The 572,445-nt window shown below is 46.1% G+C and overlaps 6 protein-coding genes and 1 pseudogene across 8 annotated transcripts; 2 read left to right on the plus strand and 5 right to left on the minus strand.

The window, feature by feature from the left end:
• Window positions 1–176,358: 176,358 nt before the first annotated feature.
• Window positions 176,359–254,336, minus strand: DHX35 (DEAH-box helicase 35). 2 transcript variants are annotated; one of them, XR_007729329.1, is made up of 23 exons: window positions 254,162–254,336; window positions 246,762–246,895; window positions 244,045–244,137; window positions 232,118–232,195; window positions 226,994–227,098; window positions 224,408–224,469; window positions 223,497–223,566; window positions 221,136–221,195; window positions 214,172–214,284; window positions 213,146–213,242; window positions 212,108–212,266; window positions 209,636–209,846; window positions 205,591–205,715; window positions 201,063–201,117; window positions 197,171–197,266; window positions 194,186–194,280; window positions 192,350–192,427; window positions 190,809–190,938; window positions 187,676–187,757; window positions 185,426–185,497; window positions 181,852–181,963; window positions 177,440–177,554; window positions 176,359–177,345 (listed from the first exon to the last, which is right to left on the minus strand). XR_007729329.1 is itself a non-coding variant. In XM_050807057.1 (22 exons), the coding sequence occupies exons 1-22, from the start codon at window positions 254,328–254,330 to the stop codon at window positions 177,510–177,512; spliced, it is 2,241 nt and encodes a 746-aa protein (XP_050663014.1). In that variant the 5' UTR covers window positions 254,331–254,336; the 3' UTR covers window positions 176,359–177,509. The 2 variants fall into 2 exon arrangements, 1 of the variants encoding a protein (XP_050663014.1); XM_050807057.1 differs by having other exon boundaries at window positions 176,359–177,554.
• Window positions 237,824–238,715, plus strand: LOC126964262 (nucleophosmin-like; annotated as a pseudogene).
• A 7,009-nt stretch (window positions 254,337–261,345) lies between the features above and the next one.
• LOC126964288 (haloacid dehalogenase-like hydrolase domain-containing protein 2) lies at window positions 261,346–263,524 on the plus strand. Its single transcript, XM_050807317.1, has one exon. It carries the CDS (start codon window positions 261,463–261,465, stop codon window positions 262,141–262,143), a length of 681 nt encoding a protein of 226 aa, XP_050663274.1. The 5' UTR covers window positions 261,346–261,462; the 3' UTR covers window positions 262,144–263,524.
• A 1,124-nt stretch (window positions 263,525–264,648) lies between these two features.
• On the minus strand, window positions 264,649–292,198 carry FAM83D (family with sequence similarity 83 member D). Its single transcript, XM_050807098.1, has 4 exons — window positions 291,683–292,198; window positions 275,561–275,728; window positions 269,978–270,102; window positions 264,649–266,426 (listed from the first exon to the last, which is right to left on the minus strand). The coding sequence occupies exons 1-4, from the start codon at window positions 292,157–292,159 to the stop codon at window positions 265,445–265,447; spliced, it is 1,752 nt and encodes a 583-aa protein (XP_050663055.1). The 5' UTR covers window positions 292,160–292,198; the 3' UTR covers window positions 264,649–265,444.
• Window positions 292,199–295,585: 3,387 nt separating this feature from the next.
• PPP1R16B (protein phosphatase 1 regulatory subunit 16B) lies at window positions 295,586–416,838 on the minus strand. Of its 2 annotated transcripts, none has more exons than XM_050807115.1 (11): window positions 416,711–416,838; window positions 385,516–385,865; window positions 330,649–330,719; window positions 324,307–324,452; window positions 319,253–319,356; window positions 317,145–317,269; window positions 313,885–314,010; window positions 312,923–312,998; window positions 312,026–312,155; window positions 311,765–311,929; window positions 295,586–300,463 (listed from the first exon to the last, which is right to left on the minus strand). In XM_050807115.1, the coding sequence occupies exons 2-11, from the start codon at window positions 385,763–385,765 to the stop codon at window positions 300,208–300,210; spliced, it is 1,449 nt and encodes a 482-aa protein (XP_050663072.1). In that variant the 5' UTR covers window positions 385,766–385,865; window positions 416,711–416,838; the 3' UTR covers window positions 295,586–300,207. The 2 variants fall into 2 exon arrangements, with proteins under 2 accessions (XP_050663072.1, XP_050663071.1); XM_050807114.1 differs by having other exon boundaries at window positions 311,765–311,933; window positions 416,711–416,835.
• A 33,712-nt stretch (window positions 416,839–450,550) lies between these two features.
• Window positions 450,551–474,718, minus strand: ACTR5 (actin related protein 5). Its single transcript, XM_050807099.1, has 9 exons — window positions 474,276–474,718; window positions 472,894–473,123; window positions 470,847–471,016; window positions 468,137–468,354; window positions 467,264–467,446; window positions 457,617–457,733; window positions 456,758–456,897; window positions 455,516–455,648; window positions 450,551–451,181 (listed from the first exon to the last, which is right to left on the minus strand). The coding sequence occupies exons 1-9, from the start codon at window positions 474,648–474,650 to the stop codon at window positions 450,924–450,926; spliced, it is 1,824 nt and encodes a 607-aa protein (XP_050663056.1). The 5' UTR covers window positions 474,651–474,718; the 3' UTR covers window positions 450,551–450,923.
• A 20,274-nt stretch (window positions 474,719–494,992) lies between these two features.
• On the minus strand, window positions 494,993–500,283 carry SLC32A1 (solute carrier family 32 member 1). The gene is made up of 2 exons (XM_050807137.1): window positions 499,255–500,283; window positions 494,993–496,911 (listed from the first exon to the last, which is right to left on the minus strand). Exons 1-2 carry the CDS (start codon window positions 499,642–499,644, stop codon window positions 495,724–495,726), a joined length of 1,578 nt encoding a protein of 525 aa, XP_050663094.1. The 5' UTR covers window positions 499,645–500,283; the 3' UTR covers window positions 494,993–495,723.
• Between the last annotated feature and the right edge of the window lie 72,162 nt (window positions 500,284–572,445).

Below are 572,445 nucleotides of genomic sequence, written 5' to 3' on the forward strand. Positions count from 1 at the left end.
TAGAAGTTGTCTTGCGGCATTTTTTTGTGAGGTACTTTCTGAATCCAAAGACATTAAAACATGTGAGACAGGGAAGCATGCATCTTAGAATTAAGGAAGGGGGTTATCCTAGAAATTTAACAAACATGATCAACTTATATAAGATCCTATGAATAGAAGAAAGGGGCAACCAAATCTGGTTGCACCTACCAAACCAGTAATGGGGATATTTTATGATAAAGATTCTGGTGATAATATTAATGATGTTGGTAATAGTGAAGAAAATTGATGGGGAGGAGTAGAGGTGAGTAAAGAAATGGTCATGGATGAGTAGCATTGGGATGGGCGTCGGGATAAGAATAGGAACAAAAATGAGTGACAGTAGCCATTGGGATGGCCATGGGAATGGGAGATAAGAATAGGAACGGGAATGGATGACAGTGCGTGTTAGGACGGGAGTGGGAATGGGAGTGGGGATAAGAATAGGAATGGGAATGGGTGACAGTGGGCATTAGGATGAGTGTGGGAATGAGAGTGGGGATAAGGATAAGAAAAGGAATGGGTAACAGCGGGCATTAGGATGGGTGTGGGGATGGGATTGGGGATAAGGAACGGTAATGGGTGGGCATTGGGTTGGGAGTCGGAAAGATGAAGATGAAATAATGAAAGATGAAATAATGAAACATCATTACTATTAGGGTAAAGTGTCTTTGTGGATGCCTGAAAGAAAGGAAAATCTCTCCAGATTCCTTTTTTCTCCCACCTAAGGTAGCATGGGTGTGTTAAAGGAAGCGTTAAGCTTCTGGTGTTTCTCCCTAGTCCTCAGAGCAACGTTCTCAAATCAGACTCCTCTCATCCCAGATGACCCAAGAATGCTTGTTATTTGATCTTTCTGAGAGAACTTCTGATCCAATTCCAATCTGGTAAATAGGTTAGTCTTGTAACTTGCTGTGTCTTTGGCCTCAGTTACACCCAACCAGTGGTGAACATACAAGTGAGTGAATATCATATTAGATCACTTTCAGAGACATTAAGTAGAAGGAAAGCTGAAAAGTCTTGTGTAGACTTCAGATGCAGGTTATGGGGAAGAAGGACATGGAGGAACCTTCATTTGACACATGTATCCCAGTCCTGTCCTCTGCATTTTACGTACATGTTCTTATTTAATTCATCCAACCTTATATAACATACAAGTATTTCCACTTTACAGATAAGGAAATTGAGACTCATAGCCTCTCTTACTCAGCTGTTTACCCACGGAGGCAGGAACCAAGACAGTTATGCACAGCAGTCTATCCCCAGGGTCTAACCCCTGGCTGCCACATAGTAGGTACTCAGTGACTAATCATAAAATTAGATATTGCAACCTAAGGACATACTATTGGCAGAGGCAGGACTGCCAAATGGCAGAGGCAGGACTCCCACCCAAGTCTGGCTCTTTCCTGTGCTATTTTTCCAGTACATAGTTGAAGATTTTAGATTTCCCTGGGTTTTCAAAGGAAATTCTTATGAAATCAAAATTTTTCCCATGTTGCCTGTCCCCTCTGGAAGCATCCTGGGATGCTTTGAGGGGAAAGGCAAATGGGGAAAATGAAATTGAAGAGCAGGAGCCACTCCAGACATGACGGAGGTCCCCACAAATATTCCCCGTGGGCCTCATTACACATTTGAGCAAACATTACCTTCACTCACAGCTAAATTTCCTGTTTGCTTGGCTGATCAATTCCTCATCAAATTTTAATGCGGGGTTCAAACCGTCTGTGGTGTTTTAATTAGGCCTAAGATTGCAAAGTGTCTGAGGCAGGGCTGAGCCTCATCCAAATCCCACTTCCCATTGCGGTGTTGCCAGGAGGGGTGGGGGGCTGAGCAGAGCTGGGCTGGCCTGGAGCCAGACACTCGGCAGACCCTGTTCCTAGGTGCACTGTGCTCTCTAGTGGTGGCAATCTGCAGAGAAATGGGCTGTGCAGCCCCAGGGACTTGAAGCCCTCTCCTGATTCCTTCCAAGCCCTGAGAGTTTATAAGCTGCCTTACCTGCTTTCCTGCTTCATCTCTCTTCCTTTCCTACAAAACAGAGCATCATAGTGGCCTTATGGAACTGACAAACACTAATCAACACAACTAGTGTGCCTGGTGCTATGCTAGGAGGTGATAGAAGAATAAGACACAAGACCTGCCTTCAAGTAGCTCATAATGGAGAAGACAGTTGTACATACAATTTGACATGATGGATGGTGTGGCTGGGACATATATGTGACACTGGTGATGGATGCCAGGAGGACAGACCCAGTGCTCAGGTCATTAGAGGGTCTGGTGGGCCTCCAGAACATCAGAAACCAAAGTGACTCTTTTCAGAGCCAGAGGGTGAACCAGGTAGTCAGGACATAAGGATATTGACAGACATTGATCAAAATAGATCAATGGATAGATCTCGATGTCCAACAACCTTCCCCCCTTCACACTCACTTCTCCACGTTGACCCTTCCTCAGCTCTGATCTTCAGGAGGCCTGCCCCAAAGATTTGCTCCTGCCCCTGACAAAATATATCAGGATGTCCCAAACTAACCACCTAGAAACTGTGCCCCTTTGAAGGCCTCCCTCCTTGTCCAGCCTGGGCCACTCACGGTTATAGTTCATTTGCACTTTAGGATAGCCAGTGTCCATTACCATATTCAAGGCTCTGAGAAGTCCTGCAGAAAAGGAAGCTGGATCATTTTGCTTAACTCTGTGTCCTACAGGCTTACTTGTATACAGAATACTAGTTAACATCTTCCTCTGTCTCTAATGCTTTCTGAATCTATGCCCTCCACAAGAAGACCCATGCCTGGTCAGGACTAGCTACATTTTCCAAAGGGCAGTTATCACCAATAGTATGTCTAAGTGATTTTTAATTTAATGTCCTGATGCTGTCAGTCCTAAGAGCAAAATGCAACTTGATAAAAGACAGCTCTGACGGGGACCACATAGGAAACGCTGCCCAAGTTCAACAGAATAGTGAGAAGAAACGAAGACCTATTTGAAAGTTCAAGGATTGATGCTCTTACTAGATTTGGGGAGGAAAATGGTGAAATTCATGTTTGATTGAAATTACTAATGTTTCTAAAGCATTTACTGATAGTAGAATGTAATTAGCTGAATTCAGTGGTTTCCAAACTTGGCTGAGTGTCAAAATCACCTGGAGCATTTTTTAATTGTGCCAATTCCTGGGCTCTATCCCTCGATACTCTGATTCCATAGAACTGAGGTATTGCTGATGCTGCCAGTTGCAATAACGCATTTGAAAATGATTGCTACATTTCATTATTTCCCTCAACTCTGTTCTGTGAAACATCAGCTCCACAGGATGCTAACACATCTTACCCAAAACAGTTCCACTTTAATAATGTTGAGCTCACAGTGTGTGCCAGACACTTTGCTAAGATGAAGACAGAGATGAGAGAGAGTCATCTCACTTGATCCTCATACTCACCCCCAGTAAGATTATCTTCCACTTTCTGGACAAGGAAACTGAAGTATAGAGATGGATGGCTTTCCCACGGTCACGCAGTAAATAGTACCATCCCTGGAGAGGTCAACGATGATGTCCCACTGCTGGCTGATTGGACAGTGGTGTCATTCACTGAGATGAAAACAGGAAATGAAGCTGTTATGGGAATAAAGGGAAGAAGTTGGTGTGTTTGGTTTCAGACACTCTGAGTTTGAGGTGACTATGAGATATCCAGATAGAAATGTCCACCAGGAATTAAATACATGGGCTAAAGACCATGGAGAAGATTTAGACTACAGTTAAAGAGCTGAGAGTTGAGGATGTTTAGATGGTAGTTGAGACCATTCTGGGCCTCCATTTCCTCTTTCCAAAATGGAAGATATCAGCTATCATCAATACGCCTTATATTGGTTCCTCAGTAAGTTCAATATAGAATTACCATATGATCCAACAATTCCACTGCTAGTTATATGCTCCAAAGAATTGAAAACAGGTGTCCAAACAAAAATTTCTACACAAATGTTCATAACACCACTATTTACAGTAGCCAAAAGGTAAAAACAACACAAATGTTCAAAAACTGGTAAATGGGTCAACAAAATATGGTCTGTTCATACAATGAAATATTACTCAACCATAAAAAGGAATGAAGTACCAACGCATGCTACAACGTGTATCAGTGGATGATAAACGCTGATGAACCTTTGAAACATTATGCTTAGTGATGGCTAGGCACAGTGGCACACACTTGTAATCCAAGAGCTTTGGGAGGCCAAGAAGGGAGAATCACTTGAGTCAAGGAGTTCAAGACCAGCCTGGGCAACATAGTAACACCCATCTCTACAAATTTTTTTTAATTAACCAGGCATGGTGGTGCACACCTGTAGTTCCAACTACTCAGGAGGCTGAGGTTGGAGGTGCTCTTGAGTCCAGGAGTTTGAGGCGGTAGGCAGTGAGCTAGATCATACCACTGCACTCCAGGCTGGGCAACAGAGCGAGACTAGCAAAATTGGATGTCACCCTTGACATAAAATATAGTCTGCTTCTGATGTACAAAAAAGAAACTACATTATTTCTGGTTCATATAAAAACCATATGTGTGCATGAAATGTGGGGAGAGGAATGAATAGATTCATACAACCTTCAATCACTAAATTTGCCCTCTCAGAGCTTACATTCCAGTGGACAGCCCACTTAAAGAAAGTGAACACCTGCCGCCCAACCGATTCCTCTTCATGTCTTCCCTCCTCATAAATAGCTCCTGTAAAGACTAGGTTGCTCAAGCCAGAAACAAGAGAATCATCACTGTCAACTCCCTCCCTCTCATCTCCACCCCCAATCCATCAGCAAGTTCTGTCAATTCCATCTCAAAAATCTATTTCAAATCTATTCACCTCTTTCCTTCTGTTGCCGCCACTCTCCATCAAGTCACTTTCACCTCTTGCCTGCAGTGCAACAACCTCATCAGGGGTCTCCTTGCTTCACTTTTGTGTTCTACCATCCATTCTCTATGCACAGTAGCCAGAGTAGACTATTTTTTCAAAAAAAAAAAAAAAGAAAGAAAGAAAAAGAAGAAAGAAATTCTGATTGTGTTACTGCCTCTGCTTAGAAACAGTCAATGACCTCTTTTTGTTTAGAATCCCAAATCCCAAATCCGGCTTCCTTTTTCTTTCTAATGGATAGGCATGGGCCCTTTGAGGACCCAACCTAAGAACAAACTTACTGCAAAGAGGTAATATGGCCCACTTTCTGCTTCTTATTCTAACTGGAGCCATAAGCCAGAGAAGAGAGTTTTCATATTTTCAGTGGTCATGTGCATAAATTCAAGGCCACAGAAGTCCTGGGTGTGTGTAGTCACCTGCTCGGGCTACCAAAACAAAGTACCTCAGACTGGGTGGCTTAAGCAATAGGAATTTATTTCCTTATAATTCTGGAGGCTTGCAGTTTGAGATTAAGGTGTCAGCAGGATTGGTTTCTTCTGAGGCCTCTCCCCTTAGTCTGTAGACGGCTGCCTTCTCCCTGTGTCTTCCAGTGGGTCACCCCTCTGTATTTATCTGTGTCCAAATTTCCTCTTCTTAAAAGAACACCACTAAGATTAGATTAGGGCCCACCCTAAGACCTCATTGTAGCTGAATCACCCCTTTAATGGCCCTATATTCAAATACAGTCACATTCCAAGGTACTGAGAACTAGAGCTTCGAAGCATGAATTTGAGAGAACACAGTTTAGCCTGTAACAGTCTGCAGTATAATCATAGTGGTCACTTAAGCAATTAATTCAACCTCTCTGAGGTTAGGCTGTCCTTGCAGAGAGATACTACCTGCTTCTCTAAGTGGCAAGGATCAGAGATGATGCATGTAAAACACCCAGCTGGGAACCCAGCATGGAGTCAGCACTTGATTCTCAGGGATTTTCATCCAAGACCATTGTACATGGAAGTTTCCTTGTGGCAAGCTAGAATCAGACCACACAGCCAGCTTCAAAGGGTTAAGGCAGCAAACATACTTATTGACTGGAGCTTCTTGGTGGGCCCAGGGAAGCGTGACTGATTGGAAGCCTGTTTAGAGGAGGAGCCCGCTTTGTGGGCCCGAAATAAATTAGAACCTGTCAATAGCTCAGATCCTGGAGCATCGACAAAGTCTGCAGTCTCAATAGGCAATTAACACTTTACAGGGGCCATTACCCAGCGGCCTCCCTGCATTTTACTGCACATTTTCTGCCATCAACTCTGGTATTGAAGCTTCTAAATAAAAACATAAAAATGAGCTAGAACAGACCAGCATTTTGCCTGGCTGGAGTTATGGTGCCCACATGCAGCAAAGAGATCATATTTCCTCTCTCCTTCCTAACTGGGCTCTAACTCCCCTGCATCCCCAGTCCTGCATAAACATGTGCACATGCACACACACAGACATGAGCACATGCGCATGCAGGCCATCTTCTGAGTGTGCCACAGGAGGCACTGGAGCATGGATACTGGGAGGAGGACGTGGTCTGGAGTCAGATTGCCTGACTGGGGGTGGAGGTGAGAGGGAGGGAGTTGACAGTGATGATGCTCAGCACATTAACTGTGTGGTCTTGCACAAATTGTTATGCCTCAGTTTCTTCATCTGTACAATAGAGCCTACATCACAAGACTTTCATGAAGATTAGGTGATTTTAGCACAATACCTGGCACATAATAGACCTCAATAATGTTAAAGGGATCAGTACTGTTGTTGTCACTATCATCAATGGGAGGAGCACGTTCAACATCAACACTGAACATATCTAACTGCACGGATCACTGTAATCCCCAAGGCCACTCTGCTTCTGCTCCCTTCCTTTGGTTTCTGCCACTGTCAGTGTCTTGACTGAGCAAGGCATATGCTCACCCTGCTGAACGGAGCCCCTCACACACTTCCTCTGACTGCCCATGCCAGTTCTCTCCTAGGAAGCCAACTCATGAAGTTCCACCCCAAAGCTGACTGCCTTTGGATCACCAGGAGTTAAATCCACAGATGCAAATTCAAAGCAATAACCAGGAACTCTGTGAGGTTCCAGTCTGTGGGAACCTCATTGCAAACTCAAGATCTCAGAGAAGACTGTGGGGCTATTGGATTGGCCAGAAGCATTGCCTTTGAGGAGGATATGCAGGATAAAATGCCCCAGTGAGGATACTGGCAGCACCATCAGGAGCACATTGGGCTCAGGAGCATTCAGGGCCATTCCTGACCTGAAGTCTGCAGCAACAATTGCTGTCACTTGATGCCAAGGATATCATGGAGCAAGAGCTGGAAGACATTACCATCCAGTCCAGAGCTGATGCACTGTGCCCATGGAGCCCCAGGAAGGTGGGATGGAGGTGCAGCTTGGTCCAGGTGCAGTGGCTCATGCCTGTAATCCCAGCACTTTGAAAGGCCAAGGCGGGCGGATTGTCTGAGGTCAGGAGTTCAAGACCAGTCTGGCCAACATGGTGAAACCCTGTCTCTACTAAAAATACAAAAAAACAAAAAAAAAATTGGCTGGGCATGGTGCCATGCACCTGCAATCCCAGCTACTCGGGAGGCTGAGGCAGGGGAATTGCTTGAACCAGGGAGGCGGATGTTGCAGTGAGCCAAGATCATGCCACTGCATTCCAGCCTGGGCAACAGAGCAAGACTCTGTCTCAGGGAAAAAAAAAAAAAAATCCAGGTTTGTTTTTTATCTCACTGGACAGCACACAAGAGTATCCTCTACTAAGGCCCCACAAACAGTGGTGGGGCCAAAGCTGAGGCCTCTCCTTCCAGATTCATCACCTCCCCAAGAACTAGAACTTTCTCTGCTCTCACCTTTCTGCCTCTATGTATGTCATTCCTCCTTTTCAAGGTCCTTATTACTCCTCTTCCAAAATCCTGCCCATTCTTCCAAGCTCACCTCTTCCCTATGGCTTTGCTAGCATAACTTATACTTATTGAATGAATGTCACTCTACTTATTCACATGTATGTGAAATGGACTCTAGGCTGTGTCCAAGATCCCAGGGACAACTTCATGGGCATCAACGGGGGTGCAATGAGAGATCATCCCATAAAGATACATACAGTCAATTCAGATACAAGGAGTTGCTTGGTAAGGTGGAAATTAAATTAAATTCTTTCAGGAAAGCAGCTGAGGACTCTTCTCTGTCAAAGGAGACCAGCAAAGCACTCTGCAGCTCTCTGCTTTCTCACTTCTTGGGGGTTACTTGGGTGTCCCTTGTAGTTATGCAAGTTAAGTCCAAGGAGACACTTTACCCTGGAGAAAGAGGATTCTCCTCGCCTGACAAAATGTACTTTCCCAAAGCTCCGAGGAATGCAGAAACATCTTTGTAAGGGAGAAATGAATCAATCTGTCAAGGAGCAGAAAACCTTGTAGAAAGGGGATTGAAATCCTGAACTGAACCTAGGAAGTAGATTCGACATTAGAACAACTTTGAGTTGACTGAGGTGGTCTTCCTAACTGAAAAACAATTTAAGGACAAGAAGATTTTAAAAGAAGATTTACCAGAAAGAAGAGAAAGCCTGGGTTCACGGCCCCAACTTAACATTTGTCTTGAAGTTTTGCAATTCTGGAACATGAAACCAAGGCTGGAAACACTTCCAAACCCAGCTACCTTGGCATAGCTTCAGGAACAGCGACAGAGCATGTGATTATGAAATAGGTTAACCGGCATACTTTCCCCACTCCACGTGCCTGCACTAACCTTCTGAGCTTCTGAGTGTCAAAAACAAAAACGACTGCTGCTTCATTTCCACCCTCTTATCTTACCTGAAAATACCTTTTGTGGTTTACCCTAATAAGAAACATGCAGAAAAGGAAATTCTGAAAATGTCAGTCCAGCCTAGCCTGTTGACACATTACAATACCAGCACAGATAACTCACAAGGAAACATAGCCAGGACTCTGATCAAACCATGCCTGAAGCATGCTACCCTAAACTAATCAGTTATATAAGCCAAGAAACTTCCTTCGATATTTAAGCCAATGTAAATTGACTTTTCTATTATATGCAAACCAAAGTATTATGGCTGTTATAGGCAGAAACCAGTATCAGAATCTAGCACTGGGCCAGTAAAAAGAATGAAGAATATAAATATCTCACGTAAGGAAAAGAGCACCGAATAAGAAGGACTGAGCTAACTTTTACTGTTCTAAGATGGAACGAAGGAAGCTTGTCCTGGGAGCATCTTAAATGCACCTCGTAGTCTCTGGCAATAACTGTTCAATTCACACAGCTCCCTTTGAACTCTGGAAAAATAAGCAAATGTATCCAATCCACTCCTGGGATACTTAATCAGTCAGCCTCACATGGCATGTCTTATAACTCTGTCCTCTGTTAAGTTTATCCTTGTTTAACAGTTCACATTAGGCCTCGTTATTCTCATCACTGAATGTAACTCAGGGGGCTTCTACTAGGTCTTTTAAAGAATAAGCCTTGGTAAATACTTCAATATATTAAAGAGTGTGGTTAAAAGCACAGCCTTTGAAGCAAGATAAATCTGCATTCAAATCCTGGCTCTACCACCTCTGGATGTAATATATTGAGCCAAGTTACTTAATTCATCTAAGCCTCAGCTTCCTCATCTGTAAGGTACAATAATGACTCCTATCCCACAGCGTTACCAACAGGATTAAATAAGATAATGCACAACAACTTAAATAGTACTGACACTTTAAATAATCTCTCAATAAATGTAACTATTCTTTTCACTATTTTAAATATTCTTTTGTTTTCTTGTATAGAAGAAATACAACTTCATTACAAATTATTAGGAAAACATACAAAAGTGAAAATTCTGAGCTGTGTTAAAAAGCATGATGTCAGACCAAGCACGGTGTCTCACGCCTATAATCCTAGGACTTTGGGAGGCTGAGGCGGATGGATCACCTGAGGTCAGGAGTTTAAGACTAGTCTAGCCAACATGGTGAAACCTTGTCTCTACTAAAAAAAATACAAAAATTTGCCAGGCGTGGTGGTGGGCACCTGTAATCCCAGCTACTCCAGAGACTGAGGTAGGAGAATAGCTTCAACCCAGGAGGCAGAGGAAGAGGTTGCAGTGAGCCAAGATCACGCCCTTGCACTCCAACCTGAGCAACAGAGCAAAAACTCCACCAAAAAAAAAAAAAAAAAAAAAAAGCATAATGTTGAGCTATAATATATCAATCTTTTGTGAAGATTTTTAACACATTGAGTGAGGCAAAAAGCCAGTTGCAGAACAGGAAATAGTAAGTACATGTTTGTGTGAAACTGATGTCTAACACAGACATATACTCAGACTTACAGATATATCTAAATGCATGGAACATTATTTGAATAATACATAAGAACCTCTTACCAGGGGCTGCCTCTGACCAGTGTGATGGGGACAATGTGAGGCAGGTATAGAGAGTAAAGGGCCCAGACTACAGTGAAGCACTCACCTCAGGTGCAAAATTTTAAAGGGCACCAAAAAACTCAATAACCAAGATAAGTAATACTTAATGCAATATTTTAAAACTCAAGATTAATGCCAAACTATCAAAAATGTAAAGACATGATCAGTGAGCTAAGATACTCAAGAAAACAAATTGCTCTGCATAATAGAGCAGAAAGATTGTGAACTTTTAAAAAAAATTGAGAAGCAATGAGTCAGGATATGAAAATATTAACCATCAATCTAACAGGTGGCTGGGAGGTACAGAGAAAGCGTAGCTGAGAAAATTCACATTGTTGCAGGGCCCAAAGAACTCTTTAGAAAAGGAGTATCATAACATTAATTTGAAATTGTTTGTGTGATACACCTTATATTTCTCTTATGTCCCTATCCCCCTAGAGATCTCTGAACAAGTTAAAACCCATCTCCATTTGCACAGTTGATAGGGGCAAAAGATTTAGATTTTTGGTAGGTAGAATAATAGCCTCCCAAAGATGTTCACGTCTTAATCCTCAGAACCAGTGAAGTTAGGTTACATGGCAAGGGAGAACTTAAGGTTGCAGGTGTAATTAAAGATGCTAATCGACTGACTTTAAGATAAGAAGATTATCCTAGATTATACAGATGGACCCAACGTAATCACAAGGGTCCCTAAGTGGGGAGAGGGTGGTAAAAGAATCAGAACTAGAGAGATGGTATCATGAGAAACACTGACTAGCCATTGTTGCTGGACTTGAAAATGGAAGGGGCCACAAGTCAAAGAATGTGGGCAGCTTCTAGAAGGTGAAAAAGCCAAGGAAGTGGATTCTCCTCCAGAGCTTCCAGAAGGAATGCAGCCCCACCAACACCTTGATTTTAGCCCCCTAAGACGCATCTCAGGCTTCTGACTTCCAGAAGTATAAGATAATAAATTTGTGTTGGTTTCAGCAACCAAGTATGAGATAAGCAATACAGATCTTGGTACCTAGAAGTAGGGTGTTGCTGTAACAGCTAAAAATGTAGAAGTGTCTCTTGTGATACAGAATGCAGAGGTACCAGGGTGTGTGTGAGGGAAAGGAAAGAAGTGCAGATCTCATTCTAAAAGAATGAAAGGCTCACAGTCAGAGCTGGTTTGGAGTCAGTCGCACTCTCCCCTGCTAGTCATTCAGGAAGAAAGCCTCCCACAAGTTGGAATTCTCAGAATTGCCTCCATACTGAGCACAGATAAGTCACATTCTCTGATTTCAGGGTTTGCTGCTTCTGTACAAAACAAGACAATTTTGACTCTGTTTTCCCATTGTACATGCCCTGGGAGGCACTATATAGCCTGCCTCAGAGGCAGTAAGTAAAGGGTTAACCTCCTCTCTGACTAATGCAAGTGTCCTGTCATCTCTCTATGGGGCAGAAATCAATGAAGGCTGTTTTCATCCAAGTAAAAATAAATCTTAATCACCTTTGTAAAGGAGGAGAAGATAAGCAGACAGCGTTCTAAAAATGGATTCCCCTAGTTAACAACTGTTAAGTGCTATTTCTTAAACAATACCAAAGATGACATCACATTCAGGTTATAGGGTGGACATCATCCACTGCTGATTAGGGAGCAATTGAAAGGGGGAAGGAAAGAAAATAAAGATATATAAACAGTTTCAAAAACTGTATTGAAAGAGCTCTCAGAATGTGTGAGGCATATAAGAATGAGCAAGCCAGCAACACATCTCTAACATGGGTGGCTGGCAAGTGTTGACACCAGAGAGGATATCCAGGTACCCTCACATTTCTCCATCATTATGTCCTAGGCTGGACATGCTGGACAGACTGTGTTACTCACCCACATAGCCACATGAAACCATAAAAATCCTCAGCCATGTGCTTTCTCTTGTCTCATATTACCACACCTCCTGTGCTTTTCCTAAAATCTTTAGTACAGCTTCCAACTTCCCTCCTCTCTGCTACTGAAAATGCCTATTTGAGGGTTCTCAGTGGTTCTGTTTTCTATGGTAGATTGTATTGTTGTTGGAATTATTTACCCTTCTATTGTCAGTCAAAGAAGTATACATTTTCATCCCATTGACTTTTTTTTTGGCCATGTGACATACTTTGACCAATGGCAGGTGAGCATATGTAATATATACCATATCCATGAAGTTAAGATGTGTTGCAAGTTTCTACTCGATCTCTTGCTCTCTTTCTGTCATGAAGATGGTATGTTCTAGATTAGGATAATTCCTTCTGCTTGGGTTCCAAAATGAAAGACATATTTGAGCAAAGTGCAGCCAAACTATAGCTGCTAATATGTGACAGGAAAGAGAAATAAAATTTTGTTGTTTGATAAAGCACTCATATTTGAAGAATTTGTTACCATGGCCTCGCTTAGCAAAAGCTTATTGCATCATCCAGTTAAATGACTTCTCCTCAAGTTTCATCTGCTCAATCCCTGCAATATTTCACAAAGTATTTCTTCTGAACTCTAGTAGTAAAAGAAACTCAAAAGGGATAGGGTAGGTAAGATAAATTTGGGAAATTCTGCATAACCACTTTTGGACATTAATAATACCCACTGGCATATTAAAGGCTCTGAGAAGTTCTGTCATATACAGTAGTGGTTAAAGGCATGAGCTCCGAAGTCATATTTCCTGGATTTGAATCCTGAATCAACTAGTACTTACTATATGAATGACTTTGAATAGGACACTTAATCTGAGTCTCAGTTTTCTCATTTAAAAGAGGAAGATAATAAGAGTACTCTTGCAGGGTTATAGTGAGGATTAAATGAGATGATGAAAATTAAATACTAGTGGACTGCTTTCCGGGTCACAGAATGATCTGTCCTCTTTCCCAAACTCATAGAAATGGCACATAAAGTACATTAAATTATTAAAATAGCCATGATCATGTTCAGAAATAATATTCAAATCTCTTTATTAGTGATGGAAAAAAATTTTACAATTTTGAGACAGGCTGAAGCTCAAGGTTCACCAGGCACTGGAGCTATAATTAGGTGCTAAGGGTGAAGAGCTCAAGTTCTACAGGAGAATGGGAAGTTGAACATTCTTCATGCATAGCTGGGGAACAGAAACAGTCTCCCAAGTGAGGCCAAAGGCCAAGACTGTGCTTCCCTTCTCTTCCCCTCTGCAAACAGAGATTTTCAGGGATAGACAGGGATCCAAAGGCCCTTTTTCATCTTGTACTACTTCTGTTCCTTTCAGTCCTAGCGGGCAGTGTTTCAGCCAATACATTTCCCTTAACATCTTCGTGGTTCTCCTATGAAACTAGGGTTCGTGTCATTAGACAAACGACAAGCTTACAAATCTCCAAGCCTTTGTCTATCTTGGGCTACTGCTGAGATTGCTGAGAGACAATACCCTTAAGTTTCTTATTAGCCCTTTTTATTTACTAAATGGCTCTCTGAGGCACCACTTGCAATCTTCCTGAGATCTTTGCAAATGATTTTATAGTCACACCTTGAACTTCATCTTTAGACTATGTTTCTCTAGATGTACCTCAAATTTTATCTTTTCTTCTGGTAGATTCCCTGCCTTCCTGTCTGATCAGAGCCCATTTTCTCACCCTTTGCCTGCCCTACCTGACACGCAATGCAACAAGTAGAATGGCAAGTGGCAGGTGTTCAACCAATATTCATCACATAAACGAAGGAATTATTCTGTAAACCCCTAAGTGATCATAATTAGGCATGAACTAACCGAATGACTTTTCCACATGCTTTGTTGCCAACTCCCTCATTTTGAAGAAAAATACAAAGCAAATGTACTGGGGATTGTCCTAACAAATTCACTAGACTTAGAGCTTCCTGAGCCATCTGTACCCCTGCCAATGCATCTGACTGTGCTAGAACTGAAGGAAAGGGAAAAGATCTGCTGCTGACTTCCAGTCAGAGGTCTGGGGTATTTCAAGTACAACATGGCAGTGGTTGTCTCTCAGATTTCCTACGGCAGGCTCCCAAGAGGCCTCTTTTCTACATGAGGAAGAGAGAGGGCTATGGTTTAAAAGAAAAAACTGCTGAAGGTAGCAGATGTAGTGGAAATGCCCAGCAAGACGCAGATATTCCCTGGGAATGAGAGTCTAAAGAACCCACTAATACTCAGAGAATGAGAATGACACAGCACCTATTGTCTTTGCAGGGCTGGGGAAAATGATAGTGCCCGGCACTACCCAGAGGAGGAAGCAATAACTGATCAAGATTGAGAACACATATAAGATACCACCTGGGAGCACCCAGAAATGCCTGATGGATGGACAAATTTGTAAAGGCATTCACAGGTAGCACTAGTGTAGCAGACGCTGTTGGTGCCTTGCCCCATCACTATGGTGCAACCTCAAAGTCACCTGCAGCTTCCGTAGACAGATTCCATACTTACCAATGGAGATCCTACCCCAAGCATCTCCATCTCTGTGCCTGAGAGCTTCCCTTTGTAACTGGCGCAGGTTCAGCTCATGTTGGATTAAGAGGATCAGATGGAAAGAGCCAGGCAGATCTTGCCCCGGGAAACAACCTTCAACCAATGAGGCACTGTAATGGATGAACAAATACCCAGCTTCCTTCCTGCCTGTGGAACAATTATAAGGTGAGCTCTACCGAGGTCCTCAGAAAGTCTGAGCCTGGTTGTCCCACCAGGCTCATTAGTGTACCCTTAGTTGCCTGCCTTCCCTTCCTGGTCTCATGTCCCCACTCCCTACTGTGCTTCCTGGAGTCATACCCTGAAGAAAAAGCATGCACCCAAATCCTTGACTTGGGTCTATATTGGAGAGCAGAGTTAAGTCTACCGGGCCCAACTACCCAGAAACACAAAGACTGTCTTAGCCAACATCCTCCCAGAACCTGTATCTGAAGAAGTCTGTTTCACCATCTCTCACTGGGAGTCTGGGCTCTTTTAATCAGAGCACCATGAGTGGAGTTGAGCTCACACAGTCAGAAACACAGATTCAAACCCCAACTCTACCCTTTTTGAGCTGTGTGCCTCTGGACAAGTTACTTTGCCTCTCTGAACTTCTATCTCTTTTATAAAATAGAAACAATAGGAGTTCCTGCCTCTTAAGGTTAAAAGCAGTTTACACACAAGCACTAAGCTTGACATGGTACTTGGCATATAGTACTCCATCAGTGGCCACTCTCATTGTTATTATGTCTCTCTGGCCCCTAAATCACTGATTTGGGGGGTTTACTCCAATCAAGCCTATTCTCAGCACCATCTCTCAGGGCCCCCCTGACCCCAAGCTCTCACACAAGCAGATGTCAGAAACTCCAGCCCAGGACTGGTTATTTCATCTGCAGGAAGCTTGACACCTGGCATGGATGCTTTCCCTGGAACAACCTCCTCTCCCAGATGTTTTCATGCTCCTGCCCAATGGCCCTTCAGCTGCAGAGAGGCTCAAAAGGACTGAGCAACCTATGGGCCTGGGGGCCTTTAGCCCTTTTCCATCTGTCAGGCCAGCTCCCAAAACAGCCGCAGATGCTCCACCCCAGGCAGCTGTGGGGCGAGTTGGCCTCTTTTTGCCCCAGCACACAGCAGCTGGGCCATATGTTCACACCAGAGGACAGAGAAGTTCATTCTGGGGGCAGCCTCCTTACTGCTCAGATTAATTCACTCATTCCAAGAGCAAATATCCAGCACCTACAAAGGGCCAGACCCTGAACTAGACACTAGGAATACAAGTTTTGCCCAAGAAAGGCTCACAGTTTGGTGAGGAAGACAGATGATAAAAGAGGGCAGATAGGTTTTGAGCTAGTGTAACTAGTTTTAAAAGGAAAGTAAGCATACAGACCTTTGGTAATAAGAGAAGCAAGCACATCAACTAATCTTGGGGGGTAAAAAAAGAGAAGACTTCTCTTTTTTTATCTGGTTCCTGAGATAAGAACTGAAGGACAAAGAAAAGTGAACAGGATGGAAAGAAGAAGAAAAGATGCTCCTGGGAAAGCACAGCTTGAGAAAATATATGGAGGTGCTAGGTTCAGATTTTGGAGCCGTGTACAATTCATTCATTGTACTGCCTACTTGGTACTACCTCCATTTCAAAACCTGCCATACTCATCCATATGAAAGAGCTGCCATGTTTCTAGAAGACTCCACTCTCTTAGAGTCCACTGGGCTTGAGTCACCCAACACAAGATAGGCTCAGCGATCACCACCCGAGGACTTTAACTTAAGATCAAGTGGTGGCTGAAACTGTAAGATGATGAACTCAAGAATTGTTTCCAGTAGTAAAGCCGGTGATGTTCAAACATGATGCCCTTCCCATCAAGAGATGGGTCTGTGGCCCCTCCCTTGAATCTAGCCAACACTTTTTGATTAACTTGATGAATAAACTATGGCAGAAGTGGCTTTCAAGGTTCTGTTAGAAAAGATCATGCACCCTCTGCCATTTTTCCTTGGGACACCAATCACTGAAGCCTTGAGCCACCATGTAAGAATTTTGGCTACCCTGAAATTGCTATACTAGAGTGACCACATAGACAGACTACAGAGTGGTAGAGAGAGAGATAGCAGAGGGGCACCGGCTATCTCATCCCTCAGCCCAGGTGCCAGGTATGAGAGTAAGAAAGATGACTTCAACTGCAGCCAACATCAGTCAAATGGCAACCACATGAAAAAACTGAGGATTAGCCAACTGGCTGTGCCAAGGTAACCCTCAGAATCATGAGAGATAATAATGATAAATGCTTGTTGATGCAATAATAAATAAGCAACATAGAAAAGCTCTTCTGTAGAGAGAGAGAAAGAAGCCAACACTGAAGATACATAGAAACTGCTTGACTTCTTAAACTAGTTATTCCTGGGCACCCTTCTGCCTGCCTTCCCTGCAACAGTGTTCTTAGATTCTGTGAGCCAATGAGTTCTTATTGCCTAAGTGGAATTTCTCTTTCAACCAAATGAATACAGGTGATTTGGGATAAACCTCAAGATTTTGATGTGCTTACAGCATGTGCTCTGGAGGTGAAAGTAAAGAGAGATGAGGGAGAATAGATCATCTCAGGACAGATCATTGAGGAACTGCAGGCCACAGCAAGGAGTTTCAATTTATAATACACCCATCTCCATAAATGACTTGAGGAGGCTACTGAGAACTTTGGGCATTATTGTAAGGACAATAATGTCAGTGAACAATTTTCATCCAAAGAGTGACAGGCTTAGACATGCAGTGTGAAGAGGTCAACCTGCCAGTTTGGATGATGCATTGGAAGAAAGTACACTGAACAGGAGTCAACTGACTTGATACAAGGAGGAAATAAGAAGCTGAACTAAAGTGGGGAAACGGGGGTGGAATAAGAAAGTATTGAAAGGCAGAATTGACAGGACCTAGAACCTTTTATGGGAGTGAGAAAAAGGATGGGAAAAGACCAAGATGATTTCCAAGTTTGTGGTTTGAGCATCTGAAGAGGTAATGGTGCCTTCATCAAGATGTAAGAGGAAGACCACATCAAGAGACAAAGATGATGTCTTCAGCTTGTATGTGCAGAGATTGGGGCATCTATGGCAAATTCTGGGGGAAAGATTATCCTTTGATGTATCCATTTAACACATTCATTGAGCACACAGTATTTATTGAGCACATATTATATGTCAGGCTCTAGCAGGGTGTTTGCAAACAAAATTTATATGGTGCTTACCCTCATACATTTTACTGTCCAGTGAAACAGATGGGAATGAATTGAAATTAGTTGCAAGTCACATATATAAGTACAAACTCTTGAAGAATGCTATGAAGGAAACATACTGGAAGCTAGCACAGCACATTATAAGGAAACCTGGTGGAGCCTGCGGATATATCAGTTACCTTGGTGGCATAACAAATAACTCCAATATTTAGTTCATAACACAGTTACATTCATTTTTTATTATCTCTTGCAGTTTCATGAGACGGAGTCTCACGCTGTTGCCCAGGCTGGAGTGCAGTGGCGCGATCTCGGCTCACTTTTTCCCGCCATTCTCCTGCCTCAGCCTCTGGGACTACAGGCGCCCGCCACCGCGCCCGGCTAATTTTTTGTATTTTTAGTAGAGACGGGGTTTCACTGTGGTCTCGATCTCCTGACCTTGTGATCCGCCCGCCTCGGCCTCCCAAAGTGCTGGGATTACAGGCTTGAGCCACCGCGCCCGGCTGCAGTTTCTTTTAGTTGGAATTCTAAAGATGCATTGTGGGGGTTACTTATCTCTCCCCCATGATGTCTGGGATCTCAGCTGGAAGGCTCAAAGACTGTGGAGCTGAAATTATCTGAAAGCACATTCAGTCGCATGTTAGATGGGCAATGCTGGCTCTCATCTAGAGGCCTGAATTTCTTTCCCAGTGGTCTCTTCGCATGTGCTACTTGGGCTTCCTCACAAAATGGTGGGGGTACCATGGACAAGGGAAGAGAGGAACAGAGAGAAACAGACAGCACTCCAGGTAGCTGCTATGCTACCTTTTATGACCTAAACTTGGAAGTCACACAGCATCATTTCTGCCACTTTCTACTGATTGTGACAGTTACAAATATCCACCCCAAGTTCTGTATGATGTAACACTGACCCACCTGTTGATAGAGCAATGTCAATATTGCATTGTAAAAAAAAGTATGTGGGATGGGAGATATATTTGTGTGGCCATCTTTGGAAAATATAATTAATCTGCCACAGGAGAGATAAGCAAAGACTGCACAGAGAAAGTGACATTTGAGCTGGGATCTCAGCAATGAACACAAATCAACCAGTGACAGAGTGATGAAGAAAGATTAGGGATGGTATTCCTAGAAGAGGGAACAGCATGTGAAGAGGCCCTGAAGTATGAAAGAGCATGATATATTCAAGAAGCTGACGGAGGCCAGAGAAGTTGGAGTGAGTTGAAAGTACGAATCAAAGTCTCAAGAAAAAGGTCAGTGCTGGAAGCAAAATGTGAAAGCCCAGCATAGATGCCTGTGGCGGGGAGATACTTGTGCAAAGAGATAAGAGAACAAGTCTCATAAAAACTTGAGTTAGCTTAGACTTAATGCCCTCTGCCAACTTCCTGCTCCTAAAATATGACCAAGCTCAGAACTTGTCTTCACTGTCTCAACCAATAGAAGCTGTGTGCCTTCATTTACTCTCTATTACCCAAATGTAATAGCCAGCTTCAAAAGTGGCCCCCAGGGCCCTTGACTCCTGGTATTCACACATTTGTGTAGTTTCTTCCCACACTGAATCAAGCTGACCTCTGTGACCAAAAGAATACTATAGAAGCGACAGTGCATGACTTCCCAGAGTAGATCATAAATGGCACTGGATTGCTTATTCTGGAAAGACCAGCCATAAAGCCACAAGGACTCAAGCAGCCCTCTGAAGAAACTCATGTGGAGGAAGAACTGAGGTCTGCTATCAACAGTCAGCACCAACTTGTCAGCCACTTTGCAAGTGGATCCTCAGCCCCAGGCAAACCTTCAGATGATTCTAGGACCCTAGCCTTCAAGTCCTCAAGCTGAGGCCTCAGACAACTTGAAGCAGAGACAGGGAATCCCCATTGCGCCCTGCCTTGATTGATGACCAACAAAAACCATGCAAGAAAACAAATGATTATTGTTGTTTCAGGCTATTAAAGTACTAAAGTGATTTGTTGTACAGCTATAGATAACTACTACACTAGCTCTGACCCTTTGATTATCCTCCCCTACCTCACACCTCCCCCTAGATATAACTGGCTCCAGGAGATTCCTTGAGCTAGAAGAGATCACCCATTCAAAGACTGGCTCCATTTGGAACTTTCCATGAAGTAAAAAAAAAAAAAAAAAAAAAAAAAAAAAAAAAAAAAACTCATCTCCTTTTGCACACTTCTAGTGACAGAGAATTTACTACCTCCCAATTAACTGCCTTGCAGGCAGAAGAGATTTCCACCCAAGTCCCCACTATGCTAGTTCCTTCTTCCCTGGGAGCTGTCCCTGACCCAGTGCTGAAACCAGACCCCACTCACCCACCCGCAACCAAAAGATCAAATTACAATTACAAAAAGCACGCTTGACTAGGAAACATCAGCAACAAAGTTCCATTTCCCTGTATCTCTAAATGAAAAAAAAAAAAAAAGCCTCCTTGTCAGTTTGGAGCAATTAGCTGTGGGAGATGATGACAAAGCAGTGAGAGGTGCTGCAAGGGGGCAGAGTGGCAGCGGAAGCCCCGACTCAGACAGACATGCCCCAGATGGCACAAGGAGATAACGCCTTTCACATTTCAGAAATCACATTGTCAACAATGTTTCCAGACTCGGAAATTAACTGAAGTCATCAGGAGTGCCTGGCAGCAAGCAGCAGGCACCCTGGTGGGGGCCCCTCATTTGACGTTATGCACTGGTGCAAAGAGAAACTGGCAAATTCACAGGAAAGGTTGGTGGAGCTACCTTCTCCTAAGGCTGCAGGCAGGGCAAGCCTGGGGGCATATGGAGGCATTTTCTCAGGGTTAGCTATCAAAAGTCCCAATCTTCTATCTCCTGTCTCTACAGTAGGGGATTAAGTTCAAGTGTCACACTGTGACCTCCTCTTTCTATTCCATGCCTTGTGGAATGTCCTCTTTAGAGGGTTACAAAAAGCAAAAGTGATTAATTCAATCACCCATGTCTTAAATTTATATTATGTGTAACAAAACTATCCTTGTCATTGTAAAAACTGCTCTTTTTGCTAACCATAAGACCTATCAGAGGCAGTCTATGCCAGCCACTCCAACCTTTCTATTATAGTTGACCTGCCTCACATCCCCCTACCCTTAAAAGAGCCAAAAAAGATAATCAGAGGCTAGTACCCAGCTAGCAAAGACCCACAACTCCAGTCAAATGCAATGATTTGGGGGGATTGGGAGTTAGCTATCACTGCAATCCTAGGTGGTACCATAAGCAAGCATGGGATGCAACGGGGGTAAAGATTACATCCCACTTTCAATAGTTCCCCCTTAATTGCAGTTTCACTCTTTATGGTTTTGGTTACTGGTGGTCAACTGAGGTCCAAAAATATTAAACAGAAAATTCCAATGCTTTTACACTGTTGGTGGGAGTGTACATTAGTTCAACCATTGTGGAAGACAGTGTAGTGATTCCTCAAAGACCTAGAGGCAGAAATACCATTTGACCCAGCAATCCCATTACTGGGTATATACCCAAAGGAATAGAAATTATTCTATTATAAAGATACATGTACTCACATGTTCATTGAAGCACTAGGGGCTCACAGTAGCAAAGAAATGGAATTGACCTAAATGCCTGTCAATGTTAGACTAGATAAAGAAAATACAGTACATATACGCCACGGAATACTATCCAGCCATAAAAAAGAAGGAGATCATGTCCTTTGCAGAGACATGGACAGAGCTGGAGGCCATTATCCTCAGCAAATTAAAGCAGGAACAAAAAACCAAATACCATATGTTCTCACTTATAAGTGGGAGCTCAATGATGAAAAAACATGGGCACATGGTGGAGGAACACACACTGGGGCCTGTCAGGGAGTTGGGAGGGACGAGGGGAAAGAACATCAGGAAAAATGGCTAATGGATGCTGGGCTTAATAACTAGGTGATGGGATGATCTGCAAACCACCATGGCACACATTTACCTGGGTAACAAACCTGTACATCCTGCATATGTACCCCTGAACTTAAAATAATAAATACAGAATTCCAGAAATAAACAATTCATAAGTTTTAAATTGCATGCCATTCTGAAAAACATGATACAATATCACACCATCCTGCTCCAACCCTCCCAGGATGTGAATCATCTCTTTGTCCAGCATATCCATCCATATATGCTCCACTGCCCATTAGTGACTTAGTAGCTGCCTCAGTTATCAGATCAACTGTTGAGGTATCGCAGTGCTTGAGTTCATGCAACCCTTATTTTACTGAATAGTAACCTCAAAGCACAAGATTAGTGATGCTGGCAATTCAGATACACCAAAGAGAGGCCTTGAAGTGCTTCCTTTAAGTGAAAAGATGAAAGTTCTCTACTTAATAGAGAAAAGAAAAAAAACTGTATGCTGAGATTGCTAAGATCTGCATATAATAAGATATTTTAATAAAGAGAAAGAGATCACATTCACATAACTTTCATTAAAGTATGTTGTAATAATTGTTCTATTTTATTATTCATTATTGTTAGTCTCTTACTGTGCCTAATTTATCAATTAAACTTTATCATAGTTATTTACGAATAGAAAAATACATTGTGGCTGGGCACAGTGGCTCATGCCTGAAATCCCAGCACTTTGGGAGGCCAAGGTGGGTGAATCACAAGGTCAGGAGTTCAAGACCAGCCTGGCCAATATGGTGAAACCCCATCTCTACTAAAAATGCAAAAATTAGTCAGCGTGGTGGCGGGCACTTGTAATCCCAGCTAGTTGGGAGGCTGAGTCAGGAGAATCACTTGAACCCGGGAAGCAGAGGTTGCAGTGAGCCAAGATCACGCCACTGCACTCTAGCCTGGGTAACAGAACAAGACTCCATCTCAAAAGAAAAAAGAAAAATACATCGTAAAAATAGAACTCAGTACTATCTACGGTTTCAGGATCCACTGGGGTCTTGGAATGTATCCCCTTTGGATAAGAGGGAGCAAATAACGCATGCAAAGAATAAATACTCTGGAAAAAATAGTTCTTGTCTCTTCTCCTGAAGTACCTTCTTATGTTTGTGCTGGAAGGAATCAGGACTATTTATCTAATTGCAGAATCACACCTACTAAGACAAAGGAACAGGGTAAATGATTCCTCTTAGGAATTCAAAAGGACAAAAGCTAAGCCTGAACATGTGCTATGCATAGTGTTGGAAACAAAGCTTGAAAATGGTAGGTAACAGGTGGGAAGTGGAGGGTGGAACACTGGTGGTTATAGTTATACAGATAATTGGGACTCAACTTGAAGCTTCCAACTGAATCTATACATCCTTCAGGGAGTTCAAGCCCCAGGAGGTATCTGAGGCCCTTGCCTCCCTCCCAAAGTTCTGAAAAATTTGGGGACCATTTTGCCATTGCAAGACATCCAGCAGCTAGTAGTCAGCTCTGAACAGTGACAAAACCCCCAGGAGATGAAATGAAAGGGAAAGGTAAGTTGAAGATCTTGCCTAAAGAAAGTGGTTTGAGCAGCCTACAGTCTTTATGAAGGTCAACTAGCTGGAACCCACTAGCTAGACCATCTCCTGGCATTGGCAAAATGTGAAAGGAGCCAAATCCAGAAGATAGCTCTGCCTCTGGGGGCATTTAGGGACCCAGGAGAGAGTGTCTCTTTTATCCTCAGCCAATGGTGGGCTCTAAGAACAGGGAACTGCCGATGAGTTATTCTCAAGACTCTCCTCCCTGCACAACTTCTTCTGGGGCTTAATTGCATCCAGATCTGTCTCCACTGGTAAGTTAGAGACGGATGGGGGAAAATGAGGGTTGAGGAAACACCTTCTGTAAGCCAGATCTTTTGTATATTTCATCTCAGGTTGTGTTCTCAAAGGCCTTGTGGCCAAAGGATAATTAAAGCAGCAAGTATCTGAATGGAATTACAGCTCTAAGTATTGCTCTTGTAGAAACTCTGCTTCCACTGCCCCAGACTTCGCCAAATTTGGTGGCCACACCCTCATGGGCTCTTGTTAGTTATCAGAAGAAACTGAACTTTGTCTCTGATTTTAGCCCTAGGGCAGCCCAGGTGGCCTGGTGAGACAAGAAAATTAATCAGGAAGTAACAACCCAAAGAAACCAGGAGAGCTTAGATTTCTGCAAATTCTTAAAGAGCCCAAAAAGGGGGTTGGCCTCCCTCTTAACCAGTGGTTCGCAAAGTGTGGTCCCTGGATCAGTGGCATTGACATCACCTGGGAACATGTTAGAAATGCAAATTCTAGGACTCCACCCTAAGCCTCATGAATCAAAAACACTGGGGTTGGGGCCAGCAATCTGCATTTTTAAAAGCCCTATATGTGATCCTGACTCATGGCCAAATTTAAGAAGTACTGATTTAAAACTAGAAGGTCAAGTTAATCCCACCTGAATCTCAGGAGCAGGAACAGTGAGAACCCTCTGAATGTAGGCAGGCCCCCCACCTCTCTCCTTCCATGCAAATTCACATGCTAGTCTGGCAGGGCCTGGGTCCAATCCTGCCTGGTCTTTCCAGCCCCATCTCAGCTGAGAATATATGAGGGACACACCAGTCTCTGTGGAACTACTTGGGGGTACTGAGAAGCATCATGCCTCGGGGGTTCTTGCTCCTCTTGGGAACTTTCAATGGGAAAACGGGGGCTATGTTCAAAAATTACTCTTTCCCCACTGGGAACACCCGCACTTCAGCTGGGGACTTTCCCCAAGGCCGCCAAGAGTAAAACTGTTAGTCAGGCAAGGCTCCCACTCCCCTTTGAAAGTCCTGCAAGGGGCAGACATGCAGGCCCAGCCCTGAGGCTCTGAGCTGGGAGGCCTGTCACACCTGGGGAGGCCCCAAGACACCAGCTCGGCAGCTGGGCCTGGATGGCAATGCGGCTGCCGGGTGATGGATCACTTTCCGATGAGGGTGCTGTGCAGGCCGCCAGCTGTGCCAGCGCAGACTCCTGATCAGCATGGCTGCACCGCTCACCACTAACCCACACTTGCCAGAACAGGGAACCAGGAAACATCACACCTCGGGTGAGCAGCAATTAATCTGTGCAGGAGACAGGTCGAAGACGGGAAAGGGGAGCTGCCAGAGAGCTGATGGGCCCTGCCTGCCTTGCCTCAGGGTGGGCTGGGCCCTCCAGACACACAGGCTGCCCAGCTTAAGGTGCACTCATCAGCCTTCCCCAGTAGCCCCATGGGGAGGCAAACACAGGGACCCTCAACAGCCAAGAGCACTGGACTGAGACTCAGTAGATGCAGGTTCAAATCCCAGCTCTGGCACTTACAGGTTCTGAGACCTTGAGTTTAGTCTGAGCATCATTTTCCACTTGGGAAGCACAATTGCAACCACTCAGAGCCATGGTGAGAAGCAAATGAAAGGACTTGTGTAAGTAAAGTATCTGGCATGTGGCAAACATATGACAAATAGTGATTCATTCCCCTGTCCTCGGTTACACCCTGAGGTTCTCTTGGATAACCCTACATGAGATTACTAAGCAGGCAAAGAGCACTTCTCCCAAGCCAATGAGGTCCTGAAAGTAAAGGGAAATGATGAAGAAGCAAATATCTTCTCATGGATCATTCAATCTGGGAACAGCCTGATGGTGGCAAAGAAAGAAGTAGCAGCCCATGCAGGAACCCTGTGTCTAGCTGGCCTCCTGCTCCCAGCCTCATCCCTGTCCAGTCCACAAAACCAAGAGGTGATTTTCAGAAGACACATCTGATCATTTCCTTGTTCTATTTTTAAGCCCTGGGTGACTCCTGAATGCCAACAGAGCAAAGTAAAAATGTCTCAGCATGGCATTCAGTATCAGTCCCAAATCTGCTGAGTCTTTTTCTCACCATGAGCTTTGCTCTTCCAGACACCCAGAAAAGTTTACCATTCCCAGAATACACCAGGACATTGCAAAACAGGGCCTCTGCCTGTGCTGACCCTCCACCAGGAAAGGCCAGCCTGTGCTCTTATCTATCTAAAGCACCTCCCCACTTACAGCTCACCTTTGGGAAGACCCCCTTGATGCCCTATTCCAGGCATGAGTAATTACAATGGACTTCCTTGCACGTGGTACAAGTGTCTATCGAGACCCTCTGCCTATTAGGAGCTGTTTGGTTTTTGGTCCCCTCCATCACTGATCTGGGGGCTCCTCCATCGCAGGGACCATATTTGATTCCTCTCCACATCTCTGGCTCCAGCACAGTGCCTGGCACATAGTAGGTGCTCTGTAAATGTTTAGGTAACTTAAGTGCTCTTTTCATTGACACCCCATAGTCATATCCATGTAAACTAATGATCTGTGAAGCCACAGATGGTTTCCCCTCAATGAGGCAGAGGGAAAATCAAGGTCCTGGCCACACCTATTCATCTCCAGCCCAGAGCCAGCTTTTCCCAAGGTCCAAGAAGACTCACGGTCAGAGGATGGTCTGTTGACCCCTCAAATTCCCACTGGGTTAGCTAATGTCAAATTCCAGTGCAATTTATCCTTCTGTGGCCAAACCTATAGACTGCTTGAAAACAACACATTTCATCTCAGGGTTTTAAATCAGTGTTTTAGTCCCTCCTGGAAGGGCTCAGTGTCTCATCAGCCTCTTTAGAGCCTTAGGCCAACAGTTATATAACTTTTTGACCAGTACCTCCACTGATGATGTGGACCCCAGGGGTCACCAGAAAATGTGGAGAATCAAAGAGCCTCATCAGCCAGAGGGAATTATGTAACAGTGCAACTAGTCTGTTTACCCTCCTAAAGCTTAAATCATCTCTATAGGCTCCCTTCCCAGCTTAATATTTCCAATGACAGAGAACTCACCATCTCCAAGGATATCTTATTCTATCCTTGGTCAGCTCCTCAGATGTCTCCAAGTCCTGCAGTTTTCCATAGATCAATGGTTTTAATAACCCCAGGCCCCCTTCCTTCCAAATATCCTTCCCCTAATCTCTAAAGTGTTTTGAGATAAGTTAAGAGGTTTATGCATCACCTGAATATCTCTGGGTCAAACACTGTCCTTCCACTGAATTCTCATTCTCTGCCCTGGATCACAGCTCTTGTGATATTTCTATTAACATGGCTTGAGGGTAAATGGGATTTGTGGATCCACAACATCCTGATTACTATACAAAGACAAGAGTGAGCTAAAAGCCCCCAACACCTTACAGACCTGCTTCGCTAAGCCAGAGCTCTCTGATCCTGCACTTGGACCACTGCTTCTGCAACCCAACACAGGACCCTCCCTTATTCTTCTGCTGATTCACCTAATAAAATCTGGCCGCACTTAGGCAACCAAGATCTAAAAAGATACTGATTTTTTCAGCCAGCTTCTTCACACATTTTCTCTTTCACCTTTATTTCATCAGCAAATCACATAAGTGGCTTTTCCATCTCTTCATCCAAATCGTTAAAGTGCTAATATGATTAGGGTTACCATAGAGCCCATAGGCACTCCAATAAAGACCTCCCCGCAAAATGATATCAACTCATTTATCTGCTCTGAATGGGTAAACTAGTCTTTAGTCTCCTGGGATCCTCTAAGACCCAGTTTGTATTCTCAGTTTTCTCTCTAAGGATATCTAAAGATTTTTTTGTATGTTCTGCTGAAATCCAAATCAGTTATCTGCTTCATGGGACAGAGATTACTAGTTTGGCACCCAACATCTATGCTTCCTGGCTTTGTCAAGAGGCAATGTGTCAAGATACTACATTTCCCAGCCTCCCCTGCAAATAACGGTGGTCACGTGACATAGTTCTAGTCAATGAGATGGAAGTTATTGGGTAGCCCTCCCAGGAAAACCACTTTTAAAAAGCCAACTCAGATGACACAGGTCCTTTGTCCTTCCTGCCTGAAATACTGATGTGATGTGGCAGGTGGAGCAGTCATTTTGCAACCATAAGGGAAAAGTCAGGACAATCACAGGTGCTGTAGCCCTGAGAGTCGTGGGTCTCTGAAATAAATACTAGAGACCACCTGCTACTAGACTTCTCTTTGCAGGAGAAAAGAAGAATTCCTTAATTGTTTAAGTCACTCATCTTTTGGTTTGTTATTCAAAGCCAAGTACAATTCCTAACAGATATGTCACTGTCTTACTCTGAGAGCCTAATGACACTATCTAAAAAGGAAATGATATTATCCTCCTATAACTTATTCTAAGTGAGTCAATATTGGTTTCTAGTGATCTCCAAGATGTTTACAAATCTTACCCTAAATAAATCATATGAGATTCCTGCCCAGGATTGATTCACCTTTCTTCCCTTAAGGGAAAATGGAATTTTTTTTGCCAGTTTCCAGGCTTCAGGCGTCTCTCTCCTCCAGGATTTCTGAAAATTAGCATAATTAATTCAAGGGTCTGCAATTTCCCAGAGATCACTCATCTTGCTAAAATTATTTCAACTAGTTTTGAGCTATCTATAAACTTCTACCTTTGAGTGTTGTCTTATCAATGTTACCTTTACCCTTTGTGATCTGAAAATGTATCTTCCTTGGTCAAGATGATAGCCAAGTTCCTAGTTAAAGATTATTATTTCTCTGACACTTTCCACATCAGATTTGTCCCAAGCAAAGGCATCTTACCAACACCTCGTATGGCAACCAAGTGTATCTATACCTGCTTGGCCTCACATCCCAAAATATTGAGTTGAAATATAACGAGATGCCTCTCCCTTGAATACTTCTTCACCTGACATACAGCTCTTTGTTCATGAACCCAAAGTAGCTGCAGGCCCAGAATATCTAGAATTGTGGGAAACTTCAAGTTATGGATTGCATTAGGCTACTCTTGCATTGCTGTAAAGAAATACCTGAGACTGGGTAATTTACCAAAAAAAAAAAAAAATAGGTTTCATTGGCTTATGGGTCTGCAGGCTGTATAGAATCATGGTGCTGGCATCTGCTTGGCTTCTAAAGAAGACCCAGGAAGCTTACAATCATGGCAGAAGGTAAAGCGGGGGCAGGCACATTATATGGTGAAAGCACGAGCAAGTGAGAGAGTTGGAGGGAGGTACCACACACCTTTAAACAACCAGATCTCATATGAACTCAGAGTGAGAACTTACTTATCACCAAAGCAATGGCCCAAGCCATTCATAAGGGATTCACACCCATGATCCAAACACCTCTCACCAGGCCCCAGCTCCAACACTGGGGACTGCATTTCAATATGAGATTTGGACAGGGACAAACATCCAAACTATATCATGGATATTAGCCATAGGCTTGCTTCTAGAATCCAAGGAGTCAAGGCCACCAAACAGCCATTTGAGGATGGAACCAGGAGTCTAGAATCTGACCATTCAGGTTCACACTATTTGCTACCTTATTCCCCCTGTTGAACCAAGGGACAATTTAGTACCTGCTCCCAATCTTGGTCTCTTCATGTAACAGAGATGGTAATAACAGAGTTGCTGTGATGATTCAATTAGATAATACACTTGAAGTTATTGGCACATAGTAATCTCTCAATTTTTGCTGCTATAAGCATCATCATCAAAAATCATAACTAATATTCTGCCTTCATCCCTATTGCAGATTTCAAACAAAAAAATTATGCACCCAGAAGGTATGTAAGGAAAGGCAGTGGAGTAAGGCCAGGGTATTTCTTTTACTGAGAACTTATGACAATCAATAATGTTTCTCCTCTCTGTGGTGCATCCCTGCTGGCTTTAATGCAAAATGATGCTTCCATTCAGACATTCCTACTGAAAGTCTAAATGATTAAAAATTATTTAAATGGCATATATCATAGGTAGGGAACAATCTATCATGAGCTATAGTGAGATTTTATAACTTTTCTATTCTCTTCCAGTTAGAAGCAGGTCTTTTGTTCTTATATAGCATGAGGATCCTTGTTTTGGTTTTAATTTTTCTGTAGTTGTAAAGTAACTCCTGTTAAACATACTGCCTAATCATTGTGGGAAGGACTGTAAAGAAGAAACTAATCTACAAATCCACATTGAGAATTCTAGGCTGCCAAAGCAAGTCACCCAAGAGTCTTATATTCATGAAAAACACTTTGAGATAGAAGGTTGGACCCTTGGGTTTGGGATTGAGATTCCAATCTTCCAGTCATTCTGGACCAGCCATGTCCCAGATTGGAAAGGGACTGATTCTGAGTTAAAAGGAGAATTTGGCTTCCTAAGCATTGTAAGCACTATAAGGAAAGAATCATTCCTAGCTAAGAGAACTAGTAGAAGTGTCAGCCTCCTAAATAGTCCTCAGTTTAAGAACAGCCTCAGCTATGTAGGCAAGGATGTCAGGGGCTATTGACTGAGGCCATCAAGGGGCAGCAATAGCAGGCAAACTTAATGGCTGTTGACAGTATGTGCACGACTTTTTACAAGGAAATAGAATTATGACACCCAAGATCCCAAGGATGCTACTGAAAGGGAGACTAATAGTATAAGATTATTGTAATTTTCCCCCAGGCTGTTTTGTCTATATGCATTTACCTACCCACTCACCCCTCATCATCTCTGAATACATTATATTTTAGAAATCCTAAAACTGTTATGGACTAGGGAAGCAAAGAGTTCATTGTGTTTTGTGCTTTCTAACAAATCTGCCTTCACTGGTTAGGCTCCCTACAGTTGCAAGCAACAGAACGCCAATTTAATCCACTATAAGCTGAAAGAGGAGTATAAGAGTTTTGAGGCATCTCATGAAACCTAAGGACCAGAATGAAGTTAATTAAGGCTCAATAAAAACAGGCACCAAGAACATCAACACCTCCAAGACATGCTCTTTGTCTCCTCTGTTTCTTCTAAATATGTTTCAATCTTCCCTGTTACAATAGACAGGATTCTTCCTCATGGGGAAAAAAATGAACCTACTGCTGTAAAGAAATGTTTAAAATCACTTACTGTTGACATATTGAGAACTTGTGTGTATGTGTGCATTTATAACCAAATGCTTTATTTAAATCTTACCACTTCCAAAATTTTCCTATTGATTCTCTCATGTTTTCCAGGTAGCTAATAATCTCTTCTGCAAGGGATAAGCATTTTTTCTCATTGTTTACCAGATGTCTACCTCATTTTTATTTTCTTCTCTAATAGCATTGGTAAGCATCCCTAGAACAATGTTATATAAGAGAATTGAGGGAAAGTAATCTTTCCTCTTTCCTAAATTTAACAAGATTGTTTCTATTGCTTTACCATAAAGCATTCTTATAATGAGGATTACCTAATTTTTTATTTATTGATTACCAAGGCATTATTAAAAAGCATCTGAGCCTTGTTCTCATTTCCTGGCCTGGAGCTCCTAAAACTCTTGGAATTTCCTGCGTGATAATAATAATAGGACTGTCTTTTGTCTAGTAAGACAATTCTTGGCTAGCCTCTAGATAGCTTCAGATTAGGGACGGGTCTGCAGAAAGACCAAGCCTTGGTTAGAAGCCTAGAACTTTAAGCCCCACATCCCAGGAAAGAGGGGCTGGGGATTGAGTTAATAATCAATCATGCCTACATGATGAAGCCACCATTAAAAAAAAAAAAAAAAAAACAAAACCCTAAATGAGGGGATATGGAAAGCTTCCATGTTAGTGAACACATCCATATGCTGGGAGGGTGGCACATCCTAGCTCCATGGGGACAGAAGCTCCTGTACTCAGGACCCTTCCAGACCTCACCCTATGTACCTCTTCATCTGGATGTTCAATTCTCTATAATAAACTGGTAAACCGAAGTTAAGTGATTCCCTGAGTTTTGCAAGCTATTCTAGCAAATTAACAAGCCTAAAGGGAGTGGGCTGTGGCAACCCTTGATTTTGTAGCCAAGTCGGACAGAAGTGTGGGTAACCTGGCCACCCAACACTTGTGACTGGCATTTGAAGTAAGGACAGTCTTGTGAGATTGAGTACCTAAACCTGCAGTTTAGGTGCTAATTCCAGGTCGATAATACTAGGTAGTTAGCGTCAGAATCGAGTTGAATTGTAGAATACCTAGTTGGTGTCAGGATTAGTTGATGTCAGGAGGGGAAAAAAACACTCTCAACTACAAATCTTAATAAAAATGAATGTGAAATTGTATCCATATTTTTTCAGAATTCATTCAGATATTAAATTTTTTGGCCTGGTAATATGACAAGTTTTAATTATGGGTTTCTTAACATTGAATAATCCTGTTATTCCCTAGTAGAACCCCACTTAGAATATATTAATTTTTAAGACACTGCTAAATTCTATGAAACAATGTTTTATTCAGGAACTTTATATCTTTATAAATAAGATAGGTCTGGAATTTCCTCGTGTTAGATTTTGGCATCAAAGGTATGTTAACATTATTATAATACTTAAGAAAATTCTCCTTCCTTTATCTTCTGTGCTAATTTGAATGACAACTGAAATATCTTGAATATTTGAAAAAACTTCACTATGAAATCATCCGGACTCAGGATCTTAAAGAGATCTTTAACAACTTCATTAATTTCTTCTATGTTATTTGTCCAAGTTTTTTAAGCACTTCTTAAAGTCATCCAGTGTTTTTAAAAAAAATATGTTAGTTCTGGATGTTCAGAAATGCTATCTTAAAATTTTCTTATCTTGTTATTGTCTTTTAATTTCTTTTGTGTCTGTGGTTATATCCCCTTTCTCATTTCAATTTTGAAGTGTTTGTGGTTTGTCTGAGGATTATTTAAAATTTAGACATGCTAATGACTTCATAGAAATATTTTATATAAATATAATTATATAGTTTTATATTTATTTATTATAAGAAATTGGCTCATGATTATGGAAGCTGACAAGTCCCAAGATCTGGGGTGAGTCAACAAGCCAGAAACCCAGAAGAGCCAATGTTTCAGCTTCAGTCTGAAGGCAGAAAGAAAAACCAAGGTCTCAGTTTGAAGGCAGTCAGGCAGGAGTTATTCTCTTACTCAGGGGAGGGGGTAGCCTTTTTGTTCCATTCAGGCCTTAAACTGGTTGAATAAGACCCATACACATTAGAGAGTACAATCTGCTTTACTCAGCTTACTGATTTAAATGTTAATCTCATCCACAAACACCTTCACAGACATGCCCAGAATAATGTTTAACCAAATATTCAGGCACCCCACGGCCTAGTCACACTGATACATAAAAGTAACCATCACAAAAAGCATTTCTTCCTGCACATCTATTCCTATGTCTATGTCAGCTTCTCAGAGGTCCTGGACTAACACACCGTCCAGCCAGCTCTGCCACCCTCATCCAGGTCTCCCTGAACCCACCACTACCAGGTCCATATAAGCAGAAGACCAAGAGAGAGGAGACAAAGTGAAAGAAGAAACACTGTGAATCACAGTGGGAGGGGAGAAAATCATGTCTTTTTCCTTCTTCACCTTAAGGGAGAAAGGAGTTATTCCCACCTCTCTAAACAAGTGTGGGAGGCAAACTTCAAAAAAATCACTTGTAGAGCTTGGGATAACAAGAAGACACAGGATAACTGACATCTCCTTCCCTCATTAAACATCTGCCTATTCAAGCAATTCAAGAAGAGGGAGAAAAGACATGGGGAGAGATGGCAAGAGGGGCAAGGGCAGACACGGGGCCTCCCCATCACCGTTTCCCAGTAAAAGTCTGGCTGTCAACCAGGAGAGAAAAGGAGATGGGCAATGAATTGGATGTGAGAATAAAGTTTTAACCTGGTCCAGAGTGTACAAGGCATTTTTTAAGAAAGTAATTATATTTTAAACCGTTTTATTGAGGTATGATTGACATGCAAAAAGCTATACATTTTTAATGTATACAACTCCAGGAGTTTGGTGATATAATAAATATACACACATGAAACCATCACCATAAACATATTCATACAGGCCATAAACATATCCATTACCTCCTAAAGTTTCCCTCCACCTCCTTGATTAGTGTGTGCATGTGTGTGTGTGTATATGTGTGTAAGAATACTTAACAGAAGATCTACCCTCTCAGCAAAGTTTAAAGTTTATAAGTAGACAATATAGTTTTGTCAGCTTCAGGCATTATATACTATATCGTGATCTCCAGAATTTATTTATTTTGCATAACTGAAACATGTGCCCTCTGACCATCACTTACCTCCCCATTTCCTCTTTCCCGCTTTCCCCCAAACCTGGAAGCCACCACCCTATTTTCTGCTTTTGTGAGTTTGACTATAGTATGTTCCACATACAATGAGGTCATATAATATTTGTCTTTCTGTGTCTGGCTTATTTCACTCAGCATGATGTCCTCTAGGTCCATTTATGTTGTCACAAATGACAATATGGTTTCTTAAGTCTAAATAATATTCCATTGTATGTACATACCATGCTTTCTTTACTAATTTATTCATCAGTGAACTTTTAGGTTGTTTTTGCTCCTTCACTATCATGGACAATGCTGCAATGAACATAGAAGTACAAGTATCTCTTCAAGATCCTAATTTCTGTTCTTTCCTAATTTCGATATCCAGAAGTGGGATTGCTGGATCACACGGGTTCTATTTCTAAGTTTTTAAGGAACCTCTGTACTGTTTTCCAGAATGACTATACCAATTTACATTCTCATTAACAGTGTACCAGGATTCCCTTTTCTTCACATCTTCATCAACATTTTTTAATAATGGCCATCCTAGCAGGTGTAGAGTGATATCTCATTGTGTGTTCAATTTGCATTTTCCCAGTGATTTGTGATGTTGATCATCTTTTATATAACTGTTGGCTCTTTGTATGTCTTTTTTTGCAGAAGTGTCTATTAGGTCTTTTGCTCATATTTCAATCAGGCTATTTGATATTTTGCTATTGAGTTGCAGGATGTCCTTATATATTTCGGATAGTAATCCCTTATCAGATATTTAGTTTGCAAATTTTCTCCCATTTCATAGGTTGCCTTTTTATTTTCTTGAATTTTTCCCTTTGCTGTGCAGAAACTTTTCCATTTAATTTAGTCCCATTTATTTATTTTTGCTTTTGTTGCCTGTGCTTTTGGTGTCATATCCAAAAAATCATTGCCAAGGAAGTTTTCCATTTTCTTCTAGGAGTTTTACAGCTTCAGGTCTTATATTTAAGTCTTAAATACATTTTGGGTTTATTTCTGGATTTATTGCCACCACTATTCTCCTGGTTTGGGGAGTTGCCAATTAAGCCCTGGAAGTTCAAAGGGCCTCCACCACCCAAGAGAAAGGCGGAGTGAAGTGCAGCACTATGAATTTTAACATAGTGCTCAATATATGCTTCCCTGCTAATTGCTCTTTACCATTCTCCCCTTCTACAACCCAAACTGATTCCCTCCCTGAAATCTGCCCTCCTGCTAGTGTTTCTCCTCTCAGTAGAAGCAACATTGTTCATTCAGTTACTCAGGCAAATGCCTTGGAATCATCCTGGATTCCTCTGTTCCTCATTCCCCACATCCAACACATCAGCAAATCCCAAGTCTCTTCCTTCAAAATATATCACGTCACTGACCCCACCTTACCACCTTTTTCTCAACAGCTAGACCAAGCCGCCATCATCAACCTCCACCTGCAATGGTCTCTGCTGTAGTTTGAATGTATGTGTCCCTCCAAAATTCATATGCTGAAACTCACACACCAAGGTGATGGGTATTAGAGGTAGACCTTTTTGGGAAGTGATGAGGGCTCCACCCTCATGAATGGGATTAATGCCCTTGTAAAAGGGGCTTCAGAGAACTGCCTGGCCCTTTTTCCCCTTTCACCTTGTGGGAATGCAATAAGAAACATCATCTATGAAGCAGAAAGTGAGTCTTCACCAGACGCTAAATCTGCCAGTGCCTTGATCTTGGACTTCCTAGCCGTCAGAACTGTGAGAAATAAATCTCTGTTATTTATAAATTACCCAGCCTGTGGTATTTTGTTACAGCAGCAGGAACAGACCTAAATAGTTTCCTAATTGGGTTTCCTGCATCTTCTCTTGCCTCTTTCTGTTCTATTCTTTACACAGCAAATAGAATAATCTTTGTAAAACATAAAATACAGCATTCCACTCCCTGCTTCAAATCTCCCCAATGGCTTCTTACCACACTTAGGATAAAATCAAAGTCTTTAGTTGCCTGGAGGCCAGACATGCCCTGGCCTCAGGCTATACTCTGGCTTCACTTTCTATCCCTTTTTTCTTTGATTGCTACACTCCAGCCACCTTCCCTAAAACCCACCAGGCACATTCCTGCTTCAAGGCCTTTGCTCATGAGGTTTCCTTTGCTTGGAAAGTATTTCCCCACAGATATTCACATGGTGCATTCTCTCACTTCCTCAAGTGTATGATCAAGTGTTGCCTCCTCAGGGAATGCTTGACTGATCATGCTACCAAAATAGTACGTATCACCACCTGACTTTGTGGCCACATCACTCTAATCTCTGTCTCCGTCTTTATATGACCCCTTCTCTTCTGCCTGTATCAAATCTCCCTCTGCCTCTCTCTTACAAGGACGCCTGTGTTTGGACTTAGGTCCCACCCAGATAATCCAGGATTACCTCCTCATCTCAACATCCTTAATCAAATCTGCAAAGACCCTTTATCTAAAAAGGTAACACTCACAGGTTCTGGGGATTAGGACATGGACTATCTCCTGAAGCCATTATTAGCCTGGCACAGTCCAGTTGTAAAATGTGTTTAATCTTTCCTGTTTATGACAACCTGTTCATTCTCACGATAGAGTTGTAGGATGGTCCTACCCACACAGATTTCTTCTCTCCTCTCCCCAGGACTCCCTCTTTTCCAGAGAAGCTGTAGTTTTCAGCCCAGCTTCTTTTTCTGACTCATCAGAAAGCACCTGGGAACCTGTGATGGATAGAAGGTTACAGCACAAACTTTGGGTCTTGGGTTATGGGGCTGCCACTTGCTAGCTGGTGAATGTAGACAAGTCACTTACACTCCTTGAATCTCAGAGGTGAGGACTTAGTATGTGCCAAACTCTTTTCATGGATTGCCTCCTTAATCCTCCCAAAAACACAGTGAGTTAAGTGCCATTTCTAAATAATTCATTTATTTACATTTTCTATCAGCAACTACCTATTCCAGGTATAGTTCCAGCACTATAGATACAGCAATAAATAGGAAAATCTCTGCCCTCATGGAAATTACTTTCAAATGATGAAGACAGATATCAGGGAAACAAAGATGACTACAGAGAGTGATAATGGCTATGAAGTCAATAATTTAATATAACAGTATTTAGACATGGTGGTAAGGAACTCCTTCAGATGGGGTTGCCTGGGGAGGCCTCTCCAAGGAAGTAGCATTTGACCTGAGACTTGAATAGTATGAGAAAACCATCATGCAAATATCTAGGAGAAGAACTTTCCAGGTGAAAACAAATTGATATATTCACAGAACAGAAGAAGCCATTTGCACTCCAGGAAACAAAGATGTCGAGGTATTAAGCATCTTGCCTAAGATCACTGGGCTGGTAAGTGGCAAAGTTGAGGCTTGAAGGCAGAAACTGTAATCCAAGAGCCTGCCCTATTCACCACCACACAAGATTATTCTTATCCCCCTTCCATGTATGTCTTGACAATTAAGTGAGAAGGAGAATTAATAATGGCACTGCTCAACTGATGTTAGTTGTCATCATAGTCCTTTCCTGAGTGACCTAGGGGTTCCAGAAGAGCTTCCAGACCAGTCCCTGGAGAACCAATGACCAGGAAGAGATGTCCACTGACCCGCCTGAAGCTCCAAGGATGGATGCCTCCAAGGAGGATGTCAAGGAGGAGCTACCACCTGGCCCTTCTAGTATAGCCACCCACCTGTTCAGAGCCCAGACTAGGGTGTACTCAGGGCACAAACATTAAGGAGGCACTCACTCTTCATGCTGCTTCTGAACTTGCACAAGCCTGAGAGTGAGGGCCTCCTTAAATCCTGCACCCTGGACACCTGGCTTGTCTTACCCTAGTCGCAGCCCTGCATCTGTGCCCCAAACCATTACCTATACAGAGCTCTTCAAAGAGCAAGAGATTGTCATTCTGATGGCCTTCCTCTGGCTTCCACTCCTCTCAGCTGTATCTATTAAGCCTAGATAACCCAGGGTACAGCCAGGTCTGCCCCTTCTACTCTGGGGCTGAAATCCCAGCATTTCCCATGCCCTAGCCCATCTCATCCAGGACAGAGTGCTGGCTCAGCAATTCCTCCATCCAGGTGGCTTCCACTGATCATGAGTTCACAAGGACTGTGAGTGTCCCTCAGGATGACAGCTGTTTTATCACTTGGTGTCACAGCATGAGCCAGGGAAGGAGGCAGATAAGACTGTAAAGTCATGTTTCCAGAAATGCCAACCAGCCATCTCTGACACCACACCTGGACCACCAGCTCCTTTGCCAACTTCCCCATTGTTTTATTATAATGAGCAACAAGCTCATTAATAACTCTCCCCCACTTCCTGAGTCCCAGCCACAGGGGGAACCAGCAGGTGCAAGGGGCTCACAATTAGTCCTTCATAATGCATGGTTGGCAATAAACCCACTCTGAAGCTGGAACAACCAGGATCCAGCTCCGTGCAGTGTCTGCAGCCACTGGAGTAATTAATGGCAGAGCCATAGGATAGAGAGTGAGTTAACTCTTATGAAGCCATCGAGCCTAGGAATCTTGGGAAATTGGAAACCTCAAGAAAATAAAGCATTTTGCATGCACTAGAAGAAAATGGCCAACATCTGGTCTCAGTCTTCCTGCCTGTACCTCTGATGTTACACCTGCACCATCATTACCACCTCTATGAAGACACCCTGAATCTTTGTGCTCTGCCCTGTCCTCTCACCCCTGCATTTCCACTGGCAGCCCAACTGGCTCAGATGAATGTAGGCATTGGGACCTTATCGGAAAAAGGCAACCTGAGGACCATGGGGAGATCATGAGGTTAGAAGTAAGTACTGTAAGGGAAAGTAAGTTCTTAAACTACAGCTGAGCAAAGGAGACCATCCAAGGGCACTAAGCAGGTGTGGAAATCATAAGTGTGTAATAAGCTCAACCTCCACAGTTGTGTGGTTTTCTCCAGCAAAGAATGGTAAAGGTTATGTAGGACTGCCAAGAGGGTATCACACAAAGGTCACAGGAGTGGTATACAACAATGAAGCCTAGATTTGGCATATTGGGGATTCGATCCAGGAAGGGCTTGTAGACTTAGAGTAGGGAAATAAATACCAATGGGGTTAGAGAAAGGTCAAAAAGGCAAGTCAACGAAAGTGAGAGAAAGGAGGAAGAAGGACAGCAGGGAAGGAGCTCTTAGAACCTAAGATTTCAGAGGCCAAGCATTCAAATGTAATGACTAGATCCAAACCACCGTCATGGGCTTGGGTAGTTGTCAACAGGACTGTCACATTGCGTAACTCCAGAAATACCATTCACATAAAATTCAAAGGAGTTGTGCAATATGGTGGCTGGTGGAGAGTAAGTACCAGTCATTGGAGATGGGGCAGCCAAGAAACTGTAAAGCAAGGGCATGGGAGGGGTGACCCTCAGGAGCACTGGAGATGCCCTGGATGATGGCGGGATGATTCAGGGTAGAGAGGAAGCCTGTGGTGTGGAAAAAATAGGACCTTGGCCCCAAGCAAGCCTGATCTCAAATCCAATTCCACCAATTACTTACTGTATGTCCCTGTAGCTATCTCTTAACTCCTCTTGGTTTCTGGTGTCATGTCTTTATAATGGAATCAAGAGTACTTAACTTCAGGGCGGTAATGAGAATTTTTAAAGATGGTTTATGTTCAGGAGGACATTATTCTGTGACTTCTTTGCAATCAGATCTGTTCCTCCCTCTTACCTAACTCTGCTCTCTATCAAAGAGAGCCAACCTCTGACTTGGCTTCAAGGTCAGCTGGCTTCCAGCAGGAGAGGGCCAATGGGAAGCCCTGTTGGGAGACTGGAAGGCAAGAGGAAGGAAAATTCTGGGTATTTTTCCATCACCTTCTTCCTCCCTCCCCAGGCAACATCTCTAGCAAGAGCAGAACCTCCTCAATGTTTTAAGCTCCTGTGGAACAGGACACTCGATATTTCAACTTCTGTCCCACAGCTCTGATAAGCACATCTTTTCCTTTTACCTCTCTAGCCCTGGTGATGGTAGTGGCTTCCCACTTTGGAATAAAGTCTGGACGGCCTCATCCTCTCCTACTAAGCTTCTCAACTTTTCCATCACCTGTGTAATCAACTCCATAATTAAGTTCTCCCTTTTAAATATTTAAGTTGGTTTCTGTTGGACTTAACTGCTATAAGTTCCTAGTGTCATGCTTGGCACATAGGGGAAACGTAAATAGCTTTCAGTTATTTTATTTATGTTTAGATTAACATTATTAACATTTAGTTTTCCAAGAACTTTGAGAATGTGGTAATCATTCCACTGAAGATTGAGACCAGGATGGGAACAAGATGGCATAACTACTCACATGTGCTTCTAAGAATAGAGATGGCTGATGGACCATTACAGGGTATATTGTTTACTTGGGCCTCTAAATCTCACCTTCAAAACAGTGACTGAGTGCTTATCTTTATATCCCAGGGCCTGACACAGGCCCTGAAACACAGCAATTCCCCAAAGTAATAGTTATTGAACTGACTTGAAATCTTTCTCATTGCGTAGTCAGAACAGCACTTATTTATGAGTCTGGAAAGCCCTGAGTTCAGGTTGCAGGGGCTCACCTGTGTGTGCACAGAAATTTTAGAAATCAGAAATAGATTAGGAGGGCCAAGGTTAGGGCAAGATGAGTGAGGCACTTTTCTCGGGTACAGAATTTAAAAGTGCACCAAGAAAACTCAGCAATCAGAATACATACTATACGACAACATTTTAAAATCATAATTAGTGCAAAAATCCATAATGAACAAAATATCAAAATTTGAATAAAGATAGGATTCATATTATGGATTTTTTTCTTTTTGTAGTACAGCTCAGTCCATGCTGACTAGAACTGAGTAGCTACTTTCGATAATTACTCCACTAGTACTTCAGGAGCCTGATGTCCCTGGGGTTAAGATCCAAGTCCCCCCAAACACACACACTGCTATCTATAGGCTCTGCAACAGGGTCTGGGTCTGCCTTATTCCCTGTTGTAACTTCAGCTTCTAAAACTGTGCCTAGCACATAGTGCAAATCAACATGTTAAATGAATTAATTAATTGAAGAACAAATTGTCTCCTCTGTATCCTTGGGATTCCAGTAGGATCACCAAGAATGTATTCTAACAATGTACCTTTAAAAAAAAATAGTCTAAACTCACTAGGAATCAAAGAAATGTAAATTGAAACAATGAAGTGCAATTTTTCACTGTTAGAATTAGCAAAGATTTAAGAGATTGACAATACCTTGTACTGACATGGAAATCAAGAAAAGGATATTCCTATGCATTACTGCTAGGACTGAAAATTAATGCAGTGTTTCTGGACAGCAATTTGGCAATATGTAACAAAAGCCCTTGAAAAGTACATTTCTTTTGACGAGCAATCCTACTTCAAAGAATTATTCTAAGGAAATAATTAGGCAAGTGCCAGAAGATGCTTCTTCCAAGGAGTTTTATCACAGTATTGTTTATAACAGCAAGAGCTTGCAAACAGCCTAAAGGTCCAAAAGTATTGGACTTATTATTATTAAGAAATACTAATAAATTGATGCTTCATATGATGGAATACTATGCAGCTATTTAAAATAATGATATGGCCCCCTATTTACTTAAAATAGAAGGACATTTATGATGTGTTAAATGAGATAAAAGATAAAGCAATTAGTGTAATCACCAATTTTAAAGTATACATGGAGAATGTTTAGAAGGTTGAAAATGAATGGTGGTTATCTCCAAGTAGCAGAATATCAGATAATTTTAATTTTTTTTTGAGACAGGTCTTACTCTCATACCCAGGCTGGAGTGCAGTGGCCCCATGATCACGGCTCACTGCAGCCTCGACCTCCCCAGGCTCTGGTGATCCTCCTGCCTCAGCCTCTGAGCAGCTGGGACTACAGGCATGCACCACCACACCCAGCTGATTCTTCCCTTTTTTGGAGAGACTAGGTTTTGTCACGTTGCCCAGGCTGGTCTCAAACCCCTCAGCTCAAGCAATTTGTTCACCTTGGTCTCCCAAAGTGCTGGGATTACAGGCGTGAGTCACCATGCCAAGCCTAGATGATTTTAATTTTTTAATCTTTATCTGAATTATCTAAATTTTATACAATGATCATCTATAACCTGTGTAACTCTGAGAAATAAAAAGTGATCTATTCTGGGTTTGTGCATTTTGCTGGGTGAAATTCCCAGCAGGAGCAAGTTAAATCTCCATTATCACCCTCACCTACTTTGGGGCTTCCTTTGTCATCTGAATAAGGTCATAAAATATTATGCAGATTCTTCACCACTTATGAGAGTCTATTTGCCCTCCCTTGGCCAACACCCCAATGCCTGGCAGAAATATCTCTGAGATTGGGTCACCTTTCTGGCACACTCAAATTACTCATGGAGCAAAGGTCCCAAATGTCACCTTTTTTCAACCCAAAAGGTTAATCCTGTTGACTGACTGAAGATAAACCTAACACGTCCCAGGCCAGTTTTGCCATTTGTGAAATGAGGATGAGCATTTACCATACAGGTGGACCAAAAGGCAAAACTGGTGTCCAGCAAAATAAGCCACGTCATGCTGCAGTAGCAACCCCAAAATTTCGGGGTTGAAACAACAGCTTCATGTCTTACTACACAGCACATCTGTTACAGGTCTGCTGGGGCTCTGCTGCATCTTTTCCTCCCTCAAAGACCCAGGCTGAGGAAGACTTCACCTGCAGGATTTCCCTTTCCCAAAGCAGGGGAAAGAAAACATGGCACCTAATACACTAGCTCTTAAAACTTCCACCTAAAAATGGTCCATGTCACTATTTTCTCATCTCATTGGCCAAAACAAGCCACGTGGCACACCTGGACTAAAAGAAAAAGAGAAATTCAATCCCATCATGTGTCTAAGAGACCAAAAAGAGAAAGGGAAATTCAATCCTATCATGTGTCTAAGAGACCAAAACCCAGAAATATTGGTGAATAGCAAAAATAACTCCCATAGTAGACATTTATAAGTATTTTTTGCATAAGAGGAAATACTTACTTCAAACCCCAGACTCTAAGGCAAAGAGCACTATGATGTCTAAGGCATTGTGCTAGGTAAAACTTACAGTGGGAAATCAATTTAAGTATTGTTTACCAAAGTCACACAGCTAGTAAGGGCTAGATTCAGGATTTAATTCGGCAAATTACGCCTTATTTATCATGTCTATGCCTATTTATGCTATTCCAAGGTTACTTAACTTCTGCCAGCCTATTTCTTCCTCATTTTCCAGAAGCAAGTAATATTGACTGTTTGGGGACTTTTCTACCAGAGTGATGTACTCTCCCTGCAATGGTAGGCATAAAGGATATGTGAGATGGGGCAATGTGTATTGTACAAGGTCTGATCAAAGACAGTGCCTGGAGAAGCCAAGAAGCAAGTTGTCTCCTGTGTTCACAAGATGGGGCACTGGGGGTGTCCATTGAATTCTGCAAGATATACCTTATCTCGGGGCTAAAATGAAGGCCACTCAGTTACCAGAGAGCACGTGTCCCCTTACTCAATTATTGGAAGACACATGTCCACTCACTCTGTTATTAGAGGATATGTGTCACTATCCAAATATGGCAGACAAGTCTTGACACATTCATCAGCCTCTCCTCACCACCACACATGCACCATGCATACATACATGCACCATGTGCATATACATGAGCTGTCACCTTAGACAGCTCATACCCACTTGCAATGATGTCATAAACACACATACTGAGACTGTGCTACATGTGGCACCAACTCATGCAATATCCATATTTGCTTCATCTATTCACATGATTTATGATCATCCATATGTGTATATATTTTGCTCAACCATATGAAATTGCTCTTTTATTGACAATTTCATTTGGCTCAAACTAATGTATATACAATTACATAAAATCACAGCTATTTCATGAATGTACACACAACCACACATCTACACACACACAGCTCATACTCACAACATACACACACACAGAACATATGCATGCACCACCACATGTGCAACTTGCTTCTCATCCCCCATCTATTGCCTGACCCAGGTGCAGGCTCCATGGTAATGAGTTCCATCATTGTCATTGTCAAGGCTGCTATTAAAGCTCAGCTCCAACCATCCAAGAAATCAGTCACTGGGGCTTGGCCTCTGTGGCCTTAGCCTCACCCAGCAGCTGTGCTCAATGTCTCTCCCTACCCTGCCCCATCCACTTAGCCTTGTTTTTAACCCTAAATACCCCTTTCTTTGCTCCCTGTGCTAGTCCATTCTCACGCTGCTGTAGGAAACTGCCCATGACTGGGTAATTTATAAAAGAAAGAGGTTTAATTCATTCACAGTTCTACAGGGCTGGGGAACCCTCAGAAAACTTACAATCATGGTGGAAGGCACCTCTTCACAGGGCAGCAGGAGAGAGAAGAGTGAGAACCATATGAAGGGGGAAGCCCCTTACAGAACCATTAGATATCATGAAAATTTATTCACTATCATGAGGATAGCATGGGGAAAATGCTCCCTTGATTCAATTACCTCCCACCGGGCCCCTCCCACCACACGTGGGGATTATGGGAGCTACAATTCAACATGAGATTTAGGCGGGGACACAGCCAACCCACATCACTCCCCATCACTCTTGCACAGCCTGCTGCCTACCAGCTGAAAGGCTGCCTAGAAGTTATGGAGCCTTACTCTCTGTCTTAGACACTCCAGCTCTATCCTAAAATTCTACACAAACATGGGGGCTAGAGGGTGGGAGGATGACCATCAAAGACAGAGAAGGCCCCTAGGGCTTAGGGATGCCAAAGGTGAGGATATTTATTGAGCTCCAACTCTATCAGACTCTGTACTAGGCACTAAGGATGTTGTAATGAACAAAAGCAGATCGAATCCCTGCTTACATAGTTCTCACATTCAAGGGCAGAGAGAGACAAATTTTTTTTAAGTACAAATAAACATAAAAAATTCCAACTCTAAACAGTGGTATGGAGAAGAGGTATATATGCCTCAGGTTCTTCATCTGTACAATGGGATAATAATAGTACCAACCTCATAGGATCGATGTGAGGATTAAATGAAATAACATGTGTAAAGTTCTTATAATGGGCCTTGATGCACAGTAAGTGCTATATATTGTTAGCTCTTTTATTATAGCTAGATTATTCTATATGAAGGGAATTAAGTTAATCAGAGAGATTAATAAAGGCTTATACATGAAAGCTACAGCTCAGCTGATACCTGAGGATGAGTAGGAATCAAGGAGATGAAGAAAAGAGGGCATGTCATGTGCAAAGTCCCTGTAGCAGGAGACATTAACTGATAGAGGCTCATGTAGTTTCAGTGCAAACGGAGAGGTGGTGGTCATTTGGCATGAGACTGGACAGGCTGACAGCAGACTGTGCAGGGCATTGAAAGCCATAGCAAGAAGTCAACATTTGTAGAACATAGGTTAACTGCAATAGGAGGCCTTCGCAGAGTTACAGACAGAATAATGTGGTTTGCATTTGCATTTTGAAAGACCACTCCTGCTGAAATGTAGACAATAGATTGAAAGAGGACTACATCAGTCACCAATGGGACACCTTATAGGACAACCCAAGCTGTGCAATGCAAGTGGGCCAATGTTAAAAATTCACTGACATGAGTTAATCCCAGGATTAACTCACTGGCAGAGGGACTTTTGCAGTATAGAGGAGAACAGCAAGGCTGCGTCTCTAACCATTGGGGAATGAAGTCCAGGATGGGAGCATATAGGGAGAGGTGACTTTCGGTCCATCACATACGCAGCAAAGTCATAACTGCAAGACTTGAGTATATTTGGAGCAGGATTCAGAAAGCAGGTGGAAATGAAAGTCCCGGGTTCTTGTTCTTGGGGAAAGAATTACTGGAAAGAATAGATGTCAGGTCTCCAGTCACAGAATCAGGAAAACATGACAGAAACCTGCATCATCCAATATTCCCCTGAGGATGACCAGTATCTTTCATCTCACAAGCATGCTCTAGTTGGTTGGGAGAGGCTGCCTGGAGTTCTACGTTGAGAAAAATTCTGAAGTCAAGTCTAGCGTTAGTAAGAAAAAGTGTTATGATTTATTAACATGCCTATCTTGGGCACAGAAGGTAGGAACTAGTGGGACATGTATCATGGGTTTACCACCCCTGAACTATGAATGTATTCATCCAAACTCTCGTGGTTGTGACAGAAACCCAATTCAAAATAGCTTAAGCAAACAATTAAAAAAGAAACATACCGTCTCATATAACTGGGAAGTCTAAGTCTGAGATACAGCAGAATTCAAGTGATGCTGCTGTCAGAACTTTATCCCACCCTCTCAGTCTCTTGACTTTGCTCACCACTTCTTGATTATGTCATTAGGTAGGTTACCCTCTCCTAAGGGTGACCAAGCCAGCCTGTCTGTCCTTAAGGCTATATTCCAAACGAGTCAATGTCATTTTTTATAATACAGCAAGCAAAAGTCCCAGCAAAGGCTCTGATTGGCCTGGCCTGACTTATATGCCCACCCATGGGTGGCAATGGTGTAAAGCTTCCTAAATGCCATATTTGGAAAGTTCAGTTTCCTGACCAAGATGTTTATAGACAAAGGGCTCAGTAGTTCCTAAAATAATCAAAGCTGGACAGACAGAAAGAAAAGGTATGTCCATACAGGGCTTATGTGGCAATGAGGCTAATTCCAGGCTCATCCACTGAACGTGCCCACGAGTTCCTTCCTTTGGTGCCTGTGCAGCTAATAGAAGTTTTGCACATCTCAGGCTGATGGAGACAGTGACTGTCACCAAGGCTTAATGGGCATGATAGTCAAAGGAGGATATAGAGCTGAGAAGCTAATAGAAAAAGACTGAAAGCCAGAAAACAGAATCCTAGCATGTCACCAAACCAAGAGCATCAGAAGCGGATATAGTAAGGGCAGCTTGGAATAAGAACAGGGAGAGAGAAAAGCAGAGGCCAGTGGATTAGGGAGGAGGTAGGTGGGCAGTTTTGGTGACCTCCTGGGAGAGGCCTTGCTCTCTCTTTATCTACCACACTGTCTCCAAGGCATTATTCCATCAGTCCGCCCATCTTCCAGGATCTTCAGCCTCTCCCACCACGTTGGCTCCTTCCTCTAAAAATATAAAACAGACTCAAGTCCCATCATACTCAAAAAAACAAAAGCCCTTCCCTGATTCTGCATGTTCTTTAATCTACAGTAGCATTTCCTGAGGTATGTGAAGTGTGTTCTACAGCAACACTATTCCTGGTGTGTGATCCACAGACATTTGCCAGTCCACAAACTGGCTCCTGATCTGTAGCAAGTAAGAAACAAAATTGAGAGCAGCTGTTTAGGAACCATAATAACAATTTGACAGAGTAACTTTATGTCTGTTGAATCTAATAATAAAAAGTAGGCCTGTATTTTGTGTCTTTTTCATTTCTTCAATAACTCATTTTTGTTGTATTTTACAAAAGTGTCAGTCTGCAATAGGTTGAAAATTTAAAACACCCACACGTGCACTGATTTTAACACAGGTTTGAGAAATACTGTTTTACAAAATTAGTGTTCAATTTAAAAATAAAATAAGAATGAGATAATTAAGAGTAAATATGGGAATGGAAGTCAGTACAAAGGAAGACATTTTTAAGTTTCATAATCCAAAATAAGTGGTGTATTCCTCCCTCAGGCTGAAAAAGCACATCAATTTATCAAAGGCATTGTCTGCAGCCATATCTTGGAACTCTAAGGTTTAAAAAGAGCTTTTAGGCTGCAAGACCAATATCCACCAGCTTATTTTCCCAGCATGTTCCTGGCATTTAGTAGGTATTCAATTATTATTGGTTTGAGTAAACTCGTTATCCAGATTGGTTCCTGTTCCAGTTATTCATTTCTGCATAACCAACCACCTCAAAACTTAGTAGTTCAGCATAGCAATTTATCATTCCCTCTCATTTTTCTATGGATTGACTGGGCTCAGCTGGGCAGTTCCTACTTGGGGTCTCTCATGCAGTTGCAGTTACATGGTGGCTGGGACTATGGCCATCTGAAAGGTCAACTGAGCTGGACATCCAAGATGACCTCTTCACTCATGTTTGGCACTTCAGTTGGAATGGCTAGAATAGATGGTAACTGGCCAAGCATCCCTCTCTACATGGTCTCTCCAGGTGGTTAGCTTGGTCCTCCTCATAGCATGGCAGTCTCAGGGTAACTGAATGTCTTATATATTATTTGGCTTTTCCCAGTGCAAGTTAAAAAAAAAAAAAAAAAAAAAAAAAAAAAAAAAAAAAGGTAGAAGGATCTCCAGTTCTCTTAAAGGCCAGCAAGGCACAGAACCAGCACAGAGCCAATGCAAGCTTTGCAGGGCTCAGGCTAGTGGAGGCAGTGAGTCTCACCAAGGCTTCAGGGGCACCACAGTTGAAGGAGGATATAGAGCTGAGACACTAACAGAAAGAGACTGAAGGCCAGAAAATAGAATCCTAGCATGTCACCAAACCAAGGGGATCAGAGGCAGATATGGCAAGGGCAGGTTGGAATAAGAACAGGGAGAGAGAAGAGCAGAGGCCAGTGGCCAATCATATTCTATTGGTTGAAGTAAACATGAGGCCAGCCACTCCATCTCTCAGTGGGAGAATAACAAATAATTTGCAGTTATCGTTGTCCAATACTGTTTCCCTGGCAATACTGCAACCCCTAAGTGATAGATATCAAGAAGAACAACCTTTAATATTATTTTTCATTATAATAATTCTCACCATCACTTACTAGGTCCCTGACTTGCTATGCTCGGCCCTTTATATCTATTACTCCACTAAATTCTCACAACAATTATTTTTATTGTATAGAAAATGAAGCTGAGGTTCAGAGAGGTTAAATGACTTACCCAAGGTTATACAGAGAGTAAGTGACGGGAATAGGACACAAAACCAAAGCTACAGTCTTGTAGCTTTGTAAGCTTTAGAGCTCACAGTCTTGACTACTGACTTGTCCATTGACTCAGCACCTCTGATTCATCTCAATTATTATCACCCCAAATATTGTTTGGTTTGCCCTTGATTCACCTCTAGAAGATTCACCTGGCCTGCCTAGCTTTCCAACAAGAAGCAAACCTGCCAATAGCTCCTCCCCACATTTCTTTTTTTTTAAAATAATGCCCTGTCCATCAGCAATGAGTTAGGAATGACCTCGTAGCTCAAGAACTGCAAGTCATATTTCTACAGGGACCTATGAGGGGCTGCCAAAGTGCCTCTCAGCCCTGGCCAGAGTGAGCAGGTAATTAGATTGAATCCACTATTTGGCTCAGTTTCTTTTCCAAGCAAGTCGGCTGTTAAGCAATCCATTCTTCAGGCACTCATACATCACCTGAGAACACTAGGCCATGATGGATGAGCTGAGCCATCAGCAAGGCCCACGATGGATGGCTGTCATTCATCACCGTGGGGAGCCAAAGGAGTCATGAGTTACTCAGGCTGTGGCACCTTCCAGCCCCTTTGGGGACAGAGCCAGGAGGACAGAGGCTGGGAGTGGGGGTGCAGAGCTGGGAAGACTTCTCTGGGAGATGTGTCAGCAACCATAGGAACATTCTGTCTGAGCCACTCCAAAGTAACGAAATGTTTAATGTGGTTTGTTGCTGGAACAAGGAGCTCATAAGAAAAGGAGAATGTAATAGATAAGATCATGGACTTTGGAAATTGTACTTGCCTGATACATGTCTTTGTTCTGCAAGCTTGAGCAAAGGATTTGCCTCTCAGAAGTTCAGTTTCCTCATCTCATTCCAGGTGCTCCTTCACATTTCTCAACCTCTCGTAGTTAGGCTGGGCCATGTGACAAGTTCTGGTTAATGAAATATATGTGCAAGTAACAGTTGTCACATCTGAATGATGCACTAAAAAGTTCCCACAAGACTCTCCAACCTCTCTCTTCCCCTGCCACAATAACCAAGAGGTCTCATGCTAAGATATCAGAGTTGCAGAATAAAAATAGCCTGGATGGCTGATCACCTGGAAGGTGAATGCGCTGGAGGGCTGCACAGACCCACAGCTGACATTGAGTCAGCAAGAGATAAACCTTCATTAGGCTAAGCCATTCAGTTCATTGTTTGTTACTGCAGCATAAACTAGATGTGTCTGGCTGTTTTGGCTTGCTATAAAGAAATACCTGAGACTGGACAATTTATAAAGAAAAGAGGTTTAATTGGCTCACAGTTCTGCAGACTTTACAGGAAGCATGGTGTTAGCTTCTGGGGAGACATGAGGAAGCTTACAATCATGGCAGACGGCAAAGGAGGAGCAGCCACATCACATGGCAAAAGCAGAAGCAAGAGAAAGAGTTGCAAGCGTGTAGGTATCACACACTTTTAAACGACCAGATCTCATATGAGCTCAGAACAAGAGTTCACTTATCACGAAAGAGATGACCCAAACTATTCAAGAGGGATCTGTGCCCATGATCCAAACATCTCTCACCAGGCTCCGCCCTCCAACATTGGGGATTACAATTCAACATGAGATTTGGTGGGGATACATATTCAAATTATATTACTAGCCTACTCTGGCAAATACTCCCTACCAGGGGTTGGCAAACAGCCAGATAACACTAGGTTTTGGGGGCCAGGTGTTTCATAATCTTCTTCATTTTGTTTACAACTCTTTTAAAATGTGAAAAAGCACTGTTAGCTTGCAGACCTTATAAAATAAGCCACAGGCTGGATTTGGTCTACAGGTTGCAGTTTGTGAACCCCAGCCCTAAATCATAAGATTGTTGTTAAAATTAAATGAGATGATGAACACATGCATTTTTTTAATGTTAGCTGCTACTATCTTTAACAGTGGTAATAGCTATGGTAAATAGTAATATTTATAACTATGCCAGGAACTCCTGTAGGCATTAGTGCTTGTACAATGAACAAATCATTATGAAGCTTCTATTGGGGAGGGGGTGGTTATTGTTGTTGTTATGGTGACGTCAGTGGTGGCGATGATAGCAAAGGTTATAGGATATTGTAAAAGTTTAATCCAATTCACGGGGCCTTGTTTCTGTTATGATTTGGGACAACCATCATGGCTGGAGCCTGAAAGAGGCATCCTCTCTGCCCAAGTCCCATGGTTTCCAGGGACAAAATCATCAGGCCATCCCACATAGCCCTTGTACCATAATAATGATCATCATAATATGTGACTAGCCCAAGTTGTCACTGAACCGTGTCCAATGTTAATATCCTCCCTGCCACATGCAACCCCAAAACAGTGTTCCAAAAGGCCCCTTTAGCTTCAGAGTGGTCAAAGCTGCCTTGCTCATCCATGTGCAGACCCCTGGTTTGGATGATATGCATGCCCAAGATTTGCTGGGGTCAAGATAAAGCCCTCCCTAATGTGTATGGCTTTGAGATGTAGCTTCAGAGTTTCTGTAGTAATTTACAACCTATATTTATTGAGAGCCTGTTATATGGTGGAAACTATCCTATATAATTTATTGACTCATTTGATGTGAACCCAAATGATACTGAGGGTCAGAGAGGTGATAAACCTTGCCCAACACTACTGTTGACTGTGGCCAAGGCATGAAAGTGACAATCTTGCTGATTCCAAAATCATTGTGTTCTGCCTGCTACACCACACTGCCTTTTTACAGAGGAAGGACTCATCAACTGTGCATTACAGAAACCTGCACCAAAGAAGCAGAGTTGTTTTTGCTAATCCTGTTAAAAAAAAAAAAAAAAAAAAAAAAAGAATGCCCTTGGGATTTTGATGAGGCTAGCATTGAATCTACAGACCACCTTGGGCAGTATGAACATTCTTAATAATAGTAAGTCTTCCAATTTATGAACATGGGATGTCTTTTCATTTATTTGTGTCTTGTTTTATTTCTTTCACTGATGTTTTATAGTTTTCAGTGTACATGTCTTTTACCTCCCTGGTTACGTTTATTCCTTAGTATTTTTTTCTTGTTGATAATATTGTAAATGAAATTATTTTCTTAACTTCCTTTTCAGACAGTTCCTCATTAGCGTACAGAAATGCAATTGATTTTTATGTTGATTTTTCACCCTACAACTTCATTGAATTTATTACTTCTAACAGGTTTTTTGTGGAACTTTTAGGGTTTTCTACATATAACATCATGCCATCTATAAACACAGATAATTTTACTTCTCCCTTTGTGATTTGAATGCCTTTTATCTTTTATTTCTTGCCTAATTGCTCTAGCTAGGATTTCCAGTACTGTCTTGAACAGAAGTAGTAAAAGTGGGTATCTTTGTTCTAATCTTAGAGGAAAAGCTTTCAGTTTTTCAGCATTATGTGATGTTAACTGTGGATCTGTTGTTGTATTAGTCTGTTCTCATGCTGCTATAAAGAACTGCTGAGACTCGGTAATTTATAAAGGAAAGAGATTTAACTGACTCACAGTTTCACATGGTTGGGGAGGCCTCAGGAAACTTACAATCATGGCAGAAGGAAAAGCGAACACATGATGGCAAGGAGGAGAAGTGCCCAGCAAAGAGGAAGAAGCTCCTTATAAAACCCTCAGATCTCGTAAGAACTCACTCACTATCATGAGAATAGCAGCATGGGGGTAACCACCCCAATGATTCAATTACCTCCCACTGGGTCCCTCCCACAACACATGGGAATTATGGTAACTACAATTCAAGATGAGATTTGGGTGGGGACACAGACAAACCATACCAGTTGTATATAGCCTTTATTGTTAGAGCATAAACTTTTGAAATACAGAATCAAAAAACAATAGAAAAAGTCAACAAACTAAGATTTCCATTCTTGAAAAGATAATAAAACTTGAAAAACTTTTATCTACATTAAGAAAAAAGAGAAAAGACTCAAAATCAGAAGGAGACATTACAACAGATGGCACAGACATAAAAAGGATTATAAAAGACTACTATGACCAATTACATGCTAACAAATGGGATAACCCAGAATTCATAAATTTCTAGAAACATATAACATACCAAGCGTGAAACATTAAAAAAATAGAAAACCTAAGAGACCAATAACAAATGAGGACATTGAATCAGTAATCAAAAAATCTCCCAACAGAGAAAACCCAGGACCAGATGGCTTCACTGGTTAATTCTACCAAATGTTTAAAGGAGGACTAACACCAATCCTTCTCAAACTCTTTGAAAAAATTGAAGAGGAAGGAACACTTCCAAACACATTTGACAAGGCCAGCATTACCCTGATGCCAAAACCAGATGAGAACACTACAAAAAAGAAAATTATAGGCCAATATCCCTGATGAATGTAGATGCAAAAATCCTCAACAAAACACAAGGAAACCAAATTCAATAACACATTAAGCTCATACACCATAACCAAGTGGGATTTATCCCAGGGATGGTTCAATATAAGAAAATCAATTAATGTGATATACCACATTAATAAAGAACTAAAATGACATGATCACCTCAATAAAGGCAGAAAAAACTTTTGACTACATTCAAAATTCATACCCTTAAAATTCTCAACAAAGTAGGTATAAAAGGAATTTACACCAACATAATAAAGGCCCTATAAGACAGTCCCACAGCTAACATTGCACAATGTTGAAAATCTAAAAACTCTTCCTCTAAGATCAGGAAAAAGACAAAGATGCCCACTCTCACCACTTCTATTCAACATAGCACCAGAAGTCCTAGCCAGAGCAATGAGGCAAGAAAAATAAATAAAGGCATCCAAACTTGAAAGGAAGAAGTAAAATTATACCTGTTTGCAGATGACACAGTCTTATATATAGAAAATCTTAGACTGAGCTTCTTGAAAGCAGGGATGTTTGCTTTCTGAAAGCCCACCACCTGTGCAAAGCCTCAGAATGACAGGAGCTCACCCAGCATGGGGCATACAGCCTTCTTGTTAGGACTCTGGTGATGGGGGTAAAGTGGTCATACCTGTGGTGATTTGGAAGGTTGATAACTCATCACTCACTTCCAGGTGAATCTGGATAAGCATGTTCTTCCTGTAAATGGCACCACAATTCATCCACATGCTCAAACTGAAAACTAGGAGTCATTCCTGCTTTCTCCCTAATCCCATCCAGTTCAGTAACAACTCCTGTCGACCTGAACTTCTGAGCACACCTGAGATCCAGCCACTTCTCTCCATCTCATCCACCCTCACCAAGCCCCAGCCACCACCATCTCTTCCAGAACAACTGCAGCAGCCTCCTCATCAGTCGTCCTGCTTTTCCTGTTGCTTCCCTTCAATCTATTCTCCATGTTGTAGCCATAGCAATCTCTGTAAAATAGAAGTGGAACCATGCTATTCCCCCAAAATACTTTCCATTGCTCCTAACAGAAATCCTGTTGTCCTCTCATCACCTACAAGGCGCGGTGTATGGTCTGATTCCTGCCTTCCCCATCCACCTTACCTCACACCACTCTCCCCCTTTCCCATTCACTCTACTCCAACACACTGGTCTCCTCTCAGATTCCATAACACATCAAGCCCTTCCCAGCTTGGGGCTTCTGTAGGTACCTCGAATGACCTTTCTTTGTTTTCCCTGGCCAGCTCCTTGGAAGTCCTTGGAGAGGTTTTCTCTGAACCCCTATCTAAATAATTATTCATCTCACCTTGAATCTCATCACTATGTTTATTTCCTTCTCAGTACCTATAACACGCAAAATATTCTTTTATTTGTTTCCTTGTTTATCACCCCTACTAGACTATGCGCTCTATGAGGATAGGATCTGTGTCTGTCCAAATCATTACTGTGTCCCCAGTGTTCAGCACAGTGCCTGGCTCACAGCAGCAGCTCAATAAATATTTGTTGAGTGCATGATCCACAGAAAGAAAACCTCACAGCAGGGTCTGCACGCTCCCCATGCCCATCCTGACCTAGGCTCGACCCATCATGTTCACTGTCCACCTAATCACATGGTCTCAACACGTGGCTTCACCGGACCACTGTCACTTTGGATACAGGTTTTCTCATGACTCCAGAGAAAGCTCTGAAGCAAAAAAAAGTGTTCTCTGTGCCTTTGTGTCCTCAAGCCTAGGACAGTGCTCTGCACCTGGCAGGTGCACAGGAAAGGTTGATGATGATGCAAAAACTCTGCTTTGAAACAATATTGCAGACAAGGTGGGAGGGAACAGCAGAATCTCACTGATATCATCTCAAAGTCACATGAAGAATCTTTAGGAAACCAAGGAGAATGCTGGAGAGGCCAGAAGAAAAATAATGTATTGATTTTCCAAAACAGGAAGCAATCAGATTCAATCCCTTTTTTGACTCTAGACCTTCTCATAAACTGGTCAGTTGGCAAGTAATTTAAAAAGAATGAAGCAATTACCATGATCTGATGTCCATCCCCAGAGAATGTCAGGTGAAATTACTCTAATTTCCTTTTTGATGTGATGCCCATGCTTGGGACTGATAATATCTGTATTTTAGACAAGTATTCATTCAACAACTATTTATTTATTGAGATAGCACCAATTTCAGGCTCTGTGCTTGCACTGTGGATATAGCATAAAACCAGAAGAATCCATGTCCTCGGGTGGCTGCATGAGGTGCCAGACACAGACAGCACACAGCTTAATAACATGTATAGTATGTTCCATGGCAATGATTGCTATGAAGAAAAACTAAGGCAAGGTAAGGGGACAGATTGAGCAGTGAGGAAGTTAGCATTAAATAGGATGGTCAAGGAAGAGCTGAGAAGGGGGCATCTTGACTGAGACTGAAGAAGGTTGGGAAGCAGGTCATGCAGATTCTTGGGGCTGGGGCTTCCCAGGTAGAGGAATGAGTAGGTGCTTCACCTGAAATCACAGCATTTTGGGAGACCAAGATGGAAAGATCGCTTGAGTCAGAAGTTCGAGATCAGCCTGGGCAACATGACAAAAGCCCATCTCTACAAAAAAAAAAAAAAAAAAAATTAGCTGGGCAAGGTGCCATGCACCTGTAGTTCCAGCTACTCAGAAGGCTGAGGTGAGAGGATCACTTGAGTCCAGGAGGCAGAGGTTGCCATGAGCCCACATCATGCCACTGCACTCCAGTTCGGGCAACAGAGCCAGGCCCTGTCTCAAAAAAAAAGAGAATGGAAGACATGGCTAGGCAGGGTGGCTCACACCTGTAATCCCAACACTTTGGAAAGCTGAGCCAGAAGGATCACTTGAGGCCAGGACTTCAAGACCAACCTGGGGAACACAGCAAGACTTTATTTCTTTAAAAAAATAAATAAATTAGCTGGGTGTGATGGCATGCACCTAAGGGCCCAGCTACTTGGGAAGCTGAGGTGGGAAGATAGTTTGAGCCCTGGAGGTTGAGGCTTCAGTGAGCCATGATCATGCCACTGCACTCTAGCCTAGGCAACAGAGTGAGACCCTGTCTGGAAAAAAAAAGAAAAGGAAAAAAAGAATGGGAGACATCTGTGGAGGGGGCCACAGGTTTGGTTCTTGCCATGTTCTCTTACAACTTCATAGATTTAGAAAATGAGCTCTTGTCTTCCAAAGGCTAATAAATAACTGATTTGGCAGAATCAAAATGATCTCCACAAACTGGATGGCTGGGACAAAATCAACAAAGTAAATTCAACAGGGGTGATTCTTTCATCACACATTGAAGTTCGGTTCAAAGCATACATTGCATAAGCTCAGGGGAAAAGAACTTGAAATCCTGTGGACCCTCTTGTAAAATGATAGGATTGCTTTGCCTGATAAAGGCACACGGGTCATGAGAGGGGACCCCTCTAAGTCCTCCGTGCTGCACAGAGCACACCTGGAGCTCTGTGCCCAGCTCAAGGATCTTCCCTGGCTTGACCCAACTCAAACCAATGGCGAAAGCCATGTCTGGCAGAACATTAGCAAGGTGTTAGCAAGCATAGCTCACACTGCCCTTCATCCCAAATTCAGACTCCTGAGGTGAGGATGTGAACCCCAGGTTTCCCCATCCTCCTTGGCATGAGAGTCCAATACCCCTCCCCATGCCCCAGGGTCCATCCACAGAGATGGACTGCAGTAAGCCTGCCCAAAAGCAGACTGGGAAGAGGCTGACTCTATTATCAGCCTCTGGTCCCAGCCCCAAGGAAGGTCCAGAGACTCAGGGCCCATAGGGGGCCAGGCAGGAGACACTAGCGGCTGATACCTAGAACAATCGGTCAAAACCCAAACTCCCATCTCCCTCCCACCACAGATACTGTCATTTTACTCAGGGCCATGTGTTAGGGAAGGTGAGACTGAGTCGGCCTTTGGGGACACATCTGCTGGAGGTTATCAAAGGCACTCACACAGAACCATCATTGGCATGGGCCAGGCCTGCAGCTCCCTGAACCTCAGCAGGATGTAGATAGGGAAGAAGAGGAGGCTGGGCCTGGGCAGGCCAGGGCTGGCCACCTGGCTGTGGACATGGCCCCAAGGTGGGAAGTCCAGTGTCAATGTCCAGAGACATATAGCAAATTGAGTTCCACTCAGCCTATGTCAATATCCAGATGCATCCAACCCCGATCAGGATACCAGATCTGCGGACAGAATGACAGAGTCCAGCACAATAGGGAGTGTTAGGAGAGGGCCAAGAGTCAGGGTCCCAGCCAAGCAAAACAGGGTCAGAGCAGGATTCCAGTACCTGAGACACCATAAGAACTAGCAGATCAGTCCAATAAGAAGTTTCTAATACTACTATACCACCAGGACCAGAGAAGCTGTGCTCTCAGTGGAGAGCTGAGGAATACTATGACCTGGTAGAAGTGAGGTGACCCCAGGCATTGAAGCAGCAGGCTGAAGGCCAGGAAACAGAGGCAGTGACTCTCCAGCCAGCCTGTTCACATTGAGCCAATACTCCAGTGAGATCTTCCAGGTATGGAGAGCTTCTGAAAGTCACAGTGACCCATCTCTCGCCAGGGACCTGGTCCTCCTCCTCCAAACCCTGTCACTAGGGCTGTGTGCTCTGCTCTCTGCCTGGTTATTGCATCCTCCCTCCAGGAAACCGGTCATTGCAGAGGAAAGCTGAATTGCATGTGTTTGCCAGGGAGAGGAATCCCTGCAGCAAGAATCTTGGGCAAGCCACCCTTACAGGTATAGGTCCCAGGGGCCTCTCCATCACTGTACAGAACCACCCTCCTTGGGTTCCCAGCCTCTGTTCCCCCTGTTCAACTCTAGCCACTCTGGCGCCTCAGCAAATGGTCACCTTTGCAGACTAGCCAAGTGAAAACAGAACTCCCCCACTTCTTGTTATTTAAAACCCACTCCTGTTTTTTATTTTTTTTAATCCCAATCCTAGGGCATTTCCAAAACTCAGGAAGACTTTTCTACATTGGTTTCTTTCCCCAGTTGCCCATTCCAAAAGGAAAACTCAAGATCCACAGTTTCCCTTGCACATCAGGATTGGGGTTCGAGGCCACGCTTTGTGGCCATGGATGCTGCTGTTAAATTTTATGAGTGTTAAATTTTTAAAAATCATAACAAAGGTTGGCTCCAGCAGTCGTGCATGCTGAGGCCTCACAATGCTTGCTGTCGTAAGGGGCTGATTACCCAACTCCATTTATCAAAGTGTCACTTCTCTGACAGGCCCTAATAAATATCCTGCCAGAGACCCCGCACCTGGCAGCCGGGCCTCTCGGCAACACGCCGCTAACCTAATTTGCTAATTGCTGCTTTCCCCATTAATTTTAGTCCTGTCTTGTTTGGTGTTGACATGGAGGAAAAAGAAATAGGGTGGAAAAAACAGACAAGAAAGAAAATATCTCGGGGTCCCCCAGCATTCACTCCGCCCTCCCGCCCCTTCACATAACCACTCAATCGCACTCACCCCTAAATACCAACTTCCTTCCCCTCTCTTCTTATCATGGCTGGGGGGAGATTAAACATTTAAAGGTGCAGGTACCATATTTCCCAAAGTGAAAATCAGGACATGTGCCTCATAATGGGATATAATGTTTGAAAATGGGGCAATTGTAGAAATATAAGGGGCCTGTGGTTACCGTATCTAAAGAATTTCAGCCAGGCACCATGGTGTACTCCTGTAATCCTAGCACTTTGGGAGGCTAAGGCAGGAGGATTGCTTGAGCCCAGGAGTTCAAGGCTGCAGTGAACTATGATCACAACACTGCACTTCAGCCTGAGCAGAAGAGCGAGACTCTGTCTCTTACAAGAAGGAAAAAAAAAAAAAATGTCATCATTCTAATCAATATCATTGTACTAGCTAGGGAAGAGATTAAGTAGGACATCAAGGGGTTAACAAGTCCAGCCCATCAGTCCTCTCCTACCCCTGCATCCCAGAGCCTTCAAGCCCTGAGGTTCCTCATTCCAACCCTCCCTGCATCACAGGCAAACTCTGCCTCCCTTTTGGTCTCACTCTAAACAATGATGTCCAAGACAATATCACAGTCTGCCTAAGGATTGACCTTCCCAGTCAGGACTGACTCACCCAGATGGTGAAGAGGCCTTACTGTGGATTATTTGGTTATAGATCATTACCTTTGAGCCCAGTGGGTTCAAAGACCTGAATACACTCTCTGAGATATATGAAAGTTTCTATCTTAAAAAGAAGGATGGTCCAAGGATCTGAAAATGATCTCCTCCTCCATCTTGGTACATGGAAACTTTGGGCATTATTGAGCTGGTGGTCCCACACTGGACAGACTGGATATATCCATAGATTCTATTTAATTCACGTACTTCCTTATTATAGATGTCATTATAGGCAAATCAGCAACATCAAACAAGACAGGGTTGTGGCATTGCAATTTTCTTTTTAAGTTGACAAAGATGGTGCATGCTTGTTGTAGAAAAATGTAGACCTTCAGAAAGATGCAAAGATTCTTCAACGTCCCATCACTCCAGGACAACAGCTATAGGAGTATATATTACTTTGCATATAGATCATGCTATTACACCACCTGTCTCATTTTTTCACTCACATATCAAGGTGCTCTTCTGTGCCATTAAGCGTATATCTCCATCATTCTTTTTAACCATTTTACCAGAATTTATTTACTAGTCATATATGGACAGCTAAAATGGACATTTAAGTTGTTCCCTTTTTTTTTCCTATCCACAATGCTGTGATAAATAGCCTTGTACAGTAGTCCCCCTCTTACCCATGTTTTGCTTTTCACTGTCTCAGTTATCCACGGTCAATCACGGTTTGAAAAATCATCATGGCTCAATGATCCAGGACCACTCAAAGCAAGTTATTCTCCTTCTGATGTATTGTCATAGTGGAAAATATCAAGGCTGATAGTAGCTTAATGCCACGTCACAATGCCTATGTCATTCGAAACCTCTTTGTCTCATTATGGAGGCATTTTACCATCTCACATCTTCACAAGAAGGGTGAGTACAGTACAATAAGATATTTTGAGACACAGAGAGACTGCATGGACATAACTGTTATTACAGTATGTTGTTAAAATGGCTCTATTTTATTATTGTTGTTCATCTCTTACTGTGCCTAATTTGTAAATTAAACTTTATCATAGGTGTGTATATATGGTATAGCAAAAAACAGTGCATTTGCACAGGGTTCAGTAGTATGCACAGTGAGATGCATCTAGTGGAGGGTTTGGAATGTCTCCCCCACAAGTAAGGGACTACTATACCTACACCTTTGTTAATTTGTCCAATTATTATCCTAGGATAGATGACTAGAGGTAGAAGCACCAGTTTAAATTCAAATAAACTTTCTCACATGTCCCCACAGAAAAGATGAACAAACTTATATTGCCCCCACCATCATGGTGCATGAGATTTTACTGCTCTACATCTCAAATTAGTCAGTTATTTTTCATGTTTAATCATTGCCAATCCTCTTGGTAACAAATTATATTTTATTTGCATTTTTATTAGTTGTGAAGTTCAACGTGTTTTTATGTTTGTAGGCCATTCAAATTTATTTTTTAAATTACTTGTCCTTACCCTTTGCATATTTTTCTGTTTGCATTTTTCTTATTAATTTATAGGCACTCTTTATATATTAGGGATACTGTTCCTTCACCACGTACAAGTTTTTCATCCATTCTTCCTACCGTGCCCAGTTTATTACTTCAATTTTCTATATAGCGTTTATTATATGATAGTGGAAAATATCAAGGATATTTGTATAATAAAATCTACAGTAGGAAAGTACATGAGATAAGTAGAATCTATGGACATATCCACTGTATTCAATGTGGGACCACCAGCCAAACACTAAGGCTTCCACATGCCAAAACAGAGAAGAATATTATATGCAGATTCCTGGATGAGTAAGACAGTCCTAAAATCTCCCAGCTTCCTCATATTCATCTACTCCTTCCCTCAATGGATTGCAAGTTTCCTGATGACCTGAATTCCAGGAAGGAGCTGTTAGAACCAAGCAAGGCTATGTGACAAGTCAGTAGCCCAGCCCTCGAGATTCTCACCTTGACAATAGTGAGCTCTCTGAGACTTCAGTTACCTGGCTTCAGCCTAAATAGAGCACCCAATTCTTTGTCCCCAGGTCACAGCAGCAAGTATATTTTGTTGAGGATATAAACCATATATCCTCACCAAAAGCGGAGCTTGGGTTAGAAAGAGGGAATGGCATAAGGGTAAAGAAGAAACTAGGGAGAAGCACATTTGAGTTAGTCAACACATCCTTCATTCCTGAGCTCTATAGCCAGGTTATCACCGGTGGTACAGGATGAAGTTCAGGTGATCACATACACTGGAGGCAGAAGATCAAGGACAATACCCAAGGGTACAGGGATATGTGTGCATGTTTACACTCCAGCTGCTCAGTGTCCACAAGTGTATTCACATGTGGGCTCTGGTGTGTGTACAAAGCTGTGTGGCAGGCATGAGTTCTGAACAACTGAACAAGGCTGACATGAGCATGTCCCAGTCCATCTTTGTACAAGCCTGCCAGTGTAATTATCTACTTAGAGACTGTGCCTGGACAGAGGAATGAAGATAAATGTCTTTGTATATAAGGACAGGGTTGCAATATCTGTGAGACTATAAAGGAGACATTAGACCCGGGGCAATAACTTTTCTAAATGTTTTCCAGACTTGCACACTCAGTCCCAGAGGCACTGAAACTACATCAGAACTAGGACCACGTGTTTGGAATATCCTCATCCTCTTTCATATACTTGGAAAATTTCTATTTCTACTTCAAAACCCGACTCATTTGTCTCCATACCCCCAACCAGCCTCATGGAAGAGTTCATCTTAGGACCTCTGTTTTATAATACTCTACACCATATTCCAGTTATCTGTGTACACACATTCCTCCTAACTAGCCCATAACCTCCTCCAGGTCAGGACCTGTGGGTCTTACTCGTCCCTGTACCCACAGCATCTAGTTTTCCGGCACTCGACAGGTAAAATAAACATTAGCAGAATGAGTTCTTGAATGATGGCTCTCTTACCCAGGATTGGGCCCTGGGGTCACACAGCCTTGGATTGGATGTCAGCTATGGGATACAACAAAGATATTGGGACACTCCTACTTCCTCTAAGTCAGTGACAGCAAGAAAAGAGGTATATATATCCAGCCCTGCTTAATTAAAGCAATCAATAAAAGCCCCCCAGACCCTCCAAAGATGTCCAGTAAGGAAGCATTTAGAAGCCTTCTCCTTTCCTCTCACCACTGTCTAGAACATAGGTTGACAAACTTTTTCTTAAAAGGCCAGAGAGTAAATAATCTGAGCTTTGAGGGCTCTATGATCAACTGTAGCTTTCACTCATCTACTGTTTAAGAGCAGTCACAGACAATACATGAACTACGTACGTATGGCATGGCTGCGGACCCATAGAACTGCAGTCTGCCAACCCCTAGTCTAGAATTCTGAAGTGGAGGAAGAGGCTTAGACCCACAACAAGGACAGCAGTGGCCTCTATCAAGGGAGGTTAACCCATTATCACCCTTTCTGAGAACCACACAGCCAGGCCCCTCCCCCCACATCAACACCATGCCAAAGCAGAGACATACTAGAGGCTGAAGACAGAGCTACTGCATGTGGTTGCCCAAGCTGTGCATTGCACAAATTCAGGAGATGCCATTCACATACACCTTGATATGAATGGTGCCCTCCTGTGAGTTGGGCAACATGTCAGCCCTGCTAAGGGTTGCCAAGAAATCCCATATATGTAAGAGTCACTGGCTGGTGGGTGATCATGTAGACCTTTGGCTGCTAGTCTACTAGTTAAAACACCTGATGGACAAGGGTGTCTGCCCCAAGAAAGGACTGTGAGCCTCTGTTTCTTTGGAAGCAGCATAATGGGGGCTTTCACACTGCATAGATAATTTGAGGCTGAAGGGCCAGGGCTGAAGGGTGCCCGGAAGGAGTAGATCAGGGACTATAAGGAGTTGTCAGAAATTTTTTTAAAGCTGTTTCTGTTGAAACTTAAAGAGCATGTGATTTGGGAATGCAAAGCTGCCTGCCCCCAACATGCACTTCTGAGTCTGTTGCTCTTAGCTCCTGATTGCTCAGGAATCCAAGAGGCAGCAGGGGCCCCTGGAAGTATCCAGCCAGGTACCCCACCTAAGAAGCATGGAGGCCAGCTCTGGGAAGGAGGTGAAGTCAGCCTTCATCCTCACAGGCTACAGGGCCCAGCCCCTCAGAGCCAGCAAAGAACCACCCCAGATCCTACCCTACCCCAAAAGGCCCCAGAACTGGCCGCAGCTGGCCCCAGATCCCTCCCAGGATAAGCCTGCTGCCCAGCTCTCAGCCATTAAACTCCACTGAGCCTCTTTCCAATAGCTACAGATGAACAAAATATTGCCCTGTTCCCAGTTACGTTAAAAGGGCCTAGTAAAGAATAATGGCAAAGATGCTCGCGGCCAAAAGCTGCTCTTGATGGCCCTTTAAGCGAGATTTACAGCCGACATTTAGCAGTGTCCCTGGAACACTTGCTGGCACCGATCGGCGGGAAGTATGTGCATGGCGCCTCCCTGGGCCAGCAGGCAGGGCCATTCTTCATTCCAGGCCCCTCTGCCTGCCCCCTGTGCTGTGCTGGCTTCCCCACTAACCCTGCCCAAGTCCATTAGGCCCCTGCCTGAGCTGCCCACTAATAATCCTGGCTGTCAGGTGTCTCAGGATGAGACAAGCAGAGGGGATGGGGAGGCCATAAGGTGTGCCAGGTTCTGAGAAACTGAGTCAGAGACAGGGGTGGAAGCAAGGAAGACAAAGGTGGTGGTGTCCCTGGAGAATAGAGGGCCCTGTTAATTTATTTATTCAACACGGATTTATTGAACACCTGTATGTGCCGGGCAAGCCAGGTAGAGGGGTGCACAAACAAGCACATTTGCTCACTGCCCTTATAAAATGTATTATTGGCTGGGCACAATGGTTCACGTCTATAATCCCAGAACTTTGGAAGGCCAAGGCAGGCAGATTGCTTGACCCAGGAGTTCAAAACCAGCCTGGGCAACATGGCAAAATCCTGTGTTTACGAAAAAATACAAAAATTAGCCGGGTGCAGTGGCGTGCACCTGTAACCCCAGCAACTTGGGAGGCTGAGGCTGGAGAATCACTTGAACTTGGGAGGCAGAGGTTACAGTGAGCCGAGATCATGCCACTGCACTCCAGCCTGCATGACAGGAGTGAAATCCTGTCTCAAAAAATACAACAAAATGTATCCTCCAGAGAAGAAGAGAAATAGTAAACTATCAATAACAATAAAGTATGATAACTGTTTTGACAAGGAGAGCCCAAGGAAGGAGCAAATAAGCTAGGCTTGGGGTTATCCCTGAGAATGTAGGATTTGCCTAGGACATAAACCTGTGCATGTAACACAGTGGCCACCAGCCACATATGGCTACTTAGCACTCGAAGTGTGGCTCATGCAAATTGAAATGAGCTGCAAGTGAAAAACGTACTCCTAATTTCAACGTCTTGCTACAAAAAAGAATGCAAAATATCTCATTAGTCATTTTTATACTGATCATATGTTGAAATGATTAGATTTTGAACATCTGGATTAAATAAAATATATTATCTAAATTTCAATTGTTTCTCTTTGCTTTTTTAAATATGACTAGTAGAACATTCTGAAGTACATAGGTGACTCACATTTGTGGCTCACATCATATCTATTGGTAATGTACATGTCATTCAAGATAAGCCTTCTTATGAGAGCCAGCCTAATGATAACTAGTGCTGGCCTAATGATAACTAGAAATCTGCCAGGTGAGGAAGGATAGAGCACAGACCAGCAATGGAAGGTTTAGTAATAAAATCCACCCTACCAAGCAAAACTCAAAAGTCTGGACCCCTGACAAATAAGCTGGGCTCCAGGAAGAGAAACGGAGGCAGAAGCCTCTGTCAGCTTGCGCAAGCACACTGAATGTCTAGGACAGGCCAAAACTCAGGGAGTAAGCTGGTGCCTGAAGCACTCATCAGCATGGCAGGTCTCCGGCTGCACAACTCACTCCAGGTCCCACCTAAGGATTCTGCTTCAGTTTCATCTTGCCTTCTGGCTACAGCATCTTGACATTCCAGTTGCCTTGTAAGTTATAGGCTTACTCTCACCTGGAGCTCCTTCAATTCTGTGCAGCAAGACCCCACAGTGTGGCTTGCCTTTCTTGCTAAAGAGTTTGAGAAGTTCTATTTGTTGGATATACAGTTTCCTTTTCAAACCATAGCAGTTTGAGGACTTGCCATGAGCCTGGCGCTGAGCTCTGTACTTCACTCACATGCTTGCTTAAGCCTCACACAGACCCTATTAGGTGCTCAGTGACTGAGCAGACAATAGAAACAGCTTTTTCCTCATTAAGATAGTTGAGTTTCTACTCCCATCCTTCATTTCTCAAATCCAAAGAGAGCCTACAGCAAGAATGGTCGATACGTTTTATTTCATATGCCACCTGCAATAGATTGGTAGTGTCTGCCTAAAGCACTGTGTTGAGAAGGATTCAGAGGTGTAGCAGAAAAGAGTGACTTTGATTGATCAGTAATGTCTGCTACAGAAGTATGCATGTGTGGTGTTTGCCACTGTTAATCTCGATTTAGGTCAGATCCTATAATCACTGGTCAGACAACGTTCAAAGCAGATCTATACACTGGAATTCAATCCACGTGTTCAGCAGCTCATGCAAGTATGTAGGGGTTTCACTTGACAGAAAGAAGACATCGTGGCATGTCCTCCTGGAACTATACTGGGATCTCAAGATCTCAGGCTGTATGAAAAGAGATTACAGGAGGAGGGTCCTGCTGCTCTGTGCCAATGAGACCACATCTAGACTACACTTTATAGGAACATAACTAAGAGAAGTGCACTCAGAAAAAGGCAACCAGGGTGGAAAGGGGTCACAAAAATGCATTATCTGAAGGTTAATAGAATCAACAGGGAGCCAAACCTGGAGACCCAAATGGCATAACTACTCTCTTCAAGTACCCTAGAACTTAAAGTATAATAAAAAGAAAAGAAAAGAAAGAATTCACTAGTTCAACAAACGTTTAATAAGCACCTACCATGTGCCAGATGCAGTGTCAGGCTCTGTGCATATGTCTGAATGTGGAGTATCTTTCATCGGCCCCTTCAGATCCATGGGCACCCTCTCCATCCTGCTCTGCACCCCAAAATGTTGACCCGATAAAACATACCAATGGACTCCCTTACCCCCTCATTCCAGCCAGGCTCAGACAATAGAAGATCAGAAGGCAGGAGGAGAGTGAGGTCAAGGTATTTGCCAAGTTGTTGCTGGTGGCCTTGACCAAAGACTCCAGCCAGGGCTCCAGTACCATGTCCTTCCTTCCCTCAGTTATTGGGTTAGTCACAGCTTTCTGGTGTGGCTAGTCCTGGGTACTATACTGTCCCTTGTGGATTCCCCTAAGCCTGCCTACACCCTTGTGGGTTTGGGGGGGAGTTTATTTTTTTTGTTTGTTTACTGTTTGTTTGTTTTGAGACAGGGTTTCTCCCTGTCACCCATGCTGGAATGCAGTGGTGTCATCATGGCTCACTACAGCCTCGACCTCCCAGGCTTAAGCGATCCTCCCACATTAGCCTCCCAAGTAGCTGTGACCAGAGGCATAAGACACCACACCCGGCTAATTTTATTATTATTATTTGTAGAGATGGGGTCTTGCTTTGTTGCCCAGGCTGGTCTTGAACTCCTGGGCTCAAGTAATCCTCTTCTCTTGACCTCCCAAAATGCTGGGATTATAGGTGTGAACTACCATGCCCAGCCTATACCCTTATAAAGAGTCCCTTTCTTAAATTCAAACTACAGAATTCAAGTGTGACATCTATTTCTCGCCAGGACCCTTACAAATCATGTGAATAAAGCAGGCTTGGTCCCTGCTCTTAGTAAAGCTTACAGTCTGGTGGGAAAGACAGGTGATAAACAGGCAAGCAAATATAGTATCAATTGTGGTATTTGTAATAAAGATAACAAGCTTAGTGTAGTAAGTAGCAGAGAGTGGGGGGTACCAAATAAAATGGAGTGGTCAGGGAGGCTCCTGAAAATGTGGCATTTAAGCTGAGATCTGTAGAATAAGAATTAGCTGGGTGAAGAGTTGTTCTGTTGTTACTGAGAACCAAGAGGGGTAGTGATGAATTTGGTCCCCAAAATCTATCAAATATGGAGTAAGCTTCCCAAAGAGATAGTGAGCTCCCCCTTCAAGACACTCACATAGAGTCTAGAGGGCTCTGGTGGTAGTAATGCCAAAACAAGGATTAATTTCCTGGGGAAGGGGGAGACCAGCAGTGTGCTAGGAGCTTGTCCTAGGAGGGTCTCTCCATTCCTCTCTTGTCCAGCCTGAATCTTGGTGCACTACTGCACTCCTGCCAGCCACATCGATTGGGAGAACAAAGAAATAAGGGTGCTAAAATGTGCATGACAGAAAAAGATGGGCAAAATTATCACTGTTCTAAACCAGTTTTACAGAGGTGAGAGGAAGAAATGAGGGCCAAGACAATGAGTAACAAGTGGTTTTTTGTTTTGTTTTTTGAGATGGAGTCTTGCTCTGTCCCCCAGGCTGGAGTGCAGTGGCGCAATCTCGGCTCACTGCAAGCTCCGCCTTCTGGGTTCACGCCATTCTCCTGCCTCAGCCTCCTGAGTAGCTGGGACTACAGGTGCCCGTCACCACACCTGGCTAATTTTTTTGTATTTTTAGTAGAAACGGGTTTTCACTGTGTTAGCCATGATGGTCTTGATCTCCTGACCTCGTGATCCACCCGCCTCGGCCTCCCAAAGTGCTGGGATTACAGGCTTGAGCCACCGCGCCCGGCCACAAGTGGTTTTAATACATAGTAACTCTGCCCACTGCATACACAAGGCAACCAGGCTTCTAGGATCTGCCCCAATCATGAGGACATAAGAGCAGAGAGAAAAGAGAATTCTACTTCTCTTGCAATAAGAAGAGATCCAAGGATTGCCTTCCTCCTCAGGAGTTGGAATCTCAGGAATCTCATGGCTCTCAGCCCTGGATACCCATTCAAATCACCTGGAGGACTCTTAGAAGGCCCCACCCCTAAAACTCCTGGCATAATTGATCTGGGATCTAATGTGAAGTCCATATTGAAAGCCACTGTAAAAAGAAATAAATGGGCTGGAGTATGCAAAGAGAAATGCCAGAGCATCCTGGGAAACTGTTTAAAAGAGGTTCTCTCTTAGGAACATTCTCTAGTTACTGTCAAACCTCAGAGTGAAACAGGGTCACTTAGGTGCTTGAAGCTCACAGGTACCCAGTCTCCACTCCCCCAGGTTCCGATTCCCTATGTCTTAGATGGGATCTGGGAATATGCACACTTAATATGCTCTTAAGTAGATTGGGGAAAATACCGTTTTGGGGAAAAAAAAAAAAAAGTCCCAAATATTCATGTTACTCCCAGGGATGACCTCTTAATACTTCAACCCCTGCATGAGAGCTTGGAGAAAGTCAGCACCCTGGGCAGAGGCAGCAGCGGGGGTCATCATCCTGGATACCATTCTTGGTTTTGGAAAATAAAAGCCTAAGGAGAGAGCATGAATGGCTAGACTGAGATGCAGCCAGAAAACTGAAACAATTGATTCATTGTTGGGGCAGAGAAGAGGGAGGGGAAGCATTAGGGATTTGAGAATATAAAAATGAGGACTTCAGAGTGACGAAACTAGGCTGAGAAAGGGGACATAAAAATTCATGCTTTAATCCCACTGCAGTTGCCTATGGAAAGGGAGGGGAGAAAAAAAATGAAATAAACTTTGGACTTTGAAATTCAGAAGCAAACCAACTCTCAGCACTTGCATTTTCTGGGCATATTAGATTCATTTAATCATGTAATCATCAGGATAAGATGTGAGGAAGTTCATATGAAGTTTGGTGCAAAAGTAATTGTGGTTTTCGCCATTTGCAAAATTACCGTAATTACTTTTGCACCAACCTAATATTATTCCCATATGATATAAAAGACAAGTGAGGCTCAGCAAATAGAAATGCCTTGCCCAACACCACACAGCCAGGATGCAGTGGTGCCTGCAGGACGTGGGCACAGGCCTGCCTAACTGCATAACCAACACTCACTCAATCACACTAGCCGCCTTCCAAAAAGAGCTTAGGGACTTTGACACCATCACTCTAGGAAAGGAGACAGGAATCCAAACTCCAAAAAAGTCCCAGTGAAGGGTGGACTAGGAAGTCAAGGAAATTATAATTAGTAAAAAATTGACAGATTTCTTCTTTCCACAAACATTTGAGCACTTCACATACACCCGACTCTTTACTAAACTCAAAGGACACAAAAGTGAACTTTTGAAAGACTCAATCCTTAACTTCATAAAGTTTACGCTGAGACCAGGGATGGCAAAGTCATGTGATTCGGGCCATCACTTCCTGCTCCTGCACCCCTGAGACACACCACTAAGCAACCCCAGCATCCTTTCTACTGAGCCCCAGTTTGGCCTCAAATTCCTTTTCAGGTGGCTGCAGCCATTCACATGAAGGCTGGCAGGTGGAATGAAAATTCTTTGCCATCTTTGATTTGAATTTGAGAGTTTACACAAGGATTTTCTGAATACCTACCACATGCAAACACTGGGAATTTGTCAAGTGTAATGTCCCCATGTTATAGATGAAGACACTGCCGTTCAGAGAGCACCATGCTAACAGAACTCTGTAATAACCCAGGTCTGCTATACACAGCCCTTCAACAGTGGTCACAGTACAAGAGGAGAAGTGAAGAGACAAATTTGAAAAGAACATTAGAGACCTCTTAGGAAGAATTATAAGGTTGGTCCAAAAGTCATTGTGGTTTTTGGTTTTTTATGTGTGGTTTTTTTTTGTTTGTTTGTTTTTTGTCGTTGTTCTTTGGTTTTTTTGAGACGAAGTCTTTCTCTGTCGCCCAAGCTGGAGTGCAGTGTTACAATCTCAGCTCACTGCAACCTCTGCCTCCCAGGTTCAAGCGATTCTCCTGCCTCAGCTTCCTAAGTAGCTGGGACTACAGTCACGTGCCACCACACCCAGCTAATTTTTCATAATTTTAGTAGTGACAGGGTTTCACCATGTTAGCCAGGAAGGTCTTGATCTCCTGACCTTGTGATCTGCCTGCCTCGGCCCTCCAAAGTGCTGGGATTACAGGCATGAGCCACTGCGCCAGGCCCATTGTGGTTTTTATCATTGAAAGCAATGGCAAAAACCGCAATGACTTTTGCACCAACTTGATATGACACCTGGGGCTCAGCAGGAGCCCTAGGGCCACTGCTTCCAGTGCCAAGCTATGTGTGCTTCCTCCTACCTTCCAAGCCTCCCACCCAGCCCCTGCCTGGAGTCCTGCTTCTGTGGTCCAGCTCTCCTCTGGCCATCTCCAGGAGGCATGGTGGGAGAAGGAAAGGCAGGTTCCATTCCTGCTGCATCTGCCAACGGGGAGAAGAGGAGGGAGTGGGCCTTTGATCTGCCTGGGCATTAGGCATGCCTTGGGTAAGTGTCCATCTCTGGGTCACTCAGTCAGGCCTTTGGACCCGTCTCAGCTTCTTTTGCCAAGCCTGCCCTCCCTGGAGCAGTGCTTTTCAAACTGTGCTGTACATTAGGGCCACCTGGGGAAGCTGACAACTTCACTACCCGGCCCCATCCCAGACCAATGACATCAGCATCGGCCTGAGGAGGACAGAGCTGCCAGCAACCTGCTCGAAGTCGAGTCAGCTCTGTGTGGAGATGTCCAAGGTGGAGACAGGCGGCCGGCCTGCCAGCTGCTCACCCTCCAAACCCCATCCCCTGCCGGGCTCAGCACTGAGCCATGCCAGGCCTGCTCCCCAAGGTGCCGGGTCCTCCAAATAAAAACAGGCGGCCAGAGTTCAGGGCCCGCTGGCGTTCTCCCGGTAAGCACCTTTTGTTCCAGGCTCAGAGCTGTTAATTAAAGAGCCGTGATTAATGAGGAAGCGCTCCCGGTCCCCATCCAGGATGAGAGGTCCTGGGGATGCTGACTTTGCTGGAGGAATCTGCAGTCAGATTCCAACTGGAGCTATTTATAGTTTGAGCTCCAGTAGGGGTGGGAGAAAGGTGCCCCTCCTCCTCTCACTTTGCCTTCTTCCCCGCTCCCTCCTTCTCACCACACTGCAATGGAACATAGAGGTGCGAATATTTATTGAGGAAGAATTTTTAAAGGAGTAAATCTCAGCACATATGCGTTCATATTAACTTATCCGTTCATTCATTTCTCCGACATGTATTTACTGAATGCCTACTAAGTGCTGGGCTCCAGGCCAGTTGTTAGGGCTGCAGCTCCGATTGAGAACAGCGTGGCCCCTGTTCTGGTGGAGTTTGCCCTCCAGGAGAGGAGTCATTACCAAAGAAGTTGACAAGTATGTGGACAATTGTACATAGAGGCTGGAGCTCTGCAGGTGAGAACCATGGCTGCATGGGAGTGTTGGAGAAAAGACTCAAGAAACCCTCCCAACATCACACTGCCTAGGAGATTATCACCATTTGCCCTTTAATGGGGAAACTGAGGCTCAGACATGTTAAGGAAGCTAAGGTCCCACAAATAGTGTGTGACAAGTTCTAGATTCAAAACCAAGTGTGGCAGAGACTGATGTGGCTCTCCAAATCCATTTCCTCTTCTTCCTAGGCATGCAATTTCCCACTCTCCTTGAGGTTACACATAGCCATGAGGCTAAGTTCCAGCCAGTGATACAAGAGGAGTAATGTGCACCACTCCCAAGGGTGCCCTGCACCAGCCCTTCTTGCTGTGTCCTGTTGCATCTAGCTTATGAAATCCAGAGGGACCTTGGAAGCCACATGTTGAAGGCATAGAGTCTCTGTCAGCCTGGATGCCTGAATGGCTTTGCGGAACAGAAAACCCCCACCCACTCCCAACCCTGCCACCAAGTGGACTTTCTATAAGCAAGCAATACGCTTTGTTGGGCTGAGTCCCTGGGATGTCAGAGTTTCCCTGTTACAGCAGCCAGCATTGCCTAAACTAACACAGCAGATCTCCCTGCTCCAAGCTTATGCTTTATCTACTGCCCCTTAGGAAGATTCAATGACTCCCTAAAACATTTTATAAATAGACACCATTGGGAGCTAAGCGCAAAGATGCTCAGTGTCCTTCACAGATACCTTCTCAGTCAGGCCTTGTTCATAGTCACTGTGAATCAGCCCTAAATTGTCCCCCAGCCCTGGCCCTACCCCCTCTCCCCTCTTAAGCTGGAACCAAGGTGCTCCATCTCTGCACTGGAGGACGGTGAAGGAGGGAGCAGAGGAGGTATCTTCCTGAACCAGCTCAAAACTGTGGCATTGCGTTTTCCATGGAGGTAGTGCCTGGTGGCATGGAGGAGGAAGGGGAGCCCTGAAATTCGAGTGAGAAGTCTTGCCACACATCCTGGGGATACCACAGGTCAGTGCCTTGGGCTTCCATATCCTCCTCCATAAAGTAGGTAAATGAAACTACCTTGGCACAATGTCCAACACATGAACGACAAACAGCTTCAAACCTACCTGCAAATGGGAAGCTTCTCAGAGTGGGAATGGCCTGAAGAAAGATGGAAAGACCTGCAGGGCTTGGTGGTTCATGCCTGTAATCCTAGTACTTTGGGGAGCAAAGGCAGGTGGATTGCCTGAGTTCAGGAGTTTGAGACTAGCCTGGGCAACACGGTAAAACCCTGTCTCTACTAAAAAATACCAAAAAAAAAAAAAAAAAAGTAGCTGGGTGTGGCAGCATGTGCCTGTAGTCCCAGCTACTTCGGAGGCTGAGGCAGGAGAATCACTTGAACTCAGGAGGCGGAGGTTTCCGTGAGCCGAGATCACACCACTGCACTCCAGCCTGGATGACAGAGCAAGACTCCATCAAGAAAGAAAGGAAAAGGAAAGGGCAAGGGAAAGGAGAAAAGACTCGACTCCAAGTCACGGAGTAGCTAGGCTGCTGAATTGACCAACCCCAGAACCACCTTACATCCAGAGTCTTCTATATCCAAGCTAATTAATCATCCTCATTGTTTAAGACTATTTTCATTGAGGTTTTCGTTACTTGTAACAAAAAAAATTCTGTCTCATCTATAAGACAGAACGCATAACATCTCTGTGACCCTATATCTCAGCTGTAAAATGGGAACATCACTCACTTTTCAATGATGACTTAGCTAATGGGACAATCACAATCATCATACCCACCTTACCAGATTTCTGTGGGGACGAGGTGAGCCTGCATTTTAATGAGCTGTTTAAAATTGAAGAGCAATTTGCAAAGCTCTACAGAACTGGCAGTGTCCTTACAATTTACTTTACTCAAGTGGTTTTCCCATCTTTTGCAGATACTAAACCCTCTGTTTATGTAAAATGTTAGTGAAAGCCCAGTATCCCCTGTGGATGTAGGAAGACGACAGTTTTGCTCTAAGCCCAGCAGACTTCTAAGGAGTCTGGCTCAAGAGGCAGCCCTGCCCAGCTTTGTTCAGCGAAGCTCTGTGATGGGGTTTATTACATGAGTCTATGGGGGCTGAACTGCTTGTCCTATTCAAGGGAGAGGAATTGAGACCTGAGGAAGAAGGGGAAGAGGAAAGCTGACGTTTGCTCTGCAGCTGAGGGATGTGATCCTCTCCCTAGCATCCACAATTTGGGTGGAATGGACCCATCTCCTTATTCTTGGTATGTGGGTGTTGTGGGGGATGCCAACAAGGGGGCTGACTTTCTGATGTTCACGGCAAGGAGGTCATGTGTCAGGGCAGACGCAGAACCCAAAGAGGCCAGAGTCTCAGAGGCAGGGGAGGGCCAGAGAGGAGCAGTAACTTTCTCGAGGTCACGTAGTGCTTCGAGGCAGGGCTGGGATTCAAACACAGGTGTAGCAGCGGGCGCAGTGGCTCACGCCTATAATCCCAGCACTTTGGGAGCCTGAGGCAGGCGGATCATGAGGTCAGGAGATCAAGACCATCCTGGCCAACATGGTGAAACCCCGTCTCTACTAAAAATACAAAAATCACTGGGTGTGATGGAGCATGCCTGTAGTCCCAGCTACTCAGGAGACTGAAGCAGGAGAATCGCTTGAACCAGGGAGTCGGAGGTTGCAGTGAGCCAAGATCACACCATTGCACTCCAGCCTGGCAACAGAGCAAGACTCCATCTCAAAAAAGCAAAACAAAACAAAACAAACACAGGTGTACTTGATCCCAATGCACTGCATTACATGCACCCCACTTGCTATGGCTGCAGTCACCCAGACACTCCTGCCACTCACCTGATTTGCTTCCCTGCTACACAGCCTTGTCCCCAAGGAGGCCTCTTAGCTTCATGTTTGAGAATCGAGTCCATAGGGCCATGAAGCTAAGCAAGGCTGAACCTTGCTTGGTGCCTGGAAACGGTGTGTGGTGAGTCCATAGTGTGCACGCATAGTGTCTGTGCATGCACACACACACACAGGTGCACACACTCCTCTCGGAAGTGTTGGCCCTGTCCTGGAAACCTCTGCTGAAATGAATCTCTCTGAGCTGGACTGCACTGCTCTAGGCACGGAGACTTTCCATAATACTCCCTCTCCTCCTTAGACTCCTCTAGCTCCTGTATTCTGGGTAGGGAAGGCTGGCTATGGGCTTAGGAAGGGTGGTTATAGGATCCCTGTCTTAGGCCAGGATCCCCCAGAGGCAGACACTGAGACCCAGATCTGAGAATAGCGGTATATTTAGGAGGTGGTTCCAGGTGTGGGAGAGTGATATAGGGAATGAAGACAGCCAGTATGGGGTCTGTTCATGAGCTGGGGACCCCTGTAGGCAACTGGCTTCCATCCACTGCAAACCTCTAGGAAATGGGGTGGAACATGCCTCAGAGTTGTCCCAATAAAGGACAATTCCTGTCTTCACTGGCTAGGGCCATCAACCTTCAGCACTTACGGTCTGCCCTGCATGCAATCCAAGGGAAAGCCTCAGTTGAACAGAGTAAGATTCCATCAGCAGGAAGCAGAATTGGGAGAGGATGCATGGACAGGGCACTGGCAGAGTCCACTGGGCTCTCATCCTTCTGTCTACCTGCCAACCTGGAGCTCCCTGAGAAATTATCTACCCCCATCCTCTTACCTGCCCCAGGCCCTACCTTTAACTATGTGGCTAAGAGCTTGGACTGAGACAGACTGCCTAGGTTCAAATGCTGCACTTAAAAACTGTGTGGCCTCCAACAGCATGCAGAACCTCCTGAAGCCTCAAGTCCCTTCTCTGCAACATGGGGTTGATGTTTTCCAGGTTACGCAGCTGTTGTGGGGGTAGAATAAGATAATCCATGTCCCACTCTTAGCATAGAGCCTGCACACCGTAAGCACTTGCAAAATGCTGGTTATCACCCAGGGCTGTCATGCACAGCTGTGGTGGTTGACCCTTGTACCAAGGCACCTAGCCAAGAGGGAGCCAAGTGCAGCTGGAGTCCAGCCTCAGCTCCCCTTTGTCACCAGGCTCCTCAGTGGGGCTGCCTCAGTTCAGGGGAAGGAGTGCCTCATCCTCAATGGCCATCAAAGGGGACACCTTGCTATCACCTATTTGCCTTGAGATAGTGCCTTGTTCTAAATCTCAGAGCTGCCACCTGGGCTACTGGTGTCCCTGAATATTATTATTGTCTTTATTATGACTGCTCCTATTAATAAGTTAATTAATTCATGGAAGGTATCCCTTAAAGAGTAGAAAACATATGCCAGTGTTTCAACAATTGCTCTAACCAGAAGCATTTCTCTAGTAGGTTAGGACAACTTAAGAGGTTATTTTGGTTAAGGACCCTTCAGTCCTCTAAACAGCAAGGCCCATGGCATGTCACCTGCTTCCCAGCCCCAAGGGAGCTGGCAGGGACAGGTGGCTCCAGGAGCACTTGGAGCTATGAGCTGTATGCCATTCACAGGTCCCGACACTACCAGTTGAACAGTCAAAGCAAAAGGTGATTTAATGAGCTTGCAAGGAAATACTTGACTCAGGACTTCTGGGGAAATATCTGTTTTTTTCTGGCACTGCACCCTTGGTTGCCAGTGGGGCATGGAGGAGAAGCTTCAGATTCCTTGGGAAATAATCTAAACAATGGAAGAGAGAGAAAGGAGGACACAAGATTGAGCCAGTCAACATTTTCCACGTGCCAACTTCTCCCCGACTCCTGCCTACTGTTCAGAGAGCTCTGTCCCTACATTCATGCTCCTTAAGGATCCAGCCCAGATCCAGGCACACCAGCCCATCTCCTCTCCTTAGTTCTGAAGGGGTCACCCATCATATCCCATGGTCCTCAGGGTCCTGCCCCAGCCCCTCCAATCTCTTTATGTCCACTCTGAGCCTCCTCCAAACCTCTTCTGTTCATGCTTCAGGGATTCAAATAGACCATGCTACCTCTGAGAGCAAACCAGGCTCAGACCCTGAACTTATCTGAAGTTTAAAACTTATGAATTTTCTTTTAAAGTTGAAAGAGACCTTTCTAATTTTCTTCTCCCCACACTCCAAATCCTTTCACAAAACGATCTGAGTTCCCACCAGGAGAGCATGCCGGAGTTCCCCTCCCAGTATGCACATGGAGACGCACATCCATTTCCCCAGGGTCCAGCCCCCACTCTGTGTTGTCAAGGAGACGGGAGCTCACAGCGGGAAGCATAGTGTTCAGCTTGGAAGACTTACTCTGTCCGCCCGTAACTACTCACCCCTGCCCAGAGCCAAACCTCCCACTCAATCCCTGGACAGTCTGTCTAGAACAACCTCCCACCTTGGTCCAGCATGACTAAGCAGGGCGTCAGGGCAGAGCTGAACCCCTCACTGCAAACCACCCACCTCACAGACCAGTCTTCCTTCACCTGCTCCCTGAAGTCTCTGAATTCTCTCCTCCTTTGGGAAGAGCTTCCAAAAGCCCAGTGCAAACACAGATGTTACCTGGGGCTGGGGCTGAAGCCCTGTTTATAGAGCCATGTTCACACACACTGCACACACTCATGATTGCAGAATAACCAGGGACACATACACATGCAACCCACACAGTCGCTGAAGCTTCAACCATAGGAAAGGAAAAAAATCATAAAAAATCATTGCACACACCCATACTATTTGGGCACATATGTGTATTTACCCCCTTGCCCACATACATACATATGACCATGATGACGCACATGTGCACACGTTCCCATCTGCACACATAGAGATGCACAAACAGAAATGCAAGGTATATACATGGTCACTCACCAATACATGTGCACACACATGCACAGAGCACACAAAGCACATGTCCAAGTGTATGCACACATACTGACGTGCAGACATGCACACATCCTAAACATGTGTGCATGCGTGCACACACAGACACACACAAATACACACTCAGGCATTGCTCTGAAAGCCCAGATTAGAGGGAGTCCTGCTCCAGACTGGCTGGGGGGCTGCGGATGTTCCCGTGGAGAGTCAGAGTAATTAGTTCTTTAATTAAAGTCCCCTCGCTGCTCACTGGCCATGAGGACCAGCACACACACCGGCACCTGGCTTGGATCATGACCATCTCAGAAGCTGCAGATGGGCCAGGCTGATGCTGCCCAGAGGCTCGGTCTGGGTGGTAATTAGGGAAAAGAACTCAGCTGAACAACTCGCAGCCAACCAGCCGTTTCATTTTTCTCTTGCAGGAGAAAAGGTCCTGCTGGCTCCACGGCTCGGCTTCTCCATGTCCTCATTATGCCTCTGGCTCAGGCTCTCCTTCCTGCCTGCCACACCCTGCATCCCCAACACACACACACACACACACACACACACACGCCCAGGCTCTCCTTCCTGCCTGCCACACCCTGCATCCCCAACACACACACACACACACACACACGCCCAGGCCAGCACCAACCACAGCTTCCACCACAGCCTCACCCAGGGCCAAAATAGGAATGAGTGTAAGGTGCCTCACCCTCAGTCACCTGCTACAGCCCCAGCCCACTTCCCACCCAAATACCTCCTTCCACAACCCCTCAAGACAAATTCGTCGCTTCCACCCTGTGTGTATTAATGCCCTAGGGCTGCCCTAGCAAAATTCCACAGGCTGGGCGGTTTCAACAATTGAAATTTGTATTCTCACAGTGCTGAAGACCAGAGTCCAAGCTGGTTCCTGTTGAGGGCTATGAGAAGTCTGTTCCACAGGAAGACCCTTGTGATGCAGGAAAGGTATGGGCTCATCCCTGAGGTCCCCAAAGCAAGTGGGATAGGATGAGACAGGTGGGAGGGCTGGACAAAGATCAAACCATGAGAGGCCTCATAGGCCTTATCAAGAAGTTTGGATTTTATCCTGAGAGCAGAGTGGGGTACAATGATTCCTTTGTGTCCTGACTTTCCTGTAGAGCCTGTATTGGAAGGGACCAGGGTGGAAGTTAGGAGAAAACAAGCCATTTTGCAGGGCCCTGTATCTCAATGCAGCCGAGCAGGGACATGTGTCATGGTGAGGTCATGCTCCACATTCCCAGCACATTTTAATTCACCATGGATTTTGATGTTCAAATAAAAACATTCCATTCCATTACTTTGAATGCCAATCCATTTCCACTCCTGTGCCTGTAAAAAAATAGATTGAATGTGGCATTGAGGTGATTTCCTAGCTTTAAGTCTGACCCCTCTTGAGCCCCCGAGACTCTGGAGTCTATAGGAATTTCGGGGAATTCCATAGAGCTGACGTGGATTATATAAATTGCTCAGCAAACTCCAGCCCCATGCCAAGCAGGGCAGGATTGGTCCTCACCTTTCTTGCACCAGACAGGGGCTCCCTCTGCTTCCTGAACACACCTAGTTCTTTTCCCATCTCGGTGTCTCTGCATTTGCTGTTCCCAAAGCCAGGAATATTTTTCTGTTGGTTCTTCCAAGGCTCATTCCTCCTTCTCCTTCTGACCCTCACATCTGTCAGCCACTCAGAGAAGCCTTCCCTGATCACCCCATCCAAGGGTGGTCCCCCCTGTAATAGCATTTGTCATCATTACTTCATTGGTTTATGCCTATATTGTCTGAGATGTCCCTCTCAAGATAAATTCCCTGAGGGCCTGGCCATATATCTATCTTGTTTAGAAGGGAGGAGGTAGGAAAGAAAGAGGAGGAGGGAGGGGAGAAAAAGAAAAGAGGAAAGGAGAGAAGAATGAAAGAAGAAAGGGAGACAGAGGGAAGGAAGGAGGGTACATGTTTGGTGGTAAACATTCAAATGATCTTAGATTTTAGATCAGGGTTTCTCAACCTCAGCACTGCTGACATTTTAAACCAGATAATTCTTTACTCTGGGGGACTGTCTGGTACATTCTGATGTTTAGCAGCATCCCTGGCCTCTACCATTAGATGCCACTATCCTACCATCCCTCCCACCGACCCCCACCCAGTTGTGACAACCAAAAGTGTCTCCAGACATTGCCAAATGTCTGCTGGAGAACAAAATTGCCTCCAGTTGAAAACCACTGTTCTAGAGGCTTTCGATCTGTTTTCAACAATCAAATTCTTATTTCAAACACACTTTTATATAGAAACTCAATATATGAAACACATTCCACTGGCGCTGCTCTGGGGCTTTGTATTGGTCAGCTACTGCTACACTAATGCTGCGCAACAGGCATGCCAAAACTCAATGACTTCCCACCACAAGTGCTGGTTCTCATGCTCCTGGGTCTGCAGGTTGACTAGACTCAGCTCATCTAGGCTGGGGTCAAGGGACCGGCTTTGCCTCCAGCTGAAAGTTGGCTGGAATTGGCTTCAGACCACAAACAAGGTTCAGGTCTGTTCCATGCATGGTCATGCTGGGTCTAATTTGGATATGCTTATCATGACAGCAGGTCGCCCATGTGCATGCAGGAGGGCATGAGCCAGACAGCACAAGTGTGTTCACAGCTTCTTCTTGTTTGAAGTCTACTAATGTTTCACTGTCACATGAGTAAACACATAGGCAAGACCAACATCAATAGGGCAGGGAAATATGACTCCACCACTCTGCACGGGGAGGTGAGTGAAGCTTTCCTGAACAATAACCCATCTAGGCCAAGCCTAAGAACACACTGATCCAGACAGTTGAGGCTCACGGGAAAGGCCCAGCTATGGTTCTACACTGACTTTTCCAGAATACCAATCCCTCAATGAGCCCCTGCCTGGGGCTAGACGAGCACGTCCCAGGGCTCTGAACCAAGAGACAGTCCACAGCGCACGATCAGGAGTTGGAGCCCATGAGGCTGCCCCAGGCCTGTGTGCTTGGCCACATTCACTGCTTTCACCTTCCTGAGCACCTGCAAGCAAGGCTTTCACTCAGCAAGCATTTTCCCGGTGTCTGCTCAGTGCCAGACACTGTCCAGAGCACTGGAGATCCTGGGGTGAGCACGGAACAGCCAAGTGGATGAACGCCCCACTCCCCAGGGATGGCCCCAACAACCACACAGGAGCGTGCCATTGTCTCCCACAAATCTCCTCTGATGAACACCCCTGGCATTACTTTCTTCAGAATCTGTGTTTGGGGCCTCAGAAGGACTCTTTTCCTGTGGCAGCTCCAGCCCCTCAAATAGGGATCCTTTGAGATGGGGACTTGTCTCATCAAGATAGCATCATGTCTAAATTGAGGCTGTGTCAGCAGCCCCATGAAAATGAATAATGGCCTCAATTATGACCCATATAACAGCCCAATAAAACCTAATTAAAATGATCCACATCCCATCTGCCAAGTGTAGGCAAGGCAGCCAGGGAAAGTTGGAGGCCCAGTCAATTCAAGGAGAGCAAGTAACATGAATGATGATTATATTTATATTATTGTAAATAGATCCTATATAAGCATATAGTAACAGCACTATTATTATTATTACTATTGCAGCTAGCATTTATTATGTGCTTCCAGTGTGCCAGCCCTGGGCTAATAGGGGCTATCCCTCATACACCGGACAGGCATCATCCCATTTAATTCTCACTAGCTTGCCAAAAATTAAGTGCTAAGCATTATTCCCATTTTACAGATCAGAAAACTGAGGCACAGAGAGGTTAAGTAACTTGCTCAAAGTGACACTGCTAACATGTTAGTAATGGAACCAGAAGGTCAGGCTCAGCAGTGCCTGGTCTGCAAAAGTTGTTCAGTATGTATATGTTGGATGCATGAACAGATTTGGCCAAGAGTCTATCTGGCAACCCAAGATGCCAAACAGACAACCAACAAATGTTTGTTTAGCATTAACTAAATCCTAGGTGTTCTATTAAAAATAAAGTGGAGAAAGACAAGCCAATCATTGAAATCTAATATGATTATTGCTATAATGAGGGTATGTACAAACACAATGGGTAGATGAGGGTGGGAGGGACTTAATTCTGCCTGGGAAATCAAGGAAGACTTCTCATAGGAGGCAGCACTGAAGCTGAGCCTTAAAAGATGAGTGAGAATTTGCTGGACAGACAAGTAGAAGGCATTCCAGGCAAATGGAACAGTACATGTAAAGTTATAAAAGAGTCAGAGCCCAGCATTTTCTGGGACTTACAAAGCTACATAGTATGAAATTGCAATCTCATAGTCTAGGCAGAGCATGACGTGAGAGTCTGACAAGAAGGCTGGCAAAGTCAGCAGGTCAAGATCATCAAATACCTTTTAGACCAGACTCAGGAATTTCGATTTTGTCCCATAAGCAATAGGGAGCCATGGAAGATTTTAATCTGACCATGGAAGATATGGTCAGATTTGCTTGTTTGAAGGATTCTTTGAGTAGCTGGGCAGGAAATGTCTCAGGAAAGACAGAAAAGAACAAATCCTGGGACATTTGGATATAGCATCCCCCGCAGGAGCACAGATTGCCAAATCTAAAATTTTATCAGAGAAAAACCTTAAAACAGGTCCAGTATGGTCAGATGGGCTGCCTCAGGACCAACTCCTACCTGGCACAAAAGCCAGAGTTGAACCAGCACCCGCTGTCTCTCCCTAACTAATGAGTAGATTGCTCACAATATCTTTAAGCGGTTCTCCATAAGCCACCCTTGCCCACCCCCAGGGAAGATGACTTTTGAATCCTGGGTACCATCACAGGTCTCTACTTGCCGACAGAATGGCAGGAGATGGTACACGCTGTCTCCTGCCTGAAGGCCTGAAGTTCAGGAAGCAGCTGACTCCTCCAAATGGATGGATCTTTAAAAAACCAAGAACACCAAGGTCACAGGCATGTGAGACAGATTGGTTAAAAAAACGGTCTCTGTCATTGCCTTTGTCATTTCAAATGATGCTGCTCTTTGACCCAGGAAGAGGTTCCAAATGCATAAATAGAGCAATAAACTCAGCATCGGTGTTTTGATAAAATGAGAGGGGGGAAATACGTATTATAAACACCACCTCCGGGAAGCGCAGTCAGAAAAAGTTATTAAACATTCTGTCACAAGCTTGGCAGCCAGCACTGTCCACCCACCCGGCACTGAGTTCCTAATAAAGGCGGCATCTTGGAATTTGTCACTCTCGAATGCATAATTTACTAGTCAAAAAGCAGCGGTAATACATTGCATTTTCATAAGGGGCTCTGAAGCTGTCTAATTTCCCTGAGCTGCAGGACGACAGGAGGCTGTGGCCATTTGCGGGGGCCTCTTTATGCATTATGGATAGAGGCTTTGCAATTCAAAGTGACAGCTCAGCCTCCCTGTCACCCACCGTCCAAAATCCCAGATCATATTGGAAGGCCCAGAACTAAAGCATGGGTCTGCCCCCAAAGCCTACAGCCCTTTGGTGCCTAGAAGTAAGTGAGTGAGAGAGTGAGAGAGTGAGAGTGAAAGAGAGAGAGAGAGAGAGTGTGTGTGTGTGTGTGTGTGTGTGTGTGTGTGTGTGCGTGCGTGTATATGAGAGAGAGTGAGTGAAGACAGAAAAGGAAACAGAAATCATTGTCTGGGTCTTACCAAACATAATCAGATAACAGCCTGACCTATCACTTGATAACGTATTTGTGAGATGGGGCAAAGAACAAGTAGGCAATGACTGGATAGGATCAATCAGCCCCATACCCCAGACAAGCCATCAGTGTCCTCTTCAGCCCCAAAAGTTAGACAAACACTGACTTCTCTGCAACCTGGATTACACAGTCTGTAGGTGCATAACACTAACAATCATGGCAACTGGATTGGAAAGGTCTTGGGGAGTCTTCGCAGCCCCCTTATAGGGGAGGCAGAAGCAGAGGACAAAAATCAGGCGAAGAGATGGGCACAGCCTTGGGCAGAGGCAGCTTGATGTGGTGGGAAGAGTTTTAGACCAGGATGCAGAAGGTCTCTACTATAATCTCACCTCTCACAGCACAGTCCAGGGACCCCAGGCAAGTCCTTCCACTTTATCCAGGGATGGCCTAATCAAAAGCAAAACAGCTTAGTGTATTAGAAAGAGTACAGGACAAGGAGTGGAGAGAATTGGGTCCAAATACAGCTCTGCAACTGACTCACCTGTGGCAGTGACCACCACGACACCAGGGGTTTTTCTCTACTCAGACACATTTGGCCCTGGTGGTCAAATGTGAACAACTCTTCCTTCCTTGGGGTGAAAGGCCCAGCCCATATTATTATACCCTGTCTTACCTTTTATGCAGAGAATGCAGAGCTAAGCTGCCTGGGTTTGTCTCAGCTCTGCCCTAACATCTCTAGGCCTCAGTTTCTCTACCTCTAAAATGGGAATAAAAATGTTACCCACTTCCAAAAAATATTAATGCCTGACCAGGGGCAGAGGTGCTGGAGAGGAAGATCACAAGAAAAGCATGGCACTGAGATGGAGCTCAGAAGTGTCAGGCAAAGGAGGGGAGCAAGGGAGATTGTCATGTATGGGCTAAGTCAGGACAAGACAAAACAGCTCCTGGCAATGCCTATGCTGACAGGGTCTTTCCAAATCCTGCATAGCCAGAGATGTCATGCCCAGCTTTCTGCTCCCAAACACACGTCATCTTGGCTCTCTGATCCCCTTCTTGAGGGTAAGTTGTCAGTGAGCAAGACTACAAAAGCCAGAGGAACATCCAGCCTCAGTAACAGCTGGGTCTACACAGTGGCAAGTGTGATCAATGCAGTCAATATGAAGAAAAGTGAAAAGAAACAATAACAATATCTAGTAAGGAGGAGGAGGAGAAAAAGATTGCATTTCATCCTTACAACTATTCCCACAAGAATGAAGCTAGTTCTCTTCATCTTCTCTATCCTCCAGGGCTTCCCAGGCCGTTGGTGGTGATAGACAAGCACTCAAAAATAACAGAGGTGAGTACCTCTTAATAGCTAGTCCGAGAATACCCCTGGGGTAGGGACAGACTATCTTGATAGAAATGCCTCAATAAGCCACTTAGCAAGGAGTCAACAAAGGAAAACAACTCAACTTCTCTGCATATGACAAGGAGGGGAATATCTGTTACTGAGAAGAGGGGGCAGGAAGGTTTAAAGAGGGAAAAGGTTGAGAAGGAAGAAGATAAAAAGCTAGAAAACATGGCGCTGAGTGACACTGAGTGAAGCCCTGATGGTAGAGTAGATTGGAGTCTATTTGAGAAGAGAATGAGAATATTTCCCTATGGTACTAACCCCTCATCCCCAAAATACCTCTTCACTTAAGTTCTACTACACTCAGTGCATTCATAAATGCTTGGAAGATGTGGTGTTGTTCATGGACCTCAAAGAAGAGACTGAGTTTTCCAGTCTTAATCAAGACTTAAATTCTGAGGGCAGTAGGCCCAAGGCAGAGGAGTCACTGAAAATATAACACCTGGAAGAAGACGCAGAGAACCAGGGAGAGTTTGGGGTTAAATTTTAGATATAAAATGGGAGCACCAACCAAGCTTATCCAGAACTCAAAGGACCAGGAGGTGCCAAACATCTGGAATCCATGGATAATCTCTGTCCAAAGTATATTCCTAGGATATATATGAACTCCAATGGGGGCAACGGGGAAGGGTAGATAACTGCCAATGTGGGCCTTGGCAGGTAAATGAAAGTTTCTCTGTCCGTAAGGCCATTTATTCCAAGAAAAGGAAATGACAGGTTCAAAAACACATAGTTACAAACAGGTATTGTGTTTGAGCATGGCAGCTGGTGCAGAGAACTTCGAAGGTTAGGGGAACACATAAGCAAGTGGAAAGTTGAGCATGGAGTGGCAGAGGGGCAGGCCAGGACAGATCAACGTAAGTCTCACTGCGAATCAGAATTTTGTCCTGAAGAGTGAGGATCCCTTAAAGGACTTTTGTGAGTGTCCTGTCATGGCCAGATCGATGATAGAAGTTCAGAAGAGAGGAGAGCCTAGAGTCACAAAGACAACAGGTCCAGGGAAGAGAAATGATGCTTGACCCAAGATTGCAGCAGCCTAACAGAGAGACAAACAATAATGACAAAACCAAAAAGAGACAAGAGCAAGATGGTGGAACAGAAGACTCCACCAATCGTCTTCTCCCACCCCACAAGGACACCAATTTAACAACTACATACACACACCAAAAAAAGCACCTTCATACGAACCAAACACCAAGTGAGCACTCACAATACCTGGTTTGAATTTCACACCGCTGATGAAGGCCCTAAAGAGGTAGGAAAAGCAGTTTTGAATCACTGATGCCACCCTTTCCCCATCCACCAGCAGTAACAGTGTGGTATGGAGAGTGTCACTGTGCACTGGGGAGAGGGAGAGCACAGCAAATGTGAGACGTTGAATTCAGTACTGCCCTGTTATAGTAGAAAGCAAAATGGATCCAAACTCAGCTGACCCCACCCACAGAGGGAGCATCTAAACCAGCCCTAGCCAGAAAGGTATCACCAATCCCAGTGATCCCAACTTGAGTTTCCACAAGCCTCACCCCTGCAGGCTAAAGTGCTCTGGGGCCCTAAATTGGAAAGGCAGTCTAGCCCACAAGGACTGCAACTCTTAGGTGAGTCCTAGTGCTGAACCGGGCTCAGAGCCAGTGGACTGGGGGAGCATATGACCTACTGAGACACTAGCCAGGGTGGCTGAGGGAGTACTGGCATCACTCCTCCCCTAACCCCAGGCTACAGGGCTTGTAGAACCAAAAGACACCCACCCTTCCACTTGAGAGGAGAGGAAAAAGTGGGGAAGACTTTGTCTTGCATCTTGGATACCAGCTCAGCCATAGCAGGATACGACACCTATCAGAGTCAATGAGGCCCTCTTTCTAGGCCCTAGCTCCCAGACAACATGTCTAGATATACCCAGGGCCATATGGGAACCCACTGCCTTGAAGGGAAGAACCCAGTCCTGGGAGGATTCAATAACTACCAGTTGAAGAGTCCTTTGGCTCTGAATAGCGAGCCCCAATACCCAGGTACTACACTGAGGGCCTTGGGTGGGAATCCAAGACTTGCTGGCTTCGGATGAGACTCAGCACATTGCCAGCTGTGGTGGCTATCAAGCATAACTCCTGCTTGAGAAAAGCAGAAGGAAAAGTAAAGGGAGGAGACTTTGTCTTGTACTTCAGGTACCAGCTCAGCCACAGGGTGGGTAGAGCACCAAGCAGGCTGTTGGGGTCCCCGATTCCAAGATTCGGCTCTTGGATGGCATTTCTGGACCTGCCCTGGGCCAGAGGGGCTTCCACTGCCCTGAAGGGTGAGTTCCAGGCCAGGCAGCATTCATCACAAGCTGACTGAAGAGCCCTTGGGCCTTAAGGGAACACTCCAGTAGTCTGACAGTACTTTCCATGGGCCTGTGGTGGCTGTGACCCCAGGGTGAGGCTCCTCTGCCTTTGGAAAGAGGAGGGAAGAGTGGGAAGGATAGTATCTTATGGTTTGAGTGCCAGCTCAGCTGAAGTATGACAGAACATGAGGTAGATTTCTAAGGTTTTTGACTCTAGTCCCTGGCTCCTGGACAGCACCTCTGGACCCTCATTCAGTTCTATGTCCTTCTACCATGTGATATTGTTTTTTGTTAAGCAGCCATCAGGTTTAGCAGCCCCTGTAAGCTGCTTGGCTTAACCAGGGCTTCTCTTTCTCCAGAGTCTGGAGAAGGTCAAATCTGAATCAAAAAAGACTGTGGTGACCATGGTGTTCTTCACATCCCATCAAGATTTCTGCTTCACTGTAGATGTCAAGATAGATACAGATGGGAAGACATCCCTCTGCTGGATTAAATCTGCTTTGAGAGGAGGTGGTTACAACACTGTAGTCTGGGAATTGCTGGCCCAGCTACCTCACTCACAATCACAAACACTGTTTCTAGAGGGCACATACACCCAGACTTTTGGAATCCAAAGGGTAATCAATTAAAGTGATCGCCTTTGCTGTGCACGGTTGGTGACAGATGGGTTTCTTAGGCTGGGTTCCCCAGAAGCAGATCCTGAGAGGAGGATTCAAGGCCAAGTAGTTTATTTAGGAGGCAATCCCAGCAATCAACAGTTAGAAGAGTGGAGAAGTGAGACAGGAAGGGAAGGAAAACAACAGAGTGTGTTGCTGAGTAGTTTGTTGCCATGCATAACTGAGGCTCAATCTCTCTGAGGAATTTTAGGAAAGAGGAGAGTGTAGAACAGCTCTCGGTGTTACCTTACCCAAGAGGCAAGGAAATTGGAGTATTTATCCTCCAACCTTTTACATATCGGGCTGGACAATGGCCTCCAATTATATCACACTCTGATCCCTAGAACCTGTGAATGTGACCTTATATGGCAAAAAAAAGGGGGGGGGGCGGATTTTGCCGATGTAATTAAGGACTTTGAAACGTGGAAATTTTCCTGAATTATCCAGGTGGACCCTAAATGCAATCACAAGTATCCTTATAAGAGGGAAGCAGAGCAAAATTTGACACAAACAGAAGGGAGAAGGTAACATGACCATGGAGGCAGAGATTGGAGTGATGTGGCCACAAGCCAAGGAATGCCAGCATCCACCAGAAGCTAGAAGAGGCAAGGATCAGATTTTCCCCTAGAGCCTCCGGGTGGAGCATGGTTCTTCTAGTATCTTGCTTTCTGCCGAGTGATATTGATTTTGGATTTCTGTCCTCCAGACTGTGAGAGAATAAATTTCTGTTGTTTTAAGCCATCGGGTCTGCGATATTTAGTTATAGCAGCCACCATATACTAATATACCCCATCGGGTGTGGTGTATTACTAATACACCCCCATCGAGTAGTGGGTGAGGGCTCCTCCCAGGGGCATTAATTGTCTGCACATCCAGCATTCCCCAGAAACAGAGAAAAATATCTCTGGCAGAGTCACAGATGCTTGCAATGGAATGCCAGTGTGCACCTCCTGCAACAATAAATGCTAAGGGACTATGGGCAGGCCACAAACATCAGTCTCAGCAGGCATGGCCTGGGTTGGGCTGTGACACTGCACTAACTCCTGAGTTGTACAAAACAGGGGGCTCCTCTGGTTGAGCTTGTCTGGGTGGCTCCAAGATGAAGTTCTCACCTTTCTCTGCATGGGAACAGCCTAATCTGCCCAGGTGCTTGGAGCTAAAGCCCCAGGGAGTCAACATGTCAGAATACTCAAGAACTAGGCATGGGAGAAAGATGCCTGCATCCACAAAACTCAGCCTCCCCAGCTGGCCAGATCTGCCCCGGACACCATCAGCCACACCTTCTGGGTTAAGGCTTTGGAGAAGAAGCGTATAAGCTGGCTCCCATCTCCTGACACCCCAGTTATTAATAAATGTTATGCCCAACAAAAAGGTTCTTTGGCCAAACAAATTTGAGTCGAGCAGAATCAAGTTAGACTAACTCTTCAAGAAAGGAATATTATGCAATTTTCCCAATTTTTTGTTACAGATTTTTTTGTGTGAATGTCTCATGAGATTTGTTTCATGAAGCATACCTGGAAGTGATGAGATAGAAGACAGCCAGAAAAAGGAGGCAATGCAAAGGCCAGAGGCATGATTGCTACCAGGGTTGGGGGATGTTTACAGTGGGCTGAGACCCTGACCTGGGTGCTTTTGAGTGTTGGCTCCTCTACCTTCCCCACTCCGCGAAGAAGGTATTGGGGGTTCCCATTTCACAGGTGAGCAAATCGAGGTTTGACAAATAAACAGTGGTCGGATGTGCAGAGCTAATCCTGCCCATGGGATGATAAAGGCAGCTCCCCCTGGCTGGGTGGGGGTCATCTGAGGATTATCCAGGGAGGAAGAAGATGAACTACACTCAGGTGAATCACAACCTGGCCTTGGGGCTTTCATAGGTTGACTCATGGCTGGAATTTGAGGGCCAGGATGAGTCTGGCAACCTGGCTAATAATGAAGAACAGAATGTCAGGGCTTGGGTCAGCGTGGCTCCCTAACTTGTCTGCTCCCTTCATCCCCATGTGACCACACCTGAGACTGTCCACCTGAACACTGAGCCAGGGGGATCATAAAGGAGGGGCATGGCTGGCATCGTGGGGCTTCCTGTCCTGGTTTCTGCTGGACTGGTCTCATCTCTGCTTCATCATCAAAAGGAGTGAAGTGAGATGATGGGTACTAGAAGGGAGCAGGTTAAGATCGATGGCTGGTGCGTGTGCCTTCAGGCCCCTCAAACTCCTGGCTGTGCAGGGAAGCCCCTCACTGCCCCTCCAGCATCCGCTGCCTTTGACCCCCAGCCCCTGCTCAGCCCAGAGCCTACAGATGTCTTTGCTGCCACTAAGCCCACCTGCCCCTCAACTGGGTCACCCAGGCACATCTTCATATCCAACGACGGACTTTGTTAAAGATGCAGAGACCAGGTGAGGGGCAACCATACTTTACAAACATGGCCAAGGGAAAGTCAGAATTCTCCAAGCCTGGTCCAGAAAGGATGTGCATGCTGCATCTGGCTGAGGTACCTTGGGATATTAGACCCACAGAGTCAGCTGAGGTTGGAAAACCAGGTTAACAGCCAAGTTCTGGGGCTGGCAGGAAACGGATGACTGTTGTGAAGCCTCAGACAAGGGCCATGGAGAAGGGGACAGAACCTGACTTGCTGCTGCCTCTGCAACATCTTGCTACTCTAAGTGTGACCCCTGGAGCAGCAGCAGCCGCCGCAGTGCCTGCAGGCTTATTGGAATTGGCCAATCTCAGCCCCATCCTATACCCACTGAGTCAGAATCTGCATTCCAACCAGATCTCCAGGTCATTAGCGCACGTTCAAGTTTGAGAAGCTCTGTCTGTGCATATCTGAGCTTCTCTTTCACCAGAACTGGAGGCATGAAGGAAGCAGGAAGGAATGAATTCTCTCCCTGCCTCCCTCCCCTTACACTCATAGGCTTTCTGAGCTGCCTGGTGAGCCCATACCTTCCTCCCACCTGGTAAGAGTGGGGACCAACTACTGGGACCCCTGAGGGGTCCCTTTGCCTCCCTCTTCACCGTCGCTCAGCTCAATGATCCCAGGCCTAAGGCGGCCTGAGTGGGAAACCAGCTCGCCTCCATGGCCAGCCCACACTCTGCACCAGCCCTGTTTGGCCTGTGGGCTTCTCAGGGGGACCCTTGCCTCCATCTGGAAAGAACATGGGGCAATCCCTCCACCCCAAACTTTTGTGTCTTTGTAAAATGTTTAGTGAAAAATTGCCGACTATGTAAATCAGAGATCATTAGAGGTTGGGTTTTTTCCTTAAAGAATGGATTCAGCAAAATGCTGTTTTCTCCCCGGCTCTGGGTCTCTATTTAGGGGATTGGAGCTCTGCTTATTTATTTATTTATTTATTCATTAGCTGGGCCCACAGTCAAGGAGAAGAGAGCAGGGCTATTAATCTTTCCTGTCATCCATTCACAGATGTGGAGTTCACACCACAGCAAATGTGAAGTCAGCAGTACACAACCACAAGGTGGAAATTTCAAGAGAAACAAGCTTAGAGGAAGAAGAAGAAAAAAAAAAAAAAGAAAAGGGAAGGGAATGGGGGTGGGGTGGGGGAGACAGAGATGCGGAGACAGAGCCCATTTAAAATACAGTGTCTGAGCCTCCCTGGGCGCTTGTGTGTGCTGAGGGTAATCTTGTTCTCAGCATGGAAGTGCCATTGATATGTTAATAATAATTTTCTTTTCTCTTCATCCTAAAGAAATGAAGTTTGCAAACTGATACTGATGAAGTAGGTCTGACTCTGTGTGTGTGTGCATGTGTGTTCATAGACTGAGACAGACACACACACACACTCTCTTCTCTACCTATTTATGGCATCAACTGAGTAGATTCTGGAAATCTCCATAGAAAGGCAAATAGTTGAAGGCTTTAGGTGCCCCTTTTGGCATTGATGTGATTGCCAGATCCTGGGGTGGAGAGATGTCTCAGTGGCTAAAGAAAAAACCTGGCAAAGTCATAAGCAGCTCTCACTTTGAGTCCTAACATGGGGAGAACCCACTCTCCAGCATCCCTAAACCAGTACTGATCAGGGTGGAGTAGATCAGAAAAATCAGCCCTTGAGCCTCCTAGAGCTGCTGTCCTCCTAAGCCTGGTGATCTGCACGACTCCCGACGCAGGTGTGCCCGATCGTGCTGCGGAGTCGGGCTGGCTACTCCCCTGCCTCAGTTTCCTTCTTGCTCTGTCTCTGCTTTGGAGGCTGAGGTCCTGATACTGCAGCCTTGTGCTTGTCAGCTCCTTCCCCTTCTAGGCCTGGAGAGAATGGGTGGCCAGAGCCCTAAAGTGTACCACCTTATCCGAAGATTCCAGAAACCCTAGTGCTGTACCCACTGCTCAGACCAGACTCACTGTTCATTGATCCTAATCTGGTGTAAACCTGCCTTCATCCTTTACCTTGAGTTGCTGCCATTCCAGTGGGGTCCTCTCCCCCTCCTCATCTGCATCTTCTGCCCTCTGGTCTGAGATGCAGAAGTCCTAGCCATGCAGCCCCACCCAGGCATAGCCACATCTCAGATGGGGAAGCCTGAGTCCAGTTCTGCAGGGCATGCGGCCAGCACAACCCCGAGAAAAAGCAGAGAAAGGCTGCCACTTCAGTGGTCACTCAAGCCAATAACTTCTCTCATCAGAATGTGAGCTCCTTAGGGCATCAAGACCACATTTATTCATCGCTGCTCCTTGACACTTAGTGGATCTTGGTGAACATTTGTTGAATTGTGTTGAATCCCGGGTCAAAATCAGAGTTGACAAAAAGGCTGGCTGCCTGGGAGCAGTGACTAGGTTTGTACAGAAAGTACTGCGTGAGCTCAAGCTTTCCCCCTAGGTTAAGGAAAGGATGGGAAGCATGCTGGGTGATCAGTGGAGTGCTGTGTTGAGCAGGATTCTGAGGCTGTGTCTGGATTCAGTGGGAAAGTTTGGTGATCCCTTAGCAAGTCTGCTCTGAGCACAAGAAGGGGCAGGGTGATGCTTGCGCCTCACACTAAACGTTAAAGGGTAGCGCTCTGAGTCATGGAGCTTTGTCCCAAGTGTGGATTTGCAGGTCCTGTTGGAGCCCCAGAGCAGAAGGCACACGTTTGATGGGAAGAGGAGGAAGAACCAGACGTGGAGCTGAACCCACAACTCAAGGAGCCCTGTCTTAGGTGGGGGACCCAGTAGGAGGCTGAGTGTGGGCACAGGACACTCTAGGACTGGAACAAGTCTTGAAATGCATAGCACAGGAACCACGAGTTAATGAGACAAAGCCAGGCTGCACCCCCACCATTCTAACCAGAGCCCATCCTGCCACTCATAGGATGTGGCAAACACACAGGAATCGTCCATCCAGAAAATCCCTACCTCCGGAAATTCCAGCTCCTTTATTGCCATGTTCATTTCATATCTGTAAAGTGGAAACATTAAAACCCAGTCCTGGAAGGAATTGAGAACACATTCATATTAATAGCGTAGTGCCGAGCACAGTCCACTGCTGATGGATGCCAACTTCCTGAATGGTGATGAGATGCCCAACATGCCACCAGCACTATCCTGCCAGCCTCTTCTCTCAGCTCCCACCACCCAAAACCCCATGTTCTCTCTTACCTCTGGCCTCTGTTCATGCTTTCCTCCATCGGTGATCTCTCCCCACACCTTTGCCAAAATTCCTGAACTCACTATTTAGGTCTTGGAGTAGACACTGCCTACTCCAGGAAGACTTCCCTGATCCCACCTCCCACCAAAGCCAAGCACTTACTTCTGTCACAGTATTGTCACACTACATTGTCATTGCCTATTTATCTGTTCATCTGTTTATGTTTCTCTTTTCCACTAGACAATAGACTGGCAAACTTTTTCTACAATAAGCCAATAGTAAATAATTTAGGCAGTAGGGGCCATAGAGTCTCTGTCACAACTACTCAGTGCTGCCATTGTAATGTTAAAATAGCTATAGACAATATGTAAACAAATGAGCATGGCTGCATTCCAATAAAACTTTATTTACAAAAACAGATGGTGGGTCATATTTGGCCCGTAGGCAATAGTTTACCAAACTGCACTAAGAGGGAGAGCTTCTCAAAGCAGAAAATATGTCCTATTCAACCATTCCTTACATAGTTCCTAGCACAGAGAAGGTACTTGATACTTAATGAACAAAGGAACAGTGTTAAAAAGGTTGTTTGCAAACCCTGTCATGACCTGACAGGAATAAATGAACCCATCACATTCCTGAAGCATAGAGAGGCTGCCTAAGCATTATGCCTTAGCCTGAATATGGCTGGGCCCATTGCATGTGCTAGAGAGTGTGCTGAGCCTGGAGTGTGCCCAGGGTACAGGCCACATCTCCAAGCAGGACACCCTGCCCTGTTCCTCAGTCTTGCCTCTCCCTACCTGTCCAGATCCCTGCCATTCCTAATAGGCGGGCACCAATATTGCTTCCCCTGGTACAGCTGCTTTTCTTGGACACTGCTTCTGCCACCACTGAGTATGCCATATCCTACCCGCTGCCAGCCACAGTCATTTCAGATGTCTGGGGCCACAGGGGTTCAAAGCCCCAAGGTGAAGACCTCTGATCTGGGGGAAAAAAAGAACCTCTTCCTCTTCATGTTTAACTCCCCCAGAAGGGACTCACAGCACTGGTGTTTAGGCCCCAACATCTCGCAATGTTTTCTTGGAATAATCAACTCCCCCCAGGGACTAGTCGTGAGTCAATGGTGGGGATAGGGGTCACACAGGGAAGAAACCAGAGACTTCCATCATGGAGTACTCAGAAATGCCCCTCTCTTCAAGGACTGTGATTGTGTTACTTGGATAAGCTCCTTGGCCCAGCTCTGTACTACCCCAGAAGGAGCTCACTCTCCTAAGAACCCTCAGTTCCGCCTTTCAGTAGCCCCTGCTGATTCAGCCTAGCCATCTATCAGACATTCCTAGATAAATACAAACCTTCACTTGCACACAACATAGGTTTAACCCCAATACCTCAACCTCCCACCCCCTTTGAGTAAATATGGTAGACTCTGTCTCAATTCTTACTCCACCATACTAAGATTAGACATCTCAACTTTTGCCACGTAACTTGCTGTGCCTGCAGTGCCCTCCCACTGGGAGAAAAGTTTATGTCTCTACCCCATGGATGTTTCGCTTGGCCACGTGACTCACATTGGCTGATAGGATGATAGTAGGCATGACCAGGTAGAAGCCTCATGGGTGCCCAGATGGTTTACCTGCCCTCTGATCTCCTCCCATTCTCCATGAGAAGTTCATGCTCTGGAGAGCCACTGCTCCAAGGAGAATAAAGCTCTGTGGAACAGATCCGAATCCCACATCCTCCCTGGAGTCCAGCCTGGCCCAGCCAAAATCTCCTGAACCCCAGCCAACCCACAGACCCATAAGAAAGAAAAATAAATGCTTGTTGTTGTTTACCACTGACTTTGAGGTGCTTTGTTATGCAGCATTATAGTAGCAGTGACTAAAATAATGAAGTAGGAAATTTGCTCCAAACCTTCCTGGTGGGCTTCCAGGGACTGATTTACCAGGTTAATAAAATGCTTGGAGGTACTTACCACCCTATACTTCCCTGGCAACAGTTCCAACTATTTGGATCTGGCTGTACTCTCCTTTCATCCAGTTACTGGGAAAGCTCTGAGCTTTAGAAGTCTTTCATTTTCAGTTGGTTTTTACTTTTTGAACATCTAAGCAGGCTATGGAGCTCTGTGGAGGCTCCCCTGTTCACTGAGGGCTTTGAGGAGGGAGTCTGGCTTGGCATCTTCTAAAGATGATAGAAAAGTTAATTGTATAATGGTTCTCATTAACAGACAGGGCTACATAGTCAGAGCTATCCTTGAGTCAACTGCTTATGGCAAATGAATGGAGAATTACAGCTCTTGCCTCCATGATTCGTGACTGAAAGAACAATTTATTCAGAAATATCCACTGATTTTAGGAGGAAAAAAATCTCATTTGAAATTATCAGGCATTAGCCTTGATTCCACAATCTCCAGCATAGTCTAGTTTTGCAGGTGTGAACCAGAGCCTTTGAAACTCATGAATTGGGTGAGCCCATTGGAGCAAATCTCAAATGCAAATTCCTTCTGTCTGACATGAAAGCTTGTTGAAAAGTTGTTATGCTAGATTTTGGGGAAAAAAAAATCGTTGTAATTATTCACTTCTCATATCCACATCCCTTTGCAATTTGCCTTTGCAGACCTTCCTATCAAGAGACAGAGATTTCCCCACACTTTAAATCTGGACTAACCTGGTGATTTACTTTGACTAGCGGAATTCAGAGGAAGTAATGTTGTCCCACTTCTACTGCATGCTTTAGTTTGTTCTCTTGGAACCCTGCCTAGCCTTCATGTGAGCAAGCCTGGCCTTCTGGTGAGAGATGGCATGAAGCACCAATGAGTCACCCCAGCTGAAGTCTTCCTAGACAAGTCAACACAAAGCTTGCCCTAGACCACATGGGTAAGTCTGGCCAAGACCAGAAGAGCCACTCAGCTGAGCTCAGTCCATATTGCCAACGCAAGAGAATCATGAGCTGAGTAAATAGTAGTTGTTTCAAGCCCCTGATTTTAAAGTAGTTTTTATGGAGCAAAACTGATACAACTGTCATTACTAAGAACACATTAGGACTACCTCACATCCATCAGGATGGCTACTAGAAAAAAAAAAAAAACACAGAAAATAACAAATGTTAGTGAGGATATGGAGAAATCAGAACTCTTGCACACTGTTGGGGGGGAACGTAAAATGGCATAGTCACTGTGGAAAACACTATGGCAGTCCCTCAAAAAATTAAAAATAGAATTACTGTATGATCCAACAATCCCACTTCTGGATATACAGCCAAAGTAATTTCAATTAGTATGCCGAAGAGATGTCTGCACACCCATGTTCACTGCAGCATTATTCACAATAGCTATCACATAGAAGCAATCCAAGTGTTTATCAACAGATAAACAAAATGTGGTATATACATACAATGGAACATTATTTAGCCTTAAAAAAGAATGAAATTATGATACATGTTACAACATGGATAAACCTTGGGGACATTATGCTAAGTGAGATAAGCCAGTCACAAAAGGACAAATATTATATGATTCCATTTATATGAGTTGCTTAGAATAGTCAAATTTACAGATAGAAACTAGAATGGTAGTAACTAGGGGCTGGGGAGAGGAGGGTAGGCAGGGGACGGGAGTTATTGTTTAATGGGTACAGAGCTTTAGTTTTGTAAAATGAAAAGAGTTTTGGAGATGGATGAGGATTTGGTGATGATTTGCATAACAGTATGAATAGACAATACCACTGAAATATACTTAAAAAGGGTTAAGATGATAAATTGTATATGTGTATTCTACCATAATTTTTAAAAGATAAATGCATTCAGATGGTGTTGGGAACTTTCTAGGAGTGACTAGTGTTCAGAGAATCCTCAGCCAATCTGTGAAAAGGCATGAACTGCAGCAGAGGAGAAAGGAGGCACAAACACCACTGGGAAATACCAGTGGGATGGTGGGTGGTTCAGACAGGACTCAGAGTAGAGGGACTGTGATGGATGTACTCTACTCTGAGTAGAGGGAATGTGTTGGATGCTGAATTCATCAGGATCCTTTGGTTGCAAGTGACAGAAAGCTAATTCAAACTAGCCTAAAGTAAAAAATGAGAACTATTTTCTGCCATAGCTGAGAGCGGTACATGCTCAGGCACCTCACAGAACTGAAGAAGGACCTGCCAACAAGACTGGGTCACCAGGTTTTACTTTCTCTCCTCTTCTTTGTTCTCTCCTAGAGCTCTGGCTGTGAGCAACCCCTCACCTCCTTCCAGATCAGTGACCCCAGAGGCATGTCAGCTTCTCCAGCTTCTAACTGGAAATGCTGGGGAGGCACCTGATTGGTCTGACTTGAGTCTGAGGGTCCACTCCCAGACTAATCAAGGTCTAGGGCAATGGAGGATTCTGATTGGCCAGACCTGGGTCAGGTGACCCTGTGGCCAGGACGGGAGTGAGAGTTGCTTCAGAGAAGCAAATGAGGATGCTTGCTGGGCAAACACACACAGTGACTACAGTCCATAATGGATGCTATTATATTAGAGCAAGGGTCATTTAGGATCATCATCCCCCATGCTGAGGAAGGTCCATATACCTACCCTCAGTACAGCAGAAAGGTAAAGAGCTCAAGCCATGGAGAACATTAGGCATCACGACTAGCAGTGTGAATACGGACGAGACCTTCACCTTTCAAAGCTTCCATTTCCCCGTTTACAAATTGAACTATTACATGGCTGATGCAAGGGTGAAAGATGAGAATGTTTATAAATTGTTTCCCACTGTGTCTTGCACCTTATAAGCATCAAAAAATAAATTCATAATAGCAGTAATAAAAATGACTACGAATATTGCCTACAACGTGTTCTCTTTGCTGTCTGCCCCATGGGACACCAGGAGGCAGATCTCTATGGCTTTCATTCATTCTTTCAAGCCCCATCTGAGCACTTCTGTATGCAGCCAAACCCCAGAGTGTAGCTGGGTGTTGGTTTTCATATGGTTAGTGCCTGGGCCAGGACCAGAGTGAGGCCAGTGAGGGGCCTACAGTATAAAATTCCAGGAGGCTTCACTCTCAAGGCCGTGTAAGTACACATCCAAGTACTTGCTGGCTTCGCCCTAGTTCCAGCCTAGCCTAGCCTAGCCTACTGGGTTAGAATCATTTGCGGATCTTGTTAAAAGTACATTCTCGGGTGAAATCCAGATCTAGGAAATCTGAATGTTCATAGGTGGGCCTGGGACTTTGAGAAGGTCTCATTCCTAGGAATTCTTCTGTTGTCCATGCTGGGCTGGCAACTTTTTTTTTTTTTTTTTGAGACGGAGTCTCGCTCTGTCACCCAGGCTGGAGTGCAGTGGCCGGATCTCAGCTCACTGCAAGCTCCGCCTCCCGGGTTCACACCATTCTCCTGCCTCAGCCTCCCAAGTAGCTGGGACTACAGGCGCCCGCCACCTCGCCCGGCTAGTTTTTTGTATTTTTTAGTAGAGACGGGGTTTCACCGTGTTAACCAGGATGGTCTCGATCTCCCGACCTCGTGATCCGCCCGTCTCGGCCTCCCAAAGTGCTGGGATTACAGGCTTGAGCCACCGCACCCGGCCAGGCAACTAACTTTTAAGGACAGGGCTGTCCAGTGTGCTAATGCAGTGGTTTTCAAAGCATGTCTACAAAGAGGATTTCTGCAGAGACACCTCTGGGTACCACGGCGGGGAGGGCTTAGGAGGCACGTGAGAAGCACCCTGCACTGACCACTTCAACGGTGTTTAAATTTCATAGATACCATACTTTCACTCAAATAAGATGTCACTTGATAAAACGGTTTCATCGCTTTAAAACAAAGTTTGAAAACTTCTGGGCTAGAAGTGTTAGAGAACTTGAGATGCTTTTTTTTTTTTTTTTTTTTTTTTAAATGAGATGGAGTCTCGCTCTGTTGCCAGGCTAGTGCAGGGGCGTGATCTCGGCTCACTGCAATCTCCGCCTCCTGGGTTCAAGCAATTCTCCTGCCTCAGCCTCCGGAGTAGGTGGGATTACAGGCACACGCCACTACACCCAGCTAATTTTTGTATTTTTAGTAGAGATGGGATTTCACCATGTTGGCCAGGATGGTCTCGATCTCCTGACCTCGTGATCCACCCACATCAGCCTCCCAAAGTGTTGGATTACAGGTGTGAGCCAATACGTCCAGCCAAGAGGTTCTTTAATATGCAAATGACTGGCCTCTTCAAGCTGTTTCCTCACTCACCCAACTCTCCTCTTCACTCTCACCTCTCTCTCTCTCTCCTTTATCCCTGGATAAATCCTGACTGGGATCTGGAAAGCTGCCCCTGCCCAGAAAGAACAAGGTGGAAGGAGAGGGGTAGCTGAGCCTCATGGCATGCATGCCAGCCCCCACGTGGCTGGAGCCAGATCCCAGCTTGCCCCTCTGCTGAACCCTCATCCCCGCATGCCACCCTGCAGGACTGACCCCCGAGGCTGCCTGAGCTCAGCCTCCCCACTGCTGGCCTCACTCAAAGTTCTTCTCTGGGCTGGGCTGGGAGTTAGAGCAGGGAGAAGTCTCAATCTGTTGCACCTTTACCTTCCCCTCCCACCCCAGAAAATCCAGGTCTCCCTGTTCCCATGGGGAGTTCTGCTTCCACCAACGCACTGAGTACAACAGGAGGAGGACAAATTCTAGGGACTAGGGAGTTCCATTCTGGGTCCGATGGGGCCCAATTCAGCCAGTGTCCTCCTGCGAGTCCCTTCTCCTCTGACTTAAAAAGCCAGGATGCTAACTCAACTTCACCATTCCACAATGTACACATATCATATTGTACATGATAAATATATATAATTTTGTCAATTTAAAAAAATTTAAGCTCAGGTTTATATGTGATTTTATAAATACACATAGTTGTCTCATATAATTAGAAAATTATCCAATTTTTTTGAATAAAAATATATTAAGATATGTTATTTCAATGCTTCTAGACTGTGACTAGGAAAAGCATATATTCTTTCAAGCACATTCCTGATTTCGATGTTGCTTACTTGAAGCAGCATTAATGGAGAACTTAATTTCATTTCCACAACTCAGTTTAGCTGTCCTGGAGATAAATATCTAAGGGTTTTATGATGGAGGTTAGAGTTGTGTTGTTTTGTTTTCTAGAAAATTAATGCCCAAAAAAGCAAAGAATCACAGAGAAATGGCCCCTCCATGAATGATCAATGAGGAACGGATCAGGGGCTCCAGGCTGTCACAGGGCTCTAGGCTGCAAACTCCAAAAACGGAAACATCAGCTTTAGAAGTGCTCAGAAGCCACCCCGCAACCCTTGCCAGCCACAGCGCCTAACACTTGGATGGAATCCTTTTCGATACTAAAACAAAAATAGATTATATCTCAGAAAGAGACACGAAAATGATTTGACACTGTGTATAATCTAATTCAAACCATAGACCCCTAATCGACATTTAATTGATGCAATAATGTTTTTCATGACGGTAAATAAACAAAATATATAAACAGAAACATCTTCTTTGATGTTTAATGACTGCTTAGCAGCTATTTGGGTCAGAGCTACTGAGCCCTAATAAACAAATGCTTAATAATCAATTGAAATGCATTTCTCTGGTTATTGCCTTATTAAATCAGACGCAACTTCAGCTGAGGAATATTCCTTCCAACAGGAAGAAAACGGTTGGGAATGAAAAAGGTTGTGATGGCAGGTCCCTGTGTACCCTGTAAGTGAAATGGGAGAGTTTCTCTCTCTATCCCTGCAATTAGCTGGAGCCTACGAGAAAGCCACACTCCAGCCTGCAGGTACCCCGGGCCTTGTTGTGCTAAAACAAAGTGTCTCTTTTTCAGGTTTGACTGTCATTATAAATCCTCTTCTATATTACCTCCACTGTGGGGCAATCCATGTAAACAAAACAATCCATGTTTAAAAAAAAAAAAAAAAAAAAAAAAAAAAAAAAAAAAAAAGCAGTGTCTGGCATGTTCCATAAATCCTCAAAAAGATCGTTATTATTATTGTTATTTGCTACTGTCATTATTATCATAATATTAGTATAATCCTAACTTGCCACTGCTCTCTGAGCATGCATGAAATTCACTCTGGTCACCTGAGTTTTCGTTTTTCATAAAAGCAAGCCTTATTTTTCACTGCCTGAGTCAAGCCACATCCCGCTGTCCCAAACAGCAGCTCCATCAGCTCCAAGCCGTGTCTGGGGAGGGCCAACGCTGGCCACGGCCAAGTCTACAGTCAGGGCCACCTCCAGCTGGAACTCTGAGCTCTTGCTCCTTTCTCAGGTGCGTGGAAGTTCACGCCAGCCTTTTCTGTGTCACTTTCAGTCCTCATGCTTCCAGGTAAGCCCTGTGTTTGGGGCCCTGGAATGGACATCCAACCTGTTTCTCATTCCTAAAGATTCCCCAGAGCCCAGCTCCGGGCGGCTGAGCCCATCGGTAACTCCAGAAAGTCCCTTCCTACAGCTGCGCAGCCACTAGCCCCCTGGCAAGCCCCTCACTTCTCTCCTTTCTGCTCCCCTCCTGCTCTTCTCCCCACTCTACTCCTCTCTAACACAACCCCAGTGACTGGGCTCTCTCTACCCAGGGTGAGCAGGAAACCCAGAAGTTGGCTGCCCTGCTACAGAGATAAGGAAGAGGCGCATGTGTGCAACACTTAAGGGAAGGAATAATCACCAGAGGCCCATTGAAGAGACTGGGCAGGCGCTTGATGGTCCCAGGGCGCCATCGTGTGGCCAGTCTACATAATGACAAAAGGGTCCCTCTCCTGTGACCATCCGGTCTGGGCTCCTAAAGTCCCTATCCAGGACCCTTCCTTAGACCTCAGAAGCCCCACAGTTCACCTTCTTGGAGGGATGAGAAAAGAGGGAGAGCAGAGATGAGAAACTGACAGCAGAGGCCAGAGCAAGGAGAAGGAAAAGGTGCCCAGGGCAGTCTGTGCTTCTTAGACAAAAGGCTGTTCAGACAAGACCAAGAGTTCCTGAAAGAAAAGGGGTCAAGGGAAAAAAAGTCCCATGGGAACAGAAAAAGCACAGCTACAAAGACAGAAACCCAGGCAGCCTCCACTGGAAAGCTGGATTTCCAACACCTCCGTGCAGGGAACCAGGAGAGAGGGAGAGAATCAGATTCAGGAGTAGGGTCAGAGAGTTCCTTTCTTCTTCCCTTCCCCTCCTCTCCCTCCTCTCTCTCTTCCCCTTCCCCCTCCTCCTCCTCCCCTTCCCCCTCCTCCTCCTCACCTTCCCCCTCCTCCTCCTCCTCCCCCTGCCTCTCCTCCCCTTCCCCTCCTCCTCACCTTCCCCCTCCCCCCTCCCCTCCCCCCCCTCCTCCCCCCCCCTCCCCCCTCCCCTCCCCCCTGCTCCCCTCCCCCCTCCTCCTCCCTCTCCTCTCTATCCTCCTCCCCTCCCCCTTCTCTCCTTCCTCCCTTCTCCCCCTCCTCCCTCCAATGCACCCTCCTCCCTCACTCTTTCTCCTGCTCTTTCCTACCTTCCTCCCCCTTCTTCCTCTTCCACTGCCCATCCTCCTTCTCCTGCACCACCCAGACACAGGCTAGGAGAGTACAATTGATAGGATCTTGAGAAGCCATAAAGTTCAAAAGTACATCCCCCATGGCCCCTCCAGCTCTGGAGAGTTATCCCTATCATCCTGCCAGGTTTGTGCAACCTCATTTTACAGAGGAGGCACCTGATGTATTAGTCTTATTCCAAGTGTGTATGCTGACTTTGGGGAAATTGTTATTAAACACTCGGGCTTGGGAAATCAGGCTGCCTACATTTGTGTCTTCAGTCTACCTGGCTGTGTGAACTTGGACAGGCTGCTCAACTTCTCTGAGCCACCATTTCCAGACCTGTAAAATTAAGATATAATTGTATAATTGTACCCAGCCCTCTGGGTTGACATGAAGATAAAATGTGATAAGATACCTAGTGCTAGATATTTTCACATGCAAGAGCTAATTCTGTTCCCCAAACATCCCAGGGCATCATGAGTACTAACATACCCCATTTTACAGATGAGAAGCTCAGAGAGGCTGAAATTATCGGGCAGAAGTTGTACTGACAGCGGCTCAAGCCTAGATTTGTCCAATTCCAAATTTGCATGAGAATTCATTGACCATGTACCCCTAGTTTGTGCAAGCTCTTCCTTCTGCCTACAATGCCCTTTTCTTTTGACTCAGCCAGAGAAACTATGAGACCCAAGCCAGAGGTCTCCTGCTCTGTGAGGGCTTTCTCTACTCCTCCAGACCCAGCAAAGTTCCCAGGAGACCAGCCCAGCTCTTCATTAGCACATGGATCACGTGGCAGGGTCGTCACCTATCTACCTGCCTGGCTCCCACTAGGTGGAAGCTCCTGGGGGGCAGGGCTGAGGCTATTTCCCTGCAGCTGTGTCCAGCTTGGAGCATTGAGTGGCATAGTGGGAGCGGGGAGGAAGGAAGGGAAGAGAGGAAGAAGGGGAAAAGAAAGGAAAGATACAAGAAAAGAGGAGGGAGGACAGGAGGAAGAGCACAGGGGAAGCAGGGATGCAAATGAGGAAAAGAGGAAGGAAGGGAGCTGGGAGAGAAGGAAGACGGTGGAAAGGAGGGGGGAAGGGAATAGGAGAGAAGGTAAAGGAAGAGGAGAAAAGAGAAAGGAAGGAAGGGGAGGAGGGGGAGTGCAGAGATGAAAAAAAGAAAGAACCGAAGGGAAAAAGGAAAGGGGGTAAAAGGGAAGGAAGACAGGGAGAGAAAGGAAGAGGGAGGGAGGGAGGGAGAGGAAAAAAGGCATGGAAAAGAGGGAGGGAGGGGAAAAAAGGAGGGAGGGAAAGGGGGGAGGGGGGGGGGGGAGGGAAGGAGGGAAAGGGGGAGGGAAGGAGGGAAAGGGGAGAAAGGGGGAGGGAAAGGAGGGAGGGAGGGGAGGGAAAGGAGGGAGGGAGGGGAGGGAAAGGAGGGAGGGAGGGGAGGGAGGGAGGGGAGGGAGGGAGGGAGGGAGGAAGGAGGGAAGGAAGGAGGGAGGGAAGGAAGGAAGAGGGAGGGAGACAGTGCCTTACTTCTCACAGTTACCTTAGGGGGGTCTCTCTCCCTGGCAGAGGAAGCAGGTATGGGTGCCTCAGTACCAGCCACCTGGCCCTCTCCCAGCACTTCCTTTTGACCAACTCTCTCCCGCCCCCAAGGCTAGTGCCAGTGCCTGACTCTGATTCTCTCCGAGTCGGCATTTTTCTTCCCATGCTGGGGCACAGGCGCAGACTCTGGGAGTTAACACACCTGCCACTCCTGTGCTGACACACAGCTTTTCAGAAAATGGGAAGACAGGAAACAAGGCTAGATGCTGCTAGGGTGGGAACAGGACCTGGAGGCTCCCCCAGCTGGGGAGGGGCTGCTAGGGTGGGAAAGGGCCCTGGAGGCTCCCACAGCTGGGGAGGGGGACTTCTGGGTTGTTCTAACAGAGGACTCTGGGGGGGACTCCTCCCACTGACCCCTCTATCCATGCCCCACCTCACCCTCCTCCTCCCACACATTGAACGGGGTAAAAAAATGTCTCCCCCACTGCAGGCAGGGCACTGGCTGGAACGCACAGAAAGGAAGTCTCCAGCCCCTTCACCTGGACAAGATGTCAGGGCAGCCCTTCCTCTTATCACCTGTGAACAAAATGTCCAGAAACATTGCCAAGAAACAGCCACCAAAGTTCAGCAGCCCTAGAGCAATTTGACAAAATAAAATGCCCCTTTTCAGAACATCATATGAGCCTGCTGGCCCCTCAGTGGACCATTTATGTGGGTCTTGTTTCTGCTAAAACACACCTGGTGTCACATCTTCCTTGAAGAGATGGGGGAGAGCTTAGTTCCAGCAGCTCTGGGGGAAGAAAAAGAGAAGACACAGGTGCCCAACCAGCACCCCAAAGCCTGACCCTCACACCCCAGCCCAAACCACCAAGCACGAGGGTAACAAGAAACACTACAAGCATTTACTCATTGAGTGTTTAGTCACGCCATGCACTATTGAGCTAAGCATTTAAATCACCTTACCCTCTTAAAATTCCAGCAGGAAGCTGTTACTTAGGGAGGACAATTCAGAGAAGTGAGTAACGTGCCCAAGGTCACACAGAGAGTAGGGGATGACTCAGGAGGTAAATCCAGCCCAGGCCCTCATTCTGAGTCTTCCTGCCTTCTTCTCTTTCCCTCTGGAAAAAAAGTCCATTGGTGGGAATTGCCAAAGTCGAGGGACAAGGGTTTGGCAGTAATTAGGAAGGCTGAGGAGGAACTAGGTAAAAAGGAAACCAATTATCTCACATTAGGAAGAGAAAGGCAATTCCCGGCTGGAAGAGCTTTTCTTTTAGGGGTAACTGATCCCCTCCCCAGTCCAGCCTGGCCAAAACTGGCAGCCCCATGACTCTCTGCCACCCTGGGCCTGACTGGAAGTAAGGGGTGGGCACAGAGCTGGCAAATAATTGTTTTTAGAACCCATGAGGTCAGAATGCATCATGAAAACAGAGCAGAGCGGAACCCACAGACTGGGAGTCAGGAGAGGCAGGCTTGGGATGCCGCATCTCAAAGGAAGCTGGGGTCAGGAGGAGGTTGTAACACCCAAAGGGAGTTGTCTCCCCACTCTGCCCCAAGGCTAGTATCCCAAGAATGAATGGCAGCCTTTGAGCTTCTGCAAGATCAGTAGCAGTGGGCCCCCAGGATGGGCAGCTCTTTGTCCCTGGGGCATGGAATCCTCAGCTGCTTTGGGCTGAGAGACAGATAGTGTCATTTAAATTGCACACACATTGCCTTGAAAGAGGTGTCATATGGACCCTGGAACAGAAGTAAACTGTATTTCATATATCATCTGTGCTCTATTAGTAATGACTGCCTGGAACAAGAAATATAAAGGGTCCAGGGAGCCGCCCCTGGGCTCCATAAGAACTTGCACAGAGATCAGTTAGTGATGTCTGCCAAGGATGAAGTAGAAGGGCTCACGTTTGCCATCCCTGCCCTCATCTGCTCTTGTGCCTCATATCAGAAGATGGAAGGAAAGATGTCTTGAAGAGACCGAGTAAGAGGTTATCTAAAGGCCAGCCACATCCACCCAGTGGTTGAAGGGTGACTTGTATGAGTCCCTGTGTCACAATGTCACTGGCTTACCCTATAATTCCTTTGCTGCTTAAATTAGAATCCATTTTTCGCTGCCTGAAGCTAAATAAGAACTCTAACTTGCACACTTCTTCCTTCCTTCAGTCCTTCAAGACTTCATTAATACAAGGCTGTTGTATATAGGAGACTTATTAAATGTTTACAGGTAGGAAAACAACTATAGAACAAAGAACAATTTCAAATTTAATGCTAGACATGATGCTTCCTAGGAGTATATTGGTTATTCCTGCCATGGGGGATTTCTCATTGTCCGCTCTTTCCATGAGCCACGACTGCTCACCATAGGCTCAATCTCTCTCTCGCTCGCTCTTGCTCTCTTCTCTCTCTCTTGCCCTCCCCCCGACCCACTCTCTGACATCTCCCTTCTCCTCTTAACATGGAACCCTTACTTTCTCTTTCTCACATTATTTCCTGGGAATCTCGTAATTCTACCCAAGCTATATGATGGAGTTATCTATTTCTCCTGCTCTCACCATCTAGACCTGCCAAGGTGAGGTTCACTTGTCTCAACCATGAGGAGCCATTAAAGTTGTTGCCCACAGCCAAAGAGCCTCCCACATTTGAGATAAAGGCAGCCCCTGCCCTAGAATGCAGAATACCAACCATTTTATTTGTAAATAACTTCTTTTCTCTTCATTCCTGACACTCTAGCCTGTCACCTGGTAAGAAGATAATAAGGCATAATGATGATTATTGAGCAGGAAGAAGGATAGGCCCAGCTGTGACTACCGTCCTCTCTCCACCATTCAGGATGGTCCTGAACCTTGGTTGTGTGCTGCAATGCCCTGGAGTGCTTTCAACAATACAGATGCCCAGGCCCCATTCCCAGGGAATCTGATTTAATCAGTTGGGATAGGAGGCTGGCAGCCGCCCAAGTAGCTTGAATGTAAAAATCACAGCACAAAGCCTCTGGTCCATACTGTTGCTGTCACTCAAAGAAAGGCCTGGGGCCAAGATGACTGTGTGCTCACCAACACCCAATTCCTCTACCTGGTGGGCATCCATGTAAATTCTGTTTCCCAGTAATAATTCAGTGACTGAATTACTTGGCCACACCCAAATGCAAATCACAGACACATCTAAACCCAGTCCACAAAAACCTCCTGTGCAAAGCTCTACATGCTGTTCTCACTGCTTGCCAGATGGAAGGGAAGGACTCCAAGATCCTAAGAGATGGCAGAGCTAGAAGATGGGGGGTGCCTGGGTCCCTGCATCACTACAGGGAAAGTCAACTGCCAAATACTCAAGTGGACTTAATGTGAGAATTAGACTTCTAGGATATTAAGTGACTGAGATCTGGGGGAGAGTTGTGTTACAGGAACTAGAATTACCTTAACTAATGTTAAGGTAGCTTCCTTTCTGGAATATACTTTTGGAGACTGGGCCCAGAATCTCCTCAGCTTAGTGGGAGACATTTGGTAATTCCCTGGAAATGTTAAGAGCCTTGCCCTCCATGCTCCCCCTAATACTCTGCTAACCCCTAACTCCTCACACTAGGTTCCACTGGTAGGGATTCAGAGACAGAGCATGAGGGTTCATCTGGATGCCTGCATCCACCTGTCAGCCTCATCTGTATGTCTTCTGAAGCTTCAGGTGCTCCTACCCATGACCCTCCAACCACAATGGGCTTCCTGTGGCTCCTTGGACATGCAATGCCCTCTTCTGTCCCAGGGCCGTGGCACTCACTGTTCCTTCTGCTTAGGACACTCTCACCTACCTCTTTCTCATGGCAATCACCACGTCCCTCAGATCTCAGCTCAAAGGTCACCTTCTAGAGAGGCTTGCCCTCATGCCCCTGTCTTAGTTGTCACCCCCACCCCTTGTCTCTACGTCCACACTCTATTTGTTTTCTTCGTAACACTGGTCACAAATCTTAATCATGCATTTATTCGTGTTCTTCCTCGTAGTCTGTTTCTCCCAGTAGACTAGATGCTCCTTCGGGAGGGAGGGATCTTTTCTTCTTGTGATAAGCACAATGCCAGCACAGAGTAAGGCGCTCAGTAATGATTTATTACAGGCATGAACTCATGAATGCTCAAGTCAGACCAGGGATGCAGGCTTCCCAACACTTGTTCCCAGTTCTGGATGTGATGTAGGAGGGCACACAAGACTGAGAGCTTACAGACCACAACTACCCCGCCACTGGAGGGAGCACCAAGCCCAGGGGCCCTGGGGTGCAGAGTCAAAGCTAGAGGCAGATCCAGGACCAGCACACTTCACATCTCTTGGCGGTGCAGTTCACATTGCTAACATGTGAAGCGGAACCCCAGGGGCTATTAGGGTATGGCCTTTGTAACTATATGTGACCACCCTGGACAGGCCCTAGGTCTGCCTGGGGTCAGGCAGGAAAAGTAAGTATTCCCAGACAGATCATTATCATGCTGTACTCTGGAAACTTTGTTCATCTCGTCTTAAATAAACTTTCATGTGAAAAACAACACATAAAGGTGGAGACGTTTCAGCTGAAACAAAACAGTCTGCAGTCTGCCATGGTAGGCATCAGAATCCTTGAAGACAAGGAGAATACAGCATCACCCCATGGACAGGGCTCCTATGCCCCACGGACAGGGTGCCTGTGTCCTAAGGAAAGGGTGCCCATGCCTCATGGACAAGGCACATATGCCCCATGGCATTGACAACATCTTATTTCCCCAAAGGCTGAAATGAGTCTCTAGGGAGACATCCAGAAGAGACCACACCTACCCTGGGCACAAGACAGGAAGCGTGAGCTCCTTCTTGAACCATCCCCAGATGTTATAAACCCAGCCCCCTCCTTTCCTTCTAAGGTGAGGTTTCCAGCCCCAGAGGGAAGATGCCTGGACCGTTTTCCAACAGGTCTAAGTTGACTCTGCCCACCCTGCCCCTATCACATCTCAGAGGAGACAGGTAAGTATTCACAGGAAGCTACTGTGAGCAAATGTGAGGAATGTCCTACAAAGCAAATGAATATTGCTGTTCTTTATGCCCCAAAAATGCCTCTTTACCTGTTTCTGTCAATTTTAGCATCCTTTCATGTGATCCAGGTAGGTGTTCTGTTATAGAAAGAATTTATAAATGACACATGGGTAGATATCTACTTACTTCTTCATACATTATGGATTCTTTTTCTACTGCTTTTAGACCTAATTGACTCATTTTTATCCCTTCCCCACTTTCCATCTCTATTTCTACAATATGCTTCTCCTTTAAGCCATCTGTCATCTGGGCTTGGTGACATGATCACAGACTTTGTAATTTTTCTCCCCAAGAAGTCCCCCAAATCATGGATCTGCCCTTTCTCTAACTACCCTTCCCAGAACCCCTACCTCCTCTGCTTGTGACCCGCTGGCTCTAAACCTTGGAGCCTATTACCTGAGACCAAATCCAGCCCTCCTACATCACAGGGCCTTGAAGAGCTTGACATGGCCTTGAAGCAGCTCCTTTCACCCCACAAACAGATGGGAGGTGAATGTTCCACACAGCATCTCTTCTTTGCCTTGTCTCCATAAGGATGAAGTCCCAAGGCTCTAGAGTCAGATTCAGATCGTTCTTTGCCATTTGATCACTGTACAACTTTTACCTAGTTTAAAGAATCTGAGATCCAGTTTTCTTGCCTATAAAATGGGATAGAGTCAGTTGAACAGTGACCCAAAAAAAAAGATATATCCATGTCCAAATCCCTGGAACCTGTGAATACTATCTTATTTTTGGAAAAAAAGATCTTGGCAGATGAAATGAAGTTAAGGATATTGAGATGAAATCACCACAGACTCCTTGGATAAGCTCTAAATCCAGAGACAAGTGTCCTTATATGAGTCAGAAGAGGAGACACACAAAGGAGAAGGCAGTGTGAAAAAGGAGACTGAAATTGAAGTGATGTGGCCACAAGCCAAGGAAGCCAAGGAATGTTGGCAGCCACCAGAAGCTGAAGATGCAAGGAAGCATTCTTCCCTACAGCCTCCAGAGGGAGTGCAGCCCAGACTTGAATTCAGATGTCTGGCCTCCAGAACTCTAAGAGAATAAATTGTTGTTGTCTTACATCACCTAGTTTGTGATAATTTGTTGTGGCAGCTTCAGGAATATAATACATGGGGTTAAGTCTTAAATGAGATAACCCATGGAGTACACTACCTATTACCCAGTAGGAGCTCAACAAAGGTCAGACATCATCACCATCACCATTGCCATTGTCATCTCCAGCACCATCACCATCACCACCGTCATCACCACTATCAGCATAGCCACCACCACCTTCATCACCATCATAATTACCACCACCATTTCCATCTTCATCACCATCATCACCATAATCATCACCATGACCATGTCCATCTTCATCATTGCCACCCCATCTTCATCATCATCGTCCTTGCCATCATCACCTCCATCATCCTCATCACCATCATCGTCATCATCGTTTCTGCACACACAAAAAATTTTTCCTCCAATCTATACATTTAGGGGCATTTGATATTTCTCTATTGAATACTTTAGCAATTTCTATTTTGCTCTAACATCTTCTCCACAATATAGATGATACTCACATTTGTGCACCATTGCTCCCTCTCCTTTCTTGGGAGAAGCTTAATTCTGAGACATCTTTCCCCCAGTTTTTACTATTAAACTATTCTTTCTTGAAATAGTAATAATAAAAGAAAATAGCTGTTTCATACATCATCACTTAGAAAAGACATGGCCTGCTCTTTACATAAGGGTATCTCCTCTGGATATTTCATTTGTTTTATTTTACTTGCCTGTGGAATGTAGAAAACTGGAAATCAAAGCTCTAGTGTCTTTGATGCCCCCCACTCTACCCCACCACTTCAGAGTATGGTTCTTGAGTGTCACCGAGATATGGAGGGAACTTGGGAGCTTCAGATGCAGGGCTAATATCTGCTTGAGATGCTCAGGGAAAGGAAACAACATGAATGTAGGCTTCAAAGCAGACAAAAAGTGAGCCAGTGGTGGAAGTAGTCCAGACCTGAGGTCTCTGTGCCTCAAACTGTTAACGAAGGGCCCAAGTTCCCAGGGAACCCCAGGCCAGCTCAGCCAGCAGGTGACCCCGCATCCCTCCTCCTCAGGGCCTTGCTGCCTCCTGACATCACCCTCCTCTTCCTTCCCACAGGCAAGGGTTCGGCAGTTCTTCCCTGCCTCCATCCCGTACACACACCCTGGAGATCAGGGCTGTGATAATTACACCAAAAATTTCCATGCCATAACAAGTATGTAATTATGTACTGAGCAGCTTAGCAGGCAGGATCAGTTCAGCTTCCCCTGGGGAGGGGTGCATCAAATCTCAGTAGGGGAGGAAGAGAGGGAAGGTACAGGATGCTGTGTCTCCTGCTAAAAACTCTGGCAAGAAGCCAGAGGGTCAACTGATGAGTCCCAGCCCATCCCAGGCCTGAAGGCAACAAGCAAATAACCACAGCACAGCACAATCCAGGAGTGACGATGAGGGGTTGGAGCAACTGTCACCTACTTCAGGATGCTCAGGGAAAAGAGGTGACATTTGAATCCAGGCCTCAAGGGATCTGGAGAAGCTGTCAGGGTGAGAAGGAAGCTTCAGGAAGGGAACAACCTGAGCGACGGCCTGGAGGTACAAAAAAGGCATGTGAAGCTGGAGTCTGGGTGTTGAGCAAGCTGTAGAGATGGCTGCCAGGGAAGGAGTCACGTTTATCCTGGTTTGGGGGCTAGGTACCTCTGGTCCCCACCCAAATGAAGCATGGAGAAACGGAAGACTATGAAATGGACAGTGACACAAAAAGGAGTTAAATGACTTATCCAAGACTATAATCAAAGCCAGAATTTGAACCCAGAGACTGGGATTCCTCTCTTAACCCCTAAACCTCATACCAGTTAGAGAAAGAGGTGATTCTAGACAACGAACCACAGCGCTACAGTGGGCTGAGCCCAGGGAATCATGAAGGTACGGAGAAGTCCCTGTGCTCGTCAGATTTCTGTTGCATAATGCTGCATAACAAACAGCCCCAGTGGCACAATGGTATACAGTACTCAAGGGTCTGCAGTCAGCAGGACTGGCTTTGCTCCTGACTGCAGGTCACTTTCAGGTCTCTTCCATGGGGCTTACACTCTGGGACCAGTGAGTCATTGGAGGATCTTCTTTTCATGATGAATGGGAAAAGCCCAGGATAGCTGAGCTGAATAAAAGAATTTCCACAATCCACCCCAACCCCACCTCTAGTGCCCAAGCCCCCCTTTCGTACTCCTGGGTGGTCTACTCAGATCCTTTCCCTTGGCCACCCAAATTCCTCCTAAATATGCTCAGGAAAGATACCCTATGCCCTCTGTCCATATCATTCCTGACTCCCCTCCCATGGACCCCTGCTCTTCTTACTGAACCAAAGTCCTGCCCCGAAGGCCACCTCAGGAGAAAGCAATGCCCAATAGGCTGATTCTGCTCAATAAAAATCCCTGGGTTCAAGTGACAGAAATGGAAAAGCACACTTTTTATCATTTCCACTACACTCAAGGAAGTCTTAAACAAGCCCAAGCTCCATAGAGAGGGTGGCCCCCACCCATGTATCCTGACCCTACTTCCTAAGCCCCAGCAGTCAGTCTCTCTCAGAATCAGGGCTCCAGGACAGGGAAGGGGAGGCTGAGAGCTGAAGAATACACTAAAGAATATATCAAGCAGGAAAACTTCTTGATTTGGGTACAATTGGAGGAGGGGAGGGAGGAGGAAGGGACCTGCTGGCTTCCCGGGTTCTTAATTTGAGGCTCCAAAAGGAAGAAATAATAACAACAATAACCATCCCTGCTGCAGCCACAGCACTTCCTGCCCGTTAAGGCGTCCGAGAAAGTGCTGACGGGGACGGCTGACAAGCGTGTGCATTGTAATTCACACCATAACAGCATCTCCAGGGCTCATGGATTTCTCATTGAAAAATTATGTGATGTCTTTTTGGAAACCCAATACTGAGTTATTGATATCGTGAAGGCAGCAGGCTCACCACTTGCAGCCTATTAGCTTTATACTTTCTGAAGGACTTTTTTTTTCCCCTCTAATTTTCAACTTGGTTTTCCCTTTTCAGTTTAAATTGGATCATTGGGCTTGAGTGAGTGCCTGTGAGTGTATACTGGGGGAGGGGCTGTTCTGTATACCTGGGGGCGGGCGTTCTTAGAAGTGTGTCAAGATGTGTGTGTGTTTGTGTGTGTGTGTGTGTGTGTTTCTGCAGGAGTTAAGTATCTGGGTATACAAGCCTCACTATATGCTTGTGTGTGTGTGGTAGGAGGGAGGACTTTCAACTCTGCATATTTGTGGTCATGTCCAGGTGCAAATATGTGTAGTGTGTGCATGTGTGTATACCTTTATGTCAGAGTAGCCAAGTGTATATTTATATATGAGGTGTATGCATAGGTGTGTGTGTAGTATACATGGAGGTATGAATGTGAGTACATGCATAGGTGTATTTTTATATGAGTAGCCATGGAAATGTGTGTCCATATCATACGTCTGTCCACATATCTATATGGATATCTGCATTTTATATGCATGTTCATCTATGTATACCTATGTGTCTTTGGGTCTGTACGTGCGTGCCTGTGAGAAGCAGAATTGCTGTATTGTGGTTCTAGGGTCACACAGTTTGAGGACCAATACTAGTTTTGCCTCTTGCCAGCTGTGTGACATCAGCCAGTTTTTTTTAACCTCTCTGGAGCTCAATCTCTCATCTGCAAAGTGAGGATCGTTGTAGCCTTACCAAGTAGAGTTGTTGAGAAGATAATGTGAGCACATGTGTATAAAGTATGCAGCACAGAGCCCAGTGAGTGCAAGATTCCCTTGAACCATCACATAGCTGTCCCTCAGCATGTGTCGGAAGCAGAGGCCCTGTACTAAGAAATGGAAACTTCTGCCACCAGCTCTTGCCTGCTTGGGGGCTCCAGGGTGTGATTTAAATCAGTTTCGTACCTGGCACCTCCATGCAGGGCCTTTGCAAAAATGCCTCTACAGAACTGAACCTCAATTCACTCTGAACCACACCACTGGGTGTGAGACTTGTGTCTGGCCCTGGGAGGTACAAAAGTGCATCAGGCAACGTGCAGCCATCCAGAGGCTCAGGCCAAGAAGGGCAGTGGGCAAAAAGTCTGGAACGAAACACACAGGGTCTGTCAAGTGCTCTGAGATTCCATGGAAGAAGCCCTCGATCCCCATCCCTGGCTCTTCGACTGGGCATCAGGGGATAGAAAGGGTTTCCCTAGAAGTCCTGGGGGCCTAGGAAGAGGGAGGGGGTGTGCACGTTCCCTTTTGAAGCCCTCTCTGCTCCTTGAAAGTGGGGAGGCTCTGGTGTTGCAGGGCTGGCAATCAGAATCCCAACTGTGGGAGTCTGGTAAGGATATATCTGAGTTTATGGATTTACATGGCTCAAACAGGGGAAGGGATCATCCTATATAACTGATATTGGGCCAATCTAGTGGCCAGCCACCCCAAATCAAATCCAAGAAAATAAAATAAAGAGGTGTAACACTCAGCTGCTTGCACCCCAAGAGCACTAGATCCTCCAAATTCCGTGTGTGTTTTATACTACAGCACACCCCAATTCACATTACAAGTGCTCAGGACCCACACACAGTTAGTGGCTACCAGATTGGACAGTCAGTGCAGTTCTAGACTCCAAAAACTCAGAGGCCTGTTTACACCATGCCTGCTTGGCAACTTCTCTAGGCAGCTCCAAAATGCAAAAATCCCAGATCCGAGGCTGGTATAGCACCAGGGCAGGCACCCAAAGGGCAGAACTCTCCTCCTAAAAAGGAAGGAAATAACTGACCTTCCCACCAAGGTTCAGTGACAGGCCAGGGCCTCGGTCGTGCTGGGGCCGGTGGCTGGGGTGGCAGAATGTCCACAGCTGCTGAGCCCACGTGTAGGGACTGCAGCCAGACACAGGTCTGCAGGGACAGAGGAGCAGAGGGAGTTGGAAGCAGGAGGAGGGAGCTGACTGACAGCCCGGCTGGGTAGCAGCAGGGCCAACTGCTCAAAATGATGCTCAGAGCAGATTTGTGGGGCTGGAGGAAGGAGAAAGGGAGAGAGGCAAGGGAAAGGGAGATGGCAAAGGAAGCATGAAAAGCCCCCTGTGCATCAGGCTGTTCACTGCGCCTTCCCGCGCTTGTTCCGTTGAGTCCTCCCAGCAGCCCTACAAAGCCACTATTTCCATTCGAGGAGGGGGTCTGGGAGCATTTAGGAATCTCCCCATGAACCAGAGAACACCATGTGTGTGGGAGGGTGGGGAAGTGCCATTCAAAGGAATAAGAAAAGATTGTTCCATTCAAAATGCCAACAGCACGCCTTGTCGATAAATACTATGAAGGAATTCACCTTGTTTTACAAGTGAGGAAATTCAGACTGCAAAAGGTCAGGTGAGTCCTAGGCATGATATATGTTCAGTAAATAGTCGCTGAACAAATGAATACAAATGGTTTGGGCATTACCTTTGACGCCTAGGATTAACTATATATCCCATCCCTGGTCACCTCCCTCAGGGATCGCCATGCTGGAAGACACCTAGGCCTATGTGTCCCCTGGCCTCCCACTCTAATGGCCCTCATCTCCCCCGGTCCCAAACCCCTTTTTCTTTTTCTTTAAGAGACAGGGTCTCAATCTGTCACCGAAGCTGGAGTGCAGCGGCACAATCAAAGCTCACTGTAACCTTGAACTCCTGCCAAACTCCTTTTTCTATCCACTGTTCCCTCCCTCCTGCTGAGGGTAGACTGGGTGGCAGAAAGTTTTTTTGGTTTTTGTTTGTTTTGTTTTTGAGACAGTCTTGCTCCTGTTGCCCAGGCTGGTATGCAGTGGTGCAATCCTCCACACTACAGCCTCAACCTCCTGGGCTCAAGGGATACTCCCCCTTCAGCCTCCCAAGTAGCTGGAATTACAAGCATCTGCCACCATGCCTGGCCAATTTTTGTATTTTGGGTAGAGACAGGGTTTTGCCATGTTGCCCAGGCTGGTCTCAAACTCCTGGGCTCAAGTGATCTGCCCGCCTCAGCCTCCCAAAGTGCTGGGATTACAGGTGTGAGCCACTGTGCCCAGCCCAGAAAGAAGTTCTTAACTTGGAATAAAAAAATTTGAGTTCAAATCCCAGCCCCTTGGTTTGGTAACCTTCAGAAAGGCCAGCCCTCCTGTCATTCATACTTAACATTCATTCATTCATTCATTCACTGCATACATTGGTGTGGTTAAGAGCAAGTACTTGGGAGCGAGACAGTCATGGGTTAGGTCTCGGCCCTGCCACTTAACAGATGAGTGGACTTGAGAAAGTTCCCTAACCTCTCTGAACCACCATGTCCCCTCCTATTAAACAAGATAGTCATGGTATCCACCTCCTCACCGGATTGGAGAGTTAAATGGACACTTATGTAATGTATTTAACCCAGGGTTTATCAGCCACTCTGTCAGTCAAAAAGTATCTACTGAGTGTATATGGTGTACTGTTGGGCTGGGTATGAGTATGAACAAGATAGGAAACGTACCCCATCCTCAAGAGCTGACATTCTAGTGGCGGGGTGGGAGCGCAGCAAAGCAGTGGCCACTGTGCCTGACTTACCCTAGGAGCTAGGTCAGGGCCTGCCTGCCTCCCCTCCTTCTTCCCTCCCTGCCTTCACCGTTTCTCTTCCGTCTTCCTCTTTGTGAAAAGAGGGACATTCTTGCCTTAATTCAAAATTGGGAGCAACGGCAAGTGAAAATCAGGCCCTCAGACATGAAAGTGAGAGAGATGCATTGGACCCAGAAGGCCCCAAACCCAGAAAGTGTGGCCGACTCCTCCTGAGGGACGCCCAGTCTGCCCACACCCCCTCAGAGTCCGGGGGGACCAACTCCACACAGCTCCAAGGCCATTTTCTCCTTCCCACCCACCAGGCTCTTTGCATCTAGGACTCAGCAGGCTGGGGCAGCCAACACCCTCTAACATTTCAGAATCAAAGGCTGTTTTCTATAACACAGCACAAACACCAATATGGAAAAAGAAAAATATCCTTTTTATTAAATTCCCAGTGATACTCCAGATGGGAACACATACACACACACACACACCCCCCCCAAGGAGAGAGGGAGAGAGAGACAGACAGACAGACAGACAGACCATTTTTCCTTTTTTGCCTTACAAAGAAAGAGAAAGGGCCCCGAGCATCTCATTCCAAACCCTTTCCTTGGAAAAGGTGTTCCGCCCTGTGCCCCAGTAGGTCTGTATGACTGAGTTAAAATGTGTTCTTTTTTTATTAGATGAATTGCATCATTAAATTACATTATAAAAACTAAAAATGCACCATTAATTTTCAAAAACAATAGTAAATACATCTCATTTCTAATACATGATTCTGCATTTAATTTTTGCCTGGGGCCTTGTCTTTTTTTTCTCCTAGCCTCACTGTCTCCCTTTATGCAGACTATATAAATGGAGCTAAATTGCCAAAGAAATTTTTGCCAAATGTCCATAATGTGAAAATAAATGAATTTCTAATTGGCTGTTGCAAAAAGAAAAATTACTTTTTGATCTCAGCTCAGCCAAGCAAAAATCTACCTAGCTTGGGTAATAAGATGCAAGTACATTTCAGGCAGTGAACAGAGAGACAAAAGGCCTGGCCAAGTGATGTTCAGAATGACAACACTCCTCTTCCCTCCCTGCCTTCTTCCAGCATGCTAGGAATTCCGCCTGCCCTGGGAAAAACCCAGGGGAGGGGACAAGCGGGGTCCAGCTTCAGCAGAAGTCCAGCTCTCTGCCTCCACGGGGGCCCTGGGACCCGGCTGCAGCACAGCTCAGGAGACCAGAGTTTAAGTCCCATCTATTCCTCGCTGGCTTTGAAACCCTGAGCGAGTTGCCTGACCTCTCTCAACCTGGAACTCCTCATTTGTAAAACAGTCATCACTTCTGCCTTTTGTAGGCTTGTTTGGAGGTCCTATGAGTTGAATGGCATCCCCAAAATTCATAGGTTGAAGTCCTAACCTCCAGTACCTCAGAATGTGACCTTATTTAGAGAGAAAATCTTTACAGAGGTTCAGGCCGAACTCGGTGGCTCACGCCTATAATCTCAGCACTTTGGGAGGCCAAGGCAGGAGGATTGCTTGCATCCAGGAGTTCAAGACCAGCCCTGGTAACACAGTGAGACCTCGTCTCTACAAAAAATCAAAAATTGACTAGGGGTGGTAGTGCACGCCTTTAGTCCCAGCTCTCGGGAGAGTGAGGCAGGGGGATCACTTGAGCCCAGGAAGCCGAGGCTGCAGCAAGCCATTATAGCACCACTGTACTCAGCCTGAGCAACAGAAACCCTGTCTCAAAATAAAATAAAATAAATTGTCAGGCACGGTGGGGCTCATGCCTGTAATCCCAGCACTTTGGGAGGCTGAGGTGAGCGAATCACCTGAGGTCAGGAGTTGAAGACCAGCCTGGCCAACATGGTGAAACTCCATATCTACTAAAAATACAAAAATAAAAGTAGCCAGGTGTGGTGGTATACACCTGTAATCCTAGCTACTCAAGGGTCTGAGGCAGGAGAATTGCTCAAACCTGGGAGGCGGCCATGTCAGTGAGCTGAGATCACACCACTGTACCCCATCCTGATTGACAGAGTGAGACTCTGTCTCAAAAAAAAAAAAAAAAAAAAAAAAAAAAAAAAAAAAAAAAAAAAAAAAAAAAGGGCTGGGTGCGGTGGCTCAAGCCTGTAATCCCAGCACTTTGGGAGGCCGAGACGGGCAGATCACGAGGTCAGGAGATCGAGATCATCCTGGCTAACGGTGAAACCACGTCTCTACTAAAAAAATACAAAAAAAAAAAAAAAACTAGCCAGGCGAGGTGGCGGGCGCCTGTAGTCCCAGCTACTCGGGAGGCTGAGGCAGGAGAATGGCGTAAACCCGGGAGGCGGAGCTTGCAGTGAGCTGAGATCCGGCCACTGCACTCCAGCCTGGGCGACAGAGTGAGACTCCGTCTCAAAAAAAAAAAAAAAAAAAAAAAAAGGAACAAAAATAAAAGAAAGAAGAAATATTCACAGAGGTCACCATGCTAAAACGAAGTTATTGCTGTGGGCCCTAATCCAATATGACTGGGGTCCTAAGAGGAGGAAACGTGGACACTGACATGCACAGAGGAAAGTCTATGTGAACAGACACAGGGGGAGGACAGCCATCTACAAGCCAAGGAGAGAGGCCTGGAACTGAACAGATCCTTCCCTCCTGGCCCTTGGAAGGAACCTACCCTGCTGACACTTTGATTCTGGACTCCAGAAATGTGAGACAAATACATTTCTCTGTGTCAGCCACCCAGGCTGTTGCACTTGATTAGAACAGCCCTGGCAAACTAATACAGGAGATTTGAGACATCAACACACATTGTAGATACAGAATGGCAAAAGTAGCCTCTGGGTATCTCCATTATTCCAGCATTCTCCCAGGATAATCCCAAGAGGAGGATAGAGGGATTTAGGATTGAGCTTCAAGTGCTTTGACCTTAACACCTGGCTTTGTCTTTGCCCCAGAGATCAAGAGTCTCAGAGACTACAATATCCCAAAGCCACTAAAATGATCCTTCCAGAATCTTCTTCAGCCCCACCCCTAAGCCCTATATCTGACCACACTGTTCCCCTCCCTGGGTCAAGTCCTCACTGGTAGGTAGCCTGACTTTTTAAACCCCTGCAGATTGCGGCTTCAGCTATCATGCCCCGCTCAGCCGCTACCTCCCCTGTCATAGTCCATTTGGGCTGCTATAACAACATCCCACATATTGGGTGGCTTATAAGCAACAAATTCATTTTCCAGTTGTAGAGGCTGGGGAGTACAGATCAAGACACTGGCAGATTCGGAGTCTGGCAAGGGCCCCATTTCCTGGTTCATAGGTGGCATCTTCTCACTGTGTTCTCACATGGTAAAAGGGGCAAGGCAGCTCTCTGGGACCTCATTTACAAGGGCACTAATTCCATTCATGAGGGCTCCACCCTCATGACCTAATCACCTCCCAAAGGCCTCATCTGCTCATACCATCACATTGGGGATTAGGGTTCAACATATGAATCTAGAGGAATGCCAGCATTCAGACCACAGCACTCATCCTCCTGCATCATGTCATGGCAGCATTTTTTTTTTTGTTTTTTTTTTTTTCTTTTTTTTGAGACAGAGTCTCACTGTGTCACCCAGGCTGGAACGCAGAGGTGCGATCTCTGTTCACTGCAGCCTCGGCCTCCAGAGTTCAAGCGATTCTCCTGCCTCAGCCTCCCCAGTAGCTGGGTTTACAGATGCCCACAACACCCGGCTCGTTTTTGTATTTTTAGTAGAACGGGGTTTCGCCATGTTGGCCAGGCTGGTCTCAAACTTCTGACCTGAGATGATCCACCTGCCTCAGCCTCCCAAAGTGCTGGGATTACAGGCATGAGCCACCATGCCCAGCCAATTTTTTAAAAATTTATTTTTGTGCATGTTCCCTCTTCTTTTTTTTATTCTTTTTTGCTTTCTCCACATTTTGAACTGGTACTAGAGCCTTTTGAATGCCCTTGCCCTTGGGATCTTGCAGAACAAAAAATAGCATTTGCCCATTTTCTTCCTGGCTTTTATAGTAAACTTAGAGCCACCGAGAAGACTTGGAGGGGTGACCCAGAGCCAGAGGGTCAGGAAAAGAGGGCCTAGGCCAAAAAGGAGGAATTATTCCCAGGCTAAACAGACAAGACAGGGGTGAGGACTCATCACAGCTCATTGTCCTCCCCAGACATCCAAGGGGCAGTCACACCATGCGCTGAGCAAGACCCCAGGCCCTGGTATGTCCTGCCTGGACATAGATGTTGAGCCTCATGTGGGAGAAAGTCATGGGCTTCAGGAACCTCTGTGGGCTCAGGCAAGCAGGATGGCAGCTGTGGCAGCTGCATGGAGAACAGATGAGAAGATTTACCAGATGCACCTGAATTTGGGACCCCAGAAGGGTCAGGGTCTTGGTAGTGACTGAAATTGAATTTCCTGCTAATTCAATGGATGGGGGATAGGGGTTAGTCTGATTTGATTGATTTAAGGAAAAGACCTAATTAGATACTTCTGTCATAGTTGAACTACCACATCCCTCTAGGGCCTCTCACTGACTCCAAGTCATCCCCTGAACACAGAGTAAGCTCTTTCTCTACTACTTTGCATGAGCTGTTCTCTCTGCCAGAATAATGTCCTTTCTCCCTGGCTCTACCTGAAGAACTCCTATTCACCCACAACACCCCGTCTTCTATGTCCTCTCTTCCGTGAATGTTTCTCTAGCTGCCCCAGGATGGATCAGCCACTCTCCAGACTTCCTAAGCTTCTAGAAGCAGGCGCTGAGTCCAAGTTACCCAGTTATCCTGTCTTTCCAGTAAAACTTCAAAAATCAGAGCCACTCCCCACTTCTACTCCTTCACCGTTCTCCTCTTCTTCTTTCAAGGCATAGGCCTAAAATCCATCTCATTTACACTTTAAAAAAAAAAAAAAAAAACAGGCAAGCTGGGCACCGCTGTCATCTTCATTTCATAGAGGAGGAAACCAAGGCTCCAAGAGGTGAAAGGACTTGGCCAGGATCAGACAGTGAGGAAGCAGTAAGCTAGGATTCAAAGCCAGGCATGCGAGTTCCAGGGCCCAAGCTCGTAATCACTGCACTTCTACTGCCTCTCAGGAAAATGGGGCAATTGAATTTGAGTTTGGACAGATTACTCTACCTGCTGATAAGGGTCTGGTGAGAAACCCCCTAGGACCTCAATTGCCCAGGCGCCCCCTAGGGAGTGGAGAGGAGAACTGGGGACCAGACAGAACTGAAACAGGCAGAGGGGATCAGATCTTGCTTCAAATCAGAAGTCCAGTGTCCAAATGCCCCTCCAAGGAGACCCCAACCTGGGTGTGGCTCAGATCCCAGGATTTAGGGGGAATCCATTGGGAACAATACTGCAGGTAGTAGCTGGAGTCATAGGGTCAGGGTTACCAGGGAGCTGTCTGACCAGGGCTGGGGAGGGGTCCTGGCTACAACACTGGGGCTGAAGAGCTTGGCAAGCTCTGTGAGCAGAAGACAGGTCACCTGGGCATAGGGACAAAATGGCAGGCAGTAGTGCCAATAGTGGGGATGGTGCAAGATGAGTGGCTTCCTTGAGAGGAGGGGGAGGCCTTCTGGCCAGGATGAGCTTGAAGTTGGGTCTGGAAGGGCTGGGCCCCTCCAGGGTGCCTCAGGAATAACCACCACCCCTTTTTTCCCATGTGGGGGAGACTGAAGAATGTAAGAGGGTTTTGCACTTTGACCTTCCATCTAGGAGAACTTTGGTGTCAACTCTGGAGGAGCAAAGAGAAACAGAGATGAGAGAGAAAGAGAGGAAAGAGAAAGAGAGAGACAGATTTGGTGGTCCTGAGTCTCTATTCCAATCCTTGGGGCCCAGGCTTCCTGGAACATTTCCTTCAGTCCTGGGAGTTCAGTTGTCTTGGGTTTCTGTCACTTGCAACCCATGTATTCAGTGCAACATTACCATACTGGAGTGTCATTAATGTCTTACTCACCCCCTTGCCCTTATATCAAACCCCCACTACTCAAGCCAGCATGAGGGGGTTCTGTTACTTGCAACGCAAGAGCCTCAGGTCACGCCTCAGACCACCCCTCCCTGCCTCGAGCCCCTTCCCAACTGCTCCCAGCTCTCTGTCCTGAAAGAGACTGGCCACTGACCTGAGGACCCCAGGAGGACTCCAAATCTTGAGCCACAAGCGAGGCAGTTTGTAAAAACAACCTTCTCCCTTTAGTGTGCATATTAATTACCCTGAAACAGGTGCAAAATCAACCTCATTTATTATTATTTCTTTGAGCCTATAATGGCAGTTGCTGTGAATAAATCCCATTAACTCAGGGAAAGGATTTATGGCCCCAAATTTACACCAGCCGTTTAATCATAGCACCTTTGCCGCAGACAGACTTTCTCGAGAACAATTTGCCCCACAATTTGTCAGTGGGAAAATGGCCTCATATAAATGTTTGGAGGAAATAAATGCTAATCCAAAGCTCAGTCTTTCATTCTCCTAATTGCCCAGGGAATTTAAAGGAGACAAACTTATTTACTCACAGCAGGAAGTGAGCTGTAATAAACCATCTCCATTGTGGGCTGAAATCGGTTCCTGACAAGGAGACGGAGGGGGACTGGGGATTTATACAGGGGGGTGGGTGGGTGGGGGAGGCCACGGGGCAATGAGACAGTTTGGTGGCTTCAAGACTCTCCTGCATTATAAAGAGGTCCACTCTTAGGGATAAGTCAATTCAAAGCAGATAAATGGCTGGGAAGACATTAACCTTTAACCACCCTGGGCTACCTTAACTCTCAAGTTGGTTGTAGGAAGGATTCCGGGAAACGGGCAAGTTATGCCCCCAAGCTGTTCCCAGGAGAAGCCATCCAGGAGAGTGGGCAGAGAGATGCTACTCACAGTACCAGACGGTAGGCAGGGCCCCGAAAGCCGGCATCCCTGCAGGGAGGGTGAGCTCCAGCTCCAAGTTCCAGGGTTGGGTGTGCAGGGACCTCAGCCTCATGTATGGGGAGCAGAGGGTGAGAGCACCAGGTGTTTCTGAACAGGCATCATGGTAAAGAGACCCAGAAAAGCTGGCTGGGAGAGACAGGGTTCATACCTCCCATCTCATTCTTCCCAGGAGACTCAATGGCCTGCTGTGGGCTGTCCCTTTCTGATCTTTCTCCCCAGCAGGAGCCCTGGGATCCTGTTCTAAGGTGAGAAAGGTTCTCCCTGTCCCCGTGGCATTCTACCCAGTACTGCTTAGAAGTCCTCTTATGACATAGGATGTGAGATGCATGTCTCTACAGGGCACCTAAACAGAAATGCATATCCCTACAGAGCACCTAAACAGTCTATTCTCATAGACTACAGCATGAATGGTGTCATCTAAAGCTGTGCAGTCCACAACCTGGGCAACTGTTCACAGTGGACTTGTGAGATACTGTCTTGGAACTGAAACATTCAAGGAATCTCCCAGAAGTTCTCTTCTCCATCCCCTCCTGTCTTCCCCTAAAGATAACAGGAACTTCTCAAAAGAGGCTGAGGACAGCGACACCAGGGTCTTGTCTCTGGACTCTTACCATCTCTAGCCAGCCTCTGGACTTCTGTCCTTTGTCCTCACCCATCCCCCGTTTTCCCAACTCTGATTCAGGCATGTTATTACAGAACACCCTCAGAATGGCAACAGGTGTCCAGGTTTGAATTCAAACACAGCCACCAACCAACTGTATGGCTGTGGCACTTTAATCAACCTCTTTGCTTCTCTATTTTCTTCTCTGTAAAATGCGAATAATAATATTGCCAGGGCTGCTGTGAGATTCGAAGAGATCAAGAGGGTACAGTGCCCTGGCATATCATCATGCTTAACGGATGGTTATTACTACTCTGAATGATCGTGAGTGAGGGGTCCCTGGGAGCCTCCCCCACGCTCTGGTTTAGCAAGGAAGATTAAAAAAAAAAAAAATTCCTAGAAAGAATGGAAGGAATTCCCCACCAAGAAACAGGACAGGCCAGGTGCAGTGGCTCATGCCTGTAATCCTAGCACTTTCAGAGGTTGAGGGAGGTAGATCATTTGAGCTTAGGAGTTTGAGACCAGTCTGGGCAACATGGCAAAACCATGTCTCTATAAAAAATACCACGATTAGCCGGGCATGACGGCACACACCTGTAAGTCCCAGTTACCAGGGAGCTGAGGTGGGAGGATCGCTTGAGCCCAGGAGACAGACACTGCAGCGAGCTGAGATGGCACCACTGCCCTCCAGGCTGAGCAACAGAGTGGGACCTGGTCTCAAGAAAAAGAAGGAAGGAAAGAGGAGGGGGGAGGAAGGAGGGGGGAGGAAGGAGGGGGGAGGAAGGAGGGGGGAGGGGGAGAGGGAGGGGAAAGGGGGAGGCAGGGGGGGGGAGAAGGCGGGGGGGAGGGGGGGGGGGGGCGGGGGGAGGCGGGGGGGGAGGCGGGGGGGAGGCGGGGGGGGGGGGGGGGGAGAGGGGGGGGGGGGGGGAGGGGGGGGGGGGGGGGGGGAGGCGGGGGGGGGGGGGGAGGCGGGGGGAGGCGGGGGGGAGGGGGGAGGTGACAGCCCAAGGCAAAGGATAATGAAAGTTTGAGATGAAGCTTCAGCATCTTGGCTGCTCAGACAGCAACAATGCTCTGGCCTAGGGGAGAGTCTACATCTTCTGAGAAATCACACAGGACAATACAGAAGATGCCGGAGCATTGCTGAGCTGAGCTCCACAGGCCGGGTGGTGGAAGTGAGCTCTCTACTGGGGCTCCAGTAGCGGTTTCATGCAGCCCAGATGTGGCTGGGACTGCAGTAGGTGATGGGCAGCTGTCTTCCTGACACACCTACTGGTTGCAAGATATTTTATTGCTTCAACTCCAAGCTCATGACAATTATCGATACAGTCATTTGTTTTATTTCTCTTTCTCACTAGGCAATCGTCAACATCAAATCACAGACTTCATCAGTCTCATCCATCACTATATCCCTAATGCTTAGCACGATGCCCAAGCCCATACTAGGTCCTTAATATTTGCTCAATGAATGAATGAACATTGTGGGGGAGATGTCATTATCACCATTTGACAGGTATGGCTCAGAAAGGTTAAGTGACTTACCCAGAGCCACACAACTATGAAGGGATTTACAGCCACATTGGAATTAGGGACAGAAAGGGAAAATCCTTTTGCAAGCACTCACAGCATGCCTGTCATTGCATGGGACACTTTACCTACATTATCACACTTGCTCCTCACAGCAGCCCTAGGAGCAAGACACTCCTGTCCCCATTTCATAAAAAGCAAGATTTGCTGGGGAGTGTTAAGTGGCTGGCCCGAGTTTGCACAACTAGCTGTAGGGCCATAAAAAGGTCCAGTCATATTATTCTGTTCCCCTCTGCATTGCACTGGCTCCTCACGAGAATGGCTCAGGACAAGACAATGTGACATTTTAGTAACACAATGGCAAGAAGCTCCTAAGGAACGGAGGCCTAGACTGCAGCTGAAGTCCTGTCAATGATGGTCAACAGGGACCCACACACGCCACAGCTTGAGGGCACCTGTGCCTTCTGGATCAACAAGAATGATCTTCCAGCTGCAGAGGGAGAAGGGACAGTAAGGAGAGGAAACTGGCAGTCAGGGTGTCAGGAAGGACCAATGACAGCACCCGGGGCCATAAAGGAATCACCCTAGACTCAAGAGAAGCACCCTCTCAGGAGAAGTAGTTCTGGTTTCTACTAACCAAGGGCCAGGGAGAATAATGTCAATCCCAGGCCAGATTCTGGAAGGGGTTACTGAGTAGAACTTATTCTTTTATTCGAATGATCTTACACACACACGAGTGTATGTATGTAGGCACAAACACAGAAACACACACACTCACTATGTACAGGAAAATATAGTCAGCCTTCCATATCTGTGGGCTCCACACCCATGGATTCGACCAGCCACTGAATAAATTCAGAAAAAATGCAAAACAACAATGCAAAAGTAAAATATAAATCGTACAAATAAAAATAAAAATTATAAATAATATAAATAGCATAACAATTATTTATATAGCATTTACATTGTATTAGGTATTATAAGTAACCTAGAGATTAAAACTATACAAAAGGGCTGGGCACGGTGGCTCATGCCTGTAATCCCAGCACCTTGGGAGGCCAACACAGGCAGATCACCTGAGGTCAGGAGTTCGAGACCAGCCTGGGCAACATGGTGAAACCCCGGTCTCTACTAAAAATACAAAAATTAGCCAGGCATGACGGTGCATGTCTGTAAACTCAGGAGGCTGAGGCAGGAGAATTACTTGAATCCAGGAGGCAGAAAATGCAGTGAGCCAAGATTGCACCACTGTACTCCAGCCTGGGTGACAGAGCAAGACTCTGTCTCAAAAAAAAAAAAAAAGCATACAAAAGGATGTTCATATGTTAAATGCAAATACTATGCCATTTTGTATCAGAGACTTCAGCATCCATGGATTTTAGAATCCAAGGAGTATCCTGGAGCCAATCCCCTGTGGACACCAAGGGACAACTATATATGGTATCTTTTCATGAACTTATGGTATCTTACTTCAAGTAATCATTCAGTAACTTGTTTTCATAACTTGACCACATGTCTTAGAGATACTACCATCTTGATAGAAATAGATCCACTTCATTGTTTTCTAATGCTCTGAGACATTGTTTTAGTGCTGAGGCATTCCAGATATAGATGCACCATTGTTTATTTAGCCAGCCCCCAATGATGGCCATTTGGGTTGTTTTTAACATTTTGCCACACTCTAGAGCTTACTGATATCACTTCCACCACATTCTGCATGTCAATGCAGATCAGGAGGGAGCTTAGGAAAGTAGACTACTTTTTAACGGAAGGGACTAAAAAATATCGTGGCCAAGATTTTAAGCTTATTTTAGTCCACTCCCTGCTACAATTACTTTCATTTCTTCCACATTCAAAATATGCTCATTCTCTCCTCCCACAAAATGTCTCATGCCATTATAGCTTCATGTTCAGAACCTTGAGTTCTTGTCTTAGCTCAGGCTGCCATAACTAAGTACCATAGACTGGGGGGTTTAAACAACAGAAATGTATTTTCTCACAGTTCCGGAGCGTGCAGTACAAGATCCAGGTGCCAGCACGGTCCTTAATTTTATCTTTAGACTCAGGTCTTATCTTACTCTGAGAATTTGTTACTGGCTGGGTGACTGGAGATATGAGGCAGTTTTCTTTTCCGACCTCAACAAGTCCCAGGGCTTCTAGACTTCTCTAAAATATGGGCATTGGCTGATGCACATTATCTTACATAATCCTCACAGGGGCTCTGGGAAGGAGGACAGTCCCCCCTCCTTTTGCAAGTGAGGATGCTGAGGCTCAGGAGATGGTTCAAACTCACAAAGCCAGGAAGCATCAAAACTGGAGTTAGAACCCTTTCATTCATGCATGCAACAAATATTTGCTGAGCCCATCTGAGTGCTATTCTAAGCTCTGGAAATAGAGCAGCAGAGAAGAGACAACGCCCTGTTCTCATGGAGTCTACAATCTAGTGGAAGAGACAGACCTTAGACAGTAAACAAATAAATGACATTTCAGATGGTGGCTGGTACAAAATAAATTTTAAAATAACGAGGCAGAGGCAGAGTGATAGTATATACAACATGGAAACAGGGCCACGGGGCAGGGAGACATTGCTGTTTATAAGGAGTGCCCAGGAAGGCTTCCCTGACACCTGACCTTCAGGACATAATACTGTGCAGATATCCTCCCAAGCATGGTGGCTCACAACTGTAATCCCAGCACTTTGGGAGGCCGCGGTGGGCAGATCACTTGAGGCCATGAGTTCAAGTCCAGCCTGGCCAGCATGGTGAAACCCCATCTCTACTAAAAATACAAAAATTAGCCAGGTGTGATGGCCTACACCTGTAATCCCAGCTACTGAGGGGGCTGAGGCATGAGAATCACTTGAACCCAGGAGGTGGAGGTAGCAATGAGCCAAGATTACTCCGCTGCACTCCAGCCTAGGTGACATAGTAAGATTCTGTCTCAAAAAATGAATACTGTGCAGGTATCTGGGGAAAGAGCATTCCAGGTAGAGGGGACAGCTGGGGCAAAGGCCTAGAGACCTTTAAGAGCAAGAAATTCAATCATCTTGAGAGGCATGAGTGAGGAGGGTAATGGGAGGTGAGGTCAGGGAAGAAAAGGAGAAGGTGAGGAAGACCGTGGAGGGTCTTAACGGAGAATCATGCAAGGACGGACTTCACCCTGAATGAGACTCAAGTGAGAGCATGATCTGGTTTCCATTTTTACTGGATGCCCCCGGATCTTCCACTCAACATGTCAGGACCCTCTTGGCTAGGACTGAAGAGCTCTAGTTAAAGGTAGGTAGGAAAAACCTTCCTCCCAATCCCATCCCAGCCAGGGCACCCTCAGGCCCCATCTCCCCAACCCTGCTGGGCTCTGGCTCCAGTCGCTTTCTCTCCACCCTGGAGCCCGACAGCCACCCTCCCTTCTCCTCCTCCCTGGAGTCATTCACTTCCAAGACAAATGGCAGATTCTTCCTGCCCATCCGTCACTGCTCTCAGGCCCATCCATTAGCGGCCGCTCCCCATCCTGCCCCCAGCCCCACTGTCCTTGGTTAGGGACAGGGTCCATTGATCAGCAGCCCATCTGCCGCTTGTCACATTCTGGCGGCCCTGACAGCAGGAGACAGAGCTGTTGCTGGCCAGGCCAACTGGGGGCCAAGGGAAAGACAAAAAACTGCCCACCCCCGGGGTTGGGGCTGGGGCGAAAGCCCTGACTGGGAGAAGGGGGCGTGGGTGGTTGGGGTCAGGGTAAGCCCGTCCCAGAGGCTGCTCCTCCAGGGCAAAATGGAAAGTGAGTTTCACAGAACAGACTTGCAAAGGCTCCCAAGCACCCCTCCACATCTAGGTCTGCTCCAACCGGGGTGTGCAAGGCTAGTGGGGACCCGACCAAAATGCTGAAGACCCTCCCATCCTGACTCCAGCTCTTCCCACACTTCTCCATGCACCTCAAATCACCAGGCCAGGCCTAAACTGGGCACCTCCCCCCAACCTGACTCTCTTCTGAATTTTCCACCCCCACCACTAGCCCCCGGCCCCTCCAGGTCCACTCAAGAGCCTCCTCCCCCTGCTAGGTGGCCAGAGAGGATGACCTATGGACCGCCTGCCCTCTGGCTTCTGGTTGAAATAGGCAGCACTGGCAGGAGACCTGAAGGAGGGAGGATGAGGCTGAGGACTCATCCTCTGGCTCCTGTTCTGCAGGGTCCCTGTGGGTGGCCATGGGTTGGCTGTGTTCCTCTACCCAAGGAGCTCTCTTCATATGACTCCTGCTCTGAGTTCTGGTAACCACCAGCCCCTTGCCTCTTTGGCTGGACATGGTAAAGTCTCCCTACAGCTGCTAGCTTGGGACACCGCCCCATCACTTGTGACTCCCTCTCTCTGTCTACATGACTGTAAATGACCCCTTCATTAAACTGCTCTCAATTACCCAGTTTTAAAGTGTGCATCATTCAGTCAATAGAAAAAAGAGTGTGTGCATCAGACCAGGACCAAGTGGCAGGGGGTGAGGGTATGGGTACCTGCCCTGGGGAGGCAATGAGAGGCAGAGGCACACACCCTCCATTGTAACACAAGTTCAAATATAAAATCATGAAGAATTTCAAGACAGCAACCATGAAGCACGGGGCCCTTCCAAGCCTGTGGGACTGCCCTGGCGGCACGCCCATGCAGCTGGCCCCGTCTACCACCCTTCTCTCCTTATCTCTCCCAGCCTCTGACCTCCTGACCACCTCCCCTCACACACTGAAGACTTTGGCCACTGCTCAGGCTCCTGTTCACCCAAGGGCCAGCATCATCCTAAGGGAGTTGCCTTGCACCTAGACAATCCATCCATCACCCTGGCTGTTAGGCATCCCCTACCTCCCCACCTCCAGGGACCTCCGCCTTCATCCATCTCAGCTACTCCCTCCCATGGTCAAATCCCTACACAACCCAGCCTAGCTCTGGGCAAGGATGCTTTTAGAAATCTCTTCTCAATATCAGCTAATATCTGCCTCCTGTAAGATTCTCGAATTCTTCTCAGCAAGGCTCTCCAGGGCTCCAGGGAAGGGGCTGGCTCCCTCAGACACGCAGCCCACATAGGTCTGAAGCGGAAGCAGAGGTTGGAATGATGTGCTTTGAAGATGGAGGGGCATGGGCAGAGGAAGGCTCTAGACACTAAAATAGAGAAGGAAACCGATTCTTCTCTAGAACCTCCAGAAGGAACACAGCCCTATGACACCCTGATTTTAGCCCATAAGACCCACTTTGGAATTCTGACCTCCAGAACTGTAAGATAATACATTGGTGTTGTTTTAAGCTACTAAGTTTATTGTGATTTTGTTACAACGTTAGGAAACTAATACAGATTTTGGTCTCCAGACACCCTCTACTCCAGACTAAGCTCAATCAATTTCTCTAAGCATGGAAATGTGATCCCAGGAAAGTGTGACCTCTCCAGACTTCAGCTTTTTTTTTTTTTTTTTTTTTTTTTTGAGACAGAACCTCACTCTGCCACCAAGGCTGGAGTGCAGTGGTGCAATCTGGTCTCACTGCAACCTTCACCTCATGGGCTCAAGCAATTCTCCTGCCTCAGCCTCCCGAGTAGCTGGGATTACAGGCATGCGCCACCACACCCAGTTAATTTTTGTATTTTTAGTGGAGACAGGGTTTCACCATGTTGGCCAGGTTGGTCTCAAACTCCTCACCTCAGGTGATCCACCCACCTCAGCCTCCCAGAGTTCTGGGATTACAGGCATGAGCCTGCGTGCCCGGCCAGCTTCCTCATGTTTAAATTGGAGACAGGGAGATGTTGTGAGAATCAAAGAAATCAACAGATGTAAAGTGGTTAGCATGTTAGGCAAAGCACTAGAAATATTAAGCACTCAAAAACTGCTAGAATGTATTATTATTGTTGTTATTATTGTTTGATGTTTTCTGTAGCACCCTGGTTTTCAACCAGGAGGAATTCTGCCCTTGGAGAGGGATATTTGGCAACATCTGGGGACATTTTTGGTTGTCACAGCTGCAAGGGAGCGGTGTGACTAGTGGGAAAAGGCTATGCATGCTGCTAAATATCCTACCATGCACAAAACTACTCCCCAACAAAGAATTATTTTGCCCAAAATGTCAGTAGTGCAGAGGGTGAGAAACCCTGCTGGGCTTGGTACAATTTAAGTCTATTCATTTTAAGCCTCTGGCTCCCACTCCTGCAAGTCAAGTTTCCACCACAAGGTGGCGATTCAGCCAGTGCCTCTTTCCTGTACTGGTGGATACTTCCCAACCTAGATTCACAAGTTATTCTCCATTATCCCTTTCTATCAAAAGCTGTGCCCTGTAAAGCAGTAAACCACATTCAAAGAGCTATATGGAGCTGCCTCTCTACACAGCACATAACAAAGCAAATCTATCCACATCTTTTCCTCTGTTCCTCAAAACATTTCTTAGGCACAGGTGTTATTACTCCCACTTAACAGAGGACGAAACAGGCTTACAGAAGCCATTCTCTCAAACCAAGTGCCTCCTTAGTGGTTGCTGACTGGGACTCTCCTGGCTTGGCGTTCTGGCTCCACTTGAATTCGAACTCTGATTTCATAAGCTCAGAGTCCAGAACATTCTCTGCATTTGGGGAATTCCTGCACTGCCTAACATTGGCTGCTGCCTTTGCACCCTGCATTCATCTGCCTGGGTTGCAGGAGGCTCATCATCTGAACCCAGGGGTTCCCAAACATGCCTGCATGTTGGAATCTGCAGGGGAGCTTCAGAAAGTTCTGGGGCCTGTGTCCTACCCTGAGATTTTGAGCTAATTTGGAACTTTTGTAAGAACTTGCAAGCAATTCGAATCTGCAAATAAGCCGGGGAACCACTACTGCCTTCACTGGCATCCTTTAAAATATATTCCATTATTTTCAAGCATTTCAGTATTTAATTTTCTGAAGATTTAAGGGGCAGGAGCAGGAGGCCTTCCTCCATCTTTGTTACCCACCAGCTTGTGACTCTGTTTCTACTTCCCTCTTCTCCCTAAGGCAGGCAGAGCCCCATTTCTGCCTTGTCCTTGCAGAAGAGTTCATCCCACTTTCAGGCCCTGCTGTGACTCAGGCAAGCTTGTCAAGGAACTTTCCTTTGGCATAAAAATGCAATGCTGTTCCTGAAAAGAATTCTGACAAGTCAAATGTCTTTATTTGATCACAATTATGTATAAAGTAAAACACTGTCCAGAGCAGGGGTCCTCAAACTTGGCCGCAGTACTGTGCACTTTAAAAAATAAAAACGATGACCAGGCCACAGCCCAGACCAATTACATCAGAATTTCTAGGTAAAGGTCCCAGGTAATTCCAATATGCAGCCAAGTTTGAGAATCACGCCCTTGCTTCTTTACATGTGTAGCCAACACTATCAGCATCACCTGAGTGCTGGTTAGAAATGCCGAATCTAAGCCATACTCCAGACCTACCGCATCAGAAACCGCATTTTAACAAGATCCCAAGTGACTGCCTGTGCATGTTAGAGTCCGCAAAGCATCAATCTAGAACCAAAAATAAGCCAATGTCAGCCGGGTGCAGTGGTTCACACCTGTAATCTCAGCACTTTAGGAGGCCGAGGCAGGTGGATCACCTCAGGTCATGAGTTTGAGACCAGCCTGTCCAACACAGTGAAACCCCATCTCTACTAATACAAAAATTAGCCTGGCGTGGTGGCTCACACCTGTAGTCCCTGCTACTCAGGAGGCTGAGGCACTAGAATCGCTTGAGCCGGGAGGCGTAGGTTGTAGTGAGCCGAGATCACAACACTGCACTCCAGCCTGGGCAACAAAGTGAGACTCAGTCTCAATAAATAAATAAATAAATAAATAAATAAATAAGCAAGCGAATGTAAACAAGCTGCCCCCTTCTCCACAAATCTACAGCTGCTACTAGTCCCGGCCAGATAAGTTCCCACTTGTTATCCTTCCGCCTCTCTGGGAAACAGGGCTGTTTGTTCAGTGGGACAGAGGGGAGAATTTGGTGGATAGTTCTCCATTCTAAGTGTCTTCTATGTCCCAAGCATTGTGCTTGGGCACACCACAACACTGGGGGCAGAGAGCTCCTGTCCTCATGGCGCTTAGCTTCTAATGGGCAAGAGCCAAAACAAGCAGACAAATCAACTTTTAAACATTGCAAGTTGGTCAGGCATGGTGACTCACGCCTGTAATCCCAGCACTTTGCGAGGCTTGAGGTGGGTGCATCATTTGAAGCCAGGAGTTCAAGACTAGCCTGGCTAACACGGTGAAACCAGATCTCTATTACAAATACAAAAATTAGCCAACGTGATGGCTCACGCCTGTAACCCCAGCTACTTGGGAAGCCGAGGCAGGAGAATCACTTGAACCCGGGAGATGGAGGTTGCAGTGACCTGAGGTCATGCCACTGCACTACAGCCTGCGTGACAGAGGGAGACTCCGTCTCAGAATAAAATAAAATAAATAAAATAAGAAAACTGCAAGCTATGAAAAGTGCTAAAAGGAAACCAACAAAAGACTGGTGTATTAGTCCGTTCTCACACTGCTATGAAGAAATACCCGAGACTGGGTAATTTATAAAGGAAAAAGGTCTAACAGACTCACAGCTCTGCACTGCTGAGGCGGCCCCGGGAAACTTACAATAATGGCGGAAGGCAAAGAAGAACCAGGCACCTTCTTCAGACGGCGGCAGGACAAAGACGCAACGGCATCCGTCAGACATTTATATAACCATCAGATCTCGTGAGACTCACTCACTCTCACGAGAACAGCATGGGGGAAACTGCCCCCGTGATTCAATTACCTCCACCTGGTCCCGCCCTTGACGTGTGAGGATTGTGGGGATTATAATTCAAGATGAGATTTTGGATAGGGACATAGCCAGACCATATCAACCGGGATAACTAATAAAAGGGGCACTCACTGGCTCCTTAAACTGTGGCCAGGGGTGGCCTCTCTGATCAGGTGGGGGTTAATCTGAAGCCTAACCAGGAGAAGGAACAGCAGGAACCAGCCACAGGAAACCCAGCAGAGAGGAGCTGATAGGGCAGAAGCCATGGCACAGCCGAAGGTCCTGACATGGGCAAGTGCTGAGTGTTCTAGAAACATAAATGAGGCCGGGCGCAGTGGCTCACACCTGTAATCCCAGCACTTTGGGAGGCCGAGGCAGGCAGATCACGAGGTCAGGAGATCGAGACCATCCTGGCTAACATGGTGAAACCCCGTGTCTACTAAAAATACAAGAAAAATAAGCCGGTCGCGGTGGTGGGCGCCTGTAGTCCCAGCTACTCCGGAGGCTGAGGCGGGAGAATGGCATGAACCCGGGAGGCGGAGCTTGCAGTTAGCAGAGATAGTGCCACTGCACTCCAGCCTGGGTGACAGAGCGAGACTCCGTCTCAAAAAAAAAAAAAAAAAAAAAGAAACACAAATGAGATCACTGTGGTTAAATCAAAGTGATCCAAGGAAAGGGGTGGGAAAGAAAGGCTGGAAAGACAGACGGGGGCCAGGCAAGACTTTTATTGTATATGCAAATAGAAGTCTTTGAAGGCTTCTATTATACTGGGAGAGTGATGGAATTTTAGTCTTAGAATGTTCTCTTTGGCTGCTGGGGGAAGAACAGACTACAGGTAACCAACATCCAGGAGATAAATGACAAATTGTGAAGCCAGACCAACTGGGTTCAAATGACAGGTCCTATACCTTTTCCTATGTGCCAGATGCTATGATTTGCACATTAACAATAAGGCAAATTCACTTTAGGAGACCAAGGCAAGAGGATCGTTTGAAGCTAGGAATTCAAGACCAGCCTGAGCAAACATAGTGAGACCCCATCTCTACAAAAAATAAGAAAAATTAGCCAGGCATGGCCGGGCGCGGTGGCTCAAGCCTGTAATCCCAGCACTTTGGGAGGCCGAGACGGGCGGATCACGAGGTCAGGAGATCGAGACCATCCTGGCTAACACGGTGAAACCCCATCTCTACTAAAAAATACAAAAAAAAACTAGCCGGGCGAAGTGGCGGGCGCCTGTGGTCCCAGCTACTCGGGAGGCTGAGGCAGGAGAATGACGTAAACCCGGGAGGCGGAGCTTGCAGTGAGCTGAGATCCGGCCACTGCACTCCAGCCTGGGCGACAGAGCCAGCCTCAGTCTCAAAAAAAAAAAAAAAAAAAAAAGAAAGAAAAATTAGCCAGGCGTGAAGGCACATGTCTGTAGTCCTAGCTACTCAGGAGGCTGAGGCAGGAGGACCATTTGAGCCCAGGAGTTTGAAGCTGCAGTGAGCTATGATAGCATCACTGCACTCCATCCTAGGCTACAGAGCGAGACCCCATCACAAAAAAAAAGTAATAACAATAAGGCAAGCTAATGTGGGTGGGTAGAAAGAACTAGTAAGACTTGTTCAGATTTTCAGGGTTAACGGAGTATCTGTTACATTTTTAAACACAAAGTTAAATAAAAGTGAAAAGGATGACTCTCCAGAGCTTGTTTTTCCTATGTGAGATACCAAGGAAGTAGTATGTACTCATTTGCCTCCAAAGAGTGGGGCAGTAATGCGGGTTAAAAACTCCGTGGAAGGCCATCTTCTCTTCGCCTCCCATAAACCTCACTTCTACCATCCTGGGGTCAAAGGTACCTGAAAGCTCTGATAAGGAAAGGGCTGCAAGCTCCCAGGAATCTGCAGCAGGGCAGCTGTACTGAACAGCGGGACATGACTCCCATCAAAGTCCTGCAAACAGCGCCCCTGGAGTGGTGGACAGGCAGACCCTGATGAGGACCCAGACATGAGGTTCCGCGGAAGAGGCGGGTGGGAAGCCACGTGGAAGGGTTATGACGACTGCATGACAAGAGAGGAAGAGGCAGGTCTTGCCAGCAGTTTAAAGAAAGTGGGCTGTGAGAGGGAAAGAGGAGTTAGCGATTTGACACAGCTCTGGGAATAAAGAGAGATTTTGGCCGGGCGCGGTGGCTCACACCTGTAATCCCAGCACCTTGGGAGGCCAAGGCGGGCAGATCACGAGGTCAGGAGATCGAGACCATCCCGGCTAACACGTTGAAACCACGAAACCCCGTCTCTACTAAAAATACAAAAAAAAAAAAATTAGCCAGGCATGGCGGTGGGCACCTGTAGTCCCAGCTACTTGGGAGGCTGAGGCAGGAGATTGGTGTGAACCCAGGAGGCAGAGCTTGCAGTGAGCCGAGATTGCGCCACTGCACTCCAGCCTGGGCGACAGAGCGAGACTCCGTCTGAAAAAAACAAAAAAAAGAGAGAGAGAGATCCTATTTTAAGTTGGGAGACACTTGAGAATGTCCAGATGAGGAGCGACCAATCTTTTGGCTTACCTGGGCCACACTGGAAGAATAAGAACTGTCTTGAGGCCAGGCGCGGGGGCTCACACCTGTAATCCCAGCATTTTGGGAGACTGAGGCGGACAGATTATCCGAGGTCAGGAGTTCAAGACCAGCCTGGCCAACATGGTGAAACCCTGTCTCTACTAAAAAAAAAAAAAAAAAAAAAAAAAAAAACTACAAAAATTAGCCAGGCAAGATGGTGCATGCCTGTAATCCCAGCTATTCGGGAGGCTGAGGCAGAAGAATAGCTTGAACCTGGGAAGCGGAGGTTGCAGTGAGCTGAGATTGAGCCATTGCATTCCAGCCTGGGCAATAGAGTGAAACTCCAGTTCAAAAAATAAAGAACTGTCTTGAGCCACACATAAATACACTAATACTAACAGTAGCTGAAAAAAATCTTATAATATTTTAAGAAAGTTTATCAATTTGCATTGAGCCGCATTTAAAGCTGTCCTGGCCTGCATGCAGCCCACAGGCCACGGATTGGATAAGCTTTGTCTAGATTCTGATCAGGAGAATCCAAGAGAATTCTCAAAAAATCAAGAGGCATGAGAAAAACTAGCCTATCAGTGGAATTTTAATTTGTATATCCCTGATGCCTAGCATATTAGTCACAGTTTTCCAAAGAAACAGAATCAAGAGGAGAGATGGATAGATAGCGATGATATTGATATGCAAAGAGATTCAATAGAGGGAACTGGTACGTGCAATTATAGAAGCTAAGTTCCAAAATCTGCAGTCAGGCAAGCTAGATAGTTGGGAGAGCCAGTGATGTTGTTCTAGTCCAAATGCCAGCAGACTTGAGACCCAGGAAGAGCCAGTGTTTCCATTTGAGTCCAAACCCACGGGAAAAAAACCCCTGATATCCCAGCTTGAAGACAGCCAGGCAGGAAGAGTTCTCGTACTCACAGGAGGGCAGCCTTTGTGTTCTATTCAAGCCTTCAACTGACTGGATGAGATCCACCCTCATGAGGAAGGCTTTACTCGGTCTACCCAAATTCAAATGTCAATCTCATCCAGAAATAGATACACCCAGAATAATGTTTGACCACATTGGGCACGAGTTGACATAAAATGAACCATCACAGCTAGTATGGTTAGAAATGTTTTCCTATGCTTAGGAGATTTTTTTTTTCATTGAATTATAGGGTTGTGTCCTCTGTCCATTCCATCAAGTCCTAGTGATTTTCTTTATCAATTTATAGAGATTTACCTTTTGCTGTCATGCATGTCAAAAAGGTTTGGTCAGCTTGTCCTTCAGTTTTTTTTGTTTTTGGTTGCTTGAGTTTTTTGTTGTTGTTGTTTTGTTTTTGTTTTTGTTTTTTGAAGACAGGGTCTCGCTCTGTTGCCAAGGCTGGAGTGCAGTGGTGCAAACATGGCCCACTGTAGCCTTAATCTCCTAGGCTCAACAGATCCTCCTACCTTACCCTCCCAGCTAGGACCACAAGCTTATGCCACCATGTCTGGCTAATTTTTTCTTATTATTTTTTGTAGAGACAGAATCTTGTCATGTTGCCCAGGCTGGTCTTAGACTCCTGGGCTCAAGCAGTCCTCCTGCCTCAGCCTCCCAAAGCGCTGGGATTACAGGCATGAGCCACCATGCCCAGCCTTTTTTTTTTTTTTTTTTTTTTTTTTGGCCTCTAGATGGGGGATATGTCTTGAGATGCAGGCATGTAAACACGTTGGAAGCTAAATCTGTTGGTCTTTTTTCTTAGCAGTTCTATCCAAAGTCATGGATAAAGGCCTCCTCATCTGGAAATCAAATACTTTTTTAATACTTTATTCTAGTCTTTTATTGTTTACTTTTTAGTTTCAAATGTTTCACTCATCTAGTTTTTATTTTTTGAACTCTCGAATGAGACAAATATCTAAATTGACTGTTTTCCAAATAACCAGATTTACAGATAGCATTTACTGAATAATCCATCCCTCTTCTATTGATATGTGATCTTTCATTTTTCATGGACTGAGTTTTATTTAGGACTATCTATTTCATTCCATTGATTTGTCTGTCTAGTCGTATGCCAGTAACATGCTGCTTTTATTACTGTAGCTTTATAATGCATTTTAATACCTGGTAAGGCAAACCTTCTTTCACATCAATTTAGCTCTTCTCCTCTTGTTGGATTGGATTGTTGTTTTTTCTTTTCCCATGTGCTTTAGAGTCAGTTTTATCCCTTTTTCCACTGACATCAGAGATGTGACCTTGACATTCACAGAAGGTTGTTTTGTGTCAACATCACAGGGATTCTCAGCTTCCCTGAGATGGTGCCTAACCTGGTTATCCTCCTGGCTATGAGCTGCTGGAGTTAGGCTCACGCTGACCCACAGGGAAATACAGGCTCTTGTGGCTAAGAAAGAGGAGATAGGACTGTGTGTTCCTTCCCCCCAACTACTTTAGTGTTTCTGCTAAATAAAAGTCCATTTTTATTCTTATAGGAGCTGAGCAGGGAGATGTTTTACACCCCAGTTTTCACCCGCCATGATCTATGTCCCTTTTACAAACTTATCTCTGGGTTTTTGCTCAGTTTATAAGCTAGGGGCGATCTTTCTTCCCTAAAGCCTCCTTCCACCACAGTCTGGAGGAACCTTGAGATTTCCTGCCGATGATTTAAAGGGCTATAACACTCGCAGGCTAGATTTGTTTTAGTGTCCATAAAACTCAAAAATTTCATAAAACAATTGGTGAAAATAAAATTACCAAAAAATGATATAGTGCCAGCAGACTGTATAATAGTTACGGGAGAAATGGAGACTATGATTCACTGGGGGATAAAAATGACAATGTATTTATTGCGGTGCACTGACAAGAAACTAATTTGTCCCTTTTACTTTTGAGACAGGGAAAGAATTCCGATTTTTCTCTTCTTGCGCTGACTCTGACAGGGGAGCAGGAGGTGATGGCAAATGATTCTCAGCTTTGGGGCTTGTATGCATGTGTGTTCATGTGTGCACTAACATGAGGGGTTTCAGTAAAAACACAACTGTGTTCTGTCTCACCATGGCCTAGATCTTTTTGAGCCTTGAAAAAGTTTCCTTAACTTATATTTGTGTGCATACATGTAAGTTTGTGTAATGCGTGTATGTGTGTGAGTGTGAATGTGCGTATGTGAGAGGGTTGTGTGTGTACGTAGGTACACGTATGTGCCCGTGTCTGTGTTCGTGTTCATGTATTTTATCTGGCCATTATTGACATGGTTGAAGAAGATAGGTTATAGGAAAATGAATATGTTTTACCAAGGAGATGTGTGCTCTCCTTGTGTAAAACACGGCTGGGTGTGGTGGCTCACACCTAAATCCCAACACCTTGGGAGACTGAAGTGGGAGGCTCACTTGAGCCCAGGAGTTCAAGACCAGCCTGGGCAACATAGCAAGACCCCATCTTTACAAAAAATTTAGAAATTAGCTAGTAGTGGTGCACACCTGAAGTCCCCATTACTCTGGAGACTGACGTGGGAGAATTGCTTGAGTCTGGGAGGTCAAAGCTGCAGTGAGCTGTGATCACACCACTGCACTCCAGCCTGGGCAACAGAGCAATACCCCATCTCAAAAAAAAAAAAAAGAAACGAAAGAAAGAAAGGGAAGGGAAGGAAGGGAAAGGAAAAGGGCACGACAGGCAAAATGAAAGTAAATGAAAATTTCAACTGAGATAGTGATGGAAATTGGATCACAGCTGGCTTGACGGTGAGGGGGTGGATGGGAGGTGACTACAACGAAACTCCAGGGAACTTTCCAGAGTCATGGAAATGGTCTATGTCTTGGTTGGGGTGCAGATTACACAGGTGTATACATTTGTCAAAGGTGGTTGATCTATAAACTTAAAATATACAACTTTTATGTAAATTATACCTCAATAAAGTCCATTAACAAAAAAAAACTTTATGAAGGAGGGAGAAAAGGGAGGGAAGTTGCTTCTGACCTGACGGGTAAGAGTTAAACCCAGCCTCTAGCATGCTGTGAAGCCCAGGGGGCAGTCCCTGAATGTATGAACAAATGAATGAATGAAATTGGGGCCAAACTTAATTCTTCCCAAAGACAAAGTCACTGTTAAGGATGAAATAAGCCATGGAGAGTGGCCTTGGGGGAGGTCTTAGTATACCCACTTTACAGGTGAGGCAATTGAGGCTTAGAAAGCTCACCTGACTTGACTTGCTATGGGTCACACAACAAATGAGAGGCGATGAAAGAAAGTGACCCAGGCTCTGTTAACTGCCCAAATTCATCATACCAATGACGGAGGGTAGGATTCACTTAGGATAACCCTGCTGGCTGCTCTGAGCCTTCTCTGGACACGAAGCCTTAGACAGACTTGGTAGTGCCCACAGGGGAGCACTTGGTAGCGCCCACAGCGGAGTCCCCCCGACACAGCCTCTCAGGGCCTGGCTGGCCCCCGCTCCCCCTGGTGGCTCCCACGGGAACACTGCTCTCAACACAGCCTGCTGGGATTCTGCACAGATAAAATGAGGGGACTGTCAGAGGTGTCGGCAGGGTCAAGGGCCCCAACAGGGGAGGGGAGCCCCCTGGAACCAGGACCAGCAGGAGCAGCCACATCCCTGTACCTGAGGGTGAGAGGAGGAAGGACAGTGTCATTGAGCCTGTGCCGGGGGAGCCGCAGGGAGGGCCACCTCCAGGGAAGAGGGACACAGCTGTGGCAGGAGCAGGGGAACCAACCCCTGGCAGCTGTACCCCATTTCTCTGATCCCAAGGGGGCTCCTAGGACCCACTCTGCCTGGAGCCCAGAAGCCCCAGCCCCCAGGAGTCAGCCTTCCCAGGGCACAGGACAGGGTGGAGATGATAGAGTGGACCCCGCCCTGACGGAGTTGGAGCCTGTGGAGGGAACTTGGCAACAGACCTTGCCTGGTTCCCCAGCCCTGACGGTAACCAAGGAAGACAGTATTTTGGAATGAGGTACAGGCAAATGAAATACACAACCTCTCCAAGATAGGCAAAAAGGTCATTCGGGGCACAGAGAGGATGCCCTGTCAGAGTTCCAACTCAGCCCAGAGTTCCAACCCAGTCCTCTGACCAGCTCTCTGATCCAGCCTTAGAGAGCGTCAGAGATGACCTGCTTGGTGCCTGTGACGGTTAATTTTATGTGCCAATTTGAGTGGGCCATGGAGTGCCCAGATATTTGTTCAAACATTATTCGGGGTGTGTCTGTGAGGGTGTTTGGGGATGAGATTAACATTTAAATGGACAGACTGAATAAAGCAGACTGTCCCCCACCACATATAATATGGGCGCGCCTCACTAATCAGTAGAAGGGCTGAATAGAAGAAAAAAGGCTGACCCTCCCCACTGTAAAAGTGAATCTTTCCTCCTACCTAACCTCTTTCCAACTGGGACATTGACCTATTTCCCTGCCCTCTTCCTAGAATGGAAACATCAGCTCTTCCTGGGTCTCTCCCAGCATTCAGGCAGGAACTCCAGCACTAGCTCTCTGGCATCTCCAGCTTGCCAACTCACCCTGCAGACCTTGGGACTTGTCAGCCTCCAACATCGCAGGAGTCATGCCCCTAGAATCAATCTGTTTCTACGTGTATACATATATCCTGTTGGTCCTGCTTCTCCGGAAGACCCTTATACAGTGCTTCTTCTTCAGTGGTTAGGAAAAGAACAAGGTTTGGTGAGGCCAGAGCAAAATTTCCTACCCCAGGTGACCAAAGTAAAGTGTCAGAGCCAAACCTGGGGCTGGATGAGTGAGTGAGTTCCCAATACTGGAAGTCAAGCATGCCAGGAAGGAGACAGAGACAAGGTAGGGTCTGGGGTCAATCTCCATGGGTCCTCTCCACCTGGGCTCCATTCCTCTTTCTCTGCTTTTAGTACCCCAATTTCATTCTGAGGACCACCCCCTCCCACGTTCAGGCTGTGTGGTTTGAGCTGGGCTGGGCCAACCCTCAGGGTGAGCACCCATACATGCCCAGCCAGGCAAATTGCCACGTCCTGCTGGGCCAGTGACTGGTTCACACCAGCAAGTCAGTCCTGAGGCTTTTGCTGGAACTGTCCTGAAAATAAAGGTCTTATTTGCTCTGAGGTTGTTCAGCATGAAAGTGAAAATCTAGGGTTGCAGCAGCTGTGTAGACTGAGAATCAAGAACACGGAGCCAGAAGCAGTGGCTCATTCTGTAATCCCAGATACTTGGTAGGCTGAGGTGAGAGGATCCCTTAAACCCAGGAGTCGGAGGCCTCAGCGAGCTATGATCGAATGACTGCACTCCAGCGTGGGTGACAGAGTGAGACCTCGTGTCAAAAAAAAATTCATAAAAAACTTTTCAAAGAACACAAAAAGGAAAGGAGCATTGAAAGATAAAGCAGAGCTGACTCCTGACACCACTGGCCAATCTCCTGGATCCAGCGCTTCCTGAAGACAGACGTATCTCTAAGTGTCTCATTACACAAATCAATAAAGTCCTGACAAATACAGAGTCCAGAGCTCAGAGAACAAAAATAGAAACAGGGCTGGATTGAAGCAAAGGGTAGAAGTGAGGAGAAAAGTCAGGGAGGAGCCAGTCCTGAGGGATGACCTTGAGTGGGTAGGGGCTTGGAGGGGAGGGTTGGAACATGGACTGTCTTCCCAGAGTCTCAGGATGCCCAATATCCAACTTCCTAGAGTAACACAGCCTTCAGGGAATACACTCTGCCTCTTTTCCCAGAAAGTGACCTCTCGTAACTAAGTTTCTACCTGCCCTTCTGGAAGTTCTGCATGCAGGTATCATTAGGTATCATTAGCGCCTCGGAGCCAACCCCGGACAGGAGACTAAAGCTGCTGTATTTGTTACTCAAATGCCAGAGGCACTCATTATCCCCAGTGAACTTTACAGAAAACATGCTGTGTGTCATTCTTCCTCATCCTCCTCCCTCCTGCCCCATCTCCTCACCCAGCCTCTATATCTACACCCTCTGAGCTTCGGCAGCCAGACTGCTTAAATGTCTCTTAAACCCACCCACGCTTCTCTCCATCCCCACCGCCTCCCCCAGTCCAAACTCCATCATCCCTCCCTGGACCATGTCAAGACCCTCACACACAATTTTATTCAAAGCAGAGGGACTGGGACCGTACACAAGGGGCCCAAAAACTCTCCAGTTCAAGAGCTCTGAGCTAGGAAACCTGACTTTATTCTTGGCCCAAATTGGTCCTGGGAGTGGACAGTCTGGCTCCTCGGCAGTGAGCAGCTCTAAGCAGGGAGACGGGTGAATACATGCAGACCAGTGGCTCCCAGCAGGAGGAGGGAGTCATACTGCACTGGGCTGGAGCCCCACACAGACTCTGGGAGGACACATTGCCCTCCACTTCCCTAGCAGAAGGTTTGAACATGAGGCTGGTTTACAGGGCAGGACATCTGCCCTTTTGTTTTGTTTTGTTTTGTTTTGTTTTGTTTTAACAAGAATGGGATCTTGCTGTGTTGCATAGGCAGGTCTTGAACTACTGAGCTCAAACGATCTTCCTGCCTGTGCCTCCCTAACTGCTGGGATTACAGGTGTGAGCCACCACTCCTGACTTCATCTGCCTATTTCAATCTGCAAGAGGCTTAATATGGGGACTGAAACAAACCCCTACCTCAGCCCCACCACCCTCGCACACACACACACACAGCTGCTCATTTCCCAGTGCTGGTGCAGTGTACAGGGTCCCAGGTCATCAACATCCAGCTCTGGGTGTGGGGAGGGGACAAAAGGACCTGAAATTGCAGGTTGGGAAGAGAGTGGAAAGGGCAGGTGAGCTCTAAGGAGGAAGAGGTTGGGCTGGCCCATCTCGGGGATATGTAGGCTGGGTCTGCAATGTTCATAGACAGCCTAGCCCTGAGACCACAGAGGAGAAAGGGCTTGAAAGGAAAATCAGATCCTGCAGGGAGACCACATTTCTCCAGGTCAGATGCCCGAAAAGGAGAAAGCTCTCAGCATCTGCCAATCTAGAGAGTCTCAGGTATCTCTGCCTCCAGCCACACCCTAAGTAAAGGCTCCTCCTCTCTGAGAACCTGAGGATTCCTGTGCCTCCTCATGCTTCAGGATGTGAATGTTTGGAACCCTGGTTGGAAGGTCTGGAGTGAAGTGTTCCTCCACCATCCCACAGCAGAAAGAGCTTCCTTTCTAGGCAAAATAGCCTTAGCTCCAATGCCAGGACCAAGAGAATATAGCACCTGAGTCTTTAGAACCTGCAAAACCCACTTTCTCTGACAGTCAATTTCTTTGGCTGAGGAAAAGCCATGAAAAAAGGCTGATCTGGTACAGCTAGTCCAGCTGAATGTGAGCCTATGTATGTGTACACCCTGTGTGGTGGGCAGCCTCTGAGATGGTCCCCAATGATCCCCCCTCTCCTTTCACACTTCATGTAATCCCCTCTCCTTTCTCCTTGAGTGTGGGCTGGATCTAGTGACTTTTTTCTAACAAATATGGCAAAAATAATGGATGTCACTTCTGCAATAATGTTACAAAAATACCATTGCCTCTCTCTCTCTCTCTCTCTCTCTCTCTCACTTTCTCTCTTTTTCTCTGTCTCACTCTGCCACATTGTAAGCCATGTTGTAAGCTTGCCATGTGGAAAATCCCACATGGCAAGGAATTGAGGAAGACCCCCCCCCCCACAACCAATCACCATCAAGGAACAGAATCGTGACAACAACCTGTGAGTGGTGGAAGTGGATACTTCCTCAGTTGAGTCTTCAGATGAGGCTGCAGCCCCAATAATATGACAGTAACCTCATGAAAGACCTTGAGCCAAAGACATTCAGCTAAGCCATGCCCTGATTCCTGACTCACAGAAACTGTGAGATAATAAATGTTTGTGTGTTAAGCTTCTAAATTTTGGAGTAATTTGTAACAGCAACAGATAACTAACTAATACTTTCAGTACACAGAGTCATCAATCCTATGTGTATGCCTATGGTATATGCTTTTGCTGTGTGTGTACATCATCTGTGTGTATGCTGAGTATTCAGTTAGTAATGAGTTACGCACTGCCACAATAATGCTGCAATAACAAATCACCCCAATACTCAAGAGACTTAAAAACAACTGTTATTGCTCACAGGTCTGTGAGTCAGCAGGGCTCACACATGTATCTGTGGTCAGCTAAAGGTTAGGAAGGGCAGCTCTGCTGGTCTTGGCTGGACTCTCTCATGTGTTTGCAAGTCAGTTGGCTATAAGATGGTATAGGATGACTGCAGCCAGGATAACTGGGCTGTTCTCCCCCTAGTCTCTAATGGTCCCTCATCCTCCAGCAGCCTAGCTCAGCCTTGTTCATGTGCAGCTGGGCACAGTTCTAAGAGAGCTAGTGGAAGCTGCCAGCTGTCTTGAAGCCTAGGCTCAGAATCGACTCATCGTCCCTTCCACTTCATTCTATTGCCCAAAGCAAGTTTCAAGTCCAGCCCAGGTCAAGAGGGTAGGGGAATAGACTTTATCTTCTATTAGGAGTAACTGCAAAGTCACATTGAAAGGGCAAGGATTCAGGCAGGAACAAAGGAGTGGGGACATTTTTGCAATCTACCCCAGCTACTAAAATGTGCAGTGTGCATATCTTGCATACTATCCAAACCCTATGCCTTCCTCTCAGGTGTCTCTGGCTTAGGTCAGCACCCTGATTTTACAGTCTATTTTTTGGTTCTCATGACAATGTGTACAATGTTCACAGGCAGGCATGCTCAGAAGTTGGCTACACATGTGCTCAGGCCCTACACATAGAGCCCCATGAAGACAGACACATTTGATAGCTACATATTCAACGTGTTCCCGCCCAGCTTTTCCTTGCTTTGTCTACAATGTGCACACACAGCCACATGTTATCACATGAGTGCACGCAAGCAGACACACCTAGGCTGACTAGTCTAGTCAAAGTGTGCCCACACATTCAGACATATGCAGACGTGTGCACATACCGTTTTAGGAGCTGTACACAATGAGCACACAACAACCACAGACACACTCACAGGATTGTGGCTCTGGACAGAGCCACTCTGAGAGGTCTGCTTGCTATGTGTGCACATTCCCACACCCCAAACCCACATGCACATGCAATTCCAGGTCGGTAACTCCGGATCAGTGTGTGAATCCACAAACAGAACCACTCGGGAACTGTTGAATTCGTCTCCATTGGGTGGTTTTCTGCTTCCAGAAAGATAAATGTCCTCCTCTCAAAGATGAGCTTCCAGCCCTACAAATCACTGCTCCTCTGCTCCTGCACCCTCCCACCCCCCCCCCGACCCTCCCCCATTACTCATCCAAAGGAAAATGCAAAGAGTAATAATAATTAGACAGGGACAAATCACTGGACTGAGTTGGGGATGGCTCCACTCAATCCAGGGCCGTTTCCCTGGCAACCAGGGGAGGTGCTGGGAGGCAGGTGGTCCTGGGAGGCCCACTAGAGGTGGGTGCGGAGAGTGCAGCCCAAGGCTCAGCCCCTCCTCCATGTCCAGCAGAAGTTTAAATAACCCCCAGTTCTAGGGAACTAGGCAAGTCCAACCCCAATCCCAGGAACACCCACAAATTTTGCTCTAGAAGCTCACATGCAGTGAAAAGGAGATTGATGACAATCTGCCTTGTCTTATATTCCACACTAAATGGTGCAAAGCTTATCATATTTTTGCAAAAACTTATCTTTTAATTTAAAAAGTTAAAATTTCTGAGGCTGAGCGCGGTGGCTCATGCCTGTAATCCTAGCACTTTGGGCGGCCAAAGCGGGCAGATCACTGAGGTCAGGAGTTTAAGACCAGCCTGACCAACATGGCAAAACTCCGTCTCTACTAAAAATACAAAAATCAGTCAGGTGTGGTGGCGGGCGCCTGTAATCCCAGCTATCTGGGAGGCTGAGGCAGGAGAATTGCTTGAACCTGGGAGGTGGAGGTTGCAGTAAGCAGAAATCTCGCCACTGCACTCCAGCCTGAGAAACAGAGCGAGACGCCATCTCAAAAAAAACAAAAACAGCTAAAATTTCTAGAGCAAATATGTTATTCATAAATACTATTACAAGTACTTGTTTTAAAAATTTTAAATAAGGCCGGGCACAGTGGCTCATGACTGTAATCCCAGAGCTTTGGGAGGCCAAGGTGGGAGGATCACTTGAGACCAGGAGTTCAAGACCAGCCTGGGAAACATAGCAAGACCCTGTCTTTACAAAAAATAAATAAATAAAAATTAGCCAGGTGTGGTGGGGTGGCTCATGTCTATAAGTGGCTCATATCTATAGCCCCAGCTATGTGGGAGGCTGAGGCAGGAGGACTGCTTGAGCCTAGGCGTTTGAAGTTGCAATGAGCTATGATTCCACAACTGTACTCTAATCTGGCAACAGAGCAAGGCCCTGTCTCAAAAAAATTTTTTTTCAATGATATAAAGTAAGCATTTTTAAAAAGTGAAAGTTTTTCTCTTGTAGGCCCAGCTCTACTCCAGTGAGGTGGCACCATTAGCCATCTCTAGAACTTTCTTTTTTTCTTTTTTTTTTTTTTTTTTTTTTTTTGTTGTTGTTGTTGTTGTTTGTTTGTTTTGTTTCCCTGATACGGAGTTCCGCTCTTGGCACTCCAGGCTGGAGTGCAATGGCGTGATCTTGGCTCACTGCAACCTCCGCTTCCCAGGTTCGATTCTCCTGCCTCAGCCTCCCGAGTGGCTGGAACTACAGGCACACACCACCATGCCTGGCTAGTTTTTTGTATTTTTAGTAAAGATAGGGTTTCACCATTTTGGCCAGGCTGGGTCTCGAACTCCTGACTTCAACTGATCCACCCTCCTCGGCCTCCCAAAGTGCTGGGATTACAGGCATGAGCCACCGTGCCTGGCCAGCCAACTCTAGAACTTTCTATGGCACGTTCAAAATAGAGGCACACCTAGCAAAGTGATAATAGATCTAACTCTTACATAGCACTTACTATATGCCAGGCACGGTTCTAAGCACTTTCTATCCATTAGCTCATTTAATGCTCAAAATAACTCTGTAAGATAGATATTGTCATATCCCCACTTTTCAGATAGAGAGCTGAGGCACAGAGAGTTTAGGTAACTTACCCAGGGGTCCACAGCCAGTGAATAGCAAATCCGGGATCCAAACCCAGGCAGCCTGGCCCAGAACCCAAACTCATCTCCCACACTCTGCTGTCTGTGATCATCCCTAAGATGCTGAGGTCCATCTTGTTTCATGCTTTTCTTTATAGAAACCTCGATTCCCTGAGGCAACAGACCTGAAGGGCCTGGGAGGGGAAGGGTTCCAAGGCTTGTTAAAGAGGAGGGGGTGGGGTGGGGGCCAGATGGGGAGGTGGGGGAGCTGCAAGCCAGGGACGCTGAGCTGCACTCCTCCATGGCATCCGGGAGGGCTGTGGGGTGCTAGGGGAGGCCTGTATTGACTGCCACAATCTCAGAGCCTCGTGAAGAGCCCCTTGCCCTGGCTGGGCACAGAGGAAGTGCAGCTGCCCAGCTTCAGATAGGTCATGTGGTTCAGGGTCACCCGGAGAGGCCATCTGGATGGAAAATCAGCCTCTCCTCCCATGTTGCTGGGCCGTGTTGGCCTTGGGGGGGGTCTCCTACGTTTCCAGCAGAGAAAGGACAGCCCCCAGAAGGACTGGCAGATGCTGGGAGCAGCCAGGCCGTGTACTGAGTTGTTCTTCGTGGGCGCCCCAACCTGCACCCATTCTCTGCCCCTCTTAGCCCTGTTCTGCTCCCCGGGCTGACCTCAGAAGGCAGCACCCCTGAACCCCTTCAGCCTTGGCTCCTGGCTGAGTCCAGCCAGCGGGAGGCCACCCAGGGGTGGGTGGAAAGACAGGGAAGGGGATCTGTTCTCTGGTCCCTTCTCTGCCTGCCCTCAGTTTGGCTCTTCCCTCTGGCTCCTGCAGCCTCAACAAGAGCAATCACGCCCCCAAGAGAGTGACCACTGGTTCTCGGGGAGTCATAACCTTACATATTGCAATAATTTGTCACCCTCCAAAGAGCCACAGCACAGGACCAGGCACAGTGGCTCATGTCTGTAATCCTAGCACTTTGGGAGGCAGAGGCAGGAGGATCGCTTGAGGTCAGGAGTTCGAGACCAGCCTGGCCAACATGGTGAAACCCTGTCTCTACTAAAAATATAAAAATTAGCCAGACATAATGACACATGCCTGTAGTCCCAGCTACTTGGGAGGCTGAGGCAGGAGAATCACTTGAACCCAGGAGGTGGAGGTTTCAGTGAGCCAAGATGGAGCCATTGCACTCCAGCCTGGGTGACAGATCAAAAGGAAGAGACAATGAGGGAAAAAAATGCCTTAAAAGGTTCCTTGCTGGGAGAGGCTGTGTTAGTTTCCTAGGATGACCATAACAAAGTATTACACACTTGGGTGGCTTCCTCTCACAGTTCTGGAAGCCAAAAGTCAGGAATCAAGGTGTCTGTTGGGCCATGCTTCTTTAGAAGGCTCTTGGGACACAGCCTTCCACACCTCATCCAGCTCTGCATGGTCACTGGTAATCCTGGGGCTCCTCAGCTTGCAGCAGCATCACTCCAATCTCTACCTCCAGCTTCACGTGGCCTCCTTCCCTGTGTCTGTGTCCACATTTCCTTTTCTTACGGGGACACCAGTCATCAGAAGGCTCACCCTCATCCAGTATGACCTTTGTTATGGACAGAATGTTTCCCACCAAAATTCATACATTGAAGCCCTAATCCCCAAAGTGAGGTACTGGGAGATAATAATTAGGTCTAGATTAGGTTATGAGGGTAGGACCCTTACTATGAGATTAATGCCCTTATAAGAAGAGGAACATAGAGCTCTCTCTCCCTCCCCACCAACACATCAAGGAAAGACCACGTGAGGTCACAGCGAGAAGGTGGCTGTCTACAACCCAGGAAGTGTGCCCACAGCAGGCACCAAATCTGCACCAGCGCCTTGATCTTGGACCTCCAAGCCTCCAGAACTGTAAGCAAGAAATGCCCGAGGTCTAAGCCTCCCAGTCTACGATATTTTGCTCTTGCAGCCTGAGCTAAGACAGATCTCATCTTAACTTGATTACATCTGCTAAGACCCTATTTCTAAATAAGGTCACATTCACAGATATTGGAGGTTAGGACTTGGACATATGTTGGATGGTGACACAATTCAACCCGCAACAGGGTGTCATAATGAAAAACAGGTTGAGGCCAGGCATGGTGGCTCATGCCTATAATCCCAGCACTTTGGGAGGCTGAGGTGGGTGGATCACTAGAGGTTAGGAGTTCAAGACCAGCCTAGCCAACATGGTGAAGCCCCATCTGTACTAAAAATACAAAAATTAGCCAGAAATGGTGGCGGGTGCCTGTAATCCCAGCTACCCTGTAGCTGAGGCGCAAGAATCGCTTGAACCTGGGAGGCGGAGGCTGCAGTCAGCCAAGATCACGCCACTTCACTGCAGAGTAAGACTCTGTCTCAGGAAGGAAGGAAGGAGGGAGGGAGGGAGGGAAAGAGAGAGAGAGAGAGGAAGGAAGGAAGGAGAGAGAGAGAGAGAAAGAGAGAGAAAGAGAAAGAAAGGAAGGAAGGAAGGAAGGAAGGAAGGAAGGAAGGAAGGAAGGAAGGAAGGAAGGAGGGAGGGAGGGAGGGAGGGAGGGAGGGAGGGAGGGAGGGAGGGAGGGAGGGAGGGAGGGAGAGAAAGATGGGTTGAGAAACACTGATGTGTGCTGACAGCCCAGGCAGGGACCTCCACTTTCCCCTCTTCTCTTCCTGTCCCTTCAGCCCCAGAGGCAGCAACAGCTTCCTGCTGCCCTAGGGCCTGGGTGTGTCTCAGCATTTCTTACTGGTCTCTTTCATCCTGCCCACCCTTGTATAAATAATCTCTTCATTAAATTCTCTTAAATAGAACCCTAGCATTGTTATAAGCATTTTGTGTACATCTCTTTCCTACCAGAATCTTGACTGATTCATTTTGATTTCAAAAAATAACGATGTCTGTTATGGAGGACTAGGGAAAAAATAACGATAGGGCACACTGAGAACTCTGACGCTGCAGGTGGAGCTGTAAATCGGTAAAACCACTCTGGAAGACAGTCTGGCAGTGTCTAGTCCAGCTGAAGACATGGAAATTCTTCAGCCAAAGTTTCCTCTCCTGGATATTTATCTCCTGGTTTCCTCTCCTAGAGAAATGTGGGCCCAGGTATTTCAGGAGATATGTAATAAGAATGCTTCAACCATCGGTCGGGCATGGTGGCGCATGCCTATAATCCCAGCACTTTGGGAGGCCAAGGCAGGTGGATCACTTGAGGTCAGGAGTTTGAGACCAGCCTGGCCAACATGGTGAAACCCCATCTCTACTAAAAACAAAACAAAACAAAACCAAAAAATTAACCAGGCATGTTGACACCCACTTGTAGTCCCAGCTACTCAGGAGGCTGAGTTAGGAGAATTGCTTGAACCCAGGAGGCAGAGGTTACAGTGAGCCAAGATGGGGCCACTGCACTCCAGCCTGGGTGACAGAGTGAGACCCTGTCTCAATAAAAAGAATGCTTAGGACAAATACCTAATGCATGCGGGGCTTAAAACCTAGATGACAGTTTGACAGGTGCAGCAAACCACCATGGCACATGTATACCCATGTCACAAACCTGCACGTTCTGCACATGCATCCCAGAACTTAAAGTAAAATAAAAAGAAAGAAAGAATGCTTCAGCCAGCATTTTTTGCAACAGCCAAAACCTAGAAACAATCCAGAATTATAGCCATTGCATTATTATTATTATAGCCATACAATGGAATAATATTCAGCAAGAAAAATGAAGTTCAGCTGCATACAACAACATGAATGGCTCCCCCAAAAACATAATGTTAAGTGAAAAAGGTAAGGCACAAAAGAACATGTGTGATGAGTTCACTTAGATAAAATTCAAAACAGAGCAAACTTAACTATGTTGTTCAGGGATACATACTTAGGAGAGGAAAATTACAAAGAAAAGCAAGGATTCTACCTGGGTTTTCTTACTTTTCTACTTAAATTTCTGACAAGTACCCTTTATAAGTGTCAAGGTCATGAAAATACAAGAATAGACTAAGAAACAGCCATGGATGGATGAAACTATGGAGAAATGATAACTAAATCCAATATGGGATCCTGGAGTGGATCCCGGAACAGAAAGAGAACACTCATGGGAAATTGGCGACATCCATAAAGTCCGTAGTTCAGTAAATAGTGTTGGACCAGTGTCAATCTCTGAGTTTTTATGAACATGCTGTGGTTATGTAAGATGTTTCCATTAGGGGAAGGCAAGTGAAGGGTATGTGAGTATACAAAGGACATACAGGAATTCTCTGTTTTATTGTTGCAACTCTTATATCAATCTAAAATTATTCAAAATAAAATGATTTTTTAAAAGCAATGATTGTTACTATAAATGAAGAACAGTTACCTCTTGAGGGAATTAATTGGGGAGGGCACATGGAGGGGCTTAGCACTGTTCAATGTCTAGGCCTGGGTGGTGGAGACGTGGGTGTTTGTTTTGTAAGTTTAAACTAGACATCTCTGTTTTATGCACTTTTCTGTATATTAGTTATCTCTCAAAATTTTAACATGTTAAAAATAGACGAAGGCTGGGTGCAGTGGCTCATGCCTGTAATCCCAGGGCTTTGGGAGGCCATGGTGGGTGGATCACCTGAGGTCAGGAGTTCGAGACCAGCCTGACCAACTTGGTGAAACCTCGTCTCTACTAAAAATACAAAAATTAGCTGGGTATGGTGGCAGCCGTCTGTAATCCCAGCTACTTGGGAGGCTGAGGCAGGAGAATCGCTTGAACCTGGGAGGCGGAGGTTGCAGTGAGCAGAGACCATGCCATTGCACTCCAGCCTGGGCAACACAGCGAGACTCAGGCCCCCTCCAAAAAAAAAAAAAAAAAGATGAAAATGACTATCAGGCACAGCAGACACGTAGATTAGAAAATCACAGTTGTGAAAAGAGGAAAAAGAAGTAAGGAAAGCAAATATAAATCTTTATCTAGTAAAGAGAGAAAAAAGGGAGGGAGCTGGGAGAGAGGTGGCATTTCCTTTACCTCAGATGTCCAGCAAATTCATACCCATTCCATATATATAGGCCTTTTTACACAAACAAGATGCTACCACACACATTATTCTGCTCCCTGCACAATACATCGTGGGCATCTTCCATGTCAGCACATACAGGGAGCAGGGTGCATTCTTCATCCCACTGCACAGCGTGGCATTGTGCGGTTCCGCCATCATTTATGCCCTTGGTCCCCCATTGATGGATACTCAGGTTGTCTCCCGTGTCTCACGATGACACGCCAGGCTGCTGCTACGCACCCGCTTGCACTCGAGCCAGGCACACCTCAGCCAGCGTTTCCACAGACTCAAGACCCCTAAATGGAACACAGGGTCAAAGTCGGAAAGCTGTGGGCAAGTATTGACTGATGTGATCTGGGATATTTATTTTCTGCTCTGTTGCTGGCATTTATTTATTTTTTACTATTTTTATTATGATAATGTATATATAACATAACACTGGTCGTTTTAACTATGAAAAGTACAGTTCATTCAGAGACATTAAATACATGCTTGCTGCTGTGCAACCATCACCACTATCCATCTCCAAGACTTTTTAAATCACCCCAAACAAAACCCTGGACCCGTTAAGCAACAACTCTCCATTTCCCCCTCCCTCCAGCCCTGGTAACCTCTATTCCACTCTCTGTCTCCGTGAATTTGCCTGCTCTATATATTTCATATAAGGAGAACACAAATGGAAAAGTGTTGCATGAGACCCATTGTTTTTTTGGTTTGTTTGTTTAAGACGGAGTTTCACTCTTGTCACCCAGGCTGGAGTGCAGTGGCGTAATCTCGGTTCACTGTAACCTCCGCCTCCCAGGTACAAGTGATTCTCCTGCCTCAACCTCCTGAGTAGCTGGGATTACAGGTGCGCGCCACCATGCCTAGCTAATTTTTGTATTTTAGTAGAGATGGGGTTTCACCATGTTGGCCAGGTTGGTCTCGAACTGCTGACCTCAGGTGATGCATCGGCCTCGGTCTCCTAAAGGGCTGGGATTACAGGTGTGAGCCACCGTGCCCAGCCCCCATTGTTTTTTCTCCCAGAACTCACTCCAATTTAGGCACCTGCCTGGCAGAAGGAGCGATGTGGAGCAGCACCGAGGAGGAAAGTGGGGACGTTCCCAGCTTTGAGGTTCAAGGGGTAAGATGCAGAAGAGTGCTTGTTGAGTGAGTTTTCTTCCTGCAAAAAGGGGATCAAAACAAGGGAAACATTCTAAGCCAGAGGGAGGAGGTCGAGAACAGAGTGGGGAGAAGGAGCTGATGAAGGTCTCTAGGGAAAGGCCGGGTGGGTTACTATGCTGCTCAGGTAGGTGCTGAGTATGGGATGGGGGAGATGGTGCCTTGAATGAGTTTGGGGATCTGAAAGTAGAGGTGACCTGGGCCCCAGCTCCCATCTGCAATCCTCAGCCATGCTAGCAGAGATGGCAGGGGGAGATACGCCGCCGCAGGCCACTCTCCTATATATTTACATCTCCAAAGTAGCACGGAGGAAGAGCTGAATGAGTGTGTGCACGGGAGAAGATCAGAAAAGTGAGCTGGGACCCACACCAGAAAGGCTCTCAGTGCTGCACGGTAAGGAGCAAATGGCGCAGAGAACTCAGCGCTGGTCCACAGACACCTTCACCAGCACCATTGTTGCGGTGAGGGGTCACAGCCTAGCAAGGACTCACTACATAAGCAACCCTAAATACAGTGCCCCGCCCCCCAGGAAGCAAGGAATGTTTCTTTACTAAAGAAAAGCAAAGATCCCCCAGGAAGGAACGTAAGAGAAGAGATCTTAATTGGCTGAAGACCCTCTCAAATGGCAAGTTTATCTTGAATTAGCTAGAATTAATTTTCTACCTTCTGGTGGAAAGGTATGTGTTAGGGAGGGAGAAGGAGGTATTGAGACAAAAACCAAATTCAATCACAGAGTAACTAAAACTGACATTTCTTGTCCACCTGTATTTTACTTTTTTTTTTTTTCTTTTTTTTTTTGAGACAGAGTCTTGCTCTGTCACCTAGCCTGGAGTGCAGTGGCGCCATCTCGGCTCACTGCAACCTCTGACTCCCGGGTTCAAGTGATTCTCCTGCCTCAGCCTCCTGAGCAGCTGGGATTACAACCTGTGTCACCATATCCAGCTAATTTTTTTTTTTTTTTTTTTTTTTTTTTTTTTTGTAGAAACGGGGTTTCACCATATTGGCCAGGCTGGTCTCGAACTCCTGTCCTCAGGTGACCTGCCCACCTCAGCCTCCCAAAGTGCTGGGATTACAGGCATGAGCCATTGCACCCAGCCACCCACCTGAATTTTAGAGACTAACAAACTCAAAACCACCATGCACATTTTGCATCTTATGTCATTTCCAAGTTGATATATATCAGGGTTGGACTAATTTGTGCTCCCTTAATAAACACATCAGTGTGCCACTTCCCCACACCCACACCCACATTTGGTGCCAACCTGAAAGGTACGCCTTTATTAAAAATAAAATAAAATAGTTCACTTCTTTCTGACTGCACAATCGGTTACATCCACCACTCCATGGTATTATGAATTCTGTCCACAACGGCTCTTGGCACAGAAATGGGAAAAGAATATCACAGCAATTTTAATGAATTTGGAACAGCAAGTTCTTGGCTGGGAAAATAGTGTGGCTTATTGAGGGATGTTGTTCCCTTTGGCGTTGTGAACATCATGTTCAAGGCAATATCCAAATGGAAACGACTCTATCAGAAGAAAGCAGGGAAGGGGTGTGGTGGGGTGGCCTGGAAAGCTCACTGAGGGCAGAACCCAGATGCTGGGGCCCCTAGAGCCCCAAAGATACCTCTGCCTTCCTGGCAGTCAGGCTGTCTTCCTCTTCCTCCTCTTCTCCAACAGACCCATATCCCCACCAACCATTGTCACCATCTCTCAGGCCCCTGGACAGCATCCTGGACATCAGCTCTAAGTCCTCTGTCACCTCTCTAAACATTTACCTCTTTCTTTGCACCAGCGCATAGATTCTCAGGGCTGGAGGGAGACTCACAAATGGTCAAGTTCAGCTACACAACAGATGCCAGCTGAAACTCCCTGGTGGCATATCAGTGATGGGGTGCTCACACCTCCCCAGCACAGCCCACTCCATCCCTGAACCCCCTGACCATACAGAGCCCTTTTCCTAAGGACCTAGAAGCTCAGAGGAAAGCCCACATTCTTCCAGGGACACAGAGTGAGTAGGGTCCCTCTTCCACATGACAACTCTCGTTTCTTCGAAGACAGCATCCTACCCCCCAGTATGAGTTCCCCAGGGCTGCTGTACCAAATGGCCACAAGCTTGGTGGTGTCAAACAACAGACATTTCTCCTTCTTACACAGTTCTGAGAAGGAGAGCCATCCAAAATAGAGGTGTGCGCAGGGTTGGTTCCTTCTGGAGGGTCTGAAAAAGAACCTGTCCCATGCCTGTCTCTGAGCTCCTGCAGCCACCTGCAGTCTCTGGCATTCCCGGCTTGCAGCTGCACCTCTCCAGTCTCTGCCTCTGCTTCCACAGAAGCTTCTCCTGTGTCTATGTCTTTTCCTCTTCTGTGTTTAGGACTCACCCAGATAATCCCAAATGATCTCATCTTAAGATCCTTAGCTTAATTGCATCTGCAAGAACTCCTTTTATCTTTTTCTTTCTTTTCTTTTTTTTTTTTTTTTTTTTTTTTTAATTTGAGACGGAGTTTCACCCTGCCACCCAGGCTGGAGTGCAACGGCACAATCTCAGCTCACTGCAACCTCCATCTCCCAGGTTTAAGCAATTCTCCTGCCTCAGCCTCCCAAGTAGCCGGGATTACAAGTGTGCACCACCAAGCCTGGCTAATTTTTGTATTTTTAGTAGAGATGGGGTTTCACCATGTTGGCCAGGCTGGTCTCAAACTCCTAACCTCAGGATATCTGCCTGCCTTGGCTTCCCAAAGTGCTGGGATTACAGGTTTCAGCCACCGTGCCTGGCCATTCCTTTTTTTTTTTTTTTTTTTTAAAGTTCGCAAGTTCTCAGTGGACATATCTTTTGGGGCAACATCATTCAACTCAATGCACCCCCTAAGTTTTTTATTCTTCCGACAGAATGGTCTCGGTCCTTCTGCCATTCCTCAGATGATGAAATGTCAAGGCTGCTCTATTCCCATTGGTACTGATATGATGCACCTAATTGCTCCAAATACCAGCAGACATACCTCCATCTCTTCCACCAAAATGTCACACAAACACTTGCCAAGAGCCAGCTGAAGTTTCAAAACAATCTTTATCAAATTTCCTTGAACTACGAGGAGCAGCATTAAGAAAAGACAGCACTCAGGCCCACTTAGTCCTGCCATGAACTGTGGTGAGGTTTTCTGCTACTCTGAGCCTCGGTTTCCTTGTCTGAAACATGGGGACAATCATACCCAACTCATATATCAATGCTCCGAGCTCTCGAATAATCTCGTCTCACCTTAGGCTTCAGATTCCTCTTAGCAAAGCCCTTCCCAGTTCAGACTCCCTGTATTATCCCCACCCCACTGTCTCTGCCCTTTCAAGACCCTTAGCCCCCTCCTGGGCTATAGCTGCTGTAGTGTCCTGGTTACGGTGCTACTGATTGAAGAAACAGAGGCCCAGGCAAGCTCATACTCACAAACAGAGGCTGGTCCAAGACCAGCAAACAAAGCACAGACGGCCTCATGGCCCAATGTAACTGCCTTCACCCCTACACCTACACCAATGCTTCCCAATCTTCTTCACGTTATGGCAAACAGAGAATGTGATAAAATCCTTAAGGTTCACTGGGTACACAAATGAAGCTGTTCTGGTCCAAAGGTCCCAGCCTGGGGGCTCCACCCGGGCCAGACCTCCCCAGCCTTTCACCAAGGGCAGAGGGGATCTGTACCCCAGCATCTTTGGAACCCATCTGCCGTCCACCTTCAGGGCAAACACAGTGACCTGAGTGTCTGTGTCACCCAGTCCTCCAGAGGAGGAACTCGATTGGTCCTTTGCCAGCCTTGGACCTGAGTGCCCCCTCCCAGAGAGATTTCCCCAAAATTGACTGAGAGCCAGCACAACAGAAAGAGTTAAGGAGTCAACTTAAGATGTGAAATTAGCATGTCTACCAGTGCCTACAGTTTCTGAGCTTTTTGTTTTTTGTTGAGACAGGGTCTCGCTCTGTCATCCAGGCTGGAGTGCAGCAACGTGATCATAGCTCACTGCAGCCTCAAACTTCTGAGCTCAAGTGATCCTCCCGCCTCAGGTTCCCAAAGTGCGGTGATGACAGGCATGAGCCACCGTACCTGGCCAGTTGCTAGGATTATCACTGCTGCTCTTCCTTAAGGAAGAAGGCGAGGGAAGTAAATGGCAGAGACATCGAAGACAACACGCTGGATGCAGAATTCAGACATTGAAGAGGACAAGAGAAGATGTTTCTTCTTGGTCACTCTCATAACAGTTTCATTGGTCCTGAGGGCGGAGGAGTAGGGAATTACTACCAGAACAAGGAAGTTTACAGCTTCTGGTTTTCATAGTATACACCATGCTTAGGATACAGTCATTATGTTGAGCAGCCACTAAGCCTTGGGCACTTTGCATGCATTATCCCCTCCCCCATATCAACCTCTCCTAGACCCAATACAGGTCACTGAGGGTACAACCCTGAGCAAGGGAGGCCAGCCCTGCCCTCTGAGAGTTTTGCCTCTCGGGGAGCAGACCAAAAGGAGCAAATAAGCACATTGATAAGGCTGATATGGATTAAATGGCTGTATCATGTATTGTTATCTATATTGTACACTATATATTACTTGTTTTATATATATATAGTTAGCATCCATGCAGCTAAAAATAATAACATAATAAAGCAGAGCAAGAGTATTGAGAATGCAAGGGATATTATTTTAGGTAAGATAGCAGGAAAGACCCCTCTGAGGAAAGGATATTTGAACAGAGATCTAAAGGAGTGAAAGTGGGAGCCAAAGAGAGATCTGCAGGGAGAGCATGCCAGGTAGAGGGAACAGCAAATACAAAGGATCAGATTAGAATGTGCAGAAGAATTACTCAAGACAGTTTTTTAAATGCAGATCCCTTGGCTCCTAGACTCAGAGATTCTGGTTCAGTAGATCTGGGAGGGACCCAGGAATCTCCATTTTTATATCTCTCCAGTGATTCTGGTGCAGATGGTCCAATGACCATATTTTAAGAAAATATAGTTTTATATTTTTCCCATGGTTTCGATCCTTGATCATTCTCAAAGACTCTGTTCTGTGCTTTTACAAAATCGAAAAGCTTTGGGGATTTAAGGTCTACACACCCTGAAGTCAGAGCCTGGTAGATCCTCCCAGCCCCTTCCGATGCATCCATGCGCCCTTCAGCAATCAAGAGGAAAGATGATGCCCAGCCGGGGGATCTGGGAGGAGGGATCTTGGGGCTAGATGGACTGTAACTGCTGGTGGGTGAAGGGTCTGAATGGTGTGCAAGCCAAATGCTCTGCCCCTCTCCTCAGGGCTCTACTTACCTATCTTGGGGCAAGATACAGGGATGGTAAATGTTCCTCCATTGGTCTACCGGTCTGACCCCCTAGCTTCCCCACTGTGCTCTGGAATAATGGCCGAGGCAGTCTGGGCTCTGGAGTCAGAGGGCTGGGTTCAAATCCCAGTTCCACCTCCTGTAAGCCACCTGACATAAGCCAGTGATTAAGCCTCTGAGCTCCAATGAATTCATCCAAAAAATGGAAATAAAGTAGTACCATACCTTTGAGTTAGTATATGACACATGGAAAAGCTCTTAATAAAACCTCTCATCTGCAAAAGCATTCCAATAAAATTTCATTCTCAATGTGAATGGCGTAACTATTAAATCAAAATAAATTCAGTGTATGCACAAGCCCAGTCTAATATGGTAGCACATTTAACAAAACACAGTCCAACAATCAGAAAGTGACCGGGAGTGATTCTAGTCTTTACTTGGATTCCTGAAAGAATGTCAAAGGATGTCATTACCCAACACAGTTCTTAAAATTCCATTTGCAGCCAGGCGTGGTGGCTCATGCCTGTAATGCCAGCACTTTGGGAGATGGAGGTGGGTGGATCATCTGAGGTCAGGAGTTCAAGACCAGCCTGACCAATATGGTGAAACCCTATCTCTACTAAAAATATAAAAATTAGCGGGGTGTGGCAGCATGAGACTGTAGTCCCAGCTACTCTGGAGGCTGAGACAGCAGAATTGCTTGAACTCAGGAGGCGAAGGTTGCAGTGAGCTGAGATCATGCCACTACACTCCAGCCTGGGGAACAGAATGAGACTCCGTCTCAAAAAAAACAAATAAACAAAAATAAAAATTATATTTGCACATCCTTTATTCTCTAATTTTCTCCCCCAACAGCTACCCAGCCACCCCCGAATCCTGCCATTTTCTCTCCCTCAACTCCCAGTCCAAACGCTCTTTAGCTCTTACCATGCCAGCCCTTCACTTTTCCTCTCCCTCCTTCCTGTTCACACCTGCCTCTCTCTGTTGCGCAGCTTAGCCTTTCAGATACAGTTTTCCGGTCCCCACTTTTCTGCCTCCCCACTCTGTAATAATCATGACTGTCATTACAAATGTGGTGCCTTTAGGCGCCTATAGGCAGAGAAAGTGGTGATATCAGTGAAACAATGAAGAAAGAGTTTAACCCCCAAGCACACAAGCCCACCCCTCAAAGGCCGATTCTGTGTGCTATGGCACATGCACGTATATGCACACATGCAAGGCACATCTGTGCCCACATGTGTGCCATAGCATATGCATGTGTAAATGCCATGTGATGCAGTACACACATGTATATGCACACATGCAAGGCATATTTGTACACATGTGTGCTGTAGCACATGCATATGTGTGCACAAATGCCATAAGCAAATGTAGGTTGCAGCATGTGCACGGGCATGCAAAGACATGTGCAGGCACATTTGAATGTGTGTGATATAGTGTGCACATATGTGTGTGCACACACGCCCTGTGTAAATGGCATGTGCTGTAGTGTAGGCACACATGCCATACAAGCACCAGGGCTCTGTGGTCCAGACCTGGGGCAAACCATGAGTCCCAGGCCAAACAGCAGCCAAGCCAGGCCTCCCCACAGTCTGTCCTCCCTCCCACTTGCCTCAAGAAACAAAGACAGTTTATCAAGAACTCCCCAGTAAGCGGTTTTTTTAAGACCTTCAGCAGCAGCCACCGGGCTGAGCTGAACGTCTCACTTTATTAGTGAGTTTGGCCTTGGGTGTCTGGCTGTTTGATCAATCCTGCCGGGGGTCAGTGATATTTCCTCCCGGCCCCCCCGCCCCTGCCCCTGCCCCTCTGCCGCACCTGATGAACAGCTCGCCCCTGGACCGCTGATCACCTATTGATTTTCCAGCCCGAGGCTACATCTGCCGCCAGCTGCCATCTCCAGCCCTGTCACCGGGACCACTTGGTGACTAACGGATTCTCCGAGCCCCTCCCACCCCCGCCCCTCACTGCACACCCAGCTCCCCGACTCATGGCCCAATCTGCCCTTCCCGCTTTGTCCGTGCCCAGTTTTTACCCTCTCTTTCAGGGCTCAGTGCTGGCACCCAGGACACCAAAATCAAGGTCTTTTCCCAGTGACTCCCCAGCTGACTTTGATGCCCGGCTGCATGACCTTGGACAAGTCACTTTATCTCCTTGTGCCTCAGTTTCCTCATATGTAAAACTGGGGCAATATTGGAACCTACCCATCATGTTTATCAGGCAGCAGTTTCCACAGAGTATTGCGGGTACCCCGGGGTTTCTGAGACCTTTTCAGGTGGTTCATAAAAGTCAGAATAATGTTGACAGTAATACTAAGATGTTATTTGTGGGGGTTTTTTGCTCTCAATGAAAGCTTTTTAAAACTTCCAGCGGAATATTACAGGGGATACGTGACATGTGATGTCTCAAAAACTTGCAGAAGCAGATACAAAAATCGAACTCTCTTCTATTAAGACTGACATTATAGAGATCTGCAAAAATATAAAACAAAGCCACACTTCCTTCTCCTTAAATTTTGTGTGTTGTGAAATATAGTCATTTTTCACAGGAATCTATTATTTATGCTCACATGTAGTGTATTATTGCTATTTTAAATAAATTATAAAGAAATATTATTAAAATTTCTGTTTTGACTCCTAAAATGATCATTAGTGATAGATACAACTCATATGAACAAGAGCTTTGAGAGCCTTGATCATTCTTAGAGTGTAAAGGGTTCCTCAAGCCAAAAAGTTTGAAAACTGCTGGTAGAAGATGCTAGCACTGTGCCTGGTTCATGTGAGCACTCAGTAAATTGCTATGATTTGGAGGTACCATCATTGGGAGTGAGAGTGATTTCTCCAGTCAAGCTGGGGAGAGGATTTGGGGGTGCAGATTTGGGGAGGTTGCCCCTGATTAGGGACATAGTCCCTTTACCCAAATGGCACAAAGGTGAGATCCCCTCTGCCAGCTCCAAGCAGCCCCCTCCCCTCGCACTCACTGTCAGCTTAGAGTGTTCAAAGCCATGGCCAAGGGAAAGGAGCACCTGACTGACCTTGGCCCTAGCAGCTGGGATTGGCTGCACCTCGAGATACACCTCCCTCAAAATTGCTCAGAGGGAGGCAGTTGGTGCAAAGAAGGAAGAGGCTGGAGGAGGAGATGTAACAATAGCTACTCCTCGATTAGCCTTACCATGTATCAGGCATCGTTGTAAGCACTTTAGAAAAGTTAAGTCATTTGATCCCTGCAACAATCTTAGATGGTTGTTTAAAAATGTACCCGGGATGATTTTGTTATAATCAGGTATGGGAGGACGATAGACACAGAGTCATCTGCCTGAAAGGAAGATTGTATTACTTACAGTTTCCAAGAGGAGGGGACACCATTCAGGGCCACCAGGGGAAGTGCCAGGTTGGGTCAGGAGGCAGAATGAACAAGGGAAAAGCACGGACAAAAGCCTTTATTGTGGCTTTCATGGGGAAGGAACAGGTGAGGCAAGGTTGGAGGTTTAAATTAAGATTGGCTAGTTTTAATCATCTTAGTTTACAGTCCAGGCTATAGTGGTCATTCCTAATTATCTGGTACGTGGCCCTGGAGTGATTTAGGGCAGGGGGAATATTGGCCTGCTGTTTGAGGGTTTTATAAAGGGGATGTTAGGGGATATGGGCTTTGGACAGGTTGGTGTGCATATGAAAGGCAAGTTTGTAGGCCAGGCACGGTGGCTCATGTCTGTAATCTCAGCACTTTGGGACGCCAAGACAGGCGGACCACCTGAGATCAGGAGTTCAAGACCAGCCTGGCCAACATGGTGAAACTTTGTCTCCACTAAAAATACAAAAATTAGCCGGGCATGATGGTGGGTGCCTATAATCCTAGCTACTCGGGAGGCTGAGGCAGGAGAATCACTTGAACCCGGAAAGCGGAAGTTGCAGTGAGCCAAGATCGTGCCATTGCATTCCAGCCTGGGCAACAGACCAAGACTCCATCAAAAAAAAAAAAAAAAGGCAAACTTGCCGGCAAGTTGTTCACTCTAAGAATTAGCTAGCCTCCCTAGGGGCAGTCCCTCCCTGGGTTCATCAGACTCCAAGATGTCAAAGCATCATAAAACACACAAAAATAAACTATTACTATCTTTATTGTACAGATGAGGAAATTGAGGTAGAAAGCTAAGGGTCATGCCAAGGTCACACAGTTGGTGAGTGGTGGCACCAGGACTTGAACCCAGGCACTGCCATTCCACAGGCCAAGCCCTTCACCACTATGCCACATTGCCTTGTGCCAGGCCTGCTTCCAGACCAGGGGCTGCTCACTGGCTGGTCTCCAATGGACCAGCACCTGGAATGAGATGGGGCCAGGCCTTGAGACTGTGGCCTCATGGTCTTAGCACAGATGGGCACAGCTCTGGGATCAAGCTGTAGCTGCAAGCACCATGCCCTGGGGCAAGGCTCCTTGGTAGGTGCCCGGCCTCCTGTTCCCAGGGCCACTCCCCAGGTACTCTGGCCACTTCAGCCTGCAGGAGGAATGTCTGCAATGAACAAAAATGCAGAAATGGAGTGACCTGGGACAGTCTGGGTATCCCAGTGGCCCCTCAGATTTACTATGGCCCATCTGCTCCTCCTGGTAGGCCCTCGGATCTGCAAGAGCCCTGATGGTGGAGAGGGGGCTGCGCGGGTGGCCCTCTCCTGGGGCTGGCTTTTGACCCCTCTCCTGCACCCACCCCAACTCCACTCTGAAGGACCCCGGCAAGCCAGGTCAATTATTAGAACTCCATAAAGGTTTGCTGGTGTTATTTGATTTTTGTCGTTGCTTTTTGTTATCATGAACTGGGCCTGTAAAATGGAGAGGTTCATGCCTTTCTTGGTGAAGTGGTCAAGATTTAAAGACGTGGTGGGTACAGTACAGCTTTTTGCAACGTGGACAGAGAAGGAGACACCGTCACGGGAGGTGCAGGGGCTCTTTTCACTCCGAGGCGTTCAGGCCGGGACCGAGCTGCTGGGGGAGTGCCCGGTGGGCAGGCAGTGAGCTCGCACCGGGCAAGATTTGGGTCTGACCCCTCCTCCCTGCACTCACCCCCTCCCTGGGCGCCAACAGCACCCGGAGCAGCGCAAGGGCGTCCTCGCTGCGCAAACGCGGGGCTCCAGCGCCGCCTGCCGGTCGCCGTGTGCAGCACCGACCCAGAGATCTCGCCGTGTCGGCCTGCGCTGGGGACGCGCGGGACACCCGGTTCCAGGAATCCCGGTGGGGGTCCGGCCTTGTTGGGCGCAGGGAACGCGGCTCTGCAGGACGGGCCGCCGCCGAGGGCATCGGCAAGCTTCGGGGTGTGGACCCTGCCTGCGCCCGCTGCAACAGTTTTGGGCAACACCGTGGCTTTTTGAGCCTCAGTCACTCCTTGCGGAGGACGAACAGGCTGGGAATTCGTCTTCTCCCACCGCAGCGTCCCTGCAACCTCGTTCTCGACGACGTCCCAGCCTCCCTTCTGGTCCAGTCCCACCCCCAACATTCCTCCTACCCTACTCGCTGGACACTTCCCGCAATTCCAAATCCCGGCGTGTGGCTCATCCACGTGAAAACCCTTCAGAGTTCCTGGTTGTCGCATAAAACGTTGCTTTCATATTAAAACGAACATGGACTCTGGGAGGCCGAGGCTGGACGATCCCCTGGGCCCAGGAGTTGAAGGTTACAGTGAGCCATGATCCCCACTGCACTCCAGCCTGGGCAACAAAGCGAGATTCTATGTAAAAAGAAGAAAAAAAAAAAAAAAAACCTTAAAAAGTAAATAACACCAACATGGATCAGACAGAATGAAATAGAGAGAATGCGGAGCTGCCCAGCTCAGAGCCACCAAGCCCCTAGGAATCAGGGGAAGGAGGCCCCCAGAACTCCTGGCAAGCCAGCCAAGAGGAGGCCCATTCTCCCAGGGAAACAGCATTGTCAAGGTGGGCTCTGTCTCCAAATCAAGCTCCAGAAACCAGGTCAGGAATTGGGACAGCGCACAGGAGGGATGGCTTGTCTATGCTCCTGCATGTCTGGGCCTCAGCTGACAGTGGTCCAGAAGGCTGGGCCCTGGAAGAGCTGGGCCAGAGGACCCACTTCTGAGATGGCATCATGGACCAGAACCCATGAGTGGCCTCTCCAGCATCCTGGTATCAGGTAGCTGGCTTGCTCTGGTGGCAGGGTCCCAGCAAGCCAGGCAGGAGCTGCATGGCCTTTCATGACTCAGCCTCAGAAGTCACAGCACATCACTTCACACAACCCTGGGTCAAAACAACCAGCAGCCTGGCCAGATTCATGAGAGGGACATAGACCCCACCTCTGCATAGGAGGCACGTCAAAGAATCTATGGGGAGGGGGGGAGGCACGGCACCCTACCATCTATTTTTTTTAAAAGACAGGGTCTCGCTGTGTTGACCAGGCTGACATGCAGTGGTACAACCGATCACAGCTCACTGCAGCCTCAAACTCCTGGGCTCAAGTGACCTTCCCGCCTCAACCTCATGAGTAGCTAGGACTAGAGACACACATACCACACCCGGCTAATTTTTTAAATTATTATTTTTTGTATAGACAGGGCCTATGTTGCCCAGGCTGATCTCAAACTCCTGGCCTCAAGCCATCCTCTGGCCTCAACCTTCCAAAGTGCTAGGATTATAGGCATGAGTCACCATGCCCAGCTCCATCTAGAAACTATGGTTTTGTGGCCTAGGGAAGGTGTCACCTGGATAAGGTATTGCCTATGTTTCACCTCCAAACTCAGGTGCTCCCTCCGGAAATGACACTGGTCCCTCCATCCCCACTGGATGAAAGGTGGCCAAGAGAGACCTCCCTGAACCAGCTGCAACAGCTGGGGGCCATGAGAGGGTGAGGCCATGGAAAGGGGACACTGCAGGAGATGGTCAAAAAAGCAACATGATTTGCCTCAACTGTCATTTCTTAAATCCAGACACTTATAGGGAAGGGAGGGGAAGTGAAGGACACACAGGGAATAATGGGGAGATCAAGGCACTGGGAGAAGAGTTCTTATAGTGCTCTGCCCTTCCATATCTGCTCTGCCAGGTTGTCAGAAGCAAGGAACCAGAAACACGGTCCACCTCCCCTGAGCTCATTGCCAGTTGTGGACAGCAGTGTGGGGACTCACTGCCTCCACGTGGCCAGCAGAGGGCAGCACAGCACTGCTGTGCTGCGTCAGATGCTGGGCAGCTTGGCAGGGCTAGTTCGGAGGACTCAGGACTCAACAGGACCAGACTCAGGACCCTCCACATCCCTGGCTAAGGATGGGCTGCAGCCTGGATGTGGGTCATGTTTTAGCACGTGAGCTCCAGGGAAGCAGGGACTGTGCTGTGTGTGCAGTGGTCTCTGATTTACAAGTGCTTCTGGGTGTGTCCGGTGTCAGTGAATTGTGTTGTGAAGGGCACGAAGGTGTCCATCAGATTGTTCCTGGGTGGTTCTGAGCAGTGTGTCCTGATGCCAACACTCACCTGGTGTCCAGCAGCTCCACGGGCCTTCCACTCACTGCTCCCCCTGAAAATTCCAGTGTCCCGAGCCCCAGGGCCAGGCGGGCCCCACTCCGGGCCTCTGTGCACCCCCACCTCCTGACATGGTCCTGCCCTCTGCTCAGATCCTGGTCACCTCTGGCCTCTGCCCGTCTTGAGGGTGGGGCCCTCATCACCACATCTGGTTCTTTCCAGGGGTGACTTCCTATCTCCCTTAAATAAAAGGAGTCCTCTTTGAAGTAGATTCGGGGACCTGCACACCACGGCACCAGGGAGGCTGGGATGGGCATGGAGGGAGGGGCAGCAGGTGCCCTCTGTAACACACACAGAGGGAGCAGAGGCCCCTGTTTCCTGAGCAAACCCTGACCCAGCTGCTTTCTGGAATTTTACAATGCAGCTCACTGTAGCACCTGTGCACGTGGAAGGACAGGAGGGAGGGAGGGAGGCGGGCGGGAGAGAGGGAGGGAAAGAAGGAAGGAAGAAGGAAGGAGGGAAGGAGGGAGGGAGGGAAGGAAGGGAGGGAGGGAGGGAGGGAGGGAGGGGAAGGCTGGCTCGCTGGTTTTATTATTACCCCATTGCACTGGTAAGGAAACTGAGTTGAAGAAAAAATGTCTTGCCAAGGGTCACAAAGTTATCTAATTTTGAGTGTGGGGCTTAAACCAGGTCTCCTCCAGACCCAAAAGAGTATATCCTAAATGATCCCATGTGTATGAAATTCTCGAAAAGGCCAAGCTAGCCCATAGTGACAGAAAGCAGAATAGTGACGCCTGAGGCTGGGGGCAGTCGGGGTGGTCATTGACTACAGAAGATCATGAGAAACTTTTTGGATGAAAATGTTCTATATTTGATTTTGGTGGTCACTGTGGTGTACTGATTTGTCAAAACGTATTGACTACCCAATTAAATGAGTGCATTTATTATATGTAAATTATACCTCATTAAAGATGGTCGGTTTTTAATTCGGGTCTTCTGACTTGGAGCTCAGTGCTCCCGTCCTCCCTACTCAGGTGATGCCCAGTTGTGGTGTCACTAATCTGGGTCCTGTGGCCTGTAAGAGTTATCCACATACCCAAAGGGTGTCCGAATTCCATCTGTGCATGAACAAGATCAATCAAGAGAGCCTGTGAGGATGCAAAGCCCTTTTATCCTGATCCTGGCTGGGGCAACAGATTAATCAATTGGCAAAAATCCCATGTGAAATTTTTTTTTTTTTTTTTTTTTTGAGACGGAGTCTTGCTCTGTGCCCCAGGCTGGAGTGCAGTAGCGCGATCTCGGCTCACTGCAAGCTCCGCCCCCCTGGGTTCACGCCAGTCTCCTGCCTCAGCCTCCAGAGTAGCTGGGACTACAGGCGCCCACCACCTCGCCCGGCTAATTTTCTTGTATTTTTTAGTAGAGACGGGGTTTCACCGTGTTAGCCAGGATGGTCTCGATCTCCTGACCTCATGATCTGCCCGTCTCGGCCTCCCAAAGTGCTGGGATTACAGGCTTGAGCCACCGCGCCCGGCCGAAAATTTAACTCTCATGCCTGTAATCCCAGCACTTTGGGAGGCTGAGGCAGGAAGATTGCTTGAGTCCAGGAGTTTGAGACCAGCCTGGGTAACATAGTGAGACCCTGCCTCTAAAAAAAAAAAAAAAAAAAATTTAACTCCATCTATGCCCACTAAGAACAGGGTCAGGCATCATCACAGTGCAGAAGTGACCTTGGTTTATTAATCTGGGGACAGGAAACCTACCCTGTCTCCCTAGAAGCTGAGTTCCCACGACCCCATCACCACTGGATCAGGAAATCACCCCAGAATCTGCCTTCCTTCTGAGTCTGCAACTGAAGTCGGGAAGACCGAGGGCGATTTAGAACACCCTTCTCCAAGCAATGGAAAGCTTGGAGTAAGACTTACATTGAACAAGTTCCCTGGTGGCCTCTTCCAGTTTGCATACTGCCTCACTAACCTGGCCCAGATTTCTGCCTCCTACCAGGCAATCTTTGGAAAACCATATACCAGTGCTAATTAAACTGGTTCTAAATGATCAGCAAGCCCGAGAGAGGGAGCCACATCTGGGTGTAGCAAACACAGCTGAAGTCTACATGTTCCTCAGATGGCAAAAGCTCATCAAAGGATCTTTAAAGCCTTGGCGTACCCAGTTCTCTTTCGCCTCCTGAAGGCCAAAGGCTCAGAAGCACAAGGCCAAGTGCCGAAGTGGAGGGAACAAGAGTCCCTACGGACTGAGAGCATAAATTCCATCCTAAGGATACTGATCAGCAGGAAGGACTTAAATGATGCCGTCTGTCCTACTGGTTCCTGCCTTGGAAGTATGAAGGCACTCTGCCCAGATAAATCCCATAAGCTACCATCCATTTTAGTAGCCTATTTAATCATAAACTGGGGAGGGCTTCTCCAGTGAGTTCCTTCGCCTCTACTGAAAGGGGCCGCAGGGCTGCATGCCTTTGACTCCTTGGTGATTAGACAGGCTCTGTGGCTGTTGCTGGCTTTCAGACTGCCGGTGAAAATTAACTGTACCGTGGGGCATGTAGAATAAACATGAGTTAAAAGGGGGTCCCAAGGAGATCATGTATGAGTAAAAATGCGCTGTGATAGGGAAAGCAAGCATCAAAAAATGTCTCATGTTGCTGGCCGACTCACTCCATCCAGGGTAGAAATGGTTCCTGCCAGGATATGAGCTTGGAGGTGGGAGGCAGGCTCCTGAAGCCAACTCCACAACCTCCTGCCTCCCGGGGCCACTGGTGAGCAGGTCTAAAACCTTAGACAAGAAGGGCTACGTGTCCTAAAATCCACATCTCTTCCAGATGAACACTTATTCTCCCCATCTTGTTTTATTTCATTTTACATTTTCTTTTATTGCCAATCCTTGTTTCCTACCCCCAACCCCACAGGCAACGCTTCCAATGCACATCTTATTTGTACATATATTTGCAGTCGTATTGGTTTTGTGTGCATGTAGTTTTAGTCTCCGTGAACAGGACTATCACATCAGTTTCTTTCTTTCTTTTTTTTGTTTTTTTGAGACGGACTCTAGCTCTGTTACCATGCTGGAGTGCAGTGGCACAATCTTGGCTGACTGCAACCTCAGCCTCCCAGATTCAAATGATTCTCCTGACTCAGCTTCCCCAGTAGCTGGGACTACAGGTGCACACCACCAAGCCCAGCTAATTTTTGTATTTTTAGTAGGGACGGGGTTTCACCATGTTGGCCAGAATGGTCTCAACCTCTTGACCTTGTGATCTGCCCGCCTCGGCCTCCCAAAGTGCTGGGATTACAGCAGTTTCTTAATTCTTCCACTCAGCTATTTCTCAGGTCTGTGTTCTATGAACCTGCTCTGTACTTATCCACAATGTTATCCAATACGTTGTCCCTGCACACCTCCCAGGGATGGACATTAGTCCCCACCCCATCCATCACACCAGTAAGCATCCTTACATGTGTCTCCTAAGGACCCGGGTGAGAATTGTGTTGGGAACACACCCCCAGAAGCAGAGTTTCTGGGCTATGGGGCAGGAACACACTTTATTGGGTAAGTAGTCCCAGGTGGCTCTCCAGGACGCCACACCACCTGTGCACAGAGGCTGCCGCATCTCCATCCACCACCTTTCCAGTTTGTCGGTATCTCATGGGTGCAGAGTGATGTCTAATTGTTGCTTTAGCGTGTGTTTTTCTGATGACTAACTCTGAATATCTCTTCGGTGGCTTGGTAGAGTTTTGGGTCTGCCTCTACACACTGCTTTCCATTCCCTTTGCCCATTTTTTTTCTGCTGGGGTTGTCTTTTCACTGGTGATTTATAGGAGCTCCTTGTGCATTCTTGACATTTAATCCTTTGTTTGAAATACCTTCCCCCAGCTCCCACACCTACATGTAGGCCTTTTGCCAACCACTAAAGCAAATTAAGCATAATAAGAAATGAAGAGGCCAGGCGCGGTGGCTCACGCCTGTAATCCCAGCACTTTGGGAGGCCGAGGCGGGCGGATCACGAGGTCAGGAGATTGAGACCACGATGAAACCCCGTCTCTACTAAAAAATACAAAAAATCAGCTGGGCACAGTGGTGGGTGCCTGTAGTCCCAGCTACTCAGGAGGCTGAGGCAGGAGAATGGTGTGAACCTGGGAGGCAGAGCTTGCAGTGAGCCAAGATCACGCCACTGCACTCCAGCCTGGGTGACAGAGCAAGCCTCTGTCTCAAAAAAAAAAAAAAAAAAAGAAATGAAGAAAAGGGGGGCAAAGGAAGTAAAGTAAAATGGGAAGTCAACTGTTGAGTTTTAAACTAATACACTAAAGTGGAAGATGAAAATCACAGAAAAGGCCAGACATAGTGGCTCACACCTGTAATCCCAGCTCTTTGGGTGGCCGAGGTGGGTGGATCACTAGAGCTCAGGAGTTCGAGACCAACCTGTGCAACACCAAGAAACCCCGTCTTTACAAAAATACAAAAATCAGCCAGGCATGGTGGCGCACGCCTGTGGTCCCAGCTACCAGGGAAGCTGAGGTGGGAGGATCACTTGAGCCCAGGAGGCCGAGGCGGCAGTGAGCCCATATTGCACCACTGCACTCCAGCCTGGGTGACAGAGCTAGACTCTGTATCAAAACAAAACAAAAAGAAACAAAAGAAGATCGCAGAAGAAAATATTCATAGAACCACAACAACGAAACTAAATAAGATTTTTTGTACCTAAATGTCCAAACTATAAGTTAAACAAGCAGAGCATTAAAAAAGACCAAGATGTTAACATAAATGTCGAGGAAAAAATACTTTTGAAGAACATTAAAAATCAACACAACTGCATTCTTTTTAAAACTCCACGGCAAAAAGGAAAATAATGCAGAGGTCAGAGAGGTGGAGGTTAAAGGGGCGAGGCACACCCATGAGGAAAAACAAAGAACAGCAAAGAAAAAACACAGGGACAGCAGACACCAGGCAAACTGAAGACCGCACCTGAAAACAGAACAAGCCTAAACTGCAGGGAAGAAAAGTAACCAAGAGAAAGAGGCTAAAATAAACAGCCTGAGGGTGAGCTGGTAAGGCCTTATCAGCCAGCTCCTGCTCTCCTGGGGTCTGAGGCGATGCAGAGGCTCATGGCAGTGGCGGGGACGCAGGAAGGATCTCAGGTGACCTTTGGGTCCTATATGGGTCCGCCCATCAGGCTGAGGCCAGCAAAGAGCCCAGCTAGGACATTCGTACTTGGAGCCACTGATGAGGCCATGGTCAAGAAGCCATGGGCTGGGTGTTCACCTGGCTACGGAGATCCTGGGGTATTAAATCCTGTACCTGTGCCACTTCTCCCTTGTGAACCTCCCAGCCTCCCTAGCCTGCTCATTGCCTTCAGGAGAGCCCACAAGTGGGAGTGGTGGCCACGTGTGCCAGAGGGCCTGGGGGAACGCTGCGCTGGGAATCTCTTTGGCCACACTTAAGCAGGCAAGGAGACACCCTGTTCCAGCAAGTCCAATGCCACCCAAGAGTACAAAAGGGAACATCGCCAGGATTCACCAGAGACGTCATCCTTGCTTGCTGGAGGGAGCAATGACTGTGAGGACCCAGGGATAAGCCCTCTCCAGACCGCCTGCCACGCAAACTCCACCTGCTCATCCACAGTAGCCAGCTGTTGGTGCAATTATTTGATTGGCTATTTCCAGTTCCAATGACTCAGAAAAGAAGAAGAAGAAGAAAAAAAAACAGATTTAACTGACAAGAAATCCAGAGTTCCATCATCCTATTTCATCACAAATTAGAAGGCTGAGGAGAAAATCCAGATGAATCATTGCAGAGCGGAAAGTATGTGATCTTATCTTGAGGTGAAGAAGGGATATGGGGCTGAGACCTGCCAACTCGAACTCTTCCAGGGGATAGAAATGTCCCCCAGAACTGCCAAAGTTCACTTGAAACCCAGGTGGGTGCTTGGCAGTTCAGACCCACTTCCCAGAACGATGATCTTGGTGCTGATGCTGCCAGATGCCCTGCCTGGCCCACTCAGCCACAACCCAGTAGTTCCCAGACTTGAGGATTACATCAGTTTTTGTTTCATCATTTTGAATTGGTTTTTAATTGGGTGACAGATGAACAACTGTTGATTCCAAAGAAAACATTAAAAAATAAAACCACCATCTACTATCACCATCATTTCCTAAAAGCATCTTAGCACCAAGAAGACTAAAGGATGGCCGGGTACGCTGGCTCACGCCTGTAATCCCAGCACTTTGGGAGGCCAAGGCGGGCGGATCACTTGAGGTCAGAGTTTAGACCAGCCTGGACAACACAGTGAAACCCCGTCTCCACTAAAAATACAAAAATTAGCTGGGTGTGGTGGCAGGTGCTTGTAATCCCAGCTACTCGGGAGACTGAGGCAGGAGAATCACTTGAACCCGGGAGGTGGAGGTTGCAGTGAGCCAAGATCATGTCATTGCACTCTAGACCGGGTGACAGAGCAAGACTCTGACTCAAAATAAATAAATAAATAAATAAATAAAAAACACTAAAGGATGGTCTTTTATAGAGAATAAACTTAAGCTTTATAAAATGCTCATTACTACAGATTACTCATTTTTGCAGGACTCAGGAAAATTCATAGTGGGCTGACATTGATGCCTGCTGCTACAACCTGCCTGGGGTCGAATCCCAAGCCCGCAGATCTGTGTTCTGGGGAAACACATGAGGGGGACTGGGCTGGGGTCTAAGCACACTTGTGAAGAAACAATTTATCAGCTTTCACTCAGACCTGACGCTCTGATCTCCCCGGCGGGGGCTACCTGTCCACTGGGCTGCATGTCTTCACATCTTCAACTCCTGTCCCCAGGATTCCCAAGCCCACCACTTCATCAGAACCACCCGAGATGGGGCTTTTATAACTTACAGCTTCCCCGGCCTCACTGCCAGACATCCAGGCTTGTGGCTCCAGGATGGAGTCTCATGGTTTTCCAGATTTAGGCCCCTTGGCCTGAGCTTCTCTCCCCCAGCCACCCAACCCTCTGGTCAGCAGCAGACGTCCTTGCTCAGACTAGATGTGTCAGCCACACGCTGTCAGCGCCGGGCCCTGCAAAACAGAGCTAAGGGCAGGCAAGGAAACACCCTGTTCCAGCAAGTCCCTGGAAAACAGAGCTGAGGGCAGGGCTGGGGTGCTGGGGACAATCCAGGACTGAATGACAGGGCCTGGCCCATGAAACTGGAGCAGCACTGGTAGCAGGCTGTGCTGACACCAGGACAAAACAGTGGAGATGGGAGCATGGAGCTGAGGCACTAAGCAGCTCTCCAAGTTCATGGCCCACGTGAAATGCTCAGCAGTGAGGTATAGCCAGGCAAGAACATGAGAGCGGTCTGTCCTCTCACCAGGAAAGCATCTTATCGTGGGGCAGTCTCTGTGGATACAGCCCTGGCCTTAACAACCCCTACTGGACCTCTGCCATCTCCTGCCACCCTGTCCTTCTCGCGTGCCCAGCTCCATCCTGGTCCACTCATCTGGTTATTTGTTGTCAAGCATCTCCACCTCATTCCTGTGCCATGCACATGGCCTGAGGGCTCAACATTTGCTGGCTGGACTGAGCCGTGCGCTGGCTGAACCAGGGGCTCCCCATGACAACAATGTCCAACCCCTGGGGAAACCAGCTGTGGCAGAGAACTGGCAGGGTCTCTGCAAGCCACCAACACAGAAAGCTGCCATCTCTGGGCCTACAGGGCACCACCGCCTCCATGCTTTCCAGCGCCAGCTTCTCTCTGCCCTCTCACTTGCTCCAAAGGGAAGACACAGCAATGCTGTGGGTAATTGCACTAGCAGTATCTGAAGACCTGTGTGGAGCCCAAAGGGACGAATTCTGTGGAACTACTAGTACTGTGAGGTACTAGGCCCTGCTGTCACATCTGTGGGCCGACAATGGGAATAGGGATACAGATCTGCAACAAACAAAGTCAAAAGCTCTCATCTCTCTCACCCAGGCCGGGCCCCACTCCCTGGCGAGTTGTGTGGTCCCAGCCTGGTGTTCACCACTACTGTAAAGGGGACTCCCCATGGGCCCAGGATTTCGCAGTTGCTTCGGACAGCGAGGACCTGTCCCACCCATCGCAGACTGTGATATAACACAGGACACAACAATGGGAGGTGTCCCCGGGGGAGCGCTGCCCTCTGAGAAGTGGAGGGACAGAGGGGAGGCATGTGCTCAGGATCAGGGGCCCAGGGGTAGGGGCAGCATATGCAGGGACGGGCTTGCCTCTGGGTGCTCCCTCCAGACTGTCCAGGCTCCCGGTGGACTCTGGTCTCCAACCTGAGGGTGTGAACCCTGTACCTCCCCTTCCACCACCACATAAGCTTTGTAGGATCAGCCCCAGTCCTAAAACCAAGCTTGAAAAATAATGTTTCTGACCTCTCTACAGGGAGATCCCAATTGGAAATGGCAAGAATTAGCACCTCTTTGGGACTTCTTTTAATGTCCCACATTTTACTCTAATCAGGTCTTGAGGTGATTCAGTCACATCATCTTGCTTTAGGGGGCTTCCTGTGTCCCTGAGATCCCAAAGCTGCTGTATGCCACAGCATTAAGTTTCTTAGCTAATGTGAGGCCCTCACTCCGAACAATTCATTAGAACATCTTCACATATAGACCATGAGAACCAGCTGTGGGAGGGAATATATTTACTTTAGGTATAAAGGTTTACTATTATTAACAAGTTATCACTATTATTTACATGTTTATAAAATGGAAATAAAAATGACATACACATTTGGTGCCAAAAGTGGCACATCCAAACTAATATCAGTACAAAAATAAATTTTCAAGCTATGTGTTTTTAAAATAAAGGTCATTGAAACAGTAAGGGGGAAAAAATCTGCATCTGGCATGTGTTGAAATGCAATCATCATCACAGCAAAGCAGCCCTGGGGCAACAAAACCAGTGCCTGCTGGAAGAACCACCCCCGCGTGCTCTTGCAAGACGCCAAGCAAACAAACAAAAAAACAAATATACCAGTTATGTTCCTGAGCTACAGAAGTTTAGGGCGTCTAAACTGTTGTGAATCCCTGCTAAAGAGGAGACCCTGTGGGATCGGAGCTGAGGAACTCTCCTGAGTGCCCAGCTAGTGTGGCACCAGGACCTGGCACTGCACTGAGAAGACGCTAGGCCCACTTGTGAAACAGAAATCCTCAGCGAACACAAAACTGCGCACGAGTCCTCTCTGTCAATCACCAATCCCTTGCAAATCTCCTGGCTGCAGATAAACAGGGACAAGGGCTGAGGACAGACAGAAGCCACTGGGTTTGGGAGCCCCTGTGCCCATCAGACATGCCTCTTGGTGGTTTCGGCAGAGATCCCCGATGTTTCGTTCCTTTGTAGATACACACTTGTTCACAAACTTGGCAGCGGACCTCATTGGTTAACACAGCTGTGGCCCCAGCAAACCATTCCTCTGTCCACCCCACATGGTATTTCAGCCTTCACTTTCCTCCTTGTTTCCCACAGAGCTGGGCCAGGACTGCGTGCCTGCTGGAAGTGGCATGCTGGGTTAGTGAGCGTGCTGAGTGAGCCAACTCCCACTCTGCCCGCTGCAGCACAGAAGGATGTCTGCCCATGCACAGAGTCCTCCAGGATCCCAGCAAGGATGCAAATGCTGTGGGCAGTAGGAAGAAAGGGATAATGAACAGGCCGCAGCCCCCTTCAGAGCAACCAAACATTCTACAGGAGCTGGTGCCAGCTCACCCCACCTGGGGCCAGGGGCAGCAGCATGGAGGAGAGGACACCAGCAGTCCCTGCAGCTGCGGCTGTGGGCTCCTCTCACTGGTCCTGGACCTTGGCCCTTTTGGCTTTCAGGGACAGGTGCTGCAAGAGAAGAGAAGACACTCCAGTTGGGGTTGATTAGACAAAGAAAGCAGACTGCAACATACTCCCCTTATGAATGACCACATCAAATCTTCCATCTGGTCCACACCTTCCCAGTAAATGCTGTTCATGAAAGAGCGTGGAAGGAAAAAGCCCAAGTGGCCAATGAAGAAGCAGACCTTAAGTCAGCCGCCAGCAACCTGAGCCACAGTGGCTGAAGCTGGTTATACAGGGCTCTGCAGAAGCTGTCAAGGCAAGGTTTTCTTTTTGAGACACGGCTCTCCTGCTGCCCCAGTCTAGAGGACAGCACCGCAGCCAGACACCTGTGCTCAGGAGACTGGGCTCAGGCTGGAAGTGACCTCAAATCTCCAGGAAGTTCCTGACAACAGTCAAGAAAAAGTATCCTCTCTTTAGGAACAAGCAAGTCAATTTACCAAGTGTCTCAACACGCCAGGTACCCATGGAGTACCTGGCTCAAGGATGGAGATAAAGACACGGCCTCTGCCCACATGGAGGGTACAAGCTTGCTGGGAAGACAGAAAGGACACCTCCTAGTGACACTTTTTTTTCCCCCAGAAATGTCACTTTCTACCATTATGAATAACATGAAGCACAACATTATAATCATAGGCATCAGATAATAGGATTGGAAGATGAAGTATTTTTTACATTCTAAAGCAAAGCTGAAAGTGGCAGAAATCCTTAAATATAACTTTGAGCCAGGGTGTGTGAATATAAGCTTTTAACGAAAGACCTCCCTCCACTCATCAACTGGGATACCCCGACAGCCCATTACTAATCATCAATAACCAAGAGATCCCTGAGCCGTGCCACCTAACACATAGTGAGAGCCTCACACGAGAGCGCCCACCCCGCCTGCTCCAGGGCCGGTGTGCCCACTCCTTAGCACATCCATACGGCCTCACAACATCAAGCCGCATCGCCCCCAGAGAGAACTGCAGGCCCTGACAAAATGGAGACACAGCGTACCACCAAGTGTGACGTGAGAGACAACAGAGCGAACGGGACCCAGGTCTAAATGAGCTACGAGAACTCAGACTTTCTATCTGCTTACACCTGAGGGAGGATCACTACAGACTCTTGCAAAGGCCACGTTAAAGGAGTTTTCCCTAATAATGAAGATATCTCTGAGAATAAGGAAAAATAATTTATCTTTTTTTTTTTTTTTCCTTTTTGTGGAGAACGGGGTCTCGCTATATTACCCAGGCAGGTCTCAAACTCCTGGGCTCAAGTTATCCTCCTGCCTCTGCCTCCCTGAGAGCTGGGATTACAGGCATGAGCCACCGCGCCCGGCCAAGGAAAAATAATTTAAAAGCCAGAAGGCAAATCTCTGAATAGGCCACCCCATTCTTCCCCTGTCTAGCTGTAGGTCTTGCTGAATTTCTCTGAATTCTCTCCTCTCTACACATCACCTGATATAACCCCTACAGCTAATGTTAGACATCCACGGCCTTAGCTTGGGGATGGGAGATGACGCCATTGTGCCTGTGGGGCCATTTTTGGTGCTTGTTTCTGGGAAGAATGTTGAATATAAACAAAGCTGACTCTGAACCATTTCAGGCCTCCACACAGGGTGAGAGCAACATTCCGAAAAACAGCAGTGATGGAAAGTCTCCAAAGGTGCCAGGAACAGAGCTGCAAATGATCTGTGGGCTGTGGATGGTTGCGAGGCGCTGCACTGTGTTCAACAAAGGAACATCTACCGTACATGGGCAACCCCTGCGGATCTGGAGGCTCTCTGAGAAATCAATCTGCTTTGGACAAGTTTACAGTAGAAGTGCCCTTGGACTATACAGTTAAGAAATAACACAAGTTTCTCTGTGGTTTGGGGACCATCACTATACAATGAGATTGTTGTACTAGGTGATTTCTTTTTTTTTCGACAGAGTCTCACTCTGTCGCCCAGGCTGGAGTGCAGTGGCGTGATCTCGGCTCACTGCAGCCTCCACCTCCTGGGTTCAAGTGATTCTCCTGCCTCAGCCTCCCAAGTAGCTGGGATTACAGGTACATGCCACCATGCCCGGCTAATTTTTGTATTTTTAGTAGAGACGGGGTTTCACCATGTTGGCCAGGCTGATTTCGAACTCCTGGCCTCATGTGATCTGCCCACCTCAGCCTCCCAAAGTGCTGGGATTACAGGCGTGAGCCACTGTCCTCAGCCGCACTAGGTGATTTCGAAAGGTCTGTCACAGCCTCTCTAAAAATACTCTGATGACAGTGGAGGTGATGGGCTTAAAAAAAAAAAGCCATTTGGAGAGAAGAGACAGATGCAGAAATCTGGGCTTGTCATTTTCTTCAAACTTCTGAAGCTATTTGCTCTTTAATTTTGTGGGTTTGACCTAAAGAAACTGGAATTTTGAGCTGAGAAGGGAAAATGACTCAGCTTCTGGGCTAATTCTGTTTCCAAGAGTCTAAATGAATCCAAGACAATTTCAGGCTTATCCTTCTCTGGCTGTCTGCATCTTCTCACTCGAACAGGCACTTTGACCACTGCACCATTCCTCTTTCAACCACTAGTTTACCTTTCTAATCCCTTCTCTTGGATGCCTGAAGTCTGCTGCTTTCCACCTGAGAGGTTTTGAAGGAAAAGACTTTCTTTCACCAGGTTTCTTCTTATCAACCTAATTCAGCAAAGACAACACTCTGCATTTTTATCAGTCCCTGCAGGCTGATGTGCTTTCTAGCTGAAATATCTGAATTGGGATGTGTGAAGAACTATAAAGGTGTCAAATGGTTTTTGTTTGATTAGATAAAAATATTATAAAATTTTGAGAGGGCAATTTCCCTTGACTTTGCTGGAGTGGGAGAGATGGAGATTCTTCCATTTACAGGGTCACAAATTCAAATGTCTCCAAGAGTGGAGCAGGCAAGTAAGCAAGTGGGGCTGTTGGCACCTGGCGATGTCACTGACGGCAGGCAGCCACCCCTAAGCCCGTGATGCCACCACGCAGGAACTCAGGCCTAGTGTTACCAGACTAACCATGTCTTTCAAGATAAACCAGAAATTCATGTTTAATATGAAATCTCCCAATTTTTAAATGTGGCAATCAATTCAAATAACACTTTGAAAACACTGTGTAGTCCAATTCTGGCCCTCATGGAGAAAAAGGTTTCAGACTTTCCCTCCTGCTGTAAACAACAGTAAACTTGGGCAAAATATGTAAAGCAAGTATTTTCAGGCAACAAACAGCCCAGGGCTGTAACTCTTTTTAAAAAGGAGCTGGGCGTGGTGGCTCACACCTGTAATCCCAGCACCTTGGGAGACCCAGGCGGGCGGATCACCTGAGGTCAGGAGTTCAAGACCAGCCTGGCCAATAGGCGAAACCCTGTCTATACTAAAAATACAAAAATTAGCCAGGCATGGTGGCGCACACTTGTAATCCCAGCTATTAGGGAGGTTGAGGTGGGAGAATCACTTGAACCCAGGAAGCAGAGGTTGCAGTGAGCTGAGACTGTGTCACTGCATTCCAGCCAGGATGACAGAGCAAGACTCTGTCTCAAAAATAAATAGATAAAAATAAAAAAGGAACTGGTGGGCATGGTGGCTCACACCTGTAATCCCAGCAATTTGGGAGACCAAGGCAGGAGGACCACTTGAGCCCAGGCATTCCAGACTAGCCTGGGCAACATAGTGAAACCCCATCCCTGAAAAAAATTTTTTAATTAGCTCAGGCCAGGCCTGCTGGCTCATACCTGTAACCCCAGCACTTTGGGAGGCTCAGGTGGGTGGATCACTTGAGGCCAGGAGTTTGAAACCAGCCTGGCCAACATGGTGAAACCATGTCTCTACTAAAAAATAAAAAAAAAAAAAAAAAAAAGAAAGAAAGAAATGAGCCAGGCGTGGTGGCACACACCTGTAATCCCAGCTACACGGGGGCTAAGGCAGGAGAATCGCTTGAATCCAGGAAACGGAGGTTGCAGTAAGCCATGATCACGCCATTGCACTCCAGCCTGGGCGACAGAGTGAGACTCTGTCTCAAAAAAATATAAAAATAAAAATAAAAGAGAAATAGTTTGGAAGAACAAAAGGAGAAAAAGCGATACCTTTTTTTTTTTCTTATGCGGTTAGGGGGATTTATTTTTAATTGCACTTCACTATGAATTAAACGCTAGAGTGCTTTCTCAGAATGTTTTGGGGATATGGTAATAGCCTTTCCACCCTATGCACCACTAGGAGGAACACACATAGGGCATTAAATTGGAGAAAAAGAGTACATTTAAAAACATGGAGAGGCTGCTAACAGGTGGCTGGGACACAGGCTCTGTTCATTCCTACCGTTCCTTGTTGATAAAAGTGTGGAGCCAGCTCCAACAGCCAGGCCGATTCAATGGCAGTCACATCTCTCATGTAATACTTGGAGGTCTGTATAACTTCGTTATAGATAACCCTGAAATGAGAAAGAAACATGAGCTAATTTCCCCCTCTTGTGATGACAGTCAGGAACCACCCTCTTTTGATGACAGTCAGGATCCACAGTTAGACATGCTGTTTCCTTTAACAGGTTCTACTCTGTGTGCCAGACACTGTGCTAAACACATGCATTTATGTTGCTCACCAAAGCCTCAAGACCTAAGTGCTGGGTAATGGTGTGTCCATTTTTCAGATGAGACTCTAAATCCTAAATGACTTCTGGGACATCTCAGTTATCCACGAAGGACCTTTCTGGATCCTGCATCTGCATTTACAGAACTCTGAACTGAGCCTAATGACTTTATTAGAAAATGCAGAAATAGAGGCAAAGGCTTGCCTGATTCTGAAAGAGGCTGGGAACTGACTGTAAAGAGACACAAAGGAATTTTCTAAAATGATAAAAATATTGTATAACTTATGTGGGTCCAGGTTACATGTATACACATTTGTCAAAACTCATCTTGCATTGTAAATAAATTATAAAAAATGTTTCTGAGGCTCAGGTAATAGACAACCAAAGAGCCAAGAGCATAATATCCAGTCCCCAGATTTTAGGTGTGCATATGAGTAGATACTAGTTTCCAAAACATCCCAAGTGCTGATTCAGGGCTTCCCGCGTAACTATTAACACACCAGCCACACTGCAGTTCCCTACTCCTCAAAAACCAGTAAACGAATCTCAGCTGACGAAAGGAAAAAGGAGGACCCCCTGCAAAGCGGCCGTGATAGGGGAGCCCTTTCTTTGCCACTTGAACGGTGTGGCGCTGCTTCAGGCTGGCTCTATTTCCCCAACCTTTCTTTGCCCTTCAGAGCTCCTTAGGAATGAAGCAAGAAAAAGAAAAGCCTTTCTCTTTTAAGCAACTCCCAAATTACCACCCAAAAGTCAGCAAAAAAAGGATCTAAAACTGAGGTTTTGCATCTCTCTTGATTTAAAAAAGTAATTTTTTTTTTTTAAAGGCTGGGTCTCGCTCTGTCACCCAGGCTAGAATGTAGTGGTGCAATCATGGCTCACTGAAGCCTCAACCTCCTGGGTTCAAGCGATCCTCCTGTCTCAGTCTCCTGAGCAGCTGGTACTGCAGCCATGTGCCACCATGCCTGGCTAATTTTTTTTTTTTTTTTTGAGAGTTGACGTCTGGCTATGGTGCCCAGGCTGGGACTGAACTCCCGACCTCAAGCAATCCTCTGGCCTCAGCCTCCCAAAGTGCTGAGATTACAGATGTGGGCACTCTTGAAATTCTCCTGCACACACAAGTGTGCATATCCTGGCCACATTAGTGTGGTCACTGGGTAACATTTCTAAACCCAGAATTGACCAAGGTGCTCTCAACCTAAGAAACTTCTAGGTCTGCACTGGCTACAGGATAAATCTGATTCCTTGGTCTAGGGAAATAGAACTCAAACTTTACTGCCCAACAGAAACATCTGGAGGGCTTGTTAAAATGGAGTCCTGGGCCCTAGTCCAGTTTCTGACTGAATGGAACTTGGCATGGCCTGAGAAGCTGCATTTCATACAAGTTTCCAGGTGATACTGATGCTGGGCTGGAGACCACACTTTGAAAGCTGCAGTTCTAGGGTACAAAGTGTTTGACCACAGACCTTCTTGCCTTCAAATCTACCGCCAGCTTCTCTCCCTCTCTTCACACATGCCCCACCCTTTTTCCCAGGGCTTCTCCATCTTCCAACTGGAGAAGGACAAATTGTTGTTGTCTGTAAAATTTCCAACCTGGGCAGGGCATGGTGGCTCATGCCTGTGATCCCAGCTCTTTGGGAGGCCAAGGCAGGTGGATCACCTGAGGTCAGGAGTTTGAGACCAGCCTGGTCAACGTGGCAAAACCCTGTCTCTACTAAAAATACAAAAAGTAGTTGGGCGTGGTGGCACACACCTGTAATCCCAGCTGCTCAGGAGGCTGAGGCAGGAGAATCACTTGAACCCCGGAAGTGGAGGTTGAAGTGAGCCAAGATTACACCACTGTACTCCAGCCTGGGCAACAGAGTGAGACTGTCTCAAAAAAGCAAAATCCAATCCATGGTTAATCAGTACTTTTAATCAATACTTTTTATTGGTAAAATACAATATAAATGAATTCTAGAAAAATGAAATTGTAAACAAGAAAAATGTAAGTCCCCAATTTTTATTATTAAATTGGACAAACCTAAACTTAACTATTGAAATGCCATAAAGATGTCTAAAGACAAACCTAAACTTAACCATTGAAATGCTATAAAGATGACTCTAGACTTCTGTGCTTACCTCTCTCTTCCCAGGCAGTGTTACAGAGCAGCACCATTTCATAGGCCACCCATACTAATGATTCCCCATTTTCCAAACACAAGAGGCTCCTTTATGTTCCATGGTTCTGGCCCTGCTACTTCTCTACCTGGAACGCCCTCCGGGTCCTTTCTGCCTGAACACTCTTGTTTCCAGGTTCAGATGAATGTTATCTCCTCCATGAAGCCTGCCCTGATTCTCACTGGCACATGATGTGCCAAGCCCAGCACTTCATCCACGCCACTAGGCCCTTCCCCCAAGGTAGCTGACTCTGTGTCTGTCTCTATGTCAAAACTGTGGGCTGGGGCCGGGTGCGGTTGCTCATGCCTGTAATCCCAGCACTTTGGGAGGCCGAGGTGGGTGGATCACCTGAGGTCAGGAGTTGGAGACCAGCCTGGCCAACACAGTGAAACCCCATCTCTTCTAAAAATACAAAAATTAGCCAGGTGTGATTGCACACATCTATAGTCTCAGTTACTCAGGTGGCTGAGGCAGAAGAATCACTTGAACCTGGGAGGCAGAGGTTGCAGTGAGCCAAGACAGTATCACTGCACTCCAGTCTGAGCAACAGAATGAAACTCTGTCTCAAAAAAAAAAAAAAAAACTGTGAGCTGGGATCCCAATTCATCTCTGCATAGCTGTGCCTCGTGCAGGGCTAAGCATCTAGTCAGTGGGTGAAAATGAACGTTTGCTTAGTGGATGAGTGAGTAGACAAATATCACTGTTTGCTTAAGGAGATCTTTGCCAGAGCAGAAATTCTTTTTTTTTTTTTTTTTTTTTTTTTGACATGGAGTCTCGCTCTGTCACCCAGGCTATAGTGCAGTGGTGTGATCTTGGCTCACTGCAACCTCTGCCTCCCAGGTTCAAGCGATTCTCCTGCCTCAGCCTCCCGAGCAGCTGGGATTACAGGCGTGCCCATCACGACCGGCTAATTTTTGTATTTGTAGTAGAGATGACGTTTCACCATGTTGGCCAGGCTAGTCTTGAACTCCTGACCTCAGGTGATCTGCCTGCATTGGCCTCCCAAAGTGCTGGGATTACAGGCATGAGCCACCACGACCGGCCCAGAGCAGAAATTCTAGAGGCAATGTCAAGAAACACGTATAGGAGAAAACCAAGAACATGGCCCTGCTCAAAGCAGGCACAGGCTAAACAGCAGGACATGCTTACCAGCGAGGCGGTTTCTCTGCATAGAGGACTGACGCAGGGTGTATGTGCAGCTCATGGTCATCACGGATGGTCCTTGGAACATAGAAGAATTTTTGTCTGAAGCACATTTTAAATACTTATAGCAAGACTTTCCCACAGATATTTTTAATACTACCAAAAAAAGCATGCAGACTGAACTTGTCACAAGCAAAACAATTATCTCCATCTTCTCTTACAACCTTTCTCAATCCCTCCCCGGCTGCCACTCCAGAAGTCAACAATAAACCATGTGGAAAAGAGAAGAGGAGAAAAGCAACATCTGGACACTCAGAGAAAACATTTGGGAATAAAATGCTCTGCCTATGTTTATGTGTATCTTCTGCAGGTGCTCTTTCAAAACAATTTCCTTTGGAATGGAAATAACACATGTGATTTCTTCTAAAATCTAAAAAGCAAAGTTAAATACTAAAGATAATGACTATAGGGGGACGTAATGATAATGAAAAAAGAAAGCTCACAGCCAGGCGCGGTGGCTCATTACTACAATCCCAGCACTTTGGGAGGCCAAGGTGGGCAGATCACCTGAGGTCGGGAGTTCAAGACCAGCCTGGCCAACATGGAGAAACCCTGTCTCTACTAAAAATACAAAATTAGCTGGGTGTGGTGGCGCATGCCTGTAATCCCAGCTACTCGGGAGGCTGAGGCAGGAGAATCACTTGAATCTGGGAGGCAAAGGTTGCGATGAGCCGAGATCACCCCATTGCACTCCAGCCTAGGCAATAAGAGCAAAACTCTGTCTCAAAAAAAAAAGAAAGCTCAATACTGGACTATTAATTTCTCTGAAATAGTACTTCCAATTCCAACTCAGAAGAATGATCTGTTTCTTGGGGGAAGCGCTTCAAGTGCTGGAGAGCGCCTCGTTGGTGCTGTAATAAAGCCAGTGTCCTGGGGTCCTGGGCTGTCCTACCAGGTGGTGGTGAGCTGATCAATACTAAATGTTGTCTCAAAGGAATGACTAGCCTGGAACCTCTTAGGCAGCCCACACTGTTGCTGAGGACACTGATAAAAGAATTTTCTAAACACAGTCGAAATTGCTAACTCTCCAGGAGAGTGGGAGCAATCAAGATGACAAGCTGGCAGCACTCCTTGGGGAAGATCTCAGGCCACTGCGGGGATCACCTCCACATGCACGAGTTGCCTCAAATACAGACAACTCAGAGTGGGGAGGTGAGCTCATACAATGGGCAACTGAATCATGATATTGACAGGCTACAACACGCCTGGAGTAACAAAGAGAACAGACTAGAGATCAACATAAAGTGCTATCCTGCAGTTCAAACAGTCGGCTACTAGGATACTAAATGGAGCAGATCCAGCTGCCAAAATTAAAAAAGGCTCAGTCCAATTCTGGACTCATTAACAGGAGCCCAGGACAAGGAATCTCTTGGCTGACCTCAAGATAACAGGGCAGTAATATTTTCTGAGGGAAAAAAAATTAATGACAAAATAACACATAGGAAGAAGAGCTGGGGAGAAATTCTTTGGAGTGTGCTCTTATTAAAGAACAGAAAATGGTAATAGCTATACTTTAAACAGGCTACAGTGAGGTTATGAAACTAAAATGAGCCAAAAGACAGACTAAAAGTAACAATTCAAAGCACTGGAATGATTAGTCTGGAGAAAGGAAAGCGAAGCTATGCTGAGTTTTCACTGCATTTGAATATACTAAAGACCATTAGGAAGGCATCAACGATCACTGGTTTTCTGTGCCCAGAAAACGGAACTGGAAGAATCAGGTTATGTAGCAGGAGGCACACCGAGCACATGAGAAACACTTGGCTACCTCCAAAGACACCAGACGTGGCCACACTGTACCAGGGTGGGTGGGGACTTCAGTCCTGCAGATCTCTCAAGACATAATAAACTAGCCAACTGTAAAAGTAACTTATCTGGGAAAGATTACTTTTAATGGTTTCTTCAGGTCATGTTAGTCTATCATTAGAATTGAATTATTACCAGCCTCAAGATGTAAAATTGTCATCCTTCTAAAACACACAACATATAGATGAGCTGAATGTGTGAGAATCATTTTTAGAAAGTCAAGATATTTTGCTTAAAGCTATGTCACTAACCTCAACTCAGTTTTGGAAGGAGACATGGTAGAAATTAAAAATAATTATGTAATTACTATCTCTGCACAGCTTTCTGTGGGGTCTGGGTCATTTGTAAGACTGTTCCTTTAACAAATGACTTCACCAAGTATCATGTTACCTATAAGCTCCAGTAGAATGAAACCTCGCTGCATTGGCGAAGAAGCCGGAGACAATGCACCTCAGAACCGGATCCGGATCACCTACACAGGCAGCCAACAGACAGGCGGGTGAGACCCTTGCCTGCCCTATGCTCCGTGTGCTCTAAGGCACAGGATCCACTCCCAGCACCACCCCAGGCTGCTTCAAGCCACCTCGAAACCCTCTCCTGAACTGGCTCCAGCCCTGCCCTTCCAGCACTGTCTAAGGAGGTCCCACTCCCCACAACCACTGCTGAGAACTATGCTGGTCTGCTCCTTGAACCTGGAACCCCTCCAACCTCCCCTAAGCCACACATGGCTGGACCACGGCTGGGCACTAGAACCTAAGAGTGCTGCTCTGCAGGCTGGTCAGTGACCTCAGGACTCCTTTGTAAGAGAGCGTGATATGGCAATGACGCTCTCTCTATAAAACACAAACTGGAAATACTATACAACGTGACTTCTGTGGTTGTGAGCTAGTGTTTGAAAATTGAAATAATTCTTCAAATTTTTCAAATGTTCCATTTTAACTGTTGTTTCTATCGCTACAGCTAACATCTTCCATGAATAAAGCTTCCCCACTATTAGATGATGTCCATGAGATACATTCCAAATTGTTGTGCAAAAGGCTAATGTTATTTTTTGGTTAATGGCATACCATATCTCATCAATTTTAAGACTGCCTCTTTTTCTAACTTTAATTCACTGAAATTAGGATAGCATTTTACAATTATAACTGGCAGCATTTTTTTCCCGTGGTGATACATAAAATGTTTCTTACACATGATGGTATCTTAGATCCAATGGAATATAGCATGTTGGTAAGTAAGTTCCCTAATGGTGGTACTATCTCCAAAGCCATCAACAATATATAAAAATGGCAGTTCCACTGCATTCTTACTAGCAATGTTTTGGCAAAAAGGGTTACCTTCTTTTATGTTATATTTATTTGATTACTATTGGCATATTTCTTCTTTTGTGAATTTTTTGTTCTAATCCTTAGCCCATTTATCAACCTGAAAACTGTTTTTTCTTAAATATATTAAATAAAATAATTCTATAATACAGTTTTTTAATTTTCATCTCATGACTGCTGAAAGTATCTTTCACTAATTGCTTTCTATTTTTTAACACTTAGATGTTTTAAATTTGCATGTAATTTATTTAGTCTCCATGATTTTCTGTATTGTTCCTAAGCACTGAGCTGATAAATCTCAAATCTATATGTATAACTATGATCTAATCCGATGCCCAGTCTCTTCTCTCCCATTGTCCATAAGAAATTTCCATGTAAAATATGCACTCTAATTGGGTGATACCACTTCCAAAGGGGTGAAAACTGGTTCTTGGAGGCAGGGGAAGGGAAGTATCTTAGATACTACAATGGCCTGTGGCCCTCCAAAGCTCAATCTTACCCTACAAAATCTTATTCCTTACTATTTAAGTATTTAATTTCTCAGGCTGGGTAGAATTTAAATTTAACTTTTCTCCTGGGCAGGGGTCTGATAATGAAACACAGGTGAAGAACACCAATTGCTAAAGTAAAGTAAGGCTGTCATCTACCTGCTGGGTGACAGGCATTTGACCAGCTGTCTCCAACTGCGTGCTCCTTGTAAGCTTCCTGTTTCTATCAATGACTCCAACATGGCTCAATGGCCCAGGTTTCAACTCTTCCCTCCTTTGTGAGCATATTCACCCCTCAAATATTCTCTGAGCATCTAATACACTCCTCAGTCCAAGCACTTGTCTCCAGTCCTCCGTCCCTGGAGTGCGCTTTGCCACCATTTTCTAATTCAACCAGACCCCAAAGTGTGACCGGACTCCCACCACACCTCAAGGAAACTGCAAGACTTCCCAAGCCAGCCCCCTCTGGATTCCTTCTTCCTGGCATTCCTTCCACATTTGCCAGCACACCTTCTATGATTACTAAAGTATGTACTACTTTAACTTCTAAGAGGACTGATAATCTTAGTACTTTGTCTATTCGTATGAATCTCTCCCTTCATTGCACTGTTCCCTTAGAGTAAAAGCCAAGACTCAGTCATTGTTTAATCACTTACTCTTAGTATAAAGACAAAATAAGACTGAAATGGAACCACCTGGGCTCAAGTTCTGACTCCACCATACCCTCACTGTGTAACTTCAGCAAGTTATATTTTACCTCTTAGCCATGCTTTTCTCACCTATAAGATGGGGAAAAGAGCACACATTTCACAGCGCTGTTGTGAGCATTAAATTAACAAACACATGGAACACTCAGAGTACTGCCTGGCCACTTATAAGCACTCAGGAAATGTTACCAAGTACTAATGGTGCTGAGGATATAGCTGAGTACCTGAGGATATAGCTGAGTACACACAGTAGGCTTTCAAGCTGACTGCTGAGGCGGGTGTGTCACTTCCTTAAAAGCGCAGACTTCTGAGCCACATACAGGTCTGGCTCTCCTCCTTACCAGCTGCATTGTCCTGAATTTAATCTAACTTCTCCCTAGGATCTTATGACTAGTTGTAAAATGAGGATAATACTGCCGACACCTCACAGAGTGGGAGATTGAGCAACATTTGGAGAACCCCTGCCACAGTGTAACCTATCGTGTCCCTGATTAACAGTAGTCACTGTCACTGCTAGAGGCCATGTCTTACATAGTACTAAGACTATGTCTTACATAGTACTTTTCTGTCTTACCCTTAGTGACTGCATAGGCTAAACACCCAGCACTTGCTCTAATAATGCTTGTCATTGAAAATAAAATTTAATTTTTATGTAATAGCTACTAATATCATCAACTAAAAAGTAATTTTTCTTGCAAAGCTTACATGGGAAAATCAATGACATCATGTGCACTGATGTGACTGTTAATGATTCTTAAGTATTGTCATGGGCTATGAAATTCCCTTAGTAAGAATGCCCATCAGAAAGAAAAATGGACCTCCTTGGAAAAAATATGTAACTTGACCTTTAGATTTTCATAGACGCAGGCAACTCAAAATATAAAACCCAGCGTTGTTACAGGCACGTCACGCTGCCTCACACCAGCCCAGCATGAAAACTTTAGGAAGACAACTCAACAGAATGAAGCAAGGGAAGTCACCAGCTGGGGCAGTTTCTTCTCACCTTCACTAGACTTCTTGGGCACTTGAAACTTGACAAGAAGCTTTTTCAATTGTTCTCTTACAGTCGCAGCTCTGACAAGACCCTTGTAATTCAGGAAATGTTCCTGACACCATTGAGAGTTCTTATTGTGCTAAAGAACAACCCAGAAAGAGGGAGTTAGAAAACAAACGTGTTCTCGACTAAGTCTATGTTGTAAAGATCATTCTTCTCTCTTCCCCCATGTGCTGTTCAATGGCATGAAATCTAAAGATTGGAACTGGCCCTTTTTTGCCCCATCTCTCAAAACAGATGTTAACAACCTTGCACACATCTGACTGCTCTGCAACCTCACTCTTTGCACTAAAGGGCAAATGAGAACTTAATGACACGTAGAGATGGTTTCGATCTTAAATACCCTCATTAGATGTAAACTATCAGAAAGAACCACTTCTCCATGGGGTTCTTTGTAAATCAATTTTTCTTCTCTGGCATGCTTGAATTTATCACTTTATTATACTAGAGGCCAACAATATGACACTTGCAAATGTAGAAATAATTTACAAATTTTTCTATCAATAGTATTCAATTTTTTCTGCATTCATAAGTATGATCATTATGTCTTAGAGTAAATTATTGCTGTGGAAATGTACCTCTGAAATTATATTGTAAGTTAAAGTGCTTTTAAAAAGAAAATGTAATTAAAGATATTCCAAGAAGGCAACCATAGAATAATACAATGTAGACCTATACCCACTTTCTACTGGTAGAGAAAGCTTCAGATTGCAGATGATACATTGTGCCTGTACAAATGAATTTTAACTGATTTAAGCCATAAGTCTCAATAAGAGGTGAATTTTTTTTTTCTGAAAACATTTCACCAACTGAATCATCTCCTCAAATCACTGGTAAACAAAAATTTAGTATTTCTTCACTTCTAAAAGAGTATTTAAGAAATGAATATTAAAAATCTGAAATACTATACCCTTTCTTTTATGTAAGGTTTCTTTTTTCATCATTTTCATCACCTTTATTAACAATTTTTTATGAGAACTGTAAGCTGTATTATTTGCTTAGTTTTAAAGAATATTAACAATAAAAAATTAACATCACTTATAGCTAAATATAGGTGGGATATGTGAATATGCACAGATCTCAACTAAATGTCTTCTCATGGCATCTGGCATAACTTTGAAGAGTCAACCCAGGACTACAAGTTGCTCTCAGAAAATGTAACAGAACTTCCTATTCAAATGTTGCCTTTCTGTCTACTACGCGGTGGATATGAGATGACGTGAGGCTGGGCCACTGGCCTGCCACTAGTGTACCGTATCTCCAAGCAAAGGAAAGCAGTGAATGATTCCCGTGTTCTTCTCAGCAATACAGCATCACAAACTCAGGCAGAAAGCCCGACCCACCAGTTAGAAGTACTGGCAATAAATCTAAAAGGAAAATCAAGTGCTCTCTTGGCCATTCCTTTACAAACTGAACTTCTGGGATCCTCCTTCCTAGATCACCTCCAGAAGGTGGTGTGTTGAGGTGGCACTTCGAGCAGTTGTGCTTACTTTGATAAATGCTTCATATACATTGAGCATAGTGAGGTGGTCGCCCTCCTCCACAGCAAATTTACGGTGCACTCGAATCTGGAAAGAATAAAGCAACATTCAGAATTTGACCCTTGGCTGGGTGTGGTGGCTCATGCCTGTAATCCCAGCATTTGGGGAGGCTAAGGTGGGAGGATTGCTTGAGCCCAGGAGTTTGAGACCAGCCTGGGCAACATAGGTAAACCCCATGACTACAAAAACTAAAAAAAAAACAAAATTAGCAGGGCATGGTGGTGTGTGACTCCAAGTCCCAGCTACTAGGCTGAGGTGGGAGGATCACTTGAGCCCAGAAGCCATGTTTGCACCACTGCACTCCACCCAAAGGAAACAGAGCAAGACCCTGTCTCAAAAGAGAAAGAAAGAAATTGACTCCTGTAAGCCTTTTGCACTGGGAAATAATATTGCACGGTGAATAGCGTGTGGGTTATGGATTCAGAAAGAACTGGTTTGCAGCATTCTAGCTCTGCCATATCCTGAAAGAACGCAGCTTGGTTACTTAACCTTTCTCAGCCTTGACTTCCTTATCTGTAAAATCAGGAAACTAAATCTATCAAGATTGCTGTGGATTAAGATAATTTGCTATAAAGTATCTGGCAAAGAAATTTGATAAAATGTTAGTGTTCTCATCCCTCTCCTCCTCCAGGTTAATTAAAAACAAAACTAAACAAAAACAGACATAAGCATCTGGGCACAGAGGCAGAAAAACTTTGTAACCTATAGTTATACAACTGACAAGGAGGATTCCAACAATCCCTAGGAAAGTCTCTCTCCTCCTCATTACACATACAAATTCAGTCCCTCCATGCATAAGGCTCCTGATTCTCTGACTCTCAAACAGGAGCTGACTTTGAACTCATCTTTGACCTAACTCTATCAGCACACCTTACGTCTGAGTATCTAACTCTTCAGTATCAAAACTTCTCCTTCCACCTTTCCAGTGTTCACTCAATTAGTCATTGCTGATGCCTGCGCCTTAGGTGGGGATTGGATCTCTCTAGCTTATAATGATCCACCTGCAATATCACCATGCTGCCGTGTGATACCCAGAATCAGCCTGCTATACCCTGGCACCTGACTTCTTATGTCACTAATGTGCCCACCGAGGTTTCTAGCAGAGCAGTCTGAATGACAATTTCCCTGACAGAAACTAGAAGTTGGTATTTCCATGGTTAAGGTGTGGGGCTCTGGACTGTGAATCCAGAGCCAACAATTCTGGCTGTGCAACTGTAAATGAGTTATCTAACCTCTCTGTGCCTCCATCTTTAAAACATGATAATAGGCTGGGCACAGCGGCTCACACCTGTAATACCAACACTTTGGGAGGTCAAGGCGGGCAGATCACCTGAGGTCAGGAGTTTGAGACCAGCCTGGCCAATATGGTGAAACCCCGTTTCTACTAAAAATACAAAAATTAGCCAGGCGTGGTGGAGCACACCTGTAATCCCAGCTACATGGGAGGCAGGAGAATTGCTTGAACCCGGGAGGCAAAGTGCAGTTGCAGTGAGCTGAGATCATGCCACTACACTCCAGCCTGAGCGACAGAGTGAGACTCCCTCTCAATAAATAAATAAATAAAATATGATAATAAGATCTACTTCCCAGGTTTACGATGAAGATAAAGTGGAATGACGCCTGCAAAACGCTTGATACAACATCAAGCACACAATAAACACTCAAAACATGAGCAGATCACATTTGTACAGCTCTGTCTTCAGCAGTTCCTGGGTACAGTTTTGACAAGGAAAGCTCAAAGCGAAAGAGACTGGTACAGACAGCCTGGGGACAGAGCTGACTTACTGCCTGGGACTTCTGGTTTGGGGGGACCACAAAGATATTCTGGATCTGCATCATGGCAGCGATGCTTAGAATTTCCTGAGAACAGCCGAAGTTTCCTGTAAAACAAAAAGCATGTTTGGTTTCAACCATATAATGTGTCAACAAGAAGTGAAAGACATTTTATGATACTTTCCTTGCACCACACTGAAGACTAAGAACATATTTTTTTCTATAGCTTAATTTTTTAAAGTTTATAGTATATAAGCCTGTGCAACATGGCAAAACCCCATCTCCACAAAAAATTAAACAATTAGCCAGGCATGGTGGTATGTGCCTGTGGCCCAGCTACTCAGGAGGATTGCTTAAAGCCGGGAGGTCAAGGCTGCAGTGAGTCAAGTTCACGCCACTGCACTCCAGCCAGGGTGACAGAGCGAGACCCTCTCTCAGAAAAATAAAAACAAAAAAATAAAGTTTACAGTATATAAATATTTCACTCAGCCAAATGTGGAGTCCCATATGTAGCCCAGATGAACAGTAGCCTTGAAGGACTCCAAAAAAGAAGGTGTTACTGCCCTCTGCAGCTGAAATATGAGGGACTCTGACTGTAAGCCAAGCTCAAGACTGGCCCCATCACTAAGGGCAGGTCAGCTCCACACCTGCTCCCTACCCTCCTGTGGGAACATCTGGAATCCTGGCAGGAAGTCCGAGAGGGGAAGGGGACAGGGAATGAGAGGCTTGTGCCCCTACTGCTGTTTCTCTGCTCCTGACCACTTCTATGAAGTGGCTTCCTTCTCAAAAGGGTTCATCTCAGCTGGGAAGCCCAAGGCACAACTAGACCAGCAAAGCATGCTGTGGGGCTGCTGGAGCACCTGGAAACAGAGTCGGCACCAATCACCACTCCAGGGCACAAGGCAAAGCACACTGCACTGCCCGTGTCCCATCTCCCCACTGACTCCCACCTCATGAATGATGCACTTCCCAGTCCACGCTTAGAATCCTGTTTCTCGGCCAGGTGCGGTAGCTCACACCTGTAATCCCAGCACTTTGGGAGGCCAAGGCGGGCAGGTCACCTGAGGTCAGGAGTTTAAGACCAGCCTGGCCAACATGGTGAAACCCCATCTCTACTAAAAATACAAAATTAGCTGGGCATGGTGGCACACGCCTGTAATCCCAGCTACTCAGGAGGCTGAGGCACGAGAATCGCTTGAACTGAACCCGGGAGGCAGAGGTTGCAATGAGCTGAGACTGCGCCACTGCCCTCCAGCCTGGGCAACAGAGTGAGATACTATCTCAAAAAAAAAAAAAAAAAATCCTGTTTCTAAACGGAAGCCTGAGGACAAGTGGTTGCTTCAAAACATAATTAGTTAGCTTTCCCCATACTGGGTCTGAATCTTCATAAATTGCCAGTTGATATAAAAGTTAGACAAAAGCAAGAAAAAATTAAACTATCTTTCCCAGGGGTAAAAAAACAAATTATACTTTCTAGATGATTTTGATTTCTAATTATGAGAAGACTTCCAGATCTTTTATCCTAGAACTCATGTCCTCACGAAAATCTGAAGAAGTCAAAGAAATTGGAACCCTTGTGTACTGCTGACAGAAATGCAAAATGGTACACCCCTTAATGGAAAATCATATGGCACTACCTCAAAAAACTAAAAATGGACTTATATGCTCTAACAATCGCACTACTAGGTATATATCCAAAGGAACTGAAACTGATATTTCAAGGAGATAACTGCATTCCCATATTCATTTCAGCATTATTTACAAAAGCCAAAATTTGGAAGCAATCCAAGTGTCCATTCATTGGATGAATGAATAAAGAAAATGTGGTATATATAAATATGTACACACACAATGAAATAACATGCAGCCTTAAAAAAAGAAGAAAACAATGTCATTCACAACAGCATAAATGGAACTGGAGGACATTATGCCAAGTGAAATAAGGCAGGCACAGAAAGACAAACACTGTATGATCTCACTTATATATAGAATCTAAAAAAGTCAATCTCATAGAAACAGAGAGTGGAAAGGTGATCACCAGAGGCTGGGAGATCCCCTAACTGAAACTAACAAAGTTTCAGTTAGACTGGAGGAATAGGTTTTGCACTGCATGGTGACCACAGTTAATCATAATGTATTGTATATTTCAAAATTGCTAAAAGAATAGAATTTTAACATTTTAGCACAAATTCTTAGCACAAAAAAATGATAAGTTGGTGAGTTGGTGAATATGTTAATTTGCTTGGTTGAATCTACAATGTGTACATAGATTAAAACATCACACTGTATCTCATAAATATATACAATTATTATTTGTTAATTAAAAACAAATTTTTAAAAATTAAAGAATTATCACGATTTAGTAATTCCACTTCTGGCTATATACCCAAAAAACGTAAAAACAGGGACTCAAAAAGATATTTGTGTATCCATGTTCATAGCAGCATTATTCACAACAGCCAAAAGAAGCAACCAAAGTGTCTGTCAACAGATAAACAAAACATAGTATAGATATACAATAAAATACTATTCCTCCTTAAAAATAAAGAAAACTTTAACACATACTACGACATGGATGAACCTGGAAGACATTATGCTAACAGACACAAGAGAGTCACAAAGGACAAATACTGTGTGATTGCACTTCTGAGGGTTCTTAGAGTAGTCAAATTCATAGAGACAGAAAGTAGTGGTGGTTGCCAGGGGCTGGGCAGAGGAGAGAATAGGGAATTTGTGTTTACCAAATATGGAGTTTCAACAGAGAAGATGGAAGAAGTTCTAGAAATGGATGGTGCTGATGGTTGCACAACAATATGAATGTACTTTGTATCACAGAACTACACATTTAAAATGGTTAAAACAATAAATGTTATGTTACAGATATATATATACTTTTTTACCATATTGTACCCTCTTCCCCAGGGTGCTCAGAATTCAGGCAAACAACACCTCTGACAGTCCAAATAAAATCAATTCAAGCTATCAGGCTCTACCCACCTGATTCAAGCAGCATTTTGGCAAACATGGGATTCAAAGGAAACTCTGCAATTCTCATGCCGAGCGGTTCAGTCAGGCGACAGTCTTTGTCCAGACCTGCCATAAGAACAACAAAAGAAATCAGAAGGCAGGTACCATTGTGTTGGAAGGCACATAGTTGTTGAGAGAATAAAAGAAAATATATGCTAAAAAGAAGAAAGTATCCAAAAGGTGATTCATGCACTACCAAACTCCATGACACTAGAGTGCTATTACATTAAAAGAAAAGATCTCCACTGAACTCTTGAATACCCTGTTTTTAAACACTGATACTTTTAAAGACTTCTATTCAAGGACTTAATTATAAGGAAATGCCCTGCAGCCTTCTGCTTGTACCCTCTCCCCAAGCCACAACAGCCTCGCCTGTTCCCACTACTCCAAAGAGACCACTCTTCCCAACAACCTAACAACCGGGTAGTGCCAAACGCAAGGCATCTTCCTGACAGCCTCGGCAGCACTCAGCTCTGCTGGCCACTGCTTCTTGGAACTACCCTTCGCCAGCTTCTGGCCCCCCACTCTCCTGGTTCTCTGCCATCTCCCTTGTCCCCTCACTGTCTGGACTTTCTTCCACCTCCAGGACAGGACAGGCCACAGATGTGCCAGGATGGCATTGATGGCATCCCATGTCCTGTGCCCTTCTCATACTACATGAGTGATATGGTTTGGCTGTGTCCCCACCCAAATCTCACCTTGAATTGTAAACATGTCAAGGGCGGGGCCAGGAGGAGATAACTGAAACACAGGGGCAGTCTCCCCATACTGTTCTCATAATAATGAATAAGTCTCGCAAGATCTGATGGTTTTATAAAGGGGAGTTCCCCTGCATAAATTCTCTTGCCTGTTGCCATGTAAGACATGCCTTTCCTCTTCCATGATTATGAGGCCTCCCCAGTCATGTGGAACTGAGTTCATTAAACCTCTTTCCTTTATTAATTACCCAGTCTTGGGTGTCTCTTTATTAGCAGCATGAGAACAACAATGAGCAACTACAAGGCCAGCAACCTGGAATCTAAACACTAACCCAGATCCCTCTGGTGCCAACACCAGCCCTGTTCATGTGACTGCCTCCTGAGCATTTTGCTGAACTGGGCTGACTCCTTCAACTCCCCAGCTGCCCTCCTTGCGCTCTAACACTTGCCAACATCCAGGTATTGGATTCTCAAGACCCCCAAGATACAGACTACTGTTTTACTACTTAAATGCTGCAAGACCTCAGAGTAAGGCAGAGTTCAGTAAGACATCTCTTTAAAGGTGATAATTCAGCTTGAAATTAAATGAAGCTGGGGGGCTCCCTCTACCTTTTCCAGCTTATTTACGCTATTGAAGAAATAGGAAATATTCTAAATTTCATTGTTTGACCGGAGAAAAACCATCCCAAATAAAAATTCCTATGCTGTCAATATTCTCTCATCCTCACTACAGATCAGCCCAGGAAACATGCTTTCGGTTCCTATTACATGCTTGAGAAGAGGGGGTGGAAACCTTCTCCAACACACATTCACTCCAGGTTGATCTTATGTAAATCCAGCTGAAGGTCTTTTAAACCACTGGAGCTCTTTTAAATCAGTAACTGGCTATTCACAGAGAAGTAAAATCAACATAATGAATGAAGATGGACCCCTACCTCACTCCACACCAAAAAAGTAACTCAAAATGGATCAGACCTAATGTAAGGGCCAAAACTATAAAACCCAGGAGAAGATCTTAATGACTACAGGTTAGGCAAGTTTCTTAGACATGACACTAATGGCACACGTAACAAAAAAAAAAAGAAAAATACAGATAAACTGAACCACACAAAAACTTAAAATTTTTGTACTGCAGACAATACTAATACGTAAAAAGTAAGTACATGTAAGTAAAAAGCCAAACCATAGAAATGGGAGAAATATTTACAAACCACATATCTGATAAGAATATGTGCCCAGAATATATAAAGAACTTCAACTCAATTTAAAAACACAATAGCACAAATAAAAATGGGCAAAGGATTTGAACAGACTTTTCTCCAAAGAAGATTTACAAATGGGCAGCAAGCACATGAAAAGGTGCTCAACATCATGACTCATCAGGGAAACGCAAATCAAAACCGAGATACCACTTCATACCCACTAGGATGGCTACAACACAAAAGACAATTACAAGCATTGGCAACAATGTGGAAAAACTGGAACTCTCATACATTGCTGGTGGGAATGTTCACCAAAACCATATTTACATGCTAATATTCGTAGCAGCATTATTTATATTAGCCAAAAAATGGAAACAACCCAAATATCCATCAACCAATGAATGGATAAAAAATATGTGGTATATCCATACAACAGAATATTATTCCGCGAGAAAAAAGGATAAGGTACGAATATATGCTACAACATGAAGGAACCTGGGAAACATCTTACTAAATGAAAGAAGCTGCTATGGTTTGGATGTAGTTTGTCCTCACCAAAGCTCATGTTGCAATTTGATGCCCAACGTGACAGTGTTGGGAGATGGGGCCTAGTGGGAGGTGTATGGGTCATGAGGGTGATCCCTCATGAACAGGTTAATGCCCTTACCCAGGGTGAGTAATGGATTAGTTCCCACGACAGCAGGTTCTTAAAAGAGCCTGGCTTCCTCTGTTTCTCTTTCTGGCTTCCTCTCTCGCCATGTGATCTCTGCACCTGCCCACTCTCCTTTTGCTTTCCACTTTGAGTGGAAGCAGGCTGAGGCCCTCCTCAAATACAGCTGCCTAATCTTGGAGCTTTCAGCCACCTGAATTGTGAGCCAAATAAACCTCTTTAGAAATTACCCAGCCTCCGGCATTCTGTTACAGCAACAGAAGACAGACTGAGACAGAAGTCCAATCACAAAAGTCCACATATTATACAAATCTATTTATATGAAATGTCCAGAAAAGGCGCACCTGTAGAGATAAAAAGTCTCTATAGAGATGGAACCAGATAGTGGTTGCCCTGGGCTAGGGGACTAGGGGGAAAGAGAATGAGAAGTTCGGCGCTAATGGGTAAAGATTTCTTTTTTGGGTGATGAATATGTTCTACAATTAGACTGTGGTGATGGTTGCACAACCATGAAAATATGCTAAAAGCCTCTGAATTTGTACACTGTAAACGAGTGAACATACATAAACTATACTTCAATACAGCTATTTAAAAAAAGTAACACTCAAAATAAATCTCAAAAAGCAAAATCTCCACTAAAACCTAATTCCAAATTGGAAATTATATTCATTTGTGGTACCAGTCACAGAAGAGGCAGTATTCCCTGAAGAGGTGAATTCAGACTATGATTTTCTCTACGTCAAGATAAATGCTATTAAGGTTGGTACAAAAGCAATTGTAATAACATCTTTAATCAACAAGTGAATAGAAGTTCCCCCATAACATCGTGTTTCCTTGCCTAAACAATACTAGAAGCTGATAATGTTCCCAATTCTCCACAAGTAACTCCAGGAATGAAATGAAGAGGATTTAGGGAGAGAATACTGAGCCATGATTAAGGATGTGGTCGTTAGGTGGAGAAAAAAGGTCTGGGGAGGTAAGATCTGACATCCTGGTTGGGAACTGCTGATCTCTAGACGTCTCTTAGGAGTGTGGCTCTGGTGATTCTTTTTAATAGCTTCTGACGAACCGGCATGTTTTATATACTGGCTGTCACAATCAGCTTTCATCTGTCTAATTATGGTCCCAACTTTCTATTTCAATAAACTATCATTAAGGAGATTATATATATGGGGAGAACCAACCCCATTTCTGAAGATACTAAGAGCCCTAAAGTGAATACGACCTCACTTTTAATATCGCAAAAGAGAACACACAATAACAAGAGAGAACGATGAGAAAAACTGGCATACCTCCCAGAGCATACAGTAACTCCAAGGCTTGAACCATCGACTGTGCTGGAGGGGGCTGGAAAAAACATTTAAAAATCTTCCTAAATCAATTTATTTGAGCAACAAACATTAAAATGTGGCTGTTTCCTTTTCAAATCCACTCTCCCCTCTACCATGCCCCATTCTTCCCAGCCACCATGTTTCTGTTCATGCTGTTGGCACTTCTCGAAATGTCCTTCCTGTTCTTCCAGGCACCCTTGTACCGCTTGGCCTTTAAGGCTCAGCTTGATGAAACACTTCCCTTCAAAGCGCTCCCTCATCCTCCCCTCCACCAGATGTGATAGGTCCCTATCTTAAACTACCTCTTCATTTTCCTTAAACCCTCCTGAGACATTTCTAATTTTTACTTCGCAGACTCAACCTTCTACCACACTGGGGCCCCAGGACACTGCAGCACTCGGGGATGATCTATCTTTGCATCCCCCAGAGACCTACTCCAGGCCCCATGGTGGGTAAATAACATACGCTAAATTTGTTTTTTCCTAATCCCTGTCTGGAAACTGCAACATATGTTGAATTTGAATTTCAAAAAATAATAGTTCTAGAGAACCTAAAGTTCATAAGCAAAGCTGATGTAGTCAGCCTCAGTCTGATTTTCCAGATCTTTACCTCCTTTTCTTCTATAAATCTTGACTGAGCACCTAAGTGCCAGGCATCATATTTTTTTCTAAATTATGTGGTTTCTAATAACCCAGGTAATAAAATTATAGTACGTTTTTAAACTGCATAGCATGTTTTCTAAATGCATTTTTTCTAAATTCACATAGCATTTTTTTCTAATTGCATTCACATAGCAAATGTATTTTAATCATCACATTGTTTTAGCTCAGTTTTACAGATGAGTAAAGTGAACTGTAATAAGGAAAAGACATCTGAACAAGGTCATATAGGCAGTTGGCGGCAAAGCTGAACTCAGGCCTCATTTTTCCCAGTCTACCTCCCCTACTTTGTTTGCTAAAGACCAAAGTTAAACTATTTTAAACGTTGTAGTGACTGAACACACAGGTGAACACACTTACAAGGGCAGGAACTAAAACTATTGGATTCATTACACAGAGAGGATTCAACAAATCAACATTGAGCAAATCATGTAAATGATCCACTAGCTCTTCCTTGGTGCCTACAACATCTTTCTCTACAAAGAGGCAAAACGGACAACACCTAAATGAAGGAGCTTAAACCCTCTGGGATCTTTTATACTGAGAGTGGATGAGATAACAGGAATAGCAATCTCTGAACTAGGCTTTTAACAATTACAGAAAAAACTAACAAGGTCATCTCTGACTCAATTCCTGACCCGATTTCCAGTCAATTAACAAAAAAAACTTATCCCCCTCCCCACAAAAATCTTATCCATAGTATTTTCATCTAATCACATTCACTAGTATTTCTCTATGACCTCAACTGATTTGGGATAATACAGAAACACTGTTTTAACATATCTGGAATTACTGTGTATGTATAGTTTTAGTGTGGTCTTCTCACTACATGTTTTTCTGTTTTCATTGTTTCTTGCACCCATACAAACTTCACAGTAACTACTTGGGATGGCTGCATAATACTCGATGACGATCATACTCCATAAAGAAGTCAATTTTCTTATTGCTGGGCAATTAAGTTGTTTCCAGTTTTTCACCATTGTAAATAACATTGCTAAATATACAAAATTATATGTACTCTGTAATTTCAACCATAAAAACCACAATTTCAGGGGATAATAACCACAAGGAAATATGTGAAGATAAACTTGTATGCATTTTTTTCATTGTTCAACTGTTCTAAAGTTTTGCGATAATTTTCATTTATATTTTTAAATTTAATATAAATGCTATAAGCATTATCATATATGTAAGCTTTTTTTCTTCTTCTGAATTATTTTTTCAGCAGAAATTTTTATGAGAAGAAATAGCAGGCATTTCTACAGCTCATTAAATGTCGTCAGAAAGTCCTCCATGGGGACAGAAACAGCGTAACATAGGAGGAATTTACTTTCCGAAATTGTGGCAGTTTTGGATTTCACCATTTTTCTTTATACTTAATCATTTAATTAGTGTAAAGTCAACTGCCCATGGTGGCTCACACCTGTAATCCCAGCACTTTGGGAGGCCAAGATGGGCAGATCACCTGAGGTCAGGCATTCAAGACCATCCTGGCCAACGTGGCAAAACCCCGTTTCTACCAAAAATACAAAAAATTAGCCGAGCCTCGTCTACTTGGGAGGCCGAGACACGAGAATCGCTTGAACCCATGAGGCGGAGGTTGCAGTGAGCTGAGATCACATAACTGCACTCCAGCCTGGGTGACACAGTGAGACTCTGTTTCCAAAAAAAAAAAAGAAAAAAATAGTGTAAAGTCATCCTTTATAGCTATATCAACGTGCAGTCACCTCTCTCCTAGAGAGAAGCTCAACATGTCCTAATGATAGTTACAATTTGAATTTGTGCTGTTTTTTTCCTTTAGCTTTATTTATTGAATATTTACTGTCAATGATGTACATATAAAAACTCTTCGTATTTTTTGAGATACTGATCTGTCATTTCTGTCACTGCATGTTTTTCTTTAATTTTACATGTGGGGCTTCTCATAAGCTTTTAAATTGGCACATACTGTTCATCTTTTCTTTTTTTTTTTTTAAGAAGGAGTCTTGCCCTATTGCCCAGGCTGGAGCACAGTGGCACAATCTAGGCTCACTGCAACCTCCGCCTCCCAGGTTCAAGCGTTTCTCCTGCCTCAAGCCTCCCAAGTACCTGGGACTACTGGCACATGCTACCATGCCTGGCTAATTTTTGTATTTTTAGTAAAGACAGGGTATCACCACGTTGGCCAGGCTGGTCTTGAACTCCGGACCTCAAGTGATCCACCTGCCTCGGCCTCCCAAAGTGCTGGGATTACAGGCATAAGCCATCACGCTCAGCCTGTTTATCTTTTCTTTATAATATCTTCTACTCTACACCAATAAACAAAGGGTTCATTTTCCCTATACTTATGGTAAGGTAAGTACACAATTTTCTTTGGGAGAGTTGATATCTGTATGTTCTAGTCTTTCATTCACCTATTTTACCATCACATATGACATTAGGGACTTTACGATCCAAGAATCCAGACTTGTCATACCATATACAGTTGGGAAAAAACAAAGTTCCCAAATCATAAAAATTCTAGAAGAAAATATGAGTGAATATGTATTCACTGACCCAAATATAAGAAGTATTTCATAAGCACAAGAATAACCAAAGAGGCCGGGGGTGGTGGCTCACGCCTGTAATCCCAATACTTTGGGAGGCCCACATGTGTGGATCACCTGACCTCAGGAATTCAAGACCAGCCTGGGCAACAAGGCAAAACCCTGTCTCTACTAAAAATACAAAAAATTAGCCGGGCGTGGTGGCACACACCTGTAATCCCAGCTACTCACGAGGCTGAAGCACAAGAATCACTTGAGCATGGGAGGCAGAGGTTGCAGTGAGCCAAGATGGCACCATTGCACTCCAGCCTGGGCTACAGAGTGAGACTGTCTCAGAAAAAAAAAAAGAAAAAAGAATAGCCAAAGAAATCATAAAGGCAAAAATAGATTACTGTGAATATATTTAGAATGTCTACACATTAAAAAAATAAAATAAAATACAAATAGAAAATATTTGTAAGAAATATTATAGACAAAGATTAATGTCTTTAATATTCAAAGGACTCTTGAAAATCACTAATAGACACAAATTCTAACAGATAAATAGCTTAACAATTCAGAAAAAATACAAACTGACTAATAAATGTTTTTATAAAAAGCTACCTTATGAGAAATTTAAAAATAATTATAATAAAGGTAATTTCCCCCCCCCCCCCCGGCCAATCAAGTCAGCGAAACTAAAAGAAGATAACATGGCACAATGGAAGGACCACAAGGTGGGCATTCATGCACTGAATGACATTGGTAAAGCAATCTGGCCACGTAACAGGACCCTCAACAGGACTATGGCTCTTTGACCTAGTCATTCCACTCCTAGAAATCATCTCAAGAAGCAATCAGATATAAGGGTCTTCCTGCAGCTCTATCTAAACCCTCCAGGATCCCCTAGTCATGGTACTCCTGCATCTAGGCCTGTACAAAGACTAGCTGTCCTGAACTCTCCACTCCTCCCAACCTGGTGAGATCCTATTTGGGTTTCAGGTTTCACCTGGGACACGACTGACTAAGGTGGGGGCACTTCCTCTGTCTCTCAGAGCCCTGGGCACACTGCTCTGTAATTACCCACTTACTTGTCTCTATTCCCCAGCAGACAAGAACAGGAACTATATAAGAACAGGAATTGAGGCTACCTTGTCTGGCTGTTTTCCCCTACGTCCTGCACAGGGCCTGGTTGCAAAGCAGACACACAACACATGACCTGAGTAGGGAAAAAAAAGAAAGACAGCATGCCCTACGACAGTGTCCTGACATCCCCCTGTGAGCTCCCTAGCCTCCCTATGGCCCCAGACAGCAGGCAGGACTTACCGACATGAAGTGGAACCTGAGGACATTGTCAATTCCTAGCGCTTTCAGCTGCAGGATGACAGGTGCCAAATTACTACGCTGCATCTCAGGAACCGTAGACTGAGGCAACTTGTCAAAGGCTTCCTCTGAGGATAGGAAATCAGAACTGTTTGGGACCAAATGTCACAATCAAATGCAATCACTATACCAAGGGACAAATTTTCTTCTCTATCTTGAAAAAGAAGCTCTAGGATTCTAGGAGCAGATGCACAAGATAACATGATATAAAGTTATTTTTATACTTAGGAAAGACCATTCTATTTTAAAATGCCTTAGATAAATATATTTGAATACACCTTTATAAAACTTTTTCTTTTTGCTTTAAAATGCTGTTTTTTTAATGTTTTTTGTCAGCAAAACATTAAATCAAACCAATTAAGTATTTGCTGAACCACTCTATCAGTTCCCAGTTGCCACCATCTCTGTTTGGAATAAGTCAAGGAAGCAAGAGCTTCACATACAAGCAAAGAATAACCTCAAGATAAATCACCAAAATATAACGAATGACCAAATCTTATAAAGAGCAAAAATTGTCCAAATCAAAGTTTTTAAATCAACGAAGCAGGTACACAATATCGTTCCCAGAATCCAATGCTGCCCCAAACCAAGAAATGAATATTTACATGCCCTGCCAGGAAAAAAAGGTGACCTTACACAGGAAAAATCATCCTCAGACACAGAGATTCCAAGACAGGAAGGGCAGAAAAGGAGGGGGAAGGAGAATAGACTTTGGAAGAAGGCCTTTTTATAAAAGCTAGGCAGGAAGGGTGGGGAAAAAAGAGGAAGAGTTTAAATCATTTTCATGTATATTCAGAAAGCTTAAGGATTACATAGAGAATGCTCCACCCACCAAAATCTCCCACATCAGTCAACATTTTAACTGATGCACACCCTTCGCAAACAATACAAGGGTGACCCAACTTCCATTTAGATCTTAAAGCTTTAGTTAACCAGAAAAAAAAAGTGCCTTGAAGAAATACCACTGTCCCTGAAGAACTTCAAAAAGGTTTTCTTTAAGAAAATAGACAACCAATATTCTGTGGACTAACTGATACAAATTGGGTCTAACTGGAAGGTTCTGGATGACGGCCAACAGCAAGAAGTTCCAAACGAGATACTTCAACAGCATTTGGGGTACAGCTTCTTGATAATATAACCCCATTTTCCAAGCACTCTACTGACCAAGGAGAAACAAAGTTACCACATAAGAGGACCACTCTGCCGAAAAGCTCACAGGAAGTGGGTGTTTCCTGAAAGTTCAATGACATGCAAGTTCTCCTGGCTCTCCCTTTTCTACTCAAGTGTGTGAGGCATAGGGCCAGAAGCTGTAGGAGTCGCAGGCAATCCCCTTGAAAAGCTTCAGTGATATGCAGGGGTCTGGGACCTGGACCAGAAACAGTTGACCCTCAAGGAGAAATAGGAAAAGTCCCAAGGAGTGGACTTCCCAAAGAGAAATGGAAGCTCAGGGAAGGAGGAAGCAGGGTGGCCGGAAGAAGGCCTCCAGGGAAGCTGCATGTTGCCATTTGAGGGAGGATTTGAAGGACAAAGAGGATCTGTTGGGCAAAGAGGAAACAGCCCAAGGAAAAGATATCAAAGTGTTTCTCATGCAGAGGGCATGTCTGTAGTTCAGCTGGGAAGCAATGTGTAGTGGTTAGTAGGAGAAGTAAGCTGAGGAAAATTCCAGCATGGTTTGAGAAACTGTGGAGGGTCTGAGCAGGTGGCACCCTGTTCAAAGCAACACTTTCTGGAGGCTCCTGTGGAAGCCTAGAGGCTGGATATCAATGCACTCACTACAGTCAGGGGCCCTCCCTAACCCAACTTCCACTAAAACTGCTCATGCAAAGAGATTCAACGACTTTTCACCCAAACCCACCTGCCTATCTTTAGTCTGTGATTTCTTGGTGCATGAGATAATGCTGGCCTCTATAAAAGTAACTTGAGCTCCTTAAAAGTTAAACAAAATTACATATAACCTTGTAATAGCCAAACGAATTAAAAACACCTACTCAAGTACATGTACATGCAGGTTCATACCAGCACTGTTCACAGTAGCCAAAAGGCAAAAACAGCCCAAATATCCACAACTAATAAATGAATAAACAAAGTGTGGTTTATCTGTACAACAGAATATTAGTCAGTAATAAAAAGGAATTAAGTACATGTTACAATGTAGATAAACCTCAAAAACATTATGCTAAAAGAAGCCAGACACAAAAGGTCACATACTGTATGACTCTTCACATGAAATATCCAAAAGAGAGAAATCCATTGAGAAGAACACAGGTTGGTGATTTCCAGGCACTCGCAGCCAGAAAGAATGGGAAGAAACTGCTTAATGCATAAGGGATTTTACTCTGGAGTGGCTGAAATGTTCTGAAACTAGATGGAGGTGGTGGTCACACAACATTGTGAATTTAATAAATTGTTCACTTTAATTTGGTTAATGTTGTGTTACATAAATTTCACCTCAATAAATAATTTTTGAAGAGAAAAATGTCTTGAAATCTTCTCTGCATGTCAGAATCCCTTTCAGTCCTGGCTCTCCCTTTTCTACTCTAGTCATTTCTTCTTAGCATCTTCAGTGGTTACCCTTGGTCCTCTGGTCCTGGGTTCTGCCTATTCTCTCCCTTCCATGAATGTTCTAAACCCACTTCCTTCCCTGCAAGTACTTGTACATTCCATTCCCTCTGCCTGGTATGCTGAAACTGAATCTCCCCAATCACCTCTTCACCTAGATAAGGACTGTACTGCCAATAAGATCAGGCTCAAGCACCACCCTGGTTGTGAAGCACTCCCCAAATCCCCAGAAAGATAACACCAGCTTCTAGGAGAAGCTTCATGAGGGAATTGCCATCTGAGAGAGGATCTGAAAGATAAGGAGGATCTGCTGGGCAGAGAAAACAGCCCAAGGAAAAGCCTCTGCTCTCTGCTTCCAAGGCTCCGGATTCTTTATTGCTCCCTATCATACCATAGTATGCTGATCTGTTTTGAGGTCTACCTCCACCACCAGACTGTCAGCCACTGTGGCCACAGACCGTGGTTACTAGCCCCAGATCTCCAAGCTCTAGCATCATGGCCAGCATACAGTAGATGCTCTACAAACACTGCTAAAAGAAAGATCAACATCAAAGACTGAACAAGGACAATGATAACCAGAAAGGAAAAGAAGAGACAAATGGCAGAGCTAAAACCCCTGGACCTTCTTCAGGGGTAGCAACGCCAGAAGAAACAAAACAAAATAAAACAGAAAACCCTGGGCCTGGTTAAGTGAATGCAGATGGATACTGGATAGAGAAGGGAATTAACAATGACTTGGAAATTGAGTTTGGACAACTGGGGAAAATCTCAGCAGCATTCCCCACAAAAGAGAAGTGCAGAGAGAGAAAGAGCAGCTCTGGGTCCATCACTGTCTGTAGGTAAGGCTCTCTTCAAGCTGGATAAAAAGCTCCAGAAGGGCTGAGACAGTATTAAAATTGCCTTCTGTTCCCTCAGAGCCTACCTAGCATGATGCACAGCACAGAGCAGGAGTTCATCAACTATTTGTTTTCTATGAATGAGTCTCGGGACAGACCTTCCATTTTCACTTGGCAAAGATGCTCTGAACCAGAAGTAAAAGTGGAACCCAATGTGAGGCTCCACAAGACTCAGGGATCTTGGAATACGAAAACAGTACATTAAGTCAAGAAAGAAAGCCAAGAAAGGATCCAGGACACACAGCCCATGCCCTAGGGGCGCATGGCTACACCGGCCTGTGCCCAAATGTTAGGTTAGAACAGGATAGCAAATAGGCGGTCACTCACAGGCCAGCTTTGGCCAATGGGGACTAGTAACAAAGAAACACCATATTTAAAGTGAGGAAGGTGGGGGGGGGCAGATTACACAGGGCCTTGTGAGGAAGGCCTGTATTTTATGTTAAGTTCTACCATTAGGAGTAAACATTTGCTATACTCTGATGCCCAGGTTGACTACGAGAAAGTCAAAAACCCTTAGGGAAAGCCACACTAACCTGTATAAAGGCGATAACATTTTCCCGAGCGACTACGACCACCACGTCCTGCTCGCTGGTTAGCTGATGCCTGGGAGACTGGCACCACCACCAAGCATTCAATAGCTGTCCTGGGATTGTAGGCTCGGAGTTTGACAAAGCCACAGTCGATCACATACACAATGCCACTGATTGTGATAGAGGTTTCTGCCACATTGGTGGCCACTATCACCTAAGTTCCACACAGAAAGAAGAACAAAAGTCATTTTACTCTTTCTGCTTTTAATAAACTCCTAAAAATCCTAAAAGATTTAACATTTCCAACATTGCAGAATCTGTGAGAGGCAGTTTAATATACTAGAAAGAGTGTGAGTTTCGATGTCAGGGGGTGCCCTGGATTTGAATTCTCCCTAATCATGTGACCCTGGATAAGTTACTCAATCTCCTGAACCTGTTTCCTCATCTACATCATAAGATTTACCACCTCCCTTAGGGCTACTGAAGGGACTATATACAATTAATATATAAAGTGATCAGAGCCTAGTATTTGTTAGTTTTTCCCTTTGGCATAACCAAAGTAAATCACCACCACCTTGCGCAGGTATAGTCATTTATTCATTCATATCGTGATTACTTCCTGAGGGTATGCACTTTGTCAAACACTGTTCAAGGTGATGGGATGTAGGATAAACAAGACAGACAAGACCCCTGCTCTGCCAGAGTTTACATTCTAGTGTGAATGGGCTGAAGACTTGCTGAACATAAACAAGAAGATAATTTCAGAGTACAACAAATACTATAAAGAAAATATTAATACAATGAGGCAATATGATATGATATAGTATATAACATGTATATTATATATTATTATAATAATAGGGCATGCTACTTTACATTTGTTGGCCAGGGAGAGCCTCTGTGAAAGATTTTGAGCAGAGACCTGAGTAACAAGAAGCAGGCAATCCTACAGAGATTCAAGAAGAAGAAACAGTTCAAAGGAAGGAGAAACAGCCAGTGCAGCCAAAATACAGAGTAAGTAGAAGATGAGGTTGCAGAGGGAGGCAGAGATGCGATTATATGTGGTCTCTGGGTCACCATGAGGTATTTGCATTTTATTCCCAGTACATCGGGAGCTGCCCCTGGAGGGTTTAAGCAGCATGGGACACATACACATAGCAGTTACAACTTTTTTCAGGCATTTTACATTTTATAAATCATTTTATAAAAATTATTTTATAAAGGATCATTTTATAAAATAATCTTCCTAATATTTTTATGTAGTTGGGATTAAGATATTATGCTATTAAACCACCTATCTGAAAGTTATTATTATGTTTTACAGCTGCAAAAACTCAGATTCAAGGTTAAGTCAGTCGTCCCAAGGCACACAGTAGCTCAGGGGCAGAATCCAGGTCTCCTGATTGACTGGCTGCAATTAATGTTTGACGCGGCAGACTCAAGTTGCTCCATCCCAATGGTCAAGAGGCTGAGCACCCTCTTCCAGGTGATCTGACATTGGGAGTGGATCCTCAGACCATCCCTCACCTGCTCTATTCTCTGCCACCTGTTCATAAATAGCTACTACAGTAAAAGCTGTCCTCGGGCTGGTTCTGCGCGGTCCTCATCTAATGAAAGGAAAAGGCAGAGTCAGGCCCAGGGGGACCATGAACAGTGAGCGGACTGGCTGCCTGCCGGCTCCTTCAAACCAGTGCTTTCCACCACACCCTTCCCCACTCTCACTTCAAGGCCAAGCATTTTTAAGCCACACCTTGAATTAACTGATTTAAATTTGGCCTTTTAAAATAGGCAAGCTGATACTTAAATTATTTAGAAACCATGTGTACCAACCTTTCTATTGCTCCTGACAGATGACCTAAATCCCCGCAAACAATCCCTTCAGCCAAAGTAAGCACGTGTCGTGGGAAATATTAGGAAGGCAGAAGAGAAGAAAAGGGAAGTCACCTGATCTGATAACTACTGTCAGAGTGACCCTTCAGTGGGACGGGTTTAGAATCTTCACAACGGGCCAGGCGCGGTGGCTCACGCCTGTAATCCTGGCACTTTGGGAGGCCAAAGCACACGGATCACAAGGTCAGGAGATCGAGACCATCCTGGCTAACACAGTGAAATCCAGTCTCTACTAAAAATACAAAAAAATTAGCCGGGCGTGGTGGCGGCGCCTGTAGTCCCAGGTACTCAGGAGGCTGAGGCAGGAAAATGGCGTGAACCCGGGAGGCGGAGCTTGCAGTGAGCTGAGATTGCGCCACTGCACTCCAGCCTGGGCGACAGAGCGAGGCTCCGTCTCAAAAAAAAAAAAAAGAAAGAAAGAAATCTTCACAATGTATTATTTATTATTGTGTGCTTTTAGATCTACTACACAGAAATACAGACCTAGAAGTCTGCCTTGTGTTTAGCAAGTTTCACATCAAGTAAATGAGCATCATTATGATTATAGACGGCTGCCAACACCCTTGGTCATCAGGATAGTCTCACCTTTCTGACACTGCGTGACACCCTTTCAAACACTTTCATTTGCTCAAAGGAAGGCAGTCCTGCATACATGGGGAGAACTCGGAGGTGTCTCTTCATCCCAGTGCGAGCTAACGCCCGAGCCTGCTCGATGAGCATCGACACAACAGTTTCTACCTCTTCCTAAAGACATTGAACCAGGAACCAAAGAAACTGAGATCACTTTAAAGCATGCTATTTCATCATACTGAAAGAAGATCAAAGTCAGAATCTGGATTTTAATTTTGGTCAGATGCAGTAATTTCAGTGCCATCATGTTCCACTCTGGGATGATATTTAATTAAATGCTAATAAACAATGATGACAATGGGTGAAATTTTGCAACTACACTATTAGTTACTAAAAAATCAATGTGATCTGCAATGAATGGACGAGTTCCCAATAAATAAAAACAATGACTACTTTACCCAGCATACATATACAGTGTCAAACAAGCATCGCATGCATATGGACAAGTTTTAGCATATAAAATCACTAGAAGCTTTCTCCAAAAAAGATTACTGAACCATGGAAAGTGTTTGGCAGTGGAAAAGATTACAGTTGGAGGGCAGGTCTGAATAGTGCTGCCACCTTCAGTGAGCACTTGGGTCTGTTCAGTTGTTGTACCAGTAATATGGCCACTTATCACCTTCAGGATGAGCTGCAAAGGTGTCACTGGAAAAAGAGGTACACAGCAGCAACATGTGTGCAGGACCATGGACCCAATGTAGTATCCAATTCTGGCAAACAAAACAGCCCTCACTCAACTACTTAGTTTATTTTGGAATCAGTTAATACATTTAAAAAACATTTAACCCTCTGCAGACAGAACAGGCAGGGGCTAACGACTCCCTGACAATCTAGATGGTAGATGAATGACATCAAATCAATTTTTTACATAATTATGGAACCACAAAATATAACAAAACATGAAATAAACGGCTGAGTAAAGTAACAAGGCTCTGTATTAATTTTGGTGCTGTCTTAACATGTCTGTTCATCAGAGAAGTACAATGGCATTACCTGGCCAGTAAGAAATGCTAAAATGTCTCCATCTCCCTCTGTCTGGTGAATTTTCACCACAGTTTCCACAGTTGATTTGATATAATCTGGAACAGGACTGAAAAGACAAATGGGATGAATTCATCACTAGAATATGCTCGTTAATTACAGATCAATTACCCTAATAATCTGGCAGCAAAGCTCATAAAAGTGAGTTTGGGCCTGCCCAGTAGGTAATTAGTACATTGATAAATAAAATATTCATTTTTCAAATGTAATATTCAAGAATAATCCATAATTATATGTCAACTATGATTTTTAGCTTTATTTGCAAAGAAATAAAATGATATACCCATACAAACAGATGTGCTATCTTTAGTATGCAAAGACATCAGACCAATGAAAATCGGGAGCTGTGGTCCCAGTGCTAAAGCCCACACTCTTCCCAGCCCATTTTCCCTCCTTATCAATAGCAGCATTTATGGGTCAGCTGGATGGCCCTGATGGATGTGCTCTCCAACAAAACGATTCAGAAATCAAGTCCACAACTCTGGATTTATCAGCCACTGGAACAGGCTCCTGGTCTTTGTTTGTGCAGTGACTAGTACAGGAATTAGGATGGCCCCTTGCTTGTCCAAGTAGGCTACTCCCAAAAGTACCAACTGGGCCTTCTAGCTAGGGATGTAGAGAACTGAGAGCCAAATGATTCAAATCACCAATACTGCCCCTGCTGACATGCAGCCTTGTAAACCCCAGTTCTGAAAACTATCAAGCTTCCCTCTCCAAAACCTTTCACCACTTTCGCTCTCTCTGGCTGAGCTACTAGCCACAGACTCACGGAAACTTGCGTGTCAGTGTGAAGAGTTTAAAGTAAATTCAGCAGTGATGCAGAGCAGGGTAAAAACATTCTAGACCAATGACAAGGGACACAAAACATGCTCCTCCCCATCCTTTAGAGTTGTGAGCAAATGCAGTTCTGACATTCTACATCAGAGGCCGATGGTGATTTTCTAATCACCATCATCAAGAATTCAAGCATCATCAAACCTTTGTAGATAAAAGATATCCACCGGAAATGTTCGCCCTTCCACTGTAAGGATCACACTTGTATCCCTTGCTGGATCACTGGTTTCATTTTGATTAAAGAAATCCCGGAATTTCTAAAAAGAAAAAAATTAATTCTTCATTTCTCTTAGAGAAAAAGGTTCACAGCGATTCATGGAGGAAAAAAAATAATATAAAACTGGCCAAACACAGGTGAGTAGCAAGGATTACATATACGCAATACAGATTACGGGTTGTAACACACATTTTTTAAATTCACATTTTTCTAACTGCAATTGTGGGGAATCACATTTCAATGACAGTCTTTACTAAAGTTTTCATAAAAATAATAAAGGTTAGATTTCAAAAGTGCATTCAGTATGGCATCTGAGTTAACATGTAGCTGTAGTATTATTTATCTTATTCCTATCCTCTGTATTTCATTTAAGCAAAAATTAGGTCAAAGATGTGATTCAAGTTCAGTACAGGTTAGATTAGGTTGGTGCGTAACTCTATCTGGAAAACATAGATATGATCATTTGAGTTATCAATTTATAAGGAAACTTTTCCTTCTGTGAACAGTAGGTGTGTTTCTGGCCCCATTGTTAATGGTTTTAGGTCACTTGATGGCAGGGATAGTGTCTTCTCCATCTTTACACGCCCTACAGTAGTGAGTGCGAGGCTTTGCATGGGGTAGGCCATCAATCATGTACTTCCCCGACACTCGTGCAGTACCGCTGGGAGAAGTGTCTCTTGGCAGTTTCTCCCAAACAGGTGGCCACATCCTATTTAATGGTACTTGACTACCACTTGCAGCCCACAAGGAGACCTGTCTTAAGGGCTCTGGCCAATGATGGAGGAAGGAAACACCACCAAAGATCCTCTCTTGGGGAATGTGACCCTAAGGTACAAAGAGAAGCTGCGACTGAGAAGAGTTAAGTGACTATGCAGGCAGGCAAGTGAGCACCAGATGGGAAGCAGCTAGTATCCACTGCAGAGGGGGCATGGATGTCCCGTCGGGTGGAGTGCTCCACGATTTGAATCTGGGTCCCCTTTCCATTCCCCACCTCTACTCATTTCCCCAAGGCCTGGCTACGTAACTGCAAAGCTTGTCTTTATTTCCCTATGTACCTTTATAAACCATGTCCATCCTGCTCCAGGAAACCCAAAAGCCCAGGAGCTGTGCTAATGAACAGCATCAAACACTAAGTGAAGGGGCTCTGAGGGGTATTTTTAAAAGAGTAAACTGGATTTAACTACAAAGTACAGGGATGTTATACATTAACCTCAAAATTGAGAAGAATAAGCACAGACATAAAAGTGCCTCATGCCAACAAAACTGTGTTTTGCTATGCAGAATTCCACACAGTACCCCTGTTCACTTTCTTTTGGGTAAATTCCCTTCAAGTTGCTTCAGCCTTCCTGCATCCCTATGACAAGCACAGCACAGGTACACCAGAAGTAACACACAAACAAGTGGGAACAGAGACCCCATGCCCCAAAAGAGTAAACAGTTCACAGAAGGCAGATGTGCAAAGAGCTGATAAAATAAACCCTAAGGCAGACTGACGCTGTGACCAGGAAAGAGCTGCAGATTACAATCTGACAGAATGAAAAGTTAAGAACAACTGGCTTTCAGGGAGAGCTTCATGGAAGCGGCAATATCCCTCGCCTGCACCGTAAAGGCTAAGGATTATTACTGGCTGGGAAGGGGGAGACATCCCTTACCAGGACAACAGCACAGTGTGGACTAAAATGTAAAGGGGTCCCTAAGGGAGGACAGAGGCAAGGTCTAGGGCAGGCCTCCCTCGTCTCTGAGTCAGCCATCTCATCTGCAAAACGGACAAACTGCTATCCACCCTGCAAGGTTGCTGTGAGGTTCAAATAAAGTGTGTGGGACGGCTGTGGCACACGTCTAGCCTAGAATGGCACTCAATAAGTGATGTTAGCCATAACTCTGAAGGGACCCAAGTGCTGAGCTGCACTGACACTTTATCCAACGGGCAAGACAAGGGCAGTGAGGATGGGCATGATATTATCAGACCTGCGAGCTGGATCCCGGACTCCAGTGGCCATTTTGGAGAAGGGCAGAGGAACTAAAAGATTCAAGGCAAACAAACTAATTAATGAAGCTATCATAATAGTGCAGGGGAGACAAAGTGTAAACCTGGGCAAATCATTTCGGAGATACAACTGGTAGGAACTAGCAATCAGTGAGTGAGTGTGCACACACGTGCACATTGGAAAGAAGGCTGGAGTGACTTCTTACTCAACCGGGGATAAAAACTTCTTAAAGAAATGGAGGTCTTGGTCTGAATGATCACGAGAAAGAGACTGAGATGGAGAATCCGAGAGTCACAAGTTTATGAGTTTAGGATGTCCACAGCTAGCCAGCTGCCAGACAGCTAAGGCTAGTGTGCAGGCACACAGTCAAGACTGCCACAAGCATGAAGGCTCAGCTGAACTAGGGGCCACAGGGGTGTGCAGCCTTGAGGGGGAAGAGCAGACAGAGAAGGAGCCCAAGAGGAAGCCAACAAGGAGGTGGGAGAGGGGAGTTGGCAGGGCTCCAGGAGCTCTGGAAGGAGGAGGAGGAGGAAGATTTTACCAAAGGGCTTGGACAGGGGTGAATGTTACCAAAAAGGCAAGCAGAACAAGGAAGAAGATGATGCCTTGACAATTTTATTGGAGTGGATGCCTAAACCTTACCATTAAGGAATACATGGTACTGAAAAGTAAAGATAGGGAGTTACTCTTTCAAGAATTAAGTCTCGGCCAGATGCGGTGGCTCATGCCTGTAATCCCAGCACTTTGGGAGGCCAAGGCAGGTGGATCGCCTGAGGTCAGGAGTTCAAAACCAGCCTGGCCAACATAGTGAAATCCCATCTCTACTAAAAATGCCAAAAAAAAAAAAAATGGCTGGGCATGGTGGTGGGCGCCTGTAATCCCAGATACTAGGAAGGCTGAGACGGAGAATCATTTGAACCTGGGAGGCGGAGGTTGCAGTGAGCCAAGATCGCGACATTGCACACCAGCCTAGGCAACAAGAGCGAAACTCCGTCTCAAAAAAAAAAAAGAATTAAGACTCAGCATTTACTGAGAAGGCACAAGACCTTTAAGATCTTTATCTTGTATCTTTATTTGGAAATACAAAATACATAAAAAAAAAAGTAAATAAATATAGTACCAACAATGCAAGAATCTTGAGGCAGGATCAAGGAACAAGAAGAGTAAAATGAGTTCAACACACCCAGAAAAGAAGAGTTTGAGTCAGGTTTGAAAGAGGTGGGGTCACATTGACATATAGACACGGTAAGAAGCGTACATCATATAAAGGCAGGGGACAGTCTATGAAATGGAATGTAAATGATGTGGCCATCTGCAGGGTTGTCTTCTAGCTCACCATAGGCTCCTTCCCTGGTAGCTGCTCCTTCCTGATCCACTAGAGTGGCCGCCAAGCAGCCATGTCTACCCAAGACACCCGTCCCTTGGCCAACAGCCCTTGGCCCATGTAGACAGGTCCAGGGTGGGGACCTGACCCCAGCTGATCCTAAGTTCCTTCTCTAAGAACCTGGAAAGAGAAATTAGTCTCTCTTCAAGTAGCTGGACTTACGACAAAAAAACTATGGGAGCAGTAACCACATATTCTGCCATGTAGTTGGACGCAAATAAAAGAAAAGCAATATTATAATATCATGTGATACAGGATCAATAAATACTTCATAATTATATCCAGTCATGTTACATAATTGTTCGTTTAAATGGGCTTACATTAAGAAAGTAGCTAAAGCAACCAAAGCAGCTATTTGATCAGCCCCATCATGCTCTGCTGGTCTCTGCCTCCCGGCTGCAGCCGCCGCTGTCTTCATCTGCAGGCTGGGCCACCCCAGTCGCTGAGAGAAACCACAGCAGGTGGCCTATCAGCAGCCCTAGCTCTAGGAGGTTTGAAATTAGTCTATCACCCACAGACCGAGCCACTGGGGGCCAGGGGATGAGTTCTGGACTTCCCTGGGTCTCCAGATCAAAATGTTTCCTAAGCCACACCCAACCCCACTGCCACTCCCACATGGTCCTCCTCGTTCTTGCCCTCTTTCACCCACTCATATCCTCTTTCTTTCTTTCACTCACATACAAACTCACATCCCATACCTCACATAGGCCGCTCACACATGGACCCACAACCCACACAGAGATGACACACACACACAGATCCCCCATTCAGAGACACATAGAAACCACTGTCCTCTTCACACAGGAGGTACCGGCTGAGCAGTGAGGATGGGATAAGAAGGAATGGCCCAGCTCACCAGGGTCCAGCATGTCCTGTACCACAGCAGAGCAAGGCAGGACAAAGCTCCTACATGCTGCCTTCCTGCTTACAAAACTGCTTCCAGAAAGTCATCTATATCAACTACCACAGACAGAACTGAAAGAAGCTATTTTTTTCATCTCTGTGTCACACCAAGACAATAAAAGGCAATTGTGAACAATTAGTATTAATTAACAATGAATCTGGCCGGGCGTGGTGGTTCACGCCTGTAAATCCAGCACTTTGGTAGCCCAAGGCAAGAGGATCACCTGAGGTCCGGAATTCGAGACCAGCCTGGCCAACATGATGAAACCCCATCTCTACTAAAAATACAAAAATTAGCCAGGCATAGTGGCTTACGCCTGTAGTCCCAGCTACTCGGGACACGGAAGCACGAGAATCACTTGAACCTGGGAGGCAGAGTTTGCAGTGAGCTGAGATCACACCACTGCACTCCAGCCTGGGCAAGAGAGACTCGGTCTCAATAAATAAATAAATAAATAAATAAATAAAATGCATCTAAGAAAAGACTTGGACATTACAGTTTTGAACATAATAAAAACTGGAATAATTTTTAACTTAATTTAATAATTTTTAAGGAGGGGGTAAAAAAGAGATAGAGATGTTCTGTGTAACGTGGCCACAGAGGAGCTAACTAGAGGTGAAGTCAGCCATAGTCCACAAAATAGCATGCCAGCAGATACCATGGGTGAGAGAGATGACAATTAAACAGGGCAAGAGAGGAGCTTTAACCCAGAAGTTGCCATGGGCAGACCTAAGACAACAGACTCCTACAGCCTGTGGAAAGGTCTGAGAAACCAGTCTCCGGACACATTGGACATTCACCTTCGCCATGCTGCGCTCTCTCTCTCTCCAAGTTGTTCTGTTTCCCAGGAGCCAGGAGCCAGGGACCACATCTCACCTGGATTTCAGAACTGGCCTCCATATCTACTGGAGACTCCGTATCTACTCTTCTCTCCCATACACAGCACTCAGAATGATCTTTCTAGAGCCCAAACATGATCAAGTCACTGCCCACTCTCACATGTTCCCATGGCTCCCAACCAGACATAGGATGGAGTTCATCCTCTCTGGCTGAGCATGTAAGGCCTTCCGTCATCTGACCCTAACCTCCCCATTTTAATCTTCCATTGCTTTCCATTCAATCAAAATTCATTCAACCCAAGTGCCTATTCTGTGCCAGACATTGTTTTAGGTAGAAGGGACAAAATGAGACAAAGTCCTGATCTTAATGGAGCTCATGTTTTAGTGACAGGAGACACACAATAAACAATGCATATAATGTTAAGTAGTGATAGACAAGTGATAAACATAAAAAAAAATCAGAATAAGGGAATAAAGAACATTTGGGGTGCTGTTTTAGATAGCGCCTCTCTGAGGAAATAAATACTCAAAACTGGAATGAAATTAGGAGAGAACCTTAGACTGTCTGGGGAAGAATGATCTAAAAAGAGGGTTCCTCCAGAGCATAAGCATGCCTGGGTTGTTTTGAGGAACAGCAAGGGGAAGTGAGGCGGGAATGTAGGGAGCACTGGAGAAAGTGGAAGAAAATAAAGTCAGAGAGGAAGTTCGGGGGTAATTCACCCATAAGGGTCTGGCAGGTAAGATAAGACTCGAAGCTCCGTGAACTCATGGTCATGTCCCTGTGATTTCATTTATGCTTAGGGTGCCCTTCCCCACCTTCATCCATCTGGAAAATGGCTGTCCATCTTTCAAGCACAGCTGGTACGTCACCACCTTTATGAAAGTTTGTGGGCACCCCCCGGCTGGCTGGAGTTAAGGGCTCCCTCCTTGGCTGCCTCAGTGCTTTGAACACACTGAACTGCAAACATCTATTTCTGCATGTATATATAGCAAGTGGTCAAAAGTATTTGTTGAGTTGAGCTGCTGTTCAAACTATCGGTCATCAAGAGAGAAAAATAAGTAAACCTAGCCATAAAAAACTTCAACATGGAAATTATTATACATACAGGAGAAACTTTTTTTTTTTTTTTTGAGATGAAGTTTCGCTCTTGTTGCCCAAGCTGGAGTGCAATGGAGCGATCTTGGCTCACTACAACCTATGCCTCCCAGGTTCAAGCGATTCTCCTGCCTCAGCCTCCCAAGTAGCTGGGATTATAGGGATGCGCCACTACGCCCAGTTAATTTTGTATTTTTAGTAGAGACGGGGTTTCACCATGTTGGCTGGGCTGGCCTCAAACTCCTGACCTCAAGTGATCCGCCTGCCTCAGCTTCCCAAAGTGCTGGGATTACAGGTGTGAGCCACCATGCCCGGCCCAGGAGAAACTTCAATTGCACAGAAAAATCTAAATATATATGGTATAGTCATAAATAAATTCAAGAAATACAGACTCATACTGAAAAGATAATAAAAAGAAGCTGCCTAAGTGGGGAGAAAGACAGAATGTAGATAAACAAGACAGGTAGGTAATTATGAACTTAATTAATTACAGGCTAATTTCCACCCACAAGCTGAAAAGGAGTATCCTCTGACTCTATGAAATCTAGGACATCAGATGGTCCCATAAAGAAGGTAGGCCATTCTGCCAAAGATAAGCTCTTGCTAGAGGTAACTTCCCAAGGATATATAGGACGAAAGTGTTTGTGAGGAGAGGAGGAAAGGGGAGGAAAGGCTCTTACGTCCGCATCCAGAGTGGCTGAAGCCACAATCAATCGAAGATCCCCTCGCTTTTTCTGAATCTAAAAAAAGAAGACATTAAGAAATAATAATAGTACAATACTTATGGGTGAGATCATTTGATATCTGAAATGTATTTCAAAATTCAGTGGGTTTTTTTTTGTTTTTGTTTTTTTGCCTGAGGAGGAGGTAGGGGAGCTTACAGATGAAAGGACTGACTACAAATTAATAATTGTCAAAGGTAAGGCAGGGGGGTCATTACACTATTATTTCTAATTTGTAAATGTATGGAATTTTCCAAAGTAAATTTTTTAAATTATAAAAACTATAAAGAAGCTTTAAGATCCAAATCTGAATTTACTGCGAATAAAACCATTTTTTCCTGAAACCCAGGTCTCAAGATAGTTTGAATCTATGTATGAAAAAGTATATTAAAAGCAAACAAACAATAAATGATAACACCAAGACAGAAATATGGCAAAAAAAAAAAAAAGAGATAAAAGATATTAAGTTACTCAAAGAAACACATAATCAACAGGCATTAGAGAAGTGATCAAATGAGATACAGCTAAGATATATAATAACAATGAGATATTTTTCCCCATCTATCCCATTGGCAAGCATTTATTTTTTTAAGGCTAACACTCAGTGTTGGCAAAAATTCAGTGAAATCGGCCCTCTTATACTGTTCCTGAAAAAGGTAATAACATGGTACAATAATTCCCTCAAAGTATCAAAAAATCTAAATCTTTGGCAATGGAATAAAATAATAATGAAAGTAGTAATAATAACAACTAATACAGACTAACTTATGTGCTAGCCCAGAGGCCCTGCATACAGGTACACAGTACACCCACTGTGCAAAGATGCCTGGCTGAGAGGGCTAGGGGCATCAGCAATCCAGCCCACTTGCCTCCTACCTTGCTCTAGACATCCTCCCAGAGGGGACATCTTTTTCTAATTTGCACAAAAGAACCTCACAGTCTAGCTGTGACCCTATGCCAGGCACTAACCTAGAAGTTTTTTGCTATCTTACTTAAGCTTCAAAACAAATCACAATATACAGCACCTATGTCTAACAGAACTCTCTGCAATGACGAAAACTTTATTTGTACTGTCTGATGCATAAGCCACTAGCCACCTGTGGCTATAGAGCCCTTGAAAAATAGCCAAAGTGGCCGGGCACAGTGGCTCACGCCTGTAAACCCAAGACTTTGGGAGGCCGAGGCAGGCAGAGTTCGAGACCAGCCTGACCAACGTGGAGGAACCAAACCCCACCTCTACTAAAAATACAAAATTAGCAGGGCATGGTGGCACATGCCTGTAATCTCAGCTATTCGGGAAGGCTGAGGCAGGAGAATCGCTTGAACCTGAGAGGTGGAGGTTGCAGTGAGCCAAGATCACGCCACTGTACTCTAGCCTAGGCAACAAGAGAAAAACTCCGTCTCAAAAAAAAAAAAGAAAAGAAAAATAGCCAATGTGACTGAGAACCTGAATTTTTTTACTTTCTTCTATTTTAATTAACTTTTATCTCAATAGCCACAGGTGGCTAGTGGCTACCATAGAGGAAAGTACACCAGCACAGATATAGAGACTCCTATTATCCCATTTTAGAGATGAGTAAACTCAGCAAAGTCAGAATTTGAACCCAGGTAGTCTGACTCAATGCCTATGCTTTTAATCACCCTGTTCTACCACTTCTTTCTAGACTCTAATTGGGAATCTGTCCAAAGAAAACAATCAGAAAATATGGGAAGGGAGGAGAGAGTGGAGGTAAGATTGAAACAAAATTGGCTGTGAATTGTAATTGTTGAAGCCAGATGATGGGTACATGGGGGTCATTATACACCTCTTTGGGATATGTTTGAAACCTTAATAATAAAGAAAGAAACAGAAATGTAGCAGATTTAATTACAAGGGTGCTCGCTGCAACAGTATTTATAATATTTAAAATCCGCAAGCTATATAAATTGCTAACAGTAGGGGAAGTTAAATACTTTATGACAGAGATGTGATTAAATAACCATTAAAAATAGTATCTTCAGAGAATATTTAAATGACACAGAAAAATGATCCTAATGTAATGTTAAGGGAAATATGAAAGATACAAATTAGTATATACAATTCAATCAATCCCTAGTATGCCAAAACAGATCCAAGTACACACACACACATACACATACAGAAAAGAGAAGAAAACATACCAACATTTTACTGCTGATATTCTCTGAATGGGTAGGATTATGGATGATTTTAATTTTCTTCCTTGGTATTTTGTTTTATTTTCCAAGTTGCTACAACTGTTTTTGTAATGGGGCAATAAAATAAACACACACAATAAAAAGCTAGCAGTAAAGTCATACCTTTTTTAGCAAGCCAATGGCAATATCAGTGTACAAGGTCCTCTCGTGGGCTTCATCCAGCATGATGACACTAAGAATGAAAGAGAAGCTCTCAGTGAGCCTCTAAAAAAACCACACATCATCTCATCTAGACCATCAAAGAGCCAGCCTCTGGGTATTTAGTCCTCATACAATCACTCTGCATCAAAAGTAAACCTAAGCTACTCTTCTTTGACAAAGAGGCAATTCTTAGGTTAATAAAAACGGTGACAATAACATATCTGAATTTTAAAAAGTGTACTATTGTTATCTTTAAGCATTTTACCATTCACACTGAATTCCAACTGAATTTAATATCTGATTTTAAATGAAAACATAACCTATAACCCCACAGAACACATAAAAATCAGAACAAAGCCCAACCACCTGAAGACTGTTAAGCTATAACAACAGTCAAAGAGGTAGCTGACTACAGTTGTGACATACGTGGAACAGGGGGTCAAATGTGACACCCTCCTCGAGAATACCAGAGCCTGGGTGGGACAGCTTTAATGCTATGAGTGACAGACAGATATACTAGGAGGGGGAAAGTGATAAAAAATTATTTGGACTCTGTAAATTACATTTAACATGGGCCAGTTAGTTCTCTGCAGTCACCATCAATACTGGAGTGTGACAAGGCAAAATAAAAAGGACAAGTTACCAGACTAAGTAATGACAGGAATTTTAATGTGCCCATTTTTTACTGTCTGTAAAGGGCCATACTATTTAAATTCTGAGAAAAACACCAAGGATCCCAACAGCCAAGGTCAAGAGAAAAGCTTTGGGGAAGCTTAAAACAGACATGAATCCCAGCTACTAACACACCTGCTTCTCCATCTCCCTGGGGACTTTGGAAACTAGGAAAGCTATCATAAGAAAAACACATTTACCTATATTTTGTTAACAACGGATCAACCATCATTTCCCTGACCAGCATTCCATCAGTAAGAAACTAAAAAATAAAAACACAAAGCTTTAGAAATAATTCACTTACACTAAATATTAATGGTATTTTTTAAGTTCAAGTGCAATCTCTTTGCCAGGATGTGTACAAGTAAATTCCCACAAAGGACTGTGAGAAAATGCCTCCATATTTTCATTATCAAGCAATGTAATTGTTCACAAAAGGCTTTAAACATAGGGTCCTCGGCTGGAGTTGCAAATCTTTGAGCAGAATTTCACTTGCATTTATTATGGAAACATCAGCTAAGCCCCATTTCCTCTGGGCTTGCACCACTAGTACTATCGATAAAGAGGCAGTGAAGACCAATTGGTATCTGCCCAAAGAAACACCCTAAGTCTAAGATAAATTGCTCTTCAAATGTCCCAAAGACTACAGATTGCAGTTCTTGATGTTATTAACTTAAACTTCAACTAATATTATTTCACAGAATCTAGACAGGATCATGGTTAAGCACATGGGCTATGGTGTCAGACTGCTGGGAGTTCAGATCCTGGCTCTACCTCTTACTAAGCTGTGTGAACCTTGGGCAAGTTACTCATCTTCTCTGTCCCTGATTGCTCATTTGTAAAATGAGGTAATCAAAGTATTTACCTCACCAAGTTAATGTGAAAAATAAATAAGATAGTATAGTAGTTCCTGGGTATCCTTGGGGGTTGGTTCTAGAAACCGCCCCCCTCAGCCCACACCAAAATCTGCAGATGCTCAAGTCCATTATATACAATGGCACAGTATTTGCATGTAAACTATGCATACCTTCCCATATACTTTAAATCATCTCTAGATTATTTAGAATGCTTAAAACAATGTAAATGTTGTGTAAATAGTTGTTATACTATATTTTTAAAAATTTACATTATTTTTTATTTTTATTTTTTAATATTAGTAATTCAAGGTTGGTTGAATCCACAGACACAGAACCCACAGGATGCAGAGGACTGACTGTACATGTAAAGCATTTAGCATAGGATCTAGGACAGAGTAGTGCTCAAGAAAAGTCAGCTAATATTTAAGATTAATGAATCTATAATGCTTCAGAAACATACAGTAACAGCCTTCTTAACGTACTGAATTTGTTTTCAGGTTAAACCATCTCCCTTGCATGCTGTATCTTAGTGTTTTTTGCTTTTTTTGTTTTAAGAGCAGGATGCATTACCATCATGTTTTTCTTGGACCTGGTACCACATACATATGTAAGAGCGAAAGTGAGAACTTGCCACCAATGACAAATCACCAGTCAAGAACTGAGCACCTTGAAATTGTGACCAAATGGAATACAAAAGGTTTTTATGGATGGCTCAAAGGTTTTTATGGTTATGCAAACCACCGAAAATTAGCTCGTTCAAATATATTTGATGGTACAGAAAAATATTCCCTTCACCTAGCAAAATGAATGCAACAAAATATAGTAATCCGGAAAGTAAGGTCCATATTTTTATAAATCGCTACATTGGTCATTCAGTTTATCTGATTTTCAATTTTTCCTCTGTTGCAAATTAAGAGGTAACTGAGATTCTAATAACCAATTTTCATTTTCTCAGATTATTTTCATTCACTGTTTTACTGCACTGACTGATTAGACTTTGATTCTAGCACAGTGGTAGGTAGTAGGCAGACACCCTGTTGAGTTGATTATACACTGATTACTATTGATACTAATTACTTTAATATTAGCAAGGAGGCCAAAGAACACACATACGAAATCCACTTTCACATGTAAATGGAAAATTACTAATTAGTGAAACAACATTCATGAATTCTACACTTCATCAACTTATACTACTTGGTCTCTATTTTCAAGTCTTTTACAGGCTTATTTCTATATTTCGATAGCTATTTGAGTCAGTGAAAATACAGTAAAATACACATAAGACAAGACAGCTTTGAGTCTTGGTCCTATCACTGATTAGCATATAATATCAGGCAAGTCATTCAACCTTCCAAGCCCTTAACCTCTTCATCTTTGGAACCAAGGACTAAACCTTACTTCCAATCTCCTTTCTGGGCTAAGACTGCAGGACTCTTTGAAAGAGCCCTGTGTCGCTGGGTGCGGTGGCTCACACCTGTAATCCCAGCACTTTGGGAGGCCAAGGTGGGCGGATCGCGAGGTCAGGAGATCGAGACCATCCTGGCTAACACGGTGAAACCCCATCTCTACTAAAAATAGAAAAAAAAAATTAGCCGGGCATGGTGGCGGTTGCCTGTAGTCCCAGCTACTTGGGAGGCTGAGGCAGGAGAATGGTATGAACCCGGGAGGCGGAGCTTGCGGTGAGCTGAGATCGTGCCACTGCACTCCAGCCTAAGTGACAGAGCAAGACTCCATCTCAAAAAAAAAAAAGAAAGAAACAGCTCTCTGTCTCCCAGCTGACTAAAGTCTCTGGATGTCAGGATAATTTTCTTCACTTTCTGCCATGGTATCAATGTCCTGTATAGCAGCAAGGGCTACATGTTTTTAATTCTCCCAAAATAATCTTCTTCCTTATTTCCACTAGGAAAAGCAGCTTGAGCACTTTACCTTAATTCTCGTGGCCAGCTGGTCGGTGCAGTCATCAAAGCGGATGCAGTAGCCCACCTCGTGGCCCAGCACTGCACCCCTTTCTTCAGCTACTCTCCCTGCAACCTTTGGGAAGAAAGATCATGCTGAAAATAGAGATATAGAAATTACTGCACAGAGCACATACTATGGAAAATCTAAAGGTCATTTATATTTTAAATAGTATGTGAACACAATGAAAAATGAAAGACAAGTTATTAGAGAACAAGCATAATAACTTTTACAATTATTATTATTATTATTATTATTATTATTATTATTGAGACGGAGTCTTACTCTGTCACCCATGCTGGAGTGCAATGGCACAATCTCGGCTCACTGCAACCTCCACCTTCCAGGTTCAAGCAATCCTCCTGCCTCAACCTCCTAAGTAGCTGGGATTACAGGTAAGCGCCACCAGGCCCAGCTAATTTTTGTATTTTTAGTGGAGACAGGGTTTCGCCATGTTGGCCAGGCTGATCTCGAACTCCTGACCTCAAACAATTTGCCCACCTCAGTCTCTCAAAGTGCTGGGACTACAGGTGTGAGCCACCATGCCCAGTCAATTATTAACTTATATATCTCACTTCATTCTATAAAGGTCTTGGGGCAACTTACAAGAACATACACAACGAAAAACAAAATCACATAAAAATGTTATAGATCAAGATCCAAAAAATGACAGAAAAAAATTCAAAAGATCAAAGCCAATGAGAAAATGTTAAACATAGATATGCCAAAGTTATTCAAGTTGAGCCACAAATTCAGCTCTAAATTTGGTGGCCAAAGCAAAAAGGAAAGTAAAAGAAACGACAAGATTCACCCTGTTCCTAAAGAAAGGGCACACCGACCAGGGACAGCGTTTCATCTCCACGCTTGAAAAGAAAACCCATCCCCCTGGACCATGAGGACAGAACAGGAATTACCATATTCAATGCCAGGTCAGTTTCATTTTCTCATTGAAGGCAAAAAGGTAAGTTTCAACAGCTCACAACTGTGTTCCAGCTGCCAAGGCCATTGAGAGGGGAAATACAGACTAGAACTCGGGTTTAAAATAAAGAGGGCAGATGAGTGGATGAGAAGATTAACAAAAAATCCAAGGTAGCATAATAAAGTGAAAGACAAAATATGTAATACATTATGAAGACCATAAACTATAGACACAATTTCACCCATCAAAACATAACAAATAAAAAGTGAATGCAGGAAAGAGAAAAATGAATCCAACAGCAAGATCTCTGCAATCCCCCCAAGAAGGTTATTCAAAAGTTAACTTATTAATAGAAAATATTTAAAAGAATGAATAAGCATAAAAGTAGAAAAGCAATAATGAATATCATTTAGTTTAATTTAAAAGAAAATAGGACCGGATACAGTGGTTCACACCTATAATCCCAGCAATTTGGGAGGTCGAGGCAGGCAAATCACCTGAGGTCAGGAGTTCAAGACCAGCCTAGCCAACATGGTGAAACCCCATCTCTACCAAAAATACAAAAAGTTAGTTGGGCATGGTGGCATGCACCTGTAATCCCAGCTACTCGCAGGAGGCTGAGGCAGGAGACGCCTGAACCCAGGAGGTGGAGGTTGCAACGAGCTGAGATCACCCCACTGCACTCCAGCCTGGGTGACAAAGAGAGGCTGTGTTGGGAAAAAAAAAAAAAAAAGAAAGAAAAGAAAGTTTAGTATTCACCACCACATAAACTACCTAAATGAAAAGAACCAAAGGGAAGCAATATTAATAGGTTTCCCAGGGACCCAGCACACCAATCCCCACAGAAGGAAGGAGTTCAGCTCCCTCTTTCACAGGTGAGACAACCTCCCCAGCACCCACGCAGTTCCCAGGTGCTGACTTTAGAACATGGCTGGCACAGGAGGTGTCCTGAGGCACAGCTTACTGCTCCAGCCTTTCCACCCCAGCAGCCCCAGCTTCAGGAAGGCAGAGGTTCTCTGCACTCAGCTTCTGAGCCAGGCACACCCAGGCGTTTCCTGCCCATCAGTGTTTAAGACACTGAAGAGCAGATGAGGATCAGAAGCAGCTCTGCCTGCTGACTCGAAATTACAGACTGGGGAGGCCAAAACCAAATCAATCATCCAGCAGCTGGTCTATACCATGTAGGCTTTCAAAACATCTGATGAAACCAGAAAGTTATCCCACACTGCTCTACCTCTGGTTGGTTGTATTTCCCAATGACCAGCATTTCACCAGGACAGACTTGTTCTTGTTATTGTTCCAATTTCAGCCCTACATGTCATTATATTATAAATCTCAGAATATGGTACAGGTAGAGAATGTATGCATAGAGATACTAGGAACTGATGGAGAAAACAGGCTTATAAGAATGAGCATACATAAATATATACACCTACAATGTACCCACAAAAAAAGTTAAATTTTAAAAAATGAGCATAAATTAACGAATCTCTGTAAAAATATAATCATTTTATGGGTCTATAAGGTAAAAGCCAAACCTGTTTATTCTTACTCCTTCACTATTTGAATACATCTGCTATAAAAAGTATTTTTATTTTCAAACTCTATTTTTAAATTTTTATTATTTATAATCACACAAGGTTATATTCTATTGGTTTTTTAATAGATTTTCCTCTCTATCACTTTAGTTCTGCTCCCAATAACCTCATCAACTAGACTGGACAAATACTATCTTTCTGACAGACCAAAAGGAAAGGGAGGTAAAAAGACCAAAAAAAAAAAAAAAATCACTGAGCACCTACTACTGGCAAGTACTGTGCTCTAAGCTTTCACAAATTTGTATCTCATTAAATATACACACAGCCCATGAGGCAGACAAGACACTATTGTATTTACAACTGAGGAAACTGAAATAAGACAGGTGTTAGAGCTTATTCTGAATCATGGGTCAGGGAGGACCTGGTCTTGAAGTCAAACCCAGGCCACATGAGTTCAACAAGCATCCTCATTACTAATTGCCTCTCACAGAGATCAAGCAACAGCTTATGCAATCTGTTTTTAGGCTCTGAGATTGTTTGCAGATTTTAGTCTGCACATAAAGCACTTTCTGAGATGTAGCATCTCAAACTTGACAGCTCTATTAACATTACATGCTCTTTGCTCTTTCAAGAGAAAGCTGTGGTTTCATGGAAGTTATCCACGGCTACAAATTTGGAACTGAAATGCAAACTGATTAAGAGCTGGGATTCCAAACCACAAACAGGAAAAATTGCTCTAATTTTTAGGCAACTGAGTCATCTTTTAGTGACAAAAAAGATTAACTCCAGCATTTCAACTTAGTTTCCAAACTGTTACCACCATTTTCATACAAAAACACAACACACACACACAACTTGTAAAACTGTATAACTTCTTAATTGAACACTATTAGAAAATGAACTTTGGGCAAAATGACGACACAATAATTAAAACTCAGTAAGAACAAAAATAACTTGGGGAAATAGAATTAATTTCTTGTCCAGGTAAAGACTGCAAACTAAAGGCCGTACTTCCTTAAGCTCTTTTTTTTTTTTTTTTTTGGAGATAGGGTAAAGGTTGGAGTACAACTCACTGCAGCCTTAAAACTCCTGGGCTCAAGTGATCCTCCTGCCTCAGCCTCCCAAGTAGCTGGGACCACAGGCAGGTGCCAGCATGCCCAGCTAATTTTTTTAAAAATTGTTTTGTAGAGACAGGGTCTTGCTATGTTGCCCAGGCTGTTCTCAAACTCCGAGGCTCAAGCAAACCTCTTGCCTCAGCCTCCCAATGTGCTGGGAATACAGGCATTAGCCACCACACCCAATCTCTCAGAGCTAATTCAAAAACGACAAAAGAATTTAAACATACTATCAACGAAAAACTTATGGTGGCTCCGACTTCTACACAGTGATCCTCAATTGCCAAAAGGCAGTGAGCAAAGTCTGCACAGTTCGCAGGGACAGTGTGAGTCAAGAATTTTATATCAACAAAAACCACAACTGAACATTCTCAAGCATATTTAAAAAAAAAAAAAAAAAAAGCTGAACGATAAAATTCAGCCAATACAAGAAATAAAAGCAAAACAAGCAATTAAAGGTTGGCAAAACCATGGAAAATAACTAATGATGAGTACTGAATCCATTTAAACTAGAATTAAGGTTAAACACCTGTGAGAATTATGATTAAGAACATGTACGTTATAAATATTGAAATGAAAATGACAGGACTGTATCTACGACAAATGGAGAAAGCAAAGGTGGAAAGAAGAATACATGCTAATTTCCTCTTCTTTCATAACAGGAAACTATAAGGTATAATTTGAAATATAGGTAACATCCTGAGGTTTTTTGTACTCTTTCTTCTTACTTTTCAAGCTTTAATAAAGTATCTTGTGGTGAACATTTATCCAAAGTACAGTCGCTACTCCTATTTCACTAAAGTTTCCTATTTTGTTAAAATCAATAAAAAATAAATATTAAATATGATCTCATTTTTATAAAATTATTTCTATCCAGCCAGTCAACCATTCATCTTCACCTTTAAGAGAAGCTTGGAATGATGTTCACAAATGTTCACATTGTTTATGTTGGATGGTGAAATGTGGGGCTTAAAAAATATTTTGTTTTTTTATTTCCTCAGCACTTTATTACTTACAATGTTCACAATGTGCAGGATCAATTTAACAAAAATATTCAAATCATAATTCTTTTAAAACTGAAGACCTGGCCAGGCACGGTGGCTCATGTCTGTAATCAAAGCACTTTGGGAGGCCAAGGCGGGCAGATCACAAGGTCAGGAGTTTGAGACCAGCTTGGCCAACACGGTGAAACCCCATCTCTACTAAAAATACAAAAAAAATTAGCCGGGCGTGGTGGCACATGCCTGTAATCCCAGCTACTCGGGAGGCTGAGGCAGGAGAATTGCTTGAACCCGGGAGGCAAAGGTTGCAGTGAGTTGAGATCCCTCCATTGCACTCCAGCCTGGGTGTCAGAGTGAGACTCTGTCTCGGGAAAAAAATAAAAATAATAAAAAAACACAAAAACTGAAGACCTACATTCTTAAGGAGCAACTTCAATTCATTTAAAGCCTTTAGGAAATGTAAACAAATCACAAATGTAGACAACACAGATAGAATCTTTCCAATACAAAAAGAAACTCACTGTAACAGCAGCCACTCTCCGAGGCTGGGTCACTCCTACCACTCTTCCTTCGGCTGTCCAACCGGCTTCTGCAAGGTACTACAAACAAAATCACATATAAGTATACATATGACACCACTTTTCCAGAACAATCTCCCCCAAGATGCTCCCATACTGTGTTAAAGTCACTAAGAAAGGAAAAAGCACAGTTATTGTCCCAGCAGAACTTTGGGAATTATTTTACAGATGGAGAATCTGAGTCTTGGTAACGTTAGGTAATTAAGTTCACATCAAAGCTGATCAACAGAAGAACTAAGGCACAATTCCAGCATTCTGACACCCCAGTCCTGGAAAATCACCATGTTCTACAGATGCCTCAAGGAACAAAAAATTATCCATAGGTCACTCAAAACAGTGCTAAATCTGTAGAACAAAGAATTTTTAAGCACATATAGAGATGGCTCAATATAAATATCAACCATACAACACATTTCAGTCGTATTAAATACAACAACTGGATTTTATATATATGACTATATACCATTAGATTATATTAGTACACATATATAAAATTTGATTGACCAGGAACGGTAACTCATACCTGTAATCCCAGCACTTTGGGAGGCCGAGGCAGGCAGATCACTTGAAGTCAGGAGTCCAAGACCAGCCTGGCCAACATAGTGAAACCCAGTCTCTACCAAAAATATAAAAATGTAGGTGGGTGTGGTGGCACGTGCCTGTAATCCCAGCTACTCAGAAGGCTGAAGCAGGAGAATCACTTGAACCTGGGAGGTGGAGGCTGCAGTGAGCCAAGATTGTGCCACTCCACTCCAGCCTGGGTGACAGAAAAAGATTCTGTCTCAAAAATAAATAAATAAATAAAAGTAAAAATTTTTTTTAAAAACAATTTGCTTAAGTGTATTTATCTGAGTTATGTACTTATTTAATATCTATGTATTTATTTGATTATATGCACTTAAAATCCAATATGGATAACAGTGGTTATCAGTTACATGTTTTTCTAACATCTAATTGTTTTACAATGAACATATATTACTTCAACACTAGAAAAAAGATTCTAAAAGTTATTGCATCTATCTGCTCATGTGTTCAAAAGAAATAAAGGAAGGATAATATAGATACTAAGAAAATGGTTGTCTACAGGGAATGGGTAGGAAAGTCGTAGAAAGAAGGGGAAATGGAGGCAAGGTAACAGGGATAAAGAGGGCATGTCAATGCTCTCAGTAGATCTTTTTATGTAGCTCTGACTCTCAGAACCATAGCCATGCATGTTTCCCATACTTTTTAAATACCCAAAAGACAAATAAAACCAACCAGGATGTGGAGGGAAACCTAAAGGAAATACAAACACTAACAGATGACCCTTTCTATACTACAAATGAATAACATAACCACACTGCAGGGGGTGGAGAAGAAAAGAACAAACCTAGGTAATGATGGAAAAATATATCTTGACTGGATGTTGTAAGGCTAAAGACAGAACTGGACATAAACGCTGTAATATAGTTAGTAAATATCCAAACAAGGTTATGAGTTAGCAATTCTGAAACTATTTTAATGAATCCATAAATATACTGTAGATAATAAGGACTAAGCTTCTCATTGTTGCAGAGAAGTTATAAATAAAGGCTCAAAGGAGCCCTATAGTATTAGACTGGAATCAGAAGCATCTGCATAAACTCATGGTGTTTAAGATATAGATGGATAGACAGATACAGATAGCTAGATTTTTTACAATGTATTGCTTAATATTCATACATATATTTCCTAAGTCTGCTCACTGAGACTCAGCAATGACATCTCAGTAGCAATGAGCACTCTAGCATCCAGATTATGATCTTTTTTTTTTTTTTTTTTGAGACAGAGTCTCACTCTGTCGCCCAGTCTGGAGTGCAGTGGAGCCATCTCGGCTTACTGCAAGCTCCACCTCCTGGGTTCATGTCATTTCTCCTGCCTCAGCCTCCCAAGTAGCTGGGACTACAGGCGCCCGCCACCACGCCTGGCTAATTTTTTGTATTTTTAGTAGAGATGGGGTTTCACCATATTAGCCAGGATGGTCTCGATCTCCTGACCTTGTGATCTGCCCGATTCGGCCTCCCAAAGTGCTGGGATTACAGGAGTGAGCCACTGTGCCCGGTGTTTTTGTTTGTTTGTTTGGTTTTGGTTTTTTTTTTTTGTTTTTTTGAGATGGAGTCTCGCTCCGTTGCCCAAGCTGGAGTACAATGGCATGATCTCAGCTCACTGCAACCTCCGTCTCCTGGATTTAAGTGATTCTCCTGCCTCAGCCTCCCTAGTAGCTGGGATTACAGGTATGCACCACCATGCCCAGCTAATTTTTTGTATTTTTAGCAGAGACGGGGTTTTGCCATGTTAGGCAGGCTGGTCTCGAACTCCTGACCTCAGGTGACCTCGAACTCCTGACCTTGGCCTCCCAAAGTGCTGGGATTACAGGCATAAGCCACCATGCCCGATCCCAGATCATGATTTCTAAACATCATTCTCCAATAAAAGGAACCAGGGCTTGTGTAGGAAAAATACAAGACAAGCCTGAAACATCTTGTAGTACTAGAAAGTAAGGAAGTGGTCAAAAAAATGAAAGCTTTTAGAAAGAAAACATGAGCCAAAATGAAGGAGCTCCTAATGTTCAAAGATGAAACAATTTGAGCAACACGATAAATAATGACAGAATTGGGCTTTAACACATAGAAAAAAATAAGTATCTATGAATCCATATAGATATACGCAAATAATCTAACAAATAAATGAGGAAGAAAGCACAGTTCTTCCTTAAAGAAAATTACATTTAATAAAGATAGAGGGAAAGAGGAGAAAAGAAAATCATCATTGCTGCAGACAAGATCCACCGAGGTGGATGCTAAACTTAGTAGGTGAGAGTTTGAAGAAAAGCAGAATATTTGCAGTGTGAAAATATGTCCCCCAAGATACATATCAACTAAAAAGGGAAAGACAGTAGCTTCATAGGCAAAAGTTGGAACCTTAACCAAGTGACCAAAGTTGCTATTACCAGAGACAAAACATACCAACATTATGAACCCCTGAAATGATGCACTAAGGATACAATATCATTTCTGTAGTATTCTTGCCAAAAACACATAAGCTCCTTCTAATCATGAGAAAACATGACATAAACCCAAATTGAGGAACATTCTACAAAGTAAGTCCCATTATTTTAAAGTGTCAAGTTCATGAAAGATGAAGACATACTGAGGAATTCACACAACCTGGAAAAGATTAGGGAGAAATAACAACTAAAAGCAATGTAGGATCCTAGAACTAAAAAAGAACCTTAGTAGGAAAACTGATGAGATTTAAATAAGATCTATAGTCCAGTTACTATTATTGTACCAGTGTTAATGTCCTGCTTTCGATCTCTGTACTAGCAGCGAAGTAAAGAGTATAAGGGAATTCTGTATTGTTTTTTGCAACTTTTCTATTAGTTTAAAAGCAGTTAAAAATAAAGTTTAGAAAATGACTGTAAGAAACAAAGCGTTGTAGATAATGCAGGGTTTTTGCTACAAAAACTATAAAGTTTATCTTGTATTAAATACCCACACAAAATACTACCAACCACCCCAATCAACACAAATACAAAAACAGAACTACAAGAATAATACCTAAGAGTCAATGAGCACCTTACTAAGTGCCAGGAACTGTGCTGAGTGCCTTACATGCATTACCCCATTTAATCCTCAAAACAAAACCTATAAAGAAGGTAACGTCATCATCAACAATACACAGATGAGGAAACAAAGAGGCCACATAATTTGTTCAAGGAAACAAAAATCTGTGTCCTGAACTTCAAGCTCAGCAAACCAGTCATGACACATAAACAGAACAAAACATATTATCCAACTTCAAACACACATAGCCAATCTCTTAGCAGTAGTGTTAAGTGAAAGAAAAATAATTTCCATAAAAACAAACCTGTCCATAAAGCTAGTCACCTCAATACTAGAAGACTGAATCTGTGATTCAGACTTCTACGGCCTGCTTATGATTGCTGAGACGTGGAAATGTAAAGCTACTGAAAAAGCAGGTGTAGCGCTGACGTCAAGAGGCAGCGGCCTGTCACCGAGGGAGATCACTAAAACATAGCTGAAATCCATCTGAGTTCTCCACTTTTTAAGGATCACCCAATCTGGGCTTCTGGCTAAAGGACAGAATTAGGAAGAACTCCGCCAATAACAGTACTAATAAAAACTGTACTTAAGAAGAGCTTGTATTCATAGCTCTTTTTTTTTTCCTTTTTTACAGAACTCTAGTAAAAAATATATATATATCATCTAGGTTCTACCTATAGTTTGTAGAATTTCAAAATTATTAAGTATTTGGTGCTTTTGCATGTTGTTTTTTTCCCAAGGAAAGGTACTATATAAATCTAACAAAACAGAAAAACCTGCTCCGTATCCTTGCTGTAACCTTTAGTTCCTCAGTCATTCCAATTTTCCTAGGCCATAGCCCAAATTTAGCTTCACAATAAGTTGAAAACAGTGACTGTCTCAGGGACGGGGAACTGAGTGGATAGGAGAAAAGGGAATACTCCATAGGAGATGTAGCAGATATTTGGACCAATAATACAATCTATCATAATGATCTAGTCATTTTCAACGGCAAAGCTTAGGAGATTCACTTTTCACCATTTATTCCTTTGTTCTTTGTGAATTTTGTACCATGTAAATGTATTTCCTATTTTTAAAAAGTGTTTATAATAAAATGCAATTCCTTAAAATAATTCAATTCAAATGCATGTGTGTTTTGAGCCAGCAACCCCCATGAGTATTTTATTTATTCTATAAAAATATCTGTATGTGTGCAAAATGATTTATGTGCAAACCATCTCCACTGCATCATTGTGATAATACAAAACTGTAAACAACGTAAATGTCTATCAACTGGGGATTGGTAAATTATGTTCACATACTAGCATCTATGGAACTGGAAAAAAAAAAACAGTAATACATTACGTGAAAAAAAAAAGTGTGAAGGCATTATCTGACTTCAAAATACACTACGAAGCTATAAACAGAACAGCATGGTCCTCACATAAAAACAGACACACAGACCAAAGGAACAGAACAGAAAATCCAGAAATAAATCCACACATTTAAAGTCAAGTGATTTTCAACAAAAGCACCACGAACACATCTTAGAGAAAGGACAATCTCTTTATTAAACGGTGCTGGGAAAACTGGATAATCACATGCAGAAAAATGAAACCAGTTCCCTAACTCTCACCACATATAAAAATCAAATCAAAATGGATAAAAGACTTAAATGAAAGGCCCAAAAGTATGAAACTACCAGAAAAAAAGAGACGGGAAACACTTCATGACACTGGTCTGGGCAAGGATTTTTTTGTACATGACCTCAAAAACACAGGCAACAAAAAGCAAAAATAGACAAATGGGATTGCATCAAACTAAACAGCTTCTGTGTAGCAAAGAAAACAATCAAAGAGTGAAGAGAAAACCTACAGAATGGGAGAAAATAAATGCAAACTATGATCTGATAAAGGGTTAATATCTAGAACGTACAAGGTGCTCAAACAATTCAATAGCAAAAAACTAGAAATCCAATTTAAAATGAGCAAAAGGGTGTGATTCCACTCTGCGTGGCTATTCTCTGGAGCAGGGGTCATTTATCTCTATCTGCCTTCTCTCCCACCTAAGTACACGCCACCACTCCATGGAAGATTCGATGGACATGGACATGAGCCCTCTGAGGCCCCAGAACTATCTTTTAGGTTGTGAACTAAAGGCCAACAAAGATCATCACTTTAAGGTAGATATTCATGAAAATGAGCACCAGTTATCTTTAAGAACGGTCAGCTCAGGGGCTGCTGCAAAGGATGAATCGCACATTGTTGAAGCAGAGGCACAATGTTGGAGGCAGTCCAATTAAAGTAACACTGGCAACTTTGAAAATGTCTGTACAGCCAATGATTTCCCTTAGCGTCTTTGAAATAATACCACCGGTGGTCTTACAGTTGAAGTGTGGCTCAGAGCCAGTGCATATTAGTGGACAGCACTTAGTAGCTGTGGAGGAAGATGCAGAGCCAGAAGATGAAGAGGAGGATGTGAAATTCTTAAGTATATCTGGAAGGCGATCTGCCCTGGAGGTGGTAGCAAGCTTCCAGAGAAAAAAGTAAAACCTGCTGCTAATGAAGATGATGATGATTTTGATGATGAGGAAACTGAAGGAAAAGCGCCAGTAAAGAAATCTACACAAGATACTCCAGCCAAAAAAAATGCACAAAAGTCAAATCAGAATGGAAAAGACTCAATACCATCAATACCAAGATCAAAAGGACAAGAATCCTTCAAAAAACAGGAAAAAAAGTCCTAAAATATCAAAAGTTCTGTAGAAAACACTAAAGCAAAAATGCAAGCAAGTATAGAAAAAGGTGGTTCTCTTCCCAAAGTGGGAGCCAAGTTCATCAATTATGTGAAGAATTGCTTCCTGATGACTGACCAGGAGGCTATTCAAGATCTCTGGTAGTGGAGGAAGTCTCTTCAAGCAAATAGTTTCAACAATATGTTTAAAATTTTCCATCTTACTTCATTTCTGCAACAGTTGATATCTGGCTGTCCTTTTTATAATGCAGAGTGAGAACCTTCCCTTCCGTATTTGATAAATGTTGTGCAGGTTCCATTGCCAAGGCTGTGTTGTCCAAAATGCCTGTTTCGCTTTTAAAGATGGAACTCCACCCTTTGCTTGGTTTTAGGTATGTATGGAATGTTATGATAGGACATAACAGTAGTGGCGGTCAGACATGGAAATTGTGGGGAGACAAAAATATGTGAAATAAATGTGAAATAAAACCCAGTATTTTAATAAAGTTTTAAAAAATGGGCAAAAGACCTGAACAGACATTTCTCAAAAGAAGATGCACAACAGGTGTATTATTTCATATATATAAAATAATCCTCAACATTACTAATCATCAGGAAAATGCAAATCAAAACCACAATGAGATACCACCTCACCCCAGTTAGAATGGCTACTATCAAAAAGATGAAAGAAAGCAAATGTTGGCAAGAATGTGGAGAAAAGGGAACTCCTGTACACTGTTGGTGAAAATGTAAACTAGTACAGCCACTATGGACAGCAATATGGAGGTTTCTCGAAAAATTAAAAACAGAACTACCATATGATCCAGGAACCCCACTACTGGTTATTTATTCCCAGCAAAGGAAACCAGAACATCAGACATCTGCATTCCCATCACTACTCACAACAGCCGAGATATGGAATCAGCCTAGGTGTCCATCAACAGATGAATGGATTTTTAAAACGTGATATATATATGCAAGAGAATACTATACAGCCATAAAAAAGAATGAAATCCTGTCATTTGCAACAACACAGATGAACCTAGAGGACATGATGTTAAGTGAAATAAGCCAAGCACAGAAGGACAAATATTGCACGAGCTCACTTACATGTGGAATCTAAAAAAGTTGATCTTACAAAACTAGAGAATAGAACAGTGCAGAGGGGAGAGGGTGACAGGGAGTAGGGAGAGTAAGAGGTTGGTCAACAAGCACAGAGTTATAGTTAGGTAGGAGGAATAAGTTCTGGTGTTCTACTGCACAGCAGAGTGACTATAGTTAATAATGTGCCATAGACTTCAAAATAGCTAAGAGGAGTCTGAAAGTTCTCATCACAAAGAAATGATAAATATTTGAGGTGATGGATATGCTAATGACCCTGATTTGATCATTATATAACATATACACATATCAAAACATTACACTAAATCCCATAAATATGCATAGTTATTATGTCAATTCAAAACAGCTTTTTTAAAAAATGAAAGAATAAGTAAAAAAAAAAAAAAGACAAGGCATAGTAAAACATGTATAGATGTTTCATGTTTAAAATAGGGCATATATGTGCATACACACACACACTCACTTCTCTGTAAATGCATGAACAAATTTCTACCAAGAAACTGATAATATTGATTATAACTGCACAAAGGAAATGAGTACCAGGAAGACAGGGCAGAAGGAAATCTTTTTATGTCCCTTTGTGCCTTTTGAATTTAAAACCATGTGAACCTATTAATGTTCAAAAATAATAAATATTCAAATCTTAAAATTAAAAGAAAAAAACTACCTTTGTTTGCCCACATTACCCAGCCTAGATCCTCATCCCTCCTCTTTCTCCTTCCCACCAGTTTTCCCTGGACTTAGTAACACAGCAGGCCCTCTCTGTTCCCTGGCAGCTAAACCTTGCAGGGGTAAATGGTCAAATCACTGTGATATATTTATCACTGTTCTAAATACCTGCCACCCATTCCTATGGGAGGATTATATATGCTGCCACCCCATTGCTATCAGGCCTGGCCATATAACTTGCTTTGACCAATGAAATGTGAGCAGAAGGGCCACTTTCGGTCAGAAGTTTTAAGAGCTATCTCATGATTCTGCCATCTACCACAAGACCAACAAGTCCCTCATAAGAGCAGTACCATCAGCCTAAGGCCCAATGATGATGTGATAGAATCTCAAAGCCAACCCAAGACAACCACATAGTATGAGCAAGAAATAAACCTTTGTGCTTTTAAGCCACTGAGATTTTCAGGTTCTTTGTTACCAGAACATAGTTTATCCTAAGCTGACTACATAACATCACAGACTAATTCCCAAACAATTCTGGAACATCGTGTGGCCTTTTACCTCTGTTCTATGTTCCATAACCTCACTACTCTCTACAGTGTCCTCACCTATAAAATGAAGACAATAATGGTGTTTGCTTCATAGGGTCATTGAGGATTAAACAGATCAACATGTGTAAAATCACTTTTTGCAGCACTTACTACTGTTATTAGTTGTTATATTATTGTTATATTATCCTCTAAATGACAATCACACAGTAATTTAACCTTTCTCCTGTTTCTTCCTGTAAGAAATGAGTAACTTACTGGCTGTCAATTCCATCTGCATATATGGTTATCTTTTTCCTCCAGGCCACCATTTCTTCTGCTGTATGCATTTCAAATTGTCCTTTACTAGGTCATTCTCCTCTGTCTACCTTTTCCTAGCTGTCTATTGAGAAACTTTAAAAAAATAACTATATCTGGGTCCCAACCTATTAATAAACCCATTATTCAGAATGGAGTTGGGGAGCAGACAAAAAAGAAGACCTACACAGATGCTGGCATGACCACAAGTCTGGACCAGGCAGTCAAGAATACATCGTTAACATATTCAAAAATGCAAAGGGATTTTTATCATCTTCCCCTTAGACACCCTTAACCCTAAAACCCTACCACTGGACATGCTGTCTCCAAGATGAACAACTCAGGACTGAACCAGTTCTCCTGCTCCCTGGCCGCTCTGTTGGCTGCACCTGCCACCTACCCACCTCTCCAAAACCTCACTCTTTCTTTGCTTTCTCTAACCATTAACAGTCTCCTCGTTCCTCTGTCACTTCCCTGGCTGCCATTCTATCTCATTTCTGCTCCTGACTCCTAAATGTTGATGCTCCTAGGACTTTGTCCTTAATCCTCTTCTCAGTTATTTCTGTTCCATCTCCTTCCTCCATGTATCAGGATGTTCAATCCCTATGTCCACACCTTCTACATCTGACCTCCACCAAGCTTCAGATTCCCATTCCAATCTTCCTGCTAATAATGTCATCAAAGGCCATCAATAATATAGGAAAAAATAAATCTGTTTAAAAGCAAACACGTTAATTTCCCCTCAAAAAAAATCTTTACTGTCCTATCACATTTAATATTAGCACTGTTCGCCAAGGCAGCAAGTCATGGTCAGTCAGTGTGCACCTTTGTACCTTCCACTTTGTCATCACAAATATCCATGTATTAGATCGGTGCAAAAGCACCAACCTAAGTTTCTAATATCTACAGACCCTAACGCTAAAATTGTTCTCCTCCCTATCCTCATCAGATTATCCCACTATCACCTCTTGGTTGAGGACCCCGTTACACCACCCTTCTCCAGACCACTGCAATAGCTTTCTATGGCCTGCCTCCTCCAGTTTCTAAGTCACCTTATATTTCAATACAATCATTTATCTAAAGCTCAGCTTATCATGTTGTTCACTTGCTTGCAAACCCTGCAAGGACACAACCACTTTGAATATCTTAGACATTATTTACTAAAGTTGAACACAGGATCCAGCAATGCTACTCTTAGGTAGAGCTCGGCAGGAGAATGTGCACGTATGTTCACCAAAGACAAGCACATGAATGTTCACAGCAGCACTATCCATAACTAAAAACTGGGAATGACTCAAATGTCAGTAACAATAGGAAAAATAAACAAACCATGGAATACTCACATAGTGGAATACTAACTAGCAGGGGTTAACATTACATTTCACATTTCTGTAAAGGGCCAGATGGTACATTTTTAGGTTCTGAGGATCGTAGGGTCTCTGTCAAAACTGTTCACCCTGTGTAGCAGCCTAAAAGCAGCCACCAGCAATATATCAACAAGTAGGTGTGGCTGTGTGCCAGTAAAGATTTCTCTACAAAACAGGCAGTGGGCTGCATGTGGCCCACTGGCTGTGACTTGCTGAACCCTGCTATGCAGCAATGAGAATGAACAAACTGCAACTAATTCAACAACAAGGAAGACTCACACATAATGTTGGACAAAAGAAGCTATATTACTCCTTTATAAAATTCCAAAAATAGGCAAAACTAATTTATGAGGTTAGTAGCCAAAATAAGAGCTACCTTTGTGTTCATGATTATAGGGGTAAGCAGAGAGGGCAGTTAGAGATCAGAACAGGACACAGAAGAAGAGTTCTTGGGGTTTTGGTAATGTTCTGTTTCTTGATCTGGGTGCTGGTAACACAGATGTATTCCACTTGCAGAAATGTATCAAGGTGTACAATTATGATATAGGTACTTTTCTACATATATTTCATACTTCAAGAAAATTAATATTAAAAAATGAAAGAAGAACCTGCAAAGTCTCTCAAGCTCAGTCAGCCTTCACTCTTCAAGTTAAGGTTCTTAAGGCACACTCTGAACTCACCCTACACTTCTCCACCCCAGTGTCTCTAACCACAATATTCACTGGCTTGGAATATCTTCTCAGTCAGCTCCCACTGATAATTCAAGGTCAAATTCAAATGCCAATTCCTTTACAAGGCCTTTCTTGATCTTTCTTTCTACTCCTATCCACACCACATAGGATTTTTCCTAGTAAGAAAGGGTTCTTCTCATTGCACTGCATAATTCTATAATAACCAATTTTTATTTACAACCACAGCAATATTCATTTTACCCAACCTCTTCAACTATAACTATTTAAGGACAAAAACTCTGTATTACACATCTTTGAATAAGTTTCCATTATAACTTTCAGAGGATAGCTATTCCATTACTATTTTGGAATTATAATAAATCAAAGACAAACTATTACTTTAGCACTCATCAAAGAAATTGTAAGCCCTAAAAGTTTAATTAAAAATATCTAGTTGAGGCCGGGCGTGGTGGCTCAAGCCTGTAATCCCAGCATTTTGGGAGGCTGAGATGGGCGGATCACGAGGTCAGAAGATCGAGACCATCCTGGCTAACACAGTGAAACCCCGTCTCTACTAAAAAATACAAAAAACTAGCCGGGCGAGGTGGCGGGCGCCTGTAGTCCCAGCTACTTGGGAGGCTGAGGCGGGAGAATGGCGTAAACCCGGGAGGCGGAGCTTGCAGTGAGCTGAGATCGCACCACCGCACTCCAGCCTGGGCGACAGAGCGAGACTCCATCACAAAAAAAAAAAAAAAAAAAAAAAAAAAAAAAATCTAGTTGAAGTGAACATTTCCTGAGAGGAGATCTTAAAAATGTAAGTGATAATAAAAAGAGTTCTCAAGTTACAAAATCCTTCCAGCCAAATCGAAGTGTAAAGACACATATTAAATATGTACTCACCTGAGGAATCTGTGTGCTCTTCCCACATCCCGTTTCACCAACAATCACCACTGTCTGATAATTTTCTATCAAGTATAAAATATGATTCCTAAGCTGAAAAAGAATAACACACCTTGTAAAAAGCCATACATTGTCTCAAAAGACCTAAACAACAACGATATTGAAACATTACAAAATGAGCTGTTTTCAAAGGAAAGTAAATTTTAAATAGATCAAAATGTATCTCTAACTCTCAGGTACTGTTCCTCTCAGCATGAGCGAATACAACTGCAATCAAGTGTAACACCAAAATACATGCAGACACCCTTTAACATTTTCACTTATAAGAAATTATAGGCCGGGCGGGGTGGCTCATGCCTGTAATCCCAGCACTTTGGGAGGCCAAGCAGGGTAGATCACAAGGTCAGGAGTTCAAGACCAGCCTGGCCAAAATGGCGAAACCCCGTCTCTACTAAAAATACAAAAATTAGCTGGGCACGGTGGCAAGTGCCTGTAATCCCAGCTACTTGGGATGCTGAGGCAGAAGAATCGCTTGAACCCGGTGGGGGAAGGCTGCAGTGAGCAGACATCATGCCACTGCACTCCAGCCTGAGCAACAGAATAAGACTGTCTCAAAAAAATAAGAAAAGAAATTATAGACATACTACTACATACTACATGTGTACAAAGACATAAATACATGCATACTCACTGCAGAGTTGTTTATAATAGCCAAAAATTCAAACACCCTAAATGCTGATCAACAAAAGTTTGGTTAAATCAGTTATAAAATACTCCAATAATGGAGTAATTTGCAGTTATTAAGAAGAGGAAATATCTATTTGTACTGATATGGGATGATCTATAAGATATGTTAAGAAAAGGAAGTAAGATGTAGAACAGTGTGACTAATACACCAGTAATTGCATTTTTTTAAGGGCAAACACATATGTACTTGTTTAGTACTAGATTTATCTTTAACATCTTATAAGATCTCAACTGTACTTAAACTCTACTTTGCTTTATATCAATAACGTATACCCTTCTTACCATTTTAATTTTATCAACATTTCTCAACTCCTTGTTGCTTTTCTTTTTTTCTCATTTGCTGTTTCATTTATGTTATCTTTTAAGTACAGTTGGGAGACAAAGAATAGTCAAGAAAAGGCCAAAATTAATAAACAGTAATTTCCCTTGTACTTGAGCATTTATTACATGTCAGGTATCTTGCTAAATGCTCTGCATGAATGATCTCATCTGGTCCTCATAACAGTACTATGAGGTAGGTGCTCCTGTTAGTCCCACATCACAGATAAGGAAAAGCAGCTCAGAATGGAGAAGTGCTTCACCAAGCACATAAATGGTGAAGCTTGGGTGTGAACCCTGAAGTCTAGCTCCAGAGTCCAGACCCTTCATCACAGCTTAAACTGTGTCCCTCAGTGGTGAGAAAGCAATACTGAACCTACCATCTCATCTCCTGAGAGTCAGACCTGCTAACATTCATACATAGTGAATGAGTTAGTCACTTGAGGAAGAAACCCAGAGACAGTCAGTTCACATGTGACTAAAATATTGGGAGCCACATAAAATTCCAAGTAAGGCAATCTGGCTAAACTAAGAAGGCTGCTGTTGCCTATCTATTTGGAGAAAGAACACATTAATAGAAGAGGAATTATCAGGACAGTCTAGACAAAAGAACCCCCTGAATATAAGAACTTGGCACCTTTTGGCTGCTCACACCTGTAATCCCAGCACTTTGGGAGGCCGAGGCAGGAGAACTGCTTGAGCCCAGGGGTTCGTGACCAGTCTGAGCAACACAGGAAGACCCTGTCTGATTTACTGACAGACAGAGAGAGAGATAGAGATAGAGAGAGACAGAGAGAGAGAGAACATGGCAACTTTCACCCAGCAACATCCAGGAGAAAGAAACAGACACAGGTGCTGGCAGCCACACCTACTCAGGTCATTCCAGAGGCATCCTGTGGAGCAGGGAGAATTCACCCCTCATCAGGGGCTGTATGACATTTCTGTAACCTGTCTTGGCTCTGTACTTCCAGATTACAATTGGACCTCCTACGTGGATGTGCCAACAGGAAGGAAGTGTATATATCAACTGTGTCCGTCTGTAGTGGAGAACTATCGCTAGCCATAAATGAACACGTTCTGAATGAATTCTAGTTTGCACTTTGGTCTCCTGTAGCTGAGCACGCATCTATTTCATGAGCACTAATAAAACCGAGTGTCTGGATGTGCACTTGGTAAGTACTAACCATACCAAAATCCTGTCACTGTCTGAGGAAGTCAGAGTATTAACTGATGTCTTCAGCAGAAACAACCTCATATTCCCAAGTAAACTTGTTTAAAGGAGTATCTTCAAAAATAAAGCAAAAGTTGGCCATATGTTGGTAATCTGTTATATAGAAAGTAACTGCTATTTTCTCTACTTTTCTGTATGTCTGAAATTGTCCGTAATTGAAAGAAATAAAGGGGGGAAAAAAAAGTCATTCTAATTCTTCCAGTTTTCCAGTATGTACGATGCAACTGAAAAAATCTTAAGAACTCTCAAGATTTATACGGTTAACTAAAAATTACATAGTATGAAATCATCCCTTACGATAAGGGTTTCTCTGAGCTCACTCTGTTCTAGAAAGAGGACATCATTCCCTTCAGTGGTGAGCATAAAGCTAATGCAGACACACGATTCAAGCCCACAGATCAAACACGATTATTTGACGTACCTTGAATACTGGCAGCTTCTGCCTCTGCTGCTCTATGGAAAGGGCAGCATAAGGGTTGTAAACAACTGTTGTCCCAGAGTTTTCAGTCAGACTTTGTCTCTCTTCAGAGATGCTTACACCTGGCCCCTCTGTACCTGCAGCAGAAATGTTTTTTTCAGATTCTCTGATACAACGAACAGAAAAAGGTGTTAAGGTTACAAACTTTTGAAGAGGAAGATATACAAGAGAAGCAATACTTTTTATCTCAAACCACTCGAAGGTATTCAACTTTAACTTTATGAAAGCATCTAGAAAAGTGCCTATGAGGAACCAAAAATCTTCCCTAAAAGTTTCACTACAGTGTCAAAAACAAACAAGATGGGGTCAGGTGCAGTGGCTCATGCCTGTAATCCTAGCACTTTGGGAGGCCGAGGCAGGCGGATTGCCTGAGCTCAGGGGTTCAAGACCAGTCTGGGCAACAAGGTGAAACCCCACCGGTACTACAGTACAAAAAATTACCCAGGCATGGGGGTGTGCGCCTGTAGTCCCAGCTACTTGGGAGGCTGAGGCAGGAGAATTGCTTGAATCCAGGAGTCAGAGGTTGCAGTGAGCCAAGATCGCGCCACTGCACTCCAGTCTGGGTGACAGAGCAAGACTCTATCTCCAAAAAAAAGAAAAAAGAAATGAGATGGCAGTCCCACTGGGCTCCAAATTGGCCACTCAGAACTGTATATTACAGAGCACAGTGTCTTTAGTTCTTGCCTCCATGTCCATGTTATTACTGAATTCTTAACGGAAGTGAAAGAAACCCAGTGGGAATTAGCTGAGGTAAAAGGATGAATCCTGTTACTGTAGGATGGCAATAAGGCTCAGAGATGACAGAAACTGGGCACTCAAAGCAGCCATGGCTTTCTCCTTCTCTCATCTTGGCACCTCTTGCAGGTTCCTTCCAGCCCCTTAGGTTGGCTACTCTACAGGAGCTGGAAACACGGCTGCCGGCAGTGCCAGGGTTCACGCTTACAACTCCTCTACCAAGCATCCATCATTCATCCAGCAAGGACCAGCAAGGCTGGACCGAGGGCCCACTCCACACGCCAGGCACTGCTCTAAGCACTGGAAACACTACAGTGAACAATACAGATGCCAGTCCTACCCTCACGGAGCTCACTTGCTTTTTTAATTCTTCCTCTCCGTGGAAGGTAACTTAGTGCATGAAGTGGTCATAAGTGCTATGGAGAGAAATAAAGACACCATAAGGGGGACTGGGAGTCCCAGGTATGTGTTGTAATGGGGGGTGGGGGAAGGTTCTTTTACACTGGACAGGCAGGGACTGACTTCTCCCAGCTTAGGTCCAATCCCCACGCCAATACAATCAACCGTGGCCAGTGGAATGTGATGCGGTAAATGACAGTCCCCATTGCAACCATGGAATTGGGAGTGGAGAGATGGGAAATGCTATTCCCAGAAACTGCCATGCTGGGCAGATTAAACAAGAGATCTTCACCCCAGCTTCTTGCTAAGAACAATGACAAACCGGTGCTCATGACGGTGAAGAACAGGGAAGCCATATCCCATCCTGAAAACCTGTTGAAGGTTCCATACAGTTTTAGCTCAAACAAAAAAAAACTCAGGCCGGGCGCGGTGGCTCAAGCCTGTAATCCCAGCACTTTGGGAGGCCGAGAAGGGCGGATCACGAGGTCAGGAGATTGAGACCATCCTGGCTAACACGGTGAAACCCCATCTCTACTAAAAAATACAAAAAACTAGCCGGGCGAGGTGGCGGGCGCCTGTAGTCCCAGCTACTCGGGAGGCTGAGGCAGGAGAATGGCGTAAACCCGGGAGGCGGAGCTTGCAGTGAGCTGAGATCCGGCCACTGCACTCCAGCCTGGGCGACAGAGTGAGACTCCGTCTCAAAAAAAACAAAAAACAAAAAACAAAAAAAAAACACAACTCAGGAGAAATCTAAGTTTAAATTGTGTGATCAGCTTCTATAACTTTTCATGCTGATTTGCTGCTGTAACCCTAGGACAGAACTAGGAGTAATAAGTAAATGACACAGGGTTCAGAATTCAACTCAATGTAAGGAAGAAATTTCTAAAAGGTCACACCGTTCAGCACTGGAGTATGCTGCCTTGTAAATGAATAAAAATCCTCCCTAGATCAAACACATGCTATACAGCCTCCTGCTGGGGCACTACAGTGACAATAACCAATAACTACCATTTCCTAGGTCTTCTGAAGTCAGAATCTGTGATGCTATGTGAAAACACAGGAGCTTTGTAACAAGAATACTCAGCTCAGTGACTTACTTTTACACTTTTTAGGGTTCTCAGATTGCTTCAACAATCTGATAAAGGCTATGAACTCCCTCTCCTAAAAAACACACCAGAATTTACCAGAACATAAAATTCTGGGGGTCCATAGACCCCCTAGAGCTAAGTTTAGAATCACTGACCCTTTAGATCTCTGACCCTCTTCCATTTACTTCCAGGAACACGGTTGTGTTTCAGAGGTTCAAGACTGCCAAAAATCAGGTAAGTGGGACAGTTATGTTGCTTTTGCCAAAATGTTGACCTTCCTTTCAACAAGAGAAAAGATGGAACAGGATCTGGAACAATGCCTGTCCTCAAAAAGGCGGGCTTCCTTTCCTTTCTTTTCTTCCCTTCTTGTCACTACATCTTAATAATTCCTTGAATTGTTACCCAAGAAAACAATTACAAAGAATACCTTATGCTCTTCTGCTGTGTTTTTGTGCCGAATTCCTGCCTTTTCATACCATGTTTTAAACCTTCATATCCTCTCTGGAATATTTAATATTTCAACGTGTCTTTTGTACTACTACATTCCTCCCTTGTCTCTAACCTACAGCCCAATCCATCTCTTCTGTTAGAAGCTCTTTTTTTTGGAGATGGAGTCTTTGTCGCTCAGGCTGGAGTGGAATGGCAAGATGCCGGCTCACTGCAACTTCCGCCTTCAGGGTTCAAGCGATTCTCCTGCCTGGGTATCCCGAGTAGCTGGGATTACAGGTACGCACCACAACGCCCAGCTAATTTTGTAATTTTAGTAGAGACAGGGCCTCACCATATTAGCCAGGCTGCTCTCAAACTCCCAACCTCAGGTGATCCACCTACCTCAGCCTCCCAAAGTGCTAGTGTATTATAGGCGTGAGCCACCGTGCCCAGCCTAGCTCTTTTATAAGAACAGCTATGTCAGCTGATAAACAATGTATCTTCTCCTCATAAAAGACTTCCTTCAACCAAACCAGAACATCAGGGCTGCTTTCCCTCTATAAACACCTCTCCGTGGCTGCCTATGATTGATCTTTCCTTGAGAGTACGCTCTATGCTTAAGGGAGCAACACCTTTATAACTTTTGCAAACTATGAACATCTTCATTTCTCTATCTTAACAAGGCTGATATCCAAAATCCCACATTCCCTTTAACTCGGTTTTTAAAAATTTGAATGGTAACCCATTAGTGGGTTATGAAATCAACATAGTATGTCATACCAGCACTTTTTAAATAATGAAATAGAATAGAAAGCATCAGAGCACATTCCAGAAAGGAATACTGTTTATGAACAACTTTTTTTGGTTGTATATGTGTGCTAGATCACAACACAATATATTCCTTACTGTGGGTCAAGTCAAAAAAAGCTTAAAAGCTATTGTTGTAAAGTTTTTGTCAAGCACATGGTCAACAATCATGAAATATTTATCAAATGGGCAAACGAAAATGGGCAGGCCCTTCTGATCCACATGTACTTGCAAATTAAGTAAAAGATTTTTGTAGAAAACTCTCAGGCCAGTCATACAAGGCCCTTAAGTCACACTCCTAAGGTAGAGACCACACTTAAGGTCCCTGGACATGCTATTGTTACAATGTTTTAAATCGTTCATTTAAAACAACACATAACATTTTCCCATTCAGATCTGGGTATCAGGCTTCTTAGGAAAAAAAAAGATTGGGCAACTCTGAACCCATATGATAACAATTAGGTGAACCCGAGTACAGCTCCCTATTTTAAAAAGCATATGTAAGCTCTACTGTAGATCTCCACCGTACACATCTATCCAGTGTATGCACCCTCTGCACACTCTGTGACTAGGAGTCACGGGCTCAGGCCTACAGGATATGTTCATGATTCCAATGTCTAGCTTTATATCCAGCTTCAACCACCTCCCTGACTTTCGCCTTGCATTTCCCACAACCTACTTCATATCTTGAATTTCCTCACTAAAATAAGAGTATTATTGTCATCACAGAGATACTGTGACTGTTTAATAAGATGTATAAATGAAAGTGTTAAGGGCCCAATAACTGTGTACTAAAGCTATTTCCATGTCAACTAATAACAACACAATTTACCTAGACCAATGGTTCCCAAATTTTAATGCATGCTGGAATTCCTTAGAGACTTTAAAAAACACTGATGCCTGCCTCTTAGCCCTCCAAAGTTCTAATTTATTGGTGTGGGGTGCAACTGGACATCAGGACTTTTCAGAGCTTCCCAAGTGATTCAACTATAAAGCAAAATTAGAGAATCACTAACCTAGACAGTCACCCAACCCAGAAATCTGAGTCATTATTGACTTCATCTTCTCTCACATCTTCCTCTAAAATGTCTCTCCAACAGGCCCCTACTCTAAGCTCCCAGGTCAGAATTAAGGTGGTTTTTTTTTTTTAATTTTTTTATTTTTTTTTGAGACGGAGTCTTGCTCTGTCGCCCAGGCTGGAGTGCAGTGGCATGATCTCAGCTCACTGCAAGCTCTGCCTCCCAGGTTCACGCCATTCTCCTGCCTCAGCCTCCCAAGTAGCTGGGAAAACCCGGCTCATTTTTTTGTATTTGTAGTAGAGACGGGGTTTCACCATGTTAGCCAGGATGGTATCGATCTCCTGACCTCATGATCCGCCCGCCTCGGCCTCCCAAAGCGCTGGGATTACATGCCAGAGCCACCGCGCCCAGCCAAATTAAGGTTTTTAACATCCCTCCTGGATTTCAGTAGTACCTTCTCTGTTATCTTTCTAAAGTAAACCTGATTTGTCCCTGCTTAAAAACAGTGAAGTCGGGCCGGGCCGGTGGCTCATGCCTATAATCCCAACACTTTGGGAGGCCGAGGTGGGTGGATCATGGGGTCAGGAGATCGAGACCATCCTGGCCAACATGGTGAAACTCTGTCTCTACTAAAAATACAAAAATTAGCTAGGTGTGGTGGCACACACCTGTAGTCCCAGCTACTCAGGAGGCTGAGGCACAGAATCGCTTGAACCCGAGTGGTGGAGGTTGCAGTGAGCCAAGATTATGCCACTGCACTCCAGCCTGGATGGCTGAGCCAGACTCCGTCTCAAAAAAAAGAAAGAAAAGAAAGAAAAGAAAAGAAAAGAAAAGAAAAGAAAAGAAAAAAAAGAAAAAAACAGTGAAGTCTAAATGTTTTAACTTGTCATGAAGACCTTTCACAATGAGGCCCCTACCTACTTTTCTAGCTTCATCTCCTGTCATACCCCAAAATATACCCTAGCACTTAACACCATCACACTGCTCTGTTATTTTGGCTTTCTGGACATTCTAAAGGCACAAATTCCATTCTGTCGTTGTTCATGCTGCACCCTTTGCTTTGAGTTCCATTTCTCTATGAAACAAAACCTCTTTCATCCTTTAATGTTCACTCCAAAAATACCACCTTAATGAAGTATTTCTTATCCATACATTCAACTTTCCCTCTCTTCCATACTTCCATATAATTGTAATAGTAACCTATCTAGTGCCAAGATCCTTTTGTGTGTTATTTTCATTTAATCCTCACAACAACACTTTGGGTAGGTATTACACCCAATTTACGGATGGAGTAACTGAGACTTTAAGAATTTAAGAGACTATCAAGTCATCAACTTAGTAAGTGACAGACACAATGGGCACTGCAGTCTGACTCTAGAGCTCATCTTTACCACCACCTTACTCTGCCTCATTGTAAAATCTCTTCTAGAGGACATCTTACTTTATATTCAATTAAGAGAGAGAGCAAAACTTGAGAGCAGAGCCCTGAGCATCAATATTTGTCTCCTGAACACAGGATTAGGTTTTCAATAAGTGTATCCTCAATGGATGAACTAAATAATGAAATAGAACTCTTATAGTAATTCCACGTTCTTTAGCCAAAATAGTACTCTGGTCTGATTTCAAACGGTTCATTCAGTTCTTTACTATACCTAACACTTTCACCTGTTACTAAAAGTGTGAACAAATTAAAAGTATTCATTACTTAGTAAGTTCCTAGTTTTTGGATGCAAGTAAAACTCAGGATGGATAATTGGCTGATGACTTGAAATGCTGAATCATAAAACTGTCAAGTGACAAACTACAAATTTTTAAAAAGCATTAAACACATCACTTGCTTGGGTTTATCTCTCACATCAACATATGCATGGTCAGAATTTCAGGGAACCACTGAAAAATTAAAAGCTTTGCTTATATTACATTCTTGGTGTCATTTCATTTTTGCTGCAATATACTTTGCACATCCAGACCTGCAGGGGTGCAGGTGGTGTAAAAAAATCAAGCTGGTAGCTATAATTGAAAAACTTTTGTTTTTTTACAAGAAACTGACTGCAGAGAGGAAGTAATGCATGTAGTATGGTCTGGCATATACACATTCAATAAAAACCTGATTAATGAGTAAATATCAAGACAAAACAAGCAAAGCATTTTGTGATTGTGATTCGTGTTAGTTTGTAAGACAGGAAGTGGCTGGCAGCCAATATGAAGGAGTGTTCCCTTTTCTAGTAGACATTCGGAGTGGACAACAATTATCCTACAAGAAAATAACACACTCTCCCTTTTTTTGAGCATTTATTCTAAGTCTGACAACGCGTTGTGCTGGTCTTCTAAGCCCACAGGATGGAAGTTATTGTTCTGCCCACTTTACAGGCAAAGAGGTCATGGCTCAGAGGCGTTAAGTTACTCGCCCAAGGTCACCCTACTACTACAAGGCAGAGACGAAAATTCGAATCCGGACAGTCTGACTCCGTAACTTGGGCTTGCAAGCCCTGAGCAGCGAGCAGCATTGTCTGTCGGGCCCCAACGCAATCCCAGCGCGGTAACGAGACACGAGGGGGAGCTTTAGTATTCCCCATCTCGCGGGGTGGGCAGGACAAGCATCAGTAGCGAGGAAGACGAGGCCCGAGGAGGCTGGACCACTTTAACAAGGTCACACAGAGTTTCTGCTCACGCTCGGGGAGCACCCCCGAATCCCTTGGGACCACTGGGGCGCCTGAGCCAGAGTCCCCACCCGCACAGAGGCGGCAGCGCCCAGCTCGCCGAGGTCAGGCCTGCGAGCAGCTCTGCTGGCCCCAGGGCGCCGGTCACGGCGCCAAGACCGAAGTCAGGCCGCCGCATCTGCCCAGCGTTCCACCAAAGGCCTTACCGGGTCGCCAGAACTTCACCGGTCCCACGGGCGCAGCCATGCTGGGGTAAAAGGTCACGAGGCTGGCTCCACCCCACCGCCGTGCGCTAGGCCCCCAGGGCCCGAGGGGCGTGGCCCCCGAAGAGCCGCTGCCCAGGCGCATCGGGCCGTGTGACGGCCACGCCCCCATGGCTACCGCCCCCGTCTGAACCACGTGACCCGCCGCCCTGTTCGGCGAGCGCACCAACCCCGCCCCCGAGCCCACGTGACCCTGCTCAGCCATTTTGGAGAAAAAGGCGCGCTCCTCTGCTTCTCTTTTTAACGTGGAGAGTCGGTGATGCAGGTGACCTAGGAGCGTGGCGTGGCCTGGATGGCGGCTGCACACTTGGAAAGAACAGGCTTTGGGAGAGGACTGCTGGCCCGAAAGTGGAACCTTGCACGCAGTGGGCGTTGAAGCAGTGCTTTCTGGATTAAATAGGAAATACTGATGTTACCAGCTACCCCAACTTGGCGACTTCTGTTTTATTCTCAATTTCAAATTGAAGGGTAGTAATAGGAAGTACCTCGTGGGTTGGATTTATCAGTAAATATTGGGCGCCTGCTGTGGGCCCAGGTACTGCGGCACAGTGCCACAAATAAAACAATGTGAAATGATGCGGAAGTCTTCAGGGACCATGAGGAAAAAACGGAAAACCGGACTGGGGGTGGGGTGGAGCGAATGGGTTGGAAGAAGAGACTAAAAATGGATACATAAATTAAGGTAGTCCACTAACTCAGTGCTTCCTCCAATTTGATGCCCTTGAGTCAAATGCTTGTTAAAAACACAGATTCTAGGCCTCGATCCAATTCTTAATCGATGTCCTGGAGCATAGCCTGGGAACCTGCATTTTAAGAAGCTCCTGAATTCTTAGGATTAACAAATTTGGGAAAGACTAATCCATCCGAGGAAAGGTGAGGTCAAAGAAAAAAAAATTACAGTAATCGAAAGGAGCGCTAAGGAGGGGTGATGAGCGCAAGTGGAGGAAATGACTTTCTAGGTAGGCAACTAATTGGAAGTGAGAGGCTTCAGAATCTATGCATTTTTAAAGCTGTGAAGAAAATTTTGAATTCTTTGAAATAAGTGGCATCATTACGGCAAGAGCAAGGGCTTTTGTGGACAGCTAGTCCAGATTTGGAATCCTAACTTTGCCATTTCCTTTGCCTGTCATTTAATTTTAGTTGTAAATGAGGTTTAAAGAGGTATTAAATGAGATAACATGTAAAGTACCTAACACTGCAAAACATAGCAGGCACTGAATCAATGTTAGCTCTCATTACCTCAACTCAAACAGAGCAAATCCACCAGGGGGAAAAATCTGAATTTACTTGCATAGGTTCATTTAACAAATAATCTCCTTTGATTTATTTTTATAGTAATTAATATAGGGACTCAATACCTGTTAATCCCTCTGCCTAGAATTCTCCATCCATCCTTTAAATTATCCCTTAAAGGGCCAGCTCTAAATTATTTATCCAACTTAAACATTCCTCTTGTAGTCTAGGAACCTGTATTCTCGCTTTTGTGAGAAAAGTGACCTATAGTTTACCTGCCGCCACTATCACACAGGGAACTTACTGAGGACGAGGACCATGTCACTTTTGTAGCCCAATAACAAGTGCCTGTTGAGTAACGTATAGACAAACATCATGCTTTAGGCTTAGTTTTAGTTGACCTGTAGTTCACCTGCCGCCACTATTACACAGGGAAATTACTGAGGACGAGGACCATGTCACATTCACAGTCGTAGCCCAATAACAAGTGCCTATTGAGTAATGTATAGATAAACATCATACTTTAGGTTTAGTTTTAGTTCTTCATGACATTGATTTTTCCTTGTTTTATTTTTGTCTTATTTTTACTAACAGCCCAATATGGAAACCAAGGTTTATACATGAATATAAGGCAAAATGAAATAAATGCCACTTTTTAAGATTATTTCATGGCCTGGCACGGTGGCTCACACCTGTAATCCCAGCATTTTGGGAGGCCGAGGCAGGCAGATCAACTGAGGTAAGAGTTCAAGACCAGCCTGGCCAACGTGGTGAAATTCCATCTCTACTAGAAATACAAAAAAATTAGCCGGGTGTGGTGATAGACACCTGTAATCCCAGCCACTTGGGAGGATGAGGCAGGAGAATCGCTTGAACACGGAAGGCAGAGGTTGCAATGAGCAGAGATCCACCACTGCGCTCCAGCCTGGGTGACAGAGTGAGACTCCTCAAAAAATATAAAAAATAAAATAACTTCTCTATTTTATCTATTACTCATATAATGAAACCTTCCTGTTTATGAAGATACAGTAAATCGGCCATGCCTGTATTATTGGATCATAATCTTTTTTCTTTTTCAGATGGAGTCTTGCTCTGTTGCCTAGGCTGGCATGCTGTGGTGAGATCTCATCTCACTGCAACCTCCCCGCCCCCAGGTTCAAGTGATTCTCTTGCCTCAGCCTCCCGAGTAGCTGGGACTACAGGCATGCACCACCACGCCCGGCTAATTTTTGTATTTTTAGTAGAGACGGAGTTTCCCCGTGTTGGCCAGGCTGGTCTCGTGGATCATAATCTTAAAGCTGGAGGAGACCATACTTAACACCTCGCTTGAATTTCTTGTCTTACAGGAAACTGAGGTACATGAAAGTTAAAAGGACTTGGTCAGAATCAATGAGTTAATTTAGTATCAGAACTAAAACTAGAACTCGGGCTTTCTAATTCCCAGGCCAGTGTTTGCTCAACCACATGGGCCTTTTAAAATCATTAGAGCTACACTCTCCTAGAAGAAAATTAGTTCATCTGCCTTAGAAAGTTCTCAAAGTCCAACTCTCCTCAAGGGGTTATTTTGCCTACACAGACTTCTGTTAGAGAAAACACTTAAGTAGTAACTTACATGTTGATGTTGTGGTTTTATTTCCACAAATTAGGAATGGTCTCAATAGATTCTTAGTCTTCCTAATTATTTTCAAAAAGAATGGGCTAAAATAACAGCCCTAAAATTAAAACTGATATTTCTTGAGATGGCATCCAGAATTTATTTAGTTCATTGCCAACAATTCCATAAAAGTGTAATCATTTTGTTACATAAAGATGTATTTTGCAGCTTCCAAATGATAAGCTTTCCAGAAAGATAATGTTCCTCAAAATCATGTTACGATATGGAAGTTTTTCTGTGCCTATGATAAAGGGTATTTTTTGCTTTGAAATATTTCCAGACTAAACGTATTGACCATGTTCAGGAAGGCATAGAATTTAGGGTTTTCATTTTTATATCAGTTAAGACGTGTATGGATATAAGTGATAGAAAATCCAACCCAACCTCTCTTAAGCAGAAATGGCTCATGTAAACTAAAAAGTCTGGCTGGGCACAGTGGCTCACACCTATAATCCCAGCACTTTGGGAGGCTGAGGCGGGTAGATCACCTGAGGTCAGGAGTTCAAGACCATCTTGGCCAACATGGTGAAAGTCCGTCTCTACTAATAATACCAAAAAAATTAGCCAGGCATGGTGGTGCACGCCTATAATCCCAGCTACTCGGGAGGCTGAGGCAGGAGAATTGCTTGAACCTGGGAGTCAGAAGTTGCAGTAAGCTGAGATCACACCATTGCTCTCCAGCCTGGGCGACAAGAGTGAAACTCTGTCTCCAAAAAAAAAATAAAAAAATAAAAATAAGGCTGGGCGCGGTGGCTCATGCCTGTAATCCCAGCACTTTGGGAGGCCGAGGTGGGCGGATCACGAGGTCAGGAGATCCAGACCATCCTGGCTAACACGGTGAAACCCCGTCTCTACTGAAAATACAAAAAAAAAAATTAGCCGGGCGTGGTAGCCGCACCTGTAGTCCCAGCTACTCGGGAGGCTGAGGCAGGAGAATGGCGTGAACCTGGGAGGCGGAGCTTGCAGTGAGCCGAGATCGCACCGCTGCACTCCAGCCTGGGCACAGAGCGAGACTCTGTCTCAAAAAAAATAAAATAAAATAAAAATAAAATAAAAAGTCCAAGAGTAGTTCTGACTTGAGATGCAGCTGCATCAGGATTCTTTCTGATCATATTGATCCACCTTTTGCTGATTCAGGTGTAACATGGTAACGAAGTGGCCATGCCAGTTTTAGCCACCACATCCTCTTAAGCATTAAACCTCTTTCCAAAATTCCTTGGCAAAGTATTCCTGACAGGCCATGTATCCATCCCTAAATCAATCACTAAGCCAGGGAATCTAATGTACTAATTGACTTAGGCCTTGGTCCCACGTTCCACATCCAGGGTCAGGTTAGGTCAGCTTCAGCAGAACCACGTGGACTGAGAGTTGGGAACAGAAGGGTTCCCCAGAGGGAAATCTGAGGGTGAGATTACCAGAGGATGAATGATTGAATGAATGAAGCAAAAATAATAGATGTCCATTACAACCACCCATGTATCCACTTGCTACAACTGTTAGCTTCCTAAGAAAAACACTAACTGCCCTTTGGTTGCCACCATCAAGCTAGGTGAGAGGCAGCCATCCCCCAGACTGAAAAGTGGTGGTCCTTTGCAGAATTGCTTTACTAAATTGCATTGTATCAGGATTTTTCCGAGAGTCTAAGGTGCAGTCTTCCACAACTTGTTGTAACATATGTAAACCTGTCTGGTTTGTTGGTTTGCACACAAATGATCACGTTCACACAGTTATTAGCATAAGCACAAGTGCTGATGCAGCTTCAAAGATTTGGGTACAGAGTTGTGGAAAGATCCACTGGAAAGGATTCAGCAACCAGAGGAGCCTCTGTCTCTTTGGCCTGAGGGACACACAATTCCGTGAAGTTGGGTGAATTGGGGACGGCCTCCTTAGGTCTGCAAGGTGCTTTCTATATAGGATGACTATATACTTTAATGTTCAAACTGGGACACTTTTGAGAATAAAAGGAGGTGTTAGCCAGATGGGACCTGGGGATAAGAGGCACCAACTGGAACTCTGCCAGGCAAACTGGGGCATACATCTAGGTGTGTGTGTAAACTTAGCCTAACAATGTTGATCTAAACATATTCAACATAAGGTATGTATTCCATGCTCACAGAATACACCTGAATACATTCACCTCATTTATTGCTTCAGACAACTGCCCCTGCAGAGTTCAGGGTACGGGCATGCCTCAGAGTATCTGTCATTGTTTATTATCGGAATGTGATTACCAGAATGTCATTTTTATAAGTATCATTTTTAGAAAAAGATCCTTGAAAGAAATTCTTATCTTAGTGCCCGGGACAATTTTGTTGTTTTAGAGATAGGGTCTCACTCTGTCACCCAGGCTGGAGGGCAGTGGTGCCATCACAGCTTACTACTGCCTCGTCCTTCCTGGCTCAAGCCATTCTCCCGCCTCAGCCCTCCAAATACCTAGGACTACAGGCACATGCCACCATGGGGAATAATTGTCCTTTCTGTATCTGGATTTACTTTAATCTTCAGGACACTGCGAATGGTGTATCTGACCAGGTTTCTCTGTCTTCACTATTGGAAAGCTTAAACGTGTGGCCTCATGAAATAGGTGTGTATGTCATGGTGTGCTCTTCAAGCCTCATTCCAGACTCCACTTTGCATCCCTCACTCTTGGGTTTCCCTCATGTAACTTTTCATTTACACAGCCTTGTACCCTAGCTTTTCTTGTTAGTCACTTTAAGTCCTATAAATAAATGACAGATACTCACCAGCCCAACTGCCTACAGAGGTGGAGGTGGGGTGGCCAGCCACCTTTTCAGTTGATTCCTTTAAGTTTAATAGGAGAATGTCAACCCTGCATGGATCAACCTCTAATTCAAACAAACCATCAGGGGGAAAAAAAAATTAGACAACTAAATTTAAACACTTTATTTGATAAGTTTTTATCAAAGTTGTTTAGGTGTGACAGTGGTAGAGTGGTTATGTTTTCTTTTTTGTTGTTTTTTGAAATGGAGTCTCGGTCTGTCACCCAGGCTGGAGTGCTCACCACCACCTCCACATACCAGGTTCATACCATTCTCCTGCCTCAGCCTCCCGAGTAGCTGGGACTACAGGCACACACCACCATGCCTGGCTAATTTTTGTATTTTTAGTAAAGACGGGGTTCACTCTGTTGGCCAGGCTGGTCTTGAACTCCTGACCTCGTGATCCGCCCACCTCGGCCTCTCAAAGTGCTGGGATTACAGGCATGAGCTGCCACGCCTGGCCCTGGTTATGTTTTCTAAAACAGTTACGTTTTAGATATATATGCTGAAATATTTACAGCTAAGTCTGCGATGGCCAAATCTGACAGTAGACAGAGGAATATAATTTTCTCCCAGGGAGGGATAACAAATATTTTTGAACTACATAGGCTGCCACACTCACCCCCGGCTCCCCTGAGAGTGGAACCAGTAATCAGCATTTTAAATGCAAGCACCCAAGCACCCCAAGACTGATGCAGGTTGTCCTCAGATCTCACTTTGAAAAACTCTGCCCTATAAATGATACTTTCTGGACTTGACTCCAGAAAAACTTTGCTTACTCTGAGAGACTGAGTCATTTTCTTGGGACTCCATGTATCTCTTGCTCTTATTTCTAATTGTTGGCCACACTCTCGGAGAATAAAGATTTTGAGTCCTGCTCCACAAAAAGAGCACTCTGTGGTCAGGTAAGTTTGTGGTAGGCCATATACCTGCCCTGCTCTGAGAAATTCACTGTGATCATTACTTCAGAGCTCTGAATCGTCCTGCATTAAAGAACCTTGTTTAAATTTATTTGGCCCGGTTTCTCACACTGAACACAGAACCTTTGTTATGTAATCCTATTAATAGTTCCCTAGAACATTGAGTTAAAATTTCAAACTACATTAAAATACATTATCACAAGCTGGGTGCAGTAGCTCATGCCTGTAATCCTAGCACTTTGAGGGACTGAGGCAAGAGGATCACTTGAGCCCAGGAGTTTAAGAGCAGCCTAGGCACCATAGTGAGACCCCACCTTTGCAAAAAAAACCAAAAAAGTGAGCTGTGATTGTGCCACTGAGCTCCAGCCTGAGCAACAGAATGAGACTGTTTGAAAAACAAACAAAAAGAATTATTACAGATTAGGACTTTGTACTTACATTTGTTAATGAGGCCGTTTTAATTTTCCATTCACCATTGCAGTAACTGCCCTTTATCAAGGTACACTCTCTCCTGCCTCCATACTCCATGTAAAGAAATAGTCAGCTGCGGGGCTTTTTATCCCAGCTGAGAGGAACCTGCAGCCAGTGTGGCTGGCTGGTTTTGCCATTAGCGGGGACCTTTCCTGAGGACGGCGTACGGAGTGTGGGGAATGAAGGATGGCAACACGCCATGCGTTAGAAGCTGTTTTGGTAGATCTCAGTGGCACACTTCACATTGAAGATGCAGCTGTGCCAGGCGCACAGGAAGCTCTTAAAAGGTTACGTGGTGCTTCTGTAATCGTTAGGTTTGTGACCAATACGACCAAAAAGAGCAAGCAAGACCTGTTGCAAAGGTTGAGAAAATTGGAATTTGATATCTCTGAAAATGAAATATTCACATCTCTGACTGCAGCCAGAAGTTTACTAAAGCAGAAACAAGTCAGACCCATGCTGCTAGTTGATGATCGGGCACTACCTGATTTCAAAGGAATACAAACAAGTGATCCTAATGCTGTGGTCATAGGATTGGCACCAGAACATTTTCATTATCAAATTCTGAATCAAGCATTCTGGTTACTCCTGGATGGAGCACCTCTGATAGCAATCCACAAAGCCAGGTATTACAAGAGGAAAGATGGCTTAGCCCTGGGGCCTGGACCATTTGTGACTGCTTTAGAGTATGCCACAGATACCAAAGCCACAGTCGTGGAGAAACCCGAGACGTTCTTTTTGGAAGCATTGCGAGGCACTGGCTGTGAACCTGAGGAGGCTGTCATGATAGATGATTGCAGGGATGATGTTGGTGGGGCTCAGGATGTTGGCATGCTGGGCATCTTAGTAAAGACTGGGAAATACTGAGCATCAGATGAAGAAAAAATTAATCCACCTCCTTACTTAACTTATGAGAGTTTCCCTCATGCTGTGGACCACATTCTGCAGCACCTGTTGTGAAGCAATGTGTGCGTCTGAAGCAACTTGAAACGCAGCTTCTTATTGTCTGGAATGAATCCCTGACCAACTCAGTGCCAGCATCGGTAGACACACACCAGTCAGTGCTGATCGCTTTTTAACCCTCTTTTGTTGTGCATTAATTAGAAAGAAAGGTATTGAATTGCGGCCAGCCAGTAAGCCTTGCTAATCTCTTTTGTTTTGTAACTGAAGATGAGACCCAAAGAAAGGGAAAGCTGAGATTTTGTGCCATTCCTTTTAAATATTCATCAGGTTAGGCAGGGCTGGGAGGGAGAAGCTACCACAGGGAAGAGTGTTCTCTGCTGTCTCCTCACTGGAAAACAGGGAGGGGGGATTTCAGACTGTGAAGAAAGTTGAATGGTGGTTTTTAAATTATAAAGTAATGTATTAAAAGGTACATTAGGCTGTAGTTCTAGTACTGAGTTCAACTGTGAAATCCATCAGATGTGCCAAATGGAGAAGACAGAAAGTAACAAAGAGAATTGTCCTTTAGCCCAAGTGATACAGTGAATTTGCTTTAATAGATGTTGAAAACTAAATTTTCTACTGTATTCCCAGCATGGGTGACTTCTTTTTCTCTTCATTAGCCAGAGATGACTAATTTAAATTTAGAACCAGAATTTAATTTAAAATAATACTTCCATTAATAACCTATTCATTGCAGATACCTATTATACTGTGTAACAGTTGTTTTGGAAATTTTATGTAAAATTAAAACTATCAGTATTTTACAGATGTTTTAATTAGACATTGTTATTAACAGGAACAGTGCAGAAACTGGAATCAAGCCTTGTAATGTCTTATAGACCATGCATTTTTGAAGTTAGTGTCCACTAGGGTCCTATTAACTGTACATTTGCAAGATTTCATTATTTTTGCCTCTGACACTATGGGAAAAAATTTTTAGAAGCTATTGGGACAGATTCAAGCTTTTATGTACTTGGTTACTACAGCTGTAAAATGAAATCTCGTCTTGTAGCATGGATTATTCCTCTCATGTTAAACCCACCAAAATGAAGGGGACTAAATAGGTAATGATTTTCCTAGTGCATTTGCATACTGTGACAACCCTGGGCCTTGCAATAGTTTTACAGGGCTCTTGGGCATTGAGTTATGAGGATGTAATTGTACATCATTGTAGTGTTCACCTTATTGAAGCTCACTCTGATGTTAATGAGCTTCGGGTTTTGATGCTTGTTTAGAGATCAGCAGTCTTGGATGGGAGGGAACAAAGCTAAATAAATCGTAGTTTGGTGAAAAAAAAAAAAAAGAAATAGTCGTATAACAGAGTACTGCACTTAGAATCTAGAAACCTGTGTTTAAATTCTTGTGTCACCATTTACAAGCCATGCCATCTTGAATATGCTACTTAATCAGAGCCTCAGTTTCATCTGAAAATTGGAAATAACAGCTATCTAACCTGCATAGCTCTCTGCTACATTGCTGCAAAGATCAAAGATGACACATATGAAGTGACCTAAGTCTGCAAGATGATTTCAAGTAACAATATGTTTACTCGAGGCTTAGCTCAGAGTTGTTTCTAAGCAGACATGGATCAATTTCCTTACATTTGCTTTACAGCCACAGATTACAGCACTAACCCAGTAAATAACCTGACCACCAAAAGGGAGTCCTGGCATAGGCGTGAGTGTAGGGGCACTCATGATCCAAGTGCATCAGCAGTTTATGTGGCAGATGCCTTCCCCTGCTGTAGATCTTGTTTGCTGTAGCTAAGTCAGGAGAGGGAGGAAGCCATCATTTAACTCCCTTCCCTTTTGTCTGTCCATGAGAATGAGACAAAAACAGGATTCCACAGCCATACCAATCCTGATTAGCAGGGTGTAGAAACCAGTTACATTGCCTGCCACTGGACCAGGAAACCTGGATAATTGTCAGTGTCCTCTTTTGCCCCTACTCTAGGATATTAGATTGTAAATCACTGTCAATACACCCAGCTGATGAAATGAGGCCCATGGGGCCACCAGAGTTAATATTGGGAATGAATATAGGAACATACACTAAGGCCTCCTTTGGTAGACAAGCAGAGTACCAACGTGCCAAGGACCTACCGAAATAGCTCAGGTTTCTTCTTCAAAAAGAGAAAAGGCAGAGCATGTGCAAAGGCCTGCTATTTCTGGCCAGTTTCCTCACTCAAACTATACGGTAACATCAACATTCATGATGCTAACGAAGGTTAAGTGGATCTATTTTCCCTTCTATAGTTTGGATCATCTATTTCTTCCTCACCCTGACACTATGTTAAAAACCTTCAGATATAGATACCTATATACCTTTATCTATTAGATGCATTTATTTGTGACATATTCCCAGATTTAAAGAGAAAAGTGTCAGAGAAGGGGGAAAAAAGTACAAAAACACAAGTTTATATTTATTTAATGCTAAGAACACAGATACTCTAAAGAGATAAAAAGTAGTTTTATTTTTTCTAAATAGGATTTTGATCACAAAAATGCTGGTAATTCAAACCTTTAAAGCGGAAAAGCATATAACCTGAGAAAAATGCAAAACATATTTCATCTCTCACCTGAGTTAGACTTAGAACACCTAAGCATTCTCCTTAAGAGATTAATACAGTCACGTGTTGCCCAATGATAGGGATACATTCTGTGAAATGTGTTGTTAGGTGACTTCGTCCTTGTGCAAACAGCACAGAGTGTACTTACGGAACCCTAGATGGTATAACTACTACACACCTAGACTATATGGTATAGCCAGTTGCTCCTGGGCTACAAACGTGTACATCATGTTACTACACTGAATACTGTAGGCAACTGTAACATAATGGTATTTGTATCTAAACATAGAAAAGGTATAGTAAAAATACGGTATTATAATCTTACGGGACTGCCATCATATACGTGGTCTGTCATTGACCGAAACATCATTATGTAGTGCATGACTATTAAAATTGTGCAAAAAAAAAAAACAAGAAAAAAAAATAAACCTGTATCCATAGTGTTTAAACCGTAAAACCAATACCTGGTACATACATGACAAAAACAAAACAAAGCACGTAAAAGAATATGCAGCCTATAGAATTCAAAGACAACAAAGGTGACAAAGTCAGGTAAAAGAAAGGCAATTAGGGACGTAAGATATTTTTTAAAGCAGGAAGCTGATGATGTCCACTGTAAGCCTGGAAGAAACCAGGAGTCTGAACACGGAGTAGTTACTGATAGGAAGGATAAAGTGCTGCATCTCTAATAGCAAGCAAATTAACTCTGCTGAAATTGCCAGAATGAAGGCCAAAGTGGTTTTCAGTAAAGAGTGTTCTCCTTGACAGCATAGCCAGCATGTGGTTGAGCCGGGACCTGATACCAGCGAAGTGGAATTGCCGCTCTTTGTTCAAGTTTCTAAGTGAGTCACTCAAGTACAGTTCCATGTGGGGGGTGCCCAGGTACTTGGGATAGCCAGGATTGTGGAAGTCAGTGGCTCTGATGGAAGCAGGAGAGCCAGTGGAGCTTGCCACAGAGCCTTGGGAAGACACAGAGGAGGAAGACTTCAAACTGGAAGATCTTGATACAGACATTTTTGAGACTGGTGACCCTTCCGTAGATTGAGTTCCTTGAGGAAAGAGAATGTTCTCATCCATGTCAGTCTGAGTGGTGGTCGACCTGGACCAAACCATGGTTTGAGAGCTTGCTATCCTGGTGGTGACTGCAGTCTGGGTCCCAGCACACGCTGTGGTGATGCTGGTTTGTGTTCCCACCTCACTCACACTCAGCCTTGGCATCTCCTCTCCTGGCTCTGTTTGAGTGGCAGCGTCAATGGCCTTTCTGCTCTGGAGCTCGTCCCTGTGGCTGTTGAAGTAGTCTTCCTCACTAACAGTGGAGGACTCACAGTCATGGGGCTTGCGCTCTGCCTTGCCCTCTGCGGGCATCTCTGGGTCCAGGTCCGCCTTCCTGGGAGTACTGGAGAGCCTAGCCAGCCGCATCCGCAGCAGGTTGCCTAGGGTGAGCTCCTTAGACTGTGGTTTTCGGTCGGTGAGGTGATCAAACTTGTTGCTGCTCTGGAAGTGAGACAGGAGTTTGGGACTGATGGGCTTGGACTGGGCATACAGGATTCGGAACTCCAGATCAAAGTGTTCAACCACTTGGCCAGACAGAATTACCAAGTTACTGCTGTTTAATTTGCCATCTGTCCATGTAAAACTTAAGGATTAAAAAGAAACAAACAGCAGCTGGTAAGGATGAGCAATTTTGGTTTACTCACTGTCCATCTGAATAATATAGCACAGGTATCTTACCACATAAGGGTCACAACTTTGGTGATACAATACCTAACATTTGCATGCATTTAACTAGCCTTAACATATATATAACACATATGTGTGTTACCATAAAAGTAAAAAGGCCAGCTGTTTAACAAACACACTAAATGCTCAGCCTCAGAGGGTTTTTTTTGTTTTGTTTTGTTTTTTTTGAGATGGGGTCTTGCTATATTGCTCAGACTGGTCTTGAACTCCTGGGCTCAAGCAGTCCTCCCACCTCAGCCTTCCAAAGTGCTAGGATTACAGGCATGAGCCACCTCACCTGGTCCTTGCCTCAGAGTTTTTAAAAACTAGAAAGGGGGCCAGGCGCGGTGGCTCACGATTGTAATCCCAGCACTTTGAGAGGCCAAAGTGGGCAGATCCCTTGAGGTCAGAAGTTCAAGACCAACCTGGTCAACATGGGGAAACCCTGTCTCCAGTAAAAACACACAAAAAATTAGCCAGGCATGGTGGTGCATGCCTGTAATCCTAGCTACTCAGGAGGCTGAGGTAGGAGAATTGCTTGAACCCGGGAGGCAGAGGTTGCGGTGAGCCGAGGTCATGACACTGTACACTCTATGACAGAGTGAGACTCCGTCTCAAAAAATAAATAAATTAATTAATTAATTAAAAATAAAAAGTAGGGCTTGTAAGTATTTAGGCCAGCATCCCCATTGTAAGGTAAGAAAACTAGGCCAGCACCCCCATTTTAAAGGTACGGAAACCAGATAAAGGGATTATCACAGTGGGGAGCTACTAATGGACCCCATATCAGGCCCCAGGCCCTATGAATTGCTAATGCCCTGCTCCTTGCTACTGTTTGAGTGGTAACATGCCTTCCTGCCCTCAAGCTCGTCCTTGTGGCTGTTGAAGCAGTCTTCCTAACAGTGGAGGACCCACAGTCATGGGGCTATGCTGCCATTTTCACAAAACACCATGGCTCAAAACATGTTAGAGCTGATTAGTGGCCATGTGCCCTTGCCTGTCCAGTGTCCCTTCCCCGCCTCCCTTGTCTGCTAGCAGAACTCACACCCACCTGTACCCCAGAAAGCTTTCATTATCATACTCTCTCCAACCACAATAGGGGCAGGCATATGGTCCAGACTGGCCAGAGTATCCTATTCCCTCGGATGCAGGGATTCATTCAGGTTGGGCATGTAATCCCACCCGAGCCAAGTAATTTTTTAGAGATTTCTTTTTTCTTTGTCAAATGGATTCTGACAGAAGGGATTGATAGCAATTCTGAGTGAAAGTGTTTCACCCTTTGGGAGACAGCGACTAAAGACCATGTAAGAAAGCCAGGATCTGGCCGGGTGCGGTGGCTCATGCCTGTAATCCTAGCACTTTGGGAGGCCGAGGCAGGTGGATCATGAGGTCAGGAGATCGAGACCATCCTGGCTAACACAGTGAAACCCCGTCTCTACTAAAAATACAAAAAAAAAAATTAGCTGGGTGTGGTGGCGGGCACCTGTAGTCCTAGCTACTCAGGAGGCTGAGGCAGGAGAATGGCGTGAACCCAGGAGGCGGAGCCGGCAGAGCACCGAGATCGCACAACTGCACTCCAGCCTGGGCAACAAAGCAAGACTCTGTCTCAAAAAAAAAAAAAAAAAAAGAAAGCCAGGATTGTTGACTTTAAAGGGAGAGCCTACCTAAGAACAAAAATCAACTCGAAAACATCAGAATCAGGAGACAGTGTTCTGATCAGTGTGTGGGTCTTAGGTCAAGGTGAACTGAAAACCAACTGTAACTTCCTATGCTTCCTTCCAAGTTCTTCAAGTCAGTACGTTTGAGAGTTAGCTGACACTCGCCATCACCCCACTAATGGTGGTATTTGTACCGGAATAGGTTTCAAATAGAGATCATAAAACACAGTCAACTCTGTCTCCTGTAACCAAAAATCTGGCTAATGCAAAGTCCCCCTGAAAACTGCCTTCAAAGCCTGAGAAGGAAGATTCTTTTGAAAGCCTTCAATGAGGCTGGGCACAGTGGCTCACACCTGTAAGCCCAGCACTGTGGAAGGCCAAGGCCAGCAGATCACCTGAGGTCGGGAGTCTGAGACCATCCTGGCCAACACGGTGAAACACTATCTCTACTAAAAATACAAAAAGTAGCCAGGCATGGTGGCATGCCTGTAGTCCCAACTACTCGGGAGGCTGAGGCACAGGAATCACTCCTGAGAGGCAGAGGTTGCAGTGAGCTAAGATGGCGCCACTGCACTCTAGCCTGAGCAACAGAGCAAGACTCCATCTCAAAAAAAAAAAAAAAAAAAAAAAAAAAAAAAAGAAAGCCTTCGATGAGATAATGTAAATAAAACACCTATCCAACACCAAGATTATAGAACGTCCTCAACAAATGGAAGCTATCATCGTCATCAATTTCATTTGAAGAGTGTAGTTTTTATATTTTAGAACAGCCAAAAACCATTTGTAGTTAAGTTTAGTTAATATAGATAAATCCTACTTGGGTTTTATTTGGGTTAAAAAAAAAAATTTTTTTTTTTAAATAAACTTCTTACAAAAGGAAATTCCAAGAAAAAGAGTTCATATTTGTTTTTTCCAACAGCCTCTTTGGTGAAGAAAGTTCAAATTTTATTCTGAGCAATGAGAGTATTGTTTAAAAAGGTGTCAAAATTTTCTTGATCTTACTGCTTCATCTTCCACAAGTCTTCACATTTCTACCTTTACCCAGGGCTGACATGTAATTATCACTCAGGGTTGTATGTTTCTTCAAAAATGGGGTTTTCTTTTTAAAATTCTACAGACACACCTCATGCAAACCATTAGACAATCTACTGCAGAGGCAGCAAAACATACAACCACTGGAGCCACATACGTAAAAATGGCACAAATTCTAGAGATTGATGTAAACCACTCATTATCCCCACCCTCTCTTCAACCTCCCTGCTCTCTACCTTCAGATGCCATTGCCAATGTGAGACTTCAAAGGTGGGTCAGAAACATAATCAGTATTTTCTAAAGTGCTAAATTACAAGGCTTGAAGCAACATATAGGATTTGAGTCTAAAGCTGACAGCTCTGGCTCTGCTTTCAACACTAATGGAGATGCCTGCAACTGCCCCTACCTTCGAGTGACCAGGGCAAGCTAGGTCCAGATCCCTAAGGAACCAGGATTCCAGATTGTGTGTTGCTGTTAACCCCCAATTTGTCCCCTGCAGACCTGGGTCAAGGCTTGAAATCTAGGACTTGCTGACTGTGTTGTCTCAATACAAGTTCAACTTCTGCATTTTAATCTATGGACTACAGGACAGGGGAGGTGACCCTCACCCAAACTGCCTCTAACAGGAGGCTTTGATAACCAGCTCGTATACACAGATGTGTGCATATCAGAATGCGTGGCCATACAGGCTCCCATTGAGAGGAAAAGGCTTTTACCTTTACGTGACATGCTTCTTAAGAGTTTAGATTAATAAGCCTTGGACGGGTTAGAAACTTACCTGTAGGAGCCTGTTGCCACACGGATGCCATCAATCAACGTGAACTTTTCGTGAACCTTCCCAATAATTTTAGTTCCTGACCTTGCATAGTAGATATTTCCTGTGATAGTCCGAACTGTCATCAGCTGTTGGTGGGGAGTGGGAGAAATATAAACAAACAATTCAGCAATACTCATCCGTTGAGCAAATGATTAAGACAAAAAGGCTGAGTTTACAATTCCCAGATATAATTATTGGCAGATGCGTGGCTTAGGGATACCATTTAGTGACAGTACACACGGTACACTAGCCAAACAGTTCTCAAGCCTCAAGTGATGTTACGTCTACATTTGGTCCTTCTTCTCATCTGTTCTTTTCTTATATTTACTTTTGAGACCCTTAGTTCATGTGTGTATGCCTTCTTTTCGAACCTTTTTGGGATACTAAACAACAGAATTCGAAAAATGATTCTGAAGCAAAATGTGTGGGATAAAATCATCAAAGAAAACACACCAGTAATAAAGAATATTTTAACAAAATCTGAAAGAAGCTAAGCTGATTTTCCTCCAACTTGTTTGTTTAACGGCATCACATCAGAGTACCAGTCCATCCTCACTCACCCTCAACACCATAATGGGTATGGAGAAGAGGAACATAGGATAGGCGTTCTCTAGTACAGGCCTGCTGAGGCAGAAACACTCATATCACATGTGGCTTAACGAGCAATGTCACATCTCCTACAAATACATAATTACCAAAAAGGTACACTGGTGGTGGTATGCTGGGGCAATATATTGCACATGTATGCATAATTATTCCTGTAAAATGACACACATAAATGTATAAGCAATGGCATACAAAATACTACAACAATTTGCATTCTCTGGAGCAGACCAGTGGTTCTATATCATTAGAAATCTTACACATTTAAATTAAATGTGTAAGATTTTTGTTTGACTCATTGATTCCATAAACATAGAGAGCCCCTACTATGTGCCAAGCCCTGAGACAACAGAGATGTAAGGCATGCTCCTTACCTTCAAGGACTAGAATAAGAGAGAGAAACTAATTGAATGATTTAGAAACTACAATAACACATAACAGCATCCAGAGAAATGAAAACCTATATCCACACAAAACCTCTACACATGTTCACAGCAACTTTATTCATAATAGACAAAAACTGGAAACTATCCAAATGTCCTTCAGTGGCTGAATGGTATAAGATACTATAAATACTCAGCAATGAAAAGGAACAAACTGTTGATACATGCACAACTTGGATGGATTTCAAAAACACTGTGATGAGGGGAAAAAAGCCAATCTTGAAAGTTACATACTGTATAATTCCATTTATATAATAGACTGTAAATGACAAAATTATAGAAATAGAGAACAAATTAGTGGTTGCTAGGGGTTAAAGAGATGGGAGTGATGTGACTATATAAAGGAGAAGGAGGAGGGAGATCTTTGTGGTGATGGAAACTGCTGTCTGGATGTGCATGCATGATGATAACATGGCACAAAGCTGTATACACACATTGTACCAATGTCAATTTCCAGGTTTTGACATTGTACCATAAGTTACATAAGATGTAACATTTGGGGAAACTGGGTGAAGGGTACATGAAACTTTTCTGTGCAATCTTTGCAACTTCTGTTAATCTATCAATATTCAAAATAAGCTAAAAATAAAACACAAAACAAAACTATGGCAAGACATAATACCACTTCTGTGGTCTTCTTATCAAATGCGTAATCTGAATTTAACTTTGAGAAAACATCAGACAAACCCAAATTCTACAAAAAATTGGCTAGCTTTTTTTTTTTTTTCCGAGGTGGAGTCTGGCTCTGTTGCCCAGGCTGGAGTGCAGTGGCATGATCTCGTCTCACTGCAAGCTCCATCTCCCAGGTTCAAGTGATTCTCCTGCCTCAGCATCCCAAGTAGCTGGGACTACAGGCACCTGCCACCACGCCCAGTTAATTTTTTTGTATTTTTAGTAGAGACGGGGTTTCGCCATGTTGGCCAAGCTGGTCTCGAACTCCTACCTCAGGTGATCTGCCCACCTCGGCCTCCCAAAGTGCTTGGATTACAGGCGTGAGCCACCATGCCCTGCTGGCTAGTGTTCTTTAAAGGTGTCAAGACCCAGCCGGGCACGGTGGCAAATGTCTGTCGTTCCAGCTACTTGGGAGGCTAGTTGATACAAGAGGATCAGTTGAGTCCAGGAGTTCAGGACCAGCCTAGGCAGTATAGTGAGACCTCATTTCTTTAAAAAAAAAAAAAAAAAAGAAAAAAAATGGAGTGGGGGCAGCGGAGGGGGGGAGGGGCAGCGGGGGGGAGGGGCAGCGGGGGGGGAGGGGCAGCGGGGGGGGAGGGGGGGGCGGGTCAAGACCCTAAAAGACAAAGAAAGATGGAGAAACAGTTCCAGATTAAATGATATGCAGAAGACTTGATAACTAAATGTAAGGTGTGATCCTAGACTGGATTGGATCCTGGACCAGAAAAAGGGCATTAGTGGAATGACCAGGAAATGTATAACTCTGTAAATTAGATAGTATTGATATCAAGTTTATTTCCTGATTTTGTTATTTGTACTGAGGTTTGTAAGATGTTAACATGTGGAGAACTTGGGCTAAGAGTATTCAGGAATTTCTTATATTATTTTTGTGACTTCTTTATAAATCTTAAATTATTTCAAAATAAAAATTAAAAAAAAAAAAGACGACTAGGGAATGTCATAGAGATACACCTGGACTTGGTGGGAGGAGAGCTTCCTGGAGGAGGTGATGACCCCTGAGCCAAGTCGTAAAGGATCAACATATAATAAGCATAAAAAATACCATTATGGGCAGATTAGGTGTGGTTTTGTGTATCTTTCCCTTTGACACACATCTGCCTGTTGTACATGCCTCTGTGATCGTGGCCAAAGCACTCATGAGTGCCTGCACATCAATGTGTGACCAAGTTCCTACAGACAGCACAACCCAACATTCTGAACCAGCTACAGAGGCAAAGCATGGGGAAATCAGCCCCCATACGGCAAGGGCAGAAATTCACTAGCACAGACAGGCACAGGAGACACAAGCAACCAGAAGACAGTGTTTCCCCAGGAAGGAGTAAGACTACAAAAACTGGGGAAGCCAGAGAAATAGGCCTTCTTAAATCCCCCTACAGAGGATCTGGACACCTATGAAGGCAGCAACCAACAGTAGGCACCTGAACTGGTACCTGCTCATAGATTTCTGTCTAGTAGATAAATCAGAGAAAATCACTTGATCAAAGTTGTGGCCAGAACAATTCTGTGATTTCTCTGCTAACGCACAGCTTTAATTATAGAAAGAGCACCTTGAAATTAAACACTGACACCTTCAATTTCTTCACCTGACTAGCTGATAATGCTCTTTTCCATGCCAAAGTGTATCTTCCTTGGGTCCACCTGGCCTCACTTTCTAACCACCTGTTGGGTTACATGGCTGTCTCATCTCAATTGGTCTCTAAACCTCAATCCTGTCTTTATCATGAGGCAATCAACAAGAACTCTGTGGGAGAATCTGAATTTTGTAAATCAAATTGCTTGGTAATAACAAGGTGGTAAGTTAGAGTCTCTTAGGCAATAACTTATAGTACCAAAGACTAAATTCGTTTTGCTGACTGCTTTATATCTAGTACTCAATGCATAATAGATGCTCAGGTGATGAACAAATAAAGTTCTGAAGCTCACAGGTTAAGTTGCTTAATTTTTACACTTGATCTTAGCCAAAAGGCCGAGAAGCGATGGGTTGCTTAATTTTTAAAAAACAAATTCTGGGCCGGGCGTGGTGGGTCACGCCTGTAATCACAGCAATTTGGGAGGCCGAGGTGGATGGATCACTTGAGGTCAAGAGTTTGAGACCAGCCTGACCAACATGGTGAAACCCCGTCTCTATTAAAAATACAAAAAATTAGCTGGATGTGGTGGCGAGCACCTGTAATCCCAGCTACTCAGGAGGCTGAGGCAGAAGAATTGCTTGAACCCGGGAGGCAGAGATTGCAGTGAGCTGAGATCGTGCCATTGCACTCCAGCCTGGGCAACAAGTGTGAAATTCCATCTCAAAAAAACAAAACAGAACAAAAAAAAAATTCTGTAATAAATATGACAATTTTTCTGGCTTCTTTCCATGAAAGTGACCAAGCTAGCTATGCTGTATAGGCTTCCATTGAAACACTTATTTTCAGAATCAGAGAAATAGACATAAAATCTAATTTTACAATAATGTGAAATGAACAGCAGCAGCATGTGATACTGATTACAGACACTGGGGTTGGAGGCAGACATAGGAGGAGGCAGACCCCAGTTGTGGACACTTGGGTTCTCTATGTCACTATTTCCTGATCTGAAACACAGATGCCACTTACCTGATAGGGCTGCTGCCAGAATTCAGTTACATAACATCTGTTAAAAGCACAGAGCAGGCTGGGCGCGGGGCCTAATACCTGTGATCCCAGCACTTTGGGAGGCTGAGGCAGGCAGATCACCTGAGGTAGGAGTTCAAGACCAGCTTGGACAACATGGCAAAACCCTATCTCTACTAAAAATACAAAAATTAGCCAGGTGTGGTGTTGCACACCTGTAATCCCAGCCACTTGGGAGACTGAGGCAGGATAATCGCTTGAACCTGGGAGAGGGATGTTGCAGTGAGCCTAGATTGTGCCTCTGCACTCCAGCCTTGGCAACAGAGTAAGACTCTGTCTCAGAATAAATAAAAAAAAAAGCATGGAGCAGTGCCAAATACAGAATGGGAGCTCAACAAATACTGGTTGCTGTGATTAAAAGGGCAGCCTCCTGGAACTACTGTCAAAAGCAGCAGCTTCCAGGGTGGCCTTCGGGCCTTCAACAAGGGAGCTGGTCCAGGCTCTATTAAGAGGCAGGACAATACAGGGGAGAGGCCAAGGTCTTGAATCCTAACATTTCTTTCAACAGCTTAATTGAGATCTAATTCACAGATCATACAATTAACACAAATTCTGTAGTTTTTAGTATATCCACAGATGTATGCAACCCCCATCACCGTTAGTCAATTTCAGGACATTCTCATCAGTTAGCAATAACCCCGTCCTTCCCTCCAACTCCCCAGCCCTAGGCAACCACTAATCGATGTCTCTATAGATTTCCCTATTCTGACTTAATGGAATAATATCATATGTGGTCTTTTGCGACTGGCTTCCTTCACTTAGCATGTTTGCAGGTTCATCCATGCTGTAGCATGTATCAGCACTTCATTCCTTTTTATGGTTGAATAGTACGCTATTGTATAAATAGACAACATATCATTTAACCATTTATCAGTTGATGGGCATTGGATTGTTTCCACTCTTTGACTTTATGAATAATGCTTCTATAAAACTCATACACAAATTTTTGTGGGGGCCTATATTTTCATCTCCTAGGAGAATTGCCAGGTCACAGGTACTGTCCATTTTCTGTAAGACCAGGCAAATGACTTTGCTCACATCCTCAGTCCCTTCCTTGTAAACAGGGATACTGCCACCAACGACCTTGTAGATCATGGATGCTTAGTCACATTCGTTGACTGTGGTGAAACTGGATATAGTGTACCACAAACCTTTTCCTGTTCAGGATGAACTTTCAGATCCATGCACATATCCAAAAACTGAGAGAGGAGAGCCTGGTCCAGAAGGATATACACAGCGACTCCCTGTTTCCTGCATATTTCTTGAAGGTCTCTGAAGATGTCGATGTCTGTGAACACATCCATTACCACTGCAATCACCTACAGGTGAAACGGGGAAGAGCACATGGTCAGCTTATAGGACACCACCTTATAGCATGCTGTCTGGACTCTGGACTCCACTCAGAACTGGGAAATGATCCCTATCCAACAGTTATCCTTCCCTCCTGCTTCTGCAGTATTGGTGCTCCCCTCACCATAGACTCTTTTGCACCTCCAAAGACACCTGGGCCCCGTATCCTACAAATCTTGACTTGGCCTAGCTAACACTCCATGCTGTCACTAGGAGCTAACACTCCCAACTAAACTGTTCATGCTGGCAGGTTTCTCAAAAATACACATCAATCCACTGCCTTGCTCTCTTATGAACCTGCTCCATTCACCTTCTATTCCTCCACTAAACCCCTGTCTTACAGGCTTAATTCAGATCAGCAAGCTGTCTGGTTCTGTGGGTAACACACTGTTATCTTTGGCTTGTAGATTTCCCCACCAGGATTCAGTTTGCTGTCCGTTAAACAAGTAAATAAAACCTTAGATTCTGAGGGCCCTTCTTGGGGGTAGCATTCTCGAAATCTACTTTTTAAATTATTGTCTGGTTTTAAATCTTAATCTCTGACTTTTTTAAGGCCTGCCCCATTCACCATCAACTCATGACTTGAAAGCAACCAAAGCAGGCCCATGGATTCTCCCATCTTCTGCTTCCCTCCTACTGCATACCACATTTGTTAACATTCTGTTCTTTCCACCAGCCAGGCCTGATCAGCTGTCTGTTGGGCAGGTTCTAACCAAATGGCTTCCACCACACCGGCCTCTCCTCAGTAAAAGGCTCTCTCTGCAGTTCTTTGGTATTGTCCACAGTGCAAGCCCATAGCAAAGAACAGGGAAATATTTCCTAAGGATTCTGCCCTTAAGCTCAGAGTAGGCCTTTCTACTCCCCAACAACGTGGCTCCATTCATGCCTCCCAAGTGATTTTCCACACCTAGCATCAGACTACAATTAAGAGCCACCTTTTAGCCACGCATTCTTGGGCAAATTACAGCTGTTTCAAATGTCTGTTTCCTTAGCTGCAAAATAGGCTTGTATCGAGAATTAAATGACTATGTTACATAAAGTACAAGGTACAAAGGATCCCTTAGTATCTGCTCATTTATTCACTTTACCAGTCCCGAGCTGGAGCTGTCCAGACAGTTCAACACAGGGAGACACTGCTCAGCTTTCCTCGCTCTTTTAAAGACAGGCTGCTCCAGCCACAATGCCTCTAATCACACCCTTTGCAGGCTTAAAACCAAGGTCCTCAGCAAACTCCTGGCAAGGCAGTGGGGGTGTCCAAACATCCAGGCTTAGAAACAGGTCCTGACAAACTGAGTCAGAAGCCGGGGGTGTTAACTAAGGAAACCAAGGCTTGGGAGCTCTTCTGTAGTCTGGAGCTATATGGGTTTCTCCTTCCTCCCCATTTCAACAGTAAAAGCCTGTCTCTCAGAATCACATTAACTCTTTTTCTGAAAGTTAGGATTATTCATTTATGGGTTTCACTCCTTCTACTGCAGCAAAGGCTCTTGAATGGGATTGATTCATTTCTGTGGTCCCAGAGGACTCAGGACAGTACATGACAGTCATTACTCCTTAAGGATTTGGGGAACTAAAGAAGGAATAAAGAGACAAAAAGGCAATTTGGATGTCTTTCTCCAACACTCCAGGGCGTAGTCTACTAGGATGTGAGACCTTGAAATGCCAGTTCCTGGGAAGTCACTGCTGTGAGGGGGTCGAGAAGACCAGTTACTCTCCTGCTGCCTTTCCCTCCCCACCCCTTTTAATGATGCTGTAAGCTGTGGGCTACTCTTGGTAAAGAGCAAGGCTGAAACCCACTGAACACAGTGATTTAAAAAACGAGAAACGTTCTTTCTGAACTCATGGCATCCTCTGAAGTTTATATCCTCCACTGGCTTTACACATCCTATTTTGACAGTCCTATTCATCCTACTCATTCGGGTCATACAGCAGGGATTAAAGACAAAAGGTCTGGGCATAGAACCCAGCTCTACCACCTACCAGCTCTGTGACCTTGGGCAAGTGGCTTAATCTCTTGAGCCTCAGTTTCCTCCTCAGGAGGATACAATTAATAGCATCTGGGTCAAAGGGCTGCTGTGAGGATTAAGTGAAATAAAGCATGGAAAGGGCTTAGCACAGGAGGGCAAGGCAGGAAACGGGTGCTATTATGCAGCCAAGACCTCCTCAGAGCCCACCGTGGGCTGCACACTGCACTAGGCAGAAAGATGGCTATGAGGAATTTGACATAGACCCAACTTACCTCAAGGAGAGGACACAGGATGCAGAGAGGCAAAATGATATATATAGCCTAAGCAATTAAACTAAGGGGGCTGGGCATGGTGGCTCATGTCTATAATCCCAGTGCTTCGGGAGGCCAAGGTGGGTGGATTACCTGAGGTCAGGAGTTTGAGACCATCCTGGCCAACATGGTAAAACCCTGTCTCTACTAAAAATACAAAAAGTTAGCTGAGCATGGTGTCATGCACCTGTCATCCCAGCTACTAGGAAGGCTGAGGTACAAGAATTACTTGAACCCAGGAAGTGAAGGTTGCAGTGAGCCGAGATCGCACCATTGCACTGCAGCCTGGGCAACAAAGCAAGACTCCATCTCAAAAAACAAAACAAAACAAAAACAAGGTGTCTCCTCCAGTGGTGGACTATAGGCACTATAGGTACTCAAATGCTTACCAGATAAGAGCAGGGAAGGCTTCCTGGAGGAGATGGCATTTGAGCTGAATCACAAGGACACTTGGACAAGGGCATGGGAGAAGTGAAGGGAGGAGAAGGCATTCCCACGGGAAGCCATATGATGACAAAGGAAGAGGTAGGGAATGACGGGGTATGTACCAGTCTAGCTGGAACGTACAGCATGTATAAAAGGGAGTCACGGGACATGACTGGAAAAGATGGATGAATGAGCAAGATCACAGAAGGCCCCGAATGCCAACTGAGGAATCAGTTTCAAACTTCTCCATATTGCCTGTATAAGAGTAATGAGTTCAAAGTGAAGCATCCAACAGGATGGGAGAAACTGATGCCAGAAGAGACTGGTATAGGTCAGAGTCTGGCCCCACCTCCTCCAACACAGGACCTACAACACATCAGTCACGTGGATATTCTTTAGGTTAAGCAACTTCAATAAATGTTTAGGAGGACTAGAGACCAAATGAAGAAAACTCAGTGACATGGCAGAAGCAATGAGGGTTGCAGAAGAGGGAAGAAGGAAAATCAGTGGCAGGCAAGAAGCAATGAGGTTGCAGAAGAGGGAAGGAAGCCATGGGAGAGCCCAGCAGTGGGTGACATGGGCTGAGGATGACAGGGAGAGGGATATTCAGATACAAGGAAACAGGAAACACAAGACAAGAAGCAAGAGCGAGGGGTGGGCTTCGAAATGAATTTTGAGGTGGCAGTAAAACCTTCAGAAAGAGGTCTGGAATATGCAGGTGTAAGAATGAGAGTAGTGCTCACGGGAGAAACTAAAGAGGAAAACGCACACACCTGCTTGCCTCTCTGATTTCCCACTCTTCTTTCAAATCTTCAGGGTGGACCCAATCGAGGCAGGCAGGTGTTGAGCACTGAGGATCTAGTGTCAATCCCTGTCCTCGAGAACGCAGTCTAATGAGACAGGAGACAAGCCAGGGGTAACAGAGTGTGATGGGCCAATGGACACGTACCCTCAGTGCTTCTGGAAACAAAGACCAGAAAAACCCAGCCCAGCTGCTGGATTAGAGACCTGCTGGGGGCAGAGGCATGCGCCCAGGGGCCCACAGCACAAGGCACCACCAAGCTGAATTTTGATTCACCACTTAACAAAACAATTGTGCAACACCTTTGTTATATGGTGAGTAAATACCTAATTTGCTATTTGTTCCACCGTTTGGTTTTAAAGCCTCACCCTTTCCTGCGTGTTGGATTTGAACACTAGTCCTTAACATCCTCAGGGTGTGTAGAGTTGATGGAGGTTTTTCTTTCCCTGACTCCCCCTATACCCAGCACCCACTCCTTTCTTACTAAAGCAGGACTCTTAAAAGTATTCATCTATTTTTTGTTTTTGGAAACAAAGTTTCACCCCATCGCCCAGGATGGAGTGCAGTGGTGTGATCTCGGCTCACTGCAACCTCCCCCTCCAAAGCACAAGCAATCCTCCCACATCAGCCTTCCAAGTAGCTGCGACTACAGGCACATGCCACCACACCTGGCTAATTTTTGTAGCCATAGAATCTCACCATGTTACCCAGGATGACCTCCAGCTTCTGAGCTTAAGTGATCCACCCACCTTGGCCTTCCAAAGTGCAGAGATTCCAGGCATGAGCCACCATGCCCAGTCAAAAGTACTTGTCTTTTACAGAGCAAAAGTCCACAGTCCTACTGTAGAAGCAATCAGTAGGAAGGTCTTCCTTCAAATCCCCATCCCCATCCCCCATTCCTATGTCCCAGCCCTCATGCAACCAATTCCTGCGTAGCTGAATTAGACCTGGGGCTAGACTGAAGGGACACTCTGTTCACTGAGCTGAGCAATGACCTGGACTCATCCACTAACCGGCTGAGTCCTGCTTTCCAAGCCAGGATGCATCTCCTAGGTGTCCGGTGCTCATGCTGCATCCTGTGGGCCCAGAAATACACCTGGACTTGAATACTGATGTGGAAATTGGCCACTGCTCCCACTCCTGGAGGCATAATGTGCAAAGGACAAAGGCATGTCTGGAAGGCAGGCAGCCCTTGCACATCAAGTGCCCACAGTCATGGCACTCTCCCAGTCTGTGCTGCGTGGAGCCCACCCACTCTCTAAGGGCTAGAAAGTCATGAGAGTGGTGACTTTCAAGAGTCCCTTCCAGGATCAACACCCATTTGCAATTTGCAACTCAGTGCAAGTCAGTTACAACAGGAGATGTGAGGAGGACATATTCAGCTAGTCAGGGGCCTAATGGCCAGCCTAATGCAGCACCCCACTGTTCCTGCACTTCTCCAGCCATATCTGGAGCAACTGCACCTGTGCACATCATCTCAGGTGACAAATCTCAAGCCTATCTCTCTCAGTCCTTCTACCTATCCCCTCCTGATTTGTACCAAGGGACTTGGGAACCTATGTAGTTGAACAGCAGACATCATGATGGCCTTCTTGGTCTCTGGGAAGGTCACAGACCCTGTTTATGTTACTTGCCAAGTAGAACTGAACTCTTTTCTCCTTGCCTTTTTTTTTTTTTTTTTTTTTTTTTTTTTTTTGAGACGGAGTCTTGCTCTGTCGCCCAGGCTGGAGTGCAGTAGCCGGATCTCAGCTCACTGCAAGCTCCGCCTCCCGGGTTTGCGCCATTCTCCTGCCTGAGCCTCTCGAGTAGCTGGGACTACAGGCGCCCGCCACCTCGCCCGGCTAGTTTTTTGTATTTTTTTAGTAGAGACGGGGTTTCACCGTGTTAGCCAGGATGGTCTCAATCTCCTGACCTCGTGATCCGCCCGTCTCGGCCGCCCAAAGTGCTGGGATTACAGGCTTGAGCCACCGCGCCCGGCCTCTGCTTGCCTTCTTGCACAAAAGCTCAAAAGTGCTATCTAGAGATTTCAAAACCCCATTACCTATCATCCCCAATCTATAGATGAGAAAGCCAAAGCTTGAAGAGGTTAGGTAACTTGTTCAAGGTGACAAACTTAAGCAAGTACAAGGGCTGGAATTTCAACCCAGGTCTGTGTGACTCTGCAGTCATCTAAGAAAAGTACTACACTCAGTATTTTATATCATTCCAAACAAGTTTAATGGGCAGTTCTTCACATGATTGGGAGCTTAGAACGAACACTAAAGGCTCAGCAGCATAGCCCATGAAGTGCATGGGCTCGAGCTCACCACGGATGATTGAGACTACCTACCTCATAGTGTTTATTGGCAGTTCCTAGAATATGGAAAGCCCTCAAATGGTAGCTACTCATATTCTTAGTCCCAATTCTGTCACTATCCCTGGACAAGCCATTCCATCTGAGTCTCAGTGTCCTTGAAACAAGGCCCCTTCCAGCTCTTCGAAGTCAGTGATTCATACACACTCCATGGGCAGGTCTGGGCTCTGACCAGGCACATATGCAGCCCCAAGAGGCCCCTCAGGGCCAGTCATTCCAGTTCTCATTCCAGCTTTTCTTCCTCTGTGTGAAGCAGGAAGTTCGTACCGATCACCCCTTCTCACTGCACCTCAGTTTCCCTCCCTTCCCTTCCAGAGTCATACAGTGAGGTCAGGTGTGCAACATGCTTGGAATTCCACCAAAGATCTGCACACGTTCAAAGATATGTCAGCCTGTGCTGCAGTCAATAACATGCTGGCCGCTGCATTGTCCCAGCTGACCACATGGCCTCCATTGCTCCTTCACTTCCTCTCCTTACTCTCGAGGGACCCTCTTGCTAAAAAAGCAAAAGATATATTTTCTCCCCATGTATTACATGTTTTAATAGAACAGAAATGATCTCCTTGGGATTTTGTTAAAAACCTTTAAGTAACTATCTTGACATCTTTGGAGTTTAAAAACAAAAAAGAATGTAAATTCCCATAGCGAAACCTAAACTTGCTTGTATATACTGTTTTCCCTCTGTTTCAGAGGCTATTATCAAATTAACAATTTAGGTCAGGCACAGTGGCTCACGTCTGTAATCCCAACACTTTAGGAGGCTGAGGTGGGAGGATCACTTCAGGCCAGGAGTTTGAGACCACTCTGGGCAACACAGTTGAGATCCTGTCTCCACAAAAAACTTTTTAATGATCTGGGCGTGGTGGCATGTGCCTGTAAGTCCCAGTTACCTGGGAGTCTGAGGCAGGAGAATTACTTGAGCCTGGGAGGTCGAGGCTACAGTGAGTCATGATTGCACCACTGCACTCTAGCCTGGGCAACAGAATAAGAACTTGTCTCAAACAAACAAACAAGCAAACAAATAAAACAATTTAAGTATCAGATGAAAGTGCTGGCAGGGTCACCAGAGGGTGGCGGGAGCAAAGTTTTTACTGACCTGTGGAGGGACTGACCACTATTCAGTAATCTGTACTATTCCAGCACGAAGTATACAAGCAGGCGGGCTTTTCAAAGGGGAGGGAAAAGCACCAAGAAGTTAGGGGGTAGGGGGAGGAGGGCTTCTCATTTTGAGTTGTTTTTATAAGTATGTAAAACATTTGCCTAGTTCCAAAATCCAATTTACAAAACAAGGTACTTTCAAAGATACCTAGTTTCCATCCTTGTCCCTCCCTCCCCATTGAGATAATATTTCCAATAGTTTTTGTTTATTCTTCCATTTTTAATATAAACAAGTATACATAGGTGTATATAAACATATTTGTTTTATATAAACAAGTATACTATGTACATACCTATGTATATGTGTTTATATCCCCCTATAGATAAAAGGTAGCATGGAATATACATTGTTCTAGACTAGTGTGGCCCAACAGAACCTTCCAAGATGACAGAACTGAATCTTTACTTAATTTTAATCCATATAAACTTTAATAGCCTCATGTGGCTACCACATTGGTCAGTACCATTCTAGATACCGCATATCAGAGCTAGTCTTCATTCCTTCTTGGAGCTACAGGATATTCCACTGCAGAGACAAACTGGTTTATTCACAATGATGAACTCACCCTCTACTGATGAACACCTAAACTTTTTCCTGTGTTCTGCTATTATAATTAGTGTTGCAACACGTGGCCTATTGTCTACAACTATTCATATTTTTGCCAATGTATCTAGACACATAGAAGTGGAAGTGCTAGATCAATGGGTAAATATAACTGAAATTTTGCTAGATATTGCCAAATTCCCTTCTGAAGGTTATATCATTTGCATCAAGAATTTTCTTTTTTTTTTTTTGAGACGGAGTTTCACTCTTGTTGCCCAGGCCGGAGTGCAATGGCGCGATCTTGGCTCATTGCAACCTCTGCCTCCCGGGTTCAAGCTATTCTCCTGCCTTGGCCTCCCAAGTAGCTGAGATTACAGGCATGTGCCACCACGCCCGGCTAATTTTGTATTTTTAGTAGAGTCGGGGTTCAAGATTTTTTTAAGCCAATATACCCACTACATTGGTTTTTGCTTTCTTTTTTCCTGAAATAACGTACGCTCTATCCATAAAGCAGTCAGAGAAGAATCCTACAGCTTCCTTACTGTCTGCTAGACACTAAAGGAAAAGAATAAAGAAATGGCGGACAGAGGCCAGGCACGGTAGCTCACACCTGTAATCTCAGCACTTTGGGAGGCCAAGGAGGACAGATCACGAGGGTCAGGAGCTCGAGACCATCCTGGCCGACACGGTGAAACCCTGTTTCTACTAAAATACAAAAAATTAGCCAGGTGTGGTAGCAGGCACCTGTAGTCCCAGCTACTTGGGAGGCTGAGGTAGGGGAATCGCTTGAACCCGGGAGGCAAAGGTTGCATTGAGCCAAGATCACACCACTGTACTCCAGCCTGGCGACAGAGCGAGACAGACAGAGAAAGAAAAGAAAGAGAAGAAAGAAAAAAAAGAAAAGAAAAGAAAAAAGAAGAGAGAGAGAGAAAGAGGGAGGGAGGGAGGGAGGCAGGGAGGCAGGGAGGGAGGGAGGGAGGGAGGCAGGGAGGGAGGGAGGGAGGGAGGGGGAGGGAAGGAAGGAGAAAGAAAGAAAAAGAAAGAGAAAGAGAGAGAAAGAAAGAAAGAGGGAAACAGGGAAAAAGAAAGAAAAAGGAAGGAGGGAAGGAGGGAGGGGGAGGGAGGGAGGGAGGGAGGGAGGGAGGAAGGAAGGAAGGAAGGAAGGAAGGAAGGAAGGAAGGAAGGAAGGAAGGAAGGAAGGAAGGAAGGAAGGAAGGGATGGGGGGAGGGAGGGAGGGAGGGAGGGAGGGAGGAAGGAAGGAAGGGGCAGACAGAAAGTAGAATGGTGGTTGCCAGGGGCTGGGAAAGGAGAATATGAGGAGCTAGTGTTTAATGGGTACAGAGTTTCACCTTGGGAAGCTGAAACAGCTCTGGAGATGTCTGCTAGTGACAGCTGCACAACAGTGTGAACCTATTTAATGCCACTGAACTATACACTTACAATTGGTTAAAATGGTAAATTTTGCTATGTATTTTTTACCACAATATTTTTTAAAAGAAATGGCTAAATTCTAAAATCCTTAACCTGACACATGAAATCAAAAGGAAGGGATAAACAGCAGCAACACTTCAGTCCAGTGGGTAACATCCCATAATGATGCACTAGTGAGAACTTCTAGGCCAGTGGTTCACAACTGGGGGCGATTTTGCCCCCAGAGGACATTTAGCAATGTCTGGAGACATTTTTTATCGCGGTAAAATAGATAAGTTTGCCATCTTAATAATTTTTAAGTGTACAACGTAGTGGCAGTAATTACATTCACAACCATCACTACTATCTGTTTTTTGTTTGTTTTTTTTTTGAGACAGAGTCTCACTCTTTTGCCCAGGCTGAAGTGCAGTGGAGCAATCTCCACTCACTACGGCCTCCGCCTCCCAAGTTCGAGCAATTCTCTGCCTCAGCCTCCCAAGCAGCTGGGATTACAGGTACCTGCCACCATGCCCGGCTAATTTTTGTATTTTTAGTAGAGATGGGTTTCACCATCTTGGCTGTGCTGATCTCGAACTCCTGACCTCGTGATCCACCCACTTCGGCCTCCCAAAGTGCTGAGATTACAAGCGTGAGCCACCACGCCCAGGCTATCTGTTTCTAAAACTTTTTCATAGCCCCAAACAGAAACTCTGTGCCCATTCATCAGTAAGTCCCTATTTCCCCCTCTGGAGACACTGAATATCATGACTACCGGGGGTGAGGAATACCATTGGCATCGAGTGAATGGGGGCCATGAATGCTACTCAACATCCTACAATGCACAGGACAGACCCTCAGGACAAAGAATTATCCAACCCAAAAGGTCAATAGTGCTGAGGGTGAGAAGCCCTGCTTGGGGCTGACACGAGCATTTGGAACAGAAACTGATCACACCACACAGGCTCTACTGTAATGCAGAGGAAAGTTATGCAAGAACAGGAAAGCCTTAATTCAGATACATCCAAGTACATGCCAGGGGCCCCCAACAGATTCCTTAGCTGCTGCTCCTCCTGGCAGGGCTCTCTGGGAATGCAATGATCCCAACTACTAACGCTCAGGTTATCAAGAGGATGCCCGAGGGTGAGGTCATAGCAAAAGGGGCCTCTTTGGAACAAAAGAGCATAGGGAATAGGCACTGGTAAGAAAGGTGACTCTGAGGAATTGGAACCTCCTGGTGGTACCAGCTTTGCCTCTGAACTCCCATTCAACAAACTGGAATAGCCGGACAGCCAATTCATAAGCACATTGCCAAAATGACACTACATAGCCCTTCCAGGCAAGGGGCCACAGCCCAGCCAAATCCCAGTTCACATAGCAACAGAGGCAAAAAGCTGAATGAGTCATCAATAGATACAGTGGTAGAGGGGTGGACCTAGAGCAAGTACGTGGGGAAAATATCCTGCATAGTTCAAGATTATCCAAAAACTTCCTTAGGAAGCAAACATATGGGTTCTCAAAAGGTTCAAAGCAGTATTTCCTCCAGTTTTGGTGAAGCTCGCCTAAGCACCTGGTAAGCAGCCAGCTTGTATTCAAGCCATGCTACACATAATTGTGTTTTTATTTATTTTTTAGAAACAGGGTCTTGCTCTGTCACCTAAGCTGGAGTGCAGTGGCATGATCATAGCTTACTATAGCCTCCAACTCCTGGGCTCAAGTAATCCTCCTGCCTCAGCCTCCTGAGTAGCTGGAACTACAGGCACATGCCACCACACCCAGCTAATTTTTTAACTTTTTGTAGAGACGGGATCTCACTATGTTGCCCAGACTGGTCTCAAACTCCTGACCTCAAGAAATCCTCCAGCCTTGACCTCCCAAAACACTGGGATTACAGGCATGAGCCACCACGCATGGCCAAACCATTTGTTTTTAAACACTGTATCTCATTTAGTGTGGCAGAATGCCCACACTTTGAAAGGTATATAGAAACAGTGTCAAGGAAGGGGATGGCAGATTCACAACCCCCAGGCACAGCCACCCAGGGACAAATACTTGCTGAGTAGAAAGGCAGACAGAATCACCTGAACTACTTTTCTTCTTACCTCCCACTCCCTTTCCCCCACCCTTTATTTCTCCTTAAAGCATGTAGCTGAATGAGCAAAGCTGCACATAATAGGCCCCTACAGTATTTACTGAGCACCTTTTATGTATCAGACACACTGAGTGATTCTGTGTGGTCAGAGAGCTGCTGGATAAAGCCTATGCCAGAACAAGCCATTTAGGCTGCAAAGCCAGGATTAGGCCCTGCCATTTACCAAGTAACCCTGGCTTCCTGTGCCTATACTCTGGTCAAGGAGCTTCATATTCTGGCTTCTTCCAGAGACATTCCTGAAGATGCAAGGTGGTCCCCAGACCACCTTAGTGAGGGCAAATAAAGCTGCACGGGGCAAACGCTGAGCTCTGACCCTGCTCTACTGCAGCCTGGCCCCAACCTCTGGGGTTAAGTGGGACCATTCACGTGGCATTCAAAGTTCCTTCATTCACCCACCAAAAGGTTCCCATAGATCCCTCTGCTCCAGGTACCAGAAGTATCTATCTGGCTCCATCTTTCCCAGGGAGAGGAAAACGCACTCTAGTTTACAAAACCTAAACCCAGAGACCTATATTCTTCTGGCATCATTAACCACCTTCCCCACTTGATGGGTTGAGGAGGTTCTCTGCCAGCCTTAATGCCTCCTCCTCTAAAAACTGACCACCTCGTTTTCTTCCTGAAAAGGACAGGTCTAGTCACTGTCATTTTCCTGTTCATAGAATACACAACATGGAAATTAAAAAGTCCCAATCTTCAACTGTTACAAACCTTCAGCCTGTTGAAAACTAACAAAGCTCCAATCCTTCCTCATGGCAGGGAGGCTGTGTGCTGTAGGGATTAGGAGTGTGGGCTTCAGTGGTCAGGCACAGTGGCTCACGCCTGTAATCCCAGCACTTTGGGAGGCTGAGGCGGGCGGATCACAAGGTCAAGACCAGCCTGGCCAACATGATGAAACCCCGTCTCTACTAAAAATACAAAAATTAGTAGCAGGCGCCTGTAATCCCAGCTACTTGGGAGGCTGAGGTAGGAGAATCGCTTGAACCCGGGAGGCAGAGGTTACAGTGAGCCGAGACTATGCCACTGCACTCCAGCCTGGGCAACAAGAGCAACTCTGTCTCAAAAAAAAAAAAAAAAAAAAAAAAAAAACACCCTACAAAATTTAGCTGGGCTTGGTGGTGTGCTCCTGTAATCCCAGCTGCTCGGGAGGCTGAGTCAGGAGAATCACTTGAATCCAGGAGGTGGAGGTTGCAGTGAGCTGAAATCATGCCACTGCACTCCAGCGTGGGTGACAGAGCAAGACTGTCTTAAAAAAAATAAATAACAACAACAACGAAAAAAAACATGTGCGCTTCAGAGCCGGAACCAGACAGACTTGGGCTTGAGCCCAGCTCTGTCCCATGCTAACTGTGTGATCTTGGGCAAGTTACTTAACTTCTCTGTGCCTGGTCTTTTCTTAATTGTGGCCTCCTCACAGGGTTTGAAGAGTTAAATGAGGTAATTCAGGTCAAGGGTTTAGCACAGAAACTGACCCATTCTAAATGCTCAATCATATCACCATTAGGTACCTTTGCCATCAGAACACGGATGCAGAACAGCTTCTCATTTCATCCTGAAAGCAGCCTAAGACCTACACCTTTATGATCCTCGCTGTCACAGGTACTAGACTTCAAAGGATGTGGTCAAGGTGACACAGCCACTCCCTTGTTCACAATGCATGCCCTTAAACAGTGGTAGCACTTAGCCAACCACCAGATCTGCTCTCTGTCACCTCTCCCCACCCGAGCACAGGCTCCTGAATCCTCCACAGCGAGTGTGGTTGTTAACAGTGGTTCAGACATTCTGTGCCTCAATTTGAGTACAGGGTCCTTCATTCTCTAGCTGCATGACTCTGGGGCTACTTAACTTCTCTATGCCCCAGTTCTATCAGCTGTAAAATGAAGATGATAATCGCACCTTCCTTGGGATTACTTAGAACAGTGCCTGGCAAATAGAAAGCATTACTTTTTTTTTTTTTTAAAGAGACAGGGTCTCCCCACGTTGCCCAGGCTGGAGCACAGTAGCCATTCACAGCATGGTCATAGTGCACTACAGCCTCGAATTCCTAGACTCAACCGATCCTCCTGCCTCAGCCTCCTGAGTAGCTGGGACTACAGGCACATGATACCATGCCTGGCTTTTTTTTTTTTTTTCCAACAAAAGAGCGTCTGGGACCTCAAATTCAGCACTGTCTCAAACCCAACTCATTTCAGCATCCCTTACCCCAGCTTCCTCTCCTACCACTAACCCGCTATGGGGAATTTGGCTGCCCCCAAACATTCCAGTTCCTTAAACACTTGTGGGCCAGCCCCCATACCCTAGGTCTGGCAAGCCCAACCCAGCTCTGAGGTCACTGCCACTCCACAGACTTTCTTTCTTCAGCCCTTTCCGCAGTACCTGTAGCAGACTCCTCACTGCTTCCCATCAGCACACTGTCTACCCTCAAGTGTTGGCAAGGTTGATGCCTTCTCCTGTGGCCCCAGGCCTGGTAGTGTCTGATACACAGCAGGCAATGAGTAAGCAAATAATTTGGCATCTATTCGACCTACTGAAAATACTCATTGGATTTTTTTTTTCCCCAAGACGGAGTCGTGCTCTGTCGCCCAGAGCTGGAGTCCAATGGCGCAATCTCGGCTCACTGCAACCTCCACCTCCCAGGTTCAAGCAATTCTCCTGCCTCAGCCTCCCGAGTAACTAGGATTATAGGTGCGTGCCACCACGCCCTGCTAATTTTTGTATTTTTAGTAGAGATGGGGTTTCACCATGTTGGCCAGACTGGTCTCGAACTGCTGACCTCGTGATCCGTCCACCTCAGCCTCCCCAAGTGCTGGGATTACAGGCTTGACCACCGTATCCAGCCAATACTCATCGGATTTAAAGGTAACTTTCTCAGTTTAAACTGCCCACGTTCCAAATATAGCATCTCAGAGGGAACTGTGGGTAGCTAGACTAGGGCAGCAGGTTCTATCTGGAAATGTCAGTATTACAAAACGCCCATGGGATGAGGGAGAGTCTGAGCTCCCGGCTCCATCCCCTCCTCAGGCCAGCACGTGAGTTTAATTTCCCTCTGGCCTCTGGTTCCAGTGCCCCTTTGCTATCACTAAAATTTTGAGATGGGCAAAAGACTAGAACAATCCACAGCTCTCACTATATAGACCAGTTCTTTACATTTTTCAGGTTCCAAGTGCTCAAGTTCTACTGGAGGTGAGCTTTGGGAATGCATACCTACACAAGTCTGCCTTTTCCATCTTTTTAATCTTCTCACTGAACCCGCAAGGAAAATGTCTACTGCATCAAAAAACCCTCAGCCCACCTAAAGCACCTCAGGGCTGGTAAAAGCCTAGCTGCAGCCCACAACCACTCCCTCAAAAGCAAGGCACTAGGTCACTGTATCCACTACCACTGCAACCCCACCATTCAGGGAAAGAATATTAAGAACATTGGTGAGAATTGGGGCTTGGACTTGGACATGTCAACCTGACAATGCACTGGTATCTTCACCCACAGTCAGACACACTCATGTACCAGCCCTCGCAAGTCTTACCATGGCTGGGGCTTTATCTGCCATGTCCCTGGCACAGGCAGCCAGCCAGGAAGCCGGGCACTGCCAGTCAGCAAGCAACCTGACCATGGTTCCAGACCAAGGTGTCTGCCACCATACTGTTCTGCCACACCCACATGCAGGCTGCCTTCTTCCTCCTTGATCCCCAACACCCTGCTGCAGCTTCATTGAGGCTGGCAAGCAGACAAGACCTCCACTGCGCCCATGACCATGCCATACTGAGTCAGACAGTAGGACCAAAACCCACTATGAATACAGAAGCCGATCTAATGCAAATGTATCTGCATTTTAGGAGACCACTGCAATCTGGCACAGACCCAGCCTATGGAAAACTCCTTGCCCCTTTCATTCACAGCGGCAAATTTCCCCTCCAGTCTCTGGCAGTAGAAAAAGCGGCAGGGGGCCGGGCGCAGTGACTCACGCCTTAATCCTAGCACTTTGGGAGGCCGAGGAGGGTGGATCACCTGAGGTCAGGAGTTCGAGACCAGCTTGGCCAACATGGCGAAACCCTGTCTCTACTAAAAATACAAAAACTAGCCGGGAGTGGTGGCAGGCGCCTGTAATCCGAGCTACTTGGGAGGCTGAGGCAGGAGAATCACTTGAACCCGGGGACGGAGGTTGCGGTGAACTGAGTTCCCACCACTTCACTCCAGCCTGGGCAAAAGAGTGAGACTCTGTCTCAAAGAAAAAAAAAAAAAAAGACAAGAAAGAAAAAGCGGCAGGGGTCTCACTTTGCCACTTGTGTTTATCTGCTTTTTACAACATAAGATGCGTGAAAGTAATTAGCAATAATAATTGATTCCTAATGCCCCGTAGTTGTCTCTGGAGACCACCTTCCTGGAACTTTCCCTAGGTAAGTTCTTTGGTAATGAGTCTCCTAAGAAGCTCCTGAAAGTGGGATGCAGCGTTGGCTGACAGCCAGGGAAATCGGCAATTTTCCAAGTTTGATTTCAACTGAAATTTGGAGCTGGGAGTACTTCTGGTCCCTCCTTCAGGGATATGAACGTTAGGAGATGGAACCCGGACACAATTCTTATCCTTGGGAACCGAGGCTTCCCCACTATCCCCTGCCACCAGGAGCGGCCCGGGGGATCCGGGGAAGACACGCAGAGTGGGGTGTGAGTCGGGGACCCCGGGACCCCGTGGCCCGCGCTTCCGGTAGGGAGCTGAGGAGGTAGTCGCCCCGGCCTGTGCTCCCCGCAGGCCTCAATTTCCCATTCTTGAAGGGGGTCTCCCGTGCGACCCAGGGCCCGGGAGGGCCGCTCACCTCTCGCGCCGAGCGGAGCTGCTGGCGCAGAGCGTCCTTGCAGCCGTAGGGGCCGCCCTCGCCCGTGCCGCGGGGCTGGAAGTGGGCCTCGACGCGCGTGGCGCCGCGGTAGGCGCCCTGGTAGAAGGCGGGCCAGCCGAGCTCCAGCAGCGGCGGCTCCAGGTCCGACTGCTCGGGGAAGTAGGTGCCAGACGAGCAGTCATGCGAGGAGCCGAACGAGTCCTCGGCCGCCGCCGCCGCGCCCTCCTCTCCTGGCCTCTCCGCCGCGCGCAGGATGGCGTGCACCTCATCGGGGTTCAGGAAGCGAGCCAGGCGCTCGCGTCGCAGGAAGGCCGCGAAGGCTTCGGGGCCGCCGGCCACCAGCTCCTCCAGAGCCAGGCGCCGTGACTCGCTGAACAGCTCGGCCGGGTTGGGCGGCCCGCACGGAGACAGGCAGGCAGCCGGCAGTTCGTCCAGGCCCTCGGACAGCAGAGCCATAGCGGCACTCGGACGCGACAGCCCTCGGACAAGAACCAGCCTGCAGGCCCACTTTATAGGCAACCTTTGAATCAAACAGGCCCGCGCCATTGGCCGCACCTCCCCGCCTCGACTCTCCCATTGGCTGCATTCCTTCCAATAGCGGAGCGAGGCGGGGCGCAAGCCTCTACGGTTCCGCCCCCTCATGCGTTATTGGCTGCCATGCTGGGGTTGCTAAGCCGAATTTAAACTTGCAGGGGCGAGGCGGGCCGCAGAGCAGGGACAGAGCGGGGAGAGCCGGGCTCCTGGCCATCCCAGGGCGCCCCCTGCCGGCCGCCCCCCAGTGCGGCCCTACAAGGCCAGGGACAGTCAGGCCTAGGCAGTGAGGAGAGGCAGGTGCCGGCTCCCAGACACGTTGGCCACGCTGCTCCTAGGCTCTCAGAGCTTTGGTATGGCCAAACATATCGTCTTTATCCCCTGCCTTTAACCACGTATTCATTCATTAAAAAAATACCGGCTCATCATATTAGGACCGCTCCTTTGCTTACACCCTCGGGTAGTCTTCTCTCATTTCATCAGTTTTTGCCTTGTAAAACTCCAACCAACCCTGGTTGTATCCTACTTTGCACCTGCACCCCGGCAGCCCTACAGGGCTGGAGAAAAAAACAAAAAGAGCATAACCATGCTTACTGACTGGTCATGTTTTACATTCATAATCTGTAAGACTACCTGCTAGGAGGCCGGGCGCGCAGTGGCTCACGCCTGTAGTCCCAGCATTTTAGGAGGCCTAGGAGGGCGGATCACCTGAAGTCAGGAGTTTGAGACCAGCCTGACCAACACGGTGAAACCCCGTCTCTAGTAAAAATACGAAAATTAGCCGGGCATCTTGATGTACGCCTGTAATCCCAGATGCTCGGGAGGCTGAGGCAGGAGAATCACTTGAATGCGGGGAGAGGAGGTTGCAGTGAGTCCAGATCACACCACTGCACTCCAGCCTGGGCGACAAGAGCGAAACTCCATCAAAAACAAAACAAAACAAAACAAAACAAAACAAAAAAAAAACTGCCTGGTAGGCCACATTTCCCTCATTCTCTCTACCTTTTCCTCTCTGACAGCTTGCCTCCTATGTCACCGAGAACACAGAAGCAGTGAGAAGGGAACGTCCACGTGCGCCCATCTAGTCTACCTTCCTGTCTCCATCGCTGCCCATATACTGGGCATTGATGAACTGCGCCTGTGCCCATCCAACCCCAACCCCTCTGCCTGGGCACTTCCAGCCCCTCTACTACTCACCAGCATCACTCCAGCAACCTCCTTCTTTCTCCTGGAACATCAGCTTCCCTCTTTACTGATTCATTTCTATCAACCTACACGCATGCTGAAATATTTTTCGTCTTAAAACAACCCTCTTTTGACTCTACATTCCTCTAAAGCTCCCCATCTCTCTTCTTACTTTTGCAGCATAAAATCTCAGATGTGGCTGGCCATGGTGACTTGCACCTGTAATCCCAGCACTGTGGGAGGCCAAGGGAAGAGGATCACTTGAGCCCAGGAGTTTGAGACCAGCCTGGGCAACATAGTAAGATCCTGTCTCTACAAAAAAATACAAAAGTCAGCTGGGCATGGTGGTGCGCCTAACTCTTAGTGCATGGCAGTGCTCCTGTTGGTCCCAGCCACTGGGAAGGCTGAGGCAAGGGATCACTTAAGCCCAGGAGTTTGAGGCTGTAGTGAATTATGATCACACCACTGCACTCCAGCCTGGGTGACAGAGTAAGACCCTGTCTCAAAAAAAAAAAAAAAAAGAAAAGAAAAGAAAAGAAAAAGAAACCCTCAAACCAGTTGTCTATACCTGCTGTCTCCAGTTCCCTTCCAGCCCTCTTCAATCAGGCTAAAACCCTCACTTCTTTACCAAAACCTCTTGTCAGGTTCATCATGAGTTCCACAGAGCTAAATCCAACAATCAATTTTCAGTCCTCATCTTTCTTATGTAAATGAAAAGTGCGTCATAAATGTGAGAGGTTGCTATTATTATTTAGTAACCAATAACCTTTTTAAATGGATGAATGCCTGCGGCTATTCAGACGCCTCTCCCTCTCTTCCCCTGCTCTCCTCATCCCTTTGTGAAGTTTCTCAAGAATAAGTGTGGGGCCTTCCATGTGTCCCTGCTCTGGTATCCAGTGTCTGGGAGGCTATAAGAGAGCACCTTTTTTTTTTTTTTTTTTTTTTTTTTTTTTTTGAGATGGAGTCTTGCCCTGTCACCCAGGCTGGAGTGCAATGGTGTGATCTCGGCTCACTGCAACCTCTGCCTCCCAGGTTCAAATGATTCTCCTGCCTCAGCCTCCAGAGTAGCTGGGATTACAGGCTCGTGCCACCACGCCCGGCTAATTTTCTGCATCTTTAGTAGAGACGGGGTTTCACCACATTGGCCAGGCTGGTCTCGAACTCCTCACCTTGTGATCCAACACCCTTTTCATCCTCTTTAAAGAAAAACACCAACAAAGTTCTGTGTGGGACAAGGACCAAGGATTGTGGTCTGAGGCTGTGCAACCACATAGCTTCTGTATGGCTGTAATGCTTGAGGTAAAAAATGAGAATGGCCAGGGCCTTAGCTGCTGTATTGCTGTCATAAGGTGAAGTACTTTATAGTATTATACTTCCCCACAATAAGCACACGAGGGGAAAGAGTGGAATAGGGCAGGGGGAAGAGGACAGGACACATCAGTGTACTCCAAGAATGGGACAGAGGAGAGGGGCACCCTTGTCATGAGACAAATGTCATGAGAGGCCAGGTGCGGTGGTTCACACCTATAATCCCAGCACTTTGGGAGTTCAAGGCGGGCAGATCACTTGAGGTCAGGAGTTGGAGACCAGCCTGGCCAGCCATGGTGAAACTCTGTCTTGATTAAAAATACAAAAAATTAGCTGGACATCATGACAAGCGCCTGTAATCTCAGCTACTTGGGAGGCTGAGGCCGGAGAACCGCTGGAACCCGGGAGGCAGAGATTGCAGTGAGCCAAGATCGCGCCACTGCACTCCAGCCTGGGTGAAAGAGTGAGACTCCGTCTTAAAAAAAATAATAATAATAAATAAATATCAGGAAAAACTTTGAAAATGTATGGAATAAATATATGCAACTCTAGGGCCTCATGTTAATTTCAAAGAGAATATTTGACAGAATGAAGGTCATTCCCAACCACCAATCTTTTCTTGAATTCATCAGTTTTCACCATCTCCCAGTCTGGAGAGACATCTGCTCCAGGTCTGAGCCCCCAAAGCTCCCTCTACTTCAGGGGCCTCATGGGAAAGCCCTCTGTGGGGAAGGGGTAGGGTAAGGGGGAAGAGACTAGAAGCCCTCACCCACCCTCTATTCCAGAAACCTCCTCTTTGTGAATTAAAGTCAGCACTGTTCAAGTGAGCTCACAGCAATAACCACTCACACTAGCAGGTGTTATTAAAAGGAATTTAATAATTTTAATTAAAAACTCTTAACAGCGAATTCCGTCACAGGCCTTGGCATCTGGAAGCAACTCCAGGGACATGTGCCCCCTTTGGGATGTGGCTGACCCACGGTTTTGGACCCGAGGCCCACCGGTGCCGCGTGGCGAGGGGCTACCTGGAAGTTACTTCAATACGATATCAAAGATCCGCGAAGATTTTTTTAAAAAAAGTTTTAAATATATTAGACTCTCTTGATTGCCATTTTTACACAAAGCTGCTGATACAGTATACAGAGTTTTAACTTTTTTTTTTCACATAAAATACATTTTTTAAAGTGTTCTCTGTACATCAGTGGCTTCTGGTCTGGTGAATTATTGCGGAGGGCTGGGGGTCTGCAGACTTTTCCTGGGTGTGCAGAGCCAGGCCCCGCACGGTGGCACTTGCAATGCCCATGGGAAGCGGGCCCTCTGGCCAACAAGAGAGTCCTGTCGGGGAGAGGGCTATAGCTTCTGGCACAGGGGGTCACTTTTGCAGAGTCATCCACTGACCATTGGACCCTTTGCTCTTATGTGCCCTGGGGCAGGGGAGACCATCCCCAAGTTACAAATAGCAAGAGTTAAATACAGTCTTTCTGGGCATCTTGAAAGGAGCACCCTTCTTGAAAGTACCCCAGTATCCTGCTCTAGAAGAGAGAGCAGGTAGGTGAGAGAGCTCAGGATGAAAAGGTATCTGACACCAACAACCACAATGGTCTCATGTTATTACAAAGCCAGCAAACCGGTGGGGCAGGACAGGGTACACACCCTTGTTAACTTTTCTAAGCCCCTTGGAAATGGATCAAACGGTGCAGAGCAGTTTTACTTATGCTGCATATTTGATGGAGAATTCTATCCTGAAGTCTTCAGTAGCTCTGGGCCTAGAGTTTATTCGGCTTCCCTAAGCTACTCGCCAGAAACCCACAGTCTGGTGATAGCCACCAACTTTCAATTGTTTGGGGCATATGATGGTGAGTCATGCAGCACCTGCTTTGGAAGTGGTCTCCTTTAATCTAATGAGGAGCTGCCACAGGACCTGGGTCTCAGCAGGAGCCAGGCATCTGGCTGACTTTGCCTGGTTTCTCCCAGCTCCCGAATCCACCCCTGCCATGGAGGGAGGCAGATTCCTGGGGAAAGGCTTTGATGCTGAAGGAAACAGCAACTTTTCCTCCCATTATCCATTAGTGGGGTGAGGGGACTATGTAATAAATGAGCCACCATGAGCAAGAAACAATGACTTTAAAAACCTGAGATGCATTTGGCAGCAAATTGCAGAACAGTCTTCTAGACACTGATCTCAAGCTGATATTATAGAGTCCCCCAAAGATGCTGGCTGAAGGCAGCTATCACTGAAAGTTCCAGATGGAGCTGGATGATGTCTGCCTGGAACCCGAGACCCAGCATCTATAACTGCTGGCAAATGTTATCCAGGGGTGGCCATGACAGCTGTTCCCAGCTAAAGGAATTCAGACTCTAAGGATTCTGGGAGCTGAAAAGCAAAGGGTCGCTGGACCAAGATGCAGACACTTTGCCTCAGGTGACTTGAATGGGACTGCTGATGCCTGTGATCCCCAAGGGGCAGAAACCACAAAGAACAATTCTCTTGACTCTGTCTTATTCCTCCTTTATCGGCAGAACCTAACATAGTGGCTGGCATGTTGCAGCTACTCAGTAAATTACGTGAGTGAATTAATGAATGACGGCGGCTCATTCATTGGAGGTTAGTCTCCAACTTGTCTCTCAACACTCAGAAGACCTACAGGGAAAGCTCCCCAGGGACTTAAAGCCCCAAGAGGGGATGGTTTATCCCTGGCTGAAAACATGAGCCAATGCCTGAGAGTCACCCGTGTGTGAAGTCAGCTCCTGTCAGGGAATCACCTGGGATTCCCAGCCTTCTGGGTGGAGAGGAATGGCCCAGGAGGCAGGAGGCATGCGGAAAAGGAGGGAATGGCCTCAGGTGCTCAGTGGGTTGGGCAGCACATGCCTTCAGTGTTTGGCCCCTGAGCAAAAAGATCGGAAAACCTGCCCAGCTCTCTCCTGAGGAGCACGTGGCTTCCCTCAGAACTCCCTACCTTGTAGCTAAGGTCGGCTCATGAGGGCTTTCAGCGTCAGTCTGGGCTCATACTGTTTTACAGCCAATGGTACGTGTGTTTTACATCATCCTGTCCTGTTCCAGCCACAGCCTGAGATGTTGAAGAGCCCACCCCAGATGGCAGGGACGTGGGAAGCATCTGTGCACCTGTCTTCAGCCTCCTGGGCCGCCTCCACCTCTACTCTAGAATACATCTGTCCTGGCACTGGGGTGGAGGTGGCCTGATGCTGAGAACCTCTCCCCTTCCAGCAGCCACCAAGGGCGCAGTCACTCCCATGGGCCCTCTACTCTCTGGTCCAGTCGCTCTGCTCCTGGGAAAGCATCACTCAGGCTCCCTGAAGTCCAGCTTCCTCTCTGCGTTATGGGGCCGTGGGGGCCACAGTAGGGGGCTAAGAATGAAGAATGACAAAAAGCAGATCCCATGACAAAAGTTGTGGCACAAGGCGGGGATGGTCTTCCAGCCCCAAGCCCCTAGCCCAGGTGCCCCTCAGGGAAAGTTTCTCATAGACTGAGAAAGAAGTGGGTTAAAAAGAACCCAGATCTGTTCCCCAGATTAAAATCTGGACCTAGGGGACCCCTTCAGAGCTCTAAGGAGGTAGTTTAAGGACAAATAAAAAGGCGCACAGAGCAGGGGACAACCTGCAGCTTGTTGGTTGCACCAAAAGGTTCTGGCTGAGCCTGTGGGCAGTGCCCGTGCCATGGGCAACTCCAAAGGGGGTCCTGGGAGAATCAGCAGTGAGGGGAGAACAGCCATTCACAGTCCTCCCTCCCCAGCATCAGGAAGGCTGGGACTATGAAACTGCAGAGCTGGGCAAGACCCAACTCCGGCCCTACCACGGCTCTCCTGAATGCAGGACGGGATATTGACCACGTGCACCCTGGATTCGCAGATTTGGGACATCACCACTCCTGCAAGTGCAGGCTGGGAGCCCCTGGGCCAGGCAGGAACTCAAAAGGGCTGACTGGCAAATCTGCCTCACCAAGCATCCCCAGAAAAGCAAAAGCTGGGCCTGGGATCCTGAGCACTGACTCCACACACATGACTGATGGGGGTGGATGGGGGTGGGAGGTGGAGGTAGGCTGGCCCCTAATTGCTTGCTCTGACAGCTCAGTCTGAGGAGGGCTGGCTGAGATGGGCTGGGCTGAAACAGTCTGGATATTCACAAAGACCCAAGGGTGCTGGGCTCTGTCACTGTTAACTAGCGACTGTTTTTTTAAATTAACTGGCCTCTCTGGCTGGAAAAGCATTCCAATGGAAGCTCCTCACTTAGCTTCATTTTTCCAGCACCAGCCAGTAAAACCCAGTGACCGTGATACGATCAGCAAGAAGAAGTGAATTCAGATACCTCCCTCCCTCTAGGAGTTTTACAGACTGCAGGAATTTTTAAAATCAGATATACTTTTGTAAATACTGACCTTGTCCCCCTCCCACACCCTTCTGCCTTTGGCACTTCCATCCAAGAGGAAAACATGATTTGGTTGATTCCAGAAATGGAATCGCCTGGTTTTCCCCCTTTATCCCTGGATGGTCATACAGCTGGCTCCTGGCATGGGTAGAAGTGTGGCTCTCAACAAGGCTGCAGGGAGCAGGTCTGTGTCCATCTCATCTACCCATGTAGGTTCCTGGCTCCCTCTGAACACAGCGAGGACTTCTCGCTCCTGTCAGGTGTGGCTGGTGGCCCAGACCTTGGGATGACTCTGAGCAGGACTATGGGTCTCAGCTTAGCAGGTCCCCTCCCCTGCTAAAGCCACATTGGCAGTGGTAATGAGACTCTGAGTCTTAATTTCCATCCTTTTGGGAATACCCCATACATTCTAAGCCCCCTTGCTTCCCCTGAGCCCAGGTATGTCATTCCTACACACACTGATCGAGCTTGGGTGTGCGTGTGTGTCTGTGTGTGTGTGTGTGTGTTGATGTGACATGCACATACTGATCCGGAGAAGCCTTTATACCAAGAATAGAGCTGGGATCTCAAGCCCACCCTCCCAAGATCAGACAGCAGAGTGAGCCAGGAGGCCATGACGGGCCTTGTGTCAGATGGCAGACGATGCAGCAGGAAGCAGAACCATGGGACATGGGACATGGGATGCTATGGGCAGCCAGGTGAGGGCTGGGGTCTGAGTTCCTCTGAAAAGCAGAGCCCACCTCTCCCCAGCTGCCCTATGACACCTCCCCAGCCAGGGCTGTCGGGCTGGCCTGGATTCCAGGAGCCCCTCTCCAGGCATCTCCCTCCTCCATCACACGGAGACTAGGAGATACGGCAACAGCCATGCACCTTCTCCTCCATCTCCTCTATGGGGGCCTTGAACTTTAAAAGTGGGGGATCTCCGCTGGTGACCGTGTAATATACCGAGGTCCCATTGCTGCTGTACGGTGAAGTTCTGCCTCCGATCAAGGGGGCCTTGCCTTCACTGCTACTCTCGCCCGTCCTGGCCATGCTGCTGCCCAGGTGGGTACTAAGGAAGGGGTGGCTGAGCAGCTTGGCTGCAGCCCGCTGCCGCTTCAGCTCCAGAAGCGTCTGAGGGCTCTGCTCCTTGTAGCTGCTCCAGGGCGGGGTGGCGTCAGCCACGCCAGGGTTGCCATAGGCCATGCTGTAGTCGGGCACCTCATGCACCTTCCAGACATCGCCATTGGCCAGTGCATACTGGTAGGCACTGACCGGAGCCCGGAGGCCATTCTCAACAGGCATGTCCAATTCACCTCGTGGGATCTTGGTAGGAAATTCGGAGAGTAGCACTGGCTTCTCCAGCCTGGGGTTCTGCGAGTGAGAAGGACAACATTACCAGCTGGCTGGAAGATCTGAACCTACTATCCACCTGTCTCTCTGCTGAGGGCATTATTCTTTAGACCTTTCCCCTATCTGTTTTCCCTCTCTGGGTATTGGGGCCAGGGTTGTCCTTTGGGGAACCCCCAATCTATGAATTTTTGTAGAGCTGACTGACCCCTGGTCTTGCTCCAGGGCCTGGATCATGACCTAAGGCCTAGCCAGTCAACATATTTCACTACCGGGATTGGCCCAGGGATGAGTTCTTAACTGAAATTGCTTCAGTGAAGCAACCCTGGGACTTCTGCGAGAACAATTGGGAAAGAGAAGTTTCTGTAGGAACTGTGGGTAGTAAGAATGATGTAAGCTGAGGGCTGGGGAGATATTATGTTGAAGGGTCTGCTTGCAAGTGAAGTTGACATGAAGGAAAACTAAGAGAGACTGCATCCCAATGACACATTTGAAGCCCAGGATCCTTCCAGGCCCAGACTTTTCAGTTGCATAAGCCAATAAATTCCTTGTGTGTAAGTCCATTTTAGTTGGGTTTTTCAGTCACTTGTAATCCTTCCTCTGTATTTGAAGCATGTCTCACAAAGATTCTTACCCAGGGACCCTGTATACCCAATAATCCTTGGATAACAAGAGTTTGAAAAGTAGCTGCTTCCTAAAAACTATAAACTAAAAAATAGATACAAGCGACAATAACATTTAAAGCACAGCAAAAATCACCATGAACAAGGAACAAGGTCAAAAGACACATGAAGAAACTAGAAAAATATTTTCAACATATACGACAGAAAAGAGAGTAATTTTCAAAAAGTATAAAGAACTCTTCAAAGTTTTTTGTTTTGTTTTGTTTTGTTTTGTTTTTGAGGCGGAGTCTCGCTCTGTCGCCCAGGCTGGAGTGCAGTGGCCGTATCTCGGCTCACTGCAAGCTCCGCCTCCCGGGTTTATGCCATTCTCCTGCCTCAGCCTCCCGAGTAGCTGGGACTACAGGCGCCCGCCACCTCGCCCGGCTAGTTTTTTGTATTTTTTTTTTTTTTAGTAGAGACGGGGTTTCACCGTGTTAGACAGGATGGTCTCAATCGCCTGACCTCGTGATCCGCCCGTCTCGGCCTCCCAAAGTGCTGGGATTACAGGCTTGAGCCACCACGCCCGGCCTTTTTTTTTTTTTTTTTAAATGGAGTCCTGCTCTGTCTCTTACGCTAGAGTGGAGCAGTGGCACAATCTCGCTCACCACAACCTCTGCCTCCCGCGTTCAAGCAATTCTCCCACCTCAGCCTCCCGAGTAGCTGGGATTACAGGTGCACACCACCACACCCAGCTAATTTTCATGTTTTTATAGAGACGGGGTTTCACCATGCTGGCCAGGCTGATCTTGAACTCCTGACCTCAAGTGATCCACACTCCTCGGCTTCCCAAAATGCAGAGATTGCAAGCATGAGCCACCATGCCCAGCCAAAAGTCAATTTTTAAAAGACTACCTACCCAGACCGGGAGTGGTGGCTCACGCCTGTAATCCCAGCACTTTGGGAGGCCGAGGTGGGTGGATCACGGGGTCAGGAGATCGAGACCATCCTGGCTAACACAGTGAAACCCCGTCTCTACTAAAAATACAAAAAATTAGCCGGGTATGGTGACGGGTGCCTGTAGTCCCAGCTACTCAGGAGGCTGAGGCAGGAGAATGGCGTGAACCTGGGAGGCAGAGCTTGAGCCGAGATCGTACCACTGCACTCCAGCCTGGGCAACAGAGCGAGACTCCGTCTAAAAAAAAAAAAAACCAAAAAAAAACCTACCTACCCAATAAAAATAGTAGGCAGAGGATACTAATATGCAGCCCACAGCAAAATATATAGATATACATGGCATTGGAAAAAAGTATTCATCCTCACACATCGTTAATAATATAAAAATTAAAACAACAAAATATCACTTTTAGATATCACATTGACAAATATGTTTAAAGTGTGTTATTACTCAGTGTTGGCAGGGGTATAGGGAAATGAGTGAGAATGTAAATTGCTACAGTCTTTTTGATGGACAATTTTGCATCATCCTTCAGTGAAATTTTTTTTCTTTTTTTCCTTTCTTCTCTCCCCAGCTCTTCAGTAAAAAAAAAAAAAAAATAGGCCTGGCGCGGTGGCTCAAGCCTGTAATTCCAGCACTTTGGGAGGCTGAGACGGGCGGATCACGAGGTCAGGAGATCGAGACCATCCTGGCTAACACGGTGAAACCCCGTCTCTACTAAAAATAAAAAAAAAAAAAAAAAAAAAAAAAAATAGCCGGGTGACGTGGCAGGCGCCTGTAGTCCCAGCTACTTGGGAGGCTGAGGCAGGAGAATGGCGTAAACCCAGGATGCGGAGCTTGCAGTGAGCTGAGATCCGGCCACTGCACTCCAGCCTGGGCGGCAGAGTGAGACTCCGTCTCAAAAAAAAAATAATAATAATAATGATAATAATTTTTTAGAAAAGATTATATACTTTGCACCAGCAAGCCTATTTCCCAGATTTTCTCTCTCATTAGTGCAAAGCCTAAAAGTCATCACTGGGCAAGCAGGAAATTGTGGCCAGTACTTCTATTGGAATGTTCTGTAGCTTGTAAAAAGAATGAACGAAGTCTCCATGAGTTGGCATGGAAAGATGTCGAAGATATATACATAATCTAGTTTTCTAACATATATATAATAACACATATATATAATAACATATATATGGTAATATGTGATAAGGCAAAGAACACTTTCCTTAGTAAGTTTCCATTTATGAGTGTGTATTTCTTCTCTTTCTCCTTTTAGAGTCAGGGCCTCACTATGTTGCACAGGCTGGTCTTGAACTCCTGGTCTCAAGTGATCCTCTCACCTCAGCCTCCCAAAACACTGGGATTACAGGCATGAGCCACCGAGTCCACTTTTTTTTTTGTTAATGGCTCCTTCTGAACTATGCAGGCAGACTGATGCCATGTCATGCGGAGACCGTTTCTTGGTGGTCCTAGTCAGTGCTTCTCAAACTTCGATGTGTATGTGAGTTGCCTAGGGATATTGTTAAAATCCGTATTCTGATTCAATAGGTCAGGGTTGGGGCCTGAAATTTGGCACTTCTAAGAATTTCCTGCTGATGTTTAGAGTGGCAAAGATCTGAGACACTGATCCCATCTTCGATGCACATTGGCATCATCTAGACCATTAAAAACATGTACAGGCCGAGCGCGGTGGCTCACGCTTATAATCCCAGCACTTTGGGAGGCTGAGGTGGACGGATCACTTGAGGTCAGGAGTTCAAGACCTGCCTGGCCAACATGGTGAAACCTTGTCTCTACTAAAAGAAAAATACAAAAATTAGACAGGTGCAGTGATGCATGCCTCCAATCCCAGTTACTCAAGAGGCTGAGGCAGGATAATTGTTTGAAGCAGGAGGCAGAGGTTGCAGTGAGCCAAGATTGTATCATTGCGCTCCAGCCTGGGCAACAGAGTGAGACTCCATCTCAAAAAAAAAAAAAAAACAAAAAAAAAAAACCCATATACAACACCAATCTGAAAACATCACATATTATATAATTCCAAGTATATACCATTTTGGAAAAGCAAGACTATGGAAACAGTAGAAGATCAGTGGTTGCTAGGGTTTGGGGAGGAAGCATAAGTAGAACACCAGGGCTGTTTAGTGGGATAGACTTGGTCTCTTTAACCAGTTGTTCGCAATCTCAGCTGTCTAATATAACCACTTAAACCAATTGGCGAGAGCATTCTGTGTGACCCTATCATGACGGACACATGACATTATGCATTTGTCAAAACCCACAGGAGGTACAGCACAAAGAGCAAACCCAACATAAACTATGGGCTTTAGTTCACAATAAAGTATCAATATTGACCCATTGGTGGTAACATATGTACCACACTAATGCGAGTTGTTAATAACAGGGGAAACCAGGGTGGAGGGGGGTTTATATGGGAAATATCTGTACTTTCCACTCATTTTTCTAGAGTTCTAAAACTGCTCGGAAAAAAAAATCTATTCGTTTAAAAAGAAAAAATCCGGCCGGGCGCGGTGGCTCAAGCCTGTAATCCCAGCACTTTGGGAGGCCGAGACGGGCGGATCACGAGGTCAGGAGATCGAGACCATCCTGGCCGAGATCGCGCCACTGCACTCCAGCCTGGGCGACAGAGCGAGACTCTGCCTCAAAAAAAAAAAAAAGAAAAAGAAAAAATCCCTGCTGGGTGCAGTGGCTCATGTCTGTCATCCCAGCACTTCGGGAGGATGGCGTCAGCCTGAGAGTTGGAGACCAGCCTGGGCAACATAGTGAGACCTCATCACTACAAAAAAATTTAAAAATTAGCTGGGCATGGTGGTGCGTGCCTGTGGTCCCAGCTACATGGGAGGCTGGGCAGGAAGATCACTTGAGCCCAGGAGGTTGAGGCTGCAGTGAGCCATATTTACACCACTGCAGTCTAGCTTGAGTGACAGAATGAGACCCCATCTGAACAAAACAAAACAAAACCCACCTATATCCATCTCCAGTGTCAGAAATCAGAGCACTGAAGGAAGAGGAATTAACTCCGGCCTGAAGGATGTGGGTTAGATGAAAGAGGTTTTCTCATGATGCAGGGAACTTCTAAATATATTTATCTGCCTAATGCTTAATGAGATACAAATTATGGGCTGAGTCCTATGCAAATAAGAACACAACTGACCCTAGAACACCCTTTGTGGTAGGCACATCATCTTGGCAATGGTGAACTGAGATACTGGAAAACAGGAAGGTTAAATGAAACCCCCACCTTTCGTGTTCTGGGGAATGGCTGACTGCACAGAATCACCCTTCCCCACAGGATTTCCAGAGCGCTCAGACGACCCCTCCTTATCCTAGGACAACCCAAACACAGTTCCCCAAATTCTCATTCTTTTTCTCTGCAATGATTAGCTAAACTGTCAACTTATCAACTGAAATTAAATGCTTGCTAAATGATTTTTTTTTTTTTTGAGATAGAGTCTCACTCTGTTGCCTAGGCTGGAGTGCAGTGGTGTGATCTTGGCTCACTGCAACCTCTGCTTCCCAGGTTCAAGTGATTCTCCTGCCTCAGGCTCCCAAGTAGCTGGGATTTCAGGCACCTGCCACCACACCTGGCTATTTTTAGTAGAGACAGGGTTTCACCATGTTGGCCAGGCTGGTCTCGAACTCCTGACCTCAGATGATCCACCCACCTGGGCCTCTCAAAGTGCTGGGATTACAGGCGTGAGCCAACGTGCCCAGTGGTAAATGATTTAACCAAATTTTAGTTAAGCTGCTCCCCTCCCCACAGGATCCTGGACTTTGACTCACCCTGAGGGTAAACAAGCACTGCAATGCAGAAAAACTCTCCTGAAGACCCTTCTGGAAATGGGCTGACCATGGGACACACATTCCTGGTCAACTGTCCAATTACACCACCTGCTCGTCCCACCCCCGACCCTCAGTCCTTGCAACCTCTGTCTTCCTCCCTAGGAAATGAACTCCTTTCTCCCTGACCTGCGAGATCCTTGCCAATTCTGTGGTCGAAGCAATCTACTTACTGCTGCAATCACTTGAAAAACAGTCTCTCTTTAGGTTTGAAAAACAACGACATGGCCGGGCGTGATGGCTCACGCCTGTAATCCTAGCACTTTGGGAGGCTGAGGCGGGCAGATCACGAGGTCAAGAGATCGAGACCATCCTGGCCAGCATGGTGAAACCCTGTCTCTACTAAAAATACAAAAATTGGCTGGGTATGGTGGCATGCGCCTGTAGTCCCAGCTACTCAGGAGGCTGAGGCAGGAGAATCACTTGAACCCGGGAGGCAGAGGTTGCAGTGAGCCAAGATCGAGTCACTGCACTCCAGCCTGGCCACAGAGCAAGACTCCATCTCAAAACAAACAAACAAACAAACAAACAAAAAACCAACGACAAACATATACAATGCCAAGGTCCCAACTCCTGAGGTTCTGATTTAGTCTGTCTGTACTACTTCTTAAACATTAGATTAAAAAACAAGGGGCACGTTGGCTCACGCCTGTAATCCCAGCACTCTGGGAGGCCAAGGCAGGCAGATCACTTAACGTCAGGAGTTCGAGACCAGCTTGGCCAATATGGGGAAATTCCGTCTTCTATCAAAAAACACAAAAATTAGCCGGGCGTGATAGCGGGTGCCTATAGTCCTAGCTACTCAGGAGGCTGAGGTGGGAGAATTGCTTGAATCTGGGAGGTACAGGCTGCAGTGAACCAAGATTGCGCCACTGCACTCCAGTCCAGCCTGGGCGACAGAGTGAGACCCTGTCTCACAGGAAAAAAAAAAAAAAGAAGAAGAAGAAAAAACAGTGAACCAAAGTCAGCCACAGCGTTGGAAGAAATGTGATTTGGGGGTCAGGCTGAACAAATTATTCCTCAAATAAGTGGTTCTGAAATTCTTATGTGCAGCAGTATCGCCACATCTGGGGTGGGTCCTGAGAATCTACATTTATTTATTTTTACTTTTTGGTTTTTTTTCAGAGACCAGGCCTCACTCTGTCACCCAGGCTGGAGTGCAGTGGTGCTATCATAGCTCACTGCAGCCTCGAATTCCTCGACTCAAGCAATCCTCCTGCCTCAGCCTCATGAGACCGAAGACTACACACCACCACACCCAGCTAATTGTTTTTTTTTTAGGTGGGGTGGCAGAGATAGGGTCTTGCTATGTTGTCCAGTAACTCCTAGGCTCAGGAGATCCTCCCACCTCAGCCTCCCTCAGTTTTGGGGTTACAGGTGTGAGCCACTGTGCCCAGCCAAAATCTGCATTTCTAACAAGTTCCCAGGTGTGCTGATGTTGCTGGTCTGGGCACCATGCTTTGAGAATTCCCACCCTAACATGGTGAAACCCCATCTCTACTAAAACACAAAAATTAGCTGGGCATGGTGGCAGGTGCCTGTAATCTCAGCTACTTGGGAGGCTGAGGCAGGAGAGTCACTTGAACCCGGGAGGCAGAGATTGCAGTGAGCCGAGATGGTGACGTTGCACTCCAGCCTGGGCAACAAGAGCGAAACTCTGTAGCAAAAAAAAAAAAAAAAAAAAAAAAAAAAAAAAAAAAAAGACTGACTATACCAAGAGTTGGCAAGAAACACTCTGCCATGGGAAAGCAGACAGGTACAAAGCACCTTGGAAAACTGCTTGGTAGTATCCACTAAAGCTAAACATATGCCTACCTGTGACTCCCACTGTGTTCCTGGGTATATTCCCAACACAAAATAGCGCTTATGTCCACTGAAAGACATGCACGAAAATGTTTATAGCAGTTTTATTCACAGTAGCCAGAAACAAGAAACCCAAATGTCCACCAAAAGGAGAATGGAGGCCAAGAGCGGTGGCTCACTGTAGTACCAACACTTTGGGAGGCCGAGGAGGGTGGATCATTTGAGGTCAGGAATTCAAGACCAGCCTGGCCAATATGGCGAAACCTTGTCTCTACTAAAAATATAAAAATTAGCCGGGCGTGGTGGCACGCACCTGTATTCCCAGCTACTCAGGAGGCTGAGGCAGGAGAATCACTTGAACCTGGAAGGCGGAGGTTGTAGTGAGCCGAGAGCATGCCACTGCACTATAGCTTGGGTGACAAAGCGAGACTCTGTCTCAAAAAAAAAAAAAAAAAAGGAGAATGGATATGTAAATTTTAATATTCAAACGACCGAATTCTAGAAAGCAATAAAAAAGAATGAGGGAGCCAGGCGCGTCGGCTCACGCCTGTAATCCCAGCACTTTGGGAGGCCGAGTCGGGTGGATCACGAGGTCAGGAGATCGAGACCAGCCTGGCTAACACAGTGAAACCCCGTCTCTACTAAAAATACAAAACATTAGCCGGGCGAGGTGGCGGGCGCCTGTAGTCCCAACTACTAGGGAAGCTGAGGCAGGAGAATGGCGTGAATCCGGGAGGCGGAGCTTGCAGTGAGCCAAGATCGCGCCACTGTGCTCCAGCCTGGGTGACAGAGCGAGACTTCATCTCAAAAAAAAAAAAAAAAAAAAAAAAAAAAAAAAAAAAAAAAAAAAAACAGAATGAGGCCAGGGAGACTGGGATATGAGGATCATTTGAGTTCAGGTGTTTGAGAGCAGCCTGGGTAACATAGCAAGATTCTATCTCTAAAAAAAATTTTCTGTTTTGTTTTGTTTTGTTTTGAGACAAAGTCTCACTCTGTCCCCAGGCTGAAGTGCGGTGGCTCAATCTTGGCTCACTGCAACCTCCACCTCCCGGGTTCAAGGGATTCTCCTGCCTCAGCCTCCTGAGTAGCTGGGATTACACGTGCCCACCACTATGCCCAGTTAATTTCTGTATTTTTAGTAGAGACGGGGTTTCACCATGTTGGCTAGGATGGTCTCAATCTCTTTTTTTTTTTTGAGACGGAGTCTCGCTCTGTCGCCCAGGCTGGGGTGCAGTGGCCAGATCTCAGCTCACTGCAAGCTCCGCCTCCCGGGTTCCCGCCATTCTCCTGCCTCAGCCTCCTGAGTAGCTGGGACTACAGGTGCCCGCCACCTCGCCCGGCTAGTTTTTTGTACTTTTTAGTAGAGACGGGGTTTCACCGTGTTAGCCAGGATGGTCTTGATCTCCTGACCTCGTGATCCGCCCGTCTCGGCCTCCCAAAGTGCTGGGATTACAGGCTTGAGCCACCGCGCCTGGCCGGTCTCAATCTCTTAACCTTGTGATCCACCCGCCTTGGCCTTCCAAAGTCTGGGATTACAGGCATGAGCCACGGCACCCGGCCAAAAAAATTTTTTTTAATTAGCCAGGCATGTTGGTGCATACCTATAGTCCCAGCTACCCAAGAGGCTGAGGTGGAAGGATCACTTGATCCCGAGAGGTCAAGGCTGCAGTGAGCTAGGATCACACCACTGAACTCCAGCCCAGACAACAGAGTGAACTCCTGTCTCAAAAAAAAAACAAAAACAAAAAACAAAAACAGAACTACTGCTATATGCCACAACGTGGGTGACTCTCACAGATGTTAAAAAAGCCAGACATAAAAGAAGACAAACTACAGTGTCTATTCATATGCATATATAAAACTAATCTTTAGAACTCAAAGTTAGATAGTGGCTACATTTGGAGTGGCGGAAACGACAGAGAGAGAACATGGATGATGAAAATGCTCTATGAATTCATCTGAGTGTGTACATTTGTAAAAGTTTGTTGAAAATCTCATTTAAGATTTGTCTACTTGGCCAGGCATGGTGGCTCACATCTGTAAGCCCAGACTTTGGGAGGTCCAGGTGGGCGGATTGTTTGAGGTCAGAACTTCAAAACCAGCCTGGCCAGCGTGGTGAAACCCCATCTCTACTAAAAATACAAAAATCCAGCAGGTGTCGTGGTGGGCACTAGTAATCCCAACTACTGGGGAGGCTGAGGCAGGAGGATCACTTGAACCCGTGAGGCAGAGGTTGCAGTGAGCTGAAATCACACCACTGCACTCCAGCCTGGGTAACATGCAAGGCTTCATATCATTAAAAAAAAAAAAAAAAAAAAAGGTTTGTCTGCTTTACCATACTTAAGTTACACCACAATCACAAAGGAAAAATAAATAAAGCACAGCTGGGAGACATCTGAAATGTGATTTGATCTTGATCTATGTCTCTTTTCTCACCAATCCTCAGACTAAGGGGCCAGGCAGAACAAAGCTTCCCTATGTGCCCTTTCCATCACCAGCTGGTGGCTTTGATGTGGCCTCCCCTTGGGCAGGCACCTTCACACCTCCTGGTGAGACAGACAGTAGGTGACCTCACTGTTCATGCTGGGAAGCAGGGTCCCTCTGAGACACGTGGGCATGCTGGGTAGCTAATCAATTGCATCCCAGCAAAGCTAAACTCTCTAGGCATGTTTTCATCTGTTCATGGTGTGGTGGAAGAACAAAAATGGCAGACCACCTCTGGTACAGTTAGCTTCTCCCTCATCCTCAGCAATTCCACTCCAGCCCCAAACTTGTTCACTCCACTCAGCAATAAAGCAGCCATGCTGAGTGTGTTGGTTCTGGGTTAAGTAGTGTCCCTCAAAAATTCATGTCTACCTGGAACCTCCAAATGTGACTTTATCTGGAAATAGGTATTTGCAGGTGTAATAAATTAAATTAAGATTAGGTCATACTGGATTGGCATGGGCTCCAATCCAATGACTGGTGTCCTTATAAGAGGAAAAAACAGGCTAGGTACAGTGGCTCAAACCTGTAATCTCGATACTTTGGGAAGCCAAGGTGGGAGGATTGCTTGAGGCTAAGTTTGAGACCAACCTGGGCAACATAGCAAGACCTCATCTCTACAAGAAATTTAAAAATTAGCCAGGCATGATGGCCCCCACCTATAGTCCCAGCTACTTGGGAAGCTGAGGTGGGAGGATCGCTTAAGCCCATGAGTTGGAGTCTTCAGTGATCTATAATCATGCCATTGCCTGAGTGACAGAGCAAGACCCTGTCTCAAAAAAAAAAAAAAAAAAATCCAATAAAATAAAAATAAAAAGAGAAAATACACACACACACACACAAAGAAGAATGTCATGTGGCGATAGAAGCAGAGACTAGAATCATGCTAGCAAAAGCCAAAGAATGCCTGAGCCACCAGAAGCTCACAGAGCTATGGAACAGAATCTCCTTGAGAGCCCTCAGAGGGAACCAACGCTGTGTCACCTTGATTTTAGACTTCTGGCTTTCAGAACGGAGACAGAATAAATTTCCACCATGTTAAGCCATCCAGTTTGTGAAAATTTCTCAAAGCAACCACCAGAAATGAATGTGTGTTCCCTTAGGAAAGCAGCTTAAAGCTTAAAGGACCATTGGCTGCTACAGGAGCAGGCTTCTCAGAGGTCCTACTAGGATCCTACTCCATTTTTCAAAAAGCATGTTCTGATAAACACAATTCTCAGTATCTTGTTATATTTCCTGAAAAAGAAGTTGTAGCTCCCTCAGCTCCTGGGTGACTGCCCTATTGAAGCTCTCTTCTGGGAAGCCTACTGCTAGGTGTGCTGGAGCATAGCTAGGCACATAGCGGACACTCACCCCCTGTCAATTAGGAGACGCACCTGTGTGCCAAAGCACCCAGCTCAGCCTCTAACACGCTCCCTGATCACCTCTTTAACTACAGCAGCCACCAGCATCAGACTGAAACTGCTGGCTGAACTACAGTAGCCACCACCATCAGACTGTATATGCTAGTTTAAGGGCAGTGCCTGGCTACTTCCCTCTGAAGGCTCTCAGTTGAAGAGGCAAGGCCAGGCTTGGCCCTGTTCTCCTCCCATTGCAGTGGCTGACACTGGGGCAGAGAGTGAGGCCACTCACAGGGTCCTTATTCTCTTGGTCTGTCCTGGTCTCCCTGATGTCCCCGTTGTAGGTGGAGGTCCGCTGATCCTCGGCTGCACTCCGCTGCTGCCACAGGATGGCCTCTCCCTCATACTCCTTTCTGTACAGGTTGGTCCTGTCCGACAGGCTGGCTCGACGCACCACCTTCCTGAGAGGACAAAGTGGGTGCTGGAGGCTGCACCCAGGCGCCACAGGCAGGAGCACGCATGGGGACCCTTGGCTGCCCTGCCCTGGACTCACCCACGGCTGCCTGCGCTGGATGTCCTCCGGCTCAAGGATGACTTGTGCCTCAGCTGTGACTTCATGATCACGTCATGCTTGTGTTTTAGCTCCAGCAGCAGGACCTTGAACTCTTCCTCCTCACACAGGTCTGAAGGGGCAGAGGAGTCTGTTGTGGGGGACAGGGCCAGGACCTGTGGCCCAAGAGGGTGCTCCAGACCAGACGAGCTACCACCCCAACCCAATGAAAACTCCAAGCATCTTTTGGGGCATGCAGGGAGGGAAGCAAACAATGCCAGCCTAAGTTCCTGGGCTGCAACCCAAACCTTAGAGGATTATAAGAATGGGAAACCCAGGTTCTGGGCACAGTCACAATTCCTAAGGTTCCCAGCTATGACCGAGGGATTCATGTTCCTCTTTGATAGTCTCCAAGAAGAGTCCTCAAGTCTTCACTGACAGAAGTAGTGAGGGAAATAAGCAGGTACCCCACATAGCCCAAGCAATAAATTATGCAAAGATGCTAAGAAAGCTACATACTCCTATCTATTCTACTTAACCCCTTCATCCAGCTATCTACCCACTGCTGAAAGAGCCATCTATTCAGATTCATCCTTTACCCACTCATCCACTTATTCCTCTATCTATTCATCCATCCATCCACCCACCCACCCATCCAGTCAACCATACCTCATAATATCTACCCATGTACCCCTCTCATCCATCCATTCATCCATTTATCCATCTATCCCTTCATCTGTCCATCTGTCCATTCATCTACCATCCATTAATTAATCCATCTGTCTATCTATACACCAATCCATCAGTCTATACAACCATATATTTATCTATTTCTCCCTCTACCCATCAAAAAATTGATAACTGTCTATTTGTGCACACCAGCTGTTGTGCTGGACTCACCTATTGGCATCTCATCCATGGATGTCCTTGCACTGAGACTAGCTCCATGGGACACCAATAGCTCTGCCATCTGCATCTGAAACACAGGAAGAAGCTCAGTGTCCCCCTGCCCAGAGCTCAGAAAGCCTAGGAGGTGGAGAGAGTGTCCAAGACCTCTTAGGATGTGACCCAAAGAATGGTGGGACAAAGTTGATTTCCAGGGAAGGCCTGCATGCTAGAGCCATGGGGGGAATCCAGACAGATGCAATGCCTGGGCCACACCAAGAAGAGGGAGAAGAAAGAGTTGGCTGTAACTCTAGAGCTGGCAGGTATCTAAGGAGGGACTAGGTATAAGTGACAATCAGAGTTTTGTGTCTGGAAACAAATGGAGAAACTACTGGGGGCAAAAATGCTGGAAATTTTCTTATTTGGCAAATCTGATTACCATCCTATTAGAACACAACTTGTCAGCCGGGCACGGTGGCTCACGCCTGTAATCCCAGCACTTTGGGAGGTTGAGGCGGGCAGATCACCTGAGGTCAGGAGTTTGAGACCAGCCTGACCAACATGGTGAAACCCCGTCTCTACTAAAAATACAAAAAAATTAGCTGGGCATGGTGGCACACGCCTGTAATCCCAGTTACTCAGGAGGCTGAGGCAGGAGAATTGCTTGAACCCAGGAAACGGAGGTTGCAGTGAACTGAGATTGCGCCACTGCACTCCACCAGCCTGGGCAACAGAGCAAGACTCTTGCTCAAAAAATTTAAAAAAAGAATAATAATAATAATTTAAAAAAAGAACACAATTTGTCCAATGTTTTTGCAAACTCCCTAGGCCTTTTCATATCCCACATATGAGCTATAGTCAACACCTTAAGCCTTAAAGTCTTATGTTCTTTGAAACCAATTGCCAGCCCAAAAAACTTGATGTTAGCAGGTTAGCCCTGTGCCGGCTTCCCCCACAGCCCTGTGGGTGAGAACTACCTGTCCCCAGAAGGCAGCTGCGTGCAGGGGCTCCCAGCCATCCCAGTCCTTCACATCCACACGTACTCCATGATCCAGGAGGAGCTCAGCTGCCCTCAGGTATCCATTGGCTCCAGCTATGTGCAGCTGGAGAAGAGGAAAGAAGTAAGCATTCCCTAGGGGATCAGTCCCACATTGAAGGTAGGCTAGCCCTTACCCCCACCCAAGCTCCACAGCATCCTTGGGGCCAATAGAATGGAATAGAATGAGATGGAAATACCAGTCACATTGCAGAGGATTATTAAGTCTGAAATATGGACCTAGAAAGAAAGGTAGAGAGCTGAATTCTTCTCCCATGTGGTTGGTCTTGGCATCCATGTGGTTAAAGCAACAGCATTTACTGAGCCCCTACTGTGCACTGAGCCCTGAAGAAGGGGTCTCTGAGGTTCAATATGGTGATTTTTAAACATGTCTACAAATTCTTTGATACAGCTTCCTTTAGAAGATGGAGCCCGACTGTTCTCACCTTGAATGTGGGCCAGATTGAGTGACTCACTTCTAACAAATAGGATATTGTGAAGTGAGTGACGATGTGTGATTTCTGAGGCTAGGGCATAAAAGGCATTGCTGCTTCTACTTTACATTGTCTTGGATCAATTACTCTAGAAGGAGGCAGCCACTATGTTGTGAGGACGCTCTAGAAGCCTCAAGGAGAGGTCCTAAGCCTCAAGGAGAGGTGAGAAACTGAGGCCTCCTGCCAACAGCCAGCACTAACTTGCCAGCCATGTGAGTGAGCCACCTTGGAAGTGGATCCTGCAGCACCAGTCAAGCCTTCAGATGAGACTGCAGCCCCAGTAGTCTCAACAATATTGCAACATCTTGATTGCAATATCATGACAGCCACCAAGCCAGAGCCATCCAGTTAAGCTGTTCCTAACTCTCTGACCCAAAGAAACCATATGAGACAATAAATATTTATTATTGTTTTAAGATGCTACATTGTGGGGTAGTTTGTCATGGAGCAATAGATAATACATCCAATAAGGGACTGTGATCCCATTCAAGGCCTTCAGTCACTGCCTGGCAGACCTCAGTTGTCATGCTTGTTCAATCTGCCCCCAAAATACATAAAGTGCTTAGCCCATAATGAACACTCAGTAAGGGATTCAAATTCTTAGAAAGCCCTAAGTGATGACCATGAGAATGAATGAGGGAGAAGGAAATAAGGCAGAAAGACATCAACTGTCCAGCCAAGATGAGAGATAGAAGTGAGAATCCAAGGTGGTCAGCAGAAGACTGGCTGGGAGGAAGCCAGAGAGCCTCAGCGGACCTGAGGTCTGGGGCCGGAGAGTCAGAGGGACAAAGAAGGCATGGCCTCAGGAAGTGATCCTTCCAAATACAGCCCTGATGGTCAGATGCTCCCTCATCCTGGGACAAAGTTGCTTAAAGCTCTGGTCAGTGGATGGTTTTTGTTTCTTTGTTTTTTGTTTTGTTTTGTTTTCCAACTTGAAAAACCAAGGGTATGATGTGAAAATAAATTATCTGATTTATAAATGTTTGATTCTTGCCAGTTGTAGAGAATGATACCTGCTGGCCAGTACGACATTACAAACCTCAATACTTGGCTGGAAATTAAAAGGTATGAGTGGAATAGTGGCATTATTAGTAAAAATAATGGTCATTGCTAACATACATTGAGAATTTACAGACTGTGCTAAGCACTTTCACACAGAATCTCATTTAATGCTCCTAACAACACTGTGAGGAAGATGAGGAAGACACTATGATCTCCACTTTACTGGGAAGACCTGAGACCTAGTATGTGCCTGGTCCATGGGGGTGGGGCCACCCTGAGGCCAGCCCCAGCCCAGGAAGAGAAGATCCCTCTGTCTTGAAGACCCAGTCACAGCCCCAGTAGAGCTGCAATAAGAGTGGGTATGCCCTAGTGCAGCCTGACCTTGACTTCAGACAGAAACAGTCAGTCCTCCTACCTGATCCCATTCTTGAGTGCTAGGCTGAGCAGGTAATTCAAGCAGGCACCCAAGTAATAGAAATGGGCACAAAACAGATGTGAGAGCTCAGGAAGCAGGTGGAAGAAGCCCACTTATCACACCTAGGCTGCCAGGTCAGGCCTGAGGGGCGGTGAGGATACCTGGTACTGCTGAGCCCTACCTAGTGAGCTTGAGATCCCGAGACTGCTAAGTGCTTATGACCAGCATGGAACCTAAGCCTGGGACAGGGCACCCGCACCCCGATCAGCGGGGTAGGCTGCCACAGCCATGCTCTGAATTTTGATTTACAGGCTGCAGAAGTAGACCTCCCAATATTAGCCTGCAGTGTGCTCTGAGAGCCTATGAGGAGTGGCCAGGGAGGTTTTCCTAAGTCATTGACACTTGAGCTGCAAGGATGAGTGGAGTTAACCAGGCAAACTTGAGAGAGAAGAAGGTCCCATTGTTCTCTGTCTCCAGGGTCTAGTAAAGTATGTGGCACAGAGGAGATGCTCATAACTGTGTGTTGACTGGATGGATGGATAGATGGATGGATGGATGGATGGATGGATGGATGGATGGATGGTTCGATGGATGGATGGATGGAAGTCAGGGAACCCAAAGGAGAGGCTATTGCAGTAATAACAGAGGAGCTGATGAGGCAAGGCAGTGGGTGCTAGGGTGGGAGAGGAGACACTAAGGCAGAGGAATGGACAGTGCAAAGCAAGAAAGCATGGGTGAGTGGGTGAATGGTGACACCAGTCCTTAATAGAGGAGGTCATTAGAGGAGAGGGAAATAAGGAGCTTAAGATGGACACCTGAAGCCTTGGGTAAAGGAGTATCTTGGAGACAGAGCAGGTGGTGAACAGGTGGGAGCCAGGCCTCCCATCTAGGCTCCTAACTCCAAGCCCCACTTGAGAGTGGCTGGATTCTTTTTTGTTTGTTTGTTTATTAAAGACAAAGTCTTGCTCTGTCACCCAGGCTAGAGTGCACTGGTGCAATCACAGCCCAAACTCAAATTCCCGGGCGCATGTGATCCTCCCTCAGCCTCCCAAGTAGCTGGGACTACAGGTGTGAGCCACCAAGCCCAGCCCAGAGACAGGCCAGGTTCTCAAAGAAGCTGAGCCCTGCTCTGCTGACCCTCCCTATCCAGGGGCAATCCTGGCCCAAAAGGATTCTCGAGGAGGTCCAAGGTCACAGACAGACCCCAAGGGTACAGGGTTGGTTCCCACCAGTTGCTGGCCCACTTTGGACCTAGCTGGTTTTGGTTTTGGCACTGGCCCATCTCCTCACCAGTGTGGCACCCTGGGCATCTATCCAGTCCAGGTCCTGGCCTGCTGCAATCATGCAGTGGATGTCCGCAATCATCTGCTGCTCAGGAGCTGCCCGCATCTCATTGATTTTCTCTTGGGTGATGCCTGCAGTGGGAAAGAGGGGATTTATTTAGCACCCTCAGGCCTAGGACCCCAGAGGGGAGGGGAAGGCAGATGAGGAGGCATGGTTCTTGTACCCTAGGGTACGCCAGTCAAGGGGGCATGCAGACATGCCCATAGATCTTTGTCTTCAGGCCTGATGAGCATAGGCACCATGCACTGGCCCACAGAGCAAGGGCATTCCTGCCTGGCACCCACTAGGCACTGGATTCATGTCAGCTGCTTTGCATATGCTGTTCTTCTACCCGAAAGTCCCTACCATCCACCTACACACCTCCAACTGCTCAGATGGCTGCCTCTGTCTTGTTCTTTAGGTCCTGGACTGGATCATCTCCTAAACTGGCCTCTACTGACCGCCCTATCTGACCAGGGTCTCTGTTAGTTTCCTTCGTCTTAACCACAGTTGTGTCTGTAGCACCTGGCACAATGCTCAATCAATTTTAGTTGCAGAACGACTGAATAAATGAATGTATTACTTTCAAGTGGAGAGCTGAGTCAGTTGAGGTAGGGGGCACAGAGAGACATTGTATAGCCCGAATCCCATTCCTGTCTTAAAAGTGTGTTACTGACAGCTACGAATAGTATTTAACGAGAGGATGACACGCTCCGTAAAAAGATGCATTAGACTAAGCACTCTTCGATCGAGTTCAGGAGAGGTCTACAAAAGGAGGAAATAAAATCACATGTTTATTTTGACTAAGCTTTAAATGAAATTTAGCATTCCCTACCATTAGAATGTAAGCAAAACCCACAGTAGTGCTAGCAGTGCTTGTGACTTTGTTACCAACAGATACTATAGCTATTTTCATATCCTGTTATCTTATTGTTTAATGAATTAATGAAGTTTCTATCTAACACATTGAAAAATATTTTGGTAGTTATGCTTTAATATAATTGGCTTCCTTTATAATCCTATAATTTTATAACTATTTAAAAACATTATTCCAGACAGGCACGGGGGCTCACGCCTGTAATCTCAACACTTTGGGAGGCTGAGGCAGGCAGATCACCTGAGGTCAGGAGTTCGAGACCAGCCTGGCCAACATGGTGAAACCCTGCTCTACTAAAAATACAAAAATTAGCTGGGCATGATGGCGCACGCCTGTAATCCCAGCTACTTGGGAGGCTGAGGCAAGTGAATCACTTGAACCTGGGAGGCAGAGGGTGCAGTGAGCTGAGATTGTGCCATTGCACTCCAGCCTGGGGGATACAGCAAGACTCCATCTCAAAAAAATAAAAACATTATTCTGAGAAGGGGTCCATAGAGTCACCAGATTGGCACAAAAAATGGTTAAGAATCTCCATGGGAGATGAATAGGAAGAGCTGGGTGCAGGGAACAGGAGATTCAATCATGGTTACTGTGGCTCTGTGGGGGACACGAGGGCAGGGCCAGGGCAAGACTGCAGCTGCAGCTGAGGATCTGGGGTGTGTGACATATTTCCAAGGAGGTGGCACTTCAGAGGCCTGTCTGTGGGGTGCTGGGGGCACGCAGGTCTCTCATTGCTGCATTTGTTTCCTCTCTGAACCTCATTTGTGAGTTAAGAACAGCCCACATCTTGTTTATCTGGGCCCCTGGCAGCCAGTGTGGTGCCTGGCACAGAGCAGGCACCCTCCAGTGTTCTTGACTTTATTATTGTCCCACATAGAAATATATCTTTACGGTGAATGTTTATTGAATCAAATTGTCACAGCTGATGAAGACAAGTCCAGCTGCGGCCATCTGCGTGTGTGGGTGACACAAATGAGATCAATACCTCCCTTCTGCGCAGCACATTTTCCAGGGTCCTCTCACGTCCTGCTCTTGACAATCACAGAGATAAGGATACGAATGAGGACCCATCCTATTCACCGAGCGCGGCGCACAAGGCGGGCCGATGAGTAGCTAATCTGTTCGCCTGTACTGATTTAAGAGACGCTCTCTGCAACTCTGTGCTGTGCTCACTTCATAGCGGGCTGCCCTCCCTTACCCTGGTATGCCATGCAGGTCTCGATGACATCCAGGGTGGGTTCATCCTCGCAGAGGTCATATGGCATGTTCCCATCTGAGTTGACAGCAAGCAAGTCGGCCCCACTGCAGAGAAAGAGGCAGGGTGAGGGCCAAGTAGGTGTGGCTAGGATTGGTCTAGCTGCCTCTGCCCTCTGGCCTCTCACCTGCAATCCTACTGTACAACCCGGCACTCAAAACCCTACCAAGGTGTACCCCAGCAAGATGATCCTTGGATCTGCTTGACACACAATCCAAGAGCACGACGGCTGCAGGATCCCAGGGCCCTAGGTGGGAAGAGACCAAAGTCCCAGGACAGCTATCCCAGGAGACCTCCCTAAGCCTTTCACTCTGTTGAACCAGCAGGCAGGGACTTAGGGACAGATATAAAAGTCCTCCTGGTGACAATAATAAAAATCGCATGAATGGCAGCAGCATCACTTACCAGGCACTTGCTTAGAGCCAAGCCTGATCTAAGCCCCTTTTGCAGGCATCCTTTTATTTAACCCTCATAATAGCTCAGGTTAATATTGTTGGCCCCATCTCATGCAAGGGGAAACAAAGACTCAGACATGACTGGGCACAGTGGCTCACGCCTGTAATTCCAGCACTTTGGGAGGCCGAGGGGGGTGGATCATCTGAGGTCAGGAGTTCGAGACCAGCCTAGCCAACATAGTGAAACCCTGTCTCTACTACAAACACAAAAATTAACGGGGTGTGGTGGTGGGAGCCTGTAATCCCAGCTATTCAGGAGGCTGAGACATAAGAATTGCTTGAACCCGGGAGGCGGAGGTTGCAGTGAGCCAAGATCACGCCACTGCACTCCAGCCTGGGCGATAGAGCAAGACTCAGTCTAAACAACAACAACAACAAAAAGACTCAGACAGGTTCGGTCACTTGTCTAAGGTCACACAGCTTGGATACAGTAGAGTCCAGACTTAAACTTCTCATATTAGTTCTTTTTACTTCTCCATGTTCTATTTCATTTTTTGCCCATATGCAGAAACACCCTCAGTTACATTCCACCTCCTCCAAGTCCCTACTCAAAAGGCTGATAGGACAGAGGTAGAAGAATGGAGACTTGGGACTCCCTGGAAGAATTTGCCCTTTGGGCCAGTGGTTCCTGAGAATGGCCCTGGATGCCCTGTGGCAGAACTACCTGCGGACCATGGGAATAAAATGCAGCATTTTGGGTGGGCTTCACTCCAGCCCTCCTGAAAAAGTCCTTGGGTTAGGGCATGGGAATCTGTGTTTTAAACCCATGCCCCAGGTGATTGTAATACCGATCAGCTTTGGGACCCACTGACCCAGGCTGGCACCACTTTCCGTGTCCTCTTGGCACCATCACTGATCAGGCTGTGACTGCCTGAAGCTCCTAGCAGAATTAACCATACTCAGGTTCCCATCAGAGATGTAGGCATGGGCCACCATCCAGTCCTGTGGCCTAACAGCCCTCCACTGTGACTTCTCTGAGCTCTTGTAGGCCCCAGAGCAAGTTCATCCAGCTCTCTGAGCTGGGGCAGCAGTACTGTCATCTCCATCCCCGCGGGAGCCAACGATGGGCTCCTGCTGCTCTGCCAAGACCAGTGCAAAAGGCTACCTGCCCTTGGCCACTCTCTCTGACTCCCTGCCCTCAGATGATCAGTCCCCTGGTCTGGCTCTATCTCAACTCTGGTACTTAAACCCCCTGGCTTTCTTCCTGGCTCCCCAGGACTTCTGCATCCCTGTGTGCCCAGTGCCTAACTCTGGGTAATACCAATTATTATTTAGGTTGGTGCAAAAGTAATTGTGGTTCTTGCTATTACTTTTAAGAATCACAATGATTTTGTTGTTGTTGTTGTTATTGTTGTTGTTTTGAGACAAGGTCTTGCTCCATCACCCAGGCTGGTATGTAGTGGCTCGAACTCAGCTCACTGCAACCTCTGCCTCTCAGGTTCAAGCAATTCTCCTGCCTAAGCCTCCTGAGTAGCTGGGATTACAGGCATGCACCACCACGCCCAGCTAATTTTTTAATTTTTAGGAGACACAGGGCTTCACTATGTTGGCCAGGCTGGTCTCGAACTCCTGGCCTCAAGTGGTCTGTCCACCTCGGCCTCCCAAAGTGCTGGGATTACAGGTGTCAACCACCACGCCCAGCTCTTCAGTGATTTTTTTTGCAGACTAGAATAGCTTATTCTAAAATTCATAGGGAATCTCAAGGAACCTGAATAGCCAACATAACCCTGAAAAAGAAGAACGAAGCTGGCGGACTCACATTTCCTGATTTCAAAACAAACTCCAAAACTCTAGCATCAAAACAGTGTGGGACTGGCATAAAGACAAATATACAGATCAATAAAATAGAATAGAGTCCAGAAACAAACCCTCACATATACAGTTAAATGATTTCAGACAGGGTACCAAGGCCATTCAATGGAGAAAAGACCAATCATCTTTCCAACAGATGGCGTAGGAAAATTGGATATCCATATGCAAAAGAATGAAGTAGGTCCTTACCCAATATCATATATAAGATTTAAATCAAACTGGATCCATGACCTAAATGAAAGACTTAAAACTGTAAAACTCTTAGGAGAAAACATAGAACAAAAGCTCCACGACAGTGGATTTGGCAGTGATTTCTTGGATATGACATCAAAGGCACAGGCAACAAAAGGAAAAGTAGATAAATTGGACGTTGTGAAAATTTAAAAATTTTGTGCAGCAAAAGCCACAACCAACAGAGTTAAAAAGACAACCCATAGAATGGGAGAAAACATTACATCTATCTGATAAGGGATTCATCTCCAGAATACATAGAGAAATCCTAAAATTCAATGACAAAAACCCAACCCAATTCAAACATGGACAAAGGACTTGAATAGACATTTCTCCAAAGAAGATATACAGATGGACAATGGGCACATGAAAAGATGCTCAACATCACTCATCAATAGAAAAATACAAATCAAAACCACAGTGAGAGACCACCTCACACCTACTAGTATGGCTAATAACAAAAAAGAACAAGCAGAAAATAATAAGTGTTGGCAAGGATATGGATAAACTAGAACCCTTGTGTACTGTTGGTGGGAATGTAAAATGTTGTGGAAAACAGTATAGCAGCTCCTTAAAAAATTTAAAATAGCATTACCATACGATCCAGCAATTCCACTTCTGGGTGTATAACCAAAGGAACTGGAATCAGGGTTTCAAGAGATATTTGTACACCCATGTTCATCACAGCATGATTCACAATAACTAAAACATGGAGGCAACCCAGGTGTCCATCAACAAACAGATGCATAAATGAAACATGGTATAGACATACAACGGAGTACATTCAGCCTTAAAAAGGAAGGAAACTCGGACACATACTACAACATAGATGAACCTTGAGGACATTATGCTAAGTGAAATATGCCAGTCAAAAAAAGACAAATACTATATGAATCCACTTCTTGTTTTTTTGAGATGGAGTCTCACTCCATCGCCCAGGCTGGGTTGCAGTGGTACAATCTCGGCTCACTGCAACCTCAGTCTCCTGGATTCAAGCGATTCTCTTGCCTCAGCCTCCCGAGTAGCTGGGATTACAGACGTGAGCCACTATGCCCAGCTGAATCCACTATTTATTTATTTATTTATTTATTTATTTATTTATTTATTTTTTGAGGTGGAGTCTTGCTCTTGTTGCCCAAGCTGGAGTGCAATGGCGTGATCTCAGCTCATTGCAACCTCCATCTCCTGGGTTCAAGTGATTCTCCTGCCTGGGCCTGCCAAGTAGCTGGGATTACAGGCATGCGCCACCATACCCAGCTAATTTTGTATTTTTAGCAGAGATGGGACTTCACCATGTTGGTCAGGCTGGTCTCGAACTCCTGACCTCAGGTGATCCGCCTGCCTCAGCCTCCCAAAATGCTGAAATGACAAGCGTGAACCACCGCGTCCGGCCTTTCCGAATCCACTTCCATAAAGTGCTTACGGTAGTCAAATTCATAAAGACAGAAAGTAGAATGGTGGTTGCCAGGAACCAGGGGTGGGCAGGGAATGGGAATTACTGTTTAATAGGTACACAGTTTCAGTTTTGCAAGATGAAAGTCGTTCTGAAGATGGAGGGGGTGATGGCTGCACAACAGTATGAATGTACTTAACACCACTAACCTGCACACTTAAAATGGGTAAGGCGGTATTTTATGTTATATGTGTTTTATCATTAAAAAAAATTGGGGAGAAAGAGAGCATGAAAGGAGAAGAGAGAAAACAAAAAGAGACTGGAAAATACAGAGCAAGACCAAGAGTGAAGGACAGACAGAGACAGAAGAAGAAAATAACAGGCACACAGAGATGGGGAGAGTAAGGGGGAACTGAGGGGAGGAGAGGGCAAGAGGTAGAAGCAGAGAGAGAGAGAGATGAAGAGAGGATGTGAGGAGAAAGAAAGTGACAAGCACTAAGAGATACTGAGAAAGAGTGACAGAGAGAGAGAAAAAAAGAGGAGAGGAAGAAAGAAAAGCAAAAAAGGAGGGAAGGAGGAAGGGAAGAAAGAAGGAAGGAAGGGAGGGAGGCAGGTAGGGAAAAGAAAGGAAGGGAGAGATGGAGGAAAAAGAGGAGAGGAGGAAGGGGGGAAGAAAGAAGAAAGGGAGGAAGGGAGGGAGGAAAGAAGAAAGGAAGGGAGGGAGGAAGAAAGAAGGAAAGGAGGGAGGAAGGGAAGAAAGAAGGAAGGGAGGGAAGAAAGAAGAAAGGGAGGAAGGGAGGGAAGAAGGAAGGGAGGAAGGGAGAGAAGAAAAAAGGAAGAGAGGGAAGAAAGAAGGAAGGGAGGAAGTGAGGGAAGAAAAAGGAAAGGGAGGGGGGGAAGGAAAAAAGAAGGGAGGAAGGGAGAGAGGGAAGAAAGAAGAAATGGAGGGAGGGAAGAAAGAAGGAAGGGAGGAAGGGAGGGAAGAAGGAAGAAAGGAGGGAGGGAGGGAAGAAAGAAGGAAGGGAGGAAGTGAGGGGAGAAGGAAGGAAGTTGGAAAAAGACACGAGGTGGAGGGAGGCTGCTCTGGGGCAGGGAGGGGCACGTACTACTGAACGAGGATCTTCACCAGGTTGATGTGGCCGCAGGTGGCTGCAGCATGGAGGGGTGTCCACAGCTCGTTATCCTTGGCGTTCACGTTGGCACCATGGGAGAGGAGCAGCTTGACAATTTCCTCAAAGTTGTCGATGCAGCACTGGGAGGGACACACAGGCAGAGTCAGCTCCAGGCAGGACCCTGGGCCCTGGTCAGGACATGCCAGGTTCCCCCTGGAGGCCATGAGGAAGACTGTGGAAGGCCTAAGTTTGAATCCAGCTCCATGATGTTCACACTGTAAGCATTGCCCTTGACCTTGAGCAAGCCACTTAACCTCTCTGGGCCTTAGTCTCCTTGTGAGCAAAAATGAAGTAAATAATATATAAGATAAAAATATACAGGTAAAAAACACTCTGTCAGCTATAACGTGCTTTGCAAGTATCACTGAAATGGGACAAAATTTTGAATGAGATTTTAAAACTTTTTTTTAATCCCAGAAGGCTTTCTCCAAACAAAATTGTATGGAGAACTCTCACTTAGATGACCAGTAAATCCAAGCAGGATTGCTTGGGTTGAGGCAGGGGTGTGTGTGTGTTGCGGGGTGGGGAGGGGGGAGGTGTCCCCTTTCCCAGCAGTGGCCTCGAAAGTGGTTTCAAGATCATAGCTTGAAACCTCTGACTTAGGAACCTCTGACCCAGTAGCTCAGATCTCGGGGAAGCCTTCAAGTAACCAAGACTCCCCTCGAAAGAATCCAGCTCCACGTGAGCGTTCCACGGGGTCCTGATAGCCCCTGCGAGGAGACAGCCACGTTTGTGCTCCTGCCTGTATGCTGCAGGATTGCGCACCGGGCAGTCCGGGTAAGAGGGAAGGGCCGGCCGGGCGCGGTGCCTCACGCCTGTAATCCCAGCACTTTGGGAGGCCGAGACGGGTGGATCACGAGGTCAGGAGATCGAGACCATCCTGGCTAACACGGTGAAACCCCGTCTCTACTAAAAATACGTTTAAAAAAATGAGCCGGGCGCAGTGGCGGGCGCCTGTAGTCCCAGCTACACGGGAGGCTGAGGCAGGAGAATGGTGTGAACCCGGGAGGCGGAGCTTGCAGTGAGTGGAGATCGTGCCACTGCACTCCAGCCTGGGCGACAGAGCAAGACTCCGCCTCAAAAAAAAAAAAAAAAAAAAAAAAAAAAAAGGGGGAAGGGCCAGCAGCCTGCAGCCTCCTAGAGAGAACACAGGCTCCAACACAGGTAGCCCCCAGACTCCAGGGATAGGGAGGAAAAGATCCCAGGGAGACAGAGGGGTGTCAAGCTAGGCGCCAGGGTGGGAGAGGCCGGGAGAGAGGAGAAAGACAGGGAGCCACTTTACAGACTGCAGGAGGAAACTCTTCCCTAGAGGTGACTTCTGCGGAAGCTAGCAGGGGACACAGCAGGGCTCAAAGGCTCAGCCCTGCCCATCCAGATAAGGGCTTGGGACTTGGTCCTCAGTGCAATGGGAGACACTGAGTTACGCTAAGAAGGGGAGCAGGATCAGACTTGCTTTTAAAAACAACAGCTCCTCTGATTGCACGTGGAGAACAGATTGTGTGTGTGCGCGTGCACGCCCACACACATGTGTGCACGTTGGGAGGGGACAGCGAGGAGCTGTGTTGAAGTCACCCGGCTAAGAGATGATGGTGGCCTGGCCTCCAGAAACGACCACGGGGATAGAGAGAAGAGTCCAGATGCCAGCAGAAGGAGCAGGAGCAGCTGTAGAAGCCCACGGCCCCAGGTGGGTGTGGGCGTTGGTGTAGGCGTGGGTTGGGGTGGCACCACAGCCCCACCCCTATCCCCAGGGAAGCCAGGGCTCAGCGCCAGGACATGTGGGAAAGGAGCAGCCGTTTGCACAGATGGCACCAGAGACCCAGGTTCTTTCTGCGCCAGCCAGTCTTTGCGGGGCGGGGGGGGGAGCGGGGGGACGGTGGCTAGGTCTGAGGACATCTCTCCGGACAGGCAGGGAAAGACTCTGTAGCGGCTGGGTGCTGCCTCAGGTGGGCGGGAGAACCACGCAGCAGCACGGCGCGGCCGGCAGAGGGCGCCAAAGGCAACAAAGCGAGGCTGTGGTGGAAGGTGAACATCTCCAGGCCTTCACTGGGAGATGCCACTGAGAAGCCCCTGGGGTCAGGGGCAAGAGGGCCAGAAATCCAACCCCTGGAGACTGCAGGAAACATAGAGGGTGGAGTGGAAGCCTCAGGTTGAAGCAGGAGGGGACTGTGTGCCCAGAATGGCAGAGTCTTGTGAGACAATGTCCAGGGGCTGGACCAGTCTATACCTGGGAGACCCAGCCTGAGTAAGGGCTGCGTTGGGGGCTGGGTGCAGGGGCGCACATGGAGTAGGTGGTAGCTGGTGGAGTGGGCGGGCCTCCTCCTCTGCGGTGGCTGAGGTGGGAAATGGTACCTGGCAGTCAGTCGCCTCCTCCCACCTCCTCCCACCTCCTCCCTTCCCACCTTCAATCTATCACCAGGTATGAATCGCACATCTCCTAAATCGCTGTCCCCACCCTCTGCCCTGGATGAAATCTCATCATCTCTCTCTACCTCCCTGTCACTCCCCTTCCTAACACCCTCGACCAGAGAGAGCTTCTTCATTAATCTAATCATGTTGCTCTGCATTTACAAACCTCTGAGGGCTCCCTGTTGCCAAGAGAAGAAAATCCACACTCCTTTGCCAGGCATGGGCAGTTCTTCTTAATGTGCCCCCATCTCCTTTGTTGCACTGGAGCAACAGTGACAATAGCAGTGATAACAATAACAACAGCCCCGGCAACAACAGTAATAACATGTCACATCACATTGTCAATAACAATGTCAAATACTTTTTGAGGGCTTACAAGAGTCAAGCAGCTTGCTAAGCTTTGGCCATGCATTGCCTCATTTAATCTTCAAAAAAAAGGAGGATTGCTCTTTTAACAGATGGGGAAATGGCCCCTTTTATAGATGGGGAAACTGGCTCAAGGAGACCTGGTGGCACAATGTCACACGGAGTAAGAAATGAATTGAAATCCAAGCAGTCTAACTCCAAAGGCCCTGTTCTTAACCTTCTCAGTCTCACCACCTGCACCTCTCCCTGAGGCTTCCTGCACTCTAATTGTGCCACACGGAACCCTCTAGACTCCAAACTTGAAATGCTGAGCCCCTTTCTCAAGGCTTTGCACATGCTATTCCCTTGGCTTTGAATGTTCTGCCTTACCCTTTTCTAGCTAGCAAACTCCTACTCATCCTTCAAGACCCAACTCAGATATCCCTTCCTCTTAGAAGCCTTTCTCAGTTCCCCTTTGGGTCAAGTCTTCGGTTCCCAGCTTTAAGCTGCCTCTGTGCAAGGGCTGACCACACTGCATTACCTCTATTATGATTTATGTGCCTGTGGCCACAGCACACTCTGAATTCTGAGAGCAGGGACTCTGCCTAACTTACTTCTGGGGCCCTGTCCCCAGAAGATACCTGGCATGGAGTAGGTACACAATAGGTACTTGTTGAAAAAATAAATGGAAGCCCACAGGCTGATGAGGGTGGATGTCTCCCTGAAAGGGATCTCAACATGGGGCCCAAGGCAAAGGTGGTGGTTGGGGTGGGGTGTGGGTTTCAGCTGGTCAGCCATGAGCTTCATGCAGCTAAACTCGGAGCCTGGTGAGTTCCCGCCTCCCTGACCATGCATCCCCAGGGGCCTAGGAACCCACAGGAGAAACTGGTCCTGAGAAAGCAATGTGACCAACAAGGAAGAAGCACTATGTGAGGTGGCGGGAACCCCAAGCTAAAAAAAGGGCACCACTCGAGAGTTCATTGCATAGGGATGGCAACTCAAGGGGAGACCTGGGGCTCAGAGAATTGCAGCTGTGGTGTCCACAGAGCAGTTAAGACTACCTTGTTTCAAATCCTGGCTTCAACACTCAATCACTGTTTGGCCTTCGACAAGATTTCACCTCCCCAAGCTGCATGGTATAATACGACAGCCACTGTTTCTTTAAATCCAGTAAAATTAAATAAAATTCAAAATCCATTTCCTCAGTCACATCAGCCACATTTCGAGTGCTGGAGATCTGCATGTGGCTGGTGGCTATTGTACTGTGCACTGCAGAAACACAGAACATTTCCATCATTGTAGAAAGTTCTATTGAATAGGCTGCCTCAGTTTCCTCAGTCATAAAATAGGGATGATAATTTTTTTTTTTTTTTTTTTTTTGAGACAGCGTCTCACTCTGTCACCCAGGCTAGAAGGCAGTGGCATGATCTTGGCTCACTACAACCTCTGCTTCCCAGGTTCAAGCAAATCTCTATACCTCAGCCTCCCTAGTAGCTGGGATTACAAACACCCGCCACCACACCTGGCTAATTTTTGTATTTTTAGTAAAGACAGGGTTTTGCCATGTTGGCCAGGCTGGTCTTGAACTCCTGACCTCAGGTGATCTGCCTGCCTTGGCCTCCCAAAGTGCCGGGATTACAGGCATGAGCCACCATGCCCGGCCTGGGGATGATATTTCTGAGGTTTGTTGTAAGGATCAAAATGAAATATATAACTGAAGTAATTTGCAGATAAGTGGTCACATGATACATTTTAATAATAATCTTTTAATAAATAATAATAGATAATATTTATCCAGTATTGAGCACTGCTTAAAGGAGTTTTACGTGTGTTCATTTAATCCTCACAACCACCCAATGAGATGGGTACTTGTTATCCCTCTTTTAGAGATGAGGAAACTGAGGCACAGAGAGCTTCAGTAACTTTCCCACAGTCACACAGCTAGTGGGTGACAGTTCTGGGCCACAAGTCTGACTCTCAGTCCTGACATCCTCACCTTTCTGGCACGCAGTAGGAAGTAGCCTACACATTTGGTCCTCATGCCCATGGCTGGTGGGTGCTACCCAGCCTTGGAAATTGGCATTTGGGTCTCCACTTCAGGGCAAGCTACAGCAGCCACCTGCTCTCCGCTCCCTGGTGGAGTCCCAGGCCCTCTAGAGTTCATGGAGCTGGGAGTCTGGGAGTTTCCAAGGGCAGATGGAGACAGGGTACTGAGGCAGCTGCATGAGAGTGGATGCCTGAGGCCCTGTGAGAGAGAAGTCAAGAGGACACACAGGGACCTGCCCCTGGGGCCTGTGGGCAGGGCATGGCCAGTCTCTGTCCATCCCACCCCGGCCCTTGCATGGAGGTGGAGAGGCCCTCACCAGCCCAGGGTTCTAGCTGCCTGGCCTCTCACTCAAGTCCATCTACTTAGAAACTCGGGCACAGGGAGGCTTTGATGTGTTCACGCATTAATTCAGCATGCACATATTGAGTACCTGCTGTATGCCAGCATGGGGAAAGATGCTAGGACACACCCATAAGCAAGAGGCATGGGCTGTGCCCTCGGGCAGCTCAGCGTCTGAGTAGGGGAGAAGTCAGCATCAAATGATGACATCAATGGCTACAATGACTAATTACAAAGGAAGAGGGCCTTCCGAAGACAAAGGGTATGTCCGTCACAGCACAGCTCTGAAGCTCTTGCTGTGGAGGGCAGCTAATGGGTGAAAGCACCAAGTGCTGTGGGAAGTGTGGTGGGGAGGAGCGCAGTGGGTCCAAGGACCTGAGAAGTTGGGTGGCTGGGGCCCTGAGAGCCAGGAGGCTTGGAAGATCAGGTGCGAGCCCCGCCTCGTGGGGCCTTGTGCACTGTGGCAGAGTTTGTTTTTATCCCCTCCATTATAGGAAGACATCAGAGAACTTTGAGTAACACGAAGAGAGTTTTGGCTTCAGCATCCCCATGGCTGCTGTGTGGAGACAGAATTATGGCAGAGCCAGACTGAATGCTGGGGACCAGTTACGAGGCTGTAGCAGCATCCATGTGAAAGGTGACAGCCGGAGCAGCCGTCCCCAGCAAGGAGGACTGGACCCATCCCTCTGCCTTGGAAAGGACATGTCATGATAGCACATGGCTCAAGGCCATAAATCAAGATCATGTGACCTTGGGCAGGTCACATAAGTCCCGCCAACTGCCTCTGTCACCAGGGTGGATGGGATGTCCTGATTAAGTGTGAATGTGCTTCGTACACTGTCAAGCTCCAAACACACTTGCTTTCATGGGCAGGAGGGGTGCAGTGAACAAAGGCTCCCTGTCAACAGAGCCTGCATGTGCAGGCGCGTCTGCGCGCACACAGGGCTCTGTAGGATGGCAGTAACAGACACGCGTGTCTCCAAAGTAGACAAGAGCCTTTCAGATGGGCCAGCTGCAGCTCCTCCTCCCTCCCTCATTCCCTCCTCCCTGAGAGTTCTGAGCAGGAAAGTGCCAAGAAACAGGGTACCTGTCCAGGTGAGGAGCAGGGAGCCCGGGAGCCCCAACGAGCCCAGCCTTACCTGGTGTAGGGCTGTGAGTCCGTCCTCATTGCACAAATCAGGGCTGACCTTATTCTTCAGGAAGTAGCGTACTGCAATAGGAGGGTACAGGAGTGAGCTTCCCGTTGCACACTGGGTGTGCAGGCATGCAGGGGCCTGGGTAAGACCCACTCTCCCCAGGCCCATGAGGAATGTAGTAACACCTCCCCATTTTACAGATGAGACAACTGAGGCCCAGAATTTCCAAGAGGTGGATGCCACTGCCTGTCTTATTATGGATAACAATAACAAGAACTAACAATTATTCAGCACTTCCTGTATGCCAGGCACTGAGCTAAGCAATTTACATTTGTTGTCCAGAGGGTGCACATTCTAGTCATTGAAAGCATACACTCTGGAGGTTCAAATTTGGACACCATTCCCATTGGCTGTGCAACCTCGGTCAAGACACTACCTTCTCTGTGCCTCAGTTTTCTCATCTGCAAAATGGGGATGATGTTCATCCTCCTCACGGTGACAGTGTGAGTGGTCATCGAGGTGAGCCATGCCGGGGACTCAGCACAGTGGCCTGCATGTGGTTTGGGAGTGAACTCCTGCTCTGGCAGCTGTGGTGATTTTTATTAAAACTGTGGGTACCCACAGCAGGTAATGGCTCACCTATGGGTGTCAAATGCCCCTTCTTTGGCCCTACTGAGCCCTGGGGAAGGAGGGTAGCAGAGGTTTTAACCATCCCCAATCCCTAGAATTTTGTCTAGGGGTGTGTGTGTGTGTGTGTGTGTGTGTGTGTGTGTTTTCAGGGATTCTGGGTGGACAGGGAGGCCACAGTGAACAGCACCGACAGCCTGGAATCCCTCTTGCTTAGGATAAGCCCCCTCCCCTTATCACTGTGACCCTCCTCCCTTCTCCTCTGCCCGCCACCATTCGGGCCCTAATTCTCCCCTGAACCCAAGTGCAAAGGGAGAGAAGAGAGGAGCTCACCCAGCAGCCCTGCAGGCCCCTTCCCCGGCTTGGCAACTGGGACCCCAGCTCTGGCTTTAGCAGGGTGATCTGAGGCCTTCCAGCTTTGCCTCTCCCCATGGATGAGGAGTCTAGGGGGCCAGTGGGATGAGTCCACTCGAGCCCCTGGCTCCCCTTCCAGGCCACACCTCTACTGTTCCTGTCCAAATGGCTCCGAGCCTGCTTGCAGGGCCTCAGTAGGATCTTCCCTGGATCCAGCTTCCCAAAGGTAGACTGTGCAGTTACTGGGCAAGCGGACCTCTAGGCCAGAGGGGTGAACAGAGTGTGGCCGTTTGTAGGGCAAGTGGACGAACTTGAATAAGCAAGCTGGCTTGTGTGTGTGGCCCTCGTGCCATTGGGCTGATGAAGCCAGGTGTGGAGGCCCAGGCACTGCAGATAGGATACACAGGCTGGCCCTGAGCCCTCTGAGCCTCCTCCCACCCCCAGCCAAGTCTGGCTCCCTGTGAAACAGAAGCCAAAGTCCACACCCCCTAATCCCCACCGCAGACACTATCTCCACACTACGGTTCATGCCACAGGGCAGGGCTGAGGTAGCTTCCTCGTTGATTTCTGCTGTGGGGAAACAAATTAGAAGTGAGCCGGGCAGGGTGGAGAGAAGGCTATCCCTTCTGCAGGACAAAAAACCCGGTCAGCAACTCCAGGGGGTACAGGGGAAAAAGACGCTGGCAGGCAAGGGAGGAGTCCTTAAGGGCTCAGGAGCAGTGAATGGGGTGGGGGTACAGCCCCTCAGCTCCATCCTCATGAGGCCCAGTTCCCAAACCACAGTCCCAGTTGCACCCTAGGCCTCAGTGTGAACCAAGGCCCTGCATGAAGGGGAGGTTGAGGTCACCACCCAGCAAGAGGTGGCATCTCCAGTAGACCTGCCCAGTATGCATAGCCAGTATGGGTTAAGCATGACAGGACCTTGTCCAGTAAGGTCAGATCCTTTGGCACTGTCCCAACCAACATGGTGCCACTAGCTACATCTGGCTATTATGGCTGCTTAAATGAATTAACATTTCAAATTTAGTTTCTCAGGCATGCTGTGCTGTTTCAAGTGGTTGGTGGCTACCATATTGGAAAGTGTAGAAATAGAACATTTTCATCTTCCTGGAAAGTTATATTGGACAGTGCTGCTTTGGGGCATTATAAATGAAAATTAGCTCTATCACAAATTGTTAAAATCCTTCCATGGCTCCCCATTGCTCTGGGAATAAAGTCCAAAACTCTTCCTATGGCCTACAAGTTCTTGCATGATGTGAGCCCTGCCTGCAGACCTCCAGCTTGTACAATTGTAGGGGGCACCATCCACATCATGGTTTCTAAGACTGGCATCCTCTGGAGCTGTCCAGTACACAACTTGCTCAGCTGTGCACAATCATCCTACCTGCTAACCTCTCCACTCTCATTTCTTAAACTCCTAACACTTTCCATAAGAGTCTTTTGTCAGTTACAGAGTCACACCACTTCTTGTGGTCTCTGAGATTTTGCATAGTCTGTTCCCATTGCCTGGAAAACTCAATCATTCATCCATCCAACCACCATCATCCATGCATCTGCCTCTAACACTAACACACACACACACACACCTCAGCCCCACGCCTCATCCTTTAGGTCTCAGCTCAAACTCCCCAGGCTCCTGTTATATATACCCATAGCTCCTATACATCTCATTTACAGCCTTGTCACAACTACAATTATATAACTAATTATGGGCTTTGAGTGTATCTGCTCATTGGACACTAAGCCCCATGAGGGCAGAACCATGACCTGGTACTTATGACTCTATCCCTAAAGCCTGGTACACAGTAAGTCCTCAAGAACTCCTCTAGGACCTTGACCCAATTGGCAGCCCTCTAGTTCAGTCCAAGGACAAAGCCTCCCCATCTCTGAGCAAAGCAGATCACCCTCAAGGGCTGACTCCGAAAGACTCATGTCTGTAGCAGGCAGTTCTCTGCTCGCAGGCGCCTCCTACAGACCGGGTGCCTGGTGTTAGCCTCAGGACCATGTAGGAGATTATGGCAAAGCCACTGAGGACCAAAGCCCCACCTGCCCATGGGTGAGTGGGGGTGCCCTGAGCCTGACAGATGGCCTTTGGGAGAGGAGCAGTGGCCACTATGTCCCTGACTAGGATGGGTTTCTGGATGGTTCTGCTCACATTAGCTAGGGGTCCAATTCCCATGGGATGGGTAGCAGAATAAGCTTCCTGTCCAGGAGATACTCTTTGAGGCAGAAAATAAGCATCAGCTGCCAAAAGCAGTGTTTGTGCACAGTAATTATTGGGGTGTCCTCCGTGCTGTGCAGGAATCCAAGCCATGTAATTACCCTGATGTTGGGCAGTTATTTTCAGCCCAAGAGGTGGGACAAATCATTCCCCTCTCTGGGAAGCCCTTAGTACTCATGAGCCAAGGCTGCCTCAGCAGTGCTACTTCCAATGTAGCTAGGAGCCCAAGGCCCGGCTCTGCACCTAGTCACAGGAGCAAAGTCCTCGCGGTCCAGTGCACAATCAGGCTCCCTGCCTCTAGAGTTCAGTAAGAAAATGATTATTATATTAATAATGTTTTCTGGCCAGGCACAGTGGCTCATGCCCATAATTCCAGCACTTTGGGAGGCCAAGGCATGTGGATCATTTGAGGTCAAGAGTTCAAGACCAGCCTGGCCAACATGGTGAAACCCTGTCTCTACTAAAAATACAAAAATTAGCCAGGCATGGTGGCTCGTGCCTGTAATCCTAGCTACTCAAGAGGCTGAGGCAGGAGAATCACTTGAATTTAGGAGGCAGAGGCTGTAGTGAGCCGAGACTGCACCATTGCACTCCAGCCTGGGTTACGGAGCAAGACTCTGTCTCAAAAAATATATATAAATAAATAAAATAGTATTTTCTTACCAAGCCTTTCATTTGCATCTTGTTCAATTCAGAATCACTTTATTGTATGGGTTCACATCTATAATTATTCCTCTTATGCAGAAGAAGAGACAGAGGGCCAGGAAGGTGTAGCTCAGTCACACGTGGCCAAATTAAGGAGCAGGGATTTGGCACCAGGCCTCTCTGATTTCAAAGCCCAGGCAGGTGGCCAGTGGACCATTCTACTCTGCCCTAAGGCCAGGAATGGGAACCAACATTTCTGGATTTCTGCCATGTCGAGATCTGTGCTGAGAGCTGATTTGGGGACGAGGGTAACGGGAAATGGACAGCAGTGACCTCTGCTTCTGGAACTGTCTATGTATCAGAGGCCCTGCAGTCCCAGGCCAAGCCTCTTCTGGAAGACAGAAGAGTTCAAGGATCTGCAAATGGGACAGAAGAAATGGTGTTACCCTGCTGAGGGATTAGCTCTTTCAGGCCATTTAAAATGTAAACCTGCCTCCCCGACTCCCTGCTTTAAATCTTCTCATGGCTCCATTTTGCTCTTTTCTTCTTCTTCTTTTATTATTATTATTTTTAAATATAGAGATGGGATCTCACTATGTTGACCAGGCTGGTCTCAAACTCCTGGCCTCAAGCAATCTTCCCATCTCAGCCTCCCAAAGTGCTGGGATTTAAGTCACAAGGCACCACGCCCAGCCTTCTTCTTCTTCTTCTTTTTTTTTTTTTTTTGAGACGGAGTCTCGCTCTGTTGCCCAGGCTGGAGTGCAGTGGTGTGATCTCAGCTCTCCTGCCTCAGCCTCCCGAGTAGCTGGGACTACAGGCACATGCCACCATGCTCAGCTAATTTTTTGTATTTTTAGTAGAGACGGGGTTTCACCGTGTTAGCCAGGATGGTCTCAATCTCCTGACCTCGTGATCTGCCTGCCTCGGCCTCCCAAAGTGCTGGGATTACAGGCGTGAGCCACTGCGTCTGGCCACCACTTTCTTTTTTTAAGAGACAGGGCCTCACTATGTTGCCCAGGCTGGCCTCAAACTCTTGCTTTCAAGCAATCCTCCCACCTCGGCCTTCTGAGTAGTTGAGACTCCAAGCACACACACAACCACGTCCAGCCTCCACAGTGCTCTTGGGATGAAGTTCAAAATCCTTCCATGACCTTCATTGGGACTGACAAACTATGGCCTGTGGGCCAAATCTGGCAGGCAGCCTGTTTCCGTAAATAAAGTTTTATTGGAACACATCCATGCTCATTCATTTACATATCACCTATGACTGCTTTCACCCTACAACAGCAGATTTGAGTAGGTACAACAGAGACTGTATGGCTCACATGACCTATGATATTTACTATCTGGCCCTTTGCAGAAACGGTTTGCAGACCCCTGGTCTTCAAAGTCCTGTATGGTGTGGTCCCGCCTACAGAGCTACTGCCTTGCATAATTCCAAGGCAATATGCAAATACGCTTGCATAACAGTACCTTGCACTGTTCTCATCATAGTCTGTGTGAATAGAGTGCCCTGGAATTATGCAGTGTGCAGCCTGCTCAGCTATGCCCAGGGGTCCTGTCTCTCTACCTCTCCAGGCTCATCTCTTGCTTTCTGGAGTACCTGGAACAATGGAGGAAGCTGGCTTGGGTCTAAGGTGTTGCCTGGAGCTCAGGGAGCACAAAGACGAGAAAGGCACACTTCTTTCCTTCGGCCAGGAGTGTCCACACCTTCTCTCAGTTGCCCACACTCAGGGTTGCTCCCTGCCCACAAAGCCCTAAGTCCCAGGCTCAGCCATCAGTTCGTCGGAGTGACCCATTTATTCTCATGCATTTGCTTAGCTGCAGCTCCAGGCAAGTTATTCCCCCTCTCTGCCTCCATGTCCTCATCTGCAAAATGGGGATCACAACAGTGCTCCCCCATGGCATTGCTGTGGGGTTAAGGAAGACAAGGCCCTGGTTACTGTTAGCATTTATTTTAAAAGTAAAAACAAAAACCAACCAGTGAGCTCTTGCTTGTGTCCCAGCCTGTGCTGGGTGCTGGGAATACAACCATCAACATCTTGCATGTCTCAAGAGCTTTAGCACTGGTGGTAAAATGACAGAGGCAGTCTCCCTCCAGGGAGCTCTGAGCATATGCTGGTTCACGGACCACCGTAAGGCCACAGTCGGTGCCCCGACACCCCGATGCAGGCAGGACCCTACTGAGATGGCAAAGAGGTGGCTCCCGCCCTCCTCACTCACGTATCCCTGCTCCTGGCGCCGACCCCGCCGCTCCGCCCACACCTCCCTGGCAATCTGGCTGGAATCTGGGCCAAACGGGCCATCTGGTCCTCTCCATCTCCAGCTGTAGCAAGTGAGGCTGAGCCGGCCCGTCTCAGCAGGAAGCTGGTGGCGGCTGCCTTTGCAGGGAGACATTACCGCTGACAAGCTTGTGTTTTCTTTGGCATCTGACCCACGCCGTCTCACAGAGCATCTTCCTGACCTCGAGATGGTCAGTGACATGTGACCACAGGCGTGGCTCCTGCTCCTCCTCTGGGGAAACGGGGACAGCCAGACAGAGGTGTCTGCCCAGTGAAGGTGGACTTTGGGCAATCTGCATCTCCCTGGGGGGTGCCCTGGGGCTGAGCTGCTGCCACCTGGCCATGTGACTTGCAGTGTCATGTTCACTCACAAGGCCTACCCTCCTATCTCTCTTCCTTCCTTTCCTGCCCAGTGCCCAGCAATGAGGCCTCATCCTCCCACTGCCTCCAAGGCACTGCATGATCTAGTCCCTGCCTGCTCCACACCCACCTCACCTGGAAGTCACTCCCTGAATCCCTCATTGGTTTAGCCACCCTGGCCTCTCATTTCCTAAAACAAAACAAAACAAAAACCGAGCTCCGATTCTCCAGGCCTTTACACACAGTTTCCTATGCCTGGAACCCTCTTTCTTCCCATTGTTGGGCCGGAAAACTCTTCGTCATCCTTCAGATTTTAGCCAAAATGTCACCTCCTCTGGGAGGCCTTCCTTGATTGCCTCTATCTCCATTGAGCTTCCCCATCTATTCTCTCCACACTACCCTGCATTTCTGCTTTTGTCCTTCACAGCAGCACTTACTTTGTTGCCCATGGAGCTACCTGTTCCTGAGGCCATGAAACTATTTCTCAGCGTAGTCCCACAGACACGGGGCACTGCAGGAGCATGACTCAGGAATGAAAAGCAATGATTGTGACTTTTGTACAAAATTGAGTGAGGCCAGAAGTGGTGGCTCACACCTGTAATCCCAATGCTTTGGGAGGCCGAGGTGGTAGGATCACTTAAGGCCAGGAGTTCGAGGCCACAGTGAGCTGTGATTGTACCACTGCACTCCAGCCTGGATGACAGAGCAGGATACTGTCTCTTAACAACAACAACAACAACAAAACAAACTTTAAAAAACGAGTCAGCAGACACCCTTCCTTAAGCCTCCCTCATCAACACCGCCAGACCTGGAGGCTGACCACAGGAGTCCTTCAGTCCCACCCAACACTGTCCCCTCTGCAGGCTGGATGCAGGGGACTCAGCATGTCCCTTTGTCCAGGACCCCACTCCTCATTCTCTCTGCCCTGTGCCCTTGCTCTTTCTACAGCCCAGCACTAACTGTGTGCCAGGCATTGTGTTAAGCCCTTCATATCCATCAAGTCAATTAGTCCTCATAATCCAGCTACGAGGATAAGTAACCTGCTGTTATTAAATAACTCCCTGGGATTATTGCTCCAATTTACAGATGGGAAAACTGAGGCTCAGGTTTGAATACATGAAATGATTTGCCCAAAGACACCTGGCTGGGAATGGTAGAGCTGGGATTTTCACCCAGGCCCAGCCAGCTCTGAACCCTTAACCACTTTGCTAAAATGGTAGCAAACAAGGACTCAGGGAAGGAAACATATACAGCAGAGAGACATACAGGGTGGACACAGATGTTATCATGAAGAAAGCCGACAGGGATGGCAAAAAGCCAAGAGAAAGGTCAAGACCATTGCCAATAAAGGTCAGTGTTCCAGAACATCATGTGATAAAGAAGACAGTTGCCAACAGGCATTGCTGCAGCCTTTGTGTTTACTATATTTGCAAATGAAGTCACTGAGGCACAGAAGTGAACACTGAGCCTGAGGTCCAGCACCACCTCTGTCGGTCTTCCTGCTGCATCTCTACTGTGGGTAGACAGCAGCCTGCCCCTGCTTCCAAGCACCACGGTGGCCTGCCTCATGTTGCCACATCCCGCCCACTGGGTTGCACTTCCTGCATGAAAAGCCCAGTCTGCAAAGACTTATTTCGCCCTCTTCAAGGTGCTGTCAGGACTGCTGTGAGCCCAGCCCTCTGCTCTGATAATGCCAAAGGGTCAGCATTCTCAGAGCAGCCCCTCTGCTCTCCTCCCAAGTCAAAGCTGTCCTGTGTCCCCAAGGCAGTGCACTTCTAAAATCACCCCACCGAGTAATTGCAACCTTTCCACCCACCATTGCTCCTCCCTGGACCAGAAATAGCCAGAAATAGCTGCTCCCAGGGAAGCCCGGCAGCCTGGAGCTGAGGGTGGAGACTCAGTCAAGTCGCATGGTGGCTTCTGCAGTGGCTGGTGCAGCCCGCCCCTCTGCCAGGCAGCTCCCCCGAGATCCTGGGTGGTGACTCACCCTGGTGGACCAGAAAGACACGGGCTTCCCTCAAAGTCACATTCCCAGGACCAAGCCTCAGGCCCCAGGCGCCAACTCCCTGCTCTTCACCAGATAGATAGTATCACTCTTGGCCCATTCAAGAAGAGGAGGGGTTGGACAACCGTGTGAAGACGCACGGAAGTCAGAGCCCTCGGGCATTGCTGGTGGGAATGTAAGATGGCACAGCGTTGTGGAAAACAGACTGACAGGTCCTTAAAAAGTTAAACATAGCATTACCACCTGACCCAGCAATTCTACTCCTAGGTATATATTTAAGAGGAATGAACATATATGTCCATACAAAACTTTGCATATGAATGTTTTTATAGCATTAGTTGCCATATCTCTAAAGTAAGACCCAAATTTCCATCAACTAATGAATGGATAAACAAGATTCCATACAATGGAACAGTATTTTGCCATACAAAGAAATAAAGTATGGCTAAATAAAACATGGACGAACCTTGAAAATATCATGCTAAGTAAAGGAAGCCAGACACAGAGGCCACATGTTGTGTGACTTCATTTACATGAAATGTCCGGAATAGGCAAATCCATAGAAAGAGAAAGCAGATTAGTGGTTGCCAGGGGTCAGGGGAGAATGGGGAGTGACTGCTAATGAGTACAGGATTTCCTCTGAGGATGCTGAAATTGTTCTGAAATTAAACACTGGTGATAGTTGTACAATCTTGTGAAAGATCTTGTAGCAAAGACCACAGAATAGAGTAACTTTGGGGCTGGGCACAGTGGCTCACACCTGTAATCCCAGCACTTTGGGAGGCCAAGGCATGTGGATCACCTGAGGTCAGGAGTTTGAGACCAGCCTGACCAACACAGAGAAACCCTGTCTCTACTAAAAATACAAAATTAGCCAGGCATGGTGGTGCATGCCTGTAATCCCAGCTACTCAGGAGGCTGAGGCAGGAGAATCGCTTGAACCCAGGAGACAGAGGTTGCAGTGAGCCAAGACAGCGCCATTGCACTCCAGCCTGGGCAACAAGAGTGAAATTCCATCTCAAAAAAAAAAGGGTAGGCCGGGCGCGGTGGCTCAAGCCTGTAATCCCAGCACTTTGGGAGGCCGAGACGGGCGGATCATGAGGTCAGGAGATCGAGACCATCCTGGCTAACACAGTGAAACCCCGTCTCTACTAAAAAATACAAAAAAAAGTAGCCGGGTGAGGTGGCGGGCACCTATAGTCCCAGCTACTCGGGAGGCTGAGGCAGGAGAATGGCGTGAACTCGGGAGGCGGAGCTTGCAGTGAGCTGAGATCCGGCCACTGCACTCCAGCCTGGGCGACAGAGCGAGACTCCGTCTCAAAAAAAAAAAAAAAAAGGGTAAATTTTGGCCAGGTGCAGTGGCTCACGTCTGGAATCCCAGCACTTTGGGAGGCCAAGGCGGGCAGATCATGAGGTCAAGAGGTTGAGACCATCCTGGCCAACATGGTGAAACCCCACCTCTACTAAAAAATACAAAAATTAACCTGCCGTGGTGGTGGGCACATGTAATCCCAGCTACTCAGGAGGCTGAGGCAGGAGAATCACTTGAACCCGGGAGGTGGAGGTTGCAGTGAACTGAGATCGCACCATTGCACTCCAGCCTGGGCAACAAGAGTGAAACTCTGCCAAAAAAACAAACAAACAACAAACAAACAAAAACAGGGTAAAATTTATAGTATGTGAATTATATCTCAACTTTAGAAAAAGAAGAGGAAGGGGTTCCAAACTAGGTCTGCTGGGATCTCACTCCCCTGCCAGCCTGGGAGGTCTGTGAGGTCAAGACAGCATCTGTCCCACTCATCACTGTACCCACAGTGCTGAGGACAGTGCCTGGTACACAGTAGGTGCTCAATCATTGCGTAGGGGAAGGAAGGGGGAAGGCCACTGGCCACTTGGGCCCGTCTGGGCCGTATGTGATCTGCCTGTCTTTCCCGGCATCATCCCTCCTAACCACCACACACCCTACCAGGCACACTCCATACCACCCTCTCTTGTGCATCTTCTCATGTGCTGTTCCTTCTTCCTGTCTTTTTTTTTTTTTTTTTTTTTTTTTTTTTTTTTGAGACAAGGTCCCTCTGTCACCCAGGCTGGACTGCAGTGGCGTGATCAAGCTCTCTGCAGCCTCGACCTCCAGGGCTCAAGCAATCCTCCCACCTCAGCCTCCTAAGTAGCTGGGAGTATAGGTGCGCACCACCATGCCCAGCTAATTTTTTTATTTTTACTTTTTGGATTTTTGTAGAGATGACATTTTGCCATGTTGTCCAGGCTGGTCTTGAACTCCTGAGCTCAAGTGATTCTCCTGCCTCAGCCTCCCAAAGGGATGGGATTACAGTCGTGAGCCACCACGCCCAGCCCTGCCTGTCTTTCTCTGTCTTCACTTCACCTGGTTAATTCTTACTTAGATTCCAAGTCCCAGCATCAATGTCATTTCCTCTACAAAGCCTCCTGCAGGTCTCCCAGGCTGGGCCAGGCACCCTTCTCATATGATTGCTGTGCCCCCCAAACTCCAAAAATATTTAACACTATTTTATAGTCATATATGAATTTGTCTGTGTCTTTACAACACTAAAGTTCTGGAGGGGTAGGACGAGTAGGACCATCTTTTGGCTACCATGTTTCTCTATGTGATGCAGTTCAGGCCCCCAGTCAATTTCAGATGACCGCAGAAGTGAATGGAGCTTACCTGGCCTCTACCCAAGCCTCAGAACCGGCCAGAACATCTATTCTTGGGCTAATGTATGCTTCTTCCTTTGGACAAGAGCGTCCCCGGCTGGGCCACAGACTTTTCCTTCTCAGAGAGAATCTTCACCCTTTGACTTGAACAAAGAGGCCAGTTCCTCTCCTACCATCTCTGATACCCTTAGCATCACCAGGACAAGATGGCCGGACCCCAGACACGTAGCTATAAACATTCTCCCTTCTAGAACCTCCGTGCCCAGGACATATGTCTCTGCTAGACAAAAGGGGTTGACAGAGATTCACATCAGCTACCCAGATGCCTCTGCCCATGTAACTTACATCTGGCATTGGGTGTATGCAGGAAAAGTGACAGCACACCCTTTAGGATATAAGCTCTATGTGGGCAACTCGTGTCTGAATTCTTATCTGGGGCATGCAGCTCCTAGAGAAAGCACTCAACAAATATTTGTTGACTGAATGAACAAATTAAAAAGGCGTTTTTAATTCTAAGAATAAAAAACTAAAGATACCCGGGAAACTGATGTACAAAGTAGGCCTGCAGTTAATCCTTTTCAAAATGTATAGTCTTTCTGAGACATGGAGGTTGGGGTGAGGTGGGGCATCACTTCCTAATGTGTAAGGGGACATTTGTGTATTAGATTTCCTCAAAGGGAGGGAGAACTGCATTTAACTCAGCTACCGTGAAGACGATATGGACCTGTAAGGTTTCTCCACCAAAGCTGCAAAGACTGTGTGCCTTGGACCCTTCCCTCTCTCTTCTTCTCCCTTCCTTCCCCTTCTCTTACCCCTTACAGTGCTTAATCTCAGAGAATGACGGCAAGGGTCCCCCTTTTCCAGAAACATGATGTTGGAACTTACGCATTCTATTCATAAAACATCAGACCCCCGCTGCATTAGGCCCCTGTTCTTTACTGATTCTACCTCCAGAATTCTCCCAGCACCTCTCCTTACAGCTTCACTGCAGACCTAGGGACCTGATCTCCCTTCCGCTCTGCAGAAGCACGCACTGGCTGCCCGGGAGCTCTCCAAGGTATCTGCTCTTATCCCAATTCCCCTCTCCCGAAATGCCCTGCATGCCTCTTTCTGACTTGCTCTTGCTCTCCAAGACCCATCCCTCTCACCTCACTTCTCCTTCCAGCTATCTCTCCTGATTTTTTTTAATAGTCCAATTACTTTATCTCTCCAGGCAAGTAATAGATAAAAATATTTCCAGCCCTGCAGGTAGGAGATACATGCGTATAAACACTGTAATAGCTTCACAGCCATCATAATAGCATCTAACATTCATTGACTATTTTCCGAGTATGAGGCACTGTCCCAGGATGTTACATGTATTATCCCAGATCCCTGGGATCCCTCAATCCCCACAACAACATCATGACTTAGGTGCTATTGTTAGACCATTTGACAGAGAACTTATATGATTTGCCCAAGCTTGTTTAGCTAGTAAGTGCTGAGACTCAATTCTAGTCTGGGTGATTCCATACATAACCGGTATTTCAGGCATGACTAATTACAAGGGACCCTCATTCAAATATAGCCAAGAATAAAATCCATTCCTATCAATCTTTAGCGAGAGGCAACAAGCTGCGTATGAAGGGGGAAGTTCCTTCAGCTCACACCTGTCCCTTTTGAAGCTTCCCTCTGATTTCCCTGGTCCTGTTCTGCTGTCCCAAAACTACCTCTCCAGTCTCTGCCTGCCTTTCAATTTTGGTCTTTCCTAAAGATGCTACTCTGCCTCAGCCCTGTATTACATAGGACATGAACAAATCCTCCTTTGGGCTTCCAAGTATCTGCCTGGGAAAATAAAACAAGATTTCTGAAAATTTTAAAGGTAACCACACAAGAAATTGAAGTCACTACTTGTATCTTCCATATTATTGATGGAAAAGATAAATGCAAATCAACATAGTATTTGTTAAAGTCACAAAATGAAAGAAATAATAAAGAAACAAATGCCACAAATCACAAAGCAAGATGACCGATATCCAAATATGTACCAGATGAATAAATTGAATCATTTATCCTTCCCATAAAGCAGCAATGATTTGGTTGCAAAAAAAAAAAAAAAAAAAAATCAACTGTGTGCTGCTTACAAGAGATATATTCCAAACAAAATAACAGGGAGACTAAAAATAAAGGAATGTTCAAATATAAAACAGGCAAACACAAACACAAAGAAAGTGGAGGTGGCAGCGTTACTATTATGAAGAATGGAATTCTGAGCAAATAAGGAGGTAATCAACTTTAGGCTGATCAAAAATAAGGTACTTCAAAATGAAATTATAAACAGAAAGCAGATCAGTGACTGCCTGGGGCTAGTGGTGCAGGAGGGGAGAATGAAGTCATTATCAGTGAGGAAACCTTATGAATTGCATAATCAGCAAAGTCAAATTCAGTTAAAGCAAAAATGGTTAGTATAGGCTGGGTGCCGTGGCTCACGCCTGTAATCCCAGCACTTTGGGAGCCTGAGGCACATGGATGACCTGAGGTCAGGAGTTCGAGACCAGCCTGGCCAACATGATGAAACCCAATCTCTACTAAAAATACAAAAAAATTAGCTGGGTATGGTGGTGGGTGCCTGGAATCCCAGCTATTCAGGAGGCTGAGGCAGGAGAATTGCTTGAACCTGGGAGGTGGAGGTTGCAGTGGGCTGAGGTCGCACCATTGCACTCCAGCATGGGCAACAAGAGCGAGACTCCAACTCAAAACAAAAAAAAAAGGTTAGTATATAAGTTATAAGTCAGAAGCACAGTTTTCCTAGGAATCTTCAGCACACATACTCCCTAAAGAAAAAATCAGAGGGCAAAGATTTACAAACAAGGATGTTCACAGCAGCATTGTTTATATGCATATCGTTTATAAGTGAGAAATCCTGGAAGCAACCCAAATGCCTAAACAATTGGAGGTTGATTTGGTAAATGATGGAACATCCATATAATGGAATATGCTGCAGCTGGTAGCTTTGAGGAATTTCTAATGACATGGGAAAATGCTTGATATGTAATATAGAATGGAAAAAGAAGGAGTCAAAACTTTACATTCAATGCAATCTCAACTGGAAAGGAAAAAAATGCATTCCACACATCCACACACTTTTCATTGGAAAAAAATATATACAGTAGCTGTGCTTTATCAGGGATTTTTATTTTCTGTTTGCCAGCATTTCCCAAGCATTTTAAAATCCATATGTACTACCTTTATAATCAGATCTTCTCAGTTTCACCAAAAAACAAAAACCTTCCACAGAATGATAGCCAAGTGGTAAGAACTCTATTTCCGCTCAAAGTAGCTAGCGCAGAAACAAAGTCTCAACCTGGCTGACCCCATGAAGGAAGTGCTAAAGCTGGGATTCCTATACTGAGTAGGAATTAAATAGCAACAATAATACAAACCATTATGTTTGGAGAGTGCAGGGGTTGGCACACTGTGGTCTACAAACCAAATCTGACTTAATTTTATACTGCTTGCAAGCTAAGAATGGCTTCTATTTTTTTTAATGGTTGAAAAAAATCAAAGAAGAGTAATATTTGGCAATACATGAACATTATATGAAAGTGGCATATCAGTGTCCAAAAACTAATTGGAACACACGCTCCCTTGTTATGCATTGCCTATGGCTGTTTTGAGGCTCCAGCAGCACAGCTGAGGAGTTAGACAGAGACCATATGGCCACACAGCCGAAAATATTTCTTATCTAGCCCTTTGCAGAAAAACTTTGCTAATCCTTAGGGTAATGCTTTTCAGCTAACAAAATATGTTCAATGGCTGGGTGCGGTGGCTCACGTCTGTAATCCCAGCACTTTGGGAGGCCAAGGTGAGCAGATCACCTGAGATCAGGAGTTCGAGACCAGCCTGGCCAACATGGTGAAACATGTCTCTACTAAAAATACAAAAAATTAGCCAGGTGTGGTGGTGGGCACCTGTAATCCCAGCTATGCAGGAGGCTGAAGTAGGATAACCGCCCAAACCTGGGAGGTGAAGGTTGCAGTGAGTTGAGATGGCAACTTTGCACTCCAGCCTGAGCAACAAGAGCGAAACTCCATCTCAAAAAAAAAAAAAACAAGTTCAAAACCACAGTCTCATTTCACCCTCACAATAAAAGTCTCCTGGTCCCTGGTAGGAGAGGAAGAAACAAATATAAGTCCAAGGTGAACCCTGGGATCGTGGCCAGGAAGGGAACAGACAGATCGGGCCCAGTTCCTTCACCTGTCAAGAAGTGAAGGGTGCACGAACCTCCCCAGAGAGCCTGCCATTGCTTCTGGCTGTCCCCACTGTCTCTACCCCCGGCCCCAACCCAGCCAACCCTCCCCTCTGAAAGCAGCCGCATTTCCTGTCAAGAGCGTGACCTTCTGAAACCTGCATGGTGGAGGCTGCAGCTGCAAAGAGGATGGTATTTTTATCCAGACCCTGCTTCCTGTTTGCTTGGCTAGGGGGTTTTGTTTGCGGGTGTTTGGTTTTGTCATTTCTGATACAGACTCGGTTCCCATGTCATAACAGAACAGAGAAGTCTGGCTCCTGCAAGGTATGCTGACTGCCTGGCAGCCCCACCTGCCCGGGGGGCCCTGTCCTGCTACCCTCCCTTAATGCTGCACGATCTCCTGTGACTTCCGGATACCCATCTTCTGCCCGTGCAGTAGCAGAAACCAGGGCAGCTGGGTGGGCAGAGAGGAAACAGGAGCATTTCTGCTGCAGGAAATGGAAAAATCCACTCTCTTATCAGACAGGAACAGCTAGAGAGGAGCTGGCTGGGCCCAGAGGGGAGCGAGCTGCAAGTTATCCAGGGCTTCTGGAACCCTCTGTTCCTGGCTCAGAGAGGACCAGGACAGGATGGAGGTAGAGTGATGTATGGGACTTGAGAGCCATTTGCTGAGAATGCTCTGAGCTCTAGGACCTGGGGGATGGATCATTTGCTGATGCTCCCAGCAATAGACAAAAATGCCATGGTCTTCAACACTCATATCCTCACAGCTCAGCCAGATGTGGGAACAGAGAGCAGATGCATAGCAGCATCTAACAAGCCGGTGATAAGAAGTGCTCACATTTACTGACCACTTGCTCTGTGCCCAGCCCTGAGTCTTGCACATGCAGGAAATGATCTCATTTAATCCTTACAACAGCCCAAGGCAAATGTGAGGCAGGCTCTACCATAAGCTCCTATTTTACAATTGGGGATACTGAGGCACAGTGAGTTTAATTAACTTGCCTCAATCTACTCAGCTGGTAAGAGGCTCCAACACACCCACACTTGACCCATGCTTGCTCCACCATGAGAATGTATGAGAGAGCCAAACTTGACCCCAGATTTTAAGAGTTGGGGATCTGCCTGCAGCCCAAAGCCTTCCTGTTTCCTCTTCTGCCAGTGTGCCTAGTGCCAGGCTCTGAGCCCAAGGGATGAAAGGGCCAGTCTGACCTTTGCTCCAACCACTTCCACCCTGGAGAGAAGCCATCAATGCATACTGTTGGGGGACATGCAGTCTACCTAAGCATTGCACCTGGTATGATATGAAAACACAGGTGTAGTGGTTCAGAATTCAGACCCCACCATATCCCAGTGGTTTAATCTCAGATGTGTCATCTCCTCTGAGCCTCAGTTTCCTCATCTGTAGAATGGGGACTATAATCTCACAAGGTTATCTGAGAATTAGATTATAAAGTGTTGACCACAGTGTCTGGAATGAGTAAGTTTAGCTACTAGCTGGCTCTCCCCTACCTCCTAGCCCTAGCAGGCACCCTTAGGAATGCAGGGCCCAGTCTTCAAGCTCCAAGGCAACAAATAGCAGCACCAAATAGAGTTATCTTTGGAGATCTGTGGACTGACTACGAGATAAGGCCAAAGGACAGTTTGGGCATTGTGGTCCGTCTCCAAGATGCCACCCAAGTACCCCAGCCTCCTAGGATTCACGCTGTTGTCCAGTTCCTTCCCCCAGTGAACAGGCTAACGTGTCACCAATAGGATGGAGTGTGCCTTGTGAGTCTGAGTCATAAAAGATGTTTCAGCTGGCCGGGCGCGGTGGCTCACGCCTGTAATCCCAGCACTTTGGGAGGCCGAGGCGGGCAGATCACCTGAGGTCAGGAGTTCGAGACCATCCTGGCCAACATGGTGAAACCCCGTCTCCACTAAAAACACAAAAATTAGCCGGGTGTGGTAGCGCATGCCTGTAATCCCAGCTACCTGGGAGGCTGAGGCAGGATAATCACTTGAACCCAGGAGGCGGAAGTTGCAGTGAGCTGAGATCATGCCATTGCATTCCAGCCTAGGCAACAGAGCGAGACTCTGTCTCCAAAAAAAAAAAGATGTTTCAGCTACTCTCTTGCCCCTTGGATCACCCGTTCTGGGAGAGGCCAGCTATCATAGTGTGAAGACTTAGCAGTCCTGTGAAAAGACCACCAGTGAGGGAGTGAAGCCTCCCGCCAACCGCCTGTGGGCGCCATTGTAGAATCAGATCTCCTAACCCAGTCAGGCCTTGGCCCACATATTAACTACAGCCTCCTGAGAGACCCTGAGCCCAAACCACCCAGCGACCCCGGGTTCCTGACTCACACAAACTGTGAGAAAACAGACATCTGTTGTTGCTTTCAGTCGCCACATTTTGGGGTGATTTGTTATGCAGCATACATAATGAGTGCCCCCAGAGAAGAGGCTCAACGGGAGGAAGTGGTCTCGAGCCTGGAGGCATCACCCTGAGCTGGGCACCATGAGGACCGAAGATCCCAGGCCTCCTAGACGTCTCAGAATCCAACCTCCCCCTTACCCCCAGCCAGTCAAGTTTCCGTTAACCAGGGAAATTCATCGCTGAACCCCACAGCTGACTAAGGGTTTCTATTTCCGCCCACAGTGCAGAGAACCATCCACATTTGACATTCATCACCCGGGTCTGTTTCTTGTTCTGGGAGCACAGGCCAGGCTTCCCCACCATGTGAGGATGGAACTGGGTCCTGACACACCCTCCTGAGCTAAGGGTGCCACTGACCTGGCAGGAGAGGTGGGAAGGAGAAACACCTGTCCTCAGCAGCCACGCACAGTTTTCTGATCAGCAGGGGAGTTTTGACCTGCTCTGTTTCCGACCTGGGCCGGTTCACCCCTCCTTAGGCATCCTGGTGGTCCTCCGCTCCCGGGAGGTCACCATATTCATGCCAAACTTAGTGCGGACATCCAATCGGCATAGCACACTACAGCCCAGATCTCCCAGACCCAAGTGATCCTCCTGCTTCACCCTACCAAGTAGCTGAGACTACAGGCACGCGCCACAGTGCCTTGCACCCACAGTTTTCTAAATCACAAACCTAAGTGCACCCCTCTCTCCTGCTCAGAAACCTCTCCTGGCTCCTCTCTGCCTTCACAGTGTTCATGGTTTAGCCCAGTGGTTCTCAGTGATCCCTGGACCAGCAGCAGCAGCAGCACCTGGGAATCTGCTGGCAATGCAAATCCTGTGGCCCTACCCCAGCCCTACTGGATCAGGAACCCCGCGGGAGGGGGTGTCTAACAATCTGTGCTTTAACAAACCCTCCCAGTGATTCCAGTGCACCATCAAGTTTGAGAACGGTGTCTCCAGCTTCCTCTCTGAGCAGTCTTCTCTGCCTACTGCGCTTTAGAAATATCCAGCTCCTCTCTCCCTCCTTCCCCACTCCACAAATATTCGCCAGGCACCAACTCTGCACCAGGTGCAGGGCTACAGCAGTGAACCAGACAGACACCAGTCTGCCCTCTCAGAGCTTGCAATCTGCTCCCCTAGTCTGGAATACCCTTCCTTCCTTCCTTCCTCCAAGCAGAGTCTCTGCCCAGCTATCACACCCAGTGCAGGAAGCATTCAATAAACATTGAACAGTAAATGAGCAAATGAATAAATGACTGAAGGCACCACCCGGTGAAATCTTCTTTGACCCTGGGTTAAGTGCCCTCAGCAGGCTCTGCGCACCTCAGTCAGAGTGCCTGCCACCCTCCACGGCGTCCAGGGCTGGGGAGTACTTGAAATGTGCATAATCCAGATTGAGACATGCTGGGGGTATAAAATGCACACGGGACTTTGAAGATTTAGTGTGAAAAAGATATGTAACATACCCATTAATTTTTTTTTTTTTTTTTTTTTTTTTGAGACGGAGTCTCGCTCTGTAGCCCAGGCTGGAGTGCAGTGGCCGGATCTCAGCTCACTGCAAGCTCCGCCTCCCGGGTTCACGCCATTCTCCGGCCTCAGCCTCCCGTGTAGCTGGGACTACAGGCGCTGCCACCTCGCCCGGCTATTTTTTGTATTTCTTAGTAGAGACGGGGTTTCACCGTGTTAGCCAGGATGGTCTCGATCTCCTGACCTCGTGATCCGCCCATCTCGGCCTCCCAAAGTGCTGGGATTACAGGCTTGAGCCACCGTGCCCGGCCAATATTTTTATACTAAATACATGTTGAAATGATGTTAAGTAATTATTCAAATTAATTTCACCTGTCTCTTGCCTGCTTTACTGGAACTATTAGAACATTTAAAATTACATATGAGGCTCACATTATTTTTCCATTGATCAGAACTGAGCTAGATTGTAAATACTTAGTTACATTACCATGGGCACAGCTGCACCCACAGTCACATGATGATGAGCTCTGTGATGGTATTTCTGCCCATTTGTCTTCCCTCCCTCCCTCCTTCCCTCCCTCCCTCCCTCCCTTTCCTCCCTCCCTTCCCTTCCTCCCTCCCTTCCCTTCCTCCCTCCCTTCCCTTTCTCCCTCCCTCCCTCCTTCTTCCTTTCCTCCTCCCTTCCTTCCTTCCTTCCTTCCTTCCTTCCTTCCTTCCTTCCTTCCTTCCTTCCTCTCTACTTCCCTACTCTCCTCCTTCTCAATCCTTCCCTTTCATCCCACCCCTCTCTCCTTCTTCCCACAAACATTGATTGAACATCTGTTCTTGTATCCCCCCATGAAGCTTGGCACAAAGCACGTGTCCACAATGTTTGCTGAATGAATAAACCAATGCTCAGAATGCACACTGGCCCAGAGCTGACCCTGAGGGCATTTGCCTCCTATTGAATTCCCCATACCTGCTTGTTTGAGTGCAGGTTTCCCATTTCATTTCAAAAGGAGCCAAATTCCAAAGATGTTCTTATGTAACATGGGGCTGGGGTCAGTTTTCTTCTTGCATACAGGGTTCATGTGCGCTCAGACACCGGGGCCAGGACTCCGTGTACAGGACACCTTGTTCTCAAAGCTCCAGGAGGCTGGCCAGGGCGTGGGCCTGAGCTTGCAGCTTTATAGTCAAGTTCTCCAGTGAGAGGAGGGCATGAGGCTGAGCCATGTGCTGCCCCACCCACCCCCCCAGGCCCTGGGAGAATGAGGGTACACACAGGTCAGGGAGATGCAGGCATCCAAGCCCTGTTTGAGGGTGCAGCTGCGGTAAACTGGGGCCTGGGTGTGAATCACTGCAGGACTGCGGTAAACTGGGGTCTAGGTGTGAATCGCTGCAGGAATTACATGCCTATTTTCTGGTGGTCTCTGTCACAGCTGCCGCTAACCATGCCCCAACCCTCCAGATCTCCAGTTTGAGAGGCTGCAAGACACTGGAATGAGCCACAATATCCCAGCTGAGCTGCCTCTTGGAGCTGAGAACGCAGCAAGAAAATTGGCCCAGAGCCTGGCCCTTCATGTCTCCAGTCCTCCCTGCAGCTAACACAAAGTCGTGGCCCCTACAGTACAGGCCATCAGCCAGCAGGAACATCCCTGTGCCTTCCCTTCCCACTGTTTCACACCTTCCTAACTTTGCACTGAACCACCAGAGGATTTCCCTGCCCCAGTGCCCTTGCTCATCCTATTTTGTTCTGCCTAGAACACTCTCCTCTAGCCCAGCCTCCCCTATCCTTCTGCACAGCTGGCTCAGTTCCCATCCTTCAGGCCTCCTAAATGTCACCTCCTCAGAGGGACCCACCTGACTGGCCTTCCTATGCACACACTGTCCCTCTGTTCCCTCTCAAAGCATTTTGCCTGTACCTTCGTAGCATTTAGTCAGACTTTTAAATGATAGGTTATGTATTTGTGGGCTTGCAGTTTCCCCCTATAGATTATAAATTCTACAAGGACAGGGACCTTTTCTGTTTACTTATAAATGAGTCCTGGCACACCACAGTGCTCAATAAATTTTTGCTTTGCAGGCCGGGCACAGTGGCTCATACCTGTAATCCCAACACTTTGGGAGGCTGAGGCGGGTGGATCACCTGAGGTCAGGAGTTCGAGACCAGTTTGGCCAACATGGTGAAATTCCATCACTACTAAAAATACAAAAATTAGCTGGGCATGGTGGTGCATGCCTGTAATTCCAGCTACTCAGGAGGCTGAGGCATGAGAATCACTTGAACCCAGGAGGTGGAGGTTACAGTGAGCCAAGATCATGCCACTGCATTCAGCCTGCGTGACATGTCAAGACTCTCTCAAAAATAAATAAATAAATAAAAATAAAACGGCTAATTTTTTATGTGCGTATCACCTCAAAAAAAAAAAAAAAAAAAAAAAGAAAGAAAAAAAAAAGAAAAAAAAATAGCCTGTAGTGGGGAAAAAACCCATCAGAACAATAGCTGTCTGGGAGAGGGTAGAGGACTGACTGGGAAGAGATGCAAGGGAAGTTTTTGGACCGATGGCACTGTCCTAGGGAAATATAACATAGGCCACATATGTGATTTGAAGTGTTTTGTTAGCAACATTTAAAAAATAAAAACTAGTGATATTTTAATGATATATTTTATCTAATCCAATATGTCCAAAATATTATAGTTTTATCATATAACCAGTATTTCACAATTCTGCCTCTTGACTGCAGTGCTGGTCACACAAATCTGTTCCTGTGATTAAAGATTTCACAGAGCCAAACACACACACACATACACACACACACACAAATTAATGCATACAAAACTGGCAAAATCTGGATCAAATTGGTGAACCGTATCAATGTCAATTTACTGGTTGTGATAACATGTATTGGTTTTGCAAAATGTGACCATTTGGGAGGCCGAGGTGGGAGGATCACTTGAGGCCAGGAGTTCAAGACCAACCAGCCTGGCCAACATGGTGAAACCCCATCTCTACTAAAAACAAAAACTAGCCAGGCGTGGTGGCGTGCGCCTGTAATCCCAGCTACTCGGGAGGCTGAGGCAGAAGAATCACGTGAACCCGGAAGACAGAGGTTGCAGTAAGCTGAGATTGCACCACTGCACTCCAGCCTGGGTGACAGAGTGAGACCCTGTCTCCAAAAAAAAAAAAAAAAAAAAAAAGTTACCATTTGGGTAAACTGGGTATAGAGTAGAAGGAATCTCTCTGTATTTTTTAAACTGCATGTAAATCTATAATTATTTCAAAATAAAAAGGCATGAGCTTAGCTCACTGGGGTGTACCATGGGGTCCTTAGATGAAACGCAGGAGTGGTGCGGGCATGCAGTTGTTCAGAGGGACTGTGCCCAGCGTGTACACTGTGCTGAGCGAACCAGAGCCAGCCTTTGCCCTGTGGAGCTCACAGTGATGCACAGTAACAAGAGAGCCCTGAAATAAATGGAAAACAGCCCAGGAGAGGAGCAGTAGGAAGAGGCAATCCATGCTAAGAGGGTGCATAGTGCCCAGGCAGGGCCTCAGCACAGTCACAGGACTGCAATTTTGGGGGGAAACACCAATTGATAGAATCAAAGAATCATGGCCAGGTGTGGTGGCTCACACCTGTAATCCCAGCACTTTGGAAGGCTGAGATGGGTGGATCACCTGAGGTCGGGAGTTTGAGGCCAGCCTGGCCAACATGGTGAAACCGTCTCTACTAAAAATACAAAAATTAGCCAGGCGTGGTGGTGCATGCCTGTAATCCCAGCTACTTGGGAGGCTGAGGTAGAAGAATCGCTTGAACTCAGGTGGTGGAGGTTGCAGTGAGCCGAGTTCACGCCATTGCACTCCAGCCAGGGCAACAGAGCAAGACTCCGTCTCAGGTGAAAAAACAACAACAACAACAACAAAATCAAATAATCACAAGAGCTGACAGCTAACACATTTTGGAAATGCTAACACATTTTGGACAACTAACACATTTTGGAAACATTCCTCTGTGCCAGGCACTGTGCTAAAGCAAGGCTTCATTTAGCTCTGGTACAACCCTTTTAAGTAGGTAGTATATTATTATTCTATTTAACCAAAAGAGAAACTGAGGCACAGAGAAATTGAATGGTTTGCCCAAGTTCACCCAGTAGGCAACAGAGCTAGGATTTGAGCCTAGATGGTCTCGCTCCAGAGCCCAGCATCTGAACCATGGACCCTGGTGACTCCTGAGTTGGACCACACAGGAAGCTCATATTCTGTCCCTGGTGGATCTTTAACCATCCCCATCCCCCAGAGTCACCTCCCACCTCTTCCCCATCAGTACCAGACTGATGTTCGGGCATGAATGGCTGGTGAGGTCAAGGAGCCAAGACCACAGTGCCCTTTGGGGACATCGCTTTAACCACCACTGCAGAGGTGGACCTTAGGGTGACTCCAGCCTGGGTGTGTGTGGTTGGCAGTGGGGTTTATCCACACAATGTAATATGATCCAATCATAAAAGGAATAAAGTTCTGACACGTGCTACAACGTGGATGAACCCGAAAAACATTATGCGAAGTAAAAGAAGCCAGACACGAAAAGTCACATATTATATGAAATATCCAGAACAGATAAATCCATAGAGACAGAAAGTAGATTAGCGGTTGCCAGGGGTTAGGGGGAAGAGGAAACTGGAGAGTGACTGCTAATGAGTCCAGGGTTTCCTTTTGGGACAATGAAAATGTTCTGGAACTAAGCAAGGTGATGACTGCACAGCTTTTGAAGGTACTTAAATGCCACTAAATCGTACACTTTTAAATGGTTAATTTTGTGTTTTGTGAATTTTACCTCAATTTAAAAGAAAACACCAGTACTATGTGCACTGCAGGGCGCCTCTGCTCCACAGCGTGTACCTGATTCCTGGCATCACCAGACAGAGGCTGAGCTCCAGGCCCAGGAGGCCCACCCTCCATCCCAGGCTGTCTCCTGCATGGCAGGCTGTATCCCCTCCGTGGGAAAAAGACGTGCCTTGCCTCACACCCCAGACATCCATGGTGCAAGAAAAAGCAAGCGGCCTTCTTTGGGTTCGTTTCCAATGGGCTAACCGCAAGAGTGCTGGCGAGATAACAGGCAGCTGCTATGGGACACTAACCGCATGTCAACACACCTTCCAGGACATTCTATGTCATCTACATCACAAAGGAAGCTGTTGCTGTGCCCCGTTCTACAGATGAGGGAAAGAGACTCAGAGAAATCAAGTCAGTTGCTGAAGGTCATGCAGCAAGTCTGGGTAGAACCCAGAGGTGCCCCTTCTTCCCGCTGCACACACTCAGCCCACAGAGGACAGCAAACCCGGGATTTAGGAGCTATTCTATTCCCTGGGGGCCCGTTGCCTAAGTGATTATCCTCCCTCTGAAACCAGAAGCAGAAATCAAACCTCTCAAATTTTTATTTATTTTTTAATTTTTTTTTTCTCCAAGATGGAGTCTCACGCTGTCGCTCAGGCTGGAGTGCAGTGGCGCGATCTCGCCTTACTGCAACCTCTTCCTCCTGGGTTCAAGCAGTTCTCCTGCTCCAGCCTCCCAAGTAGCTGAGATTACTGCCGCACACCACCATGCCTGGCTAATTTTTGTATTTTTAGTAGAGACGGGGTTTCACCATGTTGGCCAGGTTGGTCTCGAACTCCTGACCTCGTGATCTGCCCAACTCGGCCTCCCAAAGTGCTGGGATTACAGGTGTGAGACATCGCCCCTGGCCACTTTTCGAGTTTTTAAAGCCCAGATGATGAGTTGTGCCCTCAAAACAGAGGCAGGCTCTGCAGGGGTAGCTGAGATTACAACAGAAGCAGGAGACCCGGAGGTAGGAATCCGGCCCTGCCACCTATTGCCGTGGGAACATTCAGTAAGTGGCAACTCCTCTGCACCTCAGTCTCCTTATCTGTGAAGTGGAGCCCACCTGTGCAGAATGTGAGTGAAAGGTGGACCAGGCGACGCATCTAAAGAATGCAGCAGTGTACGTGGCACAGGGTAGTTGCCCTGTGCAAGTCAGAGGTCTGTGTGCCAGGACACAGACGGAGGGGCCCAAGGAGGCAGAGTATGAAGAATGAAGCCTCTACTTCTCCTTCCATTTCCCTCAGTCTGGGCCCCAGGATCATCTCACACTTGAGCCTGGATATGGGTAGAGTTTGCCTTGTACTCCAAACCAGAAACTTGGGCCCTTCTGAATTCCAGCCTGGCTAAGGGGACAGAGCCCAAGAGACAGATAGCCCCAGAGAACCAGTGCTGAGGCCACCGGCATGATTCCAGGCCAACCCAGCCCATTTAGTGGTGTTTTCCCAGCCAGAAGGAGGCCATGCTAATTAAGTGGAAACTGGCGGTCTGCAAATCGATTTCTGCAGCTCCAGCTCCAGGAGGGGCCAGGCACTCTCAAACTGGGTCAGAAACATGTTAGTCCCGTAGTGTCACCCAGAAACACCCCCTTCTTGTCTGCCTCTCAGAGCCTGGCTCTCTGCTGGTATGTAGGCCCCACACCCTCTGCAACCAAGTCCTGGCAGATCCCTTTGTGACAGGTGGGGGGCTCCGGTGGTCTTTCTGGGTGAATGAGGTCCTGTGACTCCCTCTGTTATACACGCAGTCCGACCTCTGGTTGCAGTAGGGGGCAGCTTACGGTGGTGGTTCAATCCTAGACCACCACTGCTTGAGTTCAGATTCCAGGTCTGCTAACTAGCTCTGTGACTCTGGCTATGTTACTTCACCTTTTCCGTGCTTCTGTTTCCACAACTGCAAAAATGGGGTAATGAAAGGACCTCCCAAAAGGTTGCTGTGAGAATCAAATGGGTGAATATTTAGGAAGCAATTTAAGTCAGTGGCACTAGCAAGTGCTAGTAAGTGTCTCTTCCTCTCCCTAACTTCTCATTTTTAAATAGCTTTATGGAGACATAATTAATATGCCATACAACTCGCCTATTAAAAATGTACATTTCAGTTTTTTAAATTATATTTAAAGTTGTACAATCATCACCACAATCAGTTTTAGAACATCTGAACACCCCAAAAAGAAACCCCATACCCTTGGCCGGGCGTGGTGGCTCATGCCTGTAATTCCAGCACTTTGGGAGGCCGAGACAGGCGGATCATGAGATCAGGAGATCGAGAGACCATCCTGGCTAACACAGTGAAACCCCGTCTCTACTAAAAATACAAAAAAATTAGCTGGGCGTGGTGGTGGGCACCTGTTGTCCCAGCTACTCGGGAGGCTGAGGCAGGAGAATGGGGTGAACCCAGGAGGTGGAGCTTGCAGGGAGCCAAGATTGCGCCACTGCACTCCAGCCTGGGCGACAGAGCGAGACTTGTCTCAAAAAAAAAAAAAAAGAAACCCCATACCCATTAGCAGTCATTCCTTATTCCCCACCACACCCCAAACCCTAGGTAACTCCTAATCTACTTTCTGTCTCTATAGATTTATCTATTCTGGACATTTCACACCAGTGGAGTTCTGGAACACGTGGCCTTTTGTGTCTGGCTTCTTTCACTTAACATAGTGTTTTCAAGGTTCATCCGTGGTATAGCATATGTCTGTCCTTCATTTCTTTTTATGGCAGAATGAGATTCCTTTGTATGGCTAGACCGCATTCCATGTATCCCCTCATCAGTTGATGGACATTTGGGTTGTTTCCACTTTGGGGTGATTGTGAGAAATGTGGCTATGAACATTTGTAGACAAGTGTCTATGTAGACATATGTCATTTCTCTTGGGGGAATATATCTAGGAATAGCGCTGCTGGGCTTTTGTGCACACTTTCATTAAACAGAAAACTTTCATCTCATCTGGGTCCCCCAGCAGAAAAGATGAGAATTAACCTCTGTTGAGGACCTACATATTCCAGTCACTGTTCTAGGATGACATCCACAGGTTCATTTAATTCTCACAATTCCCTTGAGGTGGCTGTTACTGTGACCGTCACTGTCTAGATGAAAAACCTGGGGTGCAGATAGGCAAAGCGACTGGCCCAAGATCACACTGCTGCTATCTAGAGGAGCCAGAACAGGAACCTGGAAAGGGCCTGGTCCTTCCCATCATCCAGGCCAGAGTAAAAGGAGGCAGATGGTGTGGGCTCAGGCTATGGGGAGACAGACATGGAAACGTGGAAAGTTTTCATTTCCATTACCCCTCACTTCGGCCTAGTGGAGCGGTCCTGGACTCTGCAGGAGCTCAGTCACGCAGGGAGTTAAACCTGTCAGCAGGGATCTTTGAGCCACAGCAGCATGAAACCAGCCAAGTTCATGCTTCACAGATGCGAGGGGAAGTACGAGGTGCATCAGGTCTCTGCGGTCAGACCAGGATTATCTGAGCCCCAGGAAGTTGCCTTCTGGGAACGTCCCCATTTCCACATTTTTTGTGTGTTTTGTGCTGTGGTTTGTAAGCACCAGAGGCAATTTGCATCCAGGGAGGCAGGCTGACTCTTGGGTGGTGGGCTTCCTAGAGTCACCATGGTTCAGAAGCTTCAGTTCTGGGCTGGGAGAGCCGACAAATGCTCTCTCTGCTTCATGACCCAGCACCACGATAGTCTCTAAGCATCAGGGAACTAAGTAGGGGGACCACTGTATCTACTCATCTTGAAGCCCACTCCTTCCTATAGACCAGAATGTTCTCGTCCACCGTCCACACACCCTCTTTCGAACATCAGAACACCCAGGAAGCTGAATTGGTGACAAGCAGTGGCTGGGTGAGCCAGGAAGCAGGGCAGAGATCAGACACCCTCCAAAGGCCGTAACTCATGGAATCAGGGGTGGGCGGGAGAGCAGGGAAGGAACCCCAAGAGCTCCAAGATCTTGCTTTTGTACTCCCCACCCTAGGGCAGGCCACAGCCACCCTTGTGGCCATGCTCTCCCTCCTGAACACTCTTCTTCATCCCATTCCTCATTTCCTCAAGGACCTGCTTATTCCTGACTGACTCTGGGTTCCTCGGGATGATGAGCCCCATCCATTATGTCAGGAATCTTCTGGACAAAGGGTCAGACAGTGATTTTATTTCTGAGTCTTTGGGACTCTTCACTTTACCTCTAGCTACTAGCTATATTCTGTCTACATTTGCTTTCATATCTTCCTTTTAGTTTTTAGGTGGTAGGGTTGTGTCAGGGGCATTCATTTAACATCGAGTCAAAATTCAACTTGAGCACTTGGAGCTGTGAGACCTGAGCAAGTCTCTGAACCTCTCTGCACCTCAGTTTCCTCTTCCACAAAATAGGTATATAATAGTATCCTCTGCCTTATAGTTTCTGCCTTATATCATTTTCATGGCACCCAGCTCAGTTCGACATTCACTATGCTAACATTGCCTTTGTCTCTTCTGAACATAGCAACGAGGACTGGCTCAGGGCCACTGGTCACCTGGCATTAACTGTCCCCTCCTCATAACTTTTCTTGGTGCTTCAGGAAGCCAGCCCAGCATGCCCTGCCCCTAGAGAGAAGGAAAGAAAACAGGCATGGGAGGCAACAAGGCTGGGGGGCCCTACACAGCTGTAGGCTGGACTTGGGCCTGTTCTCCAAGGAGACTGAGCTTGGTCAGGGCTGGTGTCAGCCTCCTAAGAGTCCAGTAAGAGATCAAAAGCAAAAGAAGAACTGCAGGCCAGGCATGGTGGCTCACGCCTGTAATCCCAGCACTTTGGGAGGCCGAGGTGGGTGGATCACAAGGTGAGGAGTTCGAGACCACCCTGGCCAAGATGGTGAAACCCTGTCTCTACTAAAAATACAAAAATTAGCCGGGCGCAGTGGCAGGCTCCTGTAATCCCAGCTACTTGGCAGGAGAATCACTTGAACCCAGGAGGCAAAGGTTGCAGTGAGCCAAGATTGCGCCACTGCACTCTAGTCTGGGTGACAGAGCAAGACTCCATCTAAAAAAAAAAAGAAGAAGAAGAAGAAGAAGAACTGCGGCAGGCCAGGGGCCACCATCCGGATTCTCAAGTGGCAACAGGAGATTGATGCAGGCTGGCTGAAGGTTGGGGGTGAGAAGATATCCCATCCCAGGGTGAAAACTGACAGGTCAGGGCCCTATTATAACCATGCTGAGATTCTTCAAGCCAAATGTTTTAAAAGCTGAATGGTGACCCTGAGGCAGATCCTAGCCCTCCAGGTGGAGCCATCACTTTGGAGGGACACAAGAGTCTTGGCTCTCCCAGGCATCTTATAGACAAGGACATCTCATCGCAAGATCAAATATATCTCCCTCAGTGGGAAGGGGTCTCGCCCTCTTCTAGGGCCTGCCCAGGTCAGAACGGGCTCAAATACCAAGTTGAGCTTTGGCCTGCAGCTGTGCAGCACTGGGACAGGCGGGGGCCAACATCCCACCAGGTAGCTCTGGTTATTCCCATTTTACAGAGGGGACAGTTGAGACTCAGAGAGGTTGAGTGACTTTCCTCAGGGTCACACAGCAGGTGTGTCATAGAACTGGGGCTGGAATCCAGGCCCAGCTGCTTCTGAACTGCATGTTTCTCCACTCATGCTGCCTGTATGTCTGTACATGGTGCAGGGCATAAAAGGGGAGCGTAAGAGACTGAAGAGGACCCAGGGAAGGGGGAGGATCAGGGAAGATGGGCACAGGACCTGAGGAAAACACCAATCCTCCCAGTGGGAGGAAGGGCATGAGTAACAGTGTGCAAATGGGACCTGCAGGGGACCCCTGGGAGCACTGGGAAACAAGTTAGCATGGAAGACCCTAGAAGCCACTTTAAGGAGTATGAAATATGAGCTAAAGGAAACCAGTATATAAAGCAAAAGTTCTTCCACCTTACTCAAAACCTAGGTACAGCCTGCCAACCAGGCTGACTAGCTCATAGTAGATGCACAGAAAATTGCTGGCTGCTGGGAGAGACTCTGCTGAGTGTTCGCTAGACTTTGCTTCCTTATCTTCCTGGGCACAAAGCTAGATGCTGCATGTTCCAGTCTCCCTTGCAAAGGTGTGACCACAGTCTGGGTTCCGGTCAGTGGAATGTGGGCAGAACTGGCCACTTCCAGATGTGGCCTGCAGATCCCTCCCCTGCAATCCCCACCTCCAACCTGAATGAGGGGACTCTGAGGATCCAGGGCTATACTGCCCCATATGGTGACCATGAGCCATGTGTGGCCATGACACTTGAAATGTGGCTAATCTGAATCAACACAAGATGCATCAATTTCAGATTTCAAAAACATACAAAAAGGCCAGGCACAGTAGCTCACACCTGTAGTCCCAGCACCATGGGAGGCCGAGGTGGGAGGATCACCTGAGGTCAGAAGTTTGAGACCAGCCTGACCAACATGGTGAAACCCCGTCTCTACTAAAAATACAAAATTAGCCTGCCATGGTGGCGCATGCCTGTACTCGCAGCTGCTCGAGACACTGAGTCAGGAGAGTCACTTGAACCCGGAGAGTGGAGGTTGCAGTGAGATTAGATCGCATCATTGCACTCCAACCTGGGTGACAAGAGTGAAACTCCGTCTCTAAATAAATAAATAAATGTAAAAAATATGAGAAAACCAGAATGTAAAATATCTCATTAATAGGTTTTATGTTTTTTGCATGTTGAAATGATATTTTGGATATATTGGATTAAATAAAATATATTATTAAAATTAATTTCACCTGGTTTTTTTTTAACCTTTTAAAAATGTAGCTACTAGTGCATTTAAGAATTACTAGCCAGGCACAGTGGCTCATGCCTATAACCTCAACACCTTGTGAGGTTGAGGTGGTAGGACTGCTTGAGGCCAGGAGTTCAAGCCAGTCTGGGCAACATATCAAGACCCTGTCTCTACAAAAATTTAAAAATCAGCCAGGTGTGGTGGCATGTACCTGTAGTCCTAGCTACTTGGGAGGTTGAGGTGGGAAGACAGCTTGAGGCCAGGGGTCTGAGGCTGCAATGAGCCATGATTTTGCCACTGCATCCCAGGCTGGGCAACGGAGCAAGAACCTGGCTCTAAATAAATAAATAAAGTTACATATGTGGCTTGAATTTTTTTTCTATTGGACAGCTCTGATCTAGAGGGCAGAGCCATAGGATGGAAGGAGCTTGGGTATGGGGTCACTGTGTTGAAGAGAGCTGCCTAAGAGGGATTTTTGCACAGAGTTGCAACCATCACCACAATGGTGCACCACAACGGTTCACAGAGTTGTGCAACCATCAACACAATCAATTTCAGAACATTTCATACACACCCCCTCCCCAGAAAAAAAGGAACCCACACTAGCAGTCACTCCCCATTCCCCACCCACAGGCTGAAGTGAGCATGAATACCCATGCTGGGCTGTCACATGAACAAGAGATAAACTTCAAAACGCTGTAGCAGGTAGCCTCCCGTGGTGGTTTAAAGACAGCCCCAACTGTGACCATCAAACTCCTGCCAGCAGAAGGAGAGGTCTTCATCCCTTCCACTTAAGTCGGGGTCAGCTTGACAGCTGTTCCAAGGTCTTAAGATCCTGCAACATTTGCTCTTGGATTTGAGCCATCATCTAAGAAGTCTGACTCTGCCAAGGCCACCATGGTAGAGAGACCCTGAGACAATAGGATGACTGTTTCAGTCATTGTAGCTGAGGCTCTGGACGTTGTGGAGCAGAGACAAATTTTCCCCTGTATGCTCCATCTGAACCCCTGACCCACGTGAGATCATTTAAGCAGCTAAATTTTAGAATGGTTTTTTTATGTAACGATAGAGAACCAGGACACCTCCCTAATAATGCAGGTTCCTTCTACATCCCTACTTGCTTAAGTTCCTGGGCACCTCTCTGGGTAGCATCAGGGATTTGGTAAACAAGCCCACTGCCCTCTCCAGAGTTTTATGGGTCTGAATCATATCCCCTTCCTCCAATCTCATTGCCAGAAGAGCATGGCAGCCACTAGGTACATTCATTTATTAATATTTACCCAATACATCAGGTTTGGCCCTTTCCTCTGCCTCTTTTCTTTTCCTTTCCACCAGGAAGTTTTCAAAGACCAGGGTTTTCCCCCACAAAATGATATGTCCTATGTTCTGCCAGGATCTGAAGACCCCATAGCTCTTCCAATCAGCAGTAAACTTTGCTTCAATGCAGCCAGGTCTTGGGAATGGGCTTCTAGCTTTTTGAGGCCATTGTGTCCACCCCAAGCCTTCCAGAGAATCCCTCATCAGTTTCTCCAGCATCACAGAGAAGCCCAGGGATATCAAAGAAGCCAGCTCTCTTGCCCAGCCTCAGAAAGTGCCTGCTATAGACTACACTGTGTTCCCTGCAAATTCATACATCGAAGTCCTATCCCCAGTGCGATGGAATTTGGAGATGGGACTTTTGGGAGATACTTTTAGATAAGGTCATGATGGTGGGGCCCCCATGATGGGATTAGTGTCCTTAAAAGAGATGCCAGAGAGTCTCTCTTACCCCAAACCACCACCAGGTGAGGAAACAGTGAGAAGGTGGAAAGCCAGGAAGAGAGCCCTCATGAGAAACCAGCCATTCTGGCACCTTGATCTTGGATTTCTGGCTTCCAGAACTGTAAGGAAATACGTTTGTATTGTTTACGTCACCCAGTCTATAATATTTTTTCTGGCCACCTGAGATGAGATAGTGTCGTAGTGCCCAACTGAGGTTCTCAAGCCATGTCTGCCAAGAAAGACCGGTGGGCTCAAACCATCTGGGGGATTTTTGACCACATCAGCTGTGTCCTGAGAGATACTTGGGTCAATGCAACCATCAGTCACTGAGTGCCATGAGTCAGAAGCTTCTTATTAACCAGAGCACACCAAGACTGGAATATACTTGCCAAAAATGGAGCTTTAAGAAATCTACAGAGTTGTGTGGGCTTTAAATATATATTTTCAGCTGCAGAGACAAAGATGGTGTATTTGACATGTCCCCAAACCTACCTACCAATCTATCTATATAAAATTCAACCCTCTTCCATTAATTAGTGCTTAACCTTAAGCTCCTTTTAGTGCAAAACAATTTTACCAATCAAGAACCTCCTGGAGTGGATGGCCTATCTTGGAGCCAGCAGCTTATTAAATGAGGGACCACATCACCAATGACAATGCGACTGCACTGCTTCCATTAAATAAGGAATACAGTTAGGCTCTTCAGGATCCAAACATGAATTTTTTTAATTAAAAAATTACAAAGCCTGGAATTATACAACATGTTCCAAGTACCTAGATGACCCTTGACATGGCATCTGTCCCAAGACATGCCGGAAAGGATGGCTGTCAGACAGAGGAGAGAAGAAGAAACTTCCTAAACCCAGGAGCCTTCCGTTTCTTTGTCTCATTCTATGTAGATAATGGAAATTCACCGTGGACTATAAATGTCTCAGTGCAAACGAGGTCTGATTGCCAGTGGTGGGTGCACCCTGGGGAAGACTGATTCTAAACTGTGACTTTATCCAACAGACCTCATGGGCAATGGGTTTGGAAAAGGGCAGACGGGTGGCCATGCCCACCGTACGTAGGGACCATGAGCATTTGAATTGTTTCTCAGGCTCCTTACCCAACCAGTACACCCTACCTGAGCTTTGACTCCCAGCCCAGACCTTGCTAAGTGCTATTAAATAGTGAATGGGTAGGGGTGAGCTTTTGAAGGAGAAATGCTCCATGTAGAAGTAACCATGATTGTGGCATAAGGCTTAGAGGACAGATTCTGAAGTCAGACAGTCCTGGCTTCTTCCATAAGCAAGTTGTTAGACTTTTTAAGCCTCAGTTTATCCACCTGTAAGATGGAGTTACTAATGGTTCCTATTTTGTAGAGTTGTTGAGAGGATGCAATGAGTTGATGCATAGAAAGATTTTTAGCACAATGCCTGGTACTTAAGTTGTCCAATAAAAAACTGGTTTAGAGAAGGATGAAGGTGATGATGGGGAAATTGGGGGCTCAGGTGTGAGTTGTGCCAGGACCTCTGGCAGGCAACCTCACCCATCCTTTGAGGAGCTGAGAGAAGAGAGAGTCCCTCCTTCAAGGCAATAAACTCACCACATCTACCTGCTACTGCTACAACCTGAGCCTCACTCCCAGAGAGCTTCACCCCAACAGTTTACAACAGCCCAGATTCCAGCTAACTGATACAGACTTAGGCTGAGTTTACTTCTCACCAGCAAGACCTAAGGAAGTGGCAAAATGAAGGCAACTGGAACAGAGCAGAGTAGCCTCTACCCCAGGTCTGGGGCTGTCTTCTGTTGCCCCACTGCAGTAACTCCCACTTTGTACCTGGCCTTCATCAAGTTACTCTCCCATTCTCCAGCTACTTTGCCTTATTGCCTGGTTACTCCCTCTCACCCCAGCTACTTCCCATCACCTTACCTGCCTCTTCATTATCCAATTCTCTGTCACCTACTCAGATGCTCCCTCATTACCCAGCTACTTTGCCACCCCCAGCTTGTTATCATATCTGGAGTTATTATCCTCTAATTTAACATCAGTTTGGAACAATCAAGGGAATCCTAGTTTCAGCCAGGGCAAGTCTATCCTGGTCTCTCCTCCTCCTCCTCCTCTTCCTCCTCCTCTCTTCCTTCCTCCTCCTCCTCCTCCTCCTCCTCCTCCTTCTTCTCTCTCTCTCTCTCCATATGTATATATATGTAGGAAACTGTCACTTCCTGGACCAAGCAGCTGGTATTTACAGATGGGATGTCCTGCCTATTATCTTTGAGGCCTTTAGTCTGGGCTGCAGGGAGTGGGACGGCAGAGCTCACATGGTACACAACTTGGAGCACTGCCAGGAGTCTCAGCCACAATGGGGGCACCCCACTGGGTGGGTAGCACGGCCCTGTTGCAGCTCTCCTGGCTCCAAGTGTGCTGCTCAGGCAGGGGGCTCCTCCCCTTCACCAGGGCCCTGCCCTTAACCAGCCCTGCGGTTCAGGATGTTTTCTCCTGAAAGCTGGGAGAGCTTCATTATGGATCTGATTAAATCATAAGGAATCTCATCCTAAGCTTGCCAGAAAACAAGTTATTTTCAGCGTCCGTGGGCAGCAAATGGAGAAGAAAGTCATGAGCCGGAAGGAATGACTATATAGAAACCGAGCCCATTCAGGGGAAGGTTGGCCACCATGTCTCCTTGACAAAATGTTAGGTGCCAAGTAACTTGGGAGAAGTTTTGTGGAGTATCCTAGGGATTTTTGTCTTTTGTTTTTTGTTTTTAATAACAAGGGAACAGATTGCATTAATTCCAAAAGGTTAGAGAAAGTAATTTAAAGAAGTTAATTAGCATCCCTCCAAAGAACTTTTGCTTTTAAGATGAGTTTTAGACATTCAAATGGCTCAAGTCAACCAAAACAGATATTCATGGCCATGTTCAGAGATGACACATGGGAACCAGGAAAAGCCAGGCACCATTAGGTCTATGATCTCAGAAGTTCTTCAGGGGGCAGGTCCTTTTCTTTTAGAGACTCTGCAAGGGGTCTCTATTGCAAGCAGGCTTTAAATCACATATTATGTGGGGTGGCCAAAGCCTTTCACTTCCCACTGGCTTCCATTGAAAATAGATACAAAATGTGCTGATTCATTCATACTAAAGTGTAAATGACTACAATAAGAATACTCTTATGTAACTGACTGATAGAAGGCTGCCACTGAGTAAACAGAGACAGAGAAAATGGGAGTAGTTTTGGCAATGTGGGGAGCAGAAGAATTAGAAAGAAAAGGAAGAGATGTTAACCTTGCCTCTGGCTTGCTGTAACTGAGGCTACTGGCAGATGATAGTAACAACTACACTGACCATGTCCACTATCCATCGTTTATTTCTATGAATCTTCATGGTGAGCCACTCCCCTCCCTTCCCTGCATCATTCTCTCCACTTTACAGATGAGGAATCTGAGTCCAAAAGAGGTTAAGTAACTTGCTCAGGGTCACAAAATAGAGATTAAAAATTAGTTTTGTCTGACTCCATGTTCTTAACCTTCAAGGTCCACTGCATTTCGGCAGAGCTTCCCAAGCTTTCCACTGCAGGCCTCTTTATATTCAATTGCACCCATGTCATCCACATTTTGAAAGATTTTATTACTGAGCACACTGCATTTGTGAACTAATAATTTCTTCCATCTGGCTGATGATTATTTTTCTATTCCTGTTTCTGTTACAACATCAATCCAGACTTTAACCCCAATTATTGAAGGTTCAACATAATATTATAAAATCACATAAATCACTGTTGTGTCTACGCAGCTAATAGGCTAATAAAATTAAATCAGCATATGCGCCATTGCCTAGTGCTGAATTCTGAATGCCACATGGTTTTAGAGTCAATGCCAACTAAATACTAGGCATTCTCAACCCAAAGTCCAGGGTTCCCAGAGAGAGGCAGGGTTTGGTCCACCCCATACATCTCAGACATTCCAGGGACATCAATAGCCAATTACAGTGTCTGAACAACATGACATGTCCAGGGTTATCACATCGAGTTGCTAGAATTCAGATCTAAAGCAAAGCAAAGTCTAGAATGTGTGGTAGATTATAACAATGGCCCCCGATGAACTATGCCTTTCAGTACCCAAGAACTTGTATAGACTTTTCCCACACTGAGTCTGAGCTTGGTCATGTGATCCATTTTAGCCAATGAGACATGAGCAAACACGATGCAGGCAAAGGCTGGATAAATACTTGTGCATTGGAGCTTACCTGCTTGGAACCCTGAGACCATCGTGCTGGATAAAGGACCACATGTAGAGAGAGGCCAGGTCATCCCAGCTGAGCCCCAGACACTGGTTGACCGAGCAGCTATCTGTAGCCTCATGAGTGAGCCCAGGAAGAACCAGCAGAAGAACTGCCCAGGCAAGACCAGCAGAAAGAGTGCCCGGTCAAGCCAAAGAATCATTGAGAAATAAGAAGTTGTTGTTTCAGTCCACTAAGTGTTTCAAGAGTGGTTTGTAATGCAACAAAAGGCAAGTGATTACAGTCTAGCTCTTGACACTGATTCACCTGTTGGACTGCCACTACTACTTTTGTGGTGCCCAGGAAATGTGGGGTCCTGAAGTCAAAAAGCCTGTGTCCTGAGCTTCTCTTGAAAGATTGAAAACTCTATAACACCTCCATTGAGATTTGGGTTTCATTTAGCTTTTCCAGCATAACTGGCAGAGGGACCATTTCCCTCTCCCCTACTCAGCAGGTTTCTTGTATCTCCTTTCTTAGTCTTCACCTCTGCTCTGCATGCAACTTCCTCAGCCTAACATGGTAGACAAAGGATGAGGGCAGTGGGACCAGCTCTGTTTGTTGGTACAAACATGGGATGGACATATTGGAAAATGTAATACTCTGAGAAGATTCTGGAACATTCCTGTTTTTCAAACCCCAGCGTTCCTCCACGTGATGCTTCAGCTTTGGCGATTGTTGAGAGAAGGGCCTGAAATCCATGCATACAAACAGCCTCATGAGTTTCTTTGACAGAAATACTGACCATTTTCTCACTCCATTAGAAAGGAAACAGTGGGGCAGGACGCGGTGGTTCATGTAATTCCAGCACTTTGGGTGTAATTCCACTTTGGTGCTGTAATTCCAGCACTTTGGGAGGCTGAGGGGAATGGATCACCTGAGGTCAGGAGTTTGAGACCAGCCTGGTCAACATGGTGAAACCCTGTCTCTACTAAAACTACAAAAATTATCTGGGTGTGGTGGTTGGCACCTGTAATCCCAGCTACTCAGGAGACTGAGACAGGAAAATCACTTGAACCTGAGAGGCAGAGGTTGCAGTGAGCCGAGATCATGCCACTGCACTCCAGCCTTGGCAACAGAGCGAGACTCTGTCCCCCCACACCCCCACCCCAACAACAACAAAAAGGAAACAGTGGTCCCTAGAAGCCAAGCAAGAATCAATCATGCCAGCAATGGCTCATCTATCTTCTCAATGGGTTCACTACACTGAGAAATTTCAAAGATAGAAAATGTCTAGACTCCATTGAGCATCTGACAAGCCTCTCATATATCTCCTTATTAACACCCTGCAGAAATACTGGTTGAGTGTCATTGTGGTTTGATTTGAGGGAGGTTCCAAGGGAGTTCCAATTGGTTAAATATCCCCAAGATCCCTAGGATGGTATCACCTTGGTGATCAACCATGGTTGACCAGCCTACCAACGGCAGTTTCTTCTCCCAAGAGCAGTCTCATACTATCCAAGTTTATGAGGTTGCTGCATAAAAACACAATGCCAGGATCACAGGAGAATAATTGCTTTGCATGTATGAAATTCAGTTAAGCGTGGTCAACTCATTTTGTGCTTGTAGGCAGACCTGGCTGGGATGCCAAATTATAATCAGAAGGTTGTAAGGAAGTACATAATCATCATGTTTAATGATTACGCCAAGATCACCAAGATGGGTTGAAGTCCCCTTTTTCCATAATCAGATTGTCCTTAGCAATGGGATGATAATCGTCAAAGTTGTTGCTCACAGTGTCCTCTCCCCTGAATTATATTTAAATAGAATTGTTCATAAATGATCTCCTAGCCCCCTTTTTCTGGCATCTGTTCTTGACAACACTTTCTTTTTTGTTTTTTCCCCAGATACAGGGCCTTGCTCTGTCACCCAGGCTGGAGTACAGTGGCACAATTGTGACTGACTGCAGCCTTGCCCACATGGGCTTAAGCAATTCTCCTGCCTCAGCCTCCCAAGCAACTAAGACTACAGGCCCACACCACCATGCGTGGCTTTTTATTTATTTATTTATTTTATTTTATTTTATTTTGGTAGAGATACAGTCTCACTATGCTGCCCAGGCTGGTCTCGAACTCTTGGCCTCAAGTGATCCTCCTGTCTTGGCCTCCCAAAGTGCTGGGATTACAGGTGTGAGCCACCATGCCCCGCAAGGCCTTCTTTATAATAACACCATCCATTGTTAAGCATGTTAATACTATACTCTCTTCACAATGACTTTGCTAGACTCTGAGCTCCAAGGTGGCCTGGCCCATTTTGTTTTGTTCACTACTGAACCACCAATGCCAGCCTGATGATGTCCAGACTATGTTCCATAAATGTCTGTGCATGAATAGCTACTCTGATCCATCACATTTTGTTGTAATTTAACCCTCAGAGAGAAATAGTCTTCCAAGTTTTGTAGGAAAAGATGGCTTTTTTCTAGAGACAGAGTCTCACGCTGTCACCCAGGCTGCAGTGCAGTGGTGCAATCTCAACTCACTGCAACATCCGCCTCCTGTATTCAAGCAATTCTCCTGCCTCAGCCTCCTGAGTAGCTGGGATTACAGGCATGTGCCACCACGCCCAGCTAATTTTTATATTTTTAGTAGAGACTGGGTTTCGCCATGTTGGCCAGGCTGGTCTTGAACTCCTGAACTCTGGTGATCTGCCCACCTTGGCCTCCCAAAGTATTGGGATTACAGGCGTGAGCCACCACGCCCAGCCAGCTTTTTTTTTTTTTTTTTTTTTTTAATTGTAGAGACTCCTGCTACTGTTCCCACATACCAACTGCAAATAACAATGTAGTTAAGTTCATTTCAGTTGCACAACTATTCCCAATGTTTAATAGTTGACTTTGATACATTAATCTGAAAAAGGTCTCCAGGGGTGTGGCCCCAGGCAGCATCTCTACCCATGACCTATTCAACATTTTTTTTTTTTTTTGAGATGGAGTCTTGCTCTATTGCCCAGGCTAGAGTGCAGTGGCATGATCTCGGGTCACTGCAACTTCCACCTCCCATGTTCAAGCAATTCTCCTGCCTTAGCCTCCCGAGTACCTGGGACTACAGGTGCCCATCACCACACCTAGCTATTTTTTGTATTTTTTAGTAGAGACAGAGTTTCCACATGTTGGCCAGGCTGGTCTCAAACTGCTGACCTCAGGTGATCCACCCACCTCAGCCTCCCAAAATGCTGGTATTAACAAGTGTGAGCCACTGTGCCAGGCCCTATTCAATATTTTTATCAGGGATTTAGATAATGGCCTATGACTATGTTTCTGAGTCAGCAGCCTCTAGCCTAGTACAGTTGGCTAATTACATTATTTCTAACTAAATACAATCAAAACTTTAGCAGCTATCGTATTGGACAACACATTTCCATCATCAGAAAAAAATTCTATTGGACAATTCTGGTCTAGAAGGCAAATCCTTATTGCAATTATGAATGATATGGAGTAGAAACTGCTGGTGAATATTTCATTTGAGGTGAATATATTTAATCATGGCCTGACCAGCACCCATTCTCCCTCCTTCTGTAAAGAGCATCCCAATATTTTGGGGGGAGTGGGTAGGTACAATATAATCCCAAGTGTCAGTCCATGCGTTTGGGAGAAGTAGACTCCAGGAGTGGGCATGTGGCTCCAATCAGACCAATCATAGCATTGCTTCCCTGATCTAGCCATTGCAATTGACTCAGGAATTGACCTCATAGCCAATGAGGTTCCATTCTGGGACTTGTTGAGCCTGGGACACTTCTGGGAAAAGAAATTATTCTTATTGAGGTTGCCAAAAGGATTTAGGATATCTATTTCAAGCTGCTGATAGTCGTCTTCTCAGAGACATTTCTTGGTAGTCTCATGCATCCACATGTGCTTGAAGCTGTGCTATCTTTGAACTTCTCCACTACATGAACACTGTTTTGTTAACCTTGTTAGTGTGAGTTTTTGTCACTGGTGACACCAAAGTCCTAACGTATCATTCAAGAATCCAAAATTATCTGAACAGGTAGATAATCGGGCTCAAAACTCAACAAGATAAATGTAGAGATTGACCTCAATGTTAAAAATCAACTGTGAGTCCAGGAAGGCTTCTGGGGGTCCTGGTAATGTTCTGTTTCTTGATCTGAGTGCTGATTAGTTACACGGGTATGCTTAGCATATAAAAATCCAACCAGTTTTACCCTTTTCTGCCTGATGATTATGCTTCAACAACTAGTTTTTTTTTTTTTTTTTTTTTAAATCTGTATGGGGAAAATGTAGCTTCATTAAAGGGAAACTGACTTGGGGGTTTTGTTTTCTTATAAATTCAATATGAGTCAACAGCAGTTACCCAAAAAACTAATGGAAACTTGAGTCATACTAACAGGCAAAACCAACCAGAACGAGGAAAGTAACAGTTCCATTCACTCTAGAGTGAGCCAGATCAGACTTTAGGAAGAATGTAGACAAAGTAGAGCATGTTCACAAATCTCAAGGTCACATATCATAAAAGAATACTAAAAGGAACAGAAGTAGTTAGCCTGGAGAGAAGGGCAGAGAGGATAGAATCTGGATAGGACTCAGATCTCCTGGCTCACTGAAACACTGGAATGATTAGACAACCTTATCATCTGCAAATAATGTTCTTTCTATATAGAAACCCCCAAGATAACTTACTGAAAAATCGAGGCTAAGGTGAAAGCAGTAAATTGACTTGGTATAACATTAATGTTCAAAACCCAAAGCCCTCCTTTTAAGACATTAAACAGGACTTACATGAAAACAAAACAAAACAAACAAACAAAAAACCCTACAGCTTTCCTAAAGGACAAGAAAGAATACATGTTTAACAGAGAAATGTGCCATTTGCATGCTTAGAAAAACAGCATGGTAAACGTATCAGTTTGGTCCAAATTAATTAATTATTTTAATTTTTAAAAAACTTTTAAGTTCGGGGTACAAGTGCAGGTGTGTTACATAGGTAAACTTGTGTCTTGGCAATGTGTTGTACAGATTATTTCATCCCCCAGGTATGAAGCCTAGCACCCATTAGTTATTTTTCCTGATCTCCTCCCTCCTCCCACAATCCACCATCTAACAGGGACCCAGTGTGTGTTGTTCCCCTCTATGCGTCCATGTGTTTTCATCATTTAGCTCCCACTTATAAGTGAGAACATGCTGTATTTGGTTTTCTGTCCCTGTGTTAGTTTGCTAAGGACAATAGCCTCCAGCTCCATCCATGTCCCTGCAAAGCTTTGGAGAAATCTATTTTTGAGGTTTGGAGGGAAAACTTGACCAAACAGTCCTAAATGTTATGTGAACAGCTGAAAATAACCAGGAACATTTTGAAAAAGAAGAATAATCTGAGGAAAAACTTGTTTCATCACATATTAAGCCACAATATAAATCTACAAGGATGAAAGCGGTATGTAACTGGCACCAAAATAGGTTGCTGGAACAGAATAGACAGGTTGAAGAGTTACCCTTCATTATAGATGAGGCTCTAGAGTACAAGGGTGGCCTCACAAACTCATGGGGAAGGAAGGGATGTTGGGACAATTGATGATGCTTTGGAAACAAAATATAGACAGATTTTCATTTAGTACTCTACACTAAAATGGAGTCCAGAAATACTATTTATTTAAATAAGGCCAAAAAACCCTAGAAGAAAACATAGGTTTAATATACATCACTAAATGAGGAAACATTTTAGTGCAAGAGCCCATAAACTATTTCTGTAAAGGGCCAGAGAGTAAATATTTTAATCTTTGCAGGCTATATGGTCGCTGTTACAACTCAACTCTGCCATTGTAATGTGAAAGCAGCCATAGATAATAGGTAAATGAATGGGCATGGCTGTGTTCCAATAAAACTTTATTTACAAAAACAGACAGTGGGAAGATTTGGACTTCAGGCCACACTTTTCTGATCCCTGCTTTAAAGGGATAAAAACAAAAAATAAAATGATTTTTAAAAAAGAAATCAAGTATCATTAGGTTTGACAATATAAAAAATAAGAACTCCAAGGCATAAGAAAATTACTATACACAAAACGTTAAAGCAAAGACATACACACACTGCAGAAAATATATGAACCATACATGACAACAAAGGGTTGGCATCTCTCCCTCCAATGTCATTCTCCCCCTTTCTCGCCTTCTCCCTGTCTCCTCTCACACACACAAACATAAACGTACACAATCATTGAAACTAATAAGAAGCACACTAGTAGAAAAAAATCGACAAATAGTCTGGGTGTAGTGGCTCATGCCTGTAATCCCAGCACTTTGGGAGGCTAAGGCAGGCAGATCACCTGAGGTCAGGAGTTTGAGACCAGCCTGGCCAGCGTGGTGAAACCCTATCTCTACTAAAAATACAAAAAGTATCCAGGTGTGGAGGTGGGTGCCTGTAATCTTAGCTACTCGGGAGGCTGAGACAGGAGAATTGCTTGAATCCAGGAGGCAGAGGTTACAGTGAGCCAAGATTGCACCACTGCACTCCAGCCTGGGGACAGAGGGAGACTCCATCTCAAAACAACAACAACAACAAAAAGACAAACAAACTAGACAACTCAAAGGAGAGAGATGATCAGTAAACTTATGAATAGGTATTCAACCTTAACTGTCTCAATTTTATGCAAATTAAGACAACAGGACTATTTTCCATATATGAAATATATCAGCAAAGGTGTGTTTTCAATGTCATCATCCAGCATTGATGTGGCAGGTAGTGATGAGGTGGGGAGACAGCAGGGATGGATGCACACAGCTGATGCAACCTCTCTGGTAGTCAAATTAGTGGTTTATTTCGAGACCTCAAAGCCAATGAACATCTAGGAATCTACCTAGTAAATAAACCTATGGCCAAATACTTTTTATTTTTATTTTATCTATTTAGTTTTTTGGAGACAGGGTCTCACTCTGTCACCTGGGCTGGAGTGCAGTGGCACAATCACGGCTTACTGCAGCCTCAACCTCCTGGGCTCGAGTTCCTCCCACCTCCACCCCACCAAGTTGCTAAGACCACAGGTACACATCACTACACCTGGGTAATTTTTAAAATTTTGTGTAGATACGGGATCTCACTATGTTGCCTAGGCTGGTCTTGAACTCCTGGGCTCAAGTGATCCTCCTGCCTTGGCCTCTCAAAGTGCTGGGATTCATAGGCATGAGCCACTGCACCCAGCCAACCAAATATTTTTATACATTGATATTCGCCACGGCATAATTTATAGTAGCAAAAATTGGGAATGGCCTCAAAATACAATAATAAGGGAGTAGTTGCATAAATTATGGAACATCCAGACAGGATATATGAGGTCATCATTAGAAATCTCTTTTTCCAAAGACTGTATAAAGATAAGACAAAATATTCAACCCCTCAACAGCATTTGACTGAGCCGACAGTCCTTTCTTCCAGGCTTCTGAGATGCCACACTCTTCCTAGTTTTCTTTCTACCATCTGAGTAGATGATTCTGGTCTCCTTTGTTCTCTTCTTCTTGAGTCAACAGGCAGCTATTGCGGTGTCCCAGAGCTTTCTCTAGTGATCCCTTCTCTGCGATCCCTTCTCTGCTCCAACTACCCTTTCTTCCTAGATGACCTCATACTGTCCCACATTTTTGAAAAGACTGCACTCGTATCATGCTGATGACTTCCCAAATATTATAACCATCCCTCATATCTCCCCTGAGCTCCAGACTCACATATTCATCTGCCCTTTCAAGAACTCCATGTAGATGTTAAAAGGACATGTCAACTTGGACAGTCGTACAGAACTTGATTCTCTCCAAATTCCCTCCTCCCTCCTACTCCGATCTTCCCAGTCTCAGAATGTGGCACTGTTATCCACCTAGGTGTTCAAACCAAAAACCCAAGAGTCATCACTGAGTCCCTCCTCTGTCACTTGACACAGAAGCCCTGTGGGCTCCACCTCCTGATTTCTGCATCATCCAGTGACCACCATAGGTTCTCACCACTGTGACGGCTTCTCATGAGCCTCCCTGCTCCCCTCACAGCCCCATGAAAATAGATTCCTACAGTCCACTCTGCACTCAGCAACTAGGAAAATCCATCCCTAATTCAAAATCTATGTCTCATCATATGATTCCCCTTTCAAAACCACCAGTGGCTTTTCATCGAAATCAAATATACAGTTCCTACTCTAGTCTTCTAAGGTCAGTATGCTCTCCCCAACCACCTGCTCCCCCTACCCTTCCACCTCCCATCTTTCTCCTGTCTTCAAACACGCCAAGCCTATTCCCATCAGATATCCTTTGTACATTTCTCCCAGGCTCCTCCACATTCAGGTCCGAGCCCAAATCACCTCCTCAGACAGGCTCTCCACGATACCACAGCTCTAGCAAATGACTCATTTTGCTGAATTCACAAGTGAATGTTAGGCTAAAAGTTGTTTTTACTTTTACATTTTTATGTATTTGTTTATTTATTTTTTAGGGACAGACTCTTCCTCTGTCACTTAGGCTGGAGTGTAGTGGCACCATCACAGCTCATTGCAGTCTTGAACTCCTGGGCTCAAGCCATCCTCCCACCTCAGGCTCCCAAAGCTCTGAGATGACAGGCATGGGCCACCATATTTGGCCCTAAAAGTTGTTTTTTAAATGTACACAAACTCACTCCTTGTTTGTGTGTAGATCCGAAGGGTTGAAGACAGCTGGGCTCACTCTCTGCCCCATCTGTTCTTCTAGATCTTCCCTTCTCCATGCCTGAGGAAGTCACCCGACTTGCACTACATCAAAGGCTTCCTTGCATTCTGCTTTCTGGTTAGGTTTGTCATTGAAAGCACCAGAATGGCAGAGGCATGGAGTGGCAGCCACCGCTCCTGTTAGTCAACCCTCTCCCATATGTACCGTATGTACCTGCCTTAGGTTCTAGTAGGTTCCATTTCCTTGTCTCCTTCAGGCCCAGGGGGGCGGTGGGGTGGGGTGGGTAAGATCTCCCAACTTTTGCTATCCCAGGGTATTGCCCCATTCCTTGTTGACCCCCATAAACCAGTGGTTCTCAAAGTGGTCCCTAGACTCTTTCAGGGTATTAAAACATCAAAATGATTTTCACAGTAACACTTAGAAATTACTTGCATTTTCCACTGTGTTGACATTTGCACTGATGGTATAAAAGCAATGGTGGGTAAAACTACTATTGTTTTAATAGAATTAACTCAGTGGCACCAAGCTGTACTAGCAATCACCAACTTCATTGTTTTGTATGTGCAATCAAAAGAAAAAAAATCAATACCAGTTTCCCTTAAAAATGTCCTTGATAAAGCAGTAAAATGTATCAATTTTATGAAACCTTAATCCTTGAGTATATGTCCTTTTAACATTCCATGTGACAAAATGGGAAGTTCAAAAAAAGAATAATCATTGTCTCCAACTGCAATACTTGAACCATTTTTTTTTTTTTTTTTTTTTTTGAGACGGAGTCTCGCTCTGTCCCCCAGGCTGGAGTGCAGTGGCCCGATCTCCACTCACTGCAAGCTCCGCCTCCCGGGTTCACACCAGCTTCCTGAGTAGCTGGGACTACAGGCTCCCGCCACCGCGCCCGGCTAATTTTTTGTATTTTTAGTAGGGACGGGGTTTCACTGTGGTCTCGATCTCCTGCCCTTGTGATCCGCCTGCCTCGGCCTCCCAAAGTGCTGGGATTACAGGCGTGAGCCACTGCATCCGGTCCACTTGAGCCATTTTTGAAGCTGTGTGCTAAGCTAGCCTCTTCTCTCATGGAGCACTCGTTTTACTTAAAGGATGTCTAGCAAACAATGGTTATTCAGACTTGAGTATTTAACAGGCAGTGTTTTTTTTTTTTTTTTTTTTTCCTAAAAAGGGCAAATGGATCTTCTCACAACTAACAGCATTTGTTACCAATGATAGAATTTGAACTTTTAAGCAAAAATCCAAATTTTAGAAAACTTTTATAGCTACCATGAACTTAAGAGTTTCCCAGTACTTGAATAATTGTATGGCAAGACTGGTATTGAAACTATGCATTTTCTTATATTGTATAAAGCAACATGTCAACATTTGGAAGATCTGTATAACTCAGTGAACCAATATTTTCTAACAGATCCAATACATTACATTTTTTAAAAAAGTACACATGGGTAAAGTGAACCAATATTTTCTAACAGATCCACTACATTACATTAAAAAAAAAAAGTACACATGGGTAAAAGAACCATTCAAAATGCAAGACAGACCAATGGATTTTGATGTAAATTGATATGGCTTCAGATTCTGCACTGCAACTAACCTTTAAGAAAGTACTACTTGTTGAGTTTAGATGTAGTATCAAAGAATATCCACAATATCTGAAAAAGCAAATTAAAATATTTCCTCCCTTTTCCAACTACATAAGACTTTCTTTATTTACTTCAACCAAAATAACATATCACAACAGATTGAAGGCAGAAGCAGATAAGATACTCCAACTGTCTTCCGTTAAGCCAGATCTTAAAAAGATTTGCAAAAATATAAAACAAGGCTACTCTCCTCATTGCTTTTTTTTTTGTTTTGAAAAATATCATTTTTCATAAAAATATTTATGTTAACATGTGGTGATTTTAAAACATGTCCACAAATTCTCTCTTCAAAAGATGAAGCTTAATTCCCCACCCCTGGAGTGTGGGCTGGACCTAGTGAGTCATTTCTCATGAATAAAAGATGGTAGAAGTGATGGTACATGATTTCCAACATGAGGTGATAAAGGCATTGTGGATTCCTCTATCTCGTGGATCACTCACTCTGAAAAAAGCCACCTGCCATGCTGAGAGAACAGTGGAGCTGTCCTATAGAGAGGGTCACATGGCAGGGAACTGAGGCCTCCTGCCAAGAGCCATGCCTGTGAGCCATCTTGGAAGTTGGATTCTCCAGCCCCAGGTAAATCCTGAAGTGACTGCAACCTTATGAGATATCCTGAACTAGAACCGCCCAGCTGAGCTGCTCTGGATCCCTGAGCCACAGAAATTGTGTGAGGCAGTAAATGTTTATTGTTTTAAGCTGCTAAATTTTGAGCTCATCTGCTACGCAGAAGCAGATAGTCAATAGATAATGTGTTTATCACTCTGACTTAATTAATGAATAAATATTTAATGCCTCTGTTTAAATTTCAAATACAGTAAATATGGGTAGATAGAACCCAGTTAAACCAAAGCTCTTAGAAGTTCTCAGGTTTTAAGAATATAAAGGGGCTCTGAGACCAAAAAGTTTGAGGACCACTTCCCTAAACCTTTTACAAACTGCCCCTTCATCAAACTTTCCACAAATCGCCCCATAAAAAATCACCATTTGTTTCCTCCCAGGACGCTGCCTGACACAACAATACCAAAATAAAAGTTTCTATAACAATAATAGGGTTTTTTTTTTTTTAAATAATTAGAAGAAAAGAAACTTCCCTTTTCAAAATCACCAAAAGTGAAAGTCAGAGTTAGTTCCTGTAGATGAGCCAATGGTTTAAGAGGCGGGTGGCAGGGCCCTGGTGTCCTGTGCTGTGCCTGGGGGCGGGGGAGGGGGTTGCAGGTGGCAGGGATGACTGAGCACCCCACCCATCTGACCCCAGTCAGAACAGCTCCTTCCTTTGTTTTACATATTGGGCTTCTGAATAATATCTCATTTAAAGAAAAGTTTCCACTGCTTAAAAAAGAGTTCAAAAACCTTTACAGTGAGAAAAATCATTAAATTTAATAAGAGTTAAATTTAGAGTACAGAAGAATCACTCAAACATTTTTTGAATGAGAATTTCCATAAAGAAAACCCTACACATTCTGAGAGAAAAACAGAAGTCTCTAACAACTTAACATAAATTCGATGATTTCAAGGGAGGCTGGGCTATTGTGGCCCTAGAAAGAGTTATATCTGGGGCTAAAGAGCTTATCTGGGGGCCCCCAAATCAAAGGGCCTAAGAGGCCAGCAGAAACACCAGGATGCCTAAGGCCAAAACAAACACAGATTAGAACCACAACTGAGGGTTATCTGCTTTTCTAGTGAAAACAAAAGCAGGAAGTACAGAACTGCCTGGTGGTTAAATACATGGGCTTCAGAGACAACTGATCTGGGTTTGAGTCCTGGGATTGAGTCTGATACTTAAAACCTATGAGACCTTGGCAGGTGACTTAGTCTCTCTGAGCTTCATATTCCTCATCCGTAAAACGGGGGGATGAGAATTAACACAGTGAAGCCATTTTCCAAGACAGTACAGCAGTTTCTTAAAAAGTTAAACATAATTTACCATATGACCCAACAATTCTATTCCAAGGTGATGACCCAGGAGAAATGAAAACATATATCCACACGAAGACTTGTACCCAAATTTGCTTACCAGCATTCTTCATCCTACCCCAAAACAGAAATAATCCAAATGCTCACCTACTGGTGAATGGATAAACAAAATGTGGTATATCTATACAATGGAATACTATGGGGCAATGAAAAGGAATGAAACCCTGATATATGATGTCACACCAAGGATGAACTTTGAAAGCAGTATTCTGAATGAAAGAAGCCAATCACAAAGATCATATATTATATGATTCCACGTAAATAATATGTCCAGAAAAGGCAAATCTATACAGACAGAAAGTAGATTATGGTTGCCTGGGGCTGGGAACCAGGAGTTACTGCAAATGGTCATGAGGCTTCTTTTTGGGATGATGAAAATGCTTTCTGTTTGTTTTTGAGATGGGGTCTTGCTCTGTCACCCAGGTTAGTGGTTCAATCATGGCTCACTGCAGCTTTAACCTCCCAGACTTAAGTGATCCTCCTGCCTAAGCCTTCCAAGTGGCTGGGACCACAGGCATGTGCCGCCACACCTGGCTTTATTTTTTTTTTTTTCCTGTGGTACAGACGGACTTTCCAGGCTGGTCTAGAACTCCTGGGCTTAAGCGATCCTCTACCTGGGCCCCCCAAAGTGCTGGGATTACAGGTGTGAGACACCCCACCCAGCGATGGAAATGTTTGACAATTAGATTGTGACTGATGGATGCACAACTCTGTAAATTTACTGAAAATCATTGAATTGTACACTTAAAGTGGGCAAATTGTATAATATGTCAACTGAACCCCAAGCTATTTTTAAAAAATGGGTTTTGACTCTCTAACCTCAAAGAGTTACTATGAAGATTAACCGAGATAACATATGTAAGGCAAGCTGTCTGGTACAAAGTACCTGATAAATAATAACAATGATGACAATCAGAATATGCCGTAATAATAGATTATGTAAATGTAGAATAATAGTGTAGAATAACAACAATTTATATCACTTATATAGCTCTTACCATACCACTTCAACATTTATCAACTTAATTTAACCCCCCCAACAACTTTTGGAGCAGGTATATTATCATCCTCATTTTTACAGATGGAGAAACAGAGGCACTGAGAAGTAAAGTAACTTTCCCAAGGATGCACAGCTAGTAAATGGTAGAGCGGGGATTTGAATCCTGGAGGACAAACTGCAGGGTCTGTGCTCCTAGCCATGACACTACACTGTCTCTCAGTAAACATCAGCTACGTATTGAGTTGCTACTTTAACCAGTGATGGGGTGGGAGTGCAGAAAAGGCTCACGGATGGCTCCCTAGAGGTCACGCCGGACTCAAAGCTGAGGGTTACAGAAGTTAGTCACAGGAAGAGTGTCCCAGACAGAGGGAATTGCATATATAAAGGTGTGGAGGTAAGATAACACAGGGAATATGGGAGGATCTCGGTGGAGCTGGCATTGCCTGGGGCAGAGGGTGATGGCAGTGAGAGCAGTGAGCATGGGGCTCAGGCAAGTCCAAGGGCAAGGACACTAGCCTAAAGGCAATATGGGACCAGAGGACGAAACTCAGAGTTCCCACCCTGCCTTTCTCTGGAAACAACTCACATTCCCCAGGCAGGTGGGGGAGGTTGACTCAGAGGCTGCTGTGAGCTCAGGGGAGCGGGGGAGCTGCCACCCCACGTTCCCACGCCACTGTGAGCTAACACCCCGGCAGCCTCCCAAACACCAGCTCCACCAGCAAGAAGCAGCCGTTTCTAGCCTGCTGGAAGCAGCAGGCTCTGTAGTGCTGCCAGGAAGCTGAGCATAGCCCAGTGAGGTCAAGGGCTGACTGATGGCAGCCTCACACCACTCATCCAAACCCAGGCACCTGTGGACCCCCAAACCAACCCCAGGGCCTGGCACAGAGCACAGTGTTCTGGCCCCTTCCCCTCACTTGGCTGCCCCTAGAGACAGGGGGACCAGCCCATGGAGTCTAGCACTTTTCTCATTCAAATTTAATGCCTTCAGATCCATCGCTCTCATTTCACCACATCTGTCCTCAATAAACATTTGCACATGCACATAAAACATTCGCTGTGGCAAAAGCAAAGCTACTGGAAAGATCTGCATCAATAAGGAGCTAGTTTGAAAATTCTGGTGAATCCATACTATGGAATACTACACAGCAGATAAAAATAATGGCACAGATCTGTACTGTATATGTTCTGGCATGAAAATGTCTCCAAGATATACTGTTGGATAGGAAAGAAAGAAAATGCAGAATAATGTGTCCAGGATACCATCACTTATGTAAAAGCTTTTTAAAAAAGAAACCTGGCTCTATATTTCTCTGAAGTCCACAAATGCATAGGCAAATGAAAAAAACTACCTGGAAAAGAAATATCACACTAACAACAGTAGTGATGGATGGACAAAAAGAAGCAAAGAAAGGGAGCAAGGAGAGAGGGAGGAAGGGAGAGACAGAAAGGACTTTTTACTTTGTACACTTCTATGTTGATTGTTTTTTACAAGAAGAATGTATTTGTGCATGTTTAGGTTCTGAAAAACATTAAAGTCTGTGAAAAACAAAACAAAATAAAGTGCATTATCACTATGCTGGTACAGGTCTCAGGGTAAATTTTCAAAGAACTGTCACATCCAGGACCTTGTCTAAGTCTTGCTGTACCCTCTTGAGGGCAAGCTTCAAAACCTGATCTCACAGATTAAAAAACTGAACGCAGTGGCTCATGCCTGTAATCCCAGCACTTTGGGAGGCCGAGGTGGGCGGATCACTTTGAGGTCAGGAGTTTGAGACCAGCCTTGCCAACACGGCAAAACCCCAACTCTACTAAAAATACAATAATTAGCTGGGTGTGGTGGCGCGTGCCTGTAGTCTCAGCTACTCAAGAGGCTGAGGCAGGAGAATCGCTTGAACTCGGGAGGCAGAGGTTGCCGTGAGCCAAGATTGCACCACTGCACTCCAGCCTGGGTGACAGAGCGAGACTTGGTCTCAAAAACAAAACAAAACAAAACAAAAAAAACTGGACCCACAGAGATGAAACAAGCTGCTCAAAGTCACAGGCAGGGCTGCGGGGCACTGACCCCTTCACTCCCAACCCAGTGCTCCTTCTAACCGGGAAACAAGACATCAGCAAGGGGTAGGGGCTCGGCAGGGGGCTGGGAGAATGGTCTGAAGCCTGAAGCCTGTTCACAGAGCCCCTCAGGGAGGGGCAATGGGGCTTTGTCAGGCAAGAAGTCAGTCAATAACGAGGGGTGAGAAGAGCTGATGAACTTCCGCCCCCAACAAAAATTAGACATCATGACAAGCCACCCACTGCGTGGGGATGGGGCTGCCGCATCACTCAGCAAACTGCACGTGGGAAGGAGCCTCAGGGCCATGTCCCCAAGCCCGAGATTCCACCTCTCTTCTCACCAGGGCTGCTCACCCCGGGCTCTCAGTGGAGCAGCTTGCAGCAGAGTAGTTCCAGGGATGCCTCTTGGCTCGTTTCCTAGAGCCCTCTGCAGCCAGGTGGAAGTGGAATTACACTTCTCAGAGGTTCTAGAACCTGAAGAGCAAGGTGACTAAAACCTAGCACCTCTTAGGCCAGAAATGCCACCACCTCTCTGTTCTTTCATTGACTGGAAGGTGTGTGCAGGGACCCAGGAAGCATGGCCAGGCCTCTCCAGGGACAGCCAGGAAGGTTTATTATACAGGGATGGGCCAGAGGTGCCCAGGGGAACAGGGAGGTGCACAGACCTTGGGTCACAATGAGCAGGCGAGACCGCCTCCAAACAAGCCCAGGGAAGGGGGCTGTGGTTAAATCGTGGATCCTCCATTTATTCCTACAACAGGAAGCAAACCTATAAGGCTATGAGGGCAGTGACAAGAGTCGGATGCCAGTGGTTCTGATACCACTCTGCCACCTTGGTCAAGGTTCTGAACCTCTACGAGTTTCAGTTCCCCCATCTGTAAAATGGGTGTTATCATACATGGCTCTTAAAGTACTGTACATGGTACAGATCATGATATCTAGCTCATGAGACACAAAAATAATATAATTAAGTTAAATATGACAAGTACAAGGTATCCATAAAACCTGGAAACACAGGCTGGGACCAGTGACTCGTGCCTGTAATCCCCAGCACTTTGGAAGGCCAAGGCAGGTGGATCACCTGAGGTCAAGAGTTCGAGACCAGGTTGGCCAACATGGTGAAATCCCATCTCTACTAAAAGTTTTAAAAAATAGCCAGGGCATGGAGGTGTACGCCTGCAATCCCAGCTACTCAGGAGGCTAAGGCAGAAGAATTGCTGGAACCTGGGAGGCAGAGGTTGCAGTGAGCCGAGATCATACTGCTGCACTCTGCCCAGACTGGGCAACAAGCGAGACTCCATCTCAAAAAAATAAAAAAAAGAAAAAGAAAAAGAAAAAGAAAAAAACCTGGGAACATAAATTATACGAATGTGTATACATGTTTGTTTATATTTATTTACTCATTCACTTTACAGAGTGAAAATGTCCTAGACAGCATTGTCTATATCTGTTTTCAGACTTTATGGACATCCTCTGTTAATGTAAATAAAATATATGAATATAATAAAATAAAACATTAATAATCACTTCCTCAGCATAAGGGACCATGTTTAGGAACTTCACAGGCATTTTCTAACTTAATGTTCACAGCAAGCCCTTAAAGTGGATTTTCTTATTAGCCCCATTTTACAGAGGTGTAAACGAAATACAGAGAGCAGAAGAGACTTGTCTACGTGTTAAGCTCATGCAGGGAACTGACAAAGCCAGTTTCAGATTCAGGTAGTCTCACTTCCGAGTCCATCCCTCTACACCATTTATGACTGCAGCAAAGGCTACATACACTGAATACACGGAACAGCATTCAGAGGGTGCCAGGCATGGGGTCTGGCACAGAGGAGAGCTTTACGAAATGCAAGATCCCATGAGTATTGAGCTCTTGGTGGGGAGAAACCAGATCCAACTTGTTCACCACTATATCTAGGAAAGTAATGCAAAAGAAGTTGTCTGTAAATATTTGTGGTTATCTGCAAATATTTGTGGGAGAGAAAGAAAGTTATTATGGTATTCCTTAGCCAAAGGCTGGAATCCTTGTTCCCAAAAAAATAAAGCTGGGCAAAGTGGCTTGCCTATACTCCTAGCTGCTTGGGAGGCTGAGGCACGAGGATCCCTTTAAGCTGGGAGTTTGAGACCAGCCTGGGCAACATAGTAAGACCCTATGTATAAATAAATAAACAAATAAATAAATAAATAAATAAAAATGAATGAAGATGTTTAAACAAAAAGTCTAGGTCTGGCGCTGTGGCTCATGCCTGTAATCCCGGCACTTTGGGAGACCAATGTGGGCAGATCACTTGAGCTTAGGAATTCGAGACCAGCCGGGGCAACAAAATGAGACCCCTATCTCTACAAAAAAAATTTTTTTTTAAATTAGCTGGGTATGGTGGCAGTACACCTGTGATCCCAGCTACTAGGGAAGCTGAGGTGGAAGGATCACTTGAGCCTGGGTGGCAGAGGTTGTAGTGAGCTGAGATTGCACCACTGTACTCCTCCAGCCTGGGAGGCAGAGCGAGACCCTGTCTTAGAGAGAAAAAAAAAAAGTCTATGATAAATTCGAAGATTTTCCTAGGAACGTCCACTTCCTAAGAGGAATGGGGCTGCTGGAACTTGGAAGAGGGTCTGCAGACCTGCCTTGCCCACACGTCTACTGCACAGAACCTGGATTCCAAACCCTGAGCAGAGGCCAAGGCAGCTGCATGGCCGCCAAGGCACAGAGGGGCCTACCTTCCTCGGCGTCGTTCCTCAGCGAGGCCTCCAGCAGGGCCACGCTGGCCTCGAATGACACTTTCTTGCGGCGGCTGCCAGTGCTGCGCTTCCGCTCATGCTTTCGCTTGCGGTGCTGCAAGTCCTGCTCGTACTGTGCCCACTTCTTCAGCTGCTGGGCCCGGCGCTTCTGGGCGGCCCGCAGCCGCTCCAGCGTGGGCACCTTCTCCAGCAGCTGCAGCTCCGTCAGCAGGTCCACGTGGCTGGCCATGGCCACTGCCCTCCCCACGCCCTGGCTGGGGGCTAGCACAGTGCACCGGGGGCCAGGGCAGCGCGGGGCCTCTGGTGGGGCTGGGGCCTCATGGTGGGGCCTGTGGCAGGGAGGGAGACACAGATGAACACATGTGTCAGACTCCACAACTCAGATCTGATTGTCACCCCAATGCCCCGTGTTCAAAACGCTTTTGAGGTTTTCCTTCCATTGCTCCTTGAGAAAAGTGCAAATCCTTACAGTGGCTCTGTAAGTATCAGCAAAGTCTGGCTGTGCTGTCTAATGCAGCAGCCAGTAGCCACCTGTGACTATTTACATTTAAATTAGTTAGAATGAAGTAAAATAATTTAATTCCTTGGTTGCACTATCCACATTTCAAGTGCACAATCGCCACATGCTTCATATTGGACAATGCAGATAGAGAATATTTCCATCACTGCAGAAAGCTCTATTGGATAGCTTAGTTGTCTGCCTCTCTAGCCACAGCCATTTAACAGGAACCATGCCCTTTTAGTTTTCTTGTATAGAGTCACTCTACCTTTTTTTTTTTTTTTTTTTTTTTAAGACGCAGTCTCTCTCTGTCCCCCAGGCTGGAGTGCAGTGGCGCTATATTGGCTCACTGCAAGCTCCACCTCCAGGATTCACGCCATTCTTCTGCCTCAGCCTCCCGAGTAGCTGGGACTACAGGTGCCCACCACCACGCCCAGCTAATTTTTTTATATTTTTAGTAGAGACGGTGTTTCACCATGTTAACCAGGATGGTCTTGATCTCCTGACCTTGTAATCCTCCCGCCTTGGCCTCCCAAAGTGCTGGGATTACAGGCGTGAGCCACTGTGCCCGGCCAAGAGTCACCCTACTTTAAGGATCTGGGTATCTGGGTGCTAGAACCAGAAGGGGTGCAGGGAGGGTCAGGACATGATGGGGGCTGCAGACCCCCCAAAATCTGGAGACTATACAAACATCCAAGGCCTCAGAATTATGAATATCTGATACTTCTGTTCAAGCCTCTTTTGTTCTGATCACTATGAGATGCAAGTTGTTCTGGAGATGGGATGGACAGGACTAGAAACAGACCAGAAGAAATAATATGCTATTGCAGTGCTTCTCAAAGTGTGGTCTGGGAACCCCATAGGGAATCCCTGAAACCATTTCAAGAAGTCCATAGGTCAAAACTATTTTCATAACTATACAAAGATATTACTAACCTTTTCCACTCATTTTCTCATGAGTGTACAGTGGTTCCCAAAGCTATATGAAAAGTGACATTGCAACAGACTAAATGCAGAAGTAGATACAAGAATCCAGCTGCTAAGCTCAACATAAAGAATTTTGCAAAATTTTTAAACATCACTTTTCTCACTAAATTTTTTTGTTTTGAAAAATAGCTATTTTTCATCAAAATGTTATATATTATGCTTTCATAACAGTCTAATAAAAATATATTATAGATTATTATATTGTTATAATATATCTTGGGTTTATGGTTTATTTTAAAGGAATTATTACTAATTTTAAAAATTTCTCAATATTCATTTATATTATGATAAATATTGACAGATATAATCCACATAAACAAAAGCTCTTTGGGGTGCTCAATTTAAGGAACTAAAGAAATCCTAAGACCAAAAAGTTTGAAAAATGCGGAACTACTGAGACATAGAAAATCTTAAAGTTTCTCTTTGAATGACCTTTTAAAAAAAATTATATCTCTTGCTCTCATGAGTCTCAGACAACATCAGGTCAACAAAATTTCAGAGTGTAAAGCCAGCTGGTCTTCCGCACAGACTCTATGAACTTTCAGACACAGACGGAAAGGGTCTTAGGACAATCACTTGATCCTCTCTAAGCCTGTTCCTCCACCTGCGAAGTGTCCTATCCACCTCCCAGAAGTTACAGGTGCAAGGAATAAAAAGAGCTGGGGCTGGATGCAGTGGCTCAATGCCTGCAATCTCAACATTTTGGGAGTCCAGGGTGGGAGGAAAGCTTGAGGCCAGGAGTTCCAGACCAGCCTGGGGAACATAGCGAGACCCTTATCTCTACAAAAAATAAAAATAATTTTTTTAAAAGAGCTGGCTCAAAACGTTAAGACACCTAAGCAATGAGACACAAGCTTGGAGGAGGAATGGTAGGGAGAAGTTAATGCAGCACATCTGTGAACCAGCAGGCAAGGCTGGTTTTGGGTTGTTGGGTAACAGGAAAGAATGGCAGGAGTCTACATCTGTGTGATGTGGCCCACTGTCGCATGAGTATTGGGTTAGCCCCTGGTTGGTTTCAAGAAGTGTTGTTAATCTCCTGGGTCGTCCGCATCACCTGCCCCTCCAAAAGCCCTTTCTACGGAAGGTGAAGAGCAGGGTTCAGCCTAAATCCTCAGGTGCTAGGTTGGGTCAGATCCAGATCGTTCTTCACGCCTCTCCCAGCTCGGAGACCAGAGAGTGAACAGGCAAAATGTGGAAGGGGTTGGCTTGGCAATGCCCAAAGGGCAAAAGTCCCAGGGTCTGAGTGGGTGTGACCTCAGCATACATAAGCCAGTGGCAAGTCTCAATGGGAGACAAGCTAGCTGGCTTTGGTTGCCTTTTGTTTGTTTTGTTTTGATTTCTGTTTTGAATATACTTGCAATGCACTTTCAACTAATTAAAGTTTTTATTTTAGATCATCGTAGATTCACAGGGAGCTGTAACAAATAGTACAGAGAGATCCTGTGTACACTTCACCCAGTTTATCCCAGTGGTAGCATCTTGAAAACTACTATACCATATCACAGCCAGAAACCTGACAGTGATACAACCCACCAATCTTATGCCGATTTCCCTAGTTTTACATGTACTTATTTGGATGTGTTTTGTTTTATGCAACTGTATCAATGTATCTACCACCTCAGTTCATAACCACACCTATCTCCTTCTCTAAGCTCCCCCTCCAACCCACTCCTGTCCCTGCCTTGGCAATTACTAATCTGTTCCCCATCTGTAGAATTCTGTCATTTCAAAAGATGTTATATAAATAGAATCAGATAGCAGGTAACCTTTGAGGATTGGTTTTTTTCACCCAGCATCATTCCTTTGAGATTCATCCACATTGTTGCATGCATCAATAGTGCATTTCTTCTAGTTGCTGGGTAGTATTCCATTTTATGGATGGCCTCAATTTGTTTAACCATTTGCCTATTGAGGAACATCTGCATTGTTTCCAGTTTAAGGCTGTTCCATTCATCTATAGATTGTGTAAACATAAGTTTTTGTTTCTCAGGAGCAAATACCCAAGAGTACAAGTGATAAGGCATATGGTAATTGCATGTTTACATTTTTTTTTTTTTAAATCTCACTCTGTCGCCCAGGCTGGAGTACAAAGGTGCGATCTCGGTTCACTGCAACCTCTGCCTCCCAGGTTCAAGCGATTCTCCTGCTTCAGTCTCCCAAGTAGCTGAGATTACAGGCACCCACCATCATGCCCAGCTAATTTTTTTATTTTTGTAGAGACAGGGTTTCACCATGTTGGCCAGGCCGGTCTCAAACTCCTGACCTCAGGTGATCTGCCCATCTCGACCTCCCAAAGTGCTGGGATTATAGGGATTACAGGCATGAGCCACCGCGCCTGGCGCATGTTTGCCTTTTTTTTTTTTTTTTTTTTTTTTTTTTGAGACAGAGTTTTGCTCTGTCGCCCAGGCTGGAGTGTAGTGGTGCGATCTCGGCTAACTGCAAGCTCCGCCTCCCGGGTTCAAGCCATTCTTCTGCCTCAGCCTCCCAAGTAGCTGGGACTACAGGTGCCTGCCACCGCGCCCGGCTAATTTTTTGTATTTTTAGTAGAGATGGGGTTTCACTGTGTTAGCCAGGATGGTCTCGATCTCCTGACCTCGTGATCCACCCGCCTCAGCCTCCCAAAGTGCTGGGATTACAGGCGTGAGCCACCATGCCTGTCCGCATGTTTACTTTTAAAAGAAAACTGCCCAACTGTTCTCCAGAATGGCTGTGCTGGTTTTGTGCCCTCCAACAATGTGTGAGTGATCCAGCTCCCCGCCAGCATTTGGGATTGTCACTGCTTTCTATTTTAGCCACTTAGATAGATGTTTTGGTTGCTTTTTAAGAAGTAAGGAGTTCAAAATAGTTCAATTCACAACTATCCAATATAATTATTATAGTCAGACCTCTCTGGGAAGTAGCAGACCACAAGTTTGTTTCACTCCACTTCCTCAAGTGAGCAAACATTTAATGAAGTCCTGTTCTGTGACGAGCCCTGATTCAGAGATGGATGTGGACCAGCTCTGCCTTCTCTCTGTCAATTTATCTTATAAATCCATTTAATTATCCCAGTAACCTAATAAAATAGCAGTACTAGGTACTATCATGCCCATTTTCCAGATACGGAAACTGAGGCACAGAGGGATTAAGTCATTTACCCAACATACCACAGCTAGATAATGGAAGAGCCAGTCCACCCGGGGTTCTCAAGGAAGGCTCTCCAGAATACAGGACAATGGATCTGAATCTCAGTGCAGAAGCAGGATTTCACCAGTTGAAAGGAGCAGACATGAGCTGAGAGGGAGTCAGGCAGCGTTCAAAGGTGTACAGAGTGGCTGACCACAATGGAGGGAACTCTGGAAACCAACACGCACAAACATGGCCCAAAGAGGACGTGGCTGCCCAGCCCAAAAGGAGCAGAGAAGTCTTGTTGGCAGCGATGAGCCACTTGTGACTGTGGGCCAGGCCTAACCAGAAAGTCCCCCTGCGATCCACATCATGTTTGTTGTTTTGTTTGGTCGAAGTCCGCACCATGTTTTACAATATTTTAATTCATTGCTAACATTTACAACTTGGAGATTTTATATCCAACATCGGAGGTTCGGCTTTTCTTAGAACATCTTGGTATGTGGCCACAGTGGACTCAGACGGCATCACCATCAACTGGTGTAGAGTCGGGCTGTCCCCTTTAGATAGGGCACATACCCTCTCCATTACCATAGTCCCCAATGCTCCCCATTACTCTTGCCTGACTGCCCTCACTGACTGACATCATTTGCCAGCTCCAATGTCATTTGAATTTGCAAGCTCTGTCTTAGGCAGAATGAGACAGCAGTTTCCAAATAACCAGAGCTCCAATCTGCATAAGAAAGGAAGGAGAGCCTGTGAGTTTCCCCAACACAGAGCAGGATGAACACAGCAGCTGGGCAGCCCCAAGACAGGGCACTGGCCTGGGTGCTGCAGCAGCCCACGGCAGCCAGGTTCCAATGGGCTGCAGCCTGGCCTCCTCGTGAGACCTGGGCTCACCTGTCCACACTTCCAGAGAAAGCCCCAGAGGGTAGTAGGAACACAACCCAACTGCCAGGACCTGGGAGAGCAATGGCTATCATCAACACTTAAAGGGGATCCCCAAGGAAGACCTCATTTGGAGGAACAAGGAAATACAAGGAAGCAGTTGTGTGCACCCCAAGAACAGACACCAGCCTCCAGAGCTGTCCAACAAGCAATTTGACAAAGGTACTTGTGGTCAACGGCTGTCTCAGGAGGTGGCAAGTTCCTCATCACTCACTGGAGGATAAAATTTCCACCCGTGTCAGACTGGCCTAAGTATTTGGTGAGATGTCTTTCAGCCCTCAGATCCTGTACATAGTTACTCACTTCTTCATTATTATGACTGATCACCACTGAGTGGGAGGTACCAAAAACATGCTAAAAGTAACAATAAGAGTAATGGCACCAATCACTTATGCTGTTAAAGCACTTTATCCCTTTCAAAGAACTCCCCAGCCATCATCTCAGTCAAGTGCTTCCCTAAGTGTGGAAGGAGAATCCACTCCAAGGAAATTTTCAAAAGTACAGGAACAAGTCTTGATGTAACATGGACCCACACAGACAGCAGGGTATATACACTTTTCACTTCTCTTTTAATCTTTCAGACTTTCTCCAGAGAAAAGTGTCAGTCCGATGCTAATAGATCCTTAACATCTTTATAACCATGCCAATCCTCCTTGTAAACAAAGAGAAAGCAGGCCTCAGGCTCCTGGCCTGGGCAAGCCACTGTATCTAGGATAGAATATAATAGCATTGTTTTGTTTCCTGTGGATTTGTTTTCACAATTACTGTTTATTTATGGTTGTGATATAAAATTTCCTTTTTAAACAAATCGATTTCAGTTAGAAATATCAAGTTGATAGTAAAGAAAAATTTAATGACAATGGCATTTAGTGTTGGCAAAACTTATAAGTGACTGACATTTGGGAAACCCGTCTTGCCACTTATCCTCATGGCAATAATCTTACAAGAGAAACACTCATATAAACTCGTTATTTTGTTTGACATATATTTAGGGGGCACCTACCACATGCCAGGTCTTGCCACTTATCCTCATGGCAATAATCTTACAAGAGAAACACTCATATAAACTCATTATTTTGTTTGACATATATTTAGGGGGCACCTACCACATGCCAGGTCTGTGCTCAGGGCTAGAGAGGCAGCAGGGTGAAGGCAGACACAGTCCCTGTGCAGTGGATGGATGGCACAGACACACAGGAGTGGGTGACGTGCTCCAAGGATACAGAGGCTGAGCAGTAACTAAACTTGGGGCCTGACTCACAGCACAGTGCTCCCTCCATGGGCCCCAGGGTGGCAGGCCCCAGGCAGACAGAAGGCACCACTGCAGTGTCCTCCCTACTCCCAGCAAAAGAATTAAGGGCAGTTGCCCAGCCCCCTGGAGAAAGGTGAGAACAATGTCTCCCAGGGGCCAGTAAAAGGGGCCAGAGGCACATTTTCTCTGACTTGGCCCTCCCCGCCAGCCCCTCCCACCTCGCCCCTCTGGGTTCCTTGGAGCTGGGGCTCGAGGACAGCTCCCTCTTGATTACTGGTTTTCAGGTGACCTACTTTCCCCCAATAGACCCACACATCTCCTCCCACCCCCGTCTGAGAAAACCCTGCTTGGTCTAATTAAAGAACTGCCATGGTGCTGCAAACACAGCAGCGGGGCAGCCCCAAGACAGGGCACTGGCCTGGGTGCTGAGGCAGCCCACGGCAGCCATGGCTCCAATGGGCTGCAGACTGGCCTCCTTGTGAGACCTGGGCTCACCGATCCACGCTTCCAGAGAAAGCCCCAGAGGGTGATGGGAACACAGCCCAAACTGCCAGGATCTGGGAGAGCAAGGGTTACCATCAACACTTAAAGGGGATCCCCAAGGAAGACCTCATTTGGAGGAAAACCAGCTCCATGAAGATATAGCAAGTCCAGCATTGGAAAATCTAGACGGACCATCCTACAGAGAACGGGACACATGGGCCCACAAGTCAACAGAGTGTCCAGGACTGGCAAGACATCTGTGGGAGGGATCTGTGGAGGCCAGGTCGGGTGAGGTCATCCAGGAAGTAGGTGTGATATGAGAAGAGAAATCAGAAGCAAGGGGAAATAGGGCAGGGTACTTAATTTTTCTAACATCTGGGTGGATGAACAAAAATAGTTTGATTGTGACCAGCAGGAAGTCTGAGGCCAAGGCACTTGACCCTTGGGGAAGCAGAAACAGGCCGCTGAGGTGTGTTCACCTCTTACCCCAGAGCCTTAACTCAGCCCCTGTTGTCTGACAAAGTCTGAACTTCATTCCTCGTGTTGACCCGAAAGGGAGAGACAGAGTCAGTGCATATCTGGGGAAGCAGAGACTCAGCTCCAGAGAGCTGACCCTTTAAGGGAAGGGCAAGAAAGTATGGCAGGGTACACCTCAGCCCTCCCACAATACACTTCTTTGAATAATAGCACCACCCAAAGTATGGCAGGGAAGTGGGCAGGATGTACTACAGAACTCCTCACACTCCACACCCTCAAAAAAGAAAGACGACTATTACAAGAGTTGTTTGGGGGACTAAATACACCTCTGGGAAAACTACAGAGGCACTGGTTTGGTGGTGATCTGTATATTCCCACATTATTAGTCAGTGCTGGGTCCTGATGGGCCAGAGAATGTCAGCAGCCACCTGAGCCCCGCTGCAGTGATTGGTTGGGGCTAGGCACGTGTCCTGAGTTGGCCCAATCAGAAGCTCTCTCTTCTCACAAGCTGTGAACTGGCAGCATAACACCGGGTTGCTCCTGGAGGCCATCTTGCCACCATCCCTGCAGGAAGCTGGCTTTTGGATGAAGCCAGTGCTTGGCAGTCACCAGAGGGGAACAGGGTCCTTTAACTAAGGGGTCGCAGGACTTCAGTTATCCAAGCCAACAAAAGCCCCTTTATTATTTGAGCCGGTTGAATTGGATGCTGCTACCTGTAGCCAAAAGCACCTTAAGAGACAGCAACGATGTTTTTAGGGGTGCAGAAATAGGGACCCCAGAGGCAACTGTTGCTTGTAGCAAAATGAATGGCCTCTCGCTGAGGCATATTACCAAATACCTTCTCTTACCCCTACAATGGTTATTTCTTGGCCCTTCAGGCCCGAGGTGAGGCCCAGCTTTGAGGAAGGGTAGGAAGGTCAAAGCCAGGTTCTCAGAGAAGCGCTGCCCACTCGGCTAGGAGAAGGGGGCCCAGGCTTTGTTCCTTCTTAATTCTGGGAGAGCAGTCGGTTGACACATCTTTGAACTCGAGCCTAGTACCTCGAGAAAAACAACACGAAGGAAGGTGAATTCAAATTTAAGAGATTTTAAAATATGAGTCAGAAAGTGTTTCAAAGTTCACACTGTTAAAAGGAAATGTGAAGATTTGTTTTCATGTTCTTCAGCTATTCTTCTCCACACAATATTGGCAGCAGCCTGGAGGAAGGCGATGGGTCCTTTTCTCCTTATGTTTCCTGTACCATTGAGCACGAGGGAAAGAAGAAAACAAAACAAACAGTGCTGGCTTTCCTACTCCTGGGATCTCACTCGGGACCTACTTTTTCTCCTAAAGGATGTACACCCCCGCCCTCCCACAACACACTTCTTTGAATAATAGCATTTTTTTTTTTCAAGCATAAAGATGCTTTAACTCATGAGCAAAGAGACTTCTGGGGCCCTTGGTGCTCCAAATACCTGAATTAGAAATCACTGTTGTCTCCCCTAATCTCATTCCCATGGGATTTTTGTGGACTGATTGTCCTGCTCCTGCTAGGATGAACCTTCTAGACTTTGGGCCTTGTCATCATAGACAGATCTCCTGGTTTTAAATTGGTTGTGAAACTCAGATCCCCACAGGCCTGCTCTGTAACTCCAATTCTCCCAGCTGTGCTCCTTCATTCAGATCTCTGACTTGTCACTGTCCCCTGAAGCCCATTGACTATATAACCCCATTTGGCAGGACTTTGTGTGTATTGGGGAGGCTGAAGGTAGAGGAGGCAGGATTCAAAAACCACACATTCAACAAGAACAAAGATGAAACAACTCATGTATCTTGAGCTGTCCCAGGAAAAGAATCAGGTCATCATGTCCAGCAGTGGAACAATAACAGACCTGCTGACCTGTGTCTGAACTGGCTGGGCCATATTGGGAGCAGAGGACCAGGTGTTAACAAAAGGCAACAAGAAAGGATCAGCTTTGTTCCAGGCCTCTGGAGGGCACAGTGAGGCTCAGGCATGGTAATATGAAGAAGTGGAATCTGCAGCCTGGGCAACATAGCAAGACCCCATCTCTACAAAAAAAACAATTAAAATTAGCCAGGTGTGGTGGCGTGTGCCTCTAGTCCCAGCTACTTGGGAGGCTGAGGTGGGAGGATCACTTGAGCTTAGGGGTTGGAGGCTGCACTGAGCTATGATGACACCACCCCACTCTAGCCTGGGTGACAGAACAAGATCCTGTCTCTGAAAATAAAAAATAAAAATAAATCATTTAAAAAATAAATACATGAATAAGTTTTTAAAAGAACAACTAGGATCAGCCTGGCATGAGGATAAACTGTCTAACAGTGATAATTCAACAAAGTCCAGCCACTGCATGATGCTGGAGTCCCCACTGCCAGGAACTCCATGGCCTTTAGAGGTCTATGTTGGGTGGTAGATGGGACTGGCCCCGTGAAGGCCCGTGAGCCCCAATCCTGGCCTGCAGGGGACGGCATCGTATTGGGACTAAGCAGTCTATCATGCGTATCTGCACCCAGCATTTGGTAACCACCAGGCTACACAACTTGCAAGGCCCATTTTAAGCAGATACTGATTGATGATTTGGATTGGTTCTGCCTGTCAGGGTGAAGCCGCTCTCTCAGGCTCAGCCCCAAGAAAACTTCAAAGGAGGCCACAGCTCAAACAGGTAAAGGAAAACCCATGAACACACCCATCTTCCATGCTGAGCTTCCCCGCAAGATCTTCAACCCAGGGAAGCCCACACACTTGTGGGTAAGTACAGCAGTGTTGAGAAGGCCATAGGGGACAGGAACAAGGGTGCCAAGGACAGGGGCACTCACAAAGCTGACATGATGTCTACAAACACATTAGTCAGTCACAGTCACGGTGCTAAACCAAACAGCCTGTCTTCTAAAGAAGCTTATGTAATAGCTAAGCTTGGGGAAACGGGAGTTAAATTACAAACAGTTTCTCCAGGCTTGAGGGAGTGTGGTCCACCCCCTCCCTTCACAGGGAGATAAAAACTCCCTTTGCAGCTGGAGGGATCATTTTCCAAAGGAGACCACCTGTGGCTACGGAACACACTCCTGGGTTACACAGGTATTAAACAGGGGATGGCCCTTCACATCGGGTAGGCTGGGGGTGGCCTCTAATCCCTGCCTTTCTCTCCCAGCATGACACTCATGACAAAACTTTCCTCTGTTGTGCCACCACTTAGGTTGGTGGTGGCTACTTGGTGCACTGTGAGGAGAGGGATTACGAAGCCATGTGTGATAACGGGAAGAATGTGTGTTGTGATTAATTAGCAAAGCCTGCCATGGCTGAAGAGATGGGAAGCAGCTGCCTGCATACTGAGTATGCAATTCTGTTCTACATCATGCTGCCTCAGAGCCTGGCATCCAATAGTTGCCTTTGTATCCACTGATTAAAATCCTTGGCTGGGCATGGTGTTTTATGCCTGTAATCCTAGCACTTTGGGAAGCCGAGGATCTAGAAAGTTATCAGATATGAGTGGAAAGGCCCCTCAAATCCCAGGATATCATCCAAACAACAGCAAAAACTCACCGTGGCATCAGTAGATAAGCATCAAGAAAATCTCAGGTTCATGTCGGAATTTTTCCAGTAACCCACCCTGGGGGGCAAAGGAAGAACTGTACTCCACCTGTTAAGGTGACTAGATCCAGACTCTAGGAACTCAAGCAGACGAGGGCAGCCCCTGTTTTGCTCCATATGGATGTTAGCAAGTATTTGTTCTATTGCAAATTGGTCTGTCTGCTTTGTTAACCAAAATGTCCCCTTATCTCCCTGATCACTAATACCATGGATTTTCTGACATCTCGTTGCATTTTACCAGGAAGATCTTCTAAATAACTTGCAGCTCTTTTACAGTTTTTTCTAGTTCCTACTTCCCCCTCCCAAGCCTGGCCCTGGAATGTGGGGAGATGGCATGCTGTTGGTAATTGAATAGGGTCCATTCAGGAATGGAGAAGGACCAAGGCACTGTTGCCAGCTGACACCCTTCCTCATCCAGATCTGGGGATCACTGTCTTGTCCATTCCAAGCATCTCGGGCTCTACATCATTACCAGCATGAGAGAGGAAGGGGAACATAGTTTGCTGCCTAATAAGACCACTCTCCCCATTTCAGAAACCTCAAATATCCCTAACAAGCTATCTCCTCCCCTTTAGCTAGGGATGTTCTTAGCCAATTAGGAAGTAGTTGGGATAGATTTTTTTTTTCTTTTTGTTTTGGATGCAGAGTCTAACTGTTGCCCAGGCTGGAGTGTGTTGGTATGATCTCAACTCACTGCAACCTCTGCCTCCTGGGTTCAAGTAATTCTCCTGCTTCGGCCTCCTGAGTAGTTGAGATTACAGGCATGCACCACCATGCCCAGCTAATTTTTGTATTTGTAGCAAAGACAGGGTTTCACCATGTTGGCCAGGCTGGTCTTGAACTCCTGACTTCCACTGATTCCATCCATCTTTGCCTCTCAAAACGCTGGGATTATAGGCGTGAGCCTCCGTACCCAGCCTGAGATGGGAAATTTTTAAAACTTTTCATATAGTTTGTTCACTGAAGTTCAGAGAATAATTCCAAGGAAACAGGGACGATTAAAAGCATGGAATTGAACTTGAAGGAAAAAGTCCTACCTTGGAGGACAAAAGAATGAGAAGAGGAAGACAGAGGGCAACACAGAGAGCAGATTCCAATTAAGTGCAGGATGGAAGTGACATTCGAACCAACGTCTACCTAACTCCAAAGCCTACACCCATAAAAAGCAGAAGGAGAAGAAGGAACTGGGAAAATCTCTAAAGGAACCATAAGTGTTTTAACAGATCTTTCTCATGAATTGCAAGAAGATTTCAGAAAACTCACAGTATTTATGACCAGGGAGATGGGGACATTTTGGCCAACAAACCAGACAGACAAATTGGTAATAGAACAAATACTTGCTGAAGTCAGTATAGAGTAAAACATATACGCTTAATGAAATTAAAGGCTAACATTGCAGAGCCTATAAACTAGATACATGAAATGAACCTAGAAACAAAGAATGCCAGGTAATCATGGCAGCTTCTATGTCCATCTTACCTTCCACCTGCCAACTTCTTTGCATGTAACCTTTCTGGGAATCACTGCACCAACTCTGCAATGTAGATATTGTTCCCATTTCAGAGAGGAGAAAACTGGGACTCAGAGAGGTTAGGGAACTTGTAACTAGGGCTGATGTTCCAGATGTGTGTGGTTGGCATCTCTTTTGATTAGTCTGGCATCTGTTTTGATTGGTCAGTCTCTATGCCATTAGTTAAGTATTTTTAATATCCTCCCTGCTTAAAAATAAAAGAAAAAATGTCGGACAGGAAAGATGAGCCACAGAGGCATGACTGTAAGAGGAGTCCTTGAAGGAAAATAAATGAAATCTATGCAGAGTAAGGATAACTGATTAAAGTCATAACTTCCCTTACTGTTGGAGCTGTCATCACTTTTGGAGGCTTGGGCAGGAAATACATCTCATCCTAAATTTCATAAAATCTGCCTTCCAAACCCCGATAGGCTCAACCCCCTATGGGTGCTCCCTTTTTCAGTGATCATTTTTGTGTGTTTTATTTGTTTTGTTGGTTTTTTTTTGTTGTTGTTGTTGTTGTTTTTGAGACAAAGTCTCTGTCACCCAGGCTGGAGTGCAGTGGCACTATCTCGGCGGCTCACTGCAACCTCAACTTCCCAGGTTCAAGTGATTCTCCTGCCTCAGCCTCCTGAGTGGCTGGGACTACAGGCAAGTGCCACCCCACCCGGCTAATTTTTGTATTTTTAGCAGAGACAGGGTTTCACCATGTTGGCCAGGCTGGTCTCAAACTCCTGACCTCAAGTGATCCGCCGGCCTCAGCCTCCCAAAGTGCTGGGATTACAGGCGTGAGCCGCCGTGCCCAGCCTCAGTGAGCACTTTCTCACTTTCACTTCACCTGGTAACTCCCAAACCAGATTCATAACAGCAACTGGCCTCTCTCCTCTTCTCTCTGAGAGATGAAACTGCTAGTAGAATAAAACAGAAAGTTTCCAGATGCTCTACATTTTGGTAAGTGAAGTTTCCATCCAATAGGCAGGTTTTGAAGTCTCAGTACTGGATCTATGACCTTCCAGGTCACCATGCAGAGAAGCAGGCTGTAGTATTCTGCCTTTAGAGCATTGCTTCTGTTCCTCCCCTCTTTGATCTCCAGCCAAAGTTCCTCCACTTTGATTCCCTCCTCTTGGGTACACAGAACTCCAAGCACACCTCCGCTTCCCTCTCACCAGTTGTATTTCCTTTGAACATGGTAACTTCTCTATAAGCCATAGTTTCATCCCACAAAAGTGGTGTTGCTAACACGATTGAATTTGTCTCCTCATGTTAAAATCTCAGGTTCACTTTGTTAACTGCTTTGGTCTACACTAAAATGTCTGGAGCTCTACGACCACACCCATCCTTCTACTTAGCAAATTCCTGAACACCCTGTTTCATACTCGATGCCAACAATGAGTAGCTACTAGTTTCAGGATTTTCTTCTGGCAATTTTCTCTGTGAATTCACTTCCATTTTTAATTTAAAGTCTATTTATTTAGCCAATAAACAAATATTTATTGCCATCTATATGAGGCAGGCAATAAAGTAGGGTGGCTCTAAGGATCCCTTAATGAACAAACCTATTGATCAGAGAGGTCCTGCTTCTAGTAAGGGCAAAGTAGCTCTTTCTGGACCAAACTTCCCACACAAAACTATTACGAATTCTAGACAAGAAAAAAAAAAAAAAGAGATTGGAAGGCACTAAATGTGTTCAACTACAAGCAAGTAGAAACTGCAGAGGCGGCAACACCTGAAAGAAAGAAATGGCACGGCCGGGCGCGGTGGCTCACGCCTGTAACCCCAGCACTTTGGGAGGCCAAGGCAGGCGGATCACGAGGTCAGAACATCGAGACCATCCTGGCTAACATGGTGAAACCCCATCTCTACTAAAAATACAAAACATTAGCTGAGCGTGGTGGTGGGCGCCTGTAGTCCCAGCTACTCGGAAGGCTGAGGCCGGAGAATGGTGTGAACCCTGGAGGCGGAGCTTGCAGTGAGCCAACATAGCGCCACTGCACTCCAGCCTGGGGGACAGAGTGAGACTCTGTCTCAAAAAAAAAAAGAAAAAAAAGAAATGGCACTAGATAACTTTCGTGTTTTTATAGCTTTTTACTTGTGGGAAGCCCCCAGGCAATGCTGTACTTACTAGCTAAAACTTGGATAGAAAACCAAACCACTGTCTTACTATTTGAGGAGTTTAAAGACAGAGTTCAGGTAACCACAGCTGGAAAATAAGGAGAAATATCCCAGACAAGAATCACAGAACAGTAGCCCGAAATTCTGAGTATAAACAGTGCCCAAATCTCACTGAATGATACATACAGGGCAGACTTCAAGTAGTTCAACTAAAGCTAAATGAATTGAGCAAAGATTTCACATGTTGCCCTGTTGCCCACCCAAGGAAGACTGAGTTTGGAGTTTGAGTTTGGTCAAGTTAATTGCCTGATATATATATATATAAAATATATATAAATATTATAAATAATATATAAATAATATTTATTTATATTATAGTATTATATATATATATATTTCTGAGGAATAGGAAAGAATTCAGAGTCTCTTCAGGTCTCATTCACAACATTTAGGGTGTAATCCAAAATTACTAGGCAAATTAAAAACAAACAAACGGGAAAATGTGACTCAAATTCAAGAGAAAAGGCAATCAATGGAGACCAATCTCAAGGTGACCCAGGTGTTGGAAATAATAAAGATCTTTAAAGCAGTTATTACTTTGCTCAAGAATGTAAAGGAAATTATGCTTATAATAAAAGAACAGATAGGAAATCTCAGCAGCAACATCGAAATTACAAAGAAAATAACCCAAAGCATCAATTCCACTAAATTCTCACCAATACCTTCCTCTGCAACTCTTTGGGTGGTGTCTCTCACTAGGGACAGTTACAAAGTTCTAATATATTTATTTCAATGACCACTTTTAAGCACCTTCCAAGTGCCAGGTTCCAGACAGCCTTTGGGGCACAAAAATATGTCACAAAGACCAGATTTTCTTCTCTGACAATGTCTATATAGCCCACTAGTCACTTCTCGTATCTTCCCTTCTCATTCAGGTCTTAAATTTTAAAAAGACATTAAAGTCCTGCTGCGGCATCTTTCCAGAGCTTCGTAGTGCTTCCCCCTTAGCTTCCAGATCACTCCTGGTGGAGCCATTTGCTCCAAATAAAGCACATAGGAATGAGAGGCAGGCTGTCAGGTTTGACACGTGTGAATATTCTCCCTCCACTGGCTGAGAGCCAGGTCAGTTCTACCAAAAACTCTGGGACATCACAGGAAGTCCATGGGGAGGCACTCACCATTACAACATCTCTTTCCCAGTTCTACTCTGCTTTTGCAAAATCTGTTAGGAAAGAGGTTCTCAAACTTGGCATTGGAATCACTTGAAGATGCTGGGAATATACAAGAAGATCACAGAGAAAGGCCACTACGAATCTATCAGAATGGTCAAATTTTTTTTGAGACAGAAAATGCCAACTTTGGCAAAAATTCTTACACACTGAGTGGGAACATAAATTAGTACAACCACTTTTTAAAGCTGTTCAGCAGTGTCTTGTAAAATTAAACATGGGCATGTCCTATAATCCAGCAATTGAATTCCTAGGAATACACCCAGCAGAAATTTCTTTTCTTTTGAGACGAAGTTTCACTCTTGTTGCCCAGGCTGGAGGAGTGCAATGGCGCAATCTCGGCTCACTGCATCCTCCGCCTCCTGGGTTCAAGCAATTCTCCTGCCTCAGCCTCCTGAGTAGCTGGGATTACAGCCATGTGCCACCACGCCCGGCTAATTTTGTATTTTTAGTAGAGACGGGGTTTCTCCATGTTGGTCAGGCTGGTCTCGAACTCCCGACCTGAGGTGATCCGCCTGCCTAGGCCTCCCAAAGTGCTGGAATTATAGGCATGAGCCACCGCGCCCGGTCAGAAATTTCTATATACATTCACTGAAAGGCATTCACAAGAATGTTAATTGCTCTATTTCTAATAGACGCAAACTATAAACAACCCAAAATGCCCCCAACAGTAGTTTGGAGAAAAAATATCGTTTGTTCACACAATAGAACATTGTACAGTAATGAGAATGAACAATATACAACTACACTCAACAATATGGATGACTCTCACAAACAATGTTAACCAAAATAACCCAAACACACAAAACTGCATGCTATATGATTGCATTTATGTAAAATTCAACAACAGGCAAAACTAATCTATGCGGTTTCAGGGTGTGGGGAGTGACTGGAAAGGGACATACAGGGTAGGGGAAGGGGATTGTGGAGTGCTGTTAGCGCCCCAAGCAGGATATGGGTTAGACAGGTTCAGTCTGTGAAAAATTGATTCATTTAAGATTTGTGTACTTTTGTGTATTTGTTTTTCCTTAAGAAATCACAATTTTTTTTTTTTTTTTAAATACTGCTGTCTGGGTCCCACCTCTTCAGATTCTAGTTTAATTGGTCTAGAATGCAGCCAGAAATTGACATTTTTAAAAGCTCCCCAGGTGGGTCTCATGTGCACCCAAGAACCACTGTATCAGAACCTGGCAACTCTCCTATTTCTTGGAGCAGAAAGTGCTGCTGCTTCTCCAGAAAGGCTAAAAGCAGGATGTTTTTGGTAGAACACTAGTAGCACCAGAGGATGTTAATAGGAGTTACATGAAAAAAAGTCTTCTATAGTCATATACGTAATATATTTATATTTATTTTATTTTATCTTTTTTGAGATAGGGTCTCAGTATGCTGCCCAGGCTGATCTCAAACTCCTGGGTTCAATCAATCCTCCCGCCTCAGCCTCCTAAGCAGCTGGGATTATAGCTACTACCACGCCCAGCTAGTAATATATTTCATTACAATTATCAACTGTTATTGAACACTCACTGCATTCCTGGAGCTAAGCTATATGTTTTAGCTACTCATACTATCTCATGTAATCTTCACAGCAAGCCTATGAGAAAGGTACTATTAATCCCTATTTTATAGAAGGGCAGACTAAGCTCAGTGGGGTTAAGTAATTGCCCAATGTCCAGTAAGCAATAGGGCTGGGATTCAAATCCAGAGTGGCTTTGACACTGAAACCCATGCTCTTTTTTATTTTTTCCTTTTTCTTCCAAGAATTACAAGGGGTCAGGTACAGTGGTTCATGCCTGAATCCCAGCACTTTGGGAGGCCAAGATGGAAGGATGGTTTGAGCTCAGGAGTTTGAGAGTAGCCTGGACAATACAGTGAGACTTCATCTCTACAAAACATTAAAAAATTAGCTGGGTGTGTTGGCTCCCACCTGTAGTCCCAGCAACTCAGGAGGCTGAGGTGGGAGGATCGCCTGAGCCCAGGAGGTGGAGGCTGCAGTGAACTGTGATTGCACCACTGCACGATCGCAGATCACTGCACTCTAGCCTGGGCAACAGAGTAAGATCTTGTCTCAAGGAAAAAAAAAAAAAAGAGGACAATCAGTGAAGCCTACACACTCAACTAATGCCCTAAATTCCCTGTCCAGACAGCACTTGACTGCAGGAGTTAACAGAGCCTTTGCTATGGTAATCTGAGCTGTGAGGTGAAGACAAGAATATTGAATGTAGCAGTTCCCAAAGTGGTTTCCTTGCCTCCACCGCTTACCTTCCAAACCACCATCCACATCACTGGTGGAGTTTTCACTCTTAAGCCAAGTTTGATCCTGTATTTCCTTTGGAGGGAAGCATCTTGATGGCTCCCACTGCCTATGCTGTCCAGTTTCAAGCTCTCAGCCTAAACCATCCAATATCTGGACCTTGACATTTTAGCTTTCTCTCTGGCCAACCTAACTTCCCTCCCCACCTCCAACTCACTAAATACCTAATTTTCCAGGTGCACCCAACAAGACTGATGGATTCACTCCTCCCCAATGGTACTCACCATTTGCTGAGACTCTACTGTGTGCCAGGTACTATGCATAAATTGACTTTAATCCCCGCATTGAGTCTTAGAAACAGGTGTCATTACCCGCACTGGATTTATTAGTAAAAGGAGGCTCCTCTTGACATGCCCGAAGTCACAACTAGGAAGTGGCAGGGCTAGGATTTGAACCAAGATGTGTCTGCTACAAAGTCCATGCAATTTTCACTACACCACACTCACCTCCTCGCCTTCACACACGCTGTTCTTTGTTTCGTTTTGCTTTGTTTGAGATGGAGTCTCACTCTTTCGCCCAGGCTGGAGTGCAGTGGCACGATCTCAGCTCACTGCACGCTCCGCCTCCCAGCTTCACGCCTTTCTCCTGCCTCAGCCTCCCAAGTAGCTGGCACTACAGGCGCCTGCCACCACACCCGGCTAATTGTTTGTATTTTTAGTAGAGACGGGGTTTCACCGTGTTAGCCAGGATGGTCTCGATCTCCTGACCTTGTGATCCGCCTACCTTGGCCTCCCAAAGTGCTGGGATTACAGGCATGAGTCACCACGCCCAGCCCACACACGCTGTTTTATGAGTGGCAGTACCCTTCTTTCTCTCACCTGGCAAACTCCTCTTGTTCTTTGAGAGGTAGCTCAAGTGCTAAAACGACAATAGCTATCACCTCTTAAAGGCTTTCCAGGCACCGTGTTCAGCACTTGCCTTGTCTCATTTAGACAATATTGTCTCAATGTCTTTTTTTTTTCTTGAGATGGAGTTCGAGCTTGTCACCCAGGCTGGAGTGCAGTGGTGTGATCTCAGCTCACTACAGCTTCCGGCTTCCAGGTTCAAGTGATTTCCTTGCCTCAGCCTCCCGAGTAACTGGGATTACAGGCACACACAACCATGCCTGGCTAATTTTTTTGTGTTTTTAGTAGAGACAGAGTTTCGCCATGTTGGCCAGGCTAGTCTTGAACTCCTGACCTAAGGTGATCCGCCCACCTCAGCCTCCTAAAGTGCTGGGATTATAGCCATGAGCCGCCGCACCCAGCCTCAATGTCTTAATATTGCCTCTGAATTGTTCTTTATCTCTCCTGTGCCAAATGGGCTTCGTTCCCCTCTCTAGTTCCAAGGCATTTGACCGCATCTCTTCTGTGGTGCTCAGCACTCTGGTAATTGCTGGTTTCAGATCTGCCTCTTGCATTGGACTGGATGCTCTCAGAAGACAAGGGATATGTATTGTTCACCTTTACATCCTATCATAGCGCCACCTAGCACATGGTAGGTATTCAATAAATGGGAGAGTGTGGACAGCAGGCTGGCCAAGAGACTGAAAATTCACGAAGAATTTCTGTTCTGCCATGAGAGAGTGGTCCTTTCACTTAGAACAAGAGCTGTAAAATCAAACTGGGCAAAACAGACCTGGCTAATGGGCGAGGAGGGTGGGCCTTGGGACCAGAACCAGGACATACCTCGCCTGGCCCCTGTGCTTTGCCTCCTGTGAGAGGGTGGGCTAAGATTGTTCTGGTCTTCACAGTCTCTTTTCCACTCTGCATGCTTTGCAATTGGCTCTATCTATCCCTGCTGAGGGGATTTGTTATAAAACAATGGTTAGGTTCATTCCACAGCACTGATTCAGTTGATTTTCTCAACTGCTCCTTGTGTTGTGTTGCTTTTAAGATGTCTCAGGTGAATGAAGAGCTATCTAGGACAGGTGGGCCCAAAGAAAATGTATCTAGCTAAGGATTGGTTCCCCCCAGGTGGGTCGACCAGATGGTCATACCCCTTTCTATATGGGCCTGTTCTTTTTCAGAAGGAGGCCCCTTTACAAGATATAGACAGATGTTTGATGTTCACTCATTGATTGAAAACCATTCTGTGGATCCACTCTACCACAGGCCTGTTCAGAGCACACCTGCTTGTAACCCCTGTGGTAAACAACTTATTTATGCCACCCACATCCAACCTCTATGAGCTTCAAGGCTGCTGATTTTTAAAGCCAGCCTCCTGTTCCCTTGCTCACACTCTATCTGGACCAACATACATATCTGCCCAGGTTCGAGTGATCGGTAATCAGTGCCAGCTGCGAACTCAGCTGGGTTTCCCCACAGGCTCCCTCAAACGAACCCTATTTGTAAACATGGAAACTACCAAAGAGACTATTTTAAAATTACTCACCCCTTCCTAACTTCCCACTTCTTCTGCTGCCCTATTAAGGATAAGCTCCATTATTTTTTTTTTCTTCTAATCAAGTTGTTTTCTTTTGAGAATTTCAAGCCTCCTCACACTGTGGGACATAGCGCATACGGTATTTTATGAATTTATTTGTAATATTCATGAATATAGAGTTTATCAAACAAAAGTTAGTTAAGCTTATGCATTTCTCTAGCACAATGTGAACCATACGGTTTTGCTCTCATTTTATTTGTTCCTGTGTCTGCCAACTCCAGGAGATGGGATCAACCTGAGGGCAAAGGCTGGTTTCATTTAATTTTGTATCCAATTCCAAGCACAAGGCCAGGTATAATGTAGTTTCTGAATATTTGATCGTCATTATGTAGGCATAATCCAAAAGGTCATAAAATCTAAAAATTACTGCAGCACCTGCTGCAGAAACGTTCTGTTTTATATCTATCAGACTGACAAAAATGAAAGTTACTTAATCCTCAGTGCTGGAGAATAGATGGGGGAAACAGTCACACACTGTTGAGGAAACAGAAATTGGTTCAGCCTCTTTGGAGAACAGTTTAGCAATGTCTATCATAGTTGAAACTGCCAGGATTTTTCCTTATGAATAAAATCATCAGTGTATAGAGTATACAAAGACATATACACTGGTCAGACAAGGATGTTGCAATATTGTACATTTGTAGGAGGAAAAAACTGGAAACTATCTTAGCCATCATCAAGAAACTAGAAAATAAATGATAGTACATTATCACTGGACTATCAGATAGCCTTAAAGATCCAGGTATATCTGTGTGTTGGCATGTGCTCAGATAAATTAGCTGAAAAAGAAGATCTCGGAAGAGTTTTGTATAGTTGTGTTAAAAAGAAAAATGGATAAACATGTAAAAGAATATGGGTTTGTATATGCATATGAAATTTATGGAAAGATACATAAAACATTCATAGATTTATTCTGGGGAAAAGGGATGAGTGGCTGGGAAGATGGGGAAAATATACTTATGATACACTTATACTTTGTGTAATTAAAAAGCATGATATACAGCAATAGGAAAACAAAAGCTTAAGTTATATATAAAAGAAAAAAAGTGAATGACATTTTGGTGAAAATCTTTACTATATTTTTATAAGGTAATAGGCAATATTTATAAGACAACATTTCCTCTCTGTCCCGTCCATGGGATAGCCAATGACAGCAACAGTTCCAGAAAGAAAACCAGAGAGAGAAAATCACCAAAAAGGGCTAAGAGCCCTAAAGAGAATAAGTGTCAAAATGTGTACCTTTTACTTGTTCTTGGATGTGAGGAAATAAAGCCAGTTCTGATTAAGAGTCTGAACTAAGACATTCTGAGAACTCACCAGGCTGGCACAGACTCTGGGGCCAAGAAGCAGAGACTAGGAATGCCCAGATAAGTAATGGCCATAAGTAACCTAGTGAACAAAACGAATGACCGAGCTCCTGGGGACATAATGACACAGTGCTCTGCTCACCTATTTCCCCAGCCCCTGAATACTCCTAGGGACTAACTCAATGATAATAACACCATAAGAATAGTTGGCATGTATCAGGAACCTCCTACCTGTCAAGCAGAGGCTAAATGCCTAATCATATCAATTTATATTATGTTATTATTATTCCTGTTTTACACATGGGGAAATTGTGGCTCAGCAAATATATGCATGTAACTTACTCAAGGTTACAGTCGGTGCTGGAGGTAGGAATCAAACCTGTACCTGACTCTAAAGCCAGCCAAGGTCATTGCTAGCCTTCCCCGCTCTGAGGGAAGGACAAGAAAAAAGCACTCCCTCCGAGCAGGGAGTAGGGACAGCTCCATAAAGAGAAGACAGCATTTTTATGCAAAGAAAGGGCCAGAGAGTGTAGTGATTCAATGCAAGGACTTTGAAGCCTGAATTCGAATCTTGACTTTGCCATTTACTGGCTGTGTGACCTTGAGTAAGTCATTGAACCTGTGCTTCACTTTCCCAAGCAGCAAAATCAGAGTAGCAAGAAAGTCATCCCTGGCCAGACGCAGTGGCTCATGCCTGTAATCCCAACACCTTGGGAGGCCGAGGCGGGCGGGTCACCTGAGGTCAGGAGTTTGAGACCAGCCGGGTCAACATGGTGAAACCCCGTCTCTACTGAAAATACAAAATGCAGCTGGGAGTAGTGGCGGGTGCCTGTAATCTCAGCTTCTCGGGAGGTTGAGGCAGGAGAATCACTTGAACCTGGGATGTGGAGGTTGCAGTTAGCTGAGATCGCTCTACTGCACTCCAGCCTGGACGACAGAGCAAGACTCTGTCTCAAAATAAATAAAATAATAATAATAACCATAATGTTACCCCTTAGAGTTGTTAGGAGGACTGAAGGAGTTAAATAGACAGCACCTGGCTCATAACAAGTACCAAGTGATCATGATGAGTATTAAGAAAAAGGTGCCCTTCCCTCTAAGCAGATGCAACCCTGCAGGGTGCAGAGTTTGGCAAGTGGATCACAGGCTAGATTTCAGCCTCTCCTTTAGCCGAGTGCCACTGTGCCTATCAGCAATACACAACTCTACAACCTTGCATAGGTCCTGCTGAGCAATTAACCTGCATGTACTGGCAGTTCTTCCTCCCACCTTCCCTTCCATCAGCCTAGCTGTGAATCAGAATCACCTGGCACACTTTGAAAAAAATACAGACTTTCAGGGCCCTACCTTGGCCAATTCTAACACAGGTGGACTGGGCTAGGGCCCAGGCATCTGTACTTTTCACAAATTCCAGGTGACCAGATGACCCAGAAACAGCATGCTCCTGGATATGTGTTTTTGGAAGTACTCAAAGTTCATCATTCTGGCCGACATTCTGGCTGTCTGAGTTGCTTCTTGAGATGAAGCTTCCTCTTTGTCAAGTCTGGTCCCAGGCCTGGGCACACGGGGAAGGGGCACAGTGAACATCAGTGACTCTGCAAGTCAGCCAGCACAGCAGATGGCTGTGTGAACAGGCACAACAGGCTGCATTTGCTTTTGTGCTTCAGCGGTTTGCACCAGGGAACCCTCACCTGTAGACTTGGGGTCTCCCATACCCTTGCTTCTCAAAGTGCAGTTCACAGACTAGCAGCTTGACACCCCCTGGGAGCTTGGTAGAAATGCAGAAACTCCATACCCAGCCCTACTGAGTCAGTTTCTGCACTTTAGCAGGAACCCAAAGGGGATCCATATGCAAGTTTGTGGATACGCCCTAGACCCCTTCTCCCTATCCAAGTAAGTTCTAACCAATGGGCACATCTAACCTGTCCAAACACCCTTTGGGGCCAGTCTTCTCTTTCAAACTCCTACAGAGACCTAGAAAAACAGCACAGTCCCTTCAGCAGCCCAGATTCCCACGTAGCAGCCAGCCGAAGGCTCCGGGTGAAACTTCGCTTTAATAAGTTATTTATTTCTAAGTCCACATTAAAATAAACCTTCCCAATAAATTGAAAAAGAGACACCTCTGGCCTCTGTAATTCCAGGACATAAAACACCCTCCTCTTTCGTACAGAATTGAGACCCCTGCTTTCCTGCCTAAAGCCATCCAGGGACGTCAAACAGTCCAAAGAAAACAAGCGATGTCTTCCTGTTGGCCAAGCTTCAAGTTATCAGGCAGATTTCACACTGCAGCTTGCCCTCATTAATCCAAGGCCTATCACATTGCTGTAAATGTCAGTGGAAAATAGCCATTCAGTGGGTTTCCTTCATTCCACTAGAAAGGGACAAAACAGGAAGCTGACAAGCAGCTGTGCCCCAGCTTGGCAAATCCCAAGGGCCCAGCTGACAGCACCTATGCTCCTCTGCCCCAGCCTACTTTCCAGATAAAGACGGCTCCTGTATCTACATAAGTAAAATGCAGTGGTGATGGCAGGAACAATTCAGATAATCTGGGCCCCCAAGCACCTGCTTGGGAAGGAAAACAGCTCGGTCTGAATGTCTTTGGCCTGAATTACCAATGGGCTGTTCATCATTCAAGTTCATCTAAATCTCTTCTGCCTATTCAAATGTTCCACAAGCTAAACCCCTGGGACTCCAGGGGACATAAGGCCTTCCAAGTCCTCATTCATTCCTTTAATGCATATTGATTGTCTCCCGTGTGCTGGGCATCATGCTGATCACGCTGGCCAACTGGAGACACACAGCTGAATGAATTGGACACAGTCGCCGACCTTATGGGGCTCATAGTCCAGTGTAGTCTTTCTTAACCTCAGCACTATTGATATTTGGGATCAGATAATTTTTTGTTGTGGGAGGCTGTGCTGTGCACCATAGGACATTTAGCAGCATCCCTGGTATCTACTCACTGGATGTCAGTAGCTCCTCTCTCCCACTATCCCCCACAAAGTTGTAACAACCAAAAATGTCTTTAGACATTGCCAAATATCCTCCCCAGGGAGGGTCAAACTGCCCCAAGTGACCACAGGTCTAGTGGATGAAACAGAAGACTAAGAGAGTAAGGCTCACATATAACCATATAATCACAATTATGATAAGTACTGCAGAGAAAAATCTGCTGGATATTATATCAATATTATCTACAGCTTGGAAGCCAAGCATTTTACATATGATTACAAATCCTTATGACAATTCAGAATTGTGTTTATTAGTCACTATTTAGCAACTTATTGAAGATGGTAAAAATAGCAACTTATTTCTTCATCTTTATTTCCAGATGAAGAAATTAAGGTTCAAGGAAGTGAAAAAATTTCCCTAGGCCCCAAAGCCAGTGGAAGGCAGAGCCAGGATTTGAACCCTGGCCCCAAACTTTGCCCCCATATAAAAGGAAATGTAAGCCTGTGTTTGGATGTCCTCTGAAACAGGGAAGGTCTGTGGTCATGTGATGCTCTGACCAGCCATCCTAAAAGATTCATTCCTTCCTGGGGCCACCGTGGGGCTCAGCCACCATCTGCCACATCAGTCAAACTGCACATTGCTTGCATCAAGGCACATCTGTGGGCGAAGGAATGCCATTCTAGATTCTGAGACACCCAAGAACACCTCCCCTCAAAGCGCCTGCACCCAGGAATTTCCCCAAAGTCGGGGTGCATACCCAGAGCACACCCCACTGTGACCCATCTCCAGAATTCCTACTGCCCAGCACCCAAAGGTAGACAAAGCGAAAGAGGCCAGATATTCTGCAGTCAGCCTTAGATTTACAAAGTGTGTGAAGAAGGTGGTGCAGGATAGCACATGGCAACTTTGAGATGCCCCCAAGACGTGAGTTCCTGTCACTTACAAGCTGCATGTCTTTTAGCAAATAGCCTCACCCTCTGTGCCACAGTTTCTCCCTCTGTGCAGTGGGGGATATGTGCATTCTTTTCAACGGATTGGTATGAGAATACAACGGTGATGCAAGTAAACACCTTTGACAGTGACCAGCATCCAGAAATGCACTTGGTGCTATATCATGATCAATAAGTGAGTCAGGTCATGACGCTTCCTCCACCTCTACCCTCTTCTGTCAAGTGAGAAACTGAGTCCCAGGAAGGGAGAAACAAGCGTAGAGGTGGGAAAAGCATCTCAGGAAGAGGGAGTGGACCTCTTCTTCTTCGTACTTCCTGGGTGGAACAAAGAGGGAAGGATGGTGAATGTATGGACAGCTGAGCTGAGGCCAGCCGTTCCTCCCATGCAAAAGTTAATCCTGAAGTTTCTTGGACAACCCTCACTAGAGAGCCACCCTCCAAGGAAGGTGCAGAGGGACTGCTTCGGGTCAGTGAGTGTTTAATCCTTCAGGGCTCCTGGCAGGATGGCCGCTGCTACCTCCCTGGCCTTGCTTCTGCCTCCATCAAACTTTCTGATGACTCTGCTCCATCAGCAACTCCTCCCACTGCTCTCCAAAAACATCCAGCACTTTTAAGCCTCGGTGCCTCTGCACACGCTATTCTCCCTGCTAGGGCTGCCCTGCCACCTGGAGAACTGTCACTGCAGGGCTCAACATGCTCCCACAGCAACTTTTGTCCACCTGTTATTGGCAATAATAGACTAAGAATAGCAATGAACATCTGTGAGCACTTATTAATATCTAGAAAGCCCAAGCTAGGTTTTTAAGTTTTTTGGCTTTGTTTTGTGTGTGTGTGTGTTTGTTTTCGAGACAAGGTCTTACTCTGTTGCCCAGGCTAGAGTACAGAGACACATGCAATCATGGCTCACATGCAGCCTCCACTTCCCTGGTTCAGGTGATTCTCCCATCTCAGCCTCCCAAGTAGCTGGGACTACAGGTGCACACCACCATGCTTGGCTACATTTTTGTATTTTTTGTAGAGACGGGGTTTTGCCATGTTGCCCAGGCTGGTCTCGAACTTCTGGAGTCAATTAGTCTGTCCACCTCTGCCTCCCAAAGTGCTGGGATTACAGGCGTGAGCCACTGCACCTGGTCCAAGCTATGTTTTTTACCCACAGTGTCTCACTTCTTTCCTCACATCATTACCTTAGGGAGGTGGCTTATCTGCTTGAGAGATAAGGCCACCCAGCTACAAGGTGGCAGCTTCAGGATTCAGACCTGGGTCAGCCTGAGCCATGTGGATCTGCTCTTCACTCTCTCTTCTTACTGCTGCAGACTTTATCCCACAGTGTCCTCATTATCTGTCTCCAGGCCTGCCTCTCCCCACAGAGGGAGAACTCTGAGAGCTGCCTCATTCATCTTGAAATCCCTTGCTAAGCACAAGGGCCAGGATGGAATAAACGTCTTTTGAATGAATCAATGAATCCTGGAAAATGCCAGTCAGCTGAGAAAGGCTAAGTGGCTGCTCACAGACTCCCCGGGGAAAAGCTGGTGCTAGAGTCAAGTTCCCAGGAGAGAGCCCCCACCCGCACCCCAGGAGACAGGCTGAGAGGTTTTCCCTATCCTGATGGCTACAGGCAGAAGAGACAGGGTCTAACTCACTCCCCACCCTGGCACTGGAGGAGGTGGGACCTTTGAGAGCCCAACACAAAGGAGGAAATAGTAGTGATGGTGACAATGATCATTTTATGCATTCCTACCCACACCAGATGCTGTACTGAGCACTTTTTTTTTTTTTTTTTTTTTCTTTTTTTTTGAGATGAAGTCTCAGTCTGTCACCCAGGCTGGAGGGCAGTCGTGTGATCTCGGCTCATTGCAACCTCCTCCTCCCGGGTTCAAGCAATTCTTGTGCCTCAGCCTCCCAAGTAGCTAGGACTACAGGCATGTGCCACCATGCTGAGCTAATTTTTGTATTTTTAGCGGAGACAGGGTTTCACCATGTTGGCCGGCTGGTCTCGAACTCCTGACATCTAGTGATCCTCCCGCCTTGGCCTCCCAAAATGCTGGGATTACAGGTGTGAGCCACTACATCCGGCCCTAGTACTGGGCACTTTCTATGTGTTAATGGTCTCATGGAATCCTTACAATCCCACAAAGTAGGCATTACTATGATACCTGTTTTACAAATGAGAAAACCATGCTCAGAGAGATTAAGTCACGTATACAGGGTCACGGAGCTTTTAGGTATAGATCCCTAATTAAAATTAGACATCTCTGGCTCCCTCACTCTTCATACTCATAGCTTTCTGTAAGAGGCAGGCTTGTCCAAGCCCTCCTTGAAGCCCAGTTGCTAAGATGCACTCAGGACAGTGAAGGTTTTCCTGGTCTCTGCTGGAAGAGTGCCAGTTGGGACCTACTGTTCAACAAATGTGACAAGTGTCCTGGGTGCAGGAAGGGTGGTGGTTAGGTTGCAAAAGGGGAGGGAAAGGTTGGGGGGATGGGGTCCTGAGAGTCCAAACACGGCACCTGAATTCAGGTATGTGCCTCCTGCCTTCTGCTAAACCAGGTTGGCTGCAGCCTCTGTTGCTCCTCTTGGGGCATGGAGCTGGTTTTGAGAGGAGCTGAGCCCCAGTTTTCCCATCTGCAAAATGGGAATCAGTAATGCCTACTTCATGGGGTTGTGAGGATTCTGTGAGGCCATTACACATAGGCCTAGTTTCCAATGGTCTCAAATGGGCTCTGCAGAAAGGAGAAAGGTTCTGGCTTTAAGGAAAAACCACCTCCCTACGTCAGCATCCTCTTAGTCCTGTGGCTCAAGCTCCTGAAATGACTTAACAGCCAGATTAGAATTTAACTTCCACTCCACCGTCAATTACCAGAGAGAGCAAAGTCTGAGTGGGCACAGGGCCTTGCCTACCACGTCTTTCCAGGCCACGGATGATCTGGAGAGCACAGATGGCACGGGGCCCTTGACACATGAACCACAGAGCCACTAATGAATGCCACGGTGGTAGGAGACCAAAAGAGAGGAAAGAAGACATTCCAGAGGCTGGGAAGAGCTGGGGCCAGGAAGGTTCCAGGACAGGGGGACACTGTTAGGTAGACCCCAATAGACAAGTAGGTACAGAGTTGATGGTCCAGGGTGGCCTGGTTGACACCTTGCCCCCAGCATCCTGGGGACTCAGCCAGGAAGATTGGATTTGGGTGACAGGTGGGAGAGAAGGGCATGGGAGATTTGTGTGGGAAGGGCCGTGTGAGCAGGCAGCCGGCTGGAAAGATTTGCTGGCCCCCACCGGCCTCCTGCAAGCTGGCTTTTTATGACAGAGCTGGGGGAGGAAGATGTGGAAACTCCCCCAACCCCTGCAGAACCACCCACCAGGGCTCCACTTCTGCACCTGTCTAAGAGAGACACGCCCCACTCATAGCCAATCCCGAGGGCGGCCAGTATTGGCCAAGGAGTGTTCATCCTCCGGCTCTGCTGCACCCAGCCTCTCCCTCATCTCCCCACAGCCTGGCGGCTGTTAGCCCCAGTTTCTTAGAGGCAGTTGAGACTCCAGAGGCCAAGTACTTTGCCCAGGAGTAGACAGCTAGTCGCTGGCTGAGCTAAGAAGCTTTATTACCAGCCTTGGAGGAGGCCTCCTAGATGGAGGGTTTTTCTCCAGTGCTTCACCAGCCGCAGGAAATGGCAGAGTACACAGGGAAGTACCCCTGCGGACTGAGGCCGCCATCGGCAGGCCCTTTCCAGGGAGAGCCCTGCGGGAAAGGGCGCCTGGTACCTCCGGGCCCCGGGTCCTCCACAGAGGGTGATTCAGAGGCGACACCTGGTGCCCCGAGCCGCGGAGAGCTGGGGGGCGCTTCTGACAGTGAGAACAGGGGCCCTTTATGTGAAGTGCAATCACATGGGCGCGCAGGCAGCTCGGTTTTCCGTTCCTAGAAGCGCTGATGAAGCCACATCCCTCTCCCTCCGCTCCTGAGGTGCCCGGGAGCACCGGGACCCAGGCCTGTCGCGCGGCAGCGGCGCAGCCCTGGGGTCTCGAGAGGGCCAGATTCAAAGCTCTCCCAGGCTCAATTATCCACCAAGGGCTGGGAGCTGCATCATCAGCATCTCCAGTGAAGCTGGAGGCCAGGCCGGGGAGGGGGAGCGGAGGAAGGGAGTCTGCATGGGGGAAGGAGGCGGGCAGCAAGCGCCTGCCCCTCCCCGCTCTCCACCCGGGGCGGTCTGGGCAGCTCAGTCTGGGCACTCCGGGTGACCTTGGCGAGACCCCTCTGGGCGACCTCTCTGGGGCGCTGCACGTCTCTGCCCATCCTCGGCGCTCGGGGGCGCTCCTCCCGGCCTGAATCGATGAGCGGGAGTCGCCCAGAGGGGAGCGCTCCCGGCGCGGGGGACCCAGCAGCCCGCGCACGGGGCCCTGGGAGAGGCCGGGCGCGCCCCTCCCGGGGAACTACCAAGCGCCGGGTCTCCCCGGGCTGACTGGTGCTGTCAGCTCGATCCTGAGGCGGGGCGGGTCTGCAGGCGGAGGCGCCTGCTTTGGGGACCTTTCCTGCCCAGGCAGGAGCGCTCTCTGTGCCCTGCCGCTGCCCGCGGGGACCAAGCCCCGCCACGCGAGGGGGCGGCACCTCCATGCCCGGCCGGGAGAGTGGGCGCGAGGGGGTTGTTTGTTGTCCGCTGTGGCTCCCGCCGCCCGGCATTGCACCCCCAGCAGACGGCGGCCCACGAGCCTAGAACCGACGGAGGACCCCACCTCCCCGCCCTAAGATTGGGCCACGACGGCCGCAGCCAACAACCTGCCAATGCGCCCCCTCCCCTGGCCTCGTCAAGGAATTGCGAGGCCGGGGAGAACGCCCCCACTCCAGCCCGACTCCCGGATCCAGCGCCCTCGGTACCTGCCTTTCCAGGGTCCCCACACTCCCATTTATATCTTAAGCTACCGTCCCTTGGCCAAAGCGCCCTGGCCCCCAGCTAGGTGATCGGAGGCTGGGACCACCTCCCCGCCCCATCCTCATCCCCCGCCCCGCGAAGCCGCAGAGGGCAAGGAGGGAGGCGGCGCCGCCGGGGAACTCACCAGCTCTCCCGAGCCCTGCCCCGGGCGGCTCCCGACCCCGGCTGTGTCTGTGGGTCCCCGAGCCGCAGCTGCTCCAGCGGCGACAGAGCCGGCTCTGCTCCGCCGCGAGCCTCCGCGCCGCCTCTCGGCTCCTCCCCCAAGGCGGGGCCTGAGCTCTCGGGACTGGGGTGGGCGCGCTCAACCCCATCCGGCTTGGGAGGCAGCGCGGGACAGGGTCCCGGCGCTCTCGGGTGGGGACCCCTCTTCTGAGCTGCAGGAAGTTGAAACTGGTTGGGACGCGGCCAGGCTTCGGAATAGTTTTCCTAATACTGCCTCCTCCTCCAAAATAGTTTTCCTAACCCCCACCCCGACCATGGAAAGAGGGAAGCCAAGGACGGTATCCCTGCTCCCATTTGACAGACGGGAATCCTGAATCCCAGAGAGGAGTAGTAACCTGCTCAAGGTCACACAGAATGAATTCCAGGAACTCAGGGTTCCTAGCTTGAAGTACCGCGCGGCCTGAGTCTGAAGGCTTCCCAGGAGGTCCAGGGGCCGGCCCTGGCCTTGCGCTGGGGACAGAACTGTGGGGCCAGGTCGCCCAGCTGGCGGGGGCGAGACATGGGGGCTGTGGCCTGCGGCGTGGACTCGCATCATTTCCTCTTTCTGGAAAGAAGGGAGGTGAAGCGCTGGAGGAAGGAAGTGGTCGTACCTCTGCTGACGTCTGCCACCCTTTGAGGTGTGCAGGATGAAGATAGGGGCTGCTTCCCTGAGATTTAACGCTAAAAATAAAAAGCAAAACATACCCGGTGACTTCTGTCACCTTATTCAAGCCTCTTTCTGGGGCTGAAGGCCTCTGCGCTCTGTGCACCAGCCTTTCTTTACATCACAATAGGTTTAACTATTTAAGTTGCTGAGAGTCAACACCCCCCCACCCCCCACACCCCCCCACCGCCACCGTCACCACCCCAGGAAGAGAAGAGAAAGTTCATAAACAAAGCGGAGAAAACATCCCCAAACATTCTCTGGAATCCACATTTGCTGAACCCTGGCCTTAGAACAATAGGTTTCTCTTCTCCACAAAGGCTTTGTTTCCTGAGCTTTCCCGGCCTACAGATGAGAGCCCTAGGCACCCTAGGGCCAGCCAGCTGGGGAAATTCAGAGTTTAAGTTTGGGGAGTTTGGGGATGGTACCCAGTTAATTTAATTCTCAGCTGTCATGTTTGAGGAACTCTCCCGAATCCCTTTTTTTTCACTACCAATGTTCTTTTGAGACCACCAGCATCACCTGAGTTTAGTGATTTTGTGTGTGCTCAGTCAACTTTCTTGGGGGAGAGAAAATCTGTGGGTTGAACTTGTTCCAGGCCCCCAGGCCCTCCCCAGGAACTGTGCGAGCCCCCTTGGTTGGCTCCCTGGCTCCCTCTCAGTTCATTAATAATCCAGTTGTGAATGACACTGTTTCAGGAAAAGCAGTTAGACAGCAGAGCAGGTGGGGAAGACTTAAAGTGATGTTTAAAATAACCCAAGGGGATAATTGTTCTCCGCAGAATGTTTCCATTGATTGACAATGAAGAGCCATGGGCTGAGAGGGTGGGAACCCATCTCTCCAAGGCTTTTGTGGCGCTTGGGGCCTGTGTTCCTAAAATGAGGCCCTTGGAGGGGCTCCCAGCTCCAATGACATGCTGTTCATTCACCTCTCACACAGTGTTTGGTATCAGAAGTTAAAGTAAATTCAGAATAAGTTGGAGGACTTACATGTTCTGATTTCAAAACTTACTAGGAAACTTCAGTCATCAAGGCAGGGTGGTATGGGTATAAGGATGGGCATACAGACCAATGGAATAAAACTGAGAGTCCAGACAGAAGTCCTTACATTTACTGCCAATTGATTTTCAACAAGAGTGCCAAGACAATTTAATGGGGAAAGAATAGTGTTTTCAAAAAATGATGCTGGGACAACTGGATATCCACATGCAAAAGAATGAATTTGGATCCCAGCTTCGTACTATATGCAACATGTAGATCTAAATGTAAGAACTAAAACTGTAAAACTCTCTGAAGAAAACATAAGCCTAAATCTTCATGACTTTGGATTAAGCAGTGGTTGCTTAGATATGACACCTATAGCACAAGCAACAAAAGAAAAAATAGATAAATTAAAAACTTTTCTTTTGTGCTTTTAGGGGTATCATCAAAGATAGGACTGGGCCTGGTGGCTCACACCTACAATTCCAGCATTTTGGGAGGCTGAGATAGGTGGATCACTTGAGGCCAGGAGCTAAAGACCAGCCAGGGCAACAGAGTGAGACTCTGTCTCTACAAATTCTTTCAAAATTAGGCAGATGTGTGGTTCATGACTGTAGTCCTAGCTATTTAAGAGGATTGCTTAAGCCTAGGAGTTCAAGGCTGCAGTGAGCTATGATGGTGCTACTCTACTCCAGCCTGGGTGACAGAGCAAGACCCTGTCTCTTAAAAAAAAAAAAAAAATTAAACATAAAAAGAACAAAAAGAAAGTGAAAAAATAACTGTTATAAGCTGAATTGTGTGCCCCCCAACTCATATGCTGAACTGTACTGGTTACAGTCCCAGAACCTCAGAATGTAACTGTGGATGGAGATAAGGTCTTTAAAGAGGTGATCAACTTAAACTGAGGTCCTTAGGGTGGGGTCCTCATCTAGTGACTGGTGTCCTCATTGGAAGAGACACTAGAGATGCGCCACAGAGAGGAAAGACCAGTGGAAGGCACAGGGAGAAGAAGGTCAACTACAAGCCAAGAAGAGAGGACTCGGGACTGGGGGACCAGACCTGCCAATACCTTGATCTCAGAATCATAGCCTTCAGAATTGTGAGAAATAAATTTCTGGGGGTTTGTTTGTTTGTTTCTTTTTTGAGATGGAGTTTCACTCTGCTGCCCAAGCTGGAGTGCAGTGGCACGATCTCGGCTTACTGCAACCTCCACCTCCCAGGTTCAAGCTATTCTCCTGCCCCAGCCTCCCAAGTAGTTGGGACTACAGGCGCGTGCCCCCACGCTTGGCTAATTGTTGTATTTTTAGTAGAGTAGGGGTTTCACCATGTTGACCAGGCTGGTCTCGAACTCCTGACCTTAAGTGATCCACCCACCTTGGCCTTCCAAAGTGCTGGGATTACAGATGTGAGCCACCGTGCCCAGCCAATTTCTGTTGTTTAAGCCACCCAGTCTATAGTATTATGTTATAACAGCCTTGGCAAATTAATACAACATCCCACAGAATAGAAGGAAATATTTGCAAATAATATTCCTGGTAAGGGACTTATACCTAGAATATATAAGGAACTCTTACAACTCTATAATAAAAAGACAGATAACTCAATAAAAAATGGGCAAGGAGCCTGGGCAACATGGCAAAACCCTGTCTCCACTAAAAATACAAAAAGTTAGCTGGGCGTGATGACATGGTCCTGTAGTCCCAGCTACTGGGGAGGCTGAAGTGGGAGGATTGTTTGAGCCTGGGAGGTGGAGGTTGCAGTTAGCCAAGATCATGCCACTGCACTCCAGCCTGGGTGACAGAGTCAGACCCAGTCTCAAAAAAATAAAAATAAAAATAAAAAAATAAATGGGCGAGGGATCTGGATAGACATTTCTTCAAAAAAGATAAATATACACGTGGCCAAGATGCTGAACATCATTAGCCATCAAGGAAATGCAAATCAAAGCCACAATTAGATACCACTTCATACCCACTAAGATGGTTATAATAAAAAAGACAGGCGATAACCAGCATTGGTAAGGATATGGAGAAATTGGATCCTTCATGCATTGCTGATGGAAACGTAAAATGGTGCCGCTGCTTTGAAAACCAGTATGACATTTTCTCAAAATTTAAAACACAGAGTTACCAGATGGCCCAGCAATTCTACTCCTAGGTATATACTCAGGAGAAATAAAAACATACATACACAAAAACTTACACACAAATGTTTATAGTAGCATTATTAATAACAGCTAAAAAGTAGAAACAACCCAAATATCCATCAAATGATAATGGATAAATAAAGCATGGTACAATCCACTGTTACTTGGCAATCAAAATGAATGAAGCATTGATATATGCCTCGTGAATGACGCTTGAAAACCTTGTGCTGAGTGAAAGAAGCCAGTTCCAAGGCCATACACATATTGTATGACTGTATTCGTATGAAATGTCCAGAATAGGCCGATCTATAGAGACAGAAATCAGATTGGTGATTGTCTAGAGCTGGGAGGGGGTTGTTGGAGGCAAATGGGGGTGTCTCAAAAACAGTACCAGTTTTTCTTATGGGGGTGATAAAAACATTTTAAAATTGATTGTGGTGATGATCACACAACCATGGATATATTGAATTATATACTTTAAGCCAGTGAATTGTATGGCATGTGAATTATATCTCAATAAAGTTCTTCCAAAAAAAAAAGTTAAACTATGCTCTCATCCTCCACACCTCTGTCTCCTGTCCACAGGCAGGAAAGTCTCTTCCTTTATTTTGGAGGTCATCTGTGGTAAGACACTAAGGGACAATCCAAGGCCACTGAATATTCTATGAGGCTATAGGAAAATGTTTGAGGGCCTGCAAATAAATAAATGGGCTCCAACATACAAAATCTAAAACAGTGATGTTAAAAAATACAGAGTTAAATGTCAACATAACTTTAGGTCAACTGGTCAACTGCAACTCAGTCAATTCATAGTTACATATAAATTATACAGAACGTAGAATTTGGGTGAATTATATGGTTGCTGTGCGGCAAGGTCTAGAGACTCCTGAGTCTGTGAAAAATGAACTAATTCCAGCGTTTAAAGGGGTTCATTCTAGAGACTATCTGAACCAAGATTTTTTGTTTGTTTGTTTGTTTTTTGAGACAGAGTCTCACTCTCTTACCCAGGCTGAAATGCAGTAGTGCGATCTTGGTTCACTGCAACCTCTGCCTCCTGGGTTCAAGTGATTCTCCTGCCTCAGCCTCCTGAGTAGCTTGTATTACAGGTACCCACCATCATGCCCGGCTAGTTTTTGTATTTTTAATACAGAAGGGGTTTCCCAGTGTTGGCCAGGCTGGTCTCCAACTCCTGGCCTCAAGCGGTCCGCCCAAAGTGCTGGGATTATAGTGGTGAGCCACTGCACCAGGCCTGAACGAAGGTTTTTGTTTTTGTTTTTTTCCAAGACAGAGTCTCACTCTGTCACCCAGGCTGGAGTGCAATGGCATGATCATAGCTCACTGTAGCCTCCTGGGCTCAAGCAATCCTCCCACCTCAGCCTCCGGGTAGCTGGGACTACAGTCACATGCCACCACACCCAGCAAATTTTTTTTTTTTTACTTTTAGTACAGATATGCTCTTGCTATGTTGCCCAGGCTGGTATTAAACTCCTGAGCTCAAACAATCTTGCTGGAATTATAGGCATGAGCCACTGCACCCGGCCTGAGCCCGTGGTTCTTTTTTTTTTTTTTTTTTTTTTTAAGATTTATTTATTTATTCATTTATTTTGTTATTTTTTTATATATACTTTAAGTTCTAGGGTACATGTGCACAACGTGCAGGTTTGTTAATGACGAGAACCTGTGGTTCTTAATATCAGCCTGTGGGCAGGTGCTAGGCTGGCTACATTCATTCATTCATTCATTCAACAGATACTTAGTCTAATGCTAGACCCAGAGTAAGCTTTGATAGTGGCCCTTGTCCCCATGCTGTTACTGCTGATGATGAAGATGATGGCTCCGGGCCAGGCCCAACCAACAGAGAAGCAGAAAGTGCAGAGGGTTCAACTTGGGTTCAACTTGGGTTCAAGTAAAAATGAGCCAAGCAGGAGAAAGGCATCCCAGGTAAGAGTTCTGGCTCTGGCATGAACTTGCTGGGCGGTCATTTCCTCTTCTGAATGTCGGTTTCCTGGTCTGTACAATTCTGATTGTACAATACTTGCAAGTGCTTGTATGTGTGGTTTTTTCCCACGTCCTCATGCTTTTGTGGGAAGTGACTTTTGTTTTACCTCTTTTGTAAGCTCCCCAAGAGCTGTTTGCATGCAGTAGGAGCCCCGTAAGTAGGTGGAAGGAGCCCCAGGCATTTAGGGCTAGTGGTGAGCTCAGCCTGTGATGATGCTGTGGGAATAGGGGTAACTGAGAGTGGGACAGACTGGCTTTCATTTTTTTTTTTTTTTTTTTTGAGATGGAGTCTCACTCTGTCACCCAGACTAGAGTGCAGTGACGTGATCTCTGCTCACTGCAACCTCCACCTCCCGGTTCAAGCAATTCTCCTGCCTCAGTCTCCCGAGTAGCTGGGACTACAGGTGCCCGCCACCACGCCCAGCTGATTTTTTGTATTTTTAGTAGACACGGAGTTTCACAGTGTTAGCCAGGATGGTCTTGATCTCCTGACCTCGTGATCTGCCCGCCTCGGCCTTCCAAAGTGCTGGGATTTCAGGTGTGAGCCACCATGCCCCGCCGGCTTTCATTTTTATGTTCAATTTATGGAGAATCTTGTGCAGTGGCTCTCAGTCTTAGTGGTACTTTGGAATCACTAAGAGGTTTTAAATTTTTCTGATGGCTGGGTTCTACCCCAGACCCTTTGAATCAAAATCTCTGGCGGCTTATTTTTAGGCATACATACAGATCAAAACAACTCCCGAGGCATGCTGAAAATGCAACTTCCCTTAGCCAGGATTAAGAATCACCACCTAAGTCAGTGTTTCATAAGTTTTGGTGACCACAAAGTGGGTAGGGAATGGGAGAGGGGGTTTAGTCCGTTTTCTGTGGCTATAAGAGAGTACCTGAGACTGGGTAATTTATTTAAAAAGAGGTTTATTTAGCTGACGGTTCTGCAGGCTGAGAAGTTCAAGGGCATGGCCCAGGCTTCTGGCAAGGATTTTCCTCATCACAACATGGTAGAGAAGGGAGAAGGTCAAAAGGGAAGCAGACATGTGCAAAGAGGGGAAACCCGAGGACTGTGCTGGCTCTATGACAACCCACTCTTGTGGGAAATAATCCATTCCTGCAACAACCAATCCAGTCACCCCAGAGCCAGAATTCACTCACTACCGCAAGAACAGCATCAAGTTATTCCTGAGAGATCTGCCTCCATTACCCGAACACCTCCCACTAGGTGCCACCTCCCCAAACCCTCATTCTGGAGGTCAAATTTTAACATGAATTTTGGTGGCAACAAACCATATCCACGGTTGGCAGGAGAGAGAGTGTTAAAATGCTCCTTCCTGGGCCTGTCCTTTGCATCCCTTTCTCATTCTTTGGTGTAGGATGGGGCCTTGGAATACGCATTTTAACAGATTCTAATGAACAATATGCCTTAGCTAATGCCTTTAGCTGCCTTGGTAGCAATGCCCCATTCTCCTCATTCTGCTTTATTCCTTATGTTGACTTAAACGGGGTTTCCAAAATTCCAGGCAAAGAAAAGTCACCTGAGGCACTTATTAAAAATGCAGATTCCAGCGGGGCACGGTGGCTTGCGCCTGTAATCCCAGCACTTTGGGAAGTCAAGACGGGTGGATCACCTTAGGTAACGAGTTTGAGACCAGCCTGGCCAACATGACAAAACCCCATCTCTACTAAAAATACAAAAAGTAGCCAGGCATAGTGGCACACACCTGTAATCCCAGCTACTTGGGAGGCTGAGGCAGGAGAATTGCTTGAACCTGGGAGGTGGAAGTTACAGAGAGCTGAGATCGCACCATTGCACTCCAGCCTGGGCAACAGAGCGAGACTCTATCTCAAAATAAATAAATAAATAATAAATAAGCAGATTGCATTTTGCAATCACGAATATAATAATTGATTGAGGGAGCAACAGCCATGAACAGCTGCTACAGCCATTGAGAGAAAAGATATTGGGTAACAGAATAGCCACACTCTTCAAAACATCATGCCACAGATCATCTACTAGTTAAAAGGGGAAAATGTACCTTTACAATAGAGAGCTCCAGTGGTCTCCGCCTTAAACGCGAGATCACACAGCATCACCCCTAGTGGGACAACCTGACATTGTTCACCCCCACTGTGATGCAATAAGATGTACTCAACGTCTTCTATGTCATATTCTTGCCAAAAATAATTAACCTGATTTTAATCATGAGGAGAATTTAGACAAATCTAGAATGTGGGGCATTCTACAAGCCTAGACTTTCTTTTTAAAAGTTAATATCATTTTCTATAGTGGCGGGGACTTATTCCAGATTGAAAGAGATTAAAAGGACACAATAAAAAGTGCATAATGTGGGCACCTTGATTGGCTCTTGGACTGAACAAGTAAATAGCTATAAAAGAAATGTTGTAAACCACAGGGAATTTAAATATTATCTGTACATTAGAGGACATTAGTGGGTTGACATTACTCTTCTTAAATATGACAGTGGTGTTGTGGTCGTGGTTATGGAGGAAAAGGTCCTTTTTTGTTTGTTTTTTGAGACAGGGTCTCACTCTGTCACCCAGACTGGAGGACAGTGGTGCTATCACAACTCCCTGCAGCCTCAACCTCTAGGACTCAAGCAATCCTCCCACCTCAGCCTCCTGAGCACCTGGTAGCTAATTTTTTTTTTTTTTTTGAGACAGAATCTCACCCTGTCGCCCAGGCTGGAGTGCAGTGGTGCGATCTCAGCTCACTACAACCTCTGCCTCCCGGATTCAAGCGATTCTCCTGCCTCAGCCTCTCGAGTAGCTGGGACTACAGGCGCGTGTCACCATACCCAGCTCATTTTTTGTATTTTTAGTAGAGACGGGGTTTCACTGTGATAGTCAGAATGGTCTTGATCTCCTGACCTTGTGATCCATCCGCCTTGACCTCCCAGAGTGCTGGGATTACAAGCATGAGCCACCGTGCCCAGCCCACAACTGGCTAATTTAAAAAAATTTTTTGTACAGACAGGGTCTCCCTATGTTGCCCAGGCTGGTCTTGAACTCCTAGGCTCCAGCGACCCTCCTGCATCGGTCTCCCCAAGTGCTGCGATGATAGGTGTAAGCCACCACACCTGGCCTAGGTGCCTACTTTTAGGAGACGCATGGTAAGGAGAAGGTGAGGGAGGGAGAGAGAGAAGCCAAAATGAGCCAAAACGTTAACAACTGGAGAGTCTAGGTGAAGGGGGTTCAAGTGTTCCTTGTACTTTTCTTTCCAATTTTCTGGACTTGATATTTTTCAAAATAAGGAAAATTGGGAGGGAATGCAGGTTCTTGGGCCCTTCCCCTTGGAGATTGTGATTCAGCAGACCTGGATGACGCCTGAGATCTGTATTTTTTAAAGAGTGCTCAGATGATTTTTACCTGGGGCAAGGTGCCACTATCTCCAACACTGTGCCCAGAAGTACCCCCCCCCCCCCCCCCAGCAACCTGTGCCGCTAACTGCCTTTGGTCTTCATGTGCCTACTGGGGTATTGCCAGCCCTGCAGCACATCCTGTCCCTCCACCTGGCCTGCTGTTCCCTCCCTCTGCTTAGCCCCCAACCTCTTTCAGGTCTCAGCTCAACCATCACTTTCTCAGGGAAGGTTTCCTAGAGCCCACTCAGCCAACCCCCCTGGTAGTAGCTCTCATAACCCCAGGGACCACGGTTGTCATTTTGCACATCGTTGTGGCATTGAATATTAATTCTACTTCTCCCATTAGACAGTGTTATGCACTGAATTGGGTCCCGCCACTCCCAAATTCCTATGTTGAAGTCCTAACCCCCGGTATCTCAGCATGAGACTGCATACAGAGCAGGGTCTTTCAACAGGTGACTAAGGAGCTGGGTGTGGTGGCTCACACCTGTATTCCCAGCACTTTGGGAGGCTGAGGCAGGCGGATCACTTGAGGTCAGGAGTCCAAGATCAACCTGGCCAACACGGCGAAACCCCATCTCTACTAAAAAATGCAAAAATTAGCCGGGCATGGTGGCAGGTTCCAGTAATCCCAGCTATTTGGGAGCCTGAGGCAGGAGAATCACTTGAACCCGGGAGGTGGAGTTTGCGGTGAGCTGAGATCGTACCACCATACTTCAGCCTGGGAGACAGAGCGAGTTTCCGTCTCAAAAAAAAAAAAAAAAAAAAGAATAAAAGGTGACTAAGGTCAAATGAGTTCATATGGGTAGACCCTAATCCAGTAGGATGAGTGTCTTTATTAGAGGAGATTTGGAGGCAGATAAAAGACACTGTGAAAACACAGGAGGAGGACAGCACCTACAAGCCAAGGAGAGAGAAAAAGAAGCCAGCCCTGCTGACACCTTGACCTCAGACTCCTAACCCCCAGAATTGTGAGGAAATTGTTGTCTGATCCTCCAAGTCTGCAGTATTTTGTTATGACAGCCCAGAACATTGATCCAGTGAGTGTCACCCTGCGATCTGATCAGACACCAGGCCTTTTTGCTTAACCCGGATTCTTAGTGCCTAACATAACCTGGCACATAGGAAGACCAAGGACATTTTTATTTATTTCATTTTACTTTTTAGAGATAGAGTCTCACTCTGTCATCTGGGCTGGAGTGCAGTGGTGCCATCATAGTTCACTGTAGCCTTGAACTCCTGGGCTCCAGTGACCTTCCTGACTCAGCCTCCCAAGTAGCTGGGACTACAGGTGCCATCACCACACCCGACAATTTTTTTTTTTTTTTTTTAAGGCAGAGTCTTGCTCTGTCGCCCAGGCTGGGATGCAACGGCATGTTCTCAGCTCACTGCAATCTCCACCTCCCAGGTTCAAGCAATTCTCATGCCTCAGCCTCCCAAGTAGCTGGGACTATAGGCACGCACCACCATGCCTGGTCAATTTTTGTATTTTTTGTAAAGACGGGGTTTTGTCATGTTGGCCAAGGTGGTCTCGAACTCCTGGCCTCAAGTGATCTTCCAGCCTCGGCCTCCCAAAGTGCTGGGATTACAGGCATGAGCCACCACGCCCAGCCACCTGGCTAATTAAAACAAATTTTTTTTTGTAGAGATAGGGTCTCACTATATTGCCCAGGCTGACTTAAGCCTCAAGCCCTCCTGCTTGGGCCTCCCAAAGGGCTGGGATTACAGGTACGTGCCACTGTGCCTGGCAGCAAGGATTTGTTGTAGGGATGAAGTGACCCTGCTTTAGGAGGCTGGTGGAAGTGTTTGGAGGGTAGAGAAATATACTCCTGGCATACTTCAGGGCTTTAATAAACAGAGAATGCAGCAAGATAATATTTTGGAAATTACAAATGGGGTTAGGTTTCCTTCCCTTCCACATCTGTTTTGTTGCGCTGCTACTGCGGTTGCCCTCAGCTCTCACCCATCTAGCGATTGTCACTCTTTGCCTCTGGGGAAGGACAGATGCCAGCAACAGCAAATAAAATTGTTCCTCAGGCCTCAGTGGCAAAATTGAGCCTGGAACACCCACAGTCCAGGGGGCAGCCTGAAAGCTGAAGCGCTTTTCATGTGTTACTGCCTGGAATAAGAGAGGGAAGGTCTTTTGAAATTCTAGAAATCTAGGTTTTGGAATTCTGGAAATCTAGGCATGGAAAATACCGTCATCCCTCCGTATCTGCAGAGGACTCTGGTTCCCAAAACCAGTGTGTAAAATTTCGGGAGTCGTGCAGGATTCTGGCGAATATGGTATTTTCCACCCGCATTGGGTTGCAGATGCAGAACCCATTCATATGGGCGGCCTACTGTATTTATTGGGGGGAAAAAAAAAACAACTCAAAACTATGTTTAAGTGAACCTGCGCAGCTCAAACCTGTGTTGCCTAAGGGACAACCGTATACAGGCAAAGCCTGAAGTAGAAAGGCAAAATGTGTATCCCCATACAACAGATGGGTTGAAGAGATGCTCCATTTCTGAATTATCAGGGAAATGTAAATAAAACAGCCAGGAGATAAAGGTCACATCCATCAGAAAGGCAAAATAAATATAAATTAAAACGTCTCTCAATACTGCGGTGGGCTAAGACTGTGTAAGTGGAACCCCATGGGGTGGGAGGAACCAAACCCTGGTGCAATCATTTTGGAGGGGAATTTGGCATTCCTTGGGAAAGTTGGGTACTCACGTCCAGTAACACAGCAGCTCCACATTTAGGAATATCTGGCTAGGAGAAAACCCCCCATCTGTGTAGAAGACTTGTCTAAAGATATTCATTAGACCTTTATCTGCAAAAGGCTAACAACATCCTAAATGCCTACCAGTGGGGGAATGGATGAATGGATTCAGGAAGGCTTTAATACCACAGAATTCTAAACAATAGAGAAAATGAACAGAAATAAAGCCGCCTGTATCAACATAAAATTGAAAAACAAAATGAGTTGGGAAAAAACGCAAGCTGCAAATGAAGACTTACAGTGTGATACTTTTATTTTTATTTATTTATTTATTTACTTTTGAGATGGAGTTTCACTCTTGTTGCCCAGGCTGGAGTGCAAGGGCACGATATCAGCTCACTGCAACCTTCGTCTCCCAGGTTCAAGAGATTCTCCTGCCTCAGCCTCCTGAGTAGCTGGGATTACAGGCACCTGCCACCGTGCCCAGCTAATTTTTTTTTTTTTTTTTGTATTTTTAGTAAATACGGGGTTTCACCATGTTGCCCAGGCTAGTCTCGAACTCCTGACCTCAGGTGATCCACCCGTCTCGGCCTCCCAAAGTGTTGGGATTACAGGCGTGAGCCATTGGGCCCGGCCAATACTTTTATATTTTAAAACCACAATAGCATCCATTTGTGATACCCAGATATGCACTAGAGGCATAATAAATGATAGGCTGGCTGTCTTCACCAGCTCTACAGCCCTAAGACTGTGTAAGTGGAACCCCATGGGGTGGGAGGAACCAAACACTGGCGCAGCCATTTTGAAGAGAAATTTGGAGGCCTGAGTAGCATCCTTCATCTTGCTCTGCACTACTGTGGATGGCACCATAGGAATTCCCTTGTCTTCTGGCTTCTTGTAGGAGATAAGAGGGCAGAAGTGAGGCCATGTGAGTTGGCTGTGTCCCTCTACTGAAGGCCACAGCTTCTACTGCTGACCCTCTTCAGGCTTTGGTAGGTCCTTACACCACTTGCCTCAGTTTCCCCATTCATAAAATGGGTATGATAAAAGTAACTGTCTCCTAGGTGCATTATGTGGACTAGATAAGTGTAGGCACTTGGCGCACTGCCTGGTGGGTTATAAATAACTCAGCAAAAGTTAGCTTTTATTGTTATTAATCACACCCTTTCTCCATAACAACAAGGAACTCCTTCCCCACCCCCACCCCTCCCTTTTTTCTTTGAGACAGAATTTTGCTCTTGTTGCCCAGGCCGGAGTGCAATGGCACAAACTCGGCTCACTGCAATCTCCTCCTCCCAGGTTCAAGCGATTCTCCTGCCTCAGCCTCCTGAGTAGCTGGGATTAAAGGCATGCACCACCATGGCTGGCTAATTTTGGTATTTTTAGTAGAGACGTGGTTTCTCCATGTTGGTCAGGCTGGTCTCGAACTCCCGACCTCAGGTGATCCACCCGCCTCGGCCTCCCAAAGTGCTGGAATTACAGGCGTGAGCCACCGCACCCGGCTCCTTCCTCACTTTTTAGACATGAAAATCTCATGGCTTCCCTTAATATTACTTGACATTCCAAAATACAGGTCTGAAAGCAATTCTTTTTCATAAAACATGGTACCACATGTGCTTTGTAATTTGAGAATTTTTTGAATTTTATAAATGCAATGTGGTGGGTGCATAGAGTCTATATCAGTGGTTCTCACACGTGAGCATGAGTCAGAATCTCCAAGAGGGCTTGTTAAAGCACAGAGGGCTGGACCACACTCATTCTGTAGGTCTGAAGTGGGGCCTGAGAATTTCCATTTCCATTTACCAGCTGATACTGATGCAGCTGGTCTCAGAACCACACTTTGAGAACTACTGCTATTTTACTACATCCTTAGAGGGGTCTAGAGCAGCAGCCCCAAATCAAACATTATTATTTCTACTGTGGGCTCAGCGTGGTGGCTCACACCTGTAATTCCAGCACTTTGGGAGGCCAAGGCGGGCAGATCACCTGAGGTCAGGAGTTCGAGACCAGCCGGGCCAACATGGTGAAACCCAGTCTCTACTAAAAATACAAAAATTAGCTGGGCATGGTGGCGGGTGCCTGTAGTTCCAGCTACTGGGGAGGCTGAGGCAGGAGAATCACTTGAACCCGAGAGGTGGAGGTTGCAGTGAACCAAGATTGTGCCACTGCACTCTAGCCTGAGCGACAGAGCGAGACTCTGTCAAAAAAAAAAAGAAATAAAATTCTACCGTGAAATGTTAATGAAAGACTATAAATAGCCTTAAGCCAGTCCGGATTAGATTTAGCTACTGAGTAAGCTTTTATAAACTGATGCAAACACTTTCAGTTTGCAGAGAATTTTGGATTTTGGAAGAGTGTAAGGGATTGTAGACTTATAAATGAAATTTCATGACCAAAGATGAAAAAAAAACAGTAATGTTAAAACATACGTTTTAAAACTATACTTGATCCGCCACCATCAGGGATTGTGAATGTGGAATGAACGAATGAATGTAAATAAACCTGTAAGGAAGAAGAAAGGGAGAAACAGTGGGTCTTGCATAGCTTCTATTGGCCACCTGGTGGCAGTATCAGCTCTCTGTCAAAGTTGGGGAGTGCTAGGGAGAGAGGCGATCTATGCTGTTATGTCAAAGACAGAACCAGGCTGTGGGTAGCTGCTGTATCTATAAGAGCCCTTGGGAGTTGCTATTGCTTTGTATCCAACTACTCCAAAACTTAGAGGGGTAAAACAACCATTTAATTACGCTCATGAATTCTGTGGGTCTGAAATTTGGAAAAGGTGAAGCAGGGATAGCTTGTCTGTTCCACATGTCCGGGGACCCAGGTGGATATACTTGTTGGCTGGGGGTGACTCACGAGCTGGGGATGGGGGCGTGGGGGGGAGGTGACTCAATAGCTGGGAGCTGGAATCATCCAGAGGTGTCTTCATTCTCCTGTCTGGGTATTGATGATGGCTGTCAGCTGCAATCCCTACCAAGGGGTTTCTCTGTGTAGGCTAGCTTAGGCTTCCTCACAGCATGGGCTAGCCTGGGCTTCCTCACAGCATGGCGGCTGGGCCAGCTTGGGCTTCCTAGTGTGGTTGCTAGGCTAGCTCAGGAACAACATGGCAGCTGGGCTAGCTCAGGCACAGCATGGCTGTTGGGCTAGCTTGGGCTTCCTCATAGCATGGCGGCTGGGCTCAAGTGTGAGTTTCAAGGAGAGGAGAAACAGGACACCCTTTGATGGGAGGGATGTCAAAGTCAATGTATTCATTTGCTAAGGCTGCCATAGCAAAGTATCACAGTCAGGGTGACTTAAGCAACAGAAATTTATTCCTCAGAGTTGTAGAGGCAAGAAATACAAGATCAGGTGCGGGCAGAGTTGGTTTCTCCTAAGGACCCCCTCCCAGGCTTGCAGATGGCTATTTTCTCATTGTCCTCACACGGTTCTTCCTCTTCGTGGCACATCCCTGGTGCACCGTTCTCTCTGCCTGGGATGCCCTCCCCTGCCCTCCTCTAACTGGTCACTCCTAATCACCTATCCAGAGCTCTCTGCTCATCCAGAACAGCCATGACCCTGCCTCCTATCACCATTCTCATGGACCATGATGTTTACCACCACTCTTGTCACACTGATCACTAGCACTGCCATTTATAGACTGCTGCTTTATGTCAGACTAAGCTCTTCTGAGCCCCTTTAATTCTCACAGCAACCCTGTGGGGTCCATTTCACGGATGAAGAAACTGACAGAGTAGGGGAGTTACCAGCCCAGGACCACAGAACAAGGAAATGGCAGAGTGAAGACTCGAACCCAGGTCTGCCTGGCTTGAGAGTCTGTGTTTATCACCTCTAGCCACTGGGCCTCTGAAAGCCCTGGCATTGGTTAGGCCTCCTACTCTGTGCTATGCTAGCCCCCGGTTTAATCCTATCAAAGCACTAATCCCCTCATTAACGCAGGTGGCACCAGCTCTAGTCCCACCTGCCAGGCTTACTTGCTTATGCTTGGGCTGTCCCAGGGAAGGTCTCACCTGAGCTCAGAAATAGGCTGAGGGCCAAGCATGCATTGTATATTACATGGCAACGTCATGACAGTAATAAGTCCAGTGGACCACACCTCCTGGCATCCACGCCTATGCATAGCCCTCTCTCACCCTGACTTGGGGCTTGTCCATGTGACTTGCACTGGCCAGTGGGACATCAGCAAACATGATGCAGGCAGGAGCTTGGAACGCAGGTATACATAGAGCCTGGTTCTCTAGGAACACTGTCACCTTGTGAATAAAGTCAGAGTAGACTCCTTAAGGATGAGAGGCTATGTGCACAGAATGACTCAGCCACTCACCCTGTTCCAGGAATCCCAACTGATGCCCCAGACATATGAGTGAGGCCACCTTGGACCACCTACCCCAGTCAAGTTCCGTATGACTATAGACATGTGAGTGACTCTTGCATGACCAGCAGGAGAACTGCCCAGCTGAGCTCAGCACGAATTGCTGAGCTACAGAATCCTGAGCAAATGCAATGGTTATTGCTTTAAGCAGCTAAGTTTTGGGGTGGGTGTTACGCAGCAAGAGATAACCGATCCCCTGCTGTGTGTCCCCTTCTGCCCCAGCACCCTTCTTAGGCTTCTAGAAGGGCCCCTCTGCTGCTGCTGGCATCCACCGCTCGAGCACTCCTGCAGTTCCCAAAGTGGTCAGAATTTGAGGCACCAAGCCCCTCTCACCAGTTCTGGTGTCCCCTTGGGTCTGCTACAGCCATGCTCACTTGTAGCTTGTGCCTTAGAGAACTCTGCTCTGAAACACCGTCAGGTGAGGCTGGATCCAGGGTCTCACATAGTGTCCTTGGGGCTCTGTGTTACTCAGCTCTTGGCTCTGCTTGATTCCGCTGGGATTCACTGTGCAGACAGGGTTTCCCCACACAGTAGCTGTGGTCCACTCCCAGGTGTTAACTCAGTTAGCAGCTGGAGGGCTCGGGCAGCTTCCATTCCCTTGCTTGGCTTTGGGCCTGTAGTGGAGGCTTTCCAGGTGTCTGCCTCAGTGAAAAAAAGCCCTGAAGCAGAACCTCAACAGAGTTCATGGTGGCAGCTTTGCCATTTCTGACCTCCAGCCTGGGGACAGACAGGAAATGATTTTGCAGTCAAGACCAGTGTAATAGTAATAGTACTGTAATAATCATTTTACTTTCCTGCTGTGATCCTCTACTTAATACAAGGATATTATACATTTTACCTTTATTTGGTATATTTTGTTTATCCTCATATTCCTTTTATTTTTTACATGATAGCACATCATATATATATACACATACACACACATATGTGAGGTAAGATCACGCCACTGCAGTCCAGCCTGGGCAACAGAGCAAGACTCTAAAATATATATATATATATATATACACACACACACACATACATACATACATACATACATATATATATATATATATTTTATTTATTTTTTTTTTTTAGACAGAGTCTTGCTGTGTTGCCCAGGCTGGAGTGCAGTGGCGCGATCTTACCTCACTGCAATCTCCACCTCTTGGGTTCAAGCGATTATCATGCCTCAGCCTCCCGAGTAGCTGAGATTACAGGCGTGTGCCACCATGCCTGGCTAATATTTTGTTTTTAGTACAGACAGGGTTTTGCCATGTTGGCCAGGCTGGTCTCAAACTCCTGGCCTCCAGTGATCCACCTGCCTCAGCCTCCCAAAGTGCTGAGATTACAGGTGTGAGCCACCACACTCGACCAATAGCACACTGTTCTTTAATTTCTTGTTTATTTTTATATTAGCATGACCTTTATTATCTTATTATTTTATATTTTTAAAATCCTTTGGTCCATCAACTTCATTTATAGTAACATCATTTCCAAATACATATTTTTGCAGGGATACTCCTTGCAGTGCTATTTGTAATAGGATACATTTGGAAACAGATTCAAATGCCTTTCAAAGATAGAATGATTAAATAAACCATGGAATGAAACATAATAGAATACTATTCAAATGTTTAAATGAATGAGTTACTTCACAAGGAATGTGCAGGAACTACATGACTAAAACTTGCAAAGGCTATTGTGTGCCACGAGACTTGAATAAAGGAAAAAGTCATATCCACTTTTGGCTAGAAGAGTCAATAAAGAAAAGATACCATCTTTCTATCTTTTCATCTATAATTTTAATGGAATGCAAACAAACATACCAACAGGATTATTTTGGAACTTGACATACTGATTCCAAAGATCATGCAGGGGAATCAAGAAAAGTTCTGAAAAAAAAGAGAAACATGGGAGACAAACTCTGCCAGATCTTAAAGTATATTATAAAGTGACAATAATAAACAGTTCATTGCAAATTCAGAAATAGAAAGATGAATGAAGCAGATGAGCAAGTCTGGAAGTAGACCACAATATTTAAGGTCATTTAATAGATAATAAAAGTGGCATTTACATTAGTGGAGAAAGGATGGATTACTCACTAAATATTGTTGGTGCAACTGGCTAGTCATCTGAAAAGAAATTCAGCTGGAGATTTACTGCAAACCTATGCCAGGATAAATTCCATCTCGATAAATAAATTATGGTACATGCATGCAATAAAATACTACACAGCAATGAAAATGAACCACAGCTACACACAACATGAATGGATCTTAAAAACAATGTTGGCCGGGCACAGTAACTTACACCTCTAATCCCAGCACTTTGGGAGGCCGAGGCGGGTGGATCACCTGAGGTCAGGAGTTTGAGACCAGCCTGGCCAACATGGAGAAACCCTATCTGCACAAAAAAACACAAAAATTAGCCACACGTGGTGGCATGCACATGTAGTCCCGGCTAGTCGGGAGACTGAGACAGGAGAATCGCTTGAACCCGACAGGCGGAGCTTGCAGAGATCGCATCACTGCACTCCAGTCTGGGCAACAGGGTGAGACTCTGTCTCAAAACAAAACAAAACAAACAAACAAAAACACAATGTTTAGGGGCGAGGTTCAGTGGCTCATGCCTATAATCCCAGAGCTTTGGGAGGCCAAGACAGGAGGGTTGCTTGAGTCCAAGAGTTCGAGACCAACCTGGGCAACAAAAGGAGGCCCCTGTCTCTACAAAAAATGAAATAATTAGCTGGGCATGATGGCACATGCCTGCAGCCCTGGCTACTCAGGAGGCTAAGGTAGGAGGATCATTTGAGTCCAGGAGTTTGAGGCTGCAGTGAGCCATGATTGTGCCACTGCACTCCAGCCCGGGTGACAGAGTTAGACTCTGTCTCAAAACAAAACAACAGAATAATGTTTAGGGATGCATGATGAGGTAGTAACATGATAAGGAACATGAAATAGAATACCGTTGACATCAGTACAATGGTCTCTTCTAAGGAGGAAGGAGCAGATTTTGATGAGAAAAGAGGGATCACACTGGAGGCTTCTAGGGTGGCAGCAGTATTCTATTTCTTGACCATAGCGGGTGGCGGTCATACAGGTGTTCATTTAGCCACAGTTGTTTGGGTGTACATTTATGACATTTGTGTTTTATATCATTATATGTGTGTATGTATTACCAAAAAAGATTTTTTTTTTTTTTTTTTTTTTTTTGAGATGGAATCTCGCTCTGTTGCCTAGGCTGGAGTGCAGTGGCACAGTCTTGGCTTACTGCAACCTCCACCTCCCAGGTTCAAGCAATTCTTCTGCCTCAGCCTCCCAAATAACTGGGACTACAGGCCCGTGCCAGCACACCTGGCTAATTTTTGTATTTTTAATAGAGATGAGGTTTCACCGTATTGACCAGGCTGGTCTCGAACTCCTCACCTCAAGGGATCCGCCTGCCGTGGCCTCCCAAAGTGCTGGGATTACAGGCGTGAGCCACCATGCCCAGCCCAAAAAGGATTTTTAAAAAACCACATATATGAAAAGAAAACGTAGGATGTTTTTTCATTATCTCAAAATGAGTGAGGCCTTTTAAACTATGACATAAAACCCAAAAGCAATTTTAAAAGATTGCTTCGAGTCCACAAAAAGAATCTGAGTGGAAAAACACCCCAACAAAGTTAAAAGACAAATGACATCATGGGAAAATGTTTGCAATTCTTATCAGTCTCTTAAGAGAAAAGAGCCAAGGAAGCCGGGCTCAGTGGCTCACGTCTGAAATCCCAGCTCTTTGGGAGGCTGAGGCAGGTGGATCACTTGAGCTCAAGAGTTAGAGACCAGCCTGGCCAACATGGTGAAGCCCCATCTCTACTTAAAAAAAAAATACAAAAATTAGCTGGGCATGGTAGTGGGCACCTGTAATCCCAGCTACTCAGAAGGCTGAGACAGGAGAATCGCTTGAACCTGGGAGGTGAAGGTTGCAGTGAGCCAAGATTGTGCCACTGCACTCACTGCACTCCAGCCTGGGTCTCCAAACAAAAAGAACCAAAGGTTGGGGATAGATTTTCAGAATCTCATGAATGCATTATCCATGAAAAATAATATTAAGATAAGGGAATAAAGCAGAAGCTTGGTTTGTATTGGCATGGAGTGATCTTCAAGATATATTGTTAAACCGCAGTATGCTACCATCGGGGTAAAATTTATAAGTATATGTCATGGATATGCTGAGTGCATGTCCATGGTGCTGTTTATCATGTTTGTGATATAATTTATGCAGATATATATAATTTATACAGACATACATTATAAAGAAACAAGAAAGGAGCATCCCCACTTGTAATCCCAGCTACTCAGGAGGCTGAGGTGAGAGGATCGCTTGAGCCCAAGAGTTTGAGACCAGCCTGTGCAACAATAGTGAAATCCTTCACTGCCACCGCGCCCGGCTGTTTTTTTTTTTTTTAAAGCAGCAGCTCACTATGTACTGCTATGCACTGAGTGATATCCAAGAAATATTGCTATATGATAAACAAAACAAGGCTAGACAAGAGTGTTGTTACTTTTTATCTTATTTTTTGAGACAGTCTCACTGTAGCCCAGGCCGAAGTGCAGTGGCACAATCACCGCTCACTGCAGCCTGGATCTCCTAGGCTCAAGTGATCCTCCCACCTCAGCATCCCGAGTAGCTGGGGTCACCATGCCTTATTCATTTTCTTTTGCTTTTGTAGAGACAGGGGTCTTGCTATATTGCCCAGGCTAGTCTCAAACTCCTGGGTTCAAGGGATCCTCCCACCTCAGCCTCTCAAAGTGCTGGGATTACATGCATGAGTCACTGTGCCTGGCCCAACTTTTTAATTTTTTTTAATGGAAAATTTTAAACACACACAAAAACAGAGAAGTATAACCAGCCCCTGTGTACCTATTCCCCCTTATTCAGTGACAATCAACACATGGTCACTCACTCTTGTTTTGTTTTTTTTTGTTTTGTTTTGTTTTGTTTTGTTTTTTGAGACAGAGTCGTGCTCTGTCGCCCAGGCTGGAGTACAGTGGCAGGATCTTGGCCCACTGCAAGCTCCGCCTCCTGGGTTCACGCCATTCTCCTGCTTCAGCCTCCCAAGTAGCTGGGACTACAGACGCCCACCACAACACCCAGCTAATTTTTTGTATTTTTAGTAGAGACGGGGTTTCACTGTGTTAGCCAGGATGGTCCTGATCTCCTGACCTCGTGATCCGCCCACCTCGGCCTCCCAAAGTGCTGGGATTACAGGCGTGAGCCACCGCGCCCGGCCCACTCTTGTTTTATCTACAGGCCCTGGCCTATTTTGGAGCAAATCCCAAATATGACTTCACCTGCAAACATTTCAGTATGCATCTCTATAAGATAAGCTCACTCACTCTCTCTCCCTCCATAAAACTACAAAAATCACAACCACATCTTTAAAAATTATCAATAATTCTTTCATATTATTAAATATCCACATTTCCCAGATTTTCACAGAAGTTTCTTTTATCAGACATGGCTTATTAGAATTAGGAACCAAACAAGGTCCACACTTTATATTTGTGTTACGCTTTTAAATTTTATTTTTCTTTTCTTTCTTTCTTTCTTGCTTTTTTTTTTTTTTTTTCCTAAGGGCAAGTTTTGCTGTGTCACCCCGGCTGGAGTGCAGTGGCATAATCTCAGCTCACTGCAACCTCTGCCTTCCGTGTTCAAGTGATCCTCCCATCTGAGCCTCCTGAGTAGCTGGAACTACAGGTGTGCATCATTACACTTGGCTAATTTTTTTTTTTTTAATGTTTTGGTAGAGACCAGGGTTTCACCATGTTGGCCAGGTTGGTCTCAAACTTCTGACCTCAAGCAATCTGCCCACCTTGGCATCCCAAAATGTTGGGATTACAGGTGTGAACCACTGCACCGGCCTAAATTTTCTTTTAATTTATATGTTCTCCCTCTCTTCTTCCCCCTTTGCACTTTGGTGCGGGGAAAATGCTATTTCTCCTGGAGAGTTTTCTGCATTCTGGATTTTGCTGTTTGCAGCCCTGTGGTGTTAGTTATCATGTCTGTGACAGACTGTACTCGTTTGTCCCATTTAGCAACTACCGTTCTCTACTCTGACCTTTGAATTTGCCCTTGGAGGTTGCCATGTGTGAATTACATCAGCTGGGCTATCTTGCCCTCTGGCTTCAGATAGGTTTGGCCAATAGGGAGCCCTGGCAGGTATGGGGGGGAGGGAGAACAATGCAGTCGGGGCGTGTATTTCCCTGTCTCCCTCCTGGCAAGGCCACCTTGGTTTGGCTGTGCTTCTTTACTGAAGCTGTGTCCCTCTCAATACAACTGTTCAATACAACTCTTTCTCCTTCCAAATTTGGGTAACCTCTTCTTTCCGATTGTAAAGGCTTCTCCGCAGACCTTCCCAGCACGCTGCACCATCTTTTACACCCCGCCTTTATATCTTATTCTCCTTACCTGAGTATCCTGTCTGCTTCCTGTTGGGATGCTAATTCATAATATGTTTCTCTGTCCCCAGAATTTCTAGTAAAATGGCCATTAAATTTAATGGCTTGATCACATTCAAGTTCAAATTTTTTCCTAAGAATTCTTCATGGATGATGTTTAGTATGTCTTATTGTATCATACCAGGAGGCACATAATATCCATCCTTTATAAAGACGTCCATCAAGTCTTTTTCTTTTTCTTTTCTTTTCTTTTTTTTTTTTTTTTGAGGCCAAGTCTCTCCGTCACCCAGGCTGGAGTGCAGTGATGCAATCTCGGCTCACTGCAACCTCCACCTCCCACGTTCAAGTGATTCTCCTGCCTCAGCCTCCCAAGTAGCTGGGACTACAGGGGTGCACCACCACACCTAGGTAGTTTTTGTATTTTCAGTAGACGGGGTTTCACCATGTTGGCAGGTTGGTCCCAAACTCCTGGCCTCAGGTAATTCACTTGCCTCAGCCTCCTAAAGTTCTGGGATTATAGGCATGAGCCACTGTGCCCAGCCTTCCATCAACTTTTCACCGAGTGGTTTTTAGCTGTCATTGATGAAGATTTGTCTCTTGCCATTATTTCATTAGGAGCTAGAAAATGGTGGTATTCAGGAGAAGAGGTTGCAGTAAGCCAAGATCATGCCACTGCACTCCAGCCTGGATGACAGAGCCAGACCGCATCTCAAAAAAAAAAAAAAAAAAAAAAAGAAAGAGAGAGAGAGAGAGAAAGGAGAAAGAGAAAGAGAAAGAAGCGAAAGAGAGAAAGGAAAAAGAAAGAAAGAAAAAGAAAATTGTGGTATTTCATCATTCTGTCTTCATTTATGTAGCTGGAAATCTTCTACAATGAAAAACATTCCCTTATGAACTGTTCGGTTGCCATGAGGTACAGTTTCTACAAGAAAGATGAGGTCGATGCCTGCTTTTGCCCTTTATTTCCTAGTTTCAGAATTATGAGCTGGTTCCCTAGCATTCTCCAAAGGTGACCATGATGAATTCATAGATTTTAATATGTTTCAACCTTTCATTGTTATTTTTTCAGATGCTCAAATTGTCCCATTCCTGGGTCAGCAGGAGCCCCTTCAAGTGGACTCCTGAATTTTGAGAGTTTTGTTGTTATTGTTGTTGTTGTTGTTTTGTTGTTGTTGTTTTTGAGATGGAGTCTCACTCTGTCACCTAGACTGGAGTATAGTGGCGCAATCTCGGCTCACTGCAACCTCTGCCTCCCAGGTTCAAGCGATTCTCCTGTCTCAGTCTCCCTAGTAGCTGGGATTATAGGCGCCTGCCACCACGCCTGGCTAATTTTTTTTATTTTTAGTAGAGACAGGGTTTCACTGTGTTGTTCAGACTGGTTTCAAACTCCTGACCTCAGGTGATTTGCCCGCCTTGGCCTCCCAAAGTGCTGGGATTACAGGTGTAAGCCACTGCGCCCAGCCGTTTGTTTTTTTTAAGAAACAGGGCTCAGTCTTTGGCCAAGCTTGAGTGCAGTGGTGCAATCATGGCTCACTGCATCCTTGACCTCCCAGGCTCGAGCAATCCTCCCACCTCAGCCTCTTGAGTAGCCAGAACCACAGGTGCCAGCCACCACACCTGGCTAATTAAAATTTTTTTTAAGAGATGGGGCCACCTCGTCACGTTGCCTAGGCTGGTCTCTAACTCCTTCCCACAAGAGATCTTCCTGCCTCAGCCTCCCAGTGTTTTGGGGTTACAGGTATGAGCCACTGCACCCTGACCTTGAGTTCTTTTGATGTGATCCCAAAAGTCTTAAGGAGTCTTGGATAGTTTCCTTACTTTCTGGTGCAACAAGATATTCCAGGCTCAGCTGGGACTGGTGGTACGCACCTGTAGTCCCAGCTACTTAGGAAGCTGAGGCAAGGGAATCACATGAACCCAGAAAGTCGAGGCTGCAGTGAGTCATGATTGTGCCACTGCACTCCAGCATTCCAGCCTGGGCGACAGAGGGCGACCCTGCCTAAAAAAAAAAAAAAAAAAAAAAAAAAAAAAAAAAAAAAAAAAGATATTCCAGGCCTATTTTATATCTATATTTCCTGCCCCAGAACTAGAAACAGCCATTTCTCCAAAGAGCACTGGTTCCTTTGAATGGGGCATGGCATTGAGAAGCCACAATGTAGTCACTAGGGGTATATTCCTTGTTATGGCTGTTTGTTGTTCTAGACTAATTAATTAATATTTATAAAGAGAAAATACATCATGTGTTCATACAGATATGTGCAATTCAAATTTAGGATTATACGATTTTTTAGTTTTTATTTTATATTTTTATATCTTGTTATACTGAAAATCTTGGTTGCTAACAACGTTAACATTATTTGAATATATACACACATATTTATATCTTCAGAATAATCCTACCAATGCCATTACTAACAACATAATTATTGAAAACAGTGAGATTTCTGTGCAGTTATTTTTTGTTCTTAGAATTTATCCCACTAAAGATATACATTCAACTACTGTGGTTTCTTTTTTTCCAACTACCATGGAAAATCACTTAAAATAAAGTCACCTAATTAAAGTCACTTAAAATAAGTCCTCTCCGTGTGAATAAAACCACCAACTTGATATATAATGAGGTTCACTTGTTTCACTTTGCTTTGATTTTGAGGATTGTGCTTTTATTTTTATTGAAATTGGTTTATTTTATAATAGTGTATAACATACACACAATTCTCGAGTCAAATATGCAAAGTATGTATTGTTAATTTAAAATGAAGCAAGGCCTCTCAAAGTCTTTGTACGAAGAAAATCATAGTCATAGGAGAGAGATGAACAAAGAAACTTGCAAAGCTCTTCTGGCCAATACAGACAATGTATTCCTTCATTTTTTAAAAGAGATGTCAATTGCAAGGTTATTACCAGGGCAACATGTAATTAAGCAAGGTTACCAATTTAAAAGCAGATTAAAAAAAAAAAAAGTACACAGTTACATTTCTTTGAAACCTTAAAAGATTCCTTTGTTTCATATACCATTTGCAGCAGGTATCAGAACTGGATGAGTCACACATTCTCACCTAAGTGCCTATCCTGGGAGCAGGGGGCGGGAGGAATGATCTCCTGGGTGCTTTATCAGAACAGGCTTTCATTAGCTTTGTGAGGCTCTCAGGAGAGTATCTGCTTCACCACCCTTGTAGAGGAAGAAGGAACATCTCCTTTGTCTCTTTCTGAGATTCCCTTCACTAGAAATTGTCGATCGGGAGAATCTGCATTCTCAAGGTCAAGCTCTGGAATTCCATTAGACAGCAGGGAGCCAGAAGAGCAGGCTGAGAACTCAAATCGAGAAGTGGACAGAAATGGGCCAGGAGAAGTCTTACGATTCTGCTTCTACAGCCTGCAAAGAGCCAAAGCTGCGGTGCTGCAGGGTCCTGAGCTACACCTCTGCTCTCATGTTCATCACCCTACCAGGCTCCTCGGGCAGCTTCCCCCCTGCCCCTGCTCCCCAAGACGGAGTTTCACTCTTATGCCCAGGCTGGAGTGAAGTAACCCAGCTCGCTGCAACCTCCAAGTAATTCTCCTGCCTCAGCCTGTGGTTCAAGTAATTCTCCTGCCTCAGCCTGTGGAGTAGCTGGAATTACAGGCACCCACCACCATGCCTGGCTAATTTTTGTATTTTTTAGTAGAGACGGGGTTTCACCATGTTGGCCAGGCTGGTCTCGAACTCCTGACCTTGGGCAATCCACCCACCTCAGCCTCCCAAAGTGCTAGGATTACAGGCGTGAGTCACCTGGCTGCTTCTTTAAGCTTGGCCCTTCTGCAGGGTCAGCCCGGAATTCAGAAAAGAGGCTTCAGAGATTTTGCATTCCTGTCATTTTGGTGCTCCCCAGAAAGCTGTGGAGTGGCATCAAAGGGTCTACCCACTCACCCTGTTCCCATAGCCCCTAGCTTGGCACACACCAAGGAGTGCCAGGATGGGCTGGATGTGATCGGTATACCCTGGATTTCCCAGTGTGTCTCAGCAGTTTTGTAAGAGCTTCCTTATTGCACAGGCCCAGATGTGAGAAAAGACGTCAAGAAAATGAGGGCAGGTCATCCTCTCCTTTGGGGCCCTTTGAAAATATCCTGGTTCATTTTATTCATATCTTAGAGTACACTGTAGCATTTGAGCGTATCTTCTCTGAATGGCTGAAGGAATGCCTGTAGCAAAGGCTGGCAGAATCACCATCAACACAAGGACCTAGTTCACACTACTGGAATGCCCTTTTCTACTGATGACCAGGGCATGGTTATTAATGGTCCAATTGTAAAGCCTTGGAGACTTAACACCACCTGTGATGAAACCCAGTCCAGATTATTGCTGAAGCGTTGCAAGCTGGGGATTATCAGTGGGTAAAGCCCTGCTCCCACGACTAAAGCAAAAGGGTTTCCAGAAATTTGTCCAGGCTGGGGCATACGATCAACCTCAATCCCAGGCAATCCACAGGAGGTTGCCCGGGCAGGGGATCAGCTAGACAGCACTACCCTTCTCCTGGCCACGTGCTCATCAAAGCCTGATACAAGCCAGGCATGGTGGCTCAGGCCTGTAATCCCAGCACTTTGGGGAGGCTGAGGCAGGTGGATCACAAGGTCAGGAGATCAAGACTTGGCTAACACGGTGAAACCCCGACTCTACTAAAAATACAATTAGCCAGACATGGTGGCACGCGCCTGTAGTCCCAGCTACTCAGGAGGCTGAGGCAGGAGAATCGCTTGAATCCAGGAGGCGGAGGTTGCAGTGAGCCAAGATTGCGCCATTGCACTCCAGCCTGGGTGACAGAGCGAGACTCCATCTCTAAATAAATAAATAAATAAACAAAGAAACAAACAAATAAATAAAAACCTGATGCAGGCTGGGAAGTGCAGGCAGCTGAATTCATCTCCCAATTCTTGTGGAACCAGAGGGTTGTCTAGGCTGAGGAATGGCTGTTTGCAGAACCTCACCCTACTCCATGTCTGCTGGAACTTTTCCAAAAGGCTACTTAAGCTGGGCACTGGCCAAAGGCGAAGCCCCCTCCTTCATCCTGTTAAGCATTCCTGAGAGGAATGTCCAAGCTGAGAGACTAGTGTCAAGGAAATGACCCTCCATCCCCACTCTCCTGTACTGGAAAGGGCCAACTTGCAGGTTAGTGCTAAGGACCATCTTTTTTTTTTTTTTTTTTGAGACAGGGTCTTGCTCTTCTGTCACCCAGGCTGGAGTGCAGTGGCGCAATCATGGCTCACTGCAGCCTTGACCTCCCAGGTTCAAGTAATCCTCCTGCTTCAGCCTCCCTAGCAGCTGGGACTACAGGCATGCACCACCAAGGCCAGCTAAGATTTTTTTTTTTTTTTTTTTTTAAGATGGAGTCTTACTCCGTCACCAGGCTGGAGTCCAGTGACACGGTCTTGGCTCACTACAACCTCTGCCTCCTGGGTTCAAGCGATTCTCCTGCCTCAGCCTCCCGAGTAGCTGGAACTATAGGCGTGTGCCACCACACTCAGCTAATTTTTGTATTTTCAGTAGAGATGGGGTTTCACCATGTTGGCCAGGATGGTCTTGACCTCTTGACCTCATGACCCACCCGCCTCGGCCTCCCAAAGTGCTGGGATTACAGGCATGAGCCACCGCACCCAGCATTTGTTTGTTTTTTAATAGAGACAGGGTCTTGCTATGTTGCCCAGGCTGGTCTTGAACTCCTGAGCTCAAGCAGTCCTCTCACCTTGGCCTCCCAAAGTGTTGGGATCATAGGGGTGAGCCACCGCACCCAGCCAAGACCATCTTTTTACATTTCTCCAGAAGACTACTACATAAAAAAAAATTCATACTGTTATGGGATTCACAACATAATAGTAAAATACATGACAATACCACAAAAGACCAACCGGGGGGAAACCGAGTTATACTGTGGTACACCGCAGTATATATGGTAGCATTCTGACATTGTATATGAAGTATTGTAGAATTAATTAATGGCAGACTGTAATTTTTTTGCCTGCGACCCCCCCAGAGTGTAATATTTTAAAGATGCATATTGTAATTCCAAGAACCACCAACACACACACACAAGGGCATAGAGTCATAAATAAATAGGGTAAAATGAAATACTAAGAAATTAAACATGGCTAAATGACTTGCTTTGGCCAGTGCAATTTGAGTATTCGTGGTGGATATGTTCTGGGTGGCACATTTGGGAGCCAGGACTTAACCCTTGATGTTCTCTTCCCTTGCTTTGCATTGAGATGGAAGGATCATAAGATGGTATGGAGTAATTAATAATCCACAGCAATGCATCACCCGCTTCCCGCACTCCACCATACTGGTATTTACTGAACATGCAGCATAAGAAATATACCTGGTGTTAAGCCACCGAGATTTTGGCGTTTGACAGATATATCTGGATTTCCTGGAATAAAACCCAGTTGGTCACGATGTTTTTTGTTTGTTTGTTTTTGAGACGGAGTCTGGCTCTGTCGCCAGGCTGGAGTACAGGGGTGCAATCTCAGCTCACTACAACCTCCACCTCCTGGGTTCAAGTGATTCTCCTGCCTCAGCCTCCCGAGTAACTGGGACTACAGGCGCATCACCACGCCCAGCTAATTTTTGTATTTTTAGTAGAGACGAGGTTTCACCATGCTGGCCAGGATGGTCTCGATCTCTTGACCTCGTGACTCGGACGCCTCGGCCTCCCAAAGTGCTGGGATTACAGGCATGAGCCACTGCACTCAGCCATGATGTTATTTATTTATTTATTTATTTTTGAGACGGAGTCTCGCTCTGTCGCCCAGGCTGGAGTGCAGTGGCCAGATCTCAGCTCACTGCAAGCTCCGCCTCCCAGGTTCACGCCATTCTCCTGCCTCAGCCTCCCGAGTAGCTGGGACTACAGGCGCCCGCCACCTCGCCGGGCTAGTTTTTTGTATTTTTAGTAGAGACGGGGTTTCACCGTGTTAGCCAGGATGGTCTCGATCTCCTGATCTCGTGATCCACCCGTCTCGGCCTCCCAAAGTGCTGGGATTACAGGCTTGAGCCACCGTGCCCGGCCTAATGTTATTTCTTAATGTGTTGGTGGATTTCAATTGCAAATAATTTGTTTTCTCCATTGATATCTTTAAGCAAGATTGTTGTGTGTGTGTGTGTACAACCTACTGGATTTTGATAGCAACATTATACTCAATACATAAATATAATTTAGGTGATTTTTTTTTTCCTATGCTCTGGTAAAGTTTAAGGAACACTGTAAGTATCTAGTCTTTAAGACTAATAGCTATTAAACTCAACTGGTCCTGGAGTTTTTTGGAGGGAGGGAGGCAGCTCTGTGGCAATTTTCTTGAGTTTGTCTATGGGGAAAAAAAAGTCTGTTTGGACTTTATATACTTCTGTTAAGGTCAGTTTTGGTGAATTATTTTCCTAGAAAATTCACTTTTTAAATATATATATTAAAGGCTTGAATGCAGAAAATTGACAATTGCATCTAGATTTTCTCATGTATTTACAGAGTGTGTGCAAAACAGATGCTTGAGACAGGGTCTCACTTTGTTGGCCAGGCTGGAGTGCAGTGACACAATCATGGCTCACTGCAGCAATCCTCCCACCTCAGCCTCCCGAGCAGCTGGAACCACAGACATGCAATGTCACACCCAGCTGATTTTTAAATTTTTTTGTACAGGTGGAGTCTCCCTATGTTGCCCAGGCTGGTCTCAAACTCCCAGGCTCAAATGATCTTCCTGCCTCGGCCTCCCAAAGCGCTAGGATTACAGGTGTGTGTCACTAAACCCAACCTATTTTTTCTTTTGATGACTATTACCTTATTTATCACAAGCATTTGTGCTTTCTACATTAATTAGGCCTTCTAGTAGTTTAAAAATTTTGCCATCCTTCTTCAAATTTATCATTTTTATTTTCTAATTATTCAACTTATTTAACTTCCAGTATTAGTGCTGTTAAAAAGTCTGACACCATCTAATTTTCCTATCTTATGTAAGCCATTTGTCTTTTTGCATGGAGGCTGAGAAGACTTTTTTTTTTTTTTGGGGGGCGGGGGTTACGGTCTTGCCTTGCTCTGTTGTCCACGCTGGAGTACAGTGGTGCAGTCTTGGCTCACTGCAACCCTGGCCTCTTGGGTTAAAGCGATTCTCATGCCTCAGCCTCCCAGGTAGCTAGGATTACAAGTGTGCCCCACCAAGCCCAGCTAAGTTTTGTATTTTTAGCAGAGATGGGGTTTCGCCATGTTAGCCAGGCTGGTCTCGAACTCCCAGCCTCAAGTGATCCGCCCACCTCGGCCTCCCAAAGTGCTGAGATTACAGGCATAAGCCACCACCCCTGGCCCGAGAGGACTTCTTTTATCTTTAAAATCTAATCGTTTCACTAGGATCTGACACTTCTGAGTCAATTTTCCCAAGCACAGAGTGTCCTTACAGTATTTATATTCAGGGTGGTTTGTTTTGTGGGGGGAAACAATTTTATTACCAATTTAAACATTAATTCTGTTCCATTGTCTTTTCTTCAATAAATTTAATGTAGTTGATAAAACCTAAATATAAGACCTGAAACTGTAACACTCCTAGAAGAAAACTTAGGGAAAAAGCGTCACGACATTGAATTTGGCAATGATTTCTTGGATATGACACCAAAAGCAGACAATGAAACAAAAAGCAGGCAAATGAGACCATATTAAACTTAACTTCTGCATAGTAAACAGTAAGAGTGAAAAGGTAACCTACAGAATGGGAGAAAATATTTGCAAACCATGTATCTAATAAGAGGTTAACATCCAGAGTATATAAAGAACTCCTACACTCAACAAAAAATGAAATAACCCAATTAAGAAAGGGGCTAATGACATGAATAGAGACTTCTCTAAAGAAGACACGCAAATGGCCAACAAGCAAACAGAGAGATGCTCCACATCACTAATCATCACGGAAATGCAAATCAAAACCAAAATGAAGCATCACCTCACCTCAGTTAGAATGGTTATCAAAAAGATGAAAGATAGTAAATGTGGAAACTATAGAAAACAAAAACAAACAAACAAACAAAATAATGAGTTGGGGAGGAACTGGAACTCTCGTGCCCTGATGGTGGGAATGAAAATGGTGCAGCTGCTATGGAAAACAGTACGAGTGTTCCACAAAAAATTAAAAATAGAACTACCATACGATCCAGCAGTCCCACTTCTAGGTATATATCCAACGGGATTGAAATCAGGATCCTGAAGAGATATCTGCACTCCCATGTTCACTGCAGCATTATCTGCAATAGCCAAGAAATGGAAGCAGCCTAAATGTCCATCAAAGGTAAAGAAAGAAAATGTAGTATTATCCCTATGATGAAATATTATTCAGCTTTAAAAGGGAAGGAAATTCTGACACATGCCACAACATGGAGGAAGCCTGAGGACATTATGCTAAGTGAAATAGGCCAGTTACAAAAAAACAAATACTGTATGGCTTCCCTTATGTGAGGTATCTACAGAAAAACTCTTACAAAGTAGAATGGTGGTTGCCAAGGGTTGGGGAGGGACAGAGGCGGAGGGAGGGAGTTGTTTGATGGGTATTGAGTGTGGTTTGACAAGATGAAAAAGTTCTGGAGATCTTTTGACCAACAATGTGCACTGAGTTAACACTCCTGTTCTGGACGCTTAAAAATGGTTAAGATGGGCCAGGCGCGGTGGCTCATGCCTGTAATTCCAGCACTTTGGGAAGCCGATCACGAGGTCAGGAGATCTAGACCATTCTGGCTAACACAGTGAAACCTCATCTCTACTAAAAATACAAAAAGTTAGTCGGACTTGGAGGCACAGACCTGTAGTCCCAGCTACTTGGGAGGCTGAGGCAGGAGAACTGCTTGAACCTGGGAGGTGGAGGCTATAGTGAGCCAAGATTGCGCCACTGCACTCTAGCCTGGGCGAAAGAGTGTCTCTGTCTCAAAACAAAAACAAAACAAAAAAAATGGTTAAGATGGTAAAGTTTGTCACGTTGTTTTTACCACCAGCACCACAAAACCTCAATATAGTCAAATTTTCAACTACAGTTTAATTTCCTTTGCCTCTTTTCCGTATCTATTACTATCTTATTTCGTTTATTTCTTTTCAATGGAGTATCTTCCCCCTGTGCATCTTCTGTTTAGGTTTGTGATAACCTTTCCTTTTTCCTTTGTCTAGGGTCAGCTGTGGTCTTCCATTCTCTCCATCACCACTGCTCCTTCCCTCCCAGTCTGCAGTTTCTAAGCCCTCCAGAGCTGGAGATCCAGGTGATACGACCCTTGGTAAACCGTATGAGCAAACAGGTTCTGTGGTGGCCTCATCAGAGGGGTGGGCTAGAGGCTCCATGAGATTTAAAGGTACAAATTCGGTGACGATGATACTAGCTCAGGGGCCTTCTGGGATCAATAATTGGTTGTCTTTGAGTTAAAATTCTCACCAAGCAATCTCTGTAAAAGGGAGGGGTTATCTGTCCACTGAAGACAGAGCTGGGAAGGTACAGGGAATGGGAGGTTAGGGCAAAACTGAATAGGACACAGCATAAACCTCCTCCAGTCTCTTTCTTTCTTCCGAAAAGTCTGAAAAAGTTAAGGTGCCAAAAACGCAGAGGGACAGAAATAAAACATTTGTAGGCCTTGTATGGTGGAAAAGTTTCCAGCAGAGAAAGTACGAACAAAGCTGGCCACTGGCTCTGGCACCAAGCAGGTCCCTGGCTTGCAGAGTGACCTCACATGTTGGTAACTTTCTGGGCCTTTTCTCCTTATCTGTAAGGGGAAAAAATAGGAGGAGGGAAATATTTCTGGTTCCGGAGGCAACTGCTTTTATTGCACAAACATTACCTTTTATGAAAAATGTATCTTTTTAGAGACAAGGTCTTCCTATGTTGCCCAGGCTGGAGTGCAGTGGCTATTCACAGGTGCGATCACAGCACACGATAGCCTCCAACTCCTGAGCTCAAGCGATCCTCCTGCCTTAGCCTCCCACATAGCTGGGCCTTAACAGGCATGTGCCACTGTGCCTGGCAATAAACATTACCTTTTCATATGCATGAAAGACCTCCCCTCGCTGGGCATTCATGCAATTTCTGAATACATCCAGAAGAATAAAGTATCTACACGGACAAGATATATTTTAAATAATTTTTTTAAAACAAAAAAGACTAAAATGTGGTAAGAAATCAGTCTTGTGCATTTTGTACATTTGTGTCCTCCACTCTGTCTTCATTTACTGCTACAGGAAGCTGACTGCACAGCCGGTCACAGTTGAACAAAGACATCAGAAGGCCAGTTAGTCTCTTCACCACAGAAGCCCCCAAGTGAACCTAATTCTGAAGGACAGGTCTCAGTGTCCCTTAACTTTGTTCTCCCCAGGAGAAATCCATTTTGCTGCCAAATGTGACCAGCAGACTTGGGTGGATACATCTAGCACAATCACGGTCTTGTCATGCTGCCAACATGGCCCAAGGCATGGTGTGCAGGGCAGCCTCTCTGAAGGGCCTCTGCTACGCCTGCTCGCCAGCACCACCTCCGCCAGCAGCAGAACCCTTGCTGGATGCCTGGGCATCTGAGGAGCGGGAGGCCTGCTTCGGCAGGCGGATGGGGACATAGATGTTGGAAGCACGGTGCTCCTTGAGGTACTCTCCTCCCTTTTCTTCATATTCTTTCCTGGTGATCCAAACTTCATTATCATCTAGGTGGTCCAAGGCCCAGTCACGAGCACCGTACCAGGCGTCCAGCACAGGGTTTGAGGCAAGTTGAACCTGAAACACAAAGAAGATTCACCAGGACACCTCCACCAGGGCTCCAGGCGTGAATGTTCACCTGGCTCAGCTACAGCCCCCGATATTTTATCCCCAGAAATATACACATAGGTGGGCCCAGTGCACTCCAAGACAGTTCGGGGCTAGCTCCACACCCTGTAAACAAAGCTGAGCTGGAATGCCCAGATTCTTCAGAACACATGGCTGTCAGACATTTTACTAACACAAGACCTGACACTCGGGGTCAGAGAGGGGCCAGTGGCTCAGCCTCCTGCTGTGCGATGCTGTCAACCACAAGCTGTCAGGGAGAGGTGAAGCGGAGGCTGGCCTGTGACCTGGGGAAAAGGCCTTCCTGGCCCTGCTCCCCACTCTGAGCAGAGGGAAACAGGGGCCGCTGCAAGGCAGCTCTAGCCAGGGTAGCAAAAGAGCCTCAGGAGAAATGGCAGCAGAGAGGGGTGACCTGGGCGTTCCCTGTGAGGCTGCTGGCACTTAGTTTCCCCTTCTTCTCATCGGAGTTGGGCTGGGGTTCAGCAGCTCTGAGAAGGCCCTCGGCTAGGCTGACCTGATCATTACGGCAACGCTGCAGCTCCCATCGGGCCTCCTGTGTCCTAGAGTTACCCGCCTCACTTCCTACCTCCCTCTCACCTCCCCACTCCACCAATCCCATGAGTTCTAGGTTGGAATGGTGGTTTCAGAACTTTCGGGAGTGAAGGGCAGAGGCCGTAATGGTGGAATCAGCATGCGCAAATGGAGGTGGGAAAGTGCAGGCTCGGGAGTCCAGCTGCTGGGCTTGCCACGTGGGCAAGGGGCCTGTGAACCAGGACCTCGCCACTAGGATAACCAGAGGCCCCACCCCCTGGCTTCAGGGGACTTAAGTGCATGAGTGTAAGGCACGTGGTAGATGCTGCCTGCTACAGAGTATTCAATAAAGCGTAGCTCTCATCATTACTAATAAAAAAATGCAGCAAGATATATGATTAATAGACTATATAGCCATAAAAAGGATGCTCTGGAAATGTACCTATTCATATAAAAACAGTGTCACAATAATTCGAAAGTGAAAAAATTACAGGTTATAAAATAAGCTGTCAACAATCTCTTTTTGGTGAAAACCATACATGAGATGAAAACGACCGGAGAGTACACAAACAACATTGCTCGCAGAGACTGAAACTACAGTTTTCTTGGTTTTCATTTTGGTTTAAATTGTCTGATATTTTTGTAATATTTAAAAATGTTTTGCTGTTTAAGAAAAAACAGGAACTTAAAGTTGTAAATTTGCACATCTTGGGGTTCTCTTCCTTCTAATGATCACGGAGGGCCTTAGGTGGCCGGTGTGTTTGAGCCACTGCTGAATATATAATCTAAAATTGGAACATCAGGGCTTAGTGACGGTGTGACACACTCATGACATTACAACGTGAAAGGGGGCAGAAACAGGAGTCGGGGGGAGCTGAGGCAAGGTCAGGTGAGACCAAAACAGCAAAAGCAGGGCTGGGAAAAGATCTGGCTGGTAGCAGCATTCCTACAACCAATGCTCACAAAGTGATTCATGGGAGACTTTGGAAATTATCAAGAAACACATCTTGAAAATCCTCTACGATTTTTTTCTCTACTACTTCATCCTAAGTCGCTACTGCCAGCGTGACTCGGCCCCATGCTCACGCCCCTTCCTGTCACCCCTTGGCTTCAGCACTGCTGCTCTCTCCTGCTCCCCCCTCCTCTTCCTCCACCTCCTTCTTAGACTCATGGGTGTCCTACAGCCCTTAAATGCTAGTGTTCTTTAGGAATTCATCCTTAACATCACCTACCCTCCCAAAGAGTGCCCAGAACACATCTATGCTTGTGGCAGGTGGAAGGGTGTAAAACTACCCTCTCGCCTTCCCCCTTCCCCACCGAGCGCTCATCCAGCTAGCTGTGGCCACCTCTCCGTGTGTCCATTGGAAACTCAACCCACCCTGGAAATGGAACACACTATCCTCTCCCTTAAGTCTGTCCTTCCTCCCACAGCTCCTCGTCCAGTGAATCTCTTATTCAGCAAACTAGTTGCTCCACCTAGAACTTAGGAATTACCTTAGGTCTCACTTCCCTCCCCAGATCCAACTTACTAACAAGTTCTGACAATTTGACTGCCTTAGCCTCTTTCACGTCAACTCCCTCTCTTCCTCTCCCTCTGCCACTGCTTTCCTATTTCCTGCAGAGCTACCAAGTGACACTGTGCCAAGGGCTTGGGACACATTTCACAAGACAGTGGTTGTCTCTTCCCTAACAGAGGTGGATCTCGTAAGGAACATAGGAAAGGACAGGGAAGGCTTCCTGGAGGAAGTGATTTCCAGGAAACCAGCCACTGAGAGAGCTGGATGAGCTAGAAACAGTACTCTATGCAAAGGGAGCCAGCATGTGCAAAGGCCCTAAGGCAGGAAAACTCTGGAAAACTAATAGCAGTGAGCTGTGGCTGAAGTGCAGGGTGGAAGGGGGAATGATGAGAGAACCCTGGATAGTTCTTCAAGGTCAGAACACAAGGGACCCTGTAAAGCCTGACGAGTGGAGTGAGGGCTTCCTCCTAGAGGCTGGGAAGCTGCCTCCTAACTGGTCTGCTTCCAACATTTCTCTTAATACCCTATTTTGCACATCAATGTCAAATATATCTTACTAAATGTAAATCAGATCACATTCCCTGCTTAGGCTCCTTCATGGTTCATCACTATGGCTAAAGATAACAGCTGTACAGAAAAGAGTTAACAGAACGGCCCTACTGTTACCTTAGAAAGGCTACTTCCAAGGGTGGGGCCTTGGCAGGCATCTGGGAACTTGGATTTTGGGAGGTCCCCACCACCACCTGGTAAGAGTGGCTCAATAAGCCCATTCATACAAATAATGTGGTTTATGCCAAACACGTGTTTCCCTTCTGTGAGCCTGGAATTTGGGTATGCTCCAAGCAGGGGGCGCCTATGTGATCGGTCCCCAAATAAAACCCCAGGCACTGCATCTCCTACCAACTTCCCTGGTTGGTGACACTTAATGCGCTCTTACAAGGCTCTGCTGGGGAAATTATGTCCTGTGTGACTCCACAGGGAAAGGCCTCAGACACTTACACCTGGTTGCTCCCGGGTTTCACCCCAGGCACCTTGTCTCTCTGCTGAGTTGCCATACTAAGTCATAGCTGTAAGTATGATTACATGCTGAGTCCTGTGAATCCTCCTAGAGAAACATCCTGCCTGGAATGGTCTCAGGGACCCTCAAAACAACAGCTCATGTCTCAGAGTTTATTACATGCAGGCCCACTGTTGGGCGCTTGACGTGCACCAGTACACCGATTACCCCTTCCTACCCCTGAGAAAGCCAAAGCTTAGCACAATTCAGTAATGGTGACGATGGAGTCAGGACCAAAGCCCCGAGACGCCACCCTGAATGTACACTACATCATGCAGCAGAGCAGACCATGGCCAAGCTTCTTAGCAGGATGCACAGGCTCTGCACAGTGTGGGCTTTGCTGACCTCTCTACCTCACCCACCTCCTCTCCTCTTTGTCAGCCACGTGCTCCAGCAACACTCAGCCACTTCTCACTCCCTCAACAAGCTTCTGGCCTGTGTGCCCTTGCTCATGCTAATCCTTCTGTCTGGGATGCTCTCTCCAATGTGTCCCATGCCCCACACTGTCTACGTGGCAAACACCTATTCATCCTGAGAAGATCCAGATCCATGGAGCCTTTTCTGAACGCCAATGGAGACTGCCAGGTGCCCATGCCTGTATATCCCTTACACTCTGATTTACCTGGCTGCTGCCTGCTCAGATAGTGAGGTCCTTGCAGCCAGGTGCTGTGTTCAGGACATCTCAGCGTCCCCACAGTGCCTGGTCCATGATGGGAGCTCACACCATGTTTCTTGGTAATCAGGGATTTGGTAGGTAAATTGTGGGGCATTCACACCAGTCATAAAGATAGTATTTTAACAGAACAATGACATGGGAAAATGTTCATGACAAGTTCAGTTCAGCTTACAAAGCAGTACACACTCACATGTGTAGAAAATGTATGGCAGACAAGCTCTGCCTGCAGGGCTGGGACTGGGTAGGGAGAATGACTTACTTTTCAGGTACACTTTTTCACACTATTAGAATTCTATGCATGTCTTCATCTTCCAATTTAAAGAAACCACAAAATAGTATATAAAACACGATTCCCATTTTGCTTTAAAAATTAAACATGGACTTAAGATCAGAAGAAAAGCCACAAAAATGTTAACAGTGGATATTTCTGCATGATTATTACTTTTGCAATCAGAAAACAGGTAATGCTATTTTCAGAATAATTGACTACTCAAACAATCAGTACCTGAAAAGAAGACTGGAAGGGTCTCATCTCCAACAGTTCCTTCTCCATTCTGGCTTTCATCCCAGGATACATCGTGTTCCCGCCAGTGAGGAAAACGTTCTGAACCAGCGTTTCCTGAACGTCCTTTGGGTACCTAGGAAAGAAACAACTCCTAATATAGTCCCTTAACTCAAATATCAGAACAAAATGTGGATGCAGAAATGTAAGCTCTCAGTACAAAACAGAAAAACATCTACACAAAAAGCTAAAAAAAAAAAAAAAAAAACCAAAACTTTCAATTTTCATTTGTGTCTCTACAGAATGCCAGCCCAATGTGTCCACATAGCCAGACAAAACCATAATGTGAATGGCCAACTTATCTCCTTAACATGATTAGAATTTTTATACTTTTATAATACATTTAAAAAAAAATAAACTTGAGAATAAATTTACATACGTTTTGATAAAGTCTAACAAATTTATACATTCCAGTAACGATCACTACAATCAAGGGACAAACATTTCCATTATCCCCAAAAGCCATGCCTCCCTTTTGAGGGCCCATCTATCGACCTGTGCTTTCTTTTTATCTTTTTTAATAACAGCTTTATCTAAGACATATTTGATCACTTTCCAACCACTGTTAAGACAAGGCTCAAAGGCACTCAAAGTAGCAGCAGCAGCTTTTTCTTCCTTGCTAGGTACACGTTTCCCTGTCGTTATAACCAACAGCAGCCAGAGTCCTACAAAATTCGATTCCCTACTTGACCAACTTGAATGATCAAACTCACACTTCAGGTAAATGCCCGCATAAATGGGTAAAACACCTGGATTCTTATGGAAATATAAACTCTTAAGTTTACATTTAAGAGGAATGGAAAGGAGGGGAAAAAATTTTATTAGCTCTGCAATATTTTAGGGTGATTTAAGATCACTAATCTTTAATAATGTGAAGGTTTACATGGAAACCAGTGTACATGTTATTGGGTTGTTCAAACTTAAAAGACACTCTTAAAGCTACTCGAGTCAACCCAGCATTTATAGGTTCAGAAAACAACTAACTACAGAGCTCCAGTTAGGTGCCAGCTAGGTGCCAGGCCTGGTGATAAGAGATTAAGGGAATATTGTCTGAGCACAGCAAGTCAATGAAGAGAAGAGAGTGAGACGCATTTTCAAGTGCCTGACCATCACATCTACCATTCAATGCAAAATCCAAGGAAATGTTTCAGGAAAATAGAAGGAAAAGCAGATTCGCTGTCTCACCTGTCCAGAATGTACTGAAGAGTCTCTGCAATCCCAGCCTGCTCTTCTCCTATGAGAGATGGCTGGAAAATAATCTCTGGAGCTCGAATTCTTTCTGTCCCAACAAACAGCTGATGATATGCTGCCAAGTTAAACACGGGCTTTAAAAACCCAAGGTTTAAAAGATATTTTTAGGCCAAATGACAAACATTCCAGTGGCTAGTTTCCTCAAACTGCATTTCTTATCCCAACAGTTTCTGTCCCTTGTTAATGCCAGTATAGCCTCTCCCAACTCTCTTAACCTGCTAATTCAATTTCCTACCTTCTTCCAACCTGTATATTATAAACATGTACATGTTTCCATCATGAAATGGTCCCTGGGTTGCAGGGAGAGGCTTTGTGGAGAGCAGCAGTAAAAGGCCCAGCCTAAAGGACAAGTCTCCTGCTCAGTGCCTTGCTTAGTTCCCCATCCCTGCATGGCAAGGAAGCTCTCTCCCAGGTGGGTCTCAGCCTCAGGACAGTTTATCTGGTTGGTATTGTAATGACAGAAACATAGACTCCAAAGAGGATTATGTGTACTGGCACTGGCTTAAATGTAAATGAAACCATTAGGAGCCAGTCTTCAGATCTCAAGTTCCCAATCACTTTCCCAAATGTTTCTGCTGGGTGGACTGTTGCTCACAGATTCACAGATCTTGGTGCTGGAACCAATCCATCAATCACTGGGGAAAAAAAATCCCTGATTTCAGATGTTTTAAGTATTGGTACCCAATTTTCTAATATAACAGTTTTGTTTTAAGTCCTAAAGAAACAGACTAGCCCAGCCATTTAAGTCAACACCTTCAAAGAATAAGCATGTTCTGGGCTGTAGGAGTCAAACCTGGACAGTGGTGACCGGCTTCTCCACTCCAGGTGTTTCCTCTGAAAACAAGGGATCAAAATCATTCATGCTTTCCACATCTTCCAAAGACGGCTCCAGCTGCTCCAGGTCAGGGGTCTAAGAGGAGAAGCAGCAAAATGAAATGGAACCTGTACCTTCAGCAGGCCTCAGTTCTATCACTTTAGTGCCACAAAAAAGAACTGGGATCTTGCTCAATGTTCTAAAACCTTACATAAAAACTATGAAAATGTTTCTAAGCTATTTTTAAAAAAGCACACATGAACACGAAGACTAAAAAGCCAGGAACAGGCTTTGCTTTGATCTCCTACCTTTCCTACTTTATACAAGCCTTACCAACCCCCGCCTTCTCTAAAGCCTTCTGATGGTGCCAGCTCATGGCTGGGCCCCGTGGAAGACTTGCTGCTTGCATGAGTCACACCACCACACACGCAACTCTGAGGGAAGGGTGTGACAGCTGCTATCCTACAAGGCAGCTAGACTACCAGCAAAGTTAAAGCAATCTCTTAATAATTAATAAATACATCTGCTGGCCAGGGAGCGGTGGCTCACGCCTGTAATCCCAGCACTTTGGGAGGCAAAGGCAAGCGGGCTGCTTGAGCCCAGGAGTTCGAGACCAGCAGGGACAACACAGTGAAACCCCATCTCTACAAAAAGTACAAACATTAGCTGGGTGTGGTGGTAAGCACCTGTAGTCCCAGCTACTTGGGAAGCTGAGGTGAGAGGATCACTTGAGCCTGGCAGGTTGAGGCTACAGTGAGCCATGATCACGCCACTGTAATCCAGCCTGCGTGAAAGAGCAAGACTCTGCCTCAGAGATATAAATAAATTGTTAAATAAATGTATGTGCCAACACTAATGAGCTTAACAATCGGTCCCTTAACAGCAGGTCCTGCTGGGCTGGGAATGGGACTAGAGGCCCCAAGGTAGCGGAGCGCTTCCTATCCGTGGAGTCCTGCAGAACAAGCTCTCCTCCATGACCACAATGAACCTGGGCAGGGTCTAGACATGCCGGCACCATTTCCAAAAGAGAAGTTAGGGCGCTTTTAATTCTAATCTGTACAAAGTAAGCTGGGGATGGTGGTGGTTCTGAAAGACATCTTTAGCCATCTGTCACTGGACATCTGTCATTGGAGAGAAGTTCCGGGTGGAAATATTTAGTTGCATCCCAGGAAAGAATGCTGCAACAATGAGAGCTGCTGCAGAATGGACTGTCTTATGAGGCAGCGTCTCGGGAGGGTTCAAGCGGAGCGTACCCAATAGCCAAGTATGCTTGAGAGGAGACTGCGCCAGTGAGTATGCATTCTGAGTCTCGCCTTACTCTCGGAATTTATGAAGTATGTAAATTACCAACATAATTCAGAGGACTTAAATATACTTCTCTCGAACCTACTCATATATACTGCAAATGTAAACTGGCATTAAAGTAAGGCAATATCCCTCAATACCCCACACACATTCACACACCAAAAGTCATGTGGCAAATATGGCATGCAAAATGGGTGACAATGTACTCTAAATTCTGTTCAGTATAGATGACTCTACAATATTTGAGGGGGATTTTCCAGGCTTGAGGATCAACCCTGGAAAGGAAAGCGAATGTTTCTTCATGTGAGACTTGTGTACAGGATGAGGGGGCTGGTTTATAGGGGTAATCTGAGGAGGAAAGAAGATGGGTTGGGTGACACGAATCTAAAGAACCCTGCTCTCAGGGAAGGAAGGAAAAGCTGTCCCTGCCAATACTGAATCAGACACAGAGGGGAGGGACACCTGCTATCTGCACAATCCTCACTGCAGATATTGCTGTATTTGATGGGTGAGGAAACTGTCGCTCAGAGAGTTGAAGTAACTTGCCCAAGGTCACATAGCACTAGCAGGCAGTGGACACGTGGGAAGAGACAGAACTACTCGGTTCCGAAGTCTCTGTTCTGCCTTAAGCTGGAGTTCTACAAATCATGAGGCCGAGGATAAGACAAGTGGGGCTTTAGGAATATGGAAACGATCTAGCCTAAGGTCAGAGTAGGTAATACGAGAGATCAATGAAAGATTTTACACGCAGCAGCAAGACCAGCTGCGGCAATGACAGGCTCCTCTGTCCAGGCAGGGACAGCAGAGAGGGAGTAAAGGAACATTCCCCTTGCCATCTGCAGTTTGTGGTCTGGAAGACTCTCAGCTCCCCTCACAAGAAAGGAGCCCTCCCACAGGAGTGTCTGTGCCTATTCTGGCTTGGCACCAAACCCAGTTCTTCAGGAATGACCCCAAAGGGTTCCAGGAGAGGAGTGGAAATTGATCATCAAAGTTGTTTTTCATTTGGTGGTTTGTCATCTGGGGGAAGCAGGAACCAGGAGGCAGTGTGACATAACAGAAGGCGGCCAGGCTCTGCAGTCACTGATCCAGCTTGGAAGGCAACCAAAGGTATATGAAAGGTCCACAGAGGCAGAGCTGGAAAAGCACACTCTGAGCCGCTTCTCCATCTATGTATAAGTGGGACATGAACTTGGGGCAGCGTTGGGTGAGAAATGAACAACTCTTCCCTCTTCCCTTTTAAACACACACTTAATTTGGTCCCTTAAATAATTCTGTCGTATTACTGGGTTGAAGACAAAAATATCATCTGTGTATTTAAGATAACTACAGACAAAACATGTAACCTGTGATTCCCCAAGTAACAGGTGAAAGCAAGCACTGGGGTCCACTGGAGTCGTTCCCCTCTACACCCCACATTTTTACCCTATTTTTCATCTTCATCCTAACCTCCACCCTGGCCTCCCTCAATCCAAGTGATGACCTTTCCTGTGGATTCACACACCCTTCTCTATCCAGCCTGGAATCCAATCACTTTTGCCACCATCCCTCCATGAACTCTATCTGCTTCTGTTACATCCAACCAATAAGCCTGCAGTCTAAAGGATGCCTCCCAGTACTCTTTCCACTTGGGCTCTGGAGCAAATTATATTTTTAAAAGAAGGTCACAACAGTAACTTCTATCCCACACGCTTTTTTGTAATGTGACCCTGACACTCCTCATAAAGAGGTGGAGGGGCTTTGTTTCCTCCCCTTGAGTCTCAGTGGGGGACTGTGAGGACTACAACCAACAAAGTATGGTGCAAATGATGTCATGTGACTTCTGAGGTAAGGTCCTAAAAGGTCATGCAGCTTTCTTATGCTTTCATCTCTTGAAACATTCACTCTCTGGCTGCTCTCTTGGGAAGCTCCCTCTTGGAAACCAGTGGCCATGCTGGGAGGAGCCCAAGGCACATGAAGAAGCCATGTGTAGGTGCCTGGGTCAAGAGTCCCCCATGAACCGAGCCCTTAAGTCCTCCCAGCCCAGATACCAGACAAGTGAAAAACCTTCCAGCTGATTCCAGTCCCCAACTATTTAATTCTTCCCAGCAGTGGCTCCCGGCACCTTGAAGCAGAGATCCCTGCTGTATCCTCTCTAAATTCCTCACCCACCAAACCCATGAACACAATAAAATTGTTGTCGTTTTATGCTGCCAAGTTTGGAGTGGTTTTTGTAGCAATAGAAAAGTTAAATACGCTCCAGCAGGGCAAGAGTGCAGAAAGTCCCACGTGCTATTTAGGCAATCCTGTGGTTATTCTCAGCTTCCTTCTGCCTGCCCTTTCCCAAAACCCTTCTCCACAGTCTCCTTTCTAATCTCAACCCTGGGAATCTTAAAAGATCACCTTAGTTGCTTCAAAAAATGAACTTCCCTCTTTATTCTTCATTCTACTTCCTTATCTATTTTCATGTCCTTGAGAGCTTGTTTGGAGGTTCTAGGGGGGGAGCACAGCTACTTGTATACCCTTGATGGAAGACCGGTCCTCCTCTATTGGGGATGGTCGTCTTCTTCGACCAAGCATGCAGCTTCGGGAGGGACACACACGAAGTGGTGAGGACAGGAGACACCCGCCTAGCCAGCCAGATCAGCCAGATCAACCCTGGCAATCAATGGGGTGACAGATATCGCAGCCAGATCACTCTCATGTCCTATTTTCTTATCCTTCCAAGCCTTCCTTATTTCAAAAAATAATTATCATCCTAGCTAAGATGACCATTCAAGCTCTTAACTCTCCCATCAATCCTTTTGGCTTCCTTTATCTCTGACTGCTCTTGCTCAATCTTCGTCCTGGCTTTTCTTCTGTCACCTAACTCTCAAGCGGTGGCATTCTCCAGGAATTTTTCTTTTCTCCCTTCCCATTTGATTCTGTCCTCCCCTAGCTCCACCTGATGTCCCGCAGAGTCCTGAAAAACTCCACCTGATGTCCTACAGTGATTTTAAAGATAAGGAGCTCAGGGCCAGGTGCGGTGACTCATGCCTGTAACCCCTGCACTCTGAAAGGCAAGGTGGGAGGCCTGCTTGAGACCAGGAGTTCAAGAACAGCCTGGGCAACACAGCAAGACCCATCTCTACAAAAAATTAAAAAGCAAAAAGTTAGCTGGGCGTGATGGTGCACACCTATAGTCCTAGCTACTAGGGAGGCTGAGGTGGGAGGATCAATTGAGCCCAGGAGTTTGAAGTTACAGTGAGCCATCATCACACCATGTACTCCAGCCTGCGCAACAGAGTAAGATCCAATCTCTTAAAAAAAAGGTGCTCAAAATTAAGCCAATTATCTTCCCAAACTTGGTCAAAGGCACTACCATCTACCCACCGCCTTTCAATACAGCCTAAGGGTTACAAGAGTGGAATCTGGAATTGAACTGCTCGTGTCTGAATTTGACCAGTACTACTTCTAGCTATGTGACCTCACTCCAATCTTTCCTTGTCTGTAAAAGAGGGATAATGATAGTACCTAGCCGTTGAGTTGTGAACATGAACCAGGAGGACACCTGTGTAGGTGCTCAGCAAGGGGTCGGCACATGTCACATGCTCTATTCCTAATCAACACTGCTACTCTCGTCACCTTGGCTTGTAAATGGCAGTGAGATCTTGGGATCCTACATCTGATCCTACATCTGTTCTGTTTTCCCCCTGTAGCCTCACCCCTCCCTTCAACCATCATCCTAACTGCCACCAGTTAGTTTCCCAAAACAAAATCTCATTGTCTCATTCACTTGCTCAACATCCCTGGAAAGCTACGAACGTCTGAAGCATAATATGCAGGCTCGTAAGCCTAACGGGTAAAGACCTTAATCTCCACTTCATCACCCACCACAGCCTTTCTTGTTCACACTCTATATACCTGCATGTGTGGTTCTTTCCACCTAAAATGTCCTTCCCTCCTGCTCTGCTACCTACTGAAATCAAATAATCTCCCTTTTTTTTTTAGAGAGGGTCTCGTTCTGTTGCCCAGGCTGGAATGCAGTGGCACAACCATGGCTCACTGCAGCTTCGAACTCCCAAGCTCAAGTGATCCTCCGACCTCAGCCTCTCAAGTAGCTGAGACTACAGATGCATGCCCAGCTAATTTAAAATTTATTTATTTATTTATTTTGAGATGAAGTCTCGCTCTGTTGCCCAGGCTGGAGTGCAGTGGTGCGATCTCCACTCACTGCAAGCTCCGTCTCCCAGGTTCATGCCATTCTCCTGCCTCAGCCTCTCAAGTAGCTGGGACTACAGGCGCCTGCCACCACGCCCAGCTAATTTTTGTACTTTTAGTAGAGACGAGTTTCACCACATTGGCCAGGCTGGTCTCAAACTCCTGACCTCAGGTGATCCACCCGCCTCTGCCTCCCAAAGTGCTGGGATTACAGGCGTGAGCCACCGCGCCCGGCCAAAAAAAATTTTTTTTAGAGACAGGATCTATGTGGTTCAGGGATTGGTCGCAAATTCCTGGGTGCAAGCGATCCTCCCTCCTCAGTCTCTCAGTGTTGGGATTAAATGTGTGAGCCACTGTGCCCAGCCCAAATAATCTTTCAAGGACCAGCTGAAACATCCAATCCTTTCTCAAAAAACCAAATGTGTATTCCCACACACATTTACCAGCATACCTGCTATGCTTCATTACAGTCAGCTAAGCATGGTGCTATAGCCCTCGTTTTTTGTTTTTGAAGTACCCAGGAAGGCAGGTGTTGCATCTTAATCACCTCTGCATCCCTGGTATACTGCGCCTGGCACTGAGTGGTGGGCCGCTGGGATACACCCTCAAATTCCCCTGGAATAGAGATGATTGTAAAGCTTTGGGTTTCAAGAAGTTTCTTCAGCTGCCCAAAAAAAAAAAAAAAAAAAAATCAACATTCACCTTCACCTAGCTTCATTCCAAAGCATACCATCTTAAGATAACTTCTTAGCTTCACAAAAATTATAAAAAGGATATTTACTTATCCCAATTCATATGATTCACAGAGAGGAACAAAGCTGGTAATTTCAACACAGAGAACAGGCATCCAACAGAGAACAGTTTTCTCTGCCACGGTTGGCTTCTCTCCTGCTAGAGTTTGCCAGGGTCTCCACATGTCTTACGTGGTGTTCAGAAACACTAATATGACTGTTCTTTTGGAACTGCATGGAATGACAGTTTGCCAAGGCATACCACAGACGATGCAGCATGGTTCCCTAAAACAGCCTTGAGCGGCGTAAGCAGCAGCAGAGGCCAACCTTGATCTTGGCTAGTAAAGCGGGAGAACTTTCTATAACTGGCCCATTGTGTTTTCCAACAAATGATAATGCTCAAAAACTGTGTTCTCCCCCCTCCTACCCTCTTATGTTGTGCTTGTAGCTATGAAAATCAAGCATCTTCTGGTTTAAATACTTCATTACAATTCATGCTAACAAAGCCTGCTCCTCCACAACATCCTCACAGAAATAACTGCAGAATAACAAGGGCCAGAATAGATTGGTCTATAAGAAAACAGATTTTTGAGATCACTATTAGTTAAATTCCAGCTGTATTAATTCAGTTCAGCCATTACTGCTTAAGTGGAATTTCAATATGAATTTGGTTCACATATATCAATTCAATTCATTCTAAATGAATTATATTATTGGAAAATACTACAAATACTTTTTGAAAGGTAGAACTGGCTAGCCAGTGTCATGGTAACTTTATCCCACAAATGTGACTGTAATTGACTCTGATCATTAAGAATTACCCTAAAATGCTGAATGCTGATTAACCATTAAAGGTTTAGTGACCGATCATTGCTTTTTTTTTCTCTGAGACAGAATCTTGCTCTGTTGCCCAGGCCGGAGTACAATGGTGCAATCTTGGCTCACTATAACCTCCGCCTCCTGGGTTCAAGCGACAGGCGCCTGCCACCACGCCCAGCTAATTTTTCTATTTTCAGTAGAGATGGGATTTCACCATGTTGGCCAGGCTGGTCTCAAATTCCTGACCTCAGGTGATCCGCCCGCCTCGGCCTCCCAAACTGCTGGGATTACAGGCGTGAGCCACTGCCCCCAGCCCAACTGATCATCAAATTTGTTGCACATAGAAAAATCTTTTGCAGTCCAACATTTCAAAATCCCCTAAACCCAAGGAGATTTAAATGTGTGTGCCAGAGCATAAAATAAAGTAGGTACCTACTGAGTATCTGCTGAAAGAATGGGGGAATGGGTGGTGAATCACAGCATGTAACAAATGCAAACAAATGAACAAAGAAAAGGAAAAACTAGATTCTCAACTGCTGAAGAATCACATCTTCACAGCTGTTTGGTTTTTTTTCCCCTTTTGAAATCTGAAATCCTTCATCTGCATGTGGCTGAGTGGCACTGCTCTGGTATAAAGAAGAATATGTCCTGCTAACATGTCGAGCATGATAAAAACTAAATATGGATGAATATATAACAAAGACAACATGCTTCCAGATTTCAGTAAACAACAACTCAAACCTCAAACAAAGACCTGAAAACCGAGAGAAGCAAAATGGAAAAGGCACACTGATTCAGCTGAGGCTGATCTGGGATGCTGCGTTGGAAGAAGATGGCAAAGGCCCCTTCTACACAAGATCTTAGTGATCCAGTAAGGTGCTCTATAAAGCATACACTCATGTACTGTCCTCACATAATCGACAGCCTGTCGAGATGCAAAGAATGCAACAGTGAGAGCAGAAACTATGAGCGAGCCTCCAGCTGGGAGCCAGTCACTGCAAAAGTAAGCTTCCTGTTGAGCCAAAGGCAACTCTGACATCACTGAGAAGCACCATGCTACACCCAAGCATGAAATGGCACTGACTTGCATTTTTCCAAAGTACCTTTTTTTCTAGAAGGATAGGTAATCAACAGCTTAATGAAAGTTGATTTAAAAAGAAAAACAAAAAAAACAAGAGGCTAGTCTGGTTTATCCTGCCTAAAACATGTCTCAAGGCAATAAGTTACTTTGTTTTGGAATTCTAGGGATGACAGACCCAGGAATAGTATGTACAATTACTAACTCTTTGTTCCAGTTCTAAAGGCAGGGGACTCTACCTGTGACTTCTGGACTGAATACTGACCTGCAGGCTGCCCCTTTGCCATACAGGAACTAAGATGCTGGGGTCTAAGCTCTTTTGGCTACTTTGACACTTATTAACAACCAAGCACGGTGGCTCAAGCCTGTGATCCTAGTGCTTTGGGAGGCTGAGGAGGGAGGTTCACTTGAGGCCAGGAGTTCGAGACCAGCCTGGACAACTTGATGAGACCCCATCTCTACAAAAAAAATCGTAAAAATGACTTGGGCATGGTGGTGCTCACCTGTAGTCCTAGCTTCTTAGGAGGCTGAGGTGGGAGGATCCACTTAAGCCCAGGAGTCTGAGGTTACATTGAGCTATGATCATGTAACTGCATTCCAACTGGGCAACAAAGTAAGACTCTGTCTCAAACGAACAGAAAACACACTTTGCTTTTTGTTTGTTTTTGAGATGGAGTTTTGCTCTTGTTGCCCAGGCTGGAGTGCAATGGAGCAATCTCAGCTGACTGCAACCTCCACCTCCCAGGTTCAAGTGATTCTCCTGCCTCAGCCTCCCAAGTAGCTGAGATTACAGGCATGTGCCACCACACTCGGCTAATTTTGTATTTTTAGTAGAGACAGGGTTTTGCTGTGTGGGCCAGGCTGGTCTCAAACTCCTGACCTCAGGTGATCTGGCCTTCCAAAGTGCTGGGATTACAAGCGTGAGCCAGCATGCCCGGCCTCAAAAACACTTATTAACAGTGCACGGGTGAGGAAAACAGAAGAGGAAGAAGAAAAAGAGAAAATCAAAGAGCTTATTCAGAGGGTCTTTAGCAACCAATAAAAGGCTGATCTTAAGGCAACCTATACATGTATTATTGAGCATAACTAGCAACTGCTGTAAAAAATTCATAAATCATGGATGAAGCATGATCCCTGTCCTTAGAGAATATCAAGATGGAAAGGAGGTAAATGAATAATCAACCACAATATATTTAATAAAATACTAGAATAAAATTAAAGGAAGTATATGACTGCCAATGACTATCAGTAGAGCTGGTTTAGGTTCAAGACAGCACCACAGGTTTGCTGTGTGAATGTTCTTCCTATGTTAAATGCGCTTTCCGCGCTCAGGTGTACAGGGTGAAATCCCTTCTAACGGAATTTCAGTTGGTACAAGGTCAGTGCTATCTCTGCCACCACCCACGTCCCTTCAGCTATCTTTTCCTCCCGACTCTGGGCAAAACCCCTTTGATGTCAGCCCTCTGAGGATACTCCTCCTCTCAAGAAGGGCTGCTCCTTCCAAGGCCCTCAGTTACCTCTGGCTTGCTGTCTACCACATCCACCTCGAGGTTGACTTCCGCTTGGAGGATTTTCTGCTTAGCCTGCTCCACTGCTGAACTGAGCTTCTGGATGTAGGACTGCAGCTCTTCTGGGGAGTCCATATTCAGCTCTATCAGAGCTTTGTGAAACTGATCCATCTGGCCATCCTCTAGAAGTTCCTGAAAACAGAGCATTCACAAACAGGAAGGAAAGTAGCTTCAGAGCCAAATGGAGAAAATGACAGCTGGAGAGGGCTTCCAGAGCTCCCCTGGCCTACCCTGCCCAGAGCCACACCTCCAGCTCCCTCCAGTTTCACACAGCTGCCAACCTCTCTAGCTGTCTCTAGGCTAGCATTGCATCACAGTTCTAGCAACAACTGATTAGGTAAAACTAATGATGGTGACAGATATCTAAAAGGTTGTTACCCCTTTTTTTTTGGGCGGGGGGGGAGAAAGGTTGTGGAGGAAGGTGGGAAAGTTACTAAGAGGAGACATGAAAGGAGCCTTCTGGGGGGGATGCTGACAATGCTGTTTCTTGACCTGACAGCAGATACATGGGTGAGTTTCACTTTGAAAATCCATCAAGATGAAACAAAGATTTGTGCACTTTGCATGATGTATGCTACACTTACAAAGTTTAAAAACATAAAGGAGTTTATAAGGTGAAAATAAATAATGCTGGAGTCCACAGCTCTTTCAGAAGCAGCTGCTTCTACACTGTATTCTATGCTGATGATCCCCCTGCACTCCTTCCTGACCCCAAAGGTGACAAACAGTCAAACCATCTTAAGGCCAATGGAAAAATATACAAGAAAATCTGAGATCATCTTGTTAACACAGAAGGGCGCCCGTCCCTGTGTCTGCTATTACTTGCACGTATAGCAGTCGGTCCAGACGCTCCTGATCCAGCTGCAGCTTCTCCTCCCGCCGCCGGGCATTGAGCTCCTGCAGCCGCCGCAATTGCTGCTGCCGCCTTTCTTGTTTCTCCTCAGAGGTCAGGGTGCTGCCCAGGAGCTTGCTGGAAAATGGGAGCTGCATCTTGTGGACATTATTCTCATAATAATCAGGACACCGCCATTTGTGTAATTCTTCAAAGAAACAGTTTTGACAGTTATGAAATGGAAACACTATTAACAACAATTAAAGTCAATTACCAGCCAGGCGCGGTGGCTCACGCCTATAATCCCAGCACTTTGGGAGGCCGAGACGGGCGGATCACAAGGTCAGGAGATTGAGAGCATCCTGGCTAACACGGTGAAACCCCGTCTCTACTAAAAATACAAAAAATTAGCCGGGTGTGGTGGCGGGCGCCTGTAGTGCCAGCTACTCAGGAGGCTGCGGCAGGAGAATGGCGTGAACCCGGGAGGCGGAGGTTGCAGTGAGCCGAGATCGCACCACTGCACTCCAGCCTGGGCAACAGAAAGAGACTCTGTTTTTTTTTTTTTTTTTTTTTTTTTTTAAATCAATACCAGCATTTCAGACATAGGTCAGATGGAGAAAATACACTCCACCCAATCCCTGAATCCACTCAATCAACTAAAAGCAGCTACCAAACCTGGACATAATGCCAGCACGCCTGTTCTAAAAGAACTGCTAAGTAAAGTTCTTCAGCGAGAAACACCACCAGAAGGAAGCCTGGAGCACCAAGAATGAAGAAAAAGCAATATAAATGATAAAAATCTGCTTAAACATAACAGACTCATCTCCTTATGAGTTCTTTAAAACCTATTTGACAATTGAAAGTAAAAATCACAACACTGTCTGATGGCTTTCCAATGTATACAGATGAAATAAATAAGACAACTTTAAGATAAACCGGGCAAAATAAAGGAGTCAATATAGTGCTGACATTTCCACATTCCCCTTGAAGTGGTAAACACAGAATCTAAGTAGACTATGAAAAGTTGTGTTTACTGTAATCTCTAGAGCAACCACTAAAAACTACAATAAAAAGGTACAGTAAAAAACACAACAGATAAAATACTTAAAAAAGAAAAACTCAAATAACCTAAAAGGAGGCAGGAGAGAGAAACAGAGGAACAATAAACAGAAGAAACAAAACAAATAATAAAATGGTGAACATAAATCCAAGCATATGAATAATTAAACTAATTATAAATGGTTTAGCCTAACAATTAAATAGAGGTTGACTTTGAATAGATATTTTTAAAAAAATGATCCAACTACCAAGAAACTCACTTTGAATATAATGATATAGGTAGATTAAAGGTAGAAGGATGGAAAGACATACCATGCAAGCACATGACCCAGCAATCTATTTACTCTGGAGAAATGAAAATGAGTTCACCCAAAAGCCTGTCTCTATCCCAAGTCCAGGCAATCTTTCCCTCACTTCTTCTGTATCACTATGGTTTTATCTTTGCAAAATGTCACGTAAATGGAGTCAAATAGTATGTACTTTTTGAAACTTTTTTTTTTTACTCAACATCATGCCTTTGAGATTCATTCAAGTTGTTCAGTGTATCAGTAGTCTGTTCCTGTTTATTGTGGATAAAGACAGGATCTGATTATAAAGAGAGAGCATATGTAACCAACACCACAATCAGGATACAGAACAGATCCATCATCCTAAAAAATTCCCTCATGCTCTCTCTTTATAATCATATCATAGAACTGTAAAAGAAAAAGTTGACTAAAAAAAAAAAGTGTCAATACTGGAGCACCTGGAGAACAGAGAAGTGGGAGCACGGAGAGTTGTGTGCTTCAGCCGTGTCTTCCGGCAAGCCGCTAACTCTCCAGACTGAGTATTCTCATCAATTATTTATTTCCCTATCTGTCTCCCCAACTTCTTTGTATCCCAGGAATAACAGATGCTGAATAAATGCTTTCTAAAGTTAATTAAAACACAGCCCTTAACACATGAAACATATACTTAAAAATGGTTAAAATGGCAAATTTATGTTACATGATTTTCACAATTAAAAATTAAAAAAAAAAGATGCAGTTTTTGCCCTTCAGGAGCTCATTATTGGTCAGCTGAGGTCAGCACCCTCAACGAGAACAAGCAAATCCACTATTGGAATAGAGCTGTATTCACAGTGGCATTGTCCATAGTCCTTTGGTTTTATATGAACTATTTAAATTCAGGAGGAAGATATTTTCATCACATTCAAGTGACAATAGTAACTAAAACTCACACTTTAATTTGAAGTGTAAAATACAACCAAAAGTCCAAGACAAGCTTGAAAAGAATAAGAAGTGTTTATGCAGCATAGATTTTATGCTAATGGTATAATAAAACAATTTCAATTGTTTTCTAACTTAAGATATTTTTAGTCTGATATGTTCTGCTCACTCTTAAAAATGTTTAGTATCTGGAAAAAGTTGAAAGTTGTACAATTCCAAGATCTGTATTACAGGCAAGTTATAAAAGCTACCATTTGTGAAGGGAAACCATACAACGTAAATTATCAGGTTACTGAATAGTTTAAGAAAGGGAATACAAAAAGGGGAAGGGGGTGCTTAAAAAGTGAGCAAACAAAGAATTACGCTGGCAATAATTTAAGGAATACAAGGTAGACAACACCCAAAAGCTGCAGGCAAACATCCTCTTGGATACCTTCCACATAATCCTCAGCAATGTAGCTGTGCTCATGCAGAATCTCCTCCATGCGGCTGAGGGTGATGGCTGCCAGGTGACCAGGGTACTTCAGCTGGAGGAGACGCTGGAGGTAACCAGCTGCTTGGCTTCCTCCAAGATTGATGCGCTTGCAGTTTTTAGCATCTAATCTATAACCAAGCAGTAGAAAACAGCACTGACATTTCTGGAGGACAGAAATATGAAGCATCTTGGGAGAAACAAGATAATTTAAGGCAGATAAAGAAGAAACAGACCAGCAGGAGAAACACAAAACCTGACAGCTGGAAGGGACGTTCAAGTTCTCCTGGTATAGCCTCTTTTCTCTAGGCAGGCATTCCTAGTTCACCTATACAGTCACATGGCCACCTAACAGGAATGCACTCCAAAGTCAGATCTTAATGAGTCTCATCATGTATTTCTCAAACTGTAGTCCTGGGACCAAGTATCCCAGAATTAGCTGGAGGAAATGTTGAACGTGCCAATTCCCAGTACACAGCTGCTCTGGGGTAGGGCCTGGGAATCTGCATTTTAATGGGCTCCCTAGGCGACTGGTGAAGGCCAGAGTTTAAGAAGCCCTCCCCTGAATACTCCACATCTACTGATTAAGTAAACACATTAAGTAACCACACACATCCTGGTTTACTGTAAAAGAACCAGAGTAATTTTATTTTCCTAATGTGTGAAACTAAGTGGCAGAGCACTAGGAACTTGCTGTAGAAAACTAAAATGTCACTGCTGTATCGTACCTCACCAGCAGATGCCAGCATAGAACAGGATATGATTCACTCTGATAATTTCCCAGCCTTCAGGTAATTTTCTCTCAATATAACATTAACATGTTACTTTTATTTCTGCATATTCTCTTTACATAGAGAACTTCATACATCAGGAGTGTTTGGTAACACCTAAGAATTACTTTTTTCTTCATAGATTTTCACAGAAACTTCACAAGAAATTCAATGGTATTTGTCTTATATGTTCAGTCTGCTTTACAGTTTACAAAGTGCCATTACCTACCTTATCTCATTTCATTCTCAGAGTAACCCTGGGAAATCAGTTGTTCCCAATTTTACATGTCAGGAAATGAAGTGAGGAAGTTAAGTAGCAGAGCTGCAAACCCAGACATTCAGCTCTAAAGTATGAGTCTCTTTATGCCATGTGAGAAACCTTCTCAGGAGAACACAGTGCTGGCCTAGGCTCTTACCAGACAGTGAAAGCTCAACAATCAAGTGGGAACAGACTTTTAAATATGACATAAACTACCCTTGCCTTTTATTCAACTTGAAAATATTTAGTATGGGTCCATTATGTGCCAGGCACTGTATCTGAAAAGTCTAAACAATAATGATTAAAGAACTTTAAATTTGCTGGGCACGGTGGCTAACCCCTGTAATCCCAGCAAGTTGGGAGGCCAAGGAGGGTGGATCACTTGAGGTCAGGAGTTTGAGACTAGCCTGACCAACATGGTGAAACCCTGTCTCTAATAAAAATACAAAAAAAATTAGCCGGGCATGGTGGCAGGTGCCTGTGGTCCCAGCTACTCGGGAGGCTGAGGCAGGAGAATCAATTGAACCTGGGAGGCGGAGGTTGCGCTGAGCCGAGATCGTGCCACTGCACTCCAGCCTGGATGACATAGCAAGACTCTGTCAAAAAAAAAACAAAAAAACCCCACTCCAGAACACAAAGATGGTCTCAATTAAATTTATTCAAAACATTTCTATTGAATGCCTATTACCTGTAGATACTATGTTAGCTATCTCCCCATAAGTCAGAATTATAAAACTGTAGAATTATGGATGTGGAACTAAGAGATCATCCACCCCAACTCCCTCCAGAAGGTCACAAAGGACAGAACTATGGGCAAAGGGACTTACCCATAGTCACACAGTGAGGTAGTTCAAAGCTAAGCCCAAGGGCTCAGTTCATAGGCTAGTACTTGCTCTTTCTACTCTGCCTTTAAAGCACGCACTAAATGTTTCCTGAATGCTTCTCAAAATAGCACTCAAATGCCACAAGTGCAACTCACCTCCCTTCTAAGATGGGTAAAACATGTGTACACTGGTATCCAGATGAAATGATGAGTCCACTGCACATCGAGTTCTTTGGCTTATTGTGGTAGAAGCTGAAGAGGCTATCTATTCCATAGGCAACCTTAGGAATCCCATAGCACTCAAAAAGAAGTTCGGACATCATTTGCCGTGAATATAGTGGGTTGCACACAGCTTCTGTCAAAACTATGGGATGATCAACGCAGCCCTACTTTGAAAAGAAAGGGCAAATAGATGAGTGGTAACAGAATACTCTTTTTGAAGCATAGAATAACCCAAAATCCTTATTGCAGGGCTGAATTTGCTTTTGGCCTCTTAATCAAAAACCTGATCACAGGCGATTGTAAGACTCTCATCTCGTCTTTACTGGAAAATACGAAAGTAGAGTCAATTTAAGTCAAGGTCCCATCCAAACTGTCAGCAAATCGTGTTGGCTGTATCTTCAAAGTATCTCCAAAATCCAACTGCTTCTAATCACATTCCCTGCTACCTGCCTCATCTAAGCCACCATCATCTCTCACCTGGGTTATTCCAACAGCCTCCTAACTCGTCCCTGTTTCCACCCTATGACCCATGACAATTCATGCTCCATACAGGAGTCACAGTGATCCTTTTGAACATAAGTCAGGTCCTTCCTCAGCTCAACGCCCTGCCATGGCTCCCCATTTCACGCAGTAAAAGCCTATAAGGTGTGTGATCTGCCTCTCCACTACCTCTCTGACATCCTCTTCCAGGTACTACTCTCCCCCTCACATAGGCAGCCTTGCAATTAGGATTAGGGCACACTCCTGCCTCGGGGCCTTTTCACTGGCTGTTTCCTCTGCCTGGACTGTTTTTCTTTCAGATATTCACACGGCTTGCTATCTGAATCACCTCCTTCAAGTCATTGTTCAAACATCACCTTCACGAGTCCTACCCTGACCATCTTATTGAAAAAAATGTAACTCCCTCCTCTCCTATCATGGAGTAGAATCTACTATATTTAATTCTATGTTTACTGCCTTTTCATACTAGAATATCTTTCCACAGTATTAATAGCTCCATAAACACAGGAGGTTTTGTGTGTTCACAGATGTACTCCAAATGCCTAAAAAGTGCCTGACACAGAGTAAGTGCTCAATACATATTTGTTAATAAATGGACTTCTTAACAAACGAGCATATATGCCCAAATGCATGCTCCAAGATACAAGAAGCAGCATTTTATTCGCTGCTATACCCCCAGCGCCTAGCATCGGATCGACTAAAAGACAATCGGAGCTACTGAAGTGACTGTTACCTCTCCGAAAGCAGAGTGAGCGGGGACGAGACCGCACCCCTCCCCTCAAGCCCAGCCCAGTCCAGCCCACTCCGCCCTTCACCTGTGAGGAGACACCCAGGTGCTGGAAGCTGTAATCCAGCAGCAACTCCTGAAGCTCCAGGTTGACCGGCACGTTGCGGTCGAAGGGCGAGCGCAGCATCCAGCGCAGTGGCTCCAGGCTGCCCAGGGCGTTTCCCACCTGCGGGCCCGACCCGCCCCGTGCCCCGCCACGACCGCGGGCGCACACCGCGCGGAACTGCAGGCGCGGCTCGGGACCTGGGTCCTGCCCGGGACACGCCCAGCCAGCGCGGACTTGGAACGACCCGTTGTCCAGCACCAGCGGTACCGGCAGTAGCCCGTGTGCCACCGGGCCAGCCTCCAGCACCGGGTCGGGTGCGGAACGGGCGTCGCGGAACGGGAACACGTTCGCCGCCATCTTGGAGCGCGCGCCCAGCCCCGCCCCTCAGCGCAGCGTCCGCCCAGACGCCGCGAAACCGCGCCTCCGACGTCACGCAGCGCGATTCAGGCCTTAAAGTAGCTCGATGACTCCTCCGTTCTCGAAACCCGGCCAACCTTTCCACCTGACTCGCCTCTGGTCGTCCAGGCTGCTTTCAGGATCGCTGAGACCTATCCATTCTGGCTGCGAAATTCTACGTTGCTTAATCTCACCCCCAATAGACTATGAGTGACCACGCCCCTTCGCTCTAGCTGGGATGCCCAGTTTGGAAGCTCCGCCCCAATGCGTATCGCCGCCAGGCCCCGCCCCTTTCTGGCCGTCAGCTTCAGCGCCGGGCTCGGTGGAGCCCCGCCTCTCTGCCTGGCCACGCCCCATCGCCGGGCGTGTACCATCGGTAGGGTGCGCACCTTCGACCGCCCGCTGCCCCGCCTCTGAGTGGCTGTCTCGTCCTCAGCCTTGCGTCCTGGCTAGAACGGTCCTTTACCTTTTGATGCTTCCTTTGCGTTAAGAAATCCCAAGCTCTGTGGTGCCGACTGTTCAATTTCTTGACTAGGCAGATGACTACGCAGGTCTGTTCACTTTACTAACTCCCACAGACTGTTTTCTCAGTAAGACCTCAAACACTGAGAAAAGACTGCTGATTGTCCCCAAGCATTCCCTCTTTTAGTGGTATCACCTCCCACTCCCATGTGGCCATCCGTCTGGCTGCGATCTAGATGCGCTCATGTGACTAAATTGTGGCCAGGAGCGGGTGGGAGAGGAGGTGATGTGTGTGACCCACTCCCAGTTTTAGCCCTAAAAGCACTGGTCACGCTCTATTCTGTCCCATTACCATCTTTTCACTAGCTAAGGGGGTAAAAATAAGAGCAGTTATTTTACTGCAACCGTTTTTTGTGCAGTGGAGCGATCTCGGCTCACTGCAGCCTCGACCTCCAGGACTCAAGTGATTTTCCTGCCTCAGCCTCCTGAGTAACTGGGATTACAGGCGTATACCACTACGCCCAGCTAATTTTTATATTTTTAGTAGAAAAGGGATTTCGCCATGTTGCCCACGCTGGCTATAACCATTTTGAAAGAAGAAAAATAATAGAGCAGCTGCCTTGAATCTACTGTACCAGGTCTATAAGACTTCAGTTTGAGAGATAAAATCAAATTAGTTACAAAAGACATTGTAAGCGAGAAATGAAACTCCTAACTTATCTCAAGAACCTCTATTAACAGTTTTTGTTGTTGTTGTTTGTTTCTTTGTTTTTTAAAGACAGAGTCTGGCTGTCACCCATGCTGGAGTACAGTGGCATGATCTTGGCTCACTGCAACCTCCACCTTCCCACTTCAAGCAATTCATCTGCCTCCGCCTCCCAAGTAGCTGGGATTATAGGCGTGCTCCACAACACCCAGCTAATTTTTTTATTTTTAATACAGACGGGATTTCACCACGTTGGCCAGGCTGGTCTCAAGCTCCTAGTCTCAAGTGATCCATCTGCCTCGGCCTCCCAAAGTGCTGGGATTACGGCAATGGGCCCAGCATATTAACACTCCTAAAACAGATTGGGAGCCAGCCCAGTGCCAAAAATCAGGTTGTGTTGTCTTTCAACACAAGTCCATTGTTCAGCTATTCGAAGTACCCATCGTTAAGTTAATTAAGAGGGGGACCAGCAGAACACAGAAACCAGTATATGTAAGTTAGTGAATGTTAGTTTAAGAATTATGTCTATGTATATTAATATGAAAAAGCACTGACTGGGTGCAGTGGCTCATGCCTCTGATCCCAGCACTTTGGGAGGCCAAGGCTGGCAGATCGCCTGAGGTCAGGAGTTCGAGACCAGCCTGGCCAACATGGTGAAACCCCGTCTCTAGTAAAAATACAAAAATTAGCCGGATGTGGTAGCAGGTGTCTGTAATCCCAGCTACTCGGGAGGCTGAGGCAGGAGAATCGCTTGAACCTGGGAGGTGGAGGTTGCAGTGAGCTGAGATTGTGCCAGTGCACTCCAGCCTGAGCAACAAGAGCGAGACTTCATCTCACAAAAAAGAAAAAAGAAAAGCACCAAGGTAAATGTATATATTATATATATAAATATATATTATATAAATATATATTATAAAATATATATTATATAAATATATATTATAAAATATATAATATATAAATATATATTATATGATATATAATATATAATATATAAATATATAATATATAAATATATAATATATAAATATATAATATATAAATATATAATATATATATAAATATATACATATATTTGAGGCAATTCCAATGGGGATGTCGGTGTGGTGGATCATGCCTGTAATCCCAGCACTTTGGGAGGCTGAGGTGGGAGGACTGCTTGAGCCCAGAAGTTCAAGACCAGCCTCAGCCTCCCTAGTAGTTGGGACTACAAGTGCACACCACCACATAGAGACAGAGTTTTGCCATGTTGCCCAGGCTGGTCTTGATAAGGGTTTGGCACAACATGAGGTAGATTGGATTATTATTCCCAGTTCTTCTCTCCTTTACCTTTTTTTTTTTTTTTTTTTTTTTTTTTTTTTGAGATGGAGTCTCGCTCTGTCGCCCAGGCTGTAGTGCAGTGGCCAGATCTCAGCTCACTGCAAGCTCCGCCTCACGAGTTTATGCCATTCTCCTGCCTCAGCCTCCCGAGTAGCTGGGACTACAGGCGCCCGCCACCTCGCCCAGCTAGTTTTTTGTATTTTTTAGTAGAGATGGGGTTTCACCGTGTTTGCCAGGATGGTCTCGATCTCCTGACCTCGTGATCCGCCCGTCTGGGCCTCCCAATCCTTTACTTTTTTTTTTTCCTTCACTCCTTTATAGTAGGATGATACATCCATACCATTTGCCATGTAACTTTGTAGAGCCTTTCCTTGCAGACACTGAGATTAGGCTTGGTCATGTGACTTGCTTTAGCCAATGGACTGTTAACTGAATATGATTGGTTTAGACTGCCTTCTTGCACTCCTGCTTTTAGTCATGAGAGGAACATACCTGAGTCCAAAGAGGATAAGAGATACGTGGAGCAGATCTGAACCTAAACTGCCGTCCGAAGCCAAGTCCAGCCAACCTGCAACCTGAAGTTGAGCTGCCCCATGGACCTCTGAACAAGAAAAATGTTTATTCTTATAAACCACTGAAATTCTGGAGTTGCTATGCAGTGTTATTGCAGGAGAAAACCGACTAATACACTAGACCAATGCTGTCCAACAGAACTTTGTACTTTGGAAATGTACACATTGATGGAGATGATCTAATATCTGTTGTGTCTAACACAGTGGCCAGTAACCATATGTGGCCGTTGAGCAGTTGAAATATGAGTAGTGTAACTGAATAACTGAATTTTTTTAACGTTCTTAATTTTAATTTTGATTTTTTTTTTTTTGAGATGGAGTTTCACTCTTGTCGTCCAGGCTGGAGTGAAGTGGCACAATCTCGGCTCACTGCAACCTCTGCCTCCCAGGTTCAAGCGATTCTCCTGCCTCAGCCTCCCGAGTAGCTGGGATTACAGGCATGCATCACTACACCCTGGTAATTTCTGTATTTTCATTGGAGACAGGGTTGCACCATGTTGGCCAGGCTGGTTTTGAACTCCTGACCTCAAGTGATCTGCCCACCTCAGCCTCCTAAAGTGCTGGGATTAAAGGTTTGAACCACGGCACCCAGCCTTAATTTTAGTTTAAATTTTAATAGTCATGTAGCTAGTGCCTACTCTATTGCACACTGTAGCACTAGACAAAATCTAGGGCTGTAATGATTTACCCATGGAAAGGACTAGAAAAAAATACATTAGGCTAGGTGCAGCAGTTCATGCCTGTAATCCCAGCACTTTAGGAGGTTGAGAGACAGATCACTTGAGGTCAGGAGTTTGAGACCAGCCTGGCCAACATGGCGAAAGCCTGTCTTTACTAAAAATACAAAAAATTAGCTGGTTGTGGTGGTGCACACCTTTAGTCCCTGCTACTCAGGAGGCTGAGGCACAAGAATCACTTGAACCTGGGACGTGGAGGTTGCAGTGAGCTGAGATTGTGCCACTGCACTCCAGCCTGGGCAACAGAGCAAGAGTCTGTCTCAAAAAAAAAAAAATGCTTTAGAAGCCTACTATTTTCCTAGCTGCTGTAACAAAGTACCATAAACTAGGATTACTTGAAACAACAGAATTTTGTTTTCTTACACTTCTGGAGGCTAGAAGGCTAAAATTAGGGTGTTGGCATGGCCATGCTCTTCTTGAAGGCTCCAGGGGAGTATTTGTTCCACGGCTTTCTCTGGTGCTGTTAGCTATGATGGTTGGTTTTATGTCAACCTTTCTGGCTGCGCACATATTTGGTCAAACATTTTTCTGGGTGTTTTCTATGGAGTGCTTTAGGATAAGATGAACATTTCAATCAGTAAACTGAGTAAAGCAGACTTCCCTTCCTAATGTGGGTGGGCCTCATCCAATCAGTTCAATAGAACAAAGAGGCTGACTCTTTCCAGAGTCAGGGAGAGGTCTTCCTGCCTGCATGGCTTTGGACTGTGACATCAGCTTTTTTCCTGCTTTTTTTTTTTTTTTTTTTTTTTTTTGAGACAGAGTTTCACTCTTGTTGCCCAGGCTGAAGTGCAATGACACTTGGCTCACCAAAACCTCTACCTCCCCGGTTCAAGCAATTCTCCTGCCTCAGCCTCCCGAGTAGCTGGGGTTACAGGCATGCGCCACCATGCCCTGTATTTTTAGTAGAGATGGGGTTTCTCCATGTTGGTCAGACTGCTCTTGAACTCCCGACCTCAGGTGATCCACCCGCCTTGGCCTCCCAAAGTACTGGAATTACAGGCATGAGCCTGGCCTTTCCTGCCTTTATACTTGAACTGAAACATAGGCTCTTCCTTGGTCTCAAACCTGCTGACCTTCAGACTGGAACTACACTACCAAGGCTAGTTCTTAGGCCTTCAGACTTGGACTCTGATATGGTTTGGTTCTGTGTCCCCACCCAGATCTCATGTTGAATTATAATTCCCAGTGGTGGAGGTGGGGCCTGGTGGGAGGTGACTGGATCAAGGGGTGGTTTCTAATGGTTTAGCACCATGGCCCTGGCTGGTCTTGTGCTAGAGTTCTCACGAGATCTGGTTGTTTCCCCCTTCGCTTGCTCTCTCCTGCTCCACCACGTGAGGATGATGCTTGCTTCCCCTTCGCCTTCCACCACGATTGTAAGTTTCTTGAGGCTTCCCCAGAAATGAAGCTTGTACAGCCCACAGAACCATGAGCCAATTAAATCTCTTTTCTTTGTAAGTTACCCAGTCTCAGGAAGTTCTTTATAGCAGTGCGAGAACGGACTAATACAGACTCAGACTAGAACTAAACCATTGGTTCTCCTGGGCCTCCAGCTTTCCAACTCACCCTGCAGATCTTAGAACTTGCTTACCTCTGTAACTGAGTAACCCAATTCCATATAATGTGTGTAAGTGTGTATACATATATAATATTAGTTCTCTTTCTCTGGAGAATCCTGACCAACACACCTGCAATCCTCAGTGACGAACACACCTGCAATTGTGTTGCCCTCTCCAGTCTCTGCTGCCGTCATCATGCAGTGCTCCCCTTGTGTGTACCTATCTCTTTTCCTCTTCTTTTTTTTTTATTTTGAGATGGAGTCTCGCTCTGCTGCCCAGGCTGGAGTGCAGTGTCGCCATCTTGGCTCACTGCAACCTCTACCTCCCAAGTAGCTGGGATTACAAGCATGCACCACCATGCCCAGCTAATTTTTTGTATTTTTAGTACAGACGGGGTTTCACTATATTGGCCAGATTGGTCTCAAACTCCTGAACTAGTGATCCGCCTGCCTCAGCCTCCCACAGTTTTGAGATTACAGGAGTGAGCCACCTCACCAAGCCCACTTTTCCTCTTCTTCTAAGAGCACCAGTCGTATTGGATTAAGGCCCCACCCTGCTTCAGTATGATCTTCACTGATTACATCTGTACTGTGTATCCACAACAACTATATTTGTAAATGAGGGCACATTCACAGGTACCAGGGGTTAGGACTTCAACATACCTTTTTGAGAGACACAATTCAACCCACAACATCTACTAAGGTTTGAGGGAATTGTATTGCCAAGAAACCACAAGCCTGGACTGCAAAAGCCTATAAGTATTTGATCCCTAGCATAACCCTAGGATCCCAAACCTGCACCAGCAGGAAGCTGTGTGTGAAAGCTGTTCAGCCCCAAGGAAGGGTAACCCTCGAAGATGCTCAGGAGGATAATGGATAAGGAACACCTTCTCGGATGGCAAAGCCAAAGTTACTGAAAACAACAGACAAAGGAGGTTTTCCCAGAGAGGAGAAGCAGAGAGAGGTCTAACCAAGAACCCACTCCACTGCCAGGGCAGGGCAGAGAATCCATAAATTCCTGCCCAGTGGGATTTGAACATTGTTAGAAACCAGGGATTGCTTTGTAGGAAGCTTTTAAAGTACTGCTGCTGGGTCTCACCCCTCGAGATTCTGATTTAATTGGTAAGGGACAGGGTCTGGGCATTGGGAGTTTTATCATCTCCCCAGATTATTCTATTGATCTATTGATCTAATAGAAAGCAGAGTTTCAGAATCAGTACTCTAGGGCTGTGCAGCTCCAAATGTGGTTCTTATGCCAGCAGTCTCAGTAACAGTCGGAAGCTTCTTAGAAATGCACGTTCTCCAGCCCCATCCCAGATGTAGTGAATCAGAACCCACATTAAACACACCTTCTATTTTGCTTAAGTTATGGCCATGTTGTCTCCTGTCCTAAGTAACACACACACACAGGCAATCATATAATGTATCTAGTCTTGTTCCTTAGAGAGCCTTCATGACAGGACCCAGACTGTAAAACCATCAGAAAACTGTTCCAAGGAAACCATGTGCCATGCATTCTGCCTGCAGCTTGGTGGGGAGGATGCGATGAGAACAGGTATCAAATTAGGCTAATGAAACTTAATTCATCATGGCTGACCAAGGCCTTGAGCTAGGCTTGATTCAGAGCTTGTTGGGCCAACTGCCTGGGAAAGAGAAAGGATATCCATGTAACTGAGGAGACAGGTGGCAGACTAGGACAGGGGGCAGGTGATTTAATACAGGGTCTCCAACTTCATCCCAGATCCTACTAACCCACTGGTTGGAATCGTCAGACATAGGGCATGCTATGGCCTTTTAGCAGCCTGTACCTTTGCACGTATGTATTGTTGATGCAGACTGAGATGCTATGCCCTACATCACTTGCCTCTAGAATCCTCATTAAGGGCCAGCTTGGATGTCACTTTGGTCTTCCTTCCCTAGGGAATAGAGCAGAGTGTCCCATAAGGTGCTTACCATGGGGCGGGTTCCCTTTATCACAGGTGATGAGAGCCTTGGTTGGTGAGAATGTGTTAGGTAAGTTAGTGCTGTGTCCTCCTCTAAGCCCTCAGGATAAGTAGAAGGAGCTGGGCGCAGGGGACTGACAGTTCACACCTCAATAAGGGGATTTTCTAAAAGGCAAAACCCTATAAGAATAGGAGAATGGGAGTGAGAGATTTCAAGAATGGAAAGTATACATGCAAGTGGTATCTAGTTTAGCAAACCTAGAAAACCTGATTTCCCAGCTGCTCTGGGGAAAGCTGAACACTAATCGGTTTCACATTGTACAATGTTCAAAAGTCTCAGAAATTAGTGGCACAAGGTTCTTCTGGAAGAGAGACTGAAAATGGAATAGCCAAAATAAGGAGAACATGTTAAAACTGTTTTACGAAGCAGCCTGCCTAGTCTATAGGTGGCTCTTCTTTTTAACTGCCTCCAGAATTCCCCAAAAAGACTGGAGGTTTGACTCTTTGCAAATAGTAAAACAAATAGTCTCTAAACAAGGATATCAACTGAGAACAAAATGATGAAGTCAATATACGTAATGAATGCTAAGATCCCAGTCTCTTCTCCCACTTGGTTCCTGATACTATGTACCAAAGCCTTTACCCTTCAGCAAAAGAATGGAAGAATCTTCCCTGAGATTCTTATCCAACCTGAGAGGAAAACTCTGAGTGAATTGGTCTTGGATGTTCTCCCTTCAAACAGCCCATCCAGATCATTTTATGATGAAATTCACAGTCAGTAGGACTCTCCCATGGACTCTGCACCTCCAGTCAGCCTTTACTAGCCCAATCAGTCTGTACTACCCCAGTCTTTAAAATGAGGAATGCTTCTAACATGAAAGCCAGAGATTAAGGCATACAAAGAGGGAAGAAAATCAACCAGGAGCTAATAGAGACTATATGAAAAAGAGAAACCTTAAAATATTTATTATTACTACAATATCTTCAAAGAGATAGGAGAAGATATTGTATCCAGGAAACGAGAAAAGTTTGCTATAGAACAGGGAGGTTAAGAGAACCAAAAAAAGGTTTCTGGGGGTTGCGGTGAGGGACAAGACAACAGAAATGAAAAACTTCGTAGATGGAAGATAAAGTTGAGAAAATCTTCAATAAAGTATGTGTGCGTAGAGAAAGAGGGAAAAAGGAGCAGTTCGAATCTACAAATAATAGAAGTTCTGAAAGACAGAACAGAAAACAGAGGGTCATCAGCAATTCAAGGCAACTTCCTAGAATTGAAGCACTTGAATTGCTGTATTGGGAAGGAGCCACAGTGAAAGGAAACGATCTACATGAACACACATCATGAAATTTCAGTTCCCTGGAAACAAAGAGAACATCCAGTAGTTTCCAAAGAGAAAGAAAATGTTTGCATACAAAAGAACAAAGATCAATTTCAAACTTCTCCTAGGCAACATTGAAAACTAGAAAACAAAATGGGAAGTGCTTTCAAGTCTAAAGAAAAATGGTTTCCAAACTAGAATTCAGCCAAACCCTCAATCAAGAACTGGGGTAGAATAAAGACATTTAAAGACATTTAAAGACATTCAAGGCCTCAAAAATGTACCTTCCATAACCTCCCTTTTATTCCAGAAGCTATTGTAGAATCTGCTTCAAAACAAGGGAGAAAACTGGCGGGGTGCAGTGACTCACGCCTGTAATCCCAGCACTTTGGGAGGCCGAGGCAGGCGGATCACGAGGTCAGGAGATCGAGACCATTCTGGCTAACACGGTGAAACCCTGTCTCTACTAAAAATACAAAAAGTTAGCCGGGCTTGGTGGTGGGTGCCTGTAGTCCCAGCTACTCGGGAGGCTGAGGCAGGAGAATGGCGTGAACCTGGGAGGCGGAGTTTGCAGTGAGTGGAGTTCGCACCACTGCACTCCAGCCGGGGCGACAGAGCGAGACACCATCTCAAAAAAAAAAAAAAGCAAGGTAGTAAACCAAGAAAGAGAAATCACATGAGACAGGAGACAGGAGCTGCAACATACAAGTGAAGTAAGAGAGCCCTGAGGTGATTGAAAAGCCGGATCCCAGGAGGATGGCTGTGCTACCAGGCACGTGGGGTGCTGGCCAGGTTGGAGTGGGTCTGCTCTGGGAGAGCCTTCTTCAGGAAAGGGAAACTGATACTATGTTTTGTGTGAATGAAACAATTGAGGGGTGTTTAGACAATTGGAGGAGAGTTTGGGGTTCAGTTATTAAAAAGTATTTGAGGCTGGGAGCAGTGGTTCACGCCTGGAGGCCAAGGATCACTTGAGCCCAGGAGTTTGACACCAGCCAGGGCAACATGGCAAGACCCCGTCTCTACAAGAAATCAAAACAATTGGCCAGGTGGTGCAGTGGTTCATGCCTGTAATCCCAGCACTTTGAGAGGCCAAGGCAGGAGGATTGCTTGAGCCCAGGAGTTTGAGACTAAGCTAGGCAACATAGTGACACCTTGTCTATGCAAAAAAAAAAAAAAAAAAAAAAAAAATCATCCAAGCATGGTGGTGTGTGCCTGTGGTCCCACCTACTCAAGAGACCGAGCTGGGAGGGTCACTTGAGCCTGGGAGGTCAAGGCTATAGTGAGCTGTGATCTCACCACTACACTCCAGCCTGGGCAACAGCTTGTCTCAAAAAAAAAAAAAAAAAATCAAAAAATTAGCTGGGCATGGCGGTGCATGCATGCCTGTGGTCCCAGCTACACAGGAAGCTGAGGTGGGAGGATCACTTGAGCCCAGGAGGTCAAGGCTATAGTGAACTGTGATCACGCCACCGCACTCCAACGCTGGGAGACAAAGTGAGACCCTGTCTCCAAAAAAAAAAAAAAAAAAAAAAAAAAAAATGGAATTTGAAACAAAAAGGCAACTTCTTATACAATAAAAAGTTGTAAAGGAAAGGAAGTGTAATCATAGTTTATTACATGCCCCAGCTCTAATTAGTACACGTATCATACAATGTAAATCTTGAGTACTAAGCTAACTAAAATGATCATGTAACTATACTGGGAAACTGAAGGGGTGGGGATGTAGACTGGAGAAGAATTAGGAAAAGGACTAAAACCTCACCTTCCTGAGTGGGAGTCAATAATTAAAGTCCAAAATGAAAAATAAAGAAATTGCAATAAAAACTTTTTTTTTGGCAGGGGGTGGGGGAGGACAGAGTCTTGCTCTGTTGCTAAGGTTGGAGTACAGTGGTGAGATCTCAGCTCACTGCAACCACCATCTCCCAGGTTCAAGCAGTTCTTATGCTTCAGCCTCCTGAGTAGCTGGGACTACAGGTGCCCGCCACCATGCCAAGCTAATGTTTTGTACTGTTAGTAAAGATGGGGTTTCACCATGTTGGCCAGGCTGGTCTTGAACTCCTGACCTCAAGTGATCTGCTTGCCTCGGCCTCATAAAGTGCTGGGATTACAGGTGTGAGCCATCACACCTGGCCCAATATAAGCATGTTATTTGGAGACGTGAAGATAAATATTAAAAGGATCAAGTGCCGGGCGCGGTGGCTCACGTGTGTAATCCCAGCACTTTGGGAGGCTGAGGTGGGTGGATCACCTGAGGCCAGGAGTTCAAGACCAGCCTGACCAACATGGAGAATCCCATCTCTATTAACAATACAAAATTAGCTGGGTGTGGTGGCACACGCCTATAATCCCAGCTACTCAGGAGGCTGAGGCAGAAGAATCGCTTGAACCCTAGAGGTGGAGGTTGCGATGAATCGAGATCTTACCATTGGACTCTAGCCTGGGCAACAAGAGTAAAACTCAGTCTCAAAGAAAAAAAACGATCAAGTGTAAGAATTGAAAGTAGTTGCCTCTGGGGAAGGAGAAATTAGAGGAAGGGGCTACAGAGTGCTATTTGTGTTAACTTGTAGAATTCATTGATTCTTTAAATTATGCATATATGTAATGCAAAAAATAAAACTTAAAAAATTGAAGTATGGCCAGGTGTAGCGGCTCATGACTGTAACCCCAGCACTTTGGGAATCCAAATTAGGAGGATCATCTGAGGTCAGGAGTTCAAGACCAGCCTGGCCAGCATAGTGAAACCCCGTCTCTATTAAAGTACAAAAATTAGCTGGGTGTGGTGGCACATGCCTGTAATCCCAGCTACTTGGGAGGCTGAGGCAGGAGAATAGCTTGAATCTGGGATGTGGAGGTTGCAGTGAGCTGAGATTGTACCACTGCACTCCAGCTTGGGTGACAGGGTGAGACTACATCTCAAAAATAAAAAATAAATAAATAAAAATAAAAAATAAAAAATTGAAGCAAAGACATATTAAACAAAAGCAAACAAAAGGGAAAAAAGCGAGTTAATTTCAATATCAGAGAAAGTATATTAAACTCTCCTTGGTTGGGCATGGTGGCTTATGCCTGTAATCCCATACTTTGGGAAGTTGAGGTACAAGGATCGCCTGACGCCGGGAATTTAAGACCAGCCTGGGCAACATAGTGAGACCCCATTTCCACAAAAATAAAAATAAAAAAAATTAGCTAAGCATGGCAGTGCACACCTGCAGTCCTAGCCACTCAGGAGAGTGAGGTAGGAGGATCACTTGTGTCCAGGAATTTGAGGCTACAATGAGCTGTGATCGCACCGCTGCATTCCAGCCTGGGCAACAGAGTGAGACACTATCTCAAAAAAATTGTTTTTAATAAAAAATAAGTAAACTCTCCTACTATGTTTGTAAATTAGTCCATTTCTCTTTACATTCTATATTTGGAATCTGTGTTATTAGAAACACCAAGTTTAGAATAATCTCCCTGGCATATTTTGTCGTTTTTGTTTGTTTGTTTGTTTGTTTTTTGAGACGGAGTTTCTTTCTTGTTGCCCAGGCTGGAGTGCAATGGCACGATCTTGGCTCACTGCAACCTCCGCCTCCCAGATTCAAGTGATTATTTTGCCTCAGCCTCCTGAGTAGCTGGGATTACAGGCGCGCGCCACCACGCCCGGCCAATTTTGTATTTTTAGTAGAGACGGGGTTTCTCCATGTTGGTCAGCCTGGTCTGGAATTCCCGAGCTTAGCTGATCCGCCTGCCTCGGCCTCCCAATGTGCTGGAATTGCAGGCGTGAGCCACTGTGCCCGGCCAGCAGTTTTCTTTTGGTTAGTATTAGCCTGGCAAATGTTTCCATCTTTTTATTTTAATCTTTCTCAATCTTTTTGTTTTAGATGTATACCTTGCAAATAGTGTATAGATGGACTTTCAAATTTCAATCAGAGAATCATTGTCCTCTGACTGGCTAGTTTAGTCCACTTATCTGTATCACTGAATCATTTATTTTTACTGCCCTGTATTGACTGGAAGGCTTTTATTTTGCTCCTTTTCTTTCTTTTCCTTTTCTTTCATTTCCTTCTTTTTTCCTGACTTCTACATTGATCACATTTTCTTTTCCTTTCTTTCTTAGTGCAGTGGCACGATCTTGGCTCACTGCAGCCTCTGCCTCCCGGGTTCAAGCGATTCTTCTGCCTCAGCCTCCCGAGCAGCTGGAACAACCAACGAGTGCCAACACACCTGGCTAATTGTTTTGAGATGGAGTCTCACTCTGTCACCCAGGCTGGAGTGCAGTGGCACGATGCAAGCTCCGCCTCCTGGGTTCTCGCCATTCTCCTGTCTCAGCCTCCCGAGTAGCTGGGACTACAGGCGCCCGCCACCACGCCCAGCTAATTTTTTGTATTTTTAGTAGAGACGGGTTTCACCATGTTAGCCAGGATAGTCTTGATCTCCTGACCTCATTATCTGCCCGCCTTGGCCTCCCAAAGTGGTAGGATTACAGACGTGAGCCGCCACGCCCCACACCCGGCTAATTTTTATATTTTTAGTAGAGACGGGGTTTCACCATGTTGGCCAGGCTGGTCTTGAACTCCTGACCTCATGATCCGCCCGCCTCGGCCTCCCAAAGTGCTGGGATTATAGGCATGAGCCACCGCACCCAGCCTCGAGGAAGTTTTCTTTATTTGCTCTTTTCCTTCTACTAGATTGGAAGTTACACATTCTCCGTCCATTTGTTGCCGTTCTTGTCGCTGATGGTTGTGATGGTGGTGGTGTATAAGTAACAATCTTGCTCATCATTAAGCCTAAAGTTAATCAGTATTTCTCCCTATATCTGAATTAGAAAGCCATAGAAGATAAGACTTCAATCATTCCCTCCTGTCTTAGAGGTTATTTACCAAAATTTTAGTTCCACCTTAGATCCCAAGAATTGATTGTTGTTAATATTGTTTTCTATGGGCAGTTTTTGCTCAGGCACAGATCTGCTTCCTACATAGTCCTTCCTTCTTTGTGGGTTGAGTTTCTTTCTTGCTGAAGTCTATCCTTTGATAGCTATTTCAGTGAGAGGCTGTTGGTGGCAAACTCTCAACTCCCAGACATCTCAGAAGGATTAAGCTCCCATTATTGACAGGTGCTTCCCTGCCCATGAAGTTTTCTGAATTGACATTCTTCCTTTCCTTCCCCATCTCACTTCTCCACTGTGCTACTGGTGCTTGCTGGCATCAGTTCCCATGTGAACTACTTCAGTCAAATATGTCTCTAGTGTCAAGGTCTGTTGCTGGGGGAATCCAACCTGAAGCAGCCTCCTTTCAGTCCTCATCTTTGTTTGTGAGCCTCCTGCCTCTTCAGCTTCTCTTGGTCTGCCTTACTTACTTGTATTCTTCAACTCTCCCGCTTTGAACACCTCTTCAGAGTAAAGATTTCATGAGAATTATTTCCAAGTCTGATCTCACTCTTCTTTGAGAAGCTTCTAGGTGTGTTTCTTCTACTCCAAAATTTAGAAACAAAGAGTACCCCCATGTATTAGTCCATTTGTGTTACTGTAAAAGAATACCTGAGGCTGGGTAATTTATAAAGAAAAGAGATTTAATTGGCTTACAGTTCTTCAGGCTGTACAGGAAGCACAGTGCCAGCATCCACTTCTGATGGGGCCTCAGGAAGCTTTCAATCACGGCAGAAGGCGAAGCAGGACCGAGTACATCACATGGTAAGAGCAAGAGCGAGGAATGGGGGTGGAGTGCCATGCTCTTTTAAACAAAAACAGTCAGATCTCACGTGAACTCAAAGTGAGAACTCACTTATTGCCAAGGGGATGGTGCTAAGCCATGCATGATCCAATCACCTCTCACAAGGCACCACCTCCAACACTGGGAATCACATTTCAACATGAGATTTAGAGGGAACAAACATCCAAACTATATCATCACATCTCCATGCCTGCCCCAAATCAAGATGATATTTGCCCAGAGAAATAAAATAAATTCTTATCATTTTCTACATCTTGTAACCTGTCCTTCCTCAATTCCAGGATATCGTTCTCTTTAGATTCTTCTCCTCCCTGTCAGACTATATTTTATCAATCTCGACTCCTCATTCTTTTCCTCCTCCTCATTCTTTTCCTCCTCCTCATTTGCTTGACCTTTTTTTTTTTTTTTTTTTTTTTTTTTTTTGAGACATAGTCTTGCTCTGTCGCCCAGGCTGGAGTGCTGTGGTGTGATGATCTCGGCTCATTGCAACCTCCGCCTCCTGGGTTCAAGCTATTCTCCTGCCTCAGCCTCCCAAGTAGCTGCACGTCACCACGCTCGGCTAATTTTTGTAGTTTTAGTAGAGATGGGGTGTCACCATATTGGGCAGGCTGGTCTCAAACTCATGACTTCAGGTGATCCGCTCTCCTTGGCCTCCCAAAGTGCTGGGATTACAAGTGTGAGCCTCCACACCCGGCCTGCCTGACCTTTAAATATTGCTGTTACCCAAGGTCATTGACCCAGTGCTTTTTAAATGTTCATCCACTCTCCTGGGTGACCTCATACTTTCTGTAACTTTAGTACTATTAATGTATTGATAAGTTTTGTGAAAATACATTAATCCATTCATTTATTTATTGAACACAATTTATTAAGAACATTCTGTATATCAGGTCTGTGTTACATAGTGGAGATGCAGTAGGGTGCCAAACAGAGAATATCTCTGCCCTTCTGGAGTTTACTATCTTTAAAGATTGTTGCTATGAACCTGTTTATGTTTCCTTCTTTTCTTCCTTTCATCCATGGACCATTTATTGATCCACCATTCATCTATCATCCATTCTTTCTTTCACTCACTGATTCATCTATTCATTGGCTCATCCATCCAACCCTTGACCTCAAAGCATTTACTAATCCATCCATCTATTCACCCATCCATCCACCCACCCTCCAATTGACCAAACCTCAATATTAGTGATCCCAAGCCAGTGGCACATCGTGGACTTGAAAGAAGGAGGAAGAAGAGGAGGAGGGGGTTGAGGAGGAGGAAGAAGAGGAGGAGAAAGGTCTTTCTGAATCTGAATCTAGGGGTTTGTGGGGAGCAGCAATCTCTAGAAAGCTCCCCACTTGATTCTGATTCACCCAGCCTGGCACCTGCCTATGGAAAGGTATTTGGGGACCACTATATTAGATTAGAAGCACTGTGAATACAGGAGCTTAGTTTAGCTTTCCCTGAAAGTAGACCCTAAGACAAAGATTCAGATGCAGTCAACTTATGTGGGAGGTGAACCTTGAAAGTAGGGAAAGGAAGAAAAGGAGGGGGGAAAGGCCAAGTAAAGATTGCTTTGATGAGCTTGTGGACATCTGAGGTTCAATCCTGTTGGGGATCCTCCAAGACACCTTGTGGAATAGACCTAAAATGATCCCATCAGAGGACAGGAGACAGCCATTTATTGCCAATTGATTGAGCACTGGGGGCTGTTAGCTCCCCAACAATTCCAAGTCATGCTCCCAAGGTAGCCTAGAAAGCCCTCAGGGAGATGAGGAGAGATGGAGGCACTGGCAGTGGCTCATGTTTCACAGCTTCAGGTAAACTTAGGTGCATCTAGGGAACATAGGGTGGGCAGTGACAACTACCAGAGAGGCCATGTCTGTCTTGTTTACTGTTGCATTCCTACACATTAGACCTTAGCCTAGTGTGTGGCCTAGAGTGGGTGCTTAACAAATATTTGATAAATAAATCTTGTTTGACTACCAGACCTTGAAACAGGAAATGAATCACACTAAGGATTCCTTTAATTGTGCTCTCCCTTGTAGCTGCAACCTCCTTCCCTTCTAGACACCACCAACCCCTCTATAGCATCCTCAGTCTTTTCACTCTATTTCCATCCCACCCCCAAAAGGGTTGCTGGAAGCTTCTGGAATCATAAAGCTCCCTCTACCTCACCTCCATGTGACCCTGCTGGACCATGCTGCTGGGTGTCCCTGGCCAGAGGCCCTGCCCTCACCGTGCCTTCCTGGGCTTCACAACTGGCAGAGATGGTGCCCAAAGCATCGCTGTGGAACCAGCTACAGTCAGACTCTTGAAAAAACTCAGTCCAAATCTCCGGGGGGCAGAGCTCACCTCCCAGGCCTGGTGTTACATCCAGGACCAGGATTAGCATGAGGCAAGTGAGGCATTTCCTTTGATAGCAAAATTTAAGATGGTACAAAAAATCCAGAAAGCAATGTAAATAATATTTTGATGCAACATTTTTTAAAAATCAAAACTAATGCAAAAGTGAACCATAATGTTCAAAATAATGTGAATGAAATAACAATATCTGAGGTAAAGAAAGGAAAGCTATTGCTTTTTTTGCCTTGGTCTCCAGTGTGGCTCAGATTAGTGCTATACTGATGCTGTGCTATCTGAACGTCACTGTTACTTGTCCTGAACACTTAAAAATTTTGGAGGGGTGGCTGGGCACAAGGGCTCATGCTTATAATCCCAGCACTTTGGGAGGCTAAGGCAGGGGGATTGCTTCAGCCCAGGAGTTTGAGACCAGCCTGGGGAAGATGATAAGACTTTGCCTCTACAAAAAATTTAGAAATTAGCTGAGAATGGTGGCACATGCCTTGCCTGTGGTGCCAGTTACTCGGGGGGCTGAGGTGGTAGGATCACTTGAGCCCAGGAAGTCAAGGCTGCAGTGAGCTGTATTCTCACCACTGCACTCCAGCCTGGGTGACAGACGGAGACCCTGTCTCAAAAATGATAATAATTATTTGGGAGGGAAATATACTGATGTCTACAACTTTTGAATTTTTTTTTGAGGTAGATTGTTGGATGGATAGATGGATAGGTATGGTGTAGATACAGTGTTGTATACTGTTAATCATCCAGTGTAGGTGGTGGTGGGTGTGGGTGTATGTATGTTCAGTATTGAATTCTTTCACCTTTTCTATACGTTAGAAATTCTTCATAATCTTGAAAAGGAAAAAACGAAAGAGCTATGAGAAGGACACCCAAGCCTGGCTCTGTGAGGTCAAACAAGTGCAACGCATGAATCCTTGGCTGTCCAGGACTGAGTTCCCCACCATACCCTCACTCATGGTGAGGATGGAGCCCACCTAGGGGCCTGCCCCCTCCTTGACCAAAGCCTCTCTCTGGCTCTTGTCCCTGAAGTCCCCTCTAGAATAGCAAGGCCTGGATCCTCTCCACTTCCCAGATGGCCCCCATGGAGCCTGTTTGGCTCCCTCCCTATGAGATCTTTAAGTGAGGAATACTCAGTTCCTGGGATAAGACCCTGTCATATAAAAAAACATGTTCAATAATAAGCATCCATCCATGTTTGGGGAAAAACGACTAAAAACTTTTATAATGTTGAGGACCTGAAATAAAGCACTAGAAAGAAGCAATACTTATCAACTAAGTGGGAGGTGGGGTAGGAGGAGACAAGCAGCATTTAGGACTAGGGTGGAGAACCCTCTTTGCGGGCCGGCAGTTTGCTTTCTCACGCTGGGGGGCAAGGCAGGGCGGTCTTGGGACCCTGCGATCGCGATCCTGGGTTCCTCCTGCGCACGTGGGTCTTAGTGGTTCCAGGTCCTGGCCCCAAGGCAAGGGGCCAGGTACACCTACACACTTATGCTGCGGACCCGGGTCGGGACAGCTTACAGGGTGTGCAGCACGTCCAGCTAGGGTACCCCATAAGAACTGATGGGAGCCCTGTGGGGCTGACATGAATTCCTCCTCTCCTTCTCAATCCGATCCCGGAATGAGCCTTGCCAGAACTATCTGCTCCCTTGGACTTGCACAGCGAGCCCACTGCGAGGAGAGCTGGGACTTCTTCCTTTCAACTTCTACCTTTACGCTTTAGTGATGGTGGAGGTGGGGGTAGACGGGTGGGGGAGATGAGAGGTGCAGAGACGGGTCCCATCCACTCCTCCTCCCCATTTCTCTCAGTAGCCTGAATGCGAGTCCGGGTATCGGTGTCCTGCCGACCAGGGTTTCGGGTTTCCCTTGGGAGTACAGGGTGCTAGTTCTCCCGTCCCAGCCACCCTCAGGATTCAAGAGACGCTGCAAGCTGAGCACAAAACCTGGAACCGGGATTAGTGGAGCGGATCCAGGCGAGCCGGCAGAGTTGGCACCGCTGTCCGGAGCCTGCCTAGTGTCTCCTTCGACCTTTAAAAGACTAGAAGGACAGAGCTGGTGCAGCGTGACGCTCCTACCTTTCCTTCCACTATAGAAGTCCGGGATTTTTCTGAAGGAGACACACGGACTCAGGGGGCACCCCAGGGTCCGTGGACCCGCTGAGAAACCTTGGGAGTTGGGGCGGGGGATGAACAATCAGCATCAGCTCCCCACCCCACCCCTCCGCCCCAGGCCTGGGAGACGTCAGTGGTCATGGGAAGATGGGAAACTGAGGACCCTTCAGCCAGTCCCGTATCCTGAACGCGCGACAATAGTGACACCAGGGAATTAGGCCGAAGGTAGCAGACCTCTCAGATGGCCCTTTAAAGCCACTGTGATAACTGAAGGCACCTGGTCCTATCCCTCCTCCCTTCCCACTCCAGTTCTGTGGCCGCAGAACCAGGATGATGCGAGGTCACCGCTGTTGCAGGCGCTTTAGGGAGCACGCCCACACGGATGCTCTGCACACACGCACACATACTTACCAAGGTTCTCACAACACACGATGCAGCCTCCCCAACTCCACACGCATATCTTCACCTAGCCTCTCACACGCCCCTTGCAGGCGGCCGAGGAGGAACACACACCCTACAAAGGCATTCTCCCCGGCTTCTTTCTCCTGCACCATTCGCACCTGGAGAGGTCGTTGCTAACGAAGCCTCTGCCTCCGTGGTGAGAGAGGACACCAGAATCCACCCAACCGACTTGCACTCCTAGTTGCCCCCAGAAAGTCTGACTCTGACCTTTCCCAACAGTTCCTGGACTGGCCCTCCTGGAGACAGTGCAAGTGCTGCCGCTGGAGTGGGATCAGCACAAAAAATGACTAGATCTTTTGGGTAATTCAGGCAAACACTTTATCAGACAGGCTACCCAAGATAAGGGGAGACTGGGGCCCTACAGCTTGAGGCTGTCGATTCTAGAGTCAGATCCCTTTGCTGTGGCTGTGCAAACCCCACCTTGGCTTGCAGGGAGGGGTTCTCCGCGGTGGGAGATGCCTCCTGCCAGGCCAGATTGGCTCCTGGCTCTGGGGGCCTGGCAAAAGGCACAGCCCACTTCTGATTTCCCTTATAGCCCTCTTCACAATCTGAAGTCAGGCTGTGGATTCCTGCCTGCCCTTGTTTATTGCCTGTCTCCACCTCACTAGACTGTAAGCTCCAGGAGGGCAAGGCTGAGTTTCTTTCTCTAGGTTTCCAACACTGCCCCAGCCCTGACGGGCTGCTTATAAATATTTGTTGAACAAATTTATAAGGTTCTGGTCCATAAAAGCTCCTCCTGTCCCACTCTGTTTTGAGATTGGAAGTTGAGAACCTCCACCAAATTCTCAGACGGACCCGCCCCGGGGGAGAGATTAGAACAAACCTCGTCCTGGCAGCTGAGGGGGCCGATACAGCACTCTCCGTCTTCTGCTTCTTCCTCATACCTGAAGCCTCCTCGACACCAACTAATCTTTGTGCTCCCTAGAGCCCTGCCCCGACCCTTTAACCACAGCTGCTCCCCATGTCCGGTTTCAGCCGGCGGGAGCCAGTTCCCACTCCTCCCAGCGCCAGGGGATCCCGGCTGGTACGAACTTACAAACCCGACACCAGGCCGCGCAAGCCTTTGTCTCTTCTTTATTTGCGGATGTAATTATGCACCGCAGTCTAAATTAGAGATAGATTTTTTTCTGATATACATTTCATCTTATTCACCACGAGCACACCACACGCACAGTAGAACAGTTCCACACCTGATAAATTGCACAAGATGAGAGTTTAGATTCCTGAAAACCGGCAGGCAAGCTGGCCCCGCCGCGGCTTCTCGCCTCCCGGCTTCGTTGAAGGAAATCTCCCGCCCAAAATGGATTTCCCAGTCAGCCTTTCCCGCTGCAGGGTTGAAACGTCTCCGGAATGGGAAGCGCTCTTGCTGGAAATGGCTGGACGCTGTAGATTCCGAGCACTGGATGGATGTGAAATGTCCCCCCAAGGTCAAGTTTCCACGCCTGCGAGCTGCGCCCCCTCTCCCTCACTTCCCAACCCCCTCGGTGACTGGAACCAAAGTGTCAGGGCCCCACTTGGAAGGACAGAGAACCCTGCCCGCAAATGCGCCCTGCCTTCCCCCAAAACCAGGGTGTTGTGGAAAAGAAAAGACAACAGAAACGCAGACGCGATGGATCGTGAATCCCTATCCCCTCCCACCCCCCATCCCCGAATAATCAGAAACTAGGAACCAGAGATGTTTAAAGCTTGGCTTCCCAAGCGCGGCGGGAGGGCGCACTGGGCTGGTGGGGGAGGGGGGAGGAGAGAAGGGGGAGAGCGCGGAAGCGCGGCAGGGGCTCGCCCTTGAGCCCTAGTCCTCCGCGTTGGTTCGGTAGGCCTCGATGAGGCCCTCGAGGGAGTGCACGAAGCCGGACACGCTGCAGATGCCGCCGATGACGAAGATGGCGACGTCGAAGAAGACTTGGTGCCACAGCAGCTTGCGCCAGAGCAGGCGCAGGTGAAAGAGGCTGGGCAGCAAGAAACAGAGGCCGGCGCCCGTGAGGCTGCCGGTGAGGCCCATGAGCAGCGCGAAATGCGGCACATAGATGGCCATGAGCAGCGTGAAGACGACAAGCGCGCAGCGCAGCGTCAGCCCCCAGGACTTCAGGCGCCCGTCGCCGCCGTAGCAGGCCGGGAAAAAGGCGCGGCTGCCTTCCTGGAAGAGCGACTTCTCCAGAACCTCGACAGCGGCGAAGAATGGCAGAGGATAGGACAACAGCGCCTTGGCCACCAGAAAGATGTTGACCACGGCGCGGATGGAGCCAGGCAGGTTATCCGTGATGACCTCCTTGGTCTCGTCGGCCCAGGTGAGGTAGGCGACGAGTGCGAAGAGGCCCTTGAGCACGCAGGCGGCGATGTGCGTCCAGTTCATCATGCAGTGGAACTCGCTGGGCTGCTGCATATTGCCCTCCAGCGAAGGCAGGAAGATCTGCGACGTGTAGCTGAACACAATAATGCCAATGGAGATGGGGAACTTCTTGACGTCGATGTAGAACTTGACCTTCTCCCAGGCCCAGTCGCGTGCCCGCGATAGACAGTAGGCTATGACTAGGATATTGATGACGAAGTGGGCCAGAGTGCACAGCAGACTGAACTTGGACACGGCCTTGAGGTTCTTAAGGAAGGCGCAAGGCAGGAGCACGGCCGTGGCGATAATGGACCAGGACTTCTGCGACACGGGCAGCCCCGGGAAGCTGTTGTACATGAGGTTGCCACTCACCACCACGTACAGGATGCACGTCATCACTAGCTCGATGATCTGCGCCACGTTCACCACGCGGCCGCCCAGGGTGGGGAAGCGCGGGGCGCAGCAGGCGTTGGCTATGGCCACGTAAGAGTCCCGCACGCGCACCACCTCGCCGTCTTCATTCTCCTCGTACAGGCACGCGATGAGGATCTTGCCAGTGTAGCAGCACACCACGGCGGCGAAGATGATGAGGAACAACCCCAGGTAGCCGCCGTGCAGGATGGCGTAGGGTAGGCCCAGCACGAACATGCCCTGCGGGGCGGAGAGGCAACCAGACGCGGACGCTCAGCGAACTTAGCAACCGAAGAGGGGCCCAGGGGGCGTGGCTTAACGCTGTGGCCCGAAGGGGGCGCTAAGGACACTGAGAATTGGGTCTGAGCCGCCGGGGAGGAGAGGTTAAGGGCAGGCTGCGGGGTGGATGTAGGGGAGCTAATAGTGAGCCCCGGTGTCGAGCCAGAGATGGAGAGGGAGGGATGTATGGATGGATCTGAGAAGGAAAGGTGAGCTAATGGCTGGAGGTAGCGAGAGGGCTAGGGTGAGAGAGGGCTGAGAATAGGCAGAAGCCACAGGAGGCAAAGGAGATACTTCGGGATGGTTTCTGGGGACACGACCAGAATGAGGAGTTGGGGGAAGAGATGAGAAGGGGCAGGAGGGAGGGTAGTCGGAAAGGGGCGCTAAGAAAGGTAGCGAGCTGGGCCAGAGCCACTGGAAAGAGAGGGCATGGGATTTGTGGTGGGGCTGGAATGGGGCACGGGAGCTAAAGAAGGAAACTCGGGAGTCTCAGGCTCAAACCAGAGGAGGAAACGTTGAAGGCGGCAGTTGTGGCGGGGAAAGGAGATAGGGTAGAGAGGGAGAGGGGCTGAAGGTGGGGCAAAGCCCCTGGGAGGCAAGAACAGAGACAATGTGGAGATGCTTGGGGGAGCATGGCGCGGGGAGGAGGAAGCAGGGTTGGAAACTGAGAGTCTTAGGACAAGGGTGGAGTTACAGTGTGGCGAGGGCGAGTCCTAAGGAAGGGGACTAAGTGGAGGCTGCGGAGGCAATTGGGAGGAGGAGCTTGGCAAGAAGGCGCCAGCGCGGCGAGCCGGAAAGCCGAACCAAGCAGGAGTCTAGAACCAGAAGCTTCAGGGTCGGGCGGACAGGGCTGTATGGTTTAGAATCCACATGGGGACTAAGAGCTAACGAAATCCAGGGTCCTGGAGGCCTACGAGCCTCCAGCCTCCTGCCCTGGCCTCCCTTGGGGCCTATCAAACGGAGCTTTGAAAGAGGCTCCAGGAAGGCGCGGGAGACAGCGAAGGCGGGAGCAGCCCCGGGTCCGTGATCCAGCAAGGCCGTCTCGCTGGGCCCCGGAATGGAAAGCGCCTTGGGTCGGGCCATCTTGTGTTCAGGGCCCGGTGGAGTCCTGCTGACTCCGAGATATCGAGCAACCCCTGGAAGGCCTCTGCTCCCAGGAAACCTGCCTTCCGTGGCCCCAGTGATAGTGCGCTCTAGGGACGCCGCGGAGCCAAGCTGTAAGGGTCCAGGGGTGCCTAGAGCTGAAGTCTCCTTCCGCCCAGAAAGCCGCAGCCTGCCAGCCACTGCTAGCTCGGAGGTCGTTGCCAAGACTCCAAACCTGCTCCCGGTGGAAGAGTCCTGCGCCGCCTGGTGGGGAGTGGGGGGTGGGAACAAGGGGAGAGGGCCTAGAGAGCAGGGGTCATTCTTAGCCTCTGGAGAGGGCTTCGCCAGGGTCACATGCGGAGAAGCTGGCCGCCTCTTTGCGGTGCAGCCGGGATTTCGGGCGAGAGGGGCGAGTCTGTGCACAGGTAATGCCGGATTATTGCGGACTAAATGTGCTTGTGTGGGAGCATGTGTGTGCGTTCGTGTGTGTACACCTGTATGTCTCCAACAGGCAGCACCTGAGGGAGCAGGCTGGTTCCTCTCTGCATGCCTCTGTGCATGTGTGTATGCATATGTTCAAACGAGTATTCGTGTGTTTGGTATGTGCAGGTACATGCTTTTGTGTATGGAGATGTAGGGGTGTATGCAGGTGCATTTGGGGATAGTACTGTGGTCTATATATAGATGCATGTCGTGTGCGCCTGTGCCTGCGCGTTTGTTCGTGGGAAGGGGGGCTGTGGGTATGTGGTGTGCCTGCCTGTGTACGTGTGCGTGTCAATGCGTGTGTGCGGGGGGAGGAGACTCCGAGCTCAGCGATTTCCCCTTCTTCTTTCCTCCCAAAAATGCAGCTGTGAATCCGTTCCAGAGTCCAAGACCAAATCGTGCCCTCCAATCCTGATTTTCTTTCTTTCTCATCCCTCCCCGCTCCCCCCGCCCCAATTTCCTTCACTTTTGCAGTGTCTCCGGACAGGTGTCTCAGACCGAACCTCAGCCTAGCGGTCTTGCAGCTGGTGCCATGGAAGGGAGTGTGGGTTAGGGCGGGAGACACCGCCTGGGGGCGTAGGTCCCCGCGCAGGGCTTGGAGGGATGGAGAAAGGGAGATTCCTGGGTTCAGGAGGGGGTCTCGAGGCCGAGATCACCGGGTGACTCTGTCGGGGGCAGAGCCTGGCAGGCTGAGCTGGGAGGGGGGAGGGCAGGCAGAACTGGGAATCCCGCGCTCACCTGGATGGCGTTGGTCACGTTCCAGCCTGCCTCCCACGCCGTGATCTTGGGCTTGTCGTGGCCCCCGAACTCACCACCAGCTCCCACCTGGTCCTTGGAACCCGAGGGCGGCAGAGGAGCGCCGCTGCCGCGCTGATAATGGATGTCTCCCTCGACGGGCGGTTCAGCGCCCTCGTCCCCGCAGGGCTCGCCCTCGGCTTTCAGGATGTCCATCTGCAGGCCCTGGCGGTGCTCAAAGTCGAGGTCGTCGCAGTGCGCGAAGCCCACCGCCTCCTCATCCGTGGCCGCCTGAAAACCCATCCTGGCGAACATGCCGCTCACCTTGGCCTGGGACTTGTTGGACACGGACGTGGCCACGTTGGACAGCTTGCTGCGGAGCAAGGTGGCCATGGCGGCGGTGGGGACAGCGGAAAGGACAGAAGGACCCGAGGATGCGGGGAACGCGATGTAAGACGGCGAGGGCCGGGGGGGCGCAAAGTCGCTATCTCCGCTTGCTCTCCGCGCGGCGCCCCGGGGCTCTCTGGCTCATGACCCTCGCAGCCGGCGTTCGAGGCTCGCTCAGGGCTGGACCGGGCAAGCTGGCAGCAGGTCTGGCAGAGCGGCGGCGGCGGCGGCAGTGGCTAGTGCACTGCGGAGCTGCCGCGGGGCGCGGGCTGGGCTGCGGAGGGCGGCGGCGGCGGCGGCGGCGGCGGCAACGGCGTCAGAGCAGCTACGCGAAGCTGGCGCGGCGCCCCCACCGGTGCGCGGCCCAATGCGCTCCCGCCCCTCGGAATCAGGCGGTGCGGGGGTGGGGGCCTGGAGAAAGGAAATACCCGGAGGCAGGGGACGTGAGGAAGGGGCTAGGATAAGAGAAAGGGGGCGCCGAGGGATTCAGACGTGAGCTGGGGGCAGGAGAAGGGCGCCCTTGGGAAGGAGGCGGGAGGGAGCGCGTGAAAGAGGGAGCGCCCAGGGCAGGGGATGTGGTGGTGGGGGGGGCGAAGTGCTGCATTTCTAGGGGAGGTGCTAAGCTCGCATCCTGGCCCTTCCCACCTCGCCGCCGCAGGGAGGGAGGGGGCCGGCGTGGGCTGATGCTCGTAGTCTCCCGCCCCCGGACCACCCCCTCCAGAGTCCGGGAGCTGTGCAGCCCCAGATCCTCTGGCTAAGGACTGGCCTGGGCGCCCCGAAAGCCCGCAGGACTGAGTTGTCAGTCTCTGGAGGAGCGGGTCGTCTAGAAGTCAGTCTGTTTCCCTGGCACCCATCCTTCGCACTTAAACCTGGCCGCGAGTCCCCCTTGAAGGTAGAAGTGTCTGGCATGGATCGCTCCCGAGGAAGCTCAGCCTCAGGCTCAGTCACCTGGGCTCTCTCCGACCGTCCAGGGACGCCGCGAGGAAAGCGATCGTGCGGATCGCTCGCCACCAGCCGCTCTCCAAATGTGTGCAGAATGGAGGCGAAAGGTTGGCTTTTCGCTTTCTTTCCGTTTGGGGGGTCTGGAAGAAGGCAGGACTCTATGAGGACACCTCTTGGCATCCTCCCAGCGGGTCTGCGAATGCCTAAGCCGAGAGGGGCGCAGACGGGGCCAGGTGCGGAGGAAAGAAGGGCTCTCGGCGCTGCAGGACCGAGGAAGCGGAGGCTCGCGGTGCGCTGGGGCCCTGCTCCGACGGCCGCTTCCAGGCGGTGAGAGACGGTTGATTGGGGAACCGGTGTGTGAGCGCGAGTAAGGGAGAGACCCAGAGACAAAGACCAATGCTGCTTCAGACACTGCTTGAGGCTGGATCAGTGTGGCCTCCGCGAGTGAGGTTTGGTAATCGCGTGTATTCTGTGTCTGTGTGGTTTTGTGCGCATTCGAGTGTGTGTGCCGGAGCTGGTGTGTTGGATTTCGTATGTGTTCCCGAATGGCGTTGCCTACGTTCGTGCCTGTGTGAGTCCCTTTGTAGTAGTCTCCGTGAGGGTCCGCTGTTCTGAATGGGTCCCTGTGTGAGTTGAGGTCCTGGCCGGACTCCTGAGCAGTAAACCGCAGGGCTTCACCTGGCAGTCCCAGCCTGAATGGAGAAGTAGCGGCTGCGACTGGAAATGGGGGCGGGGGCGGACAGAAAAACCGAAAGAAACAAAAAAGGAAGCGGCTGCCTATCTCCCCTCTCCCGAGGCCCTTTCTCCCTGGGAACCCCAGTCCACTCCTTCTCTGCAGTATTTCTAGATTAGCTCACGTCAGCGCACAAGTAGGGCGGCCCGAGGGCTTTGGCCAGAGTTGGAGCTGCCAGGACAAGACAGGCTTCCCTCTCTACAGCCTCCCGCCTCCTGCCACCTCCTCCCAGCCCAAGCACCTCCCAGTCTCCCGGAGGAGGCTTCTCTCCAGATAGGGAACCTCCACCACATTGGACAGAGATGCTCCTAACCTCTCCCCAGGTAGCCCTTTACATTCCCCAGAAGCTCTGGAAAGCCCCTAACTCCTGCCTGGTGGAAACCAAGACAGAAATCCTCTTCTTAGCCTCCAGCTACTAAGACCAAAAAACAGAACAAAAAAAGACCTCTCCATAGAACCCTCCTCCAAATACAGACACTCCAAGTCATGATAGAACCCAGAACAAAGACAGGAAAGAGATTCTTCCTCCAAACACAGAGATCCTCTCCTCCAAGGAAGCTTCGAAATAGAAGCGATCCCCCTTCCGAAATTTGCCCTGTACAGAGACCCTCGGCCCACCCCAATTCTCAGATGTAGGAAAGAGAGAGAGAGAGAATTTTCCCTACAGATTCCTGTAGACAAAGACCTCCACATCCTAATCGCCATCCTCTCCCCTTCTGTTTCTGGTGAAATTCTTTGGCCCACATGAGATGATCTGGGCAGAGGCTGGGTCTTTGTAGGGTTCCCCAGTGCCTCCTCCACCCCATTACACCCAGACCTTAGGACGGCCACTGATGCCTTCTCTGACAAGTGAATCTAAAGTGGGCTGTGATGTTTTTTCATCGGTGAGAGATAGGGTCATTTATTCCTTCATTCAGTGAACCTTTTCACAGCTCTTCCTGTGCATGTGATTCTGTTCTGGCTATTCTGGGAATTGTCAAGATGACATAAGCATAGTCTCTTCCTACACTCCCCACTCCAATTCTTGGGTCTAGGAGGGACCTTAGAAAGCCCTCAGTCCAATTTTCCTTTCTGCAATGTTTAAACCTCCCCCAAACATCCCAACAGAACCTCACCATTTATCCTAGTTTTACAGACAAGCAAACTCAGGCCTGAGCAAGGAAGTGTCCTGCCCAAGGTCACACAGAATCCAGGTTATAGCCCGGCTAGAACCCCCAGGAATCCTAAGGCTCTCCCCAGCATGCCTTGCCCTGCACTACCTCATCTTGTCCTTACATCGTTTCTCCCTGGTTGTTGTTTGGTATTTGGCCACCTCATTGTCCAAAGAGATGAAATTCAAAATCAGATTCTAGTCCCCCTGGCTATAATTAGATGCCAGCAGTTGGGAAAGGAACTCCCATATTTCCCTCCTTTCCTGCTGTTTGTAATAAATGCCTCTTCCCAGGCTGAAGGCAGGTGTGGCAAGCTCTCAAACAACCCACACTTTATTGAATAATTCTACTCCATCACATACTAACTCTATGACATTGACTACTTCCTTGACTTCTCCTAGCTTCCATTTCCTCATCTCTAAAATGTGAAAATAAGAATAACAGCCTCATAGAATTATTGAGAAAATTCAATGAAATCTTGTATATGAAATGCTTAACAGGTGCTGCATGCCCAATACGTGACAGCAATTATTTTATGATTGTTGTAGTTACTATACTCAACGGCCAGTTCTCAGTGTGGGGTGGGGGGCGGAAATGGGAGTGCACAAGAAAAAGCCTGCGATTGGATCTTGGGGTTGAGTGAATTGGAATGTACGTCTTCTGTCTTTGCAGCTCTCTGTCCCTATTCCTCACAGTCCCAAGCTGACCTGGAGAGAAGAGACTGGAAGTCAGGAGCAGGGAGAGGGCAGAGCCCAGGAGACTAATGACTTCCCTTGCTGGTACTGAGCTGGGTTCTGCTCTGGTGAAGCCATTAACCTCCAAATTCTCCCAAATAACTCCTCTAGAGGGGTCCCCTAGGAGAGGATTTTGCAGTAGGCTGGTCCCCTGAGTTGAAGCACAACACACATATACATTCACACAGAGCACGACAAGCCAATGGATAGGTATACAAAAACATGAGGACAACATAGAGATTCTAGCAGATTGAGCAGAGCATTCTAGTACATTGACAGAGCAACACACAGGTCATGAACAGGCCAGCACACAGATAGACACATGCAAGATTTGTACCAAGACTACCTGCCATACAAAGAAATCAGGACAGACACTGGTGGGTCCCTCTGCATGGGCAGAGGCACCTGGATAACAGGTTCAGACACACAGCAGTGCAAGGACAGGTAAACACACACACACACACTGACAAGCTCCCATACACAAGAAATCACACACACACAGTCACACTGAGACCAGTAGTCAGGACTACTCTTGTGTGATCACTGAAGGGGAAAAGAGGAGAGAACAAAGGGCAGAAAGAGGCAGGGAAGACATAAAAAGAACCAAGCAGGGAGACAGAGATGGAAGCAGGGCTTGCTGGACACAGCTGCCAGCCAGTGGGACACAAAAGAGGCAGAAATGCCACAGCCTTCCTCTTTTGCTGATGCCAGAACCCAGATCTTGTGACTGAGAAACTAGGAACTGGGAGGGTATGTGGGGAGAGAACAGGAGCTGTTGCTATCCAACCTGGGGGTGTCAGAGGGTCTCTCCTGCCAGGGCCACACAGGTTCCTACCTTCTCTTGGGACTTCCGCCAAGCCTTGTGAAGCAAGGACTTCTGGATGAGGAGTTTGGATTAGGAAGGACCTGGATCAGATCCCCCGAGGCCAGGGCCCAGGTGAAATGCACACACCCCCTCCTGACACATGAACTCAATCTTTCTGTCTTTGATGCCTTCAGTACCCAGGGGGTTAAATGCCTGGCTAACAGAGATGGGAGTCACTTTGGGGGAATAAATAGGGTTAAATAGAACTGGGCTTATCTCCCAGAGCAGACAGCACCATGGGGGAAGGGGAGGCATGGAGCCCTTGAATTAATGGCCTGGAAAGCCAACATCATAAGCATCATTTCGGGGCTGAATGATCACAGAGAGCCCCCTCCCCCTCCCCTGTAGCTCAGAGCCCTGCTTTTCCAGAGCAAAGTCTGTCTGGCAAGTCTTTTCCTGCTGAGGGGACAGGCACTGGCTTCATAAACCACTCCCACCCCCAAGTATCCTGGGGTTGGGACATCGATGAGGTTTTCCTACAGCTGGAGGGAGCCATGTTCACCTTTCCCCAAATCAAAACCCAATTTCCTCATGCTGTGTCCCTGGGCACAAGGGAGGAGAGGGGCAGCAAGGCTGAAGAGCCAGGTGGGGGCCCATGCATGGAACAAAGTCCCTGATTCTTCTCCCTTCAGTGGGACAAATCAGGTGGGGCCATTGACCATGTGGTGCTGTGAGCTCAGGGTAAGACATATGAAAATACATTCATGACTGTGTATGTACTAGCAGTTTTCCTTGCACACATAGTGAGCATCCCATCTCCAGAGGTGTCCAGGCAGAAGCTGGATGTCCTATCAGAGACAATGTCTAGAGAAGTCCTGCCTCAGGGTAAGGGAGGCTGCATTTCATGACGTCTGGGGTTCAAGGTTCATGCTTTCTGGACTGACAGCTCTGAGAAGGGGTCAGAGAACAGGAGACATGAGGACCCAGGTCTTGCCCTCAGCAGCCTTTAAAACAAGAAGCTGCCCTGGACCTGACTTGGTGGGTTAGACCAATGGTTCCTGCGCTTTCCTGAGAACACAGCTTCAGTTATGCTGGGAAGCAGGGAGCATGTCAGCCGTATTCCCCACCGTGTCGCCAGCACACAGTAGATGCTCATTCATGGAGATGAATTAAGTCAATGTCACAAAGCTATTTCCTCCTTCCCAAGAATCACACAACACCCAAAATCCAGCTCTGAATTATGAAAACAGTAGCTCTTCTGAATGGATTTGTCTTTTATGCTCACATCATCTTTTATGTAGTTGAAAGTCAGTCCTACATAGGTGTGTGAGATGTGATTTTTGTTAATCTAAGGCTTGGGGTGCACACCCAGATTCAGGGACTCCTTGTGAGAACACTCAGCATCTACCAGCAGATTCTAGGTCTCTAGGAATCTGTGGGTCACTGGTTATAACTGAGAGAGACAGCTGTATTGGGGGCTCTGGTTCCAGCAAACCCTGGGACAGGGATCCTGGGCTCCAGCAGTGTAAAGGGGCTGTGTATCTGACCTCCTACACTCTCCAGGTGCAGAGCTCGCCTTTACTAAGTGCTCTGTGTGCCAGGCACTGCTGAAAGTACATTCTCAGGATTGTTTCCTTAAATTCTCACAATCCTGAGACTAGCCCACTGTCATCTTAGGAGGCTGCAGGCAGGGCCTGCGGGAATGGACTTGGGGAAATGGATAACTGGATAGGCACAAGCAGGGAAGACGACGGTTGGGAGGAATGATGATCACTGGGGTCAGGGGAGCTGCAGGTGGTCCTTGCTTTAGTTAGAGGCCTCAAGGGTCAGCCTTTGCTGGTCAAAACCTGCCTTCACCCAGATCTAGAATAATCTATCTCATTGAGTGCTATGGACTGAATTATGACCCCCAAATCCATATGTTGAAGCCCCCTCAATGTGACTGTATTTGGGGATGCCTCTATAGACGTGATTAAAGTCAAATGAGGTAAAAATGGTGGGATGCCAATCTGATAGGATCAGTGTCCTTATAAGAAGAGACACTAGAGCGTCCTCTCTCTCTCTCTCTCTCTCTCTCTCTCTCTCTCTCTCTCTCTCTCTCTCTCTCTCTCTCTCTCTCTCTCTCTCTGTCACGTGAGGACACAGGGAGAAGGCAGCTGTCTGCAAGCCAGGAAGCGAGCCCTCCCCAGAAACCAATCCTGCTGGACTGTGATCTGGGACTTCCAGCCTCCAGAACTGTTAGAAAATGTGTTTCTGTTGCTTAAGCCAGTCAGGCTTTGTCACTTTATCATGGCAGCCTAAGCTAAGACTGAGTGCTTCTGCCAACCCTGACCTAGCTCAGCGACCAAAGATTTTTCTAGGTCACGGCCCCCATGGACATCTGGTGAGAATGCAGATCCTTCTTTTAGAAAAACACACACAATATTGCACAAGGTTTCATATCCCTAAGCCTACCCGTGGTGAGTCCATAGCCTCCAGCCTAAAAGCCCAATCTAGATATTTTTGTTCTCTTCAAATTCTGTTGTGAGCTGGAATCCGGGAAAGATATCATCACGAACATTTACCAAATGCTTCTTCTCTGCTAGGTTCTAAGCTAAGTGCCTTCTTTCCCTGTGTCACCACATCGTGGACAAGCCTCATACTATCCCCGTGAGCATGGGTTGGTTTTATGTTTGGTTTATAGGTGAGGACCCTGAAATGCAAAGAGGTTAAGTGACTTGCCCATGGTCTCACAGTTAAGTAGTGGCGGATTCAGGAGTCGAACGCGGGATCAGAGTTGTCCTTATAACCTCAGCACTCTAGGTGAGTCTGCAGGGCAGGGCTTGGGTCTCTGGGCTCCAGGGAAGGACTGCAATCCAGATCTGGCTCCCCCTGGCCAAATGTCTCTTTGTGTCGGTTCCCAGGCATTCTCCCTGCACTGACTGGTATATACATCTATTCTGGGGCACCCCTGTCTCCCTCCTGACTACGGAGGCAACTCCTGGGACAGGGAGGTGGGAGGCATAAGGCCAGGTACACAGTAGGTGCTCTCAGAAGACCCTGTGGATTTCACTAAAGTCTGGGTGAGATCTGGCCTCAGTGGTCTGGGCCCTGTGTCCTGGCTTTCCAGCCCTAAGAACACATGGCTGTTCCCCATAGGATGGCTTAGACATGCACAGCTGATAAAGGCTTGGTCTGGTGCAGTGGGTCACACCTATAATTCCAGCACTTTGGGAGGCCAAGGCAGACGGATCACCTGAGGTTAGGAGCTTGAGACCAGCCTGGCCAACATAGCGAAACCCCATCTCTACTAAAAATACAAAAATTGGTGGCGTGTGCCTGCAGTCCCAGCTACTCAGGAGGCTGAGGCATAAGAATCACTTGAACCCGGGAGGTGGACGTTGCAGTGAGCCTAGATTGTGCCACTGCACTCCAGCCTGGGCGACAGAGCAAGACTACATCTCAAAAAAGAGGCTCCCAGGACACATTTATTGTTTCTCAACCTAGACTGTGTGAGCTCTCTCTCAGAATTGGTTTTTATATTTTTTTAATATATATATATATATTTTTTTTTTTTGAGACGAAGTCACTCTGTTGCCCAGGCTGGAGTACAGTGACGTGATCTCGGCTCACCATAACCTCCCACTTCCTGGGTTCAAGCAATTCTCCTGCCTCAGCCTCCTGAGTAGCTGGGATTGCAGGCACCCACCGCCGCACTCAGCTAATTTTTGTATTTTTAGTACAGATGGGGTTTCACCATATTGGCCAGGGTGGTCTCAAACTCCTGACCTGCAGTGATCCACCCACCCCAGCCTCCCAAAGTGCTGGGATTACAGGCATGAGCCACCGCGCCTGGCCAATTTTATATTATATTATTTTATATCTAAAAAACCTACCAGCAGATTCTAGGTCTCCTGGATGACCAAATACCGCTTTAATTGTCATGGGCCTTATGACAAAAGAACAGACGGGGGCTAAATGCTGAACCATATTCACTGTGCAAGTGTGATTTCATTTCAGCCACACACTAGCCCTCACGTTAAATTACTCGTGTTCTTTTGAAATGTCTGATATTGAGGCTTTGTTTTTGTTGCACTGGTATATTGTCTCTGCTTTTCCAATTGTGTAGAGCTAAAAGGATAAGGAGTTGATACCTAGCTTTCTGTCTGAACATATTTTCATAAAATTGTAATAAAGATAATTTGTCAATTGTTGATGGGGGGCTGTGACTTTTTTCCCCTTTAAACGTGGTTCCTGTATTACTCAAGCGTGAGAAGCACGCATTTAATTCATTCTGACCAAGTAGAAAATAAGCTTCACACATTGGTGCCCCACACACAGCCCCTGCCACCCGGATGGGTCCCCGTCCTCAGTTTGGCTCCCCCACTGCTGCCTTCGAGGGGAAATATGACAGCGTAATGAACAGTTGTACGACGTGCTATAAAAAGGCAATTAAGGGAACTATTGGACTGGGACAAGCCAGCGTGACCTGGTTAATAGCTCTGAGCAGAGCTGGGCTGTGGGGAGGGTGAGATGCAGGAGGGGGAGGGGCTTGCTGTTTCTCAGTGAGGGGCTGAGGTTGTTTTATCCACTGCCTGCCAAGTACCGAGGGGTTCCAAGGCTAGACTCATGACCACTGGGTCCAGGACCAGCCTGAGAGGAACATTGCTTCAGGGTTCAGCTCTAGAGTCAACTCTGCCACTACTGGTTGAGTGACCCTGGGCAGGTGACTCATGACCTCTCTGCTTCAGTTTACTCATCTATTAAACCGGGATAACAATGATGAGCCTAGAACTGTGACCCAGGAGGGGGAAGAAGGGGTGGATCATTCACTGTTAAACTGGTCAGAGCTGGGAGCTGCACACAGCATTCAAAGGAAGGTGTAGAGGAGGCTTTTACTCGTGTTAGTAGGATCTCTCAACACAGTTCAATCTGTGGCTGTACCTAATCAGTTCCCTGGGCTTCCCCCCCTCTGCAGGGTGAGTTCTTTGATCCGATCCCCTGTAGTCACCATGTGGTCACCACCTTGAGGCCACCCCTCCTCTTTGGACCCTTTCTGTCATCCCCTCAGCTCTTCAGTTCCTGTCTCCTTCAAATGCCACTATTTGTGAGTCACCTTTGGCATATGCCAACCTTTGGGATGGAGACAGAGAGAAACCCTTCCCGCCCCATCTGCGTGCCTGCATCACTCCACTTCACAGTGCTGGTGGGAGGATTGAGGAGACATCACATGGAATGTAGGTAGTGAAGCACCTGGCACTTAGTAAGTGCTCAATAAACTCTGGCTATTGTTATTGTTGTCATGATGGGGAAAGGTCTGGGTTTGTATTGAACACCTAGCAGAGTGCCTGACACATAGCAGGTGCCCAATACATATTTGGCGAGTGAATGAATGAATGAATGAAATGTCCCTTGGCTCCATTGTCTGCACTCTGTGATTGAATACACTAACCCCTCTCTGAGCCTGTTATTCATTCATCAAATAGGGATATGATCTGGCCCCAAGGACCGGAGAAGTGGCTCACCAGCTATAAACTCCTGCTCACCGTGGGGACTGGTTCTGTTCACCCCTACATTCATCTGTGCCTGCCTTTTGGATATCTGAGTGCTTAGGGGGTATCCAGCCCCCTACCACACATGTTTATTCTAAAATAGGAAACCAGCAGTGCTCATGGGTCTGAAGGGCCCCTCCCCACAGTCTCAGATGGAAGTGGCTCTGAGAGCCAGCCCAACAAAGGAGCAATCAGGGGTGATTATGGCTCATTTAGGGATAGCTTGGTGATTGGCTGAGAATCCCCAGCTCACTCCTTGCTCCAGATGAAGAGGGCCTGAGTCCTTCCTTGGGCTCCTTCTCTCCAGCGCCTGGCCAAGGGGGGTGCTGCAACAGGCAGGTGAGACACACGAGGCAGCCTGTCACCCAGGGCGCATGGGCCACAGGCTCGTGCATTGGCACTTCAGCCTGCATCTGTGGGCAGGATGCTTACCTTGTAGAGTTATAGAGCCAGCCCTGGCCTTTTCCATCATCCAGCTGCCCCCAGGATGAAGCACAAACTCCCCTTACCCGCAACCTGCAAGGCCTGGTGTGTCCCAGCCCCTGCCTGCTTCAGTAGCCTCCTATCCAGCAACTCAACTAGATCTCCTTAGTTCCAGCTGCAGGGGTTGATCTGCTTCCCACCCTGACTCTCATTTACTCTCATTTCTGTGGTTCAGAACACACTTTAAAGCAGACAGCGCTGAACTCAAATCCAAGTTCCACCACTTTGTAGCTGTGTGACCAGGAAACACTTCACCTAGCAGAGCCTCAGTTATGTAATCTGCTCAGTGGGGCATGACCAGTGGCCTCCCTCCTGAGGTGGCGGAGAGGATTACATTCAAGGTGATAGCACATCTGAAACACCTCACATGCAATCTATCCTTCATGGATATTAGCTAGTATCATCATTCATTCCTAGGTCACTGCTTCAATGTCATTCCCTCCAGAAAGCCCTCTTTGGGTATGCCCCTCTTAAGTCTTCCCGCCACCGTCTGTGCTTTGCCCCGGCATGTTGCCCATCCATGCGGGTGTGGCTGACGTCTTTCTCATCCTTGTATCCTGTGCTCAGCAAGAGGCTGTAAAGGAGGCTGTCCACGGGCCTGTGGACAAACCACTGTGCTGATGGCGAGGAACAGATAGAGATGCCTCTAAGGGCCTGGACCAGGGGAGGTGGGGCTGAGTCCTCAAACTGTCCAGCTCTTTGCTTCAGCAAGACCTATCTCCTCCTTCCAGCCCCTGCCAAGATGTCTTCCACTCTCCTCTCAAGCTCCTCCCAAGGAGGCTTCCTGGACTCCCCACAGCTCACAGTGGTGTCTCTAGAAAACAGAATGTAACCTTCTCTCCTTCCATTGACTGCCTCTAAAGGTGTGAATTTGAACTGAGTCTGTGCTCTTCTGTTCTTTTGAGACAGGGTCTCGCTCTGTCACCTAGGCTGGAGGGCAGTGGCGCAATCACAGCTCACTGCAGCTTCAACCTCCTGGGCTCAAGTGATCCTCTCACCTCAACCTCTCAAGTAGCTGAGGCCACAGGTGTCCACCACATCTGGCTAATTTTTAAAACATTTTTTGTAGAGGTGGGTGTCTCGCCATGTTGCCCAGGCTTGTGCTTTCTTAATAATAGTCATAATAGGCCAGGCATGGTGGCTCATGCCTGTAATCCCAGCACTTTGGGAGGCCGAGGTGGGTGGATCACCTGAGGTCAGGAGCTTGAGACCAGCCTGGCCAATATGGCGAAACTCCGTCTCTACTAAAAATACAAAATTAGCCGGGCATGGTGGCAGGCATCTGTAGTCCCAGCTACATGGGAGGCTGAGACAGGAGAATCGCTTGAACCCGGGAGGTACAGGCTGCAGTGAGCCGAGATGGCACCACTGCACTCTAGCCTGGGCAACAGAGCGAGACTCTGCCTCAGAAAAAAAAAAAAAAAAAGAAAAGTCATAATAGTTACCACTTATTGAGGACTTACTTTTTCCATCTAATGTGCTAAGTGCCCCTCATGTATTCTCAACCTCAGTCACCGGCTTAGGTCCAACAGGGCATTACTGAAAGAATGCTGTGGTCTCAGATAATTATGGGAGGGGCAGCCTCAGGAGCACAGCCTCAGGAGAGCCAGGACCAGAGACCCCTCTCTTCTCACTTCCGTGCTCTCAGCATGTCATCTTTTCTTCTGCTGTGAACTTCTTCCATATTGAAGTAAACATGACGCTAACCACTCCCAAGCCTCCCATCTCATAGTTATTACCGCTGGAGTGGAACCAACTATTTGTCATAAGCTTGGCTTGAAAAGTCCTGGGGAAGGACTTTAGTCAGCTCAAATCAAGCACCGTGCCCCCACCCACCCCCCACCAACTCCAATAAATATGGAATCATTGGCTGGGCGTGGTGTCTCACACCTGTAATCCCAGCACTTTGGGAGGCTGAGGTGGGCGGATCACCTGAGGTCAGGGGTTCGAGACCAGCCTGGTCAATATGGCGAGACCCCATCTCTACTAAAAACACAAAAAATTAGCCGGGTATGCTAGCACATGCCTGCAATCCCAGCTACTCTGGAGGCTGAGGCAGGAGAATTGCTTGAACCTAGGAGATGGAGGTTGCAGTGAGCTGAGATCACACCACTGCACTCCAGCATAGGCAACAGAGTGAGACTCCAGCTCAAAAACAAAAACAAAAAACCATGCAATCACTGGGTTGCCACAGTCTTACAGTCATAGTCAATGTCAGTGTCAATGTCATATAAGACTGTGACAACCCAATGATGGCCCTGTGGATGGGGATGGGAAGAGACAGTTCTCAGAGTAAGGACAGGCACTGGACAGGCAATGACAGAAGCCCACCAGATACTGCCACATTATTTCACACAACTGGAGACCAAGAAACAGAGCGCAGGATCACCTTCCCCAAGGCCACACAGCAACAAGAGCCAGAGTCAAGACTCAAACCCATATCTGTCTGTCACCAAAGCCAAAATATCTATCAGAGGTGATTCTGAGGTTCCACAGCCAATGACAGGGATGCCAGAGAAGCCACAGCTGACACAGAGAGTTTGGGAGGAAAGGCTGGCTGGGGAAGAAAGTCAACAAGAGCTTGGTGTCACATCGCTGTTAATGGAACCCATCCTAGGGTCAGACTGCTTTGATTTGAATCCCAACACTACCTCTGCTGGCTGTGAGACCCAAGAGAAGTTATTTTACTTCTCTGTGCCGTTTTCTGAATCTCTAAAATGGGTCAATAATAGTACATTCCTCATAGGGTTGTTGTGAGGATTAAATGAGATAATGTGGGTAAAGTCCTATGCATTTTAGTAAACACAGTAAATGGCAGCTTTGATAATATTGTTATTGCTGTTGGTATACTTATTATTATCAACATTGACCATATTCAGCCTAAAAGGATGGTGGTACTCGCAGGTGGGTACACGAGGCAGGAGCCCCTGAGAGAGGTCAGGCCAAAGAAAAGTGTCTGTTCCCAGCATGAGCAAACCTTGTTAAGAAAAGGGCGTTTGATGGCACAGGAGGCCATGGCCTGGACCAGTCTGTCACCAGGCTCCAGGGAAGTGCCCAAAGTTATTTGAGCTTTGTACAGCCTGCTGGAGACCTCCCTCTGCCCTTGATCCTTGCAGCTGCAGACCAAGGCTGGGGTTTTTTTCTTGGGGACTCACAGCCTGGTCTGCTTTGTCTATCAACATGAAGGTCATCAAAGGGTTAGGAGGCCTCTTAGGTGTAAAAACCAAATGAATGTGCTCATCAAAGGCTTCCTACAGAGGATGTCCCTCTATAGGACACGGGCCTCCTACTGTGGGATCTCTGAGTCTAGATCCCAAAGACAAGGAGAGATTCTTGTGCCTGGACAGCACCTAAGGCCCTCAGTGTTGGGTCAGCCATATCCAGCTACTGGCTCCTTCCTTTGGCTCCAGAATCAACTCTGACCCTAGGTGCAGTGCTGTAGACTTCCCCCTACCCCAGTCCTTCCAGTCCACTGTGCTGGGGCTCTCAGTGTCCAGTGCTCCCTGAGAGCATCTGTGCTATTTCCACATTTGTCTTTATTTATTTATGAGATGGAGTCTCACTGTGTCACCCAGGCTGGAGTGCAGTGGCGTTATCTGGGCTCACTGCAACCGCTACTTCCCGGGTTCAAGTGATTCTCCTGCCTCAGCCTCCCAAGTAGCTGGGATTATAGGCATGCACCACTACGCCCAGCTAATCTTTTTTAATTTATTTATTCATTTATTTATTTTAAAAGTTTTTGCTAGTTTTTTAGTTTCACTATGTTGGCCAGGCTGGTCTCGAACTCCTGACCTCAAGTGATCTGCCAGCCTTGGCCTCCCAAAGTGCTGGGATTACAAGCATGAGCCACCATGCCCAGCCCACATTTATCAATTACAAATGTAATCTTGATGTCAGAGGGATTACGCCTACCCCAGTGTCATGGCATATAGAAGTCTCTCTACAAGATATTGAATATTGTGATGTTTCTCAGGAGGTGGGTCTTGGGGAGAGGTGACAAGGAGAAAGCAGGGACAATATTGCTTTTTCTTTTCTTCTTCTTCTTCTTTTTTTTTTTTTTTTTTTTTTTTTTTTTTTTTTTTGTTGTTGTTGTTGTTGTTGCCTCCTTTGCCTTTTGTATCCAGGCCTTTGGGCTTCTCTTCCCCTTCCACCCGAGGGTGATCTCCAGCCCCTCTATGAGGTCTTTTTTAACATCTCTAGCCCCACTAGCCCACACCAACTGTACCCCTCAACCATCGTGGGAGCGTGTAGAGGCTACCGGCTATCAACAAGAGAGATGTGAAATTTAGAGAAACAACTTCGGAAAGCTTGAGGCCCCTGGGAATTCATCTAATGTTTTCTGGTCCAAGATCAATAGGTTGGAGAACTCCAAGCCCTTAATTATACTGACTCCTTGAGAAGATGGGCTGTAACTAGGTATTCACTGCACACTCCCTTCCCTCCCCAGCCATTAAGCCAGGTGGATCTTACTCAACATTTTCTTGGAGCAGAAATTTTCTATTTCTTTGTTTTCCTTTACTTGATTTATTTTTTAACTTCACATGATTTAGAAATTTACAAAATATATAATGTGCATATAGGGTAAAGTCTCCCTGTAACTCCTCTTTCCCATCTACCCATGTTCTGATTGTCCCTAACCACAGTAACTGGTTTTTGTTGTTGTTGTTGTTTTTGAGACGGAGTCTTGCTCTGTCACCTGGGCTGGAGTGCAGTGCATGATCTTAGCTCACTGCAACCTCCGTCTCCTGGGTTCAGGCTATTCTCCTGCCTCAGCCTCCTGAGTAGCTGAGATGACAGCTGCATGCCACCATGGCTGGCTAATTTTTTGTATTTTTAGTAGAGATGGAGTTTCATCATGTTGGCCAGGCTGGTCTTGAACTCCTGACCTCAGGTGGTCCACCCACCTCTGCCTCCCAAAGTGTTGGGATTACAGGCCAGTGACTGGTTTCTTAAGTAGCCTCTCATTTGCCTATACCACAAGTACAACTATTAATATATAAGCGAATACATGTGTATATTCTTACTGTTCTCTTCTCTCTTTTTTTTAACACAAAGATAAAGGATTCTACACCCCATTGTGTACTTGGCTCTTTTTTTCACTTAGCAATATGTCTTTCTAGATCTTTCACAAAAGAATATAGAGATTATTCAGTACTTGTAAGGAGCTGAGAATGGACAGCACTGTATTTCTCCTTTCTTCTTTTCTCTATAGCTTTACACTCTATATCTTTCCCCAAATAGCTATGCCATTCATTCATTCATTTTGCTGGTTCCTTTATTCAGCATTCACCAATCTCCTGCTTTGTGCTGGGCCCCTTACCGGGTGCTGGGGCTACAGAAATAAATTAGCCCAGCTCCCCCTTCCCCAGGGCTCAGAGGCTGGGGGGAGACGGGGGGCATGAATGAGTGACGGGGCAGTTCCTGACTCATTTTAGTGTCTGTACCTTGCCTTTTTGATGCCATTAGTCTCAGTTGGATTTTCTCTTCCCTTTGGCCACACACTGGCCAGCCTGCCCATCTGAATGTCTAGGGGGGATCAATTTCCCCCAGTCTGGGGCAATGCTTTTTGTTTTATTTATTTACTTATTTATTTATTTTGAGACAGAGTCTTACTCATCCAGGCTGGAGTGCAGTGGTGCAATCTCAGCTCACTGCAACCTCCACCTCCCAGGTTCAAGCAATTCTCTTGCTTCAGCCTCCTGAGTAGCTGGGATTACAGGTGCCTACCACCACACCTGGCTAATTTTTGTGTTTTTAGTAGAGGCAGGATTTCACCATATTGGCCAGGCTGGTCTCAAATTCCTGGTTTCTCACCCACCTCAGCCTCCCAAAGTGCTGGGATTACATGGGTGAGCCACCGCACCCTGTCCTAGGGGCAGTGATTTTGGAACTAGGTTGGGGAACACCTAAGGATCTCTTGCAGGGAAGTATGTCTAAATTTTATAAAAGAATATTCATCATCAGAATGTCCATGGCTCTTCCGGGAACAAACAAAAATTCCCATTATGTTCTTAATACAAAGAACAGAAGATGATGCCCAGCTGAGCTTGCTACCTGGCGAGGCATGCAGAATCCAGAGCGAGAGAATTCAGAATGGGTCTGAAATTTTGTGGATGAAAAGTTTCTTACTCACTTTTGATGTCTGTCATACGCATAGGGTGTACTTTATGCACTGAATCATTTACTATTTCAATGTGAAATAGTAGGACAAGGATAACAGCATCTACCCTCTGAAGCCACAGAGCTACCATGGATAGGGCTTCACATCAAACACTGTCCTAGTGACCTTACAAGGTAGATACAATCATCAGCACCACTTTGCAGAGGAGGAAACTGAGGCACAGGGAAGTTAAGTAACTTGCCTAGGCCAAATGACTAGTAAGTGACCTAAATGGGTCTGTCTGGTTCCAGAGCATGTGCTCTGACCACTACATTATACCATCCCGTTAGGGCCCATTCCACCTCTCTGTGTCTCCGGCTTTCTCATTGGTAACATAGGCAAAAAAAGTACGTCAAAGGCTGATTTGAGGATTTGAAGAGATAATGCCGGCCAGGCATGGTGGCTCATGCCTGCAATCCCAGCACTTTGAAAGGCTGAGGCAGGCAGATCACGAGGTCAAGAGTTCAAGACCAGCTTGGCCAATATGGTGAAACCCCGTCTGTACCAAAAATACAAAAATTAGTCAGGCATGGTGGTGCGTGCCTGTAATCCCAGCTACTCAGGAGGCTGAGGCAGGAAAATCGCTTGAACCTGAGAGGCGGAGGTTGCAATAAGCCGAGATTGTGCCACTGCACTCCAGCCTGGGCAACAGAGCAAGACTCTGTTTAAAAAAAAAAAAAAAAGAGGTAATGCCTGTACAGTATGTAGGACACTGCCTACTTCACTGTTATTAATATTATAAAATTAATACCAATAATACCACTATACTCAGGCTGCCAGGGAGGGATCACTTGGGATCACAGTCCTGTCAAGACTGCTTTTGCAGTCAAAAGGCAGGGAAAGGTGAGGGAGAAGGGGTCAGGGAAGCTCATTGTGTTAATAAACTCACCTCTGTGTCTCAGGCCCCTTCCCTGCTTCCCTGGAGCTCATCCTCTGTTGGGCATGCCAGGGTCCCTCTGGGCAGGGGAGTCTGTTTTGGTTCCATTTCCATTACACACTCGGCTGAGCAGGGGAGGTAGAGAGCCGGCAGCAGCCAGGCAGTAATTAATTGCCTGTTTGGACTCCTGCTGTCGCCTCGCTGGGAGGACGCAGGACAGCTTGCGCCTGGGCCTGGGCTGGCTGATGACTGGGAGAGGAGAGTCCCTGCTTGTCCTGCCCCCACTGGCCCCTCTGAATCTGTACCCAGGCCAGTTTGGGCTGGAACTGGCAGCAGTAGAAGCCCCATCTGTCCATATTGAGGTCCTCACCAGCATTACTAAAGATCCCCTCAGAATGCTCTGCCGCGGGGGCTGTCTTGGAGGTAGCGAGGGTCACTTTGCTTTAGCCTCTGAGAAGCAGTGCTAGGGATGAGCAAAGCATCCTGAACCCAAAGCTTGAGAATCCTGGGTGTTAGTCCTGGCTTCTCCACTCACTGGCTGCGTGACTTTGGGCAGGGCACCTGGCATCTCTGAGCAACCACTATTCTCTTCTATAAAATGGTGAGGTGGGGGCAATTATACGCTTGTGGATTTGTGCTTTTTGTACCCCTAGAATTCACTGTCTTGGAGAATCATCTGCCCCCTCCCTCAACCCACCCTGAGAGGTGACCCAGGTGTAGACATCATCATTCTCTGTGGAGCTTTTCTCCAGCATGATTGAGAAAAAAAAAAAAAATACCTTGTTACTTAAAACCTAAAGAAGCCTGAATACTGAATAATATAATTACCTATCTTTGACAGTTGTAGGAATGGGTTGTGGAGGCATATAGCTGACTGGACTTTGCAAGCCTCAAACCACAAAGTTCATCTGCAAAGAGGACCATCATCACTGTCACCATCATTACTGTCACCACCATTACCATCATCATTGCTATAATCTGGGCCCAAAAACATTTGCTGAAATGCAAATAGGGTTCCCAATCATTTGGCAGTGGCTTGCAGGAGCCCTGGATTCTGATGATGAGTGTAGCCTTAGTGGGAGGGAATATCATGATTACTTAGTGACGTCTTCCCTGGACACAGGAGGACAGAGCGCCATGGGCTGGTCATACCGTCTTCACTCCTTCTGGGTTGGAGATGAATGCTCAGGGTTAATTGACACCTCTGCTATTGGAAGCAAATATAGAATCTCAAAATAGAGACTTACAAGGACCCATAGGATACAGGTATAAATTTACCCAATCGAAACCAGAACTTACAGAGTCCTTCCTGCACCAAAAGTTGGAAGCTTGGCCTAGACTTGAGAGGGGAATTAAAGGACCTCAAGAAGCTGCTACGTACTTAAGACCTGGAGTGGTCCTGAGCAGAACTGGCAGGGAGCTCAAAGGGGACAACGGGATGTATCTGGCTCCAGAGGCCTGCAGTTGAGCCCCCTTGCCTGCATGGCACCCCCATCTGCTCTGCCATTGCTGGTTGAGGGATGTCTGGACTCACATCCTCCGTCACCTTGGAACTTGCATTTTGGCCAAGGCTGATGTCCTGAAAATTCTGCCACTGAGAATTTCTCTGATGAGGACACCTGAGAGAAAGGCTGAAGTTGGAGGCTCTTCCTCTGCAAGCCTAAGGCCAGGGTCTCCCATGGCCCTGTCTTGGGCCACAGAGAACAACAGTCTCATCAGCTCTGGAGTTCTATGACCCAGGTCCTCAACACAAAATTGTCAAACTGCAACTGACTAGTCATGAGCCACCCAGAGCTGGGTCTTGGAGGATCCTGAATTATCCTGACAAGCCAGGCACTGTCAGGTCTAAGCAAAAAGTCCATTCCCCTGTCACTGCTATGGCTAGTAAAATGGCAGAAGTTTTATGATTGACCTGTTTCATGACAATGATTATGGCAATTTGGTGATGCTTTCATGAAATGTCAGTCACGTGCTAACCGTTTTGTGTTAATTATTTCCCTGGGCTCTCATGACACCCCTGCCACGCAGGTATTCATATTCCATTTTACAAAGAAGAAAACCCACCGGGTGTGGTGGCTCACTCCTGTAATCCCAGCACTTTGGGAGGCTGAAGTGGGTGGATCATTTGAGGTCAGGAGTTCAAGACCAGCCTGACCAACATGGTAAAACCCCATCTCTACTAAAAATACAGAAATTAGCTGGGTATGGTGGTGTACGCCTATAAAACCAGCTACTAGGGAGGCTGAGGCAGGAAAATTGCTTGAACCCAGGAGGCGGAGGTTGCAGTGAGCTGAGATCATGCCACTGCACTCCAGCCTGGGTGACAGTGAGATTCTGCCTCAAAACAAAAACAAAACAAAACAGCAACAACAAAATAAAGGAGAAAACCAAGGCTCAGAGAGTTGAAACAGCTTGCCCAAGGTCACATAGCTGAGTTTCAACCCCAGGCCTGTCTGACTAGGAGCTCGAGGGCACTGCAGCCTCATCTCACTCCCAGGCATGTGCCTTAGTTCTCATTCCCCAGGCATCTGAAAGTCCATCCCGTCCCTCTGCATAGGGCACATGCTAATGTGTCACTGGGAACATCCTGGGCCACTTCTCATCCACTGAAAGGGGAAAACTCATGGCGAAGGAATCGGGGATGTCAAGTGTGGTGGGAGCTGGAGAATGCAGAAAGCATGTGTGGAAGATAGAGCTGGAAGGTAAGATAAAGTCGCACTGTGTTCTAAACATCAGGCATAGGGAGCCATTGACTGTTCGGAGCAAGTTCATCAAGGTGGGTTCACTTTAGGTAGCTGAGGTGTACAGTTATGTGAGGTAGATGTAGTCCCCCAGAGAAAGTGTTGTGGCCAGGAGAATAGGGGAAAGGGATGTCCCAATCTGAGGGGGCCTCAGAAGAGTTCTTGGAAGGGATGATACTTGGGTTGAGTCTTAAGGAAATATGAGGAGTTGTTTAGATAAAAAGGATGAAGGAGGGGCATTCTAGCAAGGTCCAGAGATGGGAAAGACCTGCTGCATTTGGGCAACTGAAACCTTTTGATGTGGCCGGAGCCTGGGGCAGGCCTGGAGAGGGGAGCAGGGCCTCTTGTCCATAAGAGGGGGTCAGGCAGCTAGGGCTGAAGAAGAGGAGGGGTGAGAATTGGGGAGCTGGGTTGCTGCAGGGCCAGACACTTCAGATCTGGAAGGGCCTGATGAGCAGGAGCTCAGTGTCCCAGAAGTGTCCTCCAGGGCCTGCAGCAGAGTGGTGGAGCGAGGACAGGAGCAGGGCTTGCAGGAGTGACAGTACCATGAACCCACCATATAGGGTAGGCCAGGGCATCGGGCCAAAGGGAGACTGCCCCCAGGAAAAGAGGGTCCTGGAGGACAAATTGGAAAAGTCAGCCTTTTATACTCCGTGAATCTGTGATCTAGAGTTTGGTCAGTTCATGCCACTATCACCCCCACCATGTTACTAACACCAGCATCTCTCAGCTGAATTCTGGCCAACCTCTCCCGTCTGGGCTCCCTGCTTTTGCCTCGGCCCCTCCTGCAATCTCCACACAACACAGAATCTAGAACGAGGCTGTTATGACATAGGTCAGATCCTGGCCTCCCCTGCTCAAAGACTTTCAGTGGTTCCCATCTCATTCAGAACAATGGCTAAAGACCTTCAGGGTGGCCCACCAGTCTTTGTGGGATCTGCCTCCCCCACTCTGACCTCATCTCTTATCTTTCTCTCCATACCCAGCTTGCTGTTACTTGTCACTCTGGTTCTCTTCCTGCTTCAGGAATTAGCACTGACTATCCCCCTGCCTAAAACCCTCTCCTCCAGCATCCACATGGCTCTCTCCCTCACCCCTTCAGTTTTTACTCAAATAACGCCTTCTTGGTGCAGCCAAGGAGCCATATAACACAGCTTCCTGGAGGAGAAGAAATCCAAGGAGAAGGAAACTCAAAAGGAGGCAGCTCTGACTCAGCTTCCCAACTTGTACACTGGGACACCACTGGGGCAAGGCTGTGGCTCAGTGGGTGACGAAGGTGTCAGGACTTATCAGGGGGACTGGGAACAATTCAGGAAGTTGAAATAATCCCAGTTCTTACGTTCTGGTCCCATGAGTGGAAGCGGAGCTCTCTAGCCTTTTGATCTGGGTCAGAATTGATCCCTCTGCACAGAGGAGGGGGACTGACCATAGCACTAGGGGTTGGGAAACCAGAGCTGACACAGCAGTCCCTTCAGGGTGGCTTTTAGGGGCAGGGAGACCAGTGAGGAGACTAGTACAATTATCCAAAAGACAGGCAATGAAGTTGGGGTAGAGCAATGGCAGAGGGGACACAGGAAGGAGGTGCACTTGGTGCTGGGAACTGACAGGTCAACAAAACCAGGGCTAGTCCCTGCCCACGTGAAGCTTGTAATCTAGTCAGGGAGCTAGATATTTGGTCAAATAATCCAACAAATAGCCCCTTGGCCATGGGGTGCCACAAAGCAGAGGTTCAGGTGCTGTACCAGCCAATGCAAGGGGAAAGCCACCCAGCCCAGGAAGCAGGAGGTGATGACAGCCCTCCTGGAAGAAGAGCTGACACTTCATGGACACAAAGGGCAAGGCCTGATTCCCATCCGAAGTAAGTCTCAGCCCACGTGATCCCCTCCAGAAAGCCTCCGCTGGCCTCGCCATATGGAGGCACGTGCATCCTTCTCCACGGCCCCCTGCTCTGTACTACTCAGCACGTTCCTGATGCTACCAACGTGGGTGTCCACCAGCCCCAGCAGATGGGCCTTTCAAAGGCTATGGCCCTGTCCCAGCGTGGTGGCTCACGACTATAATCCCAGCACTTCAGGAGGCCAAGGTGGGCGGATCACTTGAAGTCAAAAACTTGAGACCAGCCTGACCAACATGATGAAACCCCATCTCTACTAAAAATACAAAGATTAGCCGGGCGTGGTGGCAGGTGCCTGTAATTCCAGCTACTCGGGAGGCTGAGGCAGGAGAATCACTTAAGCTCAAGAGGCAGAGGTTTCAGTGAGCCGAGATCCCGCCACTGTACTCCAGCCTGGGCGACAGAGCAAGACTCCATCTCAAACAAACAAACAAATAAGCAACAACAACAGAAAAACAAAGGCTATGGTCCTGACCCATTGGCCTCATTTCCCCATTTCCCAACCTCAGTTCCTAGTGCTGGCAAAAGGTCAACGCTACCCAATACTGTCACTGCCCACTATGATGTGGGAGGTGGACATGTTCACCATCACTCTTGCTCTAGTTTGGGTTCCCCCCAAAGCCAGGACTTGAGTGGAGGTGGTTCGTTTGTGAAGTGACCCCAGAAAGAATGGTGAGGGGGTAGGAAAGGGAGATGGTGCAGGGGATAGGGGGATATAGCCAGTCAAGGTGCATTAATGAGCAAGTCACTGCCATGGGCAACTGGGGCTCAATCCCATTGGAGACTCTGAGCAATCGTGTAGAATGTGCCTCAGAATTGGCCCAGCAAGGGGCAGAGAACCTGGATCCTTTATCCACTGACCCACCATCCCTCATAGGTTGAGGTTGCCCTCACCCTGGGGGGGAGGGGTTGTTAAATATCTGGCACTTCCAGGTTGCCCTGTGAGTGGACTGCACTAGCTCTCCTGGCACCAGAGGAAGACCTCAGGCTGAGAAGGGTGAAGTGAGGATCCAAGATGAGCAGCTGCCAGCAGGCCCTGGGACTGTCCACCCAGGCCTGAGAAGAACTTGGAGGTGGCTAAGGGCATCAGCTGTTTGCTGCCGTTCCCCACTCCAGGTTCCAGGACATTGTGTCAAGTCACTTGACAATCTTTTCTTCTGAGTCCAGACAGCTTCAGAATCCTCACTGTGGGGCCCTGGGGAGCCAGCCATCATCAGGGTGCCATTCGAAATGAAATTCATTTGCTATTCTAGTGAAGACCCATGGACCCATGGGTCAGACCCAAAATCCCCTCTTTCCAGCACTGGGGGAAAGGCTGGAATGCTGCTTTATACACTGGGAAGTGCTGGGCACTTGTCAGAGGCTGTCATCAAACTGACCCCCGAACAAAGCCCAGGCTCTCTATTCACAGGGGCTGATTTTCGGGCAGCTGGGTCCCACCACAGAGGGGTCTTTTTTCATGCAGTACTTTCCTGCAGGAAATAGCCAAAGCAGATGGTGGGGCTGCCCAAGGGAGACAGGCTGGGTTTATCAAAGAGCAGCAACATCTGACCATGCAGACATTGCTCCAAACACAGTCTGAGCAGAGGAATTCCATCCAGATGGTGCTGGAAGGAGGCCTCCAGAACTGGAGTTGCTGGGGTGGGGTGGGGGGGTTGGGCAGATTCTGCCCAGGCCAGCTGTTACCTCCCCCAGTCGGGGCTAAGGGGCCTTTGAGTGGAACTGCTGGCTGCCAGGCATGGGGGCAACAGCCTGTGGCCTCAAGAACAATGCTTTGGAAGTGGAGCCTTCTGACAATCAATTAAAATGATCAGACATCCAAAAGACCAGAGAGGGAGCAGGTCTATTGAGAGAGCATCACCTGAGTAGGCAGCTGCAACCTCCCAAAGTGGGGGAGAAGCTCAAACAGCCAATGGGAGGAGCAGCCTGGCAGCCCCACCCCACACCCTTGTTCCTCCTGCTGGTCAGGGGATGCTTCAGGCTGAGGAGTTTTTGGGATTTCTTCCCCTCACCTGTCTTAAGATTCCCGAAAAGCCAACACTTAGACAAGAATGTGAGTGCTTAGCTGATTTTGCAGATGATTCCAGTGGGGGAATGGGGAGAGAGAGGGAGAGAGAGAGAGAGAATCCAAGAGTCCTCAGGTGAAGAGCCCATAGGACTCAGGGTACAAACTAGAGTGACCAGTGCTCAGGAGGTACGGGCAGGGCACCAATGATGTCTGCAACATCACTTTCTCCATCTCCTCTTCCCTTTCTCCTTTTTCTCCTCTCTTGTTTTCTTCCTTTTCCCCTCTAGATTCTTACTGTGCCTCATGTTTCTCACCTTTTCCTTGTGGATCCTGGATTCCAGTGTTTCTTAAAGTGAGGTTCCCTGACTAGCCAGGAGTCTTGGTATAAACGTAGACCCCAGGACCCTGCTCCAGCCCTAGTAAATCAGAATCTTTGCTTATAGTCCATTTAGATAAAATTCCCCAGTGCTTCTGATGCATGTGGATGTTGCTAGTCTAACCCCCCTGCGTCATCGCCGCAGCAGGGATTTGCAGATTCTGGAATCCCCAGGTTCTGCCCTTGCCTTCACCTGTCCACCTGCCTCCCTTGGGCTTGGATGCCCCTGGCTGACCACCTCGCTTCCCTGAAAGGCTCCTTCTTCTTCTTCTGCTTCTACTTCTGCTTTTTTTTTTTTTTTTTTTTTTTTTGAGACAGAGAGCCTCTCACTGTCACCCGAGCTGGAGTGCAGTGGCACCATCTCGGCTCACTGCAACCTCCGCCTCCCAGGTTCAAGTGATTCTCCTGCCTCAGCCTCCCAAGTAAGTGGGATTACAGGCACCCACCACCACGCCCAGCTAATTTTTTGTATTTTTAGTAGAGATGGGGTTTCACTACATTGGCCAGGCTGATCTCGAACACCTGACCTCGTGATCTACCTACCTTGGCCTCCCAAAGTGCTAGGATTACAGGCATGAGCTACTGCACCCAGCCTAGACTCCTTCTTTTGCCCAGCTACTGGACTGGCTGCCTCTTGGGTGTCGCCTCTGCCCTGACTGATCCTTTCTGAGATTTAAGGCTTAGACCTTTATTCAACAGTTGAGAAGTGGTGCCATCCCAGCTACCATCATTCACATTCGCCACATCTGTCCAGGTGCTCCTCAGAGTGGTCCTGGTCCACTGGGAGGGGAAGTCAGAGATTCAGGTCCTTCTGTGCACACAAGCAGTCATAACAAAGTGTCCCACTAAAACACAGTGTCCCATGACTTTACTGTGTGTAGCGCAATACCCAATTCACAGAGTAACACACAGGCACATCATTTACGTGTACCTTTGTACACAAGACAGTGTCATATAGCCATGTGCAAAGTCACTGATAAATTTACAGTGTGTGTGTGAGAGACAGGACTAGTTGGATTTCCTAGGCCGACTAAGAATTCCTAAGCCTAGCTGGGGGAGGTGCCCGTGAAGTGCAGCGGACAGAAGTGCAGCAGACACCCTGCCGGATCGGAAAGGTGGAAGTCAGCGGCGGGTCTGCCATGGCAGCAAACAGCAGTGGTGGACAGCAAGCGAAAGCTCGGCTCCAGCCGTAACAAACACGGGCCAGAAAGAGTGTACAGTTGCAAGATTTAATAGAGTGAAAACAGAGCTCCTGATCGGGCTAGAGGCTCGCCATTGTTCCTGCACAGCTAAGTGCCTGGGTTGGTCCTAATCGAGCTGAACACTAGTCGCTGGTTTCCACGGTTCTCTTCCATGACCCACAGCTTCTAATAGAGCTACAACACTCACCGCATGGCCCAAGATTCCATTCCTTGGAATCCCTGAGGCAAAGAACCCCAGGTCAGAGAACAAGAGGCTTGCTGCCATCTTGGAAGCCGCCCACCACCATCTTGGGAGCTCTAAGAACAAGGATCCCCGGGTAACATGTGCACATGAACACACACACACACAGAGGAGGCCTTACACCAAATTACACACAGTATTGTGCTATATCACGATAACACACAGGCACAACTTGTCACAGCATGGAAAGAAACTCTTAGAGCAACACACGGTCCCAGACATGTAACCTTAGGGTAACACAGTCACAAACCACATAATACAGCTGTACAGCGAGACAGTGTCACAAACACATATGTGTACACACACACAAACACAGAGTAATTCAGTCCATGGGTGGACTCCTACACACTGGCAGAAAGAAACCCACACAGAGGATAGCTCCAGAGTAACACATGGCCATGGCAAAACCACACACTCTCACACAATAACACACGGTCTTGTAGCCGGGGTGCAGAGAGGCTGTATCATGCAACCCCTGTTTCAGCCACAGTCAGACAGAGCAGGATGGGCACCAGGGAGTGGGATGAAGTCTGATCTCGAGGAGAAAGGTTGGCTTTATTTGAACAGATGTCTCATAAAGCAGCCGGGGTATTATTTAACTGCTTTCATGAACTAATGGATTCCAGTAGCTCAGGAGCCTGGGGAATTCGTTAGTGGACCCCAGAGCACTTGCTCCTCCTTCACACTCTCCCACCCTCACTGACTTCTCACTTCTTCGCTGCAGCAGCCAACCTCCATCCCCAAAGAGAATGCCCTATTTGAACAAGAAGGGCAGAAGCCGAACAAATATTTGTGTCTTCAGGCCTCATTTGGCACTTACTGTGATGGGAGCTTTCTTCTGGGAAGAGCAAGCCTCTGCCCGGCAGATTCTGCTTGGCTTGGCCTGGGTGAGAGGCCTGGGCTCAGGCTGGGATCTGTCCTGGATCCCCATCTCCTGCTGGCGGGGGGGCCCTTTCTCTCTCCCTCCACTCGCCCCATGCCTCTCCCATCGTTCACAGCTGCTCTGTCCCAAGAGTGGTCCACCTGCTGCCTCACTTCCCATCCACTTCTAGCTGACTTTAACCTGGCTGCCACACATCACTCCACCAAACTGCTTCATCCAGTACTTCTGATGTCATCCTTATTCTGCTCACCAACTCTATGACCTGGGCCGCTCACTCTTGCCCACGTTCGCTCTTCTCACATCTGACTTCCAGCACACACCCATCTCCTGATTTTTTTCCTACCTCTTAGTTTGCCTCTTCTCATCTTCCCATGCTCTGCCCTGGATGTTGATGCTCTCCGGCTCTCAGTCACTGACTCTCTCTAAATGCCCCCAGGAGAAGTTGGGTACATCTACATTCCACACCATCTACCACCCCTTCTGCTGGTGGTCAAGCGTGGTGATTAAGAGCACAGACTCTCTAGACTGCTAAGGTTCAATCCCTCCTTTGGCACTTGCTAGCCGTGGGGAATTGCAGAAGTTACTTTGCTTTTGTGTGCCTCCATTTTCTCATCTGTAAAATGGGGGCAAGAATAACTTCTACCTCATAAGGTTTTTTAATAGCTAAATGAATTAATATATATAAAGTGCTTACGAGAGTGCCTGGCACTTAATAACTGCTACATAAAGGATGGCTGTTTTCATTAGTCCCAATGTAGTGATAACTTACACACTTGCACTTGTAACAGAAGAAAAATGTGCTTTGCTAGCTAACCCCATGGTGTTGGAATACAAAGTAAAGTGAACAATTGAAGACTAATAGATGCCCTCAAAAGCATAGGCAGAGATGACTGAGAAAGTCTCAACTTACGAACAACTTATGCGCAAACATCATGGTTTCCCCACTGGGAACATCTCCCATAGTTGTAGCTGGCATCCAAGATGGCCCCAGTGACTCTCCTCTCCTAGTATCTATCCCTTTGGGTAGTCCCCTTTCACATTGACCAGGACTTACCTGTGTAAGCAACAGGATATGGCTGAGTGCTCATGCCTGTAATCACCACAATTTGGGAAGCTGAGGCAGGAGGATTGCTTGAGGCCAGGAGTTCAAGACCCACCTGTGCAGCACAGCAAGACCCCCATCTCTACCAACAATAGAAAACAAAAAAAAGAAAGAAAAAAATTATCCAGGCACGGTGGTGTGCACCTGTAGTCCCAGCTACTCAGGAGGCTGAGGCAGGAGGATCACTTGAGGGCAGGAGCTTGAGGTTACAGTGAGCTATAATGGAGCCACTGCTGTCCAGTAGGGGCAACAGAGCAATGTCCTGCCTCTTAAGAAAAAAAAAAAAAAGCATATGAGACATTGTAGAAATAATGAGATGTGACTCCCAAAGCTATCTCATAAATGATACTGCAGTTTCTACCTTGCTGTCTCTTGGATCGCTTGCTCTGGGGAAAGCCAGTCACCATGTTGTGAGGACACTCAGGTGCCCTAGAGTGAAATCCACATGAGGAGGAATTGAGGCCTTTTGACAACATCCAGAACCAATTTGCTATCCAGGTGAGTAAACCACCTTCAAAGCAGACCCTTAGTCCCAGGCAGGCCTTCAGAAGACAGCTGACATCTTGACTGCAAACTTATGAGAGACCCAAAGCAGAACCATCTAGCTAAGCCACTCCTGAACTCTCAACTTACAGAAACTGTGAGAGGTAAATAAACATTTATTGTTGTTTTAAGCCACTAGGTTTTGAGATTTTTTTTTTTTTTTTTTTTTTTTTTGCCCAGCAGAAGATAAGACACCCACATTTTCCAATTCAGCACTCTTGGGAAGTGACTAAGGAAGAAAGATTTTTTTAATGCTATTATGCACCTTGGAGAGAACGAACAAGACCTGCCTCATCTTCATTTGTATCTCTGTTTCTACAACTGAGCTCCTGAACTCTGCCCCTTACCCTCTGTGCCCCTGATGTGAAAAATGGTGGTGTATGGGTTGAAGGCAAGATAAGATTAGTAATTCTTAGGCCAAAAGTTGAATATGTTTGCAGAATTTGTCTAATTTACAGGCTCTTCACTGGGTTTATGGAGTCCATGGACTTCTAAAATTGTCGATGGAATGTATATGCAAGGGCACTCTTCTGGGGAGAGGTGTATAACTTCAATAAGATTTGTAGGCCGGGTACAGTAGCTCATGTCTGTAATCCCAGCACTTTGGGAGACCCCGAGGTGAGAGGATCACAACAAAGCAAGACCCTGTCTCCAAAAAAAGGGGGGCATTTGTAAATGTGTCATGATACTAAAATGTCTAGAACTACTGACCCAATGTAGCACCCATTTAAAAGACTGGACAGCAAAAAACAAAAACAAATAAAAAAATAAAAGATTGGACAGTAACAATGAGGGTCCAGAGAATGTTAGAAACCAGAAATTCATAGGGAACCCTCAGCACCTCAAATATAATAGCCAAGAGTGAATTCAATTGGATTGAATTCTAGAGCTCATGGGGAGAACTATTATCTATTTTGCTTACCATAGTCTCTCTAGATCCTAGCACTGTGCCTGACACATAGTAGATGCACAATAGAAATGTGCTGGGGCTGGGCACAATGGCTCATGCCTGTCGTCCCAGCACTTTGGGATGCCGAGGTGGGAGGATCACTTGAGGCCAGGAGTTCGAGATCAGCCTGCTTAACATGGTGAGACCCTGTCTCTACCAAAAGAATTTTTTTTAATTAGCTGGACATGGTGGTGCATGCCTGTAATCCCAGCTACTCAGGAGGCTGAGGTGGGAGGATAGCTTGAGCCCAGGAGGTCAAGGCTGCAGTGATGACCCAGGAGGTCATCACTGCACTCTAGCCTAGGTGGTAGAGCAATACTCTGTCTCAAAAAAAAAAAAAAAAAAAAGAAAATTGCATAAATACCACTGATTCCCTTGACCAGCCCTAAAAATATATTGGATGAATGAATGAATGAGTGAATGGAGTAAATAAATGAGGGCAGCAGAGGGACAAAGGACGCATGGGCAGGGACATATTTGACATGATGAGTCAGGGGATCTTGGCCAGTTAGAAAAGAAATAGACCAAGCAAAGGGCAAGCATTTTGGTAGGAAATGGAGAGAGAAAGAACTAGAGATCTTAATGATGCTAAAGAGAAGGCAGAGTGGAATTAGAGAATGAAGAACACAGGAGCTATCACCAGAAAGTTTAATATTTTCAAGATGGGTAAGTTGTGAATGATGACAAAGTCGAGAATGTGTCCGCAGGCACGAACTGAAGGGGTAAGCGGGTGGAGGTCATTGGAGTTGAGAGGATCAAAAAAACTATGAAGCCAGGGTGTTGGATGGGTTGTCCAAAGCAACATCAAAGTCATCCATAATGGTGCCAAAATATGAGCTAAATAAATAATCGTTTGCATTCTTTCTGCATCAGCAACAAATGAGGAAGCAGAGTGAGGTTTACAGATGTACGTAAAAGATCAGAAAAAAGGCAAGAACAAGAATCAGTTGAGAGACAGATATGAAAGAAAGAAAACAGGAGGGTATGAGAGGTGAGCCCATGAGAAATCACAGCCTAGGCATAGAAGAGGAGGGGAACGGGGGGATGATCTTGCCACCTGGGGAGTCAGGCAGAGCCAGCTTCCAAGCTGAGACCCAGCAGTGCTCCATGCTGTACTCAGTAGGCCTGGTTAGTGGGGGGTAAATCTCAGATCTCCCACCGCCCACTCCTCACATATATTTGTCTCACTGGAACTTTGTACCACCTGGCAGATCTGATAGTTACAGATGAGTAGCCCCAACTTACAGTTGAAGAAACTGAGGCCAGAGAGAGAAGTGACTTGCCTATGATCCCTAAATCATTCATCAAGCTGGGGCCAGGGAAAGAACTAGGACCTAGGTGTGCTGAGTCCCCATTTCATGGCTACTGGGGCTATGGTAGGGAAAGGGTGTGCAGAAGTGGTGGGGGAAGGGATATAGCCAAGTCAGGGTAGTGGAACCCATCCCAAAATAAGTCCCCAAGTGTAGGGTTAACAGCTTTGCTCCAGTGGGGTGGAATAGGAAGACATTAGAAAATGTGGGAGCCCCTCCACACCCACCCTTTTTATTTCTCAAGAGTCCAGTGCTGGAGAGAGGCTGTTAGTGCTGAGTCCATGGCCTGCATAAGCCACCTGGAGAAAGCTCTGCTCTCCCACTCCACTCCCTTAGCAGTGTCTGTGGCGAAGGGAGCTGGGGAGGGAACTGCTTCTCTGTTATCATCCACTAACACCTGTGCTCTAGAGATAACATGATTAACTCCAGAGGACAGGGGTCATAATAGTGGGTGCACAATGGAGGCCGGGGTCCCTGGGTGACAGGAAGGAGCTCTGGGGGCCTGCTGGGAGGAGGGGATGCTGGTGAGGTGCCAGAGGTCAGAGACACACTTTAGATCTTGCTGCTTTGCCCTGGGGGCTCCAAGCCGGCCTTCCCCTAGGCGGAGGGGTCGTCCATTGTTTCCTTATCTTTGGGAGCCAGTGACAGCCTGTCCTCCAATGATGCTGATCACATGGCATTGTTATCACCTTGTGCCTGTCACCGGCGTGGGGCTGTCGATTTCTGACGAACAGCACTTGAGCGCTAAAGGGAATCTGTTCTTGGCCTTATCTCCGGCCTGTGTATCCTACTTTAGCTTCACATTTGGTCCCTGTGGGGCCATCACTTTGCCAATAGCAGTCCCTGGGGCACCCAGATAAATTGCTAGCTGCCTGTGCCCTGGGGCTCTAGTCAACTGCTGTGGGAACTGGCAGTGCCCAGGCTGGCACCTCTTGTCCAGGTCAGCATCAGCATCTCTGGGGCACTGTGGCCAGCGATAATGGCCAGAGCCCTGGCCACACCGCAGGCACAGAGAATAGCTTGGGGAATGTCCCCAGCTTCAACATTCAACAGCTGTATGGTCTTTGATTTGAATACAGTTTGATCAAGAGAGAAAAACAAGTCAGCACCACGGACAGCATCCTGTGAGGCCTTTCATTAAGTGAAAGAAAGCAGGGAAGGAAAAAAAGAAAGGAGGAAAGGAGAGGGTGAGGGAGGGAGGAGAAAGGGAGAAAATGGGGGAAGAGGCAAAAGGAAAAGGAGAGGAAATGGTGAGGGTAGGGGAGGGAGAGTTTCTTTGCATGCCAAATAATGGTGTGATATTTTTTGGTCTCTACTTTCAGCTTGGCCAGTGCACTGTTGAAGAAAAGACTATTTGACCAAGGAAGGTTAAGTGATATTAAAGGTTCTTCTGACCTTAGATAAAGAAGGATATGTGGCCAGGCATGATGGCTCACAACTGTAATCCCAGCATTTTGAGAGGCTGAGGCAGAAGGAGCGCTTGAGCTCAGGGAGTTGAGACCAGCCTGGGCAGCATGAAAAAACACCATCCCTACAAAAAGTACAAAAATCAGTGGGGCATGGTAGTGCATGCCTATAGTCTCAGCTACTGGGGAGCTGAGGCAGGAAGATCACTTGAGCCTGGAAGATTGAGGCTGCAGTGAGCTGAGATCCTGCCACTGCACTCCAGCCTGGGGTGACAGGGCAAGACCCTGTCTAAACAATAAACAGAATAACATAAAAAATGAATGAAAAAAATTTAAACTTAGTTGGGCATAGTGGTGCATACCTGTGGTCTTATATACTTGGCAGGCTGAGGAAGGAGGATCTCTTGAGCCCAGAAATTCAAGGCTGCAGTGAGTTTGATTGAGCCACTGCACTCCAGCCTGAGTGACAGAATGAAAATCTGTGGGAAAAACAAAGCAATGAGATACTCCACACCAATAGAGGCCAAAGAAGGAACTTGGAAGAAATGACAACAAACACAAAGTAATCATTTGTTGTGCTCCATGCTAAGTTACTTATATGGCAGAACTTAACTCCTTTAGCCCACCCACCACCCTTATGACACAGTTGCTGTCAGATCCCCTATATTACAAATGAAGAAACAGAGTATGAACAAGGTTTAACAACTAGCCTGAAGTTGCACTGCCAGCTGATGGCAATGCCTGTAACCTTGGCAGGAAGTAGATCCCAGCTTAACTTTCCTTCCATTTCACTGCTTTCTGATCCTCTCCATTCACCTTGAGTATCCAGTATCTTTCTGAATTTTTGGTACAGAGTTGGCGTCTTAAACTTACTGGTTTACATGCTCCTATGTTTGCAAAAGGAGAGTCTTGGGTTTCATTTTTTAGCTTAAAACCCTTGTTTGGATTTTCCAGCTAGGGTATGGTTTGCTTCCATGAGGCAGAAAAGGGGCTATTTGGGGAAGACCTGAGGTCTGACTTGCTGCCCATAGTCACACTCTGGCTGATTCCTGAGGGGGCAAGACTTGAATGCTTGAAAATGGATCTCTGAGATTGTCAAATGTAAGATTATCTCAGGAAAGCTCCTTGTGTGTTTGACTGATCTGAGGTAAAGAGAATAATCAGAAAGCCCCCACAGTCAAGCTCCAGCTTTGCTGTCAACTTTTAATGACCTCGAGAAAATCCCCTTTTCTCTTTAGACCGTAGAGGGAACTCATGGAGGCCCCACGTGTTCACACAGGGCAGATACTTGCCACATGTTATTAGTTAAGGATGAGTTTTCTCCATCTATTTTTCTTTGGAAGTAAGAAGGGCTTCATTACTTTGTAGCATAGCCTGATCTGAGTGCCTGAGCCTGTGTTCCACACTGAAGATAACACTCAGCGTAGAAGGAGATGACAGAGCATGTGCTACTAGAGAGATTAACACTGGATGGGAAGAAGGTAGATGATTGGCAGATGGAGGAAGGCTTACACAACCCTGATAAATGAGAGTTGTCATACACTGTAACTCTTTGGGGGAAGCTCAGAGATCCTCCCTAAAGCACCCTTGCACCTCCCCCCAGCACACACACACATTTAAATCCTCAAGGACATAATTCCTGGGCTATAGAACAGCGGCTTTTTTTGTTGTTGTTTTTGAAATGGAGTCTCACTCTGTCACCCAGGCTGGAGTCCAGTGGCGCTATCTCAGCTCACTGCAACCTCTGTCTCCCGGGTTCAAGCGATTCTCCTGCCTCATCCTCCCAAGCAGCTGGGATGACAGGCACGTGCCACCACACCTGGCTACTTTTTTTGTATTTTTAGTAGAGACAGGGTTTCACTGTGTTAACTGGGTTTCACCATGTTAGCCAGGATGGTCTTGATCTCCTGACGTCGTGATCTGCCTGCCTCAGCCTCCTAAAGTGCTGGGATTACAGGTGTGAGCCACCGCACCCAGCCAGAACAGGGGCTTTTGATGGAAGGAAATAAGATGGCTTCACAGCTCTTCTTCCCCATGACTTTCTCTGATGAGCCCTCTTTGGGGCTTCGCTCTGTCCCTATGAATAGCTTCTTTCTCGGCACATCCTGAGGCTGGTGCTCAGGGCCTCCTTAGCTTGGGGGAGAGAGCAGTTGGCATGGTTTAGTGAGTATCACAGCAGTCTGGTAGATATGACTTAGGGTACGAGCCAAAGAATGGAAAGGGGTCTTCTTTTATTTATTTATTTTTAAATTTATTTTTATTTCTAAAATAAAAATAAAGATAGCATCTTGCTGTGTTGCTCAGGCTAGAGTGCAATGGCTATTCACGGGCACAATCATAGCTTGCTGCAGCCTTGAATTCCTGGGCCCAAGTGATTCTCCTGCTTCAGCCCCTTGAATAACTGGGAATACAGGCATGTACCAGTATGTCTAACTGACAGGGATATTTTGAAGAGAGCACCAACTTACAGAGAGACAGAATGTGCTCAGGAGTGTAACCTTTGCAGATAAAGAGAGACACAGGTTCAAATTCTGGCTTGATGACTCTAGTTATTTGGCCTTGAGCAAGTTGCTTCAGTGTCTTCATCTGCTTGGGAGAAATAGGTTTGAGAGAGATCTGTTAAACCTCCAAGTTGAGAAGTCAAGTAGGCTGGGCCTCAGAAGAGAGAATAGGACTGGAAAAATAAGCATAGGAGCTGTTGTCTATGGATGATCTTGCAAGTCATGGGAATAGATGAGTTTCCTGCAGGAAGGTTGGGAGAGAGATGTGTTATCTTGAGCAAGTTATTTAACCTGTGTTTCAGGTCCTCATCCACAAAATGGGGATGATAATAGCATTTATCACATTGTTCTGAGAATTGGATTTAGATAGCCTGTGTTCAAGTACTTAGAGTCTGGTAAATGCTTAATAAAGAAGGATAATATTATTAATCCTTACCCAGCACTTCAAAGTTCATGTAATCATCCCCATTTCACAGAAAAAGAGACTGAAGCTCAGAGAGTCTAAGGTTTCATGACTTGTAAGCAGCTATCTCTAAGCCCAGGCCATACTGCTCCTGTTCTTGTAGGAGAATACCACATGGACACATTTCTTAAAATGCAAGAGGTGAGCTATATGAATCTGGCTAGAAAGGACAATGCTGATCTTCCAAATGGCAGTGGTAGGAGACTCTGGGTTCAGAAGAAGGCATGATAGGGTAGAAACTACCATGATCCTTTTAGGATAAGTTCCAAGGACAAGCTCCATATTATGTGCACATATCTCCCACGTTTAACCCCCAAGTTGATAAATGTTTTCTGTGATTCAGCTCCTCCCAGTTCCAGAAGCCAATGAAGCAAGGTTCGTGCAAGGAGTGAGTCCCATTTGCAGCCTCAGATGAGCCAGTGAGGCAGAAAATGTAGATAATAAAGAGAGTTAATGACAGGCCTCTCCAGCTGCCTGAGCTGGCCCTTGGGGAGAAGGAGTCAATGAGCTTCTGTCGCTGCTGTGCTGGATTCCCGATTTCTTCATCTTCTGTCTCCTGCACAGTCCCCTTCCCTGCCTGGCTTGCAGCCTTGGCCACTGATTGCAGCAGTTCACACTGGAAAACAAGACCACAAGAGATCTGGGGTATCTCTAGGGCAATGGTGAGATGTGGGTGGCAGGAGGCAACTTGGTTTTCTTAGCAAAGATTGCACAACTTCTCCAGCTCCCCAGAAAACAAACTTCCTTAGGAATTCCATGGAGATGACATACAAGGAAAGTCCCACCCTGGAACTCATTGTTAATACCATGCGTAAAAACTGTCACTGAAGTGGGAAAGTTAGAATGTGCCAAGTGCTACACCAAGAGTTTTACATATAGTACCTCATTTAGTCCTTATAACAGCCCTTCAGTGATTATATTGTTATTATCCCCATTTTACAGATGAGGAGACTGAACCCATAGAAATGACATTATTTTCTTAAGGTCACACAACATGTAGTTGGCAGATCTGGAATTGAAATCCAGGCCAATATTACTCCAAAGTCTAGGCTGGATTGCCTCTGTCCTTACATATTGTCTTGAAAGACAGTCAGTTTCATTAATTTATTCAAAAATCATCCAGTCTGTCAGAGAAATGGTCCTAAGCTGGGTGTCTCTTACTTCCTTTGTTGGGAGCACTATGCCTTTACCAATAAAACCTTGGGTTGTGTGCTCTCTTGATACTAATTGAGTTGCATGATTGACTTTCTAGAGTTTGTGGTCAACTAGAATCTTCAAATCTTTTTCATGTGGTGGACTAGGGTTAAATCAGTGGACTGTATTCACACAACGCACAATGGTTTCAAGAGGTTTTACTGCCCTGGGAACCTGATATCCTTCCCCTCGGTAGTTCAAAACAGAGATATTGCATTTAGAATGGTTTTCACTTTGTTTTCTGTTTTCACTTTTTAATCAAGGTATAAGTACACAGTAAAGTGTGCTTATTTCAAATATATATCTAGTTCAACTAATTTTCACCCAGATAGAAATAGAGAACATTTTTCTCTGTAAGATTCCTATTCAATTCCTCCACCCCAGAAGTAACTACTATGGATTTCACTGTTTTAATTCAAAATGTTCATTTTTATGAAATATCAACTTTTACAAAAGGAGATTTAAGTCTAATAGAATCCTTTCATCCCAGCAATTAACATTGTTCATTCTTCCTTTTTTTTCAGTTGTTGCTAAGCTTTGAAAAGCCCTTTTACCTTATGAGATCTGATGACTACCCAAATTTATGTTTTCTGAGTTTATCTATGTTTAAAAAATATTTTATTGCAGCCCTAAAATGGAATGAGATCATATCCTTTGCAGGGATGTGGATGAAGCTGGAAGCCATCATTGTCAGCAAACTAGCACAGGAACAAAACCAAACACTGCATGTTCTCACTCATAAGTGGAAGGTGAATGTTGAGAACACATGAACACAGAGAGGGGAACAACAAACACTAGGGCCTGTTGGGTGGTGGGGTGTGAGGGGAGGGAACACAGAGGACAGGTCAGTAGGTGCAGCAAACCACCATGGCACACGTATACCTATGTAACCAATCTGCACGTTCTGCACATGTATCCCATTTTTTTAGAAGAAACAAAGAAAAAAAAAGGAGCACAAAAATGTTATATGTTTATATTATTTACACTTAGGCATTTAATTCAGTTGGAATGTGTTTAATGACTGCTCTGGTGTGAAGGTCAAAATAATTTTTTCTCATCAATTATCTTTATACCATTATTCACAAATTGTTCCCTTCTGAGTTGATGTTTGAAAGTTCTTTTATTATAAATTAAATTCTTATGTGTAACAACTTTCCCATTCTTAAATTGGGGTATTAATGATGCCCATCTGACAAATGAGGATAAAAAGCAGATTATGCGTGATTAAGTAAGCATAGCATCTTAAGACAGTTTAAGTTTTTGCACACAGTGGGTTCTCAACAAGTGTCAATTTTATTCCTTCCACCTACGCCCCCCCCCCCACACTCTCCCACACATATTTAAGGCACTGTAACTATAGAAAGAGCTTTCTAATAAGACTGTACAACAGGCTAACCTTGGAGATCAGATGTACAGCCAGAAGTCAAATGGCCTCTGATTAACATGTTTTTGAGAGATTGTATTTCTTTCCTGAGGACCCAGATCAATGACTCCCAAATGCCAGTTTTGAAGCTAATGACAATGTGTGGTGACGTTTCCTGTGTTTCTCAATGAAATTAGAGAAAAGGGCAAACAGTGAAGTCTTTATAAAACCATTCTAAATAACTGTTCCTTATTCTGAGATTATGGCTTTCCTACTTATTAAGTTTTAAAATGCCCTTTGTTTTTATCAAGCATTGGAGAGAACAGGTGATAGTTGTTATTCTTAAATGTCTTCACTTGGCATTGTCCTTGGTGGCTTACAATTTTTCTGGTTCACAAAATCCTGAAATCTCACAACAAGATCAATTGTGAGGTTTACTGCAACATCACAAGAAAAGGATCCAATAATTATGGTTGACATTTTTCCCATTTTTCAGAGCACCATACACTATACATAATAGGTGGTCAGTAATCATTAATTCCTTCAGTCCACAAAAGTTACTCATCACCTGCCTGGAAGTGTGTTTGTCATTGGCCAAAAAGAAACCCATAAAGCAGGCCAAACTTGATTGGGCTGAGAACTGTGGACCAGGCATTTATCTCTGGGCGTTGTGCATACATTCAATCGCTCCTTTTGCCCAACCGTCAGCACCTCGGACAGCTCAGCCGCAATTACCCGGGTCTCTGAGGAAACCTAACTAAACATAGACAAAGGCATTTTTACATTATCTTTTCTCCGCTTCATTATTTAAACAAGCGCCTCCTGTTCATACACAAGCCTTCTTCTTTGCGTTCTTAAACCTCACTCTCAGATTGTTTGCCTCGCAGTTTGCAATTCCCCAGCAAAACGGCCAGCTCCAATCTGAGCTGCGGAAATGCCAATTTTAATTAAAAGTGCAATTTTCAAATCCACCCAAAGCTCAGATAGGATATGGCACACTTGGTGCCCTGTGATCTTTCTGGCTGCTTTGTTGATTAAAATGGGTGTCGCTCTAAGTGCTTTGTCAAATCTTCACAAAAAGGAGGAGAAATTGACATTTACACCTTTATACCGACAAGAAAGTGATATATTAGATTCACCCCTATTGCCACAAAGGCTTGATTGTGGCTTAAGGGCAGAATTAGGCCAAAAGGTCCCCAGTGATAGCTCCGTTTTGATGCTTCAACCTTGAGGGCTCTTTCTTTAGCTGGTGGTGATGGTGGTGGTGGTGGTGGGAGTCGCTACACAATGTTCCCATTAACTTTCCTACCCCTCTCTTCCTACTCAGTGCCTCTGCAAGGACTTTGAGCTTCTTGGGTAATTGTTCTCTAATTTTGGTGGCTACAAGAACAAACTAAAAAGCTCTCTTAAAATCTAGATTCCTTGGCCCCACTTCTAGAGATTCTGAATCAATAAATAGGTTTGGGATGTGGTCCCAGAATCTGAATTTTAATGAAGCACCAGATAATTCTGGTGAAGGAAGTCTTTAGCTCATACTCTGAGAAACTGTGTTCTGGTAATTCCCAGAAAGTTGTCCACAAGGGTCTAAGCTGTGGATTGGGCCAGGGATTAAACCCTGGGCAGGGAATCTAGAGGCATGACCCTGTCTAGCACTGACACTTGCATTCTGGTATCCTTGGACAACTCACTTCCCCTCTGTTATCATTTATCATTTTCTATCTTTATAAATGAAGGATCATGCAAGAGACCACGGTGAACCACTTGTATGCAAAGATCTTCAGCAAATCAGTAATAAAAAGAGAAACCACATGATATAAAGATGGATAAGTGATATGAATAAGCATTTCTTGGAGAAGAAAATACAAACAATGAACAAACATTTGAGAAGATAACCAACCTTAATAGTAATCAGATAAGTGCAAATTAGAATAAAATAAGCTTTTTTGGTGTTGTTTTTATTTCTGCTGTTTTTCTGCTTTGCTCATTTACTCATCCTATTGAGGGAAGAGAACCTTGTGAGTTGATAGCAGCCAGTGTAGGGTGTAGAGAAATGAGAATGTCCTATATTATTGGTGGAAGTGTGAAAAACTACAACATCTTGAGAAAGTAATCTGTCAATACTTATTAAAATAGAAAAGTGCATTCTTTCACTCACAGTTTAGCTTTGGGGATTTATCCTACACAAACAAATGCATTAGGACATGTAGATATAAGCAATGGATGTTTACTGAACGTTATTTGTAGTGGCAAAAAATGGAAATTACTTAAAAGTCTATCAACAGGGGACTGGTTGAGTAAATTCTGCTACATCCAACCTGGGGAATATTATATAGCTAGTGAAATAAAAAACTATTAGATCTGGGAGGGCTGATCTTGAATGATATCCATGATATATTGTAATGTGAAATGTCAAATCACAGAGTAATGAGCATAGTATGATCCCATTGTTTGAAACAAAAAAGAAGAAAGCTCCAGACTGTGTTCATATATATGTGTATGAGCTTGTAATAATGTGTGGAAGAAAATATACCAGACTATTGATATTGATTTCTTTTCTTTTTTGTATTTATTTTTTGTGTGTGATGGCTTACCACAGCCTCAACCTCCTGGGCTCAAGTGATCCTCCCACCTCAGCCTCCTAGTCTCTGGGACTGCAGGTGCATGCCACCACACCTGGCTAATTTTTCTATTTTTCTTAGAAACCAGGTCTCTCTATGTTGCCCAGGCTGGCCTCAACCTCCTGGGCTCAAAAAATCCTCCCACCTCAGCCTCCCAAAGTACTGGGATTACAGGAATGAGCCACCAAGCTCGGCCTTAATATTGTTTTTTGTTTGTTTGTTTGTTTGTTTTGTTATGTTTTGTTTGTTCATTTGCAACATGAGATTATAAGGGAAACCAAAATACTTTCTATATTCATTTCCACATTATATAATAATATATAGTTGTTCTGCAAGAATATATTACTCTTATAAATGAACAATTATAAAGTTGACTTGAGAGCTAATCAAAAGTCAAAAAGTCCTAAGGGCTGGATATAAGGGACCACTGAGATCCCTCCCAGCTGCTACAACCTGGGGACACCCATCTCCTTCCCCAGATTGGCATCAAGGTCCATTTATGTTAAAGATTCAGTCACCTGGAACCAGGCAAGATCCTCCTGGCAATGTTCATTCTAGTGTGCCCACTGCAGAGTCCATCTAGGAGAGACCCTGACCCCTGAAGTTGGATTTTGGGGCCAGATAGCACCTCACAATCCTAACCCATCCTGGGGACTTGCAAGTGGAAAGACAAAGCAATACCCTCTCTCTCCTCCGGTTCTCCCAGAGCATCACCTGACTCCACTTTACCCTGTGAAACTCACACCCAGGCCCATATGGGGTTCTCTGGGGACTAAGGAGAGATCTGAGAGGCCAAAACAGATGCCCCTTTATCAACTAAGATGAACCCAAAGGTTAATGAAACAAAGCTACCCGTCCGTTGAGGGTTCAGGGCCTGACTGGCCTGGCATATTTCTAAATTCTATAGCTCTAAGCTCCCTAAGAATAGGAGCTATCAGACCCCTCCTAGCTCTGATTTACAACCCAGACCACTACAGCTCTGACTGGACAGAGGAATGGCCTTGCATTCTTTTCTCATAAGCGATTGCAGACCTTAAGCCATTTTCAGCTAGCTTATAGAGTCTGTGTGCAAACTGTCTTTCTGTCCTATAGTTCACCTTTCGATGTGAAGAGCCAAATTCTACCTCATTTTAATGCTAAAACCCCACCCCAAAGTGAAGATGGGATGTATGTTACATATGTATTTACCTAGTGTGTGCGTATGTGCCCAGCTCCCCTCATGAATGTATATATCTTTTCTCATAAACCTGCTGACTACGTATGACTCTATTGTGTAACATGGACGCTGTGAGGCAGAAAATCCAACCTGTCCTTTCTCTCTTCAAAAAGAGAGCACCTTTAATCCATGCAGGAGACTTTTTCTTCCCAGCTTACAAACTGATATTACCCATAAAGCTCTTTTTTACTATTTAGCCATCTGGTGGTCTTCTGGATGACAAAGCCATGCCATATCTCATGGAGATGATCTAAGAAGCATCCAAAGAGACTTCAGGACCTACGTGGCCTTTGGTACAGCCATTGTGGGAGTACCACACACAAACACAGCCAAGAAGGATGCTGGCACCAGAGGGTCCCCTGAGAGCCAGCCTCAGCCCTCCCATTGGTGTGCCAGGCTTCTCAGAGTTATGCTCAGAGAAGGACCCAGTTACTCAGGCTACGATGATGTTTTTTCACCTCTTTTAACAAAAATATTGAAATATGTCACAAGCTTAGAAAAACATAAAAGATATAAATGTGCACAATTTATTTAAAAATTCTAAACACCTGTGTGACTACCACTCGCATGAAGACATAATATGTTGCCTGAAACTCCTCATGTGATCCGCCTTAATCATGCCCCTTCCCTGAAATAAAACACTATGGTCAACCACTTCGTTGCTTTCTTTTATATCTCTACCACCTTAGTAAATATCCCAGGACAATATTTCAGCTTTGTCGGCTTTGAATTTAAAATAAATTAAGTCATATTATATGTATTTGTGTCAATATAAAAATTATCCATGTTATGAAGTGTACTGTGGCTCATTCATTTTCACTACTGTATAGTATTCTGTTGTATGATTATACCACAGTTACTCATTCTGCCTTTGATAGGTTTTTGGTTGTTTCCAGTCATTGCCTATTGCAGACCATGCTGTTCTGATTATTATGTATATATCTCCTAATGTTGTATACAAACAGAAGTATGTCTAGACATAAATGGAATTGCTGGGTTACAGGGCTTGCATATCTCCAAATTTACTAGATAGTGTCCAACTGTTTACCCAAATGGCTATACAAATTTACACTCCCACCAGCAGTGACAAAATTCTCAGTACTACACTATTTCACCATAATTTTATGGATGCTCTTTCTCTTCTAAGAGTCTTTGAAGATGCTGGTCCTTCTTCCCACAGTATTTCCTTTCCCTACTTTTTATTTATCTTGTTAGCTGTAGGTCATCATTAAGGACTCTTCCTCTTGTAGCTTTCCCTGACTCCTTCAATCTTGGTTATGTGCCGCCCCGGCTCCCACAGCCCCCTACATTGTCCCCTCTATCATAGGTATTAGACTGCATTGTTATTGCCTGCTCCCTTCCCTACATTGCCCCCCACCAGACTGGGGACTCTCTGAAGGCAGGGGTGTATCTTGTTCCAGTGCTGTGCCTGGCACACACAGGTGCTCAATTCATGATTGCTGAATAAACAGGTAAAACTAATTTCTCTTCTCAACCCATAGCTCTCCTCAACCATCAGGAAGCCAGGTAAGTATTAAGGCTTTTCAGAGAAATGTTGCCAAAACAATAAATAATAACTCTGGGGAAATTAATTGTTAGATCTGGCTCTTTCATTAGTAGCTCATCAAAGGACTGTGAGCCCCCAGTGGGACTCTTAAAAATAAGTAACCGATCAGCATGGAAGGAAGGGCATCCTCTTCCCAGCACCCCCTGCCACCACCACCACCACCAACACACAAACAGACACACCTCCGCGAATTGCAGGGCCTGGCCATTTAACACAGTTATTACCAACTCCCACTTAGTGAATTATGAGCAAGAGCCTCGAGAGAGCTTTCAAAGATCTTCAAATGGATATTTAAAAGCATGCGATTGCTCAGTCAGGCTCAGCTAATGGCATTTATTACTTGGAGGACAGGGTATTTACATAAAGCTGGATTTTTATTGTCATGGTCAAATAGTTCCTGAGAGGGAGGGTGGAAAGGAGAAGGAAGGGTGAAGGTGTAAGAATCGACTTCAATTCCGTTTGAGCAGATGTCAAACCCTTTGTTCCCATTACAAGGCTGGTTCTCTCAGATGTCAGCATAATAATCACTAGGGCGGGTCTTGAGTAGGGTGACCCTGGCACAGGAGTGGGCAGATCATAGCATGGCACTGTGTTCCCCAGAACAGAACAGTCAGGACCCTGGACAGCTCACAGTGTCCGCCGAGGATCTGTTGGTAGGTTCTGACAGTTCATTCTTCCCAGGGTCCTTCCACTGATGTTTTAGTGGAGGTCCCTCATTTATCCCCACTCTAGTCTGGAATGGAGATAACCAAGGGCATTCACTCTCTCCTGGCTTCATCAATCGTCCTAGGGGTCCCCACGTACTCTTCTGAATGACAAGGGGCGAGATGAAGATGAGTTGAAGTTAGTCATTATTGGCCTCGAGGAGCTTGCATTAGTTGTCTATTGCTGCATACCAAACCACCTCCAAAACTTAAAGGCTTAAAACAATAACGACATATTATTTTCTCACGAGTCTGTAGATGAACTGGGTGATTCCTCTACTGGTCTTGCCTGGATAACTCATGCAAATACAATTGGCTGGTGGATCAGCTGGGGCTGAAGGATCAGGCAGTGAGTATGTGTTTAATGGAGGAGGTGATTAAGGGATGATTCTGGGAGATGAATGTGTGTTCTCCAGGTAGGAAAGACTGAGCAGAAAATTTTAAGAAGAGGAAGCAATATGAGAGCAAAGGTATGAAACAACAGGCGGCTGTTTGAGACCCATGGGAACTGGCAAGTGGTTCAGAATGACCAGCTCATAAGAGAGAGTTGGAGGAGAAAAATTTCAGATAACTCTGGGAAGGCAGTTAGGGCATTGAGTATCATGTAGGACAATTGGATTTATCTCACAGGTGTTGGGGAGACCTGGAGTGATAGGTGTTATTTAAATGAATTAAACTACATACCAGGCACAATGCTGAACATTGGAGATGCAACATTATCTCACTTAATCCTAGCCATTATCACCATTTTACACATGAAGAAACTGAGGCTTACCCAGGATCACACACAGGTGTCTGGCTCCAGCGTAATTGTTTTAGTTATTGTATTCCATAGCCCTTCTGAAGGGGCTTTGAGTTGGGAGTGTAACAGGTAATGAGGAATGGAATAAGATTAAATTTGCATACTAGCAAAAAAAAAAAAGGTTGAAAGGGGTGTGGGGAATTCCATAATTAAATAAACATAGAGACTATTGGGTTAAACAAAGTTTATCAGAAACCTAGTGCTGCTGGACTTCTCAGAGCCTTTAATATGCTAATGTGAACTAGAAGTAAGCCCTTTTATTGACATCTCTATTCCCAATACCCCAAATAGTGTCAAACATATAGTAGATGCTCAATAAAAGTATACTGAATTAATAAATGAGTGAATGAATTTATGTTGGGAAGCTGCAAGGGCTTCCATATTTCAAAATTGTTTATAGAAATGTGAGGTGAGAGCTTGCCAAACACCAGATCCTGGACGAAGCACGAGGACACGAAGATAAGTTGACATGCCCATGCCCTCGGGAAGTGCCTAGTCGAAAGTATTTTCTCATTTTACACAGGATTTAATTTTTATGTAATTCTCAACAATCTTGTGAGGTTTTCTATCTCATGAGAAAAGTAAGGCTCAGAGAGGTGACATGACTTTCCTAAGGACTTAGAACCAGGATGAAAACTGCCAGCACCTTGCCTGATGGATGTTACCCCTGCATTGGCGGAGGAGAAAAACGTGGTGGGTGGCTTGGAAATTACCACCCCGTCTACACACTAGAATTCTGAACAAGCCAGGATTCTGGCCAGGACCACACTGTCCCTTCAGACAGGGTACCTGAGATTGTTACTGTTTCTTCCTGCTATGGGAGCAACTTGCTTCTCTGTGGCTTGACCACCCAGGAGAATTCTGAAGCAGGGAAGCAGCTAATGCAAGGCTGTGACTCGGGCTGCCTAGGCCCCTCAGTGGGTGGACCTTTCCTACAGAAGTCCAGCCCATTGGCAACATACAAGCCTTCTTGCTCTGGGTGCAGGGGAAGTGGTGGGGGAGTTCCCTCCATCATTAAAGGGCCCTGTGTCCTGTGGTCACAGTCACACATATAGTGTGACTATATGTGATAGTCCATACATGCACAGAGACACATGCACACACGTACACAGAACCTAGATTCTATATGCACACACACACAAGCACATCCGTAACAGAGAATGCAAGTGCACGTACACACATATTCTCATATACAGAGTGCATACATACAAATGCATGAGCATGTCCACATAGGTGGGTTTGGACACACAGGCATAATCACATGCCCGATAGCCATCACTCACCCCATGCTGCAATTCCTCTCTGGAGGGAAAGGGTAGGAGGTAACTGGAGAGGAAAAGGGTGCTGAGGCAGAGGGGCCTGGGGGAACTAGTGACATGCTATCCTTAGACATGACAGCTCTGGCCTAGGTTGGCTGTTTTAGAAGGTCTCTCCCTTCAGCCACAGGTTGTCTGTTGTACCATCAGTTGGGAGGCCCTAGTGGACCTGGCCTCTTGGAGATTGTAGCTCTTGTAACAAAATAGTCATCTTGACAGGTAGAGGAACTTAAAAGAGGTTCTCCTAGGACCAGGGGCACTTGTACAACCCCATTTAATACTCCTGAAATAAGCTGAATTAACCCCATAATTTTAGGAGCCAGAATCATCCCATCACTTATTTCTTTGAATCAAATGTGATCAGTTTTAAATCCTCATCCACTTGGCCAAGAAGGAAATTAACTGGTCCTAATGAAGCTTCTTCACCACACCCCTACCCTTGCCAGTGGAAGAAAGGTCACAAGGGTTTATCCAGAGCAGGTCATGTGGGGAGAATTCTCTTTTCTTCCATTTCCACTGGTCACTGCTGAAAAGCTCATTGTCCAAACTCACATAGTCCCTTGAAGACAGTTGCTACTGAGGACTGAATGTCAAGCATGAGCACAGGGGCCCCTGCTGGGTCTGGAAACCCTGATGCCCTGGACCTTTGCTGGGTCTACCCTTCCTAGGGGCAACTTCTCTATTGGCCCAGGTAGAGAGCTGGTGTTGATGGCCAGCTCTCCTCACTCTCTCCATCCTTTCATTCACCAAATGTTTGAGGGCCTCCAAAGAGTCAGGCACTGGGCAGACAGTGATGAACAGGACTATCCTCAAAGAGCTCCCAGGAAAGGCAGACAGTAACCACATAATAACTCTCAGATTGGCAATGTCTGCCTACCCTCTCCTCCCAGATGGGAGGCTGGAGGCATTCAAATCAGTCCGTTTTTCTTTGCCATTGCACTCTTTTTGGCATGAGCTGACTGTCTACAGCTGCACCCAAGTCTTTTAGGGTCCTCTTACATGAGAGTGAATTATCTGCCCCATTCCCCAGAGGTTGGGCAGCCACCGCCTGATGCAAATAATAGCAGAGTTCCCTTCATCATTTCTCTAAAGGAGGCCCCGACCCTTCCTATAGAGAGGCTTCTAGGTGGCCTTCCTGAGCACCCCAGGGTTCTAGAAGTGGGTGTGCAATTCTCTCTCTCTCACACACACACCCCACACCCCAAATGAGATTATTATAATAAGTTCCTAGAGCATAATCAGTTAAAAGAACCACTGAAATATGCCTTCTTTTATAACCCTGATTCTCAACACAAACGGATCTACTCCAGCAGACTTAATTCAAATGAATTGCACGTTCTCAGCACTATAAAAATGACTTTATCACAGTCAAGAGAGAAAGATTAGACGAAATGAATATGTGGGTGATTGAATACAGGATGTCCAGTGACAGGGGATGGAGGATGCGGGTTTGCTATCTCGGTTCAGTCTCGCTTTATGATATTCCCAGGGCTGCTCTTTCAATGGGCAGAGGCAGGATGGCCACAGGGTAAACACTGCTCCAGCCATGTCTGGCAGCCACCACCTGGCACAGAGAATGGCCAGCCTGAGATGGCCTGGTCACATCCAGCCTCCTGCTGTGGTCAGCTTAAAGGAAGCACAGAGGTAGGAACTGGAAACAGCCTGCCTGTGTTTGGACACCATCAGTCCCACACAATAGCTGTGTGGCCCTAGGTAAGCTGGTTTACTATGGTCTCACTTTCTCCATCTGGAAAATGGGAATGATTACAGCAAGGGCCTCACCAAGTTTGCTGTGAAGATCGAATGTTGTAACACACACATGAAGTGGAGTGCTGGTCCCACAGTCAAGGACTGACCAGGCGGACTTAGTATCAGCATCTCTCTCCTCAGCCAGATCTCTGCTGCTGTTCTGGGCCTGGCTGGGGCAACATGGAGCCTCTGCCCTTTGAGAAGAAATCATCTAAGTTAGGAGGAGCCTTGGGCTGGGTGTGAGGATGCTTCTGACCCTTTCCACCAAGCCATAGCATCCATGTACTGTGCTGTGACTTGGTAATAGTGCAACCAACTTAGGTTCAGATCCTGGCCCTGCCGTTTACTAGCTGTGTGAATTTGGGCATATTACTCAACCTCTCTGGGCCTCATTTTCCTCATGTGTGTAAATGGAGCTACCAAGAGTTCTTACTTCATAGGGTTGACATGAGGACTGAGAAAATCCATCTGCAGCAGGCAACACAGCCCTGGTGTGAAGGAGGCACTCAATAAGCATGGGCTATTATTCATCCATTATCCTGATGGTATCTCATGGTACTGCTCCTCACATTCTGACTCTAGATTTTATCTACTAGGCTGTTTTGTTTTGAGACGGAGTCTCACACTGTCACCCAGGCTGGAGTGCAGTGGTGTGATCTCAGTTCACTGCAACCTCTGCCTCCCAAGTTCAAGTGATTCTCCTGCCTCAGCCTCCCAAGTAGCTGGGACTAAAGGTGCACGCCACCACACCTGGATAATTTTTGTATTTTTAGTAGAGATGCGGTTTCACCATGTTGGCCAGGCTGAACTCCTGGCCTCAAGTGATCCACCCACCTCGGCCTCCCAAAGTGCTAGGATTATAGGCATGAGCCACTACACCCGGTCTAGATTTTATCTACTAGGTTGTGAAGCAACTATTCATTCATGTATTTATTGAGCAAATTGCTATTTAGTGCTGAGCTCAGAATGCAGTGATGAACCAGCAAGGCCGGGACCCTGCACTGCCTCATTCATTCATTGATGCATTCTTTCCGCAGAGACTAGGCAACGGTGCCCCAGGTCCTGGAAATACTGTAAAGAACCGAGTAAAGCCCCTGTCCTCAAGGAGCTCACAGTTTTGTGGGGGAGGCAGAAAAGAAACCAACAGACAAATCCAAATACAACTTTAGGTGGTCAGTTCTGTGAAGAAACTGTGAAGTGGGTAGGGTATGAGGATGGGGAGGGTCTTACAAAAGGTGGTCAGGGAAGGCCTCTCAGAGGAGGGGACGCTGAACAGAGGCCTGTGTGAAATGAGAGCCTACTTACGCAGGTGTGGAAAGTACAAGGTTAGGAAGGGGGTGGGAGAACGAGGTCTCCCTCATCTGCTCAGCCCAGCAACCCTCATTCCTTCCCCCTTTCTCAGAGAGACGTCCCCCCGCCCATATGGTCACGGAAGTCAGAATCTTCGGGGTGTCCTCATTTTCCCCCTCACCCCTAAACTTAACTAGCCACTGGTTCTGTAGATTTTACTCCCTAAATAGTCTTCTTTTGCGTCTGTCCCCCAAGACCTCACCGACATTTTCTCCTACCCGGACCACGGCAGAAACCTCGTCTTCCCTGGTCCTCTGGACTCCAGTCTCAGTCTCCGCCTCCCAAAAGCCAAAGGGGACTTTGTAGAACACAAATGTGACCAAGACCCCTGTCCACCTCCACCCCTAGTCTCCCTGCAAATCCCTGCTGTCCTCAAGAACCATCCCAGACCCTTTGCTGGAAATTCGAAGCCCTCCAAGACCTAACCCTAACCCCATCCTCGGCTCCGGGCCTCGTGGACTCTCCTCCAGGAGGCCTTCCTGGATCCCAAGGGCTGGGTTTGAGGGTGCCCCGGAAATCCTGCCCGAACCTTAGATATGGGTGTCCGCAGTGGATGAAGGAACTGATGGCGCCGGGAAGACTGTGCTGGGAGTCGGACTGAGCACAATTCAATTTAAAACTCCCCTCCCACCCCCACCCAGGGAAACAGGAAAGGGGGGCTGGCGGCGCCTACAGTTTGCATTCCTAGCTGGGGCGAGCGGGCGACGGAGAACAAAAGGGCGGTAATGATCCGCAGCTGGGCAAGCAGCGAGCTCGGCCGGCGGAGACATCCGACCACTGGCGGGCGCCGTGCGCACTGCGCCTGTGCGGCCAGTGGGCGGGGCGCAGCGGGGCTCTGGGGGCGGGGTGGGGACGGCCTGGTGTGTGAGTACGGGCGTGGGGGCGGGGCTTAGTGCGAATGGGCGGGGCTTGACGCACGGGGGCGGGGCCTGGTGTGGGTGGGCGGCCGCGGACGCCTGGGACCCGGCAGGCGCCTGGCGCTTCCTTCCCGACCAGCTGCTAGGCGCCGCTCCGCTGTCATCAGGCTGGCAAGGAAAAGCCCCGCGTTCGCCGGTCGGCGCGGAGCCGAGCAGATAGTTGTTGATTGCAGAGAAAATAGTCTAAACAATGACTAAACAATGGCGGAAAGCGGCGACGACGCTGACAGGGCGCCCTAGCGTCCCCTCCGTCCCGCTCGCGGGGACACGGGGAGCGAAGAGGGAGCTGAGCTGAGGGCCCGCGCAGAGAGGGGGGCGAGCGCTGCCGGCTCTGGGCTGGAGACTGGGGGTACGGGCCCCAGGGCTGCACCCTGCAGCCCTGTACTTAACGTCCCTCTCGGCCCCCAGAGGACCCGGATCCCGCTACCCTAGGTCCAGCTTTCAGTATTTCCGGACTTAGGGCACTGGGGTTGGGCCATCCTTTCTGACTCCAGAAGCGCATGAAACCCTGACTCCTCACCGTGGTCGATAAGACCCCGAGTGATCGGGCTCCAGACTCATCCCGCACCACGGCGCCCCTTAGTGTGACTCACACGTTCGTTGTCCTTTCTGTTCCTCAGACAAGCCCATCGCTTTCCTGATTCCCTCTGCCTTGGAAAGCTGTCGACCCACCTTTTGCATGACTGGCTCCTTCAGGTGTCGACTTAACTATCACCGCCTGCAAGAGGTCCTCCCTGACCCTCTGACCAGAAGTGGAGCCCCCACCCCTCCGTCATTCTGTATGATAGCGTCCGGTTCATTCCGTTCTTTTTCAAGGCGTGAAGTAATTTTGTAATTAGGTAGTTTCCCATAAACTTCATAAGATCAGGGACCTCCTCTTTACAGCTTTCCCAAGTCCCCATCTGAGCGCCTGGCAAGTCTTAGGTTCTGATCCCACCCCTTCTCCTTCCGAGGATGTGTTTCTCACAGCAGCATTTACATATTTAAAGCCAGGACACAGCCCTAAATTGTGTAGGGAACCTAAAATCCAAGCCTGGAAGTAGTGTATCCAGTGAGGTCATTAGGGTTGATTTTTGGAGCTAAATAATAATAGGCCAGGTACGGTGACTCATATCTGTAATCCCAACATTTTGGGAAGCCGAGGCAGGAGGATCGCTTGAGCCCAGGAGCTTGAGAGCAGCCTGGGCAGTATAGTGAGACCTCTTCTCTACAAAATAAATAAATGTGGTGGCACGCGCCTGTAGTCTAAGTTACCCAGGAGGCTGAGGAGGGAGGATCGCCTGAGCCCAGAAGGTGGAGGCTGCAGTGAGCCTTCACTGCACCACTGCACTCTAGCTTGGGCAACAGAGTGAGACTCTGTCTCAAAATAATAATAGTAATAGTCATCATCATCATAAATATTACTAACTTAGCACTTATCATGTGCCACGCACTGTACTGGTGGTATAAATGTTAGTTCAATTCATCCTCATATCAATCTCAGCTTATTTGTGCTGTTAAGCACTGCCAGATATCATGCCTCCACCTGGAGGGAAGAATATGGTGTTTGCATTAAACAGGGATTGCTGACAGGGGTTATGGGGAGGATCGAGAAGATGCAGGGCCAACTGAGGGGTCTGCTACTTGGTGCCCAGCATTGGAGACTTGCTGAATTCAAGGCCAGGCTCTTCTTTTTTATAATCTATGTATCTTGGGAAAGTCACTTGACTTTCTCAAGACTCTCAAAAACTTTCTCAAGTTTTTGCATCTTAAATGAGGTCAGCGTTGGGCTCTCCCCTCCTGGCCTGACTGGGATTCAAGTGGAAACCAAGTGGAAACTAAGAAAGCACTTTGCAGTCCATGTGACGGTGACTGGCCTAAAAACAATTTGCTGTTGATGACTGCAGAACCCCCTCCCCAAACTGCAGTTTAGAAGCCACACAAGCAAGTAAATAAAGATGCCTAATGAGTAATAAGAGCAAACACCTGGTTCTCACTGTGTCTTACTGCTGTGCCAGGTGCTTCACGTACATTGACTGATTCACACCTCAGAACACACTTACCGGAAAGGCATTGTTATTATCATCATTTTGCAGAATAGGAAGCTGAAGCACAGAGAGGTTAAGTAACTGGCCTAAGGTCACCCTGGGGGGAGTGGCAGAACTGTACTGGAACCAGGCAGCTGGGCTTCATCATCAGTCCCTTCAACCTTTTGCTGCATCTCAAAAGTTAGTGTTCCCATTTTTAAGAGGCAAACTAGATGACCCAGTGGTTGCAACTCCTTTGGGGTAAGTCCCCTCTCTTCACTGAGGCCTGATTATTTTATAGTAAAAATCTTCTGATTATGATGACAAAGCTGAATGTTTTTAGGCAAGGTCTTGTTTACTGTCATCTTATATGATTACGTTTTTTTGTTTGTTTGTTTTGAGACAGGATCTCACTCTGTTGTCCAGTCTAGGGTACAGAGGTGCAACCTTGACTCACTGCAACCTCTACTTCCAGGGCTCAAGTGATCCTCCCACCTTAGCCTTCTGAGTAGCTGGGACTTCAGGAGCATGTCACTATGCCCATCTAATTTTTAAAATTTTTTGGAGAGATGGGATCTCGATATATTGCCCAGGCTGGCCTCCGACTCCTGGCCTCAAGTGATTCTTCCCCTTTGGCCTCCCAAAATGCTGGGATTACAAGCGTGATTGCCCAGCCTACACACAAGCCATTGTTGGCAGGGAAAGGCGCATTTTAAGGATTGACATGGTGGGACAGGAAGAACCCTAAGCTCAGAGTCAAGAGGACCTGAGCAGCAACCCTGGCTATGGCATGGACTTGCATACATATCCTTGCACTCCTGGGTCTCCAAACACAACAACTGGCATCATTGCTCACAGTGTGCTAGGAACTATGACAAGCATTTTATATGCACCACAATAAGCCTTTGAAGCTTGGATTATCACCCTCACTTGGAGGACGAAGAAACTGAGGCTCAGGAGTGTGAAGTACCCTTTTTGGGAGTGTGGACAGGGGGTGGTCCTTAGACCCAGGAAGGGAAGCCAATGTTGCTCTCTAGGCAGGGAGGGAGAGGCAGGGCAGCCTGGTCTCTTTCACAGCTAAGAATAGTTAAAAGGCAATTACGATGCTAATTTCAGCGCTAATGGCTACCGCAGCTGAGACTTGGGAGCTGAAAGGTGCTGTTAGCGGAGAGTTGCTAGCCAGGGCCCGCAAACGGTCCCCTCTCCCTGGAGACCCCTGGGCTGTGGCTGAGTCACGGCAGAGACATTGGCTCATTGTGCCCTAAATAAAGCAGCCACTGGTCCTGGACAAGGCTCAGCTATTCCAGGTCCTTCCGCAGTGTCCCTCAGAGTAAAGGAAGAATAGCCAGGAGTCTGGGAGGGCACTGTGGACCTCATGGGTGATAAAGATGCTCAGGAAATCCCACTTTTCCCTCCCCCTTTCCCTCCCTTCCTGCAACAGGCACAAAAACAACAATAACAACAAAATGTGTTTGTCTATTGGAGGTAGGCTGCCTGTAGCTCATCAGCCATGTGGCTTTGAGCAATTGTATTTTATTTCCTGTGCCTCGGTCTCCTCATCTGTAAAATGGGGTTGACAACAATAGTACCCATTTCACAGGGCAGTTCTCAGTTTTAAATGACACTGCTCTGGTAAAGCCTGTGGCATGATGCTCATACACAGTAAGTGCTCAATCAGAGTGAGCTGCTGGAATGGGGGTAACGTTGGGCGGTGTGCTGGGATGTCATGCCAAGATGTACAAGGTCCTTGCCTTGTGCTGGAGGGACAGCTAAGCGATTAGAGAACAGCTTGAGAGGTAATGGGGAGGGCTGAGGAGGCTGTGGGGTCACAGCGATGGAGAGTGGCTGGTGGGGAGAGGGCTTCACGGAGGAAGTGGCATCTCAGCCAAGGTCACTAGTGAGTATGAGTTCAAGGTGGAGGATGCTTTCAGGAGATTTCTTCTCCATAACTGTCCCATCAGCAAATGCATCGGTGCTCAACAGAGCCCAGTGGTCAGTCACGCACATGCCATCATCTTCTCTCAGAAATCAGGACTCAGTTGAGGTCAGCAGCTCGAGACCATCCTGGTCAACATGATGTCTCTACTAAAAATACAAAAATTAGCCAGACATGGTGGTGCACGTCTGTAATCCCAGCTACTCAGGAGGCTGAGGCAGGAGGATCACTTGAACCTGTACTCTGTTGCCCACATGGGTACGCTGCCACAATCGTTGATCGTTGTAGCCTCAAACTCCTGGGCTCAAGGGATCCTCCCACCTTAGCCTCCTGAGTAGCTGGGACTACAGGCACTCACCACCATGCCCAGCTAATATTTTATTTTTATTTTATTTTATTTTATTTTATTTTAGATACAGGTGTCTCAGTATGTTGTTGCCCCGGCTGGTCTTCAACTCTTGGCCTCATGTGATCCTCCCATGTTGGCCTCCCAGAGTGCTGGAATTACAGACATGAGCCACCACGCCTGGCCCCAGAAAAGGTTTTTACAGATCCATTTATTGGAGCCAAGTTTCTCAAACTTGAATGTGCTCATGAATCGCCGGGAGATCCGGTTAAAGCGCAAATGCTGATTCAGTTGGTTTGGGGTGAACCTGAGCTTCTGCCTGTCTCACCAACGCCCATGAGGTACCAAGGCTGCTGGTCTGATGCTGATCCAGTGCAAAGTAACTAGAGCCCTTCTCACCCAGCATTGTCAGGAGCTGTGGATGTGCCTGCCTCTGGTGATGTGGTGTGCCCATTGTGCCTCTCATCCCAACCCAGCATTCAGTTACATCATGTTGGTGGCCTGAAATCGGCCATAGTGAAAGTATCTATATCACAGAAGTCAGCAAATGCTAAAAATCAGGCCTCTTTTCCCTGGAACACAGAAACATTTATCAGCACACAACTGCCTCCTACTTACCTCCGACTCCCCACCCTAAACCTAGACTGTTTCTTGAGAACCAAAATTTTCTTTTTCTCAGCTGTGTGTCTCCAAGGGTTAAGCGGCTCTGGCTGCATGTTCGAATCACCTGAGGAGTTGTAAAACAGTGACTCCCAAGCACGAAGAGGGTAGGTCGGTACAGCTCAGACATCAGTATTAAAAAGAGGCCAGGCGCAGTGGCTCACGCCTGTAGTCCCAGCACTTTGGGAGGCTGAGGCAGGCGGATCACCTGAGGTCAGGGGTTCGAGACCAGCCTGGCCAATATGGTGAAACCCCGTCTCTACTAAAAATACAAAAATTAGCCAGGCGTGGTGGCAAGTGCCTGTAATCCCAGCTACTTGGTAGGCTGAGGCAGGAGAATCACTTGAACCTAGAAGGCAGAGGTTGCAGTGAGCTGAGACCATGCCATTGCACTCCAGCCTGAGCAACAAGAACAAAACTCCGTCTCAAAAAAAAAAAAAAAAAAAAAAAAAAAAAAAGCCAGGTGAAAGTCTGACCCAAGAATACAGAACAAGATGATGGACTTTTGAACTAAATTGACTAGAAGACACTTTTAAAATAAAACTAAGCTAAACTAAAAACAAACCCTCTGAAGCTGCCTTGCTGGTTTATAAGGAGGTCTGTAACTCCAGTTTGAAAAGTATGAATGCATGCCTGGGGTCCTCTCTGCTCCAGCCCCCACGAGGCCTGCCTGAACAACCTGTTTTCCAGCCTCTCTCCTTGCCTAAGTAGGTGCAGAAGAGTTAGTCACAGAGGCCAGCAGACATCATGGGCTGAAGAAGCACAGGCATGAGACAGGTACCTGCATTCTCCTCTCCCCACCCACCGTAGACACCATGACTTTATCACCCCAAAACTCAGACTTCACCTCAGAATCCCTCCCGTGTGGCCCAGGCACCCATTTCCAAATATGCAGAGTTGATACCTGAATTCAACACTGTGTGGTCTGAGCAGCAACAAAAATTGCCTTCCCCACCTTTTTTTTGTGTGTGTGACTCCTTTAATTGTAGGTTGTTTCTATTTAATTGTCTGCTCTTATCTCTGGGTTCTTGATTCTGCTCTCTGCCTCTGTGCCATCTCCCGATGCCTCCAGCTCCCCAGCATGAGTGGCATTTTGCTTTGGAGCTGGGCACAGGGCCTAGCATAGATCAGGTATTTAAACCATGTGTGTTGATATTTGAGAATCTATGAATGAAAAACTAAGCTCTCCTGGTGTTTTGGTTATCTATTATTTCATAACAAGCTACTTCAAAGCTTACTAGCTTAAAGGGAGAATAGTTTTATTTGCTCATGATTCTGTGGGTCAAGGACCTGGTCACAGTTCAGCTGGAGGATTCTTCTGCTTCACATGGTATTATATGGCTTTACTCATGCAACTGGTAAATGATACAGATTTAAAGAGGGCCACTCCACGTGGCTGCTTGGGCTTCCTCACATCATGGTGTTTGGGTTCAAAGAAGGAGCATTTCAAGCTGCAAAGGTAGAATCTGCTAATTTCTTAGGGCTCAGTCTCAGAGTTATACAGTGTCACTACTGTCACATTCCACTGGCCAGACCAGCCACAGAGCCAGTCCCAATTTAAGAGGAAGGGAAATAGATTCCACTTCTTCATGGAAGGGGTGGCAAAGAATTGGCAGCCATCTTTAACCCACCAAATCTGGGGAGTTTACAGGTATGGGACCTAGTAGGTACCCAATAAATATTTCTTAATGAATGAAGACGTAAACTGCATTGCCAGAACTGGCTGGGCTCCCCCAGTTCATGCCCTGTCACCCAGATCCCAGGCCTGTCCAGCATCCCCTTGGACAAACTGAGACTTCACTCCTGACTCAGCTCCACATTGCAGCAGTAGGGTGATGGGTGAATTCCTACCCCCAGCCTGGCATGGGTGAGACAAGAGTAGGATGAAGGCCTTAAGAGTGGGGATCCCACAGCAGGGCATGGGTTGGGGCTTCCTACAAATGAGCCACACTTGGGGTCAGGGAGCCTGGGCTGCCCCGGGCCCATTTCCATTTCACGGAGTTGGAGAAAATGCTTTTTTTTTTTTTTTTTTTTTGAGCACTAGAGGCAGAGAGCAATCTGGGTTGCTATGCAACCAGAGCCTGTGCCCAGCTGATAACACCAGAGGAATTAACTGTCCTTGTCCTGCTCAGGCTCTGGAGGAGGGGCTGACGGCTTCCCAGTGCCTCTGCCTCAGCCCTGCCAGCTGAACCTCTGGCTCTGTTATAAATGGGGGAGCCTGGAGCCAGGTCCCAGCCCCCTCTCCTTGCTTCACAAAGAGCAGCCAGGGGGATCCCCTTGTCTCCTGCCAAGGGGGCACCTTTGTTACAGTGTGAGAAGGGGGCTGCCTGCGGGTCCCTTAGACTCAGGGTGTCTCTGTCCTCTTTGATCTACTAATGAGCTGTGAATTAAAGACAAACCTGAACTCAGAGGGAGTCTTTAAGAAGGGGCGGGCTTGGAGTGAGGACAAGATGGGCAGAATGAGGCCAACTCCTGGGGCAACGGAGACACACAAGTACAGCTTCACCGGGGACCAGCCAGCACTGACCACACAACCCCCGAGGTCCGGGGAGAAGCAGGCCTGGAGAAGGCAAGATGTCCTGGTGGGCAGGGGAGCCGTTTGCAGGGCAGCAGGACTTTGGTATCATTGGAAGACCAAGGACACTCATGTCCAGTGTCTGTAAAGCTGAGGGCAGCCTGTTGGGGGGATTCAGGGGGTGAGTGGGCGAGACCCAGGGGGCCATATTTAATGTGTTCATTTCTACACTAGACTGGTACTCCTAAAGGGCAAGGAACATGTAACATATGGGATTCAGAGTCAGACCTGTGTGCAAATCCAGGCACTCACAGCTGTGTGACCTTGGGCCAGGCACTTCACCTCTGTGAACTTCCATCTTCTCAGCCACAAAATGGGAATAATCATATCTACTCTACAGATTTGTCATAACGATGAAAGAGATCATATATCAGGTTGAACCACAGTAAACTGGCATTCTGTGGGTGAAAACTGGTGGAATCTTGGCTCTTTCATTTTGTTCAGCCTAAAATGACAAACACTGAGCACATAAGATCATTCAGTAAACAGAAGCAGCTATTGATGTCTTTTGTTGTGCTAGGTGGTGGTCCAATGTGCATGTTCAGTGAATGAATGAATGAAAAAAAAAACAAGATCAGGGCTGAACAGGGGCTAAGTTGCAGTTGGCTGCCCCCAGGGCCCAAAAGATGCTGACAAGCATTATAGGAATCCTTGCCTGGGCGGGGAGAGTGACCAGATGACTCTAGGAGTCTGAGATCACAGCAATGCCTGTCTGCTCTGGGCGTGGGAGAAGCATTGCTCCCCACCCCTTGCCTTCTGTGTTTATTTCTCTTTCTTGCCCCACTTACTGGGGAAAAGTCTTGTTTTCAGGTTACCATGGTTACCATTTACTTGCACACTTACATCATGCCAGGCTCCAAGCTAAGCACTTTGCAGGCATTAACTCATTTACTCCTAACAACCACCTAACTTGAGTCTTATTTTTTAACCCTTTGAGGTAGGGTTTTAAATTTTATTTTGGCAAGGTATACTTTACATGCATACAATTTACACACTCATTTTCAGCATCCAGTTCAATGAGTTTTGACAAATGTATATTTCCATGCAACTATCACCACAATCAAGAGGCAACATTTTCATCAACTCCAGAAATCCCCCTTGGACCTCTTTGGAGTCAGTTCTCCCACGGATTGTCCCAAGAATCCCCCCCTCCCCCAGCCCCAGGCAACGACAGCTGCGCTTTCTGTCACTGTAGATTTGTTCTGACTTTTCCAGCATTTCATATAAATGGAATCATACAGTGTCTATGTTTCGTGTCTGGCTTCTCTTGCTCATGATTGGCTTGTTCCTTTTAATTGCTGAGTAGTTATGGACTGAATTGTGTCTTCCTGTACCCCTCAGAATTTGTAGTTTGAAGCCCTAACCCCCAAGGTGAGTGCATTTGGAGACAGGACCTTTAAGGAAGTAATTAGGTAAAAGGAACATCATAAGGGCTGGGCCCTGGTTCATAGGATGGGTGTCCTTATAAAAAGAGTGGGGGATGCCAGGAATGCACGCACACAGAGAAAAAGCCATGTGAAGTCACATCTGCAAGCCCAGGTGAGAGATCTCAGGAGAAACCAGCCCTGCCGGCACCTTGACCTTGGACTTCCAGCCTCCACAACTGGGAGGAAATGCATTTCTGTTGCATAAGCCACTCAGGCTATGGTGTTTTGTTATGGCAGCCTGAGTTGGTGAATGCAGTAGTGTTCCACCAGGTGAGCAAGTCTCCTTATCCACCAGAGGGAGTGGTTTCATAGGCGAGGACAATGAGACTTAGAGACCCCCAGCTAAGGTCCCACAGATCAGCTAAGAACTAACCCCAGGTCTGTGGGACTATGGGACCTGTGTTCCAACTGGACAGAGCACAACATCAACAGGGAACTCATTTGAAGGCTGGGGAAGTGGAGTGCCCCGAGGGTCCTGCCTGCCCCTGCTGGAGCCCAGGGAGCACTGCTTGGTGCGAGGACATGGGTAAAAAGGAGGTGCCCTGGGAGGATCCTGCCAGACCTCTAGTCTTTGCCCTCAGACACCAGGACACATTGACTGGCACTTGGCAGGAGCCCAGCTGGAGGGGTGGTAGTGCCCCCAGGCTGGGGGGAGCAGATCCAGTGACTTAGTGAGGGACGGAGACCATCCTGGAAAAGATTCTGGTGAAGACTCTGCCCTGCCTTCCTGATCCTCAGTCTACTCATCTGCAAAATGGGGATGAGAATTTGCCTTTGCTGATCTCACAGAGGAGGGAGGAAAGAAGAGGGTGAGAGGAACAGAGAACCTCATCCTACGACACCAAGAGGTTGGGTGGGGAGAGTGATCACTCCCATTTCACAGATGAGAAAACCGAGGCCCAGAAAAGTGAAGGGACACTGGGATCTGGGCCAGCCCGCCAAGAAGCATCCCCACTGCTGATTGAAATGCTGCCTCCCAGCATGGGCTGCTGGACCTTTAGTACCACAGGACAGAGATGCCATGATCAATGCCTGCCTTCCATGTGGGCAGGAAGGGCATGGAGGCTGGGGTTCTGTCCAATTTTGTTCATCTTCATATCATCTAGTAGAGTTCCTGGCACATGGCAGCTACCCAACCAATACTTGTGGAATGAATGAATGATAGCCATACTAAAAATAGAAAAAATAGCCAGGCGTGGTGGCACACGATTGTAATTCCAGCTACTGGGGTGGCTGAGGCAGGAGAATTGCTTGAACCTGGGAAGCAGAGGTTGCAGTGAGCCGAGATTGCGCCACTGCACTCCAGCTTGGGCAACAGAGTGATACTCCATCTCAAAAAAATAAAAAATAATAAAAAATAAACATAAAGAAACAGAAAGTACGATGATGGCTCCCAGGGTGGGGGTAGGGAGGGATGCAGAATTCGTGTTTAATGGGTACAGAGTTTCTGTTTGGGACGATGAAAAAGTTTTGAAGGTGGTGACGGTGGCACAACAATGTGAATGGACTTAATGCCACCGAATTGTGCACTCGAAAATGGTTAAAATAGTAAGATTTTTGTTATGTATATTTTACCACAATAAAATTATACATACCAGCCAGGCACGGTGGCTCACACCTGTAACCCAGCACTTTGGGAGGCCAAGGCAGGCGGATCACCTGAGGTCGGGTGTTCGAGACCAGCCTGACCAACATGGAGAAATCCTGTCTACTAAAAATACAAAATTAACCAGGCGTGGTGGCGCATGCCTGTAATCCCAGCTACTCGGAGGCTGAGGCAGGAGAATCGCTTGAACCCAGGAGGCGGAGGTTGCGGTGAGCTGAGATCACACCATTGGACTCCAGCCTGGGCAACAAGAGCGAAATTCTGTCTAAAAAAAAAAATATGTGTATATATATATATATATATTTGCTGTTTTAGCCCTTTCGACTATGCAATCCAGCAGTGGCATTAAGTCCATTCATATTGTTGTGAAAACATCATTTTAAAATTACAAAAACAAGCCCGGCTACATTATGAAATAAAATGTAAAATTCATATGAATATTTGAGAGGAAATCATAAAATTTCACAAAAGAGCAACTTGTGTGGCTGCCTTGCAAGCTCTGAAGGGCAGCTAGTTCTGTCTGGTTCATGGCAATATCCCCAGGTCCCATCACAAGGCTGTAGACAGAGGACACCATGAGAACATTTGATTTTAAATGTCAACTTGTATTTTATTTAATTAATGTATTTATTTTTGAGACAAGGTCTTGCTCTATAGCCCAGGCTGGAGTGCAGTAGCACGATCACAGCTCACTGCAGCCTCAACCTCCTGGGCTCAAGTGATCCTCCCACATCGGCTTCCCAAGCAGCTGGGACTACTGGCACATGCTGCCATGCCTGGCTAATTTATTTTTTATTTTTTATTTTTTATTTTTAGTAGAGACAGGGTCTCGTCCTGTTGCCCAGGCTGGTCTCAAACTCCTGGGTTCAAGCGATCCTCTCCCCTCGGCCTCCCAAAGTGCTGGGATTACAGGCATGAGCCACTGCACCCAGCCTTCAACATTTATTTCAGATACATTCAGCGAGTGCATGTGCAGGTTTGTTATACGGGAGTATTATGTGATGCTGAGGTTTGGAGTATGGATCCTGTCACCCTGGTAGTGAGCACAGTACCCAATAGGTAGTTTTTAACCCACCCTCCCTCTCCCCCATAGTAGGCCACAGTGTCTACTGTTCCCATAATTATGTCCATGTGTGCTCAATGCTTAGCTCCCACTTATAAGTGAGAACATGCGGTATTTGGTCTTCCGTTCCTGTGTTAATTTGTTTAGGATTATGGCAAGAATAGTGTTTTGAATGGATGAATGAATACTTGAATGAGCCAATGGGTAGAGTTCATGTTTGCTCCAAGCTCACCTGCACTTTCCTCTTCTCTTAGGGCCCTTTGTTGGGAAAATGTCAGGGAATATTGTCCCACAGTGTTTCTGACTCAGAGGCATTCCCTGAGCCCAAGCCTTCTAGAGGCATTGGCTCAGCCCCTGAGGATTGGCGCCGGCCTGGGTGATGGTCCAGGGCTCCCCTCCCCTTCTCTAAGCTCCACTGTACTTCAGCTTGGGCAGTAGAGCAAGACCCTGTCTCAAAAAACAAAAAACAAAAAACCAGCATGACAATAAGCGTTCTATTGTAATCTCCCAGATTTCAAAGGAATCTTTTTACTCATTATTTTAAAGGCCAGCACAAAACTTCATCTATTCAGCCAGTCTCCCTATGTTTCTTTTCTTTTCTTTCTTTTTTAAGGTAGGGTTTCACTCTGTCACCCAGGCACAAAATATAATCATGCAGTGGCACAGTTATAACTCACTGTATCCTCAAACTCATGGATTCAAGTGATCCTCCTTCCACTTCCTGAGTAGCTGGGACTGCAGGTGCACACCACCATACCAGACTAACTTTTTGATTTTTGGTAGAGACGAGGTCTCACTACGTTGCCCAGGCTTGTCTCAAACTCCTGAGCTCAAGCCATCCTCCCTACTAGCCTCCCAAAGTGCTAGGATCACAGGCACGAGCCAACACGCTGGCCCCTATGTTTTGACATTAAATTGTTTTACAATTTTCCATGTTAACCATATTAGTTATGATGAGTTAGGAAGCTATTTGGCCTGGACCCTGATATCCTAAATCCTGGACCAACACCTACAAGCCCTGCAAAGTCACCTTGGAGATACAGGCACCAATGACAAGCCAGGTCATAGTTAAATTTTATAATTCGTGGGGGCTTTGGTCCCAGTGTCTTCTGTGGAAACACAGATCTGCTTCCCAATTCTGGTCCAAGTCTACTTCAGCCAAGGGGATCTCTTTCTTCTACACTTGGGGTCCTGCAGACATAACTCTCCTGGCAACGGAGTACAGAGGCGTCGGCAGCTGGACCTTCTCTTAAAGTGAAATTGTGCGGCCAATATAAACAATGCTGAAAGAATTAGCTTCATGATATGGCCTTTCCACAATTAGAGATTATTTCCTTATACAAATCCAGATCAACTGAGAGGAAGAATCTGAATGTTTTAAGTACTCTTCGAATGTAGTGAAGTTCTAATAGAAATGAAAAGAGGGGACATGTCCTGTAAGGTGCTTTTCCCAGTAACCCACCTAATTTGCCAGCCTGTCCTTCACTTCCTTTACCAAGCATGGTGAGGAGTACAGAAGCCAACCAGGCCCAGGGGCTGGTCTGCTCAGCACCCAGGCCTTGAGGAAGTGTGGACACCCAGGTCTGTGAAACAGGAGGAAACCTGCTTCATGGGGTTGAAAGGCAGGAAGCGTGAAAAGCTCTTCCCACAGTTCCTGGTCTGTGCTGGGACCCGGGAGGTGCTAGCCATTGCTCTCAGCTCTTTAAATTTTAGCTCTCCTAAGAGGTTAAAGCGGGTCTAAGTTAGGTGGCCGTAGAGTGTAGGGTTCTTTTGTTTTTGGGTTTTTTTTTTAAGAGACGGAGTCCTGTCCTGTCACCCAGGCTGGAGTGCAGTCGTGCAATCATAGCTCACTGCACCTTTGAACTCCTGGGCTCTAGTGATCCTCCCACCTCAGCCTCCGGAGTAGCTGAGACTACAGGCAAGCGCCACCATGCCCGGCTGATTTTTAAATTTCTTGTAGAGGTGGGGTCTCCCTCTGTTGCTCAGGGTGGTCTCAAACTCCTGACCTCAAGCCATCCCCCCATCTCGGCTTCCCAAGGTGCCAGGATTACTGGCATGAGTTACGACACCCAACCAGGGTGCAGGGTTCTGTGAAGGGAAAAGGCAGACAGAATTTGGGGTATTTTTTTTTCTTTCCAATAGAGAAGAAAAATCTCACTGAAGGAGGAAAGTGGGGTCTTGGCTAATCATAGTCTATTTGCATTTCCCCATCCCCACCCCTGGTTTAACATCAGCTGCCGCCCCCACTCGCCTTCATCCCATGTGCTTTGTGCCCCCACCCCCGTGACTCATACTCCTCAGATCCATCAGGGCCCAATTGTTCTCCAGGCCTGCGGTCCAAAGCTCTTGATGGATTTAGTAATTGGGGTAATTACGGTAATTTTACCTTAAAGACAGGCAGCTGCAGATTTTCTATTGGGGAGCCCCCTCCCTGGGCCTCCTGCCAGCCAGTGTACAGGAACAATGACAAGTGGCTCCCACTCCCCTGCCCCAGAATGCAAAGTGGTTGGGAGTGGGGGTGGGGAGTTCTCAATAGAAGGCATCTCCCACCCTCTCAGCAGCCCTGGGAGGGAGGCAGGGGACAGCAGCATGGGTTTGCCAGGAATCATTTTCCTTTCTACCACCCCAGCCTTGGAAAAACTGAGACAAGGGGACCCCCCGCCCCAGCCTACCAACATTCCCTGCAAGTCTGTGGATGAAGTCCCTTATGGATCTCTAAAAGCTTCAATTCCACATATCCTGTGATCTCCAGGTGTGAGGAGCACGCAGGAATGATGGGTCTTTGGAGGTGGTGGCCCACACCTGCCCACAGCCAGGTACCAGGCAGCATCGTCCACCGTTCCTGGAGCCAGAGCCTGGGATGCCCTGCCTCCAGCGGCAGACTAAGGAATATTCACCCCTGTCCCAGTGCTCTCAGGTGCCAAAGAGCCAAGAGCTAAGGAGGACTTGGGAGATGGAGACCTTTTCTGATTTCTGCTTAGAAAGCTTCTCAGAGAGGAAGAACTTGAATTAGGCCTTGAAGAACGTATGAGACTCCTTTGGCGTGCCTGGAGCAGTGAGTCCCAAGCCTGTCTCTGAAGCAGATTAGCAGCACAGTCTCCTAAGGGAGGATTTGGGGGCTGCATTTGGGGGAGGCTGAGGATAAACCTAGGGCGGTCTCAGAATTCCCAGGTGGGGTAGCTTGATAGATTTAAATGTTTCCTGTCTTCCCAAATCTCTCAGGATCTATTTGCAACCTGGCCCACTCTGTCCCCTGCCCGCTTGCCTTCTCTCAATACCAGCCACACCAGCTATGCAGAGTCCATCTCAGGGCCTAACATGCTGTTCCTTCTGCCTGGGATGCCCTTCCAACTCTCACCCACTCACCTTTCAAACCTCAGCTTGATATCACTGCCCAAGAAACCTCCTGGGAAATCCCAGACCCAGTCCAGCCTGGGTGTTTGTGGCTCCCTGTCCTTCTTCATCACATTTACCATATTGTGAGTATAGAAAAATGTGTGTGATGACTGATTTCTTTTTCCACCCAAGTGCAAACTCCAAAAGGAAGGTCTGTGTGGTGTTGATTCAATGTTCCATTCCCAGTGCCTAACTCTCAGTAGACATTTTTGTTGATTGCATGTTGAAACTTTTCAACAGGCAGAAACTGGAGTGGTGGGAACGCATTCTAAGAAGAGGGGCCAATGTACACAGAGGCTGTGATACAGGAGCAGACAGAGTAAGTTCAGAGGACATTGGGGCCAAAAAGGGGAGGGGAGAGGGAACAAGGAGGCAGGCAGAATAGCTGGGAGGGGGCTCTCTCTGCTTCATGGGAGTTAGGGCTGGGCTTTTGGGTGGCCCCTGCTAGTGATGAGGGACCTTGATGAGTGTGAATCTCCTGCAAAGGTGTCTCCTGGAGACACTGTGCCTTGGAGCAAAGGGATGCTTCAATTGGGGATCTAGGGCCTGGGTGAAAGGCTGAGGGATCAAAGGTCAGATTAGGGACATGGTACCCTACATTAGCCCTATGGGTTTGTAGAAATTACCGAGAATGTTAACTCTGGTTAATTGAATTTCCAAATAAGTGAAGTAATATTGTCTACCCAATCCAGGTCTCTTAAGCTTGTGACTTCAGTGTGCTCCAACAAGTTCCGTGGATGGAGTCTTCCCTCCAACACACACAGACTGGATGGGCAGGGGAATGACCACTCAAAGCAGCCTTGAGCAGTAACTGACCACAGTGGGGGCTTATTTTTTGTTTATTTATTTATTTATTTTGACAAGATCTCGCTCTGTCACCCAGGCTGGAGTACAATGGAGTGATCATGGCTTACTGCAACCTTGACCTCCTGGGCTCAAGAGATCCTCCCACCTCAGCCTCCTGAGTAACAGGAACCACAGGCATGTACCACCATATCCAGCTAATTTTTAATGTTTTTAAACTGCAGAGATAGGGTCTTCTATGTTGCCTTGGCTGGTCTTGAACTCCTGGGCTCAAGTGATCCTCTTGCCTCGGCCTCCGAAAGTGCTAGGATTACAGGCGTGAGTCACTGTGCCCAGCCCAGAGGGGCTTTTCAATACTCCTGCTTCCTTGCTTCCCAGGGGTAACCAACCCTGAGAAGTGTCTCCACAGTCTCCCTGGGTTCCCCAGTGGGATTCAGCTCCAGTCACCCACACGGTAGCTCGTGCGATGCAGTAGCTGGTATGAAGTGGTAGCTGGTGTGACGCAGTAGCTGGTGTGATGTGGTAGCTGGTGTGACGCAGTAGCTGGTGTGATGTGGTAGCTGGTGTGACGCGGTAGCTGGTGTGATGTGGTAGCTGGTGTGACGCAGTAGCTGGTGTGATGTGGTAGCTGGTGTGATGACGCGCTGCTTATTGGGGCCTTCCCTTCCCTGTCGCATGTCCCCACTCCCCTGCTGCCGTTTCCTTCGCCTCCCACATAAATGACTTTCACTGGAGTCCTTGTCTCAGTGCCTGCTTCTGGGGACCCGCACTGAGACACTGCCAAGCCAGGTTATGCCTGCAGGGCACTCTAGGGACTTCCTAATGGAATATCCAAGGCCTGGGCTCCACTCCTACCTTGGCCACTATAGGCAGAGCACCCCTCTGTGGGGTCCACATGGGCCAATTGGCCTCACTAAGGTCTTCGTGGCACTAGGCCTTTGCAACACTAGGCCAGACTGGTGCTCCCTGTGTCCTGGGGCTACCTGGACTTGCTGGGGACAGGCTACTTCGGGCAACCAGGAGGCATGACCAGTGTGACATGGGAGCATCACTGAATGGCCAGGGAGGGCTCAGACCCATCCACCAGCACTGGGGAAATGAGGGCAGTCGTAGCTGCAGAATTTGTCAACTTGTCCTGCTTCTTACCTCCCTCCTGAGGGTCCCATTTTTCCACCTCGCCCACCTCCCACAGGGCCAATGAATGGCCTGGATCCTCCTAGGATTGGACCCCAAAGGCCTCGTCCACACTCCTGGCCAGACAGTCACTGCCTCCATTGAAGATGGGTACAAAGGGAGGAGTCTGGGTGGAAATCGAGAGAGAGAGAGAGAGAGAGAGAGAGAGAGAGAGAGAGAGAGAGAGAGAGAACACTAGAGTAAGCTCCTGGGGAACCTGATTCATCCCTTAGCCCAGGCTGTCCTGACAATCCCTCTGACCTGCACGCAACAGAATCATCGACAAGGGCTTTGGCCGAGATCTTTCTGTTCCCTGCATCTGCAGAGCCCCTCTCCCAGCTCATCCCGTGGCTGACCCCTTCTCATCATTTTGGTGTCAGTTCAAGGGTCGCCTCCTCAGAGAGGTCACATCCACCCCACCTCAGCACCCATGGCTCCTGTCCATGCTGATGGCTTTCTACTGCCAGCACATGGGACTCTCTGCCTAGGGTCTTGCTCTGGCAGAGGAGGGTGCTGAGCCTGCCTGGGGTAACAGTTAGAAATGCCAGGGGACAAATGCCCTGGGAGTAGCCCTCCACCAGTAAGTGGTGGGGGTTGGTGGTTAACACTCTCCCTTCTTTACTCCTCGGCTGGCACATGTCAGCGGCGTATTCTACACGGCTTCCCGGGGAACCCTGCAGCGTGGAGTCCCAGTTGCCTGAAGCCGTAACCTGCTCTTTAGCACATCTTTACTGGCTTCTCCCCTCCCCACCTCACTTCCCCATTCCTCCACTGGCTCTTTCTGGGACCACCTCCCAAATAAGCACCTTGCCCGCTGGTTCCTGGTTCAGGGTCTGATTCTGAGGGCACTCAATCTAAGACCCTTCCCTGGCCCCACAAAGCAAAGATTCACCACATTCCCCACGTCCTCTCTCCTCTCTGTTTTATTTTTCTCAGCAGAATTGTATCACAATATAAAAATATTTTCATTTCTAGGTTAGTAATCTCTCGCTCGCTAGTCTGTGAGTTCCACAAGGGCTAGGACCTTCCTTGATTTGCTCATCACTGTGGCCCCAGCCTAGCCCAGTGCCAGGCACACAGTAGGTGCTTGATATAATTGTTGCGTGACAGTAGGTTCCCTCATTTCATCCTCACCATCCTCTTTGGTGATGTAGAAAGAGCAAACTGAATCTCTAGGAGTGTAGAAATTCGGTTTGCAAATTACCTGCAAATTTTGGGTTGGGCAAATTACCTGCAGCCCCGTAGCACTAAATGCAGCCTCTCCCAGGAAAGCACGCACCTGAGGGCCAGGTGAGACACCATCCCTGCTGAGGTTCATTTCCGCCCTTTGTCCAAGGAAACTCTCTTGTTTGAAGACATCTTTACAAATTCCATCCTCCTTCCTCTCAGAAGATGGAGGCAGCAAGGAGCTTGTATTAGTTTGCTAAGGCTCCTATAACAAACACCACAGGTTGTCTTAAACAACAGAAATCTATTTTCTCACAGTTCTGGAGGTAGGAAACCCAAGATCAAGGTGCCAGAAAATGTGGGTTTTGGTGAGGCTTCTCCTGGCTCACAGACAGTTGCCACCTCACTGTGTCCTTGTGCCACCTGTCCTCTGCTCTCATGGGAAGAGAGACAGCGCTGGTGTCTCTTCCTCTTCTTGTAAAGACACCAGTCCTACTGGATGAGGGCGCTACCCTTAGGACCTCATTTGACCTTCATTACTTCTTTAAAGGCCTTATTGCCAAACACAGTCACCTTGAGAATCAGGGATTCAACATATGAATTTTGGTAGGACACGATTCCATTCACAACAGAGCTCCTTAAGAGAAACATGATGCCAGCCCATGCTGGCCCAGACTGCAAAGAGCCCAGAGGAGCTGGGCACCCACTGTGAGCTGAGCTAACCCAGTGGTGGAGCTGGTGCAGGATCATCAATCACGACGATGCCACGGAGTAGAAAAAGATGAGCCCTCAGATAGCACCGAAGATGAATGGAGAAACTGACATGTGATTAAACTGGGATCTTCTGCTGGTGGCTGACAGCCCACTCTGAGTGCAAAGTTAGCACAGCCGGGCCTGGGCTCTCGGCACTCACAGAGGCACCTGCCTCACCTCCTGCCAAGGGTAAATTATTTTCCCTCCAACCACACAACGTCCTGTCATCCCGACACTGGGAATGAGTGAATGAGGTGCGCAAGGGGACCGGCACGGGTGCTGGGAAGCACAGGAGGATAATACCATTAGTCACTATTTCAGGCTGTCTTGCCTTTGTTAACAATTAATAATAATAATGAGAGTGCTGGTTGAGCACTTGCTGTAAGTACTTCAGATACGTTTTCCCATTTTCATACATGAATCCAGGGAAGTGAGAGTTAAATAAGTTGGTGAGGGCAACAGCTTCTGGAGCAAACAAAGGGACAGAGAGGGATTCATCCATTTATTCATTCATTCATTTATCCAGCCAATTTTTATTGAGCACCTACTAGTACCATTATATCCACATCATACCCATTGTATCCATAGAAGTGAGAAAAGCCCACATGGTCTCTGCCTTCATGGGGCTACATCCTAGTCAGGGAGACAGACAATACAAAACTGACTCAATAAGATAATTTAGGATACTAATAAATGCTAGGAAGAAAATAAGATGATGCCAGAGAAAGTGACAGAAGAAGCAACCTCAGATTGGGTGGTCAGAGACGGCCTCTCAAAGGAGAGGACATCTGAGCTGAGATCCGAAGGTGAAAGGAGCTGGCCATGGAAGTAGCTGGGGGAAGAGTGTCATGGACAGAGAGAACAGCAGGTGCAAAAGCTCAAAGCAGAAATTAACTTGGGATGTCTGAGGAGTTGGAAGGAGGCTCATGTGGCTGGCTCTGCAAAGTAAGGCGGGGGGTGGGGGGAGTGTAAGTGAAGTGGCGTCAGAGACATAGAGCTTCATAGGCCAGGGTAAAGTGTTGGGATATTTGTTTAATGGGATCCCTCTGGAAGGTTTTCAGCAGGAGGGCTTTCAGTAAGATTGAATTTATACTTTTAAAGGCCCACAGTGGCTGCTATATATGGAGAATAGAGAGGAAAGCAAGAAGGGAGAGTAGTTAAAAGGCATGGAGGCCATCAAGGCCTTGCACTATCTGGTGTCAAGACGTAAACTCTTAACTATTTCAGATTATCAACATTCTCATCAGTCACCATCACCACCACCATCATCACCACCACCACCACCATCATTATCATCACCACCACCACTACTACCACAACCACCACCACCACCATCACAATCATCATCATTACCATCATCAACACCACCACTAACATCATCATCATTTCCATCACCACCACCACCATCACCACCAACATAAAAATCATAATCACCATCATCACCACTGCCGCCACCACCCCCACCACCATCATGATCACTATTATCCAAGGCATCGAGATGATAGTGGTTTGGATTAGGATGGTAGCAGGAACAAAGGAGTGAAGTGGGTGGATTGGAGTATATTTTGGAGGGAGGTCCAAAAGGCTTGTAGGTAGACCATGGGAGGTAGAGAGGACATTGGTGAACAGAAGCAGCAACTCTGGCTGAATCCCTTGGTACCTCCCCCAACTTGAATAATTTGTCCAATTTTCCTACTGCTGTTCTTGACTCTTCTTGCTGTCACCTACCAGGCACTTGACCTTGTTTCAGGAAATCATTGTATGACTGAAAAAGCCTGGATTTGGAATCAGGCATCCAAGTTTCTCACCCTGTGTGTGACTCTGAATCCATGGTTTAACTTGTCTGAAACTCAGTTTCTTCATCCGTAAAGTGGAACTATGGTATAACACTCACCTCATAGGATCATGAGGCTAGTGCTGGGCTAAATTCATGCTTCATTACATCTTGGTTCTTCAGATGGGGCCGCTGGGGAAACTGAGGCTGGCCACTCAGAGGCTGTTAACCAGCTACAAGCTTCAAATGCCCTATTGAGGAATTCCAGGACAGATGTCAATCCCTCCTTACTAGGTCTCCTTGGTTTAAAAGAAATACCTTCTCTCTGATTCTGAGATTATTTGTATTGTGGGATGGGGGAGGGAGGAAGGGACATTGAAGAAGTGACTATTACCAAAACACTTTTAAATATGGGTATTTAAGGCAAAACAGTTCAGATTTACGGTCTAAAATAGTAGAGCTTGCATCTTGACACCAGACTAACCTGTCACTTACCAGTCATGCAAACAAGTAGTGTTAACTTTCCAAGCCTTGGTTTTTCCTCTCCTATAAAAAGGGAATAATAATGTGTCACATAGGGTTGTTGTAAGAATCAAAGGAATTAATATCTGTAAAATGTCGGGTACACAGTAACTGCTTAGTGACAGCTGCCATCATCATCATCGTTGCCAAAACTAAGACACTGGATTATTGTAAAGATTAAACTTGTCAAGCTCTTGGCATCATCACCATCAGCAGCAGTAACAGCAGCGGCATCACCATCATTATCATCACCATCAGCATCATCATTATCATCACCATCATTGCCATCACCATCATTACATTATTACCCTCACCATCATCATCTTTACCATCAGCATCATCATCATCATCACCATCAGTGCATCACCATCGTCATAACCATCAAAACCATCAGTAGCATCACCACCACCAGCAGCAGCAGCGTCACCATCGTAATCACCACCATCATCACCATCAGCAGCATCACCATCACCACAATCAGCAGCATCACCATCATTATCCCCACCATCACCACCATCAGCAGCATCACCGTCATCATCCCCACCATCACCACCATGAGCAGCATCACCATTATCATCCCCACCATCAGCAGCATCACCATCATTATCCCCACCATCACCACCATGAGCAGCATCACCATCATCATCCCCACCATCAGCAGCATCACCATCATTATCCCTACCATCACCACCATCAGCAGCATCACCATCATCATCCCCATCATCATCACCATTAGCAGCACCACCATCACCACCATGAGCAGCATCACCATCATCATCCCCACCATCAGCAGCATCACCATCATTATCCCCACCATCACCACCATGAGCAGCATCACCATCATCATCCCCACCATCAGCAGCATCACCATCATTATCCCTACCATCACCACCATCAGCAGCATCACCATCATCATCCCCATAATCATCACCATCAGCAGCACCACCATCACCACCATCAGCAGCATCACCATCATCATCCCCACCATCACCACCATCAGCAGCATCACCATCATCATCCCCACCATCATCACCATCAGCAGCATCACCATCATCATCCCCACCATCATCACCATCAGCAGCACCACCATCACCACCATCAGCAGCATCACCATCATCATCCCCACCATCACCACCATCAGCAGCATCACCATCACCACCATCAGCAGCATCACCATCACCACCATCAGCAGTATCACCATCATCATCATTACCATCACCACCACAACCACAGCAGCATCAGCATTGCCATCACCATCAGCAGCAGTGGCGGTATCTCACCATCATTGCCTCACAGGGTGAAGCAGGTGCTGTTGATGCCCACCCATATCCCTGTAGCACTTGCCATCTGTGTACAGTGGCCAATGTCTAGTTGCCAGTATCTGTATCTCTTCTTGAGGGCTTTCTCTGAGTATTGGAGAACACTGTGCCTGTGCTCTGGCAGGCGGAAGTACCAGGAAACAAATACCTACACTCCTCCGGAGCAGCCTTCAACCAATGACTCACAGGAGTTGAATAAACACACTGGCTCCCTTGCCCCTCGAGTAGGGTAACTCTAAGAGACATCTTCCACATTGGTGTTTCTCAGAGTTCTCCAGTGGAATTAAGCTTGAGACGCCCCCAGTGGTAGCTTGCTTGTGATTGGGCACCCTTTTATAGACTCCCTCCCCCTCTTTCTCTCATATCCCCACTCTCTTGCATTTCTTAGGACCAGTATTTGCACTTGAATCTTTGCCTCACATTTTGCTTCTGGGGGAACCCAAACCGAA

This window comes from Macaca thibetana, chromosome 10 (assembly GCF_024542745.1).
Source record: "Macaca thibetana thibetana isolate TM-01 chromosome 10, ASM2454274v1, whole genome shotgun sequence".
NCBI lineage: Eukaryota > Metazoa > Chordata > Mammalia > Primates > Cercopithecidae > Macaca > Macaca thibetana.

Coding starts and splice junctions, on each gene's coding strand:
- PPP1R16B (XM_050807114.1), bottom strand. CDS start 385,765: ATGGCCAGCCACGTGGACCTGCTGACGGAGCTGCAGCTGCTGGAGAAG. Junction 330,720..385,515: donor GAGGAACGACGCCGAGGAAG/GTAGGCCCCTCT, acceptor CTCCTATTGCAG/TACGCTACTTCCTGAAGAAT. Junction 319,357..324,306: donor GTGAAGATCCTCGTTCAGTA/GTACGTGCCCCT, acceptor CTTTCTCTGCAG/TGGGGCCGACTTGCTTGCTG.
- LOC126964288 (XM_050807317.1), top strand. CDS start 261,463: ATGGCAACACGCCATGCGTTAGAAGCTGTTTTGGTAGATCTCAGTGGC.
- SLC32A1 (XM_050807137.1), bottom strand. CDS start 499,644: ATGGCCACCTTGCTCCGCAGCAAGCTGTCCAACGTGGCCACGTCCGTG. Junction 496,912..499,254: donor ACGTGACCAACGCCATCCAG/GTGAGCGCGGGA, acceptor TCCGCCCCGCAG/GGCATGTTCGTGCTGGGCCT.
- DHX35 (XM_050807057.1), bottom strand. CDS start 254,330: ATGGGGGCGTGGCCGTCACACGGCCCGATGCGCCTGGGCAGCGGCTCT. Junction 212,267..213,145: donor TAGCATTTCTTACTGGCCAG/GTAATGCCATTG, acceptor CAATGTCTTTAG/GAAGAGGTAGAAACTGTTGT. Junction 197,267..201,062: donor GTTACTGTATGCTCTGGGAG/GTATGCCAGTTT, acceptor TTCTTATGGCAG/GTCTGGACAAAGACTGTCGC.
- FAM83D (XM_050807098.1), bottom strand. CDS start 292,159: ATGGCTCTGCTGTCCGAGGGCCTGGACGAACTGCCGGCTGCCTGCCTG. Junction 270,103..275,560: donor TTCATCCTGAACAGGAAAAG/GTTTGTGGTACA, acceptor CCCCACCAACAG/CTGATGACAGTTCGGACTAT. Junction 266,427..269,977: donor GTGGCAACAGGCTCCTACAG/GTAAGTTTCTAA, acceptor TTAATCCTTAAG/TTTTACATGGACAGATGGCA.
- ACTR5 (XM_050807099.1), bottom strand. CDS start 474,650: ATGGCGGCGAACGTGTTCCCGTTCCGCGACGCCCGTTCCGCACCCGAC. Junction 471,017..472,893: donor TTACCCATCTTAGAAGGGAG/GTGAGTTGCACT, acceptor GCTTGGTTATAG/ATTAGATGCTAAAAACTGCA. Junction 456,898..457,616: donor AGCCGGTCACCACTGTCCAG/GTTTGACTCCTA, acceptor GGGTTTTTAAAG/CCCGTGTTTAACTTGGCAGC.